Consider the following 576,716-nt stretch of genomic DNA (forward strand, 5'->3'; position numbering starts at 1 on the left):
ACTGCAAATGGGGAAATCCATTGAGACAACTGACTTTCACAAAGGGCAGATCATTATTACACAGAGCCTGTGAATGAGTTTCTCAAAAATGGTGAAGCTGGTCAATGTTTATATGCTACTGTCTTGAGGATCTACAGAGGGAGGTAGAAAGACAGTGAAACAACCAATAGGTGCTGAATGGTTGGACATCCACTGTTCTTCACAGAACAGAGGCTTTATCTGCTATGTAAAGTAGGATAGATGGTGATCTGTGGCATCTCTGCCAAAAGAACAAACTGCTGGTGTGTGCACAAGTGTTTCGGAGCACATCATTCAGTTAATTGTTGAACATAGAGCTCTGCAATAGATCACCCCTATGTGTTCACATGTTGATCCAATAACATCATCAGTTGTGATTGCAAAGGGCATGAGACCACTGCGATTCAACTGTTGATCAACAGAAACATGTTGACTTTTCAAGTGAATTACAATTTTGCTGCACTAGGTGATGGTCGCCTTCCCAATGCCACCATTGAGGTGAACAGTGGCTCAAAACATGCAGCATGCCCTGGATTAAGGCTGGTGGGAGTGGTATTATACTATGGGAGACATTTTCCTGTGCTTGTATCGGACCTGTGGTAGTAATCGAAGATATGCTGACAGCTGCAAACCACCTGCATCCCTTCATGCTTGATGTCTTCCCCAACTGTGATGTCATCTTTCAGAAGTATAATTGTCCGTGTCTTGGAGCCAGAACTGTGCTACAGTGGTTTGAGGAGCATTATAGTGATCTCATCTTGATGTCTCAATGACCAAATTCACCTGATGTAAATCCTACGGAACCCGTCTGGGTCACTGTCGGGCACCATCACTGCATCTGCAAATCAGCAGCCTGTTTTGTACATGAATTACATGACCTGTGGGTAGACATCTAATGCCATGTACCTCCAAAAACCTACCAACAAACTGTCAAATCCCTGATATGCAGAATCAGTGATGTATTTTGTTCCAAATATGGATACTGAAGTTATTATGCAGGTGGTCATAATGTTCTGGTTCATCAGTGTAAATCAAGTGTCATGTCTTACAGAAGATTTTGGTACTAACACTACTTTAGAGATTCTGGCAAGAATCAACTGCCAGACAATGAATAAAGTGCTCTCTTCTGTATTGTTTCTCATAGAAGTCATAGCACAGAAGTGGGTGGAGGAGAACTTCTTTGCAGTTTGTAAAACCAGAAGCAGCTGCCAAGCCAATGCTGGTCATTGTTTTCCAAGAGTTTCAAGGGATGGAAGCCTGGGATTAAGTCTAGATTGGACACAAATATTCCACTAACCACAAAGATCACCTCAGTACACTGTGAGTGAGTAGAAGGTAGATAGTTCAATGGCTGCCCTGTGTAAACGCCCCACTCCTCTGTTTGTGTAGAGCCATATGGTGTCTCTGTAACTAAAGTCTCCCTGCAGGCTGCTTGTGATCAGAGTCCAGATATTTGACCTTCAGCTCCACGACTAAATATAAAATACATCAGCTACTGAACTCTCCTCGTGTTACAGGAGTATGTGTATAATTTTTAAGGGGGAAAGAGTTCACTGTGTTGAAATGAGTGAATGGATTGATGGAGATGAAATTGAGGAAGGTGCAATGACAAGAAATTACAAAATTATATTGGTGCAAACTGTCTAGATGTGTTGAACCTATAGTGTGAAACAGGTCAAAGACATGAGAATTCGTTTTATCTCTCTCTCATTTTCTGTCACAGTACAGTACAGGTAAGTTCAATTTAAAACAAAATCATCACAGTTTTACTTCTGGAATAGGGATTATGAATTATGCATATGATCCCATCACAAAAAAAGCTGCTAATAAATCTTTTATTTGCCCTTTCTAACTTCAAAATAGGATGAAATAATATTTCAAAGTAATAATTTCATTTTACAGAATTAATTTTCAAACATGTTTAATTATTGTCACAATTAGAATGATAACTATTTGTTATCATACATAAATCCTTGTACTAAATTTTTTTCATATGTAGAATATACTCTATTTTTACTTTATGTTCCAACTTGTGGCAGGAGGTATTATACCACATTAGTTGTTCATTGAGTAGCATGGAAGACTGGTTCTATGACAAGCAAAATGTAAAGTGGTGACCAAGCAAACAGAGGAGAAATATGTGTTTCAAATGTTATCTGTTCAAGAAACTGTGAATAAATCGCAAGAAATGCTAAAACTGCGTATTAAATTTAATTCAGAAGTCACTGGTTCCACATGATGCATACAAAATAATAAAATCCAATACATTCTGCAAATAATAGAATGTCTATGATCTTCATGATCTTCAATAGATAAAAGCAGTGAGTGATGAAAATCAGTGAAATGAATGTTACACTTCCTGCTCTTGAGTAATTGAAGTACATTGTGATAAACTCATCATTTAAAAAAAATGCAATTACAGCTAAATTCTGCAAAAATCCAGTTTCAGTGATTCAACCATAGCTAGAGGTTTTAATTACTTGCATGTCAGGATGAATACACATTAATGATGACTGATAGCAGTCTGAAATTAATTTGAAATAAATTTGTTGAATGTGAATATCTGGCATGAGCTGTGTTAGGTGACATGAAAATTTGTCCTGGACTGGTACACAAACCTGGATTTCTAGCTTATTGCAAGCAATCACCATAGCCACTTTGGCTATCTGTATACACATCCTGGACTGATGCCAACTTCCATGTGTTATGCTGTCTACATCCCTATAACACAGCCCATATATCCATCACTTAATGCTTGTAGCTTTACTCTGTATTTCTGCACCAGTGAGGATGAGACTATGGGGAAGTGAGACCCATCATGTTATTGTCTTGTGCCCACCTAGGTGTGTAATATTAACTTGCATGTCTGGGTGAACAGACATTAATGACAACTGACTGCCATCCAAAATTAGTTCAAAATAGATTTGCTGAATGCAAATACCTTGGCATCAGCTTTGTTAGGTATTGATATTCTACTTATTAGTGATGTGAAAATTTGTGCTGGACGGGTACTCAAACCTGGATTCCCACTTATCACAAGAGGTCACCTTAACCGCTATGGCTAGCCATGTGTGCCTCCTGGACTGACCCAAACTTCCATAGGTCATATTCTCTACATCCCTACTTGGGACTATGGTATATAGAGGTATGTAGTATGACCTATGGAAGTTTGGGTTGGTCCAGGAACCATGCACAGCTAGCCAAAGTAAATTTCTTTTATTTTATGTCTGTGAAAACAAACGTTTTGTCATCAGACTGTTGGTTCTGGTCAAAATGGTGAAGGTGGGTATTGGGGTTGGAGTCCTGGTGCAACACAAATTAGTGACAAATGTCACTAATGGGTAGTGTATCGATACATAACAGAGCTGATGCCAAGATATTCGCATACAGTGAATTGGTTTCAAATCAAAGTAACAATATTTCATGATGCATTGATTTCATCACCATCAGTCAGTGCATTTAGTTCATTTTATATCTGTCCCTCCTGAGAGGTCAAGTTACAGTCCCTCGCTGGACTTCATCCACCTAGTGCTACTGCGCTGTTCTCTTCTCATATACCTCTGGTAGTAGGGTTGTGAAATTGAAGGAGAAAATGACGGTGATGAATGAAAATTTGAATCAGGCCTGGAGGCTGAATGGTTGAGGCAGCTGCTTAGATTAGATTGGATTCAGTTTTCATTCTGTAGATCCAGAAATGAGATGATGTTAGAAAGTATGACATAAAAAAATTCTAGATGCCTCTATTCTAATGTCTGTACTCCCGTAGACTTGCAATTTGGCAGAGCTCCATCCTTATTTCTAATGAACATAGTTATGTAATTTTATCATTGTAACTTACTTCTAAAGGCTAGTTAATCTATCACGCCGGCCGCGGTGGTCTAGCGGTTCTAGGTGCTCAGTCCGGAACCGCATGACTGCTACGGTCGCAGGTTCGAATCCTGCCTCGGGCATGGATGTGTGTGATGTCCTTAGGTTAGTTAGGTTTAAGTAGTTCTAAGTTCTAGGGGACTGATGACCACAGATGTTAAGTCCCATAGTGCTCAGAGCCAATCTATCACACTTTCACACATTTTAGTACAAATATCAGTTTTTAGTTAAAAACAAAAGAGATAACTTCATAAAAACCTCTACAGAATGTCTTTACATGAAACAGAACCTAAATCCAAAATTACAACTTTCTATCATTAATATTACACACTTCTCAAATTTTGTAAAACACGGATTTTTGTGGAAACAAGTCAGCAGATCATGTGGAAACTCGAAGTATTTAACTTTGGTATGGTTTTATATCATCTGTCAAAGTATAATGACATTCCAGAATGAGATTTTCACTCTGCAGTTTTATAATGACATTATTTAAATATTTAATTTTACATTAGGTCATTGCACAATGCTTTGTCTGAATGCTGGTGGCCAGTTAGGCCTTAGCCAGGTGGCAAGGAAATGTCAATCTCATTTGCTCACCATTTTTGCTATGTAGCCACAGCACTTGATTCCCCACATGTCTAACTTCTGGGTGAACCCTTTGCTAGATCTGAACTTCTCTTTGACATATCTTCAGATTTTCTTTGTTGGGTCTTACTAGTGTCCCTTTAAAGAAGCTTCACCTTGAACTTTTAGAGAAAATGATCTGAGTTGAGCTTTCAAAATGGTTCAAATGGCTCTGAGCACTATGGGACTTAACTGCTGAGGTGATCAGTCCCCTAGAACTTAGAACTACTTAAACCTAACTAACCAAAGGACATGACACACATCCATGCCTGAGGCAGGATTCGAACCTGCGACCGTAATGGTTGCGTGGTTCCAGACTGTAGCGCCTAGAACCGCTCGGCCACTCCGACCAGCAGTTGAGGTTTGCACTCCTCAATACTTTGATGTCGTATTAGGTCTCCCTTTTGCATTTTCTTTGCAATGGCCACAGGATCTATTTGAAACACATCAAGGATGGGATTTGGGGTGTTCATGTTTTCTGCTTCCCGCCCAAGTGTTTGAAGCCCATATTTTTTGTTTATAGTGTTATTGTGGCTACTGCCATCATCTGATTGAAATTTAGACTTTCTAAAACAGTTTCCAGTGCCAGCTTCAGAAAGCCCCCAGCCTAAGCAGGATATTTTATTGAAACTGACACTGAAAATTGGTTTATAAATTCTAAGCTTTTCCCTAATCATGGCAGTAGCCGATATGACATTATAAATACAGAAATACGTTATATGATGTAGATGGTTTTACTAACAAAACAGTTTGCTTTGGTCATTAATAAATAATGTCACCATTGCAATTTCCTTTTTGTCAATAGTGTGTTTCAACTATCTGTAAGATGGACAGCCTCTCATATGCTCAGTTTTACAGTTCAGTATTGCTCTGAGTGATGGCACGCGATATTGACATTCTGTTTCATTTGAACACACCACCATTTGCCCTGAATTGATGTGCAATAGCTGTCCTGGTGAATCTGTATTAAAGCAGCTCTAGTGGTTTGATTTTAATACTTTTGAACAACATTGCTAAGTAAAGCTTAATTTCTCTGTGGCTTTGATTGAAAATTTGTTACTTTCTTGTCTCACAGCTTAAGTAACATTCACTTTCAACAGCTTCAGAAATGGTGGCCTTCAGAAGATTTTTCTGGGCCTAGCACATTGAACACTGAGAAAACAGATGACAAAAATACAAGGAGGAAGCGGTGAGTGAGGATGATGTGGAAATGAGTCATATTTCTGTGGCACGCATGCCATTGTTGTGATGCTGACTGCTGTATGAGGCAGAGGAAGATCGAAAAGTTTCCTGTGGAATGTTAGATTTGCTTGTGGAGCCCTAACAAAATTAGTTTAGAAGGGAAGGACTAAAAGCTGAATCAACCAGTGCTGTATACTTTTTATATGTGTATGGCAGTATCTAAAAAAGTAGTGCAATCCAGGAGATAGTGTCATACAAGAACAAACCAAAAAACTTCTTGAACAAGTGCCTGTTTAGATATAGGCAGTTTTACTTGTTTTGAGAATGGCCACTATTTAGTGATGTCAGTTGTCTTCCAGCTGAAATTCTGTGTTTATTTTGTGTTGGTTCCATTGGCAGATAATTTATTTCATGTGTGTTGGTTTGATGTTGTGCTGGTATCAGAACAATATTACTGATTCTGTGAAATCTGAACAATGTAAAGAGTGAAACTAAGCCCTGTTGTTGCATATGGGAAATGGCAAACATGGTGTTCTGTTATGGTTTAGCCAACGGTGTTAATCGACCAACACTTGTTATGGAGACAACCAGCATACTCAGTGGACCATTCTGTCTAAAAAGCTGTTGGGTGAGTTCTTCCAGTAAACTTGCAGAAATGGTACCATTCACAACAAGGGCCAGAGATCACAGTAGATGTCACACAGTTCACATAACATATTTGGCAGAACGAATGTTGCTACAAGTACAGTAGAAGTAATTGGGGGACATGGGGGTTCGGAAAACTGGTTTGTTCAGATAATCGAACTGTACATGTTTATTTGCCACAAAGAAGTACTGTACAGTAAATTTATTCATAAAAACAGGCATATCTTTTAGTATTACAAAGTAACATACAAAGACAACTTCAGTAGGAATATATAGTGTGTGGCACAGTTTATTAAACAAAAATATATACATATTACATACGCATTTTGCATGAACAATACACACAGTATACAAAATTAACATTTAAAGAAATCCTTTATTTTGGTCTGTCTAAGCAAGCCTACATGCTTACGAGCAGCTAAGTAACGTACTTTTTTCATTACAGATATCTGAAACTGGTCACTTTCAATGGCGGCAGAAGTGTAGAAAACAATGGCGGCAAGTGTACACGTAACTATAAACCGCTCTGCAGTTTTTGAGGACTTAATTTCAATCAAGTGTGTTGTTTGTGACGAAACAGTGCTAAATGGAGTTAGAATATGCGTGTTTAAACATAAATGGTGCCATTCACGCTGTTATGCTCAAGAAGATTTACAAATACAGTGTAAATGTGACATAGAGTGTAACGGCCGCGAGATCGCGAGTGAAAAGTGCTACGCGGGAATAGAAGATAGCGTGCATGACGAACTTCAAAAAGAACTTGACATTATAAAAAAATATATAAAAACAATGGAAAATTTGGTACTATCCATACGGGAACTGTCTGAATCGTCAAGGCAACAAGATCTCATTAATGCTAGCCATAAAATTCGTAGGTATGCACAACCAAATGTACAAAGTGTAAACAGTACGACTGTAACTAGAAATATGAACGAACTGATCACTCTAAAAGACACAAGTGAATTAAACGCAAGAAAAGAAAGTGTTAATAGTGCATCTATGGATAAAAATATGAACAAACTATCCACACAAAAATATACAAGTGGATTAAACGGAGAAAAACACAAGGTAAATATTCGTAAGGAAAAAAAAGTAAACAACCACGTTATGCATAAGCAAGGATACAAGCAACAGACATATATTTTTGCAGATAGTCATGGGAGAGGAGTTACGGAAATTATGAGAAGAAATCACCCAGACCTTAATGTAACAGGCATCATCAAACCAGGCGCGCCATTACGCGAAATTCTGAAAAACAGTGACAACATATTAACGACGGGTAACAGCTGCATCATAATAGGAGGCGCAAATGATGTTTACTGTAATGAAACTCGGCGTGCAACGAGAATCCTAAAGGAAACAATCAAAAGGATGCCTCAAGTGCATTTCTACATTGTTAGTATCCCCAGGAGGCACGATCTGATGGAAAACTCGTGCGTAAACATCGAGATTGTTACAGCAAACAGGCTATTTGAGAAAATATGTCGAGGTTTCCAGAATACGACTTTTGTAGAGATAAACAGTGTTCACAGAGAGCACTTCACAAGACATGGTCTCCACATGAACGTAAAAGGGAAAAAGATTATTAGTGCCGAAATACTTAAATTTATTAATGAGTCATCTGTAATGGAAGTGTCTCCAATCCCAATTCCGCCAAAACAAGAGTTGTCTGTAACAGTGGAACCATCATTATCTGCAGTAGAGCTACAACAAACACCAGCAGCAGCAGCAAAGGCTCAGATGTTCTCAGCAGCAGTGTCTGATAAACCAATAGCAGCAGAATCACCACAATCATCAGCAGAGCTGTCGTCATCAGAAGCAGCATCCAGAACAGCAGACCCCAAAATACTACCTCAAGGCAATGAAAATGCATGTGAGGAAAACATACGAAGGTCATTAGCTGCAGCAGCTAACGAAGAAGAGCAGTCACCAAGTCGGCGAGCACAGGAGCCACCAGCAACAGCAACCACACAGAAGAGGTGCCTGAGGCCTGGGAGATCAACAGCAGAAGCAGCTTCCAATCAAGGCAGATGCCTGAGAACTAGGAGATCTGCTACACTAAGTGAGAATTTTTTATGGTACCGAGTAAGCAGAAAGAGAACATGGAAAAAGATGTAAGTAAAACTGTCCATTTTAAATACCAGTGTGACAATAGTGAGAGGAATATAAACACCGGACAAAGATACGTTCCAGGTTTAATGACACAAACTGAAAAAAATCACTGCATAGTACCAGAAGCAAAGGGAGCAAGTGAACTGCTTAGTATATACAGGAAGGGGAACTATTACATTTAAAGCCAACTGTTAGAATACTTCACCAAAATGTTCAATACATAAACAATAAAACAGAGGAACTAGAGGTAATATTACAGGAGTATAGGCCAAACATTCTAGTAGTTACAGAACATGGGCTAAAAGAAAATCACATAGGAATGTACAACTTGAAGAATTATGTGAAAGTAGCCAGTTTTTGCAGAACTTCCTATAAGGGTGGTGGGGTTGCTATTTTTTCTAACTATAAATCAACTAAAGCCATAAATATAACAAAATATGCTATAGAATTGAGCTTTGAAGCTACAGCACTGGAAACTAAAATTGCTGGGAATTTATGTTGTGTATTAGGTTTGTATCGATCACCAAATGGTATATTTAAAACCTTCTTTGAACAGCTGGAAGATATAATCCAACACCTCTCAAAAACATATGCTTATTTGATCATTATAGGAGATCTGAACATAGACACGAGTAAAAATACAGACAATACTAAGACCCTACTGGACTTATTGTGCATATACAATCTAAAAATAAAAATAGATAAACCAACCAGAGTAACAAAGCATAGTGAAACTATTATTGATCATGTAATAACAAATATTCCTACATGCTATTGTGACACACAGGTAATAAACTCCACATTAGCAGACCATTTTGCAATCATGATAGACATAAATATAAAGACTAGTGATTCAGTGCAGAAGGTATGGGAGATGAGAAGACAGAACTACCCACATAACATAAATCTGCTAAAAAAGATGTTAGAGGCAGAAAACTGGGAAACAATATATGCAGCTAAAGATGCAAACACCAAATGGAACCAGTTTTATTCTTTATTCAATTATTATTATGATGTTACATGTCCTGTTAGTAAAAGGCTTGTCAAACAGCAACAAAAAAAGAAAAGCTGGGTGACTGGAGAAGTAATCCATGCCAGAAATAATCTGAGAGTGTATTATGACCTCTCCAAACAAAAAAATAATGAGGCCTACAACACATTGTATAAAATAAAAAAGAAAGAGTACTGTAGTTTTATCAGAGAAACTAAAGCATCATTCATCAGGATGTCTATAGATAAGGGAAAGAACTACTCAAAAGGTTTATGGTCGTTCATTAATGGAGAGAGAGGAAAAGTAACAAATCGGGCAGAGGACATCTGCCCACTGATGAGTGGGAAAAGCAACGCAAACCCTCTAGAAGTAGCCAATACTTTTAACAGATATTATATTACTGTAGCAGACGAATTAATAAGTCAAAATAAAACAAATGCAGTAAGTAAATTGTTAAACCCCCCACATACAAATCATACTATGGTTTTCATACCTACAACAGATGCAGAAGTGTCAAACCTAATAAAACAACTTAAAATTAAACATTCTTCTGGCTTGGATGGTGTCACATCACATCTCATAAAGGAATGCAGAGAATGTATATTAAAACCATTGACACACATGCTGAATGCTGCGATAGAAGAAGGTATATTTCCAGATTCACTGAAAGTAAGTAAAGTGAAGCCAATATTTAAGAAAGGGAACAGGGATGAATTAGGAAATTACAGGCCAATATCATTGATCTCAACATTTGCTAAAATCTATGAAATGATAATAAAGAATAGAATTGTAAGTTTTATAACAAAGTACAGTATACTGCATTCATCACAACATGGTTTCAGAGAAGGGAAGTCAACAAAAACAGCATCAACAGATATAATTGAGCACATTCTTAATTTACTTGACAGGCAACAAAAGACTTGCGGGATTTTTATGGACCTATCTAAGGCATTTGATTGTGTGAACCACTCAAAATTAATGATGAAATTATATCAGTATGGAATTAGAGGAAAATGCTATGACATACTTAAATCATACATTACAAATAGGAAACAATGTACAGAAATCAGACATACTAGTGGGGGAAACATAACAAACTACATATCAGAATTACAAACAGTTAAACACGGTGTGCCGCAAGGGTCTGTGCTTGGGCCAATACTATTTATACTCTACGTAAATGACTTCCCTAACTATATAAATCAGAAACTTATAATGTATGCTGATGACACAACAATCATTTGCACAGCTGACACAAAGGAGGAGCTTGAGAAGGAAGCACTCCTGACTATTGAAAATGCAAATAAATATTTAACACAAAACAACCTGTTTATGAATCAGTCTAAAACAATGAATGTAGTATTTCAGACCAAGCATAGTGAAAATTATAATATAAATGTTAATATAAATGGAAACACTATTAAAGAAGTAACCAGCACAAATTTTCTAGGAACTATAATAGACAAACATTTGGCATGGGGGGAGCACATAGATGCACTGTGTAAAAAGATAAACAAACAGATCTTCATCATGCATAAAACAGCTAAGACTGTGGATGATAAAGTCCTCAGATCAATGTATTATGGACTTGTCTTCCCACATTTGTCTTATTCGGTTCATGTATGGGGAAATGCACAAGCTGGCTACCTAAAAAGAATATTCACAATTCAGAAAAGGGCAGTGAGATGCATTGCAAAAATACCACCAAGACAGACCTGTAGGCAAGCTTTTGTACACTATAATATTATGACAGTATATTCACTGTATATATACCAAAGCATAATGGTGGTAAGGTCAAGTGATAAACACCTCCTAAATAAAGATGTACACAAACACAGTACAAGAGGAAATGAAAATTACTACATGATAAACAGAAATCTAAAACTGTCTATGACTGCCTCAGAAGAAGCAGGCAAAAGGTTTTTTAATAAACTCCCCAAAATCATTAAAAAAGAAACAGATCTAAAATGTTTTAAAAATCATTTGAAACTATATCTCACAGAGAAATGTATATACAGTTTGAGTGAATACTAAGATGTGTTTAAATATATCATTACTGAAATGTACCTGTAAAAATTATCATTTCTGTATGTTTTTTTGATTTGTGTGTACATATAATGTGAAACATGTAAAACCTTTGTATGATTATGGACTATTTCTGTTTAATCATTTGTTTCATTTATATATATATTGAAATCAAGTTTGATGTTAATAGGCTATTGTATGACACACCCAATACTCTCAGCTGGATTTTCAGCTGGAGTCCATGGGCAAAGAATAAATAAATAAATAAATAAATCTTCGGCTTCAAACCATCGCAAGGCAGTATCTAAACAAGTGAACATCTCAGATGCTGTTGGTATACTTTCATCTCCACTTTCTGGAGCACTGATTGATGAGATGCTGGCGGCATCATCTTTGTATGTGATGACATTTACAATCTCGCTGTCCTGCATGATTTGGTGTTCTGGATCTGCATCATCGATATTCATCCATTCATGAACGTCTTCTTCATCACTTTCGTGGCAATCTATTTCTTTTAGCATACCGAGAATTTCGGACATATCATTCTGTTCGTCATTTTCAATCATACCTTGTGAATTTTCTTCTGTGCCCAAAATTTTACTCCAGGCTTTCTTCAAATTCTCTTCCTTTACAGTATTCCATGCTCCACTGATCATGTAGGACGCGTCTTTCAATTCAATATTCTTATGATTTCTTAAGAGACTTTCTTCTCCATCCTCTTCTCTTTCTAACAATAACTTACGCTACAATTCTTTCCTGTAATATCGTTTGAAAGTCTGAATAACGCCTTGATCCATGGGCTGTAATAAGGAGGTTACGTTAGGTGGAAGAAATATTACCTTTATGAACTCGTCTTCTTCGTTTAAAATATCACATGATGGATGAGTTGGTGCATTGTCAAGGAGAAGTAGTGTTTTCTCCCTCTTCCCATTCTTTAGCTGATGAGCTTTTACAGAGGGTACAAAAATGTCCAGAAACCACTTCATAAAAATTGTACTATCCATCCAGGCACTCTTTTGTGAGGTGTTCACAACAGACTAGGATGACATATTAACGTGCTTGAAACAACGCGGTTTTTTACTTTTACCAATGACGAACATAGGCAGTCGGTAACTTCCAATAGCATTAGCACAAGCCAAAGCTGTAATACGGTCCTTGCTTGTTTTAGGACCAGGTGCTGCTAATTGATGATGTGAAACAAGAGATTTTCTCTGCAAAGCTTTCCAGTTAAGCCCAGTTTCGTCAGCATTGTAAACGTTTTCGAGAGCATAATCTTCTTCCGTTAATACGCCCCTTAGTTTGACTTTGAAAGAATCAGCTGCTGAAGAATCAGCCGACAGTTTTTCTCCCTGTATTGTAAGCTTGCGAATGCCGTGTCTTGACTTGAAGCGTTTTAACCAGCCCGTGCTCGCTTTAAAGTTCGAAGGCCCTCCAAGTTTTTCGTTGAACTGCACTGCCTTCTCACACAGAATGGGACCTGAGATAGGTTCTCCTTCCAATCTCTTTTGTGTAAACCACTTGTAAACAGCATCATCTAGATCCTTGTTAGTGGCGAGCTTCATAGTTTTATGGCTTGTTGATCCATCAGTAGAATCAAGCATAGCTATAAAACTTGCTATGCTCGTCTTTTGTTTTTTTGTATCCGTAATTGTCGACTTCCCCACCTTGTACTCATTGGATAAAGTGGTTGCAGATTCACCTTCTTCTAACCTTTTAATACTCTCGTAATTGTCCCTCATAGAAAGGACAACACGTTTACGTCTAAGCATTTTGTATCGTCAAGTTCACATCTTGACGCAGCAGCACACAAGTGGTCATAACAGAGAAAAGAAGGTGACTGTTTGCACCGTGAGAAGCTCTTCTTGGGGGCGCACAATCCTTCAAACTGCACGGAGCGGCATGCCTCAACTCTAAGCTGGCACAGCCGTTGCTGTGAACAGCTTTGATACTGCCGCTACTTCTACTGCCAGTGCCAAGCCGACAGAAGTGTGCTGATTGTTGAAACACAGCGACTGGCAGCTTGGCCGGTCAGCAGTGCCTTGTGAAGGCCCCATTAGAAGCAATGTTCCACCAGCGTTGGCCCAGTGCTGCGACTACTGTTGGAAACTTGGTTTGGGAGTGAGGGGGATGATGGACGGTAGGGTGGGAGAGTAACAGGTGCGAGCGAGTACACAGTTCGGTTAAGCGGTCGTTCAGTTGACCAACATTTGGATAATCGACGCTCTACTGTAGGTAATTTTTGTAGAATAAAACACTCTTTCCGAACAGGCCTCAGAAGGACCAACAGTGCCGGCTGACTGCTGTGTCATCCTCAGCTGATAGGTGTCACTGGATGCAGGCATGGAGGGTACGTGGTCAGCATGCTGCTCTCCTGGCCGTTGCCAGTTTTTGTGACCAGAACCACTACTTCTCATTCAAGTAGCTCCTCAATTGACCCCACCAGGACTGCGTGAACCCCCCTGCCAACAGCACTCAGCAGACCTGGATGGTCACCTATCCAAGTGTTAGCCAAGTCCAACAGTACTTAACTTTGGTGATGTAATGGGAACCAGTGTTACCACTGGGGCAAGGATATAATGGAAAATTGGTGCTGCTGAGGTGTAAACCACACACTCACAAGCTGTTGCTATATACGTATCGTTTACAACACGTGTAAGTTTTCACATCACAAGATTGCCTTCCCAGATCACAGTTCTGACGAAGTATTCTAAGATGTAGCACTGAAGAGCCACAGTTCGCAGCTTGCAATTTATTTAAGGTTCAGACATAATTAAGGCAAGATTGAAAATTGATACAATAACCACATGTACGGAGATGAAACTCTTCAACCAACCATGGAAGCAAGGCACTTGTTTCATTAAATATCAATATATGGACAAGAATTACAGGTGGAAAACTCATAGGATCCTGAAACTTCCTGGCAGATTAAAACTGTGTGCCCACCCGAGACTCGAACTCGGGACCTTTGCCTTTCACGGGCAAGTGCTCTACCATCTGAGCTACTGAAGCACAACTCACGCCCTGTCCTCACAGCTACATGGGTAGCTCAGTTGGTAGAGCACTTGTCCGCGAAAGGCAAAGGTCCCGAGTTCGAGTCTCGGTCCGGCACACCGTTTTAATCAGCCAGGAAGTTTCGTATCAGCACACACTCCACTGCAGAGTGAAAATCTCACTCTGGAAACATCCCCCAGGCTGTGGCTAAGCCATGTCTCCGCAGTATCCTTTCTTTCAGGAGTGCTAGTTCTGCAAGGTTCGCAGGAGAGCTTCTGTAAAGTTTGGAAGGTAGGAGACGAGATACTGGCAGAAGTAAAGCTGTGAGGACCAGGCATGAGTCGTACTTTGGTAGCTCAGATGGTAGAGCACTTGCCCGCGAAAGGCAAAGGTCCCGAGTTCGAGTCTCGGTTGGACACATAGTTTTAATCTGCCAGGAAGTTTCATATCAGCGCACACTCCACTGCAGAGTGAAAATCTCGTTCTGGAATCATAGGATCCTACCGTTTACCAAATTAACAGGTGCTATTCATTACTAATTTCTGTGTGGCAAAATAACCAATCTACTGGAGAATGTTATTTGTCTTGTAGATAAGAATAGCTGTTACTCTTTTGCCACTGAATTTTGATTACTTTGGAGACAAAACATGTTCCACCCAGCTGTAGTAGGCATCTTCAGTGATCTACAAAGATATAAGAGAGATAATTGTTTTCAGATACACAGTGTTTCATGGTTGCATTTTTGTTTTCCTCGATGTTCATATTATTTACAATTGCAAGATTGTGATTTATTACTTACTATGTGGTTAAGCTACTACAAACAGCACAGTGAATGCATTATTGTGGCCAAGATAGACGTGAAGCCCATGCCTACTACAGTAATACAAGTTTATATGCCAACTAGCTCTGCAGATGATGACGAAATTGATGAAATGTATGGTGAGATAAAAGAAATTATTCAGGTAGTGAAGGGAGATCAAAATTTAATAGTCATGGGTGAATGGAATTCGAGAGTAGGAAAAGGGAGAGAAGGAAACATAGTAGGTGAATATGGATTGGGGCTAAGAAATGAAAGAGGAAGCCGCTTGGTAGAATTTTGCACAGAGCACAACTTAATCATAGCTAACACTTGGTTCAAGAATCATGAAAGAAGGTTGTATATGTGGGAGAGACCTGGAGATACTGCAAGATTTCAGATAGATTATATAATGCTAAGACAGAGATTTAGCAACCAGGTTTTAAATTGTAAGACATTTCCAGGGGCAGATGTGGCTTCTGACCACAATCTGTTGGTTATGACCTGTAGATTAAAACTGAAGAAACTGCAAAAAGGTGGGAATTTAAGGAGATGGGACCTGGATAAACTGACTAAACCAGAGGTTGTACAGAGTTTCATGGAGAGCATAAGAGAACAATTGACAAGAATGGGGGAAAGAAATACATTAGAAGAAGAATGGGTAGGTCTGACGGATGAAGTAGTGAAGGCAGCAGAGGATCAAGTAGGTAAAAAGACGAAGGCTAGTAGAAATCCCTGGGTAACAGAAGAAATATTGAATTTAATTGATGAAAGGAGAAAATATAAAAATTCAGTAAATGAAGCAGGCAAAAAGGAATACAAATGACTCAAAAATGATATCGACAGGAAGTGCAAAATGGCTAAGCAGGGATGGCTAGAGGACAAATGTAAGGATATAGAGGCTTATCTCACCAGGGGTAAGATAGATACTGCCTACAGGAAAATTAAAGAGACCTTTGGAGAAAAGAGAGCCACTTGTATGAATATCAAGAGCTCAGATGGTAATCCAGTTCCAAGCACAGAAGGGAAAGCAGAAAGGTGGAAGGAGTATATAGAGGGTCTATACAAGGGTGATGTACTTGAGGACAATATTATGGAAATGGAAGAGGATGTAGATGAAGATGAAATGGGAGATACGATGCTGCGTGAAGAGTTTGACAGAGCACTGAAAGACGTGAGTCGAAATAAGGCCCTGGGAGTAGACAACATTCCATTAGAACTGCTGACGGCCTTGGGAGAGCCAGTCCTGACAAAACTCTACCATCTGGTGAGCAAGATGTACGAGACAGGTGAAATACTCTCAGACTTCTAGAAGAATATAATAATTCCAATCCCAAAGAAAGCGGGTGTTGACAGATGTGCAAATTACTGAACTATCAGTTTAATAAGTCACTGTTGCAAAATACTAACGCAAATTCTTTGCAGACGAATGGAAAAACTGGTAGAAGCCGACCTCGGAGAAGATCAGTTTGGATGCCATAGAAATGTTGGAACACGTGAGGCAATACTGACCTTATGACTTATCTTAGAAGAAAGATTAAGGAAAGGCAAACCTACGTTTTTAGCATTTGTAGACTTAGAGAAAGCTTTTTACAGTGTTGACTGGAATACTCTCTTTCAAATTCTGAAGGTGGCAGGGGTAAAATACAGGGAGCGAAAGGCTATTCACAATTTGTACAGAAACCAGATGGCAGTTATAAGAATTGAGGGGCATGAAAGGGAAGCAGTGGTTGGGAAGGGAGTGAGACAGGGTTGTAGCCTCTCCCCAATGTTATTCAATCTGTATATTGAGCAGGCAGTAAAGGAAACAAAAGAAAAATTCGGAGTAGGTATTAAAATCCATGGAGAAGAAATAAAAACTTTGAGGTTTGCCGATGACATTGTAATTCTGTCAGAGACAGCAAAGGACTTGGAAGAGCAGTTGAACGGAATGGACAGTGTGTTGAAACAAGGATATATGATGAACATCAACAAAAGCAAAATGAAGATAATGGAATGTAGTTGAATTAAGTCGGGTGATGCTGAGGGAATTAGATTAGGAAATGAGACACTTAAAGTAGTAAAGGAGTTTTGCTATTTGAGGAGCAAAGTAACTGATGATGGTCGAAGTAGAGAGGATATAAAATGTAGACTGGCAATGGGAAGGAAAGCGTTTCTGAAGAAGAGAAATTTGCTAACATTGAGAATAGATTTAAGGGTCAGAAAGCCTCTTTTGGAAGTATTTGTATGGAGTGTAGCCATGTATGGAAGTGAAACATGGACGATAAATAGTTTGGACAAGAAGAGAATAGATGCTTTCGAAATGTGGTGCTACAGAAGAATGCTGAAGATTAGATGGGTAGATCACATAACTAATGAGGAGGTATTGAGTAGAATTGGGGAGAAGAGGAGTTTGTGGCACAACTTGACAAGAAGAAGGGACCGACCGGTTGGTAGGGCATGTTTTGCGGCATCAAGGGATCACAAATTTAGCATTGGAGGGCAGCGTGGAGGCTAAAAATCATAGAGGGAGACCAAGAGATGAATACACTAAGCAGATTCAGAAGGATGTAGGCTGCAGTATGTACTGGGAGATGAAGAAGCTTGCACAGTAGAGTAGCATGGAGAGCTACATCAAACCAGTCTCAGGACTGAAGACCACAACAACAACAACAACAACATTCTATCTCTTGTGCTTGTCAGTGTCCATTCATTGTTGTGGTTGAACTTATGATTCATTCTTTTTAATAAGTTTTAAATCAACCTCATGTGACAGCCTTACTATTGACTGAACTTAATCATGCTGCTACAACTAGGGCTGGTTGGCAGATATGAGGTGCATTCAAATTACAATATCCCTGATTTTTTAAAATCAGGAATTGAAATAGATATAAGCATGTGGTTTGTTTTGAAATATGTGCATACTCATTCTGAATGCATGACAGATATGATACCACTGAATATCACACAGAACTCTAGCACTCTAGCAGCAGGTGATACCCAGGTAACAGGTTCAGGATAGAAAAGGATCAAATATCAACACTTGGATGGGAGACCCATCAGATAGCTCGCCATTTTCTTCAAATTAACATTCATTTAAGAAAAGCATACTGTTCAATTAAATTCCAGATTAATAGCAACATGAAAAACATCAGAATTTTAGTCATTTATAAAGTGACAAACTACTGAAATTTACTAATGCAAGCAAAAGGAAGCCGTATTCAATAAACACAAGGCACTGACTTTATGGACAGTAAGGATGAAATTTGATCATTCAGTAGGGAAACAACATTTACCAAATACAGAGCACATCTCATTTTACAAAGAACAGTTAGAGAATATTAACACTCTTCTCTTATGAACAGTAACAGGATCAGCAGCTTGATTATAATTTCAAAAAGTTCATTAGTTAATCCTGCTAAACTCCACAGCCTACAGCCTTGATGTCAGTTGCTCAACTCAGGCATAGCTCCAAGGAACAAGACAACTACTCAACTTTTGCGAAGTATGAAAGACAACACAGCAAAGTGCTCTCAAGGCAATAACTTAGACCTTGAGCATTGGGCAGAATGCTGCCAATGTCACAGCCCAGAAGCTATGGGTGCAAGCACCAAGGTAAACTTGCACATTTCACAATAAACTGTGAACATAAATCACACTTGAGGCAGTACCCTCAAACAATATCAGAATATACTCTAACAAATGATGCGACAATAAAGTAATGAGACTGATGTGAAAAAAAAAAAAAAAAAGAAATTGCTTACCATTTTAGTCAAGTTTAGTGTTGTTTCCTTCAAAGTAGTTCCCTTCTGATTCCACACACTTTTTCCAGCGCTTCTGCCATTGATGGTAATATTTCCGGAACTCATCTTCTGTAATATCCTCCAAGGCCCTCGTCACAGCTTTTTGGACACCTCGTGTTGTTTGAAAATGGTGCCCCTTGATCTCCATTTTAACTCTTGGAAATAGAAAAAAGTTGCACAGAGTGATATCTGATGAATAAGGTGGCTGTGGTAGTACTGAAATTTATTTTGAGGTTAAAAATTGCTGTACTGACAGAGCAGTATGGTATGGCACATTATTATGATGCAGAATCCAACTACCAGCAATGTTGGCACAGACACGAAGAACTCTTTTACAAAATCTTTCTAAAATTTCTTTGTAGTAATATTGGTTAACTGTTTGTCCAGGAGGCACCCACTCTTTATGAACAATTCCCTTGGAATCAAAGAAGCACACAAGCATGCATTTCACTTTTTACTTTGACATGCAAGCTTTTTTTGGTCTGGGTGATCCCTTTGAGCACAATTGCAAACTTTGGCGTTTTTTCTTTGGATTGTACTGAAAACCAACTTTCATCACCAGTGATAACATGCCTCAACAATTATGGATTGATTTCTGTTTGCTCTAACAGATCAGCTGCCACAGTTTTCCGAGTTTCTTGCTGTTGTGGTGTGAGATTTTTGGGGACCATTTTTGCACAAATCTTTCTCACACCAAGATCTTCAGTTATTATTAGATGAACCATTTCTTGATTGATGTTCAGTTCTTCTGCAATCATTTTTATGGATAATCTTCAATCAGATCATACGAATTCATGCACCCTTGCCAAGTTGACATCCGTCCGTGAGGTTGATGGTCGTCCGCTGTGGTCTTCATCTTCAACATTCGTTCTGCCTTCACTAAACATTTTATGCCAACGAAAAACTTGAACTCTTGACATAACCTCCTTTCCAAAAGCCTTCTGAAGCTTACCGTAAGTTGTCGTCTCATTTTCACTCAATTTTATGCAAAAAGAAATGGCGTACTGTTGGCAATATTATGCGGTTCCATTTCCGTGACGAGAGACACAAACACGTATTAACTTATTACAGCACAACTCATGACTGAGCAGTTGCATTGCTGTGCCACTTGAACTAGAAGCCGCTTATAGGCCAAGCTCAAAGATATTGTGCCTACACAAGCCTGCAGTGTTGCAACATCTTGCAAAGAAAATCAGTCTCATTAATTTATTGTTGCACCTCATATAGCACACAAGTGGTTTACCAATTAACAGAATTGCGTGGTTTCAAAGAAGATGCACTAACAACTAGTGGCCACTCTCAAGCCAAATAAATAGATATTATTCACTGAACAAGACACAATAATATTGCACCAATTTTTGTTTTAAACAATGAAACCACAGAGCCAGAATATCAATAGGCAGTATGTTATAATGCACTCTCTCCACCGTCAGTTATCCTTTTAACTCCTTTTCAAATAACAGAAGGAGGCCCCCACACCAGAGCTCACCTTCTTTAGTGGCTGCCCAACATTCGACAAGTCGCTCTGTGATCCGGCTGGGTACATGAGTTGTCAAATCCAAATCAGCACAACCAAACCCTGCCACCGGGCACTGCTGCTCCAGCCTTCCTCCTTCCATCATGTACTGTTCACAACTCACTGCCCCCACGCCAATCCTCCACACCTCAACCAAGAAAATCAAAGGTAAGTCACAAGGGAGGTAACAATCGATACTGGTGCAGTTGGTAGTTAGGCCAGCAAAGCGAGTTGCCACAGATCAACCTCTGCCTCCCAAACCTAAAGACTCCTCGCCCCCTCCCCCTTTCTTCTTTTCCCTCCAAGCACTTAATTCACAAGTTTTACCTAACTCAAATGGACCCTGAAGGCCTTACTGGTAGCCAGCTCCCTGACCCTAAGATTGACTGGGCTCAAGAGTTTAAACATGACACATGGGTCCCGAAACCATGGAGACAGTTGGCCAACATGACTCTTATCCTTCCCCACCTGGCCTACAAAATTCTTAATGATAACTTTATCGCCGACCCTGCACTGGGCAGGTCTCCTACCCTGATTATATTGGCAGGCTTGCTCCTGGTGAGCCAATTTGATGTTCCTCTTGGCATGCTCCCATTTCTTACTAACGAGGGAACCTCCCCATCACACCCCCCTCAGATTTTGTTATAAGTTGGTACAGTGGATAGGCCTTGAAAAACGGAACACAGGTCAATCAAGAAAACAGGAAGAAGTTGTGTGGAACTATGAAAAAAATAAGCAAAGTATACAAACTGAGTAGTCCATGTGCAACATAGGCAAAGATAGTCTGAGCTCAGTAGCGTCGTGGTCCCGTGGTTAGCGTGAGCAGCTCTGGGACGAGAGGTCCATGGTTCAAGTCTTCCGTTGAGTGAAGGTTTTACTTTCTTTATTTTCACAAAGTTATGATCTGTCTGATGTCTCTGTTCACTGTAATAAGTTTAGTGTCTGTGTTTTGCGACCGCACCGCAAAAAAGTGCGATTAGTAGACGAAAGGCCGTGCCTCTCCAATGGGAACCGAAAACATTTGATCGCAAGGTCATAGGTCAACCGATTCCTCCACAGGAAAACATGTCTGATATATTCTATATGACACTGGTGACGGCATGTGCGTCACATGACAGGAATATGTTGTCGACCCACCTAACTTGTACACCTGGTAAATGGGTAAAAAGATTCTTCTACCTTGCCCAATTTAGGTTTTCTTGTGGATGTGATAATCACTCCCAGAAAAGTGATGAAAACATAATGGATGGACAGATAATAATTGTTTGAAAATAAAAAGTTACACTTTTCACTCGAGGGAAGACTTGAACTAAGGACCTCTCGTTCCACAGCTGCTCATGCTAATCACGGGACCACGGCGCTCCTGGGCTCTGACTATCCTTGATGTTGCCTATCTTGCGCATGGACTACTGAGTTTGTATATTTTGCTTATTTTTTTCATAGTTCCACACAACTTCTTCCTGTTTTCTCGATTGATCTGTGTTCAGTTTTTCAAGGCCTATCCACTGTGCCAACTTACAACTAAATCTGAGGGGGGTGCGATGGGGAGGTTCTCTTGTAAGTACACCAGGAGTAATCGAGGTTGGCATCAGATTGTTGATATTCCATAAATTAGAAAGGGGCGAGTTAAGGGGTCAGGTGAACATGAGGGTAACAAGGACTGTTCCAGTTGGTTCATGTTTGGTGGAAATAAATGCTAGGTTAAGCCAGCAGAGGATAATGTCCCATTTACTAGGAGCCCTAGCATGGTAAATGATCAAGGCTGCCTTGAGATTTCTATTTACCCTTTCAGCGAAGGATGCCTGTGGGTAATATGGGGTAGAGGTGACATGCCTGATAGCCTGATTAAAGCAAAAACTTTTAATTTGCTTAGAGGCAAAGGCTGGGGTGTTGTCACTCACCAGTACTCTCGGAGGAGCAAACCAAGATATAACATTAACCAGTTACTGGATCGTAATGGATGCAGTAGCTCCGCGGGTAGGGGGGAGCCAAATGAACTGGGAAAAGGCATTCACAATCACAAGCCTGTACCTATTGCCTTTCTTAGTTCGAGATACAGGGTCTATAAAATCTATGAACATTTTGTTCCCATTCGGATTGCAAGAAACCATGAGGTGAACCGGAATTCAGTTTGCCCCTCTTGCACATCTTGCATTGGTTAACCAAGCACCATATGTCTCGATACAAGGATGGCCAGGTAATGTTAGCTCACACCTTGGTGAGGGTTTTGTATAGTCTGAGGTGACCTCCCATCAGAGAGTCATCAAAGTAGCAAAATAATGAGGGGACTCATTCAGCTGGTTGGCATATCTTGGGTTCCAGGAGTTCTCCTAATTCCTTGTACAAAATGCACTCCTTAGTAGGTACTTGGGCAGAGACTCCCTCACTACCAACTTCCTTCTGATAGGATCCTAAATTCCCTCAGCATCCTACTTCTCAATAAAATTGAAGAATAGCTGGGGTACTTCCGCCAAAACAGTATGGGCAATGTTCTGGGGCTCCTGGTGTTGGGCTGATAATTCACTATCTCCTCGACTAAACATGCAACTAAGGGCGTCAGATACTTAGTTCTCCAATTCCAGAATGTGTTTTACTTGGAAGCAGAATGCCGATATCCAAATAGCCCAGAGCTCGATTCTGCCGGTCTTACGTGGCCTAGCTAACTTTTTCAGGGTGAACAACACCACTAGCGCCTTACATTCCTAGACATAGTAGTTGAGTTCCGGACCTGACAGCTTCCTTGAGGCATAAGCTAACAGACTTCTTTCCCCTATATGTGCTTGGAGCAGGACTGCAGCAATCCCAGCATTGGGAAGCATCAGTTTGTACAACAAAAGTTTTCACAAAATCTGGCATAGCCAAAACCGGAGGGTTGGTAATTGCAGTCTTAATTGCTTCAAATATCCCTTGCTGACTCTCTCCCCAGGTAAATTCAACCTGCTTCTTACATAGGGCATTGAGGGGGGTGGCCAGCTGTGCAAAGTTGGGGACTAACTTTCAGAAATAATTCACCATTCTGACAAACCTAGCGATTTCCCCCTTATTCTTGGGTGGAGGGAAGCCCTTTAAATTCTTAGTTCTCTCCTGGTCAGTCTTTATGCCATTGAGAGAAACCAAGAGCCCAAGAAGGAAATTTGCAGCCTGCACAAGGTTACTTTGCAAGGCTTAACTGTCAAACCTCCTGCCCAAAATTTAGATAAAACATGTCCAAGGTGGGAGAGGTGCTCAGTAAATGGACAGCTATAAACTAAAATGTCGTCCAAATAATTAAACACACACAAACTTCAAATCTCCCAAAATTGCATCTAGTAAACGGGATAAAACAGCAGCACCAGTAGCCAGACTAAAGGGAACCAAGTTATACTCAAAGAGATTCCAATTGGTGCAAAAGGCTGCTATGGGCTTGGGTTGTTCTTCCAGGGGAATCTGGTAATAGGCCTGACTCAGATCCAGAACTGTAAAATATGTTGCACTCAAAAACTAAAAGAAACAGTTATGGCAATCAGGTAATAGGACTGATTCCGTAATAACCATCCTTTTGTGAAGGCAATAGTGAATGACAGTTTGAAAATCCTGCCCCTGGTCCTTGGGAATTAGAAGTATAGGAGAAATGTATGGGGAAGTAGATGGCCTGATCACGCTGCCCTGTAACACGCCTTCAAGCTTTACCCTCGGGATCCTCATCTTAGGAAGTGACAGTCTGTAAGGAGACTGACGGGCTGGTACATTGTCAACTAAGCAGATGGTGTATTCAATCAGATTGGTAACAGCCAATTTATCGGATAACATGTCAGAATATTGTCCTAACAGCTCAACTACCTGCCTTGCCTGATCAAGCAGTAGATGACTCATCTCAAACCTAGTGCTGTCGCTACTAAGTTAACCTGCGAGGGGTGATGGCAAGAATAGAGGGAAATCTTTTGAACTGGCGAAAATTTAAAGAAAATAACACCACTCACATAGTCAAGGACCAGACCAGAGCACTGTATGAAATCACAATCCAATAGTAAAAGTAATTTAATATCCTTTACCAGAACCTGATCAACCAGCCAAGAAAAATTCCCAACAGATAAGCTGTCCTGCACCTTGGTCACTAGAGGTAACTCCTGCCCATTGGCTACATGACATCTCTGAGTGACAGGATGCAGGGAAGAGAATTTACACAAATGGCAGAATTCCAAATGCCACTGGTAGTCTAACAATGACACCAAACTACTCAAATCAAGGAGCGCACACACAGGTTCTTGTCCAAATTGGGCACTTGCATATGGAAGCATCAGATACTTAGGAACACTAACAGCCTTACAATCCCAAGGCCAGATACCCAGGCGCTTTTGACCCCACCTCTTGTGGTGTCAGCCGGCAGATCTAGGATTTCTCTTAACAGGACACACATGCACTAAATGATCTGGCGCTATACAATGATAACACTGTCTGTAATCAGAAACCGAATTCACCACCCATGCCACTCAAGGCAACATCCGTGATCCACCTTCCCACTCGCATTGTTAGTCTAAAAACAAAAGTGCCTCTGTAGAGTTAATCACCTCTTGAAACTGATCAAAAGGACTTGGCTGGTGGGAAAAATTGAGTGAGAGTCATCCTGAGACTTCATCCCATCTAACCTATTAAAATGCTCCGCACCTCAGTCACACACATATCGAGAGCTGACACTACCATACACACACATTCAAAGTACTGACTTAATGCTTCTGAAGTGCAATAAAACTTGCACTCAAACTCAAAGCACATATGTGCAAACAATTTACTAATTAGAACCTGTTTCCTTAATTGCTGTAAGATGCTCTGTTGTTGTAAGACTTCAAAGACTACAATACTCAAAAAATCCCTTGTTTAGGGATATAACAAGGACAGAATCACAGAGTGAGGAACATGAGCATGAGTGGATCTTCTAAGTTGTAGGGTCAGTATTGCCTTGCATGTTCCAAAATTTCTATGGAATCCAAACTGATGTTCCCTGAGGTCAACTTCTACCAATCTTTCCATTCGTCTGTAAAGAATTTGCGTTAGTATTTTGCATCCATGACTTACTAAACTGATAGTTCAATAATTTTCACACCTGTCAACACCTGCCTTCTTTGGGATTGGAATTATTATATTTTTCTTGAAGTCTGATGGTATTTCACCTGTTTCATACATTTTGCTCACCAGATGGTAGAGTTTTGTTGTCGCTGGCTCTCCCAAGGCTATCAGTAGTTCTAATGGAATGTTGTCTACTCCTGGGACCTTTTTGTAGTTAGGTCTTTTGGTGCTCTTTCAAATTCTTCATCCATACCATGTCTCCCATTTTATCTTCATCTACATCCTCTTCTGTTTCCATAATATTGCCCTCAAGTACATCACCCTTGTATAGACCTTCTATACACTCCTACCACCTTTTTGCTTTCCCTCCTTTGCTTAGGACTGGTTTTCCACCTGAGCCCTTGATATTCATATAGATGGCTCTCTTTTCTACAAAGGTCTCTTTAATTTTCCTGTAGGCAGTATCTACCTTACCCCTAGTGATATATACCTCTACATTCTTACATTTGTCCTCTAGCCATCCCTGCTTAGCCATTTTGCACTTCCTGTCGATCTCATTTTGGAGACATTTGTATTCCTTTTCGCCTGCTTTGTTTACTGCATTTTTATAATTTCTCCTTTCATCAGTGAAATTCAATATCTCTTCTGTTACCCAAGGATTTCTACTAGCCCTCGTCTTTTTACCTACTTGATCTTCTGCTGCTTTCACTATTTCATATCTCAAAGCTACCCATTCTTCTTCTACTGTATTTATTTCCCCTGTATTTGTCAATCGTTTCCTAACACTTTCTCTGAAACTCTTTATAACCTCTGGGTCTTTCAGTTTATCCAGGTCCCATCTTCTTAAATTCCTACCTTTTTTGTAGTATCTTCAGTTTTAATTTACAGTTCATAATCAATAATTTGTGGTTTAGAGTCCGTGTCTGCTGCTGGAAATGTCTTACAATTTAAATCTGGTTCCTAAATCTCTGTTATACCATTAAATAGTCTATCTGAAATCTTCCAGTGTCTCCAGGCCTGTTCCATGTGTACAGCCTTCTTTCATTATTCTTAAGCCAAGTGTTCTACATCTACATCTACATGATTACTCTGCAATTCACATTTAAGTGCTTGGCAGAGGGTTCATCGAACCACAATCATACTATCTCTCTACCATTCCACTCCCAAACAGTGCACAGGAAAAATGAAAACCTAAACCTTTCTGTTTGAGCTCTGATTTCTCTTATTTTGTTTTGATGATCATTCCTACCTATGTAGGTTGGGCTCAACAAAATATTTTTGCATTCAGAAGAGAAAGTTGGTGACTGAAATTTTGTAAATATATCTCGCCATGACGAAAAATGTCTTTGCTTTAATGACTTCCATCCCAACTTGCGTATCATATCTGCCACACTATCTCCCCTATTATGTGATAATATAAAAACGAGCTGCCCCTTTTTGCACCCTTTCGATGTCCTCCGTCAATCCCACCTGGTAAGGATCCCACACCGCGCATCAATATTCTAACAGAGGATGAATGAGTGTAGTGTAAGCTGTCTCTTTAGTGGACTTGTTGCATCTTCTAAGTGTCGTGCCAATGAAACGCAACCTTTGGCTTGCCTTCCCCACAATATTATCTATGTGGTCTTTCCAACTGAAGTTGTTCGTAATTTTAACACCCAGGTACTTAGTTGAATTGACAGCCTTGAGAATTGTACTATTGATCCAGTAATCAAATTCCAACGTATTTCTTTTGGAACTCATGTGGATCACCTCACACTTTTCGTTAATTAGCGTCAACTGCCACCTGCCACACCATACAGCAATCTTTTCTAAATCGCTTTGCAACTGATACTGGTCTTCGGATGACCTTACTGGACGGTAAATTACAGCATCATCTGCGAACAACCTAAGAGAACTGCTCAGATTGTCACCCAGGTCATTTATATAGATCAGGAACTGCAGAGGTACCAGGACGCTTCCCTGGGGAACACCTGCTATCACTTCAGTTTTACTCGATGATATGCTGTCTATTACTATGAACTGCGACCTTCCTGACAGGAAATCATGAATCCAGTTGCACAACTGAGACTATACCCCATAGGCCCGCAGGTTGAAGAAGTTGCTTGTGAGGAACGGTGTGAAAAGCTTTCCGGAAATCTAGAAATACAGAATCAACTTGAGATCCCCTGTCGATAGCGGCCATTACTTCGTACGAATAAAGAGCTAGCTGCGTTGCACAAGAATGATGTTTTCTGAAACCATGCTGATTATGTATCAAGGTGATTCATAATGTTTGAATACAGTATATGCTCCAAAATCCACTGCAAACCGACGTCAATGATATAGGTCTGTAGTTTGATGGATTACTCCTACTACCCTTCTTAAACAATGGTGCGACCTGCGCAATTTTCCAATCTGTAGGTACAGATCTATCAGTGAGCAAGCGGTTGTATATTATTGCTTAGTAGGGAGCTATTGTATCAGCGTAATCTGAAAGGAACCTAATCGGTATACAATCTGGACCTGAAGACTTGCCCGTATCAAGCAATTTGAGTTGCTTCGCAACCCCTAAGGTATCTACTTCTAAGAAACTCATGCTAGCAGCTGTTCATGTTTCAAATTCTGGAATATTCCATTTGTCTTCCCTGGTGAAGGAATTTCGGAAAACCACATTCAATAACTCCGCTTTAGCGGCACAGTCGTCGGTAACAGTACCATCGGCACTGCGCAGCGAAGGTATTGACTGTGTCTCGCTGCTTGTGTACTTTACATACGACCAGAATTTCTTTGGATTTTCTACCAAATTTCGAGACAATGTATTGTTGTGGAACCTATTAAAGGCATCTCGCATTGAAATCCGTGCCAAATCTCCGACGTCTGTAAACTTTAGCCAATATTCGGGATTTCGTGTTCTGGTGAACTTCGCATGCTTTTTCTGTTGCCTCTGCAACAGCGTTCGGACCTGTTTTGTGTACCATGGGGGATCAGTTCCATCTCTTACCAATTTATGAGATATGAATCTCTCAATTGCTGTTGCTACTATATCTTTGTATTTGAGCCACATCTCGTCTACATTTGCATAGTCAGTTCGGAAGGAATGGAGATTGTCTCTTAGGAAGGCTTCTAGTGACACTTTATCTGCTTTTTTAAATAAAATTATTTTGCGTTTGTTTCTGGTGGATTTGGAAGAAACAGTATTGAGCCTACCTACAATGACCTTGTGATCACTAATCCCTGTATCAGTCATGATGCTCTCTATTAGCTCTGGATTGTTTGTGTCTAAGAGGTCAAGTGTGTTTTCGCAACCATTTACAATTTACGTGGGTTCGTGAACTAACTGCTCGAAATACTTTTCGGAGAAAGCATTTAGGACAATCTCAGAAGATGTTTTCTGCCTACCACCAGTTTTGAACAAGTATTTTTGCCAACATATCGAGGGAAGGCTGAAGTCCCCACCAACTATAACCATATGAGTGGGGTATTTATTTGTTACGAGACTCAAATTTTCTCTGAACTCTTCAGCAACTATATCATCGGAGTCTGGGAGTCGGTAGAAGGAGCCAATTATTAACATAGTTTGGCTGTTAAGTATAACCTCCACCCATACCCATTCGCATGGAGTATCTACTTCAACTTCACTACAAGATAAGCCACTACTGACAGACACAAACACTCCACCACCAATTCTGTCTAATCTATCTTTCCTGAACACCATCTGAGAGTTTGTAAAAATTTCTGCAAAACTTGTTTCAGGCTTTAGCCAGCTTTCTGTACCTATAATGATTTCAGCTTCTGTGCTTTCTATTAGCGCTTGAAGCTCAGGGACTTTCCCAGCACAACTACAACAATTTACAACTACAATTCCGACTATTCCTTGATCCAAGCACGTCCTGTATTTGCCATGCACCCTTTGAGATTGCAGCCCACCTCGTACTTTCCCGAGGCCTTCTAACCTAAAAACCGCCCAGTCCACGCCGCACAGCCTCCGCTACCCGTGTAGCCGCCAGCTGAGTGTCGTGAACTCCTGACCTATTCAGTGGAACCCGAAACCCCACCACCCTATGGCGCAAGTGTTAACTATGAATAAGTTATGCTCTGCGCAATAATCTGCCAGGTGACTTCCTCTTTCATTCATTACTCCCAGTCCATATTCACTAACTACTTTTCCATCTGTTCCTTTCCCAACTATAAAATTACATTCCCCGATGACTATTAAATTTTTGTCTTCCTTAATTATCTGAATAATTTCTTTTATTGCATCTTACATTTCTTCAGTCTCTTCATCATCTGTGGAGCTAGCTGGTATATAAACTTGTATTACTGTGGTAGGCATGGGCTTCATGTCTATCTTGCCTACAATAATGCATTCACTATGCTGTTCATAGTAGCTTATCTGTGCTCCTATTTTTTTTATTCATTATTAAACCAACACCTGCATTGCTCCTATTTGATTTTGTGTTTCTGACCCTGTATTCACCTGACTAGAAGTCTTGTTCCTTCTATCACTGAACTTCACTAATTCCCTCTATATCTAACTTTAACCTATTCATTTCCTTTCTTAAATTTTCTAATCTACCTGTCTGATTAAGGGATCTGACATTCCACGCTCCGATCTGCATGATGCCAGTTTTCTTTCTCCTGATAATGACGTCCTCCCAAGTAGTCCCCGACCAGAGATCTGAATGGGGGACTATTTTACTTCCAGAATATTTTACACAAGAGGACGCCATCATCATTTAACCATACAGTAACGCTGCATGCCCTTGGCTATAGTTTCCCCTTGCTTTCAGCCGTTGACAGTACCAGCACAGCAAGGCCATTTTGGTTAAGGTTACAAGGCCAAATCAATCAATCATCCAGACTGTTGCCCCAGCAACTATTGAAAAGGGTGCTGCCCCTCCAGGAACCATAAATTTGTCTGGCCTCTCAACAGATACCACTCCGTTGTGGTTGCACCTATGGTACGGCTATCCGTATCGCTGAGGCATGCAAGTCTCCCCACCAATGTCAAGGTCCATGGTTCATGGGGATGAATAATATTGTTCCATTGCTGCCTTAATAAACACTTATTAGACTGGAGCAAAATATTGTTCCAGTGTAATAAGTGTTTATTAAGGCACCAGTGTTAGGTGTAGCTGCATGGAATAATAGGTCTAGAACAGACATTGCTCATGCAGTCAAAACATCACCACACTAGCTAAATACAACAGTCATCAGCTGGATTGACCGGGAAAACTGCTTTGGGATGTGGCACATTTAAAACTTTTTAAGGACCACTATATTGAGGGAAAAACTTCTGTGTTTCTTTCTTCAAATTCGAGCTCTGGTGTACTTCCTTAATTAGTATCAAGTTGCCCACATGAAAGTTAGGTCTCATAGCTTTTTTATTATATTTATGCAGCCAATTATCTGCTGCCTATTGAAAATTTTCTTTTCCAACATCATCTAAGTTTTCTTTGTGTACATTATTATCATTTTCTGGTCATTTAATGAGTTTTAACAGTTATTCACCTATGAACTTACCTTGCATTATTTTGACAGGAGATAAACCAGTAGATAAATCTGGAAGTTCATTAAGTATTATTTGGAATTCAAGTATTTTCTATGCCCATGTTGTATGTCTGTTTGAACAGTATGTCCTACAAGAACTACTAATTTCTTTCATGTTACATTCACAGAGATTACTTTGTGGGTGGTATTTCGAGATAGGAATGTGTCTAACATTTTCCCATGCTAAAATCAGACTGCGGAAAACCCTGGATGGAATGTAACAGTATCATGAAAAGGAAGGTTGCTACTCACCATATAGTGGAGATGCTATGTGTGTGTGTGTGTGTGTGTGTGTGTGTGTGTGTGTGTGTGTGTGTGTGTGTACACACATCTGTCTGTCTGTTGTCTATTTTGGACAAAGGCCTTGTTGGCCAAAAGTTTATATTGTGTCAGCCATTTTGTTGTGCCTGTCTGCAACTCAGCATTTTCGCTATATTGTGAGTACCAATTTTCTCATGCTAAAAACTCTTTAAAGGCTTTACTCACACACTGTTGACCAATGTCTGTCAATGTGCCTTTCCTATCTCCAAGAAATATTTCCATCTACATCTAATCACCATTTCTATGTTGGCATGCTTCATAGGATAGAGTTTAATATACTTAGAACAACAATCCACTAGTATAAATATTTAAGTTACTCCTCCTCTACTCATTGGTAATTGGCCAAGGAAATCAGTAGCAGTGAGGTCATGCAAGACTTTAGGTGTTGTTGGGTGTAACTTATACATTATCGATTGATTATTGCCTTTCTGCTTTTGGCAAGTTTTGTGTCTGTGTAGTACAGACAGAACTTTTTTCTTAAGTTTTTAAAGTAGTAAATTTTTGCATGTTGGACAAATTTTTGTGCCTCAAAGTGTCCATACCCTTGATGAATAAATGTAATTAAATTGAGTTCTACAGACTTTGGTATACACAGTCTCCATTTGAGTGTAATTTTCTTTACTCTCCAAAATAAATCTAAACTTCATTTGAGTTTAATTTTCTTTACTCTCCAAAACAAATCTCAACTCCACTTGAATTTAATTTCCTTTAATCTCCAAAATAAATCTAAACTCCATTTGAGTCTAATTTATTTTTCTCTCCAAAACAAATCCATCTTTCTGGAGTCTTCCCACTTTTGTGGTACTGACCCAGAAGACACTCACAGTAAGGACATTGGATGTACTTGCCCATCTGGTTTAAACTTTGTAAAATGATTATAAAAGTTCATTCCGCTTCCCAACTGTAATTCCTCTAATAGTGTTGTTGCATGAAAAGATTTAACTTTAACTTGACTTTCTGTTAATTCCCTTCTAGTTTCTGGCAATTCATCCCATAGCCTTTGAAACTCATTGGTGTTGTTAGTGACTCCCCCCCTGGAAAACTGCCCATTTCCTAAAGTGCACGAAGTTTTCTGAAATTTTTGAAGTTACAATGCTTGCATTGTTTCCTCCAAACCTGAATGTATGTCATGTGAATATACGGAATCTCTGTTGTCACTTCTCTGTTCAAAATTTCTATGTGTGTTTGTGTATCTGACATTTGATCTTTTACCCACTTACATTCTGTTGTCAACATCTGTATGCAAATCTTGAATATGCCTCAAGACTTCGATGTGCAGACTTCGTGCTGCAACCTGGTGTCACAATGGTGTAAACTGTATGCTGACGTTGGATCAGTTGCTGACAACTGCATGCTGGCTGGACATCGCTGGGTGTGTGCTCACTTTTTGCAGGTCATCTACAGCAGTATGTTTCATTGGTTTAGACAGATGCCCTTAGTTCAGGTGCACTGATGTTGCTGTTTATGTTTCCTGTTGTTCTTGGCAATACATCTTCTCTTTGCCGATTTATTACAGGATTGCTTCCTTTCAATCCATTTTTTGTCTGCCACTTTCCACTTAAAACCATACAATCACCATGTGGAATGCTTATTGGTAAGTGATGACTGCTGCATTTAACTAGTGTGGTGATGTTTTGACTGCTTGCGAAACATTCGCCCTTGACTTATTATTCTATGCAGCTGCGCCTAACACCACTGCCTTAACACTTGCTTATTAGATTGGTGTAAATATTCAGCCTTGCAACGCTTGTGATTTACCTCAGGGTCCAGTTATGCTGTGCCCTATTCTTCCTTGGCATTGCACCTCTTTCTTCCATCCAGATTTTTATAAGTGAAGTGGTTGTAATATGAAACACTGCTGTTCCACTTAAATAATGTGTGCATTGGTTCCAATTGACTCTGTATATTGTCACAAATGTTTACAATAAGACCACTCATTACATAGGAACCAACTAATATTACTGTCCCAAAGGCGTCTTGTTAACATTCCATCTGTGAATAGTACATAACAACGATCTCTTATATACATCATATTCATCTTGCTTGGGGCCAGAATTCTTCCATGGTACCAGAGATTCTTCATTCCTCCTTGCTCTATGGAGATTACAAATGCTCTCCAGCAGGTAGACTCCACACCTGTTGAGTAATACTTTCCCACAGTATGTGATCTGATGTTTACAAACTAATCACAGTCACATACATCTTTACTCTGAGCTCTATGTTTGATGGACAAGGTACATGCCCTTCATGAATTGCATGGATCTCTACAGGCAATCTTGAGATGTGTTTTTCCATCTACTTGGATTGTTATTCCGTCTGAGAGATAGTTGATGTTGTAGTAAAACTTTTAGCTGAAAAGTGTACACAAAAAACTCCACGAGTGTTTGACATGGTCCAGATGCTACTTCTGACTAACAACACAGTGGCGTGAGCAATGAATCAGTTGCAAAGGTGGTGCCTTAGACATGGAGTCCACGTTCTTGAAGTTTAAATGGATGAGTGAAGATAACTTTGCAGTCTTTGATGTATAAAAGTGATACCATCTGTTCTGCTATTTAGCTGCCATCAAGTGAATGAACTAGTTCAAGAGCTATGTACAGCACTCTGTGCAACATAAGACTAGTGTAATTACCTAATGGTAACACAGCCTCTATTATACTTACAAGACTCATATGCAAATCAATCCATATATCAAAAATAAAGTTTAATGCCTACTATCATTAAAGACCAAACCAATAATTCAGTAGGGACATATATTTTGTTGCATGCACAAGTAATTTGGGTGTGCAACAAGTCTATTTCCCATTTCAATGTCTTTTCTTTGAAAACTACCAATTCTGGACATTGGTGCACCTTTCTAGAATCCTACCCAAAGTGGCCCATAAGTACTTAACACGACTGTCTTGAAAAACTTTTTTAGAGGTTCCTGGTTCAGATGACGGGTCATTCCATCATTGTACCTGTGATTCACTATTCCTGATCTTGCATCTACCACAAGCATTACTCCAGTCCAATATGAATGAACTACATTTTATCTCAAATAAATGACAGAGTGACTATTCAAACAATGGAAAATCCAGGATGGACTGTAACAATATAATGAAAAGGATAGTTGCTACTCACCATAAAGCGGAGATGCTGAGGCAAAGAAAGGCACAACAAAAACACTGGCGGGAAGTTAGCTTTCGGCCAACAAGGCTTTTGTCAAAAATAGACAACATACACACATGCCCACACTCATGCAAATGCAACTCTTACACATGTCCAAAGTCTCTGGCAGTTGGAGCCATTGGTTTCAAGGAGCAGATTTATGAAGTAATGGTAGACACGAAATAGTTAAGGCAGCAGAGGATCAAATAGGTAAAAAGACAAGGCATAGCAGAAATCCTTAGATATTTAGCTGATGAAAAGAGGAAATATAAAAATGCCGCAAATGAAGCAGGTGACAAGAAAAAATGAGACTGAGAGGAAGTGCAAAATGGATAAGCAGGAGTGGCTAGATAGCAAATGCAATGATTTAGAAGCGTATTTGACTAGGGGAAAGGTTGATACTGCCTACAGTAAAATTAAATAGGCCTTTGGACAAAAGACAAGCAGCTATATGAATATCAAGAGCTCAGATGGCAAAACAGTTCTAAGCAAGGAAGCAAAAGCTGAATCGTGGAAGAAGTGTATAGGGGGTCTATGCAAGGAAGATGAAGTTGAAGTAAGCATTGTAGAATTGAAATGGTGTACAGATGAATATGAGATGGGAGATACGTTACTGCGAGAGGAATTTGACAGAATACTGAAAGACCTAAGTCGATCAAGGCCCCAGGAGTAGATGACATTCTATCAGGATACTATAGCCTTTTGAGAGCCATGACAAAAATCTCCCATCTGGTGAGCAATATGTATAAGACACGCAAAATACCCTCAGAGTTTAAAAAAATTGATAACTCCAATTCCCAGGAAAGCAGGTGCTGACAGGTGTGAAAATTATCAGTTTAATATGTCATGGTTACAAAATACTAACACAAGTTCCTTACAGAGGAATGGAAAAACTTGTAGGAGCCAACCTTGGGAAAGATCAGTTTGAATTCTGGGGAAATGTAAGGACATATGAGGCAATACTAACTCTGACTTTGCATAGAAGATATAGCATTTGTACACTTAGAGAAAGTTTTTGACAATGTAGACTAGAACACTCTCAATGTAGCAGGCATAAAATACAGGGAGAAAAAGGCTATTTACAACTTGTACAGAAACCAGACAGCAGTTATAATAGTCAAAGTATATGAAAGGCAAGCAGTTATTGAAAAGGGAGTAGACAGAGTTGTAGCCTATTCGTGATTTTTATTCAATCTGTACACTGAACAAGCAGTAAAGGAAACCAAAGAAAAATTGGAGCAGGAATTAAACTACAGGGAGGAGACATAAAAACTGTTTGCCAATGCCACTGTAATTCTGTCAGAGACACCAAAGGAGTTGGAGGAGAAGCTGAATGGAATGGGCACCCTCTTGAAAGAAGGATATAAGATAATATCAATAAAATCAAAACAAGGATAATGGAATTAAGTTGAATTAAATCAGGTGGTACAGAGGGTATTAGATTAGTAACTGTGAAACTAAAAGTAGTAGAAAAGCTTTTTTATTGGTAGTGAAATAACTGATGATGCCCAAAGTTGAGTATATAAAATGTAGACTCGTGATAACAAGAAAAGTGTTGTTGCAGAAAAGAAATTTGTTAACATCAAATACAGATTTAAGTGTCTGAAAATCTTTTCTGAAAGTATTAGTATGGAATGTAGCCATGGATGGAAGTGAAACATGGATGATTAACTGTTTAGACAAGAAGAGAATGGAAGCTTTTGAAGTATGGAACTACAGAAGAATGCTGAAGATTAGCCAGGTAGATCACATAACTAATGAGGAGGTACTGAATCAAACTGGGAATAAATGAAATTTGGGACACAATCTGACTAGAAGAAGGGGTCAGTTGATGGGTGACATTCTGAGACATCAAGGGATCACTGCCCGCATCTCGTGGTCGTGCGGTAGCGCTCTCGCTTCACACGCCCGGGTTCTCGGGTTCGATTCCCGGTGGGGTCAGGGATTTTCTCTGCCTCGTGATGGCTGGGTGTTGTGTGATGTCCTTAGGTTAGTTAGGTTTAAGTACTTCTAAGTTCTAGGGGACTGATGACCATAGATGTTAAGTCCCATAGTGCTCAGAGCCATTTGAATCAAGGGATCACCAGTTTAGTACTGGAGGGAAATATGGGGGACAAAAATTTTGTGTGTGTGTGTGTAGTAACACAACTGAGACAGGAGTGGTGACCTTAATGCCAGAAAGTACTTAGGTGATGTATCAAAGTCTGTCAAGATGCAGCAATAATGTTTCATCTAGTACGACAACAGTGAACACTTGAAATATAAAGATGGCTCTCTAGTATGACCCAGGATGAATGTTGCATTGTGTATTTCCCAAAAAATGATAGCTCGGCAAGATTAAGGAAGAGAAGAAGAGGGTAAATGTCAACAGCTGTGATGTCTAAGAACAAAAAATGTGAAAGAAGCATACCAACAACCAGATGTTGCACCCTGGAAAAATGCAAAGGAATGAGAAGAATTTCCTCATCCTTTCTTTAGACCTCAGTTTTGATTAAGTGATTTTATAACTTGGGTTGCCTGAAAAAGTTGCTTGGTAGATGGTATTTTCAGGGGGGATACCATCAAAATAACATCACTATCTTAGAATTCAGCTCTGATTTTTTAAAAATTTATTAATGTGTTTTGGATACCATCCATACAGCCAACCTCAGAATGATGTTTTGACATTCAAATGTGTAACAGTCTGAAATCATTAAGGAACAACAGTTGTCATGTGCATTTATTTAACTTGAAATGAAGTCTATGATACAAGAAAATTAAAATTCTTTCATTAATATGAAAGGAGGTTTGATAATACAAATCATATTTATTCACTTAATATTATAACATACAAAAACTGCTTTTCATAGATTCTTATTTGTCCTTCTGCAGTAAAACTGAAATTTACTTTATAAACTTTTAGGTCTTCTGTTGCTGAAGAAGTTTGGATGTTCATTGGTAATGTATTGCCAGAGAACATCACATACATGTTTTGGTTTCATGACATCTTCTATTACGTATGAAGAAAATGTGGTTCACATCTTCCTGCCTGCTGCAGTCTCAGAACAAAGCTGGGATCATGATGAGGCAGAAAGAATGTTGCCAGAATCTCCCATGATTAAATCAGACATGCCATTGTATGTACTGTTTTTGAGATTTTGATATTGAGGACATGATGGGAGATAATGTACCACTGCAGCATAATGTTTCTCTTTAATTTCATAAGACTGATGCATGTTTTCATTCTACCGGAGCCTGATTCTAGTCCTTATGGTATGTAGGAGATTCTCAGGTGGCACTTCATTGTATTGCGCTCAACTGATTGCACAAAAAGAATTATAAGAGCCACAGAAGGCACAGCAACCCAATCTGCCTGCAAACCTTCATTTAAAAAGTTTTGCATTCTTCTATTATCACACCTATATATCTTAAAACACACACACACACACACACACACACACACACACACACACACACACACACACTCACACATATCCATACAACACAAATTTACACAGATTTACATATGCAGTTTGAGCAGACGAGACTAAAACAAAAAGGATCCCTAAAAGCAGGAAAAAAAAATTGTACAACAAACTACCTACAAAAATTATGGCAGTAAGTGGCTTGCATAAATTCGAAACTGCAGTGAATGACTAATTTCTACAGGATTTCTACTATAGTGTTGATGAATTTTTATCTGCTATGTAAATACATGAAAAAATTTAAATGGATTATAATGTTAAGGCCAAATAAGTAATGTGTATGAATAAATTTATTTGTGAATTGTATGCATATGTGGACTGTTATACATATATGTATGTGTATATTTATAATCAATACTAAAAGTAAGAGATGTATATGTGTAAAATATATTTCTGTATTTGTGGACTGTTTTTCCGTATGGGAGACCTATGTTGCTATATACTGTAAACCATAGAATAGTTTCTGTTCAAAATTTATTGCAGTTCTTTTATTTGTCCTGTGTGACTATGTACCCCTATACAATGTATGATTCAAAGGCGCAATATATATACAATAAAATATAATACTAAAATTTCCTTAGTCAGAGTATTGACTTGTGCTTCTTCATGTTCCTTGGTATTGTTGACATTCTAGCATTTTAACAGCATCGGTGCTGACTATGAATCTAGCAAAAGGGAAGTTGAGGAAAATTACAGTTACAGAGCAATGTGTGGGCTCAAAAGGAAAAGGTCTTGAAGTAAGCAACAGAATTTATCTAAATAGATTTTTATTTCACATCACATTCAAAACGTACACACAAAAGTTGTCACTTTTTTTTCCTGCTAGAAGTATTAGCTGTAAGCTTTTGTTTGATTGTGGATCTTAATGAATGACAAAGATGCAGATGGATCCGCAGGTTACAGACAACTTAAAAGGAGAGGGGTCAATTTCATTTGCACATCTGCATGACTGTTAAATGCCTTTTTCAGCAGTTGCAACACGATCAGCATAGAAAAGAAAGGTTTCTTTCAGCACTGTTTTAAATACAAAGATACATTTCCATTCATTTTTGAGAAGTTTGTAGAAAATGTTATATGTTCACTACATTTATTATTCATACAGACAGTTTACAATACTTTTAGTGTTGCAAAGGGTCAGACAAGTATGTATTTGTCTTATCCTTTGGCATATGTGCATATCTGTGTGCGTGTGGCCAGGTATATGTATGTATAAATTTACCTATATATCTACCGAAACAGTACACACACTTTTTTTTTTTTTTTTTAGTAAAAAGTCTTTTCCTTCAAAACACAGATGTTACTATTCCTTTATAAAGTAGAATGCTTACTTTTTTCTTAACAATCAATAGACAGTCATCACAGCAATATTAAACAGACAACAATAGCACAATGGGTTGTTTGTACACAGCATCAACACCAGATATGTGACAATACAGATGCTGTGTCCTTTCGTAAGACACTTAGTTTGCTTTTTTTATTTATTTTATGATTACATTTTTTTACAATACATGTTCTTATCTACACAAGAAGTGCAGTACATGATGTGGGATTTTATAAGAAAATTGACAGATTCTTTTGTTTTTCTATCATTCTAAAAGCCCAATGCACAGTCTGCTGAGAGGTTTGTCACTGACTTGCTGAGAACGTTGTCACTTTAGTTTGGATACTGACTTTTTTTACATAATAATACTACATACAAATCCTGCCAATGATTAGCAGAACATGGAATTAACTATCTAACAAATATTACAATGCAAAACATTGCTGTTTTATTGTCTTGAAAATTTAGCCACAAATACTCTGTATTTTGCTGACTTAGTACATAATTTTTCTGGAGAGTTTGCATCACTCATTGTAATGAGATATTTCTTGTATATTTTAATAATCACATACCCAACTCTGATTTGTTCCATGATGACAGTGTAATAAAAATCCAATTTATGTTTCTTACTTGTAGAGAATGCTGTTTCAATCCAAAAATAAATAAAAAATCTGAACATTTTAAGGTTGGATATATTTCTATATAGCACTTCAATCATTATTTACAGATAAGGAACTAAACTTTACAACCCCTGAAACAATTACACAATTAATTCAAAGGAAAGTTTTGTACTTATTCATCAAGAGTTCACTGGATTTTTTATATATAGGTTCCACTAACTGCATTAATGTAGACATAGTTGAAAAGAAATGAATCAATAAAAGCACGGGGAATTAATGACACATTATATACTCAGAAGCATGCTTTCATTAACATCATATGACTCTTGCGTGACAATATTGGAATTTTGATCAGAAAAGTAGCACATGTAAAAACTTTGGCAGTAATAACTAAATGTAAGATGTCACACAACAAATTAAGTAACTAACATTAAATAAATATATATAATGTCTAAGAATGCCGGTAAGACTCCATGAGTGACCATTCACTAAATAAAATTTAGGCAAAACTGTAAAAGACAAATAAAATTAATTACACAATAAATTATTAACATTTTTCTGTCATACCAGAACCAAATCTAGCTTAGGGTCAGATAAACTCAAAAGGAATTTTCGTAATTTACATCTGAAATGTAGACATGTAGATGAAGAAATAATAGTAACTTATAATGACGGAACTTTCCTGCAAATATTTTAACAGCACCATTGTGGGATTAAAACAAACCTTTTTGATCTATGTAGTTGTTGTAAATGAGACATGGCTTAGACAGATGTCATTCATTTGGCTCAATAAATGAATGCTTCTTTAAAGGACGCAGTTAAACAGCAGCAGCAAATGAAATGAAAGTACATGAAGTCCCTCTAAATTAACTGTATCTGATTTTCTGGGGTCTAGTTCAATGAATTTTGATGAAACTATCTACCAAAGTGATACTTTCACACTTCCTGTATTGGGAGAAGATGAGAATTGTTGCTGAGAATTTCCTAATAGCTTTCCTTCTTTCTGTTGGACAATTTGTCCAAGCTGACCTCTTACTGCACAACTTCAAGTCTGTGCTACTGAATTTTGAAAAATGAACATGAATTCGTAACGTATTTTCTCAGATAAGCTGCACCAAATATGGCCACAGCCCTTATCCAGAAACAATCAAATTCATCAAATGTGTGAAAGATTAAAGATTATCAGAAGGGATACAAGCTGAACATAAATGCATGGTTTATGGGGTTATTTTCCATCTGCTAATGAATGTCTGTTTCATTCCACTGTCCTGCATCTTCCTGCCATCTAGATTTAGCTGTTCCTTCCTTATTGGTATTGGTAATTCAAATATATTTTTTATTAAAAACTTCATGTCAGTCTACTTCTTCAGAGCTCCAATTTTTTTTTACTGCTTTAGGCAATTGGTCACAGCAGGATGCTCTTTTCCTAATTAAGGTGATTTTTCAAAATACGGATTAGATTTATTGGAAGGGGTGGGTGGGCAGAGAAGTGGGAGGGTAGGACTACAAGGAAACAAAGAAGTTTATTTCATTTACTGTTCTCATCAAGCATCCAGTTTCACAGGGCTGTAATCTGAACACCTTCAATTTCCACGTAGCATTATTCACATGAATGTGCACATTTATTTTGGGAATTTTTTATGCTAATAGTATATTTTACAGGATTTCTCTCAGCAGATTGTGCTAACAGCTTTGATAGAGCTGCACCGACACTGAAAAATGGAACACACTGGAATGCAAAATAAAACACAAAATGCCTGGCAACTGAATTAGAAGTGTCTATCATATGTTATGGCAAATAATGCACTCATGAAGATGTGTATGCTATTTAATTCCAAAATTAAAGTTCATGTATTAGTTCAAAAATTTAATTTTCTGTGTTTTTTATACGCAGTAGAGGTGCATATAAATGACTGGAGGCAAAGAAAACTTTTACCAGGAATTCTCTACCATGCATCAGTTTTTGAAGTACGAATGTAATTACACGTGCCTGCAGCGTAATAGGTAAAATAAGGATACATATTAAAAATTAACAAATGATTAGTGTACAGTATGAGAAAACAAAATTAATTATGGGAATATCATGTGCAGTTCTACATTTTAATCTACAAACAATGATAATTGCTTTAGTACTGGAAAATGAAAGACATACTTTGCATTGTATAACGTAGAAGCAAACTGATGAAGCAAGGTATGCAGATATTTTATGTATTTAATGCATATTGCCATTACTAACAGTATAATACAAGTCATGTAATAACTGTTTCTCATGTGGTTACAGATTAATACAGAGTAGTAGTTTGCCATTTTACCATGGCTTTCAGCAAAAATATGGTTGGAGAAAACATAAAATAAAAGTGAGCATTGAGAACTATTGTGACTATCAGATGGTTTCAGTGTGTCCCATTTATGAATCCATAATATTACTAGTGAGCGTTCATGTACAAAGAGACTCAGCCATGGAATGAAATGGAGGAGCCATGTAATTTCTTTCTTTTTTGCAAGAATTTATACTTAGTTTCCATATAAAACACAATTCTCTTTTATACATATTTAGTAACATGCTACGGTACTTAAAAATATATTTATGTTAGCAGTACCACATACAATAAGGTATTTTTCAGATATATCTGTATATATGTTTATGTATATAATTTTGTAGAAATATGTCCTATGTTAACAGAAACTTAGTGGAATATATATCTTTCTTCTCTGTTTGAAGGAAGCTATTATTCAATATTCCATACAGCTGACACATACATGGAAAAAATCTTTCACAAAATTATACGCACAGCTTTAAACAATGAATTTTTTTAATTACTACAGTCAATTACGCTATGTTTCTTCCAGTCACACATTAGATTGTATGAAAATATTGTGAACACTTATGCAGTATAGATGATCTGAGATGAATGAGAGTTGAAATAATACTTATGAGACACAACAGAAGGAGTTACTGTTGCAGTATGCAGCTACCATGTCTGCTTAAATGAAATTTCACCTGCACTACTATCTAACATTTCTGATCCACTGATTTTAGTGGGCTTATCACTCGACAAGTGCATTCTGCACTTACATAATGAAAAAATGTTTTTGGTTATAATTGATTTTGATAACAAGCAGTTAGAATGCATGTGAAACATTTCTACAAAATGCAAACAAAAATGAAACAGAAAGACAATATTTTACAATTTCCAGAAATTAGCCAACAGATGAAGTCATCTTTAGTCAATGTTTACCATGGGACATGTTCTCCCATCTAACAACCTAATTTGTTATTTGTGAAAAATCTTTCCAACTTACTGTTTCTACCTTCACATATTTTTGTGGGCATATGTAAAACAAGAAAAAAAAAAAATTCTTACTGCATACTGCAACAACGACTTCAGTAACACCTCCAATACGCAGTCATTTTATATGTTTCAACCATTATAAACATTAATTGAAAATCAATGCAGTGAAATATCAGCAACTTTATTTCAAGAATTATATTTAAGACCTCTGGAGTTATGTAATATGATGTGCCAACACATAATGTAGTATAAGTTTGATGGGGTGGCACACAACTCAGTCCAGTGTTTACTGTTGGCCTGCAAATGTAAGCTTATACATGCTAGTCACTGAACAATATTGATGCATGTAATGCTTTGCAATAGGGATAACAAAAATAATCTTTGAAGATGTCTCCTATTTTCAAGAAAATGTTGATGAAAGAAAGACACACTGATCCAACTAAAGAAATTTATGGTTTGAACTCAACTTTTTTTTAATATATAAAATCTGAGCTTGATAATTGGGATTGGTTCTTCTAGGAATCAGTTAGAAAACTGTATGTAATTTCAAGTTTTAAGTAAGAGTAGACTACATGGAAGACTAAACAAATTTGATTCCATCAATTTTATCATGTTCCTAAAAATGTGGTCTTTTTCTGTGTCATCAGTCCCTCACTAAGAAGTTTTCTCTGCTTGTTAGTGTTTCATTAGATGTGATTTGTTAAAACTGTAATCTTATATTGTTTGTTTTCATAACACTCTATTGCAGATTTTTACAAAATGACACATCTCTTTTTGATGAAGAAAGATTTGACTTTAAATGTGTTGTGGTGTCTTGTAAACTTGCATGTAGATGATGAATTCTAGCTGCTTCTGCTAATTGTATTCTTTGAGGAATAACAGCATTAAAGCACTTTTTTTTAATAATTATAAAGAATACCTCATGCCATAAACATTGTTCACAATGGTGTTTAACTACTTTCACACAGTGTCACTGAATATAATGCTCACAGTTCAATGGATGAAGAGATGGTATGATAAACAATCTTTTAGAACTGCTATGTAAAATCTCTGAAAAAATTTTATACGAACCTAAGCATGGATAGATATCATTCAAAGCAATGATTATAACAAATATTAGTGCTTGCTGTAGGGCAGACTTTAAATTAACTACCTGCTGTCAATTGTAGGAACTGGGGAGAATCCGAATGCTTCATATTTGAGTGTGAATTACGTATGAAAACAGAGGTCGTTAATATCTAATCCAACATCCATACTTATTTGCCACCCCAACACAACTTTTGAATATCAGGAAGCTCTAATAAAAATGCAAGGAACATATTAGAGGCAACTCCAGTAAGCATAAGGTATCATTCAAAGTTCTGACATATATCATCAGATTTAGTAATTATTAACAGATTTGAAGGTCAAAACAATGTTGCGTTAGTGTGGGTTTACAAGACAGTCTGTTATGGACTGCCTAAGTTAAACTGAAATCAAGAGTCTAACAGCTTAAAAATGTGCAGTAATAGCTTGCAAGCATGATTACAGTACTTTTTTAGCACTATGCCTCATTCAGAGAAGGTGATATTGTGATGTACAGCAGGAATACCCATGAGTAGGTGAGAATAAGCAAACAACTACCCATGAAATATTTGCTGGCATTTCACTGATTTTTCTTTCATGAATATATAGTTTAAATGTAAAACTAAAAGTAACAAAATTCAAAAGAGAAAATATTTACTGCAGTTGAATGCACATAACTATGATACTGTCTTCTGCAAGGAGTATGTCAATGTCTGTAACCTAACAGATTAGAAAGCTGCACATATATATGTATATATGAGTCTTTTTAAAATACCACACAAAAATAACTTGTATTTATATACACTTTATACAAAGAGATCTTGTCTGTCCACCAGTAAAATAAACAATAAATTTTGTTTCCCTAGGCAAAAATATATCCTATTCTGGCACTCTGACATGCATCTGACTTGGTGTACTCAAAGGGAAAAAGTGAAATATTGTCGGAAAGGACTGACAAGTTAAAATGATATTGATGGTGGTGATGTACTGGATCGGTTAAATGGAGAACTATTTCCAGTGTACATTGGCCACTTTCTGAGGCAATAAAATGAATTTCTGCAAATATACAAGTACCTCTATTTATTGCAGTTTCATTCTGATTGTAAAGTTCTTTATAGATATTTGTGCCTGTCTGACAAAGAGGTGTTCATATTTACTAGTTGCAAACAAAAATATATTACAGTTATTTAGCAATCAGAATCTTTTTTTCCTGGTGGCTGAAAAATAGTAAATTCGTTCAGCAATAGGTATAGTCTGCTTATGTAAGGAAAAAAGAAAAAGTTAGTACAGCAATTAGTATGCTGAGAAATGTGATCATTTAATAATCCCTGGTACTGCTGAAGAGTGCAGAAGCCAAGAGAAGAACTGAATTATGCGGATTATTATATTATTTTGATAGTCATAATTGTGAGTGACACAGTGGTATCACCATGCATAACTTCAAACCAACAAGGGTGCAGTGGGATATCATTTCATGAATTGCCAATGGGCAATGTTGTTCTTGATTTCCTGAACTGTCCTTCCTATTTGTAGACTCTTTCCGTAAATAGGCAACTGCACACTTGATAATACATTTTTATACTGCAATTATAGGTTTTATTGGTAGGTTTCAACAATTATTTCAAATTACTTCTATATTCAGTTTCAGATGTAAAATAACTGGTGCTCATAATCAATGAGTGAGGCCTGTAATTCATTACAGATTTTATGTGTGTCAAGTGATAATCCTACTGAACTGTTTAAAGCTACATGAATTAACTGCCTTGGTGACGAGGACAGGTCATACTTATGTGTGAACTACTCTTTAGTTCCCCATTGGTTTTGATGATGCTAGAGCATAAATTTTATCTCAAGTACACAAAATTAAACTGCCACTGATGTGGCTGTAAGATTATGCTCCAGGTAATCCAGACAAGGGAAGAACTAAATAATTTGTTTACAGTGAGAAAATTGTGCTTTACCAATCAGATGGAAATTTCTGGCACTCAGCATGTGTAATTTAGCAGATAATTCCATTGAATGTTTATGCATTACTGTATTTACTGTTTTATTTGGGTGGCTCACTGAAAAGAATGTTTAGTTTGTTCTTAAATAATATTATGTAAATGATCTGGAGCATATTTACCAGTGTATCCTGAAAATGTGTACTTTTGGGTGGGGGGCAGACTATATGTGCATTACAGTTGTCCTTGTGTTATGATAGGACAAAGAGTGGCACTGTGCCTGATGTCAGAAATGGTGGGGAGAGAGCATGAATATGTTGATGGAGGAAATGAGCAGCATCAAACATATTATGAAACAATGCTGAAATTTACTGCAGTTAGGAGCATAACTGCACCAGCTTGATTGGTTCTCATTAATTAATATAAAATATAAAGGAATACAGTATTCTTCACAGAAAATTGTAGCTAGCAGCAGTGCCAACAAAGTTGTGTATTCAGGTCTTTATAATACAGTAACACAGATCTTGTACATGAAATAAACACCCAATAAAGAAAGAAAGGGAAAGGGCTTTTTAGTTTGTTTTACCGCAGATAAGAAAACAATTCCACAAAATGAAGGCTGACACAAATGTGGGGCAGAGCTGACCTGGTGGACAGATGTAACCTTACATCTAAAAATGAACATCTATCGACTGCTTACACCAATGTAAACAACACTGAACATCTTAAACACAAATGGATAATAGTGTACGAACCACTGTTATCTGATTATTTTTATCTGATTACAATAACTACACAAATAGTGACAACAAACTGAAGCACAAAGCTATGCCATTTTGTTTATTCGATATCAGAATGCAAAAACTATTCCTTCTTCTCTTATTTCAGAAATTCTGTGCCAAACCAAAAGTCAGTTTTTTATGAACCAGGAATTACTTGCAGAATGAAACATTTACTGTATTTTACACATGAAGAGGGATGTTAAAAACATAACACTCCTGTTTGTATTTTCAGTCAGTTATTGCCATGAGCAAATGTTTTCAGTGAGCATTTTTGCAAACTGTATTACTATATTCTAATATGTGATTAATTTCATAGTGATTGATACCTACCTCCGACTCACATGGCCTTTCATTCATAATCACGATTTGTCTTCATCAGTCTACCTATCTCTTTCTGCATGTACTTCATCTCTCACAACAATATTGCTGCTGCATTTATTTTTCCCCTCTATCTTCTGTCCCTCGACTCAATGCTATAGCAACCTAACACACCCTACCTCTGCCAAGGAATATTAGCAGAATTAAAAATTTTAATATACCTCTCTTTTCCACCTTTTTATTATTAGGTAGTAAGAAATATGTTTTGGGGCAGCAAAATTGAAGATTGTTTTAATTCATCCCGTTAGCATGACCAGTTATGTGACTGTATTATGTCACCTGTTTATCTCGTTATCCAGCAAATTCGTCATGACACTGCAAAACAATTGCTCATGTGTTTTAAAAGAAATGTAGCTGATAAGTTTTTAATGTGTTTGGAATTTTTATCATTGTTCAATAGATGAATTAGCATCATTTTATTGGTAAATCTAAATAGAAAATTAACCAATGAAATTAGAGCAGGTGAAATGAAATCAGTTTATGTGCTAGGCAATTCTGAGGATCTGTGTTGAACCTACTGCAACACTTACTTGTGTAAGTAAAGGAAACACTTCTTATGGGTGGAAACGCTTCTTATGGGTGGTTCTGGAAAGGCACAGAATGTCTTGTTTCTTCACAAACTTAAAAATGATATTCTGAGAATCAACAGGGTATTGTCATTTTCTATTACAACATGCAAATCTCTAAATGTAACATTACATTTTTACAGACAACCTACAAATGAAATTAATCAAAGATAAAATATTGTCACTTGATTGTATGACATTTTCAATTCAGAAAAATAAAACTGAAACATATTTAAGGTGAAACAAATTTGCTAAATGGCAGCTGACAGTGTTAAGTCAAACTACCACTATAGCAAACATTTCTCAATCATTCTCACAAAACTGGTAATGGACTACAAGTTATCTTTAGATGCATACTCATGTATATATGAATACAAATATATGTATTCAGTTGTCTTCTTTGGACGTTTATTCAGCAATTATATTTTCTTTTTCAGTTTCAAGTTTTAGAACATGTTTTCATTTCACAGTAGCAAAGTTTTTTTCTGTTTTTCCTCTTACCTTCTTGACTTAGACACATATTTATCAATTGTGGTGGTTACAAGTGTAGCATGCATGACTGGGATAAAAATTATATTTGAAAATAGATTGTGTCACATGATTGTAATCACTTGGGTTGTCGATTTTTAATATGAGTTTTGGCAATTATGAACTCTTTGGCAAATAGCTGCATACAAGTTTCACCTGGAGCTCGTGTGCAGACCTGTTCGATCCAGTTCTTCCACTATTTGGGAGGGGCAAGTGGAATTTTTCAGTTTATTTGTGATGTTTGAACACAATCAGATGACTGAAAAAGAAAAGGGGGTTAGTTCACTTTTCAAGATGACATGTAGTGTGTGTGTGTGTGTGTGTGTGTGTGTGTGTGTGTGTGTGTGTAGGTACATTACATACTCTAGCAAAACTACACGCTTGGCACACATGCAACAACACGAAAAACAAAGCTTGCATTCTTGAATTTGCACTGACCTCTGCTCCCAAATGTATAAACGATTCTATTGCCTTCACTATCTGAAGCTTCACTAGTTCCATTACAGTATTGGCAAGAATTAGCATAAAATACCTAGAAGTGACTATCCAGAGTGACCTAAAGTAGAGCAGCTACATGAAACAAACAGCAGAGGAAGCAGATACCAGACTGTGATTCATTGGGAGAATCTTGAGGATGTAATTCATACATGAAGGAAGTGGCTCACGAAACACTCGTTTGACCAATTCTTGAACACTGTTCATCAATATGGCAGACTTACAAAATGGGATTAATAGACTAGACAGAGAAGATTCAACAAACAGTGGTACATTTCATCATGGGATTGTTTATTGTATTGTATTGTATTTTTATTGATCCAGGCAATCATAGTATTGTTCAGCTGTACATATGATATTGGATAGGTCAAGAGAGCTATTTACAGTAATTGATGTTTACATTATTTTGTAGCAAGGAAATTGTTTAGTTGGTATGCGGGCATTATGGAGTTGCTTAACAGACTCCAGAGGCAGATACTACAAGACAGTGACTGTGCATCATGTAGGGGATCACTGTTGAAGTTTCAAGAGCTTACGTTCCAAGGGGAGTCTTCCAACATGTTATTTCTTCCATATCCCTCTCATAAAATGATCGCGATGAGAAAATTAGATGTCATATGGAACATTGTTCCTGATCTATATAAATGACATGGGTGACAATATGAGCAGCTCTCTTAGGTTGTTCGCAGATGATGCTCTAATTTACCATCTAGTAAGGTCATCCGAAGACCAGTATCAGTTGCAAAGTGATTTAGAAAAGATTGCTGTGTGGTGTGGCAGGTGGCAGTTGATGCTAAATAACGAAAAATGTGAGGTGATCCACATGAGTTCCAAAAGAAATCCATTGGAATTCGATTACTCAATAAATAGTACAATTCTCAAGGCTGTCAATTCAACTAAGTACCTGGGTGTTAAAATTACAAACAACTTCAGTTGGAAAGACCACATAGATAATATTGTGGGGAAGACGAGCCAAAGGTTGTGTTTCATTGGCAGGACACTTAGAAGATGCAACAAGTCTACTAAAGAGACAGCTGACACTACACTCGTTCGTCCTCTGTTAGAATATTGCTGCGCGGTGTGGGATCCTTACCAGGTGGGATTGACAGAGCACATCAAAAGGGTGCAAAAAAGGGCAGCTTGTTTTGTATTATCACGTAATAGGGGAGAGAGTGTGGCAGATATGATACGCGAGTTGGGATGGAAGTCATTAAAGCAAAGACGTTTTTCGCCGCGGCGAGATCTATTTACGAAATTTCAGTCACCAACTTTCTCTTCCAATGCAAAAATATTTTGTTGAGCCCAACCTACATAGGTAGGAATGATCATCAAAATAAAATAAGAGAAATCAGAGATCGTACAGAAAGGTTTAGGTGTTCGTTTTTCCCGTGCGCTGTTCGGGAGTGGAATGGTAGAGAGATCATAACCTACAACATTTTAAATTCTCATACTTACTTACTCTCATGCATTCTTACCCTCAAGCAAATTATTATATGTATTATGTCTTGGTGAGATATTTCATAATATATATTACCTTTTATTTCTGAAATTTAAAGTAGTAGATAAAACTGCAGCTAATACTGTGGAGTTCTGCAGCAATATTTCAACAACAATAAAGGCATAGACTGATTAACAAATGCATTAAATAGACCAGCACTTGTAATTAATAAAGTATCCATAACAAACAAGATATGTACTAGGTATACAGATGACTACAGTTTTTTAAGAATGTTATTTGGTATGACACTGTTAAAGAAACCCTTAAAACATGGTGGTTACCAAATAGTATCATGTGGTCTACATTTAAAAATTTTAAGAAATTGGCTGGGTGGAATGCAGAAATTGACTGTTTCATAATGGTTCATTACTGACACTTATATTTTTCTATTGTAGACACTAATACTTGAACATTTTCATTGTCAGCACAGTTATAGCTCCATGGTATTTAAAATACATGCAATAATACCACAGTGTATGTTATTAAACTTTTATAGTCAGTTAAACTGCAAGAATAAACTGGACACGTTGAGTAGCTATCAATGAACAGTTAATGCAGAACAGAGAATCAGCGATCATACAGTGATTACTGCATTGATGATTTCAGCCATAAATAGAAATATTAAAAAAGGTAGGAGGATTTTTCTGTTTAGCAAAAGTGACAAAAAGCAGATTTGAGAGTACCTGACGGCTTAACACTAAAGTTTTGTTTTAAGTAGAGATAGTGTTGACGATCGGTGGACAAAGTTCAAAACCATTGTACGATATGTGTTGGATGAGTACGTGCCAAGCAAGTTCATAAGAGATGGAAAAGAGCCACTGTGGTAAAACAACCGAGTTAGGAAACTGCTGCGGAAGCAAAGGGAACTTCACAGCAAACATAAACATAGCCAATGCTTTGCAGACAAACAAAAATTATGCGAAGCAAAATGTAATGTGAGGAGGGCCGTGCGAAGGCGTTCAATGAATTCGAAAGTAAAGTTCTATGTACTGACTTGGCAGAAAATCCTAAGAAATTTTGGTCTTATGTCAAAGCGGTAGGTGGATCAAAACAAAATGTCCAGACACTCTGTGACCAAAATGGTACAGAAACAGATGATGACAGACTTAAGGCCGAAATACTAAATGTCTTTTTCCAAAGCTGTTTCACAGAGGAAGACTGCACTGTAGTTCCTTCTCTAGATTGTCTCACAGATGACAAAATGGTAGATATCAAAATAGACAACAGAGGGACAGAGAAACAATTAAAATCACTAAAAAGAGGAAAGGCCACTGGACCTGATGGGATACCAGTTCGATTTTACACAGAGTACGCGAAGGAACTTGCCCCCTTCTTGCAGCGCTGTACCGTAGGTCTCTATAAGAGCGTAGCATTCCAATGGATTGGAAAAGGGCACAGGTTATCCCTGTTTTCAAGAAGGAACGTCGAACAGATGTGCAGAACTGTAGACCTATATCTCTAACGTTGATCAGTTGTAGAATTTTTGAACACGTATTATGTTTGAGTATAATGACTTTTCTGGAAACTAGAAATCTACTCTGTAGGAATTAGCATGGGTTTCAAAAACGACGATCATGTGAAACCCAGCTCACGCTATTCATCCACGAAACTCAGAAGGCCATAGACACGAGTTCCCAAGTAGATGCCGTGTTTCTTGACTTCCGCAAGGCGTTTGATACAGTTCCCTACAATTGTTTAATGAACAAAGTAAGAGCATATGGACTATCAGACCAGTTGTGTGAATGGATTGAAGAGTTCCTAGAAAACAGAACACAGCATGTCATTCTCAATGGACCGAAGTCTTGCGAAATAAGAGTGATTTCAGGTGTGTCGCAGGGGAGTGTCGTAGGACCGTTGCTATTCACAATATACATAAATGACCTCATGGATAACATCGGAAGTTCACTGAGGCTTTTTGTGGATGATGCTGTGGTATATCGAGAGGTTGTAACAATGGAAAATTGTACTGAAATGCAGGAGGATCTGTAGCGAATTGACGCATGGTGCAGGGAATGGCAATTGAATCTCAATGCAGACAAGTATAATGTGCTGCAAATGCATAGAAAGAAAGATCCCATATCATTTAGCTACAATATAGCAGGTCAGCAACTGGAAGCAGTTAATTCCATAAATTATCTGGGAGTACACATTAGGAGTGATTTAAAATGGAGTGATTATATAAAGTTGATCGTTGGTAAAGCAGATGCCAGACTGAGATTCATAGGAAGAATCTTAAGGAAATGCAATCCAAAAGCAAAGGAAGTAGGTTACAGTATGCTTGTTCGGCCACTGCTTGAATACTGCTCAGCAGTGTGGGATCCGTACCAGATAGGGTTTATAGAAGAGATACAGAAGATCCAACGGAGAGCAGCATGCTTCGTTACACAATCATTTAGTAATTGTGAAAGCGTTACAGAGATGATAGATAAACTACAGTGGAAGACTTTGCAGGAGAGACGATCAGTAGCTCGGTACGGGCTTTTGTTGAAGTTTCGAGAACATACCTTCACCGAGGAGTCAAGCAGTATATTGCTCCCTCCTACATATATCTCGCGAAGAGACCATGAGGATAAAATGAGAGAGATTGGAGCCCACATAGAGGCATACAGACAATCCTTCTTTCCACGAACAATACGAGACTGGAATAGAAGGGAGAACCGATAGAGGTACTCAAGGTACCCTCCGCCACACACCGTCAGGTGGCTTGCAGAGTATGTATGTAGATGTAGATGTAGATGTAGATGTAGATGATTTTCATAGATTTCTGGCATTTTTCTGTTATAGAATTCCTGAAACGCAATACAGTTTGAACAGGACAAATGCAAATTTAAAAGAAGACTTTACATACTAAAAATGACATTATAATACTTATACTGTGATAATGCTTTTAAAATAATGCATTTTATAAAACAGTTATAGTTCATTACAAAACCTGATGTGCCTCATGCAAATAAAATGGAATGATTTGGTAATTGTGTAGGATGAGACAAATAATCACATATAACATTCATCTTTGTCAAATAATTTTTTTATTTTTATTTTTTACGGGGGGGGGGGGGGGGGGTCATCAGTCTTCGTACTAGTTTGATGTGGCCTGCCAAGCATTCCCACCCTGTGCCAGACTCTTCATCTCAGAATAGCACTTTCTCCCTACATCGCCAATTCTTTGTTTGGTGTATCCCTCTAATACCACAGGAGTTGTTCCCTAATATCTTAACACATGTCCTGTCATCCTGTCCATTCTTCTTGTCAGTGTTCTACATACAGTCTTTTCTTCACTGATTCAGTGGCACTGTTACCATTTCTTATCTTATTAGTCTATCTAACGTTCAAAATCTTTCTATAGGGTCACATTTCAAATGTTAAGACTGTTTTCTTTTTAGGTTTTCCTACCATCTGTGATTTACTATCATACAGTGTTGTGCTCCAAATTTACACTTTCAGAAATTTATTCCTCAGGTTAAGGCCGATGTTTAATACTAGCAGACTTTTCATGGCCAGGAGTGCCATTTTCCAAGTGCTAGTCTGCTTTCGGTGTTCTCCTTGCCCCATCTGTCGTGGGCTGTTTTACTGCTTAGGTAGCAGAATTCTTTAACTACACCAATTCTGATATTAAGTTTCTTGCTGTTCTCATTTCTGCTACTTCTCATTACTTTTGTCTTTCTTCAATTTACTCTTCATCCATATTCTGTACTCATTAGACTTTTCATTCCATTCAACAGATTTTGTAATTCTTCTTCACTTTGACTGAGAATACCAAATAGTCTACAGAATTAAACTGTATGTTTATGCCCTTCAGGTTCTATCAACAGTGTCTACCAACCAGCATGTTGTGGTTAAATATTATTCCTACATACACTTAACTCTTTTCTATTGGATTCTTTTCTGAGGATCAGATGCATAAAACATGGACGTAGCCTTAAAAATGCGGAAAAAACATCGTAAGAATAAAAATTAGAAGTTGCAGTTGGGCTCACTGGAAGGAAATATTTCAGAAATTAGGTATGCTTATTGTACCAAGCAAATTTATCTCCCAATCTGTTTTACAAATAGTTCAATAAACAATCATGGAGCAAGAGCCAGTTTCAACTTATATTTATCACAAAAAAATACATATTAAAAATTATCAAGAGTGTTTAATACCAGGGATTAAAATTGTATAATAATTTGTCCAAGGCAGTGAAAGAGATAATTACAGTGCATTTGAAGGACATCTTTTTCCATTTACTTACTTCTACACTCATAAGCTGAAAAATATATCTTTTGTAAATTCATACATTTCCCGGATGCAAATACAATAAGTTAATACAATGCATTTAATTACAAAAGGCATTTGAAGTGTCTCTCTTAAACACTGCATAACACAAAGTTAAGTTTTAGTTATAGTGCATTTCAAATTAGCTGCTACTTTTGATCTTTGGCTGACCAGAGGGGGACCTGACGCCATTGCCCAGGTAACAGCAATAGCAAGCTGGGTTTCCCTACTGTGCCGCAAGTGGTTTGGATGGTAAAACGCCCCTGTTTCCACATTATGAATACACAATACCATGTAGTGTCATGCATTAGATGCATCAACGTTCGTCACCTCTCACAAAGTACACTACTGACCATTAAAATTACTACACCAAGAAGAAATGCAGATGATAAACGGGTATTCATTGGACAAATATATTATACTAGAACTGACACGTGATTACATTTTCACGCAATTTGGGTGCACAGATCCTGAGAAATCAGTACCCAGAACAACCACACCTGGCCGTAATAATGGCCTTGATACACCTGGGCATTGAGTCAAACAGAGCTTGCATGGTGTGTACAGGTGCAGCTGCCCATGCAGCTTCAACATGATACGACAGTTCATCAAGAGTAGTGACTGGCGTATTGTGACGAGCCAGTTGCTCGGCCACCATTGACCAGACGTTTTCAATTGGTGAGAGATCTGGAGAATGTGCTGGCCAGGGCAGCAGTCGAACATTTTCTGTATCCAGAAAGGCCAGTACAGGACCTGCAACATGCGGTCGTGCATTATCCTGCTGAAATGTAGGGTTTCGCAGGGATCAAATGAAGGGTAGAGCCACGGGTCGTAACACATCTGAAATGTAACGTCGACTGTTCAAAGTGCCAACAATGCGAACAAGAGGTGACTGAGAAGTGTAACCAATGACACCCCATACCATCATGCCAGGTGACACGCCAGTATGGCGATGACAAATACACGCTTCCAAAGTGCATTCGCTGCGATGTCGCCAAACACAGATACGACCATCATGATACTGTAAACAGAACCTGGATTCATCCGAAAAAATGACGTTTTGTCATTTGTGCACCCAGGTTCATCATTGAGTACACCATCGCACATGCTCCTGTCTGTGATGCAGCATCAAGGGTAACCACAGCCACGGTCTCCGGGCCGATATTCCATACTGCTGCAAACATCATCGAACTGTTTGTGCAGATGATTGTCATCTTGCAAATGTCCCCATCTGTTGACTCAGGGATCGAGACGTGGCTCCACAATATCATGATACGGTAAACCACAATCGCGATAGGCTACAATCCGACCTTTATCAAAGTCAGAAATGTGATGGTACGCATTTCTCCTCCTTACACGAGGCATCACAATGTTTCACCAGGCAACGCCGGTCAACTGCTGTTTGTGTATGAGAAATCGGTTGGAAACTTTCCTCGTGTCAGCATGTTGTAGGTGTCGCCAACCTTGTGTGAATGCTCTGAAAAGCTAATCATTTGCATATCACAGCATCTTCCTCCTGTCAGTTAAATTTCATGACTGTAGCACATCATCTTCATGGTGTAGCAATTTTAATGGCCAGTAGTGTAGTATTTTCTGGCATTGAAGTGTTCTGTAGCCATCAGGTATTGTGAACAAGTGTTTTGTGTTGGCGTTGCATTAACAACAACAGTGCAGTACATCTAAATATGAGATTTACAATAAAAGTGTCATTGACAAACACTTGCACCAGCTGGGAAGATAATGTTCTGCTGCAAAACATTCCTCATAATTCACCAATAGTACAGGAGGAAAGTCATATCACTCTGTTGTGATGCATAAAGCTTCAACAGTGCATTGGAGGAAAGCAGATATTTTTCTCTAGGTACAAAAAAAATGTTCCATGAGATAAAGTTGGACCTACATAAGGCGAAGTTAATGGAACTTGTAATGCTGTACAACACAAAACTTCATGGTACTAGGTCGACAAACTGGCTAATGGTAAAGGAAATAGTTTAATCAGGCTTCCTCTAGCAATGTTACATGACAGGACTGATCTTGAGTTGTCAGCCATAGCAAGATGGTTGTTAAGGAGACACTGATTCAAGAAGGAGTGTACAACATTTGAGGAATATGTAACTTCTCTTGTTGCCATGTTAATTTTTCTTTTTTGTCAAAACAGAGCAGAGTTTAGAAATATTCATCTCACTAATGTTCTCATTCAGTTTAAATTGCAACAGAACCCTGAAATAGTGGAATATTAAACTAAAAACTGAGTGCAAGTCAGGTCAATAGTTTATGAAACAGTCCACTGTCAGTATAAAATTAAACTTGTAATTCCTCACTTATATTGTTACAAAACTCATGGCAGTTCTCATCTCACCAGCTATTGATGACGCTCAATTATTATATTATTTCACTGAAAAAAATCTGTAGCCACTAGAATATCATGGTAGATATGAAAATTTTGCATATTAATCATATGAAGTTAATAGAATAATTCAATATATTATCTACACTTAACACGGAGCAACATGTAACCTAACGTGCACCAAACACAAATTCATAATGATACCCATTTTTCACTGGAAACTAAGAATTTCTTGCAGCAGTTTACCTACTATCGAAATATCACAATAACTATGACCATAGGCGGTTCAGCATGAAGCTGACGACTTAAACTATAAGATGTGTGATAAATAGAGTTTATTAGCAAGCAGTTTCCTTAAATTCATTTGAGAAAAATCATTGATAGGCTGACTTGCTCTTCAGGCAGTGAGGAGCCAGGCTGAGCAGGCCTGGCATTATATTGCGATCACCTGCTGCTGTGCCCAGCACATGCTGGCAACTATGCTTCCCTACACTTGCTGCGTACTGAACTGTCAAAAGTTATAACTTGTTTTAAATGCACTATAGAGGACACAGAGTAGGTGTTAATAGAAAAAGGTAATTGCTGGTGTACATTACTTATGCCTCACCATTTTCCTGAGTGCAAAATCTCACTCATCATGATGGGAGTCTGAATCAGTTTTTTCAGATAAGTAGGAGGGAAGACATGGAGATGCAACACACAAATGACTGCATGGTCACGATCCTAATTTCATCTTCAAGTGAGGGGGTCTTTGCAGTTAAGAGACTTGATGAATTACTTTTAGGTCATTAAGCTAATTTGTTTTAAGCATCTACTACCTTAGAGAACTATATGGCAGGTATAACCAACAGAAATATGTATGTGTACCCATGTCTGCAGACACTGACGAGCCAAAACATAACGACCACTACCCATTTCAAGACTGAATGTCAGCTGGCGATAATGTGGCTATGGGGCATGATAAGGAAAGTGAAAGGTAGACAAAACAAAACTACTAGAAAATATTTGCATTTTGCAGACATGTATGTTTTCTGGAGTTTGAACTCTTTTCTGATTGTTATTCTTTTGATCTGCTACAAAGCCTGTTTTGCATCAGTTTCAAGAAAGTTTTGCATCACGGACTTTGCTTTCACAACCACCCTCCATAACGTCCAACAGTACCTACTCAGCACTACATGAGGTATGCAAGGTCTTGGTTTAGCTATGGTTGTTCTTTCGTATTTCCATTTTGCAGTCTCATCACCAACAGCTTCAGAAAGGTTGAAATGTTCTTGATGGATCTCATACTTGGATGATGACCAATGCATCTACATCTACGTGATTACTCTGCAGTTCACAATAAAATGCCTGGCAGAGGGTTCAATGAACCGCCTTCAAGCGGTCTCTCTCTACTGTTCCACTCTCGAACAGCGCGCGGGAAAAATGAGCACTTGTATTTTCCTGTCTCAGCCCTGATTTCTCTTATTTTATCATGATGATCATTTCTCCCTATGTAGGTGGGTACCAACCAAATGTTTTCACAATTGGAGGAGAAAACTGGTGATTGAAATTTCATGAGAAGACCCCGTCACAACGAAAAAGTCTTTGTTTTAATGATTGCCAGCCCTATTCATGTATCATGTCTGTGGCACTATCTTCCCTATTTTGTGATAATACAAAATGAGCTGCACTTCTTTGAACTTTTTCAATGTCATCCGTAAGTCCCACCTGATGCGGATTCCTCACTGCACAACAATACTCCAGAATAGGGCAGACAAGCATGGTGTAAGCAGTCTCTTCAGTAGACATGTTGCACCTTCTAAGTGTTCTTCCAATGAATGGCAGTTTTGGTTTGCTCTGACCACAACATTATCTATGTGATCATTCCAATTTAGGTTATTTGTAATTGTAATCCCTAAGTATTTAGTTGAATTTACAGCCTTCAGATTTGTGTCACTGATTGGGTAATTTGAAAATCACATTCAAAGTTAATGAACTCTCCTGACCAACTTATTCTGCTGTTACTGTCTGTCTGCTTAGCTGGGTGGTAACATGCCTGCCTTTCATGCAAGGAGGCCCGGGTTTGATTCCCGAGTGGGTTGGAGATTTACTCTGCTCGGGGACTGGGTGTTGTGTTGTCCTCATCATCATTTCATCCTCGTCACCGGGATGCAAATGGCCCAGTGTGGCAAGACCGAAATAAGACTTGCACTCGGCGGCCAAACTGCCTCGGATGGTGCCTCCCAGCCAACGATGCCATACGCTCATTTCATTTCATTTCTGCTGTTACTACTTCTCTGTTGACAACCCAGTACTCCCCACCTCCTTATATACTGGTAGGTCAGCCTCTTGTGACATCTATCTAGTTACAGATTACATAGGGGTGACTGGAAACTCTTGATCAAATAGTGTATGTAGCTTGCTGCTAATCTGAGAAAATTTTTCTCTGAGATAACTGGAAATCTTGTGCAATGGTAGAGCGACAACACTGAAAAACTATGTTGAAAAATGATGTAATTTTGAATACTGCAGTATTGTTTTAATGAATGAGAAAAAGCACTGCACACTTACTTTCGACACCCTCATGGAAGAAAGGACAGGATGATAGCATCTGTCTAAAGACACTCATGGCATTGGGGGGAAATCATAGTGGGCAAAAGTTGTAGGGGAACACAAAAACTGAAATATGAGGATCATCCAACAATTAAGTCGTCCTGTTTTGTTAAGAAAGAACATAATTACATGAAAAACTTCATTGGCAATAGATCCAGTAATGTTTAAACTATTTTTTGACATCATAATTACCAGAATTGAGACACTTATATGATGGTATCAACTTTTGTATTCCTGTGCTGTAAGAGTCTGCCACCCCAGAATGGGGCTGCAAGGAAATTCTGTTCACTGACTTCCTGCCCAGAAATAAAACAGTGAAGGCTGACCATTACTTTGAAACACAGCAGAAATCGTGGCAGGGCATTCAAAACATGGGGCATGGAATGCACACTGCAGGTGTTGTGCTTATCCGTGACAATGGAGTTGGGCTGTGGAGCTGTTTGATCATCCACCTTATAGTCTTTATCTGGCTGGCAGCAGTTTAATTTTTTCTTGAACTTCAAAAAATTCTTGTCCTCTGGTCAGCATTTTCACAATGAAGAAGAGCTGGTGACAGCTTTTGCAATGTGGTTACACTCCCAGGAAGCACACTTCTACAACACAGTAATATAAGAATTGATGCCACAATATCATAACCATCTCAGTTCTGACGGTAATTATGTCAAAAAATAGCTCGACCAATGTTCTATTGGTTACCAATAAAGTTTTTTTTGTATAAATATGGTTTCTTTTTTTACTTTTCTCAAAAAAGAGAAGTTAACATCTGCATGACACTCGTACACTACCTGATCAAAAGTAGCTGGACCCCCTAAGTAATGCAGAACTTTGGCGTTCACCTGCTATATTTCTTTGTTGATAGTCTTTTGTGTTGACATAATGTGTTGTTATACTGGCTGAAAAATGGGGAGTGGAAGTTCAGCACTGACAACTGTAAATGATGTAGCCAACAGTTGCACAGTTGCATTTCACGGTTCTTTACTTCCACTGTTCACATCCCCCCAAATTTATGCAGTTAATATGGCCAGGTCACTGTTGGTCAACTTTTGATAAGCCTCTTCAATAGTTTGCAGGAAAATGTCAGCACACTGCTACAATAGCTAGTTCACCATTGAACATCTACGAACAGTAAAAACCTAACCACACAGTTCTTGCAGCATAATATGGTACATGTGGCACTATTGAACAGACACTGTCATTATTTTAACACATGGCCTATTTGTGTTACACTTACTTCAAGGTTAAGTTGATACATTGTTGTTGACCTAACCAATACAGGTTCCTCGTCTGAAAATCGGCAGTGGACTGACTGTCTCGGGACCAAAAATTGGGCCATTATATATCCTCACAATAACAGGTACTGAAACTATATATTTTTTGATGTTTAATTTACAGAAATTACAATTAAAACATAACCTGTTCAATTAACTGAATATATAGAAAAATTCCTTCTTTTTAACAGTTTCTTCTATTACAAGTGTTAGACTGAATTATTTGTTTAAATGATGAAATTAACAGATACAGTTATACAAACAATACTTTTGACAAACAATTACTGATTTCATCCTATAGCAATTATTAACTATGATTAGTAAAAATAAGCCCACAGCTCGTGGTCTTGCGGTTGCGTTCTCACTTTCCGCACCCGGGATTCCGGGTTCGATTCCTGGTGGGGTCAGGGATTTTCCCTGCCTCAAGATGACTAGGTGTTGTTGTGTCATCTTCATCATGATTATTCATCCCCATTATGGTCGGAGGAAGGCAGTGGCAAACCACCTCCGCTAGGACCTTGCCTAGTCGGCGGTGCGGGTCTCCCGCATTGTCCCCTATGCTCCTCGGAGTATGGGACCTCATCATCATCATCAGTCAAAATAAATTAGGAAATTGAGTACATACACAAAAACAGAATTAGTTCTGGTACTATATTTCTTACGACTGAGGGCCAACCTTTCTCTTTTATGAAAATTCAGATTATACTCATGTATGTTAATGGTAATTAGTCAAAAATAAATGAATTTAAGGAGGCAGATGGCAAAACAAGAGGGGAAGTAAAGAGATCCCAGCTTGCTTTGTCACAAACTGACTGCTAGATGTCATGGGAGAAGGACCTGTCAGCATTAAAAGAGCTGGGGAGTATTGTATTGTCAGAAGACAAGGAGTAGTTGCACAACGGACCATTCAGAGTAGTTCAATGACTTTGAATGAGGGCTAGTCACTGGATGTCACCTGATTAATACAACCATCAGCATCAGAGACATTTCAGCCCTTCTAAGGCTGCCCAGGTTAACTGCTGGTGATGTGGTTGTGAAGTGGACATGTGAAGGAACAGCTACAGCTAAATCGAAACCTGGCAGACCTCATACACTGATGGACAGGGACCATCAACTGTTGTGCAGTGTGGCTGTAAAAAATAATTTGAGGTGATGCAAAGGGCAACGTCACGGAAAAGTGAATGACTGGAAACAAGAGATTTTGAGTGATGAATCATGTTATACCGTGTGGCAATCCAATGGAAGGATTTGAGTTTGGTGAATGCCAGGGAACATTATCTGCCAAGATGGGTAGTGTCAACAATGATGTATGGAGCAGTGGGAGTAGTGATATGGGACGTTTGTGGAGGTTAATGTGTGTGCTTAAAAAATGCTAAACACAGAAAGGTATGAACAAATTTTACAGTGTTGTATACTGTGCACACTAGAGAAAAGTTTGGAGATGATTATAAACTGTATCAACATGACAGGGGAGCCTATCATCAAGCAGCCTCTGTCAGAGTGTGGCAGTCCTGAAATGAACTGGCTTGCCCAGAGTTCCAATCTAAACCTAATGGAACACCTACAGGATGAGTTAGAATATCAACTTTGCTACATACTCTAGCATCCAACATCGCTACCTTCTTCTCTGGTTTCAGCTCTTGAAGAAGAATGGTCTGCCATTCCTCCACAGATATTGAGACACCTCACTGAAAGTGTCCCCAGCAGGGTTCAAGCCTTCATAAAGGTGAAGGTTGGTGACTTGCCATATTGACATCCACTAATAGTTGTCCAGATGCCTTTGATCAGAGAGTGTACATCAAAGAAATAACTTAGTAATATGCTCATTGGTGTTACTATGAGATGAAGAGATTGACTTGAAATAGGAAATCCAGGCACCTGCCTGAAATTGACTTATAAGTTCGTGGTGCCCTCCATCGGTAATGTTGGAATTCAGTATGATGTTGGCCCACCCTTAGCCTTGATGATAGCTTCCACTCTCACAGGCATACGTTCAGTCAGATGCTGGAAGGTTTCTTGGGGAATGGCAGCCCATTCTTGACGGAGTGCTGCACTGAGGAGAGATATCAAAGTCAGTTGGTGAGGCTTGACACGAAGTTGGCATTCCAAAACATTCCAAAGGTGTTCTATAGGATTCAGGTCAGGACTCTGTGCAGGCCAGTCCATTACAGGGATGTTATTGTTGTGCAACCACTCCACCACAGGCTGTGCATTATGAACAGGTGCTCGATCGTGTTGAAAGATGCAATCGCCATCCCCGAATTGCTCTTCAACAGTGGGAAGCAAGAAGGTGCTTAAAACATCAATGTTGGCCTGTGCTGTGACAGTGCCACACAAAACAACAAGGGGTGCAAGCCCCCTTCATGACCACACCATAACACCACCACCACCTCCGAATTTTACTGTTGGCAGTACACATGCTGGCAGATGACATTCACCGGACATTTGCCATACCCACATCCAGCCATCAGATCGCCACATTGTGTACAATGATTCCTCACTCCACACAATGTTTTTCCACTGTTCAATTGTCCAATGTTTATGCTCCTCACACTAAGCGAGGTGTCGTTCGGCATTTACCTGCATGATGTGTGGCTTATGAGCAGCCACTTGACCATGAAATCCAAGTTTTCTCACCTCCTGCCTAACTGTCATAGTACTTGCAGTGGATCCTGATGCAGTTTGGAATTCCTGTGTGATAGTCTGGATAGATGTCTGCCTATTACACATCACGACCCTCTTCAACTGTCAGCAGTCTCTGTCAGTCAAGAGACAAGGTCAGTCTGTACGCTTTTGTGCTGTACATGTCCCTTCACATTTCCACTTCACTATCACATTGGAAACAGTGGGCCTAGGGATGTTACGGAGTGTGGAAATCTCGCATGCAGACGTATGATACAACTGACACCCAATCACCTGGCCACGATTGAAGTCCGTGAGTTCCGAGAGTGCCCCATTCTGCTCTCTCATGTTGTCTAATGACTACTGAGGTCGCTGATATGGAGTACCTGGCAATAGATGGCAGCACAATGTACCTAATATGATGAATGTATGGTTTTGGGGTTGTCCGTATACTTTTGATCACATAGTGTATGTTGAACCAGTAAGAACTCTCTTTTTTTTTCAATACAACTCCAACACACACATGCTTGCACATAGCTATCTGGCCACCCAACCATCAAAACACACACACATGTGCACACAAACACACACACACACACACACACACACACACACACACACACACACACACACAGAGAGAGAGAGAGAGAGAGAGAGAGAGAGAGAGAGAGAGAGAGAGAGACATTAGCTTTATTGTTGACCAGATGTGTAAGGTGTGAAGGTGTGATGTGGACGTAGTACCTGGTGGTCGTGGCCAGCCGGCTTAGAGCCCGTAGTCGAATGACTCCCACTCACTGAATCGCGAGTCCTGCTTCTGCAGCAGCCGCTGCTGGCACGCTTCCAGGTAAGAGTCCTGGATACGGTACATTCCAGAGTTTGCCTGGAACATCAGTGTCTCCAGGATGCGCTCATTCTTGATCGCCTTGCTGGGCAGAACGATCTGTAAAATGAAAGCCATTATGCAGTTTTCGTCATGCATTAATATCCTTCCCCCACTGGTTGTTATCACTAGGTAGCAATCTTGTACAGTCTTTATTTTGCAGCTTGAGGTGTACAAGTATCAATGTTTCAAATAACAAGAAAAATATATACTAACAATATTTACTGTGTAATAGGAAATTGAAATATTATGAATTTGTGACCAGACCAGAAATACTGTATGAAGTGAAAACTCCTAATGCTAAGAAAAATGCTAGGACCCAAAAACAGCAGTGAATCAGAATACTTATTAAGGCCTAATACAGAGGTTTACCTGAAAGTAGAAAAGCTAACAGACATAATGAGAAAAATAAAATTAAAATTCTATGGCTGCATAGCCTGGATAAAAAAATGACAGTATAACTAGACAAATCTTTTGCTTACTAAGCAATTACAAATCCAAATTAACATGACTGGGAGGAGTAGGAAGTGATGTTGAAAATGTGGGAGTCAACATGGACACAATAAGAAACAAAACAGATATTCAGGAGAGGAAAAAAATCAAAAACTGGAAGAATGTAGATGCAGGAAGAGAAGCAACAACATTCTCAAAGAACGAAAGCAGTGTAGGCCCAAAGGAAACTGCAGTTGCAAATAAAGAAGCAGAAAATAAACAGTGGCTATTTATCGCACCCTCTGGAAGGATTATTCGGAATAAGAAAAATACTTGTTTCATATGTGTGCCCTCTGATGGACATCCACTGGCAGTACGTGAGGCAGGCTAGTGAAGGCAGGTGTCCTGACCTTGATGAGCTCCTGCGGAGAGATGCGGTACAGCTTGAGGTCCCTAGCAAGGCGCTCCATGATGCACTTGAACTCGAGCTTGGCATCCATCTTGGAGGAGGTCTTGGTGCGGATCTTGTTGCGCGCCCAGCCCAGCATCGCCTCGAACTTGCGCACCTCGGGGATCTCCAGGTTGCGGCACATGATCATCTGCACCATCGACTCGGACAGCATCATGAAGTCTTGCACTTGGAACAGCTGCACACAGAGGGTCCTTACTGTTGTTGAGTTTAGGACTGCCCAAAAGCACTGTTAGTGGCACTATTGGGTATTTGAGTTATAAAGCATTACAATACACTAAAAAGAAATTATATTGACCAATAGAATGAAAGGAAGCAGTTTTTAAAGGAGGATCAAGAACAGACTGTGGAAGTTACAGTCTCTTAAATACAGCATACGAAGTATATGCAAAGATAACAGTAAATCCGATGAGAACCATTGAAGACAACATATTACTCAAAGAACACACAGGTTTCCAAAAAGAAGATAGTGCTCAGATAACATTTTTGCATTAAAACAAGTGACACAAAAAAGAAGAGAATACAATGTAGAAATCTACATAGTCTTTATAGACTACAGCTAAAATTTTAATAATGTTTACGCAAGAAAACTATTGATTTTACGGAAAAAAGAGGAATACCACTACATCTGATTGAAGTTACCCAAAATAGAAGGGCATGATGAAAAATAATTCTTCAAAATTTCTTATGTGAAAGAGCTTAAGGTTTTCTAAATAAAACACACTTTATTAACATTATACATATTTGTTCTTCATGTCTCCAAATTTACTTCTCATCATACTCAAATTGGTGGTCAACAAATTTCTCCCAGCAAGAGACGAATTTGTTGATACCATCATTGTAGGATGTCGCGCTTTGTTGATGGAGCCACAACATCAACTCTGCCTGCACTGCTTCATCATTATCAAAGTGAAGTCCTCAAATGTGTTCTTTAAGTTTCAGAAACATGAAAACTGTTGGGGCTAAGATGGGACTGTACGGAGGATGATCAATGACAGTGAACACGAGGCATCACATTGTTGCATATGTCACAGTGCTTATCTGTTGTCTCGTATTGTCGTGCTGAAGGAGAAGGAGCTCCATAAATAGACAAACTCTTCAAATTCAAAACTCAGGTATAGCATACTGCCTGTATGATTCCGCAATGAGGAACTGGTTCACCATACCTGATACCTTGTCTTCCATACAGCAGCAACATCATAGCCTGTAATGAGATCCACAACACTTGGGACCATCCTGACCCTGACACAATGACTAAACCCCTTGAAGCTACCATACTGCTGGAGTTCATTGTTACACTTCACCTGCTGTACCAAATGGTTCCAGCAATTTTGTATGGGATTAAGAACAGACCAGTTAAGATATGACGAGATGACTTAGTGTTCACCAAACGAGGAACGTATTTAGGGAGTCCTGTGACGTTTGCTGTTGTCATCTTGGAAGATGGGAGTGTCAACAGCATATCGTGCAGGTATAAAGGAAGGTTGCCGAGGATATAAACATCCAGAAATCTGAATGAGTGGACCAGAGTGATGAAACGATAAAAAGCCTCCAATTATCACAGAACCAACTCTGGTCTGAACACACAGCGCAGGTCAATGCCTCATTGGGCCATTGGTGTACTCAATGCTTTGCATCATTTGAAAACAGCTAAGGTAGTGGGCCACAGTGCAGTTTCTCTGTTGTTTGGTCCAGTGACAACATGCAACTGTTTGTGATGCTGTGAGTGGCAGTCTTTTGTGAGGTATCTTTCTCCAAATGCCGATTGCAATGATTTTACTTTGCAGTGTCCCCTTGAAACTGAGATTGACCTGAATTCACTGATATTCCTGTTGCATTTGAAACTGTTTGTCATTGACAAGCCACGGTACTAGGCTCAGGTCCCTGTTGGTTAGGATGTTTTTACACCTATTGTTCTTACGTCTTGTTACATGCCTGCAGGTGGTGCGTCGTTACTTGTAGACATGTTAGACAGCCTTCACTGGTACACCGACAAATCGGGCAACTTCTTTCATGCTTCCAATCAGGACTGGTTATTCAGTGGTAAAGTGTGTGCTTAGAAACCAAAAGGTCTCGTGATGAAATCCCAGTTGGGCACAAAAATCTTCACTCTGCCTTTAATCTAATCTTTACCCCACTGATGTGAGGAGTCAGCAGGTATGACAAGTGGTTAGTAATTCATTTCAACCTGCAGGTTCCCTTTTTCAAATTGGATAATGGGGTAAGTTAGGGAAAGGCAAGCCACTGAAGTGGTGTTTAATTTAAAGGCTAGTACTCAGTCTTTGAGCCACAAGCTACTACAATAATTATTATTCACAGTTCTAGAGAATGGAAAACACACGTTTGCAGACACAAAATTTCTATTAAGTGGTTTAAGAAAGGAAATCAGTTCAGTAAGATTTGCTTGACAAAGGAACAACTTTGACAGTAATTAAGATACCATTGTGTCATTTTCTCCGTGTGGATTTAGAGAAGATACGAAAATGTAAAACACAAAGGTCAGACCGGGATTTGAATCCCTTCACTCTCCAATACAGATGGATTTGCTCCGCAACATTTTAAAAGAGATGGGCAAGGCAATTCTACATCTTAATCTACATTTATAATCCACAAGCCACTGTACACTGTACAGTGCATGGGGGAGGGTACATCTTACTAACATAACCAATTTTTTGTTCTATTCTAAGGATGTGCCGAGAGGAAAAAGTAACAGTCTATATGCCTTTGTATGCACCCTAATCACCTTTTTATATCATTCTCATGGTCCCTACTTGAGTTATGCAACAATGACAGCACAATGGTGGCACAGTCTTCTTCGAAAACAGGTTGTCTAAATTTAGCCAATGGGATTCTGCGAGATGTAAATTGTTTTTCTTCCAGAGATTCCCATTTAAGTTCCCTGAGAATTTCTGTCTCACTTTTGCATGGACTATGCAGATGGGTTACGATCCTTGCAATGTCTCTCTGAATTTGTTCAATGCCTGCTGTCATACCTAATCAATAAGGACTCCAAACACTGGAACAATAGAATGAGTTGCACAAGTGTCTTGCATGCCATTTCCTTTAAAAATGTGTCACATTTTCCCAGAATACTTCCAATAAATCTTAGTCTTCCATGTACATTTCCTAATTCAGATTTTATGTGTTTATCTCATTTCACATTACCATTAAATACATATACGATGTTCAAGACATTCATGACTACCCTTGTTCTCAGATACTGTAAGGCTTTTCATCTTCTTTTAACCCTTTGAGCACTCATACGTGAAACCCTGCCATGATCTACCTCTCCGCAGGGGCTGCGGACGACCTTAGCCGCTCTAGTGGTATTTCCCATGGGTGCTGCAGACGGCATTCACCGTCACAGCCTGGCCAGTTCCTGTGTCCTAATGACAGCTTTTACCATTCGCCTGTTCCACTACCTGTGGTCCTGCAGACGTCTATAGCTACTCAGCAGTATTTTCGTCAAATTTCACAGTTGGTGTTCGACATTAGTGTTAGCTGGTGCATGTCTGCATTTGCATTCTGCTTCTGTGATTTCAGTTAGCTTACTGCCTATTCATCAGGATTTTTAGAAAGTTATAACTTTTTAATTCCACAAACAAACAGCATGTCGGTATGGCTGCACAGAAGAAGAGATATTGGAGATACTCACAAGGAGTAACAGTGACAGTGAGTGTCGCATCTTCAATAACTGTAGTGATGATGATGATGATGATTCTTCAGAAGAATCTGGTAGTAATACATGTCCACATACTTCGCTTAGGTTAGTTCTTTTTCAGATACTGAAAGTGAAGATGAATCAATCCATAAAAGCCCACGCCTTAGCGACAAATTGAACTGGCAAAAGTGTGATTTCATTCCAGTACTGAATGCATTTGATGATTCATCTTCAGGACACAATTGCCAACTAGTGCCTGATTCGAGCATTCTCTCCTTTTATCATGTATTTCAGTCAGAAAATCTGTTGAAATTAGTAGCACTTGAAACGAAGCAATTCTACATTTTCACCATTGTAAATACGTCGGAATCAGTCCATTCTCAACAGTCTACCTGGAAAGACAGTGGTTTGAGTAACTGTATTGCTTCTCTTGTATTTAACTTCTCAAGGCCCGTGTTAAAAAGTTAAGAATAAGGAAATATTGCTCTAGAGATGTACCTCTGAGCACTCCAATTTTCAGCAAAGTTATGTCCCGTGACCATTTTATGTTACTTTTCAGAATATCACATTTGAATGACAAATCTGCCAATCATGGAGATGACAGTTTGTTTAAAATTAGGAAAATAATTTATAGAGTTCCTGGCATTCCACAGTGTGTTTAATCCATACAAGAAGCTGTGTGCTGCTGAAAGCCTATTATGGTTCAAAGGTCGTTTATCTTTTAAACAATTCAATCCTTCGAAATGAAGTAGATTTGGAATCAAGACATTTCTGTTGTGTGACAGTAAAACTGGATATGTTTTGGACTTCATTGCATACTCAGGCAAAACAACAGAAATTGAAGTCCACAATTTGGGAAAATCTGGCGATATAGTGGCATACTGTGAATGTGAACATACCCTGAATGTCGACAATGATAAGCAAGTCCAGATTTGTTCCTCTGGCACAACCATAGAGAGCAGCATGCAGTGCTGTACGTAGCAACAGGCACAATTTGCCAAAGCTACAGAAGAAACTGAAACAGGGAGAAGCTGAATTTATGTAAATTGACAAAATGCTTGCTATCAAGTGGTGGGACAAGAGAGAAGTATTGATGTTGACTATCTGTAACACTACGGTATTGTGTGACAAGGGAAAGACAAACAGGAAGACTGGCAATAAAGTAATGAAGCCACAGATTGGTGAAAGGGAGAAAAATACCATCAGCAGATTTTCATTTATATTTGGTACAAAAACTTGTGGAAAAATTTCTAGAGAAAGCATAAGATATAGGAAAGGAAGACACACTGATGACAAGAATCCTCTGCACTTTTACTGGAAGGCACTTCCCAAATGTCATTCCAAAGTGACCAGTTCAAGGAATGCAGACTGTGGCACAGATGTGCAGTCTGCTCGAAACAGAATGTATGCCGAGAAATGAAATATGAATGCAAAACATGGAATGTACACTTGTGTGTTGTACCATGTTTTGAAACCTACCACACAAAGAAGAACTGTTAGCCAAGTTGCTACATCTGGAAGATGAAATTAAGCCCTTACTTCTGAAAAAATTGCTTAAAAATAAAAAAAAGACAAAAAATGAAAAATAAGTACAAAAATTAAAAAAGAAAATCAACTTCGCCAAAATTTGGATGAGAAAGAAGGATGAGAAATATAACAATGCTAAATAAATAAATAATTAAAAACAAAAATAAACAGTTAAAAATACAGAACTATCTGAGCTTGATGAGCCTCTCCATATGAATTACTGTGCTCACAAACACCTTATGTATGAACATGTGAAACATACAATCTCTGCTGACAGACTGGATGCTTCAAATCCAAGACCATAATGAACAAAACAAATAAATAATTATTCATATCAATAATTTTAATTGTGAATAATGAAAATCATGAAAATCGCATAGAAAAAAGCTTTTTCAGTATTTCTAGAATTTTTCAATATTCTAGGCAACTTTTCCAAACTTTTCTTAGATACAAACCTTGCCTTCACAGTTACGAACACAACAAAAAAAGAATCATCCAAATCTGTTAAGCCATTTTTGAGTTTTGGTGAGACTAACACACAGCAGTTCATATATATGTAAAAAAAAAAAGTTAACTTCATTAGATGTTGGTCAGTCAGTTGCACACACTTGCCTGTTTCTGAGGCACAAAAGGTCATTAGGAATTAAAGCTGACATTTAATTAGGTTGTGCAGAAACTGTAGTATTTCCTTATTGAATTCTTAAATAAAAGTTATACACCATCATTTATTTCTACTGTATAGTAACAATTACATACCGTATGAAAAGAATTAAGAAACGTTGACTTTTGGTTTAGAAGTTTCCCTAGGGATAGTTTATTGGGTTAATGAGCTCAAAATATAATGATTAGCTTTGAATGTGTTTCTTGGCATCCAGGCACTTCCCTTGAAAGTTGTTTGGAGGCAAATTATAGCGCTAGTACAGACGAACGTCAATGTTTCATCATTATGGATTCTACAATGTTGACATTGTAAATTATGTCCAAAAAGCTGATCAACATGTGAAATAAAACTCATATGTATATCAACAACAACTAATTGCAAATGAAAGAAAGCCTTTCATGAGGAGTTACATGTTAGCAGCATAAGCTATTTCAGTGTACATTGTCTGTTCAGCAATTCATCTGCAGATTCAAAGCTATGGAATAAGTACCCAGATACATTGGGTTTACTTGTAATGTCTGTGACCAGACTCAGACTAACAGACAATCCTGACTGACCTGGCCCCAGCAATACTCAGCAAAGGGCAAGGTTGGCAGAACGAAGAGCTCAGGCGTGGACAGCAGGTCACGGAGGTGGCTATTAGTGTACGTAAACGGACTAGGTGACCTTAAGGGCATGCTCGACATGGCCAGCCAGATGCGCAGCTGCAGCAGCCAGAGGATTAAATGAATTATCTTACACTTACTCATATTTAAAGAGAAATGGGAAATGTGTGAATACTATTGACCCTATAATGCCCAATTAGTTGATCAGAAAACCCTGATTGATTGGTCTTCAAACAAATCATTAATTATTAAGATGGGTGCGAGGTACATGGAATGGAAGTTTATTTTATTTGATGTTGTAAACACTGTAAAAGGATAAACACCATTTTTTCAAGGCAGTCGATGTTACTACAACATAATAAAGAAAGCACCCAGCTGAGAAATTTGAGAGCTTTGAAGCAATCTACCTGACAACTCATGTTAGTAACATACAGATCAGAACAATATGCTGATAAATAGAAAGACACAAATGAAGACACACCAGGTGGAAATCAGTCCAGATCCAGGAAAAGCTTTAAGTTGCCACAAAAGAAAATCAGAAACAATTTTCAAAGTCGTTGGAAGAATTTACTGTAAACTACATACATGGAAGAGTAATCTATGATACACTACATGATCAATACTGTGCGGACACCTCTTTGTAATACTGAATTGGAATGCTCCACTAGATATCACAAGAGGTGGACCCACCAATATAAAAGATGGCCGGAATACTGTTTGTCAGGATAGAATCAGTGACAGCTGAATGGTCCAGCCAGGAAAGCTCACTGATCTTGGACATGGTCTATACTCTGTTCATCATAAGAATAAACCTGATATAAACATTACGTCATGTATTCTTCTGCATTTGCTCGTATCTCATTGGATTTCATTTCACGCAGAGCGGAAGCCAAGCTGTGACCAGTACAGTCAAGTACGATCATAGCTAAATGTTTTATGCTGTGTTACATGGACATAGACTGAGCGATAACGCGGGACAACAGCTGTACCAGTGCATAAAAATTTGACAGCACTGGCCACTCAGCGGTCCACCTAACCTGCAATGGTGTGAGCATTTGCAGTTCAGATGTAAAAAGAGATGGACAAAGAAACAATATGATTCCCCAAGTGTACTCCAAAGATTTCACCGTACTGTTGAATACGAGAGCCAATGAAGGTATTAATTACAGTCAGTCATCAGGTAATCTCTTAGTTCCTTCCTTATCCGAATCTGACAAATACATCTCAGTTCTGGGACTGTCATCTGCTACGTTGATAATGAGTCGATCAACAATAGAATCCACGAAGCCACCCAGGCACCACATTTTCTCCTCTTCTTTTATGAAGTGCTGTTCCTGAGTGCATTAGTTCCAGTATGTCTGGCAGCTTAACAGTCTTGTTATTTCTCGGGCCAAATCCCTTAACTTGTTTTCAGATCAGTTCTGTAGGTTACATATTGTAATGGTACAAGTGGCAAATGTAAAAATGCAGCATTTGTATGGTGTTCTCGATGCTGTGAAAATGATTGTTTTCCGTATTTCTAGAACAGTTATGTACATCTGTGGTATAAAACAATGGACACAAGCCAAATAAAGAGTATTTAGTTTTCCATTTTTGCCTTCAAAATTTAGACTGTCATGCTTTCTTGATTTAAGCAACCTTCATAAACAGTCTTTTATAAAATATCAACAACTAAGAATTTATATTTAAACTTAAAACAGAAATTTTGCATGCAATATGTAATTAGAAACAAGGAGACAGGCATTGTTCATAAAAAATTATGATAAATGACTCATGCAAGAATTGAAAAAGCGGACAGTAGCCTGCAATTAATTATCAATCTACTATGCTATCGATACCACTATAAATACAATGTAAGTTTGTGTCTCAACTGTATGTAATACCCATCGAAAAACTTCAAAGCTGATTATCTCTGTGAATTTATGAAAAACATTAAGAACAACCTATGTCTCAGAACTTTTTAACCGTGTTCCAAACCCACGTTTCGCTGAGGAACAGTAAGCAGCCTCAGATATTTTCATACTGAGTATTAACAGTGTGACAATCAGAGCACAACAGTACAGAGGCTGTGACTCTACACAGTTTTTTAAATAAAAGCTACATAGCTAAAGCATGATTAAGAAATACGTTGATCGCTGTTAATACATCTGAATATCTTAAAGTTTCATTTAATGTAACTTAGAAATAATACATCTCATACAAAGTAGGACTTACTTCCAAGAGCATAACAACAACAGTGTACGTGTGTTATGGCTTCTGGACAATCATTGCATTTGTGTTTTTTACATCAGGTTTAATCTTATGATGAACAGACTAAAGCCAATGGATGTCACACGAGTAACAAATCCATCAACAGACATTTGGTCTCATCCAAAGCTGCCTGACTGTTGGTGACCTGACTGTGAAGTGGAAACATGAAGAAACAACCACAGATAAACGACGACCGGGCAGACATCATATACCAATACACAGGGATGAGGAGCTTTAAGAAGTGTTGTAACCACGACCGGAATGGTCGCGGGGTGGCCATGAATGAAGGCGTGGTGGGACAGAACAGGAGTGGCCTGCAAACAAACAAGATGGACGAACGGGAAAGGATGGACACACACAATGATAGACGAGCGAGCAAGACACCAAGAACAGCAAACTGCAAGAAGCAACAGGGTCACAAGCGAAGCCCTCAAGAAATCAACAACATCCACTCGGACACAGAAAGTACACACGATGTCTGTAAGCAACATATTGAGAGACTCACATGAATACCAGACTGCATCACTGAGTTTTTTTAAAAATTGTGATTTCATTCTCCTACCCCATATGGGGAGGGGAGGGCTGTCAGTGGCACAATCCACCGCTCTTCAGCCGAGTGACATGACAAATAATACGAGAATAAAATGTACATATAAGGCAATAAAAAAGGGGTACATAAAACAGATTAAGGGCAGATAATGGGGGTAAAAATACACTGATATGGAGACGTTCATTGGAGGACAATTAAAAAAGTCGACATAAAGTTAAAAAACACAGCTGGCGATTCTTAAAACACAAAGAAGACACTGAAGGCACACACACAGGTTAAAAGTTGGCCACAGTATTAAAAACACTCCAGAACAACACACTTTAAAGCCATTTGGAGCGCACACAATGAAGAATAAAACTGCCAGGTGGGACATGCCGAGGGAGAGGCCGGAGAGGATGGAAAAGGAGGGGAGAGCAAGGTGCAGCAGGGGAGGTGGCGAGATGAAGAGAGTAGGGGCGTCAGCAGGTACACGAAGAGGCAGGAGGCTGTTGGGGCAGGAGATGAAGAGGGAAGACAAGGCAAGAGGGAGTGCAGAGACACTGAAAGGGAGCACAAGAGGGGGGGGGGAGTAGGAGGGGCAAGCCACTCAGGAGAAGGGGGGGAGGAGAGGGAGCCCTGAAGAGGAGGCAGGAAGATGGGGTTAGAGCTGGTACGAAGGGTAGATGTCAGGGCGAAGCTCATCATCTGGGAGGGGTAGATGGTGGAAGTTGCGTTGGGAAAGGAGGCGGAGGGTGTGGAAATGGAGAGAGGGTGGGACACAACTGTAAAGCCGCGGCAACGGTCTAGGGGTGGAGAGGAAGGGAGACACCAGGGGGTGAGGGGGATCAATGTGGCAGACAATATATAGTGTGCGGATGTGTTTGAGGAAAAAGAGAAGGTGGGGGAAGGGGATGAGGTCATAGAGGACGCGTGTGGGGGACGGAAGGCGGATGCGGAAGGCAAGGCGGAGCACATGGCGTTCAAGGATTTGGAGGGATTTATAGAACCTGGGAGGGGTGGATATCCAAGCCACGCTGGCATAACAGAGGATGGGGTGGATCAAGGATTTTTAGGTGTGAAGGATGGTGGAAGAATGCAGACCCTATGTTCGGCTGGACAGGAGTTTCAGGAGGTGGAGTCTGTTGTGAGCTTTGTGGTGGGTGGTAAGGAGATGGGGAGTCCAGGTGAGGTGGCGATCAAGGGTGAGGGCAAGGTATTTGAGGGTAGGAGTGAGGTGGATAGGATGGCCGTAAATGGTGAGGTAAAATCATGGGGACAGAAGGAGCAGGTAGTGCAGCCTATGATGATCGCCTGGGACTTGGAGGGGTTGATACGGAGGAACCACTGGTTGCACCAAGCGGTGTATTGGTAAAGGTGGGTTTGGAGGGTATGTTGGGACCGTTGAAGGGTAGGATATAGGGCTAGGAAGGTGGTGTCATCAGCAAACTGGAGGAGATGAACAAGCGAGGGAGGTTTGGGCATATCAGCAGTGTACAGGAGATAGAGGACAGGGGAAAGGACGGAGCCTTGGTGCACACCGGCAGAGGGATAGAAAGTGCGGGAGTTTGACTTATGGTTAGTCACATAGGAGGGATGATGGGAGGGGAAGAAAGCAACGAGATGGACGAAGCTTATGGGGAGAGCACAGGTCTGGAGTTTGAAGAGGAGCCCGGGATGCCAGACTCAGTCATAGGCGTTCTGGAGGTCAAGGGAAACAAAGATAGCGGAGCGACAGGAGTTAAGTTGGAGGGAAAGAAGATTGGTAAGGTTAAGGAGCTGGTTGTCGGCAGAGAAGGAAGGCTGGAAGCCACTTGGGTAAGGAGAAGGAGGTGGTGCTGGTTAAGGTGGCGGTGAATATGGTGCCTCACTGAGTGAGTGGCAGGTGCTTAAATACATGATAGGGTATGTTACTATTGGCTGCTGAGACCACATTCTCCACAGTGGTGCCCTCACATTATACGTGGGGCAGCAGTCCACGCAGCTATGTCTCACGGCACAACGGCTGCATAGACCTCTAGTAGTAATTGAGGTCTATGCCGTCTAGTACAGATTCGAAACCTGTGGCGCTCGGTACCAGAAGAAGGGTTGTTGTAAAAATCGCGTGAAATCAGTGGACAGAATCACTCATGAGTTCCAAAGCGCTACCGGCAGTCTGTCTAGCACAATGCCTGTGTGTAGGGAGTTAAAGGAATTAAGTACTGTGGTTGAGGAGCCACTCATGAGCCTCACATATCAGTAGCTAGTGCTAAGTGACACTTGTGATGGTACAAAGAGTGATGCCACTGGACAGCAGATGGCTGGAAAATAGTGATAAATCACACTATACACTGCAGCAATCCAATAAAGTGCTTGTGTTTGGTGAATGCCTGGAGAATGTTACCTGCCATCATGTGTAGTATGCACAGTGAAGCATGGAGGAGTCAGTGTTACACCTTGGGGATATTTTTCACAGTTAGGTTGTGGTCCCCTTGCTGCGCTTAAGAAAATGCTAGATGTGGAAGGGCGTAAACACATATTACAGGCTTGTGTACTGCATACAATAGAGGAACAGTCTGGGAATGGTGGTTGTCTGTATCAGCACTAGAGTGCATCCTGCAATGAATCAGCATTTGTGAGGTAATGGTTTGTGGACAATAACATTCCATAAATGGACTGACCTACCCAAGGGTCTCCATCTGAACCCAGCGGAACACCTTCACCATGCGCTACAATGTTGACTTCAATCCGGGTCCCAGTGTCTAACATCACTACCTTTTCCGGTTTCCGCTCTTGTGGAAGAATGAGCCGCCACTCCTCCACAGACATTCAGACACCTCACTGTCTCTATTAAAGTTCAAATCATCATAAGGGTGAAGAGTGGAAACATCCTATATTAACGTCCCGTTATAGGTGCCCAGATACTTTTGGTTAGACAGCACTGTGAAATCCAAATGGGAGCAAATAAACGCTAAATGAGGAAATAACTGTTCGTGGTAAGTAGGATGGAAAGTTAGTTACTTTGCTTATCAGAACATTTATTTAACTTCTATTGTAAAAGCAGGTATGAAGAAGGTGGAAGAACATTTCAACATGAATGAATATCAAAGCTGTTTGTGGATGACAGACAGTACATCTTGTGAAAGGCTTGCTCTTTGTTAAACCGCTTGTGCTTGATGTTGCATGAAGTTTGCAATTAAGAGTGGCTGCCTACTTTATTCACAAATATTAGTACTGTGCAGGAAATTTGTGAAAGCATACTAAGTCGCTTCGCTCCCGTGGGTCATCTCTAAGACATTACTAATTTTGTGCGTCATCCATTCTACTGCAGATTGCAGTGGTTGGTAGATCCGCTGAAGTGCCTCCAACTGCTGATAGTGAATAGTGGTGACCACAGAATGGTGATAGACTACTCACCTGGTGCGCTCTGGTCTCCACGAAGGCAAGTATCATGTTGACCAGCTCTGACGCAGACGTGTACCGCCAGTAGTAGTTCTCCAGGGCGCACAGCATCACGCAAACCTGTTAGAGGAGGGATAGCCAGGTTAGACTGATGTCTCTCTGTTTCCTGGTGTCCATCCAGGTTCACCATTCCATATTTATGGACGGTTTTCAACATAGGTACTTCAAGTGATGGTCTTAGATAAGCTTGTTGTTAGTGTAGATTCACATATCACAATACTGAGCTCAGAAAAGGAATTGCGAATTTGAATGGACACCTGACTAACATCATCTGTCAAGAGAGCTGAAGAAATCTAAGATGATCATGTTATGAGACCCCTGCCCCCTCTCTTACTGGCTTTCTTTCTCTTTATATTCCGTCTCCCCTTCTTCATCCATCTCTCTTCCTTCATCTGTTCCTCTTCCAAAATCCATTCCTGCAATTTCTTTTATCTCTTCTCCTCCTTCCCTTACACAATATTCTTGCATTTCTATTTCTCGTTCCTCATCCTATTTCTGCTCCTTCCCTGCTTTCTGTTCTTCTTCCCACTTTACTTTCTCTTCCTGCTTCAGAATATGTCTCCATCTCCTTCCATTCTTCCTTACCCTTCCATTCCTTCATTCCTTCTACTCTTTCGCTTCTCCCTTACTGTTCCATTCCTACTCCCCTTCAACCCCTCCTACCCCTTTATTCCTCTTTGTCCATCTCTCAGTCCTCTGTCCCCTTCTCCTTCGCTTCCACCATTTTCAATTTTGCTTCCCTTGCCCTCTCCCTCCCCTTTCTCATTTATTCTTTCCTCTTCTCCTTTCTTTCATCCTTACTCCTCCATTCCTACATCTGCCACATTGCTTCTTCCCATTCATTCCACCTTCCGCTTCCACATTTCTCCTGGCTCTTCTCCTTCCATTTTTTCCTTCTGGTCATCCACACACTTTCACCCGTCCTTCCTCTTCACTCCTGCTTCCCCTTCAATTTCTCCCTCTCCCTTCTCCTTCCATCCCACCTTTTCCATTCACTCCTCATTACCCTCCCACTACTCCTAATAGTAATCCGTTTTCCTTTCCTCTCCACTTCTTCCTTAGCTCTCATTTATTCTCATGTACTCATTCATCTCTCCTCTCTCTCTCTCTCTCTCTCTCTCTCTCTGTTGAGTTCTCCTTTTTCCCTCTTTTTTCTCTCTTTTCCTATCTCTTTCACTTTATCTCTTTTTCCTATTTTCAGCCAATTTAACTTTTTAGTTATTTGTTTCCCCTTTCCCTGTGTGTGTGTGTGTGTGTGTGTGTGTGTGTGTGTGTGTGTGTGTGTGTAAAACACACATATATGCATATAGCTGCAAATCCTGGAAAATTCACAAACTAATGCTTTCTTATAAAGTTACTTGTGCTAAAATAAAGCAAAAGTGTAACAGATTTAAAAATGTTGTTGAAACTAAATACCTTCACGAATGTCCAATGCATGTTTTGCCACCACATACTTTACTACAGAAAAATCAGGTAGCTCTTACATATTATAAGGAAAAGAAAGATGCTCAGCACAATCAAACCGCCACTGATGATACAGTTCCATGCATGGACACCGAGGACATGCAGATTTTTCCTCAGAAATTTGAGTCAACACGTTTCACTTCAAAACCAAATATTGAAAAGTATTAATGTTAGTGCAAGAATTGAAAAGGTTAGTGTACTTCATTGTACATGTAACATGGACATGTGACTTTCTCAAGCACACCTTTGTATTTAACAGGTTATTCACTAAACCTCTTGGTTCTTCTACAAGTGTGTAATAATAATTTTGGAGTACACTGTTCAGATAAATATTGCAAAGATTCTAATATTTATGGGCTAGTATATTCTCACCAGCTGCAACATGACTGTGAATATAAACAAGATCCAGGTACTGTCAAATGTTTTTTTTATTCCAGTCTTTGATCACAATATAAATTCCTTTGACGATGACCGGTTTCAGTCAGTAATGACCATCTTCAGATCCACAATATAAAAAATATGCACCTAGTCTGCAGTCTATCTTTTGAAACAATACAGAATTTCATATCACAATATACTCTCATACAAACTGAGATCTGTACAGATAAAATAAGGTAAATCATACCTGTTCTACACGATGTCCTCATGTGATAAAGGCGTAATGTCATCGTCAAAACATATAAATACACTCAGCAAAGCATCATCTCACAGAACTAAAATATGGTGTAAAATAGGCCACATTGTCCACACAGTCATTTTGCAACTGGTGTTACTGTACAAAATCTACTGAAGTGCAGTAGCACCAGAAATCTGTTTGCTTGTATGCTTCATAGATGCCGCTGCTGTGGGCTTAGATGTACTCTGCCACTAGGTGTAGATTTTTTATATTGTAGATCTGAAGATGGTCATTACTGACCGAAACCGGTTGTCGTCGAAGGAATTTATATTGTGATCCAAGAATGGAATAAGAAAAAAAAAATTTGCTTGTATATTCTGCTGTTACCTAAAGTACCTTAACATTCTCTTACATATAGTGTCAGAGTCAATGTGGATGTCATCTTATACAAAATGTTTCACGAGGAACAGTCAATAATTTATGTGATGGTAGTATAGATTGATTCCAATAAAACATTCCATGCAACATGCATCCAATTGTTATTCATATAGCTGACAACAGAGATAATTATCAGTTAGTGTGTTGGAACTCCAGTTGATATGTCAATAATTTATGAGGTGGTAGTATAAATTAATTCGAATAAAACATTCTGTGGTGTCACCGCCAGACACCACACTTGCTAGGTGGTAGTCTTTAAAGTGGCTGCGGTCCGTTAGTATACGTCGGACCCGCGTGTCGCCACTATCAGTGATTGCAGACCGAACGCCGCCACACGGCAGGTCTAGTCTAGAGAGACTCCCTAGCACTCGCCCCAGTTGTACAGCCGACTTTGCTAGCGATGGTTCACTGACAAATTACGCTCTCATTTGCCGAGACGATAGTTAGCATAGCCTTCAGCTACGTCATTTGCTACGACCTAGCAAGGCACCATTACCAGTTACTATTGATGCTATAAAACATGTACCGTCAAGAGTGATGTTCACCAATTATGGATTAAAGTTAAGTATTCCAGAAGCTACGTACTTTTCTTGCTACTATAAAGTCCTAGTCCTGTTCCAGACCTCAGGCCAGCCTGCGTGAGCTTAAACGCGTGCCTTTCGGCTTCCTCCTAGTGGATTGGCGGTCTTGCCAGTCCCCAACACATTCCATGCAACATGCATCCAATTCTTATTCATATAGCTGACAACAGAGATAATTATCAGTTAGTGTGTTGGAACGCCAGTTGATATGTGTTTCTTCATTGACTGTCATCTTTGTTTTGAAGTTCAAGTTGGAGTAAACGTAACTGAATTTTTCAGCTGAGATGGTGATTGGACAATTCTACTCAATCGTTTAAGCATGCTTCATATATCTGCAAATGCTGAGTATGCCGATATGGTATTTGTGCACATGGTTTGTAAAGGAAATGTTGCTGATGCTTGTGAAGGATACGGTACACAATTTGGTAACTGCAGAGCACCAGATTCAGGAGTGTTTACCCAAGTCTTCACTAAGCTGTGTAAGACTGGTGGAGTGTCCAGCAGTCATATCTCATCTGAACCCGAAAATCAACAGTGTATTATGTAAAAAGATCTGCAATTTTGGGTCTATAAAATGCAACTGACACAATAACTGAGACCAAACAATCAAGAAACACGCTGAACATTTGGCCATTAGGTGCTTGCAAAATGAAGGGTGGACATCAGTTTCAGCAGAAAAATGACGTTCATTGACGAGGCATAACTGCTGTTGAATGGCTTCGTGAACAAGCAGGATTTGGGGTACCGGTACTGAAAACCCCGAGTAGTTATGGAGAAGACATTGTATGTACAACGAGTGGCTGTGTGGTGTGGAATTTGGGCTGAGGTCATAACTGAGCCGTACTTCTTTGAAGATGTCGCCGTGAACACACTAACAGTGGACAGAGAAGAGTTTTTGTGGTCTGAAATAGATTGCGTGAAAATGAAGAGCCTCGGATTCAAAAAGATGGCGCCACCTGTCACACATCTATTGCTATAATTGTTACCAGAGGGGTTCTTTAGTATGATTTCTCGCAATGGTGGTGTGAACTGTCCGCCGAGATTCTGTGATTTGACACCAAGTGATTTCTTTCTGTGGACATATAACGCCACAATCATTTCCACACTGAGAGTCAGTGGGTATTTTCAGAACTATAGGTGCAAATATGTCGAAAAGTTATGGAAAATTTCATCGAAAGTGTGCTAACAGAGCGAAGGGCATATGAGTAGCATACGCTACAATAATGTATATGTTAGCCAGTTTGATCAATAATTTGTACATTCTAATCCACTCAAGAGTTGAGTTCTTTATGGGACGCCCTTTTACACCCACTAAAATATTTACTATTCCTCCTGAAATTCCCTGTTTGTTCGTCTGGCTAGTGTACTAACACTGCAGACGGAAAGCATGTGGGTAGAGCGCTTATATAATAGGCTGAATCGTCCGCCATGTTCTCCCCGACTCTGAGGTTAATGCAATGTGTTCCTTGGGTGCGGTTACCTATTCACGCAAATTTATACTATATTTCTTACAAAATATTTGATATTGTACTGAACAGTAATTAATGTGTATTGAAATATTTAGATCGCTTTTTTCATATAATAGAAAAAATGAAATATAATATTCCTATGTGGCACTTTATAAATATTAAATGTAAAAGTTAAGAACTCAATACGAATGTCTTCAAATAGAGACGCTATGCAATAACAACTTGTGACTGTTTGTTAGTTTTCGTCTGTGTATAGAAGCTTGCAAATGCAGTGTTTATTTTTTAATCGTAAGTAGGTACAACCGCATTTCAACTGTACAGAGGGGGACAGGTAGACTTTGATGTTCCAGTGAAACAAATTCATATTAGTAGTTTCATTTCTTGCTTCTTGTGTTGTGGTCAATAATCTTCAAAGGTTATGTTACTAACAATGGTTAGTCCACTATAAGAATATCTTAATTGTACCTCGTCCTACCATACCTCTATAAGAAATGGTATTAAGTATTATTCATTTTGTGATAACGAGATACAAATACATCATCATAATAAATATTCCTTCTCACTTAGCCAATTGCGAAAATATCTCAGGAATCTAAAAAATTTGAGACAAAGTGCTTCAGTGTAATTATCGACTTAGGGAACAAACTCAGTTGTTTGCAGTTTGTTTCATGTTTATAACTACTTTTATTAATATACAGGGTGTTTCAGACATGATGGTCAATATTCAGCTATATGACAGGAATGATCATTCGAACAAAAAAAAAAAAAAAGAAGTAAAAATGGGCTCTAAAAAGCATGCCATAAGAGCAATGAGCAATCCTTGATCTTGGATACTATGAAACTAATCTCTTCTACTGCAAGCTCTTTGCTTTTCTTATTTTGGGATGTGGTAGTATGGACTAAAACATGAAAAAAATATCCAGTAAACATGTGCTCTGGAATGCGTACCTTAAATGTTATGAGCACTTGTTTATTACAAAGAGTTGCATTTCAAAGTACTGGTAGCGAAGATGAACAAGTGCTCATAGCTCTTGAAGTATGCATTTTGAAGCACATGTTTACTGGACATTTTTGCTTGTTTGAGTCCATAGTAACAGTTCCCAAAACAGGGACGGCAAAGAGCTTGCAGTAAAAGAGATTTGTTTCACAGTATCGAAGATCAATAATTGCTCATAGTTGGTAAGGTTTGCATTTTAGAGCCCATGTTTACGTGAGTTTTTTGTTTCGAACGATCATTCCTGCCATATCCCCGAATATTGACCATCACTTCTGAAACACCCTGGATATTCACTTAAAATCTAAACATGCGAAAACCATTTTTGCAATGATTAGTGCAGTTCACAGCTGAGTAGCCACCCATATTTGTGATGGATTTTTCAATACATTTAACAGGAATTTCCACTCATATCGCGACTCATATGTAAACAAGTACGAATATCCTGTACTTTTGGGAAAACATGGAAGACTGTTCAGCTTAGGTTAAGGTGGATTCACACTTGCGGGAACGTCGCAGTCTATGTAACCGACACGTTTTCGAACGTCAACGGTCAGAGGAATTACTGAGCATACATGGAACGTCAACGTCGAATGAACAGCGTGACGTTACAGTTGGTTCATAATATACTCAGCAGAAGGGCTTTTTCGTAGTTGATGGTCGGTCGTCATAAAATGGCGAAATTTAATTTAAAGCAGTTTGCAATGTTTGCTGCTGCCATGGCTGATGAGGAACACAGAGCAAAAAGAGCCTGGGTTACAAAAATCGAGAGTTCCATTCTCTTTACGAGTTCTATAAATATTTCAGAATGTCTAAACAACAGTTTCTTTGCCTGTTAAACAAGATACAAATGAAAACTACGAAGAAAAATTGAAGACATGCACGGGAAAACGGGCTATCCTTCAAATGTAGAAACTTAGAGATAAATGTTGCCATCTGTTGCTGCGGACGGGTACTATCAAAATTGACATTAGTCTCATCCAAAATTATCCTAAGGTGATATTCAGGGGCGAGACAAATGTCAATTTTGATAGCCCCCCGTACGCAGCAAAAGATAGCAAAACTTATTCTAAGCTTTTACATTTGTGGGTTAGCCCGTTTTTCTGCGCATGTCTTCAACTCGAGATTTCGGAGTCCAATATCACCCCAAAGAAGCTGATGGTTTGCGTATGGTATGTCTAGATGGGCTTTATTTACATATATTTCCGCTATCCGCTGTTCGTAGTTTATTACGAATCTTATTTTAAACTTCTGCATGTTGCATCAAGTTTACTCCCGGTTTTTCTTTTCGCTATTCCATTGGAAAAAAACGTGCCTAAAGCACGTTGAACAAAGTATGTACCGTTTACTTTGCAACGTATTTCTTCAGTGTATAAAACAAAATACTTTTAACTTAGTACTGTCATACAATACATATTAAGACTTTTTCGTGATAGCAGTCAGTGGGGTATACTTTCGTATTAGTTCACACTGTTTATTATGTAAAGGTGGATTCACACTAGACGGAATGTAACCGTCACGTCGAAAGTCGCTGTAGTTCATCAAAATGGCCCATGCAGACATACTTTAGGCAAACCATCAGCTTCTGCCATGGTGATATTGGACGCCTAAATCTTTAATTTCTCTTCGTAGTTTTTATTTGTATCTTACATAATAAGTAAAAAAACTGTTATTTAGTCATTCTGAAATATTTATAGAACGATACTCCCTCTCTTCCAGCTCCTTGTAAAGAAGTTATTGAAAAGGCTGTATATGTAAGGATAATAACTGATCATTTTATATCACACAACTTGCTACCAAAAGTAAACTTCGGCTTTAGAAGTTGTTTAACAACTGAGAATGCTATATTTTATTTTCTCTGTGAGGTACTGGATGGGTTAAACAAAATGTTTCGAACGCTAGGCATATTTTTTGATTTAACAAAGGCGTTTGATTGTGTTGATCACAAAATATTGCTCCAGAAATTGGATCATTACGGAATACAGGGAGAAGCTCACAACTGGTTTACATCTTACTTTAGCAACAGACAGCAAAAGGTCATTATTCACGGTGCTGAGAATGGCTGTGACATGGGGTACGGTCAAGTGGGGGATGCCCCAGGGATCAGTGTTGGGCCACTCCTGTTTCTTATTTATACCTAAATGATAAGTCCTCTAGTTTTACGGGTAACTCTAAAACACTTCTGTTTGCTGATGACACTAGCTTGGTAGTAAAGGATGTTGTGTGCAACACTGGCTCGGTTACAAATAGTGCAGTTCATGACGTAAGTTCTTGGCTTGTAGAAAAGAAACTAACGCTAAATCATAGTAAGACCGGGTTTTTACAATTTCTAACATACAATTCAGCAATTAATTTTACAGAATGGGCATATGATTAATGAAACTGAACAGTTCAGATTTGTACCTGTTCAGATAAATAGTAAACAGTCATGGAAAGCTCACGTTCAGGATCTTTTTCAAATACTTAATACTGCCATTTTTACTATTCGAACGGTCTCTGAAGTGAGTGATCGTTCAACATGAAAATTTGTCTACTTTGATTATTTTCACGTACTTATGTCGTATGGTATTATACGAGGGCAGTTCAATAAGTATTGCAACACATTTTTTTTCTCGGCCAATTTTGGTAGGAAAAACCAGAAATTTCTTGTGGAATATTTTCAAACATTCCCGCTTCGTCTCGTATAGTTTCATTGACTTCCGACAGGTGGCAGCGCTGTACGGAGCTGTTAAAATGACGTCTGTAACGGATGTGCGTTGCAAACAACGGGCAGTGATCGAGATTCTTTTGGCGGAAAACCAAGGCATCTCAGATATTCATAGGCGCTTGCAGAATGTCTACGGTGATCTGGCAGTGGACAAAAGCACGGTGAGTCGTTGGGCAAAGCGTGTGTCATCATCGCCGCAAGGTCAAGCAAGACTGTCTGATCTCCCGCGTGCGGGCCGGCCGTGCACAGCTGTGACTCCTGCAATGGCGGAGCGTGCGAACACACTCGTTCGAGATGATCGACGGATCACCATCAAACAACTCAGTGCTCAACTTGACATCTCTGTTGGTAGTGCTGTCACAATTGTTCACCAGTTGGGATATTAAAAGGTTTGTTCCCGCTGGGTCCCTCGTTGTCTAACCGAACACCATAAAGAGCAAAGGAGAACCATGAACCATCTGTGCGGAATTGCTTGCTCGTCATGTGGCTGAGGGTGACAATTTCTTGTGAAAGATTGTTACAGGCTATGAAACATGGGTTCATCACTTCGAACCTGAAACAAAACGGCAATCAATGGAGTGGCGCCACACCCACTCCCCTACCAAGAAAAAGTTTAAAGCCATACCCTCAGCCGGTAAAGTCATGGTTACAGTCTTCTGGGACGCTGAAGGGGTTTTTCTGTTCGATTTCCTTCCCCATGGTCAAACGATCAACTTTGAAGTGTATTGTGCTACTCTTTAGAAATTGAAGAAACGACTTCAGCGTGTTTGTAGGCACAAAAATCTGAACGAACTTCTCCTTCATCATGACAACGTAAGACCTCACACAAGTCTTCGCACCCGAGAGGAGCTCACAAAACTTCAGTGGACTGTTCTTCCTCATGCACCCTACAGCCCCGATCTCGCACCGTCGGATTTCCATATGTTTGGACCAATGAAGGACGCAATCCGTGGGAGGCACTACGTGGATGATGAAGAAGTTATTGATGCAGTACGACGTTGGCTCCGACATCGACCAGTGGAATGGTACCGTGCAGGCATACAGGCCCTCATTTCAAGGTGGCGTAAGGCCGTAGCATTGAATGGAGATTACGTTGAAAAATAGTGTTGTGTAGCTAAAAGATTGGGGAATAACCTGGTGTATTTCAATGCTGAATAAAACAACCCCTGTTTCAGAAAAAAATGTGTTGCATTACTTATTGAACTACCCTCGTATTCTGGGGCGACTCTTCCCATTCTAAAATGTTTTGGCTCAGAAACTGGCGGTTCGGGCAATAAGTGGTGTAAATTCACTAACCTCTTCTCGACCACTGTTTACGAGTCTGGGTATTTTGACATTGGCCTCTCAGTATATACATATTTCCTATTGTCGTTCTTTGTTACCAATATTAGTTTATTCCCAAGAATAAGCACCTTCGCTCGGTTAATACTCGGCAGAAATCAAAACTGCATTTGGATTGGACTTCCTTAACTCTTCTGCAGAAAGGTGTGCAGTATACTGCTGCATCCATTTTCAGTAAGCTACCACTAGAACTCAGAAATCTTAGCAGTAATTCACGCGCTTTCAAATATAAACAGAAGAGTTTCCTCATGGGTCACTCCTATTCTGTCGAGGAGTTCCTTGAAAATTAGGCTGATTATTGCTGTATTATTGATTGGTTTGACTTTTTTTTGGGTTCATAATTTATTTTGTCTGTTATTACTTTTATGTTGTAATTTCATGTACTGACACGTTCCATGACCTTGGAGATTTTCTCCTCAATTTGGTCCTATGGAACTTGACGTGAAAATAAATAAATAAAAATGTGGAATCATTTTCACAGTCTCGATTTTTTAACATTTTTTTCCTAATAGACTCTTTTTGCTCGTTGTTCCTGGTCCTCAAAAATGGTTCAAATGGCTCTGAGCACTATGGGACTTAACTTCAGAGGTCATCAGTTCCCTAGAACTTAGAACTACTTAAACCTAACTAACCTAAGGACATCACTCACATCCATGCCCGAGGAAGGATTCGAACCTGTGACCGTAGCAGTCGCGCGGTTCCAGACTGAAGCGCCTAGAACCGTTCGGCCACTCCGAGCGGCTCCTGTTCCTCATCATCATCATCAAGAGCAACAGCAATCATTGCGAACCACTTTAAACTAAATTTTGGCATTTTATTACGATCTACCGTGAACTATGAAATAGCGCCTGTGCTGGGTATTTAGTGAATCAGGTGTAACGTCACGACGTTTTGTTCTTTCGACGCTGTGTAGTGTGAACGCTCAGGAATTCCTCTGACCGTCGGCTCTCCAAAACGTGACGGTTACGTGACTGTGATGTTCCCGCAAGTGTGAATCCACCTTTACAAGAGTGTATATGATATATGAAGGTGGTATCTGTTCTTTCGGACATGTCCGAAAGAACAGATACCATTGGTCACCATGCAGCTCTCTTAGAATGAAATGATATTTAAATCAAAACCCTAAGCTGTCGACAAGCGTTGATATACACGAGCAGGGACATTTGAAAATGTGTGCCCCGACTGGGACTCGAACCCGGGATATCCTGCTTACATGGTGGACGCTCTATCCATTTGAGCCACCGAGGGCACAGAGGATAGTGCAACTGAGGCGATTTATCCCTTGCACGCTTACCATGAGACACACATGGTTCAAATGACTCTGAGCACTATGGGACTTAACTTCTGAGGTCATCAGTCCCCTAGAACTTACAACTACTTAAACCCAACTAACCTAAGGACATTACACACATCCATGCCCGAGGCAGGATTCGAACCTGTGACCGTAGCGGTCGTGCGGTTCCAGACTGTAGCGCCTAGAACCGCTCGGCCACTTCGGCCAGCTGAGACACACATGCCTACTTAATGTACACACACTACATTCGTAGTGCCCCGGCCCATTACTGGCGGCAGACAATCTTACCGAGTCTCGTAAGAGTTCGGGCAACGCGTGTGCATCCAGCGCAGATGAGGAACGTCAATGGCCGGTTAGCCGTAACATGTCCGAAAGAGCAGGTACCATCTTCATATAGTTAAGGCTAACCACCATTGACCTCCTTCCTCTGTGCTGGATGCACACACATTGCCCGAACTCTTACGGGACTGGGTAGGATTGTCTGCCGCGAGTAATGAGTGTAATGGGCAGGGGCACTACTAGGGTGTAGACATAAGTTGGGCATGTGGGTTTCACGGGCAGCGTGGAAGGGATTAATCCATGCAGTCGCACTATCCTCTTTGCCCTCGGTGTCTCAGATGGATAGGGCGTCTGCCATGGTAAGCAGAAGATTCCGGGTTCGAGTCCCAGTCGGGGCACACATTTTCAAATGTCCCTGTTGGTGTATGTCAACGCTTGTCGACAGCTTAGGGTTTTGATTTAAATATCATTTCATTCTAAGAGAGCTGCATGGTGACCAATGGTATCTGTTCTTTCGGACATGTCCGAAAGAACAGATACCACCTTCATATATCATATACACTCTTGTAAAGGTGGATTCACACTTGCGGGAACATCACAGTCACGTAACCGTCACGTTTTGGAGAGCCGACGGTCAGAGGAATTCCTGAGCGTTCACACTACACAGCGTCGAAAGAACAAAACGTCGTGACGTTACACCTGATTCACTAAATACCCAGCACAGGCGCTATTTCATAGTTCACGGTAGATCGTAATAAAATGCCAAAATTTAGTTTAAAGCGGTTCGCAATGATTGCTGTTGCCCTTGATGATGATGATGAGGAACAGGAGCCGCTCGGAGTGGCGGAACGGTTCTAGGCGCTTCAGTCTGGAACCGCGCGACTGCTACGGTCGCAGGTTCGAATCCTTCCTCGGGCATGGATGTGAGTGATGTCCTTAGGTTAGTTAGGTTTAAGTAGTTCTAAGTTCGAGGGGACTGATGACCTCTGAAGTTAAGTCCCATAGTGTTCAGAGCCATTTGGACCATGCGTGTCTCATGGGAAGCGTGGAAGGGATAAATCCCTGCAGTCGCACTCTCCTCTGTGCCCTCGGTGGCTCAGATGGATAGGGCGTCTGCCATGGTAAGCAGAAGATTCCGGGTTCGAGTCCCGGTCGGGGCACACATTTTCAACTGTCCCCGTTGATGTATATCAACGCCTGTCGACAGCTTAGGGTTTTGATTTAATTATTATTTCATTTTGGGAGAGTGGGCCAGAATAGGCGGGCACTGACCACGTCGATGCGCAGGAACTGCTTGGCGTGGTGGAAGCAGGCCTGCAGCAGCTCGGGCAGGTCGTAGTGCTCCGCGGCGCAGATGAGTCCCGGGATGTTGGAGCAGGTGAGCGGGCAGGAGCCGGTGTGTAGGTAGTCCAGCAGGATGCGGAACGTCTCCGGGTCGAACTCGATGATGGGGAACTGCCACACCAAAACACACATACACTGCACCACTGCTATGTTACGCACGGAACGTTTACATTGTTTTAAGGAAGGCGATGGTATACAGCTTTTAAATATATTTTTCAAAAACAAGATTTGGCACAATATTTGTATGCAGCCTTACTGAAACACCTAATTCGTTCAAACAGCTTACCATCCTCAGGTATAAAAAAATTGGCAAGGTGCGCGTAGGTCTTGCGCACTGGGGATCCGTACAAACTTAATTGCACTACTGGCCATTAAAATTGCTACATTACGAAAATGACGTGCTACAGACGTGAAATTTAACTGACAGGAAGAAGATGCTGTGATATGCAGATGATTAGCTTTTCAGAGCATTCATACGAGAGTGGCGCCGGTGGCGACACCTAGAACGTGCTGACACGAGGAAAGTTTCCAACCGGTTTCTCAAACAGCAGTTGGCCGGCGTTGCCTGGTGGAACGTTGTTGTGATGCCTCGTGTATGGAGGAGAAATGCGTATCATCACGTTTCCGACTTTGATAAAGGTCGGATTGTAGCCTATCGCGATTGCGGTTTATCGTATCGCGACATTGCTGCTCGCGTTGCTCGAAATCCAATGACTGTTAGCAGAATATGGAATCGGTGGGTTTAGTGTGGTAATACGGAACACCGTGCTGGATCCCAACGGCCTCGTATCACTAGCAGTCGAGATGACAGGCATCTTATTCGCATGGCTGTAACGGATCGTGCAGCCACGTCTCGATCCCTGAGTCAACAGATGGGGACGTTTGCAAGACAACAACCATTTGCTCGAAAAGTACGACGAAGTTTGCAGCAGCATGGACTGTCAGCTCGGAGACCATGGCTGCGGTTGCTGCATCACAGACAGGAGCGCCCGCGACGGTGTACTCAACGGCGAACCTGGGTGCACGAATGGCAAAACGTCATTTTTTCGGATGAATCCAGGTTTTGTTTACAGCATCGTGATGGTCGCATCCGTGTTTGGCGACATCGCAGTGAACGCACATTGGAAGCGTGTATTCGTCATCGCCATACTGGCGTATAACCTGGCGTGATGGTATGGGCACCATTGGTTACACGTCTTGGACACCTCTTGTTCGCATTGTTGGCACTTTGAACAGTGGACGTTACATCTCAGATATGTTGCGACCCGTGGCCCTACCCTGCATTCGATCCCTACGAAACCCTACATTTCAGCAGGATAATGCACGACCGCATGTTGCAGGTCCTATATGGGCCTTTCTGGATACAGAAAATGTTCGACTGCTGCCCTGGCCAGCACATTCTCCAGATCTCTCACCAACTGAAAACGTCTGGTCAATGGTGGCCGAGCAACTGGCTCGTCACAATACGCCACTCACTACTCTTGATGAACTGTGGTATCGCGTTGAAGCTGCATGGGCAGCTGTACCTGTACACGCCATCCAAGCTCTGTTTGACTCAATGCCAGGCGTATCAAGGCCATTATTACGGCCAGATGTGATTGTTCTGGGTAGTGATTTCTCAGGATCTATGCACCCAAATTGCGTGAAAATGTAATCACATATCAGTTCTAGTATAATATATTTGTCCAATGAATAGCCGTTTATCATCTGCATTTCTTCTTGGTGTAGCAACTTTAATGGCCAGTACTGTATGCACACAGACACTTAATCGATTCTGGGAATTCAGGATCGGGACGATTCTTGCCTGTTATCGACATTCATACTCGCAAAATAGTGCTCACAGGGATTCCAATATTTTCAAGAATGTTTTAATTTCAAGTTAGAAGTCTGTTAACAAATAAGAAAAGAGTTTTCTTTTCGTGTGATGTAATTATAATTTAACAATTTTTTGATTTTTTTCCTTTACTTGTACTGTGAAATCTTTGTTCTTATAAAATTTCACGATTCTACGTCAAGGGGGAGTACCTTCTATATTATAATTATTGAGTTTTCGAGTATCAAAATACGTTACATAAATGACAATATCTTTTGTTTACATTTTTACAGCACTAAACGACTACATACCTCAGGGTGTGATATAAATTTGCCCTTTATACGTCTACTTATTACTGAGAAAAAGATTAACATTTTTACAGGACTAAACGACTACAGACCTCAGGGTGTGACATAAATTTCCACTTGATACATCTAGTCGTTCCTGAGAAACATGGGGATTAACGGATGTAAGGACAGACAAACAATCAGATGATAAATGAAAAATAAGGTGTGGTATATTTACAGATTAACAATTCTAGGTTTTTTTTCTTTGGTTGTAGAGTGAAACCTACTTCTTGATAAATTTCGTGACTCTAGAGGAACGGAAAGCACCATGCAGATTTTGATGAGTGAGTTTTCGAGTGTCGAACCTTGCTACATAAATGGCCGCATCTTTCTGTTGAATTGACTTAGAAGCTCACATTTTTTACATCACCACATCAATATAGACCTAAATGTGACATAAGTTTCAGCACTGATAGGTCTACCTGTTCCTGAGAGACAAGGGCTTTAACAGACGGATGGACAGCCAGTCTGACAACAAATGAGAATTTTTTTCTTGTTGTATAGCTACAAATTAACAATTTTAGGATTTTTTCCATATGGTTGCAGTGTGAAACCTTGCTTCTTGCCAAATTTCATGATTCTAGGTCAACAGGAAGTATCATGTAGGCTTTATGAGTAATTTTGCGAGTATCAAAATATATTACATAAATGGCCATATCTTTTATTGCTTTAAACTTAGAGGCTTCACTTATTTACACCGCTAAGAGGCCATAGTCCTTAATATGTGACATAAATTTCATCTTGATAGTCTACCCCTTCCTAAGACAAAGAGTTCTTAACAGTCGGACAGAAGTACAAGAAAGTGGTCCTATACGGGTTACTTTTTCACCGGCTGTAGTATGGAACCCTAAAAATGACATTAATCACAGAACATTTTCACTGATCATCTTGTGTACAGAGATCAGTGTTATACACCGACTATAATGAACATACAGAATGATGTTGACTATAACTGCACTGAACTTACGGAATACAGTTAATGTACAACATTGATCTATGTACAAATATTCTTATTCATATCCATGCGCTGGGATTTTGGAACTAAATAAAGTTGTGTGCTCAACGGCGTGGTGCAATCATTTCAATTGTACACCACTTCGGCGGTTTGCCTGTCCCTGAGCGGATTCATAACATACATCAAATACACACATCAAAAAAAGTTTTGAATCACCTCGGTTCCGAGAGTTCCGGAATCTGTACATAAAATTGGAATAGAGATCAACATAAACATCATTTCTGCCCTTTTTATTGCTCATGAAAACCAAACACTGCATTTGTACCATCATACAGCGAGACATTCAGAGATGGTGGTCCAGATTGCTGTACACACCAGTACCTCTAATACCTAGCAGCACGTCCTCTTGCATTGATGCATGCCTGTGTTCGTCGTGGCATACTGTCCACAAGTTCATCAAGGCACTGTTGGTCCAGATTGACCCACTCCTCAATTGCGATTCGGCGTAGATCCCTCAGAGTGGTTGGTGGATCATGTCGCCCATAAACAGCTATTTTTAATCCATCCCAGGCATATTCGATAGGGCTCATGTCTAGAGAACATGCTGGCCACTCTAGTCGAGCGATGTTATCCTGAAGGAAGTCCAACGATGGAGGCGCGAACTGTCGTCCATGAAGACGAATGCCTCACCAATATGCTGCCGATATGGTTGCACTATCGGTCAGAGGATGGCATTCACGTATCGTACAGCAGTTACGGCGCCTTCCATGACCACCAGCGGCGTACGTCGGCCCCACATAATGCCACCCCAAAACAGCAGGGAACCTCCATCTTGCTGCACTCGCTGGACAGTGTGTCTAAGGCGTTCACCCTGACCGGGTTGACCCAAACACGTCTGCGACGATTGTCTGGTTGAAGCTATATGCGACACTCATCGGTGAAGGGAACGTGATGCCAATCCTGAGTTGTCCATTCGGCATGTTGTTGGGCCCATCTGTACCGAGTTGCATGGTGTCGTGGTTGGAAAGATGGACCTCGCCATGGACGTTGGGAGTGAAGTTGCGCATCATGCAGCCTACTGCACACAGTTTGAGTCGTAAGACGACGTCCTGTGGCTGCACGAAAAGCATTATTCAACATGGTGGCGTTGCTGTCAGGGTTCCTCCGAGCCATAATCCGTAGGTAGCCGTCATCTACTGCAGTATTAGCCCTTGGGCGGCCTGAGCGAGGCATGTCATCGACAGATCCTGTCTCTCTGTATCTTCTCCATGTTCGAGCAACATCGTTTGGTTCACTCCGAGATGCCTGGACACTTCCCTTGTTGAGAGCCCTCCATGGCCCTAAGTAACATTGCGGATGCGATTGCACCGCGGTATTGACCGCCTAGACATGGTTGAACTACAGACAACACGAGCTGTGTACCTCCTTCCTGGTGGAATGGCTGGAATTGATCGGCTGTCAGACCCCCTGCGTCTAATAGGCGCTGCTTATGCATGGTTGTTTACATCTTTCGGACTGTGTCTGTGAAAAAATATCCACAGTCAACGTCTATCTTCAGGAGTCCTGGGAACCAGGGCGATGCAAAACTTTTTTTGATGTGTGTACAACTGCCTCATTACTCATACGGCGTTTTGAATATATCACGAGCTGATTCCAATCCATAATATTGTATTTTCCATACGACCATTGAAGGCAGGGGCTTCCCCGTATGTTTGTACATGTAGTTCTGCGCTAGATTCATGGAGAACATTCAAGGTTGAATGACGAACAGTTATCGATGCAAACTCATTTCTATCGAACGTTTCGTGAGGCAAGGAGACCATTTGTCTGACGTTTTATTTGCAATGGTCCTTGAGCCAGCTCTGCTTGGTCTCCGCCGATTCTTGGAAGGGTTTATTTATGGACTATGAGGTTCCGATGTTGTGCATATGCTGATAATATCATATTCCCGGCGAGGTCAGGGGGTGACATACAGACGACGCTGTGATGGTTTCAACAGTACGGTACAGTGGTTGGCAGTATCATCTGTAAGCGGTAGATGAAGTATATGGATGTGGCCAGGGGTCTGTCCCTGGGAGCGGCAGTGTCCATTAATGACGTATCAGCGCTCAAATGTGTAGGGGTCCTACTTCATGACCATATTCAACGCACTGCACAGGTCACATATTATGACAGGTACGTCCATTGGTGTGACTCCACATGCTACCCAAGATGAACATGCTCCGGCAGACACAGTACATTAATGTCTTATGATCTCCCAAATTAAACCATTTCGAACATATGCTACCGACCCCCAATACAACAGTTACCAGGATACAAGCTGCATTTGGACCTTTCGTGAGTAGATCAGGTAATAAACCACTTCGGTTGTAAGTAGTTTTATTGGTTTAATGACTGTTTTCGGGCTATTATAAGCCCATCGTCAGGTGAAGAAGACTGCAGTAGGAAAATGGAGAAACTGTACTAAGAGATTGGACGCCACTTATATCTTGTTTGTTGTAGTACTGGGAATTCACAGCCCAACTGTAAATATGAAACCGATATGGTCGGGTTAGAATGAAACACAGTTATCACCTGCCTACCCTCCAAGATTCCCTCCAGTACTAAATCAAAATGGCTCTGAGCACTATGGGACTTAACATCTATGTTCATCAGTCCCCTAGAACTTAGTACTAAATCCCTTGATGCCTCAGAACGTGTCCTATCAACCGATCCCTTCTTTTAGTCAAGCTGTCCCACAAATTACTCTTCTCCCCAATTCTATTCATTACCTCCTCGTTAGTTACATGATCTACCCATCTGATATTCAGCATTCTTCTGTAGCACCACATTTAGAAAGCTTCTATTCTCTTCTAGTCTAAACTGTTTATCGTCCATGTTTCACTTCCATACAAGGCTGCACTCCATACAGATACTTTCAGAAAAGGTTTCCTGGCACTTTAATCTATAATCTATGTTAACAAATTTCTTTAAGTCAGAAACGCTTTCCTTGCATGAACCAGTCTACATTTTATATTCTCTCTACTTCGACCATCATCAGTTACTTTGTTCCCAAAATAGCAAAACTTATCTACTACTTTAAGCGTCTAATTTCGTAATTTAATATTCTCAACATCACCTGATTTAATTCGATTACATTCCATTATTCTCGTTTTCCTTTTGTTGATGTTCATCTTACATCGTCCTTTCAAGTCACTGTCCATTCCGTTCAGTTGCTCTTCCAGGTCCTTTACTGTCTCTTACAGAGGCAAAGCTCAAAGTTTTTATTTCTTCTCCATGGATTTTAATTCCTAATCCGAATTTTTCTTTTGTTTCCTTTACTGCTTGCTCAGTAAACAGATTGAGTAACATCGGGGATAGGCTACAACCCCGTCTCACTCCCTTCTTAACCACTGCTTCCCTTTCATGCCCTCGACTCTTATGACTGCCATCTGGTTTCTGTACAAATTGTAAACAGCCTTTCGCTCACTGTATTTTACCCCTGCCACCTTCAGAATCTGCAAGAGTGTATTCCAGTCAACATTGTCAAAAGCTTTCTGTAAATAGGTATACAAATGCTAGAAACGTAGGTTTGCCTTTCCTTCATCTACTAAGGTAAGTCGTATGATCAGTTGAGCCTCGCGTGATGCAACATTTCTACGGAATCCAAAGTAATATTCCCCGAGGTCGTCTTCAACCAATTTTTCTATTCGTCTGTAAAGAATTCGTGTTAGTATTTTGCAACCGTGACTTATTAAATTGATGGTTCGGTAATTTTCACACCTGTCAACACCTGACCATGTCAACTCATGTTTACGACTGGGCAGCGAATTCCCACTATTAGCCTACTATAATAAACAAGTGTTAGTGGTAAAGAGTCCCTCATTATACTTTCTCCGTTTTCCTACTGCAGTCTTGTTCACCTGGAGATGGGCTTATAATCACCAGAAACCGGTCATGATTGAAACAAAAAAACTATTTACATCTGAAGCGGTTTACTGTCTGGTTATACGATGCTTTGTTGTGGATTTTCATTTAACCAAATTTTATTTCGTGAATGCTGACACTGTTTTTAAAATTCGTTACGCTTTGACATTGCCCTCATGTGAAAGTGACGTAGGTTTGACCAATGTCAGGAACAGAGTGGAGGCCTTTTTGTGGGAACGATGCGCCGACTATGGCGTTCTGAGCAAGACATCCTGGTCGGCACCGTGATCGATGAACCCTCCAGTTGCTGTCGGTCATATTTCGCCGCCATTCAATCACATTCGTACGTTTCTCACTGACTGTAGTTACCGGCTGGGTGACCTGCCTTCTAGTCCGCCCCCGGTAGCTGAAAAAAAAGGGAAAGAAAAGTGGTCAAGGCGACATAATGGCAATCCTAAAGGCCCGGGTTCGATTCCCGGGTGCGTCGGAGATTTTCTCCCCTCAGGGAGTGGGTGTCGTGTTGTCCTTATCATCATCATTTCATCCCCATCGACACGCAAGTCGCCGAAGTGGCGTCAAATCGAAAGACTTGCACCCGGCGTACGGTCTACCCGACGGGAGGCCCTCGTCACACGACATTTACATTTTCCTGCCTTCTACACGATCGTCCACGGCAAAGGACTGTTATTGCCAGTTACAGAGGCACCACCGTGCAAATGTGGTTGAACGACGGCACCCTGCCGCGCGATGGGACAGGATATGACGTGTTATCCATCTATACTTTACCGCACGGAAGTGCGGATTTCTTGGTACGTGGCCGTGAATGACAAATTCCGTAATCGCCAACGATTGCGCTCCATTCATATGGTCATCGCGCCTCTGTGTCTACGTTGCATAGTAGGGCCTACTTGATCCGGACGCACGTCGGTTGACATATGGTACAGCGGCTGCACGTTGGCTGCTCACACAAGGAATGTTAGCCCTCCTGGCTACGATAGCCGGCCGCGTCGATTATTTCTGACGCTCAGTTCCAGCCGCATCCCGTCTACTTACCAGCTGCCAGGACATATGAAGTCAATTGGTTTAAAGGAATGGGGCTATACTATTTCTTCCGCGACGGTGTCAAAGAAATGTTAGATTATTGATGCTTCTTGCTGGACAAACACACAGCCTTAGAATGCTGGGCGAAATACCGGTCTTGCTCTGCCAACTATCTGGGTTCATTGTCCATGGAGGCTCCGGCTAGCTGTGGTGTTCCAATTGCGAGAAGACCTACACTACTAGCCATTAAAATTGCTACACCACGAAGATGACGTGCTACAGACGTGATATTTAACCGACAGGAAGAAGATGCTCTGATATGTAAACGATTAGCTTTTCAGAGCATTCACACAAGGTTGACGCCGGTGGCGACACCTACAACGTGCAGACATGAGGAAAGTTTCCAACCGATTCTCATACACAAACAGCAGTTGAACGGCGTTGCCTGGTGAAACGTTGTTGCGATGCCTCGTGTAAGGAGGAGAAATGCGTACCATCACGTTTCCGACTTTGATAAAGGTCGGATTGTAGCCTATCGCGATTGCAGTTTATCGTATCGCGACATTGGTGCCTGCGTTGGTCGAGATCCAAAGACTGTTAGCAGAATATGGAATCGGTGAGTTCAGGAGGGTAATACGGGACGCCGTGCTGGATCCCAACGGCCTAGTATAACTAGTAGTCGAGATGACAGGCATCTTATTCGCATGGCTGTAACGGATCGTGCAGCCACGTCTCGATCCCTGAGTCAACAGATGGGGACGTTTGCAAGATAACAACCATCTGCTCGAACAGTACGACGAAGTTTGCAGCAGCATGGACTATCAGCTCGGAGACCATGGCTGCGGTTGCTGCATCACAGACACGAGCGCCCGCGATGGTGTATTCAACGACGAACCTGGGTGCACGAATGGCAAAAGTAATTTTTTCGGATGAATCCAGGTTCTGTTTACAGCATCGTGATGGTCGCATCCGTGTTTGTCGACATCGCGGTGAACGCACATTGGAAGCGTGTATTCGTCATCGCCATACTGGCGTATCACCTGGCGTGATGGTATGGGCACTATTGGTTACACGTCTTGGACACCTCTTGTTCGCATTGTTGGCACTTTGAACAGTGGACGTTACATTTCAGATATGTTGCGACCCGTGGCCCTACCCTGCATTCGATCCCTACGAAACCCTACATTTCAGCAGGGTAATGCACGACCGCATGTTGCAGGTCCTATATGGGCCTTTCTGGATACAGAAAATGTTCGACTGCTGCCCTGGCCAGCACATTCTCCAGATCTTTCACCAACTGAAAACGTCTGGTCAATGATGGCCGAGCAACTGGCTCGTCACAATACGCCAGTCACTACTCTTGATGAACTGTGGTATCATGTTGAAGCTGCATGGGCAGCTGTACCTGTACACGCCATCCAAGCTCTGTTTGACTCAATGCCAGGCGTATCAAGGCCATTATTACGGCCAGATGTGATTGTTCTGGGTAGTGATTTCTCAGGATCTATGCACCCAAATTGCGTGAAAATGTAATCACATATCAGTTCTAGTATAATATATTTGTCCAATGAATACCCGTTTATCATCTGCATTTCTTCTTGGTGTAGCAATTTTAATGGCCAGTAGTGTAGATTCAAGACTGATGTTAACCTATGTACACAGGGGACAGTACTATTTACCATACTAGAAGATGACATGCTCAGCTGTTGTAGAGATTTTTTTTTACCTAGTGTGATCTTTACGTTGTAATTAAGAAATACTGATAGTAACGTGAACTGTAAAGAGTAAGGCGGCAGGTTTGCGTACACCTCCTTCCAAAAATTTTTTTTCACCTTTTGTTTTCTAAAGCCAACGGCCTTGCCGCAGTGGCAACACCGGTTCCCGTCAGATCACCGAAGTTAAGCGCTGTTGGGCTGGGCTAGCACTTGGATGGGTGACCATCCGGTCTGCCGAGCGCTGTTGGTAAGTGGGGTGCACTCAGCCCTTGTGCGGCAAACAGAGGAGCTACTTGTTTGAGAAGTAGCGGCTCCGGTCTCGGAAACTGACATATGGCCGGGAGAGCGGTGTGCTGACCACATGCCCCTCCACATCCGCATCCAGTGACACCTGTGGCCTGAGGATAACGCGGCGGCCGGTCGGTTCCGTTGGGCCTTCATGGCCTCTGTGGGAGGAGTTTAGTGTAGTTTGTTTGCTTTCTAAAAGCTTCTGTGTCTTCCTTCTCAATTCAAAAAAGTATTACATGTAGTAGTCGATGTTATTCATTACAAATAATGTATTTGCTGCAATTCTTGTCGCAAAGGCTAATATCTGGAATGTTACCCCAGAGGCTAGAAATCTTAACTTGACTGTCAGTCTGTGTCAGAAAGTAAACACAGATTATACCCTGTAAGTTTCTGTTATTCTGTTATTGGTGTCTCTGGTCAGAGTTACAGGACGGACTTTGACTGGAATCGGCGATAAGTATAAACTTATGTCTTCCCCCACGTTCCCAAAGGGCAACTGTCATATCCGAATACCTCATAAAACTGGAAATTGTGCGATTCGAACACTCTGCAAAATGGAAATCCACAATGAAGCCCCTTCCGAAATTTGTCAGGTGCTGATAACGCTGTATTACACGAGTACGTAACATCTCCGTGTCTCTCACAGTGACCAGTCAACATCTGACGTTGTTCACACCCCTTACATATCTTACCAAGCCTGGTAATAAAATTAAAAACACGAACAACACTAAATGCGCTCTGATGGCCGTTCTATCTGTCGCATAGAATTGTAATTCTAATTATTTTCATACCCGCCGACGGTGTGTACTTAAACGAAATTACACTGACATTTGACCATGTCTTCTGAGTGTTTCACATTTTTAGTCAGGCAGTTTAGTAACTACATGTTCCAGCACACGTTACTCTTTGGCAATTGGTTTTAAATAGAGATTAATGGTTCTGTTGACCACGGAGTGAGAAACGTCTTCCAAACGAGATCTGCTCAAGAAATTCTGGGACTTTGCCCACAAAATTTTTCTACGCTTATCTTTTACTTATTGCGCATTGTCTCCTTCGAAATACTCTCCTCCACAACTGATTGACCGCTCCAAACGCCGTTTCCACTTCCAGAAGCGCTATCTGCGATTTTTCTTTTATTTCGTCTATCGTTGAAGTATTCATTCCTTCAACGGGGAAATAAAAAAAGTCCGTAGGGACCAGGTCTGGAGAGTATGGAGGATGAGGCAGCACAGATTTCGTTCTTTGTGCAATAGACACGCACCAACAGGGATTAATGCGCGGGTGCGTTATCGTTATGCGACAGCCATGATTTGTCTCGCCATATTTTCTTCTCACATTTTCTCGCAGGCGTCGCAAAACGTCCCGATAACCGTTTGCCCCCGTGACACAAATTCATAATGAACTAATCCAAAGTCAAATAAAACTATCAGCATGGCTTTGACATTTGACCTGACCTGACGTCTGACAATCTCTTTTTTGTCTTGGAGAACTTCTCCCGACCCATTGTGAAGATTGACCTCGGTCTCAACGTCATAATCGTAGACCCACGTCTCACCACCAGTTATGATTCTCTTAAGGAACATTTCGTTGTCATTTGCGTGATCCAAAAGCTCTTCACAGATTGCGATGCGAAGGTGTTTTTGGTCTTGACCCGTGAGCCGTGCGACGAACTTGGCGGCAAAACGATGCATTCCAAGATGCTGTGTCAGGATTCCGTGACATGATCCAACTGAAATGTTACATTCTTCTGCAATCTTTCCGACAGTCAGTCTTCGATTGGTAGGCACAATTTTGTTGACATTCCAGACATGAGCGTCTACGGTAGACGTCGAAGAGCGTTCTGAACGAGGGTCATCTTAAACTTCCGTTCGGCCATTTTTAAACTGTGTGAACCATTCGTAGCATCGAGTACGGCTTAAGAACTCACCACTGTACGCTTCCGGCATTATTTGACGTGTCTCCGTAAAGGCTTTCCTGAGTTTCACGCAAGATTTAATGCAGACGCGTTGTTCCTCTAACTGTGCCGTCGCAAATTTTCGTACTGTGCGACACTATGTTCTACTCAATACAGCACTGAACAATAACCAACAGACGTACAACAATGAAACTTCCGGCAGTTACGCATTAAACACAGGCGTGTGCAGGAATGCCAGCCACATTTCGCTCCAACAGACCATTGATGCGAAATTACGAATGTTCCGGAATTTTTTGAACAGACTTCGTATACATGTTCAGTGTCAATATATTGTGTAAAAAAAGTATCAATTTTTCGTTACCATTAACTGTTTCCGACGCTTTAGTTTGAAAAATTTGGCTCAAAGGTGTTTACAGCTTTCGTCTGTAGTGGTACAAAAGCGCACGACACCCTGCTACATGTTGCTTCAAACAGCAAGGTTCAAATGGCTCTGAGCACTATGGGACTTAACATCTATGGTCATCAGTCCCCTAGAGCTTAGAACTACTTAAACCTAACTAACCTAAGGACATCACACAACACCCAGTCATCACGAGGCAGAGAAAATCCCTGACCCCGCCGGGAATCGAACCCGGGAACCCGGGCGTGGGAAGCGAGAACGCTACCGCACGACCACGAGCTGTGGACAAACAGCAAGGTGTAGTACAGGTGAGCTCGTCGTTGGGCGCACCTAATCCAGAAACACACACGGAGAGCAATGTTTAGCCACATACGAAAAAAGGCCACAGCTCAGATGTTCATGTAAGGTATGTTGTTGTTGTGGTCTTCAGTCCAGAGACTGGTTTGATGCAGCTCTCGTAAAGCTGCATGCCCTCGGGAAAAATTACAGCTGTAGTTTCCCCTTGCTTTCAGCCGTTCGCAGTACCAGCACAGCAAGGCCGTTTTGGTTTGTGTTACAAGCCCAGATCAGTCAATCATCCAGACTGTTGCCCTTGCAACTACTGAAAAGGCTGCTGCCCCTCTTCAGGAACCCTACGTTTGTCTGGCCTCTCAACAGATATTCCTCTGTTGTGGTTGCACCTATGGTACGGCTATCTGTATCGCTGAGGCACGCAAGCCTTCCCACCAACGGCAAGGTCCATGGTTCATGGGAGTGGGGATGTAAGGTATAAGGTGGACTAATGATGTCACATTGTCACCAAATTTCACCGCGCCACTGTGGATGTGTTACAAGATGGGAAAGTGACCACACCCTTTCTTACCTATATTCCACCCTTTCTTTTGACGTATCTGAGACAGAGGTCAGAACCGCGACTCCCAACGTTGAAATCATGCACTTTTCTTATGGGCAGCTGGGGAATATATTTCAGGCATACCGCCGCTAGGAAGCGACGCGAAAATCCCTCACGACATGGCACAAAGGGCTTCGATGGAATCACACTTTTCCTCAGGGCGTTGATACCCATGCATTTCGGAGTTGAAAACGACAGTCCACAGTGTGATGAACAACAGGACGACTTTCTTGACAACATTCGACACTGCTGACACCTCTTGGACAATTCAGTCGTTCTCTAAGGCCATCATAGGGATGTAACCCCATCGAACGTGATCGCACCTCTTGTAGTGCGACCGCAATTTTTGCTCTGGTTTACATGATGGAACCACCAGAGGCCATCCAAATCCATTCGACAAAATTGGAACCTCATCCACAGTAGCAAAGGGTGGTTAGGTTTTTTCAGCCCTCCTGTGGCCTGCTAATGGAGGGGTTCAACATTTACAGGTGTGTGAATAAAATGGCAAAGAGGCCTCCAGCTCCCCCCCCCCCCCCCACTCCCCCCCTCCGCCACCATTTCGGCAACATCCTCTACGCCACTCACACACCTTTGTTGAGCATGTTAAATACCTACCTATCAGAAACTTCAACACCCATTCAGCTGAGACATGTCTCGGGACTGCTCTAGCGTCTAGCGTCTGTGGGCAGGAAATCCCACCTGAGCGGTGTTAAGGGGTTGTCTGCCGTCAGGCGCTATAGAAGGCACAGGGTATAAATCAGCTGGTGGGTGTTATAGTCTGTCAGGTACATATTTAACATGCTCAACAAAGGTGTGTGCGTGACACTGAGGGTGTTGCTGAACTAGCCAGAGGGGGGGGGGGGGGGTGTGAGAGGGAGGGTATTAGAGGGCTCCTTCGCCGTTTTTTCATGCACATGTAAATGTTGCACCTCTCAATGATCATGCCACAGGAGTGCTGAGAAAACATAAACACCTTTACTGCTTTGTGCTTCGGATCATATTTGAATTTTTTTGGATGGTCCTTGGTAGCTGTATGCCAGAGCAAAGGCAAAACCCCAGAGGGGTGTGGTCATGTTCAGTTTCTTACTGAACTGGCCTATGTTTTGTTGTTCATTTCTCCTTCCTCTGCTGGCACTTCTGCCTACACCTTCGCTTTATTTCTGCTGGAATCATTTTCTTCTCTATGAAATCTTTCTGTTCCCATTTGCTCTTCCTTTGATGTCCTTCGTCCTTCACCCTTAGCCTTTCTCAATTATCTTTTGTTTTCATGTACTTTCTTTTTTTCCCTCCTATTTACTCTTCCTGTGGTTACTTCTCTTATTTTCTGCTCTTTCCATTTCTCTCTCTGCTTTCTTTGTAAATTGGTTTGTCTTACTTATCATACTATTTACTCTTACTATTCTATAGACCAGGGCTTCCCAACCTTTTCAGCTGGCGGATCCCTTCTACAGTCGAAAATCCATGGCGGACCCCTAGTCAGTCAAGAGCACAGTAACTTTAAATTTCAGAGCGAAACCCATGGGAACTGAAAGCGTCTTAATGCAAGTGCCATGTATCCAATGACCCCTCCCCCCCCCCCCCCCGAAGTATCAATAGTCTTTGGAGCTTCTTGTGATTGTTCTTCCTTTGGTCGTCCTCTCTCCTTCTTCATTTCACTGGAAACTTCCCTTGTTGTGATGGCGATGGAGAAACCGCACCCTTCTTCAATGATCCCGACTTCAGCCACGGATCGATGTTAGAAGTAATAAACTAGTCAAAAATCGACTTATGAAATAGGCAGTGCACTGACAAGGCAAGTTTAACATTTAACGATGCCTGGGGCCGCATACGTGCCATTGAGCGCTGTGATTGGTCGACAAAGCTCGCTCCGCGCTTGCGTAAAAGGTTTCAGCGCATCTAGCGCCGTGAGCCGGGGCACAAACGACCCCCGAATTGTTGCGAAACAGTCGATCAGAGAAGCCGCATTCTCCGGCATTAAACTGTGTATGTGTTCTCACTTAGGAACCGCAAAGGCTGCTTGGGAATACGACCTAAAGTAAAAGTAATCATATTTTTCACACGAAAAAAATAGTCATGAATTTGATTTTCACATTTTTATTCAATAATTTTACTCATTATTTTACACGATTTGGTGAAAGGTGGCCGCGGACCCCCTAGAAAGAGCCGGCGGACCCCTAAGGGGTCCGCGGACCACACGTTGGGAAGCCCTGCTATAGACCATTTTGTTTAACACTTGCCACTTGTTCATTTCTCTAATCTCCTACAGTCCTCGAGTATTTTTAATTCATTTTGCCTCATTATTTACTAAGTTTCTGCGGCTGCTCTATTTGTGTAGCAATGTTTCCTTATTGAAAAGACTTTTGGCACACAAGCAGAAACGTCATCTCTACCACTACAGACTGCAGGCGAAAGCGACTGACCTCGGTCTGTGCGAGCTTGGCGCGATCCACCTTCTGGGCGTCGGCACAGACGCTGAGCCGCGGCACGGCCAACTGCGGGATCTGCGCCTCCTTCTTGTCCTTGTCCTTGCCCTCCTTGTCTGGAAACAATCATGTCACATCAACGTTCTGTAATGTGAAAAACCAAAGAAACTGGGATTGCCATGCGTATTCAAATACACATATATCTAAACAGGTAGACCATGGCGATGCGGTCGGCAACGCCTATACGGTATAAGACAAGTGCCTGAGGCAGTTGCTACAATGGCAGGTTATCAAGATTTAAGAGAGTTTCAACGTGGTCTTATAGTCGGCGCACGAGCGATGGGCATAGAACCTCCTAGGTAGCGATGAAGTGGGGATTTTCCCGTACGACCACTTCACGAGTGTATAATGAATGTCAAGAATCCGGTAAAACATCAACTCTCCGGCATCGCTGCGGCCGGAAAAAGATCCTGCAAGAACGGGACAAACGACGACTGAAGAGAATCATTCAACGATATGAGCTTTCGGAGACGAAGGCCCACTCGTGTACTCTTGATGACTGCATGACACAAAGTTTTATGCCTCGTCCGGGCCCGTCAATACCGACATTGGGCTGTTGATGACTGGGAACATGTTGCCTGGTCGGACGAGTCTCGTTTCGAATTGTATCGAGCGGATGGACGTGTGTGGCTATGGAAACAACCTCATGAATGCGTGGACCCCTGCATGTCAGCAGGGGAATTTTCAAACTGAAATGATAATTAAATGGACATCCTAGCTGCGAACAGGCGTTGATGTACTTCATTGGGGACATGTTGAAAATGTGTCCCCCGACCGGGACTCGAACCCGGGATCTCCTGCTTACATGGCAGACGCTCTATCCATCTGAGCCACCGCGGGCACAGAGGATAATGCGTCTCCAGGGACTTATCCCTTGCACGCTCCCCGTGAGATCCACATTCTCAACATGTCCACAGTTGAGTATGATGGGCAAACATCTATTAGGCGCACTACGAATGTAGTGGTGTGGACATGTTGGGAATGTGGATCTCAGACAGGTGTACCAGTTTCTTTGGCTCTTCAGTGTTTGTGTTCTGTAGCGGTGCAAATGCGTAAAATAATTAATCAATCATGGGAAATAATTCGGAATAGAAATGAGATACAGCTGTGTGTTTTAGATAAATATTGTAGGTGGCAAGGAGGGTCACATATTGCTATTAATGGCCGTTGCCTGGAACGTAACTCTTAAGACATTTTGGAGGTAAAAGTGATTTTTTAAAAATGGGACCCTGATATTTGATTCAAGATTTGAAAAGAGCGGCAAATTTTACGTATAAATTGATACATTATTCAATGTCACGGCTAATTCAATGAAGCAAATACGTTTTTAGATCTAATAGGAATTAATTTAGAACAGAGCGGGAATACAGCGAAGTACAATGCAAGATACAAGCTGGAAGGGGCATCCCGAGGGAATCAGAGGCGAATGGACTCATTTAACGACTTCTAAACCAATGATCTAAGTTTTAGTTATGTTTGTTCTGTCTTGAAAATGCCACAATAGCGTTTATACGCTGTGATGTATTGCCAATAAACAGGTAATTACAACTTACAGTTTAAATCTCTGTTTACGCTTTCCAAATCCGACGTCACAAGTAGAGGCTTCCATGAAACAAAACTCAACCTTAGAATGGCTTTCGATAATTACCTTTAAAATCTTGGTTGTTGGTAATGATACGTGACCCTTATTCCTCTTTCCAGTTTGCATCTGACAGTGTATTTTGCTGTATTCCTCCTGTATTCCGAGTTAATCCCTATTACAAATAAAGACATATTTGTTTATTTGAGCTCGATTGAACCTTGCTATGACCTTTTCAAATCTTAGATCAAATATTAGGGTAACCATATAGAAAAATCACTCTAAGCTCAAAATAACCTTGAAAATCACTTTCAGGGTCACGGTCATTATCAACACTGCGTCTCCTACGACTTTTATGCATAACATTTTGCTGTGTCTCATCTCCATCTCAAGGTATTCCCCATTATGGATTTCTTACACACTTCTAGAGGCTGTAGAGGGGGGTTAGAAGATCGAGTCTAACGTAAGGACCCACGTCCGGAAACGTCATCCTACGATGCTATGGATCGTGAACGGGGACGCGTTATGCAGGTCTTGGTGTCACTCGCGTCCATCTAGAGAAGTTTTTAATGAGTTTAACGAAGGCGATGTTGGCCTGATATATTCGACGATGCCCTTTGGCTAGATTGACTAAAGGATCCTTCTAAGAAATACCAAATGAAGATAACCTGAAGATGCCTAAATAAGGCAAAACGCGTAGTTGAAAAATAAAAAACTAAAATTTCAACCAAGACTGTTTTTAAACAATACTGTTAAGCACTGGTTTGCTGTATGCCACATAAGGGTTGGAAGAATTTCTATAGAATATTATCGCATGTTCCAGAACACAACTTCGTAACAGCAAACATTGTATTGATCCGCAATCCAGCAAAACTGTTTAACCGATGAGCTTTGTAACATAGTTAAGACAGAGAACCAACTTATCGAAAAAAAGTGTATCCGTTCATATGGATCACCTATGTAAGCAAATAATGTTTTTGCGAGCGAACAGTTTTAGCAACAAAAAAATGACTTAGTTCAACAACCAGATCTGCCAATACAGAATACCATGTGAAGAAAAAATAAGTAAGTCCTTTGATATGACGACGAACCAAGACGTGAGCATAAACTTCGTAGCAGAATTCCTACATCTGCATCTACATCTACATACATACTTCGCAATCCACCATACGGTGCGTGGCGGAGGGTACCTCGTACCACAACTAGCATCTTCTCTTCCTGTTCCACTCCCAAGCAGAACGAGGGAAAAATGACTGCCCATATGCCTCTGTACGAGCCCTAATCTATCTTATCTTATCTTTGTGGTCTTTCCGCGAAATATAAGTTGGCGGCAGTAAAATTGTACTGTAATCAACCTCAAATGCTGGCTCTCTAAATTTCCTCAGTAGCGATTCACGAAAAGTACGCCTCCTTTCCTCCAGAGACTCCCACCCGAGTTCCTGAAGCATTTCCGTAACACTCGCGTGATGATCAAACCTACCAGTAACAAATCTAGCAGCCCGCCTCTGAATTGCTTCTATGTCCTCCCTCAATCCGACCTGATAGGGATCCCAAACGCTCGAGCAGTACTCAAGAATAGGTCGTACTAGTGTTTTATAAGCGGTCTCCTTTACAGATGAACCACACCTTCCCAAAATTCTACCAATGAACCGAAGACGACTATCCGCCTTCCCCACAACTGCCATCACCTGCTTGTCCCAATTCATATCGCTCTGGAATGTTACGCTCAAATATTTAATCGATGTGACTGTGTCAAGCGCTACACTACTAATGGAGTATGCAAACATTACGAGATTCTTTTTCCTATTCATCTGGATTAATTTACATTTATCTACACTCCTGGAAATGGAAAAAAAAACACATTGACACCGGTGTGTCAGACCCACCATACTTGCTCCGGACACTGCGAGAGGGCTGTACAAGCAATGATCACACGCACGGCACAGCGGACACACCAGGAACCGCGGTGTTGGCCGTCAAATGGCGCTAGCTGCGCAGCATTTGTGCACCGCCGCCGTCAGTGTCAGCCAGTTTGCCGTGGCATACGGAGCTCCATCGCAGTCTTTAACACTGGTAGCATGCCGCGACAGCGTGGACGTGAACCGTATGTGCAGTTGACGGACTTTGAGCGAGGGCATATAGTGGGCATGCGGGAGGCCGGGTGGACGTACCGCCGAATTGCTCAACACGTGGGGCGTGAGGTCTCCACAGTACATCGATGTTGTCGCCAGTGGTCGGCGGAAGGTGCACGTGCCCGTCGACCTGGGACCGGACCGCAGCGACGCACGGATGCACGCCAAGACCGTAGGATCCTACGCAGTGCCGTAGGGGACCGCACCGCCACTTCCCAGCAAATTAGGGACACTGTTGCTCCTGGGGTATCGGCGAGGACCATTCGCAACCGTCTCCATGAAGCTGGGCTACGGTCCCACACACCGTTAGGCCGTCTTCCGCTCACGCCCCAACATCGTACAGCCCGCCTCCAGTGGTGTCGCGACAGGCGTGAATGGAGGGACGAATGGAGACGTGTCGTCTTCAGCGATGAGAGTCTCTTCTGCCTTGGTGCCAATGATGGTCGTATGCGTGTTTGGCGCCGTGAAGGTGAGCGCCACAATCAGGACTGCATACGACCGAGGCACACAGGGCCAACACCCGGCATCATGGTGTGGGGAGCGATCTCCTACACTGGCCCTACACCACTGGCGATCGTCGAGGGGACACTGAACAGTGCACGGTACATCCAAACCGTCATCGAACCCATCGTTCTACCATTTCTAGACCGGCAAGGGAACTTGCTGTTCCAACAGGCCAATGCACGTCCGCATGTATCCCGTGCCACCCAAAGTGCTCTAGAAGGTGTAAGTCAACTACCCTGGCCAGCAAGATCTCCGGATCTGTCCCCCATTGAGCATGTTTGGGACTGGATGAAGCGTCGTCTCACGCGGTCTGCACGTCCAGCACGAACGCTGGTCCAACTGAGGCGCCAGGTGGAAATGGCATGGCAAGCCGTTCCACAGGACTACATCCAGCATCTCTACGATCATCTCCATGGGAGAATAGCAGCCTGCATTGCTGCGAAAGGTGGATATACACTGTACTAGTGCCGACATTGTGCATGCTCTGTTGCCTGTGTCTATGTGCCTGTGGTTCTGTCAGTGTGATCATGTGATGTATCTGACCCCAGGAATGTGTCAATAAAGTTTCCCCTTCCTGGGACAATGAATTCACGGTGTTCTTATTTCAATTTCCAGGAGTGTATATTTAGAGTTACCTGCCATTCTTTACAGCAATCACAAATCCTGTCCAAGTAACCTTGTATCCTCCTACAGTCACTCAACGACGACACCTTCCCGTACACCACAGCATCATCAGCAAACAGCCGCACATTGCTATCCACCCTACCAAAAGATCATTTATGTAGACAGAAAACAACAGCGGACCTACCACACTTCCCTGGGGCACTCCAGATGATACCCTCACCTCCGATGAACTCTCACCATCGAGGACAACGTACTGGGTTCTATTACTTAAGAAGTCTTCGAGCCACACACATATTTGGGAACCAATCCCATATGCTCGTACATTAGTTGGGAGTCTGCAGTGGGGCACCGAGTCAAACGCTTTCCAGAAGTCAAGGAATATGGCATCCGTCTGATACCCTTCATCCATGGTTCGCAAGATATCATGTGAAAAAAGGGCGAGTTGCGTTTCGCAGGAGTGATGCTTTCTGAAGCCGTGCTGATGCATGGACAGCAACTTCTCTGTCTCAAGGAAATTCGTTATATTTGAACTGAGAATACGTTCGAGAATCCTGCGACAAACCGATGTTAAGGATATTGGTCTGTAATTTTGAGGATCCGTCCTTCTACCCTTTTTATACACAGGCGTCACCTGCGCTTTTTTCCAGTCACTCGGGAATTTACGTTGGGCAAGAGATTCGCTTAATATCACCTCGCAAAGAAAGCTTCTAAACAACGTCACAGAAACTAAAATATTAACCGAATAAGAAAAATGAAACTCAGTGTTTATATCGCCAATTTCGTTCCTTCCAACTATATTACATTTCAGATTCAAAAGCTTCCAATTTCCGGTAAGAGTAGCTTACAGTGTGATAGAAACATTACAATGTTGGCGGAATAGATTTAAAAGAACCGCGTTTCTCGCTTGTTTACGTGTTGAACAACCACAGAACTTATTCATCTTTGTACACGAAAGTAAAACGTCTAACGCAGTTTATAAGAAAATTCTTTGTATACGTTAGATGCTATGCAAATGAGGTGATTAACTGGAGTTTTATTCCAATTCAGAAAACAAATCGAAAATAGGCCAAGCGAGGGGAGTCAGTTTCGATTAGAAACATAGAACTCGATTATCAGGACACCCCATAGTCAGTCCTAATGCGAAACTTCCTGGCAGACTAAAACTGTGTGCCGGAACAGGACTCGAATCTTGGGCCACTGCCTTTCGCAGAAAATGCTCTATTTACTGAGCTATTCAAGCACAAGTCATGAAACGTGTCACATTGAATACTTTCTGCCAACAGTGTTATTTTACCCACGTTTAATAGTCCTGATATTACTTTGGATGGAGAGTCATCGACAGATGTAGGAGTGTACCAGGAAAGTGTGTTGGGTCCTGTTCTGTTTACGTTGTACATTAGTGACCTGGCAGACAGTAGTAAGATTTCAACGAGGTGCAAATATTGCGAATTGTTTTAAATATTCAGAGGCGTAAAATCGTTGCAATTCATAAAATTACAACATCAATGAATCGCAATTGGAATCAGTTAACTCATACAAATACCAAGGTATAATAATTTGCAGGGATATTAAATCAACGATTATGAACGCTTAGTCATAGGTAAGGCAGGTGGCAGACTTCGCTGACTAATAGGGTACTGGCAAATCAGTCTACAAAGGATATCGATTAAAAAAACTCTCACAACACATCCTAGAATATTATTCAAAACTGTGGGACACATACCAAATCAAACTGACAGGGGATATTGAACATAAAGAAAGTAGAGCAGCACAAATAAGTACAGGTTTGCATGAATCCATAGGAAGGCGTCAAGAACATTCTGAAAACACTGAATATAGACTGAAGCGCCAAAAAACTGGTATAGGCGTGCGTGTTAAAATACAGAGATATGTAAACAGGCAGAATACGGCTCTGCGGTCGGCAACGCCTATACAAGACAACAAGTATCTGGTGCAGTTGTTAGATCGATTTTGCTGTTACTGTGGCAGGTTATCAAGATTTAAGTGAGTTTGAACGTGGTCTTATTGTCAGTACACGAGCGAAGGGACACATCATCTCCGAGGTAGTGATGAAGTGCGGATTTTTCCATACGACCATTTCACGAGTGTATCAGGAATCCGGTAAAATATCAAATCTCCGACATCGTTATGGTAGGAAAAAGATGCTGCAAGAACAGGGTCAACGACGACTGAAGAGAATTGTTCAACGTGACAGAAGTGCAACCCTTCCGCAAACTCCTGCGGATTTCACTGCTGGGGCATCAAAATGTGTGAGCGAGTGAACCATTCAACGAAACATCATCCATATGGGCTTTCGGAGTCGAAGGTCCACGCGTGTATCCTTGATGACTGCACGACACAAAGCTCTACGCCTCGCCTGGGCCCGTCAACACTGACATTGGAATCTTGATGACTGGAAACATGTTGCCTGGTCGGACTAGTCTAGTTTCAAATTGTATTGAGCGGATGGACGTGTACGGGTATGGAGATAACCTCATGAATTCATGGGCCTTGCATGTCAGCAGGGGACTGTTGAAGCTGGCGGAGGCTCTGTGATGGTGTGGGGCATGTGCAGTTGGAGTGATATAGGACCAATGATACGTCTAGATACGACTCTGACAGGTGACACGTACATAAGAATCGTGTCTGATCACCTGCATCTCATGCCCATTGCACATTCCGACGGACTTAGGCAATTCCAGCAGGACAATGCGACACCCCCTCACGTCTAGAATTGCTACAGATTGGCTCCAGGAAGACTCTTCTGAATTTCAACACTTCCATTGGCCACCAAACTCCCCTGACATGAACATTATTTAACATATCTGGGCTGCCTTGTAACGCACTGTTCAGAAGAGGTCTCCAGCCCCTCATACTCCTACAGATTTATGGACAGCCCTGTAGGATTCATGGTGTAAATTCCCTCGAGCACTACTTCGGATATTTGTTGTGTCCATGCCACGTCGTATTGGGGCACTTCTGCGTGCTCGTGGTGCCCTAAACGATATTAGGCAGGTGTACCAGTTTCTTTGGCTCTTGAGTGTAGATGCCAACCATCGTGCCAAACCTTTTTTTACGAAGTGTCAAGAACCAGTATTAAGTGGAGAACCTACCCATATATGTCCTTCAACCCCATATGTATCAATCTCATAAGAAAGAAGAGACAAGATTGAATTCCTTATAACAGAGTGAAGGCATTTAGGGAGTGTCTCTTCCCCGCAATACATGCGATCGAGAAGGGAAGCAGCCATAATACGTGATGCACTTTGATGTAACCTCTGCCAAGCACCTCACAATAGTTTGCAGAGTATAGATATTGTTATGTACATAGTTCCGCGTAGTCAGCGCGTACACAACTTTCCCAATAGAGCGTGCCCCGCTAAGCACAACAGTGCAGGCGCAGCGCTCGTCCGTCTCCGCACTACGAGATGGCGCTGTCTTAGAGCTGGACCAAATTCTGCTTCCGCCGATCCGCGTATTAATATGTAACGCAGCCAATGAGATTGCTGCAAACGTTGAACCTTTTCTCCTCGCGGATCACACTCGCGCAGTGATACCTGAACGCGTGAGGTATTATAACGAGTGTACAGACCTCCGATTAGTCAGTCTGCATTAATCTGCATTAGTCTGCATTTGTCTGTACCAGTCTATAGTCAAGTTTCAGTCTGCGCCTAATAAGATTACCATATTCCTGTAGATAGCCATGAAGATAAATGAACAGACACTTTGTCAAGTATCAGAGATATGTGAGAATAAGATTTATGTACCAAGACCAAAGGAACTTCAGAGTGTCAATTGTAAATAGCATCCAGAACCAAGTTAAGTTATTTTTACGCTTGTTAATATTCTAATAAATGTGTGTGAAAATTAATCAAGTTCTGTTTAAAGTTGGTCACCATCAATCTGCTACTCTAAGCGTGCAAGTGGCATTTCTATCGTCTGACCTAACGGCAGAAGATAAACAAGCCACGATAAGACCACGAGACATATTGCTGACACTCGCCTACTTTGTTAGAGCGACAAGTCAAATAATCTGATGGTGTGTGTACCGAAGGTCTTACAGTACGCACACCACAGATATAGATAGAGGTGTAGATGTATGGGGCAACAATAGAAACTCCGAGGATGGAATGTCATTGGTATATAATGTGCGGTCACGCACTCTAAGGGTTTCTGCTGAGAATAAAAGTTGAAATCATGGCGTGTACTTACTGGAGCAGTCCTGTGACGAAGACCACTTCTTCTTGTCGTCGGCGGACAGCTGGGAGTGCTGCTTGCGGATGGAGCGGCCCCAGCCGGCGGTGAGGTTGCCCAGGCGGGAGAAGGCGCGCTTCACCATGGGCGACGAGGGCACGCTTTTGGGCCTGTGGCAGTCACAACAACACACAGCTCCTCACCACACGAGGGACTCTCGCCAGGACCTGGCAGGCAGCGGCGGACCAATGGCGGAGGCGGATCAGCAGCGTGCCAGCCATAGCTCTCCCACGGGACTACGCGCGCGCACTCCTCGCTACTCCCGTGGTGGTCTCCGCTAGGAGGGGCATGCAGGTCTGGGTCTGGGGGAGTCAGCTCAGCTCCAGTCCAGTACCACTCGCTATTTCTCAACCTGTACCACTTCCCTGGGCTAGAATGTATGCCCTTCCACTATACGAATGACCCACAATTGCAGCTCAGTCATAGAGGTTGGGGAGCAACACCAATCGGGCCAAGTCAGCTCCATTCTCTTACGTTAGCTAGTTGCCAACCCGACATCATCTCGACAGAACATATTTTTTGTTCGCTTACATAAAAATTGTTCCTTATAATCCCAGACATTGGGAAGAGAATCCTATGCTCGGGCAAGTCAGCCTCATTTCCTTACAAGGGAACCTCTCCATCGCACCCCTCTCATATTTAGTAACAAGTTGGCACAGTGGCTTGGCCTGAAAAACTGAACACAGATCAATCGAGAAAACAGGAAGAAGTTGTGTGGAACTATGAAAAAAATAAGCAAAATATACAAACTGAGTAGTCCATGCGCGGGATAGGCAACATCAAGGATAACGTGAACTCAGGAGCGCCGTGGTCCCGTGGTTAGCGTGAGCAGCTGCGGAACGAGAGGTCCTTAGTTCAAGTCTTGTCCGCAGCTCGTGGTCGTGCGGTAGCGTTCTCGCTTCCCACGCCCGGGTTCCCGGGTTTTATTCCCGGCGGGGCCAGGGATTTTCTCTGCCTCGTGATGACTGGGTGTTGTGTGATGTCTTTAGGTTAGTTAGGTTTAAGTAGTTCTAAGTTCTAGGGAACTGATGACCATAGATAAGTCCCATAGTGCTCAGAGCCATTTGAACCATTTTAAAAAAAATGCCTCTTCCCTAGCTCTGTGGAAACGCGCTAACGTGAGAGAAAGCGACTGTTATTTCCTTGGGAGTGCTTTCCACGACCCGCCTCGCAGCTGGAATGTGTTAAGCCAAGAGAGAAGAAGGTTTCCTTCTTGAACCAATGAACATTTCTGAACAATTGAACGGAACACATCAATTTCGGGAAGACGTGACTCAACATATTACCAGCGGGGCGCAGAAGGCCTCTGATCAATTACACAACTAAACTAAACAAAAAAAAAAGTTTTCCATCGTGTGAAAAGTTTAATGTATTTTATTTTATTTATGATTATCAAATCCACAAGAAAACCTAAATCGGGCAAGGTAGAAGAATCTTTTTACCCATTCGCCAAGTGTACAGGTTAGGTGGGTCGACAACATATTCTTGTCATGTGACGCACATGCCGTCACCAGTCTCGTATAGAATATATCAGACGTGTCTTCCTGTGCAGGAATCGGTTGACCTATGACCTTGCGATCAAATGTTTTCGGTTCCCATTGGAGAGGCACGTCCTTTCGTCTACTAATCGCACGGTTTTGCGGTGCGGTCGCAAAACACATACACTAAACTTAGTACAGTGAACAGAGACGTCAGTGAACGAACGGACAGATCATAACTTTGCGAAAATACAGAAAGTAAAAGTTTCACTCGAGGGAAGACTTGAACCAAGAACCTCTCGTTCGCAGCTGTTCACGCTAACCACGGGACCATGGCGCTCCTGAGTTCACACTCTCGTTGTTGTTGCCTATCTTGCGCATGGACTACTCAGTTTGTGTATTTTGCTTATTTTTTTTCATAGTTCAACACAACTTCTTCCTGTTTTCTCGATTGATCTGTGTTCAGTTTTTCAAGGCCTATCCACTGTGCCAACTTATAACTAAATCTGAGGGGGGTGCGATGAGGAGGTTCCCTTGTTAGTATTAGATAGTTGTTATCATCATGTATCTAGGTCATATTATGTGTCCTCTACAGTACAGATATCCTTGGAAGTTGACAAGAAGATCCTAATGGTGTCCAAGTCAGCTCCATCCCCTTCCTGATAGATGGTTGAAAATGTATGTTGTCTACCACAAGAATGGTTCTGAGAGCCTCAAAGTTGGAAGGAAGCTCCTTAAACTGGTCAAGTAAGCTCCGTTTCCTAGCTATTATACAACATTAAACCCAACATCGCCTCTACAGATCATATTGTTACTCTACTGTACCGATGTTCCTGATGGTTTCAGAACTTATAAACAAAATCCTAATCCAGTCAATCCTTTAGTCAAATTCTATTTGCTAAATCTCAACCCACAAACAATTCCCTAGATTTCAGTGTGAGTCTTCCCATTGCACAAACGATAGTCACAGAGGGTGGAAAAGTAAATGTGCCTAAAAAGTCAGCTCTACCCTTTGTGTGTTATCTAGTAGTCAGACCTACATCATCTATACAGATCACATTCTGTGTCTTCTGAAAGTCTCAGAAGTGGTAAAGCCAGCTCCATTACCTATCTGTTAGCTAGCTGTCAACCCAAAAGTATCTCTACAAGTAACACTGTCCGTCCTCTACCGTACAGACAGTCCCAATAGGCTCAGAAACTGGAAAGAAAGTTCTAATACCGGACAAGTTACATTTATTTCAGTACAACGTCCTAATTTTCAACTCATAAGCATGTCCCCCATAAGCATCCACTGTATGTCGTTCTACAACGTGAATGATCTCTGATAGAAGCTGACAGAGGATGGACAGGACCACCCGATATTGTCTTTTCAGATCATAATGTGTTCCTCAGGTACAATGCCCCTCTAACTTGGAAGTTGGATGAAAGCTCCCAAATCTGGAAACATCATTTCCCTTCTGATAACTAGTAATCATGCCGGCAACATTTCTTTGGATCATACTGTATGGCCTCTACCATACAAATATCCCTTATAGCCTCAGAAGCTGGAAATGAGATCTCAATTCTGGTTAAATCATTCCCATTCCTGAATTTGTCTACATATAAACTACTGATATTCTTTTGAAAAGATATTATCGCTGTAGCTGTAAGCCCATTATTTATAGGCACGATCACTTTCACAGCATTTTAGCTGCATCATCAAATGCAATCTGTACAAATTGGAAGACATACTGTCAGGTCCGGTGATCTTGGAGGCCAGTAACGTAAGGCTGAATCATTTGGTCCAGTGCGACCGATCCATCGTTCAGTAATCCTTAGAGTTAAAAATTCCCGCACTTCCAGATGCCAGTGTGGCGGTGTCCCATCCTATTGGTAAATGAAATCGTTCAAATCAGTCTCCAACTGGGGGAAAAGAAAGTTCTCAAGCCTGTCCATATATGTGCTTCCCGTAACAGTGTCCTCGCAAAGAAAAATGGACCATACACCTTTTCCTGTCTCTTTATATAATTATGAAAACCGGTTGCTGCGCCAATCAGCCTATCATGAAATGGAATAAGCTTCCTAAACATGTGTCGCAGTTGGTAATTTGTTTTAATGTTTGCAGGGGATAATATTCAGTCGTAGTTTTTTTTTATTAATTTCCACTTTTGTTTCAGCTAATTACAGCTCTAGGTAGTTCAGTGTATGCAACGGAGCCTCGGTCTATCGTTCCAAAGTTTTGGTCGAATCTCTACTATATTGTGATATAATTTCTGTTCATTTCTTTGTATCAAATTTGATATCATGTTTATGTTAGTTTCTGGAGGATATTAAGCATTCTACATCTATGCGCCGTGATTAGAACAAAAAACGATATTCGAGAATTTATTTCTTTTTGACTTCATTTATTGCTGTTACTCCCCATCACGAGCAGCCACAACGAAAGCTGCTACCATTAATGAGCTTTGTTGAAAATTTTGTTGCTAAATCAATAAGAACATTGCGAATTTAGAGTTACTGTATTCCACTGGTTTGCATATACGAGTAGCACAAAGTAGAAGGCTAATTTACACTCTCGTATAGCAAGAAATCAGCAAGCGTGTTCCTCGGGGCTCCATGCTAGAACCATTTCTTTTCGCTACAGGCATTAGTGCCATGGGCATATTACGGCCCGTCGCCTTTCCCTACCTATTATTAACATTTACAAAATGTAGTCAATCATTATACTGTGCATTTATTATCATTATTATGATAAAAGTTGATATCAATGTTGTTTTTCATTCTTGAATTTTGTTGTTCCATGTTTTAATACTCTGTTTTGTAGTTCTGAGTGAACTACGATGTAGCCTGTGATAATGTGTCATTAAAAATTTAGTAAAATGTGAATAAATAAAGAAGAAAACGCCACTTTACCAAAGGAAAAAGAACCGGAGCAGTACTAGCTTAGCGATCGTACTGTATACCAAACCACAAAGACAAAGAAGTAAGTGCACCCTTTGCGACATGTCTGTCTGTCGCGAGATTTCCACCTTGTTTCGCGTTTGTCACTGGCACAGTTAAGTCGGCGAACTGTGATCACCTGGAGACGAGCGCTGAAGGCATGAGCCAAGTTCCTCTGGAGGGCTTTGAATTGCAAAACACCCGAGGTTCCTTTATGTACCGTGATTACGAGGCGTAAACCCACTATGAATTATTTACACCCAATAATTCAGCTCTTGTATAAAAGTCTCATAAGTCTTGTTCCCTTTTGTCACTTTGTCGGTGAGTAAAGTTTGCTGTGTCTCTCTGCGTGAAAGAAAGAACAGCCTCTGGCCGTCATGCAAACAACTAAGGATAACGCTTTTCCGCGAAGAATATCCAGAAAGATTTGTTATTCAAATCGCGTGAAAAATAATCGTGGCTGTACAGATAAACAGCAGTATTTCCCTCTCTTGGGAAATTATACTGTCGAAAAACATTGCGAGTGTGTTCCTGTTGACATACTGAATCTGTTGGCGTGTTTTAACTTCTTTTGTAATAATATATGAAAACAAAATTTGGACCATGGTAAAAATGCAAACGAAGCCTTTGGAAGTCTTACACAACGCCTTATTCATTACGATATATTGCTGACTGCAGCGAATATTTCATTTACCATCCGTTTTGACAACAAAGATTATCACTATGCTTCACAGAATGTGGTTCCAGCATATTATATACAGAAAACAGAACGTCAACTATGTTACAGCATTAGGCTTCTATTATTGCCATAACGAATGACACACTGCATGGTTCATACCTATGATAATCATATACTGATAAAATGTGAAGTGTGTGGCGCGTTTCAAACCATACTCATGAGTTAAGACATTTTACAGATTTTCACCTCGGCTGTTGTTGAACAGTATTTGCTTTATTAAAGCTCGGACTTCCATAAACTGTATACTTGCCACTTACACCCTAGGCGGAAACGCTCCATAAATCAGTTAAAATGTATTTTAACAAATATAAGGCTGTGGTACCCTACATGCAGAAAATAAATGAGATGCTCATGAGTATTTGCGTTAAAACATATGTAAATGAAATGCTTGAGTACGGTACGTATACAGAATTTTATTCTTGACTACAGTAGTGCGTATATTTGTACAGAACCCCACTATTGACAATTTGGGACCATAAAATTACCATACACTATGTGATAAAATGTATCTGGAGACCTGTTAGTGAACAGTAATATGGGATGCTTAAATGCGAACATTTTAGGTTTGGCTTTACCGTGATTGTTATTGACATCAAATGAAACAACAAGTTTACTGTTACCAGTCACTGTTTATTTATCGTCAAGACGCATTTCAAAGGTTTTTAGTATGACGTGTGTGTGTGTTACGGTTTTTGGAAGAACTTAGGACACTGTCTAGTGGAGAAACAAAACATCCTTGCAGAACATGTTTTTTTTTACAAAAAAGTAAACGTATGTCTAACGATAAACATAAGATAAGTGAAATAAACGACCTCCAGTGCTCGTAGGTTCCTTCCACTGTCGTAACACATCACATGTGTACTGTCATATTTTGTAAACAAATATGGCGTCTTGAAACTATTAGGCGCAAGGATCATACAGCAGAAGAGAGACATTATTACAGAGTACAAAGAATATAATAATAACAACATTATTACAGAATAACTTTCGAAGGATTTTGGACGTCTTTGTTTTGAGGTGTCGAATACATGCGTTGGAATACATATTTCAGGTGGTATACAAATCCGATTTTGTCAAGATTTTGTTGAGTATGAAGTTTAAGCTATATAAACTTCACAAAATACCTGAAGTATGTACTCCAAAGCATGAATTCAAAACCTCAAAACAAAGATCTCTAAATACTTTAAAACGTATTCTGTAATAATGTTGTTATAATGTATATTCTTTGTACTTTGTGATAATGTTTCTCTTTTGCTATATGATCCTTGCACCTAATAGTTTACAGACGCCATATTTGTTTACAAAATATGGTAGTATACAGGGTGATTCAAAAAGAATACCACAACTTTAGGAATTTAAAACTCTGCAACGACAAAAGGCAGAGCTAAGCACTATCTGTCGGCGAATTAAGGGAGCTATAAAGTTTCATTTAGTTGTACATTTGTTCGCTTGAGGCACTGTTGACTAGGCGTCAGCGTCAGTTGATGCTAAGATGGCGACCGCTCAACAGAAAGCTTTTTGTGTTATTGAGTACGGCAGAAGTGAATCGACGACAGTTGTTCAGCGTGCATTTCAAACGAAGTATGGTGTTAAACCTCCTGATAGGTGGTGCATTAAACGTTGGTATCAACAGTTTACAGAGAATGGGTGTTTGTGCAAAGGGAAAAGTTCTGGACTGCCGAGAACGAGTGATGAAAATGTAGCACGCATCCAGCAAGCATTTGTTCGCAGCCCAGGAAAATCGACTCGCAGAGCTAGCAGAGAGCTGCAAATTCCACAATTTCAGCAGGATGGAGCGCCACCACATTGGCACTTATCTGTCCGTAACTACCTAAACGTCAACTACCCGAGGCGATGGATCGGCCGCCAGGCAGCCCGTGACAGAGCACTTCATCACTGGCCTCCAAGTAGCCCTGATCTTACCCCCTGCGATTTTTTCTTATGGGGGTATGTTAAGGATATGGTGTTTGGGCCACCTCTCCCAGCCAGCATTGATGATTTGAAACGAGAAATAACAGCAGCTATCCAAACTGTTACGCCTGATATGCTACAGAGAGTGTGGAACGAGTTGGAGTATCGGGTTGATATTGCTCGTGTGTCTGGAGGGGGCCATATTGAACATCTCTGAACTTGTTTTTGAGTGAAAAAAAAACCTTTTTAAATACTCTTTGTAATGATGTATAACAAAAGGTTATATTATGTTTCTTTCATTAAATACACATTTTTAAAGTTGTGGTATTCTTTTTGAATCACCCTGTACTTGTGTTACGACAGTGGAAGGAACCTGTGACTACCAAAGGTCCTCTATTTCAGTTATTTTATGTTTACCGATAGATATACGTTTACTTTTTTGTTAAAAAAAAACCAAAACCATCTTACGAAGTAATGTTTTGTTTCTCCACTAGACAGAGCCATAAATTCCTCCAAAAATCGTAACACAACACACAAACACACGTCAGACTAACGAATGTAAATGCACCTGATGATGGGAGTTTGCACCTTTGAAAAGCGCCGTGGACATAAATAAACAGTGACTGTTAACAGTAAACTTGTTTTTTCATTTGATTTAATATGGGGTGTATCGATCTTTCATCTATATGACAGCTTGAAATTTACTGGGGATACTTTCAATGAGACATCTTAATGTCTGTGGAGCAATGGCAGCTCATACTACCTCAAGAGGAGAAATCAGAAAATGCTGTGCTGTTGGACACTGGGATCTACAGCGAAGTCGGCGTTCTAGCTCATCCCAAAGGTGTTGCATTGGGTTCAGGGCAGGTCAGACCATTTCGGGAATGTTACTGTCAACAAACCTCACAGATGCTGCTTCATGGTACAGAAAATAATAATACGATCAATCATTGTCTCTATACCATTTCCCTACTGTGTATGTTGCACGATGATGTAAAATGTGTCCATATCCTTCCCCTTCAGCATTTGCTAAGGCGCAACAACGGAACCACACACCCTGACCACGAAAAACACTCCTGTACTGTAACACCACCTCCTCAGTGCTTCAATGTTGCCACCACAGGGAGTGATGACCACAGCTGTTAAGTCCCATAGTGCCCAGAGCCATTTGAACCATTTTGCAACCACACATGGCGGAAGGTAACGTTCCCCAGCCATTCGTCAAACCCAAAGCCTTCAATCGGATTGCCACTGGGCATTAATTCACCATCTCAAATCACCCAGTTCCAGTCGTTTTGAACTATGGATTATTGAAAAGTTTATCGTATCTACCATATACGGATCCTCTCGTTTCCTACTAACAGATCCTCTCGTTTCCTACTAATCGCACATGTGCAACTTCCTTCCAGATTAAAACTGTGTGCCGGACCGAGACTCGAACTCGGATCCTTAGCCTTTCACAGGCAAGTGCTCTGCCAACTGAGCTACCCGAGCACAACTCATGACCGCCCTCACAGCTTCAAATCCGGCAGAACCTCGCACATATGAAAAAGTCTGGGAAACGAAGCGGTTATAGTGGTCACAGCAGTGTATTTTGCTGATCTTCGCAATCAAAGTACTATACTATGTGATCAAAACTATCCGAACACCCCCAAAACCATACATTTTCATATAAGCCACTGTGCTGCCACCTGTTGGTAGATACTCCACATGAGCGACTTCAGCAGTCATTAGACACCGCGAGAGAGCAGAATGGGGCGCTCCGCGGAACTCACGTGATCAGGTGATGGGGTGTCACTTGTGTCATACGTCTGTACGGGAGATATCCACACTCTTAAACACCCCTAGGTCCATTTTTTCCAATGTGATAGTGAAGTGGAAACGTGAAGCGACGCGTACAGCGCAAAAGCGTACACGCCGACCTCGTCTGTTGACTCACAGAGGCTGCCGACAGCTGAAGAGGGTCGTAGAGTGTAATAGGCAGACATCTATCCACACCATCACACACGAATTCCAAACTGCATCAGGATCCACTGCAAGTACTATGACAGTTAGACGGGAGGTGAGAAAACTTGGATTTCATGTTCGAGCGACTACTCATAAGCCACACATCACGACGGTAAATGGCAAACACCGTCTCGCTTGGTGTAAGGAGCGTAAACATTGGACGATTGAACAGTGGAAAAATGTTGGGTGGAGTGACGAATCACGGTACACAATATGGCGATCCGATGGCAGTATGTGGGTATGGCGAATGCCCGGTGAACGTCATCTGCCAGCATGTGTAGTGCCAACAGTAAAACTCGGAGGCGGTGGTGTTATGGTGTGGTCGTGTTTTTCATGGAGAGGGCTTGCACCACTTGTTCTGCATGGCACTATCACAGCACAGACCTACGTTTATGTTTTAAGCATCTTCTTGCTTCCCACTACTGAAGAGCAATTCGGGGATAGCGATTGCATCCCTCAACACGATCGAGCACCTCTGCATAATGCACGGCCAGTGGTGAAGTCGTTACACGACAGTAACATCCTTGTGATGGACTGGCCTGCACAGAGTCCTGGTCTGAATCCTATAGAACACCTGTTTGGGATGTTTTGGAACGCCGACTTCGTGACCGACATCGCTACCTCTCCTAAGTGCGGCACTCCGTGAAGAATGGGCTGTCATTCCCCAAGAAACCTTCCAGCACCTGACTGAACGTATGCCTGCAAGGGTGGAAGATGTCATCGGGGCTAAGGGTGGGCCAACGCCATACTGAATTCCAGCATTACCGATGAAGGATGCCATGTACTTGTTAGTCATTTTCAGCCTGGTGTCCGGATACTCCATCACATAGCGTAGGTACAGAATACAATCACGGAAATCACGTTGACAAAGTATATCGAACTGGAAAAGGTAATGTCAAAAAGCGCGTTCTTTTCTTGAGTGAAAAAAAGGTGATTCTCTAGCAGCTCGAGAAATATTCACCTTCCTTTCGTAATGTTCGTAACTGTATCAATTTATCTAGGTCAGCCTAAGTATTCCGCTGTCTGTAAATGAGCGTGTTGTTGTTGTTGTTCTTGCGGTCTTCATTCCAAAGACTGGTTTGATGTGCTCTCATTCCTATTCCATCCTGTGCAGGCCTTTTCATCTCAACGTACCTACTGCAAGTTACTGACATCTGAACCTGGTTATTATTGTCAAGGCTTGGCCTTCCTCTACAATCTCCCGCCCCCATCCCACCCTCGTCTCCCTAAACTTCCCTCCCTTATTAAATCTACGATTCACTGACGTCTCAGAATGCGTCTTACCAACCGACCCCTACTTAAGTTATGCCACAAATTTGTTTTCTCCTCAGTTCGACTCAGTACCTCCTCATTGACACCCCACTAACAATTTCATACGCAACATTCTCCTGCAGTACCGTATTTTATATTTCAGAAGATCCTATTCTCTTTGTGTCTAAACTGCTTATACTCCACTTCTCACTTCCTTACATGGTTCCACTCGAGGCAACTGTTTCAATAGAAGGCTTCCTTAACACTCAAATTTATCTCTAATGTTAACAAGTTTATCTTCTTCAGGCACGAATTTCTTGCTATTGCCAGACTGATTTTTATATCCTTCCTATTCTGGGCATCGTCGGTTACTTCACTGCCCAAATAGCAAAACTCGACCACTACTTTTATGTATCATTTCCTTACCTCATTACCCCGGCATCACCTGATTTAATTCAACTACATTCCATTCTCTCATCGATTTCATCTTATAAACTCTTTTCAAGACAATATCAATGGAGCACAGTGTATAAAGCGTTCAGGTATTATCTGCAGTAAAACAATTTCTCGACATAAATTGCTTCTTTCGTCATACAGTAGTCCTTAATGAGCGCTTCCCGTTGGTAAAATGTTCCCTATAGTATTCTGTGCCACTTCAACGAAGATGATACTGTTGCTTTCTTACAATGGGTTACTTATTCGGTATGGCTACTAGACTGAGGTCATCAGCAAATGGAACAATCCCACAAAGACCTAATCTCCGAAGGTTTTATGAGTTTCATTATATGTCTAATGGGCTGATAGGCAGTTGAGGGTAGTTTATTACTGGTTTACACTATGAATAGGCAAGATGGTTTACAATGCTGCTTTTAACAGAGATATATCGCCCTTTTTCAGACTGCTTATGTCAAAGATAATCTGCAGGATGTTTCCGTAAGAACGTACAAAAATTTTACGGGACATAGAGGTTGCTCCACTGGAAAGGTAGGGGACCTGAGGTCGGAGAAGCCAGCTTAAGGAGTTAATGGGAATAAAATAACATTACTGTGTACTTTTTTATTTACATTAAATGCAAATACCATCGCTGACACAATGAACGGACCGTTTGCACTGTGTCTTACAAAATGTGCTGAAACTGACGGAAATCAACCTCAATGCAAGATATCGGCGAACAAGATTCTGACGCACCCTGACAGATATTCCTAGTGTGTGTTCGAATCACATCACAGGCAGCTACAATTCTGGCAACTAATTCCACCTCCGTATCCAATGGGGTCTCATACACAAGTGACTTTAATGTCCCCATAGGAAAAAATTAAGGAGATTCAGGTTAGGTGACCTCGCAGGCCATGCAATAGAACCTCCCCTTCCAATCCAACGCCGGCCGGTGTGGTCGACCGGTTCTAGGCGCTTCAGTCTGGAACCGCGCGACCGCAACGGTCGCAGGTTAGAATCCTGCCTCGGGCATGGATGTGTGTAATGTCCTTAGGTTAGTTAGGTTTAAGGAGTTCTAAGTTCTAGGGTACTGATGACCTTAGATGTTAAGTCCCATAGTGCTCAGAGCCATTTGAACCAATCCAACGACCAGGAAATAGTACCGGTACCGCTCCACCGTATTGTGCTGTACGCCTCTGAACAGCACTGAGTAATGAATGGATCTGTCGTTGATTCATAGCACCTTCTGTCATGGGACAATGTGAATACGACACAACAGAGCCACCTTATGGAGAAGTAAAGTAAACATGACTTCGAAACTTCCTGGTAGAGCACTTGCCCGCGAAATGCAAAGGTCCCGAGTTCGAATCTCGGTCCGGAACACCGTTTTAATCTGCCAGTAAGTGTCGTATCAGCGCACACTCCGCTGCAGAGAGAAAAATCTCATTCTGGAAACATCCCCCAGGCTGTGGCTAAGCCATGTCTCCTCAGTATCCTTTCTTTCAGAAGTGCTAGTTCTGCTAGGTTCGCAGGAGAGCTTCTGTAAAGTTTGGAAGGTAGGAGACGAGATACTGGCGGAAGTAAAGCTGTGAGGACGGGGCGTGAGTCGTGCTTGGGTAGGTCAGTTGGTAGAGCACTTGCCCGCAAAAGGCAAAGGTTCCGAGTTAAAAAAAAAAAAAAAAAAAAAAAAATGGTTCAAATGGCTCTGAGCGCTATGGGACTTAACTTCTGAGGTCATCAGTCCCCTAGAACTTAGAACTACTTAAACCTAACTAACCTAAGGACATCACACACATCCACGCCCGAGGCAGGATTCGAACCTGCGACCGTAGTGGTCGCGCGATTCCAGACTGTAGCTCCTAGAACTGCTCGGCCACTTCGGCCGGCGTCCTGAGTTCGAGTCTCGGTCCGGCACACCGTTTTAATGTGCCAGGAAGTTTCGTATCAGCGCACACTCCGCTGCAGAGTGAAAAATCTCATTCTGTAAACATGACTTGCATCATGACTTCCTGGTAATCAGGCTCGCCCTCCTTGTTTCCTTGCAGGAAATAAGGAGAATACATTCAATTAAACAATAGAGTACGTGTGAACTTGTACGCATGTTAGTTGTGAATAGACTGGAAGACGGTAATACTAGACAAAGCAGGCTTATCCGACACGAGGTTTCCTATCCTAACTTGTTTAGTGGAGCATTCTCTATGTCCTGTTACGTTTTTACACGCTCTTACGGAAACACCCTGTATGTTGGCAGTGAACTGAAGTATCTGAAGATGTAACAAGGTATAAGGTCTCTTTCGAAGATTGTTTGGATGTGGTAAGTTGCCTTTCAACTAACGAAATCTTTAATTACGTAAAAACTGGTAATTTCCGTATTGAATCTTTTTCTTCCAAGAGTGTGAAAGAAAAGTTTGAAATAATGCAGGGGACAAAGTCTACTGAAACAACCTAAGGTATGAGTAATAATAGTGTTTGTGCTCCCAACCCGAAGTTTAGTACGGGACATCGCCCACGAGCTGACACTCGCCCATTCTTCAAAAGGCCTGGAGCTTCGTCAGTCTCAAATCAGTAATGAATAGGGTTCTATTGCTGTGGAAACAGGATTTAAGCAATTTTCCTCAATTTAAATTATCTAGGCTCTACAGTATTCTCTTGCAAGCATACTACTGACATTTCATCTCTGTACTTCGCATTTTAGAAACTGGTTTATATTACTTAGTACATAATACAATTTTATAACTAGAGACTGTGTTAGCTAGTACACAATTTAAAAATGTTGTTAATAGTAAGGCTATTAATTTAATTATATGGAAGCATATTTCAAGATTCAAAAACGTGCAGGCACAATTAGGGATTGAACATCAGAATGAAGTTTGTTGTTGTTGAACACTGCATGCACTTACTAATGAAGACATGCCAAATGCCACATATGAAAGTTTTTACCGTACTCTATCATAACAGTATTTATATTACTTATGTAAAGTAACAGACATGCATAACACCAACATACGTAACATTTGTAATAAGAAAGGGTGGGGTTGCAGTTTCTTTATAGTTATACTTTTGACTTAGGTGCAATAGTAGACTTTTAATACGCACCATTCTTGATAACAATCCAAACGCAACAGTTCTCAGATTTTAACCGTTCATCTTGTACGACTGTATGAGTTAGTTAAAAGACCTTGTGGAGAGTGAAATTGCTCCATGAATCAGTTATAAGATAATGTCTACAACTTACATCACACGTAAGTAACACTCATCTTAGGTATCTTCGAGACCCATAACAAACTTTCTACCATCACGATCTGTCTGGACTAAACTGTGATGAAACTACAAATACGCATTTCTTTATTATATAAGAGGCAGTCACATGAGAACGAGACAAATGGAAAAAAAGTAAGTAAACTGTTTATTACACAACTGGCCATTAAAATTGCTACACCAAGAAGAAATGCAAATGATGAACGGGTATTCATTGGACAAATATATTATACTAGAACTGACGTGTCATTACATTTTCACGCAATTTGGGTGCATAGTTCCTGAGAAATCAGTACCCAGAAAAACCACCTCTGGCCGTAATAACGGCCTTGATGCGTCTGGGCATTGAGTCAAACAGAGCTTGGATAGCGTGTACAGATACAGCTGCCCATGCAGCTTCAACATGATACGACAGTTCATCAAGAGTAGTGACTGGCGTATTGTGACGAGCCAGTTGCTCGGCCACCATTGACCAGACGTTTTCAATTGGTGAGAGATCTGGAGAATGTGCTGGCCAGGGGAGCAGTCGAACATTTTCTGTATCCAGAAAGGCCCGAACAGGACCTGCAACATGCGGTCGTGCATTATCCTGCTGGAATTTAGGGTTTCGCAGGGATCGAATGAAGGGTAGGGCCACGGGTCGCATCACATCTGAAATTTAACGTCCACTGTTCAAAGTGCCGTCAAAGCGAACGAGAGGTGACGGAAACGTGTAACCAATGCGACCCCATACCATCACGCCGGGTGATACGCCAGTATGGCAATGACGAATACACGCTTCCAATGTGCGTTCACCGCGATGTCTCCAAATACGGTAGCGACCATCATGATGCTGTAAACAGAACCTGGATTTATCCGAAAAAATGACGTTTTGCCATTCTTGCACCCAAGTTCGTCGATGAGTACACCATCGCAGGCGCTCCTGTCTGTGATGCAGCGTCAAGGGTAACCGCAGCCATGCTCTCCGAGCTGATAGTCCATGCTGTTGCAAACGTCGTCGAACTGTTCGTGCAGATGGTTGTTGGCCTGCAAACATCCCCATCTGTTGACTCAGGGATCAAGACGTGGCCGCACGATCCGTTACATTCATGCGGATAAGATGCCTGTCATCTCGACTGCTAGTGATACGAGGCAGTTGGGATGCAGCACGGCGTTCCGTATTACCCTCCTGAACCCACCGATTCCATATTCTGCTAAGAGTCATTGGATCTCGACCAACGCGAGCAGCAGTGTCGCGATACGATAAACTGCAATCACGATAGTCTACAATCCGACCTTTACGAAAGTCGGAAACGTGATGTTACCCATTTCTCATCCTTACACGAGGCATCACAACAACGTTTCATCAGGCAACGCCGGTCAACTGCTGTTTGTGTATGAGAAATCGGTTGGAAACTTTCCTCGTCTCAGCACGATGTAGGTGTCACCACCGGCGCTAACCTCGTGTGAATGCTCTGAAATGCTAATCATTTGCATATCACAGCATCTTCTTCCTGTCGGTTAAATTTCGCGCCTGTAGCACGTCATCTTCGTGGTGTAGCAATTTTAATGGGCAATAGTGTATTTCAAAAGCAATCGCAATAGTTGTGGACACGAGCACGTTTATCCCACAGTGAGACAATAGGGTCAATGCGTTCATGGAAAAATGTTTGCGGTTGCCTACGAAACTATGGTTGAACCCAGGCGTGCATCTCGTCGTCGAAGCAAACAGGCGGACACGAATGTCTTTCTTCACGGCTTTAGAAATATGGAAATAGCACGAGGAGAGATCGGCGCTTTATGGAGGATGTGCATGGCGATTCAAACACAGCTTCTGCAGCGTAGCCGAAACAACATGTGAGTAGGCTGATGGTGCGCTTCAGTTTTTGCAAAGTGTCCACGTACCACTGTGCATCAATTGTGGAGACACATTCTAGAAAGTCAATGAGGAGGTGGGCCTTGCAGTAAAAGAAAACGGTAATCTGTCTTTCCCGGAGCTGGAGTGCACGGTTTTGGAACTTTTTATTCTGTGGGGGAGAATCCATGTGGTTCTGTTGTTAGCTCTTATAAATTCAGACAACATTGTCTGGAGTGCAGCGATGTGGTGCTATACTTAAGTTAAACTCAACAGTCGAGATCGCAACATTTGTTTATTGACCGGTTTCGGCTTATGTCAAAGCTATCCTCAGAATTTTTGGGCCCCCTACGGCGTGGTAGGGAAGCTAGAAAAGCTGAAAAGGGAAATGCAGAGCGTCAATCTAGGTATAGTAGGGGGTCAGTGAAATGAAATGGAAAGAAGACAAGGATTTCTGGTCAGATGGCTAGAGGATAATATCAACAGCAGCAGAAAATGGTTTAACGGGAGTAAGATGCGTTATGAATGGGAAGGTAGGGCAGAGAGTGTGTTACTGTGAACAGTTCAGTGACAGGTTTGTTCTTATCAGAATCGACAGCAAACCAACACCAATAACTATAGTTTAGGTGTAAATGCCGACGTCGCAAGCTGAAGATGAAGAGTATATGAGGGTATTGAAAGGGTAATACAATACGTAAAGGAGATTTTTTTATCGTGTCAACGAGTGCATTTGGTGTAGCTCTCATACGGTCTTGCATGGTGCAGGTGGTTGGTGATGAGGAGCACTGAAGGAAATGGCTGTTAGTCTGCTCAACGCCACACTGGCAAAGAACTGAGTCCACAGAGAAACCCAAGTCCACAGACTGGTCTTGCATCTTGTTGTGTTTGATCGTAATCTATTGAGAGACTTCCATATTGACCACTTCTTCGAATGTCCAGGGGGAAGTTCTTAATTTGGAGCCGTCCATTCTCCCAAATACCGACATTCTTCCATTTTTCCCGCCATCGCGAGATCCTTGCCGCATTTGGATTCTCGATGAGAGCCTCAGCAGTTGTAAAGAAGCTCTTTCTTGATTTCAGCCTAGGATGTGCGGGCTAACGACCATATAGTGGATGGGCTTTCTTTGTCGTGGCCTTACTTTTCTCATATTTCGCAGCTATCTCACGTCTGATTTCGGGAGGAGCTATGCCAACGGGGCAGTGGAGTTTGTCCACAGAAGAAGGTCTTAAACAACCCGTGATAATACGGCACGACTCATTTAGAGGCACATCTACGTTCCTGGCATGACTGAACTTCTAGCATACCGAACATGTATATCAGCAGTGTTGGAAAGAAAAACTTAGGTACAAAGGAGGTAATTGCGAAGAAACTACGGGTAACAGGAGTACTTCAGCTGATCGATGAAAGAAGGAAGTATAAAAATGTTCAGGGAAATTCAGGAATACAGAAATACAAGTCACTGAGGAATGAAATAAATAGAAAGTGCAGGGAAGCTAAGACGAAATGGATTAATGAAAAACGTAAAGAAATCTATGTTTAGAGCAAGCGCGCTTGAGCGCACAGTGCATGTATTAACACCCTATGATGTACCTGTCCATTTTCGCACTATGTTATTTCTGGCTGCCACTTTCTGTTTGGTGTTTAGACAATGCTTTTTATATGTTAGCGCGCGATCCAGAATTTCTCCCAGATATTTGGGAGTAGGATATGTTCGAGTACGATGCCTCCCCAGGATATATTTAAGGATCTATTTGCCTGCTTATTCTTCAGGTGGAAAGCGCAGGTCTGAGTCTTGGCAGGATTGGGTTTCAAGTAATTCCCTTAATATTAAACAGTGAATTCTTCCAAAGATTTTGATAGCTTATCTTCTACAGTCTCAAAACAGCCAGCCTGAGTAGTGATAGCGCAGTCTTCAGCATAAATAAAGCTTCGTGTTCCTCCAGGGATAGGTTGATCGTTGGTATAGATGTTGAATAATAGGGGCTCAAGCACGCTGCCTTGTAGCAGCCCATTTTTCTGAGTTCTGAAAATCTAATAGTCATGGGGGAATGGATTGCAGTTCTAGGGGAAGGAGCAAAAGAAAAGGTTACAGTAGAACACGGACTTGGGACAAGGAGTGACAGAGGAGAAAGACTAATTTAGTTCTGTAATAAATTTTAGCTAGTAACAGCGAATACTCTGTTTAAGAATCACAAGAGGAGGAGGTATACTTGGAAAAGGGCGGATGATACGGGAAGATTTCAGTTAGATTACATCATGGTCAGACAGATATTTCGAAATCAGATACTGGATTTTAAGGCTTATCCAGGAGCAGATATAGACTCAGATCACAATTCAGTAGTGATAGTAGCTTGAAGATTAAGAGATTAGTCAGGAAGAGTCAACATGCAAGGAAGGGGGATACGGAAGTCTAAGGAATGACGAGATACGCTTGAAGTTCTCTAAGGCTAAAGATAAAGAAATAAAGAATAGCTCACTAGGAAGTATAGTTGAATGGACATGTCTGAAAAGGCCCATCACAGAAGTTGGAAAGAAAAACTTTGGTACAAATGAGGTAATTGCGAAGAAACTACGGGTAACAGAAGTACTTCAGCTGATCGATGAAAGAAGGAAGTATAAAAATGTTCAGGGAAATTCAGGAATACAGAAATGCAAGTCACTGAGGAATGAAATAAATAGAAAGTGCAGGGAAGCTAAGACGAAATGGATTAATGAAAAACGTAAAGAAATCTAAAAGGATACAAATGTCGGAGAAACTGACTCAGCATATAGGAAAGTCAGAACAATCTTCTGTGAAATTAAAAGCAAGGATGGTAACATTAAGACTGCGACCGGAATTAGGTTGTTAAATGCAGAGGAGAAAGCGGATAGGTGGAAAGAGTACACTAAAGGCCTCTATGAGGGGGAAGATTGTCTGATGTGATACAAGAAGAAACAGGAATACACAGGGAAAAGATGCAGGATCCAGCATTAGAATCAGAATTTAAGAGAACTTTGAAGAACTTAATATCAAATAAGGCAGAAGGGATAGATAACATTCCACCAGAATTTCTAAAATCATTGGGGGAAGTGGTAACAAAACGAGTATTCATGTTGGCGTGTAGAATGTATGAGTCTGGCAATATATCGTCTGACTTTCGGAATAATATCATCGACACAATTCCGAAGACTGCAAGAGCCGACAAGTGAGACTTATCGCACAGTCAGCTTAACAGTTCATGCATCCAAGCAAAAGAGAAGAATAACATACAGAAGAATGGAAAAGAAAACTGTGGATGTGCCAGATGAAGATCAGTTTGGATTTAGGAAAGGTAAAGGCACCAGAGAGGCAATTCCAACGTTGTGGTCGATAATGGAAGCAACACTAAAGAAAAATCGAGACATGTTCATAGGATTTGTCGACCTGCAAAAAGCGTTCGGCGATATAAAATGGTGAAAGGTGTTCGAAATTCTAAGAAAAATAGGGGTAAGCTATAGAGAGAGACGGGTAATATACGATATGGACAAGAACCAAGAGGGAATAATAAGAGTAGACGACCAAGAACGAAATGCGGATTAAAACGGGTGTAAGACGGCAATGTAGACTTTCTCAATCTGTACATCGAAGAAGCAATGAGATGGAAATAAAAGAAAGATTTAGGAGTGGAGTTAAAATTCAAGATGAAAGGATATTAGTGATACATTCGCTAATGACATTTCTGTCCTGAGTGAAAGTGAATAAGCATTAGAGTATCTTCTGAATGGATGAACACTCTAATAAGTACAAAATACGGATTGAGAGTAAACCGAAGAAAGACGAAAGTAATGAGAAGTAGCAGAAATGAGAACAACGAGAAACTTAACATCAGGATTGATGGTCACGAAGTAGATGAAGTTAAGGAATCCTGCTACCTAGGCAGCAAAATAACCAATGACGGACGGAGCAAGGAGGACATCAAAAGCAGACTAGGAATGGCAAAAAGGGCATTCCCGGCCAAAAGAAGTCTGCTAGTATCGAACATGGGCCTTAACCTGAGGAAGAAATTTCTAATAATACACGTTTGGAGCACAGCTTGTATGGCAGTGAAACATGGACTGTGGGAAAACCGGAACGGTGAGGAATCGAAGCATTTGAGATGTTATGCTACAGACGAATGTTGAAAATTAGATGGACTGATAGGGTGAGGAAAACACTGACAAAGAGAAGGAACAAGATGATAGGATATCGACTGTTGATTTTCACCTATGTTGGCCGGCCGCGGTGGTCTAGCGGTTCTAGGCGCTCAGTCCGGAACCGCGCGACTGCTACGGTCGCAGGTTCGAATCCTGCCTCGGGCATGGATGTGTGTGACGTTCTTAGGTTAGTTAGGTTTAAGTAGTTCAAAGTTCTAGGGGACTGATGACCTCAGATGTTAAGTCCCATAGTGCTCAGAGCCTTGCGATGCCTTCACCTATGTTAGCTATTAGGCTTGCACTCCAGCTCAAAATCATGAAACCATGCTTCTTCTTCCAGGACAATACGAGTCAAGAAACGATATTCTTCATTGCGATATTGTTCCACGTGCTGAAGCGATGACATTCTGTGCTCCTCTGTGGGGAACCCACTGCGCACAGATTTTGTGGAACTTGAGATGATCTGCCAAAACACCGTGAGCGGTACTGTGACTGATTCCCAGCATGGGCCGAATGCGTTACACTGCCGCCCATTTCTTACAGCAGAATCCACCGACCTCCTCGAAATCGTTTACTCCATGCAAACACACGCTCCCGTGACGTATCTTGTTCGCCATACACAGCAGACGTTCGGACATGAATTTCGCTTCTCGACACTCCCGCATTCACCATCCTCACCATACCTCGCTGTTCCTCTTTCCAGGCCTCCACTGTGAAGTGGATCGATTTGTTGTAGAATCTTAGAACATATTCTGAGCTCAAACATAATGAGGTATACTGAACAGAATGACCTTCTCACTGCCAACCAGCATGGATTTCTAAAACATCCATCATGTCAAACCCAACTCGCACTTTTCCCACATGGCATACTGAAAGCTTTAGATCAAGGCAATCAGGTAAGTGCAGCATTTCTTGATCTCCGAAAAACTATCTGAGTCAGTACCGCACCTAGACTTGTTGTCAAAATTACGATCTTATGGGCATCAAGTGAAATTTGTGACTGGATTGAGGACTTTTTGGTAGGGAGGACACAGCATGTCATCTTGGAGATTCATCTTCAGATGTAGAAGTAACTTTGGGTGTACCCCAGGGAAGTGTGTTGGGATCCGTGCTGTTCATGCTGAATATTAATGACCTTGCAGACGCCGGCCGGTTTGGCGGAGCGGTTCTAGGTGCTTCAGTCTGGAACCACGCAACCGATACGATCGCAGGTTCTAATCCTGCCTCGGGCGTGGATGTGTGTGATGTCCTTAGGTTAGTTAGGTTTAAGTAGTTCTAAGTTCTAGGGGACTGATGACCTCAGATGTTAAGTCCCATAGTGCTCAGAGCCATTTGAACCATCTGACCTTGCAGACAATATTAATAGGAAAATCAGTATTTGTAGTACTATCTGATAGAAGCTGCATAAATATTCAGTAATCTTGATAAGATTTCAACGTGATACAGACTGGCAATTTGTTCTAAATGTTCATAAATGTAAAATTTTGCACTTCACAAATCGAAAAACGTAGTGTCCAATGACTGTAATATCAATGAGTCACTGTTGGAATCGACAAACTCATACAAATAGCTGCGTGTAACACTTTGTTGGGATATGAAATGGAATGATCACATATGATCAGTTGTGAGAAAAGCAGGTGGTAGCCTTCAGTTTACTGGTTGAATACTGGGAAAGTGCAATCAGTCTACAAAGGAGATTGCTTACAAATCACCCGTGTGATTGGTTCTAGAATATTGCTGAAGTGTGTGGGACACTCAATAAATAGTACTAACAGGGGGTATTGAACGTATACAGAGAAGGACAGCACGAATGGTCACATGTTTATTTAATCCGTGGGAGAGTGTCACAGAGATACTGAAGGAACTCAACTGGAAGACTCTTGAAGGTGGACGTAAACTATCCCGAGAAAGTCTGTTAACAAAGTTTCAAGAACCAGTTTTAAATGATTACTCAAGGAATATACAACAACCACCTACGTATCGCTCACACTGGGATCGTGAGGATAAGATTAGAATAATTACTGCCCGCACAGAGGCATTCAAACAATAATTCTTGTGAACGGAACAGGAAGAAAACCTAATAACTAGGACAATAGGTCGTAATTTCTGCGATGCACCTCACGGTGGTTTATAGATGTAGATGTAGACGCTGGATGCACACAGGACTGGCTGACCTCACATCGAGCGCATCTAACAGGCAGTGAATGGCTCAGGAGTGAACGTTCGCACGGTTCCTTCTTGATTCCCAATAGAGGGCACTTCCATACGCACACATACCTGCGTTACCAATGTCCGCACCATGTTCCTTATATTAGTTGGTCTCGTTTTTATTTGACTGCCCCTTACATATTTTAGACTCACATCACCGAACTGTGTCATTGCCGCTTTAGACTTTTTAGCAAGTCACCACCGGGCGATTTGTCTAAAAAGAAAGGAAAAAGGGATAAAGTAAAATACTAAGAAACTAAATTAGAAATCAGACTAGCACACAATATAGGATACATGGTAATTCGTCGACTGAAGAGGCCTTGAAGAGTACACGCACCGGCACTTGGCTGACTGAAGGCCGCAGTTGACGACGAAATAGTGTAACTGAACAACGCTTACATCGGGAATTGAATATAATGTACACATATGACGTAAGACATTTCAGGTCACAAAAGTCATGGGATACCACTTAATATCGTGTCGGACCTGCTTTTGCCCGGCGCAATGCAGTAGCTCGACGTGGCGTGAACTCAACAAGTCGTTCGAAGTCCCTTGCAAAAATAATGAACTACGCTGCCTCGTCTTCTGACTGGTTTGATGCGGCCCGCGACGAATTCCTCTCATGTGCCAACCTCTTCATCTCCCAGTAGCACTTGCAACCAACGCAATTATTTGCTGGATGTATTCTAATCTCTGTCTTCCTCTACAATTTTTGCCCTCTACAGCTCCCTCTACTACCATGGAAGTCTTTCCCTGATGTCTTAACAGATATACTATCATCCAGTCCCTTCTCCTTGTCAGTGCTTTCCACATATTCCTTGCCTCTCAGATTCTGCGCAGAACCACCGCATTTTTTCCACCTAATTTTCAACATTCGTCTGTGGCATAACATCTCAAATGCTTCGATTCTCTTCTGTTCCGGTTTTACCACAGTCCATGTTTCACTACCGTACCATGCTGTACTCCAGACGTACATTCTCAGAAATTTCTTCCTCAAACTGAGGCGTATGTTTGATACTAGCAGATTTCTCTTGGCCAAAAATGCCCTTTTTGCCATTGCTGGTCTGTTTTTTATGACGGCCTTGCTCTATCCATCATGGGTTACTTTGCTGCCTAGATAGCAGAATTCCTTACCTTCATCTGTTTCGTGATCCCCAGTCTTGATGTTACGTTTCTCTTAGTTCTCATTTCAGCTACTTCTCATTACTTTCGTCTTTCTTCGATTTCCTCTCCTTCCGTATTCTGTTTTCTATATACTATTCATCCACTCAACAAATCCTGCAATTCTTCTTCAGTTTCACTGAGGATAGGAACGTCATCAGCAAATCTTATCAATGATATAGTTTTGTTTCCTTGATTGGTTCTTCGATGTACAGGTAGAACAGTAGAGGCGAAAGACTACATCCCTGTCTTACACCCTTTTTAATCCGATCATTTCGTTCTTGGTCGCCTGCTCTTATTATTCCCTCTTGGTAATATTCCCTCTTGGTAATATCGTATATTATCCGCCTCTCCCGGTCTCGCCTCGTTCTCGAGATGCTGGTAACCTGGGAAAGCTACAATGAAGTGCCCCCTGCGACAAACCATTGCTTTTTCGAAAAAAAATGTTCCTCCAAACAACGCGTTTTTTCACGTAGAATAATAAAAGGGGTTATCATTTGCAAAAATGAAATTGACCTTGGTATGACCTTGAAAACAGGGTTCGAGGTCATTTCGAGGTAACCACTCCATGACCCCTTCAAACCTTAAAACTTTTACTAGAGACTTCTTTTTTTTTTTTTTTTTTGCAGAATTGTGCCGCTCCAGAGATATCGGCCGGTATAGATAAAAATGGGACACCCTGTATACCTCCTCCTCTTTATATGTTAGAACAGAGTATTCGCCATTACTAGCTGATATTTATTGCAAAAATCAATTAGTCTTTCTCCTCTCTCGTTCTTACAAGGGAACCACCCCATCGCACCCCCCTCAGATTTAGTTATAAGTTGGCACAGTGGATAGGCCATGAAAAACTGAACACAGATCAATTGAGAAAACAGGAAGAAGTTGTGTGGAACCGTGAAAAAAATTAGTAAAATATACAAACTGAGTAGTCCATGCGCAAGATAGGCAACATCGAGGAGAATGTGAGGTCAGGAGCGCCGTGGTCCCATGGTTAGCGTGAGCAGCTGCTGAACGAGAGGTCCTTGATTCAAGTCTTCCCTCGACTCAAATTTTTACTTTCTTTATTTTCGCAAAGTTATGACCTGTCCGTTCGTTCATTGACGTCTCCGTTTACTGCAATAAGTTTAGTGTCTCTGTTTTGCGACCGCACCGCAAAACCGTGCGATTAGTAGACGAAACGACATGCCAACCGAAAACATTTGATCGCAAGGTCATAGGTTAACCGATTCCTCCACGGGAAAACACGTCTGATATAGTCTATACGACACTGGTGACGGCATGTGCATCTCATGACAGGAATATGTTGTCGACCCACCTAACTTGTACACTGAGTGAATGGGCAAAAAGATTCTTCTACCTTGCCCGATTTAGGTTTTCTTGTGGATGTGATAATCACTTCCAAAAAAATGATGAAAACATAAGAGTTTGTCACATAAACTGAAAATAAAAAAATTAAAGTTTTCACTCGAGGGAAGACTTGAACCTAGGACCTCTAATTCCGCAGCTGCTCTCGCTAACCACGGGACCACGGCGCTCCTTGACTCCATGTGTCCTTGATGTTGGCTATCTTCGCACGGACTACTCAGTTTGTATAGTTTTCTAATTTTTTCCATAGTTCCACACAACTTCTTCCTGTTTTCTCGATTGATCTGTGTTCAGTTTTTCAAGACCTATCCACTGTGCCAACTTATAACTAAAACTGAGGGGGGTGCGATGGGGAGGTTCCCTTGTTAGTACCGACCGATGACCTAAGCAGTGTGGTCCCTTAGGAATTCACATACACACATTCTTAGTACCAAGCCCATATTCTCCCGTAACCAATTTTTCTACTCTTTTCCCCACAAATGAATTTCAGTCCCCAATCACTATTAGATTTTCCTCTTCCTTTATGTACTGAATTATCCGTTCAAAGTCCTCATACATTTTCTCTATGTCTTCATCATCAGTTTGCGACATCAGCATGTATACCTAAACTATCGTTGTCGGTGGTGGTTTGCAATCCATTCTGATGAGAACAGTCCTACCACTGAACTGTTCATACTAACACACTCTCTGCCCTACCTTCCTATTCATAACGAATCCTATTCTCGTTATACCATTTTCTGCTATGTGTAAATTGAGCCTTAGCATTTCCCCTTTCAGATTTTTGTCTTTCCTACAACGTTCAAATTTCTGACATTCCACGCCCCGACTCTTAGAATGTTATCGTTTCGCTGCTTATTCAGTATTTTTCTCGTGGTCACCTCCCCCTTGGCAGTCCCCTCCCGGAGATCCGAATGGAGGTCCTTTCCGGAATCTTTTGCCAATGGAGAGATCATCATGACTCTTAGTTACAGGCCACATGTCTTGTGGAAACACATTTTTTTTGTCTTTGCTCTTCTGCATGCTCATGCCGTTGATCGTTGCTGATTCTTCAGCCTTTGCCGGCCGCGGTGGTCTCGCGGTTCTAGGCGCTCAGTCCGGAGCCGCGCGACTGCTACGGTCGCAGGTTCGAATCCTGCCTCGGGCATGGATGTCTGTGATGTCCTTATGTTAGTTAGATTTAAGTAGTTCTAAGTTCTAGGGAACTGATGACCTAAGATGTTAAGTCCCATAGTGCTCAGAGCCATTTGAATCTTCAGCCTTTATCGGCAGTTTCCCACCCCAAGGTCCAGAGAGTGCCATGCAATCTGCCCATTCCTCCGACCTCTTTGACATGGCCGTTGTCAGAATGAGGGTTACTTGATATACCGGAAGACTTCGGCCGCCAACGCTGATGATTTTTTATTCATAATTTAAGCGATGGCGGGGTTCGAACTCGGGACCGAGGACGTTTTGATTACTAATCAAAGATGCTATCCGTAGACTACGGTTTCTATAGGCGCCCATAACTGCGAAAGCATTGCCGACGCATGATTTTGCGCATGAATTGAAATTTCGATTAAGTCGCATAAATGTCCGATGGGATTCATGTCTGGCGATCTGGGTAGCCAAATCATTCGCGCGAATTATCCAGAACGTTCTTCAAAGCAATCGCGAACAATTGTGGCCCTGCGACATGGCGCATTGTCATCCGGGAAAATTCCAGCGTTGTTTGGCAACATCAAGCCGATGAATGGCTGCAGATTTTCTCAAAGTAGCCAGACAGTGATTGGTTCAGGTGGACCAGAGGACCCAGTCCATTCCTTGTAAGCACAGCTCACACCATTGTGGAGTCACCACCAGCTTGCACAGTAGTTTGTCGACACCCTGGATCCATGGCTTCGTGAGGTTTGTGCCACGCTTGAACCCTACCGTCAACTTTTACCAACTGAAATCGAGACTCATCAGGCTAGGTCACCGATTTTCAAATCGTCTACGGTCGAACCGATATGATCACGTCTACAGGAGAGGCGCTGCAGGCGATACCACGCTCTTAAGACATGCACTCTCGTCGGTCGTCTGCTGCCATACCCGATTAACGCCAAATTTCGCCACACTGTCGGACGGATACGTTCGTCGTACATCCCACATTGGTTTCTGAAGTTATTTCACACAGTGTTGCTTGTCTGTTAGCACTGACAACTCTACGCAAAGGCCGCTGGTCTTGGCCGTTAAGTGACTGCCGTCGGACACTGTGTTGCCCACGGTGATAGGTAATGCCTGAAATCTGGTCATCTCAGCCCATTGTCGATACTGTTGTAATACTGATTTCCCTAAAGATTTTCGAAAGGGAATGTCCCATGCGTCTAGCTCCAGCTACTATTCAGCGTTCGAAGTCTCTTAATTTCCGTCGTGTAGCCATAATAAGGTCGAAAACGTTTTCATATGAATCACCCGAGTAAAAATGACAACTCCGCCAATACACGGCTCTTTTGTACACGATACTACCGCCATCTGTATATGTGCATAACGGTATCCCATAACTTGCGTCAATGCACCTGTTCTTACCATTTCACGTGCCCGCAAGGTGACATTTGAGTATCACGACGAGCAGTGGACATAATGTTTTGGCTCATGAGTGTAAGCCCTGCTTCTACACTCATGCTCATAAATTAAGGATAATTGCAGAATGTGGTGCCACACAACGTGGCACTACACAAAACAGGCGCTAATAGCATAGGCACATAGGGAACGCACACAACACAGGTCTGTAAGTCCACGGTATTGGTGATAAGTTCAGAAAACCGTCCCGAAACACATGTGCTACAAAACGCCACTGTTTCCTGCGCATGTACCCCGACATCAATATGTCATATGATCACCATGCACACGTACAAAGGCTGCACAACAGTTGGCATTCTGTGGATCAGGTGGTCGAGCAGCTGCTGCGGTATAGCCTCCCATTCTTGAACCAGTGCCTGTCGGAGTCCTAAACTGTCGTAGGGATTTAGAGACGTGCAGCGATACATCGACCGAAAGCATCCCAGACGTGCTCGATGAGATTTAGGTCTGGAGAACAGGCAGGCCACTCCATTCGCCTTATATCTTCTGTTTCAAGGTACTCCTCCACGATGGCATCTCGGTGGGGCTGTGCGTTATCATCCTTCAGGAGGAAAGTGGGATACACTGCACCCCTGAAAAGGCGAACATATTGGTGCAAAATGGCGTCCCGATACACCTGACCAGTTCCTCTGTCAAAGACATGCAGGGGTGTACGTGCACCAATCATAATCCCGCCCACACCATCAAACCACGACCTCCATACAGGTCCCCTTCAAGGATATTAGGGGGTTGGTATCTGGTTCCTGGTTCACGGCAGATGAAAACCAGGCGAGAATCACTATTCAGACTATACCTGGACTCGTCCGTGAACATAACCTGTGACCACTGTTCCAATGACCATGTACTGTGCTCTTGACACCAGGCTTTACGGGCTCTCCTGTGACCAGGGGTCAGTGAAATGCACCTTGCAGGTCTCCGGGGAATAAACCATGTCTGTTCGATCGTCTGTAGACTGTGTGTCTGGAGACAACTGTTGCAGGCTGCGGTAAGGTCCCGAGCAAGGCTACCTGTAGTACTCCGTGGCCGTCTGCGGTCACTGATGGTGAGATATCTGTCTTCTTGTGGTGTTGTACACTGTGGACGTCCCGTACTGTAGCGCCTGGACACGTTTCCTGTCTGCCATAATCTTGAGATCACACTCTGTGGCACACGGAGGCCCTAGCTACGACCTGCTGTGTTTGACCAGCCTCCAGTCATCCTAGTATTCCACCCCTCATAACGTCACCTGTATGTGTTCTTTGAGCCATTTTCAACACACATTCACCATTAGTACGTCTGGAAACGTCTGCACACTTACTCGCTGCACCCTACGCTGACATGCACCAACACACCTCTGTGTATGTGGACTGCTGCCAGCGCCACTGTGTGACGACCGCAGGTCAAATGCACCGCATAGTCATACCCCGAGGTGATTTAAACCCGCAAACCGACCACCAGAGCGATGTTTCATCATGTATCAGCATTATCCTTGATTTGTGAGCATGAGTGTAGTATATGTCACTCGATCTACCCAAAAAAACTATGCTGGACTGTTTGATCAAAATTATGGAGAACCGGTATATCTCCGGATTGCATATCACACCCGTTATTGGTGCTCTAGCTGGTCAGTGGATGGAAAATTCACACGACAAGTGCGTACGTCAGCCAGCTTTTTGATACATCTTGTACTTATGCCACAGCGTCCTGCGTCGCTACATTGCTGGTGCGCATTATAATGCACACAGTATCGGTATGCCTCATGTTGTTTCGTGGCTCTCAAACATATTACTACTGGGCCTGAATGTCCTACCTGCATGAAACTCGAGACATTTATCAATGATTTCACTATCCCAATCACTGCAGCAAAGACATCTCCGTTGGAATGCAGCCATGGGACTATTGTTTGGACAAGAGCGCATAACCGCAGACACTGGAAAGCGGCTCGCGTTGCAGCCTTCAGCCATGTCAATATTCTGAATCGTTAAATTCTTGTTCAAGAAAAAATAAACATCTAGCACCTGCCCGCCTCTGCCTGGATTTGATCTGCCTGCAGTCTCCCAATGGCCACTATTGTGCTATGTCTTATAAATGAAGGTACCCCAGCTGTCTTCTTGAACTCCTACAGTATCAAATTCTGTCCCATTTTTAGACATTCTGCTGCATGGAGATAACGCAAGAAAATTCTAGCGCCACTGCTGTAAGGAGAGTTGGAACGCTCTATCTCGACAATGTTAAATTTAGTGACTTGGTTTCCCTGTATTTCAGGAACCACTATAACCATTGACATCAAACCTTTACAGGACATTAAACTGTGTGTTCTGAGTCTACTGAACTACAATAATTGCATTTCAGCCACTTTTTTCGGACATACAATTTTTTAATTACACGATTAAAATTTTGTGTGCTTTTTTGTACGTTATCCTAAATAATTTTAATCATACGTAACATTATGTTCTTCTTTTAGTTCAGTAGGCTCAGGATATGTATTACTCCCTGAAAATTTGAATTCTCTACTCGGAGTGGTTTCTGAGATTTAGGGGAAAATGCAACAGAAAATGTAAATTTTCAGGAACGGCTTCTACAGTTTCAAAAGACTGTAACTCAATATATGCTCAATTTTTAATTTTTAGTGGCTCAGAAGCACCCTGCACCATACTGTATATCAGCCTCTTGATCTTTTTCCAAGTTTTTTCTTCTTTCTGGACTCCTTAGTGGCCAACTGTGCTGCATACTCTGCTTTATCAATGCGAACCTTGTCCATCCGTTTAAGTTCTCTGATGCAGTTTGCTCCAGGATTAATTCTCATATGCTGTAGCACTTACACCCTACTAATGTTGCCGTCATTAAAAGCGATAACAGCCTCACTGACCCCCCACTTTAGTGTCTTAATTCCAACAAGAACATTTTTTGGTAAGCGAGTCCATATAAGATTATTGAATAACTTATTGGGATTTTGAGTCTGACCATGCAGACACTTCTTCACTATTTCAGGATTTGTCAGGTCTCTATACATTGGTTTTATGATATCCATGACTGCTGCTGGGATGGAATGTTTATGGCTGTATGAACTGTTTGAGTACTGGGCATTGCGGTAATTGCACCATGAATCAGGTTCAGGAGGGCAAAGGTGGTGTCCTGATTTTTCATCATTTGACAGTCTGTGGAAGAAGGTAGCCTATACTGCCTGCTTCATTTTCAACAAATCCTCAGTATTATTTCTAATGGCCATCCCATAATAGTGCTGTAGTTCATCAGTCACTGGTAAATCTCTCAAAAAGTAAAGTATGACGTTAGCACTTCGGCATACAACGCATGTTTATACTATGAAACGATACGATACTGTTTTTGTGCTACCAATACAGACACGTAATTTAATCTTTATAACACAGCCATCCACAGCCTTCTATATAAAAAAAATTACCGATTTTATTGGTGCAAGGCACCTAAAAATTTTAACATTTTCAACCGGTGTAGATTATATTAAAAAAAAATACTTCCCATTTGAGTTTATAAGTGATATATAAACTCACATGGGCAGTATTTGTTTAATAGACTCAAGAAAAGAACAATGATTCAAGGGAAAATGTGTTGGTGTTGTTACTACAGTTTTGCTTCACAGAGTTGGAATAGAAAAAAATTTTTTTTTCTCATTTTAGGATTTTTATCTCATTATGAAATTTGCAAATTTCATTATGTGATAAAAGTCCTAAAATGTGACAATTTTTTTTCTATTCCAACTCTGTGCAGCAAAACTGTAGTAAGAACACCAACACCTTTTCCCTTGAATCATTGTTCTTTTCTTGAGTCTGTTGCGTTTTTCTGACTTTCCTTTTAAATTTACGGACACTAATTTTTTTTGCCCGACTTCTAGCTGAAATTGAAAGAAAGACACGCTGTCTACTGACGAGAAAATGAATTTAACTGTGTCGTTCCACATTGGGAGATGTTCTTACTGCCGCATGGTGTGTTACAAATGTTAGACAATGCGTCTTACGTTTGCCAACACAATGTACAGGAAGGGGAAGTCAATTTGGAGAGTAGAAATAATTTCTATACTAGTTCGTCCCCTCTTCAGGCAGAAGCTTGAAGCCTGATAAAGCGAAAAGCGACTGAAGCCGAAACCACACAAAGCCATGCACAGCGTCAAACTGTGGACAAGGGTAAAGCATGCAGCGGAATCTACGCCAGGTTGACGGAGAGACGTGAACAAATACAACTGGAAATACAGTCACAGAAAAACAGGGGAAAAAGACAAAAGGGGAAAAATGTCATCTTATTTTAGTGAGTAAAAAAAAGTTTGTGTGGTGCAGACTGTGTGAGAAATATATTAAAAACACACATATATAAGTAAAAAAATTGTGATTAATAGAGCATTCTGAAAAAATGAATGATTAGAATCGTTGAAAAAAGAACAAATACTAAAACAGGTAATTTGTAGAAAGAAACGACAAGAGTTAGATAAAAACATTGATAAACAGGTACCAGTTACAACAGTTTCTTTTTATTTAAACGGAGAACAAAGAATAATTCCTGGTCTAGACGCTTACAGCCCGATTTTTGTACACTAACAACGGAAAACATTTTTAACAAAATTTCGCTCTGTGTGTATTTTCGGCAGAAAATGAGTGTCAGATAATGCAATTACATGATTACAAGTAATTTGCTCCATGCATTGTACTGTCGGTTGTATATGTGAAGATATTTTAAACTGAATCCTCCAAGTTAGCTGCTAATAATTTTATTATTTCTTTCACTAGGCCCATTTCGTCAGTCTTTCCAATGTCAAGTACATTTCTACCTGCCCGAGACTTTCACATTCGATCAGTTGTTAGTTGTCACGCAGTAATTTGACGGCTAGTTGACAGGTCTCGGTGACGCCATATGTTTACCAAATATGGACACATCTGAACATGCTACATGTTTACCAAGCATGTAAACATGCAGAGTCATGGGGAACTGTCAAGTAGCTATCAAATAATCGTGGTTTTATTTTACCGTTACGAGAACAGCAACAATGGACAAAAGGATTCATCAGTGGTGTAATACGTACGTCGCGCCCAATTAGACATGTACTTGAGAATTTCAGTTCTGCTGAAATAGGCATTTTGTACTAAATATAATAAAACTGTTAGCAACTAACTTGGAAGATTCAACTTAAAATGTTGTATTTCGACGTATTTCAAGCTGCAGACCCAGCTGTACAGAAAAAAAATGTGTGCTGACGTATATGCAGAAAGATGAATAGGTCTAGGTGGACTACACGTTACAAGAACGTGTGGAACAAACGTAATGTGTGGAACAAACATCTTGGTTTCCGTATCGAACAATTTTTGCAGCTTGTTACGTGGTTACGTAACAAGCTTTAACAGTGGCAGAGTTAAAAACGCGAAATTGTTACGATTTCCCTCAGTCTTGGATACGCCCTACTGTTTCCTGACATATGTTCCAATCTGCTTACAAGGAAACCTTACCGATCGTCTCTCTTCAATTTCCTTCGTAATGTCCAGGCATAAATTTCCTTTGAAGACTAAGATTCCCAAGTACTGTCACGTGTGAAACGTATCGGACTTATTAACCCAGTCCCTGATATCTGAGTGTGTAGCGTTAAAGTAATGCAATCGTAAAAGATGGTCGTTCGAAGCTAGTTAGGAGCAACATTCTTTTGCTTTCATTTAAACTCTGTACACTTCAACAAATGGAAATATTAATTGACAAATAATAAATCTTTAATAAAAGTAACAAAATTTTTACTTTTACTTTTAGTAACCAATGACTTGTAAATGTGGGTGTTCACAATAAATAAAAATTTGGCGCATAAATTCAAAACTTTAAGCAGAAATAAAATACACCATCTTATTTCGGAGATTGAGCATTCATATGGATACCTTTTTTTTCATTTGACAAAAACTCATTTTAATTTATAATCATACGACCAGCTATTAAGAATAAAAAATGTTAATTTTTTCAAACATTATAATTTAACATTTGTTAATCAACATTTCCATTTGATAATAGACACACAATTAAACGAAAGTAAAGAAAAAAATGTTGGCACTAATAATATTCGAACCTGCAACTTCACAATTACAAAACTTGTATGCTACGCACTTTTTTAAACTAAATCCGTTATTGAACTGAATTTCAGTGAATTACAAGGTTTAACAAAAGTTGATGCACAGCTAACCACTACAATTACGTCCTGCAAATTACTTACATTAAAAAAGGAACCCTTAATAATAAAAATGACATGATGATAAAATGACCGTCTATAGCACTGAACATTTTGTATCCCCAGTAACATTTATTTATCAGTTGTATGTAGTTTTTCTTGCAGAACATTTTCTTTATACTATGTTGTATATTGTCACAACTACTTGTAGCTGTAAGTTAAAGAAATTAAACAGCAGAATTGAAGCAACTGCTACAAGATGTGGTTTATCTTAAAAAAAGAATTTCACGTTATCACAAGAAAATGAACACGTGATATTCATGTTTGTGATGTGAATGATTTCTTTAACTTTTTGTAGAAGTAAGTGATATCCAAGTTTTGTTAATTAAACTGTATGTATAAGAAAACAAACCTGATATGCAAAACTCAGTAGCATTGTTAAGTGTTTTTTTTATTAAACCTGGTACTGTTTTCTTCAGAAATCCGCGTTACAGCTTTAAGGAACAGATACCCAGTCACTGACCTAAAATCGACAATAAGTATGAAGAAAAAGAAGAGGACAAAGTGCAGTATACAGTTTATACAGACATATAGTAGCGACTGTAGACCATAGGATGTCAATACACTCAGCGTAATTGTCGAAGTTACTGAAACCAGATTTTCTAAAAGAGCACTTGCAAAGATCAAGTGGTCACTGACACGACAACTTCAATGTTCTCCGTAAAATTTCATGACAACGCGGTTCACATTGGTCCAAAGTCCCTCGAAACTGCACAGCAAATATCGCATGAGATGGTGTATTGGTAGCAATCGGCCAGCACTTAATACACGTGTAACTATTTTTACGATCGTAGAGGTATCGCTTTCTCCTCTCTCTCCTAGCTATCGAATGTCGTCATAGGAGAACATTTTTCCAGTAGAAATCTTACTAAAATAAGCTTACCATAGGACTACATAAGAAATTCTCACTCCTTCGCGAACTACTTTAATCCAGGCGAATGAATAGGTGTTTGCCTGTAGAGAATTCAGATAGGGAGACGGGACTATATACCTTATTGATGGTATTTTTTCAGTGCAGTTTTACACCTGAATGGTATTGATGGAAGACTTTGGAACGTCCCTATATGGAACGCGATATGAAGTAGGTGGATTCTAAAAGTCGGAATTTTGTAAGGGGGGGGGGGGCTTCCGTTTTTATGGAAATGAGCAGTTCCAGATGTTGTTTTTCGTAAGAAATGGCGAAAGATGCAAATGGCATAATGTTATTCAGATAGGACGTTGTATGTCCTCAGAAATCATGTGACGGAAGAGGGGAGAATAAATTACAGTACATGCTTCCTAACGATTGTCACACATCCTCTGGCCAGAAAATACTTCGAGTTTCTAGCAGGAAGGTTTCTATACACAGAGATCAACCATCACAGTACGAATGCATGGAATCATTTCACTATATTCAATGTAACTTTTTTTTAGTTTTAGGGAAGAGAAAAATGTTTCAACATATTTATTTGCGTTTTCCATCGCTATCTGTTGTAACTGGTGTATACAAAATCACAATATCCAAATAGCAAACATCATATTGATCACCGCACAAAAACCACCAAGTACAGAAATTGTTTATTAAGAATTTGATTTTTTTGTAGCAAGGTTTTAAAGTGATTAGTAGAGTTTAATTAATGTAATTTTGACCCACACTAGTCAGTTTCCAAAGTAACAACGCACATATCTAACAGTATTACATGGAATTCGTAGCCAATCACGGTCTTAGTTTTACATGCTTGCTGTTTGGATGTGATGTGGCGATTAATTGAAATAATGACCTTCACACATATATAATCAAGATAACATCGATGCTGAGAGTACATTCATCGAAAAAACAACTAATAATAAGCACATAAAATGCATAAAAATATTAAAAATATAACACTTGAAAAACGTTTAAAATATTAGGTTTGTGTGAACATATTACATAGTCCATGACAGTATAATTTTTTAATACCTGCTGTATCAGTGTCACATATATTGGTACAGCCTATTCTGACAAAGTTTTCTAATTTATTTGCCTCATTACTGTATGTTTTACTCGGCATACTAGATTAATGCGGTAAGGTTACTGAGATTTTGAAATGCTGGGCTCCCACTTACTGATATCGGCTCACGTAAAGACTAAATGATTCTGTTGCCAGGTAGCGATTTGGTTGTGAATTTGGTTTTTACTGTCGGTAGCATCACACCTTCTTCCTTCCTTTATCAAATCAGAAGGAAATTCATTTTCATTCAGCAGAATTTTGCGCACTTTCCACATAGCAGTAATAGTTATGTATCGAGGTAAATAATGTGGAGATAGATTGTTATTTGCATGAAACAGTAGACAATAGAGAACAGAGTTCAAATAAACACAAACATATATCTCGGCTAACAGATTTTTGCCACCATTATTTCAACGAGATCAAAACTGATCAGTTATTAATTAAGGCAGGGCATAATATGTAACTGAATCTTGTTTTAGTTCGTATAGAATTTGGGAAAATTAATAATACGTTTTAATATGTTGTAACTCGTCTTCGGAAACAGACTTATTTTGTGTTGCAAGGAGATTATAATTTTCCCCAGGATTTCGAACCTGAATCGGTATAGACGGGGTCTGAGACGTAATGGTTTCAGAACTGAGATGGTTCAGTTTATATGATTAGAGAGTAAAAGAGATTTCGGAGTCCGATGTTGACAGTAACTTTATTAGACCTCTTTTACGTCTGCGGCATATCTGGTACGACGAAGCCCACGATATTGTGAGATATTGGTCTGCTGTGTGCCTTGTACGTAGCGTTGGTACAGCGTTATTGATCTGAATAACATTGCCAGTCTTGTTGGTCAACATTGGTTTTACAGGGAGCTCCTCATTTGCTGTAAAAGACAGTGCACGGTGTTCATGTTGGTATTCGATTTCTAGGAATGGAACCTAAAGATGGTCAAGGTCGCTAATGCTAATGCCCCTGGAGGGGGCCAGATCGATTCCCGGTGGTGAAAAAAAAATTATCTATGTCATCTAATAACAAATATTCCATGAGTGTAGCTTGTATGTAGGTTAGGAATATTTTTGATACTAAAAAGCCGTCTACAGTCGATGTGTTTTATTTGCCTCTTTTATCAAATGCTTTTCGGAGGTGCAATTTCGTTTTCACGGATTACATTAAGGTTTTGGGGCGTTACGTCTGCTTCAGTTTATCTTCTAGCAGTAAAGGAACGAACGGGATGCACTCAGCCCTTGTGAGGCAAACTTAGGAACTACTTGACTGAGAAGAGGCGGCTCCGGTCTCGTAAACTGACATACGGCCGGGGGAGCGGTGTGCTGGTCACATGCCTCTCCATCTACGCATGCAGTGACGCCTGTGATCTGAGGATGACACGGCGGCCGGTCGGTACCCTTGTGCCTTCCAAGGTCTGTTCGGACATAGTTTAGTTCAGCAAAGGAAAGAAATATCTGTTAAGTTTACGCCACAAAAAAGCTGAGGCGACCCAAAAGAAATAAATAAAGCATTATTAATGACCAAATGAAGCCAAAAGTTAGTAATACTTTACTTATTTCGTTTCTATCGTCTGAGATATTTCTCGCGTACAACTGATAACTATGTCGTTCAGTTACTGCTAGGTCATAAACTGAAACACATATAATAAACAAATAACGTCAATTCAGTCCGTGAAAATGGGTTGTATCTCCAAAACGCATTGGACTAAAACAGGAAAATAATCTATATTCTTCTTCTTTAGCGTATCCGTGTTTCTGGAGTCTCTCCATCATGTCCCATTCTGAGCATCTTCCTTCATCTGTTTGTATGTTCGGCCTCTTCTACTGTCACCCATCATTCCAAATCTCTTCCTAACTATTCCTCTCACTACTTCCACTTTTCCCTCTACAACCATTTGTGGAGACAACTCCAAAGCAGTATACATCCTAGCCAAGATCTTATTTTCTTGATCACTTCAAATGATATTTTTTCCCCTATTTTCATCTTACTTGTCCATTCTTCAGTCTGTCAATCCACTCCACCTTAAGCATTCTTCTCCATAGCCACATTTCGAAACTTTCTGAATAACTTTTCTTCTTTCTTGTTAACTGTCAATGATTCACTGCTGTATAATTCCAGGGGTAACATTTAGCACATCTTTCCTGTGCTCTATCGGAATTCTTCTACATATTAGTAACTGCTTCACCGTTTCAAATTCTCTCTTTCCCATAAATGTCCTCCTTATTTCTTCTCTACAGCTTCCATTCCATGTCATTAGTCTTCCAAGATGCAGAAAGGATTTTACTTTTTATCTAAGAATACATTAATTGGCGCTTTCTTCTTGCTTCTTCTCATCGCTTTTGTCTTTCCTATATTTTTCTTCAGCCCATACTCTTTGCCACTCCCTGCAATACTCTTCAACATCTGCTACAGCTCATCTTCTGACTGCGTTTTGTAGTCTTTATTATTTCTCTTCCAATTATTCTCCATATATACTGAACAGCTTTGGTGATAGCGAACTTCTTGCTTTACCCCCCTTCCGATGCTCATCTATTCCGTCTCCTAATTCCCTACTCATTCAAACACTTTTTGTTTTGTGTAGATCTCCTTATCTTTCTATCTCTCCAGTCTATATCCACATCTTATAATATTCTCAGCACTATACTACAGTTGACTCTGCCGAAGCCTGCTGCCGGTCGATAAAACAAATACACACCTCCTTGTTCTTTCTGTCGTCTGTAATCTATATTACTCCAATCTATATTACCTAACAGCAAAACAGGGCACAGGGATGCGCTGTTGCAGTTGCAGGCTTTCAGGACATCTAAAATCTGATTTTCAATATTTCGAATAATTATTGGCCAAATTTCAAAATTTGACATGCTGCCAAAATCTACTCTTTAAGAAGTATATTCTGACGTTAAAGTGTTAACACAGTAAGCCAAGTTTTCAAGCTAGATATTCATCTTTTGTATCTGAACCTCTTGTCCTTTCATTTCACATTTGTAGTTGAATGACAGGTTATAGGTTCCGCCTATTTGCAAACATACTGTTTTTTTTTCTTTTTATACAAACATGTTTCAGCACATCTGTGCCACCAGCAGTGGGTTTCCGTTTCCTGAAAACTGTAAAAAATGAATATATTTTAGGTTGTAACTTCACATGCCAGCCCGCAACATGCAGTTTAACAAAAAATGTAGGCCTCACTTTGTCATATCAGTTACAGCCTAAAATATGTTCATTTTTTAGTTTTCAATGAATGGAAACCCACAGATGATGGCACAGAAGCGCTCAAACATGTTTGGGTAAAAAGAAAAAAAATGTGTTTGCAAGAAGGCGGAACTCATAACATATAATTAAAACCATAAAGTGTGCGCGAAGTACTCGGACTATACCGAACCAGTATTTGAGAATTAGAGCACTTCGCAAGTTACAACGAACTTAACTATGCTGTAAAACTTCTCGTGAACACTGACACGTGTTTTATATTCTTTTAGGAAGAGCAGTGGGTGTGTTACTGGTATGTTGTGGCTGGAGACGGCCTGTTTACTAGCAAAAATATTCATAACCTTATTATCGCCGGTATTTGTCCAGCAGGGGGAGGAGCAGCGGTATCATGCAGTTCCATATCACCAGTCTTTGTACCAGTCCAGTCACCCATTCCAGTGGCTAGGGGCTAGCGTTGCTGCATCTGGATCACATGGTACATGGTTCGATTTTCGCCCGGATTGAGGCTATTCTCTGCCTGGGGACTGGGTGTTTGTGTTGTCCTCATCATTTCATCAACATCATCATAATCATCATCATCATTCGTGACAGTGCCACCCATTCCATTGGCTAGTGGATAGCGTTGCTGCCTCTGAATCACGGGGTACTGGGTTCGATTCCCAGCCCAATATTTACCTAAATGGATGTGGAAAACATTGGACCAGTAGCATGGATTAAAATCCAAACCTCTCTGCAGTGTCTCACAGAGCGGAAGCACTTTGGCACTGTTGGTGGTGGTCTGCTCATCAGATACTTCACGGAGGCTTTGTCGATTGATATGCGGTCTGCGAACGACCTGTGTACCTCATCTGTCTGTGTATGCTATATGTCGCAAGGTGAAATATATCGTAGTTTTCAAACTGTTTGCGCAGTGTGTAGCTGAATTGGAACCTGGGATACCAGCCCAATGTTTACCTAAATGGATGTAGAGAACATTGGACCAGTAGCATGGATTAAATTCCAAATCTCTCTGCAGTGTCTCACGGAGCGGAAACACTTTGGCACTGGTGGTGGTGATCCGCTCATCAGATAATTTACAGGCGCTGTGTCGATTGATAGGCGGTCTGTGAACGACCTGTGTACCTCTTCTGTCTGTGTATAGTATATGTCGCAAGGCGAAATATATCATAGTTTTCAAACTGTTTGCGCAGTGTGTAGCTGAATTGGAACCTGGGAAACCAGCCCAATATTTACCTAAATGGATGTGGAAAACATTGGACCAGTAGCTTGGATTAAATTCCAAACCTCTCTGCAGTGTCTCACGGAGCGGAAGCACTTTGGCACTGTCGGTGGTGATCTGCTCATCAGATACTTCACAGAGGCTTTGTCGATTGATAGGCGGTCTGTGAGGGACCTGTGTACCTCTTCTGTCTGTGTATAGCATATGTCGCAAGGCGAAATATATCGTAGTTTTCAAACTGTTTGCGCAGTGTGTAGCTGAATTGGAACCTGGGAAACCAGCCCAATATTTACCTAAATGGGTGTGGAAAACATTGGACCAGTAGCATGGATTAAATTCCAAACCTCTCTGCAGTGTCTCACGGGGCGGAAGCACTTTGGCAGTGTTGGTGATGATCTGCTTATCAGATACTTCACGGAGGCTGTGTCATTTGACATGCGGTCTGCGAGCGTTTGCTGGTGGGGCGGGAGCCGGCGCGGCCTCCCACGTACCTGGGCGACTCGATGTCGGGCACCTGCAGGAAGTTGCTGCTCTTGGGCTTCTGCGGCGAGTGCAGGGTGGGCACTGCGCGCGCCAGAATCTCCGCCACCGGCACCTGCGGCGACCCGAACCCCGTCGAGATCCCGTACAGCATCTCCTGGAACACACTGCCAACAGCGCGCGCGTTACACTGCTGCCCTCTCCATCTTTTCCTAAAGACTGGAAAGTAGCACAGGTCACACCAGAATTCAAAAAAGGAAATAGGAATATCCCACTGAATTACATACCCATATCACTGGCCTCAATTTGCAGTAGGATTTTGGAGCATATACTGCACTCGAACATTATGAATCACCTTGAAGAAAATGACTTATTAATACATAACCAACACGGAGCCGACCGGGGTGACCGAGCGGTTCTAGGCACTACAGTCAGGCTCGAATCCTGCCGCGGGCGTGGATGTGTGTGATGTCCTTAGGTTAGTTAAGTTTGAGTAGTTCTAAGGGATCTATACAGGGTGTTACAAAAAGGTACGGCCAAACTTTCAGGAAACATTCCTCACACACAAAGAAAGAAAATATGTTATGCGGACATGTGTCCGTAAACGCTTACTTTCCATGTTAGAGCTAATTTTATTACTTATCTTCAAATCACATTAATCATGGAATGGGAACACACAGCAACAGAACGTACCAGCGTGACTTCAAACACTTTGTTACAGGAAATGTTCAAAATGTCCTCCGTTAGCGAGGATACATGCATCCACCCTCCGTCGCATGGAATCCCTGATGCGCTGATGCAGCCCTGGAGAATGGCGTATTGTATCACAGACGTCCACAATACGAGCACGAAGAGTCTCTACATTTGGTACCGGGGTTGCGTAGACAAGAGCTTTCAAATAATCCCATAAATGAAAGTCAAGAGGGTTGAGGTCAGGGGAGCGTGGAGGCCATGGAATTGGTCCGCCTCTACCAATCTATCGGTTACCGAATCTGTTGTTGAGAAGCGTACGAACACGTCGACTGAAATGTGCAGGAGCTCCATCGTGCATGAACACATGTTGTGTCGTACTTGTAAAGGCACATGTTCTAGCAGCACAGGTAGAGTACCCGTATGAAATCATGATAAAGTGCTCCATTGAGCGTAGGTGGAAGAACAGGGGGCCCAATCAAGACATCACCAACAATGCCTGCCCAAACGTTCACAGAAAATCTGTGTTGATGACGTGATTACACAATTGCGTGCGGATTCTCGTCAGCCCACACATGTTGATTGTGAAAATGTACAATTTGATCACGTTGGAATGAAGCCTCATCCGTAAAGAGAACATTTACACTGAAATGAGGATTGACACATTGTTGGATGAACCATTCGCAGAAGTGTACCCGTGGAGGCCAATCAGCTGCTGATAGTGCCTGCACACGCTGTACATGGTACGGAAACAACTGGTTCTCCCGTAGCACTCTCCATACAGTGACGTGGCCAACGTTACCTTGTACAGCAGCAACTTCTCTGGCGCTGACATTAGGGTTATCGTCAACTGCACGAAGAATTGCCTCGTCAATTGCAGGTGCCCTCGTCGTTCTAGGTCTTCCCCAGTCGCGAGTCATAGGCTGGAATGTTCCGTGCTCCCTAAGACGCCGATCAATTGCTTCGATCGTCTTCCTGTCGGGACACCTTCGTTCTGGAAATCTGTCTCGATATTGCCCCGTGCTAATGCATACATCAAATGGGCATCTGCCAACTCCACATTTGTAAATTGCACTGACTGCAAAGGCACGTTCGTGATGAACACTAACCTGTTGATGCTACGTACTGATGTGCTTGATGCTAGTACTGTAGAGCAATGAGTCGCATGTCAACACAAGCACCGAAGTCAACATTACCTTCCTTCAATTGGGCCAACTGGCGGTGAATCGAGGAAGTACAGTACATACTGACGAAACTAAAATGAGCTCTAACATGGAAATTAAGCGTTTCCGGACCCATGTCCACATAACATCTTTTCTTTATTTGTGTGTGAGGAATGTTTCCTGAAAGTTTGGCCGTACCTTTTTGTAACACCCTGTATAAATGACCTGGGTGACAATCTGAGCAGTACTATTAGGTTGTTCGCAGATGAGGCTCTAATTTACTGTATAGTAAGGTCATTCTAAGACCAGTATGAGTTGCAAAGCGATTTAGAAAAGATTGCTGTATGGTGTGGCAGGTGGCAGTTGACGCTAAATAACGAAAAGTGTGAGGTGATTCACATGAGTTCCAAAAATCCGATGGAATTCGATTACTCGATAAATATTACAATTCTCAAGTTGGAAAGACCATATAGATAATATTGTGGGGAAGGCGAGCCAAAGGTTGCGTTTCATTGGCAGGACACTTAGAAGATGCAACAAGTCCACTAAAGAGACAGCTTACACTACACTCGTTCGTCCTCTGTCAGAATATTGCTGCGCGGTGTGGGACCCTTACCAGGTGGGATTGCCGGAGGACATCGAAAGGGTGCAAAAAAGGGCAGCTCGTTTTGTATTATCACGTAATAGGGGAGAGAGTGTGGCAGATATGATACGCGAGTTGGGATGGAAGTCATTAAAGCAAAGACGTTTTTCGTCGCGGCGAGATCTATTTACGAAATTTCAGTCACCAACTTTCTCTTCCGAATGCGAAAATATTTTGTTGAGCCCAACCTACATAGGTAGGAATGATCATCAAAATAAAATAAGAGAAATCAGAGCTCGAGCAGAAAGGTTCAGGTGTTCGTTTTTCCCGCGCGCTGTTCGGGAGTGGAATGGTAGAGAGACAGTATGATTGTGGTTCGATGAACCCTCTGCCAAGTACTTAAATATGAATTGCAGAGTTATCATGTAGATGTAGATGTAGATGACCACAGAAGCTAAGTCCCATAGTGCTCAGAGTCATTTGAACCATTTGAACCAACACGGCCGGCCGGGGTGGCCGAGCGGTTCTAGGCGCTACAGTCTGGAACCGAGCGACCGCTAGGTTTGTTAGAAGTAGTTCTAAGGGACTGATGACCTCAGAAGTCCCATAGTGCTCAGAGCCATTTGAACAATTTGAACCAACACGGATTCAGAAAATATTCTTGTGCAACGCAGCTGGCTCTTTATTCCAGTGAAGCAATGAGTGCTGTCGACAAGGGATCTCAGATCGATTCCATATTCCTAGATTTCCAGAAGGCTTTTGATACCGTTCCTCACAAGCGACTATTAATCAAATTGCGTGCCTATGGAGTATCGTCTCAGTTGTGTGACTGGATTCGTGATTTCCTCTCAGAGATGTCACTGTTCGTAGTGAGTAGAACAGAAGTGATATCTGGCGTTCCGCAAGGTAGTGTTGTAGGACCTCTGCTGTTCCTGGTTTACATAAATGGTCTAGGTGATAATCTGAGCATCCCCCTTAGATTGTTTGCAGATGACACTGTAATTTAGCGTCTAGAAAAATCATCAGACGATCAGTTCCAATTACAAAATGATTTAGAGAGAGAATTTCTGTATGGTGCGAAAAGTGGCAATTGACACTGAACAAAGAAAAGTGCGTAGTCATCCGCATCGGTACTAAAAGAAATCCGATAAATTTTGGGTATACGATAAATCGCACAAATCTAAGGGCTGTCAATTCGACTAAATATCTAGGAATTACAATTACGAGCAACTTAAACTGGAAAGACCACATAGATTATATTGTGAGGAAGGCGAAACAAAGACTACGCTTTGTTGGCAGAACACTTAGAAGATGCGACAAACCCACTAAAGAGAAAGCCTAGATTGCACTTGAAATTTCCTGGCAGATTTAAACTGTGTGCCGGACCGAGACTCGAACTCGGGACCTTTGCCTTTCGCGGGCAAGTGGTCTACCAACTCAACCACCCAAGCACGACTCACGCCCCGTCCTCACAGCTTTAATTCCGCCAGTACCTCGTCTCCTACCTTCCATTCTACATTACACTTGTCCGTCCTCTGCTGGAATATTGCTGCGCGGTGTGGGATCCTTACCAGGTAGGATTGACGGGGGACATCGAAAAAGTGCAAAGAAGGTCAGCCCGTTTCGTGCTATCGCACATCAGCGGTGAGAGTGTCACTGATATGATACGAGAGTTGGGCTGGCAGTCGCTGAAACAAAGGCGGTTTTCTTTGCGGCGAGATCTATTTACTAAATTTCAGTCACCAAATTTTTCTTCTGAGCCGGCCGAGGTGGCCGAGCGGTTCTAGGCGCTACAGTCTGGAACCGCGCGACCGCTACGGTTGCAGGTTCGAATCCTGCCTCGGGCATGGGTGTGTGTGATGTCCTTAGGTTAGTTAGGTTTAAGTAGTTCTAAGTTCTAGGGGACAGATAACCTCAGAAGTTAAGTCCCATAGTGCTCAGAGACATTTCAACCATTCTCTTCTGATTGCGAAAATATTTTGTTCACACCCACCTACGTAAGGAGAAATTTTCATCATAATGAAATAAGAGAAATCAGAGCTCTAACGGAATGATTTAGGTGTTCCTTTTTCCCATGTGCCATTCGAGAGTGGAATGGTACAGAAGTAGTATCAAAATGGTTCGATGAACCCTCTGCCAGGCACTTAAGTGTCAATTGCAGAATAACCATGCAGATGTAGATGTAGATCTACATCTAAAGCGTGCCACAGTAGGAATGCACAAATTAGTATGCGAGTCAAATGAAACTACACTGAAGCGCCAAAGAATCTGGTATAGGCATGCGTATTCGAATACAGATATATGTAACAGGCAGAATACGGCGCTGCGGTCGGCAACGCCTATATAAGACAGCAACTGCCTGACGCCGTTGTTAGATTGGTTACTGCTGCTACAAGATTTAAGTGAGTTTGAATGTGGTGTTATTACTCGGCGCACAAGCGATGGTACACTGCATCTCCGAGGTAGATGAAGTAGGGATTTTCCTGTACGACTATTTCACAAGCGTACCGTGAATATCAGGAATCCGGTAAAACATCAAATCTCCGACTTCGCTGCGATCGGCAAAAGATCGTGCAAGAACGGGACCAACGACTACTGAAGAGAATCGCTCAACGTGACAGAAGTGCAACCCTTCCGCAAAGTGCTCCATATTTCAGTGCTGGGCCATCAACAGGTGTCAGCGTGCGAACCATTCAAAAAACATCATCGATATGGGCTTTCGGAGCTGAAGACCCATTCGTGTACCCTTGATGACTGCACGACATGACTGCCTCGCGTGAGTCCGTCAACCACCTTGTACTGTTGGTGACTGGAAACAAGTTTCCTGGTCGGACGAGTCTCGTTTCAAATTGTATCGAGGGGATGGACGTGTACGGGTATGGAGACAGCCTCATCAATCCATGAACCCTGCAGACATTAGGGTACTGTTCAAGCTGGTGGAGGATCCGTAATGGTGTGGGACGTGTACAATTGGACTGATATGTAACCCCTGATACGTCTAGATACGACTCTGACAGGTGACACGTACGTAAGAATCCTGCCTGATCATATGCATCCAGTCATGCCCATTGCGCATTCCGACGGACTTTGGCAATTCCAGCAGGACAGTGCGACATCCCAAACGTCTAGAATTGCTACAAATTGGCTCCAGGAACATTATTTAGCTACTTTCGCTGGCCACCATACTTCCCAGACGTGAACATTATTCAACATATCTGGGATGCCTTTCAACGTGCTGTTCAGAAGAGATTTCCACCCCCACGTTTCCTTACGGATCTATGGGACGCCCTGCAGGATTCATGGCGTCAGTTCCCTCCAGCACTACTTCAGACATTAGCCGACTCCATGCCACATCATGTTGCAGGGCTCTACACGATATTACGCATGTGTAACAGTTTCTTTGGCTCTTCAGTGTATATGGTTCCAGAGACTTTTTCAAGTGTCAAACAGCTATGGTGTACAAATGCAGACTGGAGCGTTGAATGAAGATTTGAACCAAAGCCAGACTCAAACCCCTGGTCTCCTGTGCGCTACACCCCCCAGGCTAAGCGGCTTTCCATAATTGCGGTTGGTTGGTTGATTAGGGGGAGGGGACCAAACAGTGAGGTCACCAGTTCTATCGGATTAGGGAAGGATGGGGAAGGAAGTCAGCCATGCCCTTTCAAAGGAACCGTCCCGCCATTTCCCTGAAGTGATTTAGGGAAGTCACAGAAAACCTAAATCATGATGGCTGGGCGTGGGTTTGAACCGTCATTCTTCCGAATGCGAGTCCAGTGTTCTAACCACTGCGCCACATCGGTCGGTGCATGTTGTGTACATAGATCTGCGTAGTCAGTGCGTACACAACTTTCCCACTAGAGCGCGCCCTGCTGAGCACAACAGCGCAGGCGCAGCGCTCGTCCATCTCCGCACTACGAGATGGCGCTGCCTTAGAGACGGACCAAATTCTGCTTCCGCCGATCTGCGTATTAATATGTAACACAGTCAATGAGATTGCTGCTAATGTAGAACATTTTCTCCTCGCGGATTACACTCGCGCAGTGATACCTGAACGTGTGAGGTATTATAACGAGTGTACAGATCTCCGATGAGTCAGTCTATATTAGTCTGCATTTATCTGCACCTGTCTGTACCAGTCTGCATTAGTCTGTACCAATCTATAGTGAAGTTTCAGTCTGCACCTAATAAGATTACCATATTCCTGTACATAGCCATGAAGATAAATGAATAGACACTTTGTCAAGTATCAGAGATATGTTAGAACAAGATTAACGTATCAAGATCTAAGGAACTTCAGATTGTCAATTGTAAACAGCATCCAGAATCAAGTTACGTAATGTCTATGCTTTTTATTATTTTAATAAATGAGTGTGAAAATTAATCAAGTTCTGTTTAAAGAATGTCACCATCAATCTGCTACTCTAAGCGTGCAAGTGGCATTTCTATCGTCTGACCTAACAGCAGAAGATAAACACGCCACGATAAGACCACGAGACATATTGCTGACACTCGCCTACTTCGTTAGAGCGACAAGTCAAATAATCTGATGGTGTGTGTACCGATGGTCTTACAGTACGCACACCACAGTGCATAACTGTGTAGACTACCCCAGCACACTTCCCCACTCGATCCAAATTCCCATTCAAACGTCAGCCCACCGGGTATTCCCCCTGAACTATACGGAGCATCCTCTCAGAAACACAGGCATACACGCTTCAATCAAATGAAACTATATGGTTCTAGAGACCTTTCCAAGTCTCAAACGTCTGTGATGCCCCATTTAGTTGGGTGCTGAGGTGCTATGCCGGTACAGGTGGAGTGCCTATGCAACTCTGTTCGGGTTTAGGACGAATACCAAGTGGGTGAACGGGAATTTGGATTGAGGACGGAGGCGTGCTAGGGTGGTCCGTGCAGTTGTGCCAGGGTGGCATAGTTGTTGGCACATCTTCCTAGTGAGCAGAAAACCAGGATTTGAATCCCAGACTCGGTTCAAATTTTCAGTCGTCTCTTTAGTATGTGATTCTTCAGCTCCTTCTGGTGTATTTCATAACGAAACAATTCAACCGTGAACGGCCAGATGTTAGTATCCAACGATGTTGTGTTCAAAGGAATCTGGCTATGGAAATTCGTGGTCTATCGTATCGCCTGCCCATGTACCAAGACATATGAGAGGGGAGGCAGTTAAAACTCGCCGGCCGTGGTGGCCGAGCGGTTCTAGGCGCTACAGTCTGTAACCGCGCGACCGCTACGGTCGCAGGTTCGAATCCTTCCTCGGGCATGGATGTGTGTGATGTCCTTAGGTTAGTTATGTTTAAGTAGTTCTAAGTTCTAGGGGACTGATGACCTCAGAAGTTAAGTCCCATAGTGCTCAGAGCCATTTGAACCAAATTAAAACTCATTTGGATACATCAGGAAAACTACAAACCGGATTTAAAAAAGGACGTAGTAAAAGTTGTTCGGGTCGAAGTGGGGCATCCAATGACAGCCCCTGCTCCACCCCCAGAAGACATGAGGGGGGTCAACTTCGAATTCTTAAATAGCCACCCATATTTTTTATCGCAGATTCGAATTCTCTGAGGAAAAAAACATCAATTTTGTGTTTAACGTTTTTATAGTTGCATGATGGATGGGACTGTACTCGAGAAAAATCAAAACCCCTTAAAAACCGCAGAAATGTGATAATATCTCAAGAAATACACACCAGATTAGGATCGCGCGAGGTCAGAAAGCAGCTATTTTAAAATATTTAATGAGAAACCGGTCTTTTATAGCGAACAAGCGTGGTTCTCCTGAACATAATACAATACATTGTCAACATTATTGGTGAAATTTCTTTTATAAATAAACTAATCAATAGTTCCACATACCTTCCATGTGACAAACATCTATGGAAGAAATTACACTAATAATGTAAAAAAAGCAGCCGGCTGGAGTGGCCGTGTGGTTCTAGGTGCTACCGTCTGGAACCGCGAGACCGCTACGGTCGCAGGTTCAAATCCTGCCTCGGGCATGGATGTGTGTGATGTCCTTAGGTTAATTAGGTTTAAGTAGTTCTAAGTTCTAGGGGACTGATGACCTCAGAAGTTGAGTCCCATAGTGCGCAAAGCCATTTGAACCATTCGGAAAGAGCAGTGTATTATGTTCAGGAGAACCAACCTTTTCTGCTATAAAAACCGGTTTGTTATTAAATATATTTATGAGTGGAATAACTGCCTTTCTAAGCCCCCTGTGACTCTAACCTGATGTATATTTCTTGAGATTTTTCAACAATTTTAAACCCATTTTGATTTTTGTCGATAACAGTGCCACGTATCACGCAACAAAAAAAATATTTAAAGTTATGTATTTTTCCCGGAGGATCCGAATCTACTTAAGATGTCAAAGTTGACCCCGTCCCGCACCCTGGGGGTGGGGCAGGGGGATCGAGTCAGGTATCATTCGATATTCCCCTTCGAAACGAACAACTTTTACTACAACCTTGTTTAATCCGATTAGTACGTCTCCAGATATTTACCAAAAAACAGTTTTAAATGTCTCGAGCCGTATAGGTCAGACGCTGTGTACTGTGCGAAGGTTCAAGATTGCAGTAGCCTGGTACAGGGTGGTAATTATTTAACTATACGAAATAAAATCGTCATAGCTTCTGAACGGTTTGTATCAGGACGTTCAAACTGCACGGTTGAGAGCGGGGCTCGATGGGAATTACTATATGTAGGTATGGTTTGGTTTAGCGATGAAGCCCACTTTCATTTGGATGGGTTCGTCAATTAGTAAACTTGGCGCATTTGGGGGACTGAGAAGCCGCGTGTGACGGTCGAGAAGTCTCTTCACACTCAACAGGTGACTGTGTGGTGTGCAGTGACCACTCATGGAATAATCGGTGCACTACTCCTTGATGGCACGGTGACTACCGAACGATACGTGAAAGATGATTTCATCCGCATCATCGAAAGTGACCCTGATTTCGACAAGATGTGGTTCATGCAAGGCGGAGTTCGGCCCAATCGAAGCAGGAGAGTGTTTCGTCCTGGAGGAGCACTTTGGGGACCGCATTCTGGCTCTGGGTACCCAGAGGCCATTGGCATGGGCGTCTATTGGCTTCCATATTCTCTGGATCTCAACACATGCGTTTCCTTTTTGTGGGGCTGTACTAAGGACAAGGTGTATAGCAATAACCCCAAAACCCTTGCTCATCTGCAAACATTCCGTCGGTCATCGACAGCATCGATGTTCCGATACTTCAGCGGGTCATGCAGAATTTAGCTGTTCGTCTGTGCCACATCACCGCCAATGACGGCAGGCATATCGAACATGTTGTATCCTAAATTAGAATTGTGGTGTCACCGCCAGACACCACACATGCTAGGTGGTAGCCTTTAAATCGCCCGCGGTCCGTTAGTATAGGTCGGACCCGCGTGTCGCCACTATCAGTGATTGGAGACCGAGCGCCGCCACACGGCAGGTCTAGTCTAGAGAGACTCCCTAGCACTCGCCCCAGTTGTACAGCCGACTTTGCTAGCGATGGTTCACTGTCTACATACGCTCTCATTTGCAGAGACGACAGTTTAGCATAGCCTTCAGCTACGTCATGTGCTACGACCTTGCAAGGCGCCATATTCAGTTACTACGAATGTATTCTGAACAGATAATATTGTGAATCATGTAACGTCAAGAGCGACGTTCATCATAATGGATTAAAGTTAACTATCAAACTAATTACGTCCGCTTTCTGAATTCTAATTCCTTGTCATGTTCCAGACCTCACGTCAGTATAGTCCTTCCCTCCTCACGCCAGCCTGCGTGAGCTAAAACGCATGCATTTCGGCCTCCACTAGTAAGATGGTGTTGGCTCTTCTGCCAGCACAACAAGAATATCTGTAGTGACGTTTACATGTTGAATAGTGTGTGCACTCCGTAGTTTGTAATTAATTTACGTTTTTTTTATAGAGGTCAATAATTGTCATCCTGTACTGAAAGTGCATAACTATGTGTCATTCTATGCGACTTCTATTTGTCGGGCTACATTAAAGACAAGGTGTGCATTAATAACTCCAAAACCATTGCTGAGATGAAAACAGCCATTCAGGAGGTCCTCGACAGCATCGATGTTCCAACACTTCAGCGGGTCATACAGAATATCGCTATTCGTCTACGCCAGATCATCATCAATGATGGCAGCCTTGTCGAACATGTCATAACCTAAATCCGAATATCTTTTGTGACGTTGACATGTTGAACAAAGTGCGTGCAGGCTGTAGTTTGTAACTAATTTACGTTTTTTTCCCCATATACACTCCTGGAAATTGAAATAAGAACACCGTGAATTCATTGTCCCAGGAAGGGGAAACTTTATTGACACATTCCTGGGGTCAGATACATCACATGATCACACTGACAGAACCACAGGCACATAGACACAGGCAACAGAGCATGCACAATGTCGGCACTAGTACAGTGTATATCCACCTTTCGCAGCAATGCAGGCTGCTATTCTCCCATGGAGACGATCGTAGAGATGCTGGATGTAGTCCTGTGGAACGGCTTGCCATGCCATTTCCACCTGGCGCCTCAGTTGGACCAGCGTTCGTGCTGGACGTGCAGACCGCGTGAGACGACGCTTCATCCAGTCCCAAACATGCTCAATGGGCGACAGATCCGGAGATCTTGCTGGCCAGGGTAGTTGACTTACACCTTCTAGAGCACGTTGGGTGGCACGGGATACATGCGGACGTGCATTGTCCTGTTGGAATAGCAAGTTCCCTTGCCGGTCTAGGAATGGTAGAACGATGGGTTCGATGACGGTTTGGATGTACCGTGCACTATTCAGTGTCCCCTCGACGATCACCAGTGGTGTACGGCCAGTGTAGGAGATCGCTGCCCACACCATGATGCCGGGTGTTGGCCCTGTGTGCCTCGGTCGTATGCAGTCCTGATTGTGGCGCTCACCTGCACGGCGCCAAACACGCATACGACCATCATTGGCACCAAGGCAGAAGCGACTCTCATCGCTGAAGACGACACGTCTCCATTCGTCCCTCCATTCACGCCTGTCGCGACACCACTGGAGGCGGGCTGCACGATGTTGGGGCGTGAGCGGAAGACGGCCTAACGGTGTGCGGTACCGTAGCCCAGCTTCATGGAGACGGTTGCGAATGGTCCTCGCCGATACCCCAGGAGCAACAGTGTCCCTAATTTGCTGGGAAGTGGCGGTGCGGTCCCCTACGGCACTGCGTAGGATCCTACGGTCTTGGCGTGCATCCGTGTGTCGCTGCGGTCCGGTCCCAGGTCGACGGGCACGTGCACCTTCCGCCGACCACTGGCGACAACATCGATGTACTGTGGAAACCTCACGCCCCACGTGTTGAGCAATTCGGCGGTACGTCCACCCGGCCTCCCGCATGCCCACTATACGCCCTCGCTCAAAGTCCGTCAACTGCACATACGGTTCACGTCCACGCTGTCGCGGCATGCTACCAGTGTTAAAGACTGCGATGGAGCTCCGTATGCCACGGCAAACTGGCTGACACTGACGGCGGCGGTGCACAAATGCTGCGCAGCTAGCGCCATTCGACGGCCAACACCGCGGTTCCTGGTGTGTCCGCTGTGCCGTGCGTGTGATCATTGCTTGTACAGCCCTCTCGCAGTGTCCGGAGCAAGTATGTGGGTCTGACACACCGGTGTCAATGTGTTCTTTTTTCCATTTCCAGGAGTGTAGTTCAATAACTGCAAGAGGCAGTCGCGGAACATTGCCTGTAGGAATTACATGGAATGAATTGCAATCATTCTAGCGTTCAGACAAATTCGTATAACTTTTTGGAGTGTCTCATTGAATCATCTGTCGAGATTCGAATATGGGAACCGCTAATCAATTGTGACAGAGTGTGCATCCTTAGTAAGTCCTGGGAACCCGCAAAATTAGTCTGATTAAGAAGAGGAAGGAGATACCCCGCAACGGACTGACTTCGTGGGCAGGTGGAAGAACAGCAGAGTTGCCGCCAGCACGCGTACCTGGGTGCGAACCTAGGGCGAAGCAGTGAGTCCGCGGGAGGAGTGGTGGGGGAAATGTGGGGCGCGGATGACGGAAAGGGCTGCAGATCGGAGAGGGTGGGGGGGGGGGGAGGGAGATAGATAAGAGCGGGTCAGTTCATTGGTGATGGCAATGTGGTCGCTTGCCGAAATATTGTGCCCTTTGGACTTTGACTTCCGTTCGTTCACCTATGCACTATTTCCTAACTAAACAAAATTTCAATAAAACACAGTAGTGGCTCGATGAAACATTTTTGTTTTAAACTCACTAGTCTATTTAAGATAAACTTCAGAAATAATTATATATGCTAAATATACTTTGCAAAATTATCATTTTCAGATATCTAGGGAAAAAAACAAGTAATAGCATAGCAAGCAAAATACCCAATTAGAACCAAGATAGTAACAGGACGAGCAACAGGACAAATTTCAAGCTTCGTTTATCTTGATTGTGATTTATCTTCTAACGTTAATGACGAAGTGAAGAAAAAGCTTCATCGATTTAAATATATGTGTGGAATAATTCGGTGAACATTGAAGGGCAAGTTGAGAGAAGAGATCCAATCTATAAGACAATGGGTGTACCAACACTGATGCATGGAAGCGAGACGTAATTCAATAAACAAAATTACAGAAAATATCCTCGTGAAAGAACAGACATTGCTCGCCCGATGACGAGATGACAGGAAAACAAGCCGGAACAGCATAATAGCCTAATCCTGGAAAAGGAAGTAGGTAAGTACATCTCCAGATAAAAAAAAAAGAAGAGAAGCGACGCACCATGAATGAATTGAAGGGGCGAGAATGATATAGCCCAAAGCCACATTTTTCTCAAAATACGTTTTTTGTGTTAGTTCAACTTCTGCTCAACAGAAGAAGCTACTGCATAAATATTTTAACTTTCCCTCCCTAGACGGCAGAGCAGTTCACACTTGTTGTTATCATAGTGTGAGGAAGCAGTCTTTTTCGCGTCTGAAACAACCCAAAGCCACTGTACAATGGAGCTTCCAAAGAAAAGGCTACTTCCACGCATAAGCGAAAAAGAAGATTCAGACAGTTCTGAAGACGATTTTTCCTCCAGTGGCAGCAGTTATTGTCCCTCTGATGAATTTTCATCTGAAAATGACATGGTAAGTCTAAAATACTTACTTTTTTAAAACATTTAAAACATTGAGGCTTAGGTCTGTATCACAGTGAAATATTATTGCGTAATTATAACTGTTATATACTCGCTAATTAAAATATGTACATGTGAATCAAGAACAAATTTTACTTCTCCTATTAATTACTGCATTATTGGTAATAATTTAAATATTATAAGCCTATTTGTATAATATATTAACGTTTGGTATATGTGTTAAAGTGGCTTTGGTCTTTCTCATTCTGAATACTTTATTTGGCTTAGGATGCTGATGAATGTGAAAGGTCTCCTGAGTATCACCTGCTACAGAACCTAAAGGCAGAAAAAATAGGAGAAATCAATTGGAAAAGGGAAAAATGTAAACATCGTAGAAATTATGGCAGAGAGTACATATCTGATAAATCAGGACAAATTGTTGGTGCTAAAATTCTTGGTCCTGGATGTAAATGTAAAAACAAATGTTGGAGCAAAATTCATGAATGTGTAGAGCAGATATTCAATTCTTTTCGGGATATGGGTGATTTCAATTGCCAAAATAATTACCTTCAGAGCAATGTTAAGATGCAACAAATGCAAAAGAGGTAACTATGATTTATGATAATTTGAAATTGATTTTTATATCTTGTACTTTTTATAAACAAGATATTATTATTTTGATTAATATATTTCACTTTTTAAGGTACCCAAAGAAAAGGAAAAGCACAATTTTACGGCGAATGATCACTTTTTCGTATCACGTTAAGGTTAATGGCTGTAATATTTTGGTATGCAGAGAAGCATTTTTAAGTGTGCATGGGTTTCAGAACAATCAAGGACGTGTTAAGAATTTACAAAAATACTTGCGTGATGGACATTCCACTTCTCCAAAAGATTAACGATTAAATTAATATTGCTTCCAAGAGAAACCATAATATTGTTCTGTTGTGCTTATTTATCCAGTGTTTTTCTTTACATATCATATATATTATTATAAGAATGGTACGGAAATCGGAAGATGTTATGTACATCTGCAGAAAAACAAATGCTTACACTTTCATAAAAAATGGATGATTTATTCAAGAGTCAGAGGTTCATAAATTGAGCAAGTTAATAACGCGCTGGTCCACCTCTGGCCATTACTCAAGCAGTTATTAGGCTTGGCATTGATTGAGAGACTTGTTGGATGCCCTCTAGGCGGATATCGTGCCAAATTCTGTCCAGTTGGCATGTTACAAGGTCAAAGTCCCGAGATGGTAGCAAGGCCATGCACCAAACGTTCTCAACTGAGGACAGATGCGGCGACTTAGCTGGCCAAGGTAGGGTTTGGCGAACACGAAGACAAACAGCAGAAATCCTCGCTGTGTGCGGGGGTGAGGCCCAAAATGGCTTGCCATGAAGGGCAACAAGATGGGGCGTACCAATATGTTGTAAGGGTGTCACTAATGACAACCAAAGAAGTCCTGGTATGAAATGAAACAGCATCCCAGACCATTACTCAAGGTTGTTGGACCACATGGCAAGTGACAGTAGGGCTGTCCGGGGCGTCCCCACTTACGTCTTCATTGGTCCAGACTGAAGACATGTCTGGAGACGACCTGGACAGCGGCATTATACCAGCCTATCGACCGCCGTAGTGTCAGACAGCCAGAAGTGATGGTCTGGGATCTGATTTCTTTTCATAACAGCATCCTTGGGACGTCATCCGAGGCACCCCTAGAGCACGATATTCTAAGCCCCGTTTTGTTGTCCTTCATGGCAAGCCATCCTGGGCTTACATCTAGCAAGATAATACCCTCCTTAATACTATTTATTTTCGGTCTCGATGAGCGCTACATTGGTCGTCGAATCTTTCGCCAAGTGAGAACGTCTGGAGCATTGTGGGCGGGGTCCTCCAACCAGCTCGGGAATTTGACTATCTAGCGCGCCAACTGGACAGAATTTGGTACGATCCCCTAAGAAGGACATCCGACATCTCTGTCAGTCAGTGCCAAGCCGAATAACTGCTCGCACAAGGGCCATAGGTGGACTTACGCATTACTGACTTGCCCAATTTGTGATGCTCTTCTCTTAAGGGGGCACGTTGATGAAATTGACCAAAAATGTCCATTTTCGATTTATTTTTTATTTGTTAGTACAACTCATAGACATCAAGTTCCCCAAGTTTCAATTTTGAAATCGCATCCGAAGTGCCTGAAAATTAATTAAAAGTGTGACGCGGCCTCCCTGTTACGCCCACGTTTTGAAACAGCACTTCAGTACCAGCTCAGTGAACAACGATTCTGTGTATTACTTTCAACCAAACGTGTGTGGGATACATCAAGCCCACTTACAGGTTTCTGGCCGATCCTGCACTTCTCAGAAAGTGTGTTCATGGTAAAACCCAAAATCCAGATGAGTCTCTAAATTTACTCATATGGAAACGATGCCCTAAGAACACATTTGCATATGCTACAGTTGTCAGAATTGCAACCTATGATTCAGTTATTCTATTTAACGATGGGAACGTCGGGAGGATGAAGGTATTAGAAAAAAATGGGATTCAAGATGGGAAATTTTAATCAAGACATCCTGAGAAAAATAGATTATAAAAATAGATTTACAGCGCGTCTCTGCAGCTTAAAAGTCTGTTGAAGACCCGGTAGGGGAAAGAAGACAGACAACAAGAAACCAGAAGAGAAGCCTTGAAGGGAAAGACGACCCAGAGTACAAATGTGGTGCCTTCTGAAGAAGAGACATAAGGAAAAAAGTTAGGTTGAACTTTAAATTGCGTTTCCTGAAAAGTTTGTTTTTTTAAAGTTTATGTACCTTTTCCTTTTCCTTTCTAGCAAGAATGCTAGAATATGAAATTTTGTACACGTATTTCTGTAAACCTATTAAACGTTATCTCAAAAGCAAATTTTGAAATTCTGATTGCAAGCCGAGATATGGGGCAAAGTGCTTCGAATTTTGCATGAATTTAAAATTGTACTTGTGGAATTATAATAAAAAAATTATGAAAATTCTCCGATTTGACCTATTCCAAAAACCTCATGAGAAGAGCTTACAACATACAAAGAGATGAAACAGAGAAATTTTTGTAGAAATCTCTTGAATACTTTTTGAGAAAAGGAACATACATTATTTTTGAAAATAAAACTCCATATTTTATTGAAAAAGGTTTAATATATATAACCAAAGGATTTTATATGTAAATGTGTTATTCTTATGTAAAGCGTGATACAAAATTTCATTGCCATATCTCCAAAACTGTGGATTTGGTGCATTTTTGAAATAGTGTGTGTTTTTCATCAAAATCACCCCTTAAGGAAATCATCCAATTTTTCTGAAATTGTAATCACTTGTTTGTCTGTACCTGTACAACACATCTACAGATTTCCGCCCCAGTCGGGTAATTCCTTTGTGTTGTGTCGTTTCTTTTGTCTTAAAGTGTATATTTAAATAAGGGCGCTACAGAACCACCCAAAAGCTAATGTAATGTGTTTTTTTCACAGGCAACTAGATTTGTTTGTAATATATTCCATTCAACTCGTCACGGTTTTAATAAATCTGAGGTTGATCGCAAGCACTCAAGCTGTTGAAAACTACTTGTTCGCCATAAACTAAATTCTGCACATTAAAAATTGGTTCTGAGAATCTATCGATGTAACATAGCAGACACATTCTGTCACTACACAAAATTGCTGAAAATATCCGTCCTTTCCATACCGATCCTTTTATCTACACTCCTGGAAATTGAAATAAGAACACCGTGAATTCATTGTCCCAGGAAGAGGAAACTTTATTGACACATTCCTGGGGTCAGATACATCACATGATCACACTGACAGAACCACAGGCACATAGACACAGGCAACAGAGCATGCACAATGTCGGCACTAGTACAGTGTATATCCACCTTTCGCAGCAATGCAGGCTGCTATTCTCCCATGGAGACGATCGTAGAGATGCTGGATGTAGTCCTGTGGAACGGCTTGCCATGCCATTTCCACCTGGCGCCTCAGTTGGACCAGCGTTCGTGCTGGACGTGCAGACCGCGTGAGACGACGCTTCATCCAGTCCCAAACATGCTCAATGGGCGACAGATCCGGAGATCTTGCTGGCCAGGGTAGTTGACTTACACCTTCTAGAGCACGTTGGGTGGCACGGGATACATGCGGACGTGCATTGTCCTGTTGGAATAGCAAGTTCCCTTGCCGGTCTAGGAATGGTAGAACGATGGGTTCGATGACGGTTTGGATGTACCGTGCACTATTCAGTGTCCCCTCGACGATCACCAGTGGTGTACGGCCAGTGTAGGAGATCGCTGCCCACACCATGATGCCGGGTGTTGGCCCTGTGTGCCTCGGTCGTATGCAGTCCTGATTGTGGCGCTCACCTGCACGGCGCCAAACACGCATACGACCATCATTGGCACCAAGGCAGAAGCGACTCTCATCGCTGAAGACGACACGTCTCCATTCGTCCCTCCATTCACGCCTGTCGCGACACCACTGGAGGCGGGCTGCACGATGTTGGGGCGTGAGCGGAAGACGGCCTAACGGTGTGCGGTACCGTAGCCCAGCTTCATGGAGACGGTTGCGAATGGTCCTCGCCGATACCCCAGGAGCAACAGTGTCCCTAATTTGCTGGGAAGTGGCGGTGCGGTCCCCTACGGCACTGCGTAGGATCCTACGGTCTTGGCGTGCATCCGTGTGTCGCTGCGGTCCGGTCCCAGGTCGACGGGCACGTGCACCTTCCGCCGACCACTGGCGACAACATCGATGTACTGTGGAAACCTCACGCCCCACGTGTTGAGCAATTCGGCGGTACGTCCACCCGGCCTCCCGCATGCCCACTATACGCCCTCGCTCAAAGTCCGTCAACTGCACATACGGTTCACGTCCACGCTGTCGCGGCATGCTACCAGTGTTAAAGACTGCGATGGAGCTCCGTATGCCACGGCAAACTGGCTGACACTGACGGCGGCGGTGCACAAATGCTGCGCAGCTAGCGCCATTCGACGGCCAACACCGCGGTTCCTGGTGTGTCCGCTGTGCCGTGCGTGTGATCATTGCTTGTACAGCCCTCTCGCAGTGTCCGGAGCAAGTATGGTGGGTCTGACACACCGGTGTCAATGTGTTCTTTTTTCCATTTCCAGAAGTGTATATTTAATTTATCAGCTCTCTTCTTGTGGTTAGTTTCCGTATCTGGTTTGTCTTCTAGAAATTTTTCCGATCTTTACTAACATGTATCATCAGAAGTCAGAACCAATTATTATTTCCTGTGGCTTGATAGGTTCTGTGGGGGATGGCTTGCACCAACTAATCCTGCAAGCTCTGATGTGAGAGCACCACTCGTCTTACGTTCTGACAATTTTTAGTAAAGTTTTGTATTTCAATTGAAACAGGAGGTCAAAACACCTCGCTTCTGGGAACCAATTTCATTTAAGAGACGACGTATTAGTGTATTATGTATGAACTAACACGCCAATTAAATTGTATCAATAAGTTTAATAATACATCGCCTAGACAAAATGCAATAACAGTTTTGTAAACCTCCGATCAAACGTATTTTGTTTGATGTACATCATGAAAACTTTGTGTTACATTTTTACCAAGCTTCACAACTGAAACTGATGAAGAGCTTTATAATATAGTCGCTCTTTAGGGTTCCGTACGTCAATCGATAAAAACAGGACGGTTACAGTATTACTTTGTCACTTAACTCGTTTTTTCTAGCTAAAGTTTCAAATACAAAGAACAACTATCGAAAGAAGCAAAACGTTTTCGTCAAGTTTTTGATACACAAAGCGAAACCAGTAAATTAGTATATCCTAGCCAAGTGTGGCATAGTGAACACCCCGCACTCATTGTAGCAGACAACTGATGTGTTTAGGTTTCGAATATAGTCTTCCATTGTTTTTGCCTAGGCTGAAGGTGACAGCAGTGACTAATTTAGGCAGCTGGATCCACAAATCGTTCAGTGTACCGACGTCCATCTGCATCTACATGCATATTCCGCAAGCCACCGTACGGTGTGTGGCAGAGGGTACCGTGCATCACTACTAGTCATTCCCTCCCCTGTTTCATTCGCAAATAGAGCGAGAGAAAAACGACTATCTACACTACTGGCCATTAAAATTGCTACACCAACAAGAAATGCAGATGATAAATGGATCTTCATTGGACAAATATATTATACTAGAAATGACATGTGATTACATTTTCACGCAATTTGGGTGCATAGATCCTGAGAAATCAGTACCCAGAACAACCACCTCTGGCCGTAATAACGGCCTTGATACGCCTGGGCAATGAGTCAAACAGAGCTTGGATGGCGTGTACAGGTACAGCTGCCCATGCAGCTTCAACACGATACCACAGTTCATCAAGAGTAGTGACTGGCGTATTGTGACGAGCCAATTGCTCGGCCACCATTGACCAGACGTTTTCAATTGGTGAGAGATCTGGAGAATGTGCTGGCCAGGGCAGCAGTCGAACTTTTTCTGTATCCAGAAAGGCCCGCACAGGACGTGCAACATGCGGTCGTGGATTATCCTGCTCAAATGTCGGGTTTCGCAGGGATCGAATGCAGGGTATAGCCACGGGTCGCATCACATCTGAAATGTAACGTCCACTGTTCAAAGAGTCGTCAATGCGAAAAAGAGGTAACCGAGACGTGTAACCGATGGCACCCTATACCATCACGCCGGGTGATACGCCAAAATGGCGAAGACGAATCCACGCTTCCAATGTGCGTTCACCGTGATGTCGCCAAACACGGATGCGACCATCATGATGTTGTAAACAGAACTTGGATTCATCCGAAAAAATGACGTTTTGCCATTCGCGCACCCACGTTCGTCGTTGAGTACACCATCGCAGGCGCTCCTGTCTGTGATGCAGCGTCAAGGGTAGCCACAGCCATGGTCTCCGAGCTGATAGTCCATGCTGCTGCAAACGTCGTCGAACTGTTCGTGCAGATGGTTGTAGTCTTGCAAACGTTCCCATCTGTTGACTCAGTGATCGAGACTTGGCTGCACGATCCGTTACAGCCATGCGGATGAGATGCCTGTCATCTCGACTGCTAGTGATACGAAGCCGTTGGGATCCACCACGGCGTTCCGTATTACCCTCCTGAACCCACCGATTCCATATTCTGCTAACAGTCATTGGATCTCGACAAACGCGAGCAACAATGTCGCGATACGATAAACCATAATCGCAATAGGCTACAATCCGACCTTTGTCAAAGTTGGAAACGTGATGGTACGCATTTTTCCTTCTTACACGAGGCATCACAACAACGTTTCACCAGGCAACGCCGGTCAACTGCTGTTTGTGTGTGAGAAATCGGTTGGAAACTTTCCGCATGTCAGCACGTTGTAGGTGTCGCCACCGGCGCCAACCTTGTGTGAATGCTCTGAAAAGCTAATCATTTGCATATCACAGCATCTTCTTCATGTCGGTTAAATTTCGCGTCTGTAGCACGTCATCTTCGTGGTGTAGCAATTTTAATGGCCAGTAGTGTAGATGCCTGCGATGAGCCCTTATCTTATCTTTGTGGTCCTTATGCACAGTTTATGTTGGTGACAGAAAAATCGTTCTGCAGTCAGCTTGAAATGCTGGTTTTCTAAATTTTCTCAGTAGTATTCCTTGGAAAGATGGACGCCTATCATCCAGGGATTCCTATTTGAGCTCCCAAAGCATATCCGTAACACTTATGCGCTGTGAAAACCTATCGTCAACAAACCTTACAGCCCGCCTTCTGTGACTTCCTTTAATACTTCATGGTGCGGTTTCCAAACACTCGAGCAGTACTCAACAATGGGTCGCATCAGCGTCCTATATGCGGTCTCCTTTACAGATCAGCCACACTTTTTCCAAAACTCTCACAATATATCCCAGTGGATCATTCTCCTTTCCTACCACAATCCTCACGTGCTCCTTCGTTTTGATGTCATTTTGCTGCACGGGGCAAGATGGGGAAGCTAACTTTAAAGTCTTACAAAAGGGACAAAAATAAACAAATTCGAGTAGGTTTGACTATCATTTGTTTACTTAACCATTGAATTACAATAGCATGCAAAGAAACCTGCAAACTTGTTACATTTAGTTACAAGTATCTTGATTTGAAACACAAACTACCAATTCCCCGTCTTGCCCCATATGCGGGGTAAGATGGGGAACTAGCATGAATTCATCTCTAAAGCTTAAATAAGGAGTGGAATAACGAAATCATATGACGATAAGGTTTCGAAACATTGTTCTGCGAATTGTAGAATCAGGTATTACGCTTTATTTAGGCCTCTTACTTTCACACGGTTCACAAGTGTGGACAGCCTCATCATCATCGCTTTCTATCCCTGCACAAGTGTCGTGGGCCCAGCGTCCGCAGCTGACACACCATATCCAGCCTCCTTCAGAGAAGTCATAGCAGTATAAACATTCTTCACTCTCTTCCTCGTTGTCATTCGACCTCAGTTTATTTTCCCTTGAGCATTAAGAGGTGGTTAAGACGTTAGTAACGTTGGTCACTTTTTCGTTGTCATTATGTACTTTTGGTGGTATCCCACCTTTATTAAACGTCTTTGAGAAGAGTTTTCGTTTACATGCAGCACGTTTGGGGACTCCTTTTTGTTTAAGTTCTTCAGATAGTTTAATCCTATAAGGCGATTCGATTGAAACAACGGTTTTTCCACGCCTGTTAGATGGTTTCCTTTTGGTTTTTTTGTCCACCTTTGGAATAGCTAACACCATTTCAGGGCTGGTAGCCTGAAAGTTAGATGAAACAGACGCTTGATCGTCAATTGTTAATTGTTCAGGTGTTTTACACCTTGGCAACATCTCTGGTATTTGGTCTTCCGTTTCTGTACCTTCAGATGTGTGAGCTTGATGAATGTCTGTAGTTGAACAGGGAAGGTAATCACATTCTTGAAACACATTTCTGTTTACAGGCTAAATGCCTGTTTTCCGAAACCCGTTCACTGCTGTGGACATTGTAGCTGAATGAATGAAGGCTTTGCCGAATAATCTTGCGGTCTGATGCAGCGTAACAACTTTTCCAGGATGGGTGCGAAGCCACGATCTTACTTCATCTTCGTAAAATTTACTGAGAGGTTTCATAAATTCCACGTCCAATGGTTGAAGACGGTGTGAGCAGTGTGGTGGCAAACACAGCAAGACAATCCCATTTTTGCGGGCCACATCTATCAGTTCTAAATTCTTGGTGTACGTTTTGTGGCCGTTCAATATGAGACGCTCCAGTAAATGCAATAAGCTTTTTAAGTCAAATCAAAAATAGTTCTTTCGTCATCCAACCAGTTTCTTGGACTTCTGCCCAGGCACCAGGGGGCAGGCCGGTCTCAAGCGCTTGTTGCATTCGTTTTCGAGGATAAATTAACGTAGGTGGTACGTAGCACCCCGACGCTGAAACACAGATTTCTGCAGTCACAGTCTGACCTCTTTCAGCCGAAGTAACTGCTCCCACTTGTCTGCGCCCTTTCAAAGCAACCACCTTTGTGTGACCTTTTGGAATGACTGTTAAACCAGTCTCATCGCAATTGAAAATTCTGTCTCCCGTAAACTTGAATGTGTCTAATTGACTTTCTAACAGATCGAAAAACCAATCTACAGCAACTCGATTAAACCCCATTGCTCGTACGATTGATGTGGCCTCTGGGTTTCGTATTGTTGAGGTAGGATTTCGTGCAAGAAACCCATTTAACCAATCTCTTGCAGCAGATTTGGCTGCAGTATTAAATGGATGTTTGATGTTGTTTCGTTCAGCTAGCTGAAAAGCAAGTTCACAAAGTTCTTTAAGTGTTAGGCCAAAATACTGTCCTTCCATCTGTGTTAAGTAGTCTTTAAGTTCTGCCTCTTGTTCTGGGGTAAACACACTAGTGATTGGTCCTAACCTTTTCACAACTGTATAGCCAGGATTAGCACGTTTCTTTGCCACATGTCGTTCAATCGTTGTCTGTGGCACGTTGAACTGTCGAGCAGCCCTGAAAGAACCCATATGACTTTCTGTAACAGCATTTACAGCGCCTTCTATTGACTCCAATGACCAATCTTGCCTAGACGTTTGTCGCCGATACTTGCGAACCACCTGAAATAAAACACGTGGAACGTACTATTGAGTCAGATCATTCCTGTTAATCTATATTATATAGTAAATACCATATTTCCAATAGTCAGTCGTTAAAGCATAGCAAGAATACTGACTTTGCACGTTTTGTGTATTTTTATTCACCATATAGCCTAAAGCATACTTTCTAATTAAATAGGAAACGTTGGAATAACGAATACCATTCTATTTACAATTGTATTCAATGTATAATGTACGTGTTCAAAACCCACAGCGAGGTAAACACATGAGACGATAAGAACGTAGTGGTTGGTGGGGCAAGATGGGGAGCTTCCCCATCTTGTCCCACCCCGTCTTGTCCCCTACCATGCTGTCAGGTTATGTTACGCCTACATGAACATTATATAGTGAAGATTGACTACTGACACAGCAGTTTACTGTTAATAAGACGTACTATTCAGTGCCATATATACAGTCTGGACAAATGTTCACGAAACACATGTTTTAGGACCTCTAAAGGTGCGAAACATTGCAAATCAGTATAGCAATTGTACGTACCTTGCAAAGCTCACAGAAACCGCCGCGAAACTAAGGTTCAGCAATGTCAACACACTGGGACCTCTGTAGTGATGATGCTGACGTAGCTATTCACAGATGGCAGCATTCTAACTGTAGCTTATAGCCCTTCCCCGTCTAACAGTCCTTTCACGCTTTCCTGGGGCACTCCTGACGCTACTCTTGTTTCTGATTAACTCTCATGCTTTTGTTTAGGTGCAGAACGATAATAAACCAAGTTTAATCGAATTTTTTGTTTTTCATTTATAAATTGAAAGTTCATCTCAAACATACATATGAAGCCGTGGACCCGCAACCTTGGACAACAAACAGCTGTAACATAAATATATTCACGTAAGTTATGGATTTCGAAATCGATTTCATCAGTGTTGGTTCGATTTAATACCATTTCACACTGGACTCGCATTCGGGAGGACGACGGTTCAATCCCGCGTCCGGCCATCCTGATTTAGGTTTTCCGTGATTTCCCTAAATCACTCCAGGCAAATGCCGGAATGGTTCTCCTGACAGGGCACGGCCGACTTCCCTCCCCATCCTTCCCTAATCCGATGAGACCGATGACCACGCTGTCTGGTCTCCTTCCCCAAAACAACCAACCAACCAACCTTAATACCATTTAAAATAAAGAGCAAGTCAAAAGACTGTCTTGAAGTCACGATGTCATGGTCTGCGACAACAGTCGCCAATGTTAATGTGGGAGAAACTGTGAGGCAAAATCGGAAATGCGAACTGATTCGCGTGGACAAACAGTGGAAACGCAAACGCTCTTTCTATGCATCTGCCGGAGCACAGTTCCATCCGAGGAACTGTCGGGCCAGAGCCGCTGAAATGCGGCGGACCTCTGCCAGTCATGTTGAGGTTTCAGTGATAGTCTTATCGCGCGCGCTGCAGGCTCGTAGGTGCTAGCTACCGCTCTGGGGAGCCATAACTCATCAGTATTGTAGGCTCAGGAATGTTGACCAACGGCATTCAGACTGGGGGTCGCACCCAGAAATGGGAAGTGCTGTGTCGTCCGAAAAAGACACAGCCAGGGCAAAATCACCACAGGCGCAAAGATGCGAGCTGGTGCCAGTGCCATAGAGACTCGCGCGAGTTCGACCAGCGTCACGGGCGGCGCAGAGGATGAAGATAATCTACATCTACATCTATACTCCGCGAGCCACCTTACGGTGTGTGGCGGAGGGTACTTATTGTACCACTATCTGATCCCCCCTTCCCTGTTCCATTCACGAATTGTGCGTGGGAAGAACGACTGCTTGTAAGTCTCCGTATTTGCTCTAATTTCTCGGATCTTTTCGTTGTGATCATTACGCGAGATATATGTGGGCGGTAGTAATATGTTGCCCATCTCTTCCCGGAATGTGCTCTCTCGTAATTTCGATAATAAACCTCTCCGTATTGCGTAACGCCTTTCTTGAAGTGTCCGCCACTGGAGCTTGTTCAGCATCTCCGTAACGCTCTCGCGCTGACTAAATGTCCCCATTACGAATCGCGCTGCTTTTCGCTGGATCATGTCTATCTCTTCTATTAATCCAACCTGGTAAGGGTCCCATACTGATGAGCAATACTCAAGAATCGGACGAACAAGCGTTTTGTAAGCTACTTCTTTCGTCGATGAGTCACATTTTCTTAGAATTCTTCCTATGAATCTCAACCTGGCGCCTGCTTTTCCCACTATTTGTTTTATGTGATCATTCCACTTCAGATCGCTCCGGATAGTAACTCCTAAGTATTTTACGGTCGTTACCGCTTCCAATGATTTACCACCTATGGCATAATCGTACTGGAATGGATTTCTGCCCCTATGTATGCGCATTATATTACATTTATCTACGTTTAGGGAAAGCTGCCAGCTGTCGCACCATGCATTAATCCTCTGCAGGTCCTCCTGGAGTACGTACGAGTCTTCTGATGTTGCTACTTTCTTGTAGACAACCGTGTCATCTGCAAATAGCCTCACGGAGCTACCGATGTTGTCAACTAAGTCATTTATGTATATTGTAAACAATAAAGGTCCTATCACGCTTCCCTGCGGTACTCCCGAAATTACCTCTACATCTGCAGATTTTGAACCGTTAAGAATGACATGTTGTGTTCTTTCTTCTAGGAAATCCTGAATCCAATCACAAACCTGGTCCGATATTCCGTAAGCTCGTATTTTTTTCACTAAACGTAAGTGCGGAACCGTATCAAATGCCTTCCTGAAGTCCAGGAATACGGCATCAATCTGCTCGCCAGTGTCTACGGCACTGTGAATTTCTTGGGCAAATAGGGCGAGCTGAGTTTCACATGATCTCTGTTTGCGGAATCCATGTTGGTTATGACGAAGGAGATTTGTATTATCTAAGAACGTCATAATACGAGAACACAAAACATGTTCCATTATTCTACAACAGATTGACGTAAGCGAAATAGGCCTATAATTATTCGCATCTGATTTATGACCCTTCTTGAAAATGGGAACGACCTGCGCTTTCTTCCAGTCGCTAGGTACTTTACGTTCTTCCAGCGATCTACGATAAATTGCTGATAGAAAGGGGGCAAGTTCTTTAGCATAATCACTTCGCATCGGCCAATTGCCGGCCGAGTACAATCCGCCAATGACAGGACGACAACGGACAGAAGCCTGCTCGGAAGATAGAAGAGCAGCTCTCGCCCACTTGGTGACAGATCATCGTCCAGGGCTGACTTATACAGGAACGTCGTTTAGTGAACTCTTAGAGGTGAACAGACAATTGTAAAATGCATTTGCTATGTATTGTGAAGTCTACCTCTAATTATTTCCACTTAGCCATTGAGGGCCTTTTTTTCTGGTATAGTACAAGCAGTGTCCGCCCCCTGTAGCTGAGTGGTTTCACCGAGCGAGGTGGCGCAGTGGTTAGCACACTGGACTCGAATCCGGGAGGACGACGATTCAATCGCTATAGGCAAATGCCGGGATGGTTCCTTTAAAAGGGCACGGCCGACTTCCTTCCCCGTCCTTCCCTAATCCGAAGAGACTGATGGCCTCGCTGTTTGGTCTCTTCCCCCAAAACAATCCAATCCAGTTATTATTAACCGGCACGGTAGCTCAGCGTGTTCGGTCAAAGGGTTAGTTGTCATCTGTAATAAAAAAAATGAGTTAATAGATCAACAACGAACTTAAACGGGTGTCTTACGACGTCCGCCCCGAGCAGATGCAACGAACAAAAGCGAACAAAATAAGATAAAAAAAAAAGAATGTCAATCCTAAGGGTCCGGGTTCGATTCTCGGCTGGGTCGGAGATTTTCTCCGCACAGGGAGAGGGTGTTGTGTTGTCCTAATCATTATCATTTCTATGAAATTACAACCCACAGTTGCTTACAGACGTTGACATATGTCAACGGGGACAGATGAAAATGTGTGCCCCGACCGGGACTCGAACCCGGGATCTCCTGCTTACATGGCAGACGCTCTATCCATCTGAGGCACAGAGGACACAGAGGATAGTGCGACTGCAGGGAATTATCTCTGGCACGCCTCCCGCTACACTCACATTCTCAACGTATTGTCCCGCACTACATTCGTAGTGCCCCCGCCCATTATACTCATTATTCGCGGCGCGTTGCCGATTCCCGTAAGAGTTCGGGCACTGTTTGTGCATCCGTACAGTAGAAGAAGATGGTCAAGTGGCCGGTGAGCCTTAACTGAAGATGGTATCTGTTCTTTCGGACATGTCCGAAAGAGCAGATACCGTCTTTGTATAGACATTATCATTTCATCCCCATCGACGCGCAAGTCGCCGAAGTGGCGTCACATCGAAAGACTTGCACCCAGTGAACGGTCTACCTGACGGGAGGCCCTAGCCACACGACATTTACATTTTTTATTTTACAAGCAGTGTTGCAGACTTCCTTATTCAACTAGTCACAAAGATAAGTAAACCTTTTTAATTCATTTGTGTGACTTTGTTACTAATTTGTTGGAGTGTTGTAGAAACTTCGTTCTCCTGTCCTGTTACCTTATCCTGGGGCATAGCTGTGTCATAGTGGCAGGGAGAAATTGTCTCAGCGGTGTACTCCACCAGAAGCTGTTTCACGAACTCACAAACCCGGTCTATCGTAACGATAGTGGCAACTTGGCCTCCACAGCAGTAGCGACGAGGCGTTTGTAAAACTGGCGACGAGAGTTTTCAAAAGGAAGTAACAACACTCAATTTTCCGTTCATTAAACGCTACGTAGGAGCCAACTGTTAATATATTTTATATCGAAAAAGGCAACCGCAACCTTCTTCGCGGATACCACAAAGAGCATACTTCGGAAAGATACATGATGCTCTCGTAAATCCGTCTCGCGGTCCCAACCTAAAGGAGAGAGATCCCTGCGTATAAAACCACATTCTTCAACAGACAGTTCCCTGTGCCGTTCTATTTGCGATCAGTGGTATGGAACTTTGTATTTTAACGTCGTGCCTTTCGTAGTTGGCACTGACACTACAAGATGTTTCAAAAAGAATATACGTATTTCGAATGCGTGTATATATTACACTGTAAGGCATACAACTTTGGAACTTGGGACACATATTTACGAATCTCTCAAGTTTAGATTACAAATGTTCAATATGTCCTCCACCAGGGAACGAACAATATCACATTGTTCTCGAAGTCCTACCACACTCGGGTAGCCGGCCGCTGTAGCCGAGCGGTTCTAGTCACTTCAGTTCGGAACCGCACTGCTGCTAAGGTCGCAGGTTCGAATCCTGCCTCGGGCATGGATGTGTGTGATGTCTTTAGGTTAGGTTTAAGTAGTTCTAAGTCGAGAAGTCTAAGAAACTGCAAAAAAGGTGGGAATTTAAGGAGATGGGTCCTGGATAAACTGACTAAACCAGAGGTTGTACAGAGTTTCAGGGAGAGCATAAGGGAACAATTGACAGGAATGAGGGAAAGAAATACAGTAGAAGAAGAATGGGCAGCTTTGAGTAATGAAGTAGTGAAGTAAGCAGACGATCAAGTAGGTAAAAAGACGGGGGCTAGTAGAAATCCTTGTGTAACAGAAGAAATATTGAATTTAATTGATCAAAGGAGAAAATATAAAAATGCTGTAAATGAAGCAGGCAAAAAGGAATACAAACGTCTCAAAAATGAGATCGACAGGAAATGCAATACGGCTAACCAGGGATGACTAGAGGACAAATGTAAGGATGTAGAGGTTTATCTCACTAGGGGTAAGATAGATACTGCCTACAGGAAAATTAAAGAGACCTTTGGAGAGAAGAGAACCACTTTTATGAATATCAAGAGCTCAGATGGAAACCCAGTTCTAAGCAAAGAAGGGGAAGCAGAAAGGTGGAAGGAATATATAGACAGTCTATACAAGGGCGATGTACTTGAGGACAATATTATCGAAATGGAAGAGGATGTAGATGAAGATGAAATGGGAGATACGATACTGCGTGAAGATTTTGACATAGCACTGAAAGAACTGAGTCGAAACAAGGCCCTGGGAGTAGACAACATTCCATTAGAACTACTGACGGCCTTGGGAGAGCCAGTCCTGACAAAACTCTACCATCTGGTGAGCAAGATGTATGAGACAGGCGAAATACCCTCAGACTTCAAGAAGAATATAATATTTCCAATCCCAAAGAAAGCAGGTGCTGACAGATGTGAAAATTACCGAACTATCAGTTTAATAAGTCACGGATGCAAAATACTAACGCGTATTCTTTGCAGACGAATGGAAAACTGGTAGAAGCCGACCTCGGGGAAGATCAGTTTGGATTCCGTAGAAATGTTGGAATACGTGAGGCAATACAGACCCCACGACGTATCTGACGTATCTTAGAAAATAGATTAAGGAAAGGCAAACCTACATTTCTAGCATTTGTAGACTTAGAGAAAGCTTTTGACAATGTTGACTGGAATACTCTCTTTCAAATTCTGAAGGTGGCAGGGGAAAAGTACAGGGAGCGAAAGGCTATTTACAATTTGTACAGAAACCAGATGGCAGTTATAAGAGTCGAGGGGCATGAAAGGGAAGCAGTGATTGAGAAGGGAGTGAGACAGGGTTGTAGCCTATCCCCGATGTTATTCAATCTGTATATTGAGCAAGCAGTGAAAGAAACAAAAGAAAAATTCGGAGTAGGTATTAAAATCCACGGAGAAGAAGTAAAAACTTTGAGGTTCGCCGATGACATTGTAATTCTGTCAGAGACAGCAAAGGACTTGGAAGAGCAGTTGAACGGAATGGACAGTGTCATGAAAGGAGGGTACAAGATAAACATCAACAAAAGCAAATCGAGGATAATGGAATGTAGTCGAATCAAGTCGGGTGATGCTGAGGGAATTAGATTAGGAAATGAGACACTTAAAGTAGTAAAGGAGTTTTGCTATTTGGGGAGCAAAATAATTGATGGTGGTCGAAGTAGAGAGGATATCAAATGTAGACTGGCAATGGCAAGGAAAGCGTTTCTGAAGAGAAATTTGTTAACATTGAGTATAGATTTAAGTGTCAGGAAGTCGTTTCTGAAAGTATTTGTATGGAGTGTAGCCATGTATGGAAGTGAAACATGGACGATAAATAGTTTGGACAACAAGAGAATAGAAGCTTTCGAAATGTGGTGCTACAGAAGAATGCTGAAGATTAGATGGGTAGATCATATAACTAATGAGGAGGTATTAAATAGGATTGGGGAGAAGAGAAGTATGTGGCACAACTTGAATAGAAGAAGGGATCGGTTGGTAGGACATGTTTTGAGGCATCAAGGGATCACCAATTTAGTACTGGAGGGCAGCGTGGAGTGTAAAAATCGTAGAGGGAGACCAAGAGATGAATACACTAAACAGATTCAGAAGGATGTAGGTTGCAGTAGGTACTGGGAGATGAAGAAACTTGCACAGGATAGAGTAGCATGGAGAGCTGCATCAAACCAGTCTCAGGACTGAAGACCACAACAACAAGTCTAGGGGCCTGTTGACCTCAGATGTTAAGTCCTATAGTGCTTAGAGCCATTTGAACCATTTTGAACATTCGGGTAAGAATGTCCGTCGCCACTGGTGTTAGGGCAGTACGGATCCGGTTTTTCAACCCTTCAAAGTTCTGTGGTAGTGCTGGTGCACAAACGTTATCTTTAGTGAAGCCCCACAAGAAGAAGTCACAGAGCGTCGAATCCTCTGACCGTCGTGGCCAGCTGTGAAGTACTAAGCTGCCGGCTGTGTGACGACCAATCCAATAGCTCGGTAGAGTTCCGTTCACGCACTTGACGATTCCAGTCAGGGAGTGCCCAGTACTGTTGAAAAACTTCTGCCGGGCTTAGTGGCCGCACGGTTTAAGACGCCATGTCACGGATTGCGCGGCCCCTTCAGCCGGAGGTTCGAGTCCTCCCTCGGGTATGGGTGTGTGTGTGTGTGTGTGTGTGTGTGTGTGTGTGTGTGTGTGTGTGTTGTTCTTAGTATAAATTAGTTTAAGCAGTGTGTAAGTCTAGGGACCGATGACCTCAGCAGTTTGGTCCCTTAGGAATTCACACACGTTTGAACATTTTTGAAAAAGTTCTCGTTCAGCTTCACAAACAACCTGTTTTGTAACAAAGCAAGATACTGCGGGTTGGGTGAATCTCGTTCATATTCAGTGTGTGCATGTGGGCTCTTTACGCCACAAATTCGAACATTATGTTTGTTTACTTTCTCACTAAGGTGGAAAGTCGTTTTATCATTGACAACGATACGTTGTGCAAAAGTGTTATTATTGTCAATGGTATTCTGAAGCTCGCCAGAAAATGTCATACATTTGTGTTTTTCGTCATGACGTAGAGCCTGTAACAGATGCAACTTAACATGGCTTCACAAGCAACGGACGTCTCAAAACACACTGAATTGCTGTTGAAGGCAGTTGTTTAACTCCCGTCTGGCATGACGAATTGATGATGTAGGACTCCGTACTTTGGAAAGCGGTTCAAATTAGTCTGACATTTTCGTCGGTAACACGACGGCGGCCTTTACATACGAGGGTAAGTCAATTATTCTCAGCAAAGTACTTATAAAATTTTATTGTAATCAAATAGGAAACTTACAAGAACGTCATTTCTCGACATAGTCTCCTTGCATTTCAATGCACTTGGTCCATCGTTGCACAAGCTTCCAGATGCCCTCATAAAAGAAGGTTCTCGGTCGAGCAGCGAGCCAGGAATGCACCGCTTCTTTCAGTTCGTCCAAGACAAATCGTCGGCCCCTTAATGCCTGTTTGAGTGGACCAAACAAGTGATAGTCAGAAGGAGCAAGATCGGGACTATATGGAGGATGATCCAGTACTTCAAATTTGAGTTTCTGGAGCGTTTCAGCAGTGTGGGCAGCAGTATGCGGACGGGCATTGTCATACAACACAACACCTTTTGACAGCAATCCTCGGCTTTTTCTTCGAATTGCGGGCTTTAGCCTGGCAGTAAGCATCTCACTGTAACGTACACTGTTTATTGTTGTGCCCCTTTCCCCATAATGTTCCAGTACTGGACCTTGTGCGTCCCAAAAAAACCGTAAGCATCAGTTTTCCTGCCAACCGTTGGGTCTTGAACTTTTTCTTGCACGGCGAATTTGGATGCTTTCATTCCATACTCTGCCGTTTACTCTCCGGCTCGTAATGATGGATCCATGTTTCGTCACCATTAATGATCCTGTCTAAGAAGTTGTTCCCGTTCGTTACCATAGCGATCCAATTGTTTTTTGCAGATGTTCAAGGCGTTTGTTTATGCAACTGTGTGAGTTGTTTTGGGACCGATCTTACACAAACTTTTTGAAACCCAAGTATATTGTGGATGATTTCGTAGGCAGAACCGTGACTAATTTGCAGACGATGTGCCACTTCGTCAATAGTTAATCGTCTGTCTAAGAGAATCGTTTCACGTGAACACTCAATGGTTGCTCAATGGTTTCTTCACTTGTGGCGGTAAACGGTCGCCCGCCTCCTTCATCGTGCGTAACACTTGTGCGAGCATTTCTGAATTTTTCAACCGATTCGTAGACTCTCCGTTGTGCCAAAAGACTGTTCCCATACTGCACCAAAAGTCCTCGATGAATGTCGGCCCCTGATACGTCTTCCGACCACAAAAAACGGATCACTGAACGTTGCTCTTCTTTGGTGCAGACAGATAGAGGAGCAGCCATGATTAACAGCACGGCAGCGATAACGAAACTAACCTAGCAGCTTGAAAATTGCAAAGATATAACAAGAAATAAACAAAGCATGCGTCATCAACGTAAAACGACAGTACTAGCAAAATAAACAAATTGCGAATAATACCCTCGTACATATCCTGTTACTACAAACTGTCGATACCGTCTGCGAAAGTTACATCCATCCGGATGATGAGTCTGGTACCTGAACTTGAAACGTCCTTGCACTATAATTCCGGGGTTATACTTCGCAACTCGAGAATACAATATGATCTCTGCTCCGGAGTAGCCATTTCGCAACACGTAACGCTAATCAATCAAACAGAAGGCAACCGGCATCTACCGGCAATATACATAATTCCTTTCTCCAATAACAGAACCGTGGCGCAGCGAATAATACTTCCGATAACATAATACTTTTTAATACGTGCACTGTTTTTGAAACACCTTGTACTATATTCCTCGTAAAACTTTGAACGTTTTGTGCAGTCTTTCTGTACCACCTATGTACTGCTTGTGTAGTTGTTTAAGCTGAAACTACAGTGTCAGTTCCTTGAGATTTCTCTTTTCCCAGGAATTTCTCAATTACCCGCGTCCAGTACCAATCTCCCCACTATAGGACACTTCGCCGCAACAATTTTCAGTGTTAACCTTACAGCAAATAGATGTTTACCGGTCGCAGCGTCTAAAGACGAGACAAGACCTTCTAGTTACAACAACGAATTAAAATTAAAGGAAGATTCCTTGGCGTCAAACACATAACTGTTTTCAAATACAGTATCTGTCAGACATAAAAAAATGGTTCAAATGGCTCTGAGCACTATGCGACTTAACTCCTGAGGTCATTAGCCGCCTAGAACTTACAACTAATTAAACCTAACTAACCTAAGGACATCACACACATCCATGCCCGAGGTATGATTCGAACCTGCGACCGTAGCCGTTCACGTAGTTCCAAACTGAAGCGCCTAGAACCACACGGCCACACCGGCCGGCTTGTCAGACACAGTACTTGTGTATGTGACAGATGCTACAGCCGAAAAAAAAAATTATGTACATGACGACAGTGAATCTTCTTTTAACGTGATGCGATGTTAATCTTTGACTTGCTGTAGGCTATATCAATATACGATACGTTTATGCATGGAAAAATATGTCGGAAAAATGTTCGTCAAAACGGTGTTGACTATCTCTTGCTGGTTACGTAAAATTCTTAATGAAATTTTCACACTTTTCTGGACTAATTTCCTCATTGAACACGCTCAATTTTCGTCCACTAGCTCACGAATTGTTCTCGTGTAAACACATGACCTTACATAATCGCACAGGCAACAGTTATACGGCGTCATAATGCGAGGTCTTTTGCCAACCACTTCTGGTCTCCATGACATGGGATAACACCCAACAACGTGTGGCGCTACCCCTGGAACCGCATGTTTTCGAGGTCCACCCCTTCTAATTTGGACAAAAGAAACTCACTCCCCTGATGTAGTTAAGTTCTAACTGCGTCATTGTGGAAAAGGTATCGTCCAGTCCCTGCTACCACCCAAAATCCGCACCAAACAATTTCTCATTTGCACGCATCGGCTGTTTAAGAGTTATGCGTGGATTATTGTCGCCCCAAATACCACAGTTATTCTTGTTGAAGCAGCTGTCCGGTTAAAAATGCGATTCATCTCCAATGATAGCATTCATCGCTAAATTGTGAACCTCATTTTCGTTTTCCAATACCTGGTAGGCGAATTCACGCCGTTAAAAATGGTCGTTTGGCGTTGTGCGAGATTAAGATACGCTTAAAGTGCTGTTCGAATGTCCAGTATATCGTCTCTCTCTCTCTCTCTCTCTCTCTCTCTCTCTAAGTGTTTTGATTTTAATGTAAGACATGGTCGGGATTGTTTGGAAATATATGTAAAACATTGTTAGCCTCGCATATATTCTGCACGTCCATAATTACGGCTTACAATATATGCCGACGAAGGTGCTACGCAGGCAAAAATATTAGTAAAAATGGGTACAGTTTTGCTTGCAGTGGTTTAATTACATTATCCAAACTCACGGCTAGCTCAAAGATAATCAGAAGAAGCATGAAACTATTACTGTTATTACCCATTAAATTAATTGGTGCGAAGAGAGAGGCGATGTCACCACCTACGTAGGATAAGTATTTGTGCTCATGATAAATAATTTCATTTATATCACACTGGCTTCAGTTTGGTTAAGGATTTATTTGACAGAAATAAATTTAATTGGAAACTCAAAGACATCGTGAAGAAAGCCTACGCCCTGTTGCCTACATTGGTTAAATATATCTATGCATTTCCGTAAAGATTCTGATAAAATGAACTTCGCAAATACTGATGCTTGTAAATTATTATCAATATTCGAAATATTTATTATGCTGACTTGATGGTGAAGCCAAATATTTAATATTTTAATTAAATTATGCGTAATGGCCGCCTGTGCGCCATTATGACAAAAGAACGCCAGAAGGGCGACAGTCTGCAAAATTCAATGTAAATAATTATTTTCATAGGGAGGGAGAGGTTTTAAATAAGAACAGGAGAAATACCCTTTTTACCATATATTGTAACAGAAAATGCATACATCGAATACTTAGTGCGTCAGACCAGCTAAACAATTTGCCGGCCGTTGTGGCCGTGCGGTTCTAGGCGCTTCAGTCCGGAACCGCGTGACCGCTACGGTCGCAGGTTCGAATCCTACCTCGGGCATGGATGTGTGTGATGTCCTTAGGTTAGTTAGGTTTAAGTAGTCTAGGGGACTGATGACCTCAGATGTTAAGTCCCATAGTGCTCAGAGCCATTTGAACCAAGCTAAGCAATTTAATTCTTCAGCAGCAGAGGCGAAAGTAGCATTAGATCTTTGAACCGACTCTTTTAGACATTAATGAGTTAGGATTTCCTTGATTACAAAGAATGTCTTTCCATTGTATAATTGTTCTTTGATACTATAATAATTTCATTAATATTTTAACACAAAAATATCATATTAACGAGTTGTAGGTGTGTAATTATCCGTAGTATAAGCTACGGTTTTTATCGACAGAAATACACTCAGTTTTGTTCTTTCTTTACACTTCACATTTACTGGTCTGGTATAGGTTTAGTTTAATTTTTATAGGACTTTCCAGGAGACGTCTCACCAGTTATTCTTATTGAGGACGAAATCAGGTCAGATCTCTCTGGGTTACACTCAGGTTTACTGAGCCAACATGTTCAGCAGATTTGTCGGCACGTCGCTTTGATGTCCTATCATCAGCAACTGGACAGTTTTCCTCCAAATTTTCAGTTGCTCGTCCAACTGACGATCAGCTGGGCACGTTTCGGCGACTGAATACTATACCCAATGTGACGAGTGTCTCTCGAGAACTTTCCTCATCTTTGTAACAAGTTTTGGTGACGAAGATGCGTCAATCGACGATAACTGTAAAGTCTCTGGGTGAAAACTGAGCAATAGGGAGTGTTACCAACTGATTGGAAGGAAAATGGCAATTAAATAGTGCATTCTAAGTGGGACACGTTGATACATCTATACTCAGCATGCTTCCTTGTTCCATTCGTGAATGGTGTGTGTGTGTGTGTGTGTGTGTGTGTGTGTGTGTGTGTGTGTGTGAAGAGTGACTGGCGGTAAACCATTGATGCCTTCTATGCAGCCGACACCGTATCGGGACTGGTACGCTTCTGTTTCAGTTTCGGGAAGAACGAACCATACATGTCGTAACGCAGCAAATTATTACGAGTTGTCATGTTGCATTGAAAGCGTAGCTTGTCGTGGAGCCGTAAGGAGAGCAGATTTTGATCCTTGCGCTGGCACAACTGACGCTGGCTACTGGGCCCAGCGAGCCGTGGACTTGCTTAATGCTGCGTGCAGTAAGTAACATTACTCTCTATGGATTTGAAGAGGTACTATTGTGGTGTCCATACTGTAAGACCATCGGTACACACGCCATCAGATTATTTGACTTGTCGCTCTAACGAAGTAGGCGAGTGTCAGCAATATGTCTCGTGGTCTTATCGTGGCGTGTTTATCTTCTGTCGTTAGGTCAGACGATAGAAATGCCACTTGCACGCTTAGAGTAGCAGACTGATGGTGACCAATTTTAAACAGAACTTGATTAATTTTCGCACACATTTATTAAAATAATAACAAGCATAAACCTTACCTAACTTGATTCTGGATGCTATTTACAATTGACAATCTGAAGTTCCTTTGGTCTTGGTGCGTTAATCTTATTCTCACATATCTCTGATACTTGACAAAGTGTCTATTCATTTATCTTCATGGCTATGTACAGGAATATGGTAATCTTATTAGGCGCAGACTGAAACTTGACTATAGACTGGTACAGCCTAATGTAGACTGGTACAGACAGGTGCAGATAAATGCAGACTCGTACAGACTAATGCAGACTGACTAATTGGAGGTCTGTACACTTGTTATAATACCTCGCACGTTCAGGTATCACTGCACGAGTGTGATCCGCGAGGAGAAAAGGTTCTACGTTAGCGGCAATCTCATTGGCTGCATTACATATTAATACGCGGATCGGCGGAAGCAGAATCTGGTCCATCTCTAAGACAGCGCCATCTCGTAGTGCGGAGACGGACGAGCGCTGCACCTGCGCTGTTGTGCTTAGCGGGGCACGCTCTAGTGGGAAAGTTGTGTACGTGCTGACTACGCGGAACTATGTACACAACAACTATTAAATAGTAATCGACGTGTTTTATACTTTGTATACAAAATTCTATCGACAACACAACCATACTGTTAAAATTCCAAATAGATAACTTCAATACTTTTGGAGGTATAAATTTTTACCTAAAACACATAATAATCGTTGTGGCATCGTGAAACCGAGTAGGGACAGTAATGTATTCACCTATAGTATCAATTGAAACTACGACCAAGAGCATAGGTTTATACAATCTAATTTTCTGGAATTTTCTTTATTTTCAATACCACAGATTTGTGACGTAATTAAAAGTACTTTCGAAAATTATTATTCCATAGTGTTTTCTTTGTGTATTTTTGAGAGACTGAGAGAATGAGTGAATGGGGGGCACACGTAAAGTGAGAATGTGATATTTTATTAAAACTATATAAATATATGTCCGAGACAGTTGTTGTGCAATAGGGAGCCGGCTGCTGTGGCCGGGCGGTTCTAGGCGCTTCAGTCGGGAACCGTGCTGCTGCTACGGTCGCAGGTTCGAATCCTGCCTTGGGCATGGATGTGTGTGATGTCCTTGGGTTAGTTAAGTTTAAGTAGTTCTACGTTTAGGAGACTGATGACCTCAGTCAGATGTTACGTCCCATAGTGTTAAGAGCCATTTGACCAATAGGCGAAATTTTTGACGTACGTCTGAGTGAGCTTGGTTTGGTAAAAGGAAGCCAGAAGTACTGTTGATTATTAAATTTATTTGTATTTTATTGTGTGGCAAGAAATAGTATTTTATTGTCATTAAATTTTAGTTAGTTTCGAATTATGAGATTTCTAGCTTAAATTGCTTGTGGTAATCTGATTGGCGAGTACAGAAGTGCTTGAGATGATCTGATTGGCTGCTTAAAATACTAGCCAATAGGAATTCAGCGTGCTTTTGAATAGGGCTTTGTGCCTCAGATCTATAAGTCGAGATAGTCGCTCAGGAGCCGTCTGCTGGTAAACACCTATGTTAAACCGCTCTGATCAAATTTGTATCAAAATGAAGAAATTCGCGCGTTTGATTGGTTTACGTGTGACGGACGGAAAGCGACTACAGTATTGATTGTTTTGTGAAAGTTTGAGCCTTGTGAGTGGTTTATTTAAGGAGATATTCGTGTGTGAAGATTTCATGTCGTCCATAAACTCCGCGTGGCGTGTTTCGTGCAAATAACGAAACATTACGGCGAGCACTTCTTTACAAGAAGCCTACTGAAGACTGAATGTGTTAACTTGCACGAGTCAGTGAATCATTGACTGTTCTGGACGTTCAAAATACCGCGTCGGACTAAGTACCTTCTGGCTGAATTCGGGTGTGAACTTGTAACAGAGACAATCAGTAATATTGAATAATTGATGTCGGGATATTAAATACGGACTTGATAGCCATTTTCCTTGTTTTAACTACAATAAACCAACTAAAAGGAAATTTTTGACATGTTTTCACAAACGACTCGTGCAAGAATCCCGAAGCCTCGTTAGTGTAACTTTCAGCGACTGTCCATTGACTGGAGAAATGCGGCATTTGCGTGGTAGGTATTTAGTCGAATTTTTATCAACGCTGCTTTTGTGGGCTAAACCAGTATCTATCACCGCAGAGTGAAGGGGCAGAAAAGCTGAAACCTATTCAGCTTGTCGGATAGAGAGAGAACAACCCGCCTCGACGCAATACATATAATGCTTATTATTACGATGGGGTCGCCACTCAAAAAGACATTTTAAAATTATTGCCTGCAAAGCTCCCCCCCCCCCCCCTCTCTGGGTCCCGAGTTCGATTCCCGGCCGAGTTGGGGATTTTCTCTGCGCGGGGACTCGGGTGTTTGTGTTGTCCACATCATTTCATCACCATCATCATCATCATCATCATTCGTGACAATGGCTAGACTGGACTGCGAAAAAATTAGTACTTTGTTCGGGCGCTGATGACCGCGCAGTTGAGCGCCCCACAAACCAAACATCATCATCATCATCATCATCGCAACCCCTCGTCCGCCGTTCCATCTCGGGGGAGGTATCCGTGCACACCTTTCTGCGTCTAGGGTAATCGCGTGGTCAGATTGACTTCGAATTTAGGAAGTATTTGTGCATCGTGAATCTGAGGCGGTATTTACCTAGGAGGATGTGGGAAACCGCCTAAAAGCCACATCCACGATGGCCTGTAGACAAGAGTCCGTCGTTAATCTGCGAGGCGAATTCGATTCGCAGCAGGGGCGCCACCCTATATCTCGGCGGCGTGCGCCTTGACGCGCTCGGCTATCTGGGTAGCTCCAATACCTCCGATTTTTCTCTTCGTGCTCATTTTGCGAGACGTACGTGCGAGGGAGTAATATGTTGCCCGACTCGTTGTCAGTATACGCTACCAAAATTTCGACAGCGACTTCTCTGTGAGCACAAAGCATGTCTTGCAGCAGCTGCCACTTGACTGTGTTGGGCACCTCCGTAAGGCTCTCGCGCCGAGTAAACGATCCCGTGGCGAAACGCGCCGCTCTTCGTCTGTTCTTTTCGATATCTTCTACATCTACATATACATGGATACTCTGCAAATCACATTTAAGTGCCTGGTAAGGCTGACAGACACATCATCAATACTCAAGAATCGATCAAACACAGGTTTTTTGTAAGCTGCGTGTTCCGCGGATGAATTGCATTTCCTTAAGATTCTTCGACTGAAACTCAGCCTGGCATCTGCTTTTTCTACTGTTTCTTTTATGCAGTCGTTCCAGTTTGTATCGCGTCAGGTATTTCACAGTAGTTTATAGAGTTGCGCTTTACCAAAGCTACGGTTCGTTAGTTTTGTTACAGTACGTAAACGATGTAGTAAATGGTAGGATCATGGTAGTACTGGTAGCATTGGTAGGGAAAGACACATAAATAAAAATGTAAGAAAGAAAATGGGGACTGACGACTTCTTTTTGTTTTCTGCTTTGCTTGGTCATTCAGTTTTAGTCTGTTGTGTGTTTCATATCCTTACAGAATATTATTTGCATTTTACAAGTATTAAAAGTTAGTTGATCGCCTAACACAGGTATGAGAGCAGGAGCATTTTCGTGGTTACCGCACGCATCCTGCTTACAGATTTGTACGTCAATCTGCTGAATCGACCTTTTGTGCTGCCATTCATGGATTGCGTTCCAGAGGGTGTTTTCCAACAAGATAATCAACGCCCACTTAACGCTGTTGTAACCCAACATGCTATGCAGGGTGTCGACGTGTTGCCTTGGCCAGCTCGACTACCAGATCTATCTCCATAGGAACAAGTGTGAAACATTATCGGATGACAACTCCAGCGTCATCCACAAACTGCATTAATCATCCTTGTATTGACAGAGCAGGTACAGCACACATGGAGCTCCATCTCACAAACTGGCATCAGGCACCTGTAATTCACAATGTATGCACGTTTGTGTGCTTGCATTCAGCAACTGTGTACCAGCATTTCACATTTGCAATGGATTTTCTCGTGCTTACATTACCCTGTGATCTTCAACATTAATTACTTAAATATGTTACCTAGACAAATTTTATCCCGAAATTAATTATTTATTGCAGCTAGGACTTTTGCCGTCATCGTACAATAAAAAAAGTACCATTAAATACGAGTTTGCAAACAGGCTATTTGCTAGATAACTGCGAATGTGTGGTTACGAGCGGCCATTGACTTCGGTATGAAATATTGTACCCTTTTAGTTCAGATGGCTCTAAGCACTATGGGACTTAACATCTGACGTCATCAGTCCCCTAGAACTTAGAACTACTTAAACCGAACTAACCTAAGGACATCACACACATCCATGCCCGAGGCAGGATTCGAACCTGCGACCGTAGCAGCCGCGTGGTAGTACAAATATATTTAAAAGGTAGACTTTTCGATTAACTTCCCATCTAACTGGGCTGAAATTTCACCCCTGGCCTGTAAACAGGGAAAGAACCACCTCAAAAAATTTGTGCTTAAATAAGACGAGGTCTAAAGAGCGAGCGTGGTTAAAAATGGATAAGGGCGACCAGGGTCTAGACCTTGGCCATCAAGGTGCCCTGATCTTATTCATGTGGATTTTTTTTTGTCTGATATCGCTGCAGAAGCGCAACGTACGGCACTCCTGTTGATACGGTTGAAGAACTGTGGTAGGGAATAGTACAGTTTCGTCAAAATTTACGACATAATTCTGGGGTGCCTGAAACAATTCGTAAGTCACTGAACATTATATCAGATCCCGTGAAACGATGTGATCTCTCTATTTACCAAGATACCATTGGAAGACGCGCTGGAACTGACTGCGCCGGCCGCGGTGGCCGTGCGGTTCTAGGCGCTGCAGTCCGGAACCGCGGGACTGCTACGGTCGCAGGTTCGAATCCTGCCTCGGGCGTGGATGTGTGTGATGTCCTTAGGTTAGTTAGGTTTAAGTAGTTCTAGGGAACTGATGACCTAAGATGTTAAGTCCCATAATGCTCAGAGCCATTTTTGAACTGACTGCAGAGAAATTTGACCTGAAGATATTTTCTGTAGGGGAGCCAATATTACGAGTAGACAAATGGAGTAGCCACGAATAGCCTTCCGCCTACAGCGATTGCCACTCTGTTCATGGTGAAATTTGAGGGGGAAGCATTAGAGATGGCTAGACACAAAGTCAAATGCTTCTTTAACTATGCGGATGATACCTTTGTGATCTGGCCTCATGGCAGGGACAGGAGCAATGAGGATTTCGAACGTTTAACTCGCGCCACTCAAATATGAAGTTAATCATGGAAATGGAGAAAGATGGTGAGATGCCATTTCTGGACGCGATGATCATAAGGAAAGCAGATGGGTCGTTTGGCCATAGTGTGCATCGCAGATGAGCACATACTGATTTATACCTGCAAGCTAGCAGCTGCCATCGCTCAGGGCAGAAGAATGTTCTAAAGATATTGGTCTATAGGGCACACACCTTGTCAGACCACCGAGTGAGGTAGCGTAGTGGTTAGCATACTGGTCTCGCATTCGGGAGGACGACGGTTCAATCCCGCGAGCGGCCATCATGATTTAGGTTTTCCGTGATTTCCCTTGATCACCTCAGGAAAATGCCGGGATGGTTCCTTTGAAAGGGCACGGCCGATTTCCTTCCCCGTCCTTCCCTAATCCGAGCTTGTTCTCGTCTCTAATGACCTTGTTGTCGACGGGACGTTAAACACTAGTCTTTTCTGCCGAGAATTCTTCTGGGCTGTATGGCTGCGGTCCATGGAACTTATCTATTCCTGGACCACGGCCATACAACCCGGAGGAATTCTCGGTAGATGAAACATACGGTCTTGAAAACCTTCATTGTACTAATTTCCTCCTTCTTGTCAGACCAAGATAATTTGTTATCAGAAATACAAGCAGCCACTCTGCCACACGATACAGAAGAAGAGCAAGGTGTAGCGAAGACTATGGCTTACCTGCTCTATATATTTCTGCCAAGATAACAGGACAGATAACGTCGTGGGGAAAGCAAACCAAAGACTGCGATTAATTGGCTGAACAATTACAAAATGTGACAGGTTTACTAGAGAGACCCCGTACACTACGCTTGCCCGCTCTTATCTGGAGTATTGCTGTGCAGTGTGGGATCCGTATCAGATAGGACTGACGGAAAAAGTCCAAAGAAGGGGAGATCGTTTTGTACTAGCGCGAAGTGGGGGAGACAGTGTCATGGATATGATATACGAATTGAGGTAGCAGTTATTAAAGCAAAGTCGCTGCAGCTGACTCTTCTCATGAAATTTCTGTCACCAGCTTCCTCCTTCCTGGGTCAAAATGTTTCGTTGGCGCGCATCTGCATAGGGGGAAAGGATCATGATAATAAAATTCGAGGAAGCAGAGCACGGACGGAAAGGTTTAAGAGTTCGTTTTTCACGCGCACTGTTCGCGCGTGGAACGATAGAAGAAGTGGTTTAAACGTGGTTCGATGGACTCTCTGCCACGCACTTAAGTGTGAATTGCAGAGCAATCATGTACATGTAAATTCTCAAGAAGCATAACATCAGGTGCGTATTCTGCCCCCTCCCCCTACGAAAATAAGAGGCGTATTGGGAAATGTAGAAGATGACTTTGGCTTACACACAACTTGCTCTTTATACTCATGAAGTAATAAGCGCTATCGACAGGGGATGTCAAATTGATTCCATATTTTCAGATTTCCAGAAGGCTTTCGACACCGTCCCTTACAAGCGTCTTCTAACCAAACTGCGTGCCTACGGAGTATCGCCTCAGTTGTCCGACTGAATTCGTGATTTTCTGTCAGAAAGGTCACATTTCGTAGTAATAGACGGAAAGTCATCGAGTAAAACAGAAGTAATATCAGGCGTTCCCCAAGGAAGTGTTATAGGCCCTCTATTGTTCCTGATCTATATTAACGATATAGGAGACAATCTGAGTTGCCGTCTTAGATTGTTTGCAGATGATTCTGTTATTTATCGTCTTGTAAAGTCATCAGATGATCAAAACAAATTGCAAAAAGATTTACATAAGATATCTGTATGGTGCGAAAAGCGGCAATTGACCCTGAATAAAGAAAAGTGTGAAGTTATTCACATGAGTAGTAAAAGAAATTAGCTAAATTTCGATTACGTAAAAAGTCACTCAAATCTGAAGGCTGTAAATTCAGCTAAATACTTAGGGATTACAATTACAAATAACCTAAACTGGAACGATCACATAGATAATATTGCGGGTAGAGCAAACCAAAGACTGCGATTCATTGGCAGAACACTTAGAGGTGCAACAAGTCTACTAAAGCGACTGCTTGCACCACGCTTGTCCGCTCTATTCTGGAGTATTGCTGCGCGGTGTGGGATCCGCATCAGGTAGTACTGACGGAATGAATGAATGTGTGTGAAATCTTATGGGACTTAACTGCTAAGGTCATCAGTCCCTAAGCTTACACACTACTTAACCTAAATTATCCTAAGGACAAACACACAGACCCATGCCCGAGGGAGGACTCGAACCTCCGCCGGGTCAGCCGCACAGTCCATGACTGCAGCGCCTTAGACCGTTCGGATAATCCCGTGCGGCGGAAATGAAGGATGACATCGAAAAAGTACAAAGAAGGGCAGCTCGTTTTGTATTATCGTGAAATAGGGGAGATAGTGTCACAGACATGATACGTGAATTGGAGTGGCAATCATTAAAACAAAGGTGTTTTTCGTTGCGACGGGATCTTCTCATGAAATTTCAATCACCAGTTTTCTCCTCCGATTGCGAAAACATTCTGTTGGCACCCACCTACATAGGGAGAAATGATCATCACGATAAAATAAGAGAAATCAGGGCTTGCATCGAAAAATTTAAGTGGTCGTTTTTCCCGCGCGCCGTTCGAGAGTGGAACGGGTGAGAGACAGCTTGAAGGTGGTTCATGGAACCCTCTGCCAGGCACTTTATTGTGACTAGCAGAGTAATCACGTAGATTTAGATGTAGAAAACCAGGAATTTATTATATACCTTGCCACGTTGCATGAGGTCGACTGTGAAAAACGACTAGGGCAGTGGACACCAGATGCCAAGATCATCAGAAGCACCCCCGCTGAGACAGGCAAGTGAATCAGCCACTGCCGAGCACTGTCTCGAACTTAATCATAACATGATCTATGGTTCTGGGACTCTAAGAGAGTCAACGGAGATGAAGACTACAGAGGATCCCATGAATCGTGACGATGGATAGCAGCCCAGCAAAGGCTGCTATCCTACTCTGGAGTTGCCGCAATGATACGGCAGTAGCACCAGAACTCAACGAAACTAAAAACTGAGAATGTGAACATGGGGAGCGAACCTCTGACGAAGCACCGGGTGCACCGTACCGAGAACAGGACTCCAGGTTGTGGCGAGGCGCACCGTACGGAGGATGCAACGTCTCCGGAGGTCTGTTGTCGGAACAGACCGCAGACGGAGAGTCTGGAACCGGCCGAGTGGGAGGGCAGCAGCTATAAATATTGGGACCGTTCCACTCCACTAGCAGTGTCACGTAGCTCCTGATGAAGATAACAAGAGACATTGTCGAAATATTTTGCGCGAACGACATTCGTATCAGCCAGGATACCTGACACCTCAAGAAGTAAACAGATCGCCGGGGAAGCCTGCTGAAGTATTTCTTGTTCAAGTAGTCCAATTACGAGGGCCGTTCAATAAGTAATGCAACACATTCTTTCTCTGTAAGCGGTTTCATTTTATCCAGGATTCTGATACGACGTATTACACTACTAACCATTAAAATTGCTACACCACGAAGATGACGTGCTGCAGGCGCGAAATTTAACCGACAGGAAGAATATGCTGTGATATGCAAATGATTAGCTTTTCAGAGCATTCACACAAGGTCGGCGCCGGTGCCGACACCTACAACGTGCTGACAGAGGATAGTTTCCAACCGATTTCTCGTTGCCTGGTGAAACATTGCTGTGATGTCTCGTGTAAGGAGGAGAAATGCGTACCAACACGTTTCCGACTTTGATAAAGGTCGGATTGTAGCGTATCGCCATTGCGGTTATATCGTATCCCGACATTGCTGCTCGCGTTGGTCGACATCCAATGACTGTTAGCAGAATATGGAATCGGTAGGTTCAGGAGGGTTATACGGCCTCGCGTCACTAGCAGTCGAGATGCCACGCATCTTATCCGCATGGCTGTAACGGATCGTGCAGCTACATCTCGATCCCTGAGTCAACAGATGGGGACGTTTGCAATACAACAGCCATCTGCACGAACAGTTCGGCGACGTTTGCACCAGCATGGGCTATCAGCTCGGAGACCGTGGCTGCGATTACCCTTGACGCTGCATGACAGACAGGAGCGCCTGCGATGGTGTACTCAACGACGAACCTGGGTGCACGAATGGCAAAACGTCATTTTTTCGGATCAATCTAGGTTCTGTTTACAGCATCATGATGGTCGCATCCGTGTTAGGCGACATCGCGGTGAACGCACATCGGAAGCGTGTATTCGTCATCGCCATACTGGTGTATCACCCGGCGTGATGGTATGGGGTGCCATTGGTTACACGTCTCGGTCACCTCTCGTTCGCATTGACGGCACTCTGAACAGTGGACGTTACATTTCAGATGTGTTGCGCCCCGTCGCTCTATCCTTCGTCCGATCCCTGCGAAACCCTACATTTCAGCAGGATAATGCACGACCGCGTGTTGCAGGTTCTGTACCTGCCTTTCTGCATACAGAAAATGTTCGACTGCTGCCCTGGCCAGCACATTCTCCAGATCTCTCACCAATTGAAAACGTCTGGTCAATGGTGGCCGAGCAACTGGCTCGTCACAATACGCCAGCTATTACTCTTGATGAACTGTGGTATCGTGTTGAAGCTACGTGGGCAGCTGTACCTGTACACGCCATCCAAGTTCTGTTTGACTCAATGTCCAGGCGTATCAAGGCCGTTATTACGGTCAGAGGTGGTTGTTCTGGGTACTGATTTCTTAGGATCTATGCACCCAAATTGCGTGAAAATGTAATCACATGTCAGGTCTAGTATAATATATTTGTCCAATGAATACCCGTTTATCATCTGCATTTCTTCTTGGTTAGTAATTTTAATGGCTAGTAGTGTATTCCCCATTCTTTTGGCTACATAACCCTGTTTTTCAACATAATCTCCGTTCAATGCGACGGCCTTATCCATGTTACTGGGAGGAGCTGTATGCGCGCATGGTACCACTTTACTGGTCTTCGTCTGACCAGCGTCTTGCTGCAGGAATAACTTTCCTACCACCAACGTACTGCTTCCCACGGAGCGAATCCTTCAATGGGCCAAACAGTTGGAAGTCGGGAGATGCTAGACCCGGGCTGTAGGGTGGACGAGGAAGACATTCCGATGAAATTGTGTGAGCTCCTCTCGGGTGCCCTGACTTAATATGCGTAGGCTTGCGTTGACATGGAGAAGAAGTTCGTTCGCATTTTTGTGGCGACGAATAGCCTGTAGTCGTTTTTACCTTTTCCTGATGGTATCACAATACACTTCAGAGTTTATCGTTTCATTATGAGGGACGTCAAAAAACAGAGTAAACAATTTAGAGCCCAGGAAGACAGTCGCCATGATTCTACCCGCTGAGGGTGCTTCTCTGAACTTTTTTTTCAGAGTAGATGTGGTGTATTAGGAAGTAGAGAGCAGTGGGGAAAAAACAGTTCGACAGTGTACGGGGGACATCGTTTGGTTCCCCGATGGGTCGAAAACAGACCAAGGCGTTGGGGCAGGGCTGTACGGGGTTCAGCCAAGACTGGAGAGCATTATCTCTCTAGGAAAACTGGCCTATGTATTCCAAGCTGAAATTACTGCAATCAGGGCATGTGTGGAGGAGAATATGCGTAGGTGCTACAATTGCCGTAGAATCTACATCTATTTAGAGAGCCAGGCAGCCCTGAAATCATTGGCAGCTCCTGCAACAAGATCTACGATTGTTGCAGATTGCCACAGGGCTCTGGTGGAGCTAGAGGGAAGCAATAGGGTAAACCTGGTGTGGGTCCCTGGCCACTCAGGGGTCTGTGGCAGTGAGCAAGCCGATAGATTGGCTAGGATGGGGGCAACAACTCCATTTATTGGACCGGAACCTGTCCTGGCAATAACCAAGGCTGTGATCAAATTAGAACTACGGGACTGGCTTAGGAAACAGCACATAGGAGATTGGAGCAAGGTCCATAAACAAAAACATGGTAAGGTAATGATGCCCAAGCCATGTTGTAGAAGAAGCTCTGTAATACTGGGATTGAACAGGAAAGAGATGACTGGACTGATGACCGACCATAGGAATTTCTAAAAACACCAACACACAATGGGTATAACGGAAGAGGACCCTAAATGTAGGATCTGTGGTGAGGGTGAAGAAACTGCATTACACCTAATCTTGGAGAGTAAAAGATATAGAATCTTCGGGACAGCTAGATCTGAAGAAATTGTGTTTAACAAAAAACTGATGGAGAGACTCCTTGCACTATTTAAGGGCACTGGTTGGCTTTACTAGATATCCAGGGAGCGATACCGCACAATAAACCTAGTTTCGGTGCGGGCAGTGGCGGGTCAGACCAAAGGTGTTTTAGCTTCCCTGTTAAAATCAATCAATCAATCAATCAAAACAATCAGATGTGCTGTGGCGACACTCCATGAACTGCAGTTTTCTACCCGGTTCCAGGTGATGAACTCATGTTTAACCGCTTGTGACGATGTTCGACGAAAAATTGTCACGATCAGCTATGTAACGCGCAAGCAACTGTGACAGGTGGTTCTTCGTTGCTCTAGTCTTGTGTTATGCTGCGAGGAACCCAGGGCGAATACACCTTTGAGTACCCCAACTGGTAGACGCGTGTGTCAGCACTGCCAACAGAAACGTCCAGTTTAGCAGCGAGATGTTTTATTGTGATTCGTCCATTAGCTCGAATGAGAGTGTTCGCACGTTCCAACACTGCAGGAGTCACAACTGTGTGCGGCCGGCAGCCACGCGGGAGATAGGACAGATTTGCGCGATCTCATTGCAGATTATGTCAGATGCATCGCCCAACAACTCACCGTGCTTCTGTTCACTGCCAGGTCTTCGTAGACAATCTACAAGCGCCTATGAATAGCTGTATTTTTCCGCAAAAAGAAACTCAATGACAGCTTCCTTCTTGGAAAGCACGCCCGTTACAGACGCCATTTTGGAGTCTACGTGCAGCGCCGCTACCAATAGGAACTTCATGAAACTTTAACGACTGAAGAGTGAGTATTCTACGATGTCTCACAAGAAATCCTGCATTTTTACAACCGAAATCGGCCGAGAAATAAAAATTTATTGCATTGCCCGTAGTTACTAAACGTCCTTCGTAGATTGAGACTAAACCAAAAAATTTAAATTCGAAATACGTTTGTAATAACTGGAACAATAGTTCTTACTGGAGAACGTAGCGTCTCGTAAAAAAAATTTCGGAATTGGTTCTCATGTTTGCTGAAACGTTTTTGCTTGTACATTGGACCGCCAAAGACTCGGGTATAGGCATGCGGATTCAAATACAGAGATATGTAAACAGGCAGAATACGGCGCTGCGGTCGGCAACATCTTTATAAGACAAGTGTCTGACGCCATTGTTAGGTCGGTTACTGAGTTTCAACGTGGAGTTACAGTCGGCGCACGATCGATGGGACACAGCATCTCCGAGGTAGCGACGAAGTGGGGATTTTTCCGTACGTCCATTTCACGAGCGTACCGTAAATATCAGGAATCCGCTAAAACATCAAATCTCCGACATCGCTAAGGCGGGAAAAATATCTTGCAAGAACGGGACAAACGACAACTGAAGAGAATCGTTCAACGTGACAGAAGTGCAATCCTTCCGCAAACTTCTGCAGATAATGCTGGGCCATCAGCAAGTATCAGTATACGAACCATTCAACGAAACATCACCGATATGGGCTTTCCGAGCCGAAGGCCCACTCGTGTACCCTTGATGACTTCACAGCACGAAGTTTCACGCCTCGCCTGGGCCCACCAACACCGACATTGGACTGTTGATGACTGGAAACATGTTGCCTGGTCGGACCAGTCTCCTTTCAAATTGTATCGAGCGGGTGGACGTGCACGGGTATGGAGACAACCTCATGAATCCATGGATCCTGCATGGCAGCAGATGACTATTCAAGCTGATGAAGGCTCTGTAATGGTGTGGAGCGTGCAATTGGAGTGATATGGGACCCCTGATACGTCTAGATACGACTCTGGCAGTAACACGTACGTAAGCATCCTCTCTGATCACCTGCATCCATTCATGTCCATTGTGCACTCCGACAGACTTGCGCAATTCCAGCAGGACAATGCGACACTCCACACGTCCAGGAACACTATTCTGAGTTTAAACATTTCCGCTGGCTACCAAACTCCTTAAACATGAACATTATTGAACATATCTGGGATGCCTTGCAACGTGCTGCTCAGAAGAGATCTCCACGCACTCGTCCTCTTACGGATTTATGGACAGCCCTGAAGGATTCATGGTGTCCGTTCCCTCCAGCACTACTTCAGACATTAGTCGAGTCCATGCCACGCCGTGTTGCGGCATTTCGCTCGCTCGCGGCGATCCTACAGAGCATTAGGCAGGTGTACCTTTACCCTTTGGCTCTTAAGTGTACTATCACAGTTCTAGAAATTAGAAGATCGAACGTTTGTTTCATTTTAGCAAAACCGTGAGTATATATCGTTACAGAGATTAATGCCGCTAAAGATTTTATAAGTTTAATGACTGCTGATATCACTGGCGATTTGCCTCTGCATTACAGACAGTTTCTCCACAGTTGTATCGTTAAGAAACTGCCATCGAGAAGCAAATGTATCCCTTAAAATTTAATGAAGTCACAGAAGTACTTCGCCAGCGTATTAACGGCCTACAACTGATCCGCTCACAGCCGTTTAACAGCCCAGAGATTCCGACTCGGTTCTCCAGTAGAGCCGAACACGAACCGAAGCTCCGTTAATTCTTCCTTTCTGTGTGTCCCGTCGTTTCCATTAAGACCCAATTCAGGCTGCAAAGATTCCCTTCGGAGAACTGCTAATGGCAGCCATATATATTCGAATGAGGCCCTTTAGAGCCCAGCCTGTCACATAAATTGTCCCCTAATCGGAAATAACCGGCGCGAGAACTCCTTACCCAACTTTCGCTCCGGAGTGACCCGGTTGCGAGCCGTACATCTCTCCCTGTGCGTCATTTTTGCCCCGATTATTTATCCTTTTTGCCTCCACCTCACACTCCTACATTTCTTTCTATAGCCAACAATGAAGAATAATGGTCTCGGAGAGCTCCGCCGTCCTCGCGGGAAATTCCTGTTCGAGCGCACGACAAATGAAAAAGTGTCCGACAGATGGAAATGTATCATAATATTAGCAGGACTCGAAAACTTGTTATTACGAAGTACATCGTTTTTAAGTTAACTTGAAAGATCTGAGAGATAATTGAAGAATTTCGTAGACAATCTACTTTTCATTTTCCGCTGCATGCAACGTAATAGGGGCGAAGATTGACTGTTCACGTTAACAGATTGCAGAGAATATAGTGATTCCTAAGAAGAGTAAGATATCTTCATATCTGCAGCGCTCCATGACTGATGGGTCCACTTCCAGACGTCAAGTGCAATAAATTTAATGGCATCATCAGAACATACAGTGAAAAAAAAAAACAGCGACAGGCTATAGGGACAGGTTCCTTGCAACAAAACAAGAATAAACATGTTTCATGTTTATATATACTTTTATTAATATACAGGGTGTTTCAGAAGTGATGGTCAATATTCACGGATATGACAGAGATGATCATTCGAAACAGAAAAAAAGAAAAAAATTCATGTAATAATGGTCTCTAAAAAGCATACCTTAAGAACGATGAGAACTTGTTCATCTTCGATACAATGAAATGCTTCTCCTCTACTTGTGTTGTGCGTACTGTAAGACCTTCAGTACACACACCATTAGATTATTTGACTTGTCGCTCTAGCGAAGTAGGCGAGTGTCAGCAATATGTCTCGTGGTCTTATCGTGGCGTGTTTATCTTCTGTTGTTAGGTCAGACGATAGAAATGCCACTTGCACGCTTAGAGTAGCAGATTGACGGTGACCAACTATAAACAGAACTTGATTAATTTTCACACAAATTTATTAAAATAATAAAAATCATAGACATTACGTAACTTGATTCTGGATGCTGTTTACAACTGACAATCTGAAGTTCCTTTGGTCTTGGTACGTTAATCTTATTCTCACATATCTCTGATACTTGACAAAGTGTCTATACATTTCTCTTCATGGCTATGTACAGGAATACGGTAATCATATTAGGCGCAGACTGAACTTGACTATAGACTGGTACAGACTAATGCAGACTGGTACAGACTGGTGCAGACAAATGCCGACTGACTAATCGGAGGTCTGTACACTTGTTATAATACCTCGAGCGTTCAGGTATCACTACGCGAGTGTGATCCGCGAGGAGAAAAGGTTCTACGTTAGCAGCAATCTCATTGGCTGCGTTACATATTAATACGCGGATTGGCGGCAGCAGAATTTGGTCCATCTCTATGGCAGCGCCATCTCCTAGTGCGGAGACGGACGAGCGCTGCGCCTGCGCTGTGGTGCTCAGCGGGGCGCGCTCTTTTGGGAAAGTTGTGTACGCGCTGACTACGCGGAACTATGTACACAACACTACTTCAGGCTCTTTGCTTTCCATATTTTAGGATGAGGTTGTACGGACCAAAACAAGAAAAAATGTCTAATAAAGTCGGCTCTTAAATGCATACTTTAAGAGGTATGAGCACTTGTTCAGTAGAAGAGATGTTTTTCACCGTAGCAAAGATGAACAAGTGCTTATAGCTCTTAAAATATGCATTTTAGCCCTCCTGTTGATTGAGCCTCTATTTTGGTTTGGTACATAGCACCTTCTTCTAGAATGTAGAAAGCAAAGTATCTGCAGCAGAATAGATTTATTTCATAGCATCGAAGATGAACACTGGACTTAGGTCTTAAGGTACGCAGTTTATAGCCTAGGTGCACTACATATTCTTTTCTTGTTTTGGTGCCAGCTGGAGTGGCCGACCGGTTCTAGGCACTACAGTCTGGAGCTGCGCGACCGCTACGGTCGCAGGTTCGGATCCTGCCTCGGGCACGGATGTGTGTGATGTCCTTAGGTTGGTTAGGTTTAGGTAGTTCTAAGTTCTAGGGGACTGATGACCTCAGAAGTTAAGTTCTATAGTGCTCAGAGCCATTTGAACCTTGTGTTTTGGTGGAAGAAGCCCGTTATAAAAGATTGTCGGTGTTGTTTTTGGAAGACCCTGTATATATCTCGTTTCTTGGCTGTCTATTTCCTTCTTGACGGACATTATACTGGTATACTCAATGCTGCTTTGGCATCCATTATCCTTGAAGTCTGACGGTCACTACCCGTTGTATCTCCGTTGAGCGCTCAGCCGCTCAAAAATGGTTCAAATGGCTCTTAACACTATGGGACTTAACATCTGAGGTCATCAGTCCCCTAAACTTAGAACTATTTAAATCTAACTAACCTAAGGACATCACACACAACCATGCCCGAGGCAGGATTCGAACCTGCGACCGTAGCAGCTGCGTGGTTCCGGACTAAAGCGCCGCACAGCCCCTCAATGTGAGTTTTGTAGAGCCTACACTGCCTAGGGCAGAACATTATTCATTTGTCTTTTGATGTTGTACAGATTGTAGCATACGGGCCGTACCCGTTCAGATAATGTATCAGTTCACTCAACGGATTAAGAAATCTCATTTTATTTTTTCCCTGATGTTGTGAAAAAATCCGTATGTCTTCTGCCTGTGTCTGAAGTGTCACAGTCAGTTTACTACAAGTGCAGTATGTACGAAGGTCATTCAATAATTAAAGAGACAAATTGGCCTGGGGAAAAAACTGTTAGTAGGGCAAGTTTGGTACTTTTATGGCTTTAAGTTGGCACCACTGTGATGAGCCCTGGTCAGCTGTTTTTTTTTTTGTTCAAATGGCTCCGAGCACTATGGGACTCAACATCTGAGGTCATCAGTCCCCTAAACTTAGAACTATTTAAACCTAACTAACCTAAAGACATCACACACATCCATGCCCAAGGCAGGATCCGAAACTGTGACCGTAGCAACAGCGCGGTTCCGGACTGACAGGCCTAGAGCCGCTCGGCCACAGCGGCCGGCATCTGATGTATAAACATTGTTTTTTTATAACCTCAAAAATACATTTCAAGAGGGCGAGTCCGTTTGAAACGTCCACATTAGTTGAACAACGTTTTGCTATTCGTTTTTTGCTTGCTGAGGGCGAGACCAGTGAATATATACTGTAGAATGTCTAAAGTTTATGGTGAAGGTTGTATGAATCGGGAAAATTTTTACAAGCGGGTAGAGCAGTTCAGAAATGGTCGCGACTCAGTGACTGACGAACACCGTTCTGGCCGACCAGTTGCAGTTTCAACTCCCTCATTTGAAAGTCGAATTGTTGACATTATTCGTGCCGATCGCCGCGTGACTGTGGAAATGATGGTTGATAAAGGTGAAGTTAGTTCTGGTACAGTTCATAACATTATCTGTGACAAGCTGCAGTACCGCAAAATATGTGCAAGATGGGTCCCAAAGGAGTTGACGTGGCTACACAAGGGAACGAGGTTGAGTGTGTGCACAGAGCTAAAGGAACATTATGCAAGAGGAGGTGAGTACTTCCTCAACAAAATTTTAACTTGTGATGAAACTTGCGTTCACTATCATGAGCCAGAATCAAAAAGACAAAGCATGGAGTGAAATCACACCAACTCACCTGTCAAGAAAAAATTCAGAACCTAAGCATCAGCAGGAAAAGTCATGTTGACGGTGTTTTGGGATGCCGTAGGACAAGTTTTTTCGTGATTATCTCGAAGAGCAGCGTACAATGAACAGCCAATACTACTCGGATTTGCTTTTAAACAAGGTGAAGCCAGCGATGAGAGAGAGACGTCGTGGATTTCAGAGAAGAGGTGTGATTCTCCAGCATGACAACGCACGTCCTCGTATTGGTCAACTAACCAGTGAAACCATCGACATAATGGGCTGGGAAGTACTGCCACGTCCCTCTTACAGTCCTGATGTAGCATCTAGTGATTTCCATTAGTTTGGTGCATTACGTGGGAAAAGGTTCCAGGACAACGAGGAAGTGAAAAAGTTTATGAGAAATTGGTTCAAACATCGAGATAAAGTGTTCTTTGCAGCCGGAATAAAGAGCTTGTATCCCGATGGAACAAAAGCATAAATGTTCAAGGGGATTATGTTGAAAAGTAGAAAAAGTATTCTTTTGTAAAAATAAACGCTTTTCTTTCCAGACCAATTTTTCTCTTTAATTATTGAATGACGCTCGTATATTCCAGATAAGTGAGTAAAGAAATGAGACTTATAACACAGCGGGCCATCTGGCAACGCTGTGTTGTGGTACCTGTGTAGACCAGGGAGTTCAACCCTTCCAGATGCTCAGTCTGAGTTTCAGACTCCGTACAGCCATCACGTGATTTCTGAGAGCGCCATCAGTAAAGTTGTGTTTGTGTTGTGTGTAACGAGAATGGAACAGCGGAATTTAGAGCAATGTTATGCAATCAAATTTTGTGTTAAACTTGGGGTATCCACAAATGTGACCTTTGAAAATTTGGAACAGGCCTATAGGGAACATTGCTTTTCAAGAACGCAAGGCTTTTGACGACACAAATCATTTTTGGACGTCCGACACCACACTGAAGATGAACCTCGTTCAGGGAAACCCTCTACTTAAAAATTCGAGGAAAGCGTCGAACGTGTGCGTGCCCTTGTGAGATCAAACTGACGATTGGCAGTAAACACTTCCACCGTACATCAAATTTTGACCGAAGATTTGCACATGCGAAAGGTTTGTGCAAAATGGTGCCGAAGAACCTTACAACTGAGCAGAAGGACAATCGAGGAAACGTGTGGGTTTTAAGAAATGCATAATACTGTGCTGTGTGTAATAATGTTATTTTATTTTGTTTCTGTACCATCATCAACGGCAGGAAAATTGTCACAGATGTAGCAATACTCATGTATGCTTTAAAATAAGTTATCACAGGAAACCATAATTGCCAAGATAGTATAAGATCGGAAACTGTAACAAGACAAAAATAATTTTAACCTGTTACAATTTTCGGTTTTACATTACCTTGGCAATTATGGTTTCCTGTGATAACTTATTTTAAAGCAGACACATCTGTGATAGTTTTCCTGCCGTTGATGATGGTTCAGAACCGAACCGGTACCAAAATAAAATAATAATTTTACCGACGGCATAGTGTTGCGCATTTTTAAAAATTTGTACATGCTGTTGACCATCGACTAAGCAAGGTGTTCTTCTTGACAAGATTTCCAATGACCACGAATGGCTCGGTCGTGTGATCACAGGTGATGAATCCTGGATTTTTGAGTACGATCCTTAGACAAAGCGGCAACGTGAGAAGTGGCATACTGAGACGTCTCCTCGACCGGAAAAAGCTCGAATGAGTAAATCGAAAATCAAATCAATGTTGATTTGCTTTTTCCACAGTACGGGGTCCGCGCATACAGTATTTGCTCCACCAAGACAAACTGTCAACCAACTGTTTTACAAGGATACGCTTGAAATGTTCAGGAAAGGGTGAATCTAATGAGATCGGACATTGTGGACAAGTGGATGCTGCATCACGACAACGCCCTAAGTCACGCGGCTACTTACATCACCGAATTTTTTACTTCATGAGGCATTCCTTTTGTTCCACAGTCCCCCCCCCTTTTTTTTCACCTAATCACCGCCTTCGTAACTCTTTTCCTTTCCGAAAATTGAAAAAAATGTCTTAAAATGACGTCATTTTGGGATTCTGGAGAACGTTCAAAAGAATGTGGCTGACGTGTTAGAGGTCCTACAAGTTGAAGCCTTTCAGCACTGCTACTACTTCACTGGTGTATAGCTGCCTAAGGGAACTACTTTGAAGCGCACAATATTATTGTTTGAAGAAAGTAAACAATTAGGTAGATAAAGAAATTAGTCTCGGTACTTTTCTCACACGCCTCGTATATACAGGGTGACTTTCTCCATCGTGTAGAAACTCTAGGGACTGATCGATGAGAGGATACGGAACAAAAAAAGGTTTAATGAACTTATGTCCGGAGACGTATGGTTTCCATGCAAGAGACCATTTATTCATGTGGCAGAGACTGCGGTCTAATATGCACTGTATCATGCAGGCACAGTTACAGTATGTGCTGAAAATGGTTTCCATATGCCTCAACGCATACGTGTACGCACCGTAGCATGTTCTGTCTCACACGTTCACATTGGCCAGGGTGCACCCGAATAGTGTCAAAGGCAGCATGAATACGCTTCTCCTAGGTCTCCACATATGGAATTAGCTCTGCACACACGATAGCTTTGAGATGGCCCCATAACCAGAAATCTCACGGGTTGAGATCCGATGGACGAGCAGGCCATGAAACTGGACTCCCTCGTCCAGTCCGTTGACCAGGGAAGACATGATTGAGATGCGTCCGGACATTAACGGCGAAGTGGGCTGCAGCATCATCTTATACGAGCCGCATAACCCTTTGAATCATCAATGGGACTTCTTCCTACAGGGGACGCAAAGTCACCTGCAAGAAACGCCAATAGTTCCGGCCTGTTATGTGACGTGGAAAGAAGACTGGTCCAAAAATACAGTCGCCAGTTATCCTGGCCCACACATTCTGGCTGCACCGATGCTGATGAATCGCTGTCATCGTACCATGGGGATTCTCATCCTATCCCACAGATAACTGTTATGAAGGTTGAAGATACCACTTCGCGTAAAGGTAACCTCATCTGTGAATGGGATGAATGACACATATCTCGGAATTGTGGTTGCCTGGTGAAGAAACCAGTGGCAAAACTGCTTCAGAGGTGCAAAGTCTGTCGCTAGTAAGCCCTGCACACGCTATAAGTGATAAGGGTAGTAACAATTGTCACGAGAATGTTCCACATGGTCATCTGGCTTACCCTGTACTGGCAGGCCAACTGCCTGGTACTGACACAGCGGTCGCCTCCAACAATGTTAATCACATTTTCCTCCAAGTCTGGTGTCCGAACATTTCGGGTACGTCCTTCATGATTTCCTACTTCCTGAAACGACCCTGCTTCAAACAAACGGCGAAACACTGTTGCAAACATTGAATGTTGCGGTTGTTGTAGGCGGGGATAGGTCTCCCGATACAACCTTGCTGCCCGCCGTCCGTTGCCATTTGCCTTTCCATAAGCAAACACCATGCTTGCAAACTCTCGATTTGAATATGGAACCATCGTGTACAACAGTGTATCACATCCACTACAAGGTGAGTCAGCAAGAGAAGTGAATCGAACACAACATTACCAATAACTATGGCAGAAGAGGTTGTGACTTACAAGGAACAGTGCTACATTCTACGAGGAAATCATGCATACTGTAACTATGGCTTCGTGGTACACCGCTAATAGACCGCAGTCTCTGTCACATGAATAAGCGGTCTCTAGTATGGAAAGCATCCATTTCAGGACATAAGTTCATTAGGTCTTTTTTGTTCTGTATCCTCTCATTGATCAATTCCTAGAGTTTATCACGGTGGAAAAAATCGTCCTGTAAGGTGACGATGCTTGCCATCCCGATCTCTTACTGGAGTTAGGATCCGCGAGTGAGAGTCAGTGGTGAGTACCAGGCTGGGAATTTGGATAAGACGTGTATTCGGATGGCCGACGGGTAGAGGCGACAGCTCCCGTAAAGCGGATAATCAGTGTTCGAACCCTAGTCAAAAAATGTTAAAATGTGTGTGAAATCTTATGGGACTTAACTGCTAAGGTCATCTGTCCCTAAGCTTACACACTACTTAACCTAAATTATCCTAAGGACAAACACACATGCCCATGCCCGAGGGAGGACTCTAACCTCCGCCGGGACTGAACCCTAGTCGTGGATGTGGTGTCACCGCCAGACACCACACTTGCTAGGTGGTAGCCTTTTAAATCGGCCGCGGTCCGCTAGTATACGACGGACCCGCCTGTCGCCACTGTCAGTAATTGCAGACCGAGCGCCGCCACACGGCAGGTCTCGAGAGACTTACTAGCACTCGCCCCAATTGTACAGCCGACTTTGCTAGCGACGCTACACTGACAAATACGCTCTCATTTGCCGAGAAGATAGTTAGCATAGCCTTCAGCTAAGTCATTTGCTACGACCTAGCAAGGCGCCATCAGCAAGTATATTGAAATGGAGATAATATCTGTACAAGAGCGATGTACACCAATTGTGGATTAAAGTTAAGTATTCCAGCAGCTACGTACTTTTCTTTATAGCATTCATTACGTATCCTGTATCAGACCTCACGCCAGCCTGCGTGAGTTTAAACGCGTGCCTTTCGGCCTCCTCAAGAAACACGGTGTTGGCACTTATGTCAACACTTCACTGGACATATGTTCACCTTTTTACCATTGATACATTTCAATGCCCAACTGAGGCTAACGTCATTAAAACCTTTGAAAGATTGCAACATGCGAGTTTGTAATAATGTTTTCGTATTGGACTCAGTTCCAAGTATCCTTCGTACTACGATCTGACTGCCTTTCCTCAACCAATGAAGAGCTTCCCCTTTCCCGATTTCCAAGTTAAATGGGCTTACTCCTAGAATTACTAGCAATGCATGATTCGGTACAGTGCAGTAGCCGCCTGTTAATCTTGGTAGCAATTCCTCTCCTTATTAACGAGCCTGGCTTCAGAAGTTGCAGTCTATGAGTCCAACCGCTAGAATGATATCCTACAGCTGATCCTAATGTAGAGTGATGGTCCGCTCTCATTGTTTCCAAAAGACGTCGAAATTGCCTATTTGCAATGATTATAATTTTGTTCATCATAACTGTATATCAAAATGTCGTCCAGAACTGCACAAGAAGAATCATAATATCATGCAAGAATGATACATCATATTCAATTGGAAAATTACAATGAATTCTCGACAGGATTTCATAATGACACCATTACTGCTCTCTCCATCCACCTTAACGATCTTGTACCTTATATACGAGGTCTGTTCACAAAATTTCGGAACAATCGTAATTTCGCGCCAATAGTGTGTTGGAGCGAAATGCGGTTGGCATCCCTGCAAACGACTTTGCTTAATGTGTAACTGCCGGAAGTTTCATTGTTGTATGTTTGTTAGTTATCGTTCAGTGCTGTATTGAGCAGAACGTTGTGTCGCACAGTTTGCAAATTCTGCTATGGCAGAGTTAGAGCGGCAACGTGTCTGCATTAAATTTTGAGTAAAACTCAAGAAAACCTTTACAGAGACACGCCAGATGATGCAGAAAGCCTACGGTGATGAGTGCTTAAGCCGTACTCGGTGTTAGGAATGGTTCACACGGCTTAAAAATATATTGCCCGTGATGAGAGGTTTTGTTGTTGTTGTGGTCTTCAGTCCAGAGACTGGTTTGATGCACTCTCCATGCTACTCTATCCTGTGAAAGCTTCTTCATCTCCCAGTACCTACTGCAGCCTACATCCTTCTGAATCTGCTTAGTGTATTCATCTCTTGGTCTCCCTCTACGATTTTTACCCTCCACGCTGCCCTCCAATACTAAATTGGTGATCCCTTGATGCCTCAGAATATGCCCTACCAACCGATCCCTTCTTCTAGTCAAGTTGTGCCACAAATTTCTCTTCTCTCCAATTCTATTCAATACCTCCTCATTAGTTATGTGATCTACCCATCTAATCTTCAGCATTCTACTGTAGCATCACATTTCGAAAGCTACGATTCTCTTCTTGTCTAAACTATTTATCGTCCACGTTTCAATTCCATACATGGCTACACTCCATACAAATGCTTTCGGAAACGACTTCCTGACACTTAAATCTATACTCGATGTTAACAAATTTCTCTTCTTCAGAAACGCTTTTCTTGCCATTGCCAGTCTACATTTTATATCCTCTCTACTTCGACCATCATCAGTTATTTTTCTCCCCAAATAGCAAAACTCGTTTACTACTTTAAGCGTCTCATTTCCTAATCTAATTTTCGCAGCATCACCCGATTTCATTCGACTACATTTCATTATCCTCGTTTTGCTTTTGTTGATGTTCACATTATATTTTCTTTTCAAGGCACTGTCCATTCCGTTAAACTGCTCTTCCAAGTCCTTTGCTGTCTCTGACAGAATTACAATGTCATCGGCGAACCTCAAGGTTTTTATTTCTTCTCCATCGATTTTAATTCCAGCTCCGAATTTTTCTTTTATTTCCTTTACTGTTTGCTCAATATACAGACTGAATAACATTGGGGTCAGGCTACAATCCTGTCTCACTCCCTTTCCAACCACTGCTTCCCTTACATGTCCCTCGACTCTTACAAGTGCCATCTGGTATCTGTCCAATTTGTAAATAGCTTTTCGCTCCCTGTATTTTAGCCCTGCCACCTTCAGAATTTGAAACAATTACATCAACATTGTCAAAAGCTTTCTCTAAGTCTGCAAATGTTACAAACATAGGTTTGCCTTTCCTTAATCTCTCTTCTAAAATAAGTCGTAAGGTCAATATTGCCTGACGTGTTCCAACATTTCTACGGAAACCAAACTAATCTTCCCCGAGGTCGGCTTCTACCAGTTTTTCCATTCGTCTGTAAAGAATTCGTTTTAGTATTTTACAGCCGTGGCTTAATGAACTGATAGTTCGATAATTTTCACATCTGTCAACACCTGCTTTCTTTGGGATTGAAATTATTATATTCTTCTTGAAGTCTGAGGGTATTTCGCCTTTCTCATACATCTTGCTCACCAGATGGTAGAGTTTTGTTAGGCTTGGCTCTCCCAAGGCTGTCAGTAGTTCTAATGGAATGTTGTCTACTCCCGGGGCCTTGTTTCGACTCAGGTCATTCAGTCCTCTGTCAAACTCTTCAGCAGTATCATATCTCCCAATTCATCTTCATCTACATTCTCTTCCATTTCTATAATATTGTCCTCAAGAAAATCGTCCTTGTATAGACCCTCTATATACGCCTTCCACCTTTCTGCTTTCCCTTCTTCGCTTAGAACTGGGTATCCATCTGAGCTCTTGATATTCATGCATGTGGTTCTCTTTTCTCCAAAGGCCTCTTTAATTTTCCTGTACATAGTATCTATCTTACCCCTAATGATATGTGCCTCTACATCCTTACATTTCTCCTCTAGCCATCCCTGCTTAGCCATTTTGCTCTTCCTGTCGATCTCATTTTTGAGACGTTTGTATTCCTTTTTGCCTGATTCATTTACTGCATTTTTATATTTTCTCCATTCATCAATTAAATTCAATATCTCTTCTGTTACCCAAGGATTTCTACTAGCCCTCGTCTTTTTACCAACTTGATCCTCTGCTACCTTCACTATTTTGTCTCTCAAAGGTACCCATTCTTCTTCTACTGTATTTCTTTTCCCCATTCTTGTCAATCGTTCCCTTATGATCTCCCTGAAGCTCTCTACAACCTCTGGTTCTTTCAGTTTATCCATGTCCCATCTCCTTAAATTCCCACCTTTTTGTAGTTTCTTCAGTTTTAATCTACAGTTCATAACTAATAGATTGTGGTCAGAGTCCACATCTGCCCCTGGAAATGTTTACAGTTTAGAACCTGGTTTCTGAATCTCTGTCTTATCATTGTATAATCTATCTGATTCCTTCTAGTATCTCCAGGATCTTCCATGTATACAACCTTCTTTCATGATTCTTGAACCAAGTGTTAACAATGATTAAGTTATACTCTGTGCAAAATTCTGCCAGGCGGCTTCCTCTTTCATTTCTTATCCCCAATCCATATTCACCTACTACGTTTCCTTCTCTCCCTTTTCCTACTGTCGAATTCCAGTCACCTATGACTATTAAATTTTCGTCTCCCTTCACTATCTGAATAATTTCTTTTCTCACATCAAACATTTCATCAATCTGTTCGTCATCTGCGGAGCTACTTGGCATATAAACTTGTACTACTGTGGTAGGTGTGGGCTTCGTATCTTTCTTGCGTTCACTACTCTGTTTGTAGTAGCGAACCCGCATTCCTATTTTCCTATTCATTATCAAACCTACTCCTACATTACCCCTATTTGATTTTGTATTTATAACCCTTTTCACGTGACCAGAGGTTTTGTTCCTCCTGCAACCGAACTTCACTAGTTCCCATTATATGTAACTTTAACCTGTCCACTTTCCTTTTTAATTTTTCTAACCTACCTCCCCGATTAAGGGATCTGACATTCCACGCTCCGATCCATAAAACGCAAGTTTTCTTTCTCCTGATAACGACTTCCTCCTGAGTAGTCCCTGCCCGGAGATTCGAATTTTACCTCCGGAATATTTTACCCAAGAGAACACCATCATCATTTAACCATACAGTAAAGCTGCATGCCCTCAGGAAAAATTACGGCTGTATTTTACCCTAGCTTTCAGCCGTTCGCAGTACCAGCACAGCAAGGCCGTTTTGCTTAGTGTTGCAAGGCCAGATCAGTCAATCATCCAGACTGTTGCCCCTGCAACTACTGAAAAGGCTGCTGCCCCTCTTCAGGAATCACACGTTTGTCTGGCCTCTCAACAGATACCCTTCCATTGTGGTTGCACCTACGGTACGGCTATTTGTATCCCTGAGGCACGCAAGCCTCCCCACCAACGGCAAGGTCCGTAGTTCATGGGGGGGGGGGGGGTGATGAGTGGTAATGACTGAAATATGGTATTCTCGGCACTCTTGACACACTGGATCTCGGAATATTGAATTCCCTAACGATTTCCGAAATGGAATGCCCCACACGTCTAACTCCAACTACCACTTTGCTATCAAAGTGGCCATAATCACCTTTTCACATGAACCAGCTGAGTACGAATGACAGCTCTGCCAATGCACTGCCCTTTTATACCTTGTATACCCGATACTACTGACATCTCTATACGTGCGTATCGCTGTCCCACGCCTTTTGTCACCTGAGTGTATGCGCAGCACGCAGCGAACACACAGCAGCGGGCCAGAGGCGTGCGCCTCTTTGTCACTTCACGTGTCGCGCTGGTTGGGTCTCCAGAGTGGGATAAAGCTGACGTCATCGCGACTGGGATAAAGCATGACGTCATCGCAACAGAAGGCCAGAGTCGCCTGCACTCTACATGCTTACAACGTATACGCCGGCTGCCCTCTGGTGGACGACCTACACTGCGACCTTGAACTCTGTTTGGCGTTTCACTCTGGCTAGATTCTAACAGCAACACAATCGACTTGAGCGTTTGCAGTATTTCACAGCGTTCATTATTGGCAGCCAGGCAGAAGTTCGTGTCGTGCACCAAACTTAGGGTCAATTTGAAGAATGCGATAGAACCCGTCGGCGTTGATCAACGACTTCATAGTGTACTCATTAATTCAAATCGTTTCTTCGTTCCAATTCATTAGGTGCTTATTTTCATTCTCAGTCAGTTTGAGAGATTTTGGAGGAATTGCTTTTCATTCTGGACAATCGTTACAATTTGATTTTAGTTCGTAGGTCTGGATTTATCTATTCCTATTTATATGGAAGACTTGAAGCAGGTTTCTTTAACTTCAGTACGGAATACAGATTTTATAGTTGTCGCTTTTTTCGTCTTCGCTAACACTAGTTTTACTACGATATTTTTCAGTCGATACTAAAACTATAGTAGGCGAAAAGACCGACATTAGAAAAATTTGTATCCCATGCTTCAGTTGACCGATATACGTAAATTGAAGAATAGGATACTAGTGCTGGCAAAGGCGAAAAATTCGACATACGTTTGATGTGTATCCCGTACTGCAGTTAACCTATACAAGTTACTTCTGTCCCTTTTCTTTCTTTCCTTTTTGTACAAGTATCCCATTCTTCAGTTGAGCTACATAGGTCAACTGAAGAATAGGATACTAGACTCAAAGGAGCGATATACTTAACGTTATGTTCAAAATAAACACATAAGAAGAAAGGTTTGCATCACCTCGGTTCCGAGAGTTCCGGAACCTGTACAGAAAATTGGAACAGAGATCAACATAAACATCATTTCAGCCTTTTTTAGTGCTCATGGAAACCACACATTGCATGTTGTACCCCCATACAGCGAGACCTTCAGACGTGGTGGTCCAGATTGCTCCACACACCGGTACCTCTAATACCCAGTTGCACGTCTTCTTGCGTTGATGCAGGACTGTATTCGTCGTGGCATACTATCCACAAGTTCATCAAGGCACTGTTTGACCAGATTGTACCACTCCAGGTAGTCCTAGGCATGTTCGATATGGTTGATGTCTGGAGAACATGCTGACCATTCTAGACGAGCGATGTCGTTATCCTGAAGGAAGTCATTCACAAGTTGTACACGACGGAGGCGCGAATTGTCGTCGATGCAGACGAATGCCTCGCCAATATGCTGCCGATATGGTTGCACTATCGGTCGGAGGATGGCATTCACGTATCGTACAGCCCTTACGGCGTCTTCCATGACAACCAGCGGCGTACGTCGGCCTCACACAATACAATCCCAAAACTGCAGGGAACCTCCAGCATGCTGTACTCGCTGGACAGTGTATCTAAGGCGTTCAGCCTGACCGGGTTGCTTCCAAACATGTCTCCGACAACTGTCTGTTTGGAGGCATATGCGACACTCATCGGTGAAGAGAACGTGATGCCAATCCTGAGCGGTCCATTCGGCATGTTGTTGGGCCCATCTGCATCACTCTGCACGGTTTCTTAGTTGCAAAGCTGTACCTCGCCATGGACGTCGGGAGTGAAGTTGTGCATCATGCAGCCTATTGCGCACAGTTTGAGTCGTAACACGACGTCCTGTGGCTGCACGGAAAGCATTATTCAATATGGTGGCGTTGCTGTCAGGATTCCTCCGAGCTATAATCCTTAGGTAGCGGTCATCCACTCCAGTAGTAGGCCTTGGGCGGCCTGAGAGAGGCATGTCATCGACAGTTCCTGTCTCTCTGTATCTCCTCCATGTCCGAACAGCATCGCTTTGGTTCACCCCGAAACGCCTGGACACTTCCCTTGTTGAGACCCCTTCCTGGCACAAATGCGGACGCGATCGAACCACGGTATTGACCGTCTAGACATGGATGAATTTCAGATAGCCGTGTACCTCCTTCGTTGTGAAATGACTGGAACTGATCGGCTGTCGGACCCCCTCCGTCTAATAGGCGCTGCTTGTGCATGTTTGTTTACATGTTTGGCGGGTTTAGTGACATCTCTGAACAGTCAAAGGGACTGTGTCCGTGATACTATATTCACAGCCAATGACTATCTTCAGGAGTTCTGGGAACTGGGGTGATGCAAAACTTTTTTGATGTATGTATGAGCATATCTCCACGATCTGTTTTCTCTATCCTGGATGCCTTTGTCTCTCAACATTGGTTTTCGCTGTTAAATCTGTGCAATAAATCATCTCTGGTAACTTCTGACGTCAATAGCCAAAGCCAACGGATTGTATCCTACTCTTCAGTATACTAGCTTTAAACGCGCTAGTAGATCCTACGACGTCATGTTAGAACTCGCCATCATCGTATGCTCGGAGAATCGACTCGGTAGCATCCACTCCGTCCATTTAAATGAAACCTCATCACCTTAGTCTGCGGACTCGCAGCATTGCCCACTACATACGTAACTGTTGGGCACAACAACTACTGTTTACCAGTTCACTGTTTATAAGTTTGATCCATAAGAGGAAAAATTTCGATGTTACAATCCACTTTTGAGATGGAATAGAAAGATAATGGTTGCATTTTTCTTTAATAAATTTATGGAAGTCTCATACGTATACACTGAAGCGCCAAACTGGCGCACCTGGCTAATATTGTGTAGGGCCCCCGCGAGCACGCAGAAGTGCCGCGACTCGACTAATGTCTGAAGGATTGCTGGAGGGAATGGAGGGAATTGGCACCATCAATCCTGCAGGGCTGTCCATACATCCGTAAGAGTACGATGGGGTGGAAATCTGTTCCAAACAGCACGTTGCAAGCCATCCCAGATATGCTCAATAATGTTCATAATTGCGGAGTTTGGTGGCCAGCGAAAGTATTTAAACTCAGAAGAGCGTTCCTGGAGCCACTCTGCCATCGATTGCTCACTAAACACTTCTACCGATTGCAATATTCAGTTCTAACCGTTGAGTCCTGATCTCAAAGTCAGAATGCCCATCAGAACTGTGGTGCCACCGCCAGACACCACACTTGCTAGGTGGTAGCTTAAATCGGCCGCGGTCCATTTAGTACATGTCGGACCCGCGTGTCGCCACTGTGTGATCGCAGACCGAGCGCCACCACAAGGCAGGTCTCGAGATACGGAAGAGCACTCGCCCCAGTTGTACGGACGACATTGCTAGCGACTACACTGACGAGCCTTTCTCTCATTTGCCGAGAGACAGTTAGAATAGCCTTCAGCTAAGTCCATGGCTACGACCTAGCAAGGCGCCATTAGCCTTACATAGTTTGAAAGTTATCATATGAAATGTCTCATCAAGAATGCTGTATTCATCAAAGAATAAAAGATAAGTATTCGAGGAGCTGCATACTTTTCTTATGAGAATTCACTACTTATTCTGTTCCAGAATTCACGCCCGTCTGCGTTAGATTTCGGCCTCCTCTATCTACAAGGTGTTGGAACATTTGCCAACACATCAAGAACAACGTGGCAAATGATTTGACGTGGGGCATGGCACAAGGCTCACATCCAGCTTGTAACTTCAGACAGAACAGACAGTCGCCCTAGTTATGGTATTCTGGTCATGGAAAACGACATATTTATTACCTGCCGTCCGCAGCTCGTGGTCGTGTAGTAGCGTTCTAGCTTCCCGCGCCCGGGTTCGATTCCCGGCGGGGTCAGGGATTTTCTCTGCCTCGTGATGACTGGGTGTCGTGTGATGTCCTTAGGTTAGTTAGGTTTAAGTATTTCTAAGTTCTAGGGGACTGATGACCATAGTGCTCAGAGCCATTTGAACCATATTAGCTGCCCAAGATAGTGCCCACTAGTTGCTGACTTCAGAAAATTAAACTAAACTCCTCCCGAACAGGCCATGAAGGCCCACCGGTACCGACCGGCCGCCATGTCATCCTCAGCCCACAGACGTCACTAGATGCGGATATGGAGGGGCGTGTGGTCAGTCAGCACACCGCTCTCCCGGCCGTATGTCAGTTTCCGAGACCGGAGCCGCTACTTCTCAATCAAGTAGCTCCTCAGTTTGCCTCACAAGGGCTGAGTGCATCCCGTTTGTCAACAGCGCTCGGCAGACCGGATGGTCACCCATCCAAGTCCTAGCCCAGCCCGACAGCGCTTAACTTCGGTGATCTGACGGGAACCGGTGTTACCACTGCGGCAAGGCCGTTGGCGCTGACTTCAGACATAGCGTTAAAAATTCAAAAACACCGAATAGACATGAACGCAAATGGGAGGCAGGGCCAGGGAGACTATTAAGTCCCCACCATACGGACAGAGGTGTGATACACTGCAGACTGTTGAAAAAGATCCGAGCATACGCACATACGTGAGTGGATCAAAACATTTCTAAGCAATAGTACTTATTACGTTTTCCTGGATTGCGAGTCTGTATAATGGGCATAGGCACGGTGAGAAATTGCACAGCAAAGTGTGGTAGGTCCAGTCTTGTTCTGTACAAACTTAAATTATTTGACAGATAGGGTGAGCAGCAAGCTGGGGTTGTTTTCTGATGAAAGTATCGTCGTTGAGTGACTAAGGGGATACTGGATGGCGTGAATAGATGCTGCGACTGAAGTTTGCTTCCTCTAACTGTGGGTAAAATTAAGTTTATACAGAGAAGTAGGAAAAGCAATCTATAATGTTCGAATACAGTGTTACTGGTGCGCTGCTTGTAACAGTCCTTTCGATTAAAAAGGCGAAATGTTTCCAAGCGACATGAAATGGAACGCAGAATCTTGGGAAACTGTAGCTCATGTATAAAAGCGATCGCATACAGAACACTAGTGCGATCCATTCTTAAGTAATGCTTGAATGTTTTGGATCGGATTAAAAGAAGATATCGAAGCAAATCTGGGGCGTGCTGCTAGATTTGTTGCCGATATATTCGATGAAGACGCGACTATTACGGGCATTCTTCGTAAACTCAAATGGAAACTGTGAAGCGGCCATTGGGATATTACTACACTGAGATGTTAATTCACTGAATATGTGACCGTGAATTTATCAGACGACCCGACGCTGAGCTACAACTAAATTTCAATATGCGCGATAATACACTCCTGGAAATGGAAAAAAGAACACATTGACACCGGTGTGTCAGACCCACCATACTTGCTCCGGACACTGCGAGAGGGCTGTACAAGCAATGATCACACGCACGGCACAGCGGACACACCAGGAACCGCGGTGTTGGCCGTCGAATGGCGCTAGCTGCGCAGCATTTGTGCACCGCCGCCGTCAGTGTCAGCCAGTTTGCCGTGGCATACGGAGCTCCATCGCAGTCTTTAACACTGGTAGCATGCCGCGACAGCGTGGACGTGAACCGTATGTGCAGTTGACGGACTTTGAGCGAGGGCGTATAGTGGGCATGCGGGAGGCCGGGTGGACGTACCGCCGAATTGCTCAACACGTGGGGCGTGAGGTCTCCACAGTACATCGATGTTGTCGCCAGTGGTCGGCGGAAGGTGCACGTGCCCGTCGACCTGGGACCGGACCGCAGCGATGCACGGATGCACGCCAAGACCGTAGGATCCTACGCAGTGCCGTAGGGGACCGCACCGCCACTTCCCAGCAAATTAGGGACACTGTTGCTCCTTGGGTATCGGCGAGGACCATTCGCAACCGTCTCCATGAAGCTGGGCTACGGTCCCGCACACCGTTGGCCGCCTTCCGCTCACGCCCCTACATCGTGCAGCCCGCCTCCAGTGGTGTCGCGACAGGCGTGAATGGAGGGACGAATGGAGACGTGTCGTCTTCAGTAATGAGAGTCGCTCCTGCCTTGGTGCCAATGATGGTCGTATGCGTGTTTGGCGCCGTGCAGGTGAGCGCCACAATCAGGACTGCATACGACCGAGGCACACAGGGCCAACACCCGGCATCATGGTGTGGGGAGCGATCTCCTACACTGGCCGTACACCACTGGTGATCGTCGAGGGGACACTGAATAGTGCACGGTACATCCAAACCGTCATCGAACCCATCGTTCTACCATTCCTAGACCGGGAAGGGAACTTGCTGTTCCAACAGGACAATGCACGTCCGCATGTATCCCGTGCCACCCAACGTGCTCTAGAAGGTGTAAGTCAACTACCCTGGCCAGCAAGATCTCCGGATCTGTTCCCCATTGAGCATGTTTGGGACTGGATGAAGCGTCGTCTCACGCGGTCTGCACGTCCAGCACGAACGCTGGTCCAACTGAGGCGCCAGGTGGAAATGGCATGGCAAGCCGTTCCACAGGACTACATCCAGCATCTCTACGATCGTCTCCATGGGAGAATAGCAGCCTGCATTGCTGCGAAAGGTGGATATACACTGTACTAGTGCCGACATTGTGCATGCTCTGTTGCCTGTGTCTATGTGCCTGTGGTTCTGTCAGTGTGATCATGTGATGTATCTGACCCCAGGAATGTGTCAATAAAGTTTCCCCTTCCTGGGACAATGAATTCACGGTGTTCTTATTTCAATTTCCAGGAGTGTATTAACCTACTTTTATGTACACGTACTGACGACCACTAATTAGAATGAAACAATCGAGATATGACAAATGGAAGGTAGACATTGAGTAGCTAACGATGCATACAATACATCACTGAATCACGTAATAATCTAGTAAAGTAATAATCGCCGTAATTATCCACAATATACTGCACTCACATTAAAAGACTATTCCTGGACTACGCAATATAATAGTCATACTGATAAATATAGCCCACTTAGTACACTGAATAATTTACTGCGATGACAGAAACGGCAGTGTCAAAATAACTCGTAATGAAGTGTTGTGAAAATAGTTGTCAAAATAGTTAAATAAATACGCTTTGTGTTCAGAATGTGGACCTAAAACGTTAGTGAGGACCTGCACTTTACCAGCTGTTATCATTAACTGGATTGCTGCTGTGCCGTCGCTGTGCAGTGGCAGAAAAACTCGTTTCGTAGTATCTCAACATAAAGTCACTTTAGAAATGTTCTACCTTACGCGCGATCATCTCAGAAGGTTCACAACAGGAGACCGGTCACACGCCATCGCCACTAGGAACAGCCTGCCAGAGTACTGCTCCGAAAGTTGTTACAAAAAAAGAAATGCCTAACTGGTACAGCTCTCCTACAAATACACTAAATATTCCATATACTTTGTTTCTTGTTACCGCACTGTCTGCTTTTCAGTATAGTTCAACTTTTGAAATAAGTAAAGTGCTCAGTCAGAAATTTTTGTGGAGTGGCAAGACAGCCAATCCACTAGGACGTGAGGCCGAAGGGTACGCGTTTAAGCTCACGCAGGATGGCGTGAGGTCTGGAACAGGACAAGGTCTTTATAGTAGCAAAAATAGTACGTAGCTGCTGGAATACATAACTTTAATCCATAATTGGTGAACATCGGTCTGACGGTACATGCATCACAAGATAAATAGCAATTGATAATGGCGCCTTGCTAGGTCGTAGCAAATGACGTAGCTGAAGGCTATGCTAACTATCGTCTCGGCTAATGAGAGCGTAATTTGTCAGTGAACCATCGCTAGCAAAGTCGGCTGTACAACTGGGGCGAGTGCTAGGACGTCTCTCTAGACCTGCCGTGTGGCGGCGCTCGGTCTGCAATCACTGACAGTGGCGACACGCGGATCCGACGTATACTAATGGACCGCGGCCGATTTAAAGGCTACCACCTAGCAAGTGTGGTGTCTGGCGGTGACACCACAGAAATGACAATATTTATGCAAGCAGTTTCTTGTGCTACTAAGAGATAGCGTTGTTAGTAGCGGTCTCAGAACATTGGTGCATATTTTGAAATATTCCACATCGGATTAGGAATTGAAATGAGTAAACTCACAAATAAAAATTATGCTGCTTTTCTATGTTTGGTAAGTGAGTGACTTTAAGTGTATATTACTGTCTTGAGATAGCTGCAGAAATTTCAAGTTGGGAAAGGAGCTATCTGCAACGGGGGCAAGAGAACTGGGGGGGGGGGGGGGGGACAAAAGACTTCTGATGCAATTGTGAGAGACGAGAAAGACGCCTACTGGCAGAGTATTCGTGACTTTAAAAGAAACAATTACTTGTATTAAAAACAAATGCGAGAGTTAATTTAAATGCTATTCAATTGCTTTTCGACAGTGACGTCACAGCGCGAATATCAATGCGTCAAATCGCAACATACGTTTACATACAGGGTGTTTATAAATGAATATCGGGGTTTCAACGGTTTATAATATTTATTATATTAAACATACAGTTATAAATGATATGTCAAATGAAAGAGCAACTCAAACAGTTTTAACAAGAACCTTATAGACGTTCAATATGAGGACCATTTGACACACGGCACACGTAAAATCTGTGGTGTCACCGCCAGACACCACACTTGCTGGGTGGTAGTTTTAAATCGGCCGCGGTCCATTAGTACATGTCGGACCCGCGTGTCGCCACTGTGTGATCGCAGACCGAGCGCCACCACAAGGCAGGTCTCTAGATACGGACTAGCACTCGCCCCAGTTGTACGGACGAAGTAGCTAGCGATGCACACTGTCGAAGCCTCGCTCATTTGCAGAGCAGATAGTTAGAATAGCCTTCAGCTAAGTCAATGGCTACGACCTAGCAAGGCGCCATTAGTAACATTGCATGTATCTAAAGAGTCTCACTTGTATCGCCACAATCTCCAGATGTACCAAAAGGATGGATTAAAGTTAAGTATTCCAGAAGCTACGTACTTTTCTTTATAGCATTCATTACGTATCCTGTTTCAGACCTCACGCCATCCTGCTTTAGCTTAGCGCGTGCCTTTCGGCTTCCTCTCATTGTGTCTAGGCTGTCTTGTCTAGACACAACAAAATCTATAGCCGAGTTCTTCCCAAAAGTTGATAGTGTGTCTTCAGTGATTGTAGCAACAGCTGCTCCAATCCGCTTTCTTAATTCAGGAAGGACTGCTGGAAGCGGAGGCACGTACGCACGATCCTTGATGAAGCCTCAAAGGAGAATCGCATGGCGTTAGGTCGGGTGAACGTGGAGGCCGTGCAAAGCAAGCCCTGTCACCGGGCTATCCAGCACTTGCATACAGTGAAGTTCAACCAATCGTGTACTGCGCTATGCCAGTGAGGTGGCACACACAACTGCTTGAGTTACTCTTTCATTTGACATATCATTTATAACTAAGTTTAATGTAACAAAGCGTTTAAACCTCGATATTCATTTATAAACACCCTGTACAAGTTTACACACCCACGGTAGTGAAGTTGACGAGGCACCGCTGAAGTCGAGAAGTGTTTGAGTATATTATAAAGATGTGCTAATTAGATGATAAAAGGGTACTGCGTTACTTGTGAGACAATACTGGTTGAAAAAAATGACGCAACGAAAAGCATTGCGCTGTCGAACTTCTAATATAAACCAAATAGCGAATTTTGTAATTTGAGCAGGAGCTCTCGTAACACCGTAATTTTAGCCTAAAAATCGTGATAATCACGGAGAAATAATCCCTGGAGAGAAGGCATCGTTTTTTTCGTGGAACGCTACAGGTAAAATTTAGAGAACCAGCATCTGCTGCAGAGTGCAGAACGATTTTTATGCCACCAACGTACATCTTGTATAAGGAGAGTCAAGACAAGGTTAAAGAAATCAGTGCTCATACCGGGCTGTAGAGACAGTCCTTTTACCTCGATCCATTTACGAGTGGCACAGGAAAGGGGATGCCTAGCAGTGGTAGAAAGTACCCTGCGCCATGCACGGTGTGGTAGCTTTTAGAGTATGTATACAGATGTAGGTACACTGGACGGTATATAGCCCTTGCTGTCCTGACCTGCGTCGACACAAAGGGTGTTCGCTTTGTTGTCCTGACCAGCGCGCTCTCCACATCCCTCAGCCACTGGAAACATCTGGTCATTGTTACGAGTCACCATGACTGACGACTTTTGGCACAGAGGTAAAGCACTGTGGAATGTAATGTATTGCGAATACATAGAAAGAAGGATCCTTTATTGTATGATTATATGATAGCGGAACAAACACTGGTAGCAGTTACTTCTGTAAAATATCTGGGAGTATGCGTGCGGAACGATTTGAAGTGGAATGATCATATAAAATTAATTGTTGGTAAGGCGGGTACCAGGTTGAGATTCATTGGGAGAGTCCTTAGAAAATGTAGTCCATCAACAAAGGAGGTGGCTTACGAAACACTCGTTCGACCTACACTTGAGTATTGCTCATCAGTGTGGGATCCGTACCAGATCGGGTTGACGGAGGAGATAGAGAAGATCCAAAGAAGAGGGGCGCGTTTCGTCACAGGGTTATTTGGTAACCGTGATAGCGTTACGGAGATGTTTAACAAACTCAAGTGGCAGACTCTGCAAGAGAGGCGCTCTGCATCGCGGTGTAGCTTGCTCGCTATGTTTCGAGAGGGTGCGTTTCTGGATGAGGTATCGAATATATTGCTTCCCCCTACTTATACCTCCCGAGGAGATCACGAATGTAAAATTAGAGAGATTAGAGCGCGCACGGAGGCTTTCAGACAGTCGTTCTTCCCGCGAACCATACGCGACTGGAACAGGAAAGGGAGGTAATGACAGTGACACGTAAAGTGCCCTCCGCCACACACCGTTGGGTGGCTTGCGGAGTATAAATGTAGATGTAGATGTAGAATGTCGTATCCATATCTGTCATCCAACAGGATCTATCTGCTACATTTCACACCTTTTACACCAACAAATCACAGACAAAGGTCATCGTATTCTTCCTACTGCACTATAACAGGGCAGCGATTCTGCGTGGCAGTGATCCAACAAGTACTGGTAGGTTTCAGGAGATATGTGGTACTGTAAGTCTACGCACAGGTCACACAATTCCGTGAACTGGGTTTACGGGATCGTAGATGACGCCCGATAGCTTCCCGGGTGTGTACCACTGGGTTCAGATCACGCAAGTCTGGTGGCCGTGACGTCAATGTGAGTTCATTATCACGCACTTCAAACTACAGGTAGTACGATCCTGGCTTTGTCATACGGCCAGTTACCCTGTTGGAAATTCCTATCGCCATTGGGAAAGATATCAGTGATGAAGGGATGCAGGTAGTCGGCAACGTTGTTCACGTGGTCTACACCTGGCAAGGCGTCTTCGATTATTATCACAGAGCCCATGAAATTCCAGGCGAATGTTCCCCATAGCGTAATACTGCTCCACCAGCATGCATCTGTGGTATAGTATACGCTTCCAGCAGCCGTTCGCCTGGATAACGGCATATCCGGACACCAGGACGAGTGACATGGAGCAACACTGGGCCCGCATTCTGCAGGACGACAGTTCAACCCCCCGTCCAGCCATCCCGATTTAGCTTTTCCGTGATTTCCCTAAATCGCTTCAGGCAAATGCCGGAATGGCTCCTTCGAAAGGGCACAGCCAACTTCATTCCCCATCCTTCTCTAATCCAATGGGACTGATGACCTCGCTGTTTGGTCTCCTCGCCCAAGACAACCTACCAACAGTATAAACTACCAGTACGTAATATTTCATTATTAGCTACCCTTCCACTGCAGTCTTAATGGCTACCAGTGTGATTCGAATACACTGCTAACACACAGATGACGGCCCGCATCTCGTGGTCGTGCGGTAGCGTTCTCGCTTCCCACGCCCGGGTTCCCGGGTTCGATTCCCGGCGGGGTCAGGGATTTTCTCTGCCTCGTGATGGCTGGGTGTTGTGTGCTGTCCTTAGGTTAGTTCGGTTTAATTAGTTCTAAGTTCTAGGGGACTGATGACCATAGATGTTAAGTCCCATAGTGCTCAGAGCCATTTTGAACCACAGATGACGACTCGGAGTGGTTCTTCAAACTCTCTGAGACTCAAGGCAGACCAGATAGGCTGATCACCTCCATAGATTCGTTATGGATGCAGCACACGGGGGCAGATTGGTGTTGGCATTTGAATCTGACCCGTGGTCCATACCGCCGTCTCCACAGGAACTACTCATTGTTTAAAGGGTCCAAAGTTCCGGAGCCACTGTGGTAGCGCGAGCCAACGAAACTCGCAACAGTTCTTCCTCGAAACCAGGCGCGTTTATTATCAACACGCTATATCTCGGAGGTAAGTTCGCGTGCAGATGGAGCCCCAACCGACATACTCGTACATCGTCGCTGATAGCTCCACTGTCTCCTCTTATCACATGCGAGGCCAGGGCGGCGGCAGGTATACCCCAACAAGGCGACAGGGCAACGTCCACCAAAAAATGTATGGCCTCTAAGCACACCTCTCGGGAAGACTACGTCATATACGAAGGGAGTTCAGTAAGTAATGTAACACATTCTTTTCCGAAAGCAAGTTGGTTTTATTGAGGATTCCAGTACATCATCTCAATCCCCATTCTTTTTGCTACAAATCCATTTTTTCCAACATAATCTCCATTCAACGCGACAGCCGTACACCATCTTAGTGGGACGGCCTGTATGTCCGCATGGTGCCGCTCTACTGGTCAACGCCAAAGCCTTGCTGCATCAACAACCTCCCGATCATATACGAGGGTCACTCCAAAAGAAATGCACACTATTTTTGTAAAAATACAGTTTTCATTCTGCATCTGTAAAAGTTTTACAGTGTGTAGATACATCCTTTCCGCTTGTTTTCAAACTTAATTCATCCTGTTCCCGTGAGTGGCGCCGTCACAGCATGTCTTCAAGATGGCTGCTACACTTGACGTTCGTCAGAAGCAATGTGTTGTCATAGAATTCCTGTGCTGTGAAAACGAGACAGTGGGAAATATCCACAAGAGGTCGAAAAAGGTGTATGGAGATGCTGCTGTCGATCTCAGTACAGTTAGTCGGTGGGCAAGCAGGTTAGGTTATGAAAGCGGGCACGGAAATATTGAGGATTGTCCTCGCAGCGGCAGGCCTCGTACTGCTCACACTCCAGACAATGTGCAGAGTGTTAACGAATTGGAGACTGTTGACAGACGCATCACAGTGAACGAATTGTCGCGCTACGTTGGGATAGGGGAAGGGAGTGTTTGCAGAATACTGAAGATGTTGGCGTTAAAAAAGGTTTGTGCCAGATGGGTTCCCAGGACGTTGACAGTAGCTCACAAAGAAACAAGAAGAACGGAATGCAGTGAACTTTTGGAACAGTATGAGAATGGTGGAGATGAATTTCTTGGAAGAATTGTGACAGGTGATGAAACATCATTTTTCACCAGAGACGAAGAGGTAGTCAATGGAGTGGCATCATGCAAATTCACCCAGGAAAAAAAATATTCAAAACCACACCTTCTGCTGGAAAAGTTATGGTTTTCGGTGTTTTTCGATTCTGAAGGACTCTTTCTTGTGGACATCATACCAAGTGGAACCACCATGACACTGAAGAAACTTTGAGTTCGACTGGGTCATGTTCGACCACATCGGCAAAAGCAGGGTGTTTCGCTGTTGCACGACATTGCACGGCCACATGTCAGTCACAAAACCATGGAAGCGATTACAAAACTCGGATGGACAACACTGAAACACTCGCCTTACAGTCCTGAACTGGCTCCATATGACTATCATCTCTTTGGGAAACTGAAAGACTCTCTTCGTGGAACAAGGTTTTAAGATGATGACTCCCTCGTGCACGCTGCCAAACAGTGGCTCCAACTGGTTGGTCCAGAATTTTACCGTGCGGGTACACAGGCGTTGGTTCCAAGATGGCATAAGGCAGTTGAGAGGGATGGAAATTATGTGGAGAAATGAAAGTATTGTTCCTAAAGGATGTATCTAAACACTGTAAAACTTTCAAACATGTAGAATAAAAGATGCATTTAAAAAAAAAAATTATGTGCATTTCTTTTGGAGTGACCCTCGTATATACTGCTTCCTGCGGAGTGCATCCTTCCTTCATTGGGCCAAACAGATGGAAGTCAATATGTACGAGATCCGGGATGTAGAGTGGATGAGGAAGAACAGTCCAATGAAGTTTTTTGTCAGCTCCTCTCGGGTGGGCAGACTGATGTGAGACCTTACGTTGTCATGGAGAAGGAGAAATTTGTTAGCATTTTTGAGGCGACGATCACGTTGAAATCGTTTCTTCAGTTTCGTGAGGGTAGCACAATACGCTTCAGAGTTGATCGTTGCACCGTAAGGCAGGTCATGAAACCTCAGATTCCCAGAAGGTCGTCGTGATGAGGGTGCAGCTTTGAACTTTTCAAATGGTTCAAATGGTTCTAAGCACTATGGGGCTTAACATTGGAGGTCATGAGTCCCCTAGACTTAGAAACTACTTAAACCTAACGAACCTAAGGACATCACACACATCCATGCCTGAGGCAGGATTCGAACCTGCAACTGTAGCAGCAGCGCGGTTCCGGACTGAAGCGCCTAGAACCGCTCGGCCACAGCGGCCGGCTGGAACTTTTCCTTCGGAGGAGAGGTGGTATGGCGCCGCTCCACGGATTGCTGCCTTGTTTCCGGTTAGAAGTGGTGAACCTAAGTTTCATCGTCTGTAACGATGTTCGACAAAAAGTTGTCACGATTAGATTCCGCACAGATGGCTCTTCGTTGCTCTCTATGGTCTTCTGTTTGGGGACAAGGAACCGATCTTTGAGAACCTCAACTGGAGGACGAGTATGTCAGCAATACCAACAGAGATGTCCAGTTGTGGAGCGAGGTGTTTGATTGTGATCCGCCTGTCACCTCGAATAAGAGTGTCCGCACGTTCCAACACTGCAGGAGTCACAGCTGTGTGCGGCCCGTCTATTCGCGGCAGATCAGACAGGCTTGCGGGACCTTGGTGCGAGGACGACAGACGCATCGCCCAACGACTCACCGTGCTTTTGTTCACTGCCAGGTCTCCACAGACATTCAGCAAGTGCCTATGAATTATGCGATGCTCGGGTTCCCCCTCAAATGCAATTCAATGACATCTCTCTGCCTGGAACGTACATGGTAAAGGCGCCATTCTGAAGGCTACATATAGCCCCGCAATCCATCGGGACTTAAAGAAACTATAGGGGCTGAAGCGGGATTATTCCACGATGTCACACAAGAAATTCCGCATTTTTTCAACCGAAAGTGCTCAAGGAAAAAAGGTGTTGCGTTACTTATTGAACGGCCGCTGTATAGTGGCATAGATACACTAGTAAGCTACAACTTTATGGTCACTGCCCAACGCCCGACTGATTGGTGGCTTGTCGTACTGCGGACACGTCATGCGGTAATTCATACATTCTATACAAATGAATGTATGTACGTACCATGTCACCTACCGAACAAATGCCCTGATTAGAACCAAAAAGGGTGCACATATACTCTCTGGAAAGAAGCGCTGCGGGGATCAGAACCATCTACCTATCAAAGACGTTAGAGTGGAGACGAAAAAGAAGTGCAACCCACGACGTGCAGATACTCAGACTATATTCGTTCAGTACCTTAGAACGAGAGCACTTATCCATTTGTAACAAATTTCACATGTAATTAGAGCTCCATACTTAACAATCATATGCAACCCGGCGCTCGACGAAAGATACGTACCCAAAGCCTGGAAACTTGCACAGGGCACACCAATATTCAAGAGAGGCAATAGGACTAATCCACTACATTACAGGCCCACAGCATTAACGTCGACATGGAGCAGGATTTTGGAACATATATGGTGTTCGAAGATTATGAATTACCTCGCGGAGAATTGACATACACCCAACGTGGATTTAGAAAGCTTCGTTCTTATGAAACGGAACTAGCTTCTAACGCACACGAAATGTAGAGTGTTATTAATAAGGTATTTCAAACTGATTCCGTATTTCTACATTTCCAGAAGGCTTTTGACACTGTACGTCACAAGCGGTTTGTAATCAAATTACGTGCTTTGGAATTCGACACAGTTGTGCGGCTGGATTCGTGATTTCCTGTCAAAGAAGTCATAGTTCGTAGTAATTGACGGAAAGTCATCAAGTAAAACAGAAGTGATTTCTGGCGTTCCCTAAGATAGTGTTATAGGCCCTCTGCCGTTCCTTATCTACATAAACGACTTAGGAGTCAATCTGAGCAGCCTTCTTAGGCTGGTTGCAGATGTTGTTGTTTATCGTCTATTAAAGTCATCAGAAGATCAAAACAAACTGCAAAGCTATTTAGAAAAGATATCTGTATAGTGCGAAAAATTGGCAGTTCAGCCTAAATAATGAAAAGTGTGAGGTCTTCCACACGAGTGCTGCAAGGAATCCGTCAGACTTCGGTTACACGATAAATCAGTGAAATCCAAAGGCCGCAAATTCAACTAAAAACCTAGGAATTGCAATCAGGAACAACTTAAATTGGAAAGAACACATAGAAGGTATTGTGGGAAAGACGAAACGTAGACTGCGTCTTATTGGCAAAACAGATAATTTAACAGATCTACTGAAGAGAGTGCCTACACTACGCTTGTCCGTCCTCTTTTGTTGTTGCGCGGGCTGGGACCCTTACCAGATACTATTAACGGAGTACATCGAGATAGCTGAAAGAAGAACAGCACGTGTTGCATTACTGAGAAGTAGGGGACATTGTGCCTAGGACATGATACAGGATTTGGAGTAGACATCATTAAAACAAAGATGTTTCTCGTTGCGGCGGGATGTTCTCACGAAATTTCAACCACCAACTTTTTCCTCCGAATGCGAAAATATTTTGCTGACGACGACCTACATAGAGAGGAACGATCACCATAATAAAATAAGGGAAACCAGAGCTCGCACGGAAAGATATAGGTGATCTTTTTTTTCCAGGGCTCTGTTCGAGAGTGGAATAACAGAATTTGTTGTGAAAGCGTTTCGATGAACCTTCTGCCAGGGACTAAGTGTGATTTGCAGCGTAACCATGTAGATGTGTTGATGCGTAGAAACCTTTACTAAAGTTTTTCTCGTTGACAACAGCCACAAAATAACGAGAGGGAAAAAGTGTACCACTTACTACGTTTTCGCTGTTTATACAGCAAAACTGCCGCATTAGGCATGCAGTTTTAATTTACTACTTTTTTAATACTAACTGTATTAGCGACACATTTCGCAGACTGTGCTCACATGTACCGCTGAATGTACGTACAAGATAATATCATTTTACGACATACAGTTCAGGAGATAAGACGTCGTAAAGATTTGTTTTACCGGCAGTTTTAGTTGTGTGGATATATTTACTGATGAACAGTTGTATTGTATTGTATTTTAACCGGGGACCTAGAAACGACGGAGAGGCTCCATCCCCGCCGCAGCCGCAGTGGTCCACAACCCCACGACAACTACCGCAGTCCACTTCACCCCTCCGTCACCCACACCGAACCCAGGGCCACTGTGCGGTTCGGCCCCTGGTGGACCCCCCAGGGAACGTCTCACACCTCACCAGTGTAACCCCTATGTTCGCGTCGTAGAGTAATGGTGGTGTACGCGTACGTGGAGAACTTGTTTGCGCAGCAATCGCCGACGTAGTGTAACTGAGGCGGAATAAGGGGAACCAGCCCGCATTCGCCGAGGCAGGTGGAAAACCGCCTAAAAACCACCCACAGACTGGCCGGCTCACCGGACCTCGACACAAATCCGCCGGGCGGATTCGTGCCGGGGACCAGGCGCTCCTTCCCGCCCGGAAAGCCCTGCGTTAGGCCGCACGGCCAACCGGGCGGGCTGATGAACAGTTAGTCGACATGCCTTTCGTGTACGGGTTCCCTGAATGCAGTGGAGCCTGGCACAACGGCGCGATGCTCAGATGTTCCCGCAGCGACGGCTACCACAGCGCACTACTTTTCCTTCTGCGGGTAAACTGCACTGTTTTGTAAACCTTCGTCGGCAGTTTTGTAAAGACCTCGTCGCTACTGCTGTGGAGGCCGAGTTGACACAGTTGTTACGGTAGGCCGAGTTTCTGAGTTCTTGAAACGACTTCTGGTGCAGTAGACAGCTAATACAATTTCTCCCTGCCACTATTACACAGCTGTGCCCCAGGGTCAGGTAACAGGATGGATGAACGAAGGTTCTACAACACTCCAACAATTTAGTAACAAAGTCACACAAATGAGAAGGTTTACTTATCTTTGTGACTAGTTGAATAAGGAAGTCTGCAGCACTGCCTGTAATATAACTCAAAAATAATCGCAGTACATAGCAAGTGAAATGTACAACAACTGTCTGTCCGATTCTAAGAGTTCACTGAACGCCATTCCCTCTCTAAGTCAGCCCTGGACGATGATCTGTCACCAAGTGGGCGAGAGCTGCTCTTCTATCTTACGCCGGCCGCGGTGGTCTCGCGGTTCAAGGCGCGCAGTCCAGAACTGCTGCGGTCGCAGGTTCGAATCCTGCCTCGGGCATGGATGTTTGGGATGTCCTTAGGTTAGTTAGGTTTAAGTAGTTCTAAGTTCTAGGGGACTGATGACCACAGCTCGTAAGTCCCATAGTGCTCAGAGCCATTTTCTATCTTCCGAGTAGGCTTCTGACCGTTGTCGTCCGGTCATTGGCGGATTGTACTCGGCCGGCAATTGGCCGAGGCGAAGTCGACATGTTCATTCTTAGCACCGCCAATGGCGCTGGTGGAACTCGTGCAAGTGGCAAGGCTCTGTGGCGCTGGCACCAGCTCGCATCTTTGCGCCTGTGGTGCTTTTGTCCTGGCTGTGTCTTGTTCGGGCGACACAGCAGATTGAATAGCGCCGCGCGGCGTAACTGCGCGGTCTCAGGCGCATTTTCATGGTTCGCGCGGCTCCTCCCTTGAGCACGGGTATCTGTAAGTTACACTACTGGCCGTTAAAATTGCTACACCAACAATAAATGCAGATGACAAACGGGTATTCATTGGACAAATATATTATACTAAAACCGACATGTGATTACATTTTCACGCAATTTGGGTGCATATATCCTGAGAAATCAGTACCCAGAACAACCACCTCTGGCCGTAATAACGGCCTTAATACGCCTCGGCATTGAGTCAAACAGAGCTTGGATGGCGTATACAGGTGCAGCTGCCCATACAGCTTCAACACGATACCACTGTTCATCAAGAGTAGTGACTGGCGTATTGTGACGAGCCAGTTGCTCGGCCACCATTGACCAGACGTTTTCAATGGGTGAGAGATCTGGAGAATGTGCTGACCAGGGCAGCAGTCGAACATTTTCTGTACCCAGAAAGGCCCGTACAGGAGCTGCAACATGCGGTCGTGCATTATCCTGCCGAAATGTAGGGTTTCGCAGGGACCGAATGAAGGGTAGAGCCAGGGCTCGTAACACATCTGAAATGTAACGTCTACTGTTCAAAGTGCCGTCAATGCGAACGAGAGGTGACCGAGACGTGTAACCAATGGCACCTCATACCATCAAGCCGGGCATTACGCCATTACGGCGATGACGAATACACGGTTCCAATGTGCGTTAACCGCGATGTCGCCAAACACGGATGCGACCATCATGATGCTGTAAACAGAACCTGGATTCATCCGAAAAAATGACGTTTTGCCATTCGTGCACCCAGGTTCGTCGTTGAGTACACCATCGCAGGCGCTCCTGTCTATGATGCAGCGTCAAGGGTAACCGCAGCCATGGTCTCCGAGCTGATAGTCCATGCTGCTGTATATGTCGTCAAACTGTTCGTGCAGATGGTTGTTGTCTTGCCAACGTCCCCATCTGTTGACTCAGGGAACGAGACGTGGTTGCACGATCCGTTACAGCCATGCGGCTAAGATGCCTGTCATCTCGACTGCTAGTGATACGAGGCCGTTGGGATTCAGCACGGCATTCCGTATTACCCTCCTGAACCCACCGATTCCATATTTTGCTAACAGTCATTCGATCTCGACCAACGCGAGCAGCAGTGTCGCGATACGATAAACCGCAATGGCGATAGGCTACAATCCGACCTTTATCAAAGTCGGAAACGTGAGGGTATGCATTTCTCCTCCTTACACGAGGCATCACATCAACGTTTCACCAGGCAACGCCGGTCAACTGCTGTTTATGTATGAGAAATCGGTTGTGAATTTTCCTCATGTCAGCACGTTGTAGGTGTCGCCACCGGCGCCAGCCTTGTGTGAATGCTCTGAGAAGCTAATCATTTGCATATCACAGCATCTTCTTCCTGTCGGTTAAATTTCGCGTCTGTAGCACGTCATCTTCGTGGTGTAGCAATTTTAATGGCCAATAGTGTAGGTTAACTAGTGCGTAAGTTTACGGACCAATGGCCTCAGCAGTTCGGCCCCATAGAAACTTACCAGAAATTTTCAACATTTTACTGATCAGCGAGAACATTGTGACCACTGCCGTACTGTCGATATAAAACCGTCCAGGCGTTAGCAGGGTCACCTGGCGAGGAATGACTGCTAGTCAGACACCCATATGGTGCATGTACCGTAGTATCAGTGAGTGTGTTGTCCGTGTGTAGAACTGGGAAGCTGTGCGTTCTATCTGAGTCTGACCGAGGGCTGATTCAGATGACCCTTAGGCTCGGCACGACCATTTCGGAAACTGCAGGACTTTTGGGTTGTTCGAAGAGTGTTGTGGTGAGTGTCTTCAAGATGTGGAGAAACCAAGGTGAAACCACGTCCAGATATCGTCGGGTTGGGCGGCCACCCCTCATTACAGATGTCGGATGTGGTAGGCTGGGTACGCTGGTCAAGCAGAACAGGAGACGAACTGTGGTGGAACAGCTTTAATGCTGGGTAGAGTACAAGTGTGTCTGAAAACACAGTGGACTGAGCAACCCTAACGATGGTCCACTGCAGCCGACGATCCGGGCATTAGTCCAGTGAAACTGTCAGAAAAAAAGCCTGTACCTTGCAAAAGGTGGGGTAGAAGATTTTATTTTTTAACTCGTTCATATTGTTGGAAAGGTTAGAAAACCAAGTTTTGCCAACAAAATTTCTCTTGGGAAAACTTTCTGCAGTCAAAAAACTGGGAAAATTTCGGACTTTTTTCACTTTTTCAAAATATCTCAGTTTCATTTGCTCCTATCGCTTTGACGTCTATTTTATTTTTCAAAGAGCACAAAATTCTCTACAAATTTGATTCTTAACATTTTTTTTACTCCCAGTATCTAAGGCGCTACAGCGCGTCAAAAAACACCAATTTTTCAAATTTCGAGCAAAGTGGCAAATCACCTAATTTTTGAACACTGTTATTTCAGTTTCTATTTGTGTAGTATAAACATATTACTCATCATCTTATTCATTGGAATTTACCATCTCACTCTGCTGCAGGGCCAGGACAAACGGCATCATATTCAGCAACTACGAACACATTCACGTCCAACTGCGTGAAGTTTATTTGTGTTACAGTATGTAATACGATTGCATCGAGGTGCCATACATTTTCTACAGTTGATTGACGTTAATGATCAGTTATAAGAAAAAGTATGTAGGAATTGTTCTTTAGCGGACAAAATCGTATTTATTCTTAGGCGGGTGGAAGGCGATTATCTCTGGTGATTGTTCACAGCGCGCTGACAGCTATTAGCACACAACAATAAGGGTCCTACAGTTTGGAGTCGCTTCCATTCCGTATATGTTGTGGTGCTGAAAATGAGTATGTCTGACATGACTTTGTGTTTCATTTGCGAAAAAACTGTGGTGAGTGGTGGACGCAATGTGAAAAAGAAAAGACAGAGCACACTTACCGATTTTAGTGCTAAACGCAGGGAGTCTGCTCACACCCGTTTTATTGAAGCGGATCGATCAGGCAACTGGAAACTTCATCTTGAAAGCGTGCGAAAAATGCTTCCCTACTTCCATTCAGCTGGACATTTTATGTACGCTAAAAGTGGCCACCTCTACTTACAGGATATGTTGAGACTCGAGGAAAAAATGGATTTACCAGAATATGAGAAGTTCACAACGAAAGGACATTTTACAATCCGGCGATCAGAAAAGTATTGGTAAGAGGTTCCTTCTGACATGACTATAGAACAAACATTGATGAGAACCATGAAGAGTTCTGGAGGACTTACTTCTAGCCGAGGAGTTACGGATAGTGTATTAACCAGGTGGACATTGGGTATCATTCACATGCAGAACATTTGTGAAGAAATTGAGTCGTACTGCGAAGTGAGCGCAGTAACATGCAGAAAAGCGGGTTTGAAATGTTCTTCAATTTTCAGGAAATGTATTGGGGTCAACCGTGAAAACGTGCCAAAATTTTTATATGAAGACAGTGAAGAAGATGTTATGGAGGATGTTGAGGAAACCGCAGACGAAATCAACGAACTTGCTGAGGCTGACTCGCTGTTTAAAGAAGAGGTCAATCTGAGATCAGCTCTATGTACAGACCTTGAATCCGTAACTCGAGGTATTTCTGGTGACACTAAGGAACCTGGCCCATCAAAACGCAGGAAGTGATGCTCATATCTGTCTCAAGTGCGCTAAAGCGCGACATTACAAGTATTACACACCCAGAACTGTCAACATTTTTTAGTAACTGACAATGCATTTTAATTGTAATAAAGCTACTTATTTTTAATGTCAACTTTGTGGCCTTTATACACAAGAATAATTACCTGCCTAATTAGGTTGCCTATTGCAGCTAACAATAGTTCAGTTTCCTGAGACAATTTATTTTGTGTGCGTGTGTATGTATGTGTGTGTGTGTGTGTGTGTGTGTGTGTGTGTGTGTGTGTGTCTATATCTCTTAATGATGTATTTTTATATTTATAGTTTTACAAATACCAGGGCTGAGGTGGCCCATAGTGAACTTCAGGTAGTGATGTAAGAATCACAGTAGTTGGGTGCCCAGCAATCCTCATGTTGCATACAGAGAAATTGAATACCTGAAAGTGAGGTGGTAAATTCCAACATATAACATGATGTATAATGTATTTATACTACACAAACAGAAACTGAAAAAATAGTGATCAAAAATAAGGTATCTTGCCAGTATGCTCAAAATTTGAAAAATTGGTATTTTTTGAGGCGCTGTAGCGCCTTAGATGCTGGGAGTAGAAAAAAATGGCAAGAATGAAATTTGTAGAGAAAAGAAAATAGACGTTAAAACGATAGGAGCAAAAAAACTGAGATATTTTGAAAAAAAAAAACTGAAAAAAGGCCGAAATTTTCCAAGTTTTTTGACTGCAGAGAGTTTTCCCAAGCGAAATTTTGTTGGCAAAACTCGGTTTTCTAATCTTTCCAACCATATGAACGAGTTGAAAAAGTAAACTCTTCTACCCCACCTTTTGCAAGGTATATCTGCTATTTGACTGGACTACATGTGTCGATGCAAACACTTCATCAGCAACTACTTCTGAAATGGGCTAGTGACCAAAGGCGCAGTGGCAGAGCGTTACATCATGCCGATGGGAGGGCGCGAATCCATCATCTTTCAGGAGAACAGCTCCCTGACACCTGTCCTGCGGGAGGGAGACAATCCAGCAGCTCCGTTTGCTCTCGGGAACATTCACGTGGGCATCCGTGGGTCCAGTGGAGCTCGTACAAAGCACCATGATGGCCAAGGAATATCGTACACTGGCTGTAGACTGTACACTCTTCCTCATGATCATATCAGTGGCAATCTTCAACAAGATAATGCGCCATATCACAAGCCCAAGACTGTGATGGAGTGGTTCAAGAAACTCAGTGGCGAGTTCAAATTGATCTGCTGGCCCCCCAACTCACCAGATCTGAACCTGATCGAACACATCTGGGATGTGATTGAAATCAGAGCTCATCGCCCCTCTCGCTGGACTTTATGGGAATTAGGTGACTTGTGTGTGCACATGTGGTGCCAACTCTCTCCAGTGACCTATCAGGGCCTCATTGCTTCCATGCCGCAACGTTCGCCACTGTTATCTATGCCAAAGGTGATTATTAGGTAGGTGGTCATAGTGTTCTTGCTGAACAGTGTACGTTGTATTTTTGCAACTGGACATTACGGGAATTTACACTGTATTGGAAGTACTTTGAATGAAAGAAGGGTAACTCGGGTAATAAATAGAATAAATCATAAATAAATTACCGTTCTGTAACGAGACATTGAAGACGAAGGATGCCTTGCAGGAAAATATCGCTGAAGAATCTCCGACAGTGAGGCTGTGCAGTTCAGGCGCAGCAAGTATTTATTATCGTATATAACACTTAATAACCTACAAATTTACTCAAATATTCTTTTTACTATGCTCTATATGGTAAATAACTAAAATATCAGTGCTTGCTATTCTTGCTCTCACTATTTTAATGCCAATATGGTATTTTTACCTTTCTTTTTAAGATAAATATAACAAATTACGATTATCTCATAAACGTGATCCAATTATTCAATTTGAGATGCAAATTATATTATAAAATCCAGTTTCTTGGTCACATGATATTTCGACTTTGCAACTATCATCAGATCTAAAAATTACAGCATCGACACATAAGCACTCAGGCAGCGCTAAGCACACGATTTAGTTTTTAGATCTGATGATGACTGGAAAGCTGAAATCGGTTATCAGTTTTCATAATGTAATGTGTGACCAAGACATTGACTTTTTAATACACTGCACAACGAAATAGAAGTGTTTCAATGACATTAAACTTCACCGTCAGCCGTATACTTAAGATATTTTATTTTATTCTGAAAGCAACCAGTTTCGGCATTTCATTATGCCATCTTCATGCCCCATACGCTTTTATCCAAATAAACGAACTTGTAGTATAACGGCATAAATCACTGGATGTCGTGAATGCGAATCGTTATACAATTGTTTCATGCGAAGACATGAAGCAGCCATAAATCACTGGATATCGTGAATTCCAATCGTTATACAATTGCTTTATACGATAACGTTACAGCAACTGCTGTCACATCTTCGTATGAAGCAATTGTATAACGAAAATTCCTGATAGATTAAAACTGTGTGCCGGACCGAGACTCGAACTCGGGACCTATGCCTTTCGCGGGCACGTGCTCTCATTCTGGAAACATACCCCAGGCTGTGGCTAAGCCATATCTCCACAATTTACTTTCTTTCAGGAGTGCTAGTTGGCCATGGTTCACGGAGAGCTTCTGTAAAGTTTGGAAGGTAGGAGACGAGGTACTGGTAGAAGTGAAGCTGTGAGGGCGGCTCGTGAGTCGTGCTTGGGTAGCTCAGTTGGCAGAGCAGTTGCCCGCGAAAGGCAAAGGTCCCGAGTTCGAGTCTCGGTCTGGCACAGAGTTTTAATCTGCCAGGAAGTTTCACATCAGCGCACACTCCGCTGCAGAGTGAAAATCTTATTCTGGCAATTGTATAACGACTGGAATTCACGATATCCGGTGATTTATGGCGATGTACGACAAGTTTGTTTATTTGAAGAGTCTGAGTCTTGAATGAAATGAAATGCCGAAACTGGTTGCTTTCAGAATAAAATATCTTGTAGTATACGGCTGTTGGTGAAGTTTATTGACACTGAAAATTACTTACCAGCCGACGTCCCATGGCAATGATGGATCAACAGAGGCGAAATAGAAGGGTCACTTACTCGAAGCTCTTTCTCGAAACTCCGTAACTTTCTCCCATTGCGTCGCAGAAATTTGCAAGTTGTCTCAAAGGTGTCTACAACCCTCCTGTGTAATGGCGCAACAGCGTGGCGGCACGCGGCGTCACAGGAGAGCGCCATAGGAGGGCGCGAAGGAGGGGGGGGGGGGGGTTGAAAAAGCATAACACTTTTACCGCTTCGGATCTGTTAAGTCCCATAGTGCTCAGAGCCATTTGAACCGCTTCGGATCATGTTCAGATGTCGTCGAATGGTTTTGGGCGGCCGGCCGCGGTGGCCGTGCGGTTCTAGGCGCTCCAGTCAGGAGCCGCGCTGCTGCTACGGTCGCAGGTTCGAATCCTGTCTCGGGCATGGGTGTGTGTGATGTGCTTAGGTTAGTTAGGTTTAAGTAGTTCTAAGTTCTAGGGGACTAATGACCACAGCAGTTGAGTCCCACAGTGCTCAGAGCCATTTGAACCATTTTTTGGTTTTGGGCGGACCCTATTGTTCCACCCCGTGTACCAGAGCAAAAATTGCGGCCGCACTAGACTCCAAAGGGATGCAATCCCGTTCAGTGGAGCTGAAGGTCCACGGCGTCCTAAGAGAAGGGCTGAATCGCTCGCGGGGTATAAGCGGTGTTAAAGGTTATCAACAACGTCGGCCTATTGCTCATCGCACTGCGAACTGTCGTTTTCGACCGCTAAATCTGTGGGAATCAACGTCCCAAGGAAAGGGGAGGTTTCACTGACTCCCCTGTCCTCACCGATAGCTGAGTGGTCAGCGTGACAGATTGCCGTCCCACGGACCCGGGTTCGATTCCCAGCTGGGTCGGAGATTTTCTTCGCTCAGGGACTGGGTGTTGAGCTGTCTTCATCATCATTTCATCCCCATCCGGCGCGCAGGTCACTCAATGTAACGTCGAATGTAATAAGACCTGCACCAAGGCGGCCGGACCTGCCCCGTCAGGGGCCTCCCAGCCAATGACGCCAAACCCTCATTTCTATTTCCAATGACTCCCCTTATGCCACCCCATGAGGCGTGTCTATTCCGAGCGGCGCTGCGTCTGAAATGCTTGACACGACCATCGATAAGAAAACCGAGTGATGACTTCAGCGCTGGGCGTTGTGGCTCTGACCTCCATCGCAAATGCGTCAAAAGAATGGGTGAAATGTGGGTAAGAGAGAACGTGACGACCTTCTCATCGCATGACACGGCCACGGTGGCGTTGGACAAAACTGTGGTGCTATTTGGTGCCAAAATTATATCAATAACTCTTCTTACAGTTTTCCGCATGTGTCGACACCTTGCTGTTTAAAGCGTAGCTGAGTCCGGTGTTTACGTCACAGGGCGCCACACTTCTGCATCATTACAAAGCAAGGTTGAAGTCACCCTTCAGGCAAATTTCGAATTTCTGCGTCGCATGAGAGACAACTGCTGAGTTTCGAGAAACTGTTCCTCTGATTGTACTGCGTATTTATAATCCGATACAAAGGTCACCGGCATCCACAGCACGTCCGAACGGCCAAATTTCCGTTTTTATAAGGAAAAAGATACAAAAAATTGTAGTCTACCCACCATAAAATTCGCCGGCTGCTGTGGCCGAGCTGTTCAAGGCTTTTCAGTCCGGAATCGCGCTGCTGCTACGGTCGCAGGTTCGAATCCTGCCTCGGGCATGGATGTGTGCGATGTGTTTAGGTTAATTAGGTTTAAGCGGTTCAAAGTCCAGGGGACTGATGACCTCTGATGTTAAGTCCCATAGTGCTCATTTTGCCGGCTTTAAAGGTTGACCCGAACGAAAGACATTCTAGCAGTCCAGACGACAGACAGACACTAACTGCCTCACAACTGCGGACGAGAGACGGACTAGCAAGCTAGGGACGAGAGACTGACCCAGACTAACCCCCGACTGACATGGTCATTTGCTCTTCCTTTTCTACCTATCATTCTTTTCCATCTGGAATGTGCCTGCGTCATCTATAATCTGCAACCAAGTGCCAATGGGCACTGCTCATCAGCTGGTAACGCTGCAGCTCTTGTAGCATGTGAGAGGGTATTTTCAAAAATGGTTCAAATGGCTGTGAGCACTATGGGACTTAACATCTGTGGTCATCAGTCCCCTAGAACTTAGAACTACTTAAACCTAACTAACCGAAGGACATCACACATATCTATGCCCGAGGCAGGATTCGAACCTGCGACCGTAGCGGTCACGCGGTTCCAGACTGAAGCGCCTAGAACCGCATGTTCACTCCGGCCAGCCAGGGTAGTTTCAGCAACCAATGATAGAGAGAAATTACAGTTTGCTTTTAGCTCTGAAACTACAGTTTGCTCGTAGAGGTTAGGTTTAGTAGCGATGAACAAAACGATCGTGATTTTAAATATACCGCAGACTGCTGATCACTGCTTTCTCGGGTACATTATACAAGTTGTGGTTAGCTTAGACATATGTTAAAAAGTTTTGGGCTACGAAACGCATCTCCTGACACAGTTCAATCATGGGTCACTTAAAATAAGCTGTCGATAGAGCGTCTCGCATTTCCGACATACCTTGCGGTGGGCACTGCCAACATCACTCTGTTTTACAAATCAACATCATTTGTGAAGCGATCCGCCATCTTTTTGTGTCACTTATAACTGAGCCGGCAGCTGATGTGGCAACGCTGTAGTGGTAAGTGACAGACGTAAACTATCAAGTAATTTTAAACAGAGTATAGAGTGCATTAGCGTCGTTCGTGTTTAGTGTTGTTAGCAGACCAGAGGTCCGCCCCTGGTAGCTGAGGCTCAGCGTGACGGACTGTCAATCCTCTGGGCCTGGGTTCGGGGAATTTTCTCCGCCCAGGGACTGGGTGTTGTGCTGTCCTTATCCTCATCATATCAACCTCTTCGACTGCAGGTCGCCGAAGTGGCGTCAAATTGAAAGACCAGCACCCAGCGAACGGCCTGCCTGACGGGGGGCCCTAGTCATACGATTAAATTAAATAAATAACCAGACCAGATGAGGTATACAAGGGCTGGAACATCGTCAGATGTTGAGTGATCACTGCGAAGGTTCTGCGGATGCCTCATATCTGTGTGAGACAGCATTAGCAGCAACTGAAAGAGTTTGGAAGGGGCCTCATTTTGGATCTCCATTTGGCTAGCTGGTCGAATCATGCAATATCCAGATTTGTGGGGTTATTGGATGTGACTTGCACTGCAAGGGAATGTGAGCACGGCCAAAATGAAATGATAATTAAATGGACACCTTAGCTGCAAACAGGCGTTGATGTACTTCATTCAGGACATGTTGAAAATGTGTGCCCTGACCGGGACTCGAACGCGGGATCTCCTGCTTACATGGCAGACGCTCTATCCATCTTTTTTTTTTTTTTTTTTTTTTTTTTTTTTTTTTTTTTACCAGAATCTCTTTGGATTTACTGCCAGGTTTCGAGACAAAGTTTCGTTGTGAAAACTCTCCAAATGCATTGAATGGAACGGAGGCCACCTTCGAGATATAATTTTCAAAACTTAATGAAATAAAGCTTTAAATTTACATATATGCAAAGAAAGGAGAATTAGCAGAATGAGATTTTCACTTTGCAGCGGTGTTTGCGCTGATATGAAACTTTCCTGGCAGATTAAAACTGTGTGCCCGACCGAGACTCGAACTCGGGACCTTTGCCTTTCGCGGGCAAGTGCTTTACCATCTTTTTTTTTTTTTTTTTTTTTTTTTTTTTTTTTTTTTTAACCAAGTGCTCTACCAACTTTTTTTTTTTTTTTTTTTTTTTTTTTTTTTTTTTTTTTTTAATCCAATGTCAGGCTTACCACCTTTGCTGACATACATGTTGTTGTACTATCGCATAAATAGTGTCTACAAAGTCCATATGTTGACAAATAGTGGCTACTTAGAAAATTAATTAATTAATGAAATGAATAAAACTGAAAATTCCCAAATGAAAGACATGAAGACATTGCGGATAGTACAAATACAAAAGAAACATGCTCCTGTAGCAATGAAATGAAATTCGTGTCGGGGGCGACACCTGCTCACGACCCGACGTTCGATAGAGCAAGAGAGCCATCTATCGACTCGTTCTCCAGACGTTGGTGTAAGACTGGGTCGTCTTCTCGAAATGAACTAAGGGTCCGTAAGTGTGATCGATGTCTATCTCGGCTTCTTCGTCTATCTCATCTCTCACCCGTCACACCCCATCTGGCCGGCGGGTCGGTAAATGTGAGTCGCAAGTAATTAGCGAAGTCTTGTCTATATTTCTTATGCTGTTGCAGCTTCGTGTGTCCATCCAGGAGAAAATGCCAAAAATTAATTTCGTCCTTTTCCGATTCGTTATACACGTAGCCCACCACCATTCCCCGCACCCATGTCACTGCATTGGTTTTTTGGACCGGGAAATAATATTCTTGGGGGAAAAAAAGCGTGTCTGATGAAATTGTGTGAGGGGCGGAGCGTAACAGGAACGCCAATATCTGTTGTGCCAAGTGCCACACTGGAGCCGTCCCACTACATGTTAAACGATGTTCATCAGTGTCCACTGTTGCGCAGCCTAAACATAGTGGAGTGTCTGCCAAATGAATCGCGTGCCGCCGTTGATTCGTTGCGAACTTCCTATTTATCACCACATACCATGTTGAGCGTACCGACGTTGGGAGGTAAACGTTCCGTATAACGCGCCATATCTGTCGCCAGTTCTTGTCTGGGTACTTCTTTTCCAGGGTATTCCTGGGGCACCGGCGCAGTAAGAGTTGGTATACGTCTCGCGTCGTCGGTAGTCGTGTTGTTGGGAAGAAATCTCTGACATAGCTAAGCTCCAAAAAAAAGACTTGAAATGTGACAGCTTCGGTGAAATATGGCCCACATCGACTGGGGGCAGCATTGAAGTGGGCGCTAGTACGTCGGCCAACGCACCCGAGATATTGCGAAATTGACCGCGCCACTGTCGGGAAATCGTACTGACGAATAACGCCCGTGCCTTTTCATATACGTTCACTAGACCAAGTCCACCCTCTCCAGGTGGTAGCGTAAGCGTTGTGTATCGGATCTTAAACAGGTGTCCCACACTCACGTAGGTTCCGAAAGTTGCTTGTATCCGTGATGCCATTGTGCGCGTTAAAGGCAGGACATGCGCTACGTGAGTGAGTCTCGGTGCTAGGTATACGTTAACATAGGTCACCCTCTGAATCATATCCAACGCTCTTAATTTCTGTAACAGCACCATTGTCCGCATCAGCTTCAATATGCGTCGGTAGTTATCCGCTGCTGTCCGCTGCACATCCGTGTGGAACGTAATACCTAGGCATTTTATGGTCTTAACCAAGATGAGCGGGCCTTCCTCCCCCGGTTGTAATCCTCGACCGACATTCATGCAGCGTGTTTTTTGTAGATTAAGCACGCTTCCTGCCGCCATCCCATATCGCTGTATCCATGCCAACGCCGTACGTACTTCTTCGCCTGTCCGTGCCACCAGCATCATATCGTCAGCATAAGCGCGGCAATGAAAGGTCAGTTGTGGCAACGGCACTCCCTCCAACCGTCTTCGGAGACCATATAGACAGGGTTCCAAAGCCATTGCATACAAAAATATCGAAAGGGGGCAACCTTGACGAACTGACCTTGAAATAACGATGTAGTCAGTGCCCCGCCCATTCACCGAGACCTTGGATCGTACGCCGTGTAACAGTCGCATGATCACTAGGATGAAGGCCTGTGGGATTCCCAATCTGCCCATCACCGCATGCAAAAAGCTATGATCCACTCTGTCGAATGCATGATCGAAGTCAATAGCGACGAGTGCCCCACGCACTCGGCATGCCGCTGCTAACGCGATGATATCTCGGTAGTCACTGAGCGCCGTATGTACGTTGCTCTTACCGCCGAGGCAAGTTTGATCTATTAGGAGTCTATCAGAAAGTGAAGACCGCAGGCGAGCCCCAAGGATGCGCGCGAAAATCTTATAGTCGCAGTTCAAGAGAGTGAGTGGTCTATAATCTCCTGGATTTCTGCCACCGCGTGGTTTGGGTATTGGGATGATGATACCCTCCGTGAATTCGGCAGGTATCTCAGTCTGCGGTAACAGGAGTTCGTTGTACATCTGAATCCAGGTCCGTCCCATGAGGTATGCAAAGGCGCGGTAAAATTCAATTGGGAAGCCGTCCTGTCCTGGGGACTTGTTCGGAGCCCCCCTGGCAATTGCGTCTGTCAGCTCGTCCTCTGTTATCGCTGTGATGAAAGTCTCTGCATCCAGTGGTGGTCCTCTATCTGGCATTTCCGAGATGACATCATGTAGTGTCTCGTGGTTCACATGTACAGGTCCATATAACTGGCGGAAATAGTCGGTAAACACATGCGCAATATCACGCTGGTGCACAACTTGCTGGCCAGTTTCAGAGATTAGTTCCCTGATCAAAGTCCTGCGTCGTCGTTGGCGTTCACGTACCACGTGGTGCATGGAGGGGGTTTCGGCAGCAACTGTGTCCGCCAGTCTCGCCCGGACCATTATACCTTCCATTCTTAGTCTCGTCAGCTGTAATAACTTGGCTTTTATCCTGCGCATGGCCGTGTGCCTTTCCGGCGATGGTTGTTGGGTCATCAGCTCCCTCAGGGCTGTAAAATAAAAATCGGCCGTTGTGCGGTTCCACTGCGATTTGTCCTGCCCGTATCGTATCAACGTTCGCCGTAACGTTGGTTTTGCGCATTTAATCCACCACTGGAGAACCGAGGTGTATGCTCGTTGGCGGCGAACGCAGGTCTCCCAGGCCGCCTCTATCGACCGGCGACATTCAGTGTCACGTAAAAGTGCACAATTCATTTTCCAGTGACCTTTACTCCGCCATATCTTCTGACGCGTTAGTGAAATCGTACAGACGTACGCCACATGATCCGTAAAAGCCGCTGGCCAGATTTCGGCATCCAGTATCGTCGTCCGTAGAGTGCGTGTCACGTACACTCTATCAAGTCTACTCGCCGAGTGTCCCGTGACAAACGTATAACCCGGTCTGTCACCATGCTGCAGTTCCCAGGTATCCAGAAGCGCCATTTCGGTAATCAACGCACGCAGTTCCATGCATGGCACATAATGAGGTACTTGGTCCTTTTTGTCGACGACACAATTAAAGTCGCCGCCCACTATATAGTTATCAAAGCGTCCAGCGAACAACGGTGCTATCTCTTCGGTGTAAAAAGTCGCCCTTTCTCTTCGTTTTGTGGAGCCAGATGGTGCGTATAAATTGATGAAACGAACGCCGTCGACAGTGATCGCTATGCCGCGTGCCGAAGGGAGAGACCTGACGTCCTCCACTCCTATTCCTTCCCTGGTGAGAATCGCCACACCGCATCCACTTTCATCGTGCACTGAATAATGTGCCTCGTAACCGTAGAACTCTGGCGGCGATGTGAAACGCACTTCTTGTAGGAGTACAATATCCACGTCCGCAGCGCGTAACATATCTTTCAGCATTTGAATTTTAAGCGGTGTCCGTATGCCATTAATGTTTATCGTGGCAATGCGGTACGCCTGGCTTGTGTTCATCAGTTGTAGGGCGGTGTCATTAAGCGTCCATCTGCACCCCCGGCGCTCCTCAACACACTAAGTTGGTCAACATTTCCCGACCCCTCCCGGCCTCTGGCCAGGACTGTCCTCAATCGTCGCGTTCGTATTTTCATCCTGTTCCTGTTGGTCCATTTCTTGCGCCCAGTCCCCCAGCATATTTCCGGAACTGGTCGAAGGATGGGAGGTAACGTTGTCATCGCTCTGATGTTGGACAGGTGGCATCTCCACTTCCGCCTTCCGGTTACCAGAAGGAGAGTTCAAGTTATCGTCGCTTTGTAGTTCCTGCATCGTCATCTCGGTATCTGTTGAATCCACTGGTCTCAGGTCGATACTGTCGTTGTCGTCCACTGTCCCCTCGGGACTATGGCTATCGTCAGCAGAAGTCAGTCGACGCTTCTTTCTTCTCTTCGGCGAACGCTGTTTCCGTTGCCTTGCTTCCGCATCGGCTGTTGGGGTTGCGTATCCTCCGTCTTGGGCCTGGCCTATCACGCTCTCGGTGGAAGCACTGGCAGCCACCACGGATGAGCCTGGAGCGGCCGTCAGCTGCATCTCTTCTGTGGTGTCCTGTGTCTGCTGTGGTGGAACCGGTGGTCGGAGTTCCAGCCCGTTGGCGTCCATGTTCTCTATAGGGGGCAGCTGCTGGTGCCCATCGGAAGTCTCCCTCACGTCGCCTCTCAGGGCTTCCACAAAGGTCAACGGTAAGACAGTCGTCGGTTGTGGCGCCTGAACGTCATCCCGTGGAGTTTGCACTAAACGTCGCTGGAGGCATTCCGAGCGGACGTGACCTTCTTTCCCGCACCCCGAGCAAGTGCGAGGTTGCCCATCATAGATTATAATCGCTCGACAACCTCCTATGTACAAATAAGAGGGGACGTGCTTGCGCAGTTCTATTCGTATTTGTCTCACCCCATTTAAAACGGGGTACGTGGTAAAACTCGTCCACTTTTCGGCCACATGGGATAGAACTGTACCATATGGTCGAAAGGCGTCGGTAACAAGTTCAGACGGGACCTCAAACGGAAGTTCGAAGACTCGTATAGTGCGGATCCCCATTCCTGCATGATCGACTGTAACCGCACCAACATTCCCGTCGGCATGACAGAAACGATACCCGTTCGGTGATCGTTGTAGAAGTCTTTCGCAAGCAGCCTCGTCAACAAGCTTGACATAGACGACGCTTGAAACGAGCGATAAATTGATTCCCACGATTTCCTGTGGATCGATTTTTACCTCTTCTCTGAAGAAACGTTCAATCTCGTGTGCCTTTGGTCGTGTATAGTCGTTCGCAAAACTGAACTTCAAAGTCGTTTTTCTGTACGAGTGTGCCATCTCGTTCTAAACTCACAACACCGCACACTCGAAGCTGCTCCGGCGTAAACAAACAGGCGCGCGCACCACAGCGCGGCCGGCAGGCAACACGGTCCGCACTGTGTCACTGCCGAAGGCAGACTGATCCATCTGAGCCACCGTGGGCACAGAGGATAGTGCGTCTGCAGGGACTTATGCCTTGCACGCTCCCCGTGAGATCCACATTCCCAACATGTCCACACGACTACATTCGTAGTGCGCCTAATAGATGTTTGCCCATCATACTCATCACTCGTGGCAGATTAATCTACCAAGTCCCGTACGAATTCGGGCATAGCGTGTGCGTTCGCACAAGAAGGTCTGTGCCCACGGTGGCTCAGATGGATAGAGCGTCTGCCATGTAGCAGGAGATCCCGGGTTCGAGTCCCGGTCGGGGCACACATTTTCAACATGTCCCCAATGAAGTACATCAACGCCTGTTTGCAGCTAGAGTGTCAATTTAATTATCATTTCATTTCTAGCAAAGCTGCGTGGTCATCCACGGTAACTGTTCTTTCGGGAACAGATACTACCGTCACATAAACGGCCAAAATGGTCATCAAGGTTAAGTTCGACCACATCTGACCACCGTGAGGGAGAACCTCTATATTCTGCACCAAGCACACTGTAGCCCCGTCACATCTGCCTATGCTATTAAGGAACCAGTAACGAGCTCCATGCAGCATTCTGTGCCATCCCACACCATCTATCACCACTCGACTAAGGCAGTACCAAACCATGCATAGGCTGCTGGTTGCACAAATGGTTGCGTTTGGAGTGGTGCTCTGACTGGGAAGCATCAGCTGCTGATGAATGGCGCATCACATTGCGTACAGTGATGAGTAGAGCTACTGCACTACTGAACGTGATCATCTTTGGCGAGTCTGTTACGACTTGAACACACCCAATTCTTACAATGTTTTGAAGGGGCACAAGGTGTTACCTCTGGTGTCATGGAGGAGGGAGCCATAGGGTACGACTTCAGGTCACAGCTGGGAGTGATAGAAGGAAATGTTATGGCACAACGGTACATCACGGGCATCTTGCTCCCTCGCATGCTACTTATCATTTTATAGTGCTGCTGTGCCATTTTTCAACAGGACAATGCTGTCCACACACGGGGTGCGTCTCTATGATCGGTGTGATGTTGAGGTACTCTAGTGGCCAGCGAGCTCCCCAGTAGAATATGGGTGGGAGCTGATCTGACATCAGTTCCTTCTTAGTGACCATATACAGGATATGGAGCAGCAGTTGTGCGCCTTCTTACACCAGGGGAGGACACAACGCCTTTATGAGACCCTTGCCTACCGAATCAATGCGTGCATCCAGGGCAGAGTGGGTGGAACGTTATACTTATAAGTGAGGTCATGAAACTTCCTGGCACATTAAAACTGTGTGCCAGACAGAGACTCGAGCTCGGGACCTTTGCCTTTCGCGGGCAAGTGCTCTACTATCTGAGCTACCCAAGCACGACTCACGCCCCGCCAGTACCTCGTCTCCTACTTTCCAAACTTCACAGAAGCTCTCCTGCGAATCTTGCAGAACTAGCACTCCAGAAAGAAAGGATATTGCGGAGACATGGCTTGGCCACAGCCTGGGGGATGTCTGAAGTAGCGCTGGAGAGAACTGACACCATGAATCCTGCAGGGCTGTCCACATATCCGTAAGATTACGAGGGGTGGAGACCTCTCCTGAACAGCACGTTGCAAAGCATCCCAGATATGCTCAATAAAGTTTCATATCTGGGAAATTTGGTGGCCAGCGGTAGTGTTTAAATTCAGAAGAGTGTTCCTGGAGCCACTCTGTAGCTATTCTGGACGTGTGGGGTGTCACACTGTTCTGCTGGACTGCCAGAGTCCGTCGGAATGCACAATGGACACGAATGGATGCATGTGATCAGACAGGATGCTTACGAACGCGTCAACTGTCAGAGTCGTATCTAGGCGTATCAGGAGCCCCATATCACTCCAATTGCACACGCCCTACACCATTACAAAGCGTCCACCAGCTTGAACAGTCCTCTACTGACATGCAGAGTCCATGGATTCATGAGGTTGTCTCCATATTCGCACACGTCCACCCGCTCGATACAATTTGAAACGAGACTTGTCCGACTGGGCAACATATTTCCAGTCATCAACAGTCCAATGTCGGTGTTGACGGGCCCAGGCGAGGTGTAAAGCTTTGTATCATGCAGTCATCAAGAGTATACGAGTTGCACTAGGCTCCGAAAACCCATGTCGATGGTTTTCGTGGAATGGTTCGCACACTGACACTTGATGATGGCCCAGCGTTGAAGTCTTCAGCAATTTGCGGAAGGGTTGTATTTCTATCACTTTGAATGATTCTCTTCAGTCGTCGTTGGTGCCGTTCTTGCAGGATCTTTTTCCGGCCGCAGCGATGTCGGAGATGTGATATTTTTCGGATTCCTGATATTCATGGTATACTCGTGAAATGGTCGTACGGGAAAATCCCCACTTCATCGCTACCTCGCTGTGTCCCATCGCTCGTGTGCCGATTATAACAACACACTGAAATCTTGATAACCTGTCATTGTAGCAGCAGTAATCGATCTAATAACTGCATCAGACACTCGTTGTCTTATACAAGGTGTTACAAAAAGGTACGGCCAAACTTTCAGGAAACATTCCTCACACACAAATAAAGAAAAGCTGTTATGCGGACATGTGTCCGGAAACGCTTAATTTCAATGTTAGAGCTCATTTTAGTTTCGTCAGTATGTTCTGTACTTCCTCGATTCACCGCCAGTTGGCCCAACTGAAGGAAGGTAATGTTGACTTCGGTGCTTGTGTTGACATGCGACTCATTGCTCTACAGTACTAGCATCAAGCACATCAGTACGTCGCATCAACAGGTTAGTGTTCATCACGAACGTGGTTTTGCAGTCAGTGCAATGTTTACAAATGCGGAGTTGGCAGATGCCCATTTGATGTATGGATTAGCACGGGGCAATAGCCGTGGTGCGGTACGTTTGTATCGAGACAGATTTCCAGAACGAAGGTGTCCCGACAGGAAGACGTTCGAAGCAATTGATCGGCGTCTTAGGGAGCACGGAACATTCCAGCCTATGACTCGCAACTGGGGAAGACCTAGAACGACGAGGACACCTGCAATGAACGAGGCAATTCTTCGTGCAGTTGACGATAACCCTAATGTCAGCGTCAGAGAAGCTGCTGCTGTACAAGGTAACGTTGACCACGTCACTGTATGGAGAGTGCTACGGGAGAACCAGTTGTTTCCGTAGCATGTACAGCGTGTGCACGCACTATCAGCAGCTGATTGGCCTCCACGGGTACACTTCTGCGAATGGTTCATTCAACAACGTGTCAATCCTCATTTCAGTGCAAATGTTCTCTTTACGGATGAGGCTTCATTCCAACGTGATCAAATTGTAAATTTTCACAATCGACATGTATGGGCTGACGAGAATCCGCACGCAATTGTGCAATCACGTCATCAACACAGATTTTCTGTGAACGTTTGGGCAGGCATTGTTGGTGATGTCTTGATTGGGCCCCATGTTCATCCACCTACGCTCAATGGAGCACGTTATCATGATTTCGTACGGGATACTCTACCTGTGCTGCTAGAACATGTGCCTTTACAAGTACGACACAACATGTGGTTAATGCACGATAGGCTCCTGTACATTTCAGTCGAAATGTTCGTACGCTTCTCAACAACAGATTCGGTGACCGATGGATTGGTAGAGGCGGACCAATTCCACGCATTAACCCGCCATGGTCGCTGATGTTCCACTTGTCGCAGCCATCGTGCCACAGGCCAATAGTGCATATTATGCCCGTTTACGTTATCGCTGTTGGTTAATGACGCTTCATCGCTAAATAGAATGCGTGCAAAAAACTTGTATCGTCCCGTAATTTTTCTTGTGCCCAGTGGCAGAACTGTACACGACCTTCAAAGTCGACGCCATACACTTCCTGGTGTATAAAATATGGTACGGGTGCAATCGATGTTGATGTAGCATTCTCAACACCGACGTTTTTGAGATTCCCGATTCTCGCGCAATTTGTCTGCTACTGATGTGCGGATTAGCCGCGACAGCAGCTAAAACACCTACTTGGGCATCATCATTTGTTGCAGGTCGTGGTTGACGTTTCACATGTGGCTGAACACTTCCTGTTTCCTTAAATAACGTAACAATCCGGCGAACGGTCCGGACACTTGGATGATGTCGTCCAGGATACCGAGCAGCATACATAGCACAGGCCTGTTGGGCATTTTGATCACAACAGCCATACATCAACACGATATCGATCTTTTCCACAATTGGTAAACGGTCCATTTTAGCACGGGTAATGTATCACGAAGCAAATACCTTCCTCTCTGGCGGAATGTTAAGTGATACCACGTAATTATACGTTTGTGACTATTACAGCGCCATCTATCACGATGCGAAAAAAGTGGTCCAACTAAAACATTCACATTTCTTTACATACTACACGAATATGTAATAAAAAATGGGGGTTCCTATTTAAAAAAAAAAAACAAGTTGATATTCGTTTGACCTATGGCAGCGCCATCTAGCGGGCCAACCATAGCGCCATCTGGTTTCCCCCTTCAAGCTAGACCAGTTTCGTTCTTTTGGTTTTTTCGTTTGATGCTTATTTCGTGAGATATTTGGCCCGGTCACTATCAATGGACCACCCTGTTTAAGACGACAAGTGTCTGGCGGAGTTGTTAGATCGGTTACTGCTGCTACAATGGCAGGTTATCAAGATACAAGTGATTTCGAATGTGGTGTTGTAGTCAGTGAATCCTTGTGTACCCTGCCGGATGCGGCGAAGTAGTGGGTGGCATTGGTTAAAACCAGAAAGGCTCTGGTCGTAATACAGAAGACAGTTGGTTTATCTGGCTTAAGGCAAGTCGATTGTCTCAAGACTTTATAAGCACGTTGCCTCCAGTCTTGCTGGTTTGCCATATTTCACCAGAGCTCAGTAATATCACAGTTCGTGAGCCATATTGCATAATTTTGACTAACTGTGTTGATAAATGTTGATGGTTGTCTTGTCAGTGCAAAAATTTGCTACGTAGGTTTTTAATGCAATCTATATCTCGTATTTTCCATGCACGAATAATCGGGCTTTATACATTATCATTTTTAAGCGAATTGTTTTGTTACGGCACTTTTTCTAAAATTATTGTAGGTTGCGTTCCTGTATCTGCTGAGGAAGTTGTGGTGTTGTTTCCATTTAATTGTTGAAAACTACGTATCCTTGCTGCTGAGTGAAAGTTTCTGTTTATGAATACTGTTGTGTTTTCTCATGGGTCTTTGATATTATAATACTGAAATGCGAATTGAAAGATATGCAGAACTATGCACAGATGTGCAGAACTATAGACCTATATCTCTAACGTCGATCAGTTGTAGAATTTAGGAACACGCATTATGTTCGAGTGTAATGACTTTTCTGGAGACTAGAAATCTACTCTGTAGGAATCAGCATGGGTTTCGAAAAAGACGATTGTGTGAAACCCAGCTCGCGCTATTCGTCGACGAGACTCAGAGGGCCATAGACACGGGTTCCCAGGTAGGTTCCGTGTTTCTTGACTTCCGCAAGGCGTTCGATAAAGTTCCCGACAGTCGTTTAAGAACAAAGTAAGAGCATATGGACTATCAGATCAATTGTGTGATTGGATTGAAGAGTTCCTAGATAACAGAACGCAGCATGTCATTCACAATGGAGAGAAGTCTTCCGAAGTAAGAGTGATTTCAGGTGTGCCGCAGCGGAGTCTCGTAGGACCGTTGCTATTCACAATATATATAAATGAACTTATGGATAACATCGGAAGTTCACTAAGGCTTTTTGCGGATGATGCTGTAATATATCGAGAGGTTGTAACAATGAAAAATTGGACTGAAATGCAGGAGGATATGCAACGAATTGACGTATGGTGCAGGGAATGGCAATTGAATCTCAATGTAGACAAGTGTAATGTGCCGCGAATACATAGAAAGAAAGATCCTTTATCATTTAGCTACAATATAGCAGGTCAGCAACTGGAAGCAGTTAATTCCATAAATTATCTGGGAGTACGCATTAGGAGTGATTTAAAATGGAATGATCATATAAAGTTGATCGTCGGTAAAGCAGATGCCAGACTGAGATTTATTGGAAGAATCCTAAGTAAATGCAATCCGAAAACAAAGGAAGTAAGTTACAGTACGCTTGTTCGCCCACTGCTTGAATACTGCACAGCAGTGTGGGATCCGTACAAGATAGGGTTGATAGAAGAGATAGAGAAGATCCAACGGAGAAAAGAGCGCTTCGTTACAGGGTCATTTAGTAATCTCGAACGCGTTACGGAGATGATGGATAAACTTCAGTGGAAGACTTTTCAGGCGAGACGCTCAGTAGCTCGGTACGGGCTATTGTTGAAATTTCGAGAACATACCTTCACTATATTGCTCCCTCCTACGTATATCTCGCGAAGAGACCATGAGAATAAAATTAGAGAGATTAGAGTCCACACAGAGGCATACTGACAATCTTTCTTTCCACGAACTATACAAGACTGGAATACAGGGAAGGACCGATAGAGGTACTCAAAGTACCCTCCGATACACACCGTCAGGTGGCTTGCGGTCTATGGATGTAGATGTAGATTTGTACCACATCCACCTCGACCTAGCTTTTCCATTAACTTCTTTAGTTGGACAAGACACGAATGCACTTTCAGTACACACGAGAAAGAGGAATCGTGTATTGAAACTATCTCAAAATTTTGCCCAAGTTTTAACTTTCGCTTATGTAGAAGATACGGTCTTGCTAGACAGGAATAAATGTCTACGAAATCTTCTGTACTTCCTGAACTGCGTCGAGCAGAGATCAAATAAATCCACCCCCCCCCCCCCCCTCCCCCATGACTCTCCCCGTCGCCTGGGACGGCAGAGGTATCGCACCCGCCCATCCTTACGCTGGGGTTGGCCCATTCCGGTCACGTCAGCCTCCCGTAACAAACTCCGCCGCAGCCTAGACCCTGATTGCTCGCGCCGGCTCCATCAGGGAACGACGCCTTCGCCACCCGCGACCAAAACGTATCGATTACCGCGACGCCCCAGTGCCCAGTGGACGTCAAGTCTGACCTCAATACGCGACGGCGGGGAACACTTGCTGGCCGCCTACTGTTTGGCCACGGTGACTTGACAGTTTCGCTAGTGCTGCCAGAAGTGAAGAAAATCAGAACTACCCACTCCCTGGCTGTCTACTGTTTGGCCATGATGACTTGACAGTTTCCCTAGTGCTGCCAGAAGCGGAGAAAATCAGAACTACCCACTGCCTGGTTGTCTACTGTTTGGCGACAATATCTTGACAGTTTCGCTAGTGCTGCCAAAAGCGGAGAAAATCAGAACTATCCACTGCTTGGTTGTCTACTGTTTGGCCACGGTAACTTGACAATTTCGTTAGTGCTGCCAGAAGCGGAGAAAATCAAAACTACCCACTCCCTGGCCATCTACTGTTTGGCCACGATGACTTGACAATTTAGTTAGTGCTGCCAGAAGCGGAGAAAATCAAAACTACCCACTCCCTGGCCATCTACTGTTTGGCCACGATGACTTGACAATTTAGTTAGTGCTGCCAGAAGCGGAGAAAATCAAAACTACCCACTCCCTGGCCATAACTGTTGGGCCACGATGACAATTTCGTTAGTGCTGCCAGAAGTGGGGAAAATCAGAACTACCTTCTCCCTGGCCCTCTACTGTTTGGCCACAATGACTTGACAATTTCGCTATTGCTGCCAGAAGCGGAGAAAATCAGAACTACCCACTCCCCGGCCGTCTTCTGTTTGTCCACGATAATTTGACGGTTTCGCTAGTGCTGCCAGAAGTGGAGAGAATAAGAACTACCCACTCCATGGCTCTCTACTGTTTGGCCACAATGACTTGACAATTTCGCTAGTGCTGCCAGAAGCGGAGAAAATCAAAACTACCCACTCCCTGGCCGTCTACTGTTTGGCCACGATGACTTGCAATTTCGCTAGTGCTGCCAGAAACGGAGAAAGTCAGAACTACCCACTCTCTAGTCGTCTACTTTTTGGCCACGATAACTTGACGGTTTCGCTAGTGCTGCCAGAAGCAGAGAAACTCAGCACTACTTCAGGGATACTCTTGCATCTCCGAGCACTACCAGCGCCAAGCTGCCCCTAGATCCGAAGTATTGCAAAAGGTTTGCGTCCAGTACCAAGTAACTTCCGTAAGCACCTGGGTAGGTGTTTGCAACAGAGAGAAAACTTACGTTTACTTCTTCAAGTCGCTGGGAGAAGTATATTTCAGGAACTCACCGCAAGTACTTGTTATGCACTGAAGAGCCAAAGAAACTGGTACATCTGCCTAATAGCGTGTAGGGCTCCCGCCAGCACGTAGAAGTGCCGTAACACGACGTGATATGGACTCGATTAATGTTTGAAGTATTGCGGGAGGGAACTGACGACATGAATCCTGCATGTCCGTCCATAAATCCAGAAGTAATCTACAGGGTGGAGATGTCTTCTGAAGAGAACGTTGCAAGGATCCCAGGTATGCTCAATAACGTATCATGTCTGGTGCCAAGCGGAAGTGTCCAAACTCAGAAGAGTGTTTCTGGAGCCACTCTGTGGCAATTCTGGACGGGTTGGGTGTCGCATTGCCCTGCTGGAATTGCCCAAGTCGGTCGGAATGCACAATGGACATGAATGTATGCAGGTTATCAGACAGGATGCTTAAATACGTGTCACCCGTCAGAGTCGTATCTAGACATATCAGGGTCCCCATATAACTACAACTGCACACGCTGCACACCATTACAGAGCCTCCGCCGGCCGAGGTGGCCAAGCGGTTAAAGGCGCTACAGTCTGGAACCGGGCGACCGCTACGGTCGCAGGTTCGAATCCTGCCTCGGGCTTGGATGTGTGTGATGTCCTTAGGCTAGTTAGGTTTAAGTAGTTCTAAGTTATAGGGAACTGATGACCTTAGAAGTTAAGTCCCATAGCGCTCAGAGCCATTTGAACCATTTGAACAGAGCCTCCGCCAGCTTGAACAGTCCCCTGTTGACATGCAGGGTCCATGGATTCATGAGGTTGTCTGCATACCCGTACACGTTTATCCGCTCGATACAATCTGAAACGAGACTCGTCCAACCAGGCAACATGTTTCCAGTTATAAAAATTCCCTTGTCGGTGTTGACTGGCCGAGGCGAGGCGTAAAGCTTTGTATCATACAGTCATCAAAACCCATATCGATGCTGTTCCGCTGAATGGTTCGCACGCCGACACTTGTTGATGGTCCAGTGTTGAAATCTGCAGCAATCTGGCGAAGTGTTGCACTTCTGACATGCTGAACGATTCTCTTCAGTCGTCGTTGGTCCCTTTCTTGCAGGATCTTCATCCGACTACAGCAATGTTGGAGATTTGATGTTTTACTGGATTTCTGATATTCATGACGCTCTCGTGGAATGGTCGTACGGGAAAATCCCCACTTCATCGATACCTCGGTGATGCTGTGTCCCATCGATCGTGCGCCGGCTATAACTCCACGTTGAAACTCAAATTTTGATAATCTGCCATTGTAGCAGCAGTAACCGATCTAACACCTGCGCCAGACACCTGTCTTATACAGGGTGTTACAAAAAGGTACGGCCAAACTTTCAGGAAACATTCCTCACACACAAAGAAAGAAAATATGTTATGTGGGCATGTGTCCGGAAACGCTTACTTTCCATGTTAGAGCTCGTTTTATTACTTCTCTTCAAATCATATTAATCATGGAATGGGAACACACAGCAACTGAACGTACCAGCGTGACTTCAAACACTTTGTTACAGGAAATGCTCAAAATGTCCTCCGTTAGCGAGGATACATGCATCCACCCTCCGTCGCATGGAATCCCTGATGCACTGATGCAGCCCTGGAGAATGGCGTATTGCATCACAGCCGTCCACAATACGAGCACGAAGAGTCTCTACATTTGGTACCGGGGTTGCGTAGACAAGAGCTTTCAAATGCCCCCATAAATGAAAGTCAAGAAGGTTGAGGTCAGGAGAGCGTGGAGGCCATGGAATTGGTCCGTCTCTACCAATCCATCGGTCACCGAATCTGTTGTTGAGAAGCGTACGAACACTTCGACTGAAATGTGCAGGAGCTCCATCGTGCATGAACCACATGCTGTGTCGTACTTGTAAAGGCACATGTTCTAGCAGCACATGTAGAGTATCCCGAATGAAATCATGGCGGTTAATCGAGGAAGTACAGTACATACTGACGAAATTAAAATGAGCTCTAACATGGAAATTAAGCGTTTCCGGACACATGTCCACATAACATCTTTTCTTTATTTGTGTGTGAGGAATGTTTTCTGAAAGTTTGGCCGGACCTTTTTGTAACACCCTGAATAGGCGTTGCCGACCGCAACGCTATATTCTGCCTGTTTATATATCTCTGTATTTGAATACGCATGCCTATACCAATTTCTCTGTAGAAGCGGAGTTATTCTTAAAAACCAAAGCAACCGCCGCTGTTGTTGCATTATTATTAATGAATAAAAATAGTGACGAAACACTAAAATAAAAAATTAAAAAAATATTAAAGGAGGACTTGTTACCAAGAAACACAATTCAGGTAACTAAAATATGAGGACTTCACTTAGTTGAAAAACTTTGAGGATGTGTGCAGATTGCGAACATCTATTGTCTACTGTATAATAAAATGTTCGCTAACAGGAAACAAAAACGCAGTGTGGTATCTCACCAAGCGTCTGCGTTTTAAATAGTCTTCGATTTTTCAAGCAGTATTTACTGCTTATATCACAAATGTAATGCATTTATATTTACAGTAACATTAAAAATCGGCTAAAATGTAAAGATATGTGTCCTGCCATCCTAAAAATGATTGGTAAACTCATTTCACAGTTCCTTGACTGAACTTCCACAAAATGACAAATCTGGGTAGGTATGTGCAGCAAGACCCAACAAACTAGAACGAATCTTCATCCTGCAGCGGAGTGTGCGTTGATTTCAAACTTTCTGACGAATTGAAACTGTTTGCCAGACGCAGACTCGAACCTGGGAACACGATCTGGAGCACAGTTTTAATTTGTCCGAAGTTTCATGCTGGAAATTGTTTCCACTAACTTGCGAACTTCTTGAATTTGACGAAAATAGAGAGGGGGGGATGCAAATATGGTGGTTTGCAAATTCCACCCAAATCTCTGATGGCATGGATAATGCGCCATTCCATAGCTGGTAGTTCGATAGATTTCATAATAAATATGATTTCAGTATTACGACGTTAGAGTGGTTGCAAAATGGGGAAATAAACTGCAACGACTCAATCAGGAAGACGATCTGTTATGTACAATATAGGAAAATAAACTAGCCGTGGAAGTACCCAAGTGGTTCAAATGGCTCTGAGCACTACGGGACTTAACTTCTGAGGTCATCAGTCCCCTACAACTTAGAACTACTTAAACCTAACTAACCTAAGGACATCACACACATCCATGCCCGAGGCAGGATTCGAACCTGCGACCGTAGCGGTCGCGCAGTTCCAGACTGTAGCGCCTAGAACCGCTCGGCAACAGTGGCCGGCTGGAAGTATCCATTGTAGACGAAATCGCAGAGAGCAAATGCTACTAAACGCTAGTACGTTTATCGCCCCAAAACTGCGATCTAATTCCGATAGAACTGCATTGGGCCAATTTTAGGGAGAAAAATGTCACTGGCAACATGTCGAAGCAAAGATTGCAGAATCTTGTTAATGCTGGTTACCTTTCCGTTTCTGCACTGGACTACCAAGCTTAATGCCGGAATGTTAAGCAGCTGCAGCAGGAGCATTGGACACGAGATGGAATAACGGAAACGGCCATCGATGAAGTTATCATCAATACTACCACGCCCTCAGGCGATGATGATGATTTTGAATCAACACAGATCATCTCTACTGAACACCGTTTTGACACTTCTTTCGGGCACAATTAATTAAATTTTATAAACATTACTGCAGTGCTGTGTTTATAAATACGTGTGCAAACAGATTCCAACAATCAGTTTTAACTTCCAGTTCATAATGTCGTATGATTACTGTGGTGTCACCGCCAGACACCACACTTGCTAGGTGGTAGCTTAAATCGGCCGCGGTCCATTTAGTACATGTCGGACCCGCGTGTCGCCACTGTGTGATCGCAGACCTAGCGCCACCACAAGGCAGGTCTCGATATACGATAGAGCACTCGCCCCAGTTGTACGGACGACATTGCTAGCGACAATACGGACGAAGCCTTCCTCTCATTTGCCGAGAGTCAGTTAGAATAGCCTTCTGCTAAGTCCATGGCTACGACCTAGCAAGGCGCCAATTGTAACAGTGCATGTATCGTACGAGTCTCATTTGTATAGTCAAGAGAGATGTATCACAAGGAGTGAATAAAGTTAAGTATATTCCAGCTACGTACTTTTCTTGCTACCATTCAATAGTTATCCCATTCCAGACTTCACGCCCGTCTGCGTTAGATAGCGTGCCTATCGGCCCCCTCAAAATAACACTGTGTCGGCACTTCTGTCGACACATCAATTACATTAGTCTACTTTGATTTTCTGAATAAGTAATACATTAATTGTAGGTAAATCTCTCGAATATGAATATGTCAACAAGTCAGTTGATTTCCGGCCTGACATAAGTGTCACAGAAGAGAGCAGTATTTCCGCGAATGCCGTCTCTGATTTCGTGTTAACACAAAACGCGGGGCCGGCCGCTGTGGCCGAGCGGTTCTAGGCGCTTCATTACGGAACCGCGCTGCTGCTACGGTTGTAGGTTCGAATCCTGCCTCGGGCATGAATGTGTGTGATGTCCTTAGGTTAGTCAGGTTTAAGTAGTTCTAAGTCTAGGGGACTGATGACCTCAGATGTTAAGTCCTATAACGCTTTGAGCCATTTGAACCATTTGAACAAGACGCGGGTAGTCGTTACAGCACTGTTGCAAGCAGCCGACGCTGCCTTCCCCCTCACCGTTAAGCACTCGCGCCTGTCGTCACCTTCAAACTCTCTCCGGACAGGTCATGAGGGTCCAACGGTACCGACCGGCCGCCCTGTCAGCCTTAGCCCACGGACATCACTGGGTGCGGATATGGAGGGGCATGTGTGGTCAGCACACCGCTCTCCCGGCCGTATGTCAATTTACGAGACCGGAGCCGATGCTTCTCAGCCAAGTAGCTCCTCAATTTGGCTCACAAGGGCTGAGTGCACCCCGCTTGCCAAAAACGCTCGGCAGACCGGATGGTCAACCATCCAAGTTCTAGCCAAGCCCGACAGCGCTTAACTTCGTTCCTCTGGTACTGTTCCTCAGCACTCTAGATCTTTCTGCTGACAAGGGTGGCGTTGGCATTGGTCGTGTTTTACATTTATACAAAAGCAATGCAAGAAAAGCTTTTTTGATACAAATGAATTTTATTGTTTCTCAGCTAAAGTATGGATATCAACAGCAGCAGAAAATGGTATAACAGGTGTAGGATTTGTTATGAATAGGAAGGTAGGGTAGAGGGTGTGTCACTGTGAACAGTTCAGTGACCGGGTTGTTCTAATCATAATCGACAGCAGACCAACACCGACAACGATAGTTCAGGTATACATGCCGACGTCGCAAGCTGAAGATGAACAGATAGAGAAAGTGTATGAGGATATTGAAAGGGTAATGCAGTATGTAAAGGGGGACGAAAATCTAATAGTCATGGGCGACTGGAATGCAGTTGTAGGGGAAGGAGTAGAAGAAAAGGTTACAGGAGAATATGGGCTTGGGACAAAGAATGAAAGAGGAGAAAGACTAACTGAGTTCTGTAACAAGTTTCAGCTAGTAATAGCGAATACCCTGTTCAAGAATCACAAGAGGAGGAGGTATACTTGGAAAAGGCCGGGAGATACGGGAAGATTTCAATTTGATTACATCATGGTCAGACAGAGATTCCAAAATCAGATACTGGATTGTAAGGCGTACCCAGGAGCAGATATAGACTCAGATCACAATATAGTAGTGGTGAAAAGTAGGCTGAAGTTCTAAACATTAGTCAGGAAGTATCAATACGCAAAGAAGTCGGATACGGAAGTACTAAGGAATGACGAGATACGGTTGAAGTTCTCTAACGCTATAGATACAGCAATAAGGAATAGCGCAGTAGGCAGTACAGTTGAAGAGGAATGGACATCTCTAAAAAGGGCCATCACAGAAGTTGGGAAGGAAAACATAGGTACAAAGAAGGTAGCTGCGAAGAAACCATGGGTAACAGAAGAAATACTTCAGCTGATCGATGAAAGGAGGAAGTACAAACATGTTCCGGGAAAATCAGGAATACAGAAATACAAGTCGCTGAGGAATGAAATAAATAGGAAATGCAGGGAAGCTAAGACGAAATGGGTGCAGGAAAAATGTGAAGACATCGAAAAAGATATGATTGTCGGAAGGACAGACTCAGCATACAGGAAAGTCAAATCAACGTTTGGTGACATTAAAAGCAACGGTGGTAACATTAAGAGTGCAACGGGAATTCCACTGTTAAATGCAGAGGAGAGAGCAGATAGGTGGAAAGAATACATTGAAAGCCTCTATGAGGGTGAAGATTTGTCTGTTGTGATAGAAGAAGAAACAGGAGTCGATTTAGAAGAGATAGGGGATCCAGTATTATAATCGGAATTTAAAAGAGCTTTGGAGGACTTACGGTCAAATAAGGCAGAAGGGATAGATAACATTCCATCAGAATTTCTAAAATCATTGGGGGAAGTGGCAACAAAACGACTATTCACATTGGTGTGTAGAATATATGAGTCTAGCGATATACCATCTGACTTTCGGAAAAGCATCATCCACACAATTCCGAAGACGGCAAGAGCTGACAAGTGCGAGAATTATCGCACAATCAGCTTAACAGCTCATGCATCGAAGCTGCTTACAAGAATAATATACAGAAGAATGGAAAAGAAAATTGAGAATGCGCTAGGTGACGATCAGTTTGGCTTTAGGAAAAGTAAAGGGACGAGAAAGGCAATCTGACGTTAAGGCTAATAATGGAAGCAAGGCTAAAGAAAAATCAAGACACTTTCATAGGATTTGTCGACCTGGAACAAGCGTTCGACAATATAAAATGGTGCAAGCTGTTCGAGATTCTGAAAAAAGTAGGGGTAAGCTATAGGGAGAGACGGGTCATATACAATATGTGCAACAAGCAAGAGCGAATAATAAGAGTGGACGATCAAGAACGAAGTGCTCGTATTAAGAAGGGTGTAAGACAAGGCTGTAGCCTTTCGCCCCTACTCTTCAATCTGTACATCGAGGAAGCAATGATGGAAATAAAAGAAAGGTTCAGGAGTGGAATTAAAATACAAGGTGAAATGATATCAATGATACGATTCGCTGATGACTTTGCTATCCTGAGTGAAAGTGAAGAAGAATTAAATGATCTGCTGAACGGAATGAACAGTCTAATGAGAACACAGTATGGTTTGAGAGTAAATCGGAAAAAGACGAAGGTAATGAGAAGTAGTAGAAATGAGAACAGCGAGAAACTTAACATCAGGGTTGATGGTCACGAAGTCAATGAAGTTAAGGAATTCTGCTACCTAGGCAGTAAAATAACCAATGACGGACGGAGCAAGGAGGACATCAAAAGCAGACTCGCTACGGCAAAAAAGGCATTTCTGGCCAAGAGAAGTCTACTAACATCAAATACCGGCCTTAATTTGAGGAAGAAACTTCTGAGGATGTACGTCTGGAGTACAGCATTGTATGGTAGTGAAACATGGACTGTGGGAAAACAGGAACAGAAGGGAATCGAAGCATTTGTGGTGCTATAGACGAATGTTGAAAATTAGGTGGACTGATAAAGTAAGGAATGAGGAGGTTCTACGCAGAATGGGAGAGGAAAGGAATATGTGGAAAACACTGATAAGGAGAAGGGCCAGGATGATAGGACATCTGCTAAGACATGAGGGAATGTCTTCCATGGTACTAGAGGGAGCTGTAGAGGGCAAAATCTGTAGAGGAAGACAGAGATTGGAATACGTCAAGCAAATAATTGAGGACGTAGGTTGCAAGTGCTACTCTGAGATGAAGAGGTTAGCACAGGAAAGGAATTCGTCGCGGGCCGCATCAAACCAGTCAGTAGACTGATGACCAAAAAAAAAAAAAAAAAAAAAAAAACAAAAAAAAAAAAGAAAAGCATGGATACCCCGTAGTTGACTGTCTGTCGATTTGTCGCATAAATGGAAAAGTACGGGCAGCTTCAGCACAATGCTTGTTACGTACACTGGCGAACTAAAACATTGTGAATACCAGCTTAAAAGCAAAGCAGCAGTGGTTTTGCGTGGCATGGAGTCGGAAACTTCTAGGTAAGTATTCGGACTGTTGGTATTTTTCAAAATATCGGGAATCCGATATATATATTGTTGATGTATCCGCATATCTAATAATAAATCAATACAGCGTTAAAACCGGCAGTATATTTAAATGTGCGATCGATCTTGTTATAGGCAGGTACATCGATATTTTTTTCCGTTGATATACCGACACCTTTCTTCGATACATACCGAGAACTGACAGTGCAGGATTCGTACTAGCCGGCCATTGTGGCCGAGCGGTTCAAGGCGCTCCAGTCCGGAACCGCGCAAGTCCGAATCCTGCATCGGGCATGGATGTGTGTGATGCCCTTAGGTTAGTTAGGTTTAAGTAGTTCTAAGTACTAGGGGACTGATGACCTCAGGTGTTAAGTCCTACAGTGCTCAGAGCCATTTGAACCCTTTGAAGAATTCGAACCTGCGACCGAAGCAGCAGCACGGTTCCGCATAGGACCGCTCGACTACAGCGCAGAACTACTCCAAATACGACTGTATCGGTTGCAAAATCTTTTTTATTTACAGAAAATGAAGCGTTTCGCAGTTTTGAGGCATCATCAGATTGATCTCGGGGTGAAAAGTGATAATAGTGAGGCTTATGCAGATTAAAAATGGGGAAATGGAGTGAATATAAAAACACAAAAGAGGCAAAGTTACAGGTTGTGCATCCGTTTCTACAATTAACTATAACCTTGCCCTTACATGAAAATTTATTTTTTTTCCTTTATCGAATTTCGATTTCCCCCGAGTGGGACGGACTGGCAGCAGCTTAGTACGCTGCTGTTCAGCCAACAGAATTTTTAAAACATATGAAGATAAGAAACAATAAAAGCAGGCGATAAAACGGTGACGTAAATTGTAAAACGGCGGAAAATTGTGGATAGTTAAAATATAAAACAAAGGGTGGGTGATGATAATAAAATACACAGGAAGCAGACAGGGAAAAATAGTAGACAGATAATTAAAAAAAAAAAAACACGGCGATGGTCTGGTTTCTGTTCGCAAGAGTTATAAAAATCACACCCACCGACAATATGATGTCCGTTCGCAACCATTCGGAAAAGATGCACAACACTTAACTGATGTGTCGACAGAAGTGCCGACACAGTGTTATTTTGAGGGGGTCGATAGGCACGCTATAAGCTCACGCAGAATATCTTGAAGTCTGAAACAGGACGCTCAATGAATTGCTATAAAGAAAAGTACGTTGCTTTGGGAATACTTAACTTTTAATCCTTGTTGTATACATCGTTCTTGATGAGACATTTCATAAGATAACTATCAAACTATGTAAGGCTAATGGCGCCTTGCTAGGTCGTAGCCATGGACTTAGCTGAAGGCTATTCTAACTGTCTCTCGGCAAATGAGAGAAAGGCTTCGTCAGTGTAGTCGCTAGCAAAGTCGTCGTACAACTGGGGCGAGTGCTATTCCGTATCTCGAGACCTGCCTTGTGGTGGCGCTCGGTCTGCGATCACACAGTGGCGACACGCGGGTCCGACATGTACTAAATGGACCGCGGCCGATTTAAGCTACCACCTAGCAAGTGTGATGTCTGGCGGTGACACCACATTAACAATCACTGGAAACACTGCACTAAAAAGTCGGCACGAAGATGCCACACCACAGGCAAGGGCAGATGGGGTGGGGGGGGACCTGGGCAGATGAGGGGAAAAAAGTAGGGATGAGAGGAAAAACGAAAGTGGGGGAGACCGATGGAGGGAGAGGACTCAGAAGGAGGGAGCAGGGCAGAAGCGAGAGGGAATGGGGAAAGGCAGATAAAGGAAACGCAAAAGGACTCCATGGGAGAGAAGGGAGGCAGAGAGTGGGTAGGCGAGGAAAAGCAGGATGGAAGGTGGGGGGGAAGAGGGAGCCCAGGAAAAGGACAGAGGAAAGGAGGGGGAGGTGAGGATCAGAGTTGATAGGAGGGATAAATAGAGGGAGAGAGGACATCATCTTGGAGAGGGAGCTGACGGAAGCCACCTTGGGAGAGGAGGGTAGGGGGGACACAACAGTGAAGGTGCAGCAGAGGGCAGGGGCTGGAGAGGAGAGGAGTAACCAGGGGACGAGGTGGGAGGTGTAGAGTATGTGGATATGTACGAGGAATAGGAGCGGATGGGGGAAAGGAATCAGGTCATACAGGATCCGCATGGGGGATGGGAGGCGTATACGGAAGACGAAGCGGAGTGCATGACGCTCAAGAATCTGGAGGGACTTATAGAATTTCGAGGGGGGGGGGGGGGGGCGGATATCCAGGCGGGACTGGCATAACAGAGGATGGGACAATGGGACAGGTTAAGGATTAGTAGGTGTGGAGGATGGTAGAGGGATTCAACCCCCATGTCCGGCCAGAGAGGAGTCGGAGGCGGTTGTGGGCTTTGGATTGGATAGAGTGGAGATGAGTGACCCAGATGAGGTGACGGTCAATGGGGAGGCCAAGGTAGGTGAGGGTGGGAGAGAGGTGGACAGGATGGGTGCAGATGGTAAGGGAGAAATCGTGGAGCGGAAGGAGCGAGTGGTACGAGCTACGATGTTTGCCTGCCATGTACAGGAGGTAGAGGGAAGGGAGAGGACAGAGCCCTGGGGCACACCTGCAGAGGGGTATAAGGTGCGGGAATCAGCGTTACGGAGAGAAACAATTAATGTGGGAAACCAACATTCGTCCACTAACCCCCACATGTGGCGTTAAGATAAAACTTCATAAGAAACCATCGTCTTATCGTCATGGGATAAATAAAAGCTTTATGGAATCTGGAACCGGGAATACAATGACAAGTATACCTACAGTGTCTGCTGGACAGGAAAACTATGGCAAACCAAGGAAAATTTAAGAAATCTTACGTAACACGGAGCCAACCGCGTTTCGGCGTACACAGCATAGAGCTCTGCGTACAGCTGTCAAACAGTAAATAACGCGGTCGAGAACAGGAGACGTCAGTCCTCTAAGGCGGCTACACAAACATAGAGTCGTGGATGCAAGATTGTAAGACCGTAGTAGCAGACAGTAAAGGTAGATGGCGTTGGCTAACCCAAGTGCTTACAGAAAGCGATTGCACAACTGAATTACACATGCGGAAGACAAATTAGGTAAATCAGTGTAAAACTGAATTTAGTGCAAGAATATTAATGAAATAGGTGGAAAACACAAAATTTGTATGGATAAAAAGATATCTATAAAGTGTAAAATTATTTAAACATGTCAAGCAGTAAAACTGAAAATGATGCTAAAACATTAGTCAGATAAAATCAGGTAAAAGATAATTTCATTCACAATGAAAGCTATTGGTGTATTGGATACCATAATATCACAATAATATTGATTTCAGCTAACCAATCGAGCATTCAGTAAAATACATTTTCCTGTACCGGAGTGTTTCAGGATTTCAATTTTCTCTACATGATTTAGAACTTTCCCTTTGCCGGCGGTATGGAGTACATGTAAATTCCTCAACGTCGGCGAGCGGTGCCTACTTTCTTCCACAGAACTAATTGTAGGCTAGGTGTTTAGTTGCGATCACACCCCGAGCAGTTTGCAGCAACTTTTCCGATAACTGATATATCGTGAATCGCCGGTTTTCTCGTATTTCACCATCAGTTTTCTGTAGCAGTTCGTTGCTGACTGCAGAATGGCGGGCTCATCTGCAGTCATCATGAAGCTTCCTTCTTCCGCTGTTGAACAAACGGTACGATTGAGACGTAACACCTTCACTCGTCACATTCCGTCCACACGCACCGCAAATTCCGTGATGAATGACAGGAGCTTTGAGACTTCTTGGCACTAAAACTATATTACAGCCAACGTCCCTGCCGCAGTTGTAACACCAGTTCCCGTCAGATCACCGACGTTAAGCGCTGTCGGGCTGAACTAGCACTTGGATGGGTGACCAACCGGCCTGCCGAGCGCTGTTGGCAAGCGGGGTGCACTCAGCCCTTGTGAGGCAGACTGAGGAGCTACTTGATTCAGAAGTAGAGGGTCGGGTCTCGTAAACTGACATACGGCCGAGAGAGCGGTGTGCTGGCCACATGCCCCTCCGTATCCGCATCCAGTGACACTTGTGGGCTGAGGATGACACGGCGGCCGGTCGGAACCTTTGGGGCTTTTAAGGCCTGTTCGGGAGAGCAGGAAGACTGTATTACAGGAGGCACATCAAATGTAGTGCAGCGGAATTTTCGACTGCAACGCTAAATCAGAATGGCTACTGTAGGCGAACTAGAAGCATTGTGGCTTTCTCACTATCGCAGCTGGATCCAGAGCGTCAGTGTGTACCGGCCGTTACGATCCCCCCTCCACTTACAACACTGCGAGAAACCGGAGATTACTTTTCTCGTGAAATCGGAATAATCGTACGTTTTGGCTTTGCAAGAAAGAAGTAAAGAAACATTAGCAAAGTCACTATTTTAAGTTATTAAATGATTACATGGTTGTCGTGGTCTTCAGTATTAAGACTGGTTTGAAGCACCTCTCCAGGCCAATGTATCCAGTGCAAGCCTCTTCATCTCCTGCAACTTGCATCCAGTTGAATCTACTTTCTGTGTTCGAGCCTTGGTCTCCAATTTTTTGGCCGCACATTTCCTTCCATTAGGAAATCGACGATTTCTTGACGCGTCAGCATGTTTCCTATCAACTGATCCCTTCTTGTAGTCAAGATGTGCCTGAATTCCTTTTCTGGACCATTCGATTCAGTACTTCCTCATTAGTTTCTCGAACTACCCATCTAATGCCGAGCATTCTTCCGTAGCACCGCACATCCAAAGTTTCTGTTCTGTTCTTGCCCGAAATGTTTCTAGTTCACTTTCCAGTTCAGTACAAGGCTACACTCAAGACAAATACTTTCATAAAATAATTACTAACGCTTAAATTTTTTTTCGATCTTAGTAAATTTATATTTATGGAAATGCTTTTATTGCTACTGCCAGATTACGTTTTATACACTGTCTACTTCGAACATGATCAGTTATTTTACTGACAAATAGCAAAAGTTATGTACTAATTTTTGTACCTCATTTCCTTATATAATTAACTGACAATCACTCTCTTTGACTATGTGCCTTGGCCCTCGATTTTCATCTTCTAACCTCTTTTCAAGACACTATCGATATCGTTCAACTACTCTACCAAATGCTTTGTCATCTCTGAGAGAATTACAGTGATGTCGGGAAACATCAAGGCTTTTATTTCTTCTCCATCAACTACAATTCCCATTCCCAGATTCTCCTTGGTTTCCTTTAATGCTCGCTCAATGTACATGTTGAATAACATCGCGGGTACGCTGCAACCCTGTCCAACTCCCTTCTCAATCACTCTCTCCCTTTCATGTCTTTCGACTCTTACAAATGCAGTGTGGTTCTTGTGCAAGTTTAAAATAACATCCCTCTATCTGTATCTTATCCGTGCTACCTTCAAAATTTCCCAGTTTGTAATGAAGTCCACACCGTCAAAGCTTTCTCTGAATCCAAAAATTTCATCTGTATCTTTACCGTGCTACCTCCAAAATTTCACAGATTGTTATCGAGTCCACACTGTAAAAAGCTTTCTGTGAATCCACACATTCTATAAATGCGACCTGCCTTTGTTCCACCTATTTTTTAAGATACATCAGAGGGTCAGTTTTGCCTCTCAAGTTCCTACATTTTACCGAAACCCAAACTGGTCTTTACTGAGACTGACTTTGACCAGGTTTTCATCCTTCTGTAAAGCAGCGTATTCGTTGTACAAAGGATGCAATTTTTAGATTTTCGTATTTCGTTGTGTCTCAGAATCCTTGTAAACGGCCGCCTCGTAACAAACAACGAAATGTCTTCAAAAACCGAAGAGATACAGCGGATTTGCACCAGTCGATAAACTAAACAGACTGGATGTCAAAAAGATAACTGTATACACAACCGTTGTGTATTTGCGGATCTGCAAGGGACGTTCAATAAGTAATCCAACTTTTTTTTTTCCAAAATAAAGTTGTTTTTATCGAAGATTTCAAAACACCATATTATTTACCACTCTTTTGGCTACAAAACTCTATTTTTGAACGTAATTTCGGTTTGAGGTGACGGCCTTACCACACATTATTGGGGGACCTGAATACCCGTATGGTACCACTCTACTGGTCGACGTCGGAGTCAGCACCTTGCTGCATCAATAACCTCCCCATCACAAGTACTGCATCCCGCAGAGTGCATCCTACATTGAGCTAAACAGATGGAATATCCGGGTTGCAGGGTGGGTGAGGAAGAACAATCCCGTGAAGTTTTGTGAGCTTCTCTGGGATGCACAGACTTGTCTAAGGCCTTGCATTGTTATGGAGAAGTAGAAATTCGTTTGTGTTTTCGTGCCGACAAACACGCTGAAATCGTTTCTTCTGTTTCCTGCGAGATGCACAGCTGTGTGAACTAGCCAAGCCAGTTGGAGATTGGGCAGGTATGCATGACCTTGTTATGATGATTACGAGCCTCTAGCCCAATGACTCACCGTGCTTTTGTTCACTTCAAGGTCTCCGTAAATATTCTGCAAACGCCATTAAATATCTGTGATGCTCTGGGGTTCCACCAAAAGAAACTCAATGGCAGCTCTATGCTTGGAACGCACCTCAATTACAGACGCTGTTATCTTCCGGAACCTTGTTGCGATGATGACAAACCTCTAGCCCAACGACTCACCGTGCTTTTGTTCACTACAATGTCTCTACAAATATTCTGCAAACGCCTGTAAATATCTGCAATGCTCTGGGTTTCCACCAAAAGAAAATCAATGGCAGCTCTCTGCTTGGAAGGCACCTCAATTACAGACGCTTCTATCCATTGGAACTATAGTGGCTGAAGAGGAAATATTCCACGATGTCCCACAATCAATTCCGCACTTTTTTCAGCCGAAACCAAACCGAGAAGAAAAAAGTGTGACATTAATTATTGAACGCACCTCCTACACATTTGTGTTCATGACTGCTCGTATACATGACAAATAGACTAAGTTGATTTCAAACGCCATTGTCTGTAGCAAGTGGCAGTGGCGTGCAAGCGTGAAACAGGTTCTCTTCCTCCCCCCCCCCCCCTTCCTTCCCTCCCACCACTAACGTCCCAGTAGCCTTGTACGCCTGCTCCCAGCGACGCTGTTAAGTCCTGTAACTTGGTCCCAGTGTCGTGCCCTGGGGGACCCGCTGTCGTATAACGGAGGACAAAAGGCAGGAGAGAGGGATAGAGGGAGGGTGGGAGAGGGAGAGAGAAAGAGAGAGAGAGAGAGAGAGAGAGAGAGAGGGAGGGAGAGAGAGGTGGAGCAGCACGGATAGAAGCCTTACTGCACCAGCATATGCTGCAAACACCCAACGACGTAACTTGCAAGCTTTTGTATTACAACACTTTATACCAAAACTACTACAAAATATGTTATGCACCATTTACTTGTTCAACAGGATCCGGACACCACTATGAAGTGTGAAAATGACCATTGGATGTCACGAGAGACGAAACCGGTGGTATATGCTGAGGTGACAAAAGTGTTGGGATAGCGATATGCATATATATACATAGTTGTACCATAGCGCACACAGGGCATAAAGGGCCAGTGCTTTGGCGGGGCTGTCATTTGTAGTCAGGTGATTCACGTAAAAAGATTTGCGACGTGATTATGGACGCACCTAGGGAATTAACAGGTTTTGAACGTGGAATGGCAGTTGGAGCCTGACGCATTGGACATGCCATTTCGGAAATCGTTGGGGAATTGAAAATTCCGAAATCCGCTGTGTCAAGAGTGTGCCGAGAGTAACAATTCCAAGCTCTGCCTCTCACCACGGACAACACAGTGACCAATGGCCTTCACTTAACCCTCCCATTACCAAGCTTTTTGACACCTCTATTTTACCAAGCGGGGTATTTAGACTACCCCAAAAGAGTTTTGTGTTTTATTGTAATTTTTATTCTCAGATTTCGTTATTTCCATTAAATCAGTTTATTTAGTATTGAAAAACAACTTTTCAGGTTATTAGAAGTATTTAATCAGATCACAGATACAAAGTACAAAAAAATTTTTATATCTTTCACTAAATTCAGTACTCAACGAACAGATAATTAACAATCTATGTACCTCAAAAGTGACTGCAGTAAAATAACACAAGACTTTATTCAACGTTTCAGTCAAGTACATTTTTGCAATGCATGCACTTCACAGTAACAGATTCTTCTCTGTGTGTATTACAAACAGGTTTCTTGCACGTTACACAACAGAATCTTGTTTTCCGATCTTCGTTTCTCTTGCAATTTTGACATCGTTGTGGCGTTGGTAACTTGGAACACTGGGTCTGGATCACTGCTGTGGGAACTGCAGTACCACAAGCTTTCAGTGCATCTTGTACATCTTTATGAAGACCGTTGATATTTTTGGCTCTTTCTTCCATGTTTCCTTTGCTGAGTCCAAATGCCAGTTCAGCCATGAAGAGTTTACGTCGGCTTCGGTTATTCTTCTGCCGTTCAGGAAATCTTTGAGTGTACAGAATCTATGCATTCAGTGCTGCAATATCTATCATTCCCATGAAGATTCTTAGTGGCCATCGCCTCGTTCCTCTAACACAACTGTATTTTCTTGTCATTCTGTCCCCATTATCTACAGCACCTTTGGTTTTGTTTTAGTGCAATATGATTTCGGGTGTGTGCACTTTCTTCACCACTCACTTGTCTCTCATTATGCTGAGTAGACAGTAGTATTACTGCCTTTCCCTTCTTTGGAACATAGGAAACTAGGGTCAAGTCATTTGTGAAACCAAACATTGAAGAGTGAACTTCTTTCTTTCAGTTTGGCAAGAATTCTTTCGGAATCTCTTTCTTATTGGAATGTAAGGTACCAACCAATGTCGTGTTTCGTTTTAGTAGTTCAGCAGCCAATGGAAAACTGGTGAAAAAATTATCAGTTGTTACACAATGACCGTTATTCAGAAATATTTTCATCAGATCCAAAACAACTCTCTGTCCTTGATTTACTTCCCGAGTGTTGTCCACCATTCCTGTGTAAATTTGGATCCGTAATAAGTAAGATGTCTTCACATCAGCACAAACCCAAATTTTAATGCCATACTTGCCAGGCTTTCTATTCATATAAACCCTAAAAGGTCAGTTTCCTCGGTACGTGCTAATCGTTCGTCAATAGTGACGTATTCATAAGGATAGAAGTTCTTGCACAAGTAAAAATGAAATTTGTCGAACACTACCCTGATGGCTTGTAGCTTGTCCTTGGTTTCTTCAATTCTCTGTGCTCTTGTATCTCTGTTGTCAAATTGCAAGAATTTCAGTATACACAAAAATCAGTTTCTTGAAATGGCAGCAGAAAAGAATGGTTGCCGAAGGGCAACATTACTTCCCCACAGATCGGAAGCACTTGTGCGATGTCCATGAGTTCGACCAGTTCCTATTAGAATTGCTAATACAGTGTACACTTCAGTTGCATTTATATCTCTCATTGTCATTCATGTCATTTTGTTCGAATAATGAGCTCCATTCCACAAAGAAATTACTCGTTTGACTTCCCTGTTCGTTTCTTCTATAATGATGCTCACGATTTCCGGTGAGATAAATAATAAATATGTCTCTGTTATTGTTTTACCATCATTCACTGGGCCAGGTGTTAGGTTCAAAATGTTGCGACGTCTACGCCGCCCACCTCTTGGTGGTTCACTAGAAAATTGTAGTCCATTTCTAGAAACAAAAAAAAATTCCAGTGTCTTCGTTTTCTTCTTCATGATCATCATCCTCTTCTTCTACTTGTTTACGTGAATGTGTAGTGTCTTCTGATATTTCATCATCAGCTTCATCTGATGCTATGAAATGGTCTTTGTCAAGAGGTTCTATAAATTCATTCAGTTCATTATCAATGTTCCATTCATTTTCATCGTCACTGACATCAGAATTGTATAGAATTGCCAAGATCTCTTCGCTAGAAAGTCCTTTGGACATCCTTACTTGCTGATGAAATACTGACTTGTGTAATGTCAGCTCAACAGTGAACGTCAAATTCAACTCAACAATAGTGTCCAGCAACAATAACAAACATTGGATCTAAAACTCAACAAAGAAGATGAATGACAGATATATTTCCCAAAATCTTATTATCTACAAATAAGAAAATAAGACGTTTCATACCAAGCGGGGTAGTCTCACAAGCCCACCAATAAATGACTTGAATAACAATGATAAAGCCAAAAAAATTAGACAGTCCTGAGTGTGAATTCAACGTCAATAATTTTAGTACAAAGTCATGAAACCACAGGAATGTGGCCCTTCAGATAAGATTATTATAGGGAAAAAATGAACCTGGGGTAGTCAGAACACCCCGCTTAGTAATGCGAGGGTGTACGACCGAGAGTAGCGGCGTAGAATTGCCAGTGCTAACAGACAAGTAATACTACGTGAAATAACCGCAGAAATCAATGTGAGATGTACGACGAACGTATTCGTTGGACAATGCAGCGATATTTGGCGGTAATTGGCTACGGCAGCGCACGACCACGCGAGAACCTTTACTAACAGCAGGACATCGCCCACAGCGTCTCTCTTGGGCTTATCATCATATCAGTTGCACCCTACACGAATGGAAAACCGAGGCCAGGTCAGATGAGTCTTAGTTTCAGTTGGTAAGAGCTGGTGGTAGGTTTAGTGTGTGGCGCAGACCCCACGAAGCCATGGGTCCAGGTTTTCAAAAGGCACTGCACAAGCTGATTGTGGGTACATATGATTTATGCTGTGTTTACACTGAATGGACTGGGTCCTCTTGTCCAACTGAACCGACCACTGACTGCAAACGGTCATGTTCGGCTTCTTGCAGAACATTTTCACCATTCACGAAGTTCGTGTTCCCAAACAACGATGTAATTTTTATGGATGACAAAGCGCCATGTCACCGGGTCAGAATTGTACGCGATTGGTTTGAAAGACGTTCTGGACAATTCGAGCGAATGATTTGGCTACCAAAATCTACCGACATGAATCCCATCGAACATTTATGGGAGCTAATCGAGAGGTCAGTTCTTGCACAAAATCCTGCAGTGGCAACATTCGAAGTACTCTTGCAAACGGACGCACAGTAACAAACAACGAAATGTCTCCAAAAACTGAACAGAAGCAGCGGACCGCCACCGGTCGATAAACTAAACAGACTGGATGTCAAAAAGATAACTGTGTATACGATCGTTGTCTATTTTCGGATCTACGAGGGAAGTTCAATAATTAAGGCAACACATTTTTTTCTGAAAGCAGGTTGGTTTTATCGAGAATTCCAAAACACCATATTATTCCCTACTCTTTTGGGTCGAAATATTATTTTTGAACATAATTTCAGTTCGAAGCGACTGCCTTACGCCATCTTACTGGGGACCTGAATGCCCGCACGGTACTGCTCTATTGGCCGACGTCGGAGCCAACATCCTGGATCGGCTATAGAGGTAGCATGGGTTAACATTTCTGCAGGAGACTTCCAACGACTTGTTGAGTCAATGCCACGTCGACTTGGGCAAAAGGAGATCTGACACAATATTACGAGGCATTCTATGACTTTTGTCACCTCAGTGCATATGGAGACATGGGGTATTCTACATCTACATCTACGTCTACTGGACACTCTGGAAATCACATTTAAGTGCCTGGCAGAGGCTTCATCGAACCACCGTCACAATTCTCTATTATTCCAGTCTCGTATAGCGCGCGGAAAGAGCGAACACCTATATCTTTCCGTACGAGCTCTGATTCCCTTTATTTTATTGTGGTGATCGTTTTTCCTTAAGGAGGTCGGTGTCAACAAAATATTTTCGCATTCGGAGTAGAATGATGGTGATTGGAATTTCGTGAGAAGATTCCCCAGCAACTAAAAACTCTTTAATTTAATGATGTTCAGCCCAAATCCTGTATCGTTTCTGTGACACCTTCTCCAATATTTCGCGATAATACAAAACGTGCTGCCTTTCTTTGAACTTTTTCGATGTACTTCGTCAGTCCTATCTGGTAAGGATCCCACACCGTGCAGCAGTATTCTAAAAGAGGACGGACAAGCGTAGTGTAGGCAATCTCCTTAGTAAGTCTGTTACATTTTCTAAGTGTCCTGGCAATAAAACGCAGTCTTTGGTTGCCCTTCCCCTCAGCTTTTTCTATGTGTTCCTTCCAATTTAAGTTGTTCGTAATTGTAGTACATAGGTATTTAGTTAAATTTACGGCTTTTAGATTAGACTGATATATCGTGTAACCGAAGTTTAACGAGTTTCTTTTAGCATTCATGTGGATGACCTCACACTTTTCGTTATTTAGGGTCAACTACAACTTTTCGCACCATTCAGATATCTTTTCGAAATCATTTTGCAGTTTGTTTTATTCTTCTGATGACTTTATTAGTCGATAAACGACAGTGTCGTCTGCAAACAACCTAAGACTGCTGCTCAGATTGTCTCCCAAATCGTTTATATGGGTAACTAACAGCAAAGAGCCTATAACACTACCTTGGGGAACGCCAGAAATCTCTTCTGTTTTACTCGATGACTTTCCGTCAGTTACTACGAACTGTGACCTCTCTGACAGGAAATCACAAATCAAGTCACATAACTGAGACGTAAGCACGCAATTTCACTACATCTACATCTACATCTACATGATTACTCTGCAATTCACATTTATGTGCTTGGCAGAGGCTTCATCGAACTACAATCATACATCTCTCTACCATTCCACTCCTGAACAGCGCGCTGGAAAAACGACCACCTAAACCTTTCTGTTCCAGCTCTGATTTCTCTTATTTTATTTTGATGATCATGCCTACCTTTGTAGGTTGGGCTCAACAAAATATTTTCGCATTCGGAAGAGAAAGTTGGTGACTGAAATTTCGTAAATAGATCTCGCCGCGACGAAAAACGTCTTTGCTTTAATGACTTCCATCCCAACTCGTGTATCATATCTGCCACACTCTCTCCCCTATACGTGATAATACAAAACGAGCTGCCCTTTTTAGCACCCTATGGATGTCCTCCGTCAATCCCACCTGGTAAGGATCCCACACCGCGCAGCAATATTCTAACAGAGGACGAACGAGTGTAGTGTGAGATGTATCTTTAGTGGACTTGTTGCATCTTCTAAGTGTCCTGCCAATGAAACGCAACCTTTGGCTCGCCTTCCCCACAATATTATCTATGTGGTCTTTCCAACTGAAGTTGTTCGTAATTTTAACACCCAGGTACTTAGTTGAATTGACAGCCTTGAGAATTGTACTATTTATCAAGTAATCGAGTTCCAACGGATTTCTTTTGGAACTCATGTGGATCACCTCACACTTTTCGTTATTTAGCGTCAACTGCCACCTGCCACACCATACAGCAATCTTTTCTAAATCACTTTGCAACTGATACTGGTCTTCGGTTGACCTTACTAGACGGTAAATTACAGCATCATCTGCGAACAACCTAAGAGAACTGCTCAGGTTGTCACCCAGGTCATTTATATAGATGAGGAACAGCAGAGGTCCCAGGACGCTTCCCTGGGGAACACCTGATATCACTTCAGCTTTACTCGATGATTTGCCGTCTATTACTACGAACTGCGACCTTCCTGACAGGAAATCACGAATCCAGTCGCACAACTGAGACGATAACCCATAGGCCCGCAGCTTGATTAGAAGTCGCTTGTGAGGAACGGTGTCAAACGCCTTCCGGAAATCCAGAAATACGGAATCAACCTGAGATCCCCTGTCGATAGCGGCCATTACTTCGTGCGAATAAAGAGCTAGCTGCGTTGCACAAGAACGCTGTTTTCTGGAACCATGCTGATTACGTATCAATAGATCGTTCCATTCGAGGTGATTCATAATGTTTGAATACAGTATATGCTCCAAAACCCTACTGCAAACCAACGTCAATGGTATAGATCTGTAGTTCGATGGATTACTCCTACTACCCTTCTTAAACACTGGTGCGACCTGCGCAATTTTCCAATCTGTAGGTACAGATCTATCGGTGAGCGAGCGGTTGTATATAATTGCTAAGTAGGGAGCTTTTGTATCAGCGTAATCTGAAAGGAACCTAATCGGTGTACAATCTGGACCTGAAGACTTGCCCACATCAAGCGATTTGAGTTCCTTCGCAACCCCTAAGGTATCTACTTCTAAGAAACTCGTGCTAGCAGCTGTTCGTGTTTCAAATTCTGGAATATTCCATTCGTCTTCCCTGGTGAAGGAATTTCGGAAAACTGCGTTCAATAACTCCGCTTTAGCGGCACAGTCGTCGGTAACAGTACCATCGGCACTGCGCAGCGAAGGTATTGACTGCGTCTTGCCGCTTGTGTACTTTACATACGATCAGAATTTCTTCGGATTTTCTACCGAATTTCGAGACAATGTTTCGTTGTGGAACCTATTAAAGGCATCTCGCATTGAAGTCCGTGCCAAATTTCGCACGTCTGTAAATTTTAGCCAATCCTCGGGATTTCGCGTTCTTCTGAACTTCGCATGCTTTTTCCGTTGCCTCTGCAACAACGTTCGGACCTGTTTTGTGTACCATGGGGGATCAGTTTCATGTCTTACCAATTTATGAGGTATGAATCTCTCAATTGCTGTTGCTACTATATCTTTGAATTTGAGCCACATCTCGTCTACATTTGCATAGTTAGTTCGGAAGGAATGGCGGTTGTCTCTTAGGAAGGCTTCTAGTGACACTTTATCCGCTGTTTTAAATAAAAAAAGCCGCATGTGTGGTACAGTGTGAAAAGCCTTCTGGAAATCCAGAAATACGAATAGATCTGAAATCCCTTGTCAATAACACTCAACCCTTCGTGTGAATAAAGAGCTAGTTGTGTTTCACAGGAACGATGTTTTCTAAATCGATGTTGACTGTGTGTCAATAGACCGTTTTCTTCGAGGTAATTCATAATGTTCGAACACAATATATGTTCCACAATTCTGCTGCATATCGACGTTAACGATATCGGCCTGTAATTTAGTGGATTACTCCTACTACCTTTCTTGAATACTGGTCCGATCTGTGCAACTTTCCAGTTTTTTTCATCAAGCTAATTGTTATATGTGATTGTTACGTATGGAGCTAATACATCAGCATACTACGTAAGGAACCTAAATGGTTTACAATCTGGACCAGAAGACTTGATTTTGTTAAGTTATTTAAGTTGCTTCACTACTTCGAAGATATTTACTTCTACGTTACTTTCTGAAGGCTGTGTTTAGTAACTCTGCTTTGGCAGCACTGTCGTCGATAGTATCTCCATTGCTACCGTGCAGAGAAGGCATTGATTGTTTCTTGCCGCTACATACGACCAGAATCTCTTTTGATTTTTTGGCAGGTTTCGAGACAATGCATCTCGCATTGAAGTCCGTGCTAAATTTCGAGTTTCTGTATTGTGTTATGAGCAGACAAGCAGACGCAGCAGAATGGGTCGATTAGGAGAGCTCAGTGGCTTGGAACGTGGAGGAGTCACTCGGTGTCATCACGGACATTTCAACGCTCCTAAAGTTATCTATGTCAACTGATGGTGATGTCATTATCAAGTGGAAAAAAAGATGACACGAGGGAACAACCACGGCCAAACCAAGAGGAGGAAGACCTTGTACTGATGGATGGGGACGGACTGAAATCAGCGGTAGGAATCATTCGTGAACTGCAAAGCGCTACAAGCAGTCGACGCAGCTTAATGACTATGCGTACAGAGTTAAGAAGAATGGGGTACAAATGCTGAGTAACTCTTCATAAGCCACGTATTTCTACAGTCAATGCTAAATGACGCCTGGGATTGTGTAAAGCGGCGCCACTTGACAGTGGATGATTGCAAACTAGTGACTTGGAGTGGTGAATCATGCCATGCGTTGTTGGAATAAGACTTGGGTTCGGCAAATGATTGGAATACGTTGCCTCCCAACATGTGTAGTGCCAACAGTGGAGTAAAGAGGAAGGAAGGAAGGAAGGAAGGAGGATTGAGTTCAACTTCTAACAACACTACCACAACAAAGGTCAAAAATTAATTATGATTGTAGTGTTGCTCATGCTGCTAAATATTGCATTTTCTGGCAACAACAAAGTTATATTATGTGGCAGGTGTCATTAGAGCTCAGTTAATAAAGTCATTTCCTGAAATAATGGATAAACTAGGCACTCATCTTTTCGTGTTTCCCACGCTGGTCTCGTTGTGAACTCATGGCTCAATCGTCGAAAATCTAGGTAGTGATGATTCCAAGCTCGGATACAAAGAGGCCTAAGTGTTATTCTGCGATATTCAAAAGTTTTATAGATGTGTTTCATAAACCATTCTTGAAGATTAAACGTTTGCAAGTTAGGACAATGGTGATGTAAAAATATAATCAGCACTCCGAATTTAAGTTACACTTCTTGTTTATTACTTTTGTTGTAATATCACGTAACTCGTTCCAAAACATCACTTCACAATATAAAACATACTTGAAAATATCTTCCTCACTGTTAAAGTTCACATTTCATAAACATGACGACCAAAGCTTGACTCTCTAACAACCGCTTACGCGCCCAAAAGTCAGAGTTACAAGTACGTCAAAGATCATAGTGACAAAAGAAAGAATATACATAAGAATAATATCATTGCAATATATGCATATCGATGTATCGAAGTACCTCTACATTAATGAAATCAAATCTGAATGTTGTCACAGAAATATGTTAACTATTTTACAGAATCACAGTAGAATATTGCTGGTATCGAGAGGTTGAGGTGAGGTGCCGTAATGGTTATGTAATTCAAGTACCATTACAAACTTTCCGTCGACAACGAGGTCATTAGTGACGGAGCACAAGCTCGGATAGTGTCAAGGATGGGGAAGGGAATCAACCGCACCCTTTCATAGGAACCATCCCGGCATTTGCCTGGAGCGATGTAGACAAATCACGGAAAACCTAAATCTGGATGGCCGGAGGCGGTTTCAACCATCGTCTTCCTGAATTCGAGGCCAGTGTGCTAACCACTGCGCCACCTCGCTCAGTCGAAGTAGGAAGGGGCTGGGAAAACAGTGAGGGAGTGTTTTAGTGGTGACGATGGTCCCCTATCGTGCTTAAGAGAGTGATAAATAGAGACGGATATGAAAACATTTTACGACGTTGTATACTGCATACAATAGAGGAACAGTTGGGGACTATACAGGGCGTAAATTTTAAGTTGACAAACCAGAATAACTCGAAAAATAAGCTTCACACGAAAAAATGTGTAGAATCCAAAGTTGATTATTTTCAAGGGGGACATCCTCATGGCCACGAAACAAACAAACTTACCCGAATCTGCGGAAAAATTTAATACAGTATTTGGGTCAACATTTGTAAAACTCTAATTCCTCTCTCAAACCCCACCGTATGGGGAGACAGGTAGTTTTAGTTTTAGCGAATCGAAATTTACGAAGTAAATAAGGATTTTTTATTTATTATAGTGCCAACTACCCTTCATGATTGATTTATTAACTTTCGGAATCATAATTACTACAATGGCATCATGTTCGCTAATCCCCGTTTCTGACTGACACTGTCGATACGGTGCGGTCTATTTGTCGCTACAAGGTCTAAGATACTTCCATTGCATGTGGGCTGCCGAGATAGCTGCTCGAGACAATTTTCAGGAAACGTGTTCAGAAGTATTCCAGATGACTGTCTGTCTCTACCCCCCGTAATGAATCCATAGACATACTCGGCAGGTAAACTAGTATTGCATGATCGCTTTACTATACTACGAAACATATTAACCGTTGCAGTACAACTTGTACGTCTCGGACTACACTGATCAACACATGCTTGGAGCGTGTTGGTCCACCTTAGGAACGTAACAGAGCAGTGATTCCACGTGGCAGTGATCCAATAGGTCTTAGTAGGTGCCCAGAGGCGTGTGGCACTAGAAGTCTACACGCAGGTCACACCATTTCCTTAAATTACGGTTTGCGGGCGCGGAGATGACACCTGTTATCATCCCAGGTGTGTACCACTACGTTCAGACCAGGCAAGTCTGGGGGCCGAGACGTCAATGGGAGTTCATAATCACGCATTTCAAAATACAGGTAGTACGATCCTGGCCTTGTCATACGGTCAGTTATCCTGGTGGAAACTGCCTTCGCCATTGATAGACGATATCAAACATGAAGGCTGGGTTGGGTTATTTAGGGGAAGAGACCAAACTGCGAGGTTATCGGTCTCACCGGATTAGATAAGGGCGGGGAAGGAAGTCGGCCGTGCTCTTTCAAAGGAACCATTCCGGCATTTGCCTGGAGCGATTTAGGGAAAGCAAGGAAAACCTAAATCAGGATGGCCGGACGCGGGACTGAACCGTAGTCCTCACGAATGCGAGTCCAGTGTAAGCATGAAAGGATGCAGGTGGTCAGCAACGATGCTCACGGAGTCTACACTTGTGATGGTGTCTTTGATTATTATCACGGAGCCCATAAAATTCCAGGTGAATGTCCCCTACAGCGTAATACTACCCCACCAGCATGCTTCTGTAGTACAGTATACTGTTCGAGCAGCCAAGCCCATGAAATTCCAGGTGAATGTCCCCTACAGCATAATACTACCCCACCAGCATGCTTCTGTAGTACAGTATACTGTTCGAGCAGCCATTCGGCTGGATAACGGCGAATCCGGACACCACGACGAGCGACGAGGCGCAGTGGTCGACACAATGGAAATGGCTCTGAGCACTATGGGACTTAACATCTGAGGTCATCAGTCCTTTAGACGTAGAACTAGTTAAATCTAACTAACCTAAGGACATCAAACACATCCATGCCCGAGGCAGGATTCGAACCTCTGACCGTAGCAGCAGCGCGGTTCCGGACTGAAGCACCTAGAACCGCTCGATCACAGCGACCGGCGACACAATGGACTCAGATTGGCGAAGATGACGGTTCAGATCCGCATCCAGCTTTAGGTTTCCCATGCTTTCTCTAAATCGCTACCTAGCGAGGTGGCGCAGAGGCTAGCACACTGGACTTATATTCGGAAGGACGACGGTTCAATCCCACGTCTGGCCATCCTGATATAGGTTTTCTGTGATTTCCCTACAACGCTCCATCCAACGCCGGGATGGTTCCTTTGAAAGGGCACGGCCGACTTCCTTCCCCGTTCTTTCCTAATCCGATAAGACCAGTGACCTCGCTGTCTGGTCTCTGCCCCCAAACAACCCAACCCAATCCAAATGGTACTGGGGAAGGTTCCTTTGAAATGACACTCTCGATTTCCTTGCCTCTAGTTGAAACATTCCGAGCTTGTGCTCTGTCTCTAATGACCTCGACGTCGACGGAACATTAAACCCTTATCTTCCTTTCATCCAGACATGACCATTGACCCGGTGTAACAAGAGACGTGATTCATCTGGTCAGACAACACTTTTCCACTGATACACTGTCCAATCCCTATGACCCTGTGCCCAGTGCATTGAGTCGACATGGGAGCATATGGAGGACGACTACTGCGGATGTCCACATTCAACAATGTGCAATGAACAGTATGCTCCAAAGACCATTGTCTCTGTACCAGCACTGTACTTTGTCACCACGTCTATTACGGATCGCCGCCAATCCAACTTTATAGAGCGGACAAGCCTACGATCACGTTCTGTAATGGGGGAGTGGAGGTTCAGCACCTTGTCGCCTACTCGAGTATTCGCCGTCATTCAGTCGCTTTTCATAGACGCTGATGACAGCAGCACGCCAACAGCCGACCAGCTTCTCCATTTCACAGATGGTCGTTCCCAGGTGGTGGACCATAACAATCTGTCCTTTGTCAGAGTCGCTGATGTCTGTATATTCCCCAGTTTCCGGCCCCTGTCGTCGCTTAAATGATTCCCCACACGTCTCTCCTCCGCTTACGCAGGGTGTTCCACAATTCATTTTACACAGTTCTAGAGGTTGTGGAGGGGACTTATTACATCAAGTTTTACATAAGAACCCATGTCCGGAAACATCCAATGAAGTTACATTGCGTCAAAGTTATAGGCACCGGCGCCTGTATATGTACGCTGATTGGCCAGAACATTACGACCACCGACCTACTGTCGACATAAACCCGCCCAGCCCATAGCAGCGAGAAATGACTGTTAGTCAGACCCACGTACAGTGCATGTAGTATTAGTGAGCGTGCTGTCCGTGTGTAGAATGGGGAAGGTGCGTGAGGCGCGTGATCTATCTGAGTTTGACCAAGTGTAAATTGTGATGGCCCAGAGACTCGGTACGAGCATTTCGGAAAGTGCACGATTTATCGGGTGTTCAGGGATGGCTGTGGTGAGTGTCTTCAACACGTGGCGAAACCAAGGTGAAACCACGTCCAGACGTCGTGGGGTTGGGCGGCCACCCTCCATTCTTCGTCAGACGTCGACAGCTGGGCAGATTGGTAAAACTGGACAGATGGCGAACTGTGGCGGGACTAACATCAGACTTTAATGTTGGGCAGAGTACCAGCGTGTCTGAACACACAGTACACTGAACACTCCTAACAAGGGTCTCCGCAGTCGACGACCCATGCATGTGCTAATGTCAACACCACGACATCGGCATCTGAAATGGGCACGTGAGCATCGGCAATGGATGTTGGCGCAGTGGCTGAGCGTTGCACTGTCTGATGAATCCTGATACCGATACCTTCTTCATCATGACGATGGGAGGGTGCGAATCCACACCTGTACTGAGGTATGGAGACAAGCTCCATTATGCTCTGGGAAACATTCGCTTGGTCATTCATGGGTCCAGCGGAGGTGCAAGGCACCATGACGGCCAAGGAGTATCACACACCAGTTGGAGGCCACATACATCCGTTCATTACGATCATGTTTGTAGACGGTAGTGGCATTATCCAACAAGGCCAGGAGTGTGATGGAGTGGTTCGAGGACCGCAGTGGCGAGTTCCAGTTAGTGTGCTGGCCCCCAACTCATCAGATCTGAACCTGATCGAACACATCTCGGATGTGACTGAAAGTGGCGTTAGAGCTCATCGCCCCCTTCTCAGAAATTTACCAGGAATTAGATGATGTGTGGGTGCAGATGTGACACCTCCCTCCAGCGACTTACCAAGGCCTCACTGCTTCCATGCTACGACGCTTCGCCACTGTTATCCGTGCCAAAGGTGGACATACCGGCTATTGTGTAGGTCATATTATTCTGCCTGATCAGCGTATCTGTATACAGCTTCATTGTGTCATGATGTTACAAACTGTATAGGATGATGGAGAAGGATACATCTATCAATTTGAAGTGGGGGTCCCTGTATCTGAAACGACCGATTCGAAAGTTATAAGCGAAGGCCGCTCTGATACCTCTGAAAGTGGAATATGTTTACTAGTACTGTTGTTGCTAAGATTGTAGTATAGGTAGTTTTCAGAGGTGGTAGCATGGACCAAAACAAGGAAACAATGTCTCGTAAACATCGGCTGTAAAGTGCACACTTGAGGGGTTACGAGAACTTGTTCATCTTCCCTACCGTGAAACACATTTTTTCTACTGAACAAGTGCTAATAGCTTTTAAGGTACGTGTTTTAGAAATCATGTTTACTACACTTATTCCTTGTTTTGGTAGTTGCCTATCCTTCAAGGTGTACAACTTTGCTTCCGCCGTTTGCCGATAGGTGGGTGGTTGGTTGGTTGTTTTCGGGGAAGGAGACCAGACAGCGAGGTCATCGGTCTCATCGGATTAGGGAAGGACGGGGAAGGAAGTCGGCCGTGCCCTTTGAAAGGAACCATCCCGGCATTTGCCTGGAGCGATTTAGGGAAATCACGGAAAACCTAAATCAGGATGGCCGGACGCGGGATTGAACCGTCGTCCTCCCGAATCCGATAGGTGGCGACAACGGTAAGTGGCGGTCGAAAGAAACAGATCGCGTACGTCAGGCAGTTAGCTTGGACCTCGGTCAACATAACCTCATTCAAACATTAGTCGATTTGTGCCTGCATCATAAAGTTGTTCTTGATTGAAAATGTCAGTTTATGAGCCTAATTCTCGTCATTTGCGGGATGTGTTACTACTGTGTCCAGACTAAGCGCCTGCAACTCTCGCTTCCCGCGAAGCAGACCGGTACAGCGGGCCCCAGACCGAGTAGGGGTCAGCCTGGCCGGTCGTCCCGGAAACACAGACGCTCCCCAGAGACCACCAGGAGGCTTCCACGGCTATAGCCGTTTACCTCTTCTGCTCCGAGCAGTATTTAGGCTGGCGCAGGAGCCTGGAGAGGCAGTTCATGCCGAGCGAGCCCACTGGTGTCATCGTAGACATCCTCACAGGGCCTCTACTCGTCCTCGGACCCAGATGACGGCAACGTGGACTCCGCGCCGTTCTTCGCGAGACGCCCGGGGCTTGGTTTGGTGAAGTTGTCTGGTTACTACAGACAGTTTAAGTTTGGAAGAATCTCTGCTTTAGTTATTGGTAGGCTTGGAGGATCAATCCTACTTCACGAATATTGTTTTGTAAATTTTGAAGAAAGATTTTCTTTTTTTGGTCATCAGTCTACTGACTGGTTTGATGCGGCCCGCCACGAATTCCGTTCCTGTGCTAACCTCTTCATCTCAGAGTAGCACTTGCAACCTACGTCCTCAATTATTTGCTTGTATTCCAATCTCTGTCTTCTTCTACAGTTTTTGCCCTCTACAGCTCCCTCTAGTATCATGGAAGTCATTCCCTCATGTCTTAGCAGATGTCCTATCATCCTGTCCCGTCTCCTTATCAGTGTTTTCCACATATTCCTTTCCTCTCCGATTCTGCGTAGAACCTCCTCATTCCTTACCTTATCAGTCCACCTAATTTTCAACATTCGTCTATAGCACCACATCTCAAATGCTTCGATTCTCTTCTGTTCCGGTTTTCCCACAGTCCATGTTTCACTACTGTACTCCAGACGTACATCCTCAGAAATTTCTTCCTCAAATTAAGGCCGGTATTTGATATTAGTAGACTTCTCTTGGCCAGAAATGCCTTTTTTGCCATAGCGAGTCTGCTTTTGATGTCCTCCTTGCTCCGTCCGTCATTGGTTATTTTACTGCCTAGGTAGCAGAATTCCTTAACTTCACTGACTTCATGACCATCAATCCTGATGTTAAGTTTCTCGCTGTTCTCATTTCTACTACTTCTCATTACCTTCGACTTTCTCCGATTTACTCTCAAACCATACTGTGAACTCATTAGACTGTTCATTCCGTTCAGCAGATCATTTAATTCTTCTTCACTTTCACTCAGGATAGCAATGTCATCAGCGAATCGTATCATTGATATCCTTTCACCTTGTATTTTTATTCCACTCCTGAACCTTTCTTTTATTTCCATCATTGCTTCCTCAATGTACAGATTGAAAAGTAGGGGCGAAAGGCTACAGACTTGTCTTACACCCTTCTTAATACGAGCACTTCGTTCTTGATCGTCCACTCTTATTATTCCCTCTTGGTTGTTGTACATATTGTATATGACCCCTACTTTTTTCATAATCTCGAACAGCTTGCACCATTTTATATTGTCGAACGCTGTTTCCAGGTCGGCAAATCCTATTAAAGTGTCTTGATTTTTCTTTAGCCTTGCTTCCATTATTAGCCGTAACGTCAGAATTGCCTCTCTCGTCCCTTTACTTTTCCTAAAGCCAAACTGATGGTCACCTAGCGCATTCTCAATTTTCTGTTCCATTCTTCTGTATATTATTCTTTACTTTAAATAAAACCGCTATAACTCCCACTCTGAGATTTTCCTATACGCGGACGGCGGATATATTAGCTACTGTTTTGTTTCAATATGAAGAAAACAGCGGCTGAATCTCATCGAATGATCCCAAATACGTATGGTAAGAACGCTATTAGTGAAAGATCGTATCGTGAGTGGTTTCAACGCTTCAAGAACGGTGATTTTAACGTCGTAGACCGGCATAGTTGTGGAAGAGAGAATGTTTTCGAAGATGCAGAATTGGCGACAATTCTGGGTGAAGACTCGCGTCAAACTGGAGAAGAACTGGCGCGATTAGTGGGAGTGACACAGCAAGCCATCTCAAAACGTCTCAAGGCTATGGGCATGATTCAGAAAGGAGGAACTTGGGCCCCGTGTGAGCTGAAACCGAGAGACGTTGAAAGGCGTTTGTGTGTTTGTGAACAGTTGCTTCAGAGGAAAAACAAAAGGGATTTCTGCATCATATTGTGACCGGTTACGAAAAATGGGTTCATTACGATAACCCTAAACGCAAAAAATGATGGTGATATCACGGCCATGCTTCCACGTCGACGGCCAAGCCGAATACTCACGGCTCCAAGATCATGTTCTGCATTTGGTTGGACCAGCTCGGCTTCCTGTACTATGAGGTGTTAAAACCAAGTGAAACAATCACAGGTGCTCGTTATCCAACGCAGTTAATGCGTTTGAGCAGCGCATTACAAGACAAATGGCCGCAATGCAGCGAGAGGTACGATAAAGTTATTTTGCAGTACAACAACGCTCCATCCCACGTTAGAAAAAAGGTCAAAACGTACTTGCAAACGTTAAAATGGTCAGTCCTTTCCCAACCAGCTGTATTCTCCAGACATTACTCCCTCTGACTATCACCTGTTAAGAGCAATGGCGCACAGCCTGGCTGACCAACACCTCCGATCTCATGAAGAAGTCACAAATTGGATCGATTCGGGGATCGCTTCAAAAGAAGAACAATTTTTTCGACGTGGGATTCGTACACTGCCAGAAAGATGGAAAAAAGTGGAGGCCAGTGATGCAAAATACTTGGGATGATAGATGTGTAACCAGTTTGTATCATTAAAGCCTGAAATGTTGGGGGAAAAAAGGCGGAAACAAAGTTATACACCTTGTAGAATCTTAACAACAACAGAACCAGCACATGTATTCCACTGTCAGAGGCACCAGAACGGTTTTCGCTTACAACTTTCGACTCAGTCGTTTTCAGCACAGGGACCTCTACTTCAGATTGATACATTTATCCTTGTCCATCATCCTAGGCAACCTGTAATATCATCACGGAATCATCCTGTATACACGAGGATGGTTCAAAAAGTAACAGCAAACCATTTTTTGTGAATCATATATTTCAACATAACTACACTCGTTTTCGAAACACTTCTCATGCTGTTGCACCAACTTCTCTATTCCACTGGAATAAACGGTTGCCGGCCGGGGTGGCCGAGCGGTTCTAGGCCCTTCAGTCTGGAACCGCGCAACCGCAACGGCCGTAGATTCGAATCCTGCCTCGGGCATGGATGTGTGTCATGTCCTTGGGTTAGTTACGTTTAAGTAGTTCTAAGTTCTAGGGGACTGATGACCTCAGCAGTTAAGTCCCATAGTGCTCAGAGCCAATCAACGGTTTTCGGTTGTGCCCTCAACCAAGAGAACACCACTTCTGTAGCTTCATCAGCACTTTCAAATTGTAATCCTCTGAGAGCGTCCTTCCGGGGTCAAAACGTCCGACGGTGCGAGATCAGAGCTGTATGGGGGATGGAATACGACCTGAAATCTCAATCTCAGAATGAAATCAAAAGTTGCAACTGTTGTGGTGGGGCGTGCGTTGTCGTCAAGCAGAAGAAAACTTCTAGGCAGAACTCCTCTGCAACAACTCCGTATTGCTGGCTTTACTTCATTCTCCAACATGGCACTGTACCGGCACTGTTCACCCTTTTGCTGATGGTCCTCCAAAATCGGCCCATTCATATCCCAGAAGAGGGTGAAAAGGAAGGGTGAAAAGGATTTTTATAGGAGAGGGATGATAGTTGAATTTCTTCCTGGCTGGAGAAGATGTGTGTCGCCGTCCTGAAGACTGACTTTTGCTTTCTGGTTCACAGGGATGTACACAGGTTTCGTCTCCTGTGACGACACGTAAGTAGTGCACTTCGGCGGATGTGATAGCCTGAACACGCATCATCTTGTGTTCACGAGTGAGCATCCCAGGCCCCCATCGTGCACACAAAAAAAAAGATACTTGAGAACCTCAGTAATAATAGTTTGAGCGGTTCTGACACTGACATTCAGCTCTCTGGCGTAAGTTTCTACAGGAACACGCCGCTCCTCACGAACCATGGCGTCTGCGCTTCCTTGACTGACGTACATCCATTTTCAAAGGCATCTCCTCACTGGTACACTCTTCTCTCATCAGTGCAGGTATCTCCAACCTTTCGAACATCTTTCTAAGCATTTGTAGAGGTTTTACGCCATCCGATCACAAAAATCGAATTACTACTCGCTGTTCTTCTACAGTGCGCACAGTTCGGGACGTGGCCATATTATTTCCACTGCCTTTCCCATTCAGCTTGTCTTGCCATCTTTCTGCATATGCCGGAACTTTCTCAGGGCATGCATCTTCACTTCCCGGGAGTTTTAAATGCCTGCGTGTTAATTTAATTTAAAAGTGATAGTCTGCTGTTACTTTGTGAACTGCCTTCGTGCATACATTCACAGGCCCCGGCTCCTATAATTTTGACGCTCTGTAGCGTTGTTGGGTGACGTTTCGGGACGTGGGTTCCTGTGCATAATTTTATCTACTACTAAAGGAAACACCCCATCGCACCCCCTCAGATTTTGTGGTAAGGCGGCCCAGTGGATAGCCGGTAAAAAACCGAACACAGATCAAGCATGTGAACAGGAAGAACGTGTACTGAACTGTGAAAAAAGAAGCAAAATAGAAACAGTGGACAATGCAAGCTCAAGATGTGAAACAATGAGCGAATTTAAGTTGCGATGGGGTCGTGGTTATGTGGTCACGGTGTCGGTCCGCGAGCGCAGGGATCCGTGTTCAAATCTCCCTCGTGCTCAGGTTTTTTCTTTTTCACAAAATTAGGAACTCTCTATCCGGTCACTGACACATGTATTCGCTGTATTCAAATTAGTGTGTTGTTCGTCGTGCAACGTCCTTTTGCAACAGCGAGGTGCAAGTACGGGCCCTCCAGACATATGTACCTCCTATCTGTGCTACACAAGTACCATATGTTGTGACTCTTGCAAACCGTTTTGGAAGTTTTGACTCTTGACTTCCTTTGTTGTAACATAGTTCAACCCCGTTTATTTGTTGTTTTCATTTCTGTGAGCCGGCTGGGATGGCCGAGCGGCTTTAGTACAGTCTGGAACCGCGCGACCGCTACGGTCGCAGGTTAGAATCCTGCCTCGGGCATGGATGTGTGTGATGTCCTTAGGTTAGTTAGGTTTAATTAGTTCTAAGTTCTAGGGGACTGATGACTTTAGAAGTTAAGTCCCATAGTGCTCAGAGCCATTTCCGTGAGAGATCTAACCCTCATCTCGCCTGCTCTCACTATTCATCACATTTGACGGTATTGTATTATACCGGGGATCTATAAACGACGGAGAGGCTTCGTCCTGCCGTAGCCCTCAGTGGTTCACAACCCCACAACAGGGCACAGCAGTCCATCCACCCCACCGCCGCCCCACACCGAACCCAGGGTTATTGTGCGGTTCGGCCCCCAGTGAACTCCCGGGGAACGTTTCAAACCAGACGACTGTAAGCCCAAATATTTGGATGGTAGAATAATAATGGTGTGCGCGTACGTGGAAATGGCGTTTGCGCAGCAACCACTGACACAGTGTAACTGAGGCAGAATAAGGGGAACCAGCCCGCATTCGCCGACGTAGTTGGAAAACCGCCTTAAAAACCATCCTCAGGCTGGCGGCACACCGGACCTTGACACTAATCCGCCGGGCAGATTCGTACCAGGGACCGGCACGCCTTCCCTCTCGGGAAGCAGCGCGTTAAAGCGCACGGCTAGCCGGGCGCGCTTCATCACATTTATTACATTTACTTGCGAGGGTAATATTTTCTTATCACATGACTCGTATTCTATAACCAATGTATACAATACGACAACTGCCAAGACTACGTAAGGACAACAGACACGTCAATGACTGAATGAACAGTAGATAATTTTGCGTAAAAAGAAATATTGGGCGAAAGGGAGATTTGAATACGTATCGCCTGCATCACAGTCCAGTACCGTGACTCACAACCATGACGTCGTGCTTCTTGCAGCGTCCTTGATGTTACATGTATTGAGCTTGGACCATTCACTGTTTCTATTTTGCTTCATTTTTCCACAGTCCAGTACACTTTCTTCCTGTTTTCGTGCTTGATTTGTGTTTAGTTTTTGATGGGTTATCCACTGGGCCATTTTACTACCAAATCTGAGGTGGTTGCGTTGGGGAGTTTGGCTTGTTAGTCCCCTCTACAACCTCTGCAGGTATGTAACACGAATTGTGAAATACCCGGTACACTTTCCTTATGGCACCACGTGTCCACAACCACAGCCGGAGGCGTTTAACTTCGCGGTGGGCAGTGGTCGAAACGGTTTGGGAAAGAAGTTTGGAAGTTTGTGGTAACGACTATGGGACCAAACTGCTAAAGTCATCGGTCCCTAGGCTTATACACTAATTAAACTAACTTACGCTAAGCACAACAAACACACTGTGGTGTGCGTACTGTAAGACCTTCGGTACACACACCATCAGATTATTTGACTTGTCGCTCTAACGAAGTAGGCGAGTGTCAGCAATATGTCTCGTGGTCTTATCGTGGCGTGTTTATCTTCTGCCGTTTGGTCAGACAATAGAAATGCCACTAGCACGCTTAGAGTAGCAGATTGACGGTGACCAACTTCAAACAGAACTTGATTAATTTTCAAACACATTTATTAAAATAATAATAATCATAGACCTTACTTCACTTGATTCTGGATGCTATTTACAATTGACAATCTGAAGTTCCTTTGGTCTTGGTACGTTAATCTTATTCTCACATATCTCTGATACTTGACAATGTGTCTATACATTTATCTTCATGGCTATGTACAGTAATATGATAATCTTATTAGGTGCAGACTGAAACTTGACTATAGACTGGTACAGACAAATGCAGACTGATGCAGACTGACTAATCGGAGGTCTGTACACTAGTTACTCGTATAATACCTCGCGCGTTCAGGTATCACTGCGCGAGTGTGATCCACGAGGAGAAAAGGTTCTTCGTTAGCAGCAATCTCATTGGCTGCGTGACATATTAATACGCGGATCGGCGGAAACAGAATTTGGTCCGCCTCTATGGCAGCGCCATCTCGTAGTGCCGAGACGGACGAGCGCTGCACCTGCGCTGTTGTGCTTAGCGGGGCGCGCTCTGGTGGGAAAGTTGTGTACGCGCTGACTACGCGGAACTATGTACACAACAATATGTGTAATGAGTTTGAAGATCCTGCTTTCGGCCGGTGAGCGGCGAGGACGTCTTGTTTACGTCCCGCCCGCAGTGTCGCGAGCGCGCGTAGTTTGTTTACTTCCTCGCCGCAGCTAATACTCGCGTCCGTTAACACTGAGTCGCCATGGCTCATTCGTACAGAAAAGCTACCATCAAGATCAGCTTCCAGCCCGACTACGCACGACCACGAGCCTTTGAAGTCGAACGATTCATCCGTGACGAAGTTCAAATACCAACACAGCACATCATCGGTATTCACCTATCCATCACAAGCAGCGTCGTTTACGTCAAGATGGTCGATGACGAGTTATGTCACGCAGTTGTGAACAGATGCGCGAACACTCTCAAGTTCAAACACTCCGATGGCCACATCGGAGAGGTTACTGTTGACCATGCTGGACTAGGATTACGCACACTAAGAGTCTTCGAACTCCCTTTCGAAGTACCACCGGACGTCGTTACCTCAGTTTCCCGCCCTTATGGGACGGTAATTAGCCACGTGGCCGAAAAATGGAACACCTTCGAGACGTACCAAGTCCTCAACGGCGTCCGACAAGTGAAAATTGACTTAAAGAAACATGTGCCGTCCTACTTAGTCATAGGTGGCTGTCGAGCAATAATAATGTACGACGGCCAACCTCGTACTTGTTCTGGTTGCGGCCAGGAGGGTCATGAGCGCTCGGCTTGTATTCAACGTCGGGTTACACAACTTCCATTGCATGACACGACACCACCTCCTACGCTCACGGCCCTCCCCCTCAATTACGCAGAGGTGACAAGATCGACCGTCATGACAGACGACAACCCCCCCGGAAGACAGGAAGCGTTAGAATGCGCACCTGTCGCCGGTCCTGGATTGATCAACACCATTACTGTGTCTGCAGGGGTTGAAGAACGCCGCCCATCGACTCCACATGAAGATTCGGAGGAGAGAATGGAACTCGACGCTAGGGTTGTACCGACCTCTGCCTTTCTCCCTGAAGGGGATGCTATACGGGAACTACAAACTCTTTCGGACTCAGAAACCCACGTCCGCAAACAAAGGTCACCGAGAAAACATAAAAAGCGACGTCGCACACCCTCAGACGATTGCCTTCAGCGGACGTCTTCTCCAGTTGACGACCGGACGGCCGACGAAACGACGAGGAGAATGGATGACACGAGATCGCCCTCACCTGTCACTTTGTCTGATTTTGACAAACCCGATTCCGCTCCCTCGGACAAACGGATGGCCAGCACAGCGCCCGCCGTTGGTACACAACCGGAAACAACTGCGGATTCACCCTTAGTCAGCCCACAAGTGTTCTACCGCAGCCACCGTTAACTTACAGACCTTGGGCGGATGACATTGAAGACGATTCTACGGCCGCTGTGGTGGATGAGGAGAGGGGTCTCTCCTCCCACACCTCGGCCCCTCCCGAGTAGCAACAGATGACGGCGCGGACGCGGCCAGCAGAACACAGGCCCCACCTTTTACGGCGACACTGACGGCAGCCCCCACCTCAGGAGACGATCTACAAACCTATCGCTTAACGACCATCAACATTAACACCATTCGAACACGTACGAAGTTGTCGCTGCTCCAAGACATGCTCAATGCAGCAGACGTTGACATTGTCTTTCTCCAAGAAGTCTTCATCGCCGATTTCCCGGGTATGTATGGTTATACGGCTCATGTGTCCCACGCCTCGCCAACTGACAGTGGAGTCGCCATTCTCCTCAGAGAGGGCCTCAAGGCGGACGAAGTCCGATATCTCCCCGACGCTAGAGGAATGGCCGTAACGGTGCAAGGCGTCCGGTTTATCAATGTGTACGCCCCTTCCGGAACGAATCGCCGTCGTGACCGATCGCTCTTCTTCGCAAAAGGAATAGCACCGCTTTTTCAGGGCAGGCACGATGACTTGATATTAGGGGGCGATTTCAATTGCACCCAAGCACCTAAAGATCAGCTGCCACGCCATTCACCGTGCCCCGAACTTGGGACACTCATCAGCGATCTCCAGCTAGTAGATACATGGGAACATTTCCGAGGAAATAGACCGGGATACACCCATTTCACGAGTCACTCGTCTAGTTGCATCGATAGGATTTACGTCTCCCGTTCTCTCGCGGCAACGGTGAGTGACGCGGAGGTGTGGCCAGTAGCCTTTTCTGATCACGAGGCCTATATATGTGCCGTCACCCTTCGTCGCCAGCGGGTGTGGCGCAGCCGACATCCCTGGAAATTAAACCTTGCTCATCTCGCTTCTCCGGATTGTCGACGCGCCATCGAAGACACGTGGAGTTTGTGCGTCCGCCGCCTCCCAACGTATCCTACGTCGATTATTTGGTGGTTAACCTGCGCCAAGCCGGCCCTACGGCGAACCTTTATTACGTATGGTCGTGAGACTGCTGCTTGGAGGCGGCAGACCCTTGATTTTTATTTCACCGTGCTTCGCGAATGCGCCTCCTTGCCACCCACACCGGAACGACAGCTGACAGTTCAGCGTGCGAAAGCACAGATCGTAGCCCATATGCGCCGACACCTCGAAGGGACGATCGTCCGAGCGCGGACACAAGAAAGACTCGCAACGGAACGACCCACCATGTACCACGTCATCCGAGAACGCACACTGCGACGACGGGCGCTGATACATGCCGTCACCACTGAGGACGGCCAACATCACACCACACAACGCGATATTGCTGCAGCCTTCTTCGACCATTACGCACGACTTTATTCTGCTCAATGTTCCGACCCGACGACGGTGACAGCAGTCTCACAACTGGTTTGCGGCGTTGCCCCACAGGATTTACAAACTGAATTATTGAACGACATTACGGAAGACGCCATCGGTAAAGGAGCGGCGAATAAGTCTCCTGTCCCCGACGGGCTCCCTGTGGAGTTTTATAGAACTTTCCAGTATTTACTGGCTCCCAAGTTAACAGACATCTGTCGGGAGCTTATGTCCCCCGCAGTGCCGCTCCCTGCGACCTTCGTAGAAGGAATAATTATACCGGTTCACAATCCTAAAGGTGGGGCTCGAATACAAGATTACCGCCCGCTAACACTCGTCAACTGTGACATGAAGATATTCACCAGACTATTAGCAAACCGTCTACGACCGACCCTACCTTACGTCATCTCGCCAGATCAGACTTCCCTACGGGGTATCAACAACATCCACACAGCACTGTGTCGATACCGTGACTTAATAGCCCTAGCCAGGGCACGCCGCATCCCAGGAGCGCTGGCATCACTAGATTTTAGCCAAGCGTTTGATCGAGTGGATCACGCGTACCTAACGTCCGTTCTCCAGCACATGCAGTACCCACAGCAATTCACAGCCGTCGTGATGCGCCTACTCCGAGGGGCGACTTCCAAAGTGCTCGTTAACGGGCCTCTCTCGCAGTCCCTCCCGATTTTGCGCTCCGTGCGTCAAGGCTGCCCCTTGTCGACGTTACTATATGCTCTGGCACTGGAACCGCTCCTCTGTGGCCTCCGTCAACGCCTCACCGGTCTTACCCTACGTGACGTCACATTTCGCTGTACAGCATATGCAGACGACTTGGTTCTCGTGTTCCGCAATCGCGACGATGTCAACAGAGCACTAGAATGGATTACCACGTACGGTGTGGCTTCCGGCAGCTGTCTCAACGTCGCCAAATCGGTCGCCATGGCCATAGGAGACGGGTTGACCCCAGCGTGTGTCGAACCCCTACAGCTTCGTGGCACTATCAAATGTCTCGGAATAGAGTTTCACGACGACATACGGCGCACCGCGGCTCTTAACTACCGCCGCTTATTACAACAAATTCGGGTCCAGATCTTCAACCTTCGTCTGCGGACCCTCGACATTCTCCAAAGGACACAATTCGTCAATGTTTACCTCGCATCGCGCCTTCCACACATAGCGCGTGTTCTCCCAATACCGTAACTGATGGCTCGACGTCTATTAGCGGCATTCGGAGCCTACGTCAGTACAGGCATGCTCTTCAAAGTCAGTTATGAGTCACTGACCCTTCCCCCAGAAAGGGGAGGTCTTGGTCTAGTCCATGTCCACGACAGAGCTGTGGCCCTGTATGTCAGCTCACACATCAAGCTGTGGCGCCACCACCCGGAAAGTTTGACTGGTTTGCTGCTGGAGTCCTTAGCTCCGCCCTCCATTATGCCCCCACTGACGACGCAAGACATACCCCCACCCTTCTACTACTTCGGGAACTTTTACATTGAACACAGCTATGTCCGTATCGCAGTACCACCGACGAAACAGGCGTCGGCGCGGGATATATATCACGTCCTACAGCAGAGGCGCCCACCAAACATCGTGGAGACCAAAGGCCCTCAGGTTAATTGGAAGGTGGTGTGGAAGACGATTCACGCGATTCCACTGGACACAGCCGTCCGATCCACATGGTACATCACAGTCAATGGTAAACAGATCACCCGACCACGCCTCCACAAGATAAACATGGCGGAATCGCCTCTCTGCGTAGACTGCGGGATACCAGACACGGACGAACACCGTCTCACATGTGGCGCGGCAGAGGACGTATGGCGCTTGGTGCGACAAATTTTGTCGTATTTTCTACGAGTGACTCCGGAACACATTGCACCTCGGTTTCTACTATTTCCGGATCAACAGTATTTCCCGCGCGCCAAGACCAACGCTGTCACGTGGATCCGTACGCATGCGGTACACTACTTATTTCACGATGGACCTACAGATGTATTAGACTTTTGGAACTACCTATAAGAACGTCATTGCAAGATCGTACGGAACCCAAAATACAGACAGTATTTTTCTAATTACTTAGGGAGTGCCCTACACGACCCTCCACGCAGCTGGATCATCAACAGGTAGGAGAAGATACCCATTGAGTGAGCTGACAAGACTAAGTTCGATTCTCGGTGGAACAACATGATATACGTGAAGACGTACCTGGATGATGAAGCGTAAGGAGAGTAGCGACACACCCTTCTGCATCCTGTATGAAGCACATTTTTTGTTTTGTTTTCCCCATATACATTACCTCGGTGTAGGGACGTGCCGAGAAATTGTTTTCTTTTTCTCAGAGCACGATGCGGTGCTAGATACATTTATTTTTGTTGTGGTATAAAGTAAAACCACATTCAGAATGTATTAAAACAGTAAATAAAAATAAATAAATAAATAATAATTCCCACAAAAGATTTCCCCTTCCCATCCCTGATTCCTTGACGGACGAGGGGGACACTGCGACCAGGCCTCGGGTGACGACCTGATTGCTCTGCCTTCCCCGCCCTCCCTCACCTCCTTAAAAACAGAAAAAAAAAATCGGTAGAGCACTTGCCCGTGAAAGGCAAAGGTCTCGAGTCGTTACAATAAAAAAAAAAAAAATCGTATCACTTTCAAATCTTCCGTTTCACGGCACGCACAGAGCGGACACAATCAGCTCTGATTCGTTTGCTCTGCACGTTGTGGGCAATGTTTCGGGTACTCGGCGTCATATTCTCACAACACACACCCATGTTCGAGGACTCGAACCTCCGACGGGGACGGGGGGGGGGGGGGGGCGTACGAACCGTGACAAGGTGCCCAAGACCTCACGGCTACCCCGCGCGGCCGAAATGTTTTGGCTCATCAGCGAAGCGCATAAATAAGTAAACAACGCGGTAATTCCCGAGAATGATTGCCTATCTAAGTTGGAGGGCTCCAAACGATACATGTCGAACGTGCGATAGTAAATCGATTATGGAAGTCTCGTGCCGCGCGTTATGATCAATTATTTGTGATCGTCATTTTTATCAGTTTTCCGTTGTTTCTTCATGTCGTGTACATTACATTCCCGTCATAATTACTTGTGATTCCATTGGTAAATCGACAGGGTTTCTCTTGATAGCGAGTGTAATGTCTGCTGCTTCTCACGTTTCTTCTGCGGATTGCCTGACATGGAAAACTCTAATTCCATGCACATCCAGCATAGACAAATGTTTGACTTTTCCCTGGAAATATGGACTTCTGCCGGACGAGGAAAGGAGGGACTCTGTTCACTGTGGTGCTGGGAAGTCTGTAAAACTTCGTAAGAGGAGTGTAAGACACCGAGATTCCGTTGCAATTTCGTTGCGGACTTGGCGGAAAAGCGAACCAGCATCAGGAAAAATACGTGGTTCGAGTCCTCCAAATTATCGATTCAGACGAGCGTAATTCTTGTGTCGTGCTGGATTCGAGATTACACTTTGCAAGCCACAGCCTCAGAAACTGAGTTATCTGCAAACACTGTGTGTGACTACTTCGGGTTTTGCCGAGAAGTGTGCTATGTGGTAGTGACAAATGACAGTGTGCCAATTAGTGGACCGAATAAAACAGTAGAAGTAGACGAATCTTATATTGCCAGACGAAATAATCACAGAGGACGACCTTCTAAAAGTGAAGTACAACATATTTCTCTTTTCGGTGGGATGGAAATAGAGTCCCGGAAGTGTTATGTTGTGAGGGTATTGGTTCAAATAGTTCAAATGGCTCTGAGCACTATGGGACTTAACATCTGCGGTCATCAGTCCCTAGAACTTAGAACTACTTAAACCTAACTAACCTAAGGACACCACACAACACCCAGCCATCACGAGGCACGCCACGATAAGACCACGAGACATATTGCTGACACTCGCTTACTTCGTTAGAGCGACAAGTCAAATAATCTGATGGTGCGTGTACCGAAGTTCTTACAGTACGCACACCACACTATCACAAGACAATAACACCGACAACGAGTAAGGTAGGTCGTCTCCTTTGAATTTACAAGTGCTTCTCTAACGCTTTTCTTTTGTCGTTGCTGTAGTGACAGCTTGAAACATACTCTTAACGCGCACCGCAAGACTTCCAAATCGATTTACTATCGCAGGTTCGATATGTATCGTTTGGAGCCCTCCAACTTCGATAGGCAATCATTCTTGGAAATTAGACCGCACGGCTACCCCGCGCGGCCGAAATGTTTTGGCTCATCAGCGAAGAGCATAAATAAGTAAACAATGGTGTTGCTCACGAGTGTGCTGGTTATTTGTCAGCTTCCCAGCAGTGAACAGCTTTTAACCTGCACGGGGAGACACACCCCACTGTTGTGCGAGGAGGCAGGAAGGTGTGGCAGTATTGCTCCAACGTCCCACCTGCCTCCCATTTCGCTAATGGCCGCCTCTGCCCTCCTCCGAGGCTCTAGGGGACCCAAATTAATTGAAACCCCTCCGCCTTCTCGCTAGCTAGCTCCAATTTCCTTCCCGCATCTCTTTCTTCTCTGCAGCCTGGTCCCCACATATGCTTTTATTGCCTCTGCTTATCTGCTTTAACCTCCCTCACCCTTTCCCCTCCCCCACGCTTACCGCTACTTGTGCGCTATACAGCCAATCTCATTCTTGCGGCTGCCCCCTCTCTAGTACCAACGGCAGAGGGAAACTGGGCCAGCAAACAGTCGCGAGAAAGGAGAGACTCGTGTGTCGGGTGAATGTGCACCATTTTACTACCGTCGTCAGGATCGCGCATAAACACAATCTGACGCGCATTATTAGTACGTAGCAAATGCAAAAGCTTAGGACTGACGACCGCAAAGACAGAGTAACATCTTCAACTTTTGTACTCCTGTCGTCCTCAACTGCGTATAACATTATGGTATGTCGACAATACGAGGCGTGTTTTTTAAGTAAGTACCATTTTGAAATTAAAAAAAGACGTGCTAAGATATCTCAATAATTTTATTTTTAAATGAAAGCCTGTACCTTAATCAACTTTTCTACATAATTTCCGTCAATATTGAGGCGCTTGTCATAACGTTGTACCAGTTTTTGAATACCCTCCTCATAGAAGTCTGCCGCCTGACTTGTTAACCACTGCATCACCACTGTTTTGACTTTGTCATCGTCTTGAAGACGCTGACCGTCCAGGTGTTTCTCCAAGTGCAGGAACAGATGGTAGTCACTGGGCGCAAGATCGGGGCTGTACGGAGGATGATCCAGAGTTTCCCATTGAAAAGATTTGATGAGATCTTTGGTCTGATTCGCCACATGCGGACGGGCATTGTCTTGCAGCAAACGATGCTCTTGCTGACGCAGGCCACCCATATTTAATCGCCAGTAACAATTTGGCTTAAGAAATCATCACCGTCGTTGTGGTACCGCTCAAGGAAAGTCAATGCACTGTCTAAACGTTTGGTTTTGTGCACATTTTCGGTACCCAACGTGCGCATAATTTTCGGTAATTCAAGTGCTCGGTCACAATGCCATACAAAACACTACGAGAAACATTAGGAAAGTCATCCCGCAAGGAGGAAATCGTAAAGCGTCTGTTTTCTCTTACATTATTGTCCACTTCCTGCACCGAACTTTTAGCAACGACCGAAGGACGCCCGCTCCGTTGTTCATCATGTACATTTGTGCGGCCATCTTTAAATGCTCTCACCGACTTTCTTACCATTCTATCACTCATAATGTTTTCTCTGTAAACTGCACAGATCTCACGATGAATATCGATCGCTTTTAGGCCTTTAGCACTAAGAAATCTTATAACAGCCCGTACTTCACAATCGGCGGCACTCACGATTATCGGAGGCATGTTAAACACTCAGTACACAACGTGAACAAGGAAGAATCAGACTGTAATGGCGTCAGTGCGTACATTAACGTACAGGCTTTCACATAAAAATAAAATTATTGAGATATCTTAGTACGTCTTTTTTTAATTACAAAACGGTACTTACTTAAAAAACGCGCCTCGTGCTTTGGAGTGCCGCGCGGAGTGGCCGCGTGGTTAGAGGAACCGTGTACCGGATTGCGCGGGCGCTCCCGCCGGAGGTTCGAGTCCTCCCTCGGGCATGGGCGTGTGTGTTGTTCTTAGCATAAGTTAGTTTAAACAGTATGTAAGTCTAGGGGCACATGAGTTCAGCAGTTTGGTCCCCTAGGAATTCACACACATTTGAACATTACTTTTGGAACCGTCTAATCATAACTGAATAAAACACAATTTTTGTGCCATACGTACTTCATTTTTATACTTTGTAAGGCATTTTTCCTGGTCTGTATTACGTACATATTTTTGTTTACGCTTTTCAGTTTACACTTAGAACGTTGTATATATATATATGTTTGTGGCGTGCGTACTGTAAGACCTTCGGTACACACACCATCAGATTATTTGACTTGTCGCTCTAACGAAGTAGGCGAGTGTCAGCAATATATCTCGTGGTCTTATCATGGCGTGTTTATCTTCTGCCGTTAGGTCAGATGATAGAAATGCCACTTGCATGCTTAGAGTAGCAGATTGACTGTAACCAACTTTAAACAGAACTGGATTAATTTTCACACACATTTATTAAAATAGTAACAAGCATGAACCTTACGTAACTTGATTCAGGATGCTATTTAAAACTGACGATCTGAAGTTCCTCTGGTCTTGGTATGTTAATCTTATTCACACATATCTCTGATGCTTGACAAAGTGTCTATGCATTTATCTTCATGGCTATGTACAAGAATATGATAATCTTATTAGGTGCAGACTGAAACTTGACTATAGACTGGTACAGACTAATGCAGACTGGTACAGACTGGTGCAGGCAAATGCAGACTGACTAATCGGAGGTCTGTACACTCATTATAATACCTCGCGCGATCACTGCGTGAGTGTGATCCGCGAGGAGAAAAGGTTCTACGTTAGCAGCAATCTCATTAGCTGCGTTACATATTAATACGCAGATCAGCGGAAGCAGAGTTTGGTTCGTCTCTAAGGCAGCGCCATCTCGTAGTGCAGAGATGAACGAGTGCTGCGCCTGCGCTGTTGTGCTTAGCGGGGCGCACTCTAGTGGGAAAGTTGCGTACGCGCTGACTACGCGGAACTATGTACACAACAGCCGGCCGGGGTGGCCAAGCGGTTAAAGGCGCTACAGTCTGGAACCGCTCGACCGCTACGGTCGCAGGTTCGAATCCTGCCTCGGGCATGGATATGTGTGATGTCCTTAGGGTAGTTAGGTTCAAGTACACAACAACTATGTACACAACAATGTTATAAGCAGTTCTGGCTTTTTTTTGTTTTTAATGATGTAGTAATATTTCAAATGGCTCTAACAAGGGAACCTCTTTACTTTTTTTCGTAGTTCCACACAACTTCTTCCTGTTTTCTCTTTTAGTCTGTGTTCAGTTTTTCAAGGCCTATCCACTGTGACAGCTTACAACTAAATCTGAGGGGGGTGCGATGGGGAGGTTCCCTTGTAAGCACTATGGGACTTAACATCTGAGGTCTCCAGTCCCATAGACGTAGAACTGCTTACACCTAACTAACCTAAGGACATTACACACATCTATGCCCGAGGCAGGATTCGAACCTGCGACTGTAGCAGCAGCGTGGATCCGGACTGAAGTGCCTAGAACCGCTCGACCACAGCGACCGGCGATGTAGTAATAGTTTCGAGGATGTTGATCTGCATGTGACTAGCAGTTAAGAAGCGAGGAAATATAATTGTTAGGCAAGACAGTATATTGATCATTCTACTCGTCGGTTAAGTTCAGTACCAGACGAATCCGAAGTGTATGGGCACAGGACTCGCAAAGTATTTTACTACAAGCTGATCAAGATGAGTCGACAATGGATCGGACAAAAAATTGACCGCCTTCAAGGAATTGAATAGATGAATGAATACGAGTAGATTTTTCTTTATCTATGCACAAATACTGTACGTGTAACCCATGCGACTTTCAATGCAAATATTACTCTTGACGCCAGTACGAGCTGTTCGGAACAAATGGAAAAATACGAATAATGTTAAGAGGGATATATGAGTGTTCAGATCTAAACTTTGGAACTGCCAGCAATGAACTTTGTTTTGTAGTGAGGGACACGACCCAAACGTTTGTACATTTCTAGCATACACAGGTGCTCTGACAGAAGCATGAATGAAGAGATATAAATATACTGGGTGATCAAAAAGTCAGTATAAATTTGAAAACAGAATAAATCACGGAATAATGTAGATGGAGAGGTACAAATTTACACACATGCTTGGAATGACATGAGGTTTTATTAGAACAGAAAAAAATAAATACAAACGTTCAAAAAATGTCCGACAGATGGCGCTTCATCTGATCAGAATAGCAATAATTAGCCTAACAAAGTAAGACAAAGCAAAGATGATGTTCTTTACAGGAAATGCTCAATATGTCCACCATCATTCCTCAACAATAGCTGTAGTCGATGAATAATGTTGTGAACAGCATTGTAAAGCATGTAAGGCATTGGCGTCGGATGTTGTCTTTCAGCTTTCCTAGAAATGTCGGTCGATCACGATACACTTGCGACTTCAGGTAACCCCAACGTCAATAATCGCACGGACTGAGGTCTGGGGACCTGGGAGGCCAAGCACGACGAAAGTGGCGGCTGAGCACACGATCATCACCAAACGACGCACGCAAGAGATCTTTCACGCGTCTAGCAATATAGGGTGTTTTTTTTTTGTTCTAATAAAACCCCATGTCATCCCAAGCATGTGTGTCAATTTTTACCTCTCTATCTACATTATTCCGTGGTTTATTAAGTTTTCAAATTTATACTGACTTTTTGATCACCCGGTATGTAGCAGCATGACAAGAGCTGGGCTTTAGCATACACAACTTTTATTTAATAGGTATGATCTAACAAGAGAACCTCCCCATCGCACCCCCCTCAGATTTAGTTATAAGTTGGCATAGTGGATAGGCCTTGAAGAACGGAACACAGAACAATCGAGAAAACAGGAAGAAGTTGTGTGGAACTATGGAAAAAACAAGCAAAATATACAAACTAAGTAGTCCATGCGTAACATAGGCAACATCAAGGACGATATGAGCTAAGGAGCCCCGTGGTCCCGTGAGCGGTTGCGGAAGGAGGGGTCCTTGGTTCAAGTCCTCCCTCGAGTGAAAAGTTTAGTTCTTTTTATTTTCGCAAAGTTATGATCTGTCCGTTCGTTCATTGACGTCTCTAGACACTGTAATAAGTTTAGTGTCCGTGTTTTGCGACCGCACCGCAAAACCGTGCGATTAGTAGACGAAAGGACGTGCCTCTCCAATGGGAACTGAAAACATTTGATCGCAAGGTCATAGATGAACCGATTCCTCCACAGGAAAACACGTCTGATATATTCTATACGACACTGGTGACGGCATGTGCGTCACATGACAGGAATATGTTTTTGACCCACCTAACTTGTACACTTAGCGAATGGGTAAAAAGGTTCTCCTACCTTGCCTGATTTAGGTTTTCTTGTGGATGTGATAATCACTCCCAAAAAAGTGATGAAAACATAACGGACGGCCAGATAATAATTGTCTGAAAATAAAAAATTAAACCTTCCACTCGAGAGAGGACTTGAACCAAGGACCTCTCGTTCCGCAGCCGTTCACGCTAACCATGGGACCACGGCGCTCCTTAGCTCACATCGTCCTTGATGTTACCTATCTTGCGCATGGACTACTCAGTTTGTATATTTTGCTTATTTTTTTCATAGTTCCACACAACTTCCTCCTGTTTTCTCGATTGATCTGTGTTCCGTTTTTCAAGGCCTATCCACTGTGCCAACTTATAACTAAATCTGAGGGGGGTGCGATGGGGAGGTTCCCTTGTAAGCAGCAAACCGCTGTAATTAAATGAACATGAACAACAGACATAACTTACACGACCAGATCAGTGAGTACGGTAAGTCTCGTAGGAGAATAACAAATGGTGCACACTCAGGTCTAAAGCTATATGTATAGATGCCACTAAGATCTCTATTCTAGATTTGCCTGTTGTATATGATTATTATTATTATATTTATATTACAATTTGAAACTATGAATTGGTAATCACTGCGAAGTTACGCTGTGAGTCCCGTGAAAATGAAATTCTTCCCCTCTTCATCGCCCGCCCGCCCCCCCCCCCCCCCCCCCAAATACACACAAAGTAAATTTTTGGTGAAAACGGTAATTCAGATCTCAAATTTTAGACGGTTCCCTGGGACAACCGGGAAAACCCGGGAATTTTTTTATTCGGAAGAAAACCGGGAAAAACCCGGGAATTTTTTATTGTTTTAATTTTCGGTTAAATTTTTGTGATTTTGACTGGTAAGGGCTGATATTCTAATAAAGAATATTACTGTATCCCGCTTCTGCAGAATAATGCAACAGAAATAAAACATAAACGCGAGAAGAAAAGGAAATACGCCATTTACGACAACAAAACATTCTGCACACACAAACGTCTGCCAACAGCAAAATAGGTCAAAGGCCTTGGAACTGCAATACTCCGTAGCAAAAAACTGCTTCCGATGAGCGTGACGTCACAACTCTTCATATTAGGTTCGTTTGAGCAGCTGCCAGCGGGCTCATGCGCATACGCAGTTCAATCGTATATGCAGCACTTCCTCCCGTTTCTGGGCAACAGGAAAAATTTTTCTGGTGCGACCAAGCTGCCGGATTCGGGGCAGCGGGGTAGTCTCCACGTGACCCATGTTTACGTTTAGATTTTGGTGTTTCCTCTTCGTTTACAGCTCCCGCGTCAAATGAAAACAAAACGGATTTCTGTGGCCGGGCGCTATCAAATGAATTAAAATACATTCACATAATTATGGAAGGCTGAACTATGTTATTAGTTTCAGGTTTTTTATTTTATTTTATTTCCACATTTTTGGCAGTCAAGCATTAATCGCTTTGCAGTACAATGAAGTTATTTTTGTCGGTTTGCTTAAGGCAGGCAGTCAATCTATTTGAAACTAAGTGTTTCATTCCACAATATAGGCTAGTTCCAACTGTTCGCTGAATTTAAAGTGCACGTTTTCATCTTCTGGCACGTTACCCATTCAAAGGTTTGATAAGTTTTACAGCTTCGTGGGAAAGTATACTGTCAAACAACGCGGGAAAAGCGTATTTTCACCCGAGAAAAAGTGTTTTTTAACCGGGAAATGCGGAAAAAAATCCGGATTTTTTTTCCTTTTCCACGTACACATCCTGGCTCCGCAATTTTGATACGAAAGTAACGGAACGATTAAGTAAAGCACATTTACAATGAGGAAAATGAACACTACAACTTTACAAGCCGTGTTTTCCAGACGACCCACGTATACACGATTCGCGTTTAGTCTCATGTAATCCGTTTTGCTGACTGCCTGAATAATAGTGAGAGGGAGAAACACCTCAAATAATTGTACTGTAATAAATTGTAAATAAATGCGTACGCGGCTGGTGATGTTCTTAAACAAGTGCGCCCATGAGCGAGGGCAGTATGAAGAATGATTGTTATGAAATTAAATTATAAAATGGCTATGAACTGAGTACATTCCAGAAGTGCAAATTTAGTGAAATTAAAATTCTGGTTTAAGGATGTTTTGTTCCCATTGTGTAGGAAAAGTCGATCCGGAGTTTCAACGAAGAGCAGTAAGAGTATCTAAAGGCAGCATTCACATAAACATTAAGCTGTGTTACTTACCGGGATTTAGTAGTGAGGAAAGGGCTCTCGACTTCTTCAAAGACCTAGCTACTTTTCTCTGTGTGTAGCGAGTCCGGTGCGGGTAAAACCACGATGAAAGAAAGCACTCGGCAACTCAAGCTCGTAACACACGTACGCATATGAAGTATGCCGCCCCGTCAACTGTGACGAATAACACCAATTGCCGCGCTGTGGTACCGTACTGATTGTTACGTATGTACTCATGTTTGCGCCACCATTCTTGTCACCCAACGGACGTAGGGACAATGTGAATTTAAAAATACGAAGTTAGCTTCGCAATGACAATTATCCAAGTGCATATTGAGGGAATTTGGAGAAAAAGCAATATATGTAGCCTCACTACAAGCTCATGTGTTAACACAAAAGGAGAAATCTCGAGAAACCACAGACCTCAGATTACCGAGAATGAAATGATGAGGTAATAAAGGAGAACGTCGTATTCTTATATGTATATATATACAAATGCGGACAAAAGTGTTCAGACTCTGGGAGTAATCAGAGAAGTAGATCAGAAAAAACAAATTGCAAAACGATTTAGAAAAGATGTCTGAATGGTGCGAAAAGTGGCAGTTGACCTTAAATAATGAAAAGTGTGAGGTCATCCACACGAGTGCTAAAGGGAACTCATTAAACTTCGGTTACACGATAAATCAGTCTAATCTAAAAGCGGTAAATTCAACTGAACACCTATGTATTACAACTACGAACAACTTAAATTGGAAGGAACACACAGAAAATGTTGTGGGGAAGGCTAACCAAAGACTGCGTTTTATTGGCAGGACACTTAGAAAATGATACAGACCTACTAAGGAGATTGTCTACACTACGCTTGTCCGTCCTCTTTTAGAATACTGCTGCGCGGTGAAGGATCCTTACCAGATAGGACTGACGGAGTACATCGAAAAAGTTAAAAGAAAAGCAGTATGCTTTGTATTATCACGAAATATGGGAGAGCGTGTCACAGAAATGATACAGGACTGGGCTGGACATCATTAAAAGAAAGGCGTTTTCCGTTGCGACGGAATCTTCTCTCGAAATTCCAATCTCCAACTTTCTCCTCCGAATGCGAAAATATTTTGTTACCGACGTACATAGGGAGGAACGATCACCACGATAAAATAAGGGAAATCAGAGCTCGTACGGAAAGATATAGGTGTACATTCTTTCCGCACGCTATACGAGATTGGAATAATAGCGAACTGTGAAGGTGGTTCGATGAACCCCCTGCCAGGCACTTAAATGTGATTTGCAGAGTATCGATGTAGATGTAGATGAAGGAAACCTTAAATGTGCTTTTAACCCAGAACAATTGTGTAATACATATGTCAACCTGAAGAGATGCAGAACAAGAAGTAACAAAACACGCCTTATGGAAAGAAAGAAAATAGTAATATAAAATGGGCTAAACTGTTCAGTATTTGGTAATACGTCCCTTTCTCTGTATTACAGGCCTCAGTCTTTGTGACATGCAGTAAACAACCTTTTTCATTACATCCGAACCGATATTCACCCATTCTTCTTCTTCTATCAATGCAAGCAAATGTGTCCAACTGCTCACATGTCCTTTGTGTAGTCTAGTTTTCAGTTCATTCCAGATGTTTTCGATGGGACTGAGATCCGGAGACTGCGGTGGGGTAATGAGGCGTGTTGCATAGGATCCAAAGTTTGACAATTTCTGCCGTGTGCTTAGGAACATTGTCTTGATGGAAATAAAAATCAACTCCAAGATTCAACTTCGCAGCAATTCTCGTCAGATTTTGTTTGAGTATAGCGAAAGAGACAAATTTGTCCATGGTGCCTTCAGCAAATACAAGCTCCCCATCGCCTCGGGCAGGCATGCATCCCCGAACCATCACACTGCCGCCTCCATGTTGGATGGTTGCGTGCATGTTTTTGGGCTCACACTCCCGTGTCTGCTTGACGCCGCACTAAACAGCGGCCATCCACGTGGTTCAAAGTAACTCTGCGTTCATCACTCCACAGAATCTTGTCCCAAAATGTCGCATCCTTGCCGACAAGTTCTTCCGCAAAAACCATCCGCTTTTTTGCGTTACACTTACTGACGAACGGTTTGCGCTTTGACACTCTGGCATTGTGCCTAGCGCAGGTATCTGCGCACTGTTCTAACACTAACTTCGGTACCAACGCCTTCTGCCAGTTCTGCCGCTATAGCGGCGGCCGTTGCTGTTGCCGTTGCCCGCGGGTCGTTTTTCACCATTTGAACGATCTTCCCCTTTTCCCTGTTCGTGAGTTTCTGAGGACGCCGTTGTCGTGGACGATTGACGAGAGTTTTTTTTCTTCTTTCCATTTCTGAAAACTAAACTCCGTCCGAACAGGCGTTGGAAGGCCCAACGGTATCGACCGGCCGCCATGTCATCCTCAGACCACACGCGCCGCTGGATGCGGATGTGGAGAGGCATGTGGTCAGTACACCGCTCTCCCGGCCGTATGTCAGTTTACGAGGCCGGAGCCGCTACTTCTCTATCAAGTAGCTCCTCAGTTTGCCTCACAAGGGCTGAGTGCACCCCGCTTGCCAACAGCGCTCGGCAGACTGGATGGTCATCCATCCAAGTGCTAGCCCAGGCCGACAGCGCTTATTTTCGGTAATCTGACGCGAACCGGTGTTACCACTGCGGCAAGTCCGTTTCTTTCCATTTCTGGACGATACTAAAAATAGTTTCACGGCCTCGGTTCATGACCTTGCCAATTTCTGCATATGATGTTTTTCCCTCTCTATCCAGCCACACAATAAGCCTTCGCTCTTCCACTGTCGTTTCCCTACCCTTACGGTGCATGGCTCTACGTTGGTCTGTTTTGACGAGACCTGTGCTTTCCTGTAGTACGAGACAGCTGCCTAGCGTACAATGACCGCCTGCTGCCGCCCAGTCGTGCCTTCGGACTGCGGTTACCTTGTCAAGTGGGACGGTGTCTGATAACTTTTGCCCCGCGTGATACACACGCCTGTGATGGTAACACAGAACTAATCGTTCCAGGTAGAGGGTATGGTGACATTCGCATTGTCTGCGTCTTTAGAAATATTTCCTGCATTATGGCACATACGCAGATACACATTCAGTGTATGCGTCAGTCACAATTGACCGTGAGACAAGCATGTGACATTTGTCTGAATACTTTGGTCCACCTCTGTGTGTATGTAGTATAAGATGTCTAATTTCTGTTAAAATATATTTTGTTTTATGTGAAGTATCATTTTAGAAAGAGGAGGACATTCTTCAAAAGCATGGGGTACCATGTGGAGTCACTGGAAACAAAAAACTACGCTTTGAGGGCCTTTTCACGGATTACCCAAACCATTCCTGATTCATCCTAAGACTTTAACATCCAATAAGTCACCCGACGAGAACGTATACCTATGTAGTAAACTTGTATATATATTTTTTGTATCCGTTTTAGGTACGAAGAACTGTAACTGTTTCACGGAAAAATAATAGTTTTATTGTATTATTTAAATATCAATGTACAAAATATGTACAAAGAGAGAAATCACTTTAATGAAGCTAATGTGATACGGGACAGGTTATGCAATGTAAATAGATAACTCAGAATGATGTTTTGTGTATAAAGACAATGACCATTCCGTATTACTGTACAAACTCATACATGAAAGAACCACGTACAAGGTCATCGAACATCAAAGCAACACGGACAATACCGTTATGAACATTAAGATTTTAAAATATCCAAAAACACTCTGGCACAAGACAGTATGTAACAAACACTTTGTAAAATGAATCACTGGGCTCAGCCATGCGAGTGTGAACTACATAGACTTCACCCACGAGGACGTAAAACGTTACAATAAATAATTTCGGTGCCAGATGGAATATTGAGATCTCTGTAGGAAAACGTAGATATGTTGTGGCAGGGGTAAAATACAGGGAGCGAAAGGCTATTTACAATTTGTATAGAAGCCAGATGGCAGTTATAAGAGTCGAGGGGCACGAAAGGGAAGCATTGGTTGAGAAGGGAGTGAGACGGGTTATAGCCTATCCCCGATGTTATTCAATCTGTATATTGAGCAAGCAGTAAAGGAAACAAAAGAAAAATTTTGAGTAGGAACTAAAATCCATGGAGAACACAATTGAAAGAAAAACCGGCCTCGATCACTATTTTTAACGAATTAACCGGGATTCAACACTGCTAGGCGTGTCTTCCTCAGAATTTAAATCAAATAATGGTCTATATTCTATAACATGGTCACAGTGGCTCTACATCACAGTTTTCTTTATCTTAAATATCTTTGTGACTAATGCCCTTTTGGCATTTTTTTTTATTTATAAATGACATATAAGTACTGCCAGTCTTTCACGAGGATTCCGTACTTATACTCTATCATACGTTTTTAGTCATAATTCTGTGACCATGTTATAGAATATAGAGCATTCTTTGATTTAAATTCTGGGGAAGACACTCCTAGCAGTGTTGAAACCCTGTTAATTCGTTAAAAATAGTGACCGAGGGCTGTTTTTCTTTCAATTGTAACTATTCACGGTCTCTGAACGTGCAGCCACGTACAAAATTTTTCCATGGAGAAGAAATAAAAACTTTGAGACCTGCCGACGACATTGCAATTCTGTCAGAGAGAGCAAAGGACCTGGAAGAGCAGTTGAACGGAATGGACAGTGTCTTGAAAGGAGGATATAAGGTGAACATCAACAAAAGCAAAACGAGGATAATGGAATCTAGTCGAATTAAATCAGGTGATGCTGAGGGAATTAGATTAGGAAATGAGACACTTAAAGTAGTAGAAGAGTTTTGCTATTTGGGAAGCAAAAGAAGTGATTATGGTCGAAGTAGAGAGGATATTAAATGTAGACTAGCAATGGCAAGGAAAGCGTTTGTGAAGAAGAGAAACATGTTAACATCGAGTATAGATTTAAGTGTCAGTAAGTGTTTTCTGAAAGTATTTGTATGGAGTCTAGCCATGTATGGAAGTGAAAGACGGAAGATAAACAGCTTAAACAAGAACAAAACAGAAGCTTTTGAAATGTGGTGCAACAGTAGAAAGCTGAAGATTGGATTGGTAGACCACGTAACTAATGAGGAGGTACTGAACAGAATTGGGGAGAAGGGGACGTTGTGGCACAACTCGACTAGAAGAAGGGATCGGTTGGTGGGACACATTTTGAGGCATAAAGAGATCACCAATGTAGTACTGGAGGGAAGCGTAGAGGATAAAAACCGAATTCAAGACATGAATACAGTAAGCAGATTCAGAAGGATGTAGGTTGCAGTAGTTACTCGGAGGTGAAGAAGCTTGCACAGGATAGGGTAGCATGGAGAGCTGCATCAAACCAGTCTCTGGACTGAAAACCACAACAACAAAGGTTGAGCTTGTTATGTCACATTCAGGTATCTTCCGTTTTTTAGCGTCAATAGAGCTTAGGTAGATGAGAATATGTCCGTTCATTATCTAATAATAACCATTCAAGTAAACAAATCGGTGTACAAAATTATTATCGTCCTGTGGTACCGTTTCCTGCAGAGAAGGCGAAGGAATTTAGGAGTTCTTCGAGACTATAAAAGCAGATAAATGAGGACGGATTAATTTCCGGCTGACTTGGACTGTTTCAAAATGGCCACTTGCGCAGTACCTAAAACTGAAAAGAGTAATTCTCGCCCTCTTCAAGCGCTTACAGTCTTCAACTTCCTGACTTCGCGGTCAAAGCATAAAAGGAAAAACAGTTTTCTCCTAGTCAGATTATCAGGAAAACCCTCTGCCTCCCGCATACCGAACTAAAGCAAGACAGGTGCCGGCTGGTGTGGCCGTGCGGTTAAAGGCGCTTCAGTCTGGAACCGCGTGACCGCTACGGTCGCAGGTTCGAATCCTGCCTCGGGCATGGATGTGTGTGATGTCCTTAGGTTAGTTAGGTTTAATTAGTTCTAAGTTCTAGGCGACTGATGACCTCAGAAGTTAAGTCGCATAGTGCACAGAGCCACCAAGCCAAGACAGGGACCACAATCATGAAATATGGCGCTAGGAAATAACCGGTTCGTATCTCTCCCGCTAATGTAAATTCCCTTCATGTGCCGCGACCAACAATTCCACCCAGACTAATCCTCAAATTGCGGGCGTATTAGATTTCCAAAATTATTAAATTATTTTTGTCTCACTAAGCAGTCAACAATTTTTCCAACCCCGTCAATAAACGTAAGTCACACAGGAGAAGCTTTTACAGGACCTGTACGGAATAGGGATAATGAACGTATTGAAAGAAGGGCTTCACGAATGGTCACAGATTTGTTTGAGACTTGTGCGGGGATCATGGACATGTTGAAAACCTGAACTGGGAGAAGGCTGAAGACAGACGTCAAGTATCCTACGAAGGCCTACTTACAAAGTTTCAAGAATCAGGAATAGCAAACACAAGACTAATTCTGGCTTGAAAGGAGACACTTGTCACGCTCCATACGGGAATGGGACGCGAATAAGCTCTAATGAATGGTCGATTGTGAAGTGCCCTCCGCCACGCACTTCACAGTGTGCTCATCAGGAGCGGCCCTAGAATCACACAAACTCTTAAATCCATTGTGAAAACTTTAAGACGAATGATTCTGGGAGTCTCATCCACTCCATAAGCTGGCTTGCAACTGTGGCAAGGTGCACCCATAGAGAGAAATGGTCTCCGACTTACCGACTGCGCACGCCCAGGATGGCCCGGACACCGATGAAGCGCGTCTTGCTCTTGCTCTGGCCTACGAGGAAGACGACGTCGAAGAGGCTGGCATTGATAGCGATGTTCTCCTCATTGTTGAGGAAGGCGCGCGTGAAGTCCTTGGCCAACTGGTCGTAGTCCTCGAACTGGTCGCGCACCGAGTCCAGTAGGGGGCTGGACGGCCGCATGTGGCCGATGGGCCGCCACGAGCCGCGCCTGGGGACGCACAGAACGGGGCGCCATCAGCTCAGCAGGCCAGCCCAACACACTACCCAACCCTCCAAACCCGGTACCCACATACACCAGCAGAGGGCTGGATGGCTGCATTTGGCTGATGGGCACCACGAGCTGTGTCTGGTGGCCGACAGGGGGGAGGGGTGGGGGAGGCCCATCAGTCGACCACACTAGTTCTTTAGCAACCAGCACACTATCCAACCTCCCAAATTCAGACCCCAGACACACTGCTGTTTCAAGTGGCCAGGTCACATCAAGGCTGGATAACCCCAACTGCCTGCTCCTACTGAACACCCAATCAACAATGTTCATCCATTTGTGGTACTGGCAACCAACCCCTCTATCACGTTTACGAAAATTCCAGGGAAAACCCTCGTACTCTGAGTCGAAACTGACCATACCTCGGACTACCACAAGTAGATAAAATCATCTTTACCATCTTCTTGGTCCTGTCACTATTGCAGCAAGTATTGTCCACATTATTACCGTAGTCCCACAAGCATCAATCGCTTTGGTATGCTCCACACCCATAATTAAACTACTTGTACCGAATTCCATCTAAAGGTCATTCCATCTACTTACAAATGCAATCCCACTTCATATTCATTCGTCTAGACATGTCTGATTATATCCTTCCAAGGAAAACTACGTATTCAAGCAACAACCTCGTACAATAAAATCACTATTTCTCACAATTTTCGTACGTTATTGACATGTATATTTTTTACAGAAACACCTCATAGTATCCTCTGAGGCTTCCTCCCCTGCCCCTCAATATTAAAACAACCAAGCATTGGTTAGGCACACCTCCATACATATGCATGTTATCATCTATCCTACAACTGGACGCAGCTGATTATCAATTATTAAAATGTCAGTAGCAGCCATAAAGCCAGCTGGACCAAATTTAGCTACAGAACCACCACTATAATCAACAAGATGCACATCTACACCAAAGCCTCTTCAATTACCTTCTCAATAACAGCATCGTCCTGCCAAAGGGAATTACTATACAAATCTTAGACTTCTTAAATTACATAATATCCTTTTTCGTTATTGCATATTTTGCAGTATCTTCTATTATACGAGGTGTTAGGAAAATAGGATCTGGTATTCTAATAGAAAATGACGTAGGTCAAAATGAAAACAAAGCACATGAGCAGAAACCAAAACTTTATGGGATACAGACTAGACTATGCCACGCTAACCATCTGTCGACACTTCACCCATTCTTGCACACTTACCTGTATAGCGTAAGGCTCTTGCCTCCCTCTGCGTGGTTTTTCAGATTGGTGACGATATCCTCCAGCATCTTCCAATTTGACAAGACCACCTTTTTATTAGTTTTGCCCTGCATACTGTGGAAGGTGATACATAGCCACAATTTAGTTACCAATAGAATTTTGGAATATGGCCGATCTCCATGTGGATGACCTGGTCGACAATAGAATCTTTTCAGTTTCTCAGGGAAGACCTGGCTAAATGCTTTGTCCTCCTGAAGATATTAGATGAGACATAGCCAAAACCCCATTACCTTTAGCTGTTAGAGACGTGGCCTACTCCTGCGTGGTTGGTGACGATGTCGTCTAGCATCGTTCCTATCTCACAGTGTCCGCTCACAGTTGCTGAGTGATCAGCGTGACAGAATGTCAATCCTATGGGCCCGGGTTCGATTCCCGGCTGGGTCCGAGATTTTATACGCTCAGGGACTGGGTGTTGTGTTGTCCTAATCATCATCATTTCACCCCTATCGACGCACAACTCGCCGAAGTGGCATCAAATCGAAAAACTTGCACCTGGTGAACAGTTTACCCCATGGGAGGCCCTAGTCACACGACATTTACATTTATTTTTATCTCACAGTGACTACACGTTCTTTGGTTTCACCCTGCGTAAGCTGGAAGGTGATAAACAGCCACTTCCCACCTACCTGTGCAACTTGGGGATCTGGCCCATCTCTGTGTGGTTGCACGTATTTACCATGATGTCCTCTAGCATCCCTCCAGCCCCAGTGAAGACCTGGCTAATGGCTTTACCCTGCAGAAGCAGAAAGGTGATAAATAGCCACTTCCCACCTACCTATACAAGGGGATCTCCGCACAGTTGGCCAGATTAACCATGTTTCCAGTCTCTCATTGAAGATCCTGCTAATGGCTTAGTCCTCCTGCAGCTGGTAGGAGAGACAAAGTTGCCACCCCCTTACCTACAGAGATTGGGGTCTGGTCCACCTCCACACGGTTGGCCATGTTGACCATGACGTCCAGTAGAATCTTACAGTCTCTCAGTACAAACCTGGCTAATTGGTTTTGTCGTCCAGTGGCTGGCAGATGGGATGCAGACTGCAGCTTACTTACCTGTTGGCTTGGCTGACCATGACGTCCTCCAACATATTTCCAGTGCAGATCTGGTTAATGTCTTTGCCCTACAGAAGCTGGAAGACCATACATAGCCACTTCCCACCTACCTGCACAACTTGCAAATCTGACCCAGCTCCACATAATTGGCCAGATTCACTATGATGTTTTCTAGCAACTTTCTTGTCTCTCAGCAGTCAAGACCTGCTAATGGTTTTGCTATGCAAAAGCTAGTGGGCACCTTACCTGTAGGGCTTGGGTATTTGACCAGTCTCTGCGTGGTTGGCCAGGTTGGCAACGATGTCCTCGAGCATCTGCGACCGTGTGCGCTCTTGCATGCGCGCGAACTTGGGCGCCGAGTAGGAAGCGCGCTCGCCGTTCACGATCTTGGTGAGCAGCCACTCCCGGAACATGGGTCCCTTGTCGAAGACGGACTGCTCCCACAGGTATGGCTTGTAGGCACCAACCTCGTCACGGGTCACCACCGAAACCTGAGAGCAGTGAGGGATGGGCTATGTGAGTCCCACCAATATACACCAAAGGGGCAGTCCATGTCTTTACACTCTGATACTTACGTAGAATTCGAAAGAGGCTCCATCAGCGCTGTGTTACTAGGGTAGCATAAGATTCCCTGATCATGCGGTGCTCACATGCCGTTGCAGAGATACAAAGAATGTTTTTTTTTAAGGCGTCACGTATTTCTACAGCACGTAGAAAAGTTCCTATAATGATATGTCTGAAAACCAAGAACTGTTGACGCATGGGCCAATTTGTCCTGTCAGTTCTACATCTCTGTTACGTAGAAGTAGACATTATAGGTGCTGCTGCAAGTGATTAATGCGTGTCCCCACACGTCCTTTAGCCCTTCTTCGCAGTGAATCATGCACTCTTTTAAATAAACTAAACTCCATTCTGACTTCGTCAAATACAATGGCCACACGCTGCTAACGTCGGCACATTGTCGATGTGATGGGTATTCACCAGTGCCTTGAAAGTTCGCCAAACAGCAGTGCAATTGAAATGTTATTTGAATTTCGCTACAAGTTTCGACAGTTCATTACGCCATCTTCAGGCCTCATATGTACCTTTCAAAAATAATTGATACTGGCATACTGGGGTCATGTGTTTCTGAGTGTCGTGAATTTGTAGCTGAAGTGCTTCCTTCGAAGACTTGACTGGGAGTTGCAGTCAAGTCTTCGAAGGAAGCACTTGAGCTACACATTCACGACACTCAGAAACACATGGCCCAGTATGCCAATACTGATTATTTTTTAGAGGTGCATACGCAGCCTAAAGATGGCATAATGAATTGCCGAAACTGATATCGAAAATAAAATAACATCTCAATTGCACGGCTGTTTGGCGAATTTCATTGGTCAGTATTAGTCCGCTCCGATAGCTGAGTGGTCAGCGTGACGAATTGCCGACCTACGGGCCCTGGTTCGATTCCCGGCTGGGCCGCAGATTTTCTCCGCTCAGGGACTGGATGTTGTGTTGTCTTCATCATCATTTCATCACCATCCGGCGCGCAGGTCGCCCAGTGTGGCTTCGAATGTAATAAGACCTGAACCAAGGCGGCCGGACCTCCCACGCAAGGGGCCTCCCGGCCAATGACCCCAAACGCTCATTTCATTTCCATTGGTAAATATTTGACCAGTCGCTATCCCATGTCCACAATGGATCAACAGAGAGTGTCTTGAAATGTCCACATAGCACCAAATCCAAATTTTTAAATTCGTCAGTAATTATATAAAACACTGAGAAATCAAGCTTTTGGTTCTCCTGGAAGTCGTTAGATAGGAAACCGATAACTGGCATTGGGCGAACAGGTTTGTCGTTTAGTTATGTAGACGACTTCAGTGCCAGATTATGATAAGTGATACATAATGAATGATTTTTAGTGAAATGAGACAGCTGACTACATCCATGAAAAGAAATTCTCACGAAAAGCAATGATCCACCTGATGATGAGGAAGTAAGTCCTAGAAATGCGTCGTGGACGAAAATAATAGTGAGCGACAGATAATGGTTTCAGTTTATCTTTCATAAATACACATTTGCAGAAATTGGATCCTTTCTTGTTGGTCAAGTCTTTTATTTATTCCTTGAAGATTCCATGTTACCTGCAAAGTATACCAACAGTGATAACGGAAATTCATTGTTTATGTGCTAGTTAGTGGTTGCTGCAGAACTGTCCAACATTTATCTCTACTTTAAGCTGGAAGCATTCTGCTCACAAAATCAAGAATTGTAAAGTGTAAATGATGGCAATCATTAAAGTAAAATTTGCACACAATGATTAACACAGAAGCGTCAGTTCAGTAGTTAATGTTATTCATGGGATGTGTTATCGAGACTGTTGAGCAAAGCAATTAAAAGAACGAGTTATATATTGAAGCTCGTGGCATTATGAAATATGTTAAGCTGGCAGTAATAACACTGATTATGTTCTATCACTGGACTTAGCTTTTTAGTTAAGAATTCCTGAGAAGAAAATTGCGAAAGTAGGCCACAGGGCTTTATGAAGAGTATTTAAAAAAATGTAGAGGTGTAAAATGGAGGAAAAGACAGTTTAGAGAAGTAGAAAGCGATAATACAAAATCTTTAGCGCAGAGGATTGTCCTCCTGGCGGCACAAATGGTGGACCAAAATAACAATCGTTGACTCTGAACGAAACGGAGCATTCAGAAGAAATGCGGGTACACGTCGGTAATGGGGTGGAACGTCCGGTTCCTGTTAACCTGCGAAAAAATTAATTGGAAACGTGAAATGTGAAAGCACAAGCGTTTAGTTGACACGGTCATAACTAAATCTCAGTTCAGTAGTAGTAGTGTGGGCGATAGATAGCTGACACCTGTCATTAAATGTCTAATGTCAAACAACGTGACAATCTCTGTGTGGAACTGGTTCGAACAGGCGCCGAAAGCACCGCGACACAATCTGATTCGGCGATTACCAATCAACTATGACTGACACAATAGAAAGCTTCTCTTGCTGTTGTCAGGAGGTCGTAGTAAAATAATTTGACAGCAGTGTGCCATTTGTTAATTAACATGACGTCACTGTATACATTGTGAACTCTATCGTCACCGACAAAATTTCGGAGTGGTCGGGGATATTTTATGAGTTTTTGGCTATAAGGGTACCACGGTCCCTGGTGGCTTGTTCGTCTACACCTACATCTACATGATTACTGTGCAATTCACAATTAAGTGCCTGGCAGAGGGTTCATCGAACAACCCTACAAGCTACTTCTCTTCCTTTCTACTCTCGAATGGCGCGCGGCAAAACCGAGTACTTCAATCTTTCCCTGCGAGCTCTGATTTCTCTTACTTTATCATGATGTTCATTTCTGTCTATATATGTGGGCGCCAACAGAATATTTTTGCAATCGGAGGAGAAAGTTGGTGACTGGAATCTCACCAGGAGATTCTATCGCAACGAAAAACGCCTTTGTTTTGATTGCCACCCCAATTCACGTGTCGCGTCGGTCGCTCTCGCTCCTCTGTTCAGCGATGATACAAAAAGAGCTGCCATTCGTTGACCCTTTTTGATGTACTCCGTCAGTCCCATCTGAAGCGGTTCCCACACCCCATAGCAGTACTCCAGAAGAGGGCTGGGAAACGTTGCGTAACCAGTCTCTTTAGTAGACCTGGTGAATTTCCCAAATGTTCTGGCGTTAATTGGCAACCTTTGGTTTGCTTTTCTCACAACATTATTTATGTCATAGTCCCAATTTACGTTATTCATAATCTTAATCCCTGAGTATTTAGTTGAGTTTAGCTCCTTTAGACTTTTGTGATTTATCATGTAACCGAAATGAGCTGTAGCTGGCTCAAGCTTTGCGCTGGATTAAACCTTCATTGCGATCTGTGTTTAGTCTCCCGCGGTTATCGTGATTAAGCTGTTATCCTCTCCTTCCGCCGGTGGCAGCAGCGGTGTGTATCGATGTTCGCACCTTGGACTGTCTTTGACCTGGCGCTTATAGTTTCCGGCTGGGCGGTGTGCGACTATCGGTCGGTTGGCGTGGAGCAGCGAGGAATTCTCGGCGGGCGTAGTTTGGCCAAGCCCACTGGCGGAGTGTGTGGCGCTGTTCCCATTGCTAGAGGTCCGTGGCTCACCGATCCTGGATACTAAATTTGAGTTTTGATTTAACCTACCAGCAAGTCAAGACTGTTCACATTGTGTCGTTTGGAGTTCGTTGTCGGCTGTTGGGATATTCCCATGAGCAACAACGTGGTTTTCAAGTTGGAAAATTCTAGCCATCCTCCGGTGGAGTTTCACTGTATTTGGTGATTTGAATTGAAGTGCACCAGCGGAATCTTCGGGCCTTGTGGCCGGTTACCTGTCCTGGCCGTTGGCGTAAATTTCGGGGGGGAAAATTTCCTCATCGTGTTGTTGCTGTCCAGCACGTGGTGTGATTTGACAGCTGCGCGTATGATTTTTTGTGGACGCCAATATTTTCTACGTTGTTACGTTGAACTGTCCGTAGTGCCCTGGTCGGGTGAAGCGGAAGTTATCTTGTCGGTGGGTCCGCTGACTGTCGGTCGGTTGGGTTGTCGTCGAATCGTAAATGATTGGCCCGACTGCCTGTCTCACCTAAGCGAGCGTTAGTGTTTCAATTACAGGCCGACCCTCGAACATTTGGGCGCCCTTGTGTGGACTGCCTTATTTTATTAAATTTGTTCTTGTTGTTGGTACTTGTATGGCTTCTGGCCGGTTTGGTGTTTTAAATTACAGTTGTTTCACTCTTAAGGCCTTCGGCCTAGTTTAAGGTACTGTTTCATGTAGGCCCCTTGGCATTTCAAAAATCTTTTTGAATTTTTAAGTCTTCGGCCTTCAGCCGGTTTGAGTTTCAGTTGTTTGTTCTTAATGTCTTCAGCCTAAATTAAAGAACTGTTTCACGTAAGGACTTTGGTATTAAAAAAAATTAATGTTTTGGAGTTTTAAGTGTTCGGCCTTCAGCCGATTTGAATTTAACTTGTTTACTTCACCCTAAATAAAGAACTGTTTTAAGATAAGGCTTGCCTTTTAAATTTCTGATCATGATTGCGTTTTTAAATTAAAGTGGCTTTCAGCCGGTAATTAAGTCCCAAAGATTAAAGCTGTGTGTTTAAAATTTTTTTGGGCTCTTGTAATGTTTGATCAAATAATAAAGTTTTATGTTCGAGTGTAACTGACAGCCACTTATTTTGGCCCCTTTCCACAATTTATTCTATCTGTCCTGACCTGCGGGTTAAGCAGGGCGTTTCACGAAATATAACGGATTTCCTCTATTACTCATGTGGATGACTTCACACTTTTCATTATTTAGAGCCGATTGCCAATTTCCGCATCACACAATAGCTTGCTTAAATAATTTTGAAATTAGTTTTTTTATTCGATGATTTTACAAGACACTAAATGCCAACATTATCTGCAAACAATCTAAGAGGGCTGCTCAGACTGTCTATGTCGTTAATGTAGATGAAGTACGGCAAACGACCTGTAACACTTCTTTGGGGCATGGCAGAAGTTCCTCCTGTTTTACTGGATGACTTCCCGTCATCTACCACGAACGGTGACTTTCCCACAGGAACTCCCGAATCCCGGCGTACAACCTAGGCGCCACTCCAGACACACTCAATTTGATTGGAAGTCTCTTGTGAGGAACGGTGTCAAAAGCCTTCTGTAAATCTAAAAATGCGGAATCAATTTGACATCACCTGTAGATAGCACTATTACTTCGTGAGAATAAATAGCTAGCTGTGCTTCACAATAACGATATCTTCTGAATCAGTGCTCACTATTTGTCACTAGATATTCTTATTCAAGGTAATTCATAATGTTCGAACGCAGAATCCTACTGCAAATCGACGTTAGTGATATGGATCTATAATTCAGCAGAGTACTTCTATTTGCTTTCCTCTCTGTTGGTGTCACTTGTGCAACTTTCCAGTCTGTGGGTACGGATCCTTGTATGAGGGAGCGGTTGTATATGATTGCTAAGTGTGGAGCCATTGTACCAGCACACTGTGAAGGGAACCTGACTGGTATGCAATCTGGACCGGAAGCCTTGACTTCCTTAAGTGTTTTAAGTTGCTTCGCTACACCAGGAATATCTACTTCTAAGTTACTCATGTTGTCAGTTGTTTTTAATTTGAATTCTGGAATATTTACTTCGTCTTTTTTCCTGGAGTTTCGGAATACGGTGTTTGGCATAACTATTGTTACAGAGATTGAAGATACTGATTTCATCTTGCCGCTGGTTTACTTTACATACGACGAGAATAACAGGAGAATTGCATTTTGTTACCGTTCTTACCCCCATACAGTAATTACAAACCCAAAGAAAGCAGGTGTTGACAGATGTGAAAATTACCGAACTATCAGTTTAATAAGTCACAACTGCAAAATACTAACGCGAATTCCTTACAGACGAATGGAATTGTATGTTACAGCATGTTTTAAGCAATTAGAGAACATCACGTCATCTGCAAGTAAAAAACGGCTGCAGAAAAAAAGCGCACAGAAAATATGTCGCAAACAGCGACAGTAATTGCTTAAAACATTCTGTAACATACAATAAATAAGGTAGTATGAAAGTATCCGCATTAAAATATATTTAAAAAAATAGCAAAAAATGTAATTATGTGCTACTGTGTGTATATAACCTTGCTATTTTCTGCATGTTTTAGATTAAAAAAAAACCACTGATGGTGATGATATTTGTCGCCGAAACTAGTTTGGGAGAATAAAGAAATAAACGTATAACAAGGTGTTTTGAAGCAAGGCGGACTCAATTTCTGATATTACTGTTTTTCTATGCAAACACGGACCAAATGGAAGAGTTACAAGATAAAATCATTAGTCCCTGTTAAGATATTCATCTATAGGGTAGATGGAACTGTCGATCAAAATGTCTTTCAAACTCAAAATTGTATTGTACCTAAAACCAAGTTATTTATGGTTGCTGGCAATTTATTGAAAATGTGTGTTCCTGAATATTGGATCCCTTTTTGGGCCAAGGTAGTTTCTAGATATTTTTGTATGTTTGTAAAGTTATCCGATAGATAAATAAATAATAAGAAGATTCTTCGATGATGTGAGGATAATTTCACAGAAAAAACGAAACTGGAATAAGAAACGGAATAAATTCTAATTTTATTATTAATCTGCAACAAAAGACGGCCGGTCCTAGGTCTCTTACATGAAAATACGCAGAAAATATCCCTGAGCATACTCCGATATTTTGTCGGGGGACTCCTGGTTTAACCTGTAGTCCGTTCCAAAAACGGTAAAGCTCTCACGCAACTTAATACATTCTAATATACACTGCCTGACAAAAAGAGTGAAGAAGATATGGTCGTATGTCAAAGTAACTTTGTACACGTGGACATCGGAGGAAACGTAAACGATGAGACTTATAATTCTCTGCGAACAGTAGAATTGCCACCAGAGTGCACTGGCGCTGTTAAAAATAAAGGGAACAGTAGGTCCTGACGTCTCGTCGACATCGTGGTCATTACAGATGGGCCACATGATTGGATTTAAATCCGACTTCTTTAGAAGGACAAAGAAACTTAACATTAGCAGTCAGTCAGTAAGGCTATCTCCATATGAGATGTGTCGGCAGCGATCTGTATGTCTGTATGTAAAAGTTTAAGTTCCCTAGATCAAGGGCAGCAATGTTCAAAATATATAACATAGCCTCCGGAGAAAAAAAAGAGTATAAATAAAATTTTCGATACACAACAATGGAAGCGCTATATGCGCTCTCAGAATAGTAATGTGTAGTATCTTTGTCATTTGGTACAAAAGAGATGGACGTTTTCTCTTTCATTGTCTTCTTGGTTCTGATGCTCTAGCTGACGGACGCTTATTATTCACGGTCTGTAAGTAAACAATTATCTGTAATAATATCAGTAATATTTCGAATATATATAAAAATTATCATTCAAAATTGTGTTTTTGTCAGTAGCAAGTGCCTTTCCTGCCCATGATTTAGTTACATAATAATTAAATGTTGCTCTGGCCATTTTGTATAGGCTCATTGTTATAGCGACGCCTTTAATAATAAAATTGGTAGATGCTATTTTAATAGTTATTTAATGCTATAAGTATTAAAAAAATAATCTCAATAAATACAAAACGGGGTCTTGTAACATTTTCCAATTCATTTTTGGCCAGAGGCACAGTTTTATTAAGAGTAATTTCTATAAATGTGTACACTGCCATTGCACATAGGCAGCTGTCCTGGAGCATCAAGCCTCACAGAAAAAATAATTAAGCATTGTGTTTAATTGGCTTATCGCATAATATTAAAGAAAGATTTTTTTATCCATCGTGAGTAAGACGGATGTCTTCACCTTGGAATATGTATGATATTTCTGGCGATAGCGCCCTGAGAAAATTTAACCGTGGCTTTTAACAAACATAAAACAGAATTTTTAACAAAACATTTCATTCAATTATCAGAATACGTTCATTATAAAAAGTTACGCGATAAATATTGTTCGTGTTTAGTGTTGTCATTCAGTAAATAAGGAGCACGAACAGCGTCAGATATTGAATGATCACAGCGTATACCTAGAGATGCCAAATTACCCGCTGAGACTGTGTTATCAACACTTTACAGAGTTTGAAAGTAATCTCGGTGTGGGTCTGCATTTGGCCGACTTGTCGAAACGTGCAGTATCGAGATTTGTGGGGTTTTCGGATGTGGCAGTGGCCCCTGTATTGGACCGCATGGGTTCGTGAGGGCAAACATGCTGGTTGTCTAAGTTCCGGTCACCCACGTCTTAACACCATCAGTGGGGATCCCCATACTGTGCACAAAGCACATCGCAATTACTTCGCATCTGCGTGTGGCAAGAACAAGTAATGGGTTCCCCGGAACATTCTGTGTCATACCGCGCCACTGGTCGGAAACTGGTGAAGATTGATTCTGAACTGCGTTCAGCGATGAATCGCGGTTCTGGACTACCCAAGATGACCATAGTTGTCGAGCATGGCGGTTACCTTTCTTCCATTGTTTTGGGGACGCACTGCTCGTTTGCTTCTGGTGTTATGGTGTGGAGAGATATTGGGTAGCCAAGGCATATAGTGATTGAGGCGACCTTGATGGCACAACAGTTGGTCACGGATAGTCTGTATCCTCCTGTGTTTCTTCTAATGCGATAGTATCGTACCTCCATGTTTCCCAATGATAATGCTCGTATACATGTGGCGTGTGTATCTTTACGAACTGTGTGGGTGATGTTGAAGTACGAGTGTGCTTTGATAAGTGTGTTAAAAGAAAGACAAGAAAAAATGATTGTTTCTTGAACAGCTGACCTTATTATTCGACGTAGTAGCGTTTGAGGCATGTACGCTTAGTCCAACGATCCTCCAGCTTCTCGTCCCATTGGAAAAATAGGTTTTGTCAAACTCTATAAAACGCACGTTGACTGCAATTATCACTTCCTCATTTCATGAAAATTTCTTTCCAGCAGGCCAAAGTTTCACGTCAGGGAAAAGGCACAAGTCACTTGGGGCAAAGCCTGGTGACTGGGGTTGATGAGTACTTTCGCCATTGTTATCGATGATGTGAGGGGTGGTGAATTATGCTGATGAAAGAACACATTTTTATGTACCAACCATGGTCTCTTTCCAGCCAAGACAAGTTTCAGACGATCGAACAACGAAGCATAAGAGATTCCAGTTATGGTTCTGTCTTTTTCCACGTAATCTATGAGGATTATTCTTTCGGAATCCCAAAAAAAAACAGTGGCCATCACCTTACCGGGTGACAAAATGGTATTTGTCTTCTCTGGCGCACTTTCACAAGCCTTTGTCCATTATTTTAACTGTGATGTGTAGAGATAGACCCAGGATTTATCATTAGTCACAAATCAGTGCAAAAGTCTTGCATTTTTTGGTTAAACATCGCCACACTTCGTTTTAATATGTTGTGACGGATGCACTTATTGTCGACTGCGAACTATCGTGATATCCAACTGTCACACAGCTTCTTCATAGTTGATTATCCGTGAAGGACATTACGCATTCGTTCATTGGGGTGCTTACAGCCATAACAGTCTCACGAATTTTTATTCGGCGGTCTTGCGTTACCATTTCATAGAGTTTGTGAATGTTTTCCTATGTGGTGACGTCAATTGGACGACGTTTGTCGAGCCACGTTTAAATTCATTAATCCAAAAATATATAGTCTTCAATGACGGCGCAGAGACAGTATGAACTTCACACAATTCTTGATTTTACTTTCGTGTGGAGCCACAGTCGTAGAAAACTTTCGAAAGATATAATCGCCATTTAACTGTGCAACAGATTTTATTCCACAATCTAAAATTCGGTTTTAGGCCATTATCAACTGCTACAAGTATTAATAAGTCATTAGACTTGAACAGAACACATGTCATCGTCAAAACATGTATCTTCGGTTATATAAACCAATTTTATCAAAAGTAAATGCTAGAACATTTGTGTAATAGGTTAATTTGCTGGCAGTTAGCATGGCTTCTTCGCCTGATACGGTTGTAGAATAAAATAGATGACTAGATCACAATTCCACGACCGTAGCAACTGAAGAAGTCATGTTAATTGTCAGTAAATTAGCCCATAGCACAAATGTTCTCCCATTACACTTACGTAAGAAACTGTTTTACATAACCGAAGATACATGTTTTGACAATGACTTGTGTTCTACTCAAGTCTAATGATTTTTAGTACTTGTAACACTTGATAATTGTCTATGGCTGAAATCTAGATTGTCGAATAAAACCCGTTGTGCAGTTAAATGGCATTTATATCTTTCAAAAACCTCATCCCATTCTTTTTTGATTTGTACGGCAGTCCAGGCTTTTAAATGAAAATGTTTAACAGCTGCGGAGAAGCTCTGTTTTATCCATTTTCAATTTTAACCAATACACTGACCAATTTAGATAACTGTCAACAAAGAACTATACGCTGCATACTGTCGAAATTCTATGTAAATCCTTTGAATGATTGAGCTTACCAAACGTGAAGGTGCAACAAAAATGTTATAAAGTGTATTAGAAATTCACAGGACTTATAAAAGCACCCTTGTATTCTCGAGACCAGCAAGATCCCCAGATCTGTCTCCGATAAAACATGTGTGAGACCAGTTCTGACATCAGTTCTGTCCGAGCAGCATTATCACGGATATCAAGGACCAATTACAACAGTTGTGGCCCAGCTTGGCTCATGGGAGCATACATTGGCTTAAGACACCCTTCACAACGAAATCAGCTCAGGCATCCAGGCGTGAGGGGTTCAACGTCCAACACAAAGATGGGCACTTATGGCCAAGTGCGTCCCAAATTTGACTCGACATTTTAATCACAGACATCACATCATACACTACTTGCCATTAAAATTGCTACCGTGCTGGAACCCCAACGACCTCGAATCACTAGCAGTCGAGATGACATGCATCTTTTCCGCATGGCTGTAACGGATCGAGCAGCCACGTTTCGAGGAGGAGGAGATTAGTGTTTAACGTCCCGTCGACAACGAGGTCATTAGAGACGGAGCGCAAGCTCGGGTGAGGGAAGGATGGGGAAGGAAATCGGCCGTGCCCTTTCAAAGGATCCATCCCGGCATTTGCCTGAAGCGATTTAGGGAAATCACGGAAAACCTAAATCAGGATGGCCGGAGACGGGATTGAACCGTCGTCCTCCCGAATGCGAGTCGCCACGTTTCGATACCTGAGTCAACAGATGGGGACGTTTGCAAGACAACAACCTTCTGCACGAACAGTTCGACGACGTTTGCAGCAGCATGGACTCTCAGCTCGGAGACCATGGCTGCGGTTACCCTTGACGCTGCATCACAGACTGGAGCGCCTGCGATGGTGTACTCAACGACGAACCTGGGTGCACGAATGGCAAAACGTCATTTTTTGGGATGAATCCAGGTTCTGTTTACAGCATCATGATGGTCGCATCCGTGTTTGGTGACATCGCGGTGAACCCACATTGGAAGCGTCTATTCGTCATCGCCATACTGGCGTATCACCCGGCGTGATGTTATGGGGTGCCATTGGTTACACGTCTCGGTCGCGTCTTTTTCGCACTGACGGCACTTTGAACAGTGGACGTTACATTTCAGATGTGTTACGACCCGTGGCTCTAACCTTCATTCGATCCCTGCGAAACCCTACATTTCAGCAGGATAACGCACGACCGCATGTTGCAGGTCCTGTACGGGCCTTTCTGGATACAGAAGATGTTCGACTGCTGCCCTGGCCAGCAAATTCTCTAGATCTCTCACCAACTGAAAGCGACTGGTAAATGGTGGCCGAGCAACTGACTCGTCACAATACGCCAGTCACTACTCTTGATGAACTGTGGTATCGTGTTGAAGCTGCATGGGCAGCTGTACCTGTACACGCCATCCAAGCTCTGTTTGACTCAATTCCCATGCGTATCAAAGCCGTTATTATGGCGAGATGTGGTCGTTATGGGCACTGACAATGAATACCCGTTTATCATCTGCATTTCTTCTTGGTGTAGCAATTTTAATGGCCAGTAGTGTACAACCTCTCAACGCGTGGAGCTTCATTTCGTTTCCTCTTTCCCTTCTGCCAATCTCAGACAGTGTGGAACAAACCATCAGATATTGACCGTTAGTTTCAAACAAACTTCTAAATTAAGAGAGAGAGACTGGGGGAGGCTTCTAGTGCAGTGTAGAGTAGTGTAGTGTGGAACACTCACCTCGTATCTGGTGGGCTTGCGCTTGATGCGCGGGCTGGTGCGCACCAGGATGAAGGTGTGCAGGAAGTGCGACTTGATGCACGCCGGGCTGAAGCTGGTGTTGTCCGCCTCAAGGAACACCACGCACACGATGTCGTTGCCGATGTGCCGCTTGCGCTGCAGCTGTGGGCACGAAGCGAAGTACGAACCATGAAAAAATCTGCCCAACTGGTAGTAGGTCTTGGGCACTGTGTCCCATTCCAAATTAATTACATGTATATATATATATATATATATATATATATATATATATATATATATATAGTTCATCCATCCTGGGAATTGAGAATCCAAAGATTTGTGCCTGTTAATCAATATTGATACTGGCAAGATATTGGTCCCGGGAATTTCAGGAACACAATAAAATCTCTACAGTAATTCCTCAGACTAGCCCGAACATACAAAATGAACCGAGCAGGGGACTTCAGTTTAAGTATGTAAAGACAGAAGATCTAACGAAACATTTTCTTATTTACGTGCTAGAGCTTGACTAAAAACCGCGTTTTAATTTATTGATGTCCATCTTATTGCATGGGCGAGGGACTTCAGCTGATGCTACACTGTGTGATCAAAAGTATCCGGACACCTGGCTGAAAATGACTTACAACTTTGTGGCGCCCTCCGTCGGTAATGCTGGGATTCAATATGGTGTCGGCCCACCCTTAGCCCTGATGACAGCTTCCACTCTCGCAGGCATACGTTCAATCAGGTGCTGGAGGGTTTCTTGGGGAATGCAGCCCATTCTGCACGGAGTGCTGCACTGAGGAGAGGTATCGATGTCGGTCGGTGAGGCCTGGCACGAAGTCGGCGTTCCAAAACATCCCAAAGGTATTCTTTAGGATTCAGGTCAGGCCAGTCCATTACAGGGATGTTACTGTCGTGTAACCACACCGCCATAGGCCGTGCATTACGAATAGGTGCTCGATCGCCTTGAAAGATGCCTTTCCCCAATTTCTTTTCAACAGTGAGAAGCAAGAAGGTGCTTGAAACATCAATGTAGACCTGTGCTGTGATAATGCCCCGCAAAACAACTAGGGGTGCAAGCCCCCTCCATGAAAAACACGACCACATCGTAGCACCACCGCCTCCGAATTTTACTGTTGGCACTACACACGGTGGCAGATGACGTTCACCAGGCATTCACCATACGCACACCGTGCCATCGTTTTTCCACTTTCCAATCGTCCAATGTTTACGCTCCTTACACCAAGCGAGGCGTGGTTTGCCACTTACCGGCGTGATGAGCAGCCGCTCGACCATGAAATCCAAGTTTTCTCACCTCCCGCCTAACTGTCGGTATACTTGCTGTGGATCCTGATGCAGTTTGGAATTCCTGTGTGATGGTATGGATAAATGTCTGCCTATTACACATTACGACCCTCTTCAATTCTCGGTGGTCTCAGTCAACAGATGAGGTCGGCCTGTACGCTTTTGTGCTGTACGTGTCCCTTCACGTTTCCACTTCAATATTGCCTCGCAAACAGTGGACCTAGGAATGTTTAGCAGTGTGGAAATCTCGCGTACAGACGTATGACACGAGTGACACCCAATCACCTGAACACGTTCCAAGTCTGTGAGTTCCGCGGAGCGTCCCATTCAGCTCTCTCACGATGTCTAATGGCTACTGAGGTCGCTGATATGGAGTACCTGGCAATAAGTGGCAGCGCAATGCACCTAATATGAAAAACGTATGTTTTTGGGGGGTCCGGATACTTTTGATCACATAGTGTATATATGAGAAAAACCACCGCTACGTCTTTATTCTATCACACGCCTAGTTTCAACGGCACGTTACCGCCTTCCTGAGGGCCCACCACTGCCAAAAGAGTATTTGATTTCCTTGGCGTATTTACTGGGCGGTCCTTGCTACTGGCACACATGGGCTTTTTGTCAGGAGTCTAGGAAATCAGATACACGTTTGGCAGTGGTAATGCCTGAGGATGGCGATAATGTGTGGCCGAAACCAGTCGTATGACAGATTAAAGACATTCTCAAGATACAGCTGTGGTGGTACTTTCACTCATACTTACTAGTTATGTTCGCATGAAGCAGTGTTCGTTTATTGTGCTTTTGACACATGATGTATGTAACGTATGTTCAAATGACAAATGATATTTTTTGTGTGATATAGTTACAGTTTTACAAGTTGCAGATTTTTTACTTTAATTGTTCTCTGAAACCTTGCTTCCTGCCGAATTTCATGACTCTACGTGAAATGGAAGTACCCTATAGATTTTGATGGAAAGTTCGCAAGTATCAAAATATATGACAAAATGAGCGAATCTTTTGATTGAATTAACTTAGAATCTTAAAATTTTTTATCGCCAAGGGATCATAGACTTTAGTACGTGAAATAAATTTCAACATAATACGCCGCTCACTTGTTCTAGAGGAAAGAGGGTCTTAAAAGACGGACAGACACGCGGATAAGAAATGAGAAAAATATATTTTGTCGTGTGATATGATTACAAATTAACAGTTTTCTGTTTTTTCCTTTCCTTCTGCTGTCAAAACCTTGCTTCTTGCCAAATTTCACGATTCTAGGTCAACGGCAAGCACTCTATAGGTTGTGATGAGTGAGTTTTCGAGCATCATAATATGTGACATAAATGGTCGTATCTTTTGACTGCATCGACTTGGAGACTCACAATTTATCACGCCGCCAATGGACCACAAACCTCAGTATGTGACATAAATTTGAATTTAATATGTGATACTGTTCCAGAGGAAAAGGGTTTTAACAGACGGAGAGCCAAACAGACAGACGGCTAAAAAAATGACAAATTTGTTTTTTTCATGTGATGTAATTACAAATTAAAATTTCTCGGATTTTGTCCTTTACTTGTATTGTGAAATCTTGATTTCTGCCAAATTTCAGGATTGTACGTCAAGGTTATGATGAGTGAGTTTTCGAGTATCAAAATATGTGAGACAGATGGCATTTTTTAAAATGAAGTGGCTTACAAGCTTGAATGTTTTACACCTCCAAGGGACCATAAACGTCAATATGTGCCATAAATTTAAAAGTGAAACGTCTACTCGTTCCTGAGAAAAACGGGCTTAACAGTCGGACACTGCAGCTGTGGGTAGGAAGAGAAAAAAAAATGGTTCAAAAGGCTCTGAGCACTATGGGACTTAACTTCTGAGGACATTAGTCCCCTAGAACTTAGAACTACTTAAACCTAACTAACCTAAGGACATCACACACATCCATGCCCGAGGCAGGATTCGAACCTGCGACCGTAGCGGTCGCGCTGTTCCAGACTGTAGCGCCTAGAACCGTTCGGCCACTCCGGCCGGCTATGGAAAACATTATTGATAATCGTGGTGAAGCAGATGATGATACGATTGCCAGCCGCCCTGCCGTGCCCCGCCACAACGGCGAACAACGCACCAAGGAAGATGGACCCAGCTCGATTACGAAATCGACGAATCGCAGCCCGGCATTTGAATGTGTACGTCCTCGTTGCTAAAAATAATAATTATTACATTCAGTACATAAAGGGTGTAACTAAATTCCCTCTACGGGAATTAATGACTTATAGTGGAGACCAAGACGGTTGAGTTTAGCAGAGGAATTCATGCCCAGATACGTACCGTTTCCGCGCTACACACACAATGCCACGACACACGTTCAAAATCCTGCACTTTCGGCGCCACTGAGTAGGGTATTACACTGAAGCGCAAAAGGATCTGGTATAGGCATGATTATTCAAATACAGAGATATGTAAACAGGCAGAATACGGAGCTGCTGTCGGCACCGCCTATATAAGACATCAAGTGTCTGCCGCAGTTGTTAGACCTGTTACTGCTGTTACAATGGCAGGTTATCAAGATTTAAGCGAGTTTAAGCCTGGTGTTTTAGTCGCGCTCGAGCGACGGGACGCTCAAATCTCCGACATCGCTTCCGCCGGAAAAAGATCCTGCAAGAACGGGACCGACGACGACTGAAGAGAATCGTTCAGTGTGGCAGAAGTGCAACCCTTCCGCAAACTGCTGGAGGTTTCAGTGCTGGGCCATCGACAAGTGTCAGCGTCCAAACGATTCAACGAAACAACATCGGTATAGGTTGGTTGGTTGTTTCGGGGAAGGAGACCAGACAGCGAGGTCATCGGTCTCATCGGATTAGGGAAGGACGGGGAAGGAAGTCGGCCGTGCCCTTTGAAAGGAACCATCCCGGCATTTGCCTGGAGCGATTTAGGGAAATCACGGAAAACCTAAATCAGGATGGCCGGACGCGGGATTGAACCGTCGTCCTCCCGAATGCGAAACATCGGTATAGGCTTTGGAGCCGAAGGCCCACTGGTGTACCCTTGATGACTGCACGACACAAAGCTTTACGACCCTCCTGGGCCAGTCAACACCGACACTGGACTGTTGATGACTGGTAACAAGGTGGCTGGTCGGAAGAGTCTCGTTTCAAATTGTATCGTGCGGATGGACGTGTACGGGTATGGAAACAACGTCATGAATCCACGGATCCTGCATGTCACCAGGGGACTGTTCAAGCTGACGGAGGCTCTGTAATGGTGTGGGGCGTGTGCAGCTGGAGTGATATGGGACCCGTCATAGTCTAGATACGACTTTGACAGCTGACACGTAGTAACCATCCTGTCTGATCACTTGCATCCGTTCATGTCCATTGTGCTTTCCGACGGACTTGGGCAATTCCAGCTGGACTGTGCGACACCCCACACGTCCGGAATGGCTTTATTAGCCAATTGTACCAGTTTCTTTGGCTCTTCTTTGTACATACGTCTTTCAGCAGTCACATTATATCCGATGCCCAGTACAGGTTTCTTTACTGCCACTCAGTTGAGTTTGTGATCGCTTTTCACGCTCGGTCCGAGGTCATCTGTACCAACGATTTGGGCAAAAGTGGGTAGGTTGCGTCGGTCTGACTGCTAGTCCAGCACGTTTTCCCGACTTGAATTTACTACAGTCCTGCCTGTGGGATCTCATGAAACCAGTCTACGTGACTCTTGTGCAATCCGAGGAAGACGTATTGGCACAGGTTAGGGCTGCGGCCGATTCTAGAGGACCAGGGACTAGTGATCTCGTGTACCGAAATATGGTATGGAGATGCAGTATCTTTGTTGACGTCGACGCTCGTCACGTCGAGCCCTCGTTGTAAGTAGACCCAGACGACAAGCAGCAGGTGTCAGTGAGCAACGCGTGTTGTGGTATGTTGCGGCCTGTGGGACGTGACTTCCTATGTTAAATGTAATCGTCTCGGTTCTCACTACAAGTCCTCAAAGTACCTAAAGGGAATTTAGTTACACCCTGTACAGGCAAAGAGTGTTCATTATATCATCTGGGGGAATTTATTATGGCTACAAAGTAATTGTTAACATAAAAATTTAAATTCTAACGTAGCGTGGAGAGAGGTACCGGATTCTGACCGGCTGACACTTGCGAGCCCGTCTACAAACGCGAAACATCAGAAAATGACACTTGTTCCCGGACCTCACGATCGGTGGACGTCTAAGACATTGTCATCAATAGGTCCGAGGGCAGGGTATGCAACATTGGTGATAAGTTGTACAACCATTAGCTTGCTCTCACTCTTAAAGATCAGTTTGTTGCACAGTTATCAGAATGTAAACGATTAGTCTAGGAGTTGACTTGCGCTTCAAGATGGCAAAACAGTACTGTGTTTCAGTTAGGGAGTGATTAGAGTAATGAAATACAGTCTCGACTTCTCTTTATTTATTACCGGTTTAGCGACTTTGGCCTTTAATCGAATGGCTCTGAGCACTATGGGACTTAACATCTATGGTCGTCAGTCCCCTAGAACTTAGAACTACTTGAACCTAACTAACTTAAGGACATCACACAACACCCAGTCATCACGAGGCAGAGAAGGCCTTTAATCAATTCCTGCTATATCGAGAGTGATGAGTTTATCTGCCGTGTGACAAAGTACAGGTTGGAAAACAATTGTGCTAGAGCATTATCAATCAGATCTCGGTCCGCTGGTTTCCGAAGGCTCTACCACAGCTCAGAAACAGCACTATACACATTGTAACGCAAATACTAACTTGTAACATCGCATGTGATGCCAGGAATAGACACTCCCAGCTTATACCATCACATATGCTACCCCACATCCCCGTTGTCAGAAAGCAATCCGGAAGAAGTGACTCCCATCTGACAGTGCCTTAGTTGCCGATGAATCTATCGGTATGTACAGTGGTTGTCCATGAAACTTTTTCGTTTACTGACATTTCGTCTAGAGCTGCGTTGGACATATCCAGAGGTCAGGGGTGCTCGTCATTCGCTACACTCTTGCCAATGAAAAGAATGAGAATGAGTCGGCAAGACTGAGTGATATCACGACCATCTCTGACGACGTCCAATACATGCCCGGACGAAACGTCAGGAACGGCAGAGTCTCATCGACCACAACCACACAACCCGCGATATTCGCCAGAAACGAAGACGACCTCTCGTCAAAGCCTTCAGTGTCTGCCACGCCTGAAGTTAAACCTAAGAGATGGGTAGCCACACGATGTGGAGACGAAACCAAAACAATTTCTAATTAATTAATGTATGGTGGTGACTTTGAATGCAACTATCTTCAATCAAATATTGGATTTCCAGACAAATCGAGTTTCGTCGACTGCTTCAAATGGTTCAAATGGCTCTAAGCACTATGGGACTTAACATCTGAGGTCATCAGTCCCCTAGACTTAGAACTACTTACACCTAACTAACGTATGGACATCACACACATCCATGCCCGAGGCAGGATTCTAACCTGCGACCGTAGCAGCCGCGTGGTTCCGGACTGAAGCGCCTAGAACCGCTCGGTCGCAGCGGCCGGCTCGACTGCTTCGTAACTGGCGTTTTGCCTAAGTCTCCTATCGCAACAGGTCGGCATATTTTTATTACTTTAGAAATTTATCCTTCTCCCATTCATGGTCTACGTTCTAACCAACCAGATTTACGCGCTCTCTTGACCTACGTTCCTGTCTCGGATGTCTTCTAGGAGATACATTTTCTACAGTTTTCTACACGTATTTCGTTTGCACAGGTTTACTATTTGACTATGGTCGACATATCAGAACTATACGTTTATAATGGAATTGCCACGCTTCTGTCTCTTGTACAATTTATTTGTGAAATGGATACGCAGCTTCTCGCACACGTTGGAGCTCATCACATATGGCCCTAACGATACTTTGGACAACAGTGAGGCAATAATCAGCACTAACCTTGATGAAGGTACCACTCCAACATACAAGTGATGTAGTGCACAAATATCATACAAAATCAAAACTGTGGCAGTTGGTACAGGATATAAGGTAGCTTATTCCAAACTTGGGGCTGTACAAATGCATAAACGTTTTCTTTGTATAGCGCTGCAGAAAAAGGAAGACAGAGGGGATAATGAAAGCAAAAACACTGTTAACGGTAGAGAGAACTGGAAATGAGGGACGCAGACGGAAGGAGGTAAAACGGACTAGAAAAAAAAGGAGGGAGGTACAGGTACAAGAAAGGGAATGGACGAAGAGCTGGGGAATTAAGAGGAGGAAACATATAAGAAGAGGAATATGAAGAGAAGGGGAGGAGGTTCGAGGATAGGAGAATGGAGAAGGATGAGGATGTATAGTTGGAAAAGGAGAAGGAAGTAGAAGAGGATGGATGAACAAGGTGAGGAACATGAATAGGGCAAGAAGAATGACGAACATATTATATTCAGTATGATTAAAAGCATGATGAGAAAGAGGAGGGTGAAAATGGGAAGGACGATGTAAAGGATGAGTGAGATGAAAATGCGAAGAAGGCTGAAGAGAATGAAAAGGTTGAGAAGGATGAAGATGATGAACAGGAGAATGGAGGGTAGATGAAGTATGAGGAGCAAGACGACGGTAGAGAGGATGTCAGCGGAAGAACAGGGAAAAGGAATAACAGAGGTTGACGGAGAAGAGAAGGAAGGACAAAAATGTGATTTGGAGAACGAGAGTTAAAGAGGCAGTCAGCTGCAGCAGGCTCACCTTCTGGGGGTCGTGCTTCTCGTAGGGCAGCAGCGTGGACACGTGGAACATGATCTCGATGCTCCTCCAGTTTGTGTAGACCGAGTACAGGCCGGTCAGGTCGTGCACCGTATCCAGACCGCCCTTGTACTTGTCGAATCCTGCGAACCAACAAGACACGAGTGGTCTCAAATACTGGCCGTCCAGACGAATATAAAGAGAGCAAAGTTTCATATTTCGAAGAAAGGCGGTTTCCTTGCAGGTAACATATTACAATGCATGTCATGCTCCTCTCGATCGCAGTTCTGTTTTTATTCATGACCTATCTGGTCGTAAAAAAATGTCGTTAGATGTTTCTTAATGTGAAACCAGCTCATGCTTTGGTCTGCAACATCGTATACTGCACAACATACAGAAAGTTAGACGGCGCGAGTTGACATCACCTTTATACCGTGTAGCACTGCCTCCAGCCTTATAATGGCCTTAATATGGTCAGGCAGAGGTGGGCCCATGATGGAAAACGCGGCCATTGCATAATTGTTGCCCTGAACATCGCTACTCCCGGCCAAGAAGTGATCAGAATACGCTGAAGGTGAGTGTTCATAGGAGGTGAGGGTATCATCTGGAGTGCCCCAGGGAAGTGTGGTAGGTCCACTGTTGTTTTCTATCTACATAAATGATCTTTTGGATAGGGTGGATAGCAATGTGCGGCTGTTTGCTGATGATGCTGTGGTGTACGGGAAGGTGTCGTCGTTGAGTGACTGTAGGAGGATACAAGATGACTTGGACAGGATTTGTGATTGGTGTAAAGAATGGCAGCTAACTCTAAATATAGATAAATGTAAATTAATGCAGATGAATAGGAAAAAGGATCCCGTAATGTCTGAATACTCCATTAGTAGTGCAGCGCTTGACACAGTCACGTCGATTAAATATTTGGGCGTAACATTGCAGAGCGATATGAATTGGGACAAACATGTAATGGCAGTTGTGGGGAAGGCGGATAGACGTCTTCGGTTCATTGGTAGAATTTTGGGAAGATGTGGTTCATCTGTAAAGGAGACCGCTTATAAAACACTAATACGACCTACTCTTGAGTACTGCTCGAGCGTTTGGAATTCCTATCAGGTCGGATTGAGGGAGGACATAGAAGCAATTCAGAGGCGGGCTACTAGATTTGTTACTGGTAGGTTTGATCATCACGCGAGTGTTACGGAAATGCTTCAGGAACTCGGGTGGGAGTCTCTAGAGATAAGGAGGCGTTCTTTTGGTGAATCGCTACTGAGGAAATTTAGAGAACCAGCATTTGAGGCTGACTGCAGTACAATTTTACTGCTGCCAACTTACATTTCGCGGAAAGACCACAAAGATAAGATAAGAGAGATTAGGGCTCGTGCAGAGGCATACAGGCAGTCACTTTTTCCTCGTTCTGTTTGGGAATGGAACAGGGAGAGAAGATGCTAGTTGTGGTATGAGGTACCCTCCGCCACGCACCGTATGATGGATTGCGCAGTATGTATGTAGATGTAGACCCTACATATCAGCAGAGGAATGTTCAGGTTTGTGGAGGCTCTGTAATGGTGTGGGCTGTGAGCAGTTCGAGTAATATGGGACCCCTGATACGTCTAGATACGACTCTGACAGGGGAGATGTACTTAAGTATACTGTCTGATCACCTGCACCAATTCACGTCCATTGTGCACTTGGACATTTCCAGCATCACAATGCGACATCACACACATTCAGGACTGCTACAGAGTGACTCCAGGAACACTCTTCTGAGTTTAAACACTTCCGCTGCCTACCAAACTCCCCAGACATGAACATTATTGAACATATATGGAATGACTTGTAAAGCGCTGTTCAGAAGAGATCCCCAACCCCTCGTAGTCTTACGCATTTGTGGACAGTCCTGCAGAATTCATGGTGTCAGTTCCCTCCAGCACTACTTCTGACATTAGTGGAGTCCATGCCACGTCGTGTTGCTGTACGTCTGCGTGCTCGCGGGGGCCCTACAGGATATTAGGCAGGTGTACCAGATCCTTTGGCTCTTCACTGTAGATCTAACATACGTCTCCGTTGTTGATTGACAGAGGAAGCTTGTTCCGCTATTTTTTAATAAAAACGTTTTTGTTTTGTAGTCGCCTGATGTAAGTTAAGTGACTTATATATTATTCCTATTACCTCTCTTGTATGGAGAGTAATAATTTTTTACACTATCAATGCTCAAACAACACCTTTTGGCCAACAAATGTAGTTCCTTGTTATTTATTTAATAGACTCTTCCGTGGATCACTAATGCCGACACGGCGTCCGTTCGGGAAAAGTGGCCAGGTGTTCATCCTAATAAGAGTTAGTTACTTGGAAAAAAAAGGCATAATACAACAGATAAAACTGACTTTTAATCACTTTTATATGCAAAGCTATCATCCGCCATTCCATCCCTTTGTGAGAATTCTGAAGTACTTAACTTATATTATTTAAAACAGTCTCTGCTCTGCTGTATTTGGCCTAGTACAGAATTCCAACTGAAAACTGTCTGTGGCAGCCGCCTGATATTCTTTCAGATACAAAGGCATGAAGATGCCTAGAAAAATGTGCCCGGAATCCAGAAAAAACAAACATGACATTCTGTTGCATGTACTTCTAATATATTATTTTCTCTTCACTTAAAAGTATTTGATTGTATACCTTATAAATATGTAGATTCAGTTGATTCAAAATGTGTTAAGCTGTAAACTTCTATCAATAACTATGGTTTCGTGAAAACTGAATTTCTCTATGAGTGGCTATGTGACCAATTTTCTAACACCCCTCTCATTTCCTATTCGGCCTGAGGTGTCGATCGTGTCGATACTGGCTCTTAAACAGAAAAGTTTGCGACCACTGCCTTAGAACTCCGGTGATGGTGATTGCTGTGTTTCACCCAAAGTCACAAATAGATCCAGACTTTTACTGCGAAATTGTGGTCGAGTGCGTTAGCGGGCCAATCAAAGTACTCGAGACTGCCTGAATATTCGTCAAACCAAGACTGTATGTGTGCAGGTCAGTGAACACGGCAGCTGCGATCTAGGCAGTACCTCCACAGCGTAATGAACACGAAGGTGGGGCGCAACACTAGATCACAGAGAACACTGCAATAGACATCGCGGTTGATGTTTATGGTGGGTTACTCCCGGCAGTAGTGTGTAGGTGTGTGGTATGCACGCCCCTTATGACGAATTTATATAATTAACTTCTATAGGATACGTGACACTGCTTTGTGGTTCCATGTAGCTACTACGAGATGTCAGCAGAGTGGTAAAAGCATATTTTTATCTGAACATGGTATTTGTTCTTTTGGACGTATCCGAAAGAACAGATACCATCGGTGACCACGCAACTGTCTTAGAATGAAACGATAATTAAATCAAGATCCTAAGTTGTCGACAGGAGCTGATTTACGTTCATTTCATTCTAAGAAAACTGCATGGTCACCGACGGTATATGTCCGAAAGAACAGATGCCATCTTCATCTGGATGTACATGTATTGCCCGAACTCTTACGGGACTCGGTAAGATTGTCTGCCGCGAGTAATGTGTGCAATGGGGAGGGGCACTACGAATGTAGTGTGTGGACATTAAGTTGGGAATGTGGGTCTCACGGGGAGCGTGCACGGGACAAATCCCTGCAGTCGCACTATCCTCTGTGCCGTCGGTGGTCCAGATGGATAGAGCGTATGCCATGTAAGCAGGAGATCCCAGGTTCGAGTCCCGGTTGGGGCACACATTTTCAACTGTCGTCGTTGATGTATATCAACGCCTGTCGACAGCTTAGGGTCTTAATATAGTTATCATTTCAAGTATTTTTTTGTACCTTCTATTGAGAACAGGACTTTGTGAGATGCTGTTGAAACAAGTTGAGCATGCTGGAGTATGTGAAAGCCCAATATACCACCCTCGTCCCATAAGAAGAAAACGTTCAGAGTGGCAGTTTATTGCATTTTTGTTCATATTTTGCATAAGATATAATATCTGATCGCGCAATTAATGGTAAATTTTGTTATATGTGGATTGTTATGGGCAAGAAGAGCACAAAGTTCAGGCATTGATTTACCACGTACTTGATGAGATGTCAACTCATTGGGATGATGGAGGTCAAGAGAAACCTGTTATTGTCAGTCTCGACGAGTTATCGCAATCTGCAGATTCTGGGCAGGAGCGGATCTAGTGCTGACCGACATCTTCACGTTCATCGAGACGACAAGAGACTGGTGAGCATATTGTGCAGCGCCGGCTCTTTAGGTGAGAGTTTACTATTGTATAAGGGTTCGCCGATGCCACAGTGCCGTTAGATCCCTCTTACGGAGATCGGTTCTTTTTATTTTAGTTCGAACAATCAATTACTGCATAGTAAAATTCATATACTTGGGGTTTATTCTCATCATAGAGGGAATGTGCAGCTTCATTATCGTTCACAGGACATCATACTGTGCTGAATAATAGTCCGTCATGTTAGATTTCTACTGTCAGTCTGGTGGTTTTGTTGTATACGAACTTTTGTAATAAATAAATAGTTTATTTTTTTGAATTTTATTTTTATCATCAATTGTTAATTGAAATATAGTTATTAACTGATTTGATAGAAGTTCCCCACGTTAGAAATGTTACGGTTAAATTTCGGATAGCATGTTTTCATTGTGTTAAGTGTATCGACATTGGGTCTCAGGCGGTGTGTCGCAACCGAGATAGTCTCTGACTCCGGTAACGAATTCTAAGCACCCACATGGGGGTAATTCGAATACTGCCAGGTAATGTAAATTATGCAGCATATTTTCTCTGTGCTGTTAATAATGTTTGCATACTCTAGCGCCGAAAAATGCTGTGTACATGATCACAAAAACACCTTTCCCCTTTGAAGCTGCGTATCGCTGCTAGCACCGGATAACAGTCTCGTGTCTACAGTTATAATGAGGTATCCAGTGATACTTCGTTATTTGTATTTTGACTGTTGGGCGAATGCTTCTCTATCCTTTTTTCGACGACCAGGAGCAGCGGATTAGTGCCACGTGTGGCCTTCCAGGAAAGGGGGCGCCGCGGTAAACAAACAGCTGTCAGCAGTGGTGACGGTGTTTGCCCGTCCGCGCTGGGACTTGCCTAACGACAGGCCCGCGTATTCCCAGGCCCCTGACGGACGCCCGCACGCTACCCGCGACACAGCTGCTGCTCGCTCTACAGAGCTGTGACTGCGGTCACTAGATAGGGTGGCGACAATTACATGTTTTTATCCCAAATCTTTCAAAATTCCGGTTGCAAGCTCCTCGGGACTGTTGTTGGGAGTTTATTGATAAAGATCTGATAAGGAAACCATGTCCGGAATTGTAAAAAATGGAAATGTCGTGTGACTAGGGCCTCCCGTCGGGTAGACCGTTTGACGGGTGCAAGTCTTTCGATTTGACGCCACTTCGGCAACTTGTGCATCGATGGGGATGAGATGATGACGATTAGGGCAACACAACACCCAGTCCCAGAGCGGAGCGGGGAAAATCTCCGACCCAGCCGGGAATCGAAACCTGACCACTCAGCTACCGGGGGCGGACTTCCGGAATTATAAGGTGTGAATATAAAATAAGTCTGAAAATTAGATCACTTTCAAATCTGGCGTTTCACAGTACGCACACAAACTGCGTAAATGGCGCTGCTGTCGGTCTCTGTTGTAATTATGACATCACATACGCATTTTCGTCCGACTACCGTAGCGGTCGCGAGAAACAGGTACGTTCGCCATTATGACGGCTAATTGCGTTCACCAGACGCGACGTACCATCGACTTTCAAGAACACGACCTCCTTCGTCAGATATAAGAGAATACGACGACGAGTACCCGAAACATTGCCCACACCGTGCAGAGCAAACGAATCAGAGCTGTTTGTGTTCGATTTGTGCGTGCCGTGAATCGTAAGATTTTAAAGTGATACGATCTCTAAACTCATTACACATACAAGAGACGTTCAATAACGCAAACATATTTTCTCGGCCAATTTCGTTGATGAAATGCTGAATTTTTATGGGACACGTGGAAAACTTTCGCTTCGGTCCCTGTAGTTTAGGGTGCGAAAGAAACAGTTAATTGAAATCTTCAAAAAGGCGAACCAATAAAAATGTTCAACTGTGTGTGAAATCTTATGAGACTTAACTGCTAAGGTCATCAGTCCCTAAGCTTACACACTACTTAACCTAAATTATCCTAAGGACAAACACACACACTCATGCCCGAGGGAGGACTCAAACCTCCGCCGGGACTAGCCGCACAGTCCATGAGTGCAGTGCCTCAGACCGCTCGGCTAATCCCGCGCGGCAGGCGAACCAGTAACTAGGGAATGTTACTGCACTCTTATCTGCATTGCTAAACGGCTGAAATGTGTTAACGGGAGCACAATTCAGCTGCAGGTTGATAACTAACAGTTTGCAGGGGCAACAAAAATTTGATTTCCGCTATTTCAAATGATTATTGCCAGAAATCGAAAAGTTAAAAGGCAGTACAATGTACTCATTATGAGGTAGAATCTCAGGTCAATGATTTAACACAATCAGACAAGTATTGAATTTGGAAACTGTGTGTATGTCTAGAGGCAGCGTGCGAAGGGCGTGCAAATTACGTAAAATATATTAATTCTTTATTTGAGAATGAGAACACTTAGCAACTTTCAACAAACTTCGCATATAATTTCAACCCTTTTCGAAACCTTTTCACTCTGACACCCTACACAAAATAATAGGAAAAAGGTTTAGCACTTACTTCGACGGTGTGCTGAAGAGTAATGCACCCGAAATTTTTAGGCGAAAACTCTTAAAGCTTTTAAAATAAAACAAAATTTATTAAGCGTTTACATACCGGGTGATCAAAAAGTCCGTATAAATTTGAAAACTTAATAAACCACGGAATAATGTAGATAGAGGGGTAAAAATTGACACACATGCTTGGAATGACATGGGGTTTTATTAGAACAAAAAAAAAAAAAACACAAAGTTCACAAAATGTCCGACAGATGCGCGACGATCGGTTCTCAGCCGCCACTATCGTCATGCTTGGCCTCCCAGGTCCCCAGACCTCAGCCCGTCGATTATTGGCTTTGGGGTTACCTGAAGTCGCAAGTGTATCGTGATCGACCGACATCTCTAGGGATGCTGAAAGACAACATCCGACGCCAATGCCTCACCATAACTCCGGACATGCTTTACAGTGCTGTTCACAACATTATTCCTCCACTACAGCTATTGATGAGGAATGATGGTGGACATATTGAGCATTTCCTGTAAAGAATATCATCTTTGCTTTTTATTACTTTGATATGCTAATTATTGCTATTCTGATCAGATGAAGCGCAATCTGTCAGACATTTTTTTGAACGTTTGTATTTTTCGGTTCTAATAATACCCCATGTCATTCCAAGCATTTGTGTCAATTTGTACCTCTGAATCTACATTATTCCGTGATGTATTCAGTTTTCAAATTTGTACTGACTTTCTGATCACCTGGTATTTATTTTTCATGTCTACATATTTATTAAACACAGTAATTCTGGCGACGAAGACATTTCTCCCTATGAGAGCCCAGTTTATATGCTGTGAGTGTAGAATGTTTGTTGGCAGAGCCACAACCACACCTAAGCCTACACCGCTTCATCACTATCAAAGTGAAGTCGTGGAAGGCGTTCTTTAAGTTTTGGAAAGACATACACTCACGCTCATAAATTAAGGATAATGCTGATACATGGCGAAACAACGCTCTGGTGGTCGGTTTGCGGGTTTAAGTCACCTCGGGATATGACCATGCGGTGCATTTGACCTGCGGTCGTTGCGCGGTGGCGCTGGCAGCAGTCCACATAAGCAGAGGTACGTTGGTGCATGTCAGAGCATGGTGCAGCGAGTAAGCATGCAGACGTTTTCAGACGTGCTAATGGTGTCTGTGTGTTGAAAATGGCTCAAAGAACACATATTTATGACGTTATGAGGGGTAGAATACGAGGGCTACTGGAGGCTGATCAAACACAGCAGGTCGTATCACGGGCCCTCCGTGTGCCACAAAGTGTACTCTAAAGATTATGGCAACGATTCCAGCAGACAGGAAACGTGTCCAGGCGCTACAGTACAGGACGTCTACAGTGTACAACACCACAAGAAGACCGATATTTCACCATCAGTGCCCGCAGATGGCCATGGAGTACTGCAGGCAGCCTTGCTCGGGACCTTACTGCAGCCACTGGAACAGTTGTCTCCAGACACACAGTCAACAGACGACTGAACAGACATGGTTTATTCGCCCAGAGATCTGCAAGGTGCATTCCACTGACCCCTGGTCACAGGGGAGCCTGCAAAGCCTGGTGTCAAGAACACAGTACATGGTCACTGGAACAGTGGTCCCAGATTATGTTCACGGACGAGTCCGAGTATAATCTGAACAGTGATTCTCGTCGGGTTTTCATTTGGCGTGAACCAGGAACCAGATACCAACCCCTTTATGTCCTTGAAAGGGACCTGTATAGAGGTCGTGGTTTGATGGTGTGGTGTGGGATTATGTTTGGTGGACGTACACCCCTGCATGTTTTTGACATGTCAGGTGTATCGGGACGTCGTTTTGCACCAGTATGTCCGCCTTTTCAGGGGTGCAGTGGGTTCCACCTTCCTCCTGATGGATGATAGCGTACAGCCCCACCGAGCTGCCATTGTGGAGGAGTACCTTGAAAGGAAGATATCAGGCGAATGGAGTGGCCTGCCTGTTCTCCAGACCTAACCCCCATCGAGCACGTCTGGGATGCTCTCGGTCGACGTATCGCTGCACGTCTTCAAACCCCTAGGACACTTCAGGAGCCCCGACAGGCACTGGTGCAAGAATGGGAGGCTATAGCCCAGCAGCTGCTCGACCACCTGATCCAGAGTATGCCAACCCGTTGTGCGGCCTGTGTACGTGTGCATGGTGATCATATCCCATATTGATGTCGGGGAACATGCCCGGGAAACAGTGGAGTTTTGTAGCACATGTGTTTCGGGACGGTTTTCTCAACTTATCACCAATACCGTGGACTTACTGATCTGTGTCGTGCGTGTTCCCTATGTGCCTATGCTATTAGCGCCAGTTTTGTGTAGTGCCACGTTGTGTGGCACCACATTCTGCAATTATCCTTAATTTATGGGCATGAGTGTAGTTACATTGTTCTCAGCCATGTTATACGCTACAAACTGAGCCCTCCGTGGCGGAGTGCTGCAAACATGTAGATTGGTTTGTTAGTAGATTTGGGGGAGGGACCAAACAGTGAGGTCAGCGGTGCTATCGGACTAGGGAAGGAGAGGGAAGGGATTCGGCAGTGCCCTCTCAAAGGAACCATCCCGTCATTTCCTTGAAGGGATCAGGCAAATCGCGGAAAACCTAAATCAGGGTGGCCGGACGTGGGTTTGAACCGTCGTGCTCCCGAATCCGAATCCAGTGTGCTAACCACTGCGCCACTTCGCTCGGTGAAATATGTAGACATGAACAATAAATACGTAAAATGCCAATAACGTTCATTTTATTTAAAAAGCTTTAAGAGTATTCACATTAAAAAATTCGGAGGCATTACTTCTCAGCACTCCTTCATACATGTTCGCTGTTGCTGCTATAAAATTTCAGTGTCCAGCATGACGTATTAATTTATTGCTTGTTTACTACCAGCTCTATCCGTAATACACTTAGTTTTGGTGATATGACGTCAGAAACATTGAGATGCGTCAAAAACTAGCTGTTCTTGTGACGAAGCTATTGAGGCTGTTTTACGCATGGTTCGTTAAAGAATCGGGGTGGTGTGGGGGAGGGGCGAGAGGGAGAATGGATTTAATGGATGCAAAAGTTCGAGAAAACGTCTTTGTTTGCAGTGCAAAAAAAGTCTTCTTTTATGAAGACAGTTTACGATCCACAAAATTATATGATAATGGCAACATTGAGGGATCTCGCTATGAAGTGTTGGCTCATCCATCCTGTTCCCCGTATTTGAGTCCCTTAAGACTCATAGTCTTATTCATTCCTTAGCGTTTTTTGTCGAGCAGGGAAGTGATGGTAGGTGTTGTTTGTTGTGGTCTTCAGGCCACAGACTGGTTTGATGTGGTTCTCCATGCTACTCTATCCTGCGTAAGCCTCTTCATCTCCGAGTAGCTACCGCAATCTGCTTTCTGTGTTCATCTCTTGGTCTTTCTCTGCGATTTTACCCTCCACGCTTCCCTCCAGTACTAAATTGGTGATCTCTTGATGCCTCAGAATGTGTCCTACCAACCGATCCCTTCTTCTTGTCACAAATTCCTCTTCTCCCCCATTCTATTCCGTATCTCCTCATTAGTTTCGTGATCTACCCATCCACTCTTCAGCATTCTTATATAGTACCACATTTCGAAATCTTCTATTCTCTTTTTGTCTAAACTATTTTTCGTCCATGTAGCACTTCCATACATGGCTACACTCCATGCAAATACTTTCAGAAAAGACTTCCTGACACTTAAATATATTCTCGATGTTAACAAAATTATCTTCTTCAGAAACGCCTTTCTTGCTATTGCCAGTCTACATTTTAATCCTCCCAACGTCGACCACCATCAGTTATTTTGCCGCCCAAATAGCAAAACTAATTTGCTACATTAAGTGTGTCATTTTCTAATCTAATTCGCTCAGCATTGCCTCATTTAATTCCATTATCATCGTTTTGCTTTTCTTTATGTTGATCTTTCTTTCAAGACACTGCCCATTCCCTTCAACTGCTTTTAGGGCCCTCAACTCTTTTAACTGCCACATGGTTTCTGCTCAAAACGTAAACAGCCTTTCACTTACTATGTTTCAGCCCTGCCACCTACTATTCCAGTCAACATTGTCAAAAGGTATAATTTTCGATGCGTTAGGGTCCGCAGCTGCGATGGATTTTTTGAAAGATTTCTTGAAGCCTTCAGCTGCCATTCATTTCCTGTACTATTGTACAATTTCGGCCATAGGCCATTTTCAAGAATTTTATGGATGATTTTTCGTTAGCAGATGCGTCGTTGCTTCTATGACATCATGTTATGCTCATAAAATAAATCCGAGGTGTTCACACTATTTTAGGAGCACGTTACTTCGAGCACTTGTTGCAATTTTTCAAAAAATTGTCAACAGCTTTGTCTACAAATGTAATTAGCGAAGGTTTGCCTTTTACTAATCTATCTTCTAAAATAAGTCGTAGGATCAGTATTGCCTCGCGTGTTCCTACATTTCTTCGGAATCCCAATCCTATCTCTCCCGAGATCTGGCTCTACCAATTTTTCCATTCTTCTGGAAAGCATTCGTATTATCACTTGCAACCGTGATTTATTAAACTGACAGTTCGGAAAGATTTCTTTGGAATATGAATTATTATACTCTTCTTGAAGTCTGACGGTATTTCGGCTATCTCATACATCTTGCTCACCAGATGGAAGAGTTTTGTCATGGCTGGCTCGCTGAAGGCTATGAGTAGTTCTAATGTCACATTGTCTACTCCCGCGGTCTTGTTTCGACTTAGGTCTTTCAGTACTCTGTCAAATTCTTCGCGTTGTATCATATGTTCCATCTCATCTGCATCTACGTCCTCTTCCATTTCCATAATATTGCTCTCAAGCACATTTCCCTTGTATAAACCCTCAATGTACTCCTTCCACCTTCCTGCTCTCCCTTCTTTGCTTAGAACTGGTTTTCTGTCTGAGCTCTTGATATTCACACAGGTGGTTATCTTTTCTCCAGATGTCTCTTTAGTTTTCATGTAAGCAGCATCTATCTTACTACTAGTGATATGTGCTTCTACATTCTTACATGTGTTCTGTAACCATTCCTGGTTAGCCATTTTGCACTTCCCGTCGATCTCATTTTTTAGGCGTTTGTATTCCATTTTGCCTGCTTCATTTACTGTAGTTTTATATTTTATCCTTTCAACAATTAAATTCATTAGCTCTTGTGTTAGCCAAGGATTTCTCACGGATGGTAGCTGTAGATGAATATTTCGCAGCAAATCCACACAAATACTACAGGGGTGGAAAAAGTCATTGCGAAAAAAAGCGCTGGATAAGTGTATTGATATTAAAGGAGATTATGCTGAAGAATGACAGTTTTTTGAAAATTGAAATTCTCATTTGCACTAACATGCATGCTTACGGTGTATCGGCCGGAGTGGCAGTGCGGTTCTAGGCGCTACAGTCTGGAGCCGAGTGACCGCTACGGTCGCAGGTTCGAATCCTGCCTCGGGCATGGATGTGTGTGATGTTCTTAGGTTAGTTAGGTTTAATTAGTTCTACGCGACTGATGACCTCAGACGTTAAGTCGCATAGTGCTCAGAGCCATTTGAACCATTTTTTTACGGTCTATCCGATGACATATTCGGTTGGACAGAAAGTTTTCTAACAGACAGAGAGCAGTATGTCGTCCTGAATGGGGTGACTTCAACAGAAACAAGCGTAGCTTCTGGTGTTCCCCACTGCAGTGTAATAGGCCCGCCGCTTTTTACGATTTACATAAACGATCTGGTTGATGGTACTGACAGCGGCATTAGACTGTTTGCCGATGATGCTGTAGTCTACAGGAAAGTAGTATCACACGAAAGTTGTGAACAAATCAAAGAGGATTTGCAGAAAATAAATGCGTGGCGTAATGACTGGCAGTTATTGCTCAATATTAGTAAGTGTAACCTACTGCGTATAACAACGCGAAAATCCCCATTAATGTACGAGTACAAAATAAATGGCCAGTCTTTGGAAGCGGTAACATCCATCAAGTATCAGGGGTGTGACTGTTCGAAATGATCTCAAATGGAATGATCAGATTACACAAGTAACGGGCAAGGCAAACTCTAGATTACGGTTTATTGGTAGAATCCTGAAGCTATGCAGTCCTTCAACAAAGGAAATTGCATACAATAGTTTAGTTCATCCAGTCTTAGAGTTTGTTCGTCTGTATGGGACACTCACCAGTTGGGTCTGATACAAGAGATTGAGAAGATCCAAAGAAGAGCGGCAAGATTCGTGACTGGTACATTCAGCCAAATCTCATAGGAAGTTTGAAGTGGGACACACTTGCAGGTAGACGACGTGCTAAACGGAAGGGGCTGCTCACTAAATTCCAAAAATCCGATCTTCGCCAAGGATGTATTATTACCACCAACTTTCATATCGCGCAATGATCACCATTCGAAGATAAGGGAAATTAGAGCTCGTACTGAGGCATTCAGACAGTCAATTTTCCCTCGCACGATCCGCGAGTGGAACAGAGGGGGGGGGGGGGGGGGGGGAATATGACGCGAATAGTGCCCTACGCCACACACCTCTTGGTGGCTAGCGGTGTGTATATGTAGATGTAGACGTAGAACATGCAACTACAATCCAGACCACCCCTCGCGCACGTTGCGTGTCGAGCAAAGAGCGGCGGTCACGTGCTGCGTGGGCGTGTTTTGCGTCACGACAGACGCAGCCCTTATGTAACGCTAGCGCGACGACGCGCAATTGACGGCCGTGGGCGTACTTTCGTTTCCGCGCGCGGTCTCTTGCGCAACGCCGCCTTCCCTTTAACGCGCATCCACTTCGCCAGCGCTCTGCATTATATAACAGTTTGCGGTCATTGCTCTGGCGTTGACGCGAGGGGCGAATAATTGAAAATTTTTTCGCGAATACGGTTACGACTCCTCGCGTTTACTCCTCACTGAATAGTAAATCGCCAACACACACACACACACACACACACACACACACACACACGTGCGCGCGAGCACTGATTACGTTTTAATCTTCATATTGCACGCGATTACAAACGAGTTGAATGCAGCAAAATTTGTGTGAAATGATTTGTCTAAATGTAAGAAATGAAGCACCTCATTTGCTGTACGTGACTTCGAGCATCATTCTAAGGTGCTTCAAATGTTTCTCTAATCTGTTTTATTTCTTGCTTTGGGGCAAACCATTTCACAAATGATTTGACATATTTTTCTATTTTCTTTTATTCTCAAGTTTTGTCCACAAAGAATGATATTATTGATTTTCTAGAGTCTTCTGTTCTCGATATGTTCTGAATTTAGCAGTTGCATTGCAGGAAATCGTTTAGGCACTTAAATATCACACCAGCATTATTGATTTTCTAGCGTCTTCTCTTCTCGATATGTCCTGAATTTAGCACTTGTATAGCAGGAAATCGTTTAGGCACTTAAATACAACGCGAGCGACCTGAGTCGAAACAAGGCCCCGGGGGTAGACAACATTCCGTTAGAACTACTGACGGCCTACGGAGAGCCAGTCATGACAAAACTCTACCATCTGGTGAGCAAGATGTATGAGAGAGGCGAAATGCCCTCAGATTTCAAGAAGAATATAATAATTCCAATCCCAAAGAAAGCAGGTGTTGATAGATGTGAAAATTTCCGAACTATCAGTTTATTAAGTCACAGCTGCAAAATACTAACGAGAATTCTTTACAGACGAATGGAAAAACTGATAAAAGACGACCTCGGGGGAGATCAGTTTGGATTCCGTAGAAATGATGGAACACGTGAGGCAATACAAACCTTACGACTTATCTTAGAAGAAAGATTAAGTGTCAGGAAGTCGTTTCTGAAAGTATTTGTATGGAGTGTAGCCATGTATGGAAGTGAAAAATATACGATAAATAGTTTGGACAAGAAGAGAATAGAAGCTTTCGAAATGTGGTGCTACAGAAGAATGCTGAAGATTAGATTAATAGATTACATAACTAAGGAGGAGGTATTGAATAGAATTGGAGAGAAGAGGAGTTTGTGGCACAACTTGACAAGAAGAAGGGACCGGTTGGTAGGACACGTTCTGAGGCATCAAGGGATCACAAATTTAGCATTGGAGGGCAGCGTGGAGGGTAAAAATCGTAGAGGGAGACCAAGAGATGAATACACTAAGCAGATTCAGAAGGATGTAGGTTGCAGTAGGTACTGGGAGATGAAGAAGCTTGCACAGCATAGAGTAGCATGGAGAGCTGCATCAAACCAGTCTCAGGACCGAAGACCACAACAACAACATCGCAGTAACCCGTTCAGTCACTTAAATACAATACCGGTACAATTTCTTGTGCGAAACATAGCTGGGTATTGAAAAGATAAAACCTTTTGAGACATTATTTGTCTTTCCAGTGTCTGATCTTCTCGAAATGTCATAAATTTAAGGCATGATTTGAAGCAAACAGTTTTAAATATCATATATTACACCAATGCAACTTTTGGACGCAAAATAGCCAGGTCTTGAAGAGTTGAAGTTTTTGACATCTCATTTGCCTTCATAGCGTCTACTTTTCACGATATTTAGTACTCGATTGGAAGAAAGTCTTTGTGACAGCTACATATCACATAAATTTTACTTTTTATGGGCAAAATAGCTAGTTCTTCATGCTATGAACTTTTTGACAGTTTACTTCCATACCTAGCAATTAGATAGCATTAGCGACTCCTCGTTTGGCTAGGGTAAATAAATGTCGTGTGACAAGGGCCTCCCGTCAGGTAGACCGTTCGTTGCGTGCAAGTCTTTCGATACGACGCCACTTCGGCGACTTGCGAGTCGATGGGGATGAAATGATGATAAGTAGGCCAACACAACACCCAGTCCCTGAGCGGAGAAAATCTCCGACCCAGCCGGGAATCGAACCCGGGCCCTTAGGTTTGACATTCTGTCACGCTGACCACTCAGCTACCGGAGGCGGACTTAGCTAGGGTAAAAACCCATTGTGTAATTAATATGAAATCTTGTTTTCCTTCCGCTCAATCATGTGACCAAAAAACGATAGACAGTAAAGTTAAATATAATGAAACATCTACAAGACTTGACAGAAAATCCTAGGAAGTTCTGGTCTTACGTTAAATCAGTAAGTGGCTCGAAACAGCATATCCAGACACTACGGGATGATGATGGCATTGAAACAGAGGATGACACGCGTAAAGCTGAAATACTAAACACCTTTTTCCAAAGCTGTTTCACAGAGGAAGACCGCACTGCAGTTCCTTCTCTAAATCCTCGCACAAACGAAAAAATGGCTGACATCGAAATAAGTGTCCAAGGAATAGAAAAGCAACTGAAATCACTCAATAGAGGAAAGTCCACTGGACCTGATGGGATACCAATTCGATTCTACACAGAGTACGCGAAAGAACTTGCCCCCCTTCTAACAGCCGTGTACCGCAAGTCTCTAGAGGAACGGAGGGTTCCAAATGATTGGAAAAGAGCACAGGTAGTCCCAGTCTTCAAGAAGGGTCGTCGAGCAGATGCGCAAAACTATAGACCTATATCTCTGACGTCGATCTCTTGTAGAATTTTAGAACATGTTTTTTGCTCGCGTATCATGTCGCTTCTGGAAACCCAGAATCTACTATGTAGGAATCAACATGGATTCCGGAAACAGCGATCGTTTGAGACCCAACTCGCTTTATTTGTTCATGAGACCCAGAAAATATTAGATACAGGCTCCCAGGTAGATGCTATTTTTCTTGACTTCCGGAAGGCGTTCGATACAATTCCGCACTGTCGCCTGATAAACAAAGTAAGAGCCTACGGAATATCAGACCAGCTGTGTGGCTGGATTGAAGAGTTTTTAGCAAACAGAACACAGCATGTTGTTATCAATGGAGAGACGTCTACAGACGTTAAAGTAACCTCTGGCGTGCCACAGGGGAGTGTTATGGGACCATTGCTTTTCACAATATATATAAAAGACCTAGTAGATAGTGTCGGAAGTTCCATGCGGCTTTTCGCGGATGATGCTGTAGTATACAGAGAAGTTGCAGCATTAGAAAATTGTAGCGAAATGCAGGAAGATCTGCAGCGGATAGGCACTTGGTGCAGGGAGTGGCAACTGACCCTTAACATAGACAAATGTAATGTATTGCGAATACATAGAAAGAAGGATCCTTTATTGTATGATTATATGATAGCGGAACAAACACTGGTAGCAGTTACTTCTGTAAAATATCTGGGAGTATGCGTGCGGAACGATTTGAAGTGGAATGATCATATAAAATTAATTGTTGGTAAGGCGGGTACCAGGTTGAGATTCATTGGGAGAGTGCTTAGAAAATGTAGTCCATCAACAAAGGAGGTGGCTTACAAAACACTCGTTCGACCTATACTTGAGTATTGCTCATCAGTGTGGGATCCGTACCAGATCGGTCTGACGGAGGAGATAGAGAAGATCCAAAGAAGAGCGGCGCGTTTCGTCACAGGGTTATTTGGTAACAGTGATAGCGTTACGGAATGTTTAATAAACTCAAGTGGCAGACTCTGCAAGAGAGGCGCTCTGCATCGCGGTGTAGCTTGCTCGCCAGGTTTCGAGAGGGTGCGTTTCTGGATGAGGTATCGAATATATTGCTTCCCCCTACTTATACCTCCCGAGGAGATCACGAATGTAAAATTAGAGAGATTAGAGCGCGCACGGAGGCTTTCAGACAGTCGTTCTTCCCGCGAACCATACGCGACTGGAACAGGAAAGGGAGGTAATGACAGTGGCACGTAAAGTGCCCTCCGCCACACACCGTTGGGTGGCTTGCGGAGAATCAATGTAGATGTAGATGTAGATGTAGATGTACGTAAACACATTACAGTGCATGGTGGAGGCAACATCATAGGAATATTATGCATTGCACTTCTTATTCCATTCACGCACTGAGCGAGGGAAAAACGACTATATGCCTCTGTAAATGCCCTAATCTCCTTCGTGTTATTCTCGTGATTTCTACGCGGTGGTGGCAGCATATACATCCAACAGTCCTCTTAGAATACATGTTCTCTTAATATACGCAACACGGTTTCGCGAGAACGATGTTGTTTCCTAGAAGCATTCCCACTTAAGCTTCCCGAACTTCCCTGTCACACTTTCGCCGACCTGTTACCACCCTAGAAGCGCGTTTCTGAATTTATTCTATGCCTGCTACCACGCCTACATGAGAAGGATTCCCAATACCGGAACGTACTCTAGAATTGGTCGCACAAGCCTCTTGCACGCGATTTCCTTTACAGATTCACCGCACTTTCCTAGAACTCTTCCAAAACATGTAAGTTTTTCTCCTTCACTACTACTGATTGTACGTGATCGTCGCATTTCGTATCGCTTCTTTCTGTTACCGCGAAATGTGTACACGACGTGACGCTGTCAAGTGGGGTCTGCAATGGAGATGCGTTCCAAGAAAAAGAGTTCTAATTGAGTTTCTTTTGGTGGAAATCGAGAGTGTGGGGCTATTGATGGCTGGTTGCAGAATATCTGCGGAGACCTGAACAAAAGCACGGTGAGTAGTTGGGCGAGGCGTCTGTCGTCGTCACAACAACGTCGCACAAACCTGTCCAATGTCCCGCGTGTCGACAAAGACCTTGCAGTAGAACAGGTCCATTGTCAGGGGGTATCAGAACGATTTTCGCTTACCACTTCCGACTCTGTCGTTTCCGTACCAGGATCCCTTACGTCAAATTCTCTACGTTTACATGCGACACAATTTCCGGAAGACGAAAACAGTTTTTCGCTGTCGTGTTTACACGTTAAGGTCTGAAACGGATTTAGCAGCCAAGTTAAAAATGGCGCCTGGAAAACAGATGTTACAGTTTCTGATTTAGTCCGTAGAAACACTGTTTCTCTTCAGTTACACGAGATGTAAACAGCTTCAGTCTAATATTTCTCTTACCCTTCAGTGCACAAGAAGCCACTCCGTTTTTAGAAAAAAGACGAAATGTGACAGGCAAAGCACATTTCGAAATTGGTTACGCTTACATGGGAGCGAATATCGATTGCGGAATTGGAAAACCGACAACTAGAAGCGGATATCCAGAACAGATTTTGAAGTATATTGTAACAAATAAGCCCTCGGTCACAAATATTAAGTCAAAATTGACCTGGTTTCGACGCTACTGTGAGCGTCGTCTTCAGAATTAGACTAACTGTACTAAAACATTAGGTATATAGTACATTAATAAAATTAAAGTTTGTACTGACTCGAAACGATGCAGTAGTTACAAGTCACATATTAAAAAAGATCTCGGCCGGGAAGGCGACGTCATGAACACTTGTCAGTTGGCGACAGTCTTGTTGCAACCCCTGTCCACAGTACGAGCAGCCCTTAGCGGCTCGCCATCTGACAAGTGTTCATGACGTCGCCTTTCCGGCCGAGATCTTTTTTAATATGTGACTTGTAACTACTGCATCGTTTCGAGTCAGTACAAACTTTAATTTTATTAATGTACTATATACCTAATGTTTTAGTACAGTTAGTCTAATTCTGAAGACGACGCTAATAGTAGCGTCGAAACCAGGCCAATTTTGACTTCATATTTGTGACCGAGGGCTTATTTGTTACAATATACGAGGGCTGTCCAGAAAGTAAGTTACGATTGATCGCGAAATGAAAATCACAGTGAAAATCAGAAATGTTTCATTTGTAACAGTTAGCTACACCTTTCAGCTACTTCTCTACGTAGTCGTCGTTCTGACTCAGACATTCGTTGTAGCGTTGTACCAACTTTCCAATACCCTCATCATAGAGGGCAGCCGCCAGTGCTTTCCGCCAATTCTCTACGCTGCCCTAAAGTTCGTTGTCTGTGCCAAAATGTTGTCTTCATAGCCAGCGGTTCCTTTGAGCAGAGATGAAACTCAGTGGGAGACAATTACGGGCTGTATTGTGTGTAACCAAACATTTCCAATTGAAACGATGCAGGAACATCTTCATTGCCCCTGCGGAATGAGGCTGAGAATTGTCTTGAAGAAGAAACCGCACGACAGTTATGTAATGTTGGTTGCATAGCTTCAGGGGAAAATTCTCACCAGGCCCTCGTACTTGGCGGGAGACAATATTTTCTATAACATCTTCACGCGCTCACTAAGAGCTCAGGAATGAAAAGAGCGACATAATTCTACCTAGAGTCATACTAGAGACACTGCCCAACACATCTTTGCAAAGCTTTATCGGATTTTCATAGTCGTTTCCATTTCGCGACCGATCGTAACTTACTTTCTGGACAGCCCTCGTAATTCCGACACGGTCACTGAACCTTTGCAGTTATGTTCAAAGTTTTAGATTTTGAAATTCCTGGCGGTATTTTCGGTTGGAACTACAAGGAAATGCGTATTTTTTTCACCAGATGCGTTTCGCCTTATTGAGATAAAGCATAATCATTGGTAAAACAATTATATCAGAAATTGAATCCGCCTTGATGCAAAACACGTTGTTATTTGTTTACTTATTTATTTTTCCAAACTGATTTCAGTGACAAATATCGCTATCATCTGTGTTTTTTTTTTAAATCTAAAGCATTCAGAAAATACAATGGCTATACAAACACAGTAACACATTATTACATTTTTACTGTTTGTTTTTTGAAATTAGTTTTCTATGGATACTTTCATATTACCTTATTTATTGTATTTTATGACATGTTTTTAAGAATCATTCTCGCTCTTTGCGGCATATTTTCTGTGCTTTTTTCTGTTGCTGTTTTTTCTCAACGTACATCGTGTCATCTGCAGCTCTGTGAGCGGCTGTTAATAAACAAATACTAAAAGGTGAACTTACTATGTCAGCACTATAAACGCTGAGAAAAAACGGCAACAGAAAAAAGCACAGAAAAATATGCCGCAAACAGAGAAAATAATTCTTAAAAGCCGTGCCATAAAATACAATAAATAAGGTAGTATGAAATTATCCATAGAAAACTATATTTCGAAAACGAACAGTAATTGGATTGTTTGTGGGAGGAGACCAGACAGTGAGGTCATCGGTCTCATCGGATTAGGGAAGGACGGGGAAGGAATTCGACCGTGCCCTTTCAAAGGAACCATCCCGGCATTTGCCTGGAGTGATTTAGGGAAATCTCGGAAAACCAAAATCAGGATGGTCGGACGCGGGATTGGGCCATCGTCCTCCCGAATGTCAGGCCAGTGTGCTAGCCACTGCGCCACCTCGCTCGGTCGAACAGTAATAATGTAATAATGTGTTACTATGTTTGTATAACCATTCTATTTTCTGCCTGTTTTAGATTAAAAAAAAAAAAAAAACACTGATGATGGCGATATTTGTCGCCGAAACTAGTTCGGGGAAAAAAATAAGTAAACAAATAACAAGGTGAAACTTCCTGGCAGATTAAAACTGTATGCCCGACCGAGACTCGAACTCGGGACCTTTGCCTTTCGCGGGCAAGTGCTCTACCATCTGAGCTACCGAAGCACGACTCACGGCCAGTCCTCACAGCTTTACTTCTGCCAGTATCTCGTCTCCTACCTTCCAAACTTTACAGAAGCTCTCCTGCGCAGGTTCGCAGATACTGGCAGAAGTAAAGCTGTGAGGACCGGGCGTGAGTCGTGCTTCGGTAGCTTAGATGGTAGAGCACTTGCCCGCGAAAGGCAAAGGTCGCGAGTTCCAGTCTCGGTCGGGCACACAGTTTTAATCTGGCAGGAAGTTTCATCTCAGCGCACACTCCACTGCAGAGTGAAAATCTCATTCTGGAAACATCTCCCAGGCTGTGGCTAAGCCATGTCTCCGCAGTATCCTTTCTTTCAGGAGTGCTAGTTCTGCAAGGTTCGCAGGATAGCTTCTGTAAAGTTTGGAAGGTAGGAGACGAGATACTGGCAGAAGTAAAGCTGTGAGGACCAGGCGTGAGTCGTGCTTCGGTAGCTTAGATGGAAGAGCACTTGCCCGCGAAAGACAAAGGTCCCGAGTTCGAGTCTCGGTCGGGCACACAGTTTTAATCTGCCAGGAAGTTTCATATCAGCGCACACTCCACTGCAGAGTGAAAATCTCATTCTGGAAACATCTCCCAGGCTGTGGCTAAGCCATGTCTCCGCAGTATCCTTTCTTTCAGGAGTGCTAGTTCTGCAAGGTTCGCAGGACAGCTTCTGTAAAGTTTGGTAGGTAGGAGACGAGATACTGGCACAAGTGAAGCTGTGAGGACCAGGCGTGAGTCGTGCTTCGGTAGCTTAGATGGTAGAGCACTTGCCCGCGAAAGGCAAAGGTCCCGAGATCGAGTCTCGGTCGGGCACACAGTTTTAATCTGCCAGGAAGTTTCATATCAGCGCACACTCCGCTGCAGAGTGAAAATCTCATTCTGGAAATAACAAGGTGTTTATCATCAAGGCGGACTCAATTTATGATATTGTTGTTTTACCATTGATGATGTTTTACCTCAATAAAGCGAAACGCCTCTAATGAAAAATCACGCAATTTCTTGTAGCTGCAACGACAGTATGAAAATACCCTCAGGAATTTTAAAGCAGCTACGGTCAATATGTCCACACTAATGAAGAGTTTAATGACACCTTGTCCAACGATTCTGAAGCCTCTACATGACCAGCCAGAAGCGGTAGTGGGAAGTCGGTTTACGAAATCCGGTTTTGGGTGCTCCATGTAAACGTGTTGAATGATACATATAGTCTTCTGCACCATTCCTGAAAGTTCGAAACATCATCGTGGAAATCACATCGTACAGCAGCTATTTGAATGCGAAGTAATCAGTAACGTTACTGTCTCCGGTTCCTGATAACCAGACTTTATTTCTAATAGCTAGACTGTATAGTGGTGTACTATGTATGCCGATTGTTAGCCTATAAAAGTGATAAAGCAGCGTTCATAGACTACGTTATTTATCTCGTGTCCTCACCTCTCACTGCATAGTGTTAACTAGAGCAGTAGATAAAATATCGATATGGTTCGGAATAAAATTGTTCCCCGATATATAGACATGTAAATGGCATTATTGAGTGACGATTTTCTCTTCTGTATTATATGCTTACGCAATTTTCGGTAAATATTTGAAACTACTCTTTCGAAATTGTAGTAGAACTTAATTTTACTTTCACCGTGTGAAGGAGTATGAAAAAGTATAGGTGGAACAAAGAAGTCCGATTGCACTGAGGGGTAGCAGTGTGAATGGAGCAACAAGTTTTCCAATTTGAAGAAATAGTACTCCAGTTGCGTTAAAAAACATTTTTAAGGCAAATAGTGTGATATTTCTTCACATTGGCATTCTTCGGCAACAGGTGCTGAAAAAGATGCACATAAATCGAAATGATGATTGGTCTTTGCGGTGACCGAAGACGTACGAAGATAAATGCTGACGTAATCAGCGTTCGGCGCTGCCAACACAAACTGCAACGTTCAACTTCACCTCGCAATTTTGTCTCTGCAACGGCTAGATCGCTGGAGTTTGCAGAAATGAAAAAAAAAAAGAACAAGGAAATCGACATGAAGTGCTCCGGACAAATCCGATATGTGAAGAAACCGAGCGACGGACTTTTGGTCACCTTTTATTGTGCCATTTACATGCGGTTACCATAGACAGCAAAGTCGTTATCGCCAAGTGTAAACGTGCATCGTTTTCCTTTCAATTCTTGCTCTAAGGGGGATGACCAGACTGCTAGCTTGATGATGTACAGAATATCTAATAAATAATCAGTACTTCAATACACAGTTCTAAAACCGGCAGTATATTTACAATATGTAGGCAATACTTTTATAGGCCGGTGCGAAGATATTTTCTCCGTCGATATATCCATACATCGATACGTTTTCTCGATGTATCGAGGGACAATAGTGATGTTCTTTTTAAATGTCCATTTATCGGATTTCCGATATTTTTAAAAATATCAACTTTCCTCGTGCAAGGATTTGTTCACAGATACAACGGAATGGTACTGAACACTGGAGTAGTGTCTGCGAATGAGCATTCGCATCTACATCTACATCTACATCTACATCTACATTTATACTCCGCAAGCCACCCAACGGTGTGTGGCGGAGGGCACTTTCGTGCCACTGTCATTACCTCCCTTTCCTGTTCCACTCGCGTACGGTTCGCGGGAAGAACGACTGCCGGAAAGCCTCCGTGCGTGCTCGAATCTCTCTAATTTTACATTCGTGATCTCCTCTGGAGGTATAAGTAGGGGGAAGCAATATATTCGATACCTCATCCAGAAACGCACCCTCTCGAAACCTGGACAGCAAGCTACACCGCGATGCAGAGCGCCTCTCTTTAAGAGTCTGCCACTTCAGTTTGCTAAACATCTCCGTAACGCCATCAGGCTTACTAAATAACCCTGTGACGAAACGCGCCGCTCTTCTTTGGATCTTCTCTATCTCCTCCGTCAACCCGACCTGGTACGTACGGATCCCACACTGATGAGTAGTACTCAAGTATGGGTCGAACGAGTGTTTTGTAAGCCACCTCCTTTGTTGATGGACTACATTTTCTAAGGACTCTCCCAATGAATCTCAACCTGGCACCCGCCTTACGAACAACTAATTTTATATGATCATTTCACTTCAAATCGTTCCGTACGCATACTCTACAGAAGTAACTGCTACCAGTGTTTGTTCCGCTATCATATAAGCTTGTGTTCGCTTCCATACACTCTAGTGTAAATGGGGAACACTGCCAACATTATTCCTGATCGCGGCTAAGAGAAACACGAATACTGAAAGATGAAGGACAGAAAAACGGGTACAGAAAACGATAGCAGCGCTCCAGGCGGCGATCACAGGATTAAAGGTCTTTTCTGTTTCTCGAGGCATCCTTCGTATAGTGACGTCGCTTTAAAAATGCAGAAAGGAAAATAATTAATGAAGCGGATATGCGTTTCCGTGGAATAGTAAGTTTTTTGCCCTGTCTCGAAGCTCTTTAGTCAGGCAGCATCCCCAGTACTCCGGGAGATAATTCAATACAATATTCCGGCATCTCCGTCCTCGATTTGTTCTGAGATCCGTTTCCTCGCAAAGTGGCTGAACGAGAAGTAGAGATGAATTTTGCAACGACATTCAGCTTCGTCGTCTCTTTGCCCATTACGTGGAAGACTGTCGTAAGAGAAAAGGCGTAAATGCTAGAGGTGTCTTTTTGATGCAGCAGGCAGAAATACCAATCGGCGAGGATAATATTCAATTATAGATCAAGGCACTGTCCCCCATTTACACTAGACCGAACGGAAGCGAACGCAAGCGAATGCTCATTCGTAGACAATTCTCCAGTGTTCAGTGCCACTCGCTTGTATCTGCATAGGATTTGTCGAGCTGGAAAAAGCATTCGACAATATAAAATGGTGCAAAATTCTGATAAAATAGGGGTAAACAATAGGGAGAGACAGGCAATATACAATATGTACGAGGGTAAGTCAATTATTATCCGCAAAGTAGTCATAAAATTTTATTGTAATCAACAGGAAACTTACAAGAAGATCATTTCCGACATAGTCTCCGTGCGTTTGAACGCACTTGGTCCATCGTTGTACAAACTTCCTGATGCCCTTACAAAAGAAGGTTCTCGCTTGAGCTGCGAGCCAGGAATGCACCCCTTCTTTCAGTGCTTCGTCCGAGGAAAATCGACGGCCCCTTAATGCCTGTTTGAGTGGGCAAGTTTAGGGCTATACAGAGGATGATCCAGTTCTTCAAATATCAGTTTCTGGAGCGTTTCAGCAGCGTGGACACTAGTATGCGGACGGGCATTGTCGTGCAACAACATAACACATTTTCACAGCAATCCTCGGCGTTTGCTTCGAATTGCACGCTTTAGCCTCGCAGTAAGCATCCCATTGTAAAGTGCACTGTTTATTGTTGTGCCCCGTTCCCCACAATGTTCCAGTACTGGACCTTGTGCGTCTCAAAAAACCGAAAGCATCAGTTTTCCTGCGGACGGCTGGATCTTGAACTTTTTCTTGCACGGCGAATTTGGATGTTTCCATTTCATACTCAGCCGTTTACTCTCCGGCCCCGGTAGCTGAGTGGTTGCCGACACGGCAGCTCAGCGTGTTCGGTCAGAGGGTTAGCTGCCCTCTGTAATAAAAAAAAACTGAGTGAATGGATCAATAACGAACTTCGAAGGGCGTCTGGGGACGTCCGCCACGAAGAATTGCAACGACCTATAACGAACAAAAAAAAAAAAAAAAAAAAAAACAAGAAAAAGTGGTCAGCGCGACAGACTGCCAATCCAAATGGCCCGGGTTCGATTCCCGGCTGGGTCGGAGATTTTCTCCGCTCAGGGAGTGGGTGTTGTGTTGTCCTAATCATCATCATTTTATCCCCATCGACGCGCAAGTCGCCGAAGTGGCGTCAGTTCGAAAGACTTGCACCAGGCAAACGGTCTACACGACGGGAGGCCCTCGTCACAGGCTATAGCAATGATCCTGTCTAAGGAGTTGTCCCCTTCGTTACCATAACGATCCAAATATTTTTTGAAGATGTCCAAGCGCGTTTGTTTATGCAATTGTGTGAGTTGTTTTGGGACTCATCTTGCAGAAACCTTATGAAACCCAAGTCTGTTGTGGATGATTTCGTAGGCAGAACCGTGACTAATTTGCAAACGATGTACCACTTCATCAATAGTTAACCGTCTGTCTAAGAGAATCATTGCACGTGAACGCTCCATGGTTTCTTCACTTGTGGCGGTAAACGGTCGTCCGGCTCCTTCATCGTCCGTAACATTTGCGCGACCATTTCGGAATTTTTCAATCCATTCGTAGACACAAAGTTGTGGAAAAACACTGTTCCCGTACTGTACTGAAAGTCTTCGATGAATTTCGGCCCCTGATACGCCTTCCGGCCACAGAAAACCTTTCGCTAAACGTTGCTTTTCTTTGGTGCAAATAGACAGTGGAGCAGCCATGATTAACAGCACGGCAGCGATAACGAAACTAACATGGCGGCTTGAAAATTGCAAAGATATAAAACAAATAAACAAAGCATGAGTTATCAACGTAAAACGACAGTACTAATAAACAAAAATATAACTAAACTGCGGGTAATAATTGACTTAGTCTCGTACAACAGCCAAGAGGAAATAGTAAGAGTGGACGACCCAGGAAGAAGTGCTCGGATTAAGAAGGATGCAATCCAGGGATGTAGGCTTTCGCCTCTACTGCTCAATCTGTACATCGAAGGAGCAGTGATGAAATGAAAAAAAGTTCTGGAGCGGAATTAATATTCGAGGTGAAAGGGTATAAACGATACGATTCGCTGATGACATTGCTATCCTGAGTGAAAGTGAAGAACAATTACATGATCTCATGAATGGAATGAACAGTGTAATGAGTACAGAATATGGACTGAGAGTAAATCGAATAAAGGCGAACGTAAGGAGAAGTAGCAGAAATGAGAACGGCAAGAAACTTAACATCAGGATTGACGGTCAGGAAGTAGTGGAAGTTAAGGAATTCTTTTACGTAGGCAGCAAAATAACCAATGACGGACGGAGCAAGGAGGACATCAAAAGTAGATTAGCACTGATAAAAAAGGCATTCCTGGCCAAGAGAAGTCTACTAGTATCAATCATAGGCCTTAATTTGAGGAAGAAATTTCTGAGAATATGCGTTTGGAGCACGGCATTGTATGAGAGTGAAACATGGACTGTTGGAAAACCGGAACAGAAGATAATCGAAGCATTTGAGATGTGGGTGGTACAGACGATTGTCGAAAATTAGGTGGAGTGATAATGTAAGGGCCAACATCCTTGCCGCAGTGGTTACACCGGTTCCCGTCAGATCACCGAAGTTAAGCGCTGTCGGGCTGGGCTAGCACTTGGATGGGTGACCATCGGGTCTGCCGAGCGCTGTTGGCAAGCGGGGCGCACTCAGCCCTTGTGAAGCGAACTGAGGAGCTACTTGATTGAGAAGTAGCGGCTCCGGCCTCGTAAACTGACATACGGCCGGGAGAGCGGTGTGCTGACCACATGCCCCTACACATCCGCATCCAGTGACGCCTATGGGTTGAGGATGACACGGCGGCCGGTCGGTTGCGTTGGACCTTCGTGGCTTGTTCGGGAGGAGTTTAGTTTTAGATAAGGTAAGGAATGAGGAGGCTTTGTGCAGAATCGCAGAGGAAAGATATATGTGGAAAACACTGACAAGGAGATGGTTCAGGATTTATAGAACGTCTGTTAAGACGTCAGGGAATGACTTCCATGGTACTAGAGGGAGTTGTAGAGGGCAAAAACTGGAGAGGAGGACAGAGATTGGAATACATCCAGCAAATAACTGAGCAAATAGATTGCAAGTGCTACTCTGAGATGAAGGGTTGGCACAGGAGAGGAATTCGTGTCGCATGAAACCAGTCAGAAGAATGATGACCCCCCCCCCCCCCCCCCCCGTGCTCATAAATTAAGAATAATTGCAGAATGTGATGCCACACAACGTGGCACTACACAAAAAGCGGTAACAGCAGAGACACATGGGAGACACACACGACACAGATCAGTAAGTCCACAGTATTGGTGATAAGTTGAGAAAACCGTCCCGAAACACATGTGCTACAAAACGCCACTGTTTCCTGTGTATTAACCCCGACATCAATATGGGATATGATCACCATTCACATATATACAGGGCACACAACGGGTTGGCATACTCTGGATCAGGTGGTCGAGCAGCTGCTGAGGTATGGCGTCCCATTCTTGCACCAGCGCCTGTCGGAGCTCCTGAAGTGTCCAAGGGGTTTGATGACGTGCAGCGATACGTCGACCGAGAGCATCCTAGACGTGCTCGATGGGGTTTACGTCTGGAGAAAAGGTAAGTCACTCCATTCGGCTGATATCTTCTATTTCAAGGTACTCCTCCACGATGGCAGCTCAGTGGGGCTGTGCGTTATCATCCATCAGGAGGAAGGTGGGACCCACTGCACCCCTGAAAAGGCGGACATATTGGTGCAAAATTACGTCTCGATACATCCGACCTGTTACAGTTCCTCTGTCAAAGACATGCAGGTGTGTAAGTGCACCAGTCATAATCCCACCCCACATCATCAAATCATGACCTCCATACAGGTTCCTTTCAAGGACATTAAGGCGTTGGTATCTAGTTCCTGGTCCACGGCAGATGAAAACCCGGCGAAAATCGCTATTCAGATTATACCTGGACTCGTCCGTGAACATAACCTGGGACCACTGTTCCAATGACCATGTACTGTCTTCTTGACACCAGGCTTTACGGGCTCTCCTGCGACCAGGGGTAAGTGGAATGCACCTTGCAGGTCTCCTGGTGAATAAACCATGTGTGTTCAGTCGTCTGTAGAATGGAGACAACTGTTCCAGTGGCTGCAGTAAGGTCCCGAGGAAGGCTACCTGCAGTACTCTGTGACCCTCTGCAGGCACTGATGGTGAGATATCGGCCTTGGTTCAAATGGCTCTGAGCACTATGGGACTCAACTGCTGAGGTCATTAGTCCCCTAGAACTTAGAACTAGTTAAACCTAACTAACCTAAGGACATCACAAACATCCATGCCCGAGGCAGGATTCGAACCTGCGGCCGTAGCGGTCTCGCGGTTCCAGACTGCAGCGCCAGAACCGCGGGCCACTTCGGCCGGCATATCGGCCTTCTTGTGGTGTTGTACACTGTGGACGTGCTACGGTCGCAGGTTCGAATGCTGCCTCGGGCATGGATGTGTGTGATGTCCTTAGGTTAGTTAGGTTTAAGTAGTTCTAAGTTCTAAGGGACTGATGACCATAGCTGTTAAGTCCCATAGTGCTCAGAGCAATTTGAACCATTTTTTTGAACACTGCGGACGCCCCGTACTGTAGCGCCTGGACACGTTTCCTGTCTGCTGGAGTCGTAGCCATAATCTTGAGATCACACTTTGTGGCACGCGGAGGGCCCGTGCTACGAGCTGCTGTGCTTGATCAGCGTCCAGTCGCCCTAGTATTCTACCCCATTTTCAACACACAGTCACCATTAGCACGTCTGAAAACGTATGCACATTTACTCGCTGCACCGTACTCTGACATGCAGCAACACACCTCTGCGTATGTGGACTGCTGCCAGCGCCACCGTGCGACGACCGCGGGTCAAATGCACCGCATGGTCATACCCCGAGGTGATTTGAACTCGCAAACCGCCCACCGGAGCGTTGTTTCACCATGATCATCATTATCCTTAAGTTATGAGCATGAGTGTAGTTGTGAGTGTATTAAGTCGAAAGTGGGCAAATCGTGGGCGCTCTTATGAAGGGTGCTTCCGGAACTAAGGGAGTCGAAATGTTCGATGGTTCAAGGAACACGTTATCGAAGCTTAACACCGCATACGGGAGGCGAGGAAATACATCATCCGCTAAGTCACAACACGGTCGAAAGTGCTTGTTGAATGACCGTGACAAACGGTCACTGAAGACGACTGTGACTAAAGATAAGAGGACGGCAGTTATAAAAGACGCTGCAGAACTGAATGACGCACTCGAGAACCCTGTCGGCATCAAAGCAGTACGAAGTACTGTCAAGACGAGAAACATAGAAGTAGATATCATCGGTGTAACAAAGCAACTTAAATCACTTAATAAAGGCAAGGTCTCCGGTCCAGATTGTATACAAATCAGGTTCCTCTCAGAGTATGCTGATAAAATAGCTCCATATTTAGCAATTATATGCAACCACTCGCTCACAGAAAGATACGTACCTAAAGACTGGAAAATTGCTCAAGTTACACCAATACCCAAAAAGGGAAGTAAGAGTGATCCGCTGAATTACAGGCCTATATCACTAACGTCGATTTTCAGTAGGGTTTTATAACATATACTGTATTCGAACATTACGAAGTACCTCGAAGAAAACGATTTATTGACATATAGTCAACACGGATTCAGAAAATATCGTTCTTGTGAAACACAACTAGCTCTTTGTACTCATGAAGTAATAAGTGCTATCGACAGGGGATGTCAAATTGACTCCATATTTTTAGATTTACAGAAGGCTTTCGACACCGTTCCTCACAAGCGTCTTCTAATCAAACTGCGTGCCTACGGAGTATCGCCTCAGTTGTGCGACTGGATTCGTGATTTCCTGTCAGAATGGTCAAGGTTCGTAATAATAGACGGAAAGTCATCGAGTAAAACAGAAGTAATATCCGGCGTTCCCCAAGGAAGTGTTATAGGCCCTCTAATGTTCCTGATCTATATTAACGACATAGGAGACAATCTGAGTAGCCGTCTTACATTGTTTGTGAATGATGCTGTCATTTACCGTCTTCTAAAGTCACCAGAAGATCAAAACGACTTGCAAAATGATTTAGATAAGATATCTGCATGGTGCGAAAAGTGGCAATTGACCCTAATAAAGAAAAGTGCGAAGTTATCCACGTGAGTAGTAAAAGAAATCAGCTAAATTTCGACTACACGATAAGTCACACAAATCTGAAGGTTGTAAATTCAACTAAATACTTAGGGATTACAATTACAAATAAGCTAAATTGGAAAGATCACATAGATAATATTGTAGGTAGAGCAAACCAAAGACTGCGATCCATTGGCAGAACACTTAGAAGGTGCAACAGGTACACTAAAGAGACTGCTTGCACCACGCTTGTCCACCCTATTCTGGAGTAGTGCGGTGCGGTGTGGTATACGCAGCAGATGGGACTGACGGATGACATCGAAAAAGTACAAAGAAGGGCAGCTCGTTTTGTATTATCGCGAAATAGGGTAGATAGTGTCACAGACATGATACGTGAATTGTAGTGGCAACCATCAAAACAAATGCGTTTGTCGTTGCGACGGAATCTTCTCATGAAATTTCAATCATCAGTTTTCTCCTCCGATTGCGAAAACATTCTGTTGGCACCAACCTACATAGGGAGAAATGATCATCACGATAAAATAAGAGAAATCAGGGCTCGCACGGAAAAATTTTCGTGCTCGTTTTTCCCGCGTGCCGTTCGAGAGTGGAACGGTAGAGAGACAGCATGAGGGTGGTTCATTGAACCCTCTGTCAGGCACTTTGTCGTGAATAGCAGAGGAATCACGTAGATGTAGATGTAGAAGGATTCTCCAGAAGCAGAGCAGCGCAGGCTGAAATTCCAGAATCACTAATCAGTGATGAAAATGCCAGTGACATGAAATCGTGGTGCCGAAGGTATGAAACCTGAGCTAACGAGCAATGAAAGAAAGTCATATGGTTGCATGAGTCTCGTTTCACACTGTTAACAGCTTCTGGCAGAGTTTACGTCGCAGGAGTAAAATGCGGAAGAGTTTCGGTGATGTTCGAGGCAGCCATATCGTAGTATTCCATTGGTCACATGGTTACTTTGCAAAGTCCCATTACTGCCCAAGATTATGTGACCATTTTCGCTGATCAGGTACGTCCCCTGGTACAATATTTGTTCTCCAGTGGTGAAGCTGCTTTCGAAGACGGTATTCCCGCTGTCCAGACAGCTCTCATCGTCCACAACTGGTTTTGAGAGTACGAGAATTTTTTGTCGCATCCCCCCTGCCCACTACAGTCACAATATCTCAATATTATTGGGGCTTTGTCGTCTACTTTGGAGAAAAAGGTGCAAGATCGCTTTCCACCCCCATCGTCGCTACCTGAATAAGCCACTATTTTTCAGGAAGAATGTTATAATATTCCCTTGGAAAGCGTAGGGGATCTGCTTTTATCAATTCCGAGACTACTGGAAGGTGTTTTGAATGCCAACGGTTTTCCTACATCATATTATGCACGGTAATGTGAAGTGTTTTTGGTGTTTCCATATTCCAACCACTTTATCTCTCGATACATCGACACCATGTAGACACACTTATGTCATAGCTCCGAATATCCACCATGGAAGGTGGAGGTACGAACAGGAATGTGCCCAATTATAAGCAACAGACACAATCATTTCGATAGTGAGGGCATACTCGTAAAGCGTCAAATTTAAAAACATAACCTTGGACTTTGCCACCGGTGGGATGGCTTGCCTCAGCGAAGCAGATAACTGTACCGTAGATGCAATCACAGTGGAGCTGGAAAGTCATCAGATGACCAAAACGAATTGCAAAATGATTTAGATAAGATATCTGAACGGTGCGAAAAGTGGCAATTGACCCTAATAAAGAAAAATCTGAAGTTATTGGCAAGAGTACTAAAAGAAATCCGCTAAATTTCGATTACTCGGTAAGTCACACAAATCTGAAGGCTGCAAATTCAACCAGACACTTACGGATTACTATTACAAATAACCTAAATTGGAACGATGGCATAGATAATGTTGTGGACAGAGCAAACAAAAGACTGCGATCCATTGGCAGAACACTTAGAAGGTGCAACAGGTCTACTAAAGAGTCTGCTTACACCACGCTTGTCCGCTCTATTCTGGAGTATAGCTGAGCGGTTTGGGATCCGCATCAGGTTGGACTGACGGATGACATCGAAAAAGTTCAAAGAAGGGCAGCTCGTTTTCTCCTCCGATTTCGAAAACATTCCGTTGGCACCCACCTACATAGGGGCAAATGATCATCGCGATAAAGTAAGAGAAATCAGGGCTCACACAGAAAAATTTAAGTGCTGGTTTTTCCCGCGCGCTTTTCGCGAATGAAACGGTAGAGAGACAGCTTGAAGGTGGTCCATTGAACCCTCTGCCATGAACTTTATTGTGAATAGCAGAGGAATCACGTAGATGTAGATGAATGGAAAGTATCTGTTGAGAGGCCAGACAAACGTGTGGTTTATGAAGAGGGGCAGCAGCCTTTTCAGTAGTTACAGGGGCATCAGTCTGGATGATTGACTGATCTGGCCTTGTAATATCTACCGAAACGGCGTTGCTGCGCTGATACTGAAAACGGCTGAAAACGGGGGGAAAATTACAGCCCTAATTTTTTCAGAGGGTATGCAGCTCTACCTTATGGTTAAATGGTGGTGGGTAGAACATTCCAGAGGTAAAATAGTTGGTCATTCGGTTCTCTGAACTGGGACTCCTCAGAAGGATGTGGTCATCAGGAGAAACAAAACTGGTATTCTACGGATCAGGGCTTGGAATGTTAGGTCCCTTAATCGGACAGCTAGATTAGGGAATTTAAAACGGAAATGAATAAGTTGAAGTTAGATATAACGGGAATTAGTGAAGTTCGGTGGCAGGAGGAACAGGACTTCTGGTCAGACGAATACAGGAAAAATAGAAAATCACGTAGCGGTAATGCAGGATTAAGTTTAATAATGAATAACAAACCAGGAATGCGGGTAAGCTACTGTGAACAGCATAGTGAAAGAATCATCGTAGCCAAGAAAGACACGAAGCCCACGCCTGCCATAGTAGTACAAGTTTACATGCCAACTAGCTCCGTAGATGATGAAGAGAATGAAACAATGTATAATGAGATAAGATAAATTATTTAGATAGTTAAAGGAGAAGGAAATTTAATTTTGAAAGGGGGACTTCGTATTCGATAGTAGGAGAAGGAAGAGAAAGAAATATATTAAGTGAATATGATGTCGGGGGAGGGAATGTAAGAGGAAGCCACCTGGTAGAATTTTGCACAGAGCGCAATGTAATCATAGCCAACACTTGGTTTAAGAATCATGAAAGAAGGCTGTATACGTGGAAGAGACCTGGGGACAGCGGAAGGTTTCAGATAGGTCTTATAATGGTAGGGCCGAGATTTTGGAACCAGGTTTTAAATTGTAAGACATTTCAGGACCAGATGTGGACTCTGACCTCAATTTATTGGTAAAAAAATGTAAACGCCGTGTGACTAGGGCCTCCCGTCGGGTAGACCGTTCGCTGGGTGCAAGTCTTTCGATTTGACGCCACTTTGGCGTCTCGAGTTTTATGGGGATGAAATGATGATGATTAGGACAACACAACACCCCGTCCCTGAGCGGAGAATCTAACCCGGCCCCTTAGGATTGACATTCTGTCCCGCTGACCACTTTTTTTTTCCTCATTTTGTTCGGCGTTGTTCGTTGTGTTTGGTCTGGGCGGACGTCACAAGACATCCGTTCACGTTAATTATTGATTCCTTTACTCAGTTTCTTTGTTACAGAGGGCAGCTAACCCTCTGACCGAACACGCTGAGCTACCGTGCCGGCGACTACTCAGCTACCGGGGGCGGACAATTTATTGGCTATGAACGGTGGATTAAAACTAAAGCAATCGTAAAAAGGAAAGAAATTAAGAAGATAGGACCTGGATAAGCTGAAAGAACCATTGTTGAGGGTTTCAGAGGGAGTATTAGGCAACGTTTCACTAGAACAGTGGAAAGAAATGCATTAGAAGTCGAATGGGTAGCTTTGAGAGATGAGTTTGTGAAGGCACCAGTGGATGAAATAGACAAACAGGCAAGCCCTAGTAGAAATCTATGGACAACACAAGAGATGCTCAATTTAGCTGATGAAACGAGAAAAAATCAGAATTCAGCAGATGAAGCAGACGAAAGGGAATACAAACTTCTAAGAAATGAGATTGCTAGGAAGTGCAGAATGGCTATGCAGGAATGTCGCTACGGAAAAGATAGATACCGCCTAAAGGAAAATTAAATAGGCCTTTGGAGAAAAGAGAACCAGCTGCATTAAGTAATTTTGCAACCGAGTCTGTTTCTGTTTTGAAACTCTTTTAAACAGGTTGCTGTGCCAGCCTGCCATGACGGAACATTTTTTCAGCTTTATAAATATCAAGAGCTCAGGTGGAAAATCTGTCCTGAGCAAAGAAGGGAAATTTGAAATTCGGAAGGAGTATATGGAGGGTCTACACAAGGAAAATGAAATTGGAAGCAATATTACGGAAGTGAAAGAGGACGTAGTTCAAGATGAGATGAGAGATATGATACCACGAGAAAAGTTTGATGGAGCAGTGTAAGACCTAAATCGAAACAAGACCCCGACAGTAGACGACATTCCGTCAGAATTGCTAATAGTCTTTGGAGAGCCAGCCATCGCAGTTCTCATCCATATGGTGTACAACATGTACGGGAAAAGTGAAATACCCTCAGATTTCAAGAAGAATATAATAATTGGAATTGGAAAGAAAGAAGGCGCTGTCAGCCTAACAAGCTGTGATTGAAAAATACTAACGCGAAGAATGTAAATACTGATCGAAACCGACCTCGGGAAAGACCAGTTTAGATTCTGGAGAAATGTAGGAACGTGTGAGGTTGATACTAACCCTACGACTTATCTTAGAACATAGGTTTAAGGACAGGCAAACCTACGTTTATAGCATTTTGTAGAGTTACACAAAGCTTTTGACACTGCAGACTGGAGTATCTCTTTGAAGTTCTGAATGTAGCAGGGACTATTTGCAGGCTATTTACAACTTGTTCAGAAACCGGACGGCAGTTAATAAGATCATAGACGCATGAGAGGGAAGCAATGGTTGAAAAGGGACTGAAGCAGGGTTGTAGCCTATCCCCGTTGTCGTTCAGTCTGTACACTGAGAAAGCCGTAACGAAAAAGAGCAAACGAAAAGTTTGAAATAGGAATTAATGTTCAGGGAGAATAAGAACTTTGAGATTTGCCGATGAAATTATAATTCTGTAAGAGACAGCGAAGGACTAGGAAAAGCAGATGAATGGAATGGAGAATGTCTTGAAAGGAGGATATAAGACGAACATCAACAAAAGTAAAACGAGGATAGGGGAATGTACATGAATTAAATCAGATGACACCGAAGGAATCAGATTAGGAAACGAGACACTCAGTGTGGCAGACGAGGTTTGCTATTTCGGCAGCAAAATACTCGTAACTCACAATGGCAAAAGTAGAGACGATATAAAATGTAGGCTGGCAATGGGAAGAAAAACGTTTCTCAAGAAGAGAAATTTGTTAAAGCTGAATATGGACTGAAGTTTTAGGAGGTCTTTTCTGAAAGCATTTGTCTGGAGTATAGCCATGTATGGAAATGAAAAGCGGATGATAAACAGTTTAGACAAGAAGAGAAGAGAACCTTTTGTAATGCGATGTTACGGAAGAACGGTGAAGATTAGATGGGTAGATCACGTAGCTAATGGGGTGGTACTGAATACAATCGGGGAGACAAGAAATTTGTGACACGACGTGAGCTGAAGTAGTGATCAGTTGGTAGGACACACTCTGAGACATCGAGGGATCACCAGTTTAGTATTGGAAGGAAGTGTGTGTGTGTGTGTGTGGGGGGGGGGGGAGGGGGGGAGATGAACAGTAGAGGGAAAGCAAGAGAGGAGTACAGTAAGCTGATTCAAAAGGATGTAGGTCAAGGGCGTACCCAGGACCTGAACTAGGGAAGGGGGGGGGGGGGGGGCAGGTCATACTAGTCTCAGGAAACAAGCACTCGAGACAACATACAGCACTTCTTATTAAATGAAACAGTAAACCAGTGAAAAACTGCTTTTAATAAACATTTTAAATACAAGAATGCACTTGTACAATCCGAGAAAACTTACAGCATTTCTTATTAAATAAAACAGTAAACTAGTGAAAAACTGCGAATATCCTCTAGAGGGGGGGGGGGGCAGCTGCCCCCCCCCCCCTGCCCCTCGCTGGGTACGCCCATGATGTAGGTTCCTTTAGTTGTACAGAAATGACAGGGCTTGCACAGGATAGGGTAGCTTGGGGAGAGCTGTAGTAAATCAGTCTTCGGACTGAAGACGACAACAACAACAGTAATTTGTCGTTTCAAGTGATGCTTTCAACATTCTTTTGCAGTTTTGAGTTCAGTGCGAAATTAACATATTGTTCGCGGAACGCTAACCTGTCGCTTCGCTTTCATCACAGGTATGGTTTAAGTGCGTCGTTAATCCTGCATATTGGGGGTCTGGTATCGTGTTTAATATGGCTATTATGAACCATATGAGAACGAATTGCAACTCACAGCGCTGACTTTTCCTGAAATCAGTGTTCCCGTCATGCTCCGCGCATACACAGTCACCAACTGCATCGAACTGAAATGAGACACCACAGTACTGCCAACTTTGTCTGGACGGCGCGGCCGTGCAGCACGTCTGCGACAGTAAACCACAGCAGCAGAAGCAGGGACGTCTGACACAGAGGGGAACCCCCGAAATTGGCCGCAAAGTTCCTCGTGTGGCCGCGGCGGCCCTTGTGACAACTGCGAACTGTGTCTCCTTCTGCTGGAATTACCTCGACATTCACGAGATGCAGAGACCACGTACACAAGCACACTGACGGTTGGAAATGCGTCTGATTTTACCACCTGTATCACCACACACACACACACACACACACACACACAAACACACGCAGAACTCCATACACAAACGTTCAGAGGTGGTAAAACCGACCAAACCAGGAAAAATATCCGGTAAACATGGACTCTAAAATGCATTTCTTAAAAGCTACGAGCATTTATCCATCCGCGCTGGTGTGAGACAAGTGCTCATAGCTATTAAGGGATGAATTTCGGAGCCCATGCTTACAGGACATTTTCTTGGTTTAGTCCAGTGGTTCGCAACAAGTGGTCCGCGGACCCCAAGGGGTCAGCGAGCTATGCCAGAGGGGCCCGTAAGATGCTACTACAATAAAAATATCTTAAATATATTTTTTTGTTTTGGCCGCTTCCTGCATGAGAAGAGGTTTAGCGAACGTTGACTTCTGCGTCTAACGTCTTCCTAGAGCCAACTGAAACTAGCACACCTTGTATGAAATTAATGTTTCCTTAATTGTCTCATATGTCTACTCAATGCAATCTCAAGTGTAGTACACTTGAAAGACCAGTACACTCAGTTTTAAGTTTTTCCTGTAATTTTCAGTTCATATATACTAAGATGGTATCTGTTCTTTCGGACATGTCCGATCTTAGTATGTATATAGTTAAGGCTCACCGGCCACTTGACCATCTTCTTCTTCTGTGCGAATGCACAAACAGTGCCCGAACTCTTAGGTGAATCGGCAACGCGCCGCGAGTAACGAGTGTAATGGGCGGGGGCACTACGAATGTAGTGCGGTACAATACGTTGAGACTGTGGGTTTCGCGGGAGGCGTACCAGAGATAAATCCCTGCAGTCGCCCTATCCTCTGTGTCCTCGGTGACTCAGAGGAATAGAGCGTCTGCCATGTAAGCAGGAGATCCCGGGTTCGAGTCCCGGTCGGGGCACACAAAAAAATTTAAGCTTAATATTTTTTCAATAATGAATATGTCAATGTTTTTTCTAAGTACCAAAAATAGAAAATGTATAAAAAGACTCTAATTTTGCTTTTTTAGGTACTTGATACTGTGATATGACAAGGTACCAATCATGCGCGATGAGCGGGTCCTCGAGAAAATTTTGTTGGGAACCCGTGGTTTAGTTCATACTACCTCCTCCGAAAATACGGAAAGCGAGCAGCTTGCAGCAGAAGATAAATTCCGTCGACAGGCGCTGGCGGACCAATCCGTGCCGGCTCGATTGGCCGTGCGGTTCTAGGCGCTAGAGTCTGGAACCGAGCGACCGCTACGGTCGCAGGTTCGAATCCTGCCTCGGGCATGGATGTGTGTGATGTCCTTAGGTTAGTTAGGTTTAATTAGTTCTAAATTCTAGGCGACTGATGACCTCATAAGTTAAGTCGCATGGTGCTCAGAGCCATTTGAACCATTTTTTTGGACCAATCCGTACCGACAGACCGCCATCTCATCCTCCACCAGTGCCATCACTAGATGCGGTTTGGGGGAGCGTGTGGGAAGCACACTGCTCTCCCAGCTGTTGGCCGTTTTCGTGACGCTTTTGAACCGCCACTTTCTCTGCCTCGTGATGACTGGGTGTTGTGTGATGTCCTTAGGTTAGTTAGGTTTAAGTAGTTCTAAGTTCTAGGGGACTGATGACCATAGATGTTAAGTCTCATAGTGCTCAGAGCTATTTTTTGAACCGCCACTAGTCGCTCATGTAGCTCCTCAGTTAGAAAGGGGACTGTCCAACTTGCCAGACGATTTTCAAGAAGTTTTGGCCGTAATTGTGAATGAGATTGCGAGTTTGATAAATGTACTCAACCTCAGTACTATCGATATAGTCATATTCTTTGTGAGTCTGTGTTTGTGACCAGAGATGTTAGTCAGTGTACGGCAGAGAGCGGTAGTGTGTGATGGACAGTCTGACTATATACTTAGTTTGAAGAGGATGGACGCTGACCTGCCGTATAGTGCAGACAGCACTCTTTAGAAAGGGATTTTGTAAGATTATGTTTTAAGGAAAGTTTTTAATGAGACTATACCAGTAGAAGAAGGTAATATACCTTTTTTTATACGTATATTTGTAACTGTATAGTTTCTTATAAACTAAATGAGCGTCAAGGAAGGCAATTATACACGAGAAAGTTATTAAGAAATAGTTTGCTAACTTACCTAGGTGTGAGAACTTTATGAAAAGGTGTATTGCGATCGTGGATTAATGAAGCATAGTTAAAGCTGAAGTCGTGTTCTCATTTATGAATCGTTAAGGGGATCGAAAAAATTGTCAGTTTTCTAAACAGTGTATCTCAAAGAATAAGATTTGTAAGCCCAATAATGCTTACTATATTTGGGAACATCTTATGTATGAACCACAGCTTTAGCTCTCACACTTTTTTAATTGTATTTTTTTGTTGAAAGTGAAATAAACCATGGTAATTATTTATGTACATCATGGGTACACATTACTCAAAATACAAACGAAGGAGAAGGTTTATTTTTTTCTGTAAGTTCTTTACACTATTATCTTTAAAGCAGACTACTGAAAAGTTGGTTCTGTCATAAGCTGTGGTACAAAAAAAATTTATTTTGTCTTATGACATGACCATAATAATATTGCAACCTGTCTATTTCTTCATCAGCAGATTTCTTTCCCTTGAAAGCCCTCTTCAAGTTCCTGAATCTTGTACTCGTACATATCGTTTTATGGACACGTCCAACACATTCCATTTTTTCAGTTTTTGTGTCAGGATAAGGTTTGAATTCACAAACCGTTTTGTACGGCTTTGAGACTCCATCTCCTAGGTAAGATGCATACATCCCACTGTATTTCTCCATTGACCAGTGAAATTTCTTCACAACACCTTCAGATTCCATCTCTCCACTATAACCACTAAAATTAATCAAACATTTATGTTTTTCAGTTCCACTAGTACAGCCAAGACAGTACTTGGTAATACATTCCACATCAGTGACTTTACCATTGTCCAAGGAGGTAGCTGTCACTACACCATTTAGAGAACTATGACCTCTACGTTGCATACATACATTTATTGACGTCATTCATGTCTACACTTTCCTGAACAGTATTTTTCATACTATAATTTGCTACCTCTTCTAAAATCTGTAGGATATTTTATTTTACCTGTCAAACCTTGTAGGGGGAGAGAAGTCCATAAGAGCACAGAAAATTGTGCACTTCTGTACCCTTGGCCTATACATATCATAGCATAAGCAAGTTTAATATTTGTGTTACACACATTCTGTTTCGTTACACTACACGTATAACCACATTCGCTTCAATCACAAAAGTTAAAAACAAGTCTTAATTTTAATGCACAACCTCTTCTAGAACGTATCTCTTCACCTACCTTCACACCACTATTGCCACAGTCCTTACACTGCAAGAGAGTTCAACAATAACACAACCTGAATCAATAGCTGGCGTCTCTATGTTATCAGCATTAATACTGTCAACCCATTGTCTAAGCATTTCAGTTTTAGTGTCGAAGAACTTGGAATAGTAGAAGCTGATTCAAGTGTGGTATCATGTTGTATTTCAGTATTAGCAGAGTTAACCTGTTTGTTGAACCGGTTTCGATAAAATGTACGTTATTTAACTCGAACGTCTTAAGTCTTCCGACTGCTTTCAACTGGGATAAGAAACTCATGCACAAATAAGAAACTCACGAGAACAATTAATTCGATGTAAACAAAATCTTCGCTCCAAAACAACACAAACAATGACTAAACTCACTGTGTAAACAAAAACTAAGAAACTGCAAAGCTTTCGCTTGTTAACCAACTTAAGGGACTAAAAAGTCATAAAAACGAAACATTGAGAGCAAAACTTTATTTTTAACAGAGCTGACTGTGTGCCATGGGAACGTCGTGGTGCGTGCAACCACTTTTAAATTCACCTAATTTGGGTACTTTCTCTGTTTCATTTTCCTGGAGGTAAACTTTTTCTGTCTCAGAAAACTACAGAGAATCTTCTAAGACAAAAATTAAAAAATCGATTTTTAACATTTATACACGTACAAGTCCTCTAAAAATTAGTTCCCCATTTTCATTTACTTTCATAACTGTGTTTGTATAATCGCATTGCACATCGCGCGTTGTTTACTGAGAAGCATTTTAGTGAAAATTGGTAAGAAACCGTCTTGCATTGCACATCGCAAGTACGGCAAATGAAATTTGATTCTGCGCAGTCAGATCACTATTCCTAATAGTGACAGGTTGCAGAGCAGAGAAGCGTTCCGCGTGTATAGTTAGGCCAATAAATTTAATTACCATGAAAGTTCATGTCCACTGTAAGATACAGCGATTGTCTGTATTTTGTGAAACTAATATCATATCAGTTCAGAGGCCTAATACCAGTAGAAGATTTCAGTTAAGTGCTATCTTGTGAGTTTTCATATAGATTTTAACTGAAGTTCAGGTGCATTAATTTTTATATTCGTTTGCTGTGAAATTACAATATCAGTTCTGGTACAGTGATTGTTTGCAAAGCTACAGACAAAGATTAGCAATATTCAGGGTCAAAATTCAATCTGAGCCATTTGTTTTGTAGTCAGATGGCGGATGTAAATTAATTGAAAACTGATTACTTTCTCGCAGGCCAGTAGTTTGATGTACCTCCTAGTCTGACTTTCGCATCGTGTAGCGTGAGATCCATAATTTCCATTCAGAATCAAACTGTCACATTGTGCTGTTGCTCTGCACTCATATTTACATCTTTCGATGCCAAAATAAGTTTTGCGCATTTCCTAGATACCAACCTAAAACTTATAAACACGAGTTCCAGTTTTTGCATGATACTTTCACGATTGCCTCACGAGGCTGACTATAGCCTGTTCCTGTCCTCCCGGAAAGGAAAAATCCATGGCAGTACCGGGAATCGAATCCGTGTCCTCCGGATGGACTCATCCGCGTTGGCTACAGAGGCGAAGTCATAGCTTTTAAGGCATGCATTTCAGAACCAATGATTACGAGACTTTTTTTATTGTTTGATCCATAATCGCACTTCTGAAAATCTGTCGGTGAAGTTCTGGTTCACCCCGTATAAGTAAGTCACTCCTTGCAGTTTCTGTCTGCAGGTTCAGGATAATCTCAGGAACTGCTGCAGGTAAGCTGAGGAACCAAAGAAACTGGTACAACTACCCAATAACGTGTAGGATCCCCACGAGTAGTCAGAAGTGCCGCAACACGACGTGGCATGGACTCGACTAATGTCTGAAGTAGTGCTGGAGGGAATTGACACCATGAATTCTGTAGGACTGTCCATAACTCTATAAGAGTACGACGGGTGGAGATTTCTTTTCAATAGCACGTTGCAAGGCATCCCAGATATGCTCAATAATGTTCAGGTCTGGGGAGTTTGGTGGCCAGCCAAAGTGTTTAACGTTTCTGGACGTGTAGAGTGTTGCATTGTCCTACTGAAATTGCCCAAATTCGCCGGAATACACAATGGACATGATCAGATAGGATGCTTAGCCAGCCGGAGTAGCCGAGCGGTTCTAGGCGCTACAGTCTGGAACCGCGCGACCGCTGCGGTCGCAGGTTCGAATCCTGCCTCGGGCATGGATGTGTGTGATGTCCTTAGGTTAGATAGGTTTAAGTAGTTCTAGGGGACTGATGACCTCAGAAGTTATGTCCCATAGTGCTCAGAGCCATTTGAACAGGATGCTTACGTACTTGTCACTTGTCAGGGTCGCATCTAGACTTATCAGGGGTCCCATATCACTCCAATTGCACACGCCCCACACCATTCCAGAGCCTCCACCACCTTGAACAATCTTCTGCTCACATGAGGGTCAATGGATTCATGATGTTGTCTCTATACCCGTACACGTCCATCCGCTCGATAAAATATGAAATGAATCTCGTCCGACCAGGCAACATGTTTCGAGTCATCAACAGTCCAATGTTGATGCCCGTGGGCCCAGGCGAGGCGTAAAGCTTTTTGTCGCGCAGTCATGAAGAGTACACGAGTGGGCTTTCGGCTCCGAAAGTATCGATGATGTTTCGTTGAATGGTTCGCACGCTGACGCTTGTTTATGGCCCAGCATTGAAATCTGCAGGAATTTGCGGAAGCGTTGCACTTCTGTCACGTTGGAAGTTTTTCTTTAGTCGTCGTTGGTCCCGCTCTTGCAGGATCTTTTTCCGGTCGTTGCGGTGCCGGAGATTTGCTGTTTTACCGGATTCCTGATATTCAAGGTGTGGTGTCACCGCCAGACACCACACTTGCTAGGTGGTAGCCTTTAAATCGGCCGCGGTCCTTAGTATACGTCGGACCCGCGTGTCGCCACTATCAGTGATTGCAGACCGAGCGCCGCCACACGGCAGGTCTAGAGAGACTTCCTAGAACTCGCCCCTGTTGTACAGCCGACTTTGTTAGCGATGGTTCACTGACAAATTACGCTCTCATTTGCCGAGACGATAGCTTTCAGCTACGTCATTTGCTACGACCTAGCAAGGCGCCATTATCATTTGCTATTTATCTTGTGATGCACGTACCGTCAGACCGATGTTCACCAATTATGGATTAAAGTTAAGTATTCCAGAAGCTACGTACCTTTTTTGCTAGTTCATTTCCGTGTCCTGTCCCAGACCTCACGCCAGCCTGCGTGAGCTTAAACGCGTGCCCTTCGGCCTCACGTCCTAGTGGATTGGCTGTCTTGCCAGTCCACAACACAAGGTACACTCGTGAAATGCTCGTATGGGAAAATTCTTGTTTCATCTTGCTAGGAGATGCTGTGTCCCGTCGCTCGTGCGCCGCCTGTACGTTCAAATTCTCTTAAATCTTGATAACCTGCCATTGTAGCAGCAGTAACCGATTTAACAACTGCGTCAGACACTTGTCTTATGAAGGCGTTGCCGACCGCAGCGCCGTATTCTGCCTGTATGCATATCTCTATATTTGAATACGCATGGCTGTACCAATTTCTTTGGCGGTTCACTGTATTTTTTATACGGTTGTCACTAATAGATGCCGCGCGTGATAGCCGCGCGGTCTGGGGCGTCTTGCCACGGTTGGCGCGATTCTCCCCGTCGGAGACTCGAGTGTTCCCTCGGGCATGGGTGTGTGTGTTGGCCTTAGCGTAAGTTAGTCTATGTTATTTTAAGTAGTTTTTAAGCCTAGGGACTGATGACCGCAGTAGTTTGGTCCCGTAGGACCTAACCACGACTTTCCGTATTTCTACTAATAGATAGACAGATTCACGAATAAGGTTGGTGTGTATTATTCTTATTACCGCTAACTTCATATAAGTGTGTCATATATCTATTGTTATGTGTTCCTTATGTAATTGGCGTTTGCAGTGACATTTCGTCGCAATGGTCATCTACACTGCTGGCCACCGTAAATGCAACACCCTGAAGGAAGCATCCGAATCTAGTGAAATTTACACCATGGGTTTGCAGCGATGAGATATGCAACTGATTGAAATTTCAGCGCGGACGCACATCACGCGCGCCTGTGGCGCCACCTCATAGCGCCATTTAAGGCTTGGCGATTTCGACGAGTGTACGTTCGCCACGTGTGTTTACCTTGTGGTTGTTTCACAAGACGATGAGTTATGCCTCGTAGACAACAGCGAACATCGTTTGATCAAGTATCCGAGTTCGACAGAGGAAGGATAGTGGCTTACCGAGATTGTGGATTATCATACAGAGAAATCGCTAGTCGTGTTGGACGAAACCAAACAACTGTAATGCGGATATGTGACCGTTGGATGCAGGAGGGTACGACGGACCGACGTGGCCGATCGCATTCACCTCGGTGTACCACTGCACGTGTTGATAGGCAAATTGTGCGCATGGCAGTGACGGATCGCTCAGTGACATCCCGAACCATAGCACAGCACATTGCGTCTGTAAGGCATTATCCTGTGTCTGCGCGTACCATTCGACGCCGTTTACAGCAGAGTGGTCTGTCCGCAAGACGTCCATTGCTTCGTCTACCATTGACGCAGAACCACAGACGTCTCCGTCGCCAATGGTGTGATGACGGACGGATGTGGACGGCAGAATGGAATGACGTTGTCTTTACTGACGAGGCACGCTTCTGTCTGCAGCACCACGATGGTCGGATTCGAGTGTGGAGACACCGTGGAGAGAGGATGCTGGACAGCTGCATTATGCACCGCCACACTGGTCTTGCACCGGGTATTATGGTATGGGGCGGTATTGGAAATTACTCTCGCACGCCTCTAGTACGCATTGCCGGTACTTTAAATAGCCGGCGCTTTATATCCGAGGTGCTGGAGCCAGTTGTCCTTCCTTACCTTCAGGGCTCGGCCACAGCCATATTTCAACAGGATAATGCGCGACCACACGTGGCACGCATTGTCCAAAGGTTCTTCGTCAATAACCAGATTGAAGTGCTTCCCTGGCCGGCTCGCTCTCCGGATCTTTCGCCGATAGAAAACATGTGGTCCATGGTTGCTCAACGAGTGACCCAGATTACATCCCCAGCTGCCACACCAGATGATCTTTGGCAACGTGTGGAAGCTGGTTGGGCTGCTGTACCCCAGGAACACATCCAACGTCTCTTTGACTCAATGCCGAGACGTGTGGCAGCGGTGATCTCCAACAATGGCGGCTACTCTGGCTGCTGATTCTGGCAGGAACCACATGTCACAGACGTCTGTAAACGTAATCATTTGATACTTGGTCAACATGTTATCTACAAAATAAATTTTGTTGTGCTACCTCTTGTCTTTCTTGGTGTTGCATTTACGGTGGCCAGCAGTGTACATAGGAGCTGGTCATCTACACAGGGGCGGCACCTGGCTGGAAAAGCAATAAAGCGATCAGCCGCCTCAACTCCAGAGAGCGGCGAATAATCATGATCTACGTGAGACTCCGTCAGTAGCAGCGAATGACGTGTCTGGCAACCGAAAGGTCACGGGAACGGAATCTCTGCCGTGTATGAATTTTTCATTCTGCCTTCTAGTCTAGCCCTCATATCTCAATGGTGTGGCGATCCGTCAGAAATGGCACGTGGTTAGGGTAGGTCCCCTTTCCCCACCTATGCAACTGGAGTAGATTAGGGACACTCGAGTTCCTGGCGTTCTCCTTGTAAGACTGCCACCAGATCATTTACCCGCACGAAAATATTGTTACCAGAAACTATAAAACCGTGCATGTCTTCTTCTAGGTATCAAATTGAAGTCTACGTATGAAGGCTAACTTAAGGAACTAACTGTTTTGATACGGGTATCTCTAATATACAGGGTGTAAATTTTATGTTGACCAACCAGAATAACTCGGAAAATAAGCTTCACACGAAAAAATGTGTAGAATCCAAAGTTGATTATTTTCGAGGGTGTCATCTTCTGGTGCTAACATTAGCCCGCCACCCCAGCCCCCTGGGGGTGGGGCGGGAGGCAACTTTAGAATTTCAAATGGGAACCCCCATTTTTTATTGCAGGGGGCTGGGGTGGCGGGCTAATTCAAACACCAGCAGATGTCACCCTTGAAAATAATCAACATTGGATTCTGCACATATTTTCGTGTGAAGCTTATTTTTTAGAGTTATTCTGGTTTGTCAACTTAAAATTTACACCCTGTACACAGATTAGCGAGGAGAATCAGATCGATTGGACACAATATGCCGAACGACAGGGAGACCAACAGACAGACCTTCTTTGGCTCTGGCATAAACTTATAAAAGTGTTTACAATCGATAGTACTGTTTGCCGACCCGGGAGAGAGTACTAGGCGCCCGGGCAGTGTATTACTGGTGTTAGTACATGAAATCTACCGCAGACATCTCGTGTGTTGTATTTACTGTGGTCTTTTTTGACTTTGTTCGAGGAAAATGAAACAACTTATCTTAAGTTCAGTGCTGGCCATTGTGCTGCTACATTAGGGAAGATGGAAAATAACGAAATTTTACGTATTGTGTGCATACGGTACAGTAGAAAGAATAATGTTTAAATTTCATGCTGATTTGGGAGTGTACAGGGCTCGGAGAAGTAAGTTTGAAATTCAAATACCATCAGAAGATTACGCCGCAACGAAAAACGCCTTTTCTTTAATGACGTCCACCCCAAATGGCTCTGAGCACTATGGGACTTAACATCTATGGTCATCAGTCCCCTAGAACTTAGAACTACTTAAACCTAACTAACCTAAGGACATCACACAACACCCAGCCTTTCACGAGGCAGAGAAAATCCCTGACCCCGCCGGGAATCGAACCCGGGAACCCGGGCGTGGGAAGCGAGAACGCTACCGCACGACCACGAGATGCGGGCGATGTCCACCCCAAATCCTGTATCATGTCAGTGACACTGTCTCCCGCAGTTAATGATAATACAAAATATGCTGGTCTTCTTTGAACCTTCTCGATGTACTCCGTTAACCGTATCTTGTTAGGACCCCAGCGGTACCCCAATAGAGGACGGACAAGCATAGTGTTGGCAGTTTCTTTCTAGAGCTGTTGCATCTTCTAAGTGTCCTGTCAATATATCGCAGTCGTCGGTTCGCCTTCCCTACAACATTTTCTATAGGTCTTTCCAATTTAAGTTGTCCGTAATTGTAGTTCCTGGGTTCAAAATGTCTCTGAGCACTATGGGACTTAACTGCTGAGGTCATCAGTCCCCTAGAACTTACAACTACTTAAACCTAACTAACCTAAGGACATCACACACATCCATGCCCGAGACAGGATTCGAACCTGCGACCGTAGCGGTGGCGCGGTTCCAAACTGAAGCGCCTAGAACCTCTTGGCCACCACAGCCGGCGTAATTCCTGGGTGTTTGGATGAACTTACGGCCTTTACATTTGATTGATTTATCATGTGTAATGGATTTCTTTTAACGCTCATGTGGCTGACCTCACAATTTTCACTATTAGGGTCAATTGCCAAGTTTTGCAGCTCACAGATATATTTTCTATGTCGTTTTGCAATTTGTTTTGATCTTCTGGTGACGTTACATGACGATAAACGAAAGGATCTCCTATCAACCTAAGAAGGGTGCTCAGATTGTCTCCTAAATCGTTTATATAGGTAAAGAATGGAAGAGGGCCTATAACACTATCTTGGGGAACGCCAGAAATCACTCCTGTTTTACTCGATGACTTTCCGTCAGTTACTACGAACTGTTACCTCTCTGATAGGAAATCATGAATCCATTCACTTAACTGAGACGATATTCCATAAGCACGCAATTTCACTACAAGCCACTTATGTGGTACAGTGTCAAAAGCCTTCTGGAAATATAGAAATACAGAATCAACTTGAAATCGCTTGTCAATAGCATTCGACACTTCGTGTGGGTGAAGAGCTAGTTGTGTTTCACAAAAACGATATTTTCTAAATCCGCGTCGACTGCCAGTCAATAGACCTCTCTTCGAGGTAATTCATAACGTTCTAACACAATCTATGCTCCAAAATCCTGCTGCATATTGACGTTAATGATATGGGCTGGTAATTTAGTGGATTACTCCTACTGCCGGCCGAAGTGGCCGTGCGGTTAAAGGCGCTGCAGTCTGGAACCGCAAGACCGCTACGGTCGCAGGTTCGAATCCTGCCTCGGGCATGGATGTTTGTGATGTCCTTAGGTTAGTTAGGTTTAACTAGTTCTAAGTTCTAGGGGACTAATGACCTCAGCAGTTGAGTCCCATAGTGCTCAGAGCCATTTGAACCATTTGATTACTCCTACTACCTTTCTTGAACATTGGTGTGGCCTGTGCAAATTTCCAGTCTTTGGGTACGGATCTACCGTAGAGCGAACTGTTGTATACGATTGTTAAGTACGGAGCTATTGCATCAGCACAATCTGAAAGGAATCTAATTGGTACACAGGCTGGACCGGAAGACTTGCTTTTAATAAGTGATTTAAGTTGCTTCACTACTCCGAGGATATCTACTTCTACGTTGCTCATGTTGGCAGCTGTTCTTGATTCGAATTCTGGAATATTTACTTCGTCTTCTTCGGTAAGGCTGTGTTTAGTAATTCTGCTTTGCTAGCACTATCGTCAATAGTATTTCCATTGCTGTCGCGCAGAGAAGGCACTGATATGTCTCTCCGCTGGCACACTTTACGTACGGACAGAATCTCTTTGGATTTTCTGCCAGTTTTTGAGACAAAGTTTCGTTGTGCGAACTTAGCCGTCTCTCTCCTGCCAATTTGGAATCTGGAATGTTGACCTGACAACTTAACGCAGTCTCTGGGTTCAGGACGATATGTGCGTATCAAGCAATTGGCTGAAACACACGTGTCCATGTATAGTACAATGTAAGCAGGAAAGCTCACGGTGGGTTGAACAGAGGAGTCAGTTGAGTAACCACTAAAAAATGGTTCAAATGCCTCTACGCACTATGGGACTGAACATCTGAGGTCATCCAGTCCCCTAGACTTAGAACTACTTAAACCTGACTAACCTAACGACATCACACACATCCATGCTCGAGGCAGGATTCGAACCCGCGACCGTAAAAACTGCGCGGTTTCGGACTGAAGTGCCTAAAATCGCTCGGCCACAGCTGCCAGCTGAGTAACCACTCACTCAGTTTAAGTCTAGGTACAATCGCTATGCGGATACTACTAATGCTTCACTGGGAAAGACACTAAAAACTCGTACAGCGAAACATCTGCCGCCAGCTCAGTATGCGTACGGCAGCTGTCGTGTACACTATCAAACGTGCTATAGTTTTCAAGCATTCGAAATAAGCTCTTGTGGAATAACTGATACAGTTAGTTGGTAATTTTTTGCTACTCACGACTACATCAGACAATATGCCTTTTACAGTCACTTTTTATTCATGTCTTATACTGTTAAATTATAAAGTTTATGACTTAAGCAGCAACCAGTCATGGGTAACGTTTAAAAAAGTTTATTTAAGTCAAATCTTTAACGGTTTAGTACTTATTAGAAATCCATCTTCAAATGACTCTTACAGCTTCCCTTTCATACCTGATGGTGTCTTGCACGTTTCTGATGTAGTGCGCTAAGATAAAAAAAAAAACATTTTTTCATTCACAATTCGGTAAAATTAGGAGAAAGTTTTTCATTTTGACCTCCGCAGGAACAGTCATGAAATGATCTTCAAGCTAATAAAACAAACTGTGGCGAAAATTTACGTAGTACTTGTTTCTCTGCGACAAATTCGTCCTGTATTTCTGTTAAGCATTATGAATTCAACACATTTTTGCACATGCAGTACGTATGTGCTGCCGTAACACACACCATTTTATGTTTATGGCAGCACACACAGTGAGCGTTTGCAAAACGTGGCGTAGCTTCAGATGAGTAAAAAAAAATTTGAAAAATGTTAAAGTTGTAAACATGTTAAGTTACATATACTGTATAGAGTGTGTGGCCACAGTAAAATGGTTCAAATGGCTCTGAGCACTATGGGACTTAACATCTGCGGTCATCAGTCCCCTAGAACTTAGAACTACTTAAACCTAACTAACCTAAGGACATCACACACATCCAAGCCCGAGACAGGATTCGAACCTGCGACCATAGCGGTCACGCGGTTCCAGACCGAAGCACTTAGAACCGCACGGCCACACCGGCCGGCTGTGGCCACAGTAAAACATATCCTTAGCAGAGTACTGCAATTAATTTAAAAGTCGAAAATAGAAGTAAAATTTGTACAATAAATTCTAATATCGCATTCAACCGAATGCTGGGTTACAAAACAAATATCATACATAAACAATGAATGCTTTATGTCACACTGAGAACAGATAAGGTATTTGTACACTTAATAGTACCAGCATTCGACATGAAAAGTTAGATGACCAATATCATAAGTACTAGAGCACAATAAAAGGAAAGTCAGTCCGAACAGGCACTGGGAGACCCACCGGCACCGTCCGACCGCCATGTCATCCTCAACCGATAGACGTCACTGGATACGAATATGGAGGGGCATGTGGTCAGCACACAGCTCTCCCGGCCGTTGTCAAATTTCGTGACCGGGCAAAAGCGTAGTACAACATGTTTTTTGTTTCCCTTATTGCTACAATGATGAAACTAAGTACAAACATCTGGTCTATGGCTCTGAGCACTATGGGACTTAACATCTATGGTCATCAGTCCCCTAGAACTTAGAACTACTTAAACCTAACTAACCTAAGGACATCACACAACACCCAGTCATCACGAGCAGAGAAAATCCCTGACCCCGCCGGCAATCGAACCCGGGAACTCGGGCGTGGGAAGCGAGAACGCTACCGCACGACCACGAGCTGCGGACAAACATCTGGTCTATTGTAGCATTCTATAATATACAAAGTATAGTGACTCTTTTTACATTGATTAGCCTGTTATAAAGCAAGAGTATATTGTAATGATAGTACGTTGAACATAGTCAACACTCAAACTGGGCATTAGATGACTGGCGCTCTGTATAGTACAGAAGTACTACAAGAGAAGTTGTTTGTTACAATGATAAACTGGGTTTGAACAACGAATACAAAGTAGCATTCTATATTATAAATAGTGATTTACTTATTTTACGGACTGGCCTGCTATAATGTAAAAATATATTCTATTTTTTTAAATACAGCGACGGAAAACAAAATCGCAACATTGATCTAGGTAACATATTTGAGAGATTAACATTGGAAAATCACAGGTTAACATAAGCGCGAAATAGGCCATTGCAAATGTGGTGTTTTGGTACATTAATAACCGGGGTAATCGCCACACTGTTAAATGCAAGCATGCAAACATGCATGCACTGTGTTATATAGGCCAAGGATGTCAGTTTGTGGGATGGAGTTCCACGGCAATTGCACTAGGTCGATAAATACATGGAGGGTTAATGCCGGTTGCAGATGACGCTGGTGTCATCGTCCGATTATGTCCCATACGCTATACTGGAGACGGATCTGATGATCGAGCTGGCCAAGGCAACATGTCGAAACTGTGTAGAGCATGTTCGGTTACAAAAGCGGTATGTGGGTGAGCGTTATCCTGTTGGAAAACACCCCATGGAATGCTGTTCATGAATGGCAGCACAACAGGTCGAATCGTCACATTGACGTACAAATTTGCAGTCAGGATGTGTTGTATAACAACGAGAGCGCTCCTGCTGTCATACGAAATGGCACCCGGACCATAACCCCAGGTGTAGGTCCAGTGACTCTCCCCCACAGACAGCTCGGTCGCAGGCCGTCAGCTGCCGTCCTTCTAACAACACACTGCCATCACTGGCGCCCAGGCAGAAACAGCTTTCATCAGAAACCACAACTAACATCCAGCCTGCCCTCCAATGAGCTCTCGCTTGACACGAATGAATTCGCAAATGACTGTGGTTAGGGGCCGGTGGAATGCACGCTACTGGGCATCGGGCTCGGAGTTATCCTTGAAGCAACAGATTTGTAACAGTTCGTTGTGTCACTGTGGTGCCCACTGCTGCTACAGGTGCAGTACGATGCGATGGAGCCATACACCGAACACGATGATCTCTCTCAGTAGTGCCACGTGGCTCTCTGGAGTGCTTCTACATTCTCATGACCACCACTGCCAGGAATCATGTACAGTGACTACATTCCTGCTAAGTCTTTCCTCAGAAGGAAGATCCAGGTTTTCATAGTGAGGTGTTGACAATGGCGTCTTTGTCCCACTAAAGGAATTCTTGACTAACATCAACTCGACACATCCAGTCTCAAAGATAACTAACACTCACAACCATTACAGTGTGTTGTTGTTGTTGTGGTCTTCAGTCCTGAGACTTGTTTGATGCAGCTCTCCATGCTACTCTATCCTGTGCAAGTTTCTTCATCTCCCAGTACCTACTGCAACCTACATCCTTCTGAATCTACTTAGTGTATTCATCTCTTGGTCTCCCTCTACGATTTTTACTCTCCACACTGCCCTCCAAAACTAAATTGGTGATTCCTCTAGGCCTCAGAACAGGTCCTACCAACCGATCCCTTCTCCTAGTCAAGTTGTGCCACAAACTCCTCTTCTCCCCAATTCTATTCAATACCTCCTCATTAGTTACGTGATCTACCCATCTAATCTCTCCTAGTCAAGTTGTGCCACAAACTCCTCTTCTCCCCAATTCTATTCAATACCTCCTCATTAGTTATGTGATCTACCAATCTAATCTTCAGCATTCTTCTGTAGCACCACATTTCGAAAGCTTCTATTCTCTTCTTGTACAGTGTGTATTTAAAGCAAAAAGATTGAAATTGTCATAGTGGTACTATCAGCGTCACTCTTATGTGACTGGCGCGAAATTTGAATAGACATCATCTTTCAGATGTAGAAACGAGCCTACCATTTTTTATATTATGTCGCACAACTCTTTCTTGGTGTTACGATATTTTTCCATCAGTGTACTATAATTGTACTACATCCACGTTTATCAACATGCTGGTATTAACAAGATAGCGTTATTTTGTTAATACTGCTCCCACAACTCTTTCTTGGTGTTACGATATTTTTCCATCAGTGTACTTTACTCCCAAAAATCAAACACTTTTAACATAGCAGACTAGGAAAAATGATTGGGACAAGTTGACGATCTCTTAAGTGTAAATGTCCTGTGAGATTGTTAGCGTGGTGTGATCAGGCGTCTGTCGAATAGGGTAGTTTTGCAGATATGTGAGAGGTATATCGTATTTGTATCTGTACTGTGTACAGGCGTGTAATGGATACATTTATAGAGTACCGTTTGTGTTCTATTAATGACGAGAGAAGGGAGAGAGGGTGATACCCAATGCGGGGCATAGCCCACTCCTCTCGCATAGCACCGAGGGGCTACGGAACTTAACGTCTACGTTGTCGTCAGTAGCGTCACAGGCTCTCACTTCATGAGACACTGCGCAGAGGTTTGGAATTTCATTGACGACTTTCTCCCATAGATTTGTGATCAGGAAATTTACGCCACCACTTCCCCTCCCCTTGCTGGCAAAATAAGTTGAAAAATTTTCCACCACCACTGTGCTTGCATAAGCTGTCGCAAGCACTCCGATCGGCAAAGAGGCTGGGAGAAAATTAACACCAGGCACCGGAGCAAGCGAGCCTATCAGGACAGAGGCCAAAGACAAACTCGCAAGAAATGCTCCACCAACGCCCTCTCGACTGCCAGTATTTAGATCGCCGCCGTGGATCAGCGGAACCCGTCAGTCATCCAGTGAGTCAATAAGTCGAGTTGTCACAGCCCAGTGGGAGGCACAGTCGTACTTAGCTCAGCCTCTAGTGCAGAGTCAGTCAGTAACCAGCGACCGGAGTAGTGTACATGTAAATAGGCTGTTTAGGTTTTTTGATTGGTAACGCCACCACTGTATGAAAATCACTGGCTGCGCTGTGTGCAGTCGGTGTCTAGTTTGCATTGTTGTCTGTCATTGTGGTGTTGGGCAGCGGCAGCTGGATGTGAACAGCGCGTAGCGTTGGGCAGTTGGAGGTGAGCCGCCAGCAGTGGTGGGTGTGGGGAGAGAGATGGCGGAGTTTTGTAATTTGTCATGAACTGCTATGTATATTATGACTTTTGATGATATTAAGGTAAATACGTTGTTTGTTCTCTATTAATATCTTTAATTTGCTAACTATCCCTATCAGTAGTTAGTGCCTTCCATAGTTTGAATCTTTTATTTAGCTGGCAGTAGTGGCGCTCGCTGTATTGCAGTAGTTCGAGTAACCAAGATTTTTGTGAGGTAAGCGATTTGTGAAATGCATAGGTTAATGTTAGTCAGGGCCATTCTTTTGTAGGGATTTCTGAAAGTCAGATTGCGTTGCGCTAAAAATATTGTATGTCAGTTTAAGCACAGTTCTGTATAAATTGTTCTAAGGGGACGTTTCATATGTCGACCCTTAGCCTAGGATACCTCACTGGAATCTTCTGATTTTTTTCTTGTAGTTTGTGCAACTAGTGTAGCTATTGTTTATTGCTAGCACGTAATTGTAGAGAGAATCTCCTTTGTAGTTGCAGTCTTTCATTGTTGTACAGTAAAACAGTTGTGGCATGCATGTAGATTTGCACCAAGTATTTCGCAGCTGCAATTATCTAGATATTATTTTCAGTGCTATGTTAATGTGTTCCCCTATTTTTGCTCTTCAAATTGTGTTTTTCTATGTTGTCATGTGAAATATTGTGACAATAATGGCGTGTGAAAAACGTAACACTAGGCTACAAAGTAAACTGAGAAATAATAGTGACGACGAGCGTAGCTTATCAGCACCACTGTGTAATGAATTAACAGACATTCAAAGTGGTAATTTGGTAATGGTGCATAGGGAAATGGAGCGGGTTGCAAATAATGGTGTACACAGTGAAACAATTACTGAACAGGGAAGCATTATCGATCGATCGGTCGGCAACAGCTCGCCTCAGGAATCCGAAATGACAGGAAACAATCTCGCAAATACTGTAGACTTAGGTTTTGGGTATTCACCGTTTTCTCAAATGAGTCAAGACATATTTTCTGCTTGTCAAAGTGTGAATGTTGCCGGAGAAAATGCACTGCCAAAAAGCATAGAGAAACAGATTCCAGACACTAATACATTATTATTGCAATTAATGCAACAAATGGAACAAAATCAGAGACAAATGGGACAAAGGCTTCAAAAGTTAGACACAATGGAACAAAATCAGAGACAAACACAGCAACAGCTAGACACAGTGGAACAAAATCTCAAAAAGTTAGACACAGTGGAACAAAATCTTAAAAAGTTAGACTCATTGGAACAAACTCTTGAACAAACACGTGAAGATTTAACTACTGAGTTACATAACATTGAATCGAAATGTCAAAAAGTCTGTAATGACGTAAGAACACAAATTTGTGAGCATTTTCAACCTATTTTTTCGCTGCTTGAAAATGCATTGCAGAATCACGAAGCAGCCATAAAAGAACTGCAAATTATTGTTCATGAAAATCATGAGACCTTGCAAGCTAAATTTGACTCAGTTACATCTACCGATTCGGTTACACAACTTGCAAAAACTCAAGAAAACTTAAAGGACACAGTAGATTCGATTTCAACACAAATGGACACTCTGAAACTTGGTTCAGAAAAACACACTGAGGAAATGTGTTCACTATCGGAGAAAGTAGCCGAACTTTCGGATCAGGTCACTAATTTATCTACGAAGGTAGATGATAATCTGAATGACACAGAAGAGTGCAAACAAATTAGGAAATTCAAACAAAATCAGAATCAAATTAATACGCAACACCAAAGAGAAATCCGGGAAGTACAAGATCAGCTGACACAGGTAATACAAGAATTACGTATTTCAGAGGACACTCGCGCCCCAATACAGGAAGAGGGACATAGAAATACGGAACAGCCACAAAATAATAACACAGCGCATTTCGGAAATTATGAAAGTAATTGGCAAGGTGCACCGAATTTTGAAATGGAACCGCCGAAACGACGTAACAATGACCGATATGCGACTCGCCGACATGATGACTTTGACTAGAAGCTGTTCATTACTACACGTAGATTCAAAACATTTAAGAATTCTGTCAACGACATTCATCCACAAGCGTGGCTCCATCAATTCTCTCATTGTTTTCCTCCCACCTGGTCATTAGAGCACAGATTAGAATTTATGTGTGGCTACTTAGAGAATGAACCAGCTGTAAGAATGCGATCGGTCATTCACGATTGCCACAGTGAAGGAGAGTTTTACCATGCCTTCCTCTCAGCATATTGGTCTCAAGCCACACAAGACCGAGTAAAACATGGCATCATAATGATGAAACATTTCGAACAATCCGAATTTTCCAGTCTTGTGAAATATTTTGAAGACATGTTGCACAAGAATCAGTACCTGTCAAACCCATACAGCCCCTCAGAACTCATTCGCATTTGCTTAATCAAATTGCCTGAACATTTACGACATATTATTTTGGCAGGACGTTGCAAAGACGACATTGAAGCTTTTCAGGGACTCTTACAAGAATTAGAAATTGACACTGACAATTGCGGAACGCGAAAACAGGAACACAACAATTACAGGTCACATCCGTCACAATTCCGTGACGATAGAAACAATAACTGGACACGACAAGTCTACTCATACAACGCAAATCGTGACCAAAACAGACACCACCCATATGACAACCACTGGCAGAGTAATAATAGTTACAGAGAAAGATCGCATTTCCGTAGTAATGAATATGACAGAGCTTACCTTAGAAATAGACAATATGGGAACCAAAACAATTATTATCAAGGGAGACAGAATAACTTCAGACGCAACAGTTCAGCGCGCAGTTACAATTCAGGAAGAAATTCTCCACCACATGACCGACAAGAAAAAAAATATGAAATCTACCGACATGACGACAGACGAGATTATCATAACGACAGACCTGAATTTCATCAGAACTGGCGGGATTCAAACAGAGCAGGGCACTTTCGACAACGTGAATTTGTAGAAGTTAGGTCTCCTAATCCCAATAACGACGCGCGCCAACAAAGGGACAGACAATGACTCGCACCGCAGGCAGCCGCTTGCGCCGGCTGGCTCAGAGAAAAATAACATAGACGCTAACCTTGAGAAAAATTCCAGTATCCTTTACCGACGTATACCACATGATAATTGCGTTAAAGTTGAAACTCTGCGTACTAGAAAGAGCAAAGGGTTACACCACATTTCACATGTAAAACCGTTTATTGATAGATAATCTGCTTTTTAACTTTGTCTTTTCCATAAAACTTTTCACTTCACATTTCTAGTACGCGTTGTCACACTTAGAATCTGTTAACATGCAACAATGTTTGAAGTTAAATATCCAGTCAAGAACCAAGAGAACTTATTTAAACAGAAATTACAAATGCATTGTTATTGTAAACAGACGACACAGTGTTATTGTGTGTGTACATTCTTGCTTGTTAGTTGCACGATACGTAACGACTATAAGGCTCACATACTTAGAACATTTACCAGTACTGCTCATGAGATTTTAATGCAACATTTTGGTTTACTTGAAATTTGGTGTATCATGAGGTAGGTACATTGGCTTCTGCAGAACTTAGCTATCGGAGGACGATAACTACGACACTTCCACAGAGATTATCTTACAACAAGACGCACAGTTTAGCGCTACAGTACACGTATTTGAGTGACTAATTTTGTACTTAAAACATTTATTTTTAAAAATATTTGAAGTACAATGATACAAAGTTTTTCCATGATACATTTTATTCCATTGCAATAATCTGTAACACCTGAGGGTATAATTACATTAATCCTCAGGGGAGTACACGCTTACTTTGTGTACCATGTGTTTGGCAAGCACAAGGAGCCCTAGCTAATATGGTATTTGCTTATACAACTTTACACATCGGTACCATATTTCTCTAACACACAAATTACACAGCTATCTGATCATTTAACTGAGAGATAAACATTTATTTTACTATATCAGTGACAGATGTTTACGTAATTACACAGTTGGATAACTTCACACTTACGAAATTGTATTTTGTCTGTACTTTGTGAACTGTTCATATTTATTCGGAACCATTGTGATACTATGACAGTTTTGAATGATGTATTTGGCATGGGATTATGATTTCTAAAGTACGTTTGAGGCAGCTGGCACTTTTGACATGAGCAGAGAATTTTTTTAGGCTTAGACATTATTGGAGGAAGCTACGACGCTTTTGAGAGTTGACTGAGGTGTTATGATGTTATTATTACGATGAATATGTGTATTATGCTGTTGTGGTATGTTTATGATTAATAAGCTGATGCTATATGAGTTATTTGAGTATGCTACGTATTTCTTATGATGAAATATTGAAGAAGTGTCAACGAATATGTATATGTGTAATAAGGTAAGGAATAATGAGTAGTGGTTAGGGACTCTGACTTGTGAAAAAGGTTGTTGGAAACCAAGAATCGTACTTTAAGAGTTGTGAAATGTATGTAAATGCGTGAATGTATTACAATGCCGCCGAAAATTTTTTGGACACTGTTATATCAATTGGATTTTGTTTCTACAGATTTGTAACCCAAATTCTTGATCTGTGAAATATTTTTATTTGAGACTGTCACTGTAGCGGAAGCTGCCATCGTAAATATTTCAGCCAGAAAGGTAAGCGACCTTGGCGTAATGCGTTTTGGGTGCCCAGCTGAGAGGTAGACATCTGACAAAAGAAAGCCATTAGGTGCAAAAAAAAAAAGGGAGGCCATTATCCTCACTATTGACATTCCTTTGTAGAAAGCATCCGAAAAACGACACGGTCGAACTTGATAACATATGATTACACTGTGGAGCTCTTAATTTATGATATTTACTAAATTGCCTAATTAAATGACGAGGAACATTTTTTCGTCTATTGTCTTGCTAGCTGTGAGAAATGCCATATGGCTTGCTTTATGTATATATTTGCTCATTTCGTTTAATATCTAGTTTCTAGCTGCACTGCAGCATTGGTTAAAATAAAATTTTATAGATGTACTAATATAAATATTTTCTGTCTACAGATCGACTACATAATAATTTTTTTCAAAAAAAATGAGGGAGCACAAAAAGACATTTACCTTCACAGGAACTGCATTCATAATTTTCTTTTCAAGTACTTGGTAATTTCTTTTGTAGAAGTTGTTGTGGTGCACCACTTTAATTACTTGGACATTAAGATGTGATTATACAATTCCCCTATCTGCATTGTTATCTTTAGTGTACTATTTTTTCTGCTTGAGCTATGTCATGTTTAGATATAATTTATTGCTTTTGCTTCTGCTGTTTGCCAGGCATAATGTTACTGAATTTGACTTTGTATTACGCTGTTAAGCCAGTTTTACAACGCATTTATTTTTCTTGTTTGCTGCACAGTGCCTTATATTAGTTGTAATATTGCAATTGCTTTTCCAATTTGAATTTTTTGTCATTGATGTTTGTGTTACTTGTTTTGCGCTGCTGCATTGCCTCGTCCTTTTGTTTAGCATCTGAGCTCAGTAGATTTAAGTTAGCTTAAGAGGGGGTAGACTATATAAGAGAATGAGTTGCGATGACATGCATTGAGAAGTCATACGAAAAAAGTACAGAAAGCAGGTATAGATAGGACTTTTTGGAAATAATGAAGAACGAAGGAAGATCTCCGAGAAGTAAAGAAAATTTTGTTTGCGATATACTGCAGTAAAAGAAACCCTGTCCTTTCCTTTTGTGTTATCCTACTATGTGTTTGTGTACCCTTGTGTAGTTGTTTTCTTCCTGTCTCTGTGTAGTTTCATAGAATTTTTTCTTCTTCTAATACTAAGCTACATTCACTATGTTGAGGAATACTGTTATCCTCAAATATAATTGGCATTAATAATATGTTATTTACCTTGTAAATATGTTTAGACATTATTTATTCTGTTCTGTTTTAATGCGCCTGTGTAAAGTTGATGTTTCAAAAGTTATTCTGATCTTTTATGTATTTACTTATGTCATAATTCCTGTAACACTGATGTATATGTTAGTTCGATTCTTATGTAAAGCCTGTACTACAAATGTTATCTGTACTATTATGTTCTTTAATGATGTATTTTGTAATTGTATTTTCATGTTGTAAATTTATAATTGTATAGACACCAGTTCTTCACATTAAGTTACATTTCACTGCACACGTTTCTGTTGGTCGTAGTATATGGACAATATGTGAGAAGTAGGGACTGATAGTGTTTGCACGTGTGTTAATGATTCAGCAAGGGACTGGATAACAGCTTTGCTGGTTCTAAGGACAATTCCAAAAATTTCGTGAGTGGACAAGTGGTGGTTTATGGACTTGCTATATTCTCCACAAGACTCTTCGATGGTGAATGTGCACCTGCACAGTCGCAACAGATGGCTGCTGGCCGTCTCTACATGGACTACAGTGGGTCTGCATCTTTGATGACCCACCAATACCATTATTTCTACATGGACTACAGTGGGTCTGCATCTTTGATGACCCACCAATACCAATATTTCTACAAGGACTACAGTGGGTCTACACCTTTGATGGCCCACCAATACCACAATCTCTACCAGGACTACAGTGGGTCTGCTCTGTGATGACCTACCTACCAATACTCTTCAAAATTTCGACTGACTCTGCTGTGGGTTTGCTCTGTTGTGGACCAATACCTGTCTGCATGTCAAGAGTCAGCACTGTCTTTCTGTTGGAAGGACAACACTACTTCTTCAAGACTGCATGGAAATCCACTACTTCCATGTGCATTTTCTTTTACTGCTCAGACTTTGAGAAAAACACTGCAATTTTACTGTGACGAATGATGAGGACTGTCTTTATGGACTGTGAGAAAATTTTAGCTTTTGACCAACATTGTATCAATAAGTGTGTGCATTTGATATCTTTGTTATTGTAATTATGAAAAATGTTATCAAATCATTATTGGCCACTGCCCAAAACAATTTGTAAAATTTTTTGTGGGGAGCATGGGGGCTATGTAAGCAGGCTGTTTAGGTTTTTTGATTGGTAACGCCACCACTGTATGAAAATCACTGGCTGTGCTGTGTGCAGTCGGTGTCTAGTTTGCATTGTTGTCTGTCATTGTGGTGTTGGGCAGCGGCAGCTGGATGTGAACAGCGCGTAGCGTTGCGCAGTTGGAGGTGAGCCGCCAGCAGTGGTGGGTGTGGGGAGAGAGATGGCGGAGTTTTGTAATTTGTCATGAACTGCTATATATATTATGACTTTTGATGATATTAAGGTAAATACATTGTTTGTTCTCTATTAATATCTTTCATTTCCTAACTATCCCTATCAGTAGTTAGTGCCTTCCATAGTTTGAATCTTTTATGTAGCTGGCAGTAGTGGCGCTCGCTGTATTGCAGTAGTTCGAGTAACCAAGATTTTTGTGAGGTAAGCGATTTGTGAAATGCATAGGTTAATGTTAGTCAGGGCCATTCTTTTGTAGGGATTTCTGAAAGTCAGATTGCGTTGCGCTAAAAATATTGTATGTCAGTTTAAGCACAGTCCTGTATAAATTGTTCTGAGGGGACGTTTCATACGTAGTAGGACTTGGTACTTCACCAGCAGTGAGGCTAACATGGACTATTACGGAGAGCTTGTACCACAGCACATGGACTATCTTGAGTTAAGTAGCTTCCTGTTTATGTTAATAAAGAGCCCTGTTAATACATGCATGCAGTTTGTGTTGTAGAGAGAGGATACCGGCCACCAGACAATATCCTCTCCTTGCTTCCCATGGTACAAGCCTACAGTGACCACGAGACGACGCAAAAACGACCTGGATTCGAAACAGCTTACCTCAAGGCGAAAGCCAGTGCACAGGCATGCATTAGAAGCCTCATCTACGCAGGCTGGTGTCAACCCTTCTACTGGGCACTGGTTATTTCAAAGCTGATACAGTCGATAATTCCGTAAATGGATTCAAAGAATGTGAGAACGTGAACCGTATGATCCGTTCAATCAGCACGATATAGCCGCGGAGAGAACCACAAATGGTGTTGCTGTTATGGTGATGCCGAAATTGAAAATCCTCCTGCTCTAGCTGCAATACTTAGAGGTTAACTCACAGAAACTCCCAATTAATCCACTGATGAACGTCTGGCTAAGAACAACGATCTTCTAGAACTGCTGCTCCCATTAAGCCAATACTGGTCTGAAGCACTTTCGATTTTGACCCTATGCTTGAAGAAAGGCACGTGTGATTAAAAAACATTTTTGTGAAATGATTTGTCAATAAGAAAAAAATAAAACAGATCAGAAAAACATTCTACCTGCCTCTCAATGATACTTGAAACAACGCACAGCAAATGACGTGGCTATTGAGATAGCGCATTCTCTTTCCTGATGTTTGAAGGATACTCTACTGAAAAATTTTGGAGGCTGAAAATTTGTTGGAACTGTTGTCCAGCTTCGGGCACATGTAATAGAAATATGTCAACAGCAGACTGCATGGTATATGCAATTCACCACACAAAATAATATCTTCAAGTACCTCTTAAAATCGTACGATTCTAAGTTAAGCATTGACCGTTAAATTCTCAGATGGCGCCTCATTTGCTGTACATGACTCTGAGCATCATTCAAAGGCGCGGAAAACGTTTGTCTAATCTACTTCATTTCTTGTTGTAAGACAAATAATTCTTATTGTTGAAATACTGTCACAGTAGTAATAGCATTAGTAGAATTCTATTAGTAATAATATTGCCCACAAACTGTTACATAGATACTGGGCTAATTGTAGAAAATAAATAAATAACTGAATAAAATAAATAAATAAATAATTTCACAAAACATACGGCAATTTTTTTCGAATTTTTAAATTATTTCTTTTTTGTTCAGAAAGGATAACTTTTAGAGAACTCATTTTCTTTCCTTGCGTCTACTCTTCTCTAAACGTCCTGACTTTATACTAGATTCAAAGTAAGACATTTGGACAGTTAAGAACCATGGAATTGAAACTTTTTTCGCACGAAACAGTTAGCCCTTTAAGGGAGAAACTTATCGATACGTATTTGGCCTCCTGTTCTTCAAATGTTCTAAATTCAGTACTCGAGCCTTAGTAAGCCTTTTGACGTTTAAACATCACGTCAATGCAACTTTTTAGTGCGCAAAATAGCTACATTTTGTAGAGCAGAACCACTTGACACTTCATTTACATAAGTATTAGTAAAAAAAATTGCTAAAGGAAAATTTAATTGTGTATTTTATACTCTTTTCGTCCATTACTCGGTTTCGTTTGGCTCAAAAATTTTTACTCTAGTCACTGATTAAGGTGTTCTTATCCTGATTACTTTCAACCAGTTAAACGCACGTTTTTTCTTTGCAATACTAGACCACTTTGGTCAACCTGATACCCCATTTGTCCATTTCCCACTCTCCCACTTTTCATTTGGGTATGAAAATTCGGACAAATGCCAATTGCGTAATTTGTAGGGCGTCTGATTTACGCTCCGTTCAAACATTTGACGAAAAATGGGAAAGTTCCTCTGCGCATTGTGCAAGTGTTTTCATATACTCACCTATAAAACAGATCTTGATTGATAAGGAAACACACGAAGTGGAAAAAGAACGTTTACATTTACAAAGAAAATCTACCAAGGAACGGATAGTGCAGAGCTGTGCATTTGATGAGATCTACGTTGAAATGCCACCAGAAGACAGAATAGAGTTGCACAATTGCCACGGGTTGTGGGATGAGGTTGGCTCAGATTTTGAAGAAGGAAAATTTGTAACTCATTATTATTCATAAAACATATTGATCTTAAGTTATACTAATTTTCAATACAATATCACTTTCCTGAAATACTATTTTACACTGCAGAGCCAAAGAAATTAGTACGCCTGCCTCATATAGTGTAAGGCCCTCGCGAGCACGCAGAAGTGCCGCAACACGAGGTGGCATGAACTCGACTAATGCAAGGCTGTCCATAAATCCATAAGAGTACGAGGGAGTGGAGATCTTTTCTGAACAGCACGTTGCAACGCATTCCAGATATGCTCAACAATGCCCATGTCTGGGGAGTTGGGTGGCCAGCGGAAGTGTTTACATTCAGAACTTTCAAGACCAGGTACACTAGAAACTCCGCAACGGTGAACCATCCATTCCCATGTGAAAAAGTGTCGTTTATGTCCAAACTGAAATTAAGAGAACATCCAAGAAATACATGCCTCACAGGAGATATCGCCGAACCTGCACGACAGTCTACAAAACCATAGAAAACATTGAACTTACAACAACAACAGGAGATAAGAAAAATCGCATTCCAGTGAAGAGCGTTGCAGCCCACGCCCTCGTCGATGGACCTTGTGTATTTCTTGGATGTTCTCTTAATTTCAGTTTGGACATAAACGACACTTTTTCACATGGAAATGGATGGTTCACCATTGCCATAGTGAGAGGTGGTAGCAGAGTTACTAGTGTACCTGGTCTTGAAAGTTATAATGATATAGATGTAATTGCCTATCGTACCTATCACATGTTTGAAATTGGTAGTAAAGATTTTGGTAAATCTGCATATGACTCAACCTCTCCACTTGCCTTGTATACTCGTAGCAATTCTGCACGTGTGGGGTGACGCATTGTCCTGCTGGAATTGCCCAAGTCCGTCGGAATGCACAATGGACAAGAATGGATGCAGATGATCAGACAGGATGCTTACGTACGTGTCACCTTTCAGGGCCGTATCTAGACATATCAGGGGTGCCGTATCACTACAACTGCACACGTCCCACACCATTACAGAACCTCCTCCAAGTTTAACTGTCCCCTCCTGACATGGAGAGTCCATGGATTCATGAGTTATCTTCATACCCGCACACGTCCATCCGCTCGATAGAATTTGAAACGAGACTCGTCCGACCAGACAACATGTTCTCAGTCATCAACAGCCCAATGTCGGTGTTGACTGGATGACGGGGTCCCAGGTTCGATTTTCTCCACCCGGGCACTGGGTGTTTGTGTTGTACCCATCATTTCATTATCATTGACGAATGTGGGGAGATTGGAATGAGTAACGATTTGGAATTTGTATAGGTGCTGGTAACCGCGCAGATGAGCGCCCCACCAGCCAAACATCCTCCTCCTCCTCCTGCTCATCATCATCATCATTATCGGTGTTGACGGGCCCAGGCGAGGCATAAAACTTTGTGCCGTGCACTCATCAAGGGTACACGAGTGGACCTACGCCTCCGAAAGCCCATATGGACGATGTTTCGTTGAGTGGTTCACATGCTGTCACTTGTTGATGGCCCAGCACTGAAATCTACAGCAATTTGCGGAAGTGTTGCACTTCTGTCACGTTGAACGATTTTCTTCTGTCATCGTTGATTCCGTTCTTGCATGATCTTTTTCCGGCCGCACTGATGTCGGAGATTTGATGTTTTACCGGATTCCTGATATTCACTGTACACTCGTGAAGTGGTCGTACGGAAAAATTTCCACCTCATCGCTACTTCGCAGATGCTGTATCCCATCGCTCGTGCGCCGACTATAACACCACGTTAAAACTCACTTAAATCTTGGTAACCTGCCATTGTAGCAGCAGTATCCGATCTAAAAACTACGCCAGACACTTGTTTTCTTATATAGGTGTTTCCGACCGCAGCACCGTATTCTGCTGTTTCCATATCTCTGCATCTGAATACGCGTGCCTATACCAGTTTCTTTGGTGCTTTAGTGTATAAGAAATACATAGCACTGTTTAATTAATTTGTATACTGTGTTATAAGTTGTAATGTGTTTCATTAATTTGTGTACTGTGTTATACTTTCTAAAAAGATATTCAAATTTTGTTAGTATGTATTGTCATAATGACGGGTGGAGAGTGTCATTTTATTCCAGTACTGTAGCAAGGTGATACTTTTACTCTAGTTTTTTAAATCGCCAAAATTGCTTTGAAATAAATTTACTTTACTTTTTCGTGTCCGGAGATTTGTTTCAAAGCCTTTCAGCCCAATGTCGGGTCAAGTCCAATGTTTTTCTCTTCTCAAGCCATATTTCGTCAAGGGTACACCTTGTGGGGCAGATGGAACACTGTAGAAGGTGTTCCATATCCTGAACTTCACCACAGTTGCATCTGTTGTCTCCTTCGTCCTAGAAGCCCCATTTGACTAGGTTTGCTTTAACTGGTGCTACGCCTGTTCTGATGCGGTTCAGTATTCTCCAAATCTTCCAGCGTGATGTACTGCCGCTGGGTATTTCTCTTGAGGCAGGGTAGTCCTTCGGAGGCTCGTTCAATTCACTAGTGAGAAATCTGTTGCGGGATTTAAGTCTGCTACGTCCACATGAAGAACCATGCAGCGGGTGGCGCTCGTCGAAACTCTGTTTAAATTTTTCTGTATGTTCGTGCGCAAATCTTCGGGATTCCGGAGATGAGAATCCAGCTGCTTTGTATATTTTCCCAAGTGGAGTGGGTTTCATGCATCCTGTTGTTAGCCTGCATGTTTCATTGAGGACTGTAGTGACTTTTTTGGCGTGTGTGGATCGGGACCATACAGGGCATGCATATTCTGCCGTGGAGAAGCAAAGTGCTTGAGCAGTTGTTCGTAATACAGTCGGACTAGCTACCCATTTGCTATTCGTCAGTTTTCTTAAAATATTGTTCCTGGCAGCAACTTTTTGGTAGGTTTTTTCACAGTGATATCTGTACGTCAGTGAACTGTCCAGCACGACACCAAGGTATGTTGGTTTGTCCGTATGGTCCAGTTTGCTGCCATTCCAGGTGACGTTCAGCTTCCTGTTTGCCTGTTTTGTGCGGAGGTGGAAAGCGCTAACCTGTGTCTTAGATGGATTTGGTTTGAGGGAGTTCTCTTTATAGTATTCAGACATTACGTGTAGCGAGCTTTCTAATTTTCCTTCTACTTCCTCGAAGCTATTTCCTTGCGCTGTAATGGCCAGATCATCGGCATACAAGAAATGGGTAGCACGTTCCGGTGTTGGTTGATCATTGGTGTATAGGTTAAATAGTAGGGGGGCCAGCACACTGCCCTGGGCGAGACCATTCTTTTGTCGACGCCATCGGCTTTTTTTCCGTCCAGCATTACATAGAACTGTCTGTTTTGCAGCAGAGATTCAATGATTTTTGTGAACTGATGATCCTTAAATGTACAGTACAGTTTTTCCATGACGGTGTCGTATGCAGAACTTAAGTCCACCAATGCTACACCTGTTATTTGTTTGTTTTCAAACCCTTCCTTGAAATAAAAAATTATGCAAGTAGATACAACACAATAAAAGGACATTAGAGACGCCCACATTTTAGTCCCTTTCGATGTTTATGTAACAGGCTCTCCCACTAATGTGACATGCCACAGAAGGCATTATAAAATTGTGTACTTTTTTGTGTTATTTCTTGTACATTTTCTCTAGTCATTTTGTGATCTTGGTGATGTGAAATTGGTATGTAAATTAACACAGTTATTCGAATTGTAATATTATTGCTAATGTACAAACGAATATTTATTATGCTTTTGTGGAAGCTTCGGCCCACTCAAGAAAATGTTATCTATGTAAAAGTTTTACGAACGCGAGATAGACAGTTTGTGAGCAGTTAGTTCAATGCGGGATGGTGGAAGTGTTAAGTCGATCTGTCGCGAGCGTAGTGGAAATTGGTGAAAAGTTTCACTAAGCTCTGGAGAAATGAGCTGTTATAATGGTGTTGAAAGAGGGAAAAGTTTGGAGAAAATCCGGGCAGCAATTTTTATCGGAGAACGTCATCATTTGCGTGGCAATGCTTCTGTATTGTTGCTGCAGTTTGCTAAGAGCTTCAAAGAAGCAGAAGACTTAGCGCAAGAGTAGAAGACGGCAGGAGAAGAAAGAAGCAATTCAATGTAAGAAGTTTTACAAAATTACTGGAGAAGACGCGATGGAGAAGATATCATAGAGCCATAGAACCCTCTGGAATCAGCAGCAATCCAGTTTCTATCCAAAGAGCTACTATTTAGTGATGCACTCCAAGCAGTCAGCCAAACTAATTTAGTTGATCTAGAACGTGAAGTAGATACCATGAACTCGGATGTCTCGTGTACTTGCGAGTGGAATTTGACTGACAGCCCTTCATGCATGGAACTGCGAACTGTTTCGTTTTTAAACTGTGATTAATAGTGTGTGAGGACATAGCTTCTATAATTTATTTTGAATCTACGACAGCAGAACATTGGCTCAGAGGACCACGCTGCAGTTATCACGAGGCAGCCTGCATCTGAGACACATCTGTCAACAATCTGCCGCCATTTGTGTTGGTAATCCTACAAGACAAACTTGTAACTGTACATGACATTGAAGTGCACCACATGTGAAGGACGGTATCAATATACAGGGTGTAGATAAAGTCCGGGAACACTTTCATTTATTTATTGCAAAAGAACCAAACATTGTACAGATATCATACATACGTCATTTTGAAGAGAAACCCTGAAAGTTTTTTTTTTCATGTATACCGCCACAGCGTAGTTTGGTAATTTGCCGATCGTCAGCGCTAGACGCGAACATGGCGAGTTCAGGAGAGGAGCGAGCTTTCTGTGTGTTGGAGTTCATGAAATGGTCTCCCGTTCACCAGATTTCACTCCGTGTGACTTTTTTCTGTGAGGACACATTAAAGATCTTGTGTATGTACCGCCTCTACCACGTGATGTAGCAGAGCTCCGGGAGAGAATACGGGAAGCGACTAAAACAGTCGACGATGCCATGCTGGGACGGGTATTGACGTCTGCCGGGTCACTCATGGTTCGCATTTCGGTGGGTGCATACCCCTGGCGGGATTTAGTATATGTTTTCGGGTGAGTCTCCACATTTTTTAAAATGGTTACCTTTCATTTATAATCTTTTATGAATACTGCATGTGTTATAAAGATCTGTGCCGTGCTAACGTAAAATATACTGGTGGTGTAAGCATACGCTGAGACTGCCTTAGCTCAGTCGGTAAAACAGTTGACTTAAGAGCAAGGAAATGAGATTAAAGTGGGGTTCACTGCATTAAAGTACCAATCAGGATCACGATAATACATCTCCAGCCGCGTGGGATTAGCCGAGCGGTCTAGGGCGCGGTAGTCATGGACTGTGGGGCTGGTCCCGGCGGAGGTTCGAGTCCTCCCTCGGGCATTGGTATGTGTAGTTGTCCTTAGGATAATTTAGGTTAAGTAGTGTGTAATCTTAGGGACTGATGACCTTAGCAGTTAAGTCTCATACGATTTCACACACATTTGAACATACATCTCCAATCGGCGTTCAGATAGTTGTGTTCTACTAGCCACCACAATAATAACGAATGGCCGTTACGAGCGATCTGAGCTTTGGATACACTGATCTGCCAACACATTTCAGCAATTTGAATAGAGGCATGCATCAACGCAAGAGTACGTGCTACGTGGTTTTAGAGATGCCGGTGTGTACAGCATTGTGGACCACAACCTGTCTGATGCAATGTGTGGTTTTCCTGAGCAATAAAAAGGAGCGGAAATGATGTTTATTTTGACCTCTAATCCAATTTTCTGTACAGGTTCCGGAACTCTCGGAACCGTGGTGGTGCAAAACTTTTTTTGATGTGTGTAAATAAGCAAATACACCGTAAACGAAAACGGTATCGTTAATTTCTTGATGGTTGGGCCTGCAGTGAAATATATGTCTTGAAAGGACGTTGTAAGTAAGGTCCCGGTATCACTGCTAAAAACATTTATTGATTATTATGGCCGCTTTTTAGGAAGACTTTCGTCTTCAACTACGTCTACGTTGTCCTGGCGTATAAATAACATCTGATGTGACTGTGTCTTTTGACTTTTCTCGTTATATTTCACGTGAAATTCTAAAATATCGATTTTGTGCTGTTTTATTTAATGCTTCGTAATATTTTGATATAATATTGTAGATATTTCCTGTAATTTTTTGACAGTTCACGCCATGGATGTTTTATATTTACAAAAGAATCGACTACTGACACAGATGGCGTGAGGTTCAGAGGGAAACAATATCACCTCTGATATCAACAGGATATTTAAAAATACGTGACTAGGCCGCCAGGAATCAGAACAGCACTATAAGCGCATATCATGATCGCCTCCGAACTGTGCCGGCCGGAATGGCCGTGCGGTTCTAGGCGCTACAGTCTGGAACCGCGTGACCGCTACGGTCGCAGGTTCGAATCCTGCCTCGGGCATGGATGTGTGTGATGTCCTTAGGTTGGTAAGGTTTAAGTAGTTCTAAGTTCTAGGGGACTGATGACCTCCGATGTGAAGTCCCATAGTGCTCAGAGCCATTTGAGCAATATTGGTAGATAAAATAAAGGCTGAAGTATACTCACATAGTGATTAAAATTCTTCTGGGTATTATGCCGCGTCACTGCTAAAAAACTTACAACAATAGTGAACTAAAACCGACGTTTCGGCCGAATTGCAACGGCCTTTCTCAGGGCAAGGACGTTGCAATTCGGCCGAAACGTCGGTTTTAGTTTATTATTGTTGTTAGTTTTTTAGCAATGACGCGGCATAATACCCAGAAGAATTTTAATCACTATGACAACGGCCGCGGAAGCCTACGTTCTTATACAGGGTGTTACAAAAAGGTACGGCCAAACTTTCAGGAAACATTCCTCACACACAAATAAGGAAAAGATGTTATGTGGACATGTGTCCGGAAACGCTTAATTTCTATGTTAGAGCTCATTTTAGTTTCGTCAGTAAGTACTGTACTTCCTCGATTCACCGCCAGTTGGCCCAATTGAAGGAAGGTAATGTTGACTTTGGTGCTTGTGTTGACATGCGACTCATTGCTCTACAGTACTAGCATCAAGCACATCAGTACGTAGCATCAACAGGTTAGTGTTCATCACGAACGTGGTTTTGCAGTCAGTGCAATGTTTACAAATGCGGAGTTGGCAGATACCCATTTGATGTATGGATTAGCACGGGGCAATAGCCGTGGCGCGGAACGTTTGTGTCGAGACAGATTTCCAGAACGAAGGTGTCCCGACAGGAAAACGTTCGAAGCAATTGATCGGCGTCTTAGGGAGCACGGAACATTCCAGCCTATGACTCGCGACTGGGGAAGACCTAGAACGACGAGGACACCTGCAATGGACGAGGCAATTCTTCGTCTAGTTGACGATAAACCTAACGTCAGCGTCAGAGAAGTTGCTGCTGTACAAGGTAACGTTGACCACGTCACTGTATGGAGAGTGCTACGGGAGAACCAGTTGTTTCCGTACCATGTACAGCGTGTGCAGGCACTATCAGCAGCTGATTCGCCTCCACGGGTACACTTCTGCGAATGGTTCATCCAACAATGTGTCAATCCTCATTTCAGTGCAAATGTTCTCTTTACGGATGAGGCTTCATTCCAACGTGATCAAATTGTAAATTTTCACAATCAACATGTGTGGGCTGACGAGAATCCGCACGCAATTGTGCAATCACGTCATAAACACAGATTTTCTGTGAACGTTTGGGCAGGCATTGTTGGTGATGTCTTGACTGGACCCCATGTTCATCCACCTACGCTCAGTGGAGCACGTTATCATGATTTCATACGGGTACTCTACCTGTGCTGCTAGAACATGTGCCTTTACAAGTACGACACAACATGTGTTCATGCACGATGGAGCTCCTGCACATTTCAGTTGACGTGTTCGTACGCTTCTCAACAACAGATTCGGTGACCGATGGATTGGTAGAGGCGGATAAATTCCATGGCCTCCACGCTCTCCTGACCTCAACCAGCTTGACTTTCATTTGTGCGGGCATTTGAAAGCTCTTGTCTACGCAACCCCGGTACCAAATGTAGAGACTCTTCGTGCTCGTATTGTAGACGGCTGGGATACAATACGCCATTCTCCAGGGCTGCATCAGCGCATCAGGGATTCCATGTGACGGAGGGTGGATGCATGTATCCTCGCTAACGGAGGACATTTTGAACATTTCCTGTAACAAAGTGTTTGAAGTCACGCTGGTACGTTCTGTTGCCGTGTGTTTCCATTCCATGATTAATGAGATTTGAAGAGAAGTTATAAAATGAGCTCTAACATGGAAAGTAAGCGTTTCTGGACACATGTCCACATAACATATTTTCTTTCTTTGTGTGTGAGGAATGTTTCCTGAAAGTTTTCTGTTGGAGCCCTCTGTGTTTATCAGAAATGCGTGTCGTCTTGCGCCGTATTTTTCTACTTCATCGCTGTGGCTGTACGGAGTTTTTGTAACACCCTGTATATTCATATAGTCGCTGTGTTGAATACTGGTTCCACAGCAAGTCACGGCTATGCCCCTTAAGTGTAGCTGCAGTTATTTTTTGATGCGATAATGACTGCAAATCCTAAACTGAATATCACTTTTAATAAATTAGCGTGTGACCGTGACATAAAGTTTGATAATCTACGAAGGGTTTATAAACTGTTTTACAGGTTGGCACCACTACCGACCACAGTTCTTTGTCAACTTACTTGAATTATTTAATACTGGAACATTTTTCGCGGTATCAGGTGCAAAACGGCAATAAAATAATTACAATGAATGTACACGCATATTTATAATAGTTTTCTGTTGGAGCCCTCTGTGTTTATCAGAAATGCGTGTCGTCTTGGGCCGTATTCTTCTACTTCATCGCTGTGGCTGTACGGAGTTTTGTTAGTCACTGTTTACAAACTCATGAAGCTTGCTTGCAACACACTGGTGAATGTGAAATTGGCAAGACGCGCGGTTTACGAAGCTTGTACTGCTCTCATTGCGACAACTGGAAGCGAATTTGCTACGTACCAATACGACCGAAATATTGGATATATCTAGAGACTGCTCCGCGAACCATGACACTGGGTGTTTGTTTTTTGCTCTGCCGGTGCCGGGCTGTGCAACATGGGAGCGTATAAAATACTCACTGCTGGTGGTGTGGGGGACAGGAAATAAACGGCAGTCTCACAGATAATGGAAATGGATTTGCCCGTCCATGCAGCGAACTATCAACACTAGCAGCGTTTTCGATATATTTATTTCCTGTTCAACCAAAATAGCTACAAAGTGCGTTTCTATTCAAGTTAGCACTACCCCAGTTCATGACATTATGGAACTGAAATGCAGTTTAGTCCCGTACTAGCATTTTGCCCGCGGCTTCACCCACATAAATACGAGATGTCACATATACAGGGTGAGGCAGCTAAGTCATAACATCTCCCCAACCGTAATAGATACAAAGATGCCGTTTGGACAGTGAATTGCAGGGACAGGGCCTACATGAATACGTCACATTTCATGTTTGTGCTATTTTTTATTACAGAGGTATGAGGCCATCTTTGGTTTTTTAAATGGAACCTTTTGTTAAATTTTAGCGTAACATGATGGGCTTAAAAAGATGGTTTCATAATATTTAGGCGAATAGTTTTTGAGACACAGATATGTTCTCGTATCGTGTTTGTCCTTCGAAGCGGCGTTGTCGAATGCGACCTTTCCTGTTCTGTAGAGTACATAGTAAACGTCACGAGTCCGTCCTTACACAGACACGCCCATTTACCCGACAATAGTAATACATATTGTGATATTTTGCGCAAAAATTAACTGATGATGTCGCGCAAATATTATTCAGTTATTTGACAAGTTATACGAAAATAGTAGACAACGTACAGTATTAAAATACAACAAGATGTTAACACATTTTAAGTAACAGAAATACAAATGTAAATGAGGAGGCCCTTATTGGTCACAATTATTTCGTACGTATTTGTTTTTTATTTGAAAATATTTACTATTGATTACAATACGAAGCAAATACACACAAAGATGCAAAATACATGCCGGCCGCTGTGGACGATCGGTTTTTCAGTCTGAAACCGCGCGACCGCTACGGTCGCAGGTTCGAATCCTGCCTCAGGCATGGATGTGTGTGATGTCCTTAGGTTAGTTAGGTTTAAGTACTTCTAGGTTTTAGGGGACTAATGACCTCAGATGTTAAGTCCCATAGTGCTCAGAGCCATTTGAACCATTTACAGAAGCATGTGCTCAAAATGCTTCCCCTCTGCTAAAATCTACATTTGTAGGCGCCGTTCGAATGATTTGTGAACATTTGCGAGGGTGTCACGTGAGATAACAGTGCACGCTTCGATGATACGTTGCTTTATATCGCCTGGCGTAGTTGGTATTTGAGCACACAATTTATGTTTGATTGCTCCCCACAGACAACAATCAAGAGGGGTCAGATCAGGAGACTGGGCTGGCCACTTCACTTCAGCAGGTCGTCCTATCCAAAAATACGGGAACTTTTCATTAACAGCTGTGTAGCCACACGGGAAGAGTGAGTAGGACAGCCGTCATGTTTGAACCACATGCACTGACGCGTAGTTAGTGGTACCTCTTCCAGACAAATGGGCAGAATGTTTCGCAGGAACTGTGCATAGTTATTGCCATTTAGTATAACCGGAATGACGTACGGCCCCACAATGACATTTCCGATGATGCTGCACCACACGTTAACACTCCACGGTTGCTGATGCTGTACCTGTAGAAGCCAACGAGGGTTCTCTATTGACCAGTAGTGCATATTATGCAAATTCACATTACCGTGGTTGGTGAAAGTCGCTTCATCAGTAAAAAGCACCCGTTGAAAAAACGTTGGGTCATATTGTAGGCGCTGCAGAGCAAATCGGCAAAATTACTGGCGACGTTCCGAATCCACACCGGAGAGTGCACGCTGTAATGAGAGGTGAAACGGGTGAAATCTATGCCGGTGCAGTATGCGTAGAACACTTCTTTGACTTACACCTCATTCGCGACGAAACAGTAGAGTCGTTACGCGCCAACGCCGTCTTCATGTACGTCGCCAGTTGCAGTTTTCTGCCTTGCCCTCTGTATGGCGTTCCATTTAGTTTCCTGCAAATACGTGCAAGAAGCTGGCGCGTAAAACGCTCACGATGAGGATACAGCTCTCCATACGGCTTTATTGCTCTAACAGCATTTCTTCTGCTTTCACGATACGCTAGAAGCTTATGTAACTTTTCTTCGTTGGTGTACATGTCTGCTCCAAGAAACTGTGGCGGAAATGCGATGTCTCGTTACCCCAGCAGCACATTTATACCCTTCTCTACAGCTACCTCGGGCGTCATCTTACGGCGTTTCCCTGTTAAGTTCCTCAGTGGTCAACAGGAAAGTTGGCATTCGACAACGCCGCTTCGAAGGACGAATATGAAGCGGGAACATATCTTTGACTCAAAAACTATTCGCCTAAATATTATGATATACACATATTTGAAATCGTCTTTTTAAGCCCATCATGTTACGCTAAAATTTAACATAGAGTTCGGTTAAAAAAACCAAAGATGGCCTCATATCTCTGTAATAAAAAATAGCACAAATGTGAAATGTGAAGTATTCGTGTATCCCCAGTCCCTGTAATTCACTGTCCAAACGGCATCTTTATATCTATTACGGTTGGGGAGATACAAGGGGTGTTATGAATTAGCTGCCTCACCCTGTATACAGAACATATTTCACGTATTTATAACATGTTTCACACGTATTTGTACAAATGTTTCACCTGTATGCGTAGTGAATTTCACCATGCAGTTTCATCTGAATCCTGAGAAAACTGTCTTATTCATCGCTATTTTAGATCATGCGACACCAGAGAAGACACACATCAAAAAAAGTTTTGCATCGCCCCTGTTCCCATAACTCCTGAAGATAGACGCTGACTGTGGAGATTGAATCACAGACACAGTCCGTTTGACTGTTCAGAGATGTGACTAAACCCGCCCAAAGATGTAAACAACCATGCATGAGCAGCGCCTATTAGACGGAGGGGTTCCGACAGACGATCAATTCCAGTCATTCCACCAGGGAGGAGGTCACGGCTCTTGTTGTCTGTAGTTTAACTATGCCTAGACGGTAAATACCGGGGTTCGATCGCGTACGCATCGCTACTTTGTGCCAGGAAGGGCTCTCAATAAGGGAATTGTCCAGGCGTCTTAGAGTGAACCAAAGCGATGTTGTTCGGACATGGAGGAGATACAGAGAGACAGGAACTGCCGATGACAAGTCTCGCTCAGGCCGCCCAAGGGCTACTGCTGAAGTGGATGACCGCTACCTACGGGTTATGGCTCGGAGGAACAGTGCAGCCAGAGGACGTAGTTTTCCGACTGAATCTGTACGCAATAGGCTCCATGATGCGCAACTTCGCTCCAGACGGCCATGGCGAGGTCCATCTTTGCAACCACGACACCATGCGGCGCAGTACAGATGGGCCCAACAACATGCCGAATGGACCGTTCAGGACTGGCATCACGTTCTCTTCACATATGAGTGTCACATATGTATTCAACCAGACAATCGTCGGAGACGTGTTTGGAGGCAACCCGGTCAGGCTGAACGCCTTAGACACACTGTCCAGCGAGTGCAGCAAGGGGGAGGTTCCCTGCTGTTTTGGGATGGCATTATGTGGGGCCGACGTACGCCGCTGGTGGTCATGAAAGGTGCCGTAATGGCTGCATGATACGTGAATGCCATCCTCCGAACGATAGTGCAACCATATCGGCAGCATATTGTCAAAGCATTCGTCTTCATGGCCGACAAATCGCGCCCTACCTATGTTTACATTTGTCCCCTGTCAATGTCAGTACATGGATGTGTTCCATCACCCTATCGAACGTGCCTGGAATAAATTGAAAAGGGCTGTTTATGGACGACGTGGCCCTTCAACCACTCTGAGGTATACAGGGTGTCCCATTTATCTTGGTCACCCTAAATAACTGTTTGTTCACATGCAAATCACAAAATATTTTAAGCAAATATTCTTTAGCCGTCAATGAGCATGATTGCCTTCGTTGTAGCTTTGTTTTTTTACAAAAATATGAACAGCGGTATGACTGTTTTAAATGGAACCTTGTATTTTTTATTCGGTAATTGATTTTCCCTCCTAAAGACCTATGCAAAAATGTATCACAGTATACCATTCACTGAAACACAACGTTATTATTTACGCAACACAACTTTGAGCCCGGGATCACAAACTTGTCCAATTGCTGGAGTTCTGAGAAAACAATGAAAACCAAGTAAAAGAGAACACAAAATTGACTTTGACTCATCTGTAGCACTGTCCAGGAGTAGAACATTCAAAGGTGCAGGGCTCGAACTGGTGACAATAGACACCGATACACTGGTGCACTTGTTGAATAAAAGAATTATTTACTGCTTCCAGTGTTGCCTGCTGAAGAGAATTACAAGCAAGCACGTTACGTTCCTGCATGTCCTCTGGAGCTGTCTGAATATCACGATAGACAACGTCTTTAATGCATCCCCAAAGGAAAAGGTCCAGAGGATTTAAATCAGGAGATGTAGCAGCCCAAGTAATTGTTCCTCCTCGACCAATCAATCCGACAGGATACCCTCGGTTCAGAACACGACGTGCACGCAAGGCATTATGTGCAGGACATCCATCGTGTTGATACCACGTAAGCATTCTGGTTCTTAGAGGCACTTCATCCAGAAGAGTGGGAAGAATTCGCCTGAGGAAGTTGGCATACGCTGTGTCGTTTAGACTACCACTGATGAAATAATGGCCAATATTGTAGTACCAAGCATCCCGCACCAGACGTTAACTCCGCATTGACGCTGATGTTCCACCTGTTTAAGCCAACGTCGGTTGTCACTGGATGAATAATGCATGTTCCTTGTATTTACCTGCCCTTTGTTTGAGAAGGAACATTTATCGATAAACAGAACATTGGAGAAGTAGTTCTGGTTGCCTCTGTGCCCACTGACAGAAATGTACACGATTCTAGAAATCATTACCATGCAATTCTTGATGTAGGTGTACATGGTAAGGATGGAACCAGTGACGTGTAAGAATATACTGGTTTTAGGAATGCCAATGTCGTATTCAAGCTGTCGTGTGCTCACATGCGGATTCATAGCAACGGAAGCGAGAACATTAACTTCTGCAGCTTCGTCTGTGCAAGTGCTACGACGATTGCTTTGTTGTGGGTTGAAACTTCCAGTTTCCTGAAGCGTCGCGACAAGACGAGAAAAGATCCGTCGGGAAGGTGGGTTCTTGTCAGGATATCGCTCTCTGTACAGTTCCGCTGCCTGTGTAGCATTTCGCCTATCTTCAACAACAATAAAAGAAACTTTATGTCGATGCAGTTTGTAGGAAGGACAGCCTTTACTGTATGCCTACACTACACAATAGTATTTTAAAGGACTAAACTACGTAAGAAAGCAGTATTGCAGTTACTGTTCTGCTAACTTACATTCCCCGTAGATGAGTAGCACATCTACCTTCTCTTCGTTGGTGTACATTCTACTCACACAACTCTTCAACTGACTATGGTTGACGGAATGACGGGTGTGCATTCTACTTATGTTTACATTGTCCTCTGCCAACGTCAGCACGTGGATGTGGATGTGGATGTGTTCCGAGTACCTGCACTAAGCGCTGGGAGCGTCAATGTCAGTGTTGTGTTAGGCAAAGAATAACATTGTGTTTCAGTGAATGGTGCAATGTGATACATTTTTGAATAGGTCTTTAGAAGAGGAAATGAATTACCGAATAAAAAATACAGGGTGCCATTTAAAAAGTCATACCACTGTTCGTATCTCTGTAAAAAACAAAGCTACAACGAAGGCAATCATGCTGATTGGTGTCCCCATGACGGCCAAAGAACATTTACTTGAAACGGTTTGTAATTTGCATCTGGACAAACAGTTATTTAGGGTGGTCAATGTAAACGGGACACCCTGTATACGCCGAATCGCCGTCGAGGAGTGGGACAATCTGGACCAACAGTACCTTGATGAACTTGTGGATAGTATGCCACGACGAATACAGGCATGCATCAATGCAAGAGGACGTGCTACTGGATATTGGATGGACTCTTGTGTACAGCAATCTGGACCATAACCTCTGAAGGTCTCGCTGTATGGTGGTACAACATGCAATGTGTGGTTTTCACGAGCAATAAAAAGGACGGAAATGATGTTTATGTTGATCTCTATTTCAATTTTCTGTACAGGTTCTGGAACTCTCGGAACCGAGGTGATGCAAAACTTTGTTGATGTGTCCATATATAGACGTTATTCAGTCGTTTGGCATGATCTTTGGCCTGTAAAATTATTAGTTCGCTGCGCTATTCATTCTCAGAGGATACGAGGATGAAACAAAGCGTAATATGCAAGCTTACCAGTACTCAAGAATACTCAGATTACTAGATCAGCCAAGTTCATACTATTGCCTTGTGTCACCAGGTACATACGGGTCAGAAAGGTGGAAGGTGACAGAAGCATATATGAACAACCTACGGGCATTTGAAAGGAAAATCCTGCGAAAAATGTACGGGCGCGTGAGAGAGGCAGAGCAAGGTACAACCATGTAATACAAGAGCTTATATAGGGGGAAGATATAGTGAACTTTTTTTAAAATCTCAAAGAATACGTTGTTTAGGACATGTGAGAGGATTACAGAGTACAGGATGCCAAACGAATAATGAAGGGCAGATTGTGTTCCACCAGAAGCAAGGACCGACCAAGAGCTAGTTGGCTAAACAATATGTTAGCCGACCTTACTAAGACGGCGATCCGAGGATGGAAGAGAAAAGCAGAGAACAGAGATGTACAGAGGAAGATTGTTGAGGAAGTCAAGGCACATCAAACGCTCTAGCGCCGAAGAAGAAGAAGAAGAAGAAGAACTTATTCTCTCACCTTAGTTGGCGTACTATGTACTATGACTAACTATTATCTACGGCTATATAGAGAATGGATCTGTACTATGACGAACTATTAACCACGGATATGTAGAGAAGCCATCGAAATGTATAAACATGGGGATAATTTTAACAGAAAAGAAGAAGCTATGATACTCAGCGTTATATGGACAGTGGCGCTACAGAATCGATGAGAAGTTTTTATCTTTGAAGTACTATGATTTATAGTTATATTTTATCCTTGACAAGGTTTATCTCCACTATCACATGAAATCCAGACCACGCCCACTTTCCACGGTATTTAGGTCGTTCTTCGACGTCCGACTTGTCAGTCGGCGAGACTCAGCAAAACCAGGAGCACCTCCGAAGATGTCCGGCGTAGTTTTGGACGAAACGTCAGGGATAGAAGAGTTCCATGGACCATGGCCATACAACCCGGAAGAATTCTCGACAGTTGAAACATCCGGTCGTGAAAGCCTTCACTGTATGACTTTTACTCTTATTTCTAACCCCCGAGCCTTCTTTATTGCTATAGCAATTAAAAAACAGGAATCGAAGTTTCTTAAAATGAGTGAGTACAACGGTTGGGATCACTGGTGGACGAGACTTCAAAAAGACCTGTGCAGGTGCTAGATTTGTTGCGATAGTAGCTTCAATGACAGTTCAAAAAAATGGTTCAAATGGCTCTGAGCACTATGGGACTTAACATCTGAGGTCATCAGTCCCCTAGAACTTAGAACTACTTAAACCTAACTAACCTAAGGACATCACACATATCCATGCCCGAGGCAGGATTGGACCCTGCGACCGTAGCGGTCGCGTGGTTCCAGACTGAAACGCCTAGAACTGCTCGGCCACTCCGGCCGGCTCTAAATGGCAGTATTTTGCATCATAGTTTTAATGTTCGAATAGGTAGGATTACAAAGTTTCAGACGATTCAGATTCCGTAATAGTATTCTTATCGAAAGTCATAAACATATCTTTCCTGTTTTCTGTAAAACCGACGGCGAGAAAGAAAACAAAAGTTATATTGTTGAGTACATAATTTTTAGGGTCTAGAAAAATTTTACTACTCCCTATAAAGGAACAGTCGAGGAATTCAACAGCATTCACTATGGATGAAATTCACTTACACAATTTTTGTTTTTAATTTGTGATCTATGAGACACGATAATTTATCCAATGTTTTACCGGCCCTCCTAGCTGAAACTAACTGCGGGAAAGGAAACGAAACCCCCACATTTTCGCAGCACAGCACAAAGTTTCTTTCTCGAATTCAGTTTTAAGTGTATCGTATAAAAATTTTTATGTAAAACAGTCACGAAATTGTCGAGCTTTTTTTTGTGGTAATGTTTTCACATCTTACATCAAAAACAGAAAGGAAAAACAGAGCACCTTGAACAACTAGAGGTAGGACGCTCATATTCACAGGACATGTGCAATAGTATATCCTGTAAAAATGATTGGCTTTTGAACCATGTCGGCCCGAAGGTTCAAGGTGAACAACGATACCGCTGCGGAACACCGAAGGTAATGGATCCGTGGACTCGAGCACACGCGCAGGATGCAGACATATGGAAGAACTGTACCGTTATCAGTGTGTTTGAAAGAGGACGTGTTATTGGCATGAAAGAGTGTGATACATTCATAAGGGAAATTGCTGCTCGTGTGAGACGAAGTGTTTCGGTAGTGCAACGGGTGGGTGCAGAGTGGTGCACGGAAGGTCGTGGAACGCGACGAGATGGGTGTGGTCGTACCAACCAGACCATGACCCGAGAAGATGGACTCATCATCCGAAGGGCATTGCAGGGTAGATCTTCTTCCTTCTCGGCTCCAGCGCAACACTGGAACAGTGTGACACTTCGTACACAGTCAGGGTTCACAGTTTGTCGCCGTTTACTACGGTATGGGTTACGTGCGCCTCCTCTTCCCCGCCTACCTTTGACGAATGTGTTGAAACATGCTAGGCTGCAGCGGTGTATTGATCGACGTCACTGGGGACGGGAATGGCATCGGACAATGTTTTCGGACAAATCCAAGTTCTGTTCGTTTGAAAATCATGACTGTATTTTGGTTCGCCGCAGACAGGGAGCAGCATTACAGTAAATGCATTCGCGCGGGACATACAGCGCCAACTCAAGGCCTTACTGTGTGGGGTGTTATTTGGTAAACCAGAAGTCACAGTTGGTGCGTGTCCAGTGCGTTGTGACCAGTGTGACCTACGTTAATGAGTGAAATGATAATTAAATCAAGACACGAAGCTGTTGACAGGTGTTGCTTACATCAATGGGGACAGTTGAAAATGTGTGCCCCGACCGGGACTCGAACCCGGGATCTCCTGCTTACATGGCAGACGCCCTATCCATCTGAGCCACAGAGGGCACAGAGGATAGTGAGACTGCAGGGATTTATCGCTTTCACGATCCCCGTGACACATTCCCAACTTAATGTCCACACACTACATTCGTACTACCGCTGCCCTTTACACTCGTTACTCGCGGCAGACAATCTTACCGAGTCCCGTAAGAGTTCCGGCAATGCGTGTGCATCCAGCACAGAAGAAGAAGGTCAATGGCCGGTTAGCCTTAACTATATGAAGGTGGTATCTGTTCTTTCGGACATGACGGAAAGAACAGATACCATTTTCGTATACGTTAATGAGATCCTGCGACCTGTAGCCATTTTCAGCAAGACAATGCACGACCACATGTTTCTGCACGAATACGTGCCTTCTTGGTGTCAGAGGATGTCAGCCTTTTGCCCTGGCCCGCCAGATCACCAGACTTGTCGCCAATCGAAAATGTGTGGCATATGGTGAAACGACGGGTGCAGCTCTGTGACCCAATGTCAACCCCCACAGATGAACTTTGGAACCAAGTGAATGCAGAATGGACGGGTATACCAAAGGGCACCACTCGCGCCTTATACGCGGCGATGCCATCAAGCTATCGAGGCCTATGGCGGAACCTGTGCTTACTAGGTAACAGGATACATGCTGACTGAGGTGCCGAACATACTAATGTAATTGTCCTATAAATATGAGCCGGCCGAAGTGGCCGTGCGGTTCTAGGCGCTACAGTCTGGAGCCGAGCGACCGCTACGGTCGCAGGTTCGAATCCTGCCTCGGGCATGGATGTGTGTGATGTCCTTAGGTTAGTTAGGTTTAATTAGTTCTAGTTCTAGGCGACTGATGACCTCACAAGTTAAGTCGCATAGTGCTCAGAGCCATATAAATATGAACATCCTATCCCTAGTCGTTTAACGTTCTTTCTTTTTTTGAACGTGAGTGTATATATTAATATAATATACGTTTTAATAAAATCTATACCCTATGTACAGCTGAAATTCGGAATTTTCATTCGAGCTTCGTGTAAAAATTTGAAGTAAATCGGTCAAGTACTTTTCGAGATGCTTGGTAACAACGCAAGATAACGCCCGCCCTCCCATCACAAGAATTTCTACTTCTTATCTTCGTGCTTGCTAAACCCTACCTACGCCAGAAAAGTCACTGGATCTCTACCCAACTGAAAACGTTTGGTGCATCATGAGCAGAGCTTTCGAAACAGCTCGGGATTTTGACGGTCTCACGCGCCAAATCGACAGAATTTGGCACGATATCCATCAGGAGGACAACAAACAACTGCATCAATGAATGGCAAGCCGAATTACCGCTTGCATAAGGGCAACAGGTGCATCAACGCGGTGAAGCCTCTTTCCCTTGAATGAATCGTCAAATTTTTCTGAAATTGTAATCATTTATTTGTTCGTGCATGTACATCACATCTATTGATTTACGTCCCATTGGGTTAAGTCCTTCAGGGTGCGCCCTTTTTTATTGCCTTAGGGTGGATGTTACCTGACTTTATTCGTCTTTATCATATGGGCCCAGAATTTCTTGTTATTCTTCCTTGAGTTAGTTTAATGGTCATCTGCGTGTTTTCACATAAGTTGCTATTTTAACTCAGTAATAAGAAGTTTGCTGTAATTGTTTGCCGAAGTCTTGAGACATGTAGGGTAAGCCTACAGTTGCGAAATTCTTTTAAGTAGTTTTATTTTGTTGCGACATTTATACGAGCTCTGCCACATATGAGTCATCTTTGGTGCACTACCAAGCTTACTATTTTTCCCCCATTTCCTCTTACTTTTGTATTGGTGAATACATGTCTCACCAATCGGAATGACATTTTACTGTTGGCGACAGCTGCCGCCTTGTAGCTATAAACGTACGCAATTCCCATAGAACACGTACACGATCAAAAACTCCGCTCCTGATGAAGTAAGTATTCCGGGAAATATATTTGTCACCCTATTAAAGGAAGACAGGGATAGCTTTGCACCAGTGTGCATAGTGTATAACTGGCTCGAGGCATTCGTGTGACTCTACTACGCCGACGTAAGTATAATGGCAATGAAGTGGTGTGTATGTGATCGTCAATTATAAAGACTCAGCCCGGGATGGTGGATTGAAATGGAGCCGCCGGCCACTGTGGCCGAGCGGTTTTAGGCGCTTCAGTCTGGAACCGCGCTGCTGCTACGTTCGCAGGTTCGAATCCTGCCACGGTCATGGATGTGTGTGATTCCGTAGGTTAGTTAGGTTTAAGCAGTTATAAGTCTAGGGGACTGGTGACCTCAGCTGTTAAGTCCCATAGCGCTTACAAGGGGAGGCCGCCAATTGTGAAATTCAGATTCGATTCATACTGCGCATAATAAAAGCTCATGGCCAGAGGTGTAATGTGGCAAAACACCAAGATGCACTTCTCAGCCGTTGTCGAGAAAATCGAAACCGTTGCGGTGAAATACTCTCTACGATTAATAATTTTCTACAACGTCATGGCGCAGCGGTAAGCGTTCGGGTTCGTAATTCGAAGGTCGCCGGTTCGAATCTCGCGCCATGCATTTTTTTATTATTAGTTTTTTGTAATTCAAATATATATATAACTATTAATGAATTGCTTATGCATGTTGGTGAAGGCAGATCGCTCTCCAATTGTACCGCCTCCATTTTTCCGTTTGTTTAACAGGGTGTACCAAAGCTCTCCCGTCCGCACTGATTTTCGACGATGTTATAAGTTGCGCTAGGGACCGCATCTACCTTCTTTCGAAGTTAGCAGGCAACTACGCTGTTATGCGGCGGCTCGTTTCGGCCCATTCAACATCTGTCCTTCAAGTGTAACGAGCGAGTAACGGAGTTTATATTTCATACCTGCCACAGCAAGTTTGTGTTCGTGGGGTCTCTATTCTAATTCGAACGTTTGACTTACGCTATACGTATTCGTTTCGGAATATCGTTTCTACGTCTTCCGTTAACTATACGTGGTTAACATTATGAAGATAATTAATAACATTTGTGAAATACAACTTTGTTTGCGGAAAACATAATGATGTTAGAAGTCGCCAGTTTTTCCACGACAAACGACTTTCAACAACTTATTATATGCATAATTGTTGCAACTGATTGCCGGGAATTTTTTATATATATATATATATATATATATATATATATATATATATATATATATATTTGAATTACAAAAAACGAATACTAAAAAAAAGGTAGCATCGCGCGAGAATCGATCCGGCGACTTTCGAATTACGTATCCGACCGCTTACCGCTGCACCACGACGGTGTAGAAACTTAGTAATCGTGGAGAGTATTTCACCGCAACGGTTTCTTTTAACTGTCGATTTTCTCGACGACGGCTGAGAAGTGCATCTTGGTGCTTTGCCACATTATACCTCTGGCCATGAGCTTTTATTATGCGCAGTATGAATCGAATCTGAATTTCACAATTGGCGGCCTCCCCTTGTTAGACCCATTTCAACCATTTGAAGTGGAGACAGACGCGACAGAGTTGGAGATAGGAGCTGTCATGTTTCACAGTGCCCAAGACCACACGGTGAATGATGTTGCCTGGTTGCTGAATCAGTGCGTACTGTCCAACGTATGTACAAGGAATGGTGTATCAGTTGCAGCCATCTATCATCGCGTAAGAATGATAGCTGTAAGAAGAACATAACCGATAGGGACAAGATATATGACACGCCCCTTATTGATGACAACTGAACCCAGTAGAAATTGCTGGAGCCAGGGAATACAGGTGCATCTGAACCAGTTTCCGAGAGAACATTGCGAAGGGAACTGTATGCAGTAGACATTAGGAGACATGTATATAGCTCAGCGCCACACACAGTGGCATGTCTTCAGTGGGTCAGACAACACAGACACTGGAAAATATCTGATGGGATGTTTGGAGTGTGGTACGCAGTTTTCCGTTCTAGCTTGTTCTCAAATGATGCAAGGCATCACGTGGCCTCATGGTCCGCATTTGTAAACGTTGCACTGACTGCAAAACCACGTTCGTTATGAACACTAACCTGTTGATGCTACGTACTGATGTGCTTGATGCTAGTACTGTAGAGCAATGAGTCGCATGTCAACACAAGCAACGAAGTCAACATTTTCAATTGGGCCAACTGGCGGTGAATCGAGGAAGCACAGTACATACTGACGAAACTAAAATGAGCTCTAACATGGAAATTATGCGTTTCCGGACACATGTCCACATAACATCTTTTCTTTATTTGTGTATGAGGAATGAATCCTGAAAGTTTGGCCGTACCTTTTTGTAACACCATGTATATTTCCATGTTAGTGCTCATTTTAGTTTCGTCCACCTACGCTCAATGGAGCACGTTATCATGATTTCATACGGGATACTCTACTTGTGCTGCTAGAACATGTGCCTTTACAAGTACGACACAACATGTGGTTCATGCACGATGGAGCTCCTGCACATTTCAGTCGAAGTGTTCGTACGCTTCTCAACAACAGATTCGGTGACCGATGGATTGGTAGAGGCGGACAAATTACATGGTCTCCACGCTCTCCTGACCTCAACCCTCATTCATTTATCGGGGCATTTGAAAGCTCTTGTCTACGCAACCCCGGTACCAAGTGTAGAGACTATTCGTGTTCGTATTGTGGACGGCTGTGATACAATACGCCATTCTCCAGAGCTGCATCATCGCACCAGGGATTCCATGCTACGGAGGGTGGATGCCTGTATCCCCGCTTACGGAGAACATTTTGAACATTTCCTGTAACAAAGTTTTTGAAGTCACGCTGGTACGTTCTGTTGCTGTGTGTTTCCATTCCATGATTAACGTGATTTGAATAGAAGTAATAAAATGTGCTCTAACATGGAAAGTAAGCGTTTTCGGACACATGCCCACATAACATATTTTCTTTCTTTGTGTGTGAGGAATGTTTCCTGAAAGTTTGGCCGTACCTTTTTGTAACACCCTGTACATGGGGTTCACTGGCGCGAGAGGTGGGAGGCACGAAGTTTGAGGATTGGCGGTAGCGTTGCTATAAGAGACTGTCACAAGGTCCGAGCTGCCGAAGCCACGAGCTGCGCAAGGAGGGCCTGCGCAGAGCGAAGATACCGAAGTACTTCCCCGGGGTCACCGTGGACTACAAACAGCAGGTCGACATTCCGACGGTTGGTTGGCAACATTCGTGTCGGACGACCGTTCGTGGCCTGGCTGCCCTCTTCTACCTGGCTTTCATCGGCACCACTCCGTAACCGCTACGACCGCACAGTGGATCCATGGAACTGCTTGCCGATAAAGGGGAGTAACATCCTGTAACCCTCGTGGTGATTTGTTTCTTTGTCTACCTGCCCTCCTTATTATTTTCTGGTTTGTATCCGACCCTCAGAGTTTTACTCGGTCGGCTATTTGGTCGTATAGGCAGTAGTGTTGTACTAAGACACTAGTTGTAGTTTGAAAAATTGTCCCGCTATTATATTGCCTTTCCTTTGTGGTTTGTACCCGATCATTAATGTTGTAATTAATCAGCTCTTGGTCGTAGATACAGCCGGGACAACTGTACTAAGGCACAGGCTGCCGTTGAACAAAACAGGGACCTTACGGATGGGGTTAGCTGTTAACCAGTTCAGTTCTTTGCTTGTAATTGAATTTCTCAGTCATTAGCTATAGTCTGAACAACCTGTTGTACTAAGCTGTTCGTTTCTGTGTTTGAAAGAGCGGGTCATTATTGGTTTATTTTAGCTGGATCTTGTGGTTCCGTCGAGTGAGTTCTCTTGTAATAAGTGTTCACAAGTGATGTTTTAAGACGTTCCTTCAGAGCGGTCTGAATAATTGACAATCAGTTTTTCTAGGCGCTCAGTCCGGAACCGCGCGACTGCTACGGTCGCAGGTTCGAATCCTGCCTCGGGCATGGATGTGTGTGATGTCCTTAGGTTAGTTAGGTTTAATTAGTTCTAAGTTCTAGGGGACTGATGATCACAGCAGTTAAGTCCCATAGTGCTCAGAGCCATTTGACAATCAGTTTAACTTTCAAAATATTAACAGCCAGCTGTCACCCGGGCTTTAGTCAAAATAAAATTGTCAGAAGGGACTGGTTGGGATCCAGACGCACCTTGGTTGCCCATTGAAATTAAGAGGTTGGTTGCTTTGAAGGAAGTCTTATCATTGTCATAGTTTTTTGCTAATATGTTTAACCTTTAAGCACAGGTGCGCATCTTAACCCCGAACCTTTCGACATACAGCTTTCAAATTAAAAGTTAAGTCATTTGTTTTGAGTAACTGAATCACTCTTGTCATCAACGGTGTTTTCATGTGTTGCGGATGTGCAGTTAGTAAGACAGACTGTGTCCAGCGCGGTAGTAAACACCGCTGTTTCACCCGATAACGGGCAGGCTGCAAGTCCGGCCGTCTTGTAATCATTATCATATTGTTGACTGTTTTGCAATACAACACTTCGGATTTGTTTTGCAAAGATTAAAAGCTTATTCAACTTAAGGTTTAAGGTCAAAAGAATTTTGCAAATTTGTTCATTTTGTTAAACAAAGCCGGCCGCGGTGGCCGCGCGGTTCTAGGCATGTCAGTCCGGAACCACGCGGCTGCTACGGTCGCAGGTTCGATTCCTGCCTCGGGGCATGGATGTGTGCGATGTCCTTAGGTTAGTTAGGTTTAAGTAGTTCTAAGTTTATGGGACTGATGACCTCAACTGTTAAGTCCCATAGTGCTTAGTGCCATTTAAACCATTTGTTAAAGAAAATGTTATGGTTAAATGCTTCGATTATCTGTAAAACACAGTTAATAATGGTTAAATGAACAGGTTGTGTGAAAAGAAAGTTATATTGGTGTGTCCTCCCTTCCACGTTTTTCTTAATTCCAGTAAGTACCACGTATCAGCGAGCAGTATGTATATGGACATAACCTGTTACATAAGGTGCTTAATGTTTTTAAATATTTTAGCGATGACAAAACTTTTATAATCTGCTATTTTTATCTATCTGACATCTTGTTAGTGGGGACAGTGTAAAATAAACATGTTTTACAACATGAGATTTTAAAACGTGAAAATGACAGTATAGTCTGTTGAAACCGGTTGTCTTAAAGAAATATTTTATGTCATATTGAATGGTTCTTAACAATACCAGAAAGGACTTGTGAACACTGTTCCTCTCGGGAATGAGGCCACTATCGATGCTAGATGTGATATTACACGGTATTAGTAGTAAGTCTCCTGGGTGTTCAGTATCCTTATATCATGGACCTCGTCACGCCTGCAGTCAAAAGTGTCGAGGGTGCACTACATTATTTTGTGTTTACCACTTTAGATGGTCCCACCAGCATCAAAGGAGGTGGCGCGTATTGTATTGTTAGCAGAGAAGCGGTAACGGTAGAAGAGATCATTCACTCCAAGCATAAAGTAGTCATTGGTGTAGTTGCTAGCATTCATAACTAGTAACCAAGGAGATCTGGGTTCAAGTCCTGCCCATGCCACAAATTTTAATTCATTTCTTCAGCTTCCATCATTATCATAGATAACGATGAGACTCAAATGTCTCGAGGAAGATTTAATTATATATGGTTTCAGTTCTTGACAAAGAATGGGCTACAATTCCTCCACAGAGATTCATACAGCTCATTGAAAATATCCCCACCAGAGTTCAAGCTGATATAAAGGCAAATAGTGGATACACCTCACATTAATATCCACTAATAAGTGTCCAGACACTTCTGATGAGATAGTCTACTTCCCTGTACAGCGTCTGCATGTTGTCGGCACTGACAATGCTGATTGCCTTTGAGAGACTCTCTGTCAATTAAGTCAGAAATCAACGGAGGACAACAAGGGCAGGTCAAGAGTGGTGCTCGTGATGATGTGGGGTAGGGGGGAGCACCGGTTGCTACGGCAGTCCTTTGTTCGGCGGGCGGCGACAGCCTTCCGCCATTGTGTGCTCTGCGGTTCCTTCTAATTCCTTCCCTGGAGGGCTCTCGTCCCGCCTCCAGCGACTTCCAGTCCCTCCACTCCAAACCTACAACCGATTCGCGAAACAAATTAGACAGTCCCCTCCAATATGAACCTTTCACAGTGCCATGAATTTGTGTCACACCCACACAATATCTGCGAGGGTCGTTCAATAAGTAATGCCCATTTTTTTCTTCTCAGAACATATTTATTGTTAGGAGTCAGAATTTGCTGACAATATACATCAACATGTCTTGTCCATGTCCTATTTTTCTACGAAGTCTCCGTCACGTTCTGTGGCCGTATGCCAATGTTGTGGAAGAGCATGTATTCCCTGCTAGTAGACGTACTTGTTCTGTAGCCATGTTTCCACTCTCGCCATCTTCAAAGTGTGTTCCCTGTAGAGAATCTTTAAGTGGCCCAAAGAGATGTAAGTCCGAGGGTGCTAGGTCTGCACTGTAGGGTGGATGAGCCAGTGATGTCCAACACAATTTGGCGATGTGTTCCCACGTTCACAGACTTGCTGGAGCGAGATTTCTGCTGGATTCTTGTCGGATCTAACACGTCGAAAACGGTTCTTCAGTTTATTCGGAGTCTTCACGTATGCCTATGAACTGGCATCACATACACGAGAATGGCGCCATCTCGGTCCCTGAAGACTGCCATCATGACTTTTCCTCCAGAGAAGGTTGTCTTGAATGTCTTCTTTTGTGGTGAATGAGGATGATGCCACTCCATGGACTGCCTTTTTGTTTCCGGCGCAAACTGGTGCACCCAGCTTTTGTCGCCTGGAACGATCCGTGACAGAAAAGTCACTCCATCCGTCTCAAAACGCTCCAACGATTCAGATGAAATGACCTTTCTTTGAATCTTGTGATCCACGGTGAGTATTCGTAGAACCCATCGTGAGCACGTCTTTGAATATTCGAGAGTCTCGATCATTACAGATACACTTACAACACTGACCGACAACTGTAGAGCCAATTGTCGAGTTGTGATGCGCCAGTCGGCACGAATAATGGAATCCGCACGATTCGGCATGTCTGAAGCAGTGGCTGTAACAGGACGTTCCGAGTGTGGCTGATCATCGAGCTCTGTTTCTGCAGTTCCTGAGGCTAGAACTTTCTTTACCCATGCCTTACTGCACTCCTATCAACTGCAGCATTGCCATACACTACACACAAACGTTTATAGATGTGCACCACGGTTTCTTTTTCTGCATATAAGAATTCAATAACAGCACGATGCTTGTAACGTGGTTCCTATGTAGTCACCATTTTGACTCTGTACTACGGCTCTGCCATCTGCCAGAACGGTTCGAAACTTCACTGTCGCAGAGAAATAACATCAAATGTGAAACACTAACAAGGACGTTTGTCTATGTATATCAATGGCTTTTGAAAAAAATGTGGCGCATATTGAACTACCCTCGTACATACATATTATGCGAGCCAATGTGATGTGCGTGTCAGAGGTACTTGGAAAGACTTTCTTCACGTTCCAGTCACGTTAGATTAAAGAACAACTAATTAAATACCTCTGTGTTTACTGCAATTCATGTAACATTGTCTTCAAGATCCTTACGCGAGCGATACGAAGGAAGCTGGAGAATATCTCTGGCGTCCACGCTCAATATTGGTTCTTGAAATTTTAAACAGGTTTCCACAGATTAATTGGCGTCTATATTCAAGCGCCTGCCAGTTTAGATTTTTCAAAATTTCCTTTACGCTTTTCCACCTTTCGTGATCCAAACGAAGTTGTGATCATCCGTGCTACCCTCCTTTGTATGCGTTAATATCCTGTATTAGTTCTGGGTCCCAGACATTTGAGCAACATTCTACGATAAGACGCAAGACTTATTTGTGGCCTCATTGCGTTTTCGCAGTATCCTGCCAACAAACCGAAGTCAGCAACCTGCTTTGTCTGCGACAGAGCCTATGTTATTATTCCAATTCTTATCCATACAAGTAGTTACGCCTAGGTTCAAAAACGGTTCAAACGGCTCTGAGCACTATGGGACTCAACTTCTGAGGTCATCAGTCCCCTAGAACTTACAACTACTTAAACCTAACTAACCTAAGGACATCACACACATCCATGCCCGAGGCAGGAAGATATGGGCTGGGACTTCTGGAACCACGGTATTGGGCGACACATCTTACTATATAGATCGAACGGTGCATAGTGCAAAGGGCGTTCAGGAATGCAACACATTTCTTCTTGGCCTATTTCGATCGGAAAAATGCGGAATCTGTTGTGGGATATAGTGGAATATTCCCGCTTCAAGGTGTATAGCTTCACGAATTTCCGATAGGCGGTGGTACTATACATGGCCTACAGAATGGCTCATATAACGAAGGTGCTTTCTAAGCAGAGGGCTATCAGTGAGTTTTTTTGGTGGAAGATATTCGTAGGCGTTTGAAAAATGTCTACGGAGATCTGGCAGTGAATAAAAGCACGGAGAGTCGTTGGGCTAGGCGTCTGTCATGATCGCAACAAGATAGCGCATGTCTCAGGCCTGTCTGCCGGCCGTACACAGTTGTGACTCCTGCTATGTAGGAACGTGCGGACACTCTCATTCGAGGTGACCGACGGGTCAAATCCAACACCTCGCTCCTCAACTGAACGTCTCTGTTGATAATTCCGGCACACTCATCCACCATTTGTGGTACTACAAGGAGTGTGTCCGCTAGGTTCCTCACCGCCTGACCGAAGACCATCACAGACGATGAAACATGGGTTCATTACTTCGAACCGGAAACAAAACAGCGATCCATGGAGAGGCGCCACACCACCTCTCCTCCGAAGAAACAGTTCAGAACTGCAACTTTAGCAGGTAGAGCCATAGTGGAGGGCTTCTGGGACTCTTAAAGGGTTGTTCAGTTTGATGTCCTCCCCAAGATGAAACGATCAACTTTGAAATACGGTACTGGCCATTAAAATTGCTACACCACGAAGATGACGTGCTACAGATGCGAAATTTAACCGATAGGAACAAGTGCTGTGATATGCAAATGATTAGCTTTTCAGAGCATTCACACAAGATTGGCGCCGGCGGCGAGACCTACTGACATGAGGAAAGGTTCCATCCGATTTCTCATACACAAACAGCAGTTGACCGGCGTTGCCCGGTGAAACGTTGTTGTGATGCCTCGTGTAAGGAGGAGAAATGCGAACCATCACGTTTCCGACTTTGATAAAGGTCGCATTGTAGCCTATCGCGATTGCGATTTATCATATCGCGACATTGCTGCTCGCATTGGTCGAGATCACACGACTGTTAGCAGAATATGGAATCGGTGGGTTCAGGAGGGTAATACGGAACGCCGTGCTGGATCCCAACGGCCTCGTATCACTAGCAGTTGAGATGACAGGCATCTTATCCGCATGGCTATAACGGATCGTGCAGCCACGTCTCGATCCCTGAGTCAACAGATGGGGACGTTTGCAAGACTACAACCATCTGCACGAACAGTTCGACGTTTGCAGCAGCATGGACTATCAGCTCGGGGACCATGGCTGCGGTTATCCTTGACGCTGCATCACAGACAGGAGCGCCTGCGATGGTGTACTCAACGACGAACCTGGGTGCACGAATGGCAAAACGTCATGTTTTCGGATGCATACAGATTCTGTTTACAGCATCATGATGGTCGCATCCGTGTTTGGCGACATCGCGGTGAACGCACATTGGAAGCGTGTATTTGTCATCGCCATACTGACATATCACCTAGCTTGATGGTATGGGGTGTCATTGGTTACACGTCTCGCTCACCTCCTGTTCGCAATGACGACACTTTGAACAGTGGACTTTACATTTAAGATGTGTTACAATCCGTGGCTCTACCCTTCATTCGATCCCTGCGAGACCCTACATTTCAGCAGGATAATGCACGACCGCATGTTGCAGGTCCTGTACGGGACTCTCTGGATACAGAAAAATGTTCGACTGCTGCCCTGGCCAGCACATTCTCCAGATCTCTCACCAATTGAAAACGTCTGGTCAATGGTGGGCGAGCAACTGGCTCGTCGCAATACCCCAGTCACTACTCTTGATGAATTGTGGTATCGTGTTGAAGCTGCATGGGCAGCTGTACCTGTACACGCCATCCAAGCTTTGTTTGACTCAATGCCCTGGCGTATCAAGTCAGTTATTACGGCCAGAGATGGTTGTTCAGGGTGCTGATTTCTCAGGATGTATGGACCCAAATTTCGTGAAAATGTAATTACATGTCAGTTCTAGTATTGTATATTTGTCCAATGAATACTCGTTTATCATCCGCATTTCTTCTTGGTGTAGCAATTTTAATGGCCAGTTGTGTATATTGTGCTACCCTTAGAAAATTGAAGAAACGATTTCGACGAGTTCGGCGCCACAAGAATACAAACGAATTTCTCTTTCTCCATGACAGCGCAAGGCCTCATACGAGTCCTCGCACCCGAGAGGAGCTCTCAAAACTTCATTGGTCTGTTTTTCCTCATCCACCCAATAGTCCACATCTCGCACCTTCCCACTTCCACCTGTTTGACCCAGTGAATGAATGATGATGGGGAGACGTTGTCTCTGACGTCGACCAGTAGAGTGGTAACAAGTGGGCCCTCGCACAGAACGGAAATTTTGTTCAAATAAAGTGTTTTGTAGGTGTGATGTGCGTACTGTAAGATCAGGGACCGATGACCGTCGCAGTCTGGTCCCTTGAATCCCCCCAACCAACCAACCAATCTACTGTAAGACCTTCAGTACACTCACCATCAAATTATTTGACTTGTCGCTCTAGAGACCTAGGCAAGTGTCAGCAATATGTCTCGTGCTCCTATCGTGGTTTGTTTATCTTCTGCCGTTAGGTCAGATGATAGAAATGCCACTTGCACGCTTAGAGTAGCAGACTGACGGTGACCAACTTTAAACAGAACTTGACTAATTTTCTCACACATTTATTAAAATAATAACAAGCATAGACATTATGTAACTTGATTGTGGATGCTGTTTACAATTGACAATCTGAAGTTCCTTTGGTCTTGGTACGTTAATCTTATTCTCACATATCGCTGATACTTGACAAAGTGTCTATACATTTATCTTCATGGCTATGTACAGGAATATGGTAACCTTATTAGGCGCAGACTGAAACTTGACTATAGACTGGTACAGACTAACGCAGACTGGTACAGACAGGTGCAGATAAATGCAGACTGACTAATCGGAGGTCCGTACACTCGTTATAATACCTCACGCATTCAGGTATCACTGCGCGAGTGTCATCCGCAAGGAGAAAAGGTTCTACGTTAGCAGCAATCTCATTGGTTGTGTTACATATTAATACGCCGATCGATGGAAGCAGAATTTGGTCCTTCTCTAAGGCAGCGCCATCTCACAGTGCAGAGACAGACGAGCGCTGCGCCTGCTGTGTTGTGCTTAGCGGGGCGCGCTCTAGTGGGAAAGTTGTGTACGCGCTGACTACGCAGAACTATGTACACAACAGTAGCCAAAAGAGTGGAGAATAATATGCTGTAAACCTGAGTAAAATCATCCTGTTTTATGAAAAAAATGTTGTGTTACTTATTGAAAGCCCCTCGTATTTAAACTTTCAGGACATGCCTTGCCAGAACTTTTGGAAGGCGTTCCCTTCCAACAGCATTCTAGTTTGTGGTTTCAGAACGATGGCGCTGCAGCGCACTTTGACCCTCAGGCCAGAGCATACCTCACAGACAACTTCAGGCTGAGAGGAACTGGAGGGAGATGTCCTGACCCTTGGCCTTCGCGCTCCTCTAACCTCAACCCTCTTAACTTTTTCCTCTGGGGTTACGTAAAGTCTCTTGTGTCTCAAAACCAGTGGGTACAACATCTGAGCTTATTTAAAATGCTTAATATTATCAGAGGGGAGAGCGAAATCCTACAGAGAAAGAGACAAACCATAGTTCGTCGTGGTACATTATGTAACGAAGTTGATGGTGAGCAATAACATTACAGTAATGAAACCACAGGTACAGTGTTATGTATTTGATTGTACTATACTCTCAATAAACATTTTCCAAACTACGGTATTCTGATACTTCATTCAGCCTACCGAATGCGTAGAATGTGTATAGTGTTGTAAAAATTTTATTTCACACTCCCGGCTATAAGTTCCTTATATAATAAAAAATTGGTTAGGTTCGACTACAACTTGCGCCCTGATTGTTCCGTACAAACTTAATTATGTATGGAGACAATTAATCCATCATGGAAATCAAAAATCACGGCGATTCTTGCCTCTCATCGATACAGAGACTGGCAAGATAACAGTCCTGGGAAATCCAAGACTTTCGAGATTGTTCTAAGTTTATGTCGGATAACAAGTGACAAAATAAATGTTTTTTTTCGTGTGATATAATTACAAATAAACAGTTTGCTGATTTTTTCCCTTTACTTGAACTATGAACCTTCGCTTTTTGCCAAAATTCGCGATTGTAGACTAACGGAAAGTACCCTATAGGTTTTTATGAATGAATTTGCGAGTATTAAAATACGTCACATAAATAGTCGTATCTTTTGATTGCATTGACTTAGAAGCTCAACAGTTTCTCAGCACCAACAGACCATATTCGTTAGTACGTGACATAGGTTTCAACTTGATATGTCTATTGGTCCCCGAGGCAAAGGCGTCTAACAGACGGACGGGCAAACAGTCGGACAAAAAATTTTTTCGTGTGATGTAATTATACATTTACACTTTTTGGATTTCTTACGTTATTACTACTTTTAAGGAGGGTAGGACGTCAAACAGGCCGACTTAGAGCAGGATAGGCACAACAGGACATTTTAATTTGCACTGTCTATACTTTTACAAATAAATTCATAAAACTTTGTTAGCACGACCAGGAAGGATTCAGGATTCACACACATAGCAGTGGAAAAACATAACAAAATAATTTTTTGCATATGATACTTCAACATTTTTTCACTTACTATTGGCTGCATTTGCTATCATAGGTGCACTTTTTTTCATAAGTAAGAGAGCTTCTTCAATGAATTTTGCAGCAACAAACTCTACATTGCGGTTCATTGGTAGAATCCTGAAGCGATGCAGTTCTTCAGCAAAGGAAATTGCTTACAATACGTTAGTTCGACCTGTCTTGGAGTAATGTTCGTCTGTATGGAACCCTTACCATTTGTGCCTGAGTCAAGAGAATGAGGTGGTCCAAACAAGAGCGGCAAGATTCGTGACTGGTACATTTAGCCATCGCGAGAGCGTTTCAAATCTCATAGAAAATTTGAAGTGTGACACACTTACAGATAGCCGGCGAGCGAAACGGAAGGGGCTGCTCACTAAATTCCGAAATCCGGTCTTCACCGAGAATGCAGAGCATATATTATTACCACCAACTTTCAAATCGCGCAGTGATCACCATTCAAAGATAAGGGAAATTATGGCTCGTAGTGGGGCGTTTTTCCCTCGCGCGATCCGCGAGTGGAACAGAGGGGGGGGGGGGGGGGGAGAGAGGGGGTTTGGAACATGACTTTGTAGTGAACTGTGCCCTTCGCCACACACCGCTTGGTGGCTAGCGGAGTATATATGTAGATGTAGATGTAGAAATGCAGCCAATAGGAAGGGAGAAAAGATGAAATTTCACATGTAAAAAAATTATTTTGTTATGTTTTCGAACTTCCACTGCTATGAATGTGAATCCTGAATCCTTCCTGGTCGTGCTGAGAAAGTTTTATGAATTTATTTGGAAAAGTGTAGACAGGAGAAATTAAAACGTCCAGTGGTGCCTCTTCTGCTCCAACTCGGCCCGTTTGACGTCCTATCCCCCTTAAAACTTGCTTCTTGGCAAATTTCGTGATTCTAGCTCAACGGGAAATACGCTATAGGTTTTAATAAGTCGTTTGTGAGTGTCAAATAGGTGACATAACTGGGCGATCTGTTGGCTGCGTAGAATTAGAAGTTTTCATTTATTACACCGCCATTGTACTATAGTTCTTGATATGCGACGTTCATTGCAACTTCATTCGTCTAGCCGTTCCTGAGGAAAAGGGGCCTCAAGAGGCGACCCAGCAGTAAGACAGTCTGATAAGAAATGATAAAAAATTTCTTTTCGTGTGATATAATTACAAATTAACACTTCACGGGGTTTTCTTTAGTTGTACTGTGAAACCTTGCGTCTTCCCAAATTTCAAGAATGTAGGTCAACGGGAAATGCGCTGTAGTAAGAAAATGTGTGACATAAATGGACGTTTCTTTTGATTGCATTGACTTAGAAACAGCAGACATTGAGATATGACATATATTGAAACTTGATGCGACCACCCGTTACTGAGCAAAGGGGTTTTTTAACACACTGCCAGACAGACACACGAACAACAAAATGATCCTGTAAGGATGACGTCTTTACCGGTTGAGTTATGGAACCAGGAAAAGGTTCAAAATTTCGTCCTCCACAATCTTCCAAACTTCTAAAACGTCATTCTGTAGCCCCCTCTATACTTTATCTCTCACTCAACCTTGCATGGTAACAGAAAGTGTAACAGTTCTTACAACTTTGTTTCCCTATTCAAGATATACAGAGTGCATATTGTACCATCTTCGCAGGAGAGACACAGGACTGGTAATAGTTGCACTGGATAATAGTGGAGGGTAGGTGTGTACTCTAGTGCGGCGAGTCGCGATTTCGCCTCTGATCAGATGGTGTGAGGCGTTGAGCTCACTGGCCGATCAATGAGGCGTTTAGCATGCAGTGTGTGAAGAATGTAATTCAGCCTAAGAGGTGGCTCTGTGATGTTGTGGCGACACTTTTCGTACCATGACGTGGATCCTCTCATTCAGATTTCTATGAACCGCAACCAGGTTGTTTAACATCTCAGTGACCAAATGTTATCCTTTTCTTCATAATGAGATAACTGTGTACACCCTACCTGGATGATAACAATCATCTTCACAGGGATCGACTTATCCTGAAACTGTTGGAAGATTAAAACTGTGTACCAGAACGGAATTCGAACCTGGGACGTTTGCGTTTCGCGGGTAAGTGCTTTGATGACTGATCTATCCTAAAAAGACTCACGACCCACGGTTGACAGCTCTACTTCCCCCAGAGCATGTGCTCCTACCTTCTCTTCTGTGAAGGAGCCTTACGCCTGTTCAGCCAGCAACCTGCAACACACACATGCTGTGCGGGCAACGGACACCTCTGAGGATGAAAGACGAGAGGTCTACTGTCCGCCCTGCCAACAGGTACCCACTCGAGCGCCACCAGGGATCAATGGTCCCGGGGACTTTTCCGCGGGCCGCATTGAAAATAGTACCAGCAGTATCCTGGAGCACGGGCAGTGTTTAGGCTGGCAGTCGGACCACGACGGGCCGATTCACGCCGAGTGATGTTCCTGAGCCAGGCGCCGATTGCGAAAGCAAAAGGGATTTCAGATCAATTCCGTATTTCTGGATTTCCGGAAGGCTTTTGACACTGTATCACACAGGCGGCTTGTAGTGAAATTGCGTGCTTATGGAATATCGTCTCAGTTATGCGACTGGATTTGTGATTTCCTGTCAGAGAGGTCACAGTTCGTAGTAATTGACAGAAAGTCATCGAGTAAAACAGAAGTGATTTCTGGCGTTCCCCAAGGTAGTGTTATAGGCCCTTTGCTGTTCCTTGCCCATATAAACGATTTGGGGGACAATCTGTGCAGCCGTCCTAGGTTGTTTGCAGATGACGCTGTCGTTTATAGTCTAATAAAGTCATCACAAGATCTAAACAAATTCCAAAACGATTTAGAAAACATACCTGAATGGTGCAAAAAGTGGCAGTTGACCCTAAATAACGAAAAGTGTGAGGTCATCCACATGAGTGCTAAAACTTCGGTTACAGGATAAATCAGTCTAATCTAAAAGGCGTAAATTCAACTAAACACCAAGGTATTACAATTACGAAAAACTTAAATTGGAAGGAACACGCGGAAAATGTTGTGGGGAAGGCTAACCAAAGTCTGCGTTTTATTGGCAGGACACTTAGAAAATGTAACAGATCTACTAAGGAGACTGCCTACACTACGCTTGTCCGTCCTCTTTTAGAATACTGCTGCGCGGTCTGGGATCCTTACCAGATAGAACTGACAGAGAACATCGAAAAAGTTCAAAGAAGGGCAGCACGTTTTGTATTATCGCGAAGTATGGGAGAGAGTCACAAAAATGATAGAGGATTTGGGCTGGACATCATTAAAAGAAAGGCGTTTTTCGTTGCGATGGAATCTTCTCACGAAATTCCAATCACCAGCTTTCTCCTGCGAATGCGAAAACATTTTGTTGACACCGACCTACGTAGGGAGAAACGATCACCACGATAAAATAAGGGAAATCAGAGCTCGTACGGAAAGATATAAGTGTTCGTTCTTTCGCGCGCTATACGAGATTGGAATAATAGAGAATTGTGAAGGTGGTTCGATGAACCCTCCACCAAGCACTTAAATGTGATTCGCAGAGTATCCATTTAGACGTAGATGTAGACATTCCATCAGTTAGGAACTCACTCTGGAGTCACTGCTGAGACGACGTCACTGTCCGTGTCAAGATTTCCGTCCAGCAGCCTCTACACGAAAGATGCATGGACTCTGTGATTAGCTATCGTACTTTGTAATATTTGTATCGTTCTAGCCATCAGCTACACCGAACTTCAGCTTTTCCACGTCCTTTCGGAACTTTAAGTTCGAAGCGTCTATTCTGGCCTTTGCTTGTGGCAGGCTTAGTACAGAACCATTGGCTTGTGGAACTTTAAATATATTGTGACATTAACAGGTCCCCTGCCGCAGATATCCGTTGTACATTAACCAAGTGCTTTGTGCATTTTTCTGCTTGTATTTAAACTAACTCCCGTTGTATAAGACTGCTTTCTTTTGTTGATTGTCATTGTATACCTGCGTATCTTTCCTGTGCCGTCTATGGCAGATACATTATGCCCGACCGGTACTTGAAAATGGAACTTCTGCGTGTAACATTTCATCTTTTTTCACTTACTATTGGCTGCATTTGTTGCTATAGGTACACTTTTCTTCACAAGTAAGAGAGCTTCTTCGATGAATTTTATACAGCATACAAACCATGAAACTCTAGAATCTATTTAACCTAAAAAAATGAATGAGCTGTTACATTTTAAACTTATGTTTAAAAAAACTCAAATTTTATAGTTAACTGTCTCAATTTTTACCACAGTTTTTAACAGATTTGGAAAATTTCTAGAATTTCATACACCTGTAAGTATGGTTTCTGTGCTGAGCAAAATTCATCGAAGAAACTCTCTTACTTAAGAAAAAAGTGTACCTACAGCAGCAAATGCAGCCAAGTGAAAAAATGGTGAAATATCACGTGTAAAAAAATTATTTTGTTATGTTTTTGAACTTTCACTGCTATGAATGTGAATCCTGAATCCATCCTGGTCGTGGTGACAAACTTATATGAATTTATTTGGAAAAGTATAGACAGTGGAAATTAAAACGTCCAGTGGTGCCTCTCCAGCTCCAAGTGGGCCTGTTTGACGTCATACCCTCCTTAAAAGTAATAATAACGTAAGAAATCCAAAAAGTGTTAATTTATAACCAAAGAAGGTGTCATGCATACCTTGTGGACCGAACAATCCCAGAGAAGATATTGCGGCGTCATGGCTTAGCTACAGCCTAGAGGATTCTTTCCAGAATGAATTTTTACCCTGTAGCGGACAAGTGCTCAACTGACTGAGCTACCCAAACATGGCTCACGACCAGCCCTCACGTCTTTACTTCCACCAACACCTAATCTCCTACCTTCCAGACTTCACCCAGCTTTCTGACACAGTTTTAATCTGTCAGGAGATTTCCAGTCAGCACTCGTTAACGTATACTTATATGGGCGTGGTGTCTGTTCTTTCGGACATGTCCGAAAGAACAGACACCATTGATGACCTACAGCCGTCTAGAACGAAATTAGAACTATATATTAATATCCTCAGCTGCTCACAGGTGATAATGTCTGCCCCGACCGGGACTAGAACCCGGGATCTCCTGCTTACATGGCAGACGCTCTATCCATGTGAGCCACCGAGGGCACAGAGGATAGTGCGACTGCAGGGACTATCTCGCGCACGCGCCCGCGTTCTAGACGCATGCAGGTCATCAATGGTGTTTATTCTTTCGGACACGTCCGAAAGAACAGACACCATATCCATGTAAGAATGTAGTTCTGGCAATACCGTCCATGACCTTCCTCTTCTATACGGATCGGATGCACACATATTACCCGATCTCTTACAGTACTTGGTAAAACACTACGACACTACGAATGTAGTGTGTGGACATATAAGGTGAGAATGTGGGTCCCGTGGGGAGGGGGGGGGCGTGTCGAGATAGTCCTTGCAGTCCGCACTATCCTCTGTGCCCTCGGTGCCCTCGGTGGCTCAGATGGATAGAGCGTCTGCCTTGCAAGCAGGAGATCCTGGGTTCGAGTCCCTGTCGGGACACACATTTTCACCTGTCGCCGTTGATATATATCAACGCCCGTCAGCAGCTAGGTATTAATATATAATTCTAATTTCTTTCCTGTAAATGCGTGTGATCTTTTTTCAATAACTGGGCACCGTTTTTTTGTTCGAGGGATCTACGATAGATTATAGTTAAAAGAGGAGTTAACTTGCAGCAAATTCCGTATTGAATCTGACAGGGATTCCATTGGGCCCTGGAGCTCTGCTCAATTTTAACAATTTCAGCTGTTTATCAACACCACTGACACTAATACCGGGTTGTTATAATCAAACTGTCCTATTTAACACGTTATAACACATTACTGTACGAGTACCTAACTTGGTAGCATTAATGCCCAGATTATGCCACCGTCCAGTTCCACCGTCTCAGTGTCGTGATCAGTCATCATGATTCGTAGTCTCACAGACCTGTCGCGTAGCAGTGCACTTGTGGATGTGTCAACATGAGCTTGGACAAAAGGCGCAGGGCATTACTGGTGAAGCTCTGTTATCAAAACAACAGTAATGCTGCATCTGCACTTCGAGAATATGGCCAGCTGAAAGGATTACGGAAGGCTCTTCCTTCTCCACCTGCTGAGGGGAGCATGATGAAGGAGTTCGAATCAACTGGAGAATGGGTGTCGCTCTGGGAAGAGCCCGACGACCATTGGACCACAGCTGGTTGATGATATCGCTGTTACTATGGCACACAATGCTCCGCGCAGTTCTCGATCATCAGGCAGTGCGCATGCTGTGTCACGATAGCTGTACATCCTTTAGTCCACTCTACGGAAGGTGCTTCCAACCATTTTCAAATGGTATCGGTATAAGATCCATATCATACAACAGCTGGCACCACTGGACGCACAACGACGTGTTGACTTCGCTCTCCACTTTTTCACAAGGATTGAAGTCGATGAGGGTTGGCCTTGGACCATCATATGGGCAGACGAAGCTCATTTTTCTCTGACGGTGAAACAGAATTCCTGAGTGTGGGGATCTTCATCTCCAGTCACTGTGTATGAAGTTCCTCTGTATGGTCTGGTTTCACGGCTACGTTCATCATTGACCCATTCTTTTTTGAACAGGCTGGAGCTCAAGGACCAGAGACGCGAAGTGTGACTGGCCAGCGTTACTGCGATATGCTTCACCAGCGTGTCATAACCGCCCTACAGGAGAGAGGCGCATTGAACTCAACAGTTTTCATGCAAGATGGGGCCCCACCGCACATCGCTAGTGAAGTTCATCTGCTTTTCCGAAAGACGTTTGAAAACGATCCAATTATCTGCCGACCGTTTCCAAATGCTTGGCCGGTACGACCACCTGATGTCACTCCCTGTAGTTTCTGGTTGAGGGGCTACCTGAAGGTCAGAGTTTGCCAGGGGAACATTCACGCATGTGCTGATCTGAAGCGCAGCATATACAGAGAGGTAGCCAGCATACCTACAGACACGCTTCGTTCGGCTATGCAAAATGCAAGCATGCGCTTTCAGACTCTTCTGGACACTGATGGGCGCCATACTCAGCCAATTTTGTAGCAGTAATGGCACCGGTATGTAATGGTAGGATATACCGTAGTTGTACGTTAGAAGTGTTTCAGTTGAACTGATTCTGCACTATTTTTCTTCCCCATATCCTTGACATTGATGCTACCAAGTATGGTACTCATGCGGTAATTAGTTTACGTGTTTAACGTGTTAAATAGGGAAAGTTTAATTATAACCACCAGGTACTTATTTAATTCGTTATTTCAGTGGTACGAGGATTAAATTGTGGTAGTTCTCCTGGGTTTTCCTTTTTAAAGGAACATTTGACAAGCGTTAAGCATTTTAAATTTTGCTTTGAAAGTTACCGTCAATTTAAATTCCTGTATCATTCGCTAGGGACTGAAGACTAACTCTGGTGCCACTAACAGCCTTTACATACGACTAGAATATCTTTGGGTTCTATGAAAGATCACTTGACAATATTCTGCCCCGATAGTCATTGAAGCCCTCATGCATTTCTCTCTTGACAGCCAAATGCGTTTCACTCAGTATCTCTCTATCTACAGCTCTACGCTTTGTTTCACACGTACTATGCAGTAATCCCTGTTTCTTTAGAAGTTTCTTTACAGCGACTGTATTTTATAGGCATTTCCTCCCATAATGAACTGTTCTACAGGGTACATACCTATCCAGTGCATGATCAACTATTTTTTTAAGCTTGAACCACAGTTCCTCTACAGTCTCCTGCACTGTGCTGAAAGCTTCAATTTTCTCATTGAGATATGAAACTACCGATTTTGTATCTAGTTTACTGAAGATATATATCTTTCTGATTGTTTTAGTTGTCCTTTATACTTTGCTAATCATTGCTGCCACAACCGCGTCATGGTCACTAATAGCAGTTTCGATGTGGACATATTCAAAGAGGTTAGGTCTATTTGTTGCCATTAGATCCAATATACACTCATGCTCATAAATTAAGGATAATTGCAGAATGTGGTGCCACACAACGTGGCACTACACAAAACTGGCGCTAATAGCATAGGCACATAGGGAACACACAGAACACAGATCTGTAAGTCCACGGTATTGGTGATAAGTTGAGAAAACCGTCCCGAAACACATGTGCTACAAAACGCCACTGTGTCCTGCGCATGTACCACGACATCAATATGTGTATGATCACCATCCACCCGTACACAGGCTGCACATCGGGTTGGCATACTCTGGATCAGGTGGTCGAGCAGCTGCTGGGCTATAGCCTCCCATTCTTGCACCAGTGCCTGTCGGGGCTCCTGAAGTGTCCTAGGGGTTTGCAGACGTGCAGCGATACGTCGACCGAGAACATCCCAGACCTGATCGTTGGGGTTTAGGTCTGGAGAACAGGCAGGCCACTCCATTCGCCTGACATCTTCTGTTTCAAGGTACTCCTCCACGATGGCAGCTCGGTGGTGCCGTGCGTTATTATTCATCAGGAGGAAGGGGGGACCCACTGCGCCCCTGAAAAGGCGGAAATACTGGTGCAAAATGACGTTCCGATACACCTGACCTGTTACAGTTCCTCTGTCATAGACATGCAGGGGTTTACGTGCACCAATCATAATCCCATCCCACACCATCACACCTGGTTCACGCCAGATGAAAACCCGGCGAGAATCACTGTTCAGACTACACGTGGACTCGTCCGTGAACATAACCTGGGACCACTGTTCCAATGATCATGTACTGTGTTCTTGACACCAGGCTTTACGTGCTCTACTGTGACCAGGGATCCGTGGAATGCACCTTACAGGTCTCCGGGCGAATAAACAATGTCTGTTCAGTCGTCTGTACATTGTGTGTCTGGAGACAACTGTTCCAGTGGCTGCGGTAAGGTCCCAGCAGTACTCCATGGCCGTCTGCGGGCTCTGATGGTGAGATATCGGTCTTCTTGTGGTGTTGTACACTGTGGACGTCCCGTAATGTAGCACCTGGACACGTTTCCTGTCTGCTGGAATCGTTGCCATAATCGTGAGATCACACTATGTGGCATACGGAGGGCCCGTGCTACGACCTGCTGTGTTTGACCAGCCTCCAGTCGCCGTAGTATTCTATCCCTCATAACGTCGTCAGTATGTGTTCTTTGAGCCATTTTCAACACACAGTCACCATTAGCACATCTGAAAACGTCTGCACACTTACTCGCTGCACCGTACTCTGACATGCACCAACACACCTCTGCGTATGTGGACTGCTGCCAGCGCCACCGTGCGACGACCGCGCGTCAAATGCGCCGCATGGTCGTATCCCGAGGTGATTGAAACCCGCAAACCACCCACCATTGCCTTGTTTCACCATGCATCAGCATTATCCTTAATTTATGAACATGAGTGTATATCCATCGAGTGCGGTTGCGAACTATCTGTTCTAAGTAGTTTCCAGAGAAGGCTGTCAGTAATGTGGCACCCATTATGTCTTATCGCGCCCATCACTAACAAAACTGTAATTTTGACAATTGATTGTTGGGTGATTAAAGTGCTCACTAATGATTATGGTATGATTAGGGAACTTAACGTACAAGTGAACTGAGGTTTTGAAAGATAGCGGTGCCTTCCAGGCAGGCCACTGCCGTGGTAACAGCCGTCAGGCACTTCCCCTTTGGTTTTGTTTCGGTGATTATCACAGAATTTCATTCGCCCTTGGTGTATCTAAATTGTCCCTGATTGATATTAATCTGATGGGCTATTAGGGTTATGCTAAACCACTGACCTCACAGTACTTGCATGACTTGAGTAGCAGTAGTAGAATTAAATTCGGCTATAGAGACAGATTTTTGGACACTGGAGGTGACCATTGCATTAGGAGCAGCTTAAGAACTTTCCCCGAGCAGCAGGAGAGTTCTAGGATTCCCTTGTAGTCGCCGAAACTGGCTGTGGACGCTGCAGGGCAGTGGTTTATGGGCCACCATTCTGACTCACAGCCTTCTTCCGCTAGTGGGAAAGCAAGAGGGTGGGAACGCCGTAGCTCAATGCGAAATGACACTTCTTTAGAAACTGGCGGCGCCAGACATGCTGGCGCCGGCCTAACTGCTTTATTAGCGAGTGGAAGTGGGAGGGGGGGGGGGAGTGGGTCTGGTCTCATTATTCCGTGTGCGGGTCCAGGTAAAGCGGCGTATGGCTGGCGCCCGGCTAACGTGTTTATTACAAGAACAGCGTACCTTGTGAGACGGGACGACGAATTTCTCCGGATGTCGCGTTTCGGCGCCCACTAAATCGTTTTATAGGCGAGACAGTGCGTGTTTTCACTAGGAAACTCCCCTAATCTTGTGAAATGTGCCGGGACCTGTCTGCAAGATCTCCAGGCATTGTGTGCTGTTTTTTCGGGGAACAGTATGTGTACTGCACTGCAGTGATTGGTTGAGGAAGATCGTGTTTCCTTACTAGAAAACATGATTGGCGCAGTAACCACATCGGGGGGATTGGGTGTTTTTCAGAAGGTTTTGAGCAACGGGAAAGGTGGAGACTTGCTTCTCGACCGTTGTGGAGTACAGTCGCTAGAGCTCTTCCGTTTCTACGAAGAGAGCAGTTAGTTGTAGGCACGTCTCGACACCTGGGGGAAACTTTATATTTTCTCGGACGTGAGACAATCACCGGCAGACGTGGCGACATCTCCCGCACTGCGACGCTTCGGCAGCAACTGCATGCAGACGACGGCATCAGCATCTCGTCTTTCACCGGCTATATCGGTAACGTTGCGCAACTTCGTTTTCACGACCACCTTTTTTTCGTAGGCGTGTTGTACTCGCAGTAGTCACTACCAGTGTCCATTGCATGCTTAATTATATTTCGACGCGAGAGACCAATCAGTGGAACGATACAGCAGAGTGAGTTTGCCTAGATTGGCATCCCTCCACCCACAGTAGCCGGTCTCAAAACGGTTCAAATGGCTCTGAGCACTATGGGACTTAACATCTGAGGTCATCAGTCCCCTGGACTTAGAACTACTTAAACCTAACTAACCTAAGGACATCACACACATCCATGTCCGAGGCAGGATTCGAACCTGCGACCATAGCAGCAGCTCGGTTCCGGACTGGAGAGCCTAGAACCACTCGGTCACAGCGGCCGGCAAGCCAATCTCATTTACGCGTAAATTCTAGTTAGGTTCTGACCTTGATATTAGTTAATAATTCTCTTTATGATACCGTAGGTCCTTGTTATTAATTTTTCAATGACACCCATTCTCATTCACTATTTTGTAGCCGGTTTGAAGGAATTACATTAATTTTATGTTAATCTGGTCCATTTAGTGTGAGATTTCCTTGCACTATTGATAAACGTGGCACCTCTTGGGTATGGTGGTTACTACTTTTTAGTCATTAGACGGAGAACTGAGGCCACCTTAGGCTATCTTGCAGTTTACGCTAAAAAATTCGGTTGCACCAGTAAATGAGTCTGATGGGTGGTAGGAGGATCCAGTTACCATTTTATGCCCACCCCTGATACTGAGTCCTGCCCAAACAGTCGCACATGTAGCGTCAGTTCTATCACAGTGGATTTGAGTTTCTTACCTACGGTGACAAATGCACCACCTCCATTTCCCATTAGCCTGTCCTTTTGATATACACATACAGTTTATCCAAAAGTCTCTCTGCTATCAATTTCTGGTTTCAAACAGCTTTCTGTACCTAGTATTATGTGAGTTTCACTGTTTTTCAGGGGCACTTCGAACTCTGGCACTTTGTTGCGAATGTTTCGGCAGTTTACCATTAGGATTTTAATACTCTCACCTCTGGGAGGCATTTAATTATACAATATGTTTGCGAGACCTGGGCTGTTCAATACCTGGGCTGTTCAATGTATATGTTAAATCAAAACACCTTCAGCTGTCTAAATTTCCACTTTTATTTTATTCGTGCAACCAGTTACAACGTTACATTACGTCATCTTGTCGGCAGTGATGAGCGAAGAGATCGCCGTGTTGAAGAAGAAATCCGTGGATACCAGTAACTGAATGGTTCCTGTTTCGACTGTTGGAGAGCTGGGATTCTTCCTACACGTCGGTCAAGGGCCTGAAGATGTAACATAACACTGAAACTGCTTGTACAAATAAAATAAAACTTGAAATTTAGACGGCTGAATGTGTTTTGATTTGACATTTAATCATCAATGAGTGGCTTCAGTTAGACATGATAGAACTGAGGTAACTCGCGGACAGTCGTTCTTTCCGCTCTAAGGCCATAAATCAAGGCTAGGGGTGGGGCTACACGGGATTAGAGTCACGTCTCGACTAACGTTTTGCCCGCTGTGCCTGGTTTATCGCCGTTTCATGTCCACAATATCACTGTCAAAGCTTAGCAAAAATAAATAAATAAATAAATAAATCGTCTCCCTCCGACAACTGAATAATAATTTCGCGTAATCACTTTTTTCAGCTCTCGCTGCTCATAACAAACGTTACAGGTTTTTTTACCTCTTTCGGCGGTTGTTGGCGTTAAAGGGAGACGAAGGCAGCTATTTACATACATTATTTTGATGCCGAATTTGAGCAGTTTCTTTATTTAAAGCGGCAAGCTCTCGTTGCTATTTGGAAATGTGATTTGTGAGGGCGACGACTGGGGCGAATGAGGGGAGAGAGCAAGCTGGTACACCCTTCAGTATAGCTGATAACTGCGGATGCATTTTATTTTTAGTATCAAACACTTCGGAAACAATCGAAACTGACAGGAGAAACGTAACAGAGTAGCTACCCTCAGAACGTTTTAACAGGTACGAAGGCCAAGTGCTTGATAGATAGCGCTGATACCAGTAAAATTATTGAGCAATGTCATATCTTAATAGTACCATCTGATAGTCATTACAAAAACTTAAAGACGACCATCGCAAGCCGCATGTAGTTCGGACAAAAATCTCTACCCAGTAATTGGAACAAATCGGAGCCATTTAAAACCAATACAGATATTTTAGTTTTCAATAATGGCTTTTTCGGCTATTAAAGCTTTATATCCCGAACTAAATGGATCTTTACTTTCAGTACCCTTTACTATCCAGAATAAAAATGGTATTTATGAACATAATTGAAAACAAATATTGGCCACTGGAGTAATTCATTATTAAAATTTTAATACTGTCTTAATACTGTCTTAATTGTTCATTTGAATTTTTCGAACGAGCATTTTCAGATCTGTCATAAAAAATGTATTTAAAATACTGTTGAAAAATGAATAAATATATTTGACTGTAAAACGGGATTTTCATTCGAAATAACTGACGAAAGACAACGCTAAAAATTTTACACAAAAGGCTATTATTTACGTGCCATTTCTGTGGATTAACAGAGGACAAAGCAAATTACGGCGACAGTAATAAATTAAAAACTTGACAGTTCATTCAAAGCATAAAATAAACATAGAAAACAGATAATCTGTCGCCTGTGTCTACACGATACGCCTTTATCTGCTCGTAGAATTGTAAATGGACAACTTGACACCTAAAATTTAATTTTCCAAACTCAATTTTTACCCTCTAGCACTGACTATTCGTAATGCCTAGATAGCGGTATGATCCTCGATTACAACATAATTTTTGACCAGAGTTTCAGAAAGTTAGAATGAGTAATTGAATAATGGTTATGTTTTGTAGTATTAAACCACTAATTGTTTAAAAGCTGTGAACTGTATACGGACTAAGTTTTCTTTTATTTACCAACATTATTTGATATTTTGGTTCTAGTTATCTTGAAACGTATAATGCAAAAGTCTAAGCATGTCTTAGAATTTTTGAGTCTTGCTTCCACGTCTACGTTTACTACTGGAAATTATTAGCAACAAAAAACCGAAAATCAATTACTTAAAAAACCGGTTACTTTGAACGTTTTTAACAGACATGGTAAACTGGAGATTAAAAAAAAAATGTGTAACCGAAAACCGGTTACTTCTCCGATAGCCGGCGGACCTAGTCGTTAACCTCCCCATGCAAGGCCAGTTTGTTTACAACTGTGCTACCTCATTCCGTTTATCCCTAGTGTATACTACGGTATTACAAAGAAGTTATTTAATAATGTAAAAGACTATCAGGGTAAAGTTGCGTTAGCCGTACCACAGGCTAAGCAGTACTTCAGTGCGAGCGAGCGACATGTCGAATGGGTGCAGGGACCCCTTGTTATTGAAAGGTCAGGCTTCAGTTAGCTCATGCCTACTGTCAGAAATTTCACGGGGAGCGAAACTAATTGGTTTTTGATGTAGGAAGTGTTATTTGTGTTCTTGTATAATGATTGCTGGTGGTATCTAGACGTTGTACAGTACTTCAGTAATATCTGATCCCACTTATATAAAATGCGAGAAGTGATGTAAAATGGAACAAGTGAGCGGATGGCTGGCTGTCGGGACAGTAACAAATAATGTAGTTCATGAAATAAGTTCGTGGCTTGTGGAAAATAATTTGATGCTAAATCACAGTAAGACTCAGTTTTTACAGGTTGTAACTCACAATTCAACAAGAACCGATATTTTGATGAGACAGAATGGGCATATTATAAGCGAGACAGAACAGTTCAAGTTCCTAGGCGTTCGGATAGATAGTAAGCTGTTGTGGAAAGCCCGTGTTCAGAATCTTGTTCAGAAACTAAATGCTGCTTTATTTACCATTAGAACAGTATCTGAAATAAGTGACACTTCAACACGAAAAGTAGTCTACTTCGCATATTTTCATACGCTTATGTCGTATGGTATTATTTTTTGGGGTAATTCTTCTGATTCAATGAGGGTACTTTTGGCTCAAAAACGGGTTGTCCGAGCTATATGTGGTGTAAGTTCGAGAACCTCTTGTCTGGGAATTCTGACATTGCCCTCACAGTATATATTTTCTTTAATGTCGTTTGTTGTTAGCAATATTAGCCTATTCCCAAGAGTTAGCAGCTTTCACTCAGTTAATACTAGGCAGAAATCAAATCTGCACGTGGAATGCACTTCCTTGACTCTTGTGCAGAAAGGAGTGCAGTATTCTGCTGCATCCGTTTTCAATAAGCTACCACAAGAACTCAAAAATCTTAGCAGTAGCCCAAACTCTTTTAAGTCCAAACTGAAGAGTTTCCTCATGGCTCACTCCTTCCTTTCTGTCGAGGAGCTCCTGGAAGAGCTAAAAAATTAAGCAAATTCCAGTGTTACATTGTTGATTTTCTTTATTTAAACTTACGACTTGTCACCTGAATATGTTTTTTTATATTTCATTTTATCTGTTTCTAATATCGTGTTATAATTTCATGTATTGACTCGGTCCATGACCATGGAGACTTCTCCTTAATTTGGTCCCACGGAACAATAAATAAATAAATAAATAAAAATAATGAACGGGTAAGATTGTTTGTTTTTATTACCTTCTTTCGCTCGTTTCTTATCAGTTTCAGAGAAGAATACGATGATGAAGTAATTGTTTTATGTCATGCCTATTTCCTTGGTACTCTGTCATATCAAACGGTAGAATACTTGAGGTTACGCCTGTAGTTCTGGTTTGAAACGGTAGAGGTCTTACTGCCTAAATCGTACCTGTAGGGACTTCGTTAATCGTAGCTGTACGACTAAAACGTTGATGGAAATTATACAACAACTAAAAATTGTTTGTTGCAGTTGATCAATATGACTAACAGAGCTTACGATAAGTGGAAGCAGGAGGATAAGGGCGAAGAATTACTGAAACGTTGGAATAGTAAAATTGTATTTAACGAAGCATGTAGAAATAATACACCAAAGCGTACATTGCAACGTCATTTGAGGAGTTTAAATAAAACATCACAATTTGGAAGACAATAGCAGAGATGGACAATGATTAGCACGCCATATAATTAATTTACAGTCCAGTTTTTTCGTAGTAACTTTTAATGAACTAAGAAAACTTGCCTACCGACTGGCTGAAAAATATCATCTACCGAATCGCTTCAATAAAGAAAAAAAGATAGCTGGCAACAACTGGTACTACAGATTCATGAAGGATCATTACAGTTTGTTCTTGCGAGTTTGCGAAGCAATATCGATGGCACAAAGGAAGGGGTTTAAAAAAAGAGCTTTTAATGAGTTTTTTTAATAAAAACGAAGAAATACTGGATGAGCACAAGTTTACTGTTCAGATGGCTCTGAGTGCTATGGGACTTAACATCTGAGGTCATCAGTCCCCTAGAACTTAGAACTACTTAAACCTAACCAACCTAAGGACATCACACACATCCATGCCCGAGGCAGGATTCGAACCTGCGACCGTAGCAGTCGCGCGGTTCCAGACTGAAGCGCCTAGAACCTTCTCGGCCACACCGGCCGGCAAGTTTACTGTTGACCGAATATACAACGTGGATGAGACCGTGTTTATCCACAGTTCGCAAACAGTCTAAAATAATTACCCGAAATGGCGAACTCTAAGTGAGCGCAATCACCAGAGAAGGAAGATGTCTTACAGTGACATGTGTATGCGCAGTGAACGCAGCAGGCGAATTCATACGCTCTATGTTAATATTTAAGCGCAGCCAAACGAATGGTGTCTTAAAAAGGAGCGCTCTATCAAATACAGCATTGGGACGCTCGACAAATTGATGGATAACATGGGAACTGTTTGTCCGATGGCTACGACATTTCAAAAAATGTACAAATGCCGAGAAAAGGAACCAGAAAGAAGTTTTGGTTTCACTGGATGGATATAGCACACACACCAAAAATTTACAGGCTCGTGATTATGGTATAATCATGCTATCATTTCCTGCTCACACGACTTACCGTCTAAAGCCGTTGGACAGCTCGTTCTTTAAAACACTAAAAACAGGTGCAATAAATCCGCATCTTTGTGAGTGCATTCAAATCCTAGCAGCGTCCTATAACAAGCTAACACTGCTGTATTCCTGGGTAATACATACCGCATATCAGTAATGGATAAAGCACTACACTATTTTAAGGGAACAGGCTTGTGGCCATGTGATAGAAAAGTCTTCAAAGAAGAGGACATTGTAGCTACTACCGTACGTATTGCTGATAAATCAGACCAAGAATTGCTGATGTAAATGAAGCAACAAACGAAAATGTGGAAGGCGGCCTAACGTTGTAACATCATTCAGTGCTCAGTCTGGACCTTCTACAATGTCTCACGAATGTCTTCCCGAAAACAATGTCGCAACAACTACCGAAATTAGCAGTCAACGCATTAAGTCTCACTTCTGTAGTTTCCTAGCTCATATACAATAACAGTTATCAAGAAGAATACGAAACGATCTAAAGCAACAATGGAAGTGATATCAAGTCTTTACAGAAAGGAAAGAGAAGCCAAAGAAAAGGCTAGTAAATGGAAGAAACCCATAAAAAGAGAAGATACCTATAAAAAAGAGCACATAGATGAAAATTTTAAAGGGAACAAAAAAAAAAGATAAAGGAGAGAAAGAATTGGTTATGTCATCTATGTAAAAAACATCGAGAAGAAGATATGTCACAATGTATGAAATGTGAAGATTAGGTACCGCGCGGGATTAGCCGAGCGGTCTCAGGCACTGCAGTCATGAACTGTGCGGCTGGTCCCGGCGGAGGTTCGAGTCCTCCCTCGGGCACGGGTGTGTGTGTTTGTCCTTAGGATAATTTAGGTTAAGTAGTGTGTAATCTTAGGGACTGATGACCTTAGCACTTAAGTCCCGTAAGATTTCACACACATTTGAACAGCAGTTTGAAGATTAGGTTCTTGACCTATGCGCTGTCGTAGAAAGTAAAATTAATAAATATTTTGTGATATATGAGTTCAAATCAACTGATTTTGTATATGCCAAACAAACTGTGTTATTTAAATTACCGTATGAAATACAGCAATTCTCCCTTAAGGGGGAACGATTAGAGCAACCTTACTCTACTACACCCTTCAATCATTTCTCTCCCCCAGTCAGTGCACACGCTACACAATCCATGCATATTGTTTCGTAATGTAACGCAACACACGCTATCAACTGATGTCAGGATCATAGTGACGATGTCTGGTTTCCATTTTGTGTACTACAAATTACCGTTTGCTAGGCTGAATAACTGGGTCAGCATTCCTCTATAACGAGTAGATGTTGAGTTCAAGAAGAGGATAAATTATTAGTATTATATGCTGAGTAAGTTCTTCCATAAGAAAAGAAGGAAAAACATAGTGTGATGTGTTATGCAAAGCAGTATATGTTTTATTGCCGTGTTATTATTGTTTTTATGTGTTACATGTTATACCAAACCCCTGTTCTGTGTTACTTCAGTAATATTTCAGTGTACAGAATGTACTCCTTAACAGGTATTTTTGACTGCCTTTCTAATACGTTTGTTTTAGTAATCTCTTCAATCTCCTTCGATAACTTATTGTGCAGTTTTGTTCCTTGATAGAAAATGTTGTTTTGAGTTTTACGTTTATTCCTTCTCGGAAAAAAGTATATTCAGTCTAGCTCTTGTTCCTTGGTCATGGGCGAAGCTTTTTGAGCACTAATTATCAGCGTTATTTCTCGTTTGTATAGTTAAGTGATAAATGTACACACATGGTGTAGTTAAAATTCCCAGTTTTTTCACAGGTTTTTGCATGTTTGCAGTGAGCTCGACTACTCTTTTCAGTTATTATGGTCCTCCTCTGTAATTTGAAATCTGTATTCAGATCGTGTAACGTCACTTGGATATAGATGATACAGAAACGATGATAATAAGGGAATGTCTTCCGGTTCAAATTGTATACCAGTTAGGTAATTTTTAGAGTAAACTGATGAAATGGCTCCAGTTTTAGCAATCATGTACGACCACTCGCTCGACGGGCAATCTGAATCTGAAGACTGCTAAGTTGCACCAACAGACAAGAATGGATCTGTTGAATTATGGATCCGTGTCAATGACATCGATTTGTAGCAGGATTCTGGAACTTATGTGGTGTTCCGAGATTACGAAATACCTCGAAGAAAACAGTCTGTTGACACATAATCCAGCACGGATTCAGAAAATATCGTTCTGGCTTTTTATCCAAACAAAGAAACGAGTGCTATCGACAGGGAGTCTCAAGTTGATTCCGTATTTACTGATATTCTGAAGTCTTGTGATACCGTTCCTCGCAGGTGGCCTAAAATCACATTGCGTGGCTGTGGAGTATCATCTCTTATATTCGGCAGGATTTGTTGTTCCCTGTCAAAAAGGTCTTAGTTCGTAGTAATTGACGGAAAGTCATCTACTGAAACCCAACTTATATCTGGGGCTGCCCAAGGAAGTGTTATAGGCCTTTAGAGGTTTAGGAGCCAATTTCGGCATTCATCTTGATTGTTTGCAGATGATGCTGTCGTTTACCATCTAGAAAAGCCATCAGAAGATCAAAAGCATTTCCAAAATGATTTAGACAAGATACTTGTATAACACGAAATGTGGAAGTTGATCTTAAAAATAAAATGTTCGAGATGATCTGCATGAGTATTAAAAAAAGTCAGCTAAAGTCCGATTACACAATAAGTGAGACAAATTTAAAGGTGGTAGATTCAGCTAGGTACCAAGAAACAAATGAAACGAGATCTGTCATATACAAAATACTGTAGGAAAAGCGAACCAACGACGGCGTTCTATTTATAGGATACTTAGAAGCTGCACGTACTCAGTTTGTCCATCCTGTGCTAGAGTACTGCTTTGCAGCATGAGAGCTTTAGCTAACAGGGTTGGAGGAGGATCAAAAAAGCTCAAAGAAGAGTAGCTCATTTTGTAAGACCACTAAATGGGCGGGAGGGGGAGAGAGAGAGAGAGAGAGAGAGAGAAGAGGGAGAGAGAGAGAGAGAGAGACAGAGAGAAAGGGAGAGAGGGAGAGAGTCATGGCACGGATATGAAAAGCGTGTTGGAGAGGCAATCGTTAAAACAAAGACCTTTTCATTGCGGAGAGATCTTTTCACGAAATTTGAGAAAACAAGAGCCTAAAGAGGATTAGACAGACTTTTTAGTATTAGCTGCAATTTCGTAGACCATCTATCTGCGCTCTAGTGATGCAAAGTGGACGGCGAAAACCGTTTATTGGTTGAAAATGTTCACGTTCCGTGTCGAACTTGGTGTGTAATCACAAAGAGAAACTGTAATTTGTAACGATCGTATTTTCCTTGTCTACTTGTATGTTTAAGCGTAGTTCTGTGGCACGAGTGCTGCCAAAGCACCGCATTCAAGTTCAGCATTTTTTAAAAACTTTATAAATATATTGCTCAGTCTCTCTTGTGATTTTATAAAAAAAATGAAATATCATTTACGGTACTAACCTCATCAGTCTGTCGCCATGGGATTCTTTGATCCTCGTTTTTTGAGTAACAAATGGAACTAGTCAGCACATCAGGCCGCAAAGAAACGGTCCGGGGGTATCATTTGTATGGACCAAGGTGTGTGCTGAGACTGTGGGGAATGCGACAGTGGACCGTTTGGTAAATAATGCAGTAAAGCGGAATGAGATTTTCCCTCTGCAGCGGAGAGTGCGCTGATATGAAACTTCCTGGCAGATTAAAACTGTGTGCCCGACCGAGACCTTTGCCTTTCGCGGGCAAGTGCTCTACCATCTGAGTTACCGAAGCACGACTCACGCCCGGTCCCACAGCTTCACTTCTGCCAGTATCTAGTCTCCTACCTTCCAAACTTTACAGAAGCTCTCCTGCGAACCTTGCAGGCAAAGGTCCCGAGTTAGAGTCTCGGTCGGGCACACAGTTTTAATCTGCCAGGAAGTTTCAATGCAGTAAAGGATGGAATACAAGAGAGATGCATTCAAGTGAATCATCTCTTTGCTGCAGTCAGAGATACGGCCAAAAACCGATAGAACAAGGTGCGGGAGAGCGGAGCTCTGCACGAGGGTACATGGTAGAAAGACGTCGACATACGCTTACCGAAAGCCCAAAGGTGCACTAACAGGTGGGGCATGAAACGTAACTCAAATGGCGTAGCGAACAAGAGGCGGTTTGTGAGGACCATTGCCAGGTTGACATTCAACCATGGCTGCCACCGCTAACACCTATCTAGAGTCGACTTGATATCATCAGCATACTGCATTAGAGAATCAGACTGCCTCATTGAGGAGCTGATCCACGCGACTCTAAAACTTCCCTGGGATGTACTAACAGTATTAATCACAATGAATATAGAAATTTGTAAATTGCTTGTGAAATTTGTGTTGAAAGTTGTGTTAAGCTTGTAAGTAGGCTGTTTATGTTTTCTTATTGGCAACGCTACGTAGCGCTCTGTATGAAAATCACTGGCTGTGCTGTGTGCAGTCTGTGGCTAGTTTGCATTGTTGTCTGCCATTGTAGTGTTGGGCAGCTGGATGTGAACAGCGCGTAGCGTTGCGCAGTTGGAGGTGAGCCGCCAGCAGTGGTGGATGTGGGGAGAGAAATGGCGGAGTTTTGAAATTTGTAAGACTGGGTGTCATGAACTGCTATATATGACTATTAAGGTAAATACATTGTTTGTTCTCTATTAAAACCTTTCATTTGCTAACTATGCCTTTCAGTAGTTCGTGCCTTCAGTAGTTTGAATCTTTTATTTAGCTGGCAGTAGTGGCGCTCGCTGTATTGCAGTAGCTTGAGATACGAAGATTTTTGTGAGGTAAGTGATTTGTGAAAGGTATAGGTTAATGTTAGTCAGGGCCATTCTTTTGTAGGGATTATTGAAAGTCAGATTGCGTTGCGCTAAAAAAATATTGTGTGTCAGTTTAAGCACAGTCATGTATAATTTTTCTAAGGGGATGTTTCATATGTCGACCCTTACCCGAGGATACCTCACTGGAATCTTCTGATTTTTTCTTGTAGTTTGTGTAATTAGTGTAGCAATTGTTTATTGCTAGCGCGTAATTGTAGATAGAATTTCTTTTGTAGTTGTAGTTTTTCATTGTTGTACAGTAAAACAGTTGTGGCATGCATGTAGATTTGCACCAAGTATTTCGCAGCTGCGCTTGCAACTAACTAGATATTATTTTCAATGCTATATTGTGTTTTCTTATTTTGCTCTTCAAATTGTGCTTTTCTGAGTTATTGTATGAAATATTGTGACAATAATGGCGTGTGAAAAACGTAATACTAGGCTCCAAAGTAAACTGAGAAATGACAGTGAAGACGAAAGCAGTGTGTTAGCGCCACCATGTAATGAATTAACTAATGTTCAAAGTAGTAATTTGGTAATTGTGCATAGGCAAATGGAGCGAGCTGCAAATAATGGTGTAGGCAGTGAAACAATTAGTGAACAGGGAAGCATTATCGATCGATCGGTCAGCAACAGCTCTCCTCAGGAATCCGAAATGACAGGACACAACCTCGCAAATACTGTAGATTCAGGTTTTGGGTCCTCACCGTTTTCTAAAATAAGTCAAGACACATTTTCTGCTCGTCAAAATGTGAATGTTGCCGGCGCAAATGCACTGCCGAAAAACATTGAGGAACAGATTCCAGACACTAATGCATTATTATTGCAATTAATGAAACAAAATCAGAGAAAACACAGCAACAGTTAGACACAATTGAAAAAAATCTTCAAAAGTTAGACACAATGGAACAAAATCTTCAAAAGTTAGACACAATTTATAGTATTGCTTTTGCGCTGTATCTGTTTTATATCTGCACAGTTTTTCTGAATTCTTCTGGAAAGTAAAACATGTTTTAGTAGTAACTTTTGTGGTATAGCTACAATGTGACAGCCTTTTTCGTAGCACAACAATACGTTACAGTATAGTACTTTCTTGATCACGGTAATGTACGTAATAACTAAGATATCTATACGCATAGCATTTCACTTTTGTTTATCGTGAGGTAAGTACATTGACTTCTGCAGAACTTAGCTTTCGGAGGACGATAACTACGACACTTCCACAGAATTATCTTATAGCAAGACGCACATTTAGCGCTAAAGGACATGTATTTGAGTGATTAATTTTGCACTTAAAACATTTATTTTTAAAGATTTTTAATTACAATGATACAAAGGTTTTCCGTAATACATTTCATTCCATTGCTGTAATCTGTAACACCTGAGGGTATAATTACATTAATCCTCAGGGGAGTACATGCTTACTTTGTGTACCATGTGTATGGCAAGCACAAGGAGCCCTAGCTAATTTGGTATTTGCTTATACAACTTTACACATCGGTACCATATTTCTCTAACACATAAATTACACAGCTATCTGATTATTTAACTGAGAGAGACAAACATTTTTTTTACTACATCAGTGACACATGTTTACACAATTACACAGTTGGATAACTTCACACTTATGAAACTTTATTTTGTCTGTACTTTGGAACTCTTCACATTTTTTCAGAACCATTGTGATACTATGAGAGCTTTGAATGACGTATTTGGTATGGGATCATGATTTTTAAAGTACGTTTGAGGTAGATAACACTTTTGAAATGAGCAGAGAATTTTTTTTAGGTTTTGCCATTATTGCAGAAAGCTACGACATTTTTGAGATTTGACTGAGGTGTTATGACGTTATTTTTACGACGATGATATGTATTACGCTGTTGAGGTATGTTTATGATCAATAAGCTGATGCTATATGAGGAATTTGATTATGCTACATATTTATTATGTTGAAATATAGAAGAAGTGTCGACGAATATGTATATGTGTAATAAGGTAAGGAATAATGAGTAGTTGCAAGGGACTCTGACTTGTGAAAAAGGATGTTGGAAACCGAGAATCGTACTTTAAGAGTTATGAAATGTGTGTATATGCGTGAATGTATCACTATGCTGGCGAAAATTTTTTGGACACTGTTATATTTACAGGATTTTGATTCTACAGATTTTAAACGCAAATTCTCGACCTGTGAAATTTTTATATGAGACTGTCACTGTAGTGCAATCTGGTGTCGTAAATATTTCGGTAAGAAAGTTAAGTGACCACCTTCACATAATGCGTCGTGGGCACCCAGTTGCGCGACAGTCGCCTGGAAAAAAGCCATTAGTGTGTGCCTTTCAGAGGCACAGATGGAAAAAAAAGAGGCCATTATCCTCGTTATTGACATTCCTTTGTAGAAAGCATCGCGAAAACGACACGCTCGTTACTTGGAAAGATACTTACATCTGCACACCTGATTATGACAAGCGTCTTTCTAAGAGAGTTGAGAGACTTTCTACTAACTTATGAAATGTCACATGACTATTGAATTATATTTTTATGCTTTGCTTTTCATAGTTGCTTATTTCATTTGATATCTGGTTTCCAGCTGTGTTGCAGTATAGGTTTTATAAAATAAAATTAAATGCATTTGCTAATGTGAACACTTTCTGTCAACAGATCTATTAATAATAATTTTATGTTCCACGTTCTTCAAAAAAGGAGCACTTGGAAAGGAAAGAACAATAAGAAGGGATTAATAACAGTTACTGCATACATAATTTTCTTTTCAAGTACTTGGTAATATCTTTTGTAGAATTAGTTTTGTGGTGCACCACTTTAATGACATAGATATTAAGATGTGAATAGACATTTCCCTTTTCTGCATTGTTGTCTTTAGTGTGATATTTTTTCTGCTTGAGCTTTGTCATGTTTAGGTATAAGTTATAGCATTTGCTGCTGCTGTTTGCCAGGCATAGTGCTACTAAATTTCACTTTGTATTGCTCTGTTAAGCCAGTTTTACTACTGATCTATTTTTCTAGTTGCTGGATATTGGCTCATATGAGTTGTAATGTTGCATTTGCTTGGTAATTTTGATTTACTGTAGCTTGCTTTGACAATTTCCATTTTTTATCATTGCTGTTTGTGTTAATTGTTTTACACTGCTGCATTGCCTCGTCCCTTAGATTAGCATCTGAGCTCAGTAGATTTAAGTTAGCTTAAGATGGGGTAGGCTATATAAGAGAACGAGTTGTGATGAATTGGAAGAAATGCATAGAGAAGCTATAAGAAAATGGTTTGACCAAAACAGTATTTTGAAAGATGATATGAACAAAAAAGTAACGTTTAAAGACAACAGGTTTAGGTATGATTTTCTTGGAAATAAATGATGAGGTAAGATAATGGAAAATAACTAATGAGGTAAGAAGTATATGAACATATAAGTACAGAAAGCATGCTTGGATAGGATTTTTTTGGTGGAAACAAATGCTGAAACAATAGGAAAGATCTGTGGAATGAAGTTTTGGGTTGGGCTGCAGTACCAAGTGTTACACTGAAAACAAACCCTGTCCTTTGCTTTTGTATTATTCCGCTATGTGTTTGTGTACGCTTGGGTATTTGTGTTTTTCCTGTCTTTATGTGTTTAGCTACTAAGATTTATGTTGTAGAATTTTTCAAATACTATGTTATTTTATTTGTAAAGATGTTTAGACATTATTTATTCTGTTTTGTTTTAATGCTCATGTGTGAAGTTGATGTTTCAAAAGTTATTCTGATCTTTTATGTATTTACTTATGTCATAATTCCTGTAACACTGATGTATATGTTTATTTCTATTCTTTTGTAAAGCCCCTATTACTACAAATATTATCTATATTGTTATGTTCATTAATGATGTATTTTGTACCTTTGTTATTTTAATTGACACCAGTTCATCAAATTAAGTAACTTGTAAGTTACATTTCACTGCACACGTTTCTGTTGGTCATAGTATATGGACAATATGTGAGAAGTAGGGACTGATAGTGTTCGCACATGTGTTGATAATTCAGCAAGGGACTGATTAACAGCATTGCTGGTTCTAAGGACAATTCCAAAAACTTTGTGAGTGCACAAGTGGTGGTTTATGGACTTGCTATATTCTCCACAAGACTCTTCGATGGTGATTGTGCACCTGCACAGTTGCAACAGATGGTTGCTGGCCGTCTCTACAAGGACTACAGTAGGTCTGCATCTTTGATGGCCCCCCAAATAACATTATCTCTACAAGGACTACAGTGGGTACGCACCTCTGGTGGCCCACCAATACCACAATCTCTACCAGGAATACAGTGGGTGTGCTCTGTGATGACCTACCTATTAATATTCTTGAACTTCGACTGACTCTGCTGTGGGTTTGCTCTGTTGTGGCCCATTACCTGTCTGCATGTCAAGAGTCAGCACTGTCTTCCCATTGGAAGGACAACACTACTTCTTCAAGACTGCATGGAAATCCACTACTTCCGTGTGCATTCTCTTTTACTGCTCAGACTTTGAGAAAAAAAAACACTGCAATTTTACTGTGATGAATGATCAGGACTGTCTTTATGGACTGTGAGAAAATTTTAGCTTTTGACCAACATTGTATCAATAAGTATGTGCATTTGATATCTTTGTTATTGTAATTATGAAAAATTTTTTCAAATCTCTATTGGCCAGTGCCCAAAACAATTTGTAAAATTTTTTTGTGGGGAGCATGGGGGCTATGTAAGTAAGCTGTTTATGTTTTCTTATTGGCAACGTTACGTAGCGCTCTGTATGAAAATCACTGGCTGTGCTGTGTGCAGTCTGTGGCTAGTTTGCATTGTTGTCTGCCAGTGTAATGTTGGGCAGCTGGATGTGAACAACGCGTAGCGTTGCGCAGTTGGAGGTGAGCCGCCAGCAGTGGTGGATGTGGGGAGAGAAATGGCAGAGTTTTGAAATTTGCAAGACTGGATGTCATGAACTGCTATATATATTATGACTATTAAGGTAAATACATTGTTTGTTCTCTATTAAAATCTTTCATTTGCTAACTATGCCTATCAGTAGTTAGTGCCTTCAGTAGTTTGAAACTTTTATTTAGCTGGCAGTAGTGGCGCTCGCTGTATTGCAGTAGCTTGAGTAACGAAGATTTTTGTGAGGTAAGTGATTTGTGAAAGGTATAAATTAATGTTAGTCAGGACCATTCTTTTGTAGGGATTATTGAAAGTCAGATTGCGTTGCACTAAAAAATATTGTGTGTCAGATTAGTGTTGATCAGAATAAGTAAAGAGAGTAATGTCTGAGTACGTTCAGTTTTGCTCAGCTGTTTGAAAAGCAAATAATGTAAGAGATGTATCAGCACAGTAATTCAATAACTTTTCTAAGGGGACGATTCATAAGCTGTACCTTTTCAATTTGTGTGTGTGTGTGTGTGTGTGTGTGGGTGGGTGGGTGGGTGGGTGGGTGGGTGGGTATGGGGTGTGGGGGTGTGGGTGTGTGCACACACGCAAGCGTCATGTATTAGTTTCTATTTATTAGAAAACTGTCAGTTAACCTAACAGGCCACTGTAGTTAATTACGTGTTATTAACAATCTCAATAAAATTTGTGTTTTAAATTCGTCAAAAAATGCAGAAAACGTAGCTGATGTCGTCAAAAGATAGGCAGCCTTGTCGTCTTGGTGTACTCAGAGGGCAAGAAATCAGTTTCAGAAAAAGGGTCAAGTAGGAATCAGCATGATGAAACGAATTATCGTAAGGCATTGTTGGCCGGGCGGCCCCGTCCGGGGAAATTCGGCCGCCAGGTGCAATTCTTATTGCAGGCGACTCCACATTGGGCGCCCTGCGCGTCCGAGCTGATGAGATGATGATGAGGACAACACGACACCCAGTCCATGGGCGGAGAAAATCTCCAACCCAGCCGGGAATCGAACCCGGGCCCGCTGCATGGGAGGCAAGCACGTTACCATTTAGCTAAGCAGGCGGACATAATCAGTATGATTTCTTAAATGATCAATAATAACATTGAAAATTTTGTTTATAATAAAGAAAAACTATTTTTATCAGGTTTCGCTTGAGTGACGATTTCTTCTCAGTTGCACGATAATGCAAATGAAACTGCTAGTTAATGAACTGAAAGTTGTAAATGTTCCACCTTACAGAGGCTTCAGCCTCATTGAGCACTAGCTTGCCACCCACTGCTTCGCTAGCATAGACTGTATGATCCGCACAGATTTTTTCTTTTTGTTATTTTTTGTTTTTCTTTAATCGAATTTTTATGTTTTTCACAAATTACTGCATCTTCTAGACTTTTCACGCTGTTTAAATCCATAGAACCATGGTCTCTTCCGAATGTACTTCTGACCAAAAAGTGACTCCAAGGTTTTTGAAATGTCCTGGCAGAGCAAAACTATATGCCGGACCGAGACTCGAACTCGGGACCATTGCCTTTCGCGGGCAAGTGCTCTATCATCTGAGCTACCCAAGCACGACTCACGTCCCGTCCTCACAGCTTTACTTCTGCCTGTACCTCGTCTCCTACCTTTCAAACTTTACAGAAGCTCTTCTGCGAACCTTGCAGGACTAGCACTCCTCAAAGAAAGGATATTGCGGACACATGGCTTAGCCACAGCCTGGGGGATGTTTCCAGTTTCCAAGGTTTTTGTTAATCATACCTTTTGCGTTCTTGTGCAGATACTTCCACAGAAACTTTCATCCCCTAACATACATTTCCTTATATCTAACCGAGAAGTGAAATATCAATTTTCGTAGATTTAGCTTTAAAACTATTTAATGTAACGAAATATTTTCTTAAAAATTTTCATCACCTCTTTCACCCTCTGATGGGTTGAATATACAGAAACATTGAAACACACATGTCCTATATTTCTAACTGAGAAGCCAAATTCAAATTTACATACAGTTAACTTTAAAAGTGCTTTCATAACGAAATATTTTCATAAAATATTTCATCCTCTATTTCACACTCACAGGGGTTAAATTTCTAAAAACATTGAAACCCGCATCTTTAATTTGTAACGGAGAAGTCAGAGACAAATTTTCATAGATGTAGCTTTAAAAATTAATTAGAAGTTCTTCAATAACGATTTATTTAAAAATTTCACCCACTATTTCAACGCCATAGGGGTTAAATTTCCAAAAATTCTGAAACGCGTGTTAATTTCTGACAGAAAGGAAATACCAATTTTCATAGCTCTAGCTACAAAATTGCCTCGATAGCGACATATTTTCAAAGAACCTTTCCAAGCAGAGAGCTGTAACTGAATTTGTTTTGGCGGAAAACCATAACATTGCAGACATTCACTGGCGCTTGCAGAATGGCAACGGAGACCTGGCAGCGAACAAAAGCACGGTGAGTCGTTGGGCGAGGCGTCTGTAATCATGGCAAAAAGGTCGCACAAACCTATCCGATCTCCCGTGTGTCGGCCAGCCTCAAACAGCTGTGCTACCCTCAGGAAATTAATGAAACTTGCCGTGTCCGTCGACACAAAAATGAAGACGACATTCTTCTTGACCATGACAACAATGCGGGCATACAGGCCTCCCCAGGAAGGTGGCGTAAGGCCGTGAGACTGAACGGAGATTATATTGAAAAGTACGGTGTTGTAGCCTAAGGAATGGGGAATTATATGGTATATAGGAATTTTTAATAAAATGAACATGTTTTCTGAAAAGAAAAAAAGTGTTGCATTATTTATTGAATGCCAAACGTATACGGGGAAACTGCGTCCGTTCCAAGAACCAATTACCGATACGTTTTCGATAGTGGGTGCGTTTTAAAGCCTGCCGAAGTGGCCGAGCGGTTCTAGGAGCTACAGTCTGGAACCGCGTGACCGCTACGGTCGCAGGTTCGAATCCAGTCTCGGGCATGGATGTGTGTGATGTCCTTAAGTTAGTTAGGTTTAAGTAGTTCTAAGTTCTAGGGGACTGATGACCTCAGAAGTTAAGTCCCATAGTACTCAGAGCCATTTGAACCATTTTTTGCGTTTTAACCTTTCTGTAATAGACGGCTCAGGTACCACGCTACCGCCGCATCGAGCCGCAACATTCAGGTGTCACACACTACGTATCATGTAATGGGATGACAGTTCTCGTGACATTCGCTCGCTCTGCAGAAACCTCCTCCATGGCCAAGATCGCTTACGCCTGCCTGTACAATGGCGCTCGAATCGAAGCCGGTTCGAATCTAGGTAGTGGAAAATTTTCACTTCCAGTATTTAGCCAGTGAGAAGAGTATGAGTAGTGGCGTAAAGTTCCTGATCATCAGTCTTTCTACATCTACATCTACATCTATATCTACATCTACATCTACATCTACATCTACATCCATACTCCGCAAGCCACCTGACGGTGTGTGGCGGAGGGTACCTTGAGTACCTCTATCGGTTCTTCCTTCTATTCCAGTCTCGTATTGTTCGTGGAAAGAAGGATTGTCGGTATGCTTCTGTGTGGGCTCTAATCTCTCTGATTTTATCCTCATGGTCTCTTCGCGAGATATACGTAGGAGGGAGCAATATACTCCTTGATTCTTCGGTGAAGGTATGTTCTCGAAACTTTAACAAAAGCCCGTACCGAGCTACTGAGCGTCTCTCCTGAAGAGTCTTCCACTGGAGTTTATCTGTCATCTCCGTAACGCTTTCGTGATTACTAAATGATCCTATAACGAAGCGCGCTGCTCTCCGTTGGATCTTCTCTATCTCTTCTATCAACCCTATCTGGTACGGATTCCACACTGGTGAGCAGTATTCAAGCAGTGGGCGAACAAGCGTACTGTAACCTACTTCCTTTGTTTTCGGATTGCATTTCCTTAGGATTCTTCCAATGAATCTCAGTCTGGCATCTGCTTTACCGACGATCAACATTATGTGATCATTCCATTTTAAATCACTCCTAATGCGTACTCCCAGATAATTTATGGAATTAACTGCTTCCAGTTGCTGAATTATATGGGATCTATCTTTCTACGTATTCGCAGCACATTACACTTGTCTACATTGAAATTCAATTGCCATTCCCTGCACCATGCGTCAATTCGCTGCAGATCCTAATGCATTTCAGTACAATTTTCCATTGTTACAACCTCTCGATGCACCACAGCCAGTGTCCTGGATTACGTTCGAAAACTCTGCGCAATGTGTCGCGGAGTGAGGGCATCCATCCCTCAGATAGGGGCGTTAGGCTTGGGGGGCCGTATGTGCTATTCCAGGAGAGCACCCTAAGTCCGGCGATGGGTTTCATCCTCTCACTTATCTTCATCCATAAGAACACAAAACCAACATTAGGCTGTACAAAGCCTTCGGAGTCATCAACACACCACACACACACACACACACACACACACACACACACACACACACACACACTTGGCATTACGTAGCAGGTCGGATGGCAATGGCAAACCGCCTTAATTAGGACGTCCCTACACTGATCCCCTGGCTGAGTTTTTTAAATGGTTGCAGGCTCACTAGGGTTCGAACAGATGGAATAAAGAACTTGTAGCCGGCCGTTGTGGGCCAGCTGTTCTAGGCGCTTCAGTCCGGAACAACGCAGCTGCTACGATCGCAGGTTCGAATCCTGCCTCGGGCATGGACGTGTGTGATGTCCTTAGGTTAGTTAGGTTTAAGTAGTTCTAAGTCTAGGGGACTGATGACCTCAGATGTTAAGCCCTATAGTGCTTAGAGCCATTTGAACCATTTTTTAATAACTTGTAGAGTGGATTTGTAGGCTTCAGACGAGTCGTAAATAAGAATGACAGCACATCTTTCCGACACGACGAAGTCAGCAGAAAAAGACATATGACCTGCGAGGACGACTCGGTAGATAGCGACACACAAACTTGACTAATGAGGTATCCGACGGCGGGTTGTGCTATCTGTGGAAGTAGGAAGCGACGAAACAGTGCGACGTTTCCACGGCTGAGAATTTGCCCGCAGTTTGTTACTGAATTCTTGCGCGAGAAGGAACCAGCTGCAATTAAATTAAGTGTTATTTGATTTATAGCCGCAATTAGCTGCGATGCGGCGGAATGAATACCCTGGAGAACAGCGGCTAATAGTATGGCCTCGAGAAGTTGGCAAAAAATATAATACCGTTTAATTAATTGTGAGGCGTTGGTAGAACTGAAAGCGAGTAATAAAACTGAACTTGCAGTATAAATAATAGACGGTACAGCAAGAAGTGATTAAAAATATACACGGACCTTAAAAAAAGTGTGTCACGTGTCCCTGCAGGAGGTAGTAACAGTGTAAGCTCCACAGCGCAGCAAGATTAAAAGAACCTTGTAATTGTCTCATATTGCGATGCGTAAGTTTTGAAATTCGGCTCAAAGTTGCCTAAAACCTTCCCCTGCAGAAAGAGAGGGAAGGAGGGGGGGGGGGGGGGGGAGAGGGAGAGAGAGAGAGAGAGAGAGAGAGAGAGAGAGAGAGAAAGCGGGACCAACTCTACAATCTTTATATCATACGAGGTCTGTTAAAAAAATTTCGGAACATTCATAATTTCGCGCCAAGGCTGTGTTGGACCGAAATGCGGTAGTTATTTTTCGGTGCTGTATTGAGTAGAGCGCAGTGTCACAAAGTTTGCGAATTTCGAGATGGTAGAGAAGCTACGAATCTGCATTAAATCTTGCGTGAAACTCAAGACAATCTTTATAAGGATTTACAAAATAATGCAGGAAGCATACGGTGATGAGTGCTTAGGCCGTACTCGGTGTTATGAATGGTTCACTCGTTTATAAATGGCCGGAAGTTAAAGATGACCATCGTTCAGGACTCCCTTCGACGTCCACCGACACTCTCATGTCAGGAATGTTATCGAAACTGTGCGTCCCAATCGAATACTGATTGTCCGAGGGATTGCAGAAGAATGTAGCATTTCAGTTGGATCACGTCATGAAATACTGACACAGCATCTTGGAATGCATCATGTTGCGCCAAGTTCATCCCACGACACATGAGTCAAGACCAAACAGATCTTTGCCTTGCAAACTGTGAAGAGCTTGTGGCTCGTTCAAATGAGAAGAAGACGTCTAATTGCATAGGCTTCTGCGGGCAGAGTCAGTCGACATAAAAGTTTTCTGGGTTTGGTACCGCGTCATAATGTAAAAACTGCTGCTGCTGGAGAAAAACCAACGTTTCGGCCACGGTTGCAGCGGCCTTCTTCTGGGTCTAATGGTGCGATCTAGTTTTTTTTTCTTTATTGTGATTTTAATACCCATATAAAAGCAGGTAGGCTGGCAGCAGCACAATACACCGCTCTTCAGCCAAAGATATTAAATTGGTAAAACAGAGACGACACATGAGTTGGAACAAAACGACGGGGAAAAACAGTAGACACACTCGGTGACAATCCACACTACAAACTGTTGACACGACGCACAAACACTGAACATGTCGATGGCACTGGTGAACGATGGAGTGTGACGGTGAACACTGAACACTAAACACGACGACACACACGAGACACTAATGGCGATGATCTCCGGCGCGCGTATGTCCATGTAGCGTGTGCGAGTCCGGGAACCTGCCAAGAGGGGAAGAAGGGTGAGGGGGGGGGAGAGGGGAGAACAAGGATGCCAATGGCTGAGGAGATGGGGGCAGGAGGAGAGGGACAGGGGAGGAGAAGCCTGGGGGCGGAGTGGGGAGAAATGGAGGGGGGAGGGAAGGGGGGAGAGAAGGGAGGGAGGGTGCCCAAAGGAGCAAACACAGGAAGAGGGAGGGGGAGCTGGCGGAAGCCACCTTGAGAGAGGGTAAGGAGGGTGCAGAGATGGAGACCGGGTGGGACGTGGAGATATAGGCGCGGCAGCGGACGGTGGTGGGAGAGGATGGTGGAGACAAGTGGATGAGGAGGATCGAGTTTTTGGGAGGTGTAGAGGATCTGTATCCGTTCAAGGAAAAGGAGGAGGTGGGGGAACAGAATGAGGTCGTACAGGATCCGCGTGGGGGAGGGGAGACAGATGCGATAGGCGAGGCGGAGAGCATGGCGTTCAAGGATCTGAAGGGATTTGTAAAAGGTAGGGGGGCAGAGATCCAGGCAGGATGGGCGTAACAGAGGATAGGGCGGAGGAGGGATTTATAGGTGTGGAGGATGGTGGAGGGGTCCAGACTCCACGTATGGCCGGAAAGGAGCTTGAGGTGATGGAGTCGGGAGCGTGCCTTGGCTTGGATTGTCCGGAGATGGGGGGTCCAGGAGAGGCGACAGTCGAGGGTGACGCCAAGGTACTTAAGGGTGGGGGTGAGGGCGATAGGCCAGCCATAGATGGTGAGATAGAATGCGTTCTAGCTATGCAGTGTCCTTTATATTTTGTTCTTAGTGTTCACTGTGCATGCCATTACGTAATAATTTTAAAAAGGTAGTTACTTTATTGGTCACTGAAGGAAGAAGGAGAGGGAACTTTATTTTAATAGGTTATTGCGATAGAGGGAGAACGTGACCTCTGTTGTCTATTGGCTCTCGTGTTATGTACCATGATTGGTGGTCACCGTCGAGTGAGAAGTTTGCTGCTGTTTACCAACTGCTGGACGTCGGCCCCGCGGCGGCAGTTACTCGCCGGTAGTGCTCGTGCCTCGTGTTCACAGTGCGGTCTGTTGGGCTCTGATTGCTGGCAGCCAAGATGAGGCAAGCCTGAGTCCATCCTCCATGTTCATGTTGTTTGGGTGTTTAAGTATTTCGATGGCCTCTCTGATGTTGCGTTTCGTCATAATTGGCTGCTTGGCCAACACACAGGCTTCGCTGTATTTTATTTCTTTTCCGCAGTCATGGTGATGTTCTGCCACTGCGGATTTATTGTGCTGCCCTAGACGAATATAACGCACGTGATCCCGAATGCACGTTGCTATTGGCCTGCCAGTCTCGCCGATGTATGCCTCTCCACATTCGCATTCCACCTTGTAAACGCCTGCAGTGTGTAATGCATCCACCATCTCCTTGGTGGAGCCTAGCACGTCCTGGATCCTACGACCACTATAGGAGACAGACTGCACCCCAACGCGGTGAAGGTGTTTGCCTATTCTGTCAGTGACGTTTTTCACATAGGGTAAGCGTGCTGTTGGCTGCAGTTTGTCTGTTTCCTGCTTATCTTTCTTGCTTGTGTTCGTCGACAAGGCTGTGTTTATCGACTTATGGCTGTAGGACACTGCATAGCTAGAACGCGCCATTAGACCCAGAAGAAGGCCGCTGCAACCGTGGCCGAAACGTTGGTTTTTCTACAGTAGCAGTAGTTTTTACATTATGATGCGGTACCAAACCCAGAAAACTTTTATGTCAAGAAGACGTCTCTTAGGGGAATCATAGCTGGTGATGAGGCGTGGGACTACAGTTATGATGTTGAGATCAAGATTAAATCTTCACTGTGGTTTGGCAAAGGTTCTCCAAGTCCAAGAAAAAGCTCATCAGGTCAGATCAACCCTGTTCATCTGACCTGACGAAGTGCCGTGTGCGTTATATCAAATTGTGGAAGAGAGTATTTTGAAGGAGTCCATTCAAAATAAATAAAAGGTAAGCATAGGAAAATTGTGTGGACAAAGTTCCGGAATTTTTTGAACAGACCTCATATATTGAAAGGTATATGCTAAGGTCTGATCAGGGTAGCTCCAGAAAATAGTCGGTAGTTGCGAACCACAAGGTGGAACGAGTATAATATCTTTGAGTAGGAGGATTTTTGATGGTTAAGAGAGCTGGCGCGCACAGTAAAAAAAAAAAAAAAAAAAAAAAAAAAAAAAAAAAAAAAAAAAAAAAAAAAAAAAAAGCAAACGGGGAGTCGTAGCTGCCCGGAGAAAGCAGACGTGTGGTGACAGCTTTAAGGTAGGTCGCGCTCGGTGCCCCTGACCAAACTTTAGCACGTAAATGAGAGAAGATATATAATGATTTCAAATTGGTTTTGTTAGATATGTTCAGAGTTAGGATTTGTATGTCCAAGGTTTGGAGCGAGGTGGCGCAGTGGTTAGCACACTGGACTCGCATTCGGGAGGACGACGGTTCAATCCCGTCTCCGGCCATCCTGATTTAGGTTTTCCGTGATTTCCCTAAATCGGTTCAGGCAAATGCCGGGATGGTTCCTTTGAAAGGGCACGGCCGATTTCCTTCCCCTTCCTTCCCTCACCCGAGCTTGCGCTCCGTCTCTAATGACCTCGTTGTCGACGGGACGTTAAACACTAATCTCCTCCTCCTCCTCCTCCAAGGTTTGACACAGTAAGCGTTTGGTAAAATTTTTTGTAATAGTGATTCGTGCTACAAAATTGTTGGAAATGGTAGACTTTGTGTATGACTTAAAATTTTAACTATATATATATATATATATATGTATATATATATATATTGAGATCAACATTGTGTTTAAACCTAACAGCCTGAATCATAATCCACATCCTTTGCTATTATTGATTATTAAAATGAGTAGTAAAGTAAAGTTACCCACCAATGAAAGAACCAAGTAAACATCAGGGCCCAAAGTTAATTTTCCAGTACTATCTTAATGCCATTGCACGAACGGCATTATTCTCTTAAACTTGACTGCTGAGTCAAATACATGTTGCATTTCTGGCAAAATGGAGGAGTGCAAGAAACAAGTTCACAGACGCAGTCAGATGCAGGTTTGCTGAATAATTAATTTAGAACAATCTTATCAATGATACAATCACAATAAAAAAAAGGTAACAATTTTGGTTAGATACTTTCAATATCAGGTACATCTGCATCTTCACCACCGCGAACATTAGATTCTCTACAAATGTTTGGATACAGTGGCTTGTATTTTCATGAGGACTTTCGCGGAACAGCGGAAGATATCGAGGGTGTAGCCCATTATTTGGATCCGTTTAACGTAAAGTAGAAAGTGAATGGCCCGGCCGGAGTGGCCGAGCGGTTCTAGGCGCTACAGTCTGGAGCCGGGCGACCGCTACGGTCGCAGGTTCGATCCTGCCTCGGGAATGGATGTGTGTGATGTCCTTAGGTTAGTTAAGTTTAAGTAGTTCTAAGTTCTAGGCGATTGATGACCTCAGAAGTTAAGTCGCATAGTGCTCAGATCCATTTGAACCATTTGAACCAGGAAGTGAATGACTGGAGACTCTTCGTTAATTCGTTAAAGAGAAATCTCAAAGCAACGCTTCCCCTTATTTTCAACCAGTATATCGAAGGATGATCCGCCTTTTCCTTCTGAACTCCGATTCTTCTTAGTTTCCTTGTTCAAAGGTGCGTGGCGGAGAGTGGGGGAATCAGTGACGTGGGATAATGCCGGACACGCATGTCTGGCTGTGTTAGAGATGGACGGAAGATATTTCCAATGACACAATCGCGAGTCGAACCTGAACGCAGAGCCAAATAAATAGTTGTGAACTGACGCCGCTCTCACTGCAAAAGGTATTTTCACTTCATATTTTTTCAACAATTTTATGTAATATATGAGTAAACTTCTATAGGCGTATAATATTTTAGGTGTCACATAGAAATGCTGTAACGTTTATGAGAATTAATGTCTAATTAAACAACGTTTTTACATACTCGCCGCATGCATCATACAATTATAAGGTCAAATAAAAACAATGTTTTGTGTTACCGTATATATTAGTTAATGACGGACATTTTGAATGGTATAATCCAGACAGTCCGTAACGAGCCCTACACAATTAACCACCTCTGTTTCAGATGCCACGAAATTACCGAAGAAAGACCGAGATCAGATACAAGTTAGACGACATACAGAGAGCCATCGAGGATATGAAGAACAAAACACGTTCACTGGCAGAAACAGCTGCTACTTACTCTGTTCCAGATAGTTCTATACACGACCATCTCAAGAAAGAAGTTATACAGCAACCGAAACCTGGATGTAAGACTATATTTTCCGAACACGAAACAGAATTAGAACAACATATCTTAAAAGACGGTAAAAAAATGTTATGGGTTAACCATAGAGATGGTGCGGCACATAGCTTTCAAATCTGCTGAAGTAAATAATTTGATGTATATTCCTGTACAATAGTAGACGCATGGTTCATGACATATGGAAATTTTGGTCTGGCCGCAATTCGCGGACGGATATGCAAATGGTGCCGGCACGGTAGCTCAGCATGCCCATTTAGAGGGTGAGCTACCCTCCATAATAAAGAAACTGAGTGAACGGATCAACGAAGAATGAACGTATGTCATAAGGCATCCATCCCGAACAAATTCAACGAACAGTACAAAACAAAATAAGATTTAAAAAAAACAGTGGTAAGGAGAGCGCTAGCAATAGGCGGAAAATCCGGGTTCAAGTCCCGATCTGGCACAAATTTTCATTGTTGTCATTCCATTCTATAGCTAATGGTAGTCACTATTCGCAATTGCGAATTCATTTGATGAGAACAGCTATGTGTAGTCATATTGGGTATTAGAAACCGCTTCAGTTGTATGTAGTCCTTTATTGTTGGATCACTACTGGTTTCGTGGCACTAAAAGCCACGTATTCAGGTGAACATAGAGTAAAACATTAGAGCGGCAAAGTCGAGCGGCTTAGCCACGCGGTCGAGCCGACTTGCAATGGTTCGCTTCCCCCGTCGGAGGTTCGAGTGCTCCCTCAGGCATGGGTGTGTGTGCTGTCGTTAGTTTAAGTTAGATTAAGTAGTTTGTAAGCTTAGGAACCGATGGCCTCAGCAGTTTGGTTCCATAGGATCCTACCACGAATTTCCCATAGGGTATTACCACAAATTTCCCATAGGATCTTACCGCATATTTGCCATTCCCATAGGATATTACCACAAATTTCCTATAGGATATTACCACAAATTTCCAAAAACTTAGAGCGACAAAGCTCGGGACCTTTTTACCCAAGATTCTTTGCTCGTCAGAACAAAACACCGTTAAAGGGCGGCATGTGATAGAATAAAACCCGGCCAAGTCCCGGGTTCGCGGTTCTGTTTAGATCGGAGAAGCAGACTCATCCACTATATTGGAATCCGGCTGTTTTATTCTATGGCATACCGCCTTTCAGCAGTGTTTTGTTCCCACGACAACAAACATAGGGTAAAAAAATTCGGAGCTTTTCCGCTCTAACTTTTTAGTCATATGTTCTGCTTTTAGAAACCGCGCGGGGTAGCCGCGCAGTCTCAGGCGCCTTGTCACGGTTTGTGCTGCTCCCCCCGTCAGAGTTTCGAGTCCTCCCTCGGTCGTGGGTGTGTGTGTGTGTTGCCCTTAGCATAAGTTAGTTTTATTAGTGTGTTGGCCTAAAAAAAAGGAAACCGGTAGTGATCCAATAATAAAGGACTAAATACAGATGAAGCGACAATTAATACCCAAGAGCAACAAGTCCAACCACGCGCTGCCAGAAGGAAATCTTGTAAAACAATGAAAGGGTAATAAAGATTAAAAATTGCGGCCAATTTCGCCTACCACGATGTAATTTTTCCACTGCATGCCTGTGTAGCTATTCTGCAAAAACGCTTACTTTACAACACCACAAACTTAAAAATTATCTCTTGAACCACTTCGTGGAAATGCCGGCGGGACTCCACCTGAGCTGGTCCCCGCCTGTAATGGCTGTCTGGCGGACGCAGTGTTAAACCTGAGGGAGCAGGTGAGCAGTGGAGCAGGCGACGCGACCTTACCTTTGAGGCGCACCTTGTCCCCCAGGATCTGCAGGAACTCCTCGAACATGGGGCTGTTGTCGTTGTTGTCGAGGATCTCCTCCTCGGTGTACTGACCCTCCTTCACGTAGATCACGCCCACCTTCAGCTCAGACTTGATGAACACCTGAAACACAAGACGACGTGGCTCTCAATCCACTCGCCAAGTAGCTCCGTCGCTGCGCTCTCTGCTCTACACTGGAAGGTTTAGTGTACGACACTGGGGGCGCAGCTGTGTGACAGGTAGAAAAATGAGGAAGGGCGACAGAAAAGGGAAGGGAGCGGCGAAGTATTAAAGAAGAAGAAGAAGAAGAAGAAGAAGAAGAGCAAGAGAATGAATTTGACGGAGATAAACTGGGAAGTGGGAATCGATGTATTAAAGGAAATCATGAACATATCTGCAGACATTTTCAACAAGTAATAACGTTGGCTGAGAACGTTTTCTCGGTCAGATGCAGTGACCTCTAGGTGAGTATGGGTAATTCCACTCATATTTGACAATTTTATTATCAATCATATCTACTGAAGCAACAACAATGTCTATCTTTGCCCCTGTATGCACTGGTTATCCCATTACATAATTCCTTCCAATCATATCTCCCTCATTTCTCAATGCTCTTAGCTGATGAAAGACACCTAAAATTCTCACCCACAGAAGTCGCTATCTCAGAAAATTTCACTTTTTATATCTATCTGCCATTATCACTTTCACAATAACAATAATAATAATAATAATAATAAATAATAGTAATTATTATTATTAGTCGAAGCAAGGGCAGCAGCAGCAGCAGTAGCTGTAGTACTGCTACTACTAGCTTTATAACTTCTGAGTTATACTTACTCACACTGTCTATACATACACTATATGATTAAAACTGTCCGGACACCTGGCTGAAAATGACTTACAAGTTTGTGGCGCCCTCCATCGGTTATGTTGCAATTCAGTATGGTGTTGGCCCACACTTAGCCACGATGACAGCTTCCACTCTCGCAGACATTCAATCAAGTCCTGGAAGCTTTCTTGGGAAATGGCAGCCCATTCTTCAAGGAGTGCTGCACTGAGGAGAAGTATCGGTGTCGGTCGGTGAAGCCTGGTAAGAAGTCGGCGTTCCAAAACATCCCAAAGGTGTTCTATAGGATTCAGGTCAGGACTCCGTGCAGGCCAGAGAATTACGAGATGTTATTGCCTTGTAACCACTCCGCCACAGGCCGTACATTACGAACAGGTGTTGGATCGTGTTGAAAGATGCAATCGCCATCCCCGAGTTGCTCTTCGACAGTGAGAAGCAAGAAGGTGCTTAAAACATCAATGTAGGCCTGTGCTGTGATAGCGCCAAGCAAAACAACTAGGGGTGCAAGCTCCATCCATGAAAAACACGACCACACCATAAAACCACCGCCTCCGAATTTTGCTGTTGGCACTACACACGCTGACAGATGACTTTCATCGGGCATTCGACATACCCACACCCTGCCGTCGGATCGCCACATTGTGTACCGAAATTCGTCACTCCACAAAACGTTTTTCCATTGTTCAATCGTCAAATGTTGATGCTCCTTACACCAAGCGAGGTGTCGTTTGGCATTTACCGGCGTGATGTATGACTTATAAGCAGCCGCTTGACCATGAAATTAAAGTTTTGTCACGTCCCGTCTAACTGTCATAGTACTTGCTGTGGATCCTGATGCAGTTTGGATTTCCTGGGTGATTGTCTGGATACATGTCTTCCTAGTACACATTACGACCCTCTTCAACTGTCGGCAGTCTCTGTCAGTCAACAGACATGGTCGGCCAGTAGGCTTTTATGCTGTATGTGAGCCTTCACATTTCCACTTCACTATCACGTCGAAAACAGTGAACCTAGGGATGTTTAGGAGTGTGAAAATCTCGCGTACAGACGTATGAGACCCAATCAACTGACCACGTTTGAAGTCCGTGAGTTCTGTGGAGCGTCCGATTCTGCTCTCTCACGATGTCTAATGACTACTGAGGTCGCTGATATGGAGTACTTGGCAATATGTGGCAGCACAATGCACCTAATAGGAAAGAAATATGTTTTGGGGGGTGTTGGGATACTTTTGATCATATAGTGTGTATTCAAATCATTTTTAACTCTGATAATATTATTTTATTACAATTTGTCATATTAAAATTTTTGTTCTTTCTCAGGTAACTACGATGCCAAAGAATACTGTATGTGTGAATCCCTGGGCGAAAGCAAGTAAGGGTATGAACGCCATAGTCTGATCAGATTAAATAAATAAATAAGATAATATGACTTATGCAAGACGAATTTTTGTATGACATATCGAAAGAGGTTAAATAATGTATTGTAAGATTTTTGGTTTTCTACTTTATGTACTTACTTTTAATATTTAATTTTGTTTTAGTTTCCTAAATCATTCGAAATAGGCTTCATCAGAAAGGAGAAAATTTTGGCTGTAAACTACGGAAATGATGCCTGAAGTCTTGTATTATCTATAGAAATAAAGCATTAAATGTTATGCTGATCAAGCTCAATCGAAATTTGAGAAGTTCACTGTTTATGCAAACATATTTTGCATGAATAATTACGTTGAGTCTACCAGCCACTGCACAATGAATGGGTTCAAAATGGGCAGGATGCACATATTGACGAAGCTTTTCCATTTTTTTTTCAAATTCATCATACCAAAAAAAACATAATCTTGTTTTTAGTCGGCATCTGAATCATCTAATTCATTGTTGCCACACAAGCTTGTCAGCTTAATTTGATCAGATCGAGTTTCAGGTGATCAAAATTCAAATTTTCCTTAGTAATTTGTACGTATTATATTAGCAGGATCTGTTTTCTTCTTTCTGATTTTTCGTTTGCTTTCCAATCACCGCAGTTTATTTGGTTTTCCGTTTCTCTTCTTTCATTTTCAACAGCTATTTCTATGGTGTAGCCGACAAAATTGTGGAGTGTTGCTTTTCTATGTTGGTGTTGATACATTTGTAGCTTTATTGCAACCGTATAATTCTAACAAAAAGTATACAAAGTAACTTGCTATTGCTCGCCATATTACCGCAGCATGTACTGGTTGGCCAAGTATGTTACGAAAAAGTTATATCAATTGCAACGAATTAAATTCTTATAGATCTTACAATCAAATGTTTCCCTGAGACAGTTAAGTCTCTTCATTATCTACGATAATGACTGAAGCAGAAGAAATGAATTATCGTAGATAATGAAGAGGTTTAAATGTCTCAAGGAAACATTTAATTATAAGATCTATAAGATCACTATGGTACAGGAGTTTCCCTTTACGTCCAACGCTGGGGTGCTATTCCAATGTCGGAGAGCCCTGGCAGTAGTGACAGTGTAAGGGAAAATGAGCAGAAGATAATGAATTGAAGTTTGTGTTGGGGAGGGCACTCAACGTAAGTAGTCTGTGCAGCAATGTTGCCCATTGTGCTGGTAGTAGTGTAATGGTTAGCATTTCTGCCTCTCAAGAAGACCCTGGTTCGAGTCCCAGCAACAGCACAAATTTTAATTCATTTATTCTGCTTGGATCATTATCGAAGAATTAAATTCTCATTTTCTGGACATAGATATATGTGAATAACATTTCTCTTATACATCTGTTTACGAATGCGACGGGAGACCCGAAAAAAAAGAATCGGAATAAAATTGCAGTGGGCGGAGCTTGTGTAGTACGCATTTCTGCCGCTAGGCGCGTATAGCGCAACCCATTGTCAGTTCAGTGCCGCCTGTGTTGTCGACCTGGTTAGTTCTGTTCATCTGCAGTATTGTTTTTGCTAGCCCTGTTTCGTTCTTGTTTCGGTTTTTTATGATAGCAAGTCTAAATGAACAATGTGTAGCAGTGAAAGTTTGTTTTCTACTCTGTAAAAATACTGCTGAAACTGTTTTAATGTCGAAAACAGCTAACCAAGATGACGCTATGGGATAAACTCAAGTGTAGGAGTGGTTTGCTCAGTTTAAAAATGGCGACTTGTCGATTGCTGACAAACCTCGTTCTGAACGTCCATCAACTGCCCGAATTGACGAAAATATTGAAAAAAATCGAGAGCTCGTGTTCGCAGACCGCCGACAGACAACTGATCAAACGTCAGAGATTAGTAGGTTACCTTGGAGCTCGGTTCAGCGAAATGGTGAGCAACAGGTTTGCTGGCAAGTTTGTTCCTCGAGTCCTCATTGACAATCAATAGGAACGTCGAGTTGAGAAACGTCGTCCTTTGAAACAACAGCTTGGAACTGATGATAAGTCGTGGTGCTATGGTTACGACCCAGAACAAAGCAGCAATGAAGACAGTGGAAGACGTCATCGTGACACCGTCCAAAAAAGTGTCGTCAAGTCGAATGAAACATCAAAGCAAAGCTGATTTGCTTCTTTGATGCCAAGGGATAGTTCATTCACAGTTTGTTCTCCTGGCTCAGAACGGCAATCAAACCATTCATTTGGAAGTTTTAAGAAGATTGCACGACTGTGTTCGTCTAAAAAGACCCTATTTGTGGCAGACGGCAAACTGGTTCTTCCTGCACGACAACGCACCTGCCCACACAGCCATCTCCGCTAGACAATTTTTGGCTAATAATGGGATGGTCCCGCTGCCCCACTCACCTTACTCTCCTGACCTAGCTCCGTGCGACTTTTTCTTATGTCCACGCATGAAAAGGGGCACGGAAGGACATCGATTTGACAACACTGAAGAAGTCAAGAAAAAAAAAAAACGAGGGAGGAGCTGTCAGCCATTCTAAAGATCACTATAAACAATATTTCGAACAATGGATGCAACGGTGGAACAAATGTGTTAATTGTAATGGAAAGAATTTTGAAGGGAATGAAGTTGTTTTGTAAACAATTTGAAAATATATACACTACTGGCCATTGAAATTGCTACACCACGAAAATGACGTGCTATAGACACGAAATTTAACCGAGAGGAAGAAAATGTTGTGATATGCAAATGATTAGCTTTTTAGAGCATTCACACAAGGTTGGCGCCGGTGGCGACACCTACAACGTGCTGACACGAGGAAAGTTTACAACCGATTTCTCTTACACATACAGCAGTTGACCGGCGTTGCCTGGTGAATCGTTGTTGTGATGCCTCGTGTAAGGAGGAGAAATGCGTACCATCACGTTTCCGACTTTGATAAAGGTCGGATTGTAGCCTATCGCGATTGCGGTTTATCGTATCGCGACGTTGCTGCTCGCGTTGGTCGATATCCAATAACTATTAGCAGAATATAAAAGCGGTGGGTTCAGGAGGGTAATACGGAACGCCGTGCTGGATCCCAACGGCCTCGTATCACTAGCAGTCGAGATGACAGGCATCTTATCCACATGGCTGTAACGGAACGTGCAGCCACGTCTCGGTCCCTGAGTCAACAGATGGGGACGTTTGCAAGACAACAACCATCTGCACGAACATTTCGACGACGTTTGCAGCAGCACGGACTATCAGCTCGGAGACCATGGCTGCGGTTACCGTTGACGCTGCATCACAGACAGAAGAGCCTGCGATGGTGTACTCAACGACGAACCTGAGTGCACGAATGCAAAACGTCATTTTTTCGGATGAATCCAGGTTCTGTTTACAGCATCATGATGGTTCGGCGACATCGCGGTCAACGCACATTGGAAGCGTGTATTTGTCATCGCCATACTGGCGTATCACCCGGTGTGATGGTATGGGGTGCCATTGGTTACACGTCTCGGTCACATCTTGACCGAATTGACGGCACTTTGAACAGAGGGCGTTACATTTCAGATGTGTTACGACCCGTGGCTCCACCCTTCATTCGATCCCTGCGAAACACTACATTTCAGTAGGATAATGCACGACCGCATGTTGCAGTTCCTGTACGGGCCTTTCTGGATACAGAAAATGTTCGGCTACTGCCCTGGACAGCACATTCTCCAGATCTCTCACCAACTGAAAACGTCTGGTCAATGGTGGTCGACCAACTGGTTCGTCACAATACGCCAGTCACTACTCTTGATGAACTGTGATATCGTGTTGAGGCTGCATGGGCAGCTGTACCTGTGCACGCCATCCAAGCTCTGTTTGACTCAATGCCCAGGCGTATCAAGGCCGTTATTACGGCCAGAGGTGGTTGTTCTGGGTACTGATTTCTCGGGATCTATGCACCCAAATTGTGTGAAAATGTAATCACATGTCAGTTCTAGTATAATATATTTGTCCAATGAATACTCGTTTATCATCTGTTTTTTTTTTGGTGTAGCAACTTTAATGGCCAGTAGTGTAGCTTTTAGAAAATAATTCCGGGTTATCTGGGTACTCCCTCGTAAATTGGTGTTACCTCTCAAACTTGGCAGTAGAAAAATTAAAACAAACTGTGACGAAACATGGATTATATCGCTGCACTAACTCACCGGAAAATGATGGCTCTATCATCCTGCCGAGTGAGTTCTATCAATAATCACTAGATTGCAGCACTGTTCACGAACTTAACTGTTTTAGAAAATGATAAGAGACAGAGGCGCGTCACGTTATCCCCCGCGTCACATACCCCCACCCAGCCCTGGCTCTGGTGCAGAACTGCAACGTGCCTGACGATTCCTGTCATCCATACGTCCACCATATTGCAACTCAACAAAAGTTTTGTTCTGTCTGTTAGGAATTAATTATTATTTACAAGTCGGATCCGGTGGCCTGGTGGTAAAGCGCCACATTCAAGCTGGGAGATCGAGGGGTGATTCCCAGTCGAAGCATGAAAATTGTTGCATCTGAGGCTCCACCTCTTAGTGATGTGAAAATTCGTCAAGAAAGACGCGTGGTTCGGTTTCCACCTTAAACTGTCGGTTCTCTTTCCTCAGCAAGAATACTGGGATAAGTTATGGACACGAAAGTCGCCGAATTGGTGTCGAATTGAAAGAGTTGCTCGACGTCGTTGAGTCACACTAAATTGTTATTGTTATTATTATTACTTCTGTCATTATTTACTTATTTCTACTGTAAGCCTAATAGCATTTAACGCTGTTGTGCCTTTGCAGGACACTATCATTATCAGCACAGTATTACAATACTGAATCCCACACGATCATAATAAGTCCTTCTTTCACATAGTCGAAAAAGTTTGCAAACAGCTCTAGATAATGTTTCTGCAAATGGCAACGAAAAATCATGAAAGATTTGTTAAACCAAGATTGTACATCCATATTTCCTGTGTAGAGCCTGCTGGAAATTTACAAACTTCTTCAAGACCATTTACAAAATCTGTTATCAGTTATACTGAACAAGCCTTTTTGTTGTTAAACTAGACACTTGCAGTGACAATATGCACATATTACTGTCCTGAAAAAAGCCTACGTTAACATGATAATGAGAGAAATACTAGGTGCTTTCAAGTTCTAAGGCCTCCGATTTTGTTTCTCCGGACTGGAAAGAAATAGAAACATGCGCATTGTTTTAAAATGAGGCCGCGTTCATTGTCAATACGTCCCAGAGATGGCAGCACAGTACGGCAGATGGAATTTTACCGCCACCGGCGAGAATGAGAACTGTTTTAAATACTTAAAATGGCGACGTTTTCCTTACTTGAACAGTGTACAATCATTCGTTTTCTGAATTTGCGTGGTGTGAAACCAATTGAAATTCATCGACAGTTGAAGGAGACATGTGGTGATGGAGTTATGGATGTGTTGAAAGTGCATTCGTGGGTGCGACAGTTTAATGAAGGCAGAACATCATGTGACAACAAACTGAAACAACCTCAGGCTCGCACAAGCCGGTCTGACGACATGATCGAGAAAGTGGAGATAATTGTTTTGGGGGATCACCGAATGACTGTTGAACAGATCGCCTCCAGAGTTGGAATTTCTGTGGGTTCTGTGCACACAAATCCTGCATGACGACCTGAAAATGCGAAAAGTGTCATCCAGGTGGGTGCCACGAATGCTGACGGACGACCACATGGCTGCCCGTGTGGCATGTTGCCAAGCAATGTTGATGTGCAACGACAGCATGAATGGGACTTTCTTTTCGTCGGTTGTGACAATAGATGAGACGTGGATGCCATTTTTCAATCCAGAAAGAAAGCGCCAGTCAGCTGAATGGAAGCACACAGATTCACCGCCACAAAAAAAATTTCGGGTAACCACCAGTGCTGAAAAAATGATGGTGTCCATGTTCTGTGACAGCGAGGGCGTAATCCTTACCCATTGCGTTCCAAAGGGCACTACGGTAACAGGTGCATCCTACGAAAATGTTTGGAAGAACAAATTCATTCCTGCACTGCAACAGAAACGTCCGGGAAGGGCTGCGCGTGTGCTGTTTCACCAAGACAACGCACCCGCACATCGAGCTAACGTTACGCAACAGTTTCTTCGTGATAACAACTTTGAAGTGATTCCTCATGCTCCCTACTCACCTGACCTGGCCCCTAGTGACTTCTGTCTTTTTCCAACAATGAAAGACACTCTCCGTGGCCGCACATTCACCAGCCGTGCTGCTATTGCCTCAGCGATTTTCCAGTGGTCAAAACAGACTCCTAAAGAAGCCTCGCCGCTGCCTTGGAATCATGGCGTCAGCGTTGTGAAAAATGTGTACGTATGCAGGGCGATTACGTCGAGAAGTAACACCAGTTTCATCGATTTCGGGTGAGTAGTTAATTAGAAAAAAAATCGGAGGCCTTAGAACTTGAATGCACCTCGTACATGTTCTCATTTGACATAACTACTAGTAGACAATCCATCAGATTGGAAATTTACAAATCTGTATTTCGCTTCAAACTGAGAAGTGAGTATGCTTGCACATGCTAATATATGCTTCTGCCTAAGGAGTACTTGTATCTCATATGTAAAAAAAAATCCATTTTCGTCACAAATGTGAATTTAATGATAAACCTTACCTCCTACACAGAAATCTGTTGTAACACTAATGCACAAGTATGACAAAAACGGACATCATAATATGTGGTTGGAAATCAGTAACGGGATAAGTGCCAATTTTAGTTATATCCGACAAGCCAAGCCAAGTGCCGTTGCCAACAACCTGAAAAGCGGGTTAAGCGCTACGATCATTTCTAGTAGCGTATAATGAGGCTAAACCAGGCGAACGCGGTTAAGTGCCACAAAGCTTTGTAATTGTTTGCAACGTGTGACAGACACTTTACCCAGATTGGAAAACGTAAGAGGCTGGAAGAATGTCAGAGTATCAAGTACCTAAGGATCTTGTAAAACTTAGAGACAAAGCGACCCCTAAGAATTTTGTGGTTACTATGCTCCAGCCTGAGGACGTTTTTATTAAAAAATACACCTGATGTACATATTTACAAAAGGATAATAAATATTCCCAAATGTAGTTGTATTCAAGTGAAAAAAATAGCAAGAAGAATGTTTAACGAACTTGAAGGCTGGAACACTATAAGATCTTACAGAAAGAGATTACCACTGACATAATAAAGAACTCTGTCTTACCGTAGCAACAATGTAAAAACAACTACAACTGTATTTGAAAGCAGCTGATAGAACATGTTTCGAACAGCCATTCAATTAAAATTTCTTTGTGCTCTATAAAATTAACCTAAGGATTAGAACTAATTTATTCACAGGACAGGGTATCTGTAAAATGTTTCAGTGATATGTTTATTACTAACACAACTGATAAATACTTGAGATTTCTTTCACTGGCATTTACCTCGTTTTTGCTGATACCTGTACGGTGTTTAGCATGTTGTTTTTCAGAATCAAATATTTATTTTCATTGAAAAAATGAAGGGAACTTAAAAATGTTTGCAACAGTTGTGTGATTCTTATTGTAGATAATATATTTTATTTACTGTTGATGTTTCTTCATTAAAATAGTTTTGTCAAATCAAAACAAGAAATACTAAATTTCTCCGAATGAGTCTTTTGGCACTTATCTCGCTGATAACAGCATCATAGTAACTAGCTGCAACCTGAGAATGGGTCATCGCGCGAATCCAGTAGTGGCAAATAAAACATAAAAGAAGCAGCTCTGATGCATTATCATTACAACAGCAAGCAGGTCATACGATTTGTTTAGGCTGTAGAACAGAATACTCAAGCACTATCGCAAACAGTTGGTCAAAACTTTAACTGTAGTTATATTTCGATACTCATGGCTCCGAAGGTGGTCGTATATCCTCCATCCTTGCGATTTGAGGTCTCACCCTGCGAGGTGGAGTGGGAACAAGACACAAGACTGCGAAGAGTTGAATCGAATACGCTGCAGAGCTAACTAATATAATTACAGAGAACTAGATGAGTACCCAGATTTGCCTGGGCATCTATTTATTCCATTCTATAAATCAACTTTTTCCTCCCTCGTTCATCTGTAGATCTCCTCCGCGACCCTCTCTCTGTGCATCTCTTCCTCGCCAATGTCTCTGTCCATCTCCACCTCTTTCCTCTTTCCTCTGTCATCTGCTTCTTCCTCCTCTGGGCATTGGCTCCTTTCCCCCTCTCTGCACATTTCCTCTTCCCCTTATTTCTGTCCATTTCATCCTTCTTTCTCTCCATCTCCTCCTCCTCCATCTCCTTCCATCTTATTACCCATATCCCAATAGTAGGTTGCTGTTGTTTACTCATACAGTATTCCTTTCGAGTTAATAAGTAGTATTTGCATCAAGTTTGGAAGAAATCGATTCAGGGGTTTAGTAGGATATTTTTACCCTTGACTTTACCAGCGTACGCACATGTAACATATATTTAATATATTTCACACATACACTATGCGATCAAAAGTGTCAGGGCACCTGGCTGAAAATGACTTACAAGTTCGTGGCTCCCTCTATCGGTAATGCTGGAATTCAGTATGGTGTTTGCTCACCCTTAGCCTTGACGACAGCGTCTACTCTCGCAGGTATGAGTTCAGTCAGGTGCTGGAAGGTCTCTTGGGAAATTTCAGCCCATTCTCTACGGACTGCTGCACTGAGGGAGAGGTATCCATGTCGTTCGGTGAGGAACGGCACGGCGTTCCAAAACATCCCAAAGGTGTTCTATACGATTCAGGTTAGGACTCTGTGCAGGCCAGTCCGTTACAGGGATGTTACTGTCCGCCACATGCCGTGCATTACGGACAGGTGCTCCATTGTGTTGAAAGATGCAATCGCTATCCCCGAATTGTTCTTCTACAGTGGGAAGCAAGAAGGTGCTTAAAACATCAATGTAGGCCTGTGCTGTGATAGTGCCATGCAAAACAACAAGGGGTGCAAGCGCCCTCCATGAAAAACACGACCACACCATAACACCACCGCCTCCGAATTCTACTGTTAGCACTACACTCGCTGGCAGATGGCGCTCACCAGGCATTCGCCATACCCACACCCTGCCATCGGATCGCCACATTGTGTACTATGACTCGCCAATCCACACTACGTTTTTCCGCTGTTTAGTCGTCCACTGATTACCGGCGTGATGTATCGCTTATGAGCCGCTCGACCATGAAATCCAAGTTTTCTCTCACCTCCCGCCTAACTGTCATAATACTTGCAGTGAGTCCTGATGCAGTTTGGAATGCCTGTATGATGGTCTGGATAGATGTCTGCCTGTTACACACTGCGACCCTCTTCAACTGTCGGCGGTCTCTGTCAGTTAACAGAAGACGTCGGCCTGTACGCTTTTGTGCTATACATGTCCCTTCACGTTTTCACCTCACCATCACATCGGAGACAGTGGACCTTGGGTTATTTATGAGTGTGGAAATCTCGCGTACAGACGTATGACACAAGTGACAACCAACCACGTGACCACGTTAGAAGTCTGTGAGTTCCGCGGGGCCGGCCGAAGTGGCCGTGCGGTTAAAGGCGCTGCAGTCTGGAACCGCAAGACCGCTACGGTCGCAGGTTCGAATCCTGCCTCGGGCATGGATGTTTGTGATGTCTTTAGGTTAGTTAGGTTTAACTAGTTCTAAGTTCTAGGGGACTAATGACCTCAGCAGTTGAGTCCCATAGTGCTCAGAGCCATTTGAGCCATTTTGATTTGAGTTCCGCGGGGCTCCCCATTCTGCTCTCTCACGATGTCTAATGACTACTGAGGTCGCTGATATGGAGTACCTGGCATTAGGTGGCACAACAATGCACCTAATATGAAAAACGTATGTTTCTGGGGGTGTCCGGATACTTTTGATCACATAGTGTATTTGTAGATACACTTTAGCTGCATCTCTAGCGATTTTCTTTCTTAAATTTCGTATTCATACATTTCAATTTTTATGACGTCATATTTCCTGAACTATTTGCCGTACAGTGATGTAATTTTGTAGGTACATTAAGTGGCATACGTAGGTAATGTCTACAGAAAGTGTTGCGAAAGAGTTAATATCAGGAAGTAATAAATATAACGTCATGCATGATGCTCTGGTTTTTCACGCATCTCAGTGTTTTTGATGTCATATCTCCTGAACTAACCTTCGAACAATGATATAATTTTGCAAGCACATTCAGTGGTATATGTGAATACTGTCTGCAAAATCGCGACTACAGTTGGTTGTAAAGAGATAATACATTAGAACTTCATGCCAGATGCAACAGTTTTACTGCATGTTACTTCCTCTCTGCTGATGATACATGGGTGGAAGGTGGCCGAAGGACCTGTCCCCGCAGAAATCCTGACAGTTAAGTAAAACACTGACTGAAGCAAGTGCACTTTAACAAAATATAATCTATTCAACTTGTGCGAAATACTTGCCTAGCTATAAGCAATGGCTCGACAGTTGTGTGCGTCTATGTACACTGAATATTTGCCTGTACACTGTTTGTCGACAAGTCGGTGTAGCGGTCGGCACCGACTGGCGACTAGAGGTAATCTCGAACTACAAGGCTGGTGGCCAGGTACCCGCGACTTATAAAACTGTCCTGGCGGTCATCATTGGTCAGCAGCCTGTGGGTTCTTCATTGGCTGCGATGTTCGAAGCGCCGTTCGCGATGCCCGCATGAGCCTTCGAGGCACCGGCTCCGGTATTATCTGTTGGCTGTGATACTAGACTGTCATTCTCAAATACTGGATAAATAAAGTCGTTGCCTTCATTTTCATCCTCAGACCCACCCTTATGAGAGGTGCTATCCGCACGCTGATTATTTGGAGACAACAAGTGGTCTGTGTACCACATTTGGTTGAAATCGTCCAGCGATTTAGGTGGAGATATGGAACACATACAACACTTATGTAAGAAAAAGAAAATTGAAGAAGTAGTAAATGACGATCATTTTGGCTTTTGGAAAAGTAAAGGCCCCGGACGGGCAATTCTGACGTTGCAGCTGGCAATGGAAGCAAGACTACAAAAAGTCAAGACCATTTCATAGGACCTGTCGACTTCGAAAAAGCGTTAGACAATGTAAAATGGTGCAAGATGTCCGAAATTCTGACAACAATAGGGGTAAGCTCTAGGGAGAAACGGTTAATATGAAATATGTACAACAGGTAAGAGGGAATAATAAGAGTGGACGATAAAGAACGAAGTGCTCGGATTATAAATGGTGTAAGACAGGGATTTAGTCTTTCGCCTCTACTGTTGAATCAGTACATCGAAGAAGCAATGATGAAATCAAAAAATGTTCAGGAGCGGGATTAAAGTTCAATGTAAAAAGATACCAATGACACGATTCGCTGATGACTGTTATCCTGAGCGAAAGTGAAGAACTACAGGATCTGTTGAATGAAGTGAACAGTGTAATGAGTACAGATTATACATTGAGAGTAAATCGAAGAAAGGAAAACGTAACGACAAACAGCAGAAATGAGAACAGCGAGAAACTTAACATCAGGATTTATTGTCACGAAGTAGATGAAGTTAAGGAATTATGCTACCTAGGTAGTAAAATAAGCAATTTAGGGAGGAGCACGGAGGACATCAAAAGCAGACTAGCAATGGCAAAGAGAGCATTCCTGGTCAAGAGAAGTCTACTAGTATCAAACGTAGAACTTAACCTGAGGAAGAAATTTCTGAGAATGTATGTCTGGAGCACAGCATTGCACCGTAGTGAAACATGGACTTTGGGGAAACCGGAACAGAAGGGAATCAAAACATTTAACACGTGGTGCTACAGACGAATGTTAAAAATTAGGTGGACTGATTAGGTAAGGAATCAGGAGGCTTTGCGCAGAATCGGACAGGAAAGATACCAGGGTTGGAACTTAAATAGTGGCAACTATTAATTCACAACCGATACAAAAGAGTTACATGTTTGCTCCTCTTACTGTCCTTCACCAGCGTTGTGTAGAATCCGTTGCCACCAATGTGGAAGGTGTAGTATACCGTTAGCAGAGCCCGTTCTGTTGATGGTGCGAATGGAGCGGTCTACCGCCTGTAGAAGCTCTGAAACAGGTGGACTGATAAAGTAAGGAATGAGGAGGTTCTGCGCAGAATCGGAGAGGAAAGGAATATGTGGAAAAAACTGACAAGGAGAATAGACAGGATGATAGGACATCAGTTACGACATCTGGGAATGACTTGCATTGTACGAGAGGGAGCTGTATAAGGCAAAAACTGAAGAGGAAGACGGAGATTGGAATACATCCAGCAAAAAATTGAGGACGTAGGTCGCAAGTGCTACTCTGAGATGAAGAGGTTGGCACAGGAGAGGAATTCGTGGCGGGCCGCATCAAACCAGTCAGAAGAGTGATGACTCAAAAAATAAAAAATAAAAAATAAATAAAAATAAAAAAAAAGATTTCTTGCACAATGAATAATCCCGTATTATAGAATATTAGAGCATATCCTAAACTCTAACATCATCTTCCTGAAGACAATGGTGATTCTCTCAATGTACAGCTCCGAATAAGCAAAAGACATTCGTGTGAAACACAGTTATCTGTATTCACACTCGATACGTTGCAGATGCAGCTGAACGGCCAGATTCCGTCCGCCTAGATTTCCAAATTTCGACACTGTATCACATCCTCAACTGCTAACCAAGATACGATCTCATGGAGTGTCTTCGCAAACATCTGATTTGGGATTCGAAGCATATTTCATTGGAAGAGGCCACTAGGTTATACCGGATCGGCGAATGTTCCACAGAAACGAAAGCAGCATCGGGTGTTCTCTGAGGAAGAATAATTAAACCTGTAAATTTTTGAGTACTTGTAAACAACTAACCAGACAGGATCGGCAGCACTACCACATTGTCACCTCACGACGCACTGTTGTGTTAGTAGGGTATAGTCGTTGGACAATAGTAAGGAAACGCCACAAGAATTTGGACGAAACTTCCTTCCAGTGCAATGAAAGGTAGCTCTTAGACTTTCCTAGACCTATAGTCCACATTTGCGCATAATTTCACAGCATGTTGATAATCATTACTTTGTGCTCATCCAATCACAACTGCATGAAACACCATTTTTGTACCACACGCTTTTCTTTTCACTTTGGTTATTTGCAAGGCATCTTCAGTGGCAGATTTCGAGGATGTCGATCCATACGTGTTCTTTTTCCTTTTTTACAGCTGTTCTTCGTTTGCTTCCATTTGAAATTTTGTTTTCAGAGAGCTAGAAATTTCTGAATATGGTGTTCAGTTCCTAGTGTTGTGAAGACATAATTTCAAATGGCAGTAAGCAGACGGAGAACAACCAGACGAAGAAGCCAGCCGTCCCGGCGTGTTCTCGCACTGCGTGGACCTGGCTCCCCCTGAGTCCTCGCCGCGCGGTATTAGCCGAGCGGTCTGGGCGCTGCAGTCATGGACTGTGCAGCTGATCCCGGCGGAGGTTCGAGTCCTCCCTCGGGCGTGGGTGTGTTTGTGTTTGTCCTTAGGATAATTAAGGTTAAGTAGAGTGTGAGCTTAGGGACTGATGACCTTAGCAGTTAAGTCCCATAAGATTACACACACATTTGAACATTTTTTTGAGTCCGCAACTGAACTGGCCCACTCACACGACCCAGAAAAACAACGACGTCGCCCCAGAGACAGGGCAACAGTTACTACACATCGATAACCGCCACTGCTGCCACTAGCGGACAGGCAATGCTTGCGAAAACGTGTGGCGCCAGTCAGCACGAGAAGAAGACAAACAACCGCAGCCATGACAATTAAACGATACGATCTGGCCTTCAACAGAGTGCGGAAACCGACAAACAGCACAAACGCGAGCAGCAGCACAGCTCAGACATACTACAAAATATTGAAAGACATTTCACATGTCACAGGATAGAGGACTTTCCAGAGCTTTGAGACATCTCCACTCTTGTGACTACACCACAAGGGAAATCATTTCGTGTTCTGCAATTTTCGCGAAGTCAATCCCTTGTTGAAGTGGAACGTGGATTCTGCCGTAGATTCCACAGGAAGCGATCTCTGCACAAGCAGATTTATGACTGGGATACAAAACTGTTGGAAGTTGGTTGCATACGTGAAGCATGCGCACACGTTTGACGCAAATAAGGAGCACAGAGGATATGCGTTCGCGCAGAGTCAGCTTCAACTTCCTCAAACAAGGGTGTTGCGTGTTCTGAAACGACGGCTTACGAGTGACAGTTATTGCAGCAACTGCGTCCCGGCGACCATAACAGAAGTTACTAATCTTGCATTTCCTTTATCCAGGATACGGCAGAGGACACTTTTTCCGAACGACTCATCTTTTCGGACGAATCGACGTTCCATCTGTCGGGTAAAGTAAACCGATGTAATATCAGAATTTGGGGGTCACAAAATCCTGGCGTCGCCGTAGGACGCGAAGGAGACTCACCGAAACTGAATGCGACTTGTGCCTTTTCTACTCACAAAGTTTACGGAACTTTCTTTTTTGCAGGGGAAACATTGATAGGAATGTCATACCTGGACATGCTGCAAAATCGTTTGTTTCCGCAACTTCACGAAGACACCAACGATTTGCTTTTTATGCACGGCGACGCCATGGTTAACTTGAGTTGCGACCTTACCGTCAAGCCACCATCCCACAATTTTGGATTGGACGAGGTCTACATCAAGATCTTGTTCATTACTTTTGGCCTCTCAGGTCACCAAACGTCAAACCTTTGATCCTTTTTTTTTCTCTGGGTTACATAAAAGAGTATTTGTCCCATTTTTGTACCTGCTCTTCAAGAGCTGAAGAAACTAACTGGTGAAGCCGTCGATTCAGCAAACAGGGCTGCGCGGGGTAGCCGCGTGGTCTTAGGGGCCTTGCCACGGTTCGCGTGGCTCCCCCCGTCAGAGGTTCGAGTCCTCCCTCGGGAATGGATGTGTGTGTTGTCCTTAGCGTAAGTTAGTTTAAGTTACATTAAGTAGTGTGTAAGCCTAGGGACCGAAGATCTCAGCAGTTTGGTCCCATAGGAACTTACCACAAAATAATAATAATAATAATAATAATAATAATAATAATAATAATAATAATAATAATAATATTCTTTAACGCACAATTAGGTAAAGAGAAAAAATATAGGAAAATCACCGGAATCCATACAGCTCACAAGAGAACTAACAAGAATGGGGAAAGATTGATAAGCTTTTGCGAAAATTTCGGCCTCGTAATTATGTCAACACAATTCAAAAAACCCAACAAGAAACTGTATACTTGGAAGTCGCCCAACACAATGTTGGGTGAATTCCAGATAGACCATGTGGCCATCTCCAAGAGTAACACAGCAGAAATTCTGAATGTGAAAACGAGAAGAGGATTTTTTGACTCAGACCACCATCTTCTACAGATAAAGACCAGATTACAACCCAATAGAAAAAAACCAAAACTAAACAAAGTGCTGAGACCAGACCCCGAATACATAAAACTCAACAAGGAAAACATCTTACAGGAAATTAGTCAAACACCACAAACTGGACAGAACTTGTGGACGTCCTCAAATCCACAATGAAATTGGGTCAACCCCCGAGAAGGAGAAAACACAGGTGGTGGAATATAATATGTGACCAAGCAATAGAAGAAAGGACCAATGCCTGGAAAAACTTCAATAGTCACAAAACATCAGAAAAATGGCAACAATTTCTAGTAATCCGAAAACAAACATCGAAAACTATTCGGAGGGAAAAAAGAAATTATGACAAACGGCGACTAGATGAGATAGAACAAGACTTTAAGAAGAACAACACCAGGAATTTTTATAAGACGTTTAAAGAACATATTGCAGGATACCAGCCACCCAATCTTTGCTTCAAGAAACTGGATGGTTCACTAGAAACTAACACGAAGAATAACTGCCAAATCCTCGCAGACTATTTCAACAAACTTCTCAACTGTGAAAGACCTACAGAGGACATTCACTACGAGACGTCTACACCAAATCCTGACGCTAAACTGCCAACCATCAACGAAATTGTAGAAATTATCAAGACACTGAAAAACAATAGAGCCCCAGGAGAAGATGGAATTATTGCAGAACTATGGAAACTAAATGATGAAAGATTAACAGGAAAAATTCACAAAATCATATTAAACATTTGGGAAACAGAACAGATCCCTTCTGAATGGAAATGCGCACTCATCCATCCACTCCACAAAAAAAGGGGACAAAACTGAACCAAATAATTACAGGGGTATCTCACTCGTACCGGTCACATATAAAATCCTATCAAAAGTTCTCATGAATAGATTAGAAGAACAAGCTGACCCACAAATAGGAGAATACCAGGCTGGTTTTCGCAAGGGACGATCATGCATAGAGCAGATCTGGAATCTGAAAATGATTCTCCAGATGAGAAACACCCGAAACACAGTGGTTACTTTTGTAGATTTTAAAAAGGCCTACGACTCAATAGACAGAGTAGTGCTCTGCAAGACGCTGGAAGAATTCAGCATTGACAGAAAGACAAGAGCAATCATTCAGGAAACATTAACTGACACAGTCTCCAAGGTTAAATTTATGGGGGATATCTCGGAACCATTTGTAATCCAAACTGGAGTGCGACAGGGTGACGGACTTTCACCATTACTCTTTAATATCATTCTTGAAAAAATCATCAGGACATGGGAAAAAGAAGTCAAAGGAATCCAAATTGGCATTAGAAAAGATAATAGATTCAATGTGAAGTGTTTAGCTTTTGCAGATGACCTTGCAATCCTCACAAATAATAGAAAAGAAGCCACTAACGCCATAGAGAAGTTACACGAAATTGCACAAAGAACTGGCCTGCAAATCTCATATGAGAAAACCCAGTACATAGAAAGAGTGCCACAAGACAAATTGCCTATTGTGACAACCCATGGGAAAATCATACAAGTACCACATTTTAAATACCTGGGAGAAATCATTCAGCCATCAGGGATCAACCTAAAGGCCAATGAGGAAAGAATAAAAAAATTACAGAAAGCATATAAACTCACGTGGAACTATTATAACAAAAAGTCCATATCCACTAACGCAAAATTGAGGCACTACAACACTGTCGTACTTCCGGAGGCACTGTATGCATCTGAAACAACACAAATAGGTGGGCAAACTAAAATCAAAGAAATAGAGAAACAAGAAAGGAAAATTCTCAGGAAAATTTTTGGCCCGATACAAGAGCAAGGAATCTGGAAGAAGAGACCAACATCAGAATTATATAAATACACAGACAAGATTACAGATACAGTAAGGAAAAGAAGAATGCAGTTCTACGGACATATCCACAGGATGAATGAAAACAGAATTTCAAAGCGAATTCTTAAAGTCATCAACTCAGGCAGGGGAAAAACAAAATGGATAAAAGAAGTTGAAGAGGACCTCAGACAAGCACAAATAACAGTAAACGATGCAGAAAACAGAACTGAATTCAGGAACATCATCAAAAAACATAAATTTGACACCACAACACAGAAGAGACTAGGATGCAAATGGACAGCGGAGCGAAAGAAACAACACAGTGAACACATGAAGAAAATTTGGGCTCAGAAAAAACACAAACAATCATCATAAAGGAATTCAAGTTCAAACGCTCTCTTAAATGGGAATAATCGAAAATAATAATAATAATAATAATATTCAGTAAACAGGGACCTGCTGATTGCTGTGTGGAATGGAATGGACTACCGTTTCGGTGTTTCTCGAGCAACACATGATGCTCATGTTGACTGTATAGTATAGTGTTTGTGCGAAGATAAAACTCTGAACCTACCCCTCTCAATTCGGGGATGGCATCTTTCTACACGATCCAGCGCCTGTTCATAATTTACGGCCTGTGACGGAGTGGTTACACGGCAATAACATCCCTGTAATTGACTGGCCTGCACGGAGTCCTGACCTGAATCCTATAAACACTTTTGGCATGTTTTGGAACGCCGACTTCGTGCCAGGCCTCACCGATCGACATCGATAACTCTCCTCAGTGCAGCTCTCTCGGGAGAATGGGCTGCCATTCCCCAAGAAACCTTCCTGCACCTGAGTGAACGTATGCCTGCGAGAATGGAAACTGTCATCATTGCTAAGTGTCGGCCAACACCATAATGAATTCCAGCATTACCGATGGAGGGCGCCAAGAATTTGTAAGTCATTTTCAGCCAGGCGTCCTGATACTTTTAATTAGTGTTAGCGAAGGAGGGCGCCACGAACTTGTAAGTGCAATGCGTTCCTATTTTCATACTTTGTCTGCAACAAACAATTGAATTTTGTTCTTTTTTTCTGAATGGGACTTTAAATATGCATAAAACATATTCCCTAGTTCTACAGCAGATTTAGGCGTGTATATTGCGAAATATATCTGCACTGAATTTACATTGCAATGGAACCGGGTCGCGAGAGGCTGAAATTGATATGAGTGCGCGCCCAATTTCAATCAACTACGGCGCGCATTTCGTCAGTCGAGGTCTGTTCGACTGAAGGGTGATAAGAATGGCACAAGAAAGGAAGAGACGGATAACGTTAACGAGGCAGTCGAAAAATAGTCATGAGTTATAATTATACACTCCTGGAAATGGAAGGAAGAACACATTGACACCGGTGTGTCAGACCCACCATACTTGCTCCGGACACTGCGAGAGGGCTGTACAAGCAATGATCACACGCACGGCACAGCGGACACACCAGGAACCACGGTGTTGGCCGTCGAATGGCGCTAGCTGCGCAGCATTTGTGCACCGCCGCCGTCAGTGTCAGCCAGTTTGCCGTGGCATACGGAGCTCCATCGCAGTCTTTAACACTGGTAGCATGCCGCGACAGCGTGGACGTGAACCGTATGTGCAGTTGACGGACTTTGAGCGAGGGCGTATAGTGGGCATGCAGGAGGCCGGGTGGACGTACCGCCGAATTGCTCAACACGTGGGGCGTGAGGTCTCCACAGTACATCGATGTTGTCGCCAGTGGTCGGCGGAAGGTTCACGTGCCCGTCGACCTGGGACCGGACCGCAGTGACGCACGGATGCACGCCAAGACCGTAGGATCCTACGCAGTGCCGTAGGGGACCGCACCGCCACTTCCCAGCAAATTAGGGACACTGTTGCTCCTGGGGTATCGGCGAGGATCATTCGCAACCGTCTCCATGAAGCTGGGCTACGGTCCCGCAAACCGTTAGGCCGTCTTCCGCTCACGCCCCAACATCGTGCAGCCCGCCTCCAGTGGTGTCGCGTCAGGCGTGAATGGAGGGACGAATGGAGACGTGTCGTCTTCAGCGATGAGAGTCGCTTCTGCCTTGGTGCCAATGATGGTCGTATGCGTGTTTGGCGCCGTGCAGGTGAGCGCCACAATCAGGACTGCATGCGACCGAGGCACACAGGGCCAACACCCGGCATCATGGTGTGGGGAGCGATCTCCTACACTGGCCGTACACCACTGGTGATCGTCGAGGGGACACTGAATAGTGCACGGTACATCCAAACCGTCATCGAACCCATCGTTCTACCATTCCTAGACCGGCAAGGGAACTTGCTGTTCCAACAGGACAATGCACGTCCGCATGTATCCTGTGCCACCCAACGTGCTCTAGAAGGTGTAAGTCAACTACCCTGGCCAGCAAGATCTCCGGATCTGTCCCCCATTGAGCATGTTTGGGACTGGATGAAGCGTCGTCTCACGCGGTCTGCACGTCCAGCACGAACGCTGGTCCAACTGAGGCGCCAGGTGGAAATGGCATGGCAAGCCGTTCCACAGGACTACATCCAGCATCTCTACGATCGTCTCCATGGGAGAATAGCAGCCTGCATTGCTGCGAAAGGTGGATATACACTGTACTAGTGCCGACATTGTGCATGCTCTGTTACCTGTGTCTATGTGCCTGTGGTTCTGTCAGTGTGATCATGTGATGTATCTGACCCCAGGAATGTGTCAATAAAGTTTCCCCTTCCTGGGACAATGAATTCACGGTGTTCTTATTTCAATTTCCAGGAGTGTATAAGGTGTTCGAGAAAGATGTTTTGAAAATTTAGGGACGGGTTCCTTACGTGGAAACAAGAAAAAATGTCTGGTAATCATGGGCTCTAAAATGCATACCTTAAGAGCTGTGAGCACTTATTGATCCTCGGTACTGTGCAACACGTTCGTTCTATTGCAAGCTCTTTACTTCCCATATTTTGGAAAGAGGAAGTATGGAGCAAAACAAGAAAAAAAGTCCAGTAAAAATGGGAACTAAAATGTGTACCTTGAGAGCTATGAGGACTTGTTCGGTAGAAGAGACGGGTTTCAAAGTAGCGAAGGTGAACAAGCGCTCATAGTTCTTAAGGTATGTATTTTTGAGCCCATGTTTACTGTACATTTTTTCTTTTTTTTTAGTTAAGGAACCTGTAGCAAAATTTTTAAAACGTCATTCTGAAGCATTCTCTATGTGTAGATGCAATAAAATAAGCTGCAAATGTTCAAACGTGTGTGAATTCCTAAGGGAACAAACTGCTGTGGCCATCAGTTCCTAGACTTACTCATTACTTAAACTAACTTATGCTAAGAACAACACTCCGACCCATGCCCTAGGGAGGACTCGCACTCTGGCGGGAGGGACCGCGCAATCCGTGACCCGGCACCCCAGACCGCGGGCCACTCCGCTTGGCTAAAATAAGTTAGCAAGACAACGAGGAACGTACGTCTTTATACTCCTACGCTACCTGGCAAATTAAAACTGTTTACCAAACTGGTTGATAATGGAATCAAGAATAAAAAAAAGTCAAGACACGTTCATAGGATTTGGCGCCCTGGAAAAACCGTTCGACAGTGTAAAAAGGTGCAAGATGTTCGAAATTCTGATAAAAATAGGGGTAAGCTAATAGGGAGAGACGGTTAATATGCAGTATGTACAAGAGCCAAGAGGGAATAATAAGAGGGGACGACCAAGAACGAAGTGCACGGATTAAAAATGGTGTAAGACAGGGATATAGTCTTTGGCCCCTACTGTTCAATCTCTACATCGAAGAAGAAATGATGGAAATGAAAGATATGTTCAGGAGTGAAATGAAATACAAGGTGAAAGGATATTAATATACGATTCGCTGACGATATTACTATCCTGCGGTAAAGCGTAGAATCTGCTGAATGGAATGAGCAATTCAATGAGTATAGAATATGGACTGAGAGTAAATCGAAGAAAGATGAAAGTAATGCCAAGTAGCAGAATTGAGAACAGCGAGAAACATCAGGATTGATGGTCACGAAGTAGATGAAGTTAAGGAATTCTGCTACCTAGACAGTAAAGTAAACTATGACGGACGTAGCAAGGGGGACATCAAAAGCAGACTAACACTGGGAAAATAGTGGCATACCTATCCAAGAGAAGTCTACTAGTATCAACCGTGGGCCTTAATTTGAGGAAGAAATTTCTGGGAATGTACGTATGGAGTACAGCATTGTATGGTAGTGAAACATGAACTGTGGGGAATCCGGAACAGAAGAGAATCGAAGCATTTGAAATGTGGTGTTAGAGACGAATGTTGAAAATTAGGTGGACTGATTAGGTATGGCCGGTATTACACTATCAAATTTCTTTGTCAAAGATTTGATCAAAGATGTGATCCAATATTCCGTCCAATATATTTGACAAAGATCTTTGACGTAGCGCTACAATGGGTATTACACTGTCATCAAATTTTTCGTCAAAGTTCAAGATGGCTGACAACAACTTGTTATTAACCACAGCAGTTCTACGTACTCCAATTGCATTGTGTGCACATGCGGAAAAGAAGTGGGGGGAAAAAATGGAACCATACATACGGGGTTGACAGTCTTAAAAGTCCTGGGATTACAACTTGATAATAAATTCAGTTGGGAGGAGCACACCACAGAACTGCAGAAAGTCCTTAACAAGTCTGTATTTGCAATTCGAGTGTTAGCAGACATAGGCAACATAAAAATGAAAAAGCTTGCATACTTTCATTCCATAATGTCATATGGGATAATATTTTGGGGTAAATCTTGAAGTCAAACAAAAGTTTTGAAGGTCCAAAAGCGTGTAATACGTATTATTTTTGGAGTAAATTCACGGACCTCCTGCAGAAACCTCTTCAAAGAACTGGGTATACTAACTACTGCCTCTCAGTATATTTACTTCTTAATGAAATTTGTCGTGAATAATATATCTCTTTTTCCAACAAACAACTCAGTTCATACATACAATACCAGGAACAAAAATGATCTGCACAAAGACTCAAAAGCACTTACTTTAGTTCAAAAAGGGGTCCACTACTCAGGAACACTCATCTTCAATAATTTGCCAGGAAACTAAATATTTAGTTAGAAATAAAGATCAGTTTAAAAGGAGCCTGAAAGACTTACTACTGGCCAACTCCTTCTACTCCATTGGCGAAATTTTTAATAGAAACAAATGATGTATTGTATTTATTCATACTATTAGTATTGTTATTTCAGCTTAAAAAAATCGACATGTTTCACATCCACGAGGATCTCCTCAGCGCGGATCTATGGAACGAAAAACTAATCTAATCTGGGTGACGCCGTGGGTTTTACGACGACACGATAAAAGCACTCAACAAAACTTGTTACGTGAACTTACAGTGGAAGACATCAAGTCGTACATCAATTACTTAAGAATGGATGAGCATACATTTCTGTATGTGCTCAATGAGGTGTATCCTCATATCACAAAGCACAATATTCACTTAAGAACTGCTACATCTTCAGAAGACAGGCTCGTTATAACACTCCGATTCCTTGCTACAGGAGAGGGTTATGTTATGTTATGTTATGTTATGTTAGGTTAGGTTAGGTCAGGTTAGGTCTCCAATCTTCTTGATCTATTTTTGTATTCAGGGTGCGTGTGTGTGTGTGTGTGTGTGTGTGTGTTTGAGGTTTACGGGCGCTAAACAGCGAGGTCATCAGCGCCCAAACGTATAAAAACAGGAACACATGCAGTGAAGGGACTAAGACGAACAGCGAACAAGGGGAACAGCGAAAAGACGCTGTTCCAAATCCTCACGTACAGAGGCAAAACAAGAGGAGAAGGAGTGCACGAAAAAAGGAAAGGAAACACAAGGAAGGGAGGACAGAAACCGAAGGGAAACAAGGAGGTATTCGTGACTGGCGGACCTCTTACCTAAAATCTGGGTGAGCCAGTCATCCAGCTGCACATTAAAACCCTCTCCCTAAAATCCGTGGCAACAAATTGGACAGGACACAAAACCGTAAAACCTTCACCACAGACGATGCGTCGTCTTGCAAAATAGAGGGCAAATCCGGTGGCAAAGAAACCACCGCCCTCTGGTCAGAGAATAAAAGACAATCAAGTAAAATGTGGCGGACAGTAATCCGGACGCCACAAGCACTGCAGATTGGGGGATCCTCCCGCCGGAGTAGAAAACCATGTGTGAAGGGACTGTGCCCGATGCGGAGGCGAGTGAGGAGAACCTCATCCCGCCTGCATGACTGGGAGGAAGTACGCCATGGCCGCGTGGTGGCCTTCACCAGACGCAGCTTATTTTCACCGACTGCCAGCCACTCCTCTTCCCACTGACGCATAACGCGAAAACGCAGGAGGGAGGTAACAGCATGGAGGGGGACGGCACATTCAACAACGTCAGGGAGGGAACATGCATCTTTGGCAGCCACATCCGCCAGCTCGTTTCCCGTAATTCCCACGTGCCCCGGCACCCAGCAGAAAGAAACCTCCTTCCCCTGCCACTGCAGGTGGAGTAGGGCATCATGGATGTTCTGAACGACCGTATCCGCTGGGTACAAGTGTTGCACGGTCTGAAGGGCACTCAGGGAGTCAGAACAGATGAGGAACTTACGACTGGGGACACATCTCATCTGCTCCAATGCCCGCATGATCGCAAACAATTCGGCATCAAAGATGGTAAACGCCGCAGGAAGCCGTAACTTGACGAGTCGATCAGGGAAAACCACAGCACAACCAACAGAGTCCCCCTGTTTAGAGCCATCCGTAAATACTGGTACATGGTCGGGATGCTGGTTTAAAATATCGTAAAATAAGGCGGTAAAAACAAACGCAGGAGTGCAGCTCCTCCGGTACTCCGACATGTCTAAAACGACGCTGGGCCTCTGGAGCAACCAGGGAGGCAGGCGAGTAAAACCTTGTCGTTGGGGGGCCACACGCTCCACACCAAGGGACTCAAGCAAATGCTTGGCACGAATCCCAAACGGTCTCGTTGCCCTGGGACGACTGGAAAAGAGACGTTCCATAGGCGGTCGGGCAACGGTAGGGTACGCAGGGGAGGTAGGACAGGCAAGGAATTGACACACCCGTCGCACCATGAGGAGTTTCCGCCGGATGGCGAGCGGCGGTTCCCCTGCCTCAGCACACAGGCTGGGGATGGGACTAGTACGGAAGGCACCAGTGGCCAGCCTGATACCCTCATGGTGTACTGCGTCAAGAATCTTCAGATACGAAGGCCTTGCTGACCCATACACGGTGCAACCATAGTCAAGTCGCGATCGGACGAAAGCCCTATAAAACTGCAGCAGACGCGCCCGATCTGCTCCCCAGGACCGATGGCTCAGACACTTCAAAATATTCAGTGCCTTCAGGGCCCGCACCTTGAGGTCTTTAAGGTGAGGCAACCACGACAACTTTGAATCAAAAGTGAGGCCCAGGAACCGCACAGTGTCGCTAAAAGGAAGAATGGTGTCCCTCAGACGCATTGCACGGGAGGTAAAAGCACGTCGAGAACGATTAAAATGAACACACACACATTTGTCTGCAGAAAAGGTAAAACCCGTCTTCGCAGTCCATGCCTCTAATCGCCGTATCGTAAGCTGCAACTGTCGACCAGCAGTGACAAGACTGGAGGAAGAACAGAAAACAGCAAAATCGTCCACAAACAAGGAGCATTGGGCAGGACTCCGGATAGTGGACGTGATACTGATAATGGCGACGGCAAAGAGGGTGACACTTAAAACGCTTCCCTGAGGAACACCATTCTCCTGCACATACAAATCAGATAGCACATTACCAACCCTATAGCGAAAGAGGCGGTGGGAAAGAAAGGACCGAATGAAGATGGGGAGACGGCCACGAAAGCCCCACTCATGGAGTTGATTGAGGATATGGCGGCGCCAAGTAGTGTCATACGCCTTATGAATGTCAAAGAATACACTTAGACAATGCTGGTTACGCAGGAAGGCCTGCTGGATGGCCGCCTCAAGCAGGGTCAAGTTGTCTATAGTGGAACGCCATCTCCGAAAGCCACACTGAGAGGGGCTAAGGAGCTGCCTGGTCTCGAGCAGCCAAACCAGGCGACGATTGACCATGCGTTCCAACGTCTTCCCGACACAGCTCGTCAAGGCGATACTTCGATAACTACTGGGATGCGTTCGGTCCTTCCCTGGTTTGAGGAGGGGTATCAAAATCGCTTCCCTCCACGAGTCAGGGTACGTGCCGGATAACCATATCATATTAAAACAATTCAGGAGAACTTCCTTGGAAGGCAGTAACAAGTGCCGCAGCATGCTATACCGGATTTGATCATGACCAGGCGCAGTATCATGAGCCACAGACAGCGCCGAATCCAGTTCCCACATTGTGAAGGGGCAGTTGTAGGGTTCAGAATTAGGAGACCGGAAGTCCAAGTGACCCCTCTCGATGGCAGTGCGGTAGCGGCAGAAATCTGGATCACAGTTAATAGTGGCGGTAGATTCCGCAAAATGCATGGCCAGTGTCTGGGCAATGTCTCTCGGCGCCGTGAGGAGACTTCCCTGATGCAGCAAGGCCTTGACGGGTAGCTGGCCGAGTTTCCCGGAAATCCTCCTGATGGCTTCCCATACTTTCGTAGAACTAGTGGAGCGGGAGATGGAGTTCAAGAACGATTGCCATGACCGTCGTTTGCTCTCTTTAATCACGCGTCGCGCTTTAGCCCTTGCCACCCGAAAGGTTGCAAGATTGTCAGCCGTGGGACGGCACTTGAAGCGGCGCAGAGCGGCACGGCGGGCTCGGATGGCTGAGCGGCACTCAGGGGTCCACCAAGGGACAGGACGCCTCTTGGGATGACCGGATGACCGTGGGATTGACAATTCAGCAGCATGGGAGATCACAGCTGTAACATGGTCTACCCATTCGTGGACGCTGTCACGGTGTTCCAAAACGGCCAGGTGGCTAAAAAGTGTCCAGTCAGCCCTGCAGAGGTGCCACCGGGGCGGTACCGGAAATGCCATAGCCTCATCCAGGAGGCGAATCCAAAGGGGGAAGTGGTCACTAGAATGGAGGTCAGCATCAACCTCCCATAGAGCAGAATCCGCTAGTGCTGGAGAGCAAAAGGAAAGGTCAATAGCTGACGACGACCCAGAAGCAGTACAGAAATGAGTGGGGGCACCAGAGTTGAGGATGCACAGTTCTTCAGACACCATGAGGCGTTCCAGAATGCGACCCCTGGGGCAAGTAGTCGACGAGCCCCATAAGACATTATAAGCATTGAAGTCCCCCAGAAGAAGAAAGGGGCGGGGAAGTTGGCCAATAAGGTCTGAGAGAGCCTCAGAGTCTATCGCATCCTGAGGAGGTAAGTAAAGTGAACAGACTGTGAGCCTCCGACCCACAAGAAGGTCAACTGCAACTGCTTGCAAGTCTGTAACGAGAGGGAGCTCAGATGAGGGGTGCATGTCACGGACAAAAACCGCAACACCACCCTTTGCCCTTTCCCCCGTCAGATCATCTTTCCGATAGACGGTATAGCCCCGTAAAGAAGGAGCATCAGTGGCCCGAAAATGTGTCTCTTGGAGACATAAGCACAAAGGGAACTCACGTACAAGGAGTTGTAGTTCGGCCACATGCGTCCTGAACCCATTCAGGTTCCACTGTAAGATGGGAGCCAGTGATCAGGGTGGCTGAACTTTCACCCTGCCTCTGTGTTTTGGAGGAGAGCCCATACTGGCCGGAGATTTATTCCTGGAGCGAGAAGAGCGCCCCTGGTCGACATCAATGTCCATCAGCTCCGATGACGACCCACGGGAGACGTCAGACAGTACGATGGTCTCGTCATCGGACCGACCCTGATCAGTCTCCGCAGGTGGCAAAATCTTCACCTTCGGCGTCTTGGTCTTAGGGGGCTTAGAATGCAGAGCCTTGTCAGCAGTTGGAGCTTTACTCGCCGGGGCAGAAGGCGCCATAGGGGAAGAGGCAGGAAGTACCCCAATGTCAGCAACCACGGCCTTGTCCGACGTTGCGGGGAGAGCTGCAGGTTGCAAAACAACCGCAGCAGCACAAGTGCACTGGCAAACGCAGGTATTAGTGCTAACACTAGCAACCTCCGTTTGCGTAGCAACAGTGGCCATTGGTACCGGTTTTTTCAGAACGGAAGCGAAAGATGTAGTAAACACAGGAGGTTGCATGGCCTTAAAGAGCTTCTTGGCCTCACCATAGGGTATGCGCTTAGATGTTTTAATCTCCTGTATCTTCCGTTCGTCGAGATAGATGGGGCAGACCCGGCTCCAGACAGGGTGACTCCCAGAGCAATTCACGCACTTCACAGGCGACGAACAATCAGCTCCTTCATGGGCAGGCTGACCACATTTACCGCAAGTGGCTATCCCATTGCACCCCAATGTAGTATGCCCAAAGCGCTGACATTTAAAGCAGCGCATTGGGTTGGGGAAATATGGCCGGACTGGCAAACGTAAGAACCCCGCTTTAACATGCTCTGGAAGTCGCGGGCAACTGAACGTGAGAATAAACGAGTCGGATTTTACTAGGTCCCCATCGACTCGCCTCATAATATTCTGCACATCAACAATACCTTCGGCAGCCCACTCAGATTTCAACTCGTCTGTGGAGATATCCACCAAGTCCCTACATGTCACAACACCCTTACTATAGTTGAGTGTGGAGTGGAGCTCGGTCTCGATAGCGTACTCTCCGAGACAGGGTGCTTTCCGAAGAGAAGCGACTTGACGGGAACTAGAAGTCTCAACTAAGAGAGTACCATTGCGCAGTCGCTTAACAGATTTCAGTGTACCTGCAATTCCTTCAAGACCCTTGTGGATGTAAAAGGGAGAAACCCTCTCAAAGCTACCCTCCTTTCGTTTAATAATCAAAAACACATTCTGATTATCAGCATGTGCTCTGTTACGACAGTCTGATAAATCTCTAGCAACACCAGGAGCTGGAGCACTCGAAGCACGAAGTCGCTTTTTTGAAGGGGTGTGTTTGCCTACCAGCGGCCCACCCAATCCACTGGTAGGGGGAAATGTAGAAGTCGAAGGGTCCATTGCGGTCCCACGAGCAGCTAGGGAACTAAAGGTCCGCTCAGACAGAGCCCCGCGTGCCTGAGTAAGCCGTATACAACTGGAGTGTGGCAGGTGCCCCAGAGGTTGCCCGCTTGCGACTGTTCCACCTCAACAGCCATGCATCTCATAGGCGCGGAGCACACCGGAAGATTGAGGTTTTTTTTATAGAGGTTTGTTCCATCCTCGCGATCCGGGCGGCCAACCAAGATCCCCATTCCCTGAGACACACAACATTCCACCGCCGCGCCGCACGGTGGTCGCTGAAGTGTACTCAGAGCTTACGGGGACGGGGGACAGGCGGCGCTTACCAGTCCCCAGCTCAGGAACCCCGGGGTCGCCAAGCCCGTACCCAGCAAAGGAATGCTGAGCCCCTGGGGGCGTATTCAGGGTGCCTCACGTTGTAAAGCGCCTCATCAGCTTCAGACATCTCTATTAATTTTGTAGTTGTCGGCACACACCAATTGTATTTACCAGCAATGGTTATAAAAACACTACAGACGACAGAACGCTGCAGCGATGCTAGCGCTCGATGTGGTAACATGTCACATTGCAGTGAACATAAGATAAGCGGTTTCTTTGATCAAATATACAGCGAGGCCCTAGATTTGATCAAATATTGGACGACATTTGACAAAGTCCCGATTACACTATCAAATATCTTTGAAAAAGATATTGGACAAAGAAATTTGATAGTGTAATACCGGCCTAAGGAATGAGGAGGCTTTGCGCAGAATCGAAGAGGAAAGATACGAGGGTCGGAACTTAAATAGTGGCAACTATTTATTCCCAACCGATACAAAAGAGTTACATGCTTGCACTTTTTACTGTCCTTCACCAGCGTTGTGTAGAATCCGTTGCCAGCGATGTGGAAGATGTAGTATACCGTTAGCAGAGCCCGTTCTGTTGATGGTGCGAATGGAGCGGGCTACTGCCTGTCGAAGCTCTGAAACAGTTCTGAAGCGAATACCACGAAGTGGTTCCTTCATCTTCGGAATCAAATCAAAGTCACAAGGACTTAGGAACCGGCAGTATGGTGGATGGTACAGTACTTCCCAGTCCCATCGACCGAACAGAGCAGCCACAGCTTGCGCTGTATGCGCCCGCGTATTGTAGTGCAAAATGATGGGTGGGTTGGGCAGAATGTGTCGCCGCTTCTTTCGCAAAGCTGGTCGCAGATGGTGCTCCGAAAACAAACGCTAATATTCTGAATTGACGGTCTGCCGTGGAGGAACGTAATGTTAGGATAACACCATCGCATTCCTACACGAGAATCACCATAACTTTAGACTGCTCCATACGCACTAACAAAAGAAGAGGCTCTGCTAAGGGTACGCCTAACACATCGCTGGCAACGGGCTCTACACAACGCTGGTGACTACTCTGAAGGACGGCAACAGGTGCAAACGTGTAACTATTTTGTACTAGTTGTGAATAAATAGTTGCCACTATTTAAGTTCTAGCTCTCGTATATGTGGAAAACATTGACAAGAAGAAGGGACAGGATGAGAGCACATCTGTTAAGACATCAAGGAATGACTTACATGGTACTAGAGGAAGGTGTAGAGGAAAAAACAGTAGAGAGAGACTGCAGTACATCCAGCAAATAACTGAGGACGTAGGTTGCAAGTGCTACTCAGAGATAAAGAGGTTAGCGCAGGAGAGCAATTCGTGATTCGTGACGGGCTGCACCAAACAAGTCAGAAGACTATTCACAAAAAAAGGGGCACACTGGACTTGCATTCGGGAGGACGACTGGTCTAACCCTCGTCCGGCCAACGATATTCAGGTTTTCCGTGATTTTCTTAAATCTCTCTAGGCAAATGCAGGGATGGTTCCTTTGGAGAGCCGGCCGCTGTGGCCGAGCAGTTCTATGCACTTCAGTCTGGAACCGCGCTGTTGCAGAGTCGAATCCTGCCTCGGGCATGGATGTGTGTGATGTGCTTAGCTTAGTTAGGTTTAAGTAGTTCTAAGTTCTAGGGGACTGGTGACTTCAGATGTTAAGTCCCATACTGCTTAGAGGCATTTGAACCATCTATGGGGCGCGGCCAATTTTCTTCCCGATCCTTGAAGCAATCCAAGCTTGTGGTCCGTCTCTAACGACCTCGATGTCGATGGAACGGTAAACCCAATCTTCCTCCCTTCCTTCGGATTAAAACTACTGACCAGATTAAAACTACTGGCCAGATTAAAACTACTGGCCATTAAAATTGCTACACCATGAAGAAATGTAGATGATAAACGGGTATTCATTGGAAAAATACATTATACTAGAACTGACATGTGATTGCATTTTCATGCAATTTGGGTGCATAGATCCTGAGAAATGAGTACGCAGAACAACCATCTCTGGCCGTAATAACGGCCTTGATACGCCTGGGAATTGAGTCAGAGCTTGGATTGCGTGTACAGGTACAGCTGTCCATGCAGCTTCAACACGATTCCACAGTTCTTCAAGAGTAGTGCCTGGAGTATTGTGACGAGCCAGTTGCTCGGCCACCATTGACCAGACGTTTTCAGTTGGTGAGAGATCTGGAGAATGTGCTGGCCACGGCATTTTCTGTATCCAGAAAGGCCTGTACAGGATCTGCAACATGCGGTCGTACATTATTCTGCTGAAATGTAGGGTTTCGCAGGGATCGAATGAAGGGTAGAGCCACGGGACGTAACACATCTGAAATGTAACGTCCACTGTTCAAAGTGTCGTCATTTAGAACAAGAGGTGACCGAGGCGTGTAACCAGTGGCATCCCATACCATCAAGCCGGGTGATATGCCAGTATGGCGATGACGAATACACGCTTCCAATGTGCGTTCACCGCGATGTCGCCACGTCCGCAGCTCGTGGTCGTGCGGTAGCGTTCTCGCTTCCCACGCCCGGGTTCCCGGGTTCGATTCCCGGCGGGGTCAGGGATTTTCTCTGCCTCGAGATGACTGGGTGTTGTGTGATGTCCTTAGGTTAGTTAGGTTTAAGTAGTTCTAAGTTCTAGGGGACTGATGACCATAGATGTTAAGTCCCATAGTGCTCAGAGCCATTTGAACCATTCGATGTCGCCAAACACGGATGTGACCATCATGATGCTGTAAAGAGAACCTGGATTCAGCCGAAAAAAATGACGTTTTGCCAATCGTGCACCCAAGTTCGTCGTTGAGTACACCATCGCAGGCGCTCCTGTCTGTGATACAGCGTCAAGGGTAACCGCAGCCACAGTCTCCGAGCTGATAGTCCATGCTGCTGCAAACGTCATCGAACTGTTCGTGGAGATTGTTGTTGTCTTGTAAACGTACCCATCTGTGGACTCAGGGATCGAGACATGGTTGCACGATCCGTTACAGCCATGCGGATAAGATGCCTGTCATCTCGACTGCTAGTGATACGAGGCCGTTGGAATCCAGCTCGGCGTTCCGTATTACCCTCCTGAACCCACCGATTCCATATTCTGCTAACAGTCATTAGATCTCGACCAACGCGAGCAGGAATCTCACGATACGATAAACCGCCATCGCGATAGGCTACAATCCGACCTTTATCAAAGTCGGAAAGGTGATGGTAGGCATTTCTCCTCCTTACACGAGGCATCACAACAACGTTTCACCAGGCAACGCCGGTTAACTGCTATTTGTGTATGAAAAATCGGTTGGAAATTTTCCTCATGTCAGCCCGTTGTAGGTGTCGCCACTGGCGCCAACCTTGTGTGAATGCTCTGAAAAGCTAATCATTTGCATATCACAGCATATTATTCCTGTCGGTTAAATTTCGCGTCTGTAGCACGTCATCTTCGTGGCGTAGCAATTTTAGTGGCCAGTATAGTACATGCACCACTGAAATGGGAATCAGGAATCTTGTCTTTGGCGCACAGTTTTATTATCTGTCTGGCAAGCATAGTAATATAGGAACTTACATGCAGGTCGTAACCTGGCGTGCCGTATTCAGTGGACGGACCTCGGCGGGATGTACGCGATGGAAAGCTTTTGCGCCCGCTATGGGTACGGGCAGAGTTGCCTCGCCGTGGAAATCGCCCAGCAGACGTGGCTCCCTATCTCGCGTGGGGAATAGGTCATCACGGCACGTTGCTCAGACCAAGTTCATTCCCTGGCGGGCGGCCGGTGGTAACCTTTGCGTGTTAGAGCATCCGACGACCTCCTACAGCCGCAGCGGGCCGCGTGTTTAATCTCGCGCGGCTCGCAGAATGGCGGAGGGAGCAGACCGACTGCCGATAAGGCGCTCCGACAGCGGCCGACAGCGCCTGTCCGTGGCAGGGGGGCAACGCCGCAGACGATAACGCTGCCTGGCGACGCGGACACGTGTCACTCCGATCACAAGCGTCGCTAGAAACGTCACTCCGCTACACAAGTGCTATAAAGTCCGTCAAATTTCCATTTCCACGAACACACACACGATGACAAGCAGAACCGTGAACAGCCTTCAGATAAATCTGTCCGAAACAGATGTTACGCACATCAAGTGGGTAGCTGCAAGACAAATAATACTGGATATTGAGCCTGCAGCCACTGTGAATCAAGACACAAAGTAATTAATGACATTAGCAGCCATTGGGCATTCATTTAAGTCTGTTGTGTACATAGTTCCGCGTAGTCAGCGCGTACACAACTTTTCCACCAGAGCGCGCCCCGCTAAGCACAACAGCGCAGGCGCAGAGCTCGTCCGTCTCCGCACTACGAGATGGCGTTGCCATAGAGACGGACCAAATTCTGCTTCTACCGATCCGCGTATTAATATGTAACGCAGCCAATGAGATTGCTGATAACGTAGAACCTTTTCTCCTCGCGGATCACACTCGCACAGTGATACCTGAACGCGCGAGGTATTATAACGAGTGTACAGACCTGCGATTAATCAGACTGCATTTATCTGCACCAGTCTGTACTAGTCTGCATTAGTCTGTACCAGTCTGTACGAGTTCTACATTTGTATGTACCAGTCTATAGTCAAGTTTCAGTCTGCGCCTAATAAGATTACCATATTACTGTACATAGCCATGAAGGTAGATATTTAGACACTTTTGTCAAGTATCAGAGATATATGTGAGAATAAGATTAACGTACCAATACCAAAGGAACTTCAGATTGTCAATTGTAAATAGCATCCAGAACCAAGTTAAGTAATATTTATGCTTGTTATTATTTTAAAAATGTGTGTGAAAATTAATCAAGTTCTGTTTAAAGTTGGTCACCGTCAATCTCCTACTCTAAGCGTGCAAGTGGCATTTCTATAGTCTGACCTAACGGCATGCCACGATAAGATTTCGAGACATATTGCTGACACTCGCCTACTTCGTTAGAGCGACAACTCAAATAATCTGATGGTGTGTGTACTGAAGGTCTTACAGTACGCACACCACAAAGTCAATGGGGAAAGCTGAAAATATGTACTGGATCAGTACTCGAACCCAGGTCTCCTGTTTACTAGGCAGATGTACTATGTCCAGATGGGGCAATGGTCAGCGCTTCTGCCTAGTAAGCAGGTTCGAATCCCAGTCTGGCACACATTTTCAACTTTTTGAATTGATGTAAAACAATACCCACTCAGAGCTAACTCTTTTGTGTCTTGATTAATAGTGGCTGCAGGATCAAAATTATACAGCGTATTTCAGAAATAAGTTTTAAAAATTTGGTGGCAGGTTCAGTACAGCATATCAGGAAATAAATGTCGAGCAAACATGTGGTCTAAAATCCAGACATTAAGATCTGAGAGCACTTATTTATCTCTGGTACTGTGCGAGACATCTATTGGAAGTTCTTTGCTTTACATATTACGAATGTAGTATGCATCAAAGCAGGAAAAAAGTTTAAACATCACTCCACTACACAACTGCTCTAACATTCTCAAACTTCCATTTTCACAAAAACACACACAGGATGCCAAACAGATCCATAAAGAGTGGTGAGATAAATGTGTCCAAAACAAATGTTATGCACAACAGGTGGGTAACTACAAGACAAATACGAGGTATGTCCACAAAGTAAGTTCCATTTGGTTAAACAAAACAAACCTGTACAGATACAGAACAAATATTAATTGTACAAAAATCTACAACTGTTAAACTACTTTTCTACATAGCTTCCGAAAATGTGTAGGCACTTGTCATAGCGTGGTGCAAGTTTTTGTATGCCTTCTTCATAGAACGTTGCTGCCTGTGTATTCAACCATGTGGTAACATGTTCTTTCAGCTCGTCATCATTGTTGAAGCGTTGACCGCAAAGGACAGATTTTCGGTGTAAAAAGAGATGAAAGGCGCTAGGAGCGAGGTCCGGGCTGTACGGAGGATGATCAAACCCGTTCCAGTAAAAGTCTCGTAAGAGTTGTTTCGTCATATTCGCCGTTTGAGGTCGGGCATTAAAAAATGGTTGAAATGGCTTTGAGCATTATGGGACTTAACTTCTGAGGTCATCAGTCCCCTAGAACTTAGAGCTACTTAAACCTAACTAACCTAAGGACATCACACACATCCATGCCCGTGGCAGGATTCGAACCTGCTATAGTAGCGGTCCAGACTGTAGCGTCTAGAACCGCTCGGCCACCCCTTCCGGCAGGTCGGGCATTATCGTGAAAAAAAAAAAAAAAAACCACCACCTTTTGACAGCAATCCTCGGCGCTTGTTCTGTATTGCGCAACGCAATTTCTTAATGCTCACGCAGTAACCTTGTGCATTGATTTTTTGGCCTCGTGGTAAGAAATCAATCAGCAAAATACCTTTCCTGTTCCAAAAAACCTTGCACATGACTTTTAGAGGTGTCAGTATTTTCTTAGGCTTAACTTTTGTTGAGGATGAAGTGTACCTCCATTCCATTGACTGACGTTTTGTTTCAGGGGTGTCGTACGATACCCAGGTTTCATTCCCCGTGACTATCCGAGAAAGAGAACAATAGCCTTCTTCCCTGTAGCGTGTCAAAAACCAAAGTGCACTGCCCATCCGTTGTTTTTTGTTTCACTAAGAATTTTGGGTACCCACCGAGAGCAAAGTTTTCGAAATTTCAGTTTTTCAGTAACAATTTCATGAATTAGTGATCGTGATATTTGCGGAACTTCCAAAGCAGGGGCACTAAGTGTAAACTTACGGTTGTGTTTAATCTTCTCTTCAATTGTGTGAACCAGTGCATCAGTAACCACAGAAGGGAGTCCACTTTGTTCTTCATCGTGCACTTGATCACGTCCTCCATTGAACAGTCTGACCCATCTTCTAACCACTGAATCGCTCATAGCATTTTGTCCGTAAACCTCGTAGATTTACCGACGAATTTCCTTTGGTTATATTTCTTTGCATTTGGAAAACGAATGACAGATCTGATTTCACACGCCGCGGCATTTTCAATTACGGCTGACATTATAAAGAAGCACTACAAAGCACACGTCGGCAGCAGCTATCTGAAAATGGCGTACATGTCTTCTCCTTGAGTCAGAGTAACTGCCGCGCACGCTCGGAACTGCGATCGTAGCGCTGCCGCGAATATAAATAGAAACATGGTTATTTTGGGGACGACCTTCGTAATACTATATGTGTAGTGTCTGTTTTTCCGGACATGTCCAAAAGAACAGACCCATTTTTGTCCTGCAACCACAATGAATCAAAACACAAAGGAATTAGTGACATTAGCCACCAGTAGAGACTGATTTAAATGAACGGGTAAAGTTGAAAATATGTGCTGAAAGAGGGTTCGAATCTGGGCCTCCTGCTTACGAGGCAGACGCTGTGTGTCCGGATCGTGCAGTCGCCAGCGCATGTGACTAGTGAAAAGGAGATCTGCGTTCGAATCCCCGTCTAGCACACATTTTCAACTTTACCCATTAATTTAAACCAGTGCCTACTGGCAGCTAATGTCGTTAATTCATTTATGTCTTGAAATAATACTGTACAACAACTGTCTAAAAAATTCAAACGACTATGTTTATATGGCACAGTTAATTGGAGAGGTCCCCAGCGGTAGAATCGACTATTTGATATCAAATATGCTGGGATCTAGGTTGACATCCCAGGTGTCACATCCAGCACCCATCCACCCTGTTGGGCCCTCGTTTGCAAGCAATTAACAAAAAAGCTTCGGAATTTTGCGTGATGCTCAATAACTTTAATTCAAGTGAAATAAGTAAACTGATTGTGTGGTATAGTGGATAGGATAACTGCTACATCTGTAGGAGGTTGTGGGTTTGAATCTCGTCAGCTGCAGCAATTTTTTTTTATTTTCAAACCTTTATCGAAATGATTTTGGTCAATATTCTAATTAGGTTAATTGGTTTAAATGTAGTTTTTATTTCTATTCATCTACCATACCATTTTAATCACTGTATGAAGTTTTACATTTGTTTTCCATTTTTTCTTTGTATCACCCTTTTTCAATCGGAATTTTTCTGTTATAATATTCAGTTATTTGAAAGTTCTGATATATTTGTGAAAAAGCAAAAGATAAAATAGTCTACTTACGTTGAGTGTGCAGTGGTGTGAAAAATGTATTTTTTGCTATCAAATGTGAAATTTTTTTGCACTGTAAGCATCATACAAACATTTAAAACACAACTTAAATACCTATGGTACTGTGGACAAAATAACGCAGATGAAGATTTAAACGAAATAAGGGTTTGTAAATAAAACTAAATTCAAGCTGAATGAGAAAGAGATATAACGAACACAATAATGTGGACGAAATACAGGGTGCCAAAACAAAAGAAATTAAATCGAAATTAATACATGAAATTGATTAAAAACACATGAACAAAGATTTCAAGTGAAAAAAGAATAACAGGGAGGAAAACGACAGCAAACAAAGAAGTTCACATGATGACTAAGATTACGTGACAAACGAATGGAAATAAAAACTTATATTTAAATCACCTAACTACATAAAAATCATGATCAAAGTTATTTCGATAAAGATCCAAAAATTAAAAAAACTTTACCACATCTAACAACATTCGAACCCACAGCCTACAGCCCGTGAAGATGTTATTCTATCAAAATGGTTCAAATGGCTCTGGCACTATGGGACTTAAAATCTTAGGTCATCAGTCCCCTAGAACTTAGAACTATTTAAACCTAACTAACCTAAGGACATCACACACATCCATGCCCGAGGCAGGATTCGAACCTGCGACCGTAGCAGTCCCGCGGTTCCGGACTGCAGCGCCTAGAACTGCACGGCCACCGCGGCCGGCTGTGTTATTCTATGCATTACAGCACGTAACCACATCACGTAATTTTTATTAACCCTATTGAGTGCCGATGTTGCTTCACGTCCGTGAGTGTAAACCCGAAATTTGCGTCACACTTGACCACTGGGTGGTACTAAGAAGTCAACAAAACTGGCAGTAAGACAATCTTTCTAGATCTCCTGGCTATTCGAGAAGCACATAACCGAGAGAAAATGACTCATACTTACATCAAAAGCCCTTCTCAGGGCAAACGTCTAGGAAACTTGGAAGAAATATTAAAATATACCAACTGAATATTGAGGGCATTAGTAAAACCAAATGCCAAATTCTGCAAAAGCTATTGACTAAGCTCAAAATTGACGTGGTTGCCGCACAGGGAACCCAAACATATAACGAAGATCAACTACGCTCCAGAGGAAAAATACTAGGATACGATATCATTGGCGCACCATACCACCATGCCTATGGAGTAGCCACATACGTCAAAAATAAAATAGAGAACGCTCGCCTCCTATCCACTTCCACAAATGACAATATCCACTGTGTGATAATCAAAATCGGTCAACTGGTCATAAGTAACATTTACAAACCACCAGGTTTCGCATGCCCAGCAGATGTGCTCCAATGATACGATCATCCCGCGGTCTTTGTAGGAGACTTTAACAGCCACCCCACGCAATGGCGATACAGAACAAATGATGACTACCAAGGCAGCAGTGACAGAGAAATAGCAGATGTACTCCTACACAGCCTTGATGCCGCACCACGGCAGAAGTGGATGGAAATCACTCAGGTTATGGACTTTAAATTATCGAACAGAAAAGTATGGCCCGGGCTTCGGAAACTAGGAGGAGCCAGCCGTATCACTTGAGAAGAAAACCCCACAACACCTATCAAAATTGCTTTGCACATTGTTAAAACATCTAAAGGGGTAAACCACAGCGAGACAACAATAAGCATTAAACATTAACCTAGAAAGCTAAAAGCAACAGCCAGTATTGACACTAAATATTCATGCGACATAACCCTCCGAAGAGATCTCAGCAGCAATAAAGGACACAAAACCAGGTAAAGCCGCCAGCTCAGGTGACACCCTCCCAGAGTTTCTTATCAAGTCTAGCAAATATACAAAATATGTTTAGACATACAGACAGGAAACATACCTCAAGAACGTAAACGCGCCGAGATAATCGTCCTCCTAAAGCCAGATAAACCGGGAAATCTTCCACAAAACTACCGGCGCGTAGCACTCCTTAACATGGTGTACAAACTTCAGGAACGAGTACTGCTTAACAAGATTGGTCAGACAATACTCACGGCCATTCCAGTAGAACAAGCCGGTTTTCGTCGCAACCGAAGCTGTGCACACCAAGTCTTGGTCCTTACAACACATATTGAAATGGGATTCCAAAAGAAATTAAAAACATCTGTGGCCATTGACCTCTCAGCAGTCTATGATACCGTCTGGATACAAGGCCTACTCTATAAACTGATGAGAACAATTCCCTGTCAAAAAGTAACAAAGCTTATTGGTAACATGATTAGCAGCAGAGGATTCCAGGTCATCATGGGAAACAAAGTCAGTAGCCAGAAAGTCTTTCAAAATGGCTTACCTCAAGGCTCGGTATTAGCCCCACTGCTTTTCAGCCTATACATTGCTGACATGCCAGAAACAGCTTGTACGAAATTTGGATACGCAGATGTCGGGGCCATTGCAACAAGACACACCGATTTTGATTAACTGGAATAAACCTTGACATACGATCTGTCTGCCCTGGCAGCATACTTCAGTAAATGGAGGCTTAGGCTAAATTCTACGAAGAAGCAACCTGCTTCCATCCCAATAACAGAGAAGGCGGCAGAGATCTAGAAGTATACTTTGACGACACACGCCTCAACCACAACAAGGAGCCAAGGTACCTAGGGGTCACGTTAGACAGAACCTTGTCATTTAAATCACGCCTTACAAAAACAGCTGCCAAGGTGAGAACAAGAAACAAACTCATCCATAAACTCTGCGGAACCACCTGGGGATCAACGTCAACAACACTGAGGAAGTCTGCGCTGAGCCTGGTATACTCTGCGGTGGAGTACTTGAACAAAATTGATGTTGAACTTAACAACACCATGCGCATTATTTCAGGAACCGTTTGGTCTACACCCACCATATGGCTACCTGTCCTGAGTCATATACCTCTCCCAAAAAATGTGACGAGAAGCAGGCTTGGTCTGGGAATACAACAAGATCGAAGCAAACCCTGAACTACCGGTACACATCCAAATACCTGATATATCAAGAGGCTTCGTTCAAGACATCCTCCTCTTGCTCTCGACAGCCTCACTGGGGCTGAAATCAACTTTTGGAGAAGAGTATGGCTCCCAATTGCCCCTACAACTTGCCACCTAATGCCTTGTATTACTGAGGCAGTTCCTGGGTTTGATCCGCCCTGCGAGATCTGGTCAACTCCGAACCGACTAAGAACTGGGGATGGAAGATGTGCTGACTCACTATTCAAATGGGGACTGCTGTCTTCGCCAGCAAGTGACTGCGGCGCGCCTAAGCAGACCATCCAACACATCAGAGAAAAATGCAGTGCCAGAGCGTTGCGTTCAGTGGGGACTTTCAAGAATTCCTCATGGCATCCCAAAAATCTAAGGGCTAGATGTCTGTGAATATATGTATGTAAAATACTCAAATGCCATACGCTAAATAAATAAAATGTCACAAAAAATTCCGAAATTTTTTTCGTCACTTACTGTTAAACTGGGGCACACCAGGGTAAATGGCTGCAGTATGTGATACTTGGGATCTTAACCCACATAACCATACACATGGTTTCAAAAAGACAACCCCACCGCTGGGAACCTTTCCTACTTAAAGACAATACTTTTCCGTCGAACTAAGCTAGACTGCAGAGTTCATGGAGGAATGCAAATGTTTTTAAAATTTAATACGTCAACGAACTTAAACAAGATATCTTTCGAATAGCGTGCTCTTGCTGTACTAAGATATGGCTGCGGAACTTAGATTTAAACGATTTTTCGAAAGAAAACTTCGAGAAGCTCAGAGATTTGTGGGAAGATCGCTTCCGAGTCTAACTAAACAAGTTCGGAAAAAAAGCAGTTCAGGGTGTGTGGAAAGGGTAAACGCTCGCAGTACTAGAGAAAGTGTAAGACGACAAGGGTTGTTGGGTTGTTTTGGGGGAAGAGACCAAACTGCGAGGTCATCGGTCTCATCGGTTTAGGAAAGGACGGGGAAGGAAGTCGGCCGTGCCCTTTCAAAGGAACCATCCCGGCATTTGCCTGGAGCGATTTAGGGAAATCACGGAAAACCTAAATCAGGATGGCCGGACGCGGGATTGAACCGTCGTCCTCCCGAATGCGAGTCCACTATAGTCGACAAGGCAGATCACACGACCGGTGGTATCGGTGGTATAAGTAACTGAGTAACGTCGCGACGCCAACTGGCAGGGGACAGGGAGGCGTGGAGACACCGATTTAAATTGTTTTTGTTAGCTGAAGATTAAAGAGGTAACGCCTTGTAAATGTTGAATTAGCTGAATGATAGAATTAGAGAATGTTATTTTGTCACTGTGCCATGAATTGGAAAAAGTCGGTTTTGCAATTATAGCACAAAAAACATGGCAGCATAATAACCATTTACATCATTTCTTAAGTTACATTTTCTTCATGCGTATAGTAATTTATACTTATTGATTGGCGACTCCATAGTGTCCTGCGCACTACGACCAGATAATGGATATACTTTAAAGGAGAGACAGCATTGGTCGTATATTTTTGTTTATCATCGCAAAATCCCATGCTGAGTCCGTCTTTTTGGATATAAATTTTGTCGTTAAATGTGAAGTAGTTATACTTTAAGCAGTATGATAATAGTTCTATTATCATTCTGCTTAAAGTATAACTACTTCACATTTAACGACAAAATTTATGTCCAAAAAGACGGACTCAGCATGGGAAACTCTGTGTCAGGGATTATGGCAGACATCTTTATTAACTATCTTGAACTGAAATTACTAAAAGACTTTCCCACATTAGCTAAAAAGATCGTATACTACTATAGATATGTAGACGACACGCTATTGCTTATTAATGGCAGTCAATCTGATATTGACGAAGTCGTCAGTACATTTAATGGTTTATACAACAAAATTGCTTTCACAATTGAAAAAGAACAGAATGGAGTCATTAATTTTTTAGACCTAACCATTAGAAGGGAAAATGGAAAACATTCATTTGACATTTACAGAAAATCAACATTCACAGATATCATCTTAGATTATGGTTCACAACACCCTGACCAACACAAAAAAGCGTTTTTCCATTTTGCATTTCATCGTATGTTCCAATTACCATTATCTAATGAAAACCATGAGAAAGAGTTAAACATAGTTAAACAAATTGCAAGAAATAATAATTACCCGTTGAAATACGTCATGAACATTTATGAGATGGTATCCAAAAAATATAGTAAAGATAATTTAAGTCAGAATGAGACAAGCGAAACTAAAAATTAAAAATTTATCACTTTGCCTTTCTATGGTCCCATTAGCAATAAAATTGCCACAATATTCAAGAAGAGGAATATTAATGGAGGTTTCTCGACGACGAACAGACTAGGCGTGCTTTTAAGGAATAACATTCATGAACGCAACGTCTTACAGGAATCAGGTGTTTACGAACTTATGTGTGCCACGTGCAATACAGGTTACATAGGGCAAACCGGACGAAAATTGGAAACAAGGTTCCGTGAGCACGTTGCACTTGAGAGGAAAGATATTGCCGAAAAATCGAATTTCGCAGCCCATCTGGTAGCAACTGGTCATACAACTCCAGATTTGACATCGCAATTGAAGTTGTTGCACAAGGGTAAAAAAGGTCGCTTCCTCGACCTTATGGAAGAGATGGAGATCTTTTGTCATAATAAAGCTCCTGATATCAACTTGTGGCCAATTATCACAATTAGCAATTCGTAGTCAGTTGCTTGTTATCCCTTACATACAACGCCTCAGTCATAGCTGCTACGAGAACACTTACAATGGCCGCTATTCCAACTATCTCAACACATAGACACACATGTTTCGGTTTGTTTTAATAACATTACTAATTTCGGTTTTTAAAAAAGATGCTCCTTTTTTGTTCCGTAATTTGCAGAACTCATGGACGCCTACTGAACATAATTTTACTACAGTCGACATCTCGTAGGCGTTGGCACAAAGTAATACGAACCGGTTATCACTTTACGTAATTATTTTTAATGTATGTTAACAATTCCTTTGCTGTTTGAATAAGTGCTGGATATCGTGCATAGCCTATGTTTAATTTCTCTAAAGTACGATGTATATTTTTGGTATAAGTGGCACTATTACCTATCCTTCCTCATGATGGTTTCTCGATGTTTGATGTATACTACCTGTTCGCACCTTATATTTTCAAATGTATTTCAAATACACAATTAGAATTATAGGTACTTCTTAAGTCTGCTTGTATTTCATATGGGTCCCACTACTACTATAAGTATGTAAAATCAAATTAGTTTATTAATATTCAAAACCGGTTGCTTGGCAACTTCATTACTGTTTTATCAACCTGTGAATGTACATATGGGTTCTGACCCAGTGCTTATGCGGAAGCGTACAACCAGTGATGGGGCGAATGATATGTACATTATAACGCCGTTAAATATGATAAGAAAATTGCTACTCTACACCCTCAAAACTTTTTTTAATATTATTTAATGGCATATGAATTGTTACTTAGTGGCTTTTTCGGACTATAACTATTTTATATATTTGACTTCTCAGTTTTAACGTAACATTTACGTAAATCAAGAAAGATGTATTTCTAACCTCCCACGCCAAATGATGGGGCTATGTTTTACAGTAAGCAACCGTGTATATTTGATGGCATGTATGTATGGGTTCTGACCCAGTGCTTATGCGGAAGCCTATAATCACTTTTATAACACTGCTAGCTTGCCCAAAGGGACAAACGAGACGTATATCAGCATGTCGGCTAAATATGATAACAAAATTGTTTATCCACACCTACAAACATTTTTGTAATGAACATTGTGTTTCACGGCATTTTAATTATTAAGCAATGGCAGTTTCGTACTGTTATTATTTTTTATATATTTGACTCCTTAATCTTAACGTAACATTTTACGTAAATCACGAACGTTGTACTTCTAACTTCCCACGCCAGATGGTGGATATTTTTTTTTTTTTAAACCTGTGTTACACCTCATTTCATGTTATTCATTTATTATTCTTTTTCATTATCTTTTGCTCTTTTATATGTCCTGCACTTTGACAACTTATTATCGATCTGTTTTATGTTTTATAAGTTTTTTTTTAAAAACAATACGCCAATGTATTTTAGATATTTCCTTCCCCCTTCGTCTGCTATGTGTTGTACGTACATTTTAAATTTGAATTACTGCACGATTCACAAATGCACAAGAGTTATTTAGTGTTAATATCTCGCAAAACCAGTAATACTATGTCTTCACGTGACACATGTCACATAGAGGGCGTGTCAAGCCCCGTCACACCGAGGTCTGCTGAACAAGTGCATGTAAACAGCGACCTCAGTCTATGTGATCGCCGTAAGCTTATTGACATCACTGCTTACTAATTTAAGTTATATATTACAGGTATGTTCCTAACAAGTGTTATGTTCATATGCAGATGTAATTGTGATTTTCTGTTATATACTCTCTGATCGTAATGTGAAAAAATTTTTAACTTCTATCACTGAAGTGGTCACTAAGTGACCGAAAATCGATTTCGCGATAATAAACAAAAATATACGACCAATGCTGTCCCTCCTTTAAAATTTATACTTAACTACGTTTTATCTCTTACTCTCTCGATCCAAACTTTTTTGTTATTATACATACATACATACACAGTGATTTATATCTATGTTCAATCCCCCACTCTCTCTCTCTCTGTGTCACACACACACACACACACACACACACACACACACAACCGCACTCCCAGAAATCCTTCCATCAGGAGGAGTTGTCAGCCATATACGACGTCAGTTTTTCTTTCAAATTAATTTCTTTATCGATTAAATATTTTACAGGATAGCTGGTCAAAGTTTTCATTGCTGAATACGTCACTCCTTTCTGCCTCACACTAAGACTGAATCAGGGGTAGTGTGAATCGTTTCTCCTCCCTATGCTATATTTATGAATACTACTGCAATTTTCAAACTGTGATCGATAGTTGAAAACAAACTTCATAAACGACAGCTGTCAGCATGACCATTTTTTCAGAGATTCTAGAGTGGTCAGAAGATTTTATCGTTATTCCGTGCAACAATCGTACCATGCAACGTCGTGGACACTTATTTGAGACCTGGAACTTGTTATTTTAACTAGTAACTTAATGTGGATCTAATTTTATTTTAATCACAATTTAACTTATCCTATTTTGAATTATGCCGAATCTTACACATCCTATCTCTTGTGCAAACTGGAGGTGAGTGGGGCAGTGAAGGAAAGGGAAGGAACTAATGATATTAACTGCACGGGATTTGATGCGAAATCAGCGGCGACGGGAAGACGCATGTCAGAGTGGATTTCGATCCTGGGATCCCCTGCTTGCTAGGCAGTAGCGTTAACCAGTACACCACCCAAGCACAGTGTTTATCCCAAATGCGCTGGCTATCTCAGCACGATCCACGGCTGACTCACATTCCCACCTAGCGCCATCTAAGAGGGATACTCGGAAAGTAAGAAACGATAGGTCGCGAAATGGAAACCACAGTGAAAATCAAAACTGTTTTATCTGCAACAGTTAGTTACAACTTCCAGCTACTTATCTCCATAGTCGCCCATTCGACGTAGACGCATGTCGTAGCGTTGTTCCAACTTTCCAATACCCTCGTTATAGAATGCAGACGCCAGTGATTTCCGCCAATTCTCTACGCCGGCCTACAGCTCATTGTCTGTGCCAAAAAGGTTGTCTTCTTGGCCAGCGATTCATATGAACAGAGATGAAACTTAGAGGGAGACAATTATGGGCTGTATTGTGGGTAACCAAACATTTCCAATTGAAAACGATGCATGAGCATCTTCATTGCCCCTGCAGAGTGCGGATGAGAATTGTCTTGAAGAATAAAACTCACGACAATTATGTAACGTTGGATGCATAGCTTCAGGCGAAATTTCTCACCAGGCCCTCGTACTCGGCGGGAGACAATATTGTTATAGGTATCTTTATGTGCTCTCTGTGTGCTCAGAACTAAAAAGAACGACGCAACGCGATCGACAGGCATACTAGAGACACTGCCCAACACACCTGTTCAAAACTTCATCGGATTTTCACTGTAGTTTCCATGTCACAATCGATCGTTCTTTGCCGGCCGGAGTGGCCGAGACGTTAAAGGCGCTACAGTCTGGAACTGCACGACCGCTACGGTCGCAGGTTCGAATCCTGCCTCGGGCATGGATGTGTGTGATGTCCTTAGGTTAGTTAGGTTTAAGTAGTTCTAAGTTCTAGGGGACTTATGACCACAGCAGTTGAGTGCCATAGTGCTCAGAGCCCTTTTTCGATCGTTCTTTACTTTCCGAATAACCCTCGTATATGCACCTCTGTCCATGTCATCCATGCTTCCCTATTTTCACATTCCCGTTGGAGGTCGAACGTAAATATGCATCCACACTGAAGATTGATCATTCTTTGCCCATCGAGGCGAATCGATTGTATGAATGCGTGGTCGTCCTTTCGGACATCTCCGAAAGGAGACGCCATACATTCACACAAAAATTCTATCTGTGGCTTTGTAACAAGCCATTGTAAACTGTGGTTAACGTCAGAAACACCTAGTAGCCAATGCAGATGTAAGTGCAGTGCTGCCACTGCTGATTAAGGGTTTGAAGAAACGAAACGCCCAAGGTCATCAGTCTGTTATTCACCCCACAAGACGGAATTTCCGTACCCCATCTGTCTGAATCTAGAGCTAATCCTATGTGCAAATCTGAGAATATGAATTAAATGTTTGCGTAACGTGTATCTGAGGCGAAACGTGGATAACAGCCCAGTATTCATCTAGCTGGATGCGAGAAACTGCCAAAAAACTACACACATCCAGGTATATACCCTAAAGAGGCTAATAAACTGGTACATCTGCCTAATATCATGTATGACCCTCGCAAGCACGCAGAAGTGCCGCAACACGACGTGACATGGACTCGACTGTCTGAAGTAGTGCTGGAGAGAACTGAAGCCTTGAATCCTTGCAGGGCTGTCCATAAATCCGTAAGCGTACAGGGGGTTGAGATCTCTTTAGAACAGTACTTTGCCAGGTACCCAAGATATGATGAATAATGTTCATGTGTGGGGAGTTTGGAGGCCAGCGGAAGTGTTTAAACTCAGAAGAGTGTTCCTGGAGCCACTCTTCAGCAATTCTGGACGTGTGGGGTGTCGAGTCATTCTGCTGGAATTGCCCAAGTCCGTCGGAATGCACAATGGACATTAATGGATACAGGGGACCAGACAGGATGCTTACTTGTGTGTAACCTGTCAGAGTCGTATGTAGACGTATCAGGGCTCCAATATCACTCTAACTGCACACTCCTCACACCATTACAGACTCTCCACCAGCTTGAATTCACAAGGTTGTATCCACATCCGTAGACGTGTATCTTACACGTCCGTCCGCTCGATACAATTTGAAGCGAGACTTGTCCGCGGAGGCAACATGTTTCCTGGCATCAAAAGTCCAATTTTGGTGTTGACGGGCCCAGGCGAGGCGTAAAGCTTTGCGTCGTGCAGTCATCAAGCGTATTCTAGTGGACCTTCGGCTCTGAGAGCCCATCTCGATTATGTTTCGTTGAATGGTTAGCACGCTGACACTTGTTGATGGTCCAGCACTGAAGTTTGCTGCAAACTGTGGAAGGATTGCACTTCTGTCACGTTGAACGATTGTCTTCAGTCGTCGTAGGTCCCGTTCTTGCATTATCTTTTTCCGGCCGCAGCGGTGTCGGAGATTTGATGTTTTATCCGATTCTTGATATTCACGGTACACGCGTGAAATTGTCGTACGGGAAAATCTGCACTTCATCGCTACCTCGGAGATACTGTGTCCCATCGCTCGTGCGCCGACTATAACACCACTTTCAAGCTCACTTAAATCTTGATAATCTGCCATTGTAGCAGCAGTAACCGATCTAACAACCGCGCCAGACACTTTTGTCTTATATATTCGTTGCCGACCGCAGCGCTGGCTTCTGGCTGTTTACATATCTCTGTATTTTAATACGCATGCCTCTACCAGTTTCTTTGGGGCTTCAGCGTATGTTTTCAAAACTTCCTGTTGTTCGTCACACTTCATGGAACAGACTTCATGGAAATTTGCATTTCTTGTAAACAATGCATAATTTAAAACAGTTTGAAAACTAAAGCACAGAAAAATTTGCAATTTATTTTTATTTTACGTGTTCTTAAAATAACAGCACATAGTTACCTCTCTATCAAATCACAGATTATCAACAGGTAGATGGTATTACAAAAAGTGGTTCAAATGGCTCTAAGCACTGTGGGACTTAACATCTGAGGTCATCAGTCCCCTAGACTTAGAACTACTTAAACCTAACTAACCTAAGGGCATCACATACATCCATGCCCGAGGCAGGATTCGAACCTTCGACCGTAGCGTCGTGCGGTGGCGGAGTGAAGCGCCTAGAACCGCTCGGCCACAGCAGCCGGCAGATAATATTACACATTCGCAAAGTAACTCTACGAAAAAACACATCTCAGTTATGACAAATTGTACTTGGAATCAGCTTTGAGTTTACTACTCATCATTTCAGCCTTATAGCGATTATTCCACTGAATAATATTATCAAGGGAGAAATTTTGCCAAAATTTTATTCTAAAAATCAAGAAGAATGTAATCACCCTATATATTCTTCTAAGGCCTTAAATCGAATTTTAGTTGCTTTCAGCCTGCATGTCCTGTAGACCCTCCACAATACTAAAACCAAACCGGAATGCCACACTGTTGACAGGGATAGCTTTTTTTTCACTTCAAAAAAAGGCAACAAGAGGCTGATGTTTTTCGTTTTTCGTATTTCCTTACTTGAGGCTCATATCTCCAAAACAGCAAGTTTTCTCCGAGACTTTTCGTAATCTGTTGTAGGCCAGGCAGTTGCAAGGCAGTATTGAGATGCCAAGCGGCCAACGTTGGCAAGTTGGCAAGCGGGGTGCACTCAGCCCTTGTGAGGCAAACTGAGGAGCTACTTGTCTCAGAAGCAGAGGCTCCGGTGAGAGCGGTGTGCTGACCACATTCCGCTCCATATCCGCATCCAGTGGCGCCTGTGGGCCGAGGATGACACGGCGGCCGGTCGGTACCGTTGGGCCTTCATGATCTGTTCGGGCGGCGTTTGGTTTAGTTTGTTCATACGTCAGTTAGCGGCTTCAGTTTTCTCCATCGAAAACACCTTTCTCTTCTTACCGAAGAAGCACGCTTCTCCATCATCACTTCCAGTTTCCTTCCTCGAATTAGTATCGCGAGCACTAAACACTGCAAATCAGAGTCATTATAAGTGTCGTCAGAGTACTCATATGAGAATTCACTGAAGCATTCTTGAACACCAATATCCCTCGCGCATCGAAAACGCTGCATAGAAGGTCTAGCTTTCCTCACCACGGAGAAACGGTAACGTCCAACAAAAGCAGAGGCCGCACACACTCTCAAAGCCCAAAAATAGGAAATAAATTGCAACAAAAATGCCGGATTTCTGGCACGTGTAGTTAGGCATCCGATAGGATGATGAAGTCCCATACTCCGACGAGCGTAGGGGACGATGCGGGAGACCCGCACCGCCGTACTATTCAAGGTCCTAGCGGAGGTGGTTTGCCATTACCTTCCTCCGAACGTAATGGGGATGAATGATGATAAAACACAACAACACGCAGTCATATCGAGGTAGGGAAAATGCCTGGCCTCGCCGGAAATCGAACCCGGGGCCCCCTGCGCGGGAGGCGAGAACGCTACCGCAAGACCTCGAGCTGCGGGCCATTCGATAGGAAGGCACACAGAACAGTATGCTTCACCTCATAGGAGTGTGCGAAATATCACAAAGACATAAAACTATAGCGGTCTGAAAGATCATCAATAATACATTACTGGCCATCAAAATTGCTACACCACAGTGATGTGCTACAGACGAGAAATTTAACCGACAGGAAGAAGATGCTGTGATATGCAAATGGTTAGCTTTTTAGAGCATTCACACAAGGTTGGCGCCGGTGGCGACACCTACAACGTGCTGACATGAGGAAAGTTTACAACCGATTTCTCATACACAAACACCAGTTAACCGGCGTTGCCTGGTGAAACGTTGTTGTGATGCCTCGTGTAAGGAGGAGAAACGCGAACCATCACCTTTCCGACTTTGATAAAAGTCGGATTGTAGCCTATCGCTATTGCGGTTTATCGTATGGCGACGTTGCTGCTCGCGTTGGTCGAGGTCCAATGACTGTCAGCAGGTTATGGAATCGGTGGGTTCAGGAGGGTAATACGGAACGCCGTGCTGGATCCCAACGGCCTCGTATCACTAGCAGTCGAGATGACAGGCATCGTATCCACATGGCTGTAACGGATCGTGCAGCCACGTCTCGATCCCCGAGTCAACAGATGGGGACGTTTGCAAGACAACAACCATCTGCACGAACAGTTGGACGACGTTTGCAGCAGCATGGACTATCAGCTCGGAGACCATGGCTGCAGTTACCCTTGACACTGCCTCACAGACAGGAGCGTCTGCGATGGTGTACTTAACGACGACCCTGGTTGCACGAACGGCAAAACGTCATTTTTTCGGATGAATCCAGGTTCTGTTTACAGCATCATGGTGGTCGCATCCATGTTCGGCGACATCGCGGTGAACGCACATAGGAAGCGAGTATTCGTCATCGCCATACTGGCGTATCACCCGGCGTGACGGTATGAGGTGCCATTGGTTACACGTCTCGGTCACCTCTTGTTCGCATTGACCTCACTTTGAACAGTGGATGTTACATTTCAGATTTGTTACGACCCGCGGCTCTACCCTTCATTCGATCCCTGTGAAACATTACATTACAGCAGAATAATGCACGACCGCATGTTGCAGGTCCTGTACGGGCCTTTCTGGATACAGAAAATGTTCGACTACTGCCCTGGCCACCACATTCTCCAGATCTCTCACCAACTGAAAACGTCTGGTCAATGGTGGCCGAGCAAGTGGCTCGTCACAATACGCCAGTCACTACTCTTGATGAACTGTGGTATCGTGTTACAGCTGCATGGGCAGCTGCTGTACCTGTACACGCCATCCACGCTCCGTTTGACTCAATGCCCAGGCGTATGAAGGCCGTTATTACGGCGAGAGGTGGTTGTTCTGGGTACTGATTTCTCAGGATCTATGCATCCAAATTGGGTGGAAATGTAATCACATGTCAGTTCGAGTATAATATATTTGTTCAATGAATACCCGTTTATCTTCTGCATTTCTTCTTGGTGTGGCAGTTTTAATGGCCGTTAGTGTAGTTAAGGTCTCACGCCGGGAACCGAAAACAGTTGAGAAACACAGGTGCAGCGAATCGCGCGCAGCTGTGCCTGAGCGAGAATTTTCCTATCAGGCCGCACAGTGCGCTTTGAAGCGGAAGTGATTGCCTTTCTGCTGCGAGGTGGTAGGGTTCGGAGCAGCCAGGCGTACTAAGTCGCGTGTTTTTTCTCCAGTGAGCTGGGCGGGTCTCGGCAATATGGCGGGCGGACGCTAATGGCCGCCGCTACCCAAAGTGGCTCCTCGTGTGGGCAAGAAAAGGGGTCAGTCCGTGTGTGTGTGTGTGTGTGTGTGTGTGTGTGTGTGTGAGGGCACGCGGGCCGCGCCTAAGTGGGCCATCAAACTCAGATTTGGGCCACGCGACCATTACCCGCGCTTTAATAAGAGGCCAGGCCGTGACGGAAGGTGGCGGGCACACACGGAGCGCCGAGCCGTGAGCAGCGGTGGCTCGCGAGCAGACTGCTCCGGGCGGAAAAATAACCCAGCTCCGCCCGTTCGTGTTTTATTGTACTCGTTCGGCCTCCAGCTGTCCAGTTATTTACCGATCGTTTCACGTTTGACAGCCAGCCTACCGAACGACGGCAACTTCGCAGTTACTTGCGTCTATACTCTGCAATCCATTGTCAAAAGGTTTTTTTCCACGGTACCAGTTATTGGGGCTTCTTCCCATTCCACTCACGAATTCGCATGCTTGGAAAACGTCTTCTTAAACGTCTTTGTAATCAGTCTAATCTTCACTTAAAACTTCAGGGCTATTAGGCCATGGTAGATGTATAAAACTCACTCTCGGTTTTTCACTTTTTTAGGGTTTCCTGTCAGACTGCGGGAGATGTCTTCAGAGGTAAAGTGGCTAACTGCAACCAGAACTCGAGGGAGCGCCGATTACATGGGCAGTGTAGAAATGGTTCAAATGGCTCTGAGCACTAAGGGACTTAACATCTGCCGGCCGAAGTGGTCGTGCGGTTCTAGGCGCTGCAGTCTGGAACCGCGAGACCGCTACGGTCGCAGGTTCGAATCCTGCCTCGGGCATGGATGTGTGTGATGTCCTTAGGTTAGTTAGGTTTAACTAGTTCTAAGTTCTAGGGGACTAATGACCTCAGAAGTTGAGTCCCATAGTGCTCAGAGCCATTTTGAACTTAACATCTGAGGTCATCAGTCCCCTAGACTTAGAACTACTTAAATCTAACTAACCTAAGGACATCACACGCATCCATGCCCGAGCAGGATTCGAACCTGCGACCGTAGCGGTCGCGCGGTTCCAGACTGTAGCGCCTAGAACCGCTCGGCCACACTGGTCGGCGGCAGTGTAGAGGGCACAACACTCTATCACGTGACGTCTGCTACGGGATTATCGCTGGTATTGCCGACACTGTTGATTGAAAGTAATCAATCGTTATTCTTACGTTGCAATGTTGACATCCAAATTATGTCTAGCTATTGTGGCGCCGTCTGTATCACATACCCCTGAAGAAGTGCGGTATTGATGGAAGCTGAACAAATGAATTAAAATTCGTGCTGTGGCCGGGACTTAAATCTGGGAGTCCTTGGTTAATAGGCAGGTACGCTCGCCATTAAACCACAAGAGGATTATAGCTGAGCCGTATCGATTGATCGATCGGGTCAGCATGGTGTGATCTTTGAACTGGGCCGTTTGACGTGGATTTTGGCCGCTACGGGCGTGGGGACCAGAAAGGGGACAGACGGAGAGCCGCGCGGCGCGTCAGAATCGGAGGCGAGCGTGGTTGAGCAGGCCGGGGCACGACGCAGAGGTTGTGGTGTGTCTGACACGTTTGCAAGACCGAACCTGCCTTGTAGTGTGTGAACTGGGCTCGGCCACATTACCCGAATCGAGTCGTACAGCCCTCAATTGGATCTGTAAAGGATTTCATAAAAGATTTGGCGAGAATTGCTTGTCGTGTTTTTGGTGCGCATATTATACTGATCCTTGCTTCCCAAGTATCGGCACCATGACCGGAAACTGTTGTCTTGCCAACCAAAAGGTCCCCTCTATTTAGTGCTGTTTAAGTAAATACGTGTTATTGAGTTTGGTTAAAGGTTTATCTGGATTTTGTGATGTGATGCAGTCCGAGTAAGCGAGGTGTATTAATTGGTACTATTGCTGTTCGGAGTGACGGACGGCATAAGCCAGTATGGTGGAACTGTAATGTTCTTCCTGGTACACTGAGCTGTGTGGACGTTGTTATAGTTGGTTCAAAGCACAGGCTTAACATTGAACCTGAACGTTCTGTGTTATGTAATTGCATTACTTGTTCACTCGTAAACAGTGAAATGGTAGTCATACTTGACTGTTTAAGTTTGTCAGTATCCTGTTAAGGGGTAATTTAAATGAGCTACACAGTTTAAGTAGGCATATGTTAACCTACTAGTGTAGTTTAAATTTCTATGCTGACTTGGTATTATGCTACTCGCCCTCGTCCTTTAAGGTTACGTCAAGTGCATTAGTTATTGATTCACCCTTTATTATTTTATTTCATTGTTCGTGAAATTTGCTATCATTTTATACATTGTAGTTATTTTACGTTTGAAGAATTAATGTTTGCCGTTTTATCCCCTCCCCCCCCCCCCCCCTTTCTCTGAAATTGCGTAATAGCACGGGGTCTAAGACCTTTTTCTCCAGTGTGTTACAGTGTACTGTTCAGCTCGCCCCTTGGTGTGGGTTCTGGATCCAGCCGCCTCTGGTTTGGGTCCAGTGGACCCGCACCCCCAACCCCCCCCCCCCCCCCATTCTGCTACTTGAATTAGCCCGTGCCTATGTGAGGTCGCCTGTTTTGAAAATGTGTCACGAAGGGGCGTATCTGTTTGTATTTTATGTTGTGTTAAAAAAATTTTGTTATATCCATTATTGGTTAAAGTTTATCTCATTATTGTAGTCTCCTTTTGGTAGCTCTACTATGTACAGAATTTAAGTAACTTGCGAGTGGCTTAATGCTTGTTTAAAGATTAATGCTGTTGTTTGAATAGGGCGGTTGCCCGTGCTTGTAAGTATCTTTTGCTAACTTACCTCATCACAAAAATTTCAAAGATAAAATTTTATTTTCCCAAAAAAAGTTTAATAAAAGTGTTGTTGTTATAAACTGTGAACATTGCTTATGTGGCCCAGCCCTCCCACTCAACAGAAATTGCCTGATTAGGGTGGATTGACCGCCACAATAGCCACGCAGACTGCCCTAGTCCAATGCTGTCCCTAATAAATTCTTCAATTCACATCTTCAGCACATTTTCCCTCTTAGGTCGTCACTACTGCCGAGGCTCTCTTGTACTGGAATAGCACCCCAGCATTGCACATAATGGGGAAATCCTGTCTGTAGATCATGAATAGGTGATCTATAAATCTGACATAACTAAGGTCTGAACATGTCTCCCGCCATTGGAGACGTAAAAAAAAAAAAAAAAAAAAAAAAAAAAAAGACAGAGAAAAAGGAGAAAGTTTTTAAAGTTTTATAGATCGACCACGGTCTTATAGCCCAGAAGTTTAAAGTGATGTCAGTACCAGCCATGAAAGCTTACAGTGTATGATTAATCTTGTTTCCGAGATCCCTACAGAAGTGATACATAAGGGATTGTAGAATATTTCCAGATTATTCACTTAAACCTAGTCCCTGAAAGAAAATGAAAATTTGTGCCCGGTCGGGACTCGAACCCCGATCTTCCACTTATCACGAGCGGTCGCCTTGCCATTAGGCTATCTGTGCACGCTTCACGTCCAGACCCAAACTTCCACATGTCGTCAACCATGCGTCTACAGACTTGGCTATCCATGAACAATTCACGGCCAGACCCAATCTTACATGCGACGTCAACCATGTGTCTACGACTACAGACTGTAGACGTATGGTTGACGACATATGGAAGTTTGGGTCTGCCCGTGAATCGTGCACGAATAGCCAGATGGTAACTTCGAGTCCCGGTGTGGCACAAATTTTCACTGTCGTCATTCCAGTCTACAGCTGAGGATAGTCATTATTCGTAAGTGCGAATCCACCTGATAAAAACCTGTCAAAGTTATCCGAGATTGATTATATCTGTAACGCTTTCCTGTCGACTTAACGATCGCGTGGCGAAAAGCGCCGCTGTTCTTTGTAACTTCTCTCTCTCTCTCTCTCTCTCTCTCTCTCTCTCTCTCTCTCTATGGACTAAATGGCTCGTACGGAGTCGTCCTCTGCCATAAGACGCTCTCTCATTCAGTACTGACGCCAGTTTCCTCAGCGATTTCCCCGGGTGCTCCGAAAACAGCGCCTGAACCTTCGGGATTCTGACGATCTAACGTGCCAATGGGACAGAACGTGGCACGATATCCCTCTGAACGACACCTAAAAATCTGTCAATTGATACCGAGTAACTACTTACATAAAGGCAAGATGTGGACCAGCGCGTTATTGACTTGCTCAATTTGCGATGCTATTTCTGTTTGATAAATCATGAAATTTTTCTGATATTGTAATCATTTGTTCGTCCGTACATGTACAATTCATCTACCGATATTTGTCCCGTTTATTTTATTTATTTATTGTTGCAGAGCATACTTTCTCGAAATTTCAGTAGTGGAGCTCTTCGTGAGGCGCAACGCCTCTCTTGCAGCTTCTGCTACTGGAGTTCGTTGATCATATCTGTAACGCTTTCCTGTCGGCTTAACGATCGCGTGGCGAAACGCGCCGCTGTTCTTTGTAACTTCTCTCTCTCTCTCTCTCTCTCTCTCTCTCTCTCTCTCTCAGTCGTGGCCGATAAGGGTTACAGTGCTGTATTCGGGATGCGCATGTCTTCAGTCGAACTTTTTAAATCTATTGATATGATTTCAAACTCTGTACGAGTGTGAGCCTGCAAAAAAAGTGTATACGGGTATGGACGGCCGTGGGTTCCTGCAGTATGGCGTGGATTGTTGCGCATACCGCCGGGTCGGGCGAGTACGTCATCATATTCAAATCCGCGGCACGGCGGGGAGAAGCAGGCAGGCAGCTATTACCCGGAATTTAATAAGGGCGCTGCCGCCATGATGTAAGAGCGCATTACGAGCGCAGACTCGCCCGGGAATTATGTCAAATTACTTCCGCCCCGCCGTTCTTTACGCGGACGTATTACGAAGCAGGAAAATATGTTTCGCGTATACATACAACGCCACAATTTTTAAAAAGTTTTTCTTCCCTCTATTTTGTTTTGAAGGACACAAGCCGAATATGTGTAGTACGGGTAAAACAGTATATAGTGGTGGTATGTTAGTTCGATTGCTTTGCAGGCATCGTCATAAACATCAAAGCTACAGTGCTGCCTTTAGTAATCATAACGAAGTCAAAGGATAATTATTTCAGTCGCAGCTGCTAATTCATACCGATGCTAACAGCGCTGGTGCATACTCCGTGAAAATTTCACACATACTTTTTTTTTTTGGGAATTCTATTTAGTTTGTGACCTTTTTTTGTATCGTTAGTCTTGTGACAGGTATGATGCTACCCGCCACGAATACCTCTCCTGCGACTCTCATAAAGGAGTTGTGATGGTTTTGATGGCAGAGAGTGCAAGAGAGATGGAACAAATGTTAGATGATCTAAACACAAAATTAGAAGAATATGGAATGAAGATGAACAAGAAGAAAACGAAAAGCATGGTAATTGGAGGAAAGGGGAGAAAATGCCATATGAAAATAGAGGGAGAGGACATAAAGTGAATAACTTCAATTACTTGGGAACTGTAATAATGGATTATATGTATTGCTCAACAGAATTGCAGTGGTAAAAGAAGGATTCAAGAGGAAACAGAAATTACTTCGTGGCCCACTAAACTAAGATCTGAGGGAAAGACTTGCGGAGACCTGGACATTGAGGAAGGAAGATGTAAGAAGATTGGAGGGACTAGAGATGTGGATACGGAGAAGAATGGAAACAGTGAAATGGGAAGATCGACTAAGGAATGAAGAAGTATTAAGAAGAGTTGGAGAAGAAAGAAACATGCTGGAAGTTATCAGAAAGAGAAAACGGAACTGGATTGGGCATTGTTTGAGGAGCGACTGTTTGTTGAAGAAAGGAATAGAAGGAATGGTGGAGGGAAAAAGGGGAAGAAGAAAAAAAGGATATCACATGCTGGACAATATTAAAGGAGACAAATATTCAGAAACGAAAAGATTGGCCATGAATAGACAAAAGTGGAAGAGGCTTAACCCATGACAAGACCTGCCTTAAGACACAATACCATACTACTATCACTACTACTACTACTCATAAACGAAGAATGGGAGCTCCATCGCTTAGAATCGCATGGAAATATGCTTAGAACTCCAACAGCTCATCTCAAAGCAGTGGCAGGACCCTTCATAAGCGAAACTAACCGTCTTACCACGAGAGACAATTAAATGATCACTTATTCAAGACCTAAGAGAGGAACGTTGCCCAACGGTAGGAAACGAAATATCGACATAATAGTACCAAATAATGCCAATATCTTGATGTGTACATCAGTAGGCAATATAAGTTTCCACGTAAGACAGCCGGCGCCGGTGGCCGAGCTGTTCTAGGCGCTTCAGTCCGGAACCGCGCCACTGCTACGGTCGCTGGTTAAAATCCTGCCTCGGGCATGGATGTGTGTGATGTCCTTAGGTTAGTTAGGCTTAAGTAGTTCTACGTTCTAGGGGACTGATGACCTCAGATGTAAAGTCCCATAGTGCTCAGAGCTATTTGAACCATTTCCACGTAAGACAGACAGTTGAACTTGTAAGGCTGCAGTGCGAAAAATCACAAGTAAAGTTGCACAATCTCAGTTTCATCATCAGACTTCACTCTGTGCCGTACGATCAACTTTGTGCACCGAAGTACAATCCTATGTGACAATATGCTTGGCGAAATGCACGTTGTGATACACTACTGGCCATTAAAATTGCTACACCAAGCAGAAGTGCAGATGATAAACGGGTATTCATTGGACAAATATATTATTCTAGACCTGACAAGTGATTACATTTTCACGCAGTTTGGGTGCATAGATCCCGAGAAATCAGTACCCAGAACAACCACCTCTGGACGTAATAACGGCCTTGATACGACAGGGCATTCAGTCAAACAGAGCTTGTATGGCGTGTACAGGTACAGCTGCCCATGCAGCTTCAACACGAGACCACAGTTCATCAAGAGTAGTGACTGGCGTATTATGACGAGCCAGTTGGTCGGCCACCATTGACCAGACGTCTTCAAGTGGTGAGCGATCTGGGGAATGCTCTGGCCAGGGCAGCAGTCGAACATTTTCTGTATCCAGAAAGGCCCGTACAGGACCTACAATATGCGGTCGTGCATTATCCTGCTAAAATGTAGGGTCTCGCAAGGATCGAACAAAGGGCAGAGCCACGGGTCGTAACACATCTGAAATGTAACGTCCACTGTTCAAAGTGCCGTCAATCAGAACAAGTGATCGAGACGTGTAACCAATGGCAACCCATACCATAAAGCCGGGTGACACGCCAGTATGGCGATGACGAATACACGCTTCCAATATGCGTTCTCCGTGATGTCGCCAAACACGGATGTGACCATCATGTGCTCTAAACAGAACCTGGATTCATTCGAAAAAATGACGTTTTGCCATTCGTGCACACAGGTTCGTCGTCGAGTACACCATCGCAGGCGTTCCTGTCTGTGATGTAGCGTCAAGGGTAACCGCAGCCATGGTCTCCGAGGTGATAGTTCATGCGGCTGCAAACGTCGTCGAACTGTTCGTGCAGATGGTTGTTGTCTTGCAAACGTCCCCATCTGCTGACTCAGGGATCGAGACGTGGCTGCACGATCCGTTACAGCCATGTGGATAAGATGCCTTTCATCTCGACTGCTAGTGATACGAGGCCGTTGGGATCCAGCACGGCGATCCGTATTACCCTACTGAACCCACCGATTCTATATTCTGCTAACGGTCATTGGATCTCGACGAACGTGAGCAGCAATGTCGCGATACGATAAACCGCAATAGCGATAGGCTACAATCCGACGTTTATCAAAGTCGGAAACGTGATGGTAGGCATTTCTCCTCCTTACACGAGGCATCACAATAACGTTTCACCAAGCAACGCCGGTCAACTGGTGTTTGTGTATGAGAAATCGGTTGTAAACTTTCCTCATGTCAGCACGTTGTAGGTGTCGCCACCGGCGTCTACCTTGAGTGAATGCTCTGAAAAGCTAATCATTTGCATACCACAGCATCATCTTCCCGTCGGTTGAATTTCGCTTATGTAGCATGTCATCTTCGTGGTATAGCAATTTTAATGACCACTACTGTATATTTCCGTACAGTAGTAGACGCATGGTTCATGACATGTGGAAATTTGGGTCTGGCCGTGATTCGTGCACGGACAGACATGTTCAGTTAGATGGTTAGTCTCGCTACACCGGGAATTTGCTTTTGAATATTAATGTTGATATTGTCGACAACATTATTTTTAGTTGGCAAAAGTTCCCATTCAAATAGCCTGTCCGTTTTGGTATAATTGTGAACATTCTATGGATAAATTTGATCAAGGAATTGATTTTCAGCAGTGGCTATTTTGCAGAAATCACTGTTGTGTGTAATGAGGCTGGTCGTCTGGTCAGTAGGGTATGCGTCTTCGCCTATTTATGAAAGTCTTCCAGAATATACCGAAAAGGCTTCCACTGGTTCACACTGTTCCAGAACATTAACATTCCACAACATTAGAGAGCGTCTTGAAATGTTCCACAGTGATCTGGGATGTTCCGGGATGTTCTGGAACATTCAGGAATCTTGATGAATGTTCCAGACTATTCCCAAACATTGCAGAATATCCCTAATCATTGTGGAACATTCTGGAATGCTGTGGAATGCTCTCGAATTGTGTATTGCACATTGTGTATTGAAACTGGGGACCTAGAAACGACGGAGAGGCTTCGGCCCGCTGTAGCCCTTTGTTGTTCATAACCCCACAACAATCCACAGCAGTCCACCCACCCCACCGCCACCCCACACCGAACCCAGGGTTATTGTGCGGTTCGGCTCAGAGTGGACCACCCCCCCTCCTCTCCCTGGAACGTCTCACATCAGACGAGTGTAATCCCGAATGTTGGCGTGGTAGAGTAGTGATGGTGTATGCATACGTGGAGGCAGCGTTTACGCAGCAATCGCCGAAATAGTGTAACTGAGGGGAACCAGCCCGCGTTCGCAGGGGCAGATGGAAAACCACCTTAAAAACCATCCACAGACTGGCCGGCACACCGGACCTCGACACTAATCAGCCGGGCGGATTCGTGCTGGAGGCCGGCACTCCTTCCCGCTCGGGAAGCAGCGCAGTAGACCGCGTGGCTAGCCGGGTGGGCATGCTCTCGAATGCTCTCAAATGTTCTGTAATATTCTAAAAATTTGTAAAGGGCGCAACTTCCCAGCCCTTGCATCTACAAAGGCATGCCATTCAAATATAAATGGGAACCTTCTTTATCGATGGGGGATAGAGGGCCACCACACCACATAACTCCCTTGACCGTACCGGGACTCGTTTCTGAGTTTTAGCAGTATGCACATTGTACACTTACAGGGTGTTTCAAAAATGACCGGTATATTTGAAACGGCAGTAAAAAAAACTAAACGAGCAGCGATAGAAATACACCGTTTGTTACAATATGCTTGGGACAACAGTACATTTTCAGGCGGCCAAACTTTCGAAATTACAGTAGTTACAATTTTCAACAACAGATGGCGCTGCAAGTGATGTGAAAGATATAGAAGACAACGCAGTCTGTGGGTGCGCCATTCTGTACGTCGTCTTTCTGCTGTAAGCGTGTGCTGTTCACAACGTGCAAGTGTGCTGTAGACAACATGGTTTATTCCTTAGAACAGAGGATTTTTCTGGTGTTGGAATTCCACCGCCTAGAACACAGTGTTGTTGCAACAAGACGAAGTTTTAAACGGACGTTTAATGTAACCAAAGGACCGAAAACCGATACAATAAAGGATCTGTTTGAAAAATTTCAACGGACTGGGAACGTGACGGATGAACGTGCTGGAAAAGTAGGGCGACCGCGTACGGCAACCACAGAGGGCAACCCCTCAGCGCCACTACCATTGCTGCACGAGAGACATTCACTAACGATATGGTGCACAGGATTGATGACGGCGATATGCATGTGGGCAGCATTTGGTTTACTGACGAAGCTTATTTTTACCTGGATGGCTTCGTCAATAAACAGAACCGGCGCATATGGGGAACCGAAAAGCCCCATGTTGCAGTCCCATCGTCCCTGCATCCTCAAAAAGTACTGGTCTGGGCCGCCATTTCTTCCAAAGGAATCATTGGCCCATTTTTCAGATCCGAAACGATTACTGCATCACGCTATCTGGACATTCTTCGTGAATTTGTGGCGGTACAAACTGCCTTAGACGACACTGCGAACACCTCGTGGTTTATGCAAGATGGTGCCCGGCCACATCGCACGGCCGACGTCTTTAATTTCCTGAATGAATATTTCGATGATCGTGTGATTGCTTTGGGCTATCTGAAACATACAGGAGGCGGCGTGGATTGGCCTCCCTATTCGCCAGACAGAAACCCCTGTGACTTCTTTCTGTGGGGACACTTGAAAGACCAGGTGTACCACCAGAATCCAGAAACAATTGAACAGCTGAAGCAGTACATCTCATCTGCATGTGAAGCCATTCCGCCAGACACGTTGTCAAAGGTTTCGGGTAATTTCATTCAGAGACTACGCCATATTATTGCTACGCATGGCGGATATGTGGAAAATATCGTACTATAGAGTTTCCCAGACAGCAGCGCCATCTGTTGTTGAAAATTGTAACTACTGTAATTTCGAAAGTTTGTCTGCCTGAAAATGTACTGTTGTCCCATGCATATTGCAACAAACTGTGTATTTCTATCGCTGCTCGTTTAGTTTTTATTGCCGTTTTAAATATACCAGCCATTTTTGAAACACCTTGTAGTTTTATAATACGTATTATTTAACCTATATCTCTGTAAAAATATTGCAGTAATGCGCTATCTTTTCATTTCATGTCTAGTGATACCTCTTTCATTTAAAGACAGGCTTCGGCCCAACAATAAATGTTTAATTAAATGAGGTTGGGTTTCAGAAAGTAATTTAACCCTAAGTCATTTCCTTTTCCTGCTGCAGAAACCACCTTCTTGCGCAAAAGAATAAATAGATGCGCAGTGAGAGGTAGTAATGTATTATTGACAGATAGTCCATCTCTTAATCAGTTTAATCCACATGTGTTGCCAGTTTGATACGAGGTACTGTTACCGTTGTGTATAATTCTGAATCAGGGACCTATTTTTAATCGTTCATCGGGATCGACCGACTACAGATAAAGGATCGACCACTCTCGCAAAGCTCAAGTCTTGGACCTTGAGAGGTGATCATCTGAATGTATCTCGTGGGAAGACACACAGTTTTGCATGTACAGCGATCATCAGCATCGTTGGAGGCAATATGTTTGGGGCAGGATAATTGGCAACCATATATTGTGACCAGTCTTCCTTCCACGTCTCCTAACAGGTCAGAACTACCGACGTTTCTTGGGGGTGACTTTGCCTCTCCTGCTGGAAGAAATGCCATTGATGATTCGAAGGGTTATATGGCTGCTACATGATGGTGCTCTAGCCCACTTCGCCATTAAATTCCGGACACATCTCTCTCGCGTCTTCTCTGGTCAAAGGAGCAGACGAGGGGGTCCAGTTGCACAGCCTGCTCGTTCACCAGGCCTCAACCTGTGCGATTTCTGGTAATGTGACCATCTCATAAGTATTCTGTATGCAATTTCAAATGAGGAGACACTGGAGCAGCGCATTAATGCTGTCTTTACCACTGTTTGGATGCAGCCTGGCCCATGTGAATGTGAGAGACCATGCCACGGCACATACGCACATGTGTTGAGGCTTATGGAAACCATTTTAAACACATACTGTAACAGTGGCTGGCACAGCGCATACTAGACCGCAGTCTCTATAACAAATATGACTGAATAAATGGTCGCTAGCATGGAAACCATGCATTTCTGGACATAAGGTTGTTTCAAATGGCTCTGAGCACTATGGGACTTAACTTCTGAGGTCACAATCCCCTAGAACTTAGAACAACTTAAACCTAACTAACCTAAGGACATCACACACATCCATGACCGAGGCAGGATTCGAACCTGCGACCGTAGCGCTCGTGCGGTTTCAGCGGATGTAAGTTCATAGATCTTTTTTGTTCCGTATCCTCTCATAGAGCAATCGCTAGAGTTTGTACATGGTGGAAAAAAATCACCATTTTGACGTACCCAGCCATTATCCTCTACATTGACCAAATTTGCATTCATCGACTACATACATCACAAAAAATATATGGTTCTGAAAGCATTTGAGCTTACTGTGTTAGGTGACCCGCCTTGTATGTAGATATAGACGTAGATTCGCCGCGCTGAAGCGTTTCGCAGTTCCCGGAAGCGAGCACAGATATTGCTGCGTGTCCGCCGTAAACTGGGCGTGCAGCGAAAGTTGCGTTGGGCTGTGCCGCGTGTAGCCTGCCTCGCAGGCGAAGCCGTCCGCTACTACGGGGCGCTCATCAGGCCTGCCAACATCATAAAACGCGGCGGCGCGGCGCGACCCAGTTGCGGCACCGTAATGGCATTCCGCCCCACGCGCCGCCGTGTTTGCACGCCTGTGTTATGCCCGCAGGCGGCTCATCTGTTCCGCGCATGGCGCGCTACACTACCGCTGCAGCCGGGGCTACATTTCGTTGCCGCACCACACAGCGCACACAGCCGAGGAAGGGTTTGTGAATACGGAGAAAGGGACTTCCCCTAATCGCCTGCGGCGGGCCAGTGAAAGTAGAGCTTGTAGGAATACTGCTTCCCATTTCGGCTAATATCTAGTTTTATGGCCTTTTTCTTTTTGGTCGTTGTTTCGTTACGCAAACGAATCAACGAGTTTTCATTATCATCCCCAAAAATAGAGCAGGAACCATAAAACTTGGCGGCGGTGTTTCTTCTCCTGCAAAAGTGTATTGCCGTATTTCTATTTTGCAATGATAAACGGTTTCGTTGAGATTCTGAACAACTTCAGGTCCACTGTGCGAAGAGACTATGGCTCTGAGCACTATGGGACTCCTAGACTTAGAACTACTTAAAGCCCTTTCGTCATCCGAATGGAAACCTACTTGCTTTTTCCGTTACGTGGACGACACGTTTGTCATCTGGCCACATGGTATGGATAAACTCCTTGACTTCCTTACACATCTAAACTCCATACACTCCAACATCAAATTCACTATGGAGACTGAAACGGAGGGTAAATTACCTTTCCTTGACGTCTTGGTCAAGAGAAGGGCTGACGGCACCCTAGGTCATGGGGTGTATCGGAAGACAACGCACACTGATCCGTATTTGCACGCAGACTGCTGCCACCACCCTTCACAGAGTAATGGGGTACTTAAAACTCTAGTACATACGGCGCGCACTATCTCTGACGCAGAGAGTCTACCCCAGGAATTGTAACATCTGAGAACTGTATTTCGGAAAAATGGGCACTCAGAGTGGCAGAGTCAACGTGCGCTCCGCCCAACCCCAACAGCACAACTTGTGGAGATGGATGAAATCACTAGGGAGGAGGTAGGCACTGCGTTTATTCTATATACAGGCGCACTCTCGGGGAAAATCGCCCGCATTTTGAAGAAACACCGGGTCGGAACTGTGTTTTGTCCTCCGAATAAAACTTGTGCACTGGTGGGGAGCGCCAAAGATGACCTCGGTTTGAGGAAGGCCGGCGTGTACCAGATTCCGTGTCAATGTGGCAAGTCGTATATTGGTCAGACGATGCGTACCGTCGAGGATCGATGCCGTGAACACCAGAGGCACACTCGACTGATGTATCCGAGCAAGTCGGCGTCGCTGAACGTTGTCGGAAAATCACGCCATGGAGTATGAACGCACGAGGATTCTGGTAAAGACATCGAGATACTGGGACAGCGTTGTTAGAGAGGCCATCGAAATTCGCACCAATGACGACCTCATAAACCGTGACTGTGGCTATAATCTTAGCAAGGCTGGGGAACCAGCGATTGGGTTAATCGATAGTAAATCGAGCAAACGTATAGTTGTGACGACCACGGCGGACAGAGCCATCGTTCCGACGTCATCTCAGACGCCGTCGCAATCTGTTCCACCGCGCGACCGTGGCGCGGGGCGCGGACAGCGGAGGGAGCGCGCCGAGGGCGGAGGGTATTTAAATCGGCCGCCGCCGCGACCGAACCCAGTTCCCCCTGAGCAGCCATAGCGTACGGATCTCCGTGCCGGCACGTTCACAGGTGCTCAGTCGGTCAGTTCACCTGATGATGGCGACATGTATGATCGCCGAAATATTGTGCCCCTTGGACACTGTAGACCGGCAGTACACCCGTGGATATTTTCATTACTTAAACCTAACTAACCTGACATCACACACATCCATGACCGGATTCGAACCTGCGACCGTAGCAACAGCGCAGTTCCCGACTGAAGTACCTAGAACTGCTCGGCCACTGTGCGAAGAGAATTCAAAAAGTAAGTTCCACATCGTTATGGCAGGCCAAGTTACTTTTATTGAATCCTGCACTACAAAGTGAAACAGATAAATGAAACTGTTTTTCACCATAGTCATCACATCTCTGTAAACCACAGCTGGAACGTTCTACGAATCCTCCAATCCCTCGACGACAGAATCCACTCCTTGGTGTCAGGGCCATTCGAGAACTGCTGTGTGAACCAGAGGGATGGGAAAAATCGACCGGTTAAAACCGATACCGCTATTTTTGTTCTGAATAACCGGTATCTTTCGGTATTTATTTGGTGTTGGTTAGAACAGGCGTTTCACATTTTTTCTAATAACCGGGTAAAAAACCAAAATATCATTTTAAAAATACCTTTTTAAAAAACGAAAAGTTTTTATTTGTAAAATTTGGATTGTTTGCAATATTAGGTTATTATGGAAAATAGGACAAGCGATCAGTGCTATTTTAAGGGGTAACGACACGGTCGAAAAAACTCAGTATTTTTTTATTACGGAATTCGAATGTATATTGAAGAGTTCTTCCTCAAAATATTATGCGCCAATTCCAATTCGAATTGAAACGAGCGTGCACAACACAAAACGCCATTGCCACAAGTCGTTATCGATACCATTACCCCTATTTATATCGATTTGAGTAAACTTGATTTGCCGGGTGTTGTTTGAGTGGTTTTACTCAAAATATGAATGACACTTTCAACAGTCTCATTTGGACATACGCTCCAGAAATAACATCCAATCGAAATCAATTTGCCATCATTGCTTCAAATTTGGCTGTATGTCTATCTAGTGTTGGCGATATTGCATTAATGTACGTGGCAAATGGCCTTCAGATCAAAATCAGCTACGAAGTGCACAAATTCTGTGAAGATAGAGACTCCAGCGGAGATTCGCTCAGCGACGAAAAGGGCTTTCAGGACGAAAATCAGGGCTTATCAGGTGAAAGAAGCACAAAGCGGGGATCCACCAGCCGGGACGACAGTTGTTATGGACCAGGCATCGATGGTATCCTGTAAGTTTCAAGCTTTGTCCCTTTTCTATATGATAAATACTTGTCAAACTTTTTCGGCATAATTGCCGTCGCCCATGCTACAATTTTCATCCGATTTAAATGGTTTTTGGTCTCCTTTGGAGAAATCTGGATTCTCTTCAGGTCATCGTAGCCGAGTTTTTTATGTTAATATTTAGTATTTTCTTCGTCCTAGAAAGAAGGTTCCAAAAAGTTGTAATTTTTTCCAGATATGGCAATACGCCACTCTCGCTCCGACAAAGTATGGGAGGTACTTATGAGTAATCCACTCTACGCCCAACTCCTTTGGATAACAAAACGTCGGGAAATATTCTTTTCATACTGTTACCTCCGACTAAGGAATTAATTAAAATAACTATTGATATTTTTGAAATAAAACTGGTAGTCAAATGGCTAAAAAGCCTTAAGAGTTTTCACATAAACAGTCCAGAGGCATTACTTTTCTGTATGTCCTCGTACAAACCAAACCTTCGTACACTAATTTTATTTTTTTATGTAATAATTAAATCTTTCTGACTATTCCTCTTAGAGGGTTTTTATAAGTGATCCAGTCGCTTTAAAAACTCTATATTTTCCGAAGTCTTACGTGTCTAAATATGACGGAAGCATTACAGAACCGTAAATTCACTAAGTTTACGTTTAGCATCATTCAAATTTTCTACGAGTGCCCCTCTGGACAAATGGAAATGAGCGTTTGCCGTCATTGGCCCTTGCGTGTCAGGTCCGGCCGCCTTGGTGCAGATCTTACTACATTCGACGCCACATTGGGCGGCCTGCGCGCCGGATTTGGATGAAATGATGATGAAGACAACACAACACACAGTCCCTGAGAGGAGAAAATCCCCGATCGAGCCGAGAATCGAACCCGGGCCCGTAGGACAGCAATCCGTCAGGCTGACCACTCAGATATCGGGGCGGACCCCTTCTGGACACACGACCAGACAGTAGTACAGTTCGTTTCATTCCTCGTGTAGCATCGTCCTGTCAACGACCATCACAGGAGAACTGATGCGTCCTCTGAGCTGTTGCAGTTTTCTTGACGTGGTGGTACGTAGCACTGCCGTTAATGCACCCCGAAAGAAAAAGCTCACACACCGTTACGTCAGGCGACCTAGGGTGCTAAGAGAACAGTGAGCTACATCATCTTCAGCACTGCGCCCAACACAACGAAGCTTGCGATGAGCATCGATGCACCAATGAGGAATGCCTCGTCTTTTGGAAGGTGAAACTCTCGAAATCAGCAGTCAGTTGCGCAAACATATCAAGCTAAGAGGTACCCATCACAGAAGAAAGAGGGCTCATATAGTTTCGTCTGTGACAAAGCACAGAAAACATTAACCTTTGGCATATCCCTTTCAAGCGCCACAATTTCATGAGGATTTTCAGTACCACACTCACACATTGTCGCCATTAACCTTTCCAGATAAACGTAACGTTGTTTCGTCGCTGAATATCAGCTTAGAGGCGACATTTTCATCCTCAAGTGCTTCCGGCGTTGTGATACAAAATTTAAGACGCTGGTCGTAATATTGGGTTATTAATTGTTGCACGAGCTGCAGACTGTACGATCTGAAATGTAAACGGGATCGCAAGATCTTCCACACAGCTTGCTGTGCTATTCCAAGTTCGTGACTTGCGCGGACCGCTGACATTTTTGGACTGCGTTGAAACTTTCCCTCACCCTCTCCACACGGTACACTTGGTCGGCCGGTAAGGACGGCACACTGTAACAGATGAACATGTCCCAAACGGCAACACAAAAAACTCTTTTGTTACTCTGTCGCCATTTCGTCAAGGTACTGCAGTCGTCATGCCAACTAGTGGGCACGATGCAAACTCGATGAGTTTGCGGTTCTGTTTATATATGCATGTAACGCGTTGGGAAACACAGAACACTGAAAACGAACTAATCACTTATAGTAAACCTGTGGTTCTGTTAAAGAAAAAACATAGTCGATGTCGTAATTCGGCAACTATAAAGGTTCAGAATTACTTGTGGAAGTCAAAAAATTGCCACCTTGTCCGCTACAACTTTGCGAAAACTGCCCGCAAAAATTCGAACGTGAAGAAGGATAACAAATACGGAAATTTTACTCTTTGTGGGTATATAATAGCCTACTCTTGGAGGACGACAGTTCAAATCTGTGTGCGACCCTCCAGATTTAGCTTTCCCGTGATCTCCCTAAATCGCTCCAGGCAGATGCCGGGATGGTACGTTTGAAAGGACACGGCTGATATGCCCCCCCCCCCCCCCCTCCCCGCACCCCACCACCTCCCATTCCTAAGGGGGAATGCGACCAAAATTGTGAAAAAAAATGTATTGGCTCTTCATTTACTACATGATATTAAAGTTTCTGTACCTGAAACTTCATGGCAGATTAAAACTGTGTGCCGGACCGAGACTCGAACTCGGGACCTTTGCCTTTCGCGAGCAAGGGGAAGGTAGGAGACGAGAAACTAACAGAAGTAAAGCTGTGAGGACGGGGCGTGAATCGTGCTTGGGTAGCTCAGTTGGTAGAGCAATTGCCCGCGAAAGGCAAAGGTCGCGAGTTCGAGTCTCCGTTCGGCACACAGTTTTAATCTGCCAGGAAGTTTCATATCAGCGCACACTCCGCTGTAGAGTGAAAATCTCATTCTGGAAAATGATAAATGGCAAAATTTGCGTTGCGTCACGACTCTTACTCGTTCTGTAGTTCCTCATATGATGACCATTTATTCCTGTGGCGTTTTCTTTATGTTATAACCAGGTGTTTAGCAGATCCCAAAATTCTACAAAAGTGTGTGCATGGAAAACCTCAAAATCTTAATGGAAGTTACAGCTCTTTGAGATGGAAAAGACATTCATATAATTGATAGTTCAGTCGCCTTTTCCAGAGATGATTCTCTTTCACTGGACCAAGAATTTGTCTCAAAACCTTTTTTTCAAGCACACCATTTTTTCACAGAATTTCGTTAGTATCCAGGACTGTATGTTAATACCGACGTTACTAAAACTTAACTTTTCCAGACGAGCAGCTTCGACTCCAGATGTTTTCCGAGGCGATGGTAGTACTTGTTGGCGAGCAATATTCGTATTGGATTGTAGAGCTGGCATTGTTCTTTCAGTCTGTTTCTGATTTAAGGTAAACAGATGACATCAAAACGGCCATAAGTGTGTTTACTTTTTCTCGATATGCTTGTGGCGGTCTGATTTAGCTGTCTTGTGCTGGACATTGGGTTACACACATTATTTATTTATTTCTTCGTTCATTCTATTGCTTTCTTTAGACTTACTCTCTCCATGTTAAAAGTCATGTTTTTCAAACCTTCTTTATACAGAGAATGAACAGCTAATACGAGTATGTTACTGCAGATAGAACTCATCGTATCAGTGTAATTAGGAGGTGTGTCAATAAAGTAATGAGACTGATGTGAAAAAAAATGTTGCTTACCATTTTAGTCAAGTTTAGTGTTGTCTCTTTCAAAGTAGTTCCCTTCTGATTGCACACCCTTTTTTCAGCGCTTCTGCCATTGATGCTAACATTTCTGGAACTCATCTTCTGTAATATTCTCCAAGACCCTCGTCACAGCTTTTTGGACATCTTGTCTTGTTTGAAAATGGTGTCCCTTGACCGCCGTTTTGACTTGGAAATAGAAAAAAGCCGCACGGAGCGATATCTGGGGAATAAGGTGGCTGTGGTAGTACTGAAATTTGTTTTGAGGTTAAAAATTGCTGTACTGACAGAGCAGTATGGGGTGGCGCATTATCTTGATGCAGAATCCAATTATCGGCAATGTTGGCACGGACACAAAGAACTCTTTTACGAAATCTTTCTAAAATTTCTTTGTAGTAATATTGGTTAACTGTTTGTCCAGGAGGCACCCACTCTTTATGAACAATTCCCTTGGAATCAAAGCACACAAGCATGCATTTCACTTTTGACTTTGACGTGCTAGCTTTGGGCACCATTGCGAACTTCGGCGTTTTGTCTATGGATCGTACTGAAAAAACCAACTTTCATCCCCAGTGATAACACAGCTCAACAATTCTCGTTTGATTTCCGTTTGCTCTAACAGATCGGCTGCCACATTTTTCCGTGTTTCTCGCTGTTGTGTGAGATTTTTTAGAACCATTTTTACACAAATCTTTCTAAGATTTTCAGTTATTATTAGACGAACCGTTTCTCGATTGATGTTCAGTTCTTCTGCAATCATTTTCACCGATAACCTTCGATCATATCGTACGAGTTCACGCACCCTGGCCAAGCTGACATCTGTCCGTGAGGCTGATGGTCGTCCACTGCGGTCTTCATCTTCAACATTCGATCTGCCTTCACTAAACATCTTATGCCAACGAAAAACTTGAGCTCTTGATATAACTTCCTCTCCAAAAGCCTTCTGAAGCTTACTGTAAGTTGTCGTCGCGCTTTCACCCAATTTAACGCAAAAAGAAATGGCATACCGTTGTGCAATATTATGTGGTTCCATTTCCATGACGAGAGACACAAACACGTGTTAACTTATTACAGCACAACTCACGACTGAGCAGTTGCATCGATGTGCCACTTGGACTAGTAGCAGCTTATAGACCAAGGTCAAGGATGTTGTGTCTACGCAAGCCTGCAGGGTGGCCACATCTTGCAAAGAAAATCAGTCTCATTAATTTATTGTCACACCTCGAATATCGTGCTCTGTCAAGCAGAGTACAAATTTGCCGATACCTCTACGCAACTTCTTCGTAGCGACGGTGTACTTGTAGACTAATCGAGGAATTTTACTGCCTCTTCCATAAACCGCTGTTCATTATATCCCGCACCGCATTAATAAATTGCCCAAGTCCCGTAACTTCTCATCTCGGCTTGCGTCCGAGGGCAAGTGCAGTGGGATGCGTTTGCCCGGGCTACTCAAATTATCGGAGAAAATTTTGTGCAGGGGAGTACTTAATGTTATGAAACTTGCTGGCAGATTACAGCTGTTTGTTAGAAGGGTGCTGAACCTTGAATCTTGCCTTTCCACTCCGCCGTGTTCTTTCCTCCAACGTGTCTGCGCAGCTACGTGAAAAGTTAAACTGTGCGCTCTCTACGTACTGGGCTACCCAAGCTTGACTGGCGACCTGCCTTTTAATGTCTCCCTTCTGCCAGTCACTCTCTACTACGAGGGTTGAATGAAAAGTAAATTCTCCCCCTTCGTTAATTGGGTTTGGATGGGAATATTTTCATAAATCAAACGCAGAAATAATCCTTAGAATGTGACCTTTAATTACGAATATTCACTTTTCCACATAATCATCAGCCAATTGGATTCTTTTCTGCCGACTATGAACAAGTTTTCTGAAGCCGTCACGGAAGAAGCCGACACACTGTTTCCGCAACCATAGTCTCACAGTTCTCTCAACGTCTTCATCAGAAGCATAATGATGTCCCCGCAGATGGTCTTTCACTATCGGGAACAGATGCAAGTCAGACGGTGATAAATCTGGACTGTATGGAGGATGCCGTACGGTGGTGAGATTCAGTCTCTGGAGTTCTGCTGTAGTGACATGTGAAGTGTGTTGTTTGGCATTGTCATGCTGCAGGAAAACATTTCCCTTTTCCTTTCGGATCCTTGTTAGCCGTCGTTTCATAGTTCGCAGCGTTGTGACGTATCGCTCTGAATTTATTGTTGATTCACGATGAAGGAAATCTACGTGGATATCACCATCTGCGTCCCAGAACACTGAGGCCATGATTTTTCCAGCTGAGGGCTGCGTCTTGAATTTCTTTCTCTGGGGCGAATCTTTGTGTCGATATTCCACAGACTGACGTTTCATCTCCGGATCGTAATGGTGTACCCGCGTTTCGTCTCCTGTCAGAACTTAATGGAGAAAGGCGTCACCTTCACTCTCGTAACGCGAGAGGAGTTCCTGGCAAATTTCAAGTCTGTGCGCTTTCATTTCAGGAGTCAGCATCCAGGGTACCCATTGTGCACAGATCTTCTGATAGCCAAGCAAAACAATAATGTGACCCACACGTTCTTGAGAAATGACGATTGTGCTTGCAGTTTCTCTCTGAGTGATACGACGATCGTCCTGAATCAATCCGTCAACATTTTGCTTGTGAAACTCGGTGCTTGCTGTCACAGGCGCAAGTCCGATGTTCCCGCCTCAACATCTTTAAACTTACTCGCCCAACGACGCACAGTACTCCCATCAACACAACCACCATAAACTGCTTTCATTCTCTGATGAATCTCCTTTTGGGTGACACCTTCTGCTGTCAAAAATTCAATGACTGCACGTTGCGCCGGCCAGTGTGGCCGAGCGGTTCTAGGCGCTTCAGTCTGGAACCGTGCGACCGCTACGGTCGCAGGTTCGAATCCTGCCTCGGGCATGGATGTGTGTGATGTCTTTAGGTTAGTTAGGTTTAAGTAGTTCTAAGTTCTAGGGGACTGATGACCTCAGATGTTAAGTCTCATAGTGCTCAGAGCCACTGCACGTTGCTTAAATCGCATTTACCGGCCGTCTGCTCAGGGCTCCACACTTTATACCGTAACAATAGAACCGTTCAATGCTAAGGTTTCCCGCCAACTGAAGCTGTAGAGAAGAGGCTGCGGAACAAGCCAGTACCTGCCGCATACCAATGCTGCCATCTGTTGAAGAGTTACGAAGGTGGAGGCATTAGTTTTCAGTCAACCCTCGTACTTTCCACAGTCAGCCCCCTTAGCTGAGCGGTCAGTGCGTCCGACTGCCACATATGGCGCGCCGGGTTCGATTCCCGGCCGGGTGGGAGATTTACTCCGCTCTGAGAATGGCTGCTGTGTTGTCCTCATCATCAACACGCAAGTCGCCCAATTTGGCGTCAACTGAAAACTCAGCGGCCCAACTTCGCCAGTTGGGGATTCCCGGCCATCAACGCCATACGGTCATTCTTTTTCAAAACGTGCCCGGATAGCTCAGCCGGTAAGGGCATTGCACATGAAAGACAAGGCTCCTGGTTCGATTTCCAGTCCAGTACACAGTTCTAATCTTGAAGGAAATTTCACACAGGTCACATTCCACTGCAGAACGAAAAATTGATACTGGAAACAATCCGGTAAGCTAGGCTGACGTGTCTCTAGTGGCCACTGGCCGGCAAGTCTGGCGAAGTTGGAACCAGAATTTCGAGAAATATAAATTTTTTTCAGGGTTCTATGGAGACATGCTATAGTTTTACAGTTCTATGTACAAAATTTCAATAGTTATGCAGAATTTTGCGGAGAACAAGGTCTTATCAGAATAATACCAACACGAGCTATCAATGTCATTCCTCCCTACCTCACCAATATGATAAGTGCGATAAGCAATGACATTACAATAGCTTACAATAGCTACAGTCAACCGGCTATTACCTTGAATATAAGTATCATTATTATTATTAATACTAAAATTAAAAAGGCAGTATACAAATACACGAGGACCATCAAGGATAGAGACAGGAGCAACTTCTTTCAGTTTATTCTTTGCTTCAATGGTCTCGGGAAAACTTTCATCTTGTAAAAAAATTATTTGCCAATTTTCGGAAAAAATTATGATCCAAATTTGAATAAATCCTCAGCAGTTCTTCAGAAAATGATAATTACATTTTTTTCTGAAGATAATAGTTTATGAGATAATTGCAAAGGAGGGACCCATTTCCACCTGTTGTGAATTTGGCGCCCGACATCGAGAAATATGCCGTCTTCCGAGAGTTCTTGACAGGTGTGCTATAGTTCTAGAGGTATTTGTACAACTTTTGTTAGATCTGGAGAATTTCGCGGGAAAATTATGATTACAATTGCGAACAGCTGAATAGCTGCGATGCTGGCACCCTAGTTTCGAGGAATACACATTTTTTTCAAAGTTATTGATAGACATGATGTAGTTTTAGAGTTCTCTGTACAAAATTTGGATAGCTCTGCAGAATTTCTAGAAAAAAATACAAAAAATCTTAATGGCACGTCTTGTGCAAATAATGGTTTGTGAGACAATTGCAGTAAAGAGCTCTGAAAAAAATGTATATTTCTCGAAAGTTGGTTGCTAACTTCACAAGTGATGAAAATCGGTCCCTTACTGTTGCATTTATCCCATAACTGTTTATTTTATTTTATTTTATTTTTATTTATTTATTTTTTTGCAGAAAAATAAGTCAGTATGGTTTTCTGCAGAACTCTTGGGGAGCTATTCAAACTGCGATCATTTTTTTTTACAAAGTTTGGTGATTAATTTTTTTTTACAAGATTAAAATTTTCTTGAGTACTATTGTCTTTTTTTGCGAAATTCTGTAGAATTATTCAAATTTTGTACGGAGAACTATAGAACTTTAGCATACTAGCAAGAATTTGCAGAGAGGTAGGATAAGACAGTTGCGGAAATCTCTATATTTTTTAGTCAGAAAAACGTGTGTCCCGTTTCAGAGCTTGTAAAAACGAAAAAACAGGACTTAACCGTAACTGAGTCAGCTCATTCATATATGATAATACAAGTCACGGAATTCAGAACACGTTTCTTCAAGAAAAGCCTCGAATTAACGGTGACTGAGTGTACGCCCGCGAATGAAGTTTACAGCAGGAAAGACTGGTTACAGTACACAAGAAATATCTAAGTCTTTCCCAAAAAGTGCTCGTTAATGTTCACTGAGCTGACAAAACTCATGTCATACCTCCTGATGTCGTGTCGGACATCCTTTCGCCCGGCGAAGTGCAGCAACTGCACATGGCATGGGCTCAAGAAGTCGTTGGAAGGCCAGTGCTAAAATAGTGAACTGTGCTGCCTCTATAATGTATTGTGAAAGTGTTGCGGTGGAGGACTTTGTGCGAGAACTGACCTCTCGATTACATCCCATAAATGATCGACGGGATTCATGTTGAGCTTACTGGGAGACCATCGTTCTAATTGTCTAGAATGTTCTGACATGGCGAATTGTCATCCATAAAGATTCCAATGTTGTTTGGAAACATGGAGTCCCTGAATGGTTCCAAATGGTCTTCAAGTAGCCCAAAACAATTATTTACTGTCAATGGCCCGTTGAGTTGGACCAAAGGATCCAGTCCATTCCATGTAAACATAGCCCACACGATTATGGAATCACCACCAGCTTGCAAAGTGTCTTGTTGACAACTTTGGTTCGTAGCTTCGCGAGGTCTGCGCTCGAAACCTGCCATCAGCTCTCACCAACCGAAGACGGGATTCATCTGACCAGCAACAATTTTGCTGTCGTCTAGGATGCAACTGATATGGTCACGAGTCCTGGAGAGGCGCTGCAGGGGAAGTCGTGCTGGTAGCAAAGGTACTCCCATCGGTCGTCTGCTGCCATAGTCCATTAACGCCAAATTTCACCGCACTTTCCTAACGGGTAAGTCCGTCGTTCGTCCCACACTGATTTCTGCGGTTATTTCATGCAGTGTTGCTTGTCTGTTAGCACTGACAACTCTACGCTACCGCCGCTGCTCTCGATTGTTAAGTGAAGACCGACGACCACTGCGTTTTTCATGGTGAGACATAATGCTTGAAACATGGTATTCTCGCCATACTGTTTTACACTGTGGATCATTCCGATATGAGATGTCTCATACGTCTAGCTCCAACTACCTTTCTGTTCAGAATTTGTTAATTCCCGTCGTGTGTCCATAATAACTTCTGAAACCTCTTCAGGTGGATGACCTGTGTGCAAAAGACAGTTCCGCCAATGCGCGCTATCTGCAGCCATCTGTATACGTGCATATCGGTGTCCCATGACTTGTCACGTCAGTGTATGATGCGGTTAATGAAGAGACTGCCCGCAATTCGCAACTCTTCCTATGGATTCCAGACCTGCTACTCCAGACCGTTCCTAATTCCAGCCGTTTCCTCCTCTATCAACTTTAACACCCCGAAGGAGACTCCATTGACTGGAAAATTGTGGCCGAGCGGTTTTAGGCGCTTCAGTCTGCAACCGGGCGGCCGCTACGGTCGTAGGTTCGAATACTGCCTCGGGCATGGATCTGTGTGAGGTCCTTAGTTAGGTTTAAGTAGTTCTAGGGGATTGATGACCTCAGATCTTAAGTCCCATAGTGCTCAGAGCCATTTTGTAAAATTGTGATATTTTTTGCGCTTGCATGAAAATGTCTTCTCCAGTTGTTGTTCAATGGATGCTGTATGCGGATGCCAACTCTTTCCTTATCTGATATTCTGACACTAGGAATATACACGAGAAGGAGGGACTAATCGAGACGTTATCAGTAGACTCGTCCATCGCGAGGAATACGTAACAAAAATTGCTAGCTTTCTCGTGTATCTATGGCACTATGTTCTCTCCAGTTGCCGGCCGCTGTGACCGAGCGGTTCTAGGCGCTTAGTCCGGAAGAGCGCTACTGCTACTGTCGCAGGTTCGAGTCCTGCCTCGGGCATGGATGTGTGTGATGTCCTCGGGTTAGTTAGGTTTAAGTAGTTCTAAGTCTAGGGGACTGATGAACTCAGATGTTACGTCCCATAGTGCTCAGAGCTATTTTTGTTTTCTCTCCAGTTTGTCCCGTTCTCCGCACAACGGAACTTGCCGAAAGGCTGATACTTCCAAACAAATCGGCTTTCTTAGGAGATAAGTCATTTGCTGTTTCCACTCTACACTCTTTCATGAAGCTACCGTGGGTAAACAGTTTTCGTCGTTCTGTCATCATATGTACTATTTTGCAACTTGTACGAGTGACAGATTTATTTACAGCAAAGTTTGTTGTGAAGGGATTTCTCTGGTTTTCTAAATTACGCTACGTGGACTAATATTTGTCAGATCGTAACTTGCTAGAAGATTTTGAATATATTGATAGATGTTCTCTTTCACAGTGACGCGGAAGATTGTACTGTTTCAAAACCGCTACAGTTCCGTCGCAGATGACAACTAGTTATCCAGAAAGAAGTATTTTTGCTCCGCAATTCTCAACTGAAAACGCGACGCTCGGCGCACGTTTTTCTCTTCGTAGTACGCATAACGATGTGTGAATTAAGGGAGATGTGAAAATGAAAATGATATTGAATTAAAAACAAAATTAAAATCTTTGGATGGCACGAAATAAACAAAAATTACAATAAACAACTAATTTTTAAATATAACTATGTAAAATTGAATGTATTCAAAGCCATATAGCAGCCAGCAGATGCCCGCACGTGTGATTGTCTTTTATCATTCTAAACAGAATATCTAAATTTAAACTGAATCGCAACGTTTTGCGATCCGTACGTTTGATCAAGCAAACTGAAGCACCGTCGGCGAGCCTGATGAACTGAATGTCGGGGACCGCGGTTTGGTGACCCCTGATCTACACTATGAAAACAACAGACACTAATTGCATATGGCGGGCAGGTTGAATTTGCGGGCGTAACGGCCTGATTGGCTAACTTCAGTGCTAATTAACTCGGAAACGGCGCAACGTATCGAATTTCTTTATCAGCAATTATTTCTCAGCACAGCCTACCCTGCAGCTCTCTTACAAACTATTCACACTCTTTCTGACCATCCTGTATTATGTATGTTTCATACTCCTCGCATATATTATGCGTGATGACTCTGTTTATTAATTCTTCAAGAAAGGTTTGTTGCTGTTCTGATGCCAATATTTGACGTCTGTTTTAACAAAGTTGTTTTACTACTCTATTGTTCAGCCTATGTGCATTTGATTTTAACATCGTTTTTGCGCCTGCGTTTTTTTGGCAATCCAATCCGATGCTTATTTGACGACGCCTGGCTTAAGATCTGAGCCTATTTCAAATTTCTGAAGCTAACAGGTTATTCTATTGAAACAGGATAAATGAATGTAGTAAAATTTTTGTGCAGCTGAAGGAATTCTTCTATCCTGAAACTCAAATAACCCGTGATGGACGAAGCTAGGAGAACGTAAAAGGAAGACTACACAGACAAAGAGAAGTCTACTAGTATCAAACATTGACCCTAAATTGAGAAAGAAGTTTCTCAGAAAGGACCCCTGGAGCACAGCATCACACGGAAACTCGAATATATGTGAACCCCAGGAAAAGACCATCGAAACGTTTGAAATGTGGCCCTATAGATGGATGCAGAAAATTAAGAGGACCGATGAGGTAAAGAATGAGGAGGTTCTCCGCAGAATAGGTGAGGAGAGAAACATGTGGAAAACACTGAAAAGAAAGGGGGCAGGATGGCAAGACGTCTGTCAAGATGTCAGGAAATACCTTGTGTAGTACTTGACAGAGCTAGCCAAAAACCACCCCTAGTAAAAGTGATACCACGGGCATCCATTGTTTTATAGGAGTCAGTCAAAGGTAATAACTGGGGTTTAGCGGTTTTCCGTCGAGAAATTAACAGCGAAAAGATCTGAGGAGACTAACATAACAGTTTTATCGGTTGTAATTTTTCAGTCGCACGGAAAAATGGGAATCCTACAGTAAAATCTTCATCTGTAATACGCTAACTATGCTATCAAAGAATGTTACTGCTTTAGGTAGATGTTATTGAAGTAACGGAGATCATTATTCTCTCGAAATTTAATCTATCTCTAAATTAGTGCCCCCTGTTTCACTCGCGTAGACTGTAGGAACTGCAGAGATTTTATGTTTTGTTTTTTGTTTATATTTAATCGAATTGTTATGTCATTCACGAACTGCAACACCTTCTAAGCGTTTCACGCTAATTAAGGCCATATAAGCGTGGTATTTTCCGAATGTACTTCTGACCAAAAAGCGGTTCTGCCAGCTGGAGCCTAAAGATTTTGTTGTCATGCCTTTTGCGTTGTCTTGGAGATACTTCCATAACAACACGAGTTCACCCCCTAACGAATATTTCTTTATATCTAACCAATTTTCATAAATTTAGCGTTCAACGTTTCACCTCAGATTACTTTGGATTCGTTTAAGACATGTGCAGTCTTGTTCCCCTAGACGAACAGTCACAAGGAGCTCTCGAAACAAACGAAAATTCTTTTCCGTAATTTCGTTAATAACCGATATACAGTCAATATTTTTAAGCAAATATTTTGATATATTAAAAAAATTTAACATTTTGTGAAACACTTGGTGAAGATCTTATTCCCTTCTGGTCCTCTACATTGATCTGTAATTTTGTTAATTACGTTAAGAGTGGACTTGAAAACACAGAACTCACAGTCGAGTTAAAACCGTATTGGGGCTGACACTGTTCGACTTGCCTCGAGCACTCAGTGAAGTATATGGAAGTTAGTGAACCAGGTGCAATGAAGAAATTCACTGTCTAATCGAACGTTGAGGATTATGAAATAGAGGAACGAGATCGATGAGATGCGATCAAGTTTCTGGCGGAGTAAACAAACAACTTTATGAAAAACTGGAATGCGAACGCTGACCCGAAATGTTAAGAATGACTTAGTTTCGTTACTATGTTTAGCGCTTAGGTGGAGTAAGTGCGGTTAATATTAGGTAGTATAGTGACATTTTATGAAGTGTCCGAGACTTCGTACTCTTTCCATAATTTATACCATTCGAGTTGCACACACCCAAGGTTCACCTTTTTCATGGGATGTACAAAATACGATGAATGAATGAATCAGTGACCTGGTAGCAATTGCTGTCTTATTTGCGAAGGAAAAGTTCTCAACCACGACTCGTATTGCTGTTACATATATTATTTACTGCCTATGTTTGCCAACTCTGTAAATTTTTCCCTATGTGAAAACGTCAGTAAAAGAATTTCAAAAACCTTTTGATTTAAGAAAACAGGCTCCATCATTACTTTCTTAACTTACGTTACATAAGGAAACATATAAGGCGATATGGTAAAGTTGATGCCACATGATAATCAGTACAAATCCTAAAGACCGTGAGACGACTGCATGATCTAATCACATTTTCGAGCACCGCATCTATTACATCTGATACAAATCTCTTTTATTACTGAAAGTACACTATGTGATCAAAAGTATCCGGACACCCCAAAAAACATACGTTTTTGATATTAGGTGCATTGCGCTGCCACCTGCTGCCAGGTACTCCATATCAGCGACCTCTATAGTCACCAGATATCGTGAGAGAGCAGAATAGGACGCTCCGCGGAACCCACGGACTTCGAAGTGGTCAGGTGATTGCACGTTACTTGTGTCATACATCTGTACGCGAGATTTTCACACTCCTAAACATCCCTAGGTCCACTGCTTCCGATGGGATAGTGAAGTAGAAACGTGAAGGGACCCGTACAGCACAAAAGCGTAGAGGCCGACCCCGTCTGCTGAGATCACCGACAGTTGAAGAGGAATTCCAAACTACATCTGGATTCATTGCAGTTAGGTGGGAGGTGAGATAATTTGGATTTCACGGTCGAGCGGCTGCTCATAAGCGACACATCACGCTGGTAAATGCCAAACGACGCTTTGCTTGGTGTAAGGAGCGTAAACATTGGACAACTGAACAGTGGAAAAAAGTGACGAATCACGGTACACAATGTGGCGATCCGATGGCAGATTGTGGGTATGGCGAATGCCCAGTGAACGTCATCTGCCAGCGTGTGTAGTGCCAACAGTAAAATTCGGAGGCGATGATGTTATGGTATGGTCGTATTTTCCATGGAGGAGGTTTGCACCGCTTCTTGCTTTGCATGGCACTATCACAGCACAGGCCTACATTGATGTTTTAAGCACCTTCTTGCTTCCCACTGTTGAAGAGCAATTCGGGGATGGCGACTGTATCTTTTAACACGATCTAGCACCTGTTCATAACGCACGGCCTGTGGCGGAGTGGTTACACGACAATAACATCCCTGTAATGGACTGGCCTGCACAGAGTACTGACCTGAATCCTACAGAACAGCTTTGGGATATTTTGGAACGCCGACTTCGTGCGAGGCCTCACCGACCGACATCGCTACCTGTCCTCAGTGCAGCACTCCGTGAAGAAAGGGCTGCCATTCCGCAAGAAACCTTCCAGTACTTGAGTGAACGTAAGCGTGCGAGAGTGGAATCTGTCATCAACGCTAAGGGTGGGCCAACACCATACAGAATTCCAGCATTACCGATGGAGGGCGCCACGTACTTGTAAGTCATTTTCAGCCACGTGTCCGGTTACTTTTGACCACTTATCAATAGTTTATCGACGAATATTTTTAATTACTTCATAATACAAACTCTTATCATATTACGTGTTAACATCATGGAGCACCTAGTTAGACTGCTCTATGAGTGCTCCAACAGCCCACACGAAATAGATCATTTCCGTCAACGTTCGTCACGTTAATTCTGAAAGTTCTTTTTGACAAATAATGTTGCGAATATGAAACTCCAATATGAGGAACTATTATTATGTGGTCAGCCTGGCATTTTAATGAGTTATTTATAAAAATTTGCGTTTTAAGTTACGCATATAGCCGCCTATTTCGTAGGGGAGTTTCTGCGGCCTGCCTTAACTCGGGGAAAAATACTTGTACCTCCTGAAGGTTACCCCACTCTGGATCCAGGAGCCTTGACCACATGTCATACTGGAGTGGACAACCAGCCCATCTCTTCAACACACTCTGCCATGACCGTTAAGTAACCTTGTTTCGAAATTAAATTATGACCAACATTGTGGCATAAACGCCACAAGTTATTTAAATTTCAATAAGAATTATTATCTGCAAGATGCGTTATTTACCTATTATCTCCAAAAATAAACGAAAAATGTACCTACTCAAAAAAGCAAATGAACATTCACTTGACGTCTTTCTGAGAGACAATATCCAAACCTTCCAAAATATTAACGTAATAGTAGACCAACTATGACTTAAATTTAAAGAAATAGTATCGACAGCAGTTGAGATATTTATATCAAATTAACAAACGACGGAGCTGACCCCTCTTGGTACACAAAATCTTCACAACACAGTTGCAGAAACAACGAACAAAGCATGCCAAATTCAAACGAACGCAAAATCTCAACATTGGTGATCTTTTACAGAAGCTCGAAATTTTGCGCGGACTTCAATGCGAGATGCTTATAGTCATTTCCACAACGAAAGTTTTTCTCGAAACCGGCAGAAGAACCAAAGAGTATGCCACAGTGGAGAAACAGTTAATACCTTCTCTGCGCGGTAGCAATGGAAATACTATCGACGACTGTGTTGCCAAAGCAGAGTTACCAAACACAGCCTACCGAAATTCCTTCATCAAAGAAGACAAAGTAAATGTTCCAGAATTCGAATCAAAACCAGCTGTCAACATAAGTAGCTTAGAAGTAGATATCCTCTTCCTTAATAACAGCAGATCTTCCGGTCCAGATGGTATACCAATTATGTTCCTTTCAGAGTATGCTGATGCAATAGCGCCATAGTTAAGAATCATATACAACGCCTCGCTCAACGAAAGATCCGTATCGAAAGACTGTAATGTTGCACAGGTCACACCAATATTCAAGAAAGATAGGTGTACAGGCCCATATCATTAATGTGGATATACAGCATGATTCTCGAACATATGTTGTATTCGAAGATTATGAATTACCTCGAAGACAATGGTCTATTGACATGCGGTTAACACTGATTTAGAAAACGTCGTTCTTATTAAGCACAACTAGCTGTTTACACCCAAGAAGTGTTGAGTGCTATTGACAAAATATATCAAATTGATTCCGTATTTCTACAATTCCAGAAGGCTTTTGACACTGTACCACACAAGCGACTTGTAGTGAAACTGCGTGCTTATGCAATATCACCTCGGTTATGCGACTGGATTCATCATTTGCTGCCAGAGAGTTCACAGTTCGTAGTAACTGACGGAAAGTCACCGAGTAAGACAAAAGTGACTTCTGGCGTTCCCCAAGTTTAATGTTATAGGCCCTCTGTTGTTCATCATCTATATAAACGATTTGGGAGACCATTTGAGCAGTCAGTTTTTTTGCACATGATGCTGTCGTATATCGACTAGTAAAGTCATTAGAAGATCAAAAGAAATTGCAAAACGATTTAGAAAAGGTATCTGTATGGCGTGCAAATTGGCAATTGACCCTAAACAGTGAAAAGTGTGAGGTCATCCGCATGAGTGCTAAAAGGAATCCGTTAAACTATGGTTACACGATATAACAGTAGGCCGTAAATTCAGTCAAATACTTAGAAACTACAATTGCGAACGACTTAAATTCGAAAGAATACATAGAAAATGTTTTGGGCAAGGCAAAACAAAGACTGCGTTTTACTGGCAGAACACTTAGAAAATGGAACAGATCTATTAAAGAGCTTGCGTTACGCTTCTCTGTCCTCTTTCGTATCATTGCTGCGCGATCTGGGATCTCTACCAGATAGGATTAACGGAGTAGACCGAGAAAGTTCAAAGAAGAGCAGCACGTTTTGTATTATCCCAAAATAGGGGAGAGAGTGTCAGTGACATGAACAGGGTTTGTGGTTGACATCATCAAAACAAAGGCGTTATTCGTGGCGCCGAAATCTTCTCACGAAATTTCAATCACTAACTTTCTCCTCCGAATGTGAAAATATTTTCTTGATACCGACCTAGAAAGGGAGAAGCGATCATCAAAATAAAATAGGGAAATCGGAGCTTGCTTGGGAAAATATAAGTGTTCGTTTCTTTCGCGCACTGTACGAGATTGGAATAACAGGGAATTAATGTAAATGTAGTTCGATGAACCCACTGCCAGGCACTTAAGTGTGATTTGCAAAGTATCCACGAAGATGAAGATGTATGGAGCTGTAGGAATTGCGATTACCATTTGTGTTCTTAGTGTGACACCAGCCGCCGTCACATGGTCACAGTGGCACATATCAGCCGCTCACATCTCACCCCACTTCGTCCCCTGCTTCTGCAGGGTATCAAAGGTCCAGCTAGTCAGTCATCGTCAACCCAGTACTTCTGATTTCCGTGAACTCGTTCTGCTTTGCAGATGAGTGATACGTAGGATTCCTGCACATAGCGTAGTTGCTAGCCCACGTCTTCTTGCTGTATGCTGGCACCGAATGAACCTTGGTCAACAAACTAAATATGTAACATCGAATATTCTAAAGCCGGCAACAAGCTTGCTCATGATGAAAAAGCTAGACGGAATATTGACAGTCACAAGAATTGACGGCAGAAGCATATGGAGACTCAAGAACAACAGTGTAACGTGTTAGTGTTGTGACTTGGCAAGACAGCCAAGCCACTATGAGATAGCCGAAAGGCACGCGTTTAAGCTCACGCAGGCTGGCGTGAGGTCTGGAACAGTTAAAGGAGTTGAGTCTAGTAAAGAAAGTACGTAGCTTCTGGAATACTTAACTTTAATCCATAATTGGTGAACATCGGTCTGACGGTACATGCATCACAAGATAAATAGCAAATGATAATGGCGCCTTGCTAGGTCGTAGCAAATGACGTAGCTGAAGGCTATGCTAAACTGTCCTCTTCAAATGAGAGCGTATGTAGACAGTGAACCATCGCTAGCAAAGTCGGCTGTACAACTGGGGCGAGTGCTAGGAAGTCTCTCTAGACCTGCCGTGTGGCAGCACTGGGTTCGTCGTGTGGCATCGCGTACTCTCGTGAAAGATGCTGAGATGCACTGCCAGAAGGAAATGCTGTTTTGCCCCCCGACCACGTGCCACTTCAGTTTGGATCGACGCACGTTTTTCGTGTTTCCTAAACAGTGCTAGGGCACTCTAACTGTCCTGCGGCACTTTCAGGCAGTACACACAGCGACTGAGTGGAACACAGCAGTCACTGCAACACTTCAAGTGCCATTCTGTTATCAGCTACATGCAGCGGAAACCCCACGTGACGCACATCCTACTTTTTGCCACTAATTTTTGTCCAGCCAAACTATATTTGTTCGTATGGTTTTTCGAAATCCATGTTTGGTCCTAATAAACCACAAACGTATATACGAGGGCTGTTCTGAAAGCAAATTCCGATTAGTAGCGAAATGGAAACCACTGTGAAAATCCAAAATGTGTCATTTGCAGTTGGCTACACCTTCCAGCTACTTCTCTACGTAGCCACCTCTCTCAGATATTTGTCGTAGCGTTGTGTCAGCCTTCCAATACTCTATATAGATATGGATATGGTGTCTGTTCTTTCGGAGATCCATATAAGTATATCTTTCTGGCAATACCGGCCGTGACCTTCTTCTGTGCGGATACACACATATTACCCGAACTCTTACGGGACTTGGTAATATTGTCTTCCACGAGTAATGAGTGTGTTCGGTAGGGACACTACGAATGTAGCGTGTGGACGTATAAGGTGAGAATGTGGGTCTCGCTGGTGGTGTGCGCGAGATAGTCCCTGCAGTCGGCTCAGATGGATAGAGCGTCTGCCATGTATACATGTTGTATAGTCGACCGAGTGTCAACTTCCGTTGTTAACTGCAAACTGTGTCATACTATACTCCTTCTCACAAAGGTAGATGTTCAGTACATCGTAACTTCAGACTCAAATACATACTTAACAGTAACTTGGAACAGGCTGTTGTTGATACCTTGAAATGACAAATGTTCTTCTAGTTACGATAACAACAAACAGCTGACAGCATCACACACATTATACACGCATGCTCATAAATTAAGTGTAACATGCTGATGATGAACATCAGTTCCAACTAGATTGTAAGTTTAATTATTTAATACCAGTTGTGTGATGGACATCTCCACAAAGTCTGATAAATGTCTGGGTGCTGCTTCACGCTGTAACACTTCTTTTTTCCGTCAGCGTAGGATCTAATTCATCAGAGACACGGGTACCGTCAGGAGTGCACCAGGGAAGGGTTATAGGACCGCTGTTATTTTCTTCAAACACAAATGATCTGGCGGACAGGGCGTTCAGCAATCTGCGGTTGTTTGCTCATAGTGCCATAGCATACGAGAAAGGGTCAAAGTTGAGTACTGCAAGCGGATAGAAGACCACTTAAACAAAATTTCTAGTTGCTGTGTTGAAAAATGTAAGTTAGTGCGAATGAATAGGAAAAATAAACCCGTAATGTTCGGATATAGCGTTAGTAGTGTCCTGCTTGACACAGTCACATCATATAAATATAAGGGCGTAACGTTGAAAAGTGATATGAAATGGAATGATCGTGTGAGATTACTGACAGGGAAAGCGAATGGTCGACTCCAGTTCATTGGAAGAAATTTGGGAAAGTGTGGTTCATCTGCAAAGAATACTGCCTATAGGACACTAGTACGACCTGCTCTTGAGTACTGCTCGAGTGTTTGGGACCCGTACCAGGGCAGATCAAAAGAAACCATCGAAGCAATTCAGAAGCAGGCAGCTAAATTTGTTACCGGTAGATTCGAGATGCTTTTTTACGGAGATGATTTGGGAACTCAAATGGGAATCCCTGGAGGGAAGGCAATGTTCTTTTCGAGGAACACTGCTGACAAAATGCCGAAACCGGCATTTGACGCTAATGGCAGAATTATTCTATTGCCGCCAACATACATTTAGCGAAAGGACCACGAAGATACGAGAGACAAGGGCTCATACGGAGGCACACAGACAACGTTGATAATTCTTCCGGGTCATATGGCCGTGGTCCATGGAATACTTTTATTCCTAACGTTTCGTCCAATACTACGTTGGACATCCTCAGAGGTATGGCTGGTCTTGCTGTATCCTGCCGACTGACGAGTCGGGCGTCGGAGAGCGGCCTAAATACAGAGGAAAGTGGGCGTGGTCTAGCTTGCACATAGTAGCAGAGAGAAAACTAGTCAAACATAAAATGTAACTATCGATAATAGTCCGTCATAGATAAAAATCACTTATCGATTCTGTAATGCCACTGTCCATATCTCGCTTAATTTCAAGGCCTCTTCTTTTCTATTAAAATTATCTTCATGTTTATAAATTTCAATAGCCTCCCTATACAGTCGTGGATAATAGTTCGTGGTAGCACTTAAAACTGTAGTTTCAGAAAACTAAATGGTCACCGGTCTGAAGTGCATGTTCCGCAACGGCCGATTTATCTATTTTACCCAGTCGGCAAAGACTTTTATGGTCCTTTACCCTCGTATTCACACTTCTTTTCGTAGTACCAATATAGACCTTGCCACAGGTACACGGAATTTTATACACACCGCTAGATCATAATGGTGGCCTTCTACCTCTAACAGAACGAAGTACTTGTTCTATTTTTCTGGTAGGTTTGAATGCCGGTTTCACTTTATGTTTCAGCAAAAGTTTGCCGATTCGGTCTGTAAGCTTACTAAATGAAAGGTAAAGACACCGTGTTCTTCCATTGTTGTGTACCATCCTTGTCCTTTGGCCTTCTGTAATTACGTCTTAAAACTCTATTAATTTCTTTGTTTGAGTACCCGTTCTTTTCGAAGGTCTATTTCAGATGATTCAGTTTGGTATCCAGATGTTCCGGCGTACAAATCCGTTTTGCCCTGTCCACTAAACTTTTGATTACACCTCTTTTTTGTTGTGGGTGATGATTGGAGTTCTTATGTAAGTATCTATCAGTATGTGTGCTCTTCTGAAACACTTTATGTTTTAGACTGCCATCGGTCTGTCTCATGACTAACACATCGAGGAACGAAATAGCCTGGTCTTTTTCCACTTCAATGATAAACTGAATTTTAGGGTCTATGCTATTAAGATAGTAAAAAAAATTCGTATAAGGCTTTTTTACCGTGTGTCCAAACCACGAATATGTCGTCTACATAACTATACCAACAACATGGTTTCTTATTTGCTTTATTCAACGCTAATTGTTCAAATTTCTCCATGTAAAAATTGGCAATCGCAGGGCTCAACGGGTTACCCATGGCAACACCATCCACTTGCTCATAAAACTCCTCATCCCACTGACCACGCCCACTTTCCTCTGTATTTAGGCCGCTCTCCAACGCCCGACTCGTCAGTCGGCAGGACTCAACAGGAGCAGCCATACCTCTGAGGATGTCCAACGTAGTATTGGACGAAACGTTAGAAATAGAAGTATTCCATGGACCACGGCCATATAACCCGGATGAATTATCAACAACAGTACCATCCGATCGTGAAAGCCTTCATTGTATGACGCTGACAGTCGTTTTTCCCTTCGGTCTATTTGCGAGTGCAGCAGGGAAGAAGGTACCTTCCCCACAGATCGTATGGTGGCCCTTGGAGTTTGTATGTATGAGTGGATGATTATAGACATCAGTTTCAAACAGGATGAAAATTTTAGTATTTAATACCAATTATGTGATGAGCATCTTCACAAAGTTGTGGACTGGTGCTTCATGGTGTAACACCTTCCATTTCTGTCAGCATAGGATTTAAGAGAGGAACGTTACGCAGAATGTTACCACATCATTAGTTTCCGATGTTTTCCACGCGTATCCAGTGGCCTCCTTCGCCTCAGCCTCTGGTAAGATTGATCACCTGCTCGTCTGGTGCATTAAATTTTCGAACAGAGAGACCGTACCTGGCCGCCTGCACGTGACGGCCAGCCCTGGCCAGAACGAGGGCGGGGTTCGCAGGCCTATGGATGCCCCACCGTCTCCCTCCTGACAGCTAATCCATCAGCCTGCATAGCACCGGCCATGACGAGACGCGGAACGCCGATATGACGCCGCGGTGAAGCTGGTCGGTAGGCGCACAACAGGTGGCGCGCAATACATGCGACCGGAATCTCGTCTACGGGCCTCAAAGTCGCGGGGCGAGTCACTTAAGGTTGTCGTGCACACAGATGGGACATCCGACCTCACGAGAGACGGCGCTGTCGGCACAATAGCCGGGACGAGGTGGCTAACGCGACAGCGTTCTCCAGCGGCCGTTGTCGGCTCTACTCGCCTCGCAGACAGCACAGTTTCTCTACAGAAACAGAAAGCGCTCCGTCTTCAGGCCACGAGTGGCCTACCGGGACCATCCGACCGCCGGGTCATCCTCAGTGGAGGATGCGGATAGGAGGGGTGTGGGGTCAGCACACCGCTCTCCCGATCGTTATGATGGTATTCTACTACTATTCGGTCGAGTAGCTCCTCAATTCGCATCACGAGGCTGAGTGCACCCCGAAAAATGGCAACACCGCATGGCGGCCTGGATGGTCACCCATCCAAGTGCCGAGTACGCCCGAAAGCGCTTAACTTCGGTGATCTGACGGGAACCGGTGTAGCCACTGCGGCAAGGCCGTTGCCCCTACAGAAACGGACACGCGTTGAACGGCTGTGTTAAGTCTGTTAGCCGTCGTCGAAGAAGAGCCGAGAAAATCGCGAACCAGTTTCTGGACTCGTCGATGGGGTGTACAGCAAACTGCCGGTAGAGGAACGCTACATAATACTATGCAACGATCTCAGAGACATATTAGTAGAAGTTATTCGTTAACTCAACTGAATTTTCATCACATTTTCGGGTTTAAATTGAACATAGTGAGATATAGTAATAGCTGTACTTTTATGGGTCGTAGTCAGTGTTTATTATGGCTCATATATTGAAGCGTCAAAGAAACTGGTAAACCGGCTGAGGTTGGCAACAACTATATACAACAACAATTATCTGGCGCAGTTGTTAGATCGGTTACTGTTGCCACAATGACCTGTTACAAGATTTAAGTGAGTTTCAACGAGGTGTTATAGTCGGCGCACGAGAGATGGGACACAGCATCTCCGGGGTGGCGATGAAATGGTTCAAAGGGCTCTGAGCACTATGGGACTTAATTTATGAGGTCATCAGTCGCCTACAACTTAGAACTACTTAAACCTAACTAACCGAAGGACATCACACACATCCATGCCCGAGGCAGGATTCGAACCTCCGGACTGTAGCGCCTAGAACCGCTCGGCCACTCCGGCCGGCAGTAGCGATGAAGTGGGGATTTTCCCGTTGACCATTTCACGAGTGTATCAAGAATATCAGGAGTCCGGTAAAACATCAAATCTCTGACATCGCTGTTGCCAGAAAAAGATTTTGCAAGGTGGGACCAACGACGAGTGAAGGGAGTTGTTCATCGTGACAAAAGTCTAATCCTTCTGCAAAATCTGATGATGATATTTTCGAAACGCCACTCTTGAAGGGTGGTCACAAACATACATGTGGCTATTTTACTGTTATTATAGCGTCCATAACAGCTATCCCCATACTCCTATTTAGTATCAACATAGCACATGTATGTTTTTAATACCAGACTGCGCATGCGTAATGTCCGCCGCGCGGGATTAGCCGAGCGGTCTGAGGCGCGACCGTCATGGACTGTGCGGCTGGTCCCAGCGGAGGTTCGAGTCCTCTCTCGGGCATGGTTGTGTGTGCGTGTGTCCATATGATAGTTTAGGTTAAGTAGTGTGTAAGCTTAGGGACTGATGACCTTAGCAGTTAAGTCCCATAAGATTTCACACACATTGGAACATTGGATGCGTAATGTCCATATTCTTGACGATCCCTTGACTACCAACACTCTGAAATAACGTACTTAATGACACAGATCTGACGATCGAGGTTCGTTTCGCAATTTCATAGAAGAGCAGATTTTTCGAAGTTGCTTACCATGACAGAGAAATATATTAACTGGCAAGATACAACTATTGGTTAGTCCACAATCCCTGAGATTTGTATGTATATTTCACAGAAAGTTTCATAATAGCAAAAGCCTCCAGTTTCTAGCTTTTATTTACTTTCGGGCGTAGACTGGCACTCACGTTAAGATTTCTGGCTACTAGGAAAATATTCCAGTCGTTGACCTTCCCAACAAGAATTGCAGAAAATACATTATCTATAATACACTAAAACGCCATAGGAAGGGGTATAGCCACGTGTATTCAAATATACAGATATGTAAACACACAGAATACGGTTCAGCGGTCGGCAACGCCTATATAAGGCAACAATTATCTGACACAGTTGTCAGATCGATTACTGTTGCTACAATGACAGGTTACAAGATTTAAGTGAGTTTCAACATGGTGTTATAGTCGGCGCACGAGCGTTGAAACACAGCATCTTCGGGGTAGCGATGAAGTGGGGGTTTTCCCGTTGACCATTTCACGAGTGTACCTTGAATATCAGGAGTCCGGCAAAACATCAAATCTCCGACATCGCTGCGACCGGAAAAATATCGTGCAGGGATGGGACCAACGACGAGTGAAGAGAATCGTTTAGAGTGACAGAAGTCTAACCCTTTCGCAAATTGCTACAGATTTCAATGCTGGGGCAAAAACAAAAGTTAGCATGCGGATCATTCAACGGAACATCACCGATAAAACTGTCGGAGCCGAAGGCCCAATCGTTTACCTTTGATGACTGCACGACTTAGAGCTTTACAACTCGCCCGTCAACACCGACAGTCTACTGTTGATTACTGGAAACATCGAGTATAGTTTCAACTCTCAGGAAGTCTTTTCTAAAGGTATTTGTATGGAGTGTAGCCATCTACGAATGTGAAACATGGACGATAAATTGTTTAGACAAGAAGAGAATAGAAGCTTTTGAAATGTGGTGCTACAGAAGAACTCTGAATATTAGATGGGTAGATCACGTAACTAATGAGGACGTACTGAATAGAATTGGGAAGAAAGGATTTTGTGGCACAACTTGACTAGAAGAAGGGATCGGTTGGTAGAACATGTTTTTAGGCACCGATGGATAACCTAGTTAGCATTGAAGGGCAGCGTGGAGGGTAAAAATCGTAGAGGGATACCAAGAGATGAATACACGAAGCAGATTCAGAAGGATGTAGGTTGCAGTAGTTACTTGGAGATGAAGCTTGCACAGGATAGATTAGGGTGGAGAGCTGCATCAAACCAGTCTCTGGACTGAAGACCACAACAACATTGTATGAGACACGTAAGATAAAATTACTTTTTGCCCCTGATAGCCGTTAGATAGGCAACGTGTACCTGTTTACAAGGTATGAGAAAAAACAAAATCC

At 43.4% G+C, this 576,716-nt stretch overlaps 1 protein-coding gene, 2 non-coding genes and 3 pseudogenes across 3 annotated transcripts; 3 read left to right on the plus strand and 3 right to left on the minus strand.

Moving 5' to 3' along the window:
- Positions 1 to 64,395: 64,395 nt before the first annotated feature.
- On the minus strand, positions 64,396 to 322,163 carry LOC124716739. The gene is made up of 9 exons (XM_047243282.1): positions 321,832 to 322,163; positions 321,510 to 321,746; positions 155,872 to 156,027; positions 115,418 to 115,569; positions 106,304 to 106,422; positions 90,540 to 90,722; positions 78,040 to 78,144; positions 65,355 to 65,591; positions 64,396 to 64,572 (listed from the first exon to the last, which is right to left on the minus strand). Exons 1-9 carry the CDS (start codon positions 322,161 to 322,163, stop codon positions 64,396 to 64,398), a joined length of 1,698 nt encoding a protein of 565 aa, XP_047099238.1.
- On the plus strand, positions 100,521 to 100,638 carry LOC124717440 (annotated as a pseudogene).
- Trnat-ugu lies at positions 107,133 to 107,206 on the minus strand. The gene has a single exon. It is a non-coding gene; the product is annotated as a tRNA-Thr (tRNA).
- Positions 224,666 to 224,783, minus strand: LOC124717402 (annotated as a pseudogene).
- A 50,145-nt stretch (positions 322,164 to 372,308) lies between the features above and the next one.
- Positions 372,309 to 372,426, plus strand: LOC124717650 (annotated as a pseudogene).
- A 75,983-nt stretch (positions 372,427 to 448,409) lies between these two features.
- Positions 448,410 to 448,484, plus strand: Trnaa-ugc. Its single transcript has one exon. It is a non-coding gene; the product is annotated as a tRNA-Ala (tRNA).
- Positions 448,485 to 576,716: the final 128,232 nt, after the last annotated feature.

The sequence above is a fragment of the Schistocerca piceifrons genome, chromosome 9 (genome assembly GCF_021461385.2).
Source record: "Schistocerca piceifrons isolate TAMUIC-IGC-003096 chromosome 9, iqSchPice1.1, whole genome shotgun sequence".
In the NCBI taxonomy this organism is placed as follows: domain Eukaryota; kingdom Metazoa; phylum Arthropoda; class Insecta; order Orthoptera; family Acrididae; genus Schistocerca; species Schistocerca piceifrons.

Coding starts and splice junctions, on each gene's coding strand:
- LOC124716739 (XM_047243282.1), bottom strand. CDS start 322,163: ATGGTCAGTTTCGACTCAGAGTACGAGGGTTTTCCCTGGAATTTTCGT. Junction 90,723..106,303: donor CCAAGCTCGCACAGACCGAG/GTCAGTCGCTTT, acceptor TTGGTGTGGCAG/TTCCCCATCATCGAGTTCGA. Junction 65,592..78,039: donor TGGAGACCAGAGCGCACCAG/GTGAGTAGTCTA, acceptor CTCTGTGTGCAG/CTGTTCCAAGTGCAAGACTT.